The sequence below is a fragment of the Halichoeres trimaculatus genome, unplaced genomic scaffold (genome assembly GCF_033239565.1).
Source record: "Halichoeres trimaculatus isolate MK-OKI-2021-1 unplaced genomic scaffold, fHalTri1.1 fHalTri1_scaffold_17, whole genome shotgun sequence".
Classification (NCBI taxonomy): Eukaryota; Metazoa; Chordata; class Actinopteri; order Labriformes; family Labridae; genus Halichoeres; species Halichoeres trimaculatus.
The window spans coordinates 11,045,587-11,600,176 of NW_027437195.1; the positions used below are offsets into that span (position 1 = coordinate 11,045,587).

Consider the following 554,590-nt stretch of genomic DNA (forward strand, 5'->3'; position numbering starts at 1 on the left):
GGGGGAGAGGGAGGCGGGGAGAGAGGCAGACTCACTGACGCCAGGCTCGGAATTCTCCCATCCATTGAAAGAGAGACCCGATTGTGTCCGGGGCCTTTCCGACAAGCACCTGATCCCTGCCCAGACACACCAGTTAGTTTGTGTGTCTGTGTGTTACGCACAGATTTACGCACTGAAAATCCTACAGAAAACCCCTGTCGTAGAGGGAGTAACGGACTTTATTTGTTCTTTTTACTGTCTTTGAAATATAACAGACTCAAATTAGAGTAGTGTTTTCAAACAGATCCACTTTTTACATTTTTAATTTGATTTAATCCCAAGCGCGTATTCGGTTGAACTGACAGTTTGCTCAGTCAGCAAATAAAACCAACTTTTTTCCACCAGAACTGGGAAATTCAGGGCAATATTTGCTCTTCCAGTGACATATTTAAGAAAGATATTTAAGGTCAAAGTCTTGTTTGGATACTCTGCAGCGCTCACACAATATGTCTCTAAAATAGCAGCGGACTGAAGTCCTGTCTCACGGTTCAATATTGTGCTTTGCTCTAAAAGTGAGGCTGCTGAGTGACTTGTCATCCAGGGTCAGCGGCTGTTGGGAGGACGAGAAGGGGGGTATGGTTGCCACGACTGGAGGAAAGCAGTGTCTTGAACATCTGTTCAACCTCTGCATGAAATGGGAAGGATGGTCCTGGCCGTGCGTATTTACGCACGTATGTTTCCAGAAGTCTACTCAAGATTCTAGAGTAGCTGTGATTACTCATTGCCTTGAAATTTCTTGTTTTGTTTGAGAAAATCTACTTGTTTTATCTGACGTGACACAATTTCCAAATCTGAATACCTCAAACATTACTCCAGAACCTCGTGGCTGGATGACTGAGGCGTTTTAAGTAGTTGCAAAATGCCTCGTGAACACACGAGCTACCATTCTGGCACTCCCAACTAATTGAGTAACCACGTTTTCTCACTACTGTACCAGAACCACATCACTCGTTGGTGCAAAGTCAGGTTAATATTCATCAGAGCTTTGATCTCAGGCCATGCCTTAAAGCGGATCTCTTGCGTTTTTTCATGACGGAATATGTGTTTTTGGAGTTCCAGTGATTTCGTTATGATAAAAACTTGTTGAGTATTTGGAGAGACTTTTCTCTTAATTTCTCTGAGTACAACTGGAGGAGGGAAACCTGGATCCAAGTCAGTTGAGTGACAGACCCGTTCAGCCAATCGGATCTCCGAGCGCCTCTGCCTCTCTCCCTTCTGCAGCCGGACGGGGGAGGGCGGGCCGTCTGCCAGAGAGGGGAGTGCGCGTCGGGGTGAATGGATGACGTCGGGAGGCTGGCGCCAGCATGTCTGGGACTGGCGCGTTAGATCAACACAGCTGGGCCGGGATAGGACACACAGCTGGCTCAGGCCTGCATTCCTCCACAAAACAGGATTGTGAGAAAAGGGGAAAATAAGACCCAAATAGGAGCAGAACGGGACGTGCTTTGATGTAAACTAAGAGGGAGCTACATTTGGAATGGTTAAAATATAATTTTCAGAAGTCTGCTCCACCAGAAGGTTAGGTTTTAGCAGTAAGCGATTTGACAGATTATGAGCAGCTTTCAGTTCTCATTTCAAGTATTTAAAGATATATACACTGACCACAGTGGAACTTTAAAACCACTACACAGAAAATGATCAGTGGCTATCCTAAAATGAAAATCAAAATGACACGTCTTTAGTCCTTAACTGATCAGTCTGTAAAAAAAATAATCTGACCTTTTACCTATATAATGTAAATTTCAGCTTGTCAACACTTTGTATTTACATCCTGACTTTTAGGGACTGTTAAACTCTAAAAAGAAATCAACAAACGCTGTGTTAGTACTCGTATAAAGGCCCTTTTGTTGTATGTTTGTCCAGTTTTAGGACACATTGTGTCAAGGTTTAAATATAGGCCTATTCAGACATACATTCAAAGTCCACGAATCATTTACAGGAAAGTCGCCTTTCAAAGAAAGCCATGATTTAAATGAAAGCTACAAGAACTAGATCAGAGACTTTAATTTTGAAATCCTAGACTGAAGTTGTTATTAAAGTAAACATCGGATACATAGTGAGGGGGGATCTATAAAACAGGCTTCCCCTCTGTGATCTGAGCACTTTAAATGAAAGCACGAGCTTTGCCCCACTCGTGTGTCACGTGCCCACTTCTGTCAACTTGTACCATCTATTTCAAATTAACAGCAGCACCTGAAACCAGGTAACTTACTGACTGACAATCCCCTTTGGGCATCTCAGCCTAATTTCCTCATTCTTTCCAACGCTCCCACAAGGTGGTATCAGCCAATCAGAAAGGGCTCCCTCTCCTCGTTGGCCAATCGGAGCGCTGTGCGAAAAAGGGGGCGTAAGCAGGCGGGTGAGAAGTGCATAAAAACCAAACTGTACGTCGCTGTCAGATCGTTGTAGCCTTTCTGGACAGTAAGAGGAATCTCTAGAGAAGGATAAGCATCACAAAGTTTTTCTTCGAACATCATATCGAGTTCCTGTTTTGTTGTTGTTGACATCATGAAAGCCATCAGTCCCGTCCGTTCGGTGAGGAGCTGCTACAAGGCCGTGTGCTGCATCTCGGAGCAGAGTCTCGCTATCAGCCGGAATAAACACTCGTGTTTGGAGGAGCCGGTCGGTGCCCTGTGCGACATGAACGACTGCTACTCCAAGCTGAAGGAGCTGGTGCCCAGTATCCCGCAGAACAAGTCAGTGAGCCAGGTGGAGATCCTGCAGCACGTCATCGACTACATCTTCGACCTGCAGATCGCACTCGAGGCGGAGGACGCGGCGGCACCGGAGATGGTTCTGTCAATAAAGGTGAGAACTGTTGCCTGTTACTGAAAAAAAAGAAGAAGAAAAAAAAAAACAGGAGAAGCTGTCATCCACTTACAATAGTTGCTTCTTTCACCAGACTTTTGCACTGAGCTTGATATGAAATTTTTTGTGTATTTCTGAAAACGTATTATCGTAGCTTGTAATTTCAGACTTCACGATCATGATAGTGTCTGAAGCTGTGCAGATGTTATCCTACACATTCTGTATGAGGACCTCATTGTGATTACACTGTATGTTACAGGAATGAGTGATTGTAACAGGGTCTCCAACTACTCTATCTCCACAGACTGCAGATCTTTCGCGCAGTTTCTCCAAAGAAGGAGGACGATTGTGCCACTAGGCGATCATAAAGACGACAGATTGTGGTAAGTATTAATCACCAAACAAGGTTTTTCTTTTCTATCTGCTCTCTTCGAAGAAATCACGAGATAACAGAGCGTGGAAACGTCCTGCCTCAGGAGATAGTCTGAAACATACAGCAGCTCCTTGTTATAACTTTTGATTTAAGTAAAAACTTGGAAATGTCTGTAAGAATAGTGTTGGCATTGATGTGAAGGTCTCCCTGTCCCTCCACATTCACCATGGCTGCCAATTAGACAGGCTCAGTGAATGTGTAGCGGATTCATTGCTATCTGCCTGGGGTTAATGAAAGTTCCATGCTAGGCGCCAGTCTGTCTGCTCTCCTCTGCAGGGAGGGAGGGAGGGAGAGAGGGGGGAGAGATCTGACTTCACTTTTCTTCCTTTCTCTCCATGCAGGTGCAGGGAAACACATGTCTCCACTTCACTCCGGGCAAGAGGACAAGAGGGGCAGAAAGGGTGGGATAGGTATTTGGAGGAGAAGGAGAAGAAAAAAGAGGAGGAGGAGGAGGAGGGGGTTTAAAGAAAGAAAGAAAGAAACAAAATACAGAAAACAGTGGACTGTTTCCTAGAAGAGTGGGGATCAACAGTAATGCAAGAGCACGAAAACAGAGACTCATTCTTTGGCCCTTGGACAGATAAATCAATACACCAAAGCAAAGCCAGAAATGGGAACTGAAGTGGACCACCTTGAGAAAATCCTGGTACCCCTTATCAGTAGAAGTAGAAAAATAGGTACATCGTTCTGTTTTGAATTTCTGTGTTGCATTCCAAACCAACTTTTCATGGCTTAAACTCCAAACCCAGCCTGACCCCTGTCTCGACCAAGTCTCACACCATCTCATTTAAGTACATCCCTCCCTGTTAATCTGATTTGTAATGATCCAGAGACTGTTACAGCTTCATGTGGTTGTGTATATCTGCTGTGGGTATGCATGGTGTGAGTACATCTGGATGTTGGTATTTTTTTTCTGAATGGGAGTTTGGGTTTTCTTAGGTATAATCAGAACTCTATAATAGAGTTAATTATAACTGTTTGTAGGGATTGTGTTATTTCTACAGACAATGTGTTGTGAGTTTTATAAACTCTTTATCACAAGGTTTGCTTTGTATGTACTGTATGTTCTTATGTAATGAAATAAACCAAACACGTGAAACAATGACTGGGTTTGAACTGCCTTCGTGTTATTCACAGAGGTGACGCTGACTTGACTTTCTGGCTTTGGATGACAGTGAAATGCTGATACAACAGGATGCATTCGGATGAATCTTGAGGTCGAGTGGTTGGAAATCAAACAGAGGGAGTTTCCTGTGAGGGTTTCTGATTTTCCAAAGAATGATTTACCATCACTTGAAGGCAGCTGAACTTCCTAAGAGATTAAGAGGATGTTATTTAAACATTAACCAACTGATTTGACAGTTGATAGACATCAAGAGAGAAAGTCTTTTTTTTTTTTTACAACTAAACTAAAGAAACACCTTTCATGGACTTAAACAGTCCAGTTAAATCGTAGTGTTACTGTTTTGAGGTCTTACTCGTGGGAAAACACGGACTTAATGAATACAAACACTGCACTGGTACGCCAGTAAATGCAACTGTACTTCACTAGTGTAGAAAGCCAACCAAACTACTCCACCTTGTGGATGAATTTGGAACTTCAGCCATTCAATGTTGGCTCAACAGACTTACTCACGAGAAACGTCACAGACACTGCAAATTTTCAGACTAAATGATGAATTTGGAAGTAAATGAAAGGCAGATATAGATTTTGTATGTACGCACACATGTACAATATGAGCCAAGAAAAATACATTACGTACCATTTTATCCACATGGACTCGAAAATACACATGAACAGAAAGTTCCTCACAGAAGTTTCAGCGTAAAAAGAGTCGAGACAAAATAAAATATAACAGCAAGACTCATCTGGGTGCAGAGTGAAACTCTACTTTAGTGAACAACTCAGATTATGGATCTATTTCTTATAACTGCTGATAATGATGTCACAGCTTCATCTAGTGGCCAAAATCGGTTACTACATCAAAAGGTATACACGTCATTCAACAGGTTTCTTCGAAGTAATTTTTTGAGCTCTAACACTTAGTACATATTTGTAATCATTTATCAAAATTTAGTAGAAATGAAAATCCACAATATTTTAGCTCCCATTCTGTTGAACATATCAACAGCCACAAATTATTTAAAAATAACTGTCTTATAAGTACAATAGATACATTTTACATGTTTATACATATTAAACAAACATGTATTTTTTGTTTTAAGTTAGTATAACAGTTTCACTCTCTGCTTTGCTGTGTTGCCATTGTTTAAGCCATGTTCCTTTTTCTATATTCCCCTTGCATCAAATTCTTATTAGTAAAAGAGAAATTTAGGAAAGCTATCGACAACAAAACTGTACTGACATCTGAAAATGTAACTCCATAATAAATCCTGTACATATAATATTTTGGTTGTAAATCACCATATCGATGGACCTGGTATAACACAGGGTTAAACCAGAAAATTCTTTACATCTTCACGCTGAGCTGTAGGTCCCTTGTTCCACCACAAGAGGGAAGTGTTTGGTGAGGATTCATCAGCTTGTCCTTCCTGGCACTCCAGGAATCTAAGAACTATAAACACAAGATAAGCTTGTTGCTCCGGATGTCAAAATGAGGCCAAGTGCAGCTCTAACACACACCCCTGGTACACAGTCGTGTTAAGTCATGTATAAGTATTTGCCCGACAACAGTGTTAGTTACACACATCTGTGATGTCAGTTTGTGTGGTTTGTTTGTTTTCAACTAAAACTCAGGTGTGAGAAAACATATCAACACTGTACTTTTACATGTTAAGACTTAGTTTCAATTCTATGGAAACAGGACGTGTGTCTCAAACAGTATTACAAAACAGCACTGAAACCAAGACGTAGATGTCTAAAAGTGGTTAGTTATACTTAAGTGTATTAATTTATTTCTATCTAATAAATGATTTATTTATTTGTACTCAGGAAGATTAGTTGGTATCTGCATAGTCAGCTTAATGTAAGACACCAGTATATCAAAGTGCTTTTCATTACTGCTCTTGTTTGTAGCATTTAAACCACGTCCTAAAGAAAGGGAACTCATGAACTGAAAAAAAAGAGCTACTTAAATATTTCACAAGTCTATATCCTTTCTGACCTCCTAGAAATACATTACAAATTCAAAGCAAAATACGAATCTTTAATTTATGTCTGCTGTGTTTAAACTACATCTAACCATTGGTAACATACTGCATTATGTAATTCTGTGTAAAAGGGGAAGAGTTGAAGGGATGGGCTGATTTTGGTTGCACCACAATGAAATCTGCTTTTATTTCTATTTATCACATTTAAATATCATGTGATGTATTTAGAAAATTCCTAAACTACCTGACATCTAATCTGAGGTAATTACCACAAAACTGTGTCAGCACCTCTTACCCTAAGCCTTGCATGCTGTATTTCATTCACTTGCTAATTTCTTATTGTGTCATATTTCAAGTGAATGCTCAGCTTATTTTCAATGGAGAGCAACTTAACCTGAAGTTTACTTCAAACTGAGGCCTGACAAAAGGTTTTCTATAGGTTGTGTGTTTTCTTTGCCTGGGCCAATGAGGGTCAAGTCATATGGCTTGGGCTTGGTTGCTGTGGATGGGGGAGGGGTTGTTTTCTTTCAATATCTCCTCAGAGCCAATAAGGAAGAGTGGTACTGACTGAATCCAATTATCATCTTCAAACTATCCCCACCTAGCAAAAGACCACAATGCACTTTGTTCAAGGGTAAACTCATTTACCAATATGTTACCCCTCTTAGAGCTACACAGTTGACCGTGGATGCTTTTTTCAGTCACAATAATTTCAGGTTTTAATATTTTTGATAGTATTTTTTTCCACATTTCTTTCTTTTTAATCTAATATTCGAGCCAACTTTTTAAATTCTCCTTATCATAGTGCATTTTTTGTGAATGTACTACAAAGCTTACATCAAAAATGTTATCATGCATACAAATTAAATCATATTTATGTTCTTATGTATGTTATATGTGTTAGTTCTTGATTGGTATTCAGACCATGTTGTCTTATTTTCATTTACTTATTGTTGTTATAAAGAAGATACTCTTGTTTTTATAAATGTAAAGAAAAAGAGCACAACAGTTGTGGTTAAATTGGATGCAAGTTATGTGTCTGCTGTTACTTGTCATAAACTGTAACAACCGTGAAATGTATGATAACAAAAGTGTTATATCCCTATAAACAAATGTTTGAAACTCATTTATAATCTAATAGGAGGTGGTCTTTGTCTGCAGCTCCAGCTTTGTAATAAAAGAACATTCTGTCCTGAAATTATGCTACTGCCCCTTTAAGACGACTTGCCCGATGCACATACAACTGTTTTATGCAAATATGACAAGCCGAACGTGCCGTCAGCCAATCAGAGACGAGGTCTAACCGCGGGAGATCCAAATTTCGCGGGACGAAGTTTGGCGGTAAAATAGCTGTTCTTTCCGAGCTCTTGTCCTCTTGAATGGAGAGAGAAGCTCTGAGGTGGACAGACAAGAGGCACAGACCGGGTCGAGTTCCGCATCAGAAGGAGTCACAACAAGCCGTAAATCTGAAGGTGGGACCGACTTTCTCTGGAACCTTGAAGCCTTTTTTTTGGACTGGACTTTAATTAGTGGATGTTTGCGCATGTATATTTATAAAGCAGGCATTTAACTAGTTATGCTTCTTTCCTCCCGGACAAAGGATAACAACAACTAGTGGTCTGCTACATTACCTGACGAAAATAGTACCGGAAAAAATACAGAAGACTTTCAAGTTTTGCATTGAATGGGTCATTTTAATTGAATGAATCTGCGCCTTTATCCTTTATTTTTATTCACATGTTAGAAATTTATCACCACACAAAGCGTGTGCAAGCAGTCATTTTTGTACTTCGGGCCACATTTTTGCAAAGCGTGTGGTGCTTTTAGCAGCTAGCAAAGTTCTCCCTCTGCTTGACCAATCCGGTTAAATTCAGTTTACTCAGGAAAATGATGCGGATGCCTAAAGGCGTCTCTCCGGCAGCGACTCGGCCGGCTGTGGGACTGTCCTGTTCTCAGAACAAAATGAAGGTTTTATCCACCGGAGGCTTGAAGAGTGAGTTCTTCGGCAGCGGGCTCTCCAGCCCGTTAATGAACACGGTACCGGCCGGGTATTTCACACAGATCTGCAACACCACGGCGGCCGAACAAAGAGCCCACAGCCTGTACTCAACCCCCAACGGACCTGAAGCTAAACCCATCAGATCATCCTCCGGGCGGCTACCGGTAAAGCATCGAGCACACACACTACATATACACGCTTTTCGTCTCTCAGATGTGCTGTACCGTGAGTTATGCGGCTGTATGTGGGAGGAATAATCCTTCATTAGCACTGGTATGCATGTTTAGCAGGATTCACAGCGCACTCAAACATGTTTTGACGTGATAAGCCACAGAGGAGCCAGTGTGCCTGCTGCTGGATGTGTGTCTGCCATGTTAACTTGTGTGACATCTTTCCCCCGCAGTGCAGCTGCAGCAGGACAATATCAGCCACTGTGTGTGTGTGATGGTTATGATGATAATAATGAGGAGGGGTGATACTGTTTGAAGGATGTTTGAGGCCCAAAGTCCGGATGAGTGGACCCCCACAGTGACCTGCTGGTCGAGGACACTAATGTAAACACAGCATTCAACTATCCTGTTGCTTTCACACACAGATCTGCTCCAATGAACAGCTTTTTTTGCTATTACGCCCACATGACAGCTGCTCCAGCCGCACCTGTCTTTAAGGCAATACATGACTTTACAGGACCTGTGTAACCTGCTCCTATCACTGTGGGCAGGAGGTGGAGGTCAGAGGTCACAGCCTAACAACTGCTGTGTTTTCCATGGAGTATAATCAAGCCTTTGAACGGGGGAAAACATACTTTTATTTTAATGTAAGACCCAACTGCTTCGATGTAAAAACAGTATGCATACTTGAAAAGCTGTTAGTAATGGACTCAAACCCTGCATCCAGTTTGTGACCCACACCTGCTGCTGCTTGTTACGCGTTGACCTCTTCTTTCTAAACCTTGCAGTCCTTTTAGATTTACTGAATGGCTCTGAGGCTAAATGGGTTAAGGGTTAGAGGGTGAGCAGGCTAGGGTCTCCAGGTCTCAGGTTAACTCCCAGCCCTTGGTGTCTGTATTTACTAATAGGCCCCTCAAGAGGATTAGTTGGGTGTAAGTAAAGTGGGAAATAGGTTACCACCTGTTTTTATGCCAATGTGGACTTTACAGTAACTACAGTCTTTACTCTTTTTAAACATCACATACTCTGATACTAAATTTGGCTGGCTGGCTTAGGCACGTGTTTTTAATCCAGCTCTGTGACTTAATATGTTACAGGAAAGGCTGTAACAGAGGGTCTATCAGGGTTTATTATAGAGCTATGCTATTATCACTGGATAGGGACAAGTCACTGATAAGGAGCCAGCTGTTTTCTTCCTGATAGTGGTGATGTCCACTATGTCTCTCATTCTCCTTCTCTGCCTTAAATGGAGTTTATATTGCTATGATCATATCAGTGTTAGTGTAAAATTAATGTTCCCAAAATTAATATGCACGTTTATCAACAGACCATTGTTCTGACTAGGCTGAATTGAACAAATCACCAATGATTATGTCACTATATCACAAAAAAGCTGGTCACACCTAAGGATGGATACCTTTGAAACAATACAGCACTGATACCCAGTACTTAGCAACTGGTATTGGTTCTCAACAGTACTTTTGTGTGTTTATATGGTAATAAATTTTCAATTCGTTCAATAATAAAATCTCAAAGTTTTTCAATTTAATGTATTATCTCTCAAAATATAAACTTGCAATGCTGTGTTCAAGTCCAGCATGGAAAATCACCTACTCTTCTACTCTCTCACAGTCACAAGAATATGTTTGGGTACCAGAACATGGTAGCATTTGATTTTATGTGAATTAGTACTCAGTACTACAGACAGAATTCAGTTGGTACCTATAAAAGTACCTAATACGGTACACATCCCTAGGCTCCATTTACACGACAATGTTTCATCCAAAAACACCAAAACGCAGTGAAAAACATAGTGTACACAGAAACGCTGTAGTAAGTCTGCCAGGCCTGAGGTTGGTGCTATAAGAGTCTTGTCCAGAAGCCGCTTTTGGTAGGTCTTCATCGAAGTAGAGTTGAGCCGATCATCTGGTGTACTGGTGAATACTAAGTGTTGAAGTGGAGCAACAGATGCACATTTAGTTGAAAAACAGTCAGCAGATTGAGCAGCACAAGCATAACACGGTTGTCTGCAACTATCATAACAATGTTACTGTTGTATGTGCTTTGGCGAAGCTGAGCGTAACGTCAGCGTTTCCACTGAAAATAGCGGCTAACTGTTTACGCGGCAACGGTGTCAGCAGCGTTTCAGAAAAATTCCACTCTTTGTGTTTTAGGTCGACTAAAACAATATTTCAGTGTAAACGAGAGGCTGAGACACAACAATACTTCTGCGTTTCACCCTAAAACCATTGTCGTGTAAACAGCCCCCTAGTCACATCTTGTGTGGTGAGCAGCTGTAGTGCATGCTGGGTTGTAGATCCTAGCCTCTGTAGTACTAAACATGCACAGATGATGGATGACATCTCAGATAAAATTGCATGTAGGCTGTTTCTGGTTAAACTGACAGAATACTACACAAACCAAGTGTGAATGTTTTACTAGCAGACTGGGAAAAATAGTCACCTTGAAACATTCCTTGCTCTCAACACTGCACCTGTTTGCAGGAGAGATTCAATGCAAAGTGCTGATGCACTTTTGAAATTGCAGGTCAGGTTTCAAAAGTCCCAAAGTCCCATCATTATGAAACTTCCCCTGAACATTTCATCGAGTGAAGTAAACTTTCAGTAATGTAGCAGAAAAGCACCTTAAAGTCTCAAAAATTACACTCCGAGGATGTGATGGTTGACACTTCTGTCTTGTTCACACCAGAAAAAGGCCCAATCCTTTTTGAGCCCCCTTTATGAAAATGACAGCCACACTGAGGGCTGTAAGGAGATTTTTCTTTCCTCCTTTCTCTTCTTTCTAAAAAGGCTTCACAGCTGTCACCTTGTAGATTAATTTCAAGAGTTTTTTCTTAAATACTGAGGTAGAGGAAGTCATGGCTGTAAGCCTTTTATGTTAGAGCTTTAATATATCTGGCACTGACCTGAATGTTCAAAGAAAAGATGACTGCACATGCTGTATTCTGACCTTTAGAGTCACGTACCCTGTGCATATTGCCCTCCTCATGTACCCATGATACAGGAACAAGTTATAATTCTCACAGAAGAAGAAAAAGTCTTCTGTTGTACATAAAATGTCTTCTATACAAAGTTTTCCTGCTAAAGCGTCTTGTCTTTTATTTGCTGACACAGCTGCTTCGCTTCATGTTCACTCATGGGTCTCATGTTTACAGGAAGTGCAGCATCTTCATCCACAGCTCACTTCCTTCAACTTAAACAACAACAAAACCACAGTACTTAAGTTTTTCTCTCTCTGTGTTGAAGGATACTCGCCCACCTTTGAAGTCTGAGCTTCTTTAGGTACAAAAAGAACAGCCTCACATAATCTCATACTCTGAAGTTTGCTCATCTGGCACGTGCTTTCAAAAAGTTAATATTTGAAAGACTGTGAGTGATGCTGCAAGGCTCTCAAGTTAGTGATTTAGCTTGCTTCGATAAAGGTGAAGTATACAGGGTTAATTAAATCTTAGATGTGTTTTTCTATCTTTTGGGTCATATTTCCTCTCAGATATCAAGTGATGTAAATGTGTAACAGGATTCAGCCCAGGTGTACGGTGAATCTTTTCCTCCTCACTCAGCTGCAGCACACTTGAATGATCCGTCTGTCTCACATAAACAGAGCAGTATAAGAGGTTTGATGCATCTGGTTAACACACACTACAAACAATGTCCGTCTTATTCCTCGTGCTTGTGTCACATGTGCAGTGTTCCCAGATTTACATGGAATGTGAACAATCTGAAAAAAAAAACTTGAAATATTGTTTCGACCACCTTTGCCTGAAAGAAATCTCTTCGCTGAGTCCCTGTCTGGCTCCTGAGACTCTTCACAGCTTCCCCATTCAGTCTGATGACACTCGGGTGTGACATTGGCCACATTGCCAACTGTATGGACTCCTTCACCTTGTTTTACCCCAGCCCCAGGCCGAAGCTTCCCCTGCTGCTTGGTGTCCTCTGTAGGGGAGTTTTGCATTTCAAAGCAGTCCTCTTTCTCATCAACAACCCAAATGGGCAGCAGGATCCACCCTTCTTCTTTTACCTCTCATCATCAACATTGTTTTTCATCAGGGGTGTGGCACTGAGGGGTTTGTGTACAGAGGAGGAGATATTTGCGGGCAAACTGCAACTTGCCCTTGGCTGGGTTTGGAATCCGAGTCCCATGCAGCCTGACAGAAAGCTTTGTTGTTCTTTTTTTTTGTTCTGCCTGCAGAAGTCCTTCACGTGACTGTGACTGTGACTGTGTGTGTGAAATGCTACTGTGGACATTTCGCCACAGCCGCAGAGACGGCGGGAATGAGCCAAAGAATGTACAGCAAACAGAGGAGGCCACGTGCAGTGCTTGGGTGTAACTGGGCAGGCCGGTGGGGTGAGGTTACAGCGAAGACTGGGAGATAAAGAGCTAAAGGAGGGTTTGACTCTGGCCTTTCTCAGTTCATCTGCAGAAAGTCGCCTGAACAGCACTTTCCTCCAAGTATCCACATTTATATGATAAAAGAAAAATAAGAGCTTTACTTACTATGTTCTTCACAAGATCAGATTTATAGTTTTGGTTAGCTGTCTCTGTAAGCAAAAGAAAGACCTCAGAAATGAAGATGTGTGCTTGTGAAATAAGTATGATTCACCTCAGAGAATCCCACATGCAAAAAGCGAAGTATCAAAGCCCCCATCTTAACCCATACAGCTGCAGGCTGCAACGGTTGGGACTCTTCTAACAACACGTCATCATGCCTGTGGCTGTGACTCTGTTTGTAGACTCATCAGCCTGGAAAATGCAGACAGGGGGTTGCTTGAATTCCACATTTAGGGTCATTAAAGTCAACCTTGCTTTTATGCTTTGCATGCAGTTTTTTTTGGCAGGGTTGAGAAAGAACCATCACATGAAAGAGAGTGACTCTTTTCCCTCTTTACAGGGCAGCTGTTACTCCAACCAAATCCCTCTTTCAACCCCTGGTGCTGGAAGCCACCAAAGCTGCCAGTGTCGGAGATTTGTCCCACACAAGTGGTCTTAGTAAAGTTGTCATTTCATTCACTGCAGCTCCTCGTTGTATTGAACTGAAGATTCAGTCCAGCTGCTCTGCCAGCAGCACAAACCCTCACTGCACTGCTCCAGATGTCACTATGCAACAGGTGGACATGTCATGCAGCACAGTGGGACAATTGCAGCTTTGATTATCTCCATGCTGTCTCACACATTTGGTCACTTCACCACCTTCCTCGTCCCTGTCAGAATCCTAAATCAAAAAGTGGAGCTACATGTGCTCTGCTTGGTGAGGGTGGAGTTAGTAGATGAGCAGTGGTTGGACATAATCAAGATTCACTAATGCTACATGTGTGACTGTGTTGCATTGAGTGTATGTAGCATGTAAAAGATCGCTTGATCACCTTCTGTCCACTAAACTATGTTACAAGCCTGTCGATTGTCAAACAGCAGCACACATTAACAAATTACCTAGACACAAAAATGCAGTGTCAAAAAAAAAATCCATTCTCTATTAATTTTTAGAGGTGGGAGAAATAATCAAAAATTGACATGTCGTGAATTTTTTGTTGGACGGTATCAGAATTAGGACTCTGTTAAAAAAACCTTTTTTTAATTAAAATTCTTAATTTCAGTCTTTGTTAATAAACTGGATTGGAAAAAAGTTACCATTTTTCTGCTACAGAGGGTGAAATGTTTCTCTCTGACTCACTTGATGTGCATTTTATGGGAAAATATAGCTCTTGATATAGCCCGTAGACATTATCATCATTAATTTTTAACTTTTTCATATGTTCTAGTGTAAAAAAAACTTGTAAACATCAAAGAATTGCAATTTAAATCGAATTGGCACCCCAAAAATTGTAATAGAATCAAATCCCAAAAATAGCATATCATCCCAGCCCTACTTGATTAGATTCCAAAACAAATGGGCATCTCGGAAAGATTCATGTCTTTACAACACTCAGTGATAGTGCTCATGGGAAATAGAGTCTTCACCCCAGAATCACTACCAATTCCAAATAGTTTCATTTATGGGGTATTATGGAGCCAAAAGAACAAGACAGGACACATGTAGGGATGAGTACCCAATTAGGTACTTTTATTGGTACCGAGCAAATTCTGTCAAAAGTACCAATTCACGTAAAATCAAAAGGTACCATGTTTAGGTACCTAAATGCATCCTTTTGACTGTGGGGGAGTGGAAGAGTAGGTGATTTTCCATGCTGGACATGAACACATCATTGCAAGGTTATATACTGAGGAATGAATATGTTAAATTGAAAAAAAAACTATAATTTATTATTGAACAAATTGATATTTTTATACCACATAAACACAAGAAAGTACCTGAAATTGGTACCATTGAGTCGCCAGGTACTGGGCATCGATACTGTAGCATTTCAAATGTGAAAGGTACCCATCCCCAGACACATGAGTTACCAGATGCTATCAATGACTTAAAATCCAGCGCTAATAATAATAATAATAAAAATAATAATAAATTTTATTTATAGAGCGCTTTTCAAAAAACTCAGTCGCTTTACATAAAAAGTTAAAAGTGCAGGTAAAAAATATGTGAACAATAGAAAACAGATAAAAGCAAAAGGTTACAGTGCAAGGTAAAAACATAGTGCATTGAAAATAGACTAAGACAGGATTATTGGTTGAAAGCAGTGCGAAAGAGGTGTGTTTTTAATCTGGATTTGAAGGTGGTGAGGTCAATGGAGTGAATGCTGCGTTCCGTTTGTGCTTAGAACTGGGAAGTCGGGAGTGGGAACGACGTCATCTCCGAGTTCAGCGTTCCAGATGCCAAGTCTTAAAAACTTGTCTTAACAGCAGTATTTCTGTATATAACATTGAATAATACTATACATTTGGCTAATTTTTTGCGACAAACACTAGTCAGAAATTCTAAAATTAACAGAATCTAACAGGAGCTTAATTACTGTATTCCCCTCAACTCAAAATTTACTACTGGGAACTCGGGGGTGGTGTGGGTGCTCCGACTTCCAAGTCCAAAATTTCGACCTCACAGGGCGTTCCAGTTGGACGTTCCGACTCAGAACTCAGAAATTCTGACTTCCAACTACAAATGGAACACAGTAAAAGTCACCAGGGTGCTTCGTGTAGGCTCCATGCGTGACAAAGATCAATTTCAGATCAACCGCTAACTTTCTCATTCATAGTTAAAGATTAGCCAGCAGGATGCTTGTTGGTCAGTTAGGGTGTTGCCAGTTTGTGCAACTTGTCATTTCTTAATCTCGACAGAGAGCCTGGGTTGATTTTCACTTTTGTTTTTATTGGCCCATGTAGGTCACTGGTCACATGATTGAGATATCTGTTAGCTATTATCATCCAAGGTCATGTGAGTGCTTTCGTTTGCAGTGGTGGTGTCATACTTTACTGTTACAGAGATCATCTACGTGTGTATGAGCGCGCATTTGTGTGTGTGTGGAGGGGCTGAGTGTTGAGCTTTGGGTGTAAGGGGGAGGTTGGGAGACTCGAGAGGGGGGAGGAAAGGTCATTGAGTGAATCCAGGGATTTCCTCGCGTTTTGCAGGCAGTGGGTCAAGAGCCAATCATCCCCCCCTTCCCTACACACACACTCGCATACGAGATCAGCCCCCTCTCACAGTGCTTGGGAAAGTGTGAGGGGGGTGCTTTGTTCCTGCACTTGAGAGCTGTTGGCACATTTACGACACTATTCAACAACCCCTTATTTAGCACTTCTACTGGCATTGATGTCACGCTTTCCCAACTCGCCCTACACACTTCATTCTCATGACTTAACTTTAACTTTCCATTATGTAAAACCAATGAGATCTGCCAGGAAGGGAAGCCTATTGTTTCTGTTCAATCACACATGTAGAAAAGAGTCCAAACTGGGAAAAAAAAGTGACATTTCCATTCTTATCATGACTGAATGATCAGTGAACCCTGCAACTACAAGAATATCCCACTTTGCTTTTGTTCTTTGTTAATTTAAAGGCACTTACGCACTCTTTCCCATCTCTTAAGGCTAAAAGGAAGCTGGACTTGGAGGACCCTCTTTACATGCCAGAGTTCCGCACACCCAAAGGCAAAGGCAGCATCGCCGCCAGGATACCAAGTCCAAGAAGTGAGTTTAACATGACACTTGTCAAAAGGATCAAATGTGTGATAGAACTAGTAAATGCAAAGCTTTGTTAATTACATTTGAAGTGCTACACTTTAGGTTTTTCTCAATAAAAATGTAATAAGCAATTAAAAAACATCCACTTTCAGAAGGAGGAAATAATCTAAAAAATTAAATTTTAACTAAAAAAACATTGGAATGTAGTAAACAATTGAGTCGTAATAAAAACAATTCAATTATATAAAGAGCTGTAAAGTACTTCTCGGTGCAGAGATAAGCCAGGAAGTCGTCCACTTCTTTACAATGGTTTGAGTCCAAAGAAAGCAGGAAGAGGCGTGTGTAGGCCAAGCATTGTAAAGAGGACATGGAGGGAGGATAGCTTAAAGCCTGGTTTGTTCTTCAGTGTCGACCCTATGCAATAGTGGCAGACACAGTCAGGAGCACAACATACCTCTGAATCAGTGTGTTTGTGGTGCAATACTACTCCACAACACAGTGCAGTTTATACCATCATCAGACCATCTGTTTCAGGTCCTGCTGTGTTTTCTGTTTGCTTTTACACAAGGGTTTTGATCATATTTTGTTATATTAAAGCTAACACATGTTACTGTGTATTAGCAAAAGTACAATTATTACAAGGAAAAATAGAAAAGAGTTGTCAGAGGGAAAGAAGTGTACGGCCGTACTAATTACACAAAACACGTTCCTGCTCAGCAGTTTGTGAGGAACTGCAAGTCAGATTACCCAATTCTGTGTCGGTAAAGGGCTATGTAGACCTTAAAGCTTCAAATATTCATTACTCAACTACTTTTTACTGAGGCATAAGTGTTTGTTTCAGCATTACATTTGAATAAGTGCCAGACAGATGCCAGTGACTATCAAATCATATTTGAGCTAGAAGTGCTGATCCCTTGTCTATTTCATGCAGAAGATTAAAGTAGGCTAAAGAAATGTCAACCTCTTAGGAACAGCACATAGACAGACTGATCATCTGTATCCTGCTAGGGCTTATGTCCACTAGTGGCAATTTTTGGCACTGACATAATCTTTCTTTAAATAATAAGAATAAAATTCAGTTCAGCTGTTTCAGTGCTCTGAGCACAGGAAAAAATACCCAGTGTTTCTTTGGTTGTTAGCTTGCTGCTAATGCTGTAACAAAACTTCAACCATTGCGTCTACACTTCTTTGTGAAATTCTATCAAAGAAAAATAATTCTGAATGGTGCCTACAGTGTTTTTTCAAAAATCTTAATGTCCCTTACACAGGGAAGCAGAAGTGTTTTGGGACTCATAATGTTGTTGTCATAAACACAGATGAGAAGTGCTCTCGTGTTGATATGAATGTGGTTAGTGGACACAGGCCCTAAAGTTGCAATGTTTGCAAACAATATTACACGACAGAAAACAAGTCACATCGAGACTGTAAGAGGAAGTCTTAATGACTAATTTCAAAGGTACGATAATGAATTCTTTGTACGTGTTCAGGTCTGGTAAATGACTCGGAATATCTTTGTATACAGGAACTTTATATTCACGTCCTTAAACATATATTAACTACATCAAAGGTTGATAGTTTAGTTCCTTTTCTGGTAAATATCCACTCAGTTAATTCCGTTCCTCTGGGTTGGGTTTTTCTAACTCCTCCTCTACCTTTCCTCAGCTCCCAAATCTCCAGGTGAGCGGACACGATACGACACCTCCTTAGGACTTCTGACAAAGAAATTTGTGGGTCTGATTGCTGAGTCTCCTGATGGGGTACTTGACTTGAACTGGGCCACTGAGGTCCTGGAAGTCCAGAAGAGACGCATTTACGACATCACCAATGTCCTGGAGGGAGTCCAGCTCATCAGAAAGAAGTCGAAGAACAACATCCAATGGCTGTGAGTGCAAATTCAAAAGACATGACGCAAGCAGAAAGACTTCTGTCGGACCTTTTATAATTATTATTTATTCAAGTGTTGGCTTGGGACACTTTAAAAGAGATGGTGATGAAAACAAAACATTTGTTTGGTAGTAGTTTAGTGGACAGAATTGTCAGCTGAATATAAAATCATCCATGTGGTTTTGGTTATCCATGACTGAGAATTTTAACCCCACAAATGCAACTAGCACAGCTGTTCTAGCTTACATCACAAAAAAAATGTAATGATTCCTCTCCTGACTTGACTCAATCTCCACCTAGTGGCTATAGGGGGAATTGCAACTCTGAGTGGCACACTGTTTTGTACAGTGTTTACAAAATTAAATGACATCTACAGAAAATTGAAGTGCGTTCACATCATCCCTCTTACGTCTGTGTTTCTGCAGCGTTGGAGATGTATTTGAAGGTGGTGCAGGTGGAGGGGAGAAGGCCTGCGCCCTGAGGAGAGAGCTCGGAGTCCTGGAACGAGAGGAGAGATCTCTGGATGAACTGATCCACTCCAGCACCACGCAGCTCAAACAGCTCACAGAATATGAGGATAATCAGAGATATCCTTTTGATCCACAGCTGTTTCCACATCCTCCCTGATTGTTTCATTTGTCTTCTTACACATCTCCACTCAGTGTTTGACACAGTTTTATCCTTGACTCAGTATTCTACATTGGGCTATGTGACCTATCAGGACATCCGCTCCATTGGCACTCTCAGAGACCAGACAGTTATTGCTGTGAAGGCACCTGCTGACACCAAACTGGAGGTTCCAGACACAGCAGGGGTAAACACACATTTTAGTTAATATTCAAGGTGCAAAAGCAAATATTAGATTGTAAACAGTGGTGCATTTCAAACATAGAGACTCATCTTTTTCTACATCTTTTTTTTTTTTTACAGCAAGGCTCATTACAGATCTATTTAAAGAGTAAGAACGGCCCGATAGAAGTCTACCTGTGTCCAGAGGAGGGTCTTGAAGATGCCAGCCCTGTGAAAAGCGCTGTCACCCCCAAAAAAGATTTCCCTCAAACCCACTGTACTCCAGCCCCAATGGGCCCACCAAGCTACTGTGTCAAAGAAGAGCCAGTTGAATGTAAGTACAGCTTTGTCAGGTTATACACAGAGCATTCATCGCTGAGCTTACTGGTTAATGATTCACCTTAATCGGACAATGAGCAGGGTGTAAAGCACTGATTGCATCATAAATCTGCAAGTGGCGGGTAGCTTGCTATAACAGCTCAGCACCACAAACACTTGAGAGTTGTTCTCCTTAATATGATTAAGAAACTTCTGTTATTTAACATAAAACTCAAGTGAGGAATTTTAGCCTAGCTTAGCATGAAGTCTGAAAGCAGCTTGCTAAAAGTCAGCCAACCTAACACTGTCAGAAATTCAGGAAATAAAGTTGCTGGCTAAAATCTAAAGCTAGCATAGCATCATGCCATATTTTTTATACAACAGTAGGTGGGAAACTGTGCTGTAAAGAAACTTGACCCAACGACCCCTGTGGCACAAAAAAATTATATGTTCATGTCGGTGTTCTTCAAAACCAAGTTGAGGCATTATTTAGAGTGAGTGCTGGTTGTTTCTACAAAGTAGCATGTAAGATAAGTCCATCTCATCGTGTCGTAAAAAGGCGCTACCTCCGCTGCAGAGCCACAGCTGGCTACGAGGCACTCGCCGCTTAGTGTATCAGTCCGCGCGCACGGCGTGTCAGATATAAACAAACGCAGGTAGTCTGCCAGGACGAAGAGACACGATGAGAACTAGAGCCTTATTTAGCGGTGTTTTTGTGTGAAAGTAACGTGCTGAAAATTCTCTAAATAAAGCGTCAATGCAGACCGATATCAGATTTTTCCGGTGGGAGTCCGTTAATTTGTGTTTTTGGTCAAGTAAAAAATGGCCCCGTCTGAATGCAGAGGAAACCAGCAGAGGAGCAGGGAGGGGGTCTTTGGTGCGAGCGCCCTGCACAAAATCACTGCTGTAGGGGTAATTTCTGCCCTAAACCTTGTGATAGGACCCAACTTGTTCCATCCCGGAGTATCACTTTAAGGCTTCAAGTTTATGACAATATCACATTATTAGCATCAAGAAGAACTTTCTAGACCTCTTAAATTCATTCAAGGAGTCATGAGTATACAGATTTAAATAAGGTAAAATCCACCAATTAATCAATAGATTTAATCTGTAAAGCACTTTGAATAAAGACTCTATAAGACCAAAGCCCCCCCCATCTTCACCCCACACGCACATACAGTTCAAGAAAACTTTCTGAATAAAAGACACAATAAAAAAAAGAGCTGAGCTGATGAAATGCTATCATTATCTTTTAAAGAAGAGACCTTGAAGGTGTTATAAATGTTAACGATTAAACAGCTATTAGACAGCCAAGACAATGAAATGAAATGTAATCAATACGACGATAAAACCCTAAGACAATCGAGAAAAATCACCTAGCATTAAGATAAAGGTTACATAAATGAATAATAAACTTATAAAAGCAGAAACAGATTAAAATTTCATAATTAAATAGAATTAAGATAGCATGTGGCTTGTTCAGCCTTTTTTATTTATCAGAACAGATTATCATTAAATATTTGATTTATTAGTAATGGCTTTTATTTCTCAACCTCCAGCATATAAGCTAAGATATGCTAATTCCCTTCAACTCAGGCTTTACAATACATATGAGGCACAAGATGTATTTGTTGCCTTGCTCCAAAAATGTCGAACAACTCAAGAAATCGGGCAACATTAACTTGTGCAAATCAGTGTAGTCAACTGTATTGTGAAAATGAAACACAGACAGCTAATGTAAAAGCCAAAAAAAAATCAAACAGAGAAACAAAAATCAAACTCAACCTTTTCCCTGTTCCTGAACACAGCAAACATCTCCACAGCAGCTCCAGCCGCCTCCTCTGCTGCAGCCTCCACTTCCACTCTGCTGGATGTCGAGGGTCTTCTGGGTTTGCCCCCAAGCCTGCTCCAGATCACAGAAGACCAGCTCCCCTGCACCTCTTTCGCCGCAGACCCCAACACCCCCTTCGTCAGCTTCTCTCCACCTCTGGACCACGACGATTATCTCTGGAGCCTGGAGGATGGAGAGGGAGTGTCGGATTTCTTCGACACGTATGATCTGGGTGATCTGTTGAAGAGCTGAGGTACAGATTGATGAGGGGGAGGAAATTTAGGGAGGGGATATTTAATGAAATGCCTTCTCGAGGAAATATTACACTATGAAGCCATCACTCTTTATTAATGCCACACTTGTTTTAATGTCAGTGATTTCAGGAGGAGTTATCTCCTTTGTTATTTTAATAAAGTAAATCAAATTGTACATATGATTGTAAAAAAATGATCAGACTTGGAGGTTTTGTGAGATTTACACCAATGTGTGTATTCTCACATCATTAGAGAACACTGTTTGAAGCTGTTTTTGATTTTCCTCACATATTCAGAATGTGTTAAAATAAAATAACAGGAGTTATTATGCATATCATATCATATCACCAGCAACTAAATCAGATGTGTTCAGGTGTCAGGCAGTGTTTACAGTGTGACAACTCAGGAATTTCTTTTTCTTTTCTTCTTTCCAAAGTCTAAATGCTTGTACCACTCTTTGACCCATAGGGGGCAGCCTTGTATTGTGTCAGCTTTAACTGCCTGGCAGCTTTACAGGATTCAATCACTGGATGAGAGTAAAAGACGAAAGACCAGATGTGTTTTTAAGAGTCCTAACATCTTCAACACTCATTGATTTAAGCTGTGAATAATTTTGGTCCACTTCCTGTAGATTAACAAGCATTGATAGTTTGAACAAACAGTGTTGTTTGAAAATCTGCTTTAAAAGTTTCTCATGCTGTTTCTGTCTGATCAGGTTTGCTCTCTCCTTTGATAAGCTTTATATCGGGCTTTGTTTCTGTTTTGTGCCAGAGTTAACATCTGATAATGGTTACTCTGAACAAATACAATCTCTACATCACAGGAGTGACGTCGCTCTTGTTGGTTTGGCAGCTTTATTACGAGCCAAGGTGCTTCTCTGTTGATTTGTCATTGAGTAGTTTGATAAAGTAAAACTACTGTTGTATTTCTAAGGAAATTAGCCCCAGTGAATGAAATGCAGCCTTTGAGCTGCAGTGAATTGATGTAATCAGAGTTTAGAGTAGAGATAATTCTCCATTGTTTGAATCAAATGAATTCTGTTGCCTACACAGAGCAGCCAAAATAAGAAGTTGGTGTTTTTTTGTCAAATTTGAATTCCTGAAACTTTTTGACCCTAGTGGTGCAACCCTTTTAATTGTCAGTCATTGGCCCAAGTTCAGGGCAGCGCTGACTTTTACCTATAAAATATTTTTTGTTTTGTTTTCTCAAAGGGTTTTAGACATTTGGACGTTTAAATTTGATGCAAATGTTTTGGGTTTTTGTCCTTTTATTTCTTTGCTTTTGGCTTTCCCTCTCTGCTGCAGAGATAAGCTAACTGTCCTGTCCTAACAAAACTTGAAAACGTGTGCCTGTGAGTGTATTTGACAGCTTGGGAAATGGGTGTCGTGGTGTGTTTGGGTGTGAGTTTTTACAACGTAGATGAGAAAATATGTGAATTCTGAATTTGTAGTTTTTCAATGAGCATTATTTTTCTGGTATTTGTACATAGTTTGTTTTTGTATTTATACCTTCTTCTGATTTTTTGAAAGTTCTTGCTGGCTTTTTTCCACAGTCAGCACAAACTGCTTTTGTAAGACATGCAGCACTTAATATTTTGTAATATTGTGTGGTCTGTTTGACATGATATAATAAAAACTTAAGCCATTGTTTACACTTTGAATTCTGTTGTCATTTTATTTTATTTAGTTGTCATGCCTGGAAACTACTAAATCCCAACATTTTTTAAAGATTGGATTCTTCCTGTGACTTTTAAATGAACCAGGGTGGAAACACATCTGGCCTTACATAAATAAAACAAAAACACATACTTTCCAAACCTCTGCAACATTTTCCTTTCTGTGTAGAACAAACGCACCTTAAAAACACTGGAAACACAGTGAAATACTGAAATCTAAGCAAGTGTTTATGGCTCACTTTTAATAAAGAAACTTGTTTTATAAGGGCTAATATGAGCCACATTCACCTGAAAAGACCAGAAATGTCTTATTTTAAGATATTGAAAGACAGAAATGACGTTTGCATTGCTTGTTGACAGAAAAAAAATCTGCCAGTGGGGTAAAATAACATTACAAGTTTCTTTAAATACGATTTTTTTTTTTAATACAAGGACTGCACTAAACTTTCAGAGTAACATCACTAAACAGTTTTGTGGTGAAAATGTTGCCTGTAACTTACTAAAATTATACAGTATCCTTAATTGAATTTACAGTGTGTGGCTGTATAAGTTCAAAAATGCTTTAAAGGAAAAAAAAGTTATAGTATCAACACCAAAATGTTGTGGTAAAAAATAAAGGAAGAAAGAAAGTAAGTCTTTTACTATGTAGCTTTCTGTTGGCTAGCAACGGTCTGTGTTGGCTCCTGAATCGGGCATGATAGGTGAAGGATGCAGTGGCATGCACGGACTTTTTTTTAAGTGCAGGGGCAAAAAGAAAAAATAAAAGTTTTCACCACCCAAAAGGGCACTTTAGTGTGTTTTCCCAACCAGGAGGGCACTTTAAACCACATTTTGGCTCCTACAAGGACTCTTCAGTGCATGTCTGGTTCCCTAGAGGGCATATTTAAAGAAAAAAAAACAAAAGATCTAAGCCACTCAGGCATTTTTATCTTTAATATCTTGAAATGAGATATTTTCTGGTATATGGCTCATATTTAGTCTAATAAGACAAACACTAAAATTTCAGGTTTTGTGCAAAAGAGAAATCAATGAGCTTTTTATTCTGCTACAAGCCAACAAGTCTTCAGCCACAGGCTACCGATCTGACAAGAAGTGGTGTTCCTTGAGGACAGAGTATAGCCCAACGCAGTGAGTGACAATGACACTGAATGAACTATGAACACGTTCAGACAGATAGACACAGGAAAAAAAAACATCCATCATTCTTTGTGAGGTGGTTGCTTTGGAAACAAGCTCACAAAAGGCAAGAGACGCAGAAAGGGTTAAAGGTCAGTGGGTCACAATAGTGAACAGGGTGATGACGTGCATGGGAGTTCATCACACATCTGTAGGAAAAGCACGAAGAGGAGTCGAGCTCTTTGAGAGATACTGTTCAATACATGTTAAAATGCACAGTTAAGAAGATGGTGCCAAATGTATTCAATCTTAATGCAACAAAGTGTGTTCTCAGGGTTATACATTTTACAGCCTCTATGTAAATGAAGACTCTGTTTCTACCACAGGAAACACATGCTTATTATGTCTGTCACTGTGGCCAAATATTTCCCCTCCTTCTTATCAAACTCTCACAAATACAGTGTGAGCAGGGTCAACTCGTGCAGTGTTTTTCTTTAAACTCTTCCGTTTGTCTGCCTCTGCTTCAACACCACTGTCTATTAACTCTGAGTGTCTATTAACAGATTTGGCTCATGTGTTTAACAAGAGGTCTTAAACTGAAATGTCAGACACCACATTCACATGGCCGCGTGGTTTACATGCTATTTAAACCCTGACATCTTCACCTCTGCTACATCACACCTGCAAACCAGAGCTGTATAGATAAAGAAACAGCCTGACGTGAGTTTTATTAGCTGAAACTACCTGTAACTAAAAGCCTCTTTGTGCACAAACATATCATTACTGAAGTGACAGCCTGTTAATGAGCAGCGCCAACCTGTAGCCACAACACTTCAGGTATTGTTTTGAAAACACAGCTGGGAAAGAGAAGCATAAAGCTGTTTTCATCGAGGGTTGGAGCAGTTTGGAAACTTAGGTTGGTGTGTTTAAGGCCACACACACATCCTCATTAAGAGCTACAGGAACCTCGAAGTAACTCCTTGCACAAAGAGGCTGAGTCTGAACAGGTTTTTATGCCTTTGAGGTTTTTACCTGGGTGGTATGAAAACAGCTTATCCTTTTTAATGGGTGCTGAATAGATAAATGGAAGTTATTCATCAAGTAGAAGGTTTAATTCAAAGAAAACTGAACGTAATCTGAATCTTCAGTTCATGTCTCAGTGACACTGTGATGTGAGATTTATGTAATACTTTGTTGGCAAGGATGAATATGAATCACAAACAAGTTTGATCAGTGGATTTAAGTGTGGAAAACTTAGTGTCTTCATAACAGCAGTGACGATGAAGTCTGTCTGAGGGTGGGGCTTATTGCCAGGTACAGCCTGATGCCAAGAGCGAAGTCATGCCAGGAAAGACCTGCATGCCTGACACTTGATTGATTCAGAAATGACACATCACTAAGTGTTACATCTGTGATATTATTCTTTGTGTAGTCTCCAAAAGCCTGATTGCTTTCAGTGGAGGCCCTGCCCTCCTCGAGACACTTTGTACGCCTATTCCAAAGGGAAACAAAAAAACTGCTTTAAACAATAAATCAAAAACCTTTCCCTCTTTTTCTCCCTCCCTCCCCAATCCTCCCATTCTCAGTCATCCATGCCAACCAGAAGAGGGGGTATTTTACGGTAAGCAGGGGCCTCCTGGCTTGACAAGGGTAGTAAATTGATAGCAGGACTCGTGGAGCTGAGTCAACATGCAGAGTGCATGGGGAGATTTTGCAGGAGATTTCTGCTGGGAAGCAGTAAGGAAATCCTGGCAGCTGCAGTTTTTTTGTTACTGGAAGATGCTGCTGCAGCGACCCCTGTGCTGCTGCGTGTGCGTGTGTCACAGAGAAAGACAGACGCTTTACCTCATCCCCATGTCTGCCAAAGTTTAAGTGCTAGCAGTGAATGAGCAGTTCAGAAAAACAAAGCAGGACAGAAGTTATTGATGAAAGAAATTGCAGGTATGTGGCGTTCAGGAAGGAAAAAGGTGGAGACAAGGATTCTGTGAGTCACTGTGCACCACGATACTGAAGCTTCTCTATCTCTTCCTGTCATTCAACCTTTGCTGTCCCTATTGTCTTCTTCAGACTCCCCATTTCTCCATTCCTTCTTCTTCCCTGTTGTGTACTTGTGTTTTTCACTTTATGTTATTGCATCGCCCGCACATACCGGTTTGTTCACTTTGACAATAAGACCCAGGCTGGAAGGCTGGCAGACGCACAAAGGCTCTGCTTCTTTTACTAGGGGTGCTGCAAGGAAACTGAAGGAGGGTATTGTTGGGATACAGAAAGCCTCTGCATTACATCAGCTCTTTTGCACTTCCATGCAAAAAAAGAGTGCATGCAAAATGAGCATGCAGGCTATAATGTGTTGCAGATAAAACAAGAATAAACAGTTTTTGTATGTCTGGAACTCTGTCCATCATTGTGCTATTTCACATGCGTACATCCAGGCATGCAACAGAAACAATGACAGAATGAGGGCCTGCTTAAATGGGTCAGCAGAGCTATTTATGTGGCTCTTTTGTTTGGAGTATGTCGCGTGCCCTCACTTCCTTTCAAAAGTGGGAGTTTTTCTCAAGCATTGCTGGAATAAGGAGAGAGTGTTCAAGCTCTCCTCTCCAGAGACTTGTCTGAATGGTTTATTTCCTTTAGCTAGTGTGGCGAATCATATTTGTTTGGTCTTCTCACTCTGTACTTCTGCCGGATCATGTTTGGTATAAGCGCTCCTTTAAGCTTTTCACTTTGAAGGCTGTGTGCATTCATGTATGCATGTGCAACACAAATCAAAGACCAAACACTGTGTTTGTGTGTTTTCTACAAAGTCTAAGTTTGCTTAGCCAAGCCATTAAAACACAAATACTAGTTTGTCTATGTGTATGAATATACACAGCGTTACTGTGAGCATGCACATTTAAGACACAACATCCATTCTGCTCTGGTTTTTGAGCCAGTAACAGAGCCACAGAGAGCAGATGAAACTCTTTCACCACAACTGGGCTTCTTTTTTTCTGAAATGGCTGCAGTTAAAGGAACCTCCTGTGTCCTACATAGCTGGTGCTAATTTTCCCTTTATAAAGTGTATGTAGGCAAATATGTGGTTTTGAGGTTAAACCAAAGGGAGCCGCTGAATCTGACGAGGCTTTTTGAAATCACCCAACTGCACCTCACAGTGTATTGTATCACAGATTTGCCCCAGGCAAGAATCAGTGATACACCTCTTTTCTTTTACATGACAGGCTTGACAATGCCATCCATGCAAGAGTTATCCCCCATACGCAACTCTGCAGTTTTTTTCCCCATCTCTCTGATGTAGTCTGCTTTTTGTTCACTTCAGAGGGTCAGTGGAAAAGACAGAAAAAATAAAAGTTCGAGGTGAAAAGAAGAATACGATGCTTTGGAGCCTTAGTAGAGAGATTGAAAAGACAAAAAGGCCCAAATGAAGTATCAAAATCAATTAAAATGTAGTGTTAGGGGTGCCACATTTGCCTTACTAGATGAAAACATTTAAGTAAAGCCTACAATGGGAAATCTAACAAAATAGTCCATCAGTTTTAATGAGGAACTTTGAGCCATAATGTTATTCAGGTATGTCTTGTCTCAAAACCATCTCCTCTTCATCCATTGAATTTCTTCTCCTTCAGTTTGGACCATGAATGAGGCATTCTGCATATCCATGGCGACCACACTGCAGACTCTCTGGAGTTTGCATAGAAATGAGAAAATAAGAATGAAAGAGACGAGGGCAGGGACACACACTCACAAAATCACGCACACACACTCCCCTTTCTCTTCCCGCAGTGTGCCAAACAGCACAAACATTCCCACGTGATGATGGAGTTTGCTCCCTCCCTCCCTCCCTGGGCGGACAATAGCGCGCGGCTGGTTCACCTCCACGCGCACACTTTCGCAGAGAGGAGTCTCAACTCGGTCAGGACACAGGTCAAATTATAGATAAGTTTCCGCCTCGGAGGCGCTGTACGGAACCGACACCCTGAGGAATACAGTCTTCCTTCTTCCCTCTCGTGGACATAATAGAGGAGTAAACTGCTTTTTGTTTCTTCAAATGGGAATCTCATGCGCGCGCGAAACTTGTGCTAACTTTTCCCCTCAGTGATTGTCAGCACTGCTCCGCTCGCGCAACATGCCGGAGCGAATCAGCATTTCGGACTTTGTGGTCCTAACCAACGAGGATTTGTCTTCGCCGGGGACTTCAAGCTTCCAGTCCAAAATGAGCGACTGTCGGAGCACAGTTTCCACCGTGGAAGAGGTGAGGGAGGTGGAGGTGTGCAGAGGAGCATGTGTCTTTGTCCGTTGTTTACCTGTTCTCACAGCTTACATGTAGCTGGGGCGCAGAATTCACCTGTACACTAGCTTACTTTTTAGCTTTAAGGGGTTGAACTCCACTTATGAGTCTTTAAAAAGTTTTCTCGCACTTGTTCAACTAAAGACTTGAACAGTTAAAATGAAACAAAAAAGTTGAAGTTGCTTTTTTGTTTTAAACGCAGTTATAATTGCTGTGTTAGCTACCATTGCTAACTAGTTACATGTTACCAATGTGTTTTACTTGCACAAATTAACTTAGTATTTTTTTTAAAGTCACATGAATCTCTTTGGTATTTTTATTTTGGGGTGATTTAGCTCCATTTTCAGACATGTAACTGGAAAACAGCTTGTGCTCTCTGTTATGGGTGGTGCACTTATTGTCTTCAGATGTGGCTGGATGGATGCAGCCCATTTTTGATGATTCACTGAGGGCTACTCTGGCTCAGCACAAAAGTTAGGGTTACATGAGGTAATGCAGCTCAGTGAAAGTTGGGCTCCTCATTTGTCTCATGGGAGTCAGATGGGACATGAAGAGACAGTCTGAGCAGGTTGAATGTATCATTTCCCTGTAAAGGGTGTTTTTTTCTGTGAGAGTAAGCATACACACAGATGTTTGTCCATTCTGACAGGCATGCCTGTTGAAGGCCAGTTTGAGCTGTTTGAACTCGTACTTTGGCTCAAAGCCTGTTTGAGGTCTCTCTCTGTGAACATTTGTGTTTGTTTGAAATCTGTTCTCCCAAAGCTCCTCAGGCAAAGGAGGAAACACAGGGAGGCTGCCATGAACTCTGCCATAAAACAAATAATCCAAGTTTGCACACCAATCCATCCTTCCTTGTTTCTGTCTGAGTGGTGATGTAATGGTGGGGTTCACTCTTATACAAAGTGAAAGATAAAGTCTTAATCATATGGCCAAAAAAAAACCTAATCATTAAAATAATCGATATTCACGTACACAGTCGAGTCGAGTCATTTAACTTTTGCTTTCTAAGGAATTCCTGCTGGAAACAGATGACGGATCAGGTATGGGAAAGCAGAGTTTTCGATGCATAAAGAGCACTTTCAGACAGCCATCTGACCTTATTTATGACCATGACATACTGTAAAGTGAATAGTTGGAATTTCTGCTCTGGGAAGGGACGTACAAGAATCTCACTCATGCGCACACAGACCAACCAACCAACAGGCGTGCACACAGATGTAAATGCAACAATCCCTTTATAGACAGATCTGTGGTTGTTATGTTTAGTCTACTTAGCAGAGACAAGCTTGATTAATGGCTCAGGCAATGTGTGGGCATGTGTGGGGTTTATGGCAAAAAGCAGGGAAACAGAGATACTATTTAACCCCTCTCACACACACTGGGCTGCTTGTTACTGCTGGTTTAAGGCGACGATATAAGGGTGTGTTAAGGACATGCTTCGTTATGAACCATACAAGGCAGCTCTTTCTCATTGTCTTTTTTTTTTTTACATAGCAATGAGTGTCGTCATGCATTGTTGATGTCTAGGTAAGAGTCAAATGTCTGTCACCTTAAAGCAGGTTTTTCACTAGGGGTGCACCAATCACAATTTTCTGGCCAGTCACTGATCACTGATCTTTAAAAAACCTACTGATTTGGGCCGATAAGGATTTTTATTTTTCATAGCTGACAGCATATACCTTCAGTGTTATTTATTGAAAATCATTAAACAATACCTGTGAAACAAAATCTTTAAGTTTTAACTTAAACAACCAATAACAGGGTGTCCGCGGGGTCTTAAAAAGTATTAAAAGTTGATAAATCAATTTTGGGAAAATTAAGGGCCTTAAAAAGTATTAAAAATTCTTAATTGTGGTTTTATGAGGTATTAAGTTTCATAGGTATTCACGCTTTGACCCCAAAAATATCCATGAATATTTATTTTCCTCCTTGCAACTGTCCCCTGATTGGGACGTTAAACATTCAGCCAATGAAGTTCTAAAATTGAATAGAATAGAAAAGAATAGAGTTAATTTATTGATCCCAAACTGGAAAATTGTTGTGTTAACAGCAGAAATCGATGAAGTCAGTTGAAAATTACAAAAATAAAAAAGAATAGAATAAAAAAAAAATACACAAAAAAAATACATAAAGACTCTAGTTACAATAAAATACAACAATAAGGATTGTGAGCGGTATAAACACCAGCTATAAATAATGTAATTTCGAGTTTCATAAAGAGAAATTAGATACAACATTAAAGCAAATCACACAATCTCTGGCATATGTCATAAATTATAAAAGTGATTAAATAATTTCTCATTTTCTTCAGCAAGTTGGCCTTGAATAACTACTGTTTCTTGTAGGAGTGTGGATAAACCTGCCTTTAGTTTCATTTGTTCTTTCAAGCTTTATTCCTCCCTAGCTTACATCATTTCTGTAAAAATGTAAACTACAACTGTTAAAAAGTGGATGCCAACAACAACTGAAAGTTGCGATAAAGTCTTTTTTTTAAATCAACCTCAGGATTTTAGCATATACCCTGGATAAAGTGTCCTGAGTTTTAGGTCTCAGAGCAACAAAAACTGTCTGTCAGACCTTCCCAGAGGTATATAAGATCAGTTTCATGCGTAAGGATGGGCCAATCACCAATCACCCAAAATTAGCGAAATCTGCACCGATCAATCGACCAACCAACTGATCAGTGCATATCTAGTTTTCACAACTCACCAAATGGTAAAAGCTTGTTTTAGGGATGTGTGTTATTCTTCGGTAGTGTTTCTTCCTGTGTGTGTTTCCATGTGCACCCTCCCCGGTTGATTCCACAAAATTTAACAAAAGCAACCCGTTGCCCTGCACCGGCTTGTTTCCACTGTTTATTCTTCTCCTGCCGAACAACTCACCAAGCAGAGAAAAAAAGTGCAGGAGCAGCATGAGCGAGCAACTCCCAGCTTCAGCCTCCACTTAAATCACTTTCCCATTCATTGTCTCCACGGTCCAATAACTAAACACCCACTCTGCCTTTTAATTATGGGACGAACACTTCGGGAGTGGACTCCACCAGGAAGGACTGGGGCGTGTAAACAACACCATCTTACATGACGGAGTCTCTGTCAAGTGGAGATTACTGGCTCATTAAAGCTATTCCTGGTGACAAATAGGTGGAGTTCAGGGTGTCTGGAGCTGTGAAACAAGTGGCCTGTGTGGAGAGAATGAATGGTGTGTGTAGTTTTAAACCTTGTTGGTTTGGAAGAGATTACTTTTCCAAACACAAAGACGCCTGTTTGCGTCTTGGCGTCTTCATAGGAGGAAGTTCTTTTCCAGCTGAGGAAAAAAAAAAACCTGTCTGGTCTGAATGTGAGAAAGTGTTGTTTGAACCTGAAAAGTGACAGTCAGACAGGTGAAACACACGCAGTGACATCATCAGGAGTTGCATACGACGGCGCAAGACAGACGGCTGTCTTACTCGCCAGAGCTGACTCACCTGTTTGCCTTAGTCACACACGCCGTGAGAAAATTTGACACATCTGAGCTGAGAAGCACTTATACCTCCTGTAAACATGACGAGGGAAGAGCACAAGTCAAACAGAATGTGGAGCCAGGCCTGTCTCTGTGAAAGGTCTGCATGAACAGGAGGGCTTAGCTAGATGCCGGTCCTGTCTGAGGTTTCTGTTTGTTATACCATCATCACCAAGAAGGTAAAGCACCAGTAGACCTTTTTTGTCTCTAGCCTTCTATCCGGATAAGAATGAAGTTATGTTTTGAATGTATTTAGAAATAAAATGGTAAAAAGAAACTGGTGGGCCAAATCAGGCACGCCAAAGCTTTCTGTCCAGCTCCAAGAATATGATTAAAAAATACTGGAGTGAGGAGAAAAAAAAACTATTACTTTATTTATTTTTTAAATCAAATGAAACAAACACTCTGAAAGTCGCTTGTGTCATGACCTGCCCTCAAAACTGACAACAAACATGTTTCTCTAATGATCCTCTGACTGTTCAGGATATGACTCCTTCCAGCCTGCATGTTTTGTGTTGTGGTGACGCTTCAGCTTGTATTCTTTAGCAACAGCTACAGTTTTGTTGCAAATGAGGAACACAGGTAGAGCATTTCAAAAAGTTGGCACCATAAATACACACTTATCAGACAGTTCTTCTTTAAAGCTGTGGTTTTCTACATCAACTCTCTGCTCCAGGCTCTCTGAGCGACCCATTATCTGAGCTTTAAAGGATAAGTTCGGTTTATACAGCTTTTACATTGTTTATAGAATGAAGTAGAACAAAATACTCACCCAAAAGGCTTATCTGATCCAAGCAGTGCTTCGGGAGATATTTAGATCCAAAATCGTGCAGCGGATATCCGTATAATGGGATCCATCGGGGCATAGACAGCGCCGCTCCTAAAACTGCATTAATCGTCCAAAAACTTGTGTTTTTCACCAATATTCCATCATGGTCCGCTCCGGGTTAGTCCTCTGCTGCAGTCTGTGTCACTCCAGACAGCGCTGTGTGGCTGTACTGACCTCTGAACTGACAAAGACTTTGTTTACGTTTGCCCCTCCGCGCATGCGCAGTACTCTCTGGAGAGCTGACTCCACTTCCTCCTTTCTTTGAGGGGCAAACGTATGAACCGAACTTATCCTTTAAATATACTCAGAGGCTCTTTCTCCTGCCTGTGTTCTCCACAACCTACAACACTGCATTTGATGGTGGTGGACAGCCTCACAGATATGAAACCTGGCGGCATGCTGCAGCACAGATAATACGAGTCTTTTCACATGGAAAAATACAACAATAACATAAATATGGAATGGAAATTAACATTACAAGTAATACAAAAATGTAGGACAAAAGTATTTTATGACCCCTGGTATATAGAGACCCAGTGTTCATGAAAATCTTGGACACATCCAATTTTTAATAATCTCAACAGCAGCAGATTGAATAATGAAATTTGTCAGAGTTTTAATTCTCCTTGTCTATTTTCCCTTCTCCAAACCTCAGTGAAACACGTCTGACAAACCGCACGTCTCTGTTGTTTCTTTACACATTCTCTTTCACTTTTGACTGTGAAGAAAATCCCAGTTTGTTCAACAGATGACTAATAAAAAAGGATGTGATAAGATACAGATAAACACAGACCACTGACATCAGCGCATGGTGCTTTATTTGCTGATTAGTGTTTGTTATCAGGGCCAGCATCAGTTGATCCTGGTGTTTGACTAACATATATTGGTGCTTCCCAAGGGGCAACATCTGAGGCTACAAACTGTAAACCACATGCACTGAGCCCCCAAAAAACTTTTACAGCATTTAAAACATATTTACAGTTGGGATAAAAAAAATGTCTGAAAAGCTCATTTCTCCATTGACACACGCTGTACGGGGACGAATTCTTTTTCTTAATTAGCAGTTTAAAAGATATTAAGATCACAAGTTTGTCCAAACAGAGGCTTAGCTCAGCTGGCTGACAGGTCTGGCGCCCTGTAGCTGTTAGTGAGGAGCCAGCAGATGGACAGATTTCAAGAAAATGTAAAATGTAGTATCATTCATTGGTGCTCAAATTTTGGGATTTCCGATCCTACCACGAAGGCATCGTCAAGTGCAGCATTTTAATTTGTCTTTTATACACCCTTTTCTTCTTTTTCATTTCAGTCCCTGGAGATGGACCACACAGCCTTACAGAAAATGAAGAAGATGATCAAAACAATACACACCTCGGGCCTCAGTAAGTGTGAACACAAAACATTCAACATGTTATTTAAGACAACAGTACGAACTGACAGCTTGCTTTGCTTGGTTGCTTCATGGTTTCATCTATCACACGTTGGAGCGTTTTTATCTAATTTGGGTTAAAGTTGTAGATGTAATCTCAGAATTGACTTTGCAAAATGTGTTTTCAAAGAACAATCTGAGTGAAGTTGTCGTTTTGATCCCACATGGACCAAGTGCAAACAAGAAACACAAGCCGGGAGTTGGGATTTCTACGCTATACGTCTCTTTACTTTATCAAGGAAGCACTTTAATTTGTGTTTAATGCAGTAACACATCTACTCTACAACTTCTCTGTCTTCTTAGTCTGTCCCTGCAAATTAAGACTGTCAGCGACGCATCTAAGTAAAGGTCAGCCTCTATTACGGCCGGGTGATGAGTGCATAGGGCAGCCACTCCATAATTCATTGTACAAGCCTGTCATCCAGCCCGTGTGGGCAGTGGTGTTTATGAGTGAGGCCCCTTGTTATGGGTGCGTGGGATGACGGGTGATTGTGTTTATATCCATACAGAGAGCATGGTTTTGTGGTGTGTGTGTGTAAAAGCAAAGTATATGAACGGTTTCGGCAATAGCAGGGTGCTGTGCGCGGTGACCCAGCAGATCCTCTGAGCTGCTAAGTGAATGTTTTGTGAGCCTGTTTGAGTCATGCAGGCTCACAGTACGTCATCAGAAAGCAATCAGAAGTGAAAAATGCTCAAGATGTGAGTGTTCACCTCAAAAATGCGCGGGAGAAGTAAAGAAACAGCCCATGTATCCTGAAGTTGTTTTTCTGCCCCGGATAACGAGCTGCGTCCCATTTCCAGGCTTCAGCTCGCTGCTTTTTGTAAAAGTGAGTCAGAGATACAGCTGCCCAGAATTAGGCAACCAGATACGGTCAGGAGTGATGCTGCTGCAGAGGAGAGATCCATTTATACTCTCCGTACACATCCACTCCGTTTCTTTATTTCCTCTCTTTCTAAGTAGAGTCATATGGAGCAAGTTCCAGTAAAGGAAAACACCAGCTCCCCCTTCTCTTCTGCCGGTATGTTGTTGAACCCCTCAATCCACAGCCTGACTCACCACACTCTCTAACGCCCACTCCTCCCCCATGCAGTCTGATGGTCTGTTACTGGGTCACAAAAACACACACATGCACACACACATGGAGAGATGTGTTCCTCTTTTGCTCTCTATTCCCAAAAACCGCCAAGTACCACTTTTCTGCCAAGACGCTGTGGCCTGTGAGTCTGTGTGTGTTCTGCGTGAGGAGTGATGGAGCCAAGTTGCTCTGCTGGTATCTGTTAGCTAAAGGTCAGCTGTAAAATCATCCTGCGAGCTTTGCTGACTCAGCTGTTTGTTATTTGATGTTTGCATGAAAGTTGTTTCTCCTCTTTGATTTGCTCCTCTCAGAATTCACAATTTTGCCGCCTCAAAAATCGGAGTACAACTGTGTCAGTCGGTCTCGTAGCTGCAGACAGTTTATTGTTTCATATTTATCTTGGAGGGGGAACTGGAGCAGAAGAATTAATGAACTGTACTCTTTCTGCCTTTGTCTGTTTTGTCTTCCTCAGGCTCTGCTGCAGATTTTTGCTCCACCCAATTGTTCCTTTACTACTTCTCAAATCCGTAACACCTCATTTTCATCAGTCCCATCGTTTTCAGATTAAGGAATAATGACTTTCCTGTTTGAATCTGAACATTTGGTGTCCTAAACCGAGCCTTTTTAAAAATAGCCCAGGGGTTAAAGCTCATATGAAGTAATGTAAACCGAAGCGGTGCCAGTCTGGAGATTCTTTCAGTTTTTTTTCCACATAAATCCAACAGCCCACTGAGGTTATGACCCTTGAGAAAGTGACCTATAAGCCCTCGAGAAACATGTCTCTCGATAAGTCCCGCTCCAGGAGGGGTGGAAACCAGTGCTAATTTATCCCACATGCTTGTCTTGTTAAAGTACTCTCACTGCAACACAGCAAGTCAACCCGCCTGCCTCAGACTTTCTGCACTTGTAACTCAAGTCTGAGTCACCATTAACTTCCTTCTCTGTGTGTTGTTTTTCAGCCCATGTGGACAACAAGGAGCAGTACATCGAGGTGCTGGAGAACCTGGGGAACAGTCACCTCATGCAGGACAACAACGAAGTCTCCACAGGCTTCCTTAATCTGGCTGTGTTTACTCGAGAGGTCACAGCACTCTTCAAAAACTTGGTGAGAAAGGAGAGAAACAGTGTGTGTGTGTGTGTGTGCCGAGAGAAAAGAGGAAGAGAAAGAGCAGGGTCTGATAAAGTAGCCCTCTGAATAAGAGTTCAAACCACAAAGGCGAAACATTGAGAACGTGGGGAGAGGTATGGAAATAAAAACCAAACTGAAAGAAAAAGTGGCTGATTTGATTTTTAGTGCTGAATCTTATAGAGTTATCTTTAAGTTCAAGGAGGGTGAAAGAAAACAACAAAAAACTAGTGAATGTCAGAAAGGCTGCAGATTTCTCCCTCCACAGTGAGAGCGCACCCACAGACATGCATGACTGAGTGCATGCAGAAAAAGGGGCTCAGCAGCTGCATGCTTGTGCCTAGGCCTGTCACGATAATCAATAAATCAATTAACCGAACGATAAATAAAAACGTCCTCGGTAAGTTTGCCAGCCTCGATAAACTGACACGTGCATGGATGTTTGTTTTCCTCCTCTCTTTCGACCAAAGAGGCTGAATGAGAAGATGGCTCACTACGTCTATCTTTCCTAACATCGGGGTGCATAGGTTCTACAGCGGATTTATAGCGGATTTATAGCAGAGTGAGCATCTGTCAAAAATGCGATCTTTGGGGTGAAGACGGGGCTGCTCGCGCGTACACACGGAGAGAGCTGATGCGAGCCTCCTGAGGGGTAAGGAGGAAACACACGCTAATATAAGTGATGGCACGAAAGATACGGTTCTTAAGCCGCCTGCCACAGTCCCAGTGTGGGAATATTTTGTTTTTTATCAGAGTGAACAAAGTGTGAGCTCATGAACACCAACGAGCTGATATGTCGCATTTGTTTGAAAATAGTGGCGACGAAGAAGAAGAAGGGGAGGTGCAGCGGAGCCTTGTTCTTTGACAATCCGCTTTTACTGAGGCTTTTGGTCTGCAAAGTAAATAGAAATAAAAGCGCCAAATGGTGGGCGCTCAAAGACAGCTACATTGCCAAAGAAATGCAGCCCTTCAATACGGTTGAAAGCCAGAAATGTTAAAAATGTTTGACAGACAGTACGGATTGACTGGGAAAAAGTACATGTTACAAACAATTCAGGAACTGTATAAACTCCCTTTTATTTAGGCTATAGTTTTTATTGTTGTTGTTTTTTTTTGGAGTTTTGTTTTTTTCTTTAGAGACAGAGTCTATGTTTTATTGTTTTTTATTAGTATTAATTATTTTCATTGGCATGTTTTGTTTTTTTTTTCTAAAAGAGTCCATTTCATTTTCACTGTATTTTTTTTCTCTTTCTTGTCTGTTAAAGTTATTATTTTTTTTGTTTAATTTATTTTATTTAAAAGATCCTGACCTTTTAATTACAGTTAAATACTCTTAAGAAATCAAAGTTTCTTGCTTTTGATATGGTGTACTCACTTTATTATCCCATTTATCATAATTACATCAATGAAAAAATGGAAAAAAAAATCAAAATAATATTGACAATAATATCGTTTATCGGCAATAATATTTTGGAAAATTATCGTTTAGCAAAATTTGTTATCGTGACAGGCCTACTTGTTCCTCTAGCCTTCAAATCTAGGGCAGTTTGAACCCCTCACTGATAGTTTCTATGGTGATAATAATTCACCCCAGACCTTCATCTGTGAGTCACCATCTCACACTCTCCCTCCAAGTGTGAGTGTCACAAGGGAAACAGGGCCAAGTATGTACAAATGACTAACAAATCAACCTGAGTGTCCCTTAACGCCACGTGTGTGTTTGCCTTGGTGCAGTGACCTGTTTTACGCCTGTTGACACTCTGCGAGTTGGTATTTCCCCGTGTCAGGACTGCATGTACTATCTATTAGTTACCTCAGTATTCTTAGCCCAAACAAAACAATCGAACCGGCTTCCAGGCCTCTGTGTCAATATCTGAAGGTTAGCTGGAGGAAGTGGTTAGACATTATTTATGTCAGTATCCAGGTGCAGCTCAGTCGTGTCCAGCAGGATTCACGGAAAGCCCGCAGTGACGTTCGTAAAAAGGCTATGTAAATTTTGGCAGTGGCCAGCAGGAGAGCAGTGGACAGGATATGAAGAATAATGTTTGCTGCCATGCTGAAATAAAGATGTGACCTCATGAGGATGTGAGGAAATTGAGAATTAGTATAAAGCCCAACAGTTGAGGTTGTTCTGGGTGGTGTGTCATCATATTTCCATCAACTCGATTTGAACTCCCACTTCACTGTACAGTCATGAAAACAATCACATCATGCTCCCTCCTGAATCAAAAAAACATCTCAATGGTGCATATTACAGACAAGTGTTTTCATTCAATGAGTCAGCAGAACAAAGTGGCTGAATCACCGTGTTTTGAAGTTATTCGGTCTCATTCCCAGAAACACAAGTCCACAGAGACACAGGAGTGTGTGGAAGTCTGTGTGTGTGGGGGTGCATACAGTTATGTGAGTGTTTGCTCACGCCAAAAGAGATAAGGGCCACCTGTAAGATGATGAGGGATGTTTGGGTTTAATTCATTTCTTTTTTTGTTTTGTTTCAGGTGCAAAATCTCAACAACATCATGTCGTTTCCTTTGGAAAATGTGCTGAAATCTGAACTGCGGGACAGCAGACTTGTGAGTTTCATTTCAAATTCATCCAAAAAGTGAGAAGCAGTCTGTTTTACACAAAAAACTTCAACTTGGGTGCCTTATTTTAAAACTGAGACCACGCTGACATAAAAAGAAATCATAAATTTGTCTCACTTCATTCTTTCCCCAGACATGTAACAGATCAGCTGAAATGATTGACCTGTAATCCAGATTATCTACATTTTATCAAAACATTGGGCCTTGCGATACTCGTATACATACTTAAAACACATATGAAAATAAAGTCAAACCAGATCTAATTGATCACACAAAAAGCATTACAATTAAAAAACATATTTATTCTCAGATCAGATTTGTACATGATCAGAAACCCAGATGTTTTTCTTTGCAGATGTTAACTTTTCTGCTCAGAATAATTTTCTCCAAATCAGTTTCAGACGGGATTTCCCTTTAAAAACACAGAATCCTGTCTGTCCGTCTCTGCCTCTGGCTGCAGCTGAGCCCTCTAAGATATTGGCTAAGTTGTGGCTGTTTATGCAGATTAATGAGCATAAGACGGAGCTCTGTTCCAGCACTGAAAAGATCTCTCTGGCTCAGAACTTGGCCTTTAGATTTGCCACGCCTGCAGACATGGTGAGTAATAACTGGCTAATGCCACTGAAAGCTCCTGTCACAGGCCCTGTGTGTCTGAAACAGCTGATCTGACAGATGAACATTGCTTCACTGTTGCTGTGAAGGAAAGCAAAGTGCTACTGAAATCCTGTTCAACCAGTTAGCTTTACATGAGTAATCATGGGGCTGTGCGTTAGCTGTCTGGCTCCACCCAGATCAGCGCACATAGTAATGAAACATACTTTATACTTCATCTGGGTGAATGTGGACAAGTCACATAGACAGTACTGCTGACTGACAGCAGGATCCCTGTGGTGAAGTCAGTCTTTCTTCAAGCTGTGTTGTTTTCCTTTCAGATGTCTGATGGGAATAAAGTAAACAAAAAATATTTTTTTGTAGAAAAATATGGAAGAAAGAGAAGGACCTTCCTGTGAGGCAGGAGCCTTCTGAAATGAGCGAAGAAGAACTGTACTTCTTTGTCAATTTATCTCAAATTCAACATTTTGACAGTTAAGAAAAGAGATCAGACTGAGACTTTGAGGGTGGTTTTAACAATAAAGAGGCTGTGAGGTGTTTGAAAGTCCTGAAAAAGTCTCCCTTCTAGATATTCCACACTTTACAATAAGATAATCAGCGCCAATGTAGGTTATTTCGAAATTATTCTTACTAGCTCTTTAGTAGCTTCTTCGGAGCTTCGCAATCAGGTTGGGCAGGACTGGATTGACTTACAGCACATCCAACTCTCTGTCACAACACCACGCTGGCTTACGAAGTTGAGAAATGAAAAGAGAGATCTGAGTTTTTCTCTGCTTGAAAACAATTTCTGTGATTAAGTTTGTAGTGATGGTGGACACAGGAGCCTTACTGTTAGACAGAAAAAGGACAGAAGGGCAGAAAAAAAGTGAAACAGGAGAGAGATACAGCCCAAGCTAAAGGCTAAGAGGCCTGAGTTGTTTAATAATGTTCATTCCAACCCACAGTCAGCAGTTATTCTGCAGTGGTCTGTTCAAACTTGAGAGTCTATCAATAAAATGAAGAGTGAGGTAACGTTAGCTCTGCTTGGTAGCTAACCAGGATTCACTAACATTACACATTACAGACATGTCTTAGAGCACTGGGCTGCTATCAGCACTACATATCAGCCCACTACCAACAAACAGTAGAAACTTACATTTGCTTGTTGTCACGCTTCAAACCATAGTGCTATGTAACTGTACTGATAAATACCTTACCTCTGCGCGTTCCATCTAGTAAAAAGTTGTCTTGAACAAAGAAAATTGGTTCTAAAACAAACACGCCTGCTTAAAGTCACATTTTTATGACAGTGTGTGAAACCCCAGGGCAGAAGGTGGTGAAGCAGTCCAATTAAAACAGATCCTCCTCATAGCACCTTTAGTAGAGCGGTGCAAACTGCCACTTTAGTGAGGTTAAGATCAATAGCTGAAGAGATACAAGGGTTTTTAAAAGCTATTTAAACATATTTGGGGGAAATTATTTTGCACCAGGATTGGGCATTGCTATTGAAGTAAAATTTGAAGGATGTAGGGTTTCTCATTGTTGATTTTTTTTTTCTTTTGCATAAATCTGGTTTTAAATCCCCTCAAAATGGGTGTTGTCAGTATTTTAGAGTGGTTCCTCAGGAATTTAAGGTGTTCAACTATAACTCAAAACTTGAAAACTTCAAAGAGCATAAAACATACATTTTGTACAGAAAAGGACTTGGTGAGTGTTGTACAGTCTAGAAAAAAACAGTCAAAATGACCACGTTTTACCTGCCGAGCCACCTTAAGAGTTTTAAAGCCATACTGTGTAGTTTATAAAGTTTTATTTCCATATTCGTTTAAAATGTAACCCCCTCTCTTCCTTTTCTCTCAACAGGAGCTCAAGAAACAGATGGAGAAGAGTTGGAAGGAGTATGACATTAAAATGTAATCAACTTTACTCTTGCACTGTTCTTGTTAGTTCTCAGTCATATGGCTTTAGTATATGTCATATGGTTTCTATTCCCACTTCTTACCCTAAAGGCTAATTAAGAAAGAGCATCTGAGGCCTGGTACAGATGTTATTGCCTTGAAAGAGCCCGGCCACACATTTACTGTTCTTGTTCATCTTAACTGAGTCACAGAGGATGGTGTAACTGTAGAGGTTAATGTGATAATAGCTCATTCCCCTCAGCCATCTCTGTTACATCCCTGTGAAATAAAAGTGCGTCAGTGCACTTTGCAGCCATCATTTGATCTCACTCTGAATATGATTTAAAGTCTCTTCTAATCTTGTGAGAGGGGGTAACCTCTACTTTATTATACTTCATCCAATTCCTCTTCCTTGAAAGAGACGTGATGAAATAATGGGGAAAAAATCTGTCATGGTGGAAATGATCAGCTCACAGGAATTGTTGAAAAAGTTAATCATTGCAAAGGGAGAGTGGATTAGCAGATTAAAGGAAAGTGGAGCACATCGTACTCTAAAAATGACCTGAAGTAGTGTCCTTTCGTCTAAATTTTTCTTTTTTTCTTACCCTTCCTTTTTCTGTCAGGGGGAAACTGGAGAAGGAGAGGAAGAGCAGACAGCTGGGACTAATCAGGACGGAGGGATCAGATGGAGGGGAGGAGATGGAGAGGGAGAGACGGACTTTTCAGCTGCAAATGTGCGAGGTGAGGTCCTGACGCAGACACCTTTTACGTACCTGATGTGGGCTGGACTAAGCTCACATGTGTAGTGTGATTTGTGGTTGTATTTCACCTTGTAGTGAATCTGATTTCCAAATTGGTGGATCCTTTCATATGCATTATACAGTGCACACCAAAGTTGTGGAAAGCTCCATTAAAATGCCCTGGAAACAGTTTCGACACAGGTGGTGCAGCCTCAGCACACTGTGTCAGTTCACATGTGTAAAAAAGAAACTCAGAGGGAAAAAAAAGTCTAACCCTGACTGAGACCAGCTGTTGAGACGCAGAGGAGAGGCAGGGAAAATGGAATTTCCACTTGTTGCGAGCCACTCCACCCTCTGTCTCTCTGTTTGACTGTCTTTTTCCCCCCTGCATGCACACAAACACTCAAAAACACACAGAAAGTTGCTCCAAACAGAGACGCTGAGTCTGTTTCTGCTTTAGCTTCACAGATGAAAATCAGATCTGGGTTTTTTTACATTATGCAGTGAAGACAATGTGGTCATTCCTTCCACACAGCTTTCAATATCCCTACACTGTAAATAGTCCTTGAAGCCTTTTGTAGCTTGTTGGAATATGGGTTTAGGCTTGGGCCAGGGTGGAAAATTCACAATAAAGTCTTCATTGTGTGCCTGTCTTTGTCATGTGCTTTAAATCAAGTCCAGTTTGTCACTTTTTAAACACTGGAAATAAGAAAGAACTGCAATATTAAGATGCAAGAGTAAGATTCCCAGAAATGATGTCTTTAAACTTCAGGCTTCATGGTTTTGTCAGTTTATCAGCCCTGCTGTATTTGGAGCTTTTTATAACTGTCTGTTTATCCTCTCAGTATCTTTTGAAGATCCAGGAGCTGAAGGTGCGTCAAGGCCCTGATCTCCTCCAGAGCCTCATCAAATATTTCCAGGCCCAGCTCAGGTCAGTCTCAGCCTCTGTTACCCTTCACTTGTGCTTTGCTGCCATTTTGTTTCAAACGATCAGATTAAGAGGAAAAAAGAGTTCTGACATTTTCCTGGCTCAATAAGCACATGGATTTAATTCTACCTCTGGGTTTCCGTCTGAAAGTTGAGCCTAATAGTTGAGGTTCTTTGGTTTTTATTTTCCACTCTCAAGCTATAATTTCCCCTGTTAAACATTAAGCCATTTTAATCACACTACAGTCTTTATGTGAGAGCCGTGTTGCTTATGCAGCTTCAGCATGTGATGTTTTGGTTGGTAGAATGTTGGGACCTCTATCATGACTCGGCATTTATTCTTTTTCTGATCTCAGTTTCTTCCAGGACGGATTGAAAGCTGCAGAGAACCTTGCTCCCTTTGTGGAGAAGCTTGCAGCTTCTGTTCACACGGTAAAAACAATTATCTCAGTTTGTCTGCCTACGAGCACCATATCTGTCACTGTTTATAGGGGTCATTGTGAGTCATCTTTACTCGTTATGATTCAGAACAGAAGACAGATGAGTGTTTGTCTCAGGGAAGAGGTAAAAATGTTGTGTCTGTGCTAGCTGCTAATGTCTTTAACAACCCAGAAGTGATGCTATCTAAAAATATCAAATTCCCAACCATAACAAAAAATAAAGAGAGAAAATAAGGCATCTTCCTCTTGCAGTCTTTTCTCTGTTTGCCTCTCACAGCAGCTCAAACCTCAGCGTCTCCCCCCCAGCTGAACCCACAGGCAGAGACTGTTATTGGAGTCTTTTTCTCAGAAATCCTCCCCTCAATTTCCAAAAGATGAAACCAAAAGCATCCCTCACTTTAATGCTTTCCCTGTTAACACACCTATCCTCCCAACCACTCCAACCTGTTTCCAGTCAGCATAAAACTTGCTTTCTGCCTTTTCCTGGATAGATCTTTGGAAACCAACAGAGGGCTACACCGAGAACGTTAGAGGTTTTTCTGGTTTTGCATTGACTTAACAGAGCTCTGCTCAGACATGCCAGACCTCAGTTCCCTAGAAGGAAATCCTGACAGTATCGGTGTTATGGTCTCTTGGGAAAAAAGCTGAAATGTTGTTGTTAATCTGACTTTTGTAGCATGAAATACTGAACCATTCGGCACACCCCACTGAACTCTGCATTACATTATTCAGACCATTACACAGAGCTCTGATGTCAATCCACACCCGATTCTAAGAACTAGTAATAAAAAAACAAACTGTATATGAGCAGCTGAATCTTACCGTGCTACTATCTGTTTACATTACTTAGATGCTCTTTTATCTGCTGCAGGTGCGTATGGACCAGGATGAGGAGGTCAAACAGTTGACTCAGTTGAGGGATTCTTTGAGATTACTTCTGCAGGTTGAGGGGAAAGAGGTAAGCTTACAGCCACCAAGGTGTCACATCTGGAAACTTCAGATCTACATCTTGACGTTGATGGACTGTGTGCTCTTTACATCAAGCTGCTTCATATTACTCTGCTTCTGCTGTTGTTTTTCAGTTCCTCTACATTTTCATGATATTCCGCCTCTGAATAAAGTCTCAAACCTCTCTGTTTATCCTAGGAATATATGAACAGGAAGAACTCGGGGAATGGTTACAGCATCCACCAACCCCAGGGCAACAAGAAGTACGGCACAGAGAAATCTGGCTTCCTGCTCAAGAAGAGTGATGGGTGTGTAAACGCATTAGTTACAGTGTCTTAATGCCAGATTACAAGTAAGCACACAGGTGTTGTTATAAAAATTTAAGCACATGAATCTTAAAAAGCCTTTTTATTGTTCATTTTTAGCTTGTTACAAAGGTTTATAAGTTAAAATAATGCCACCAAGAACTGTAAATATCAGAGCTGGAGTAAGTAAGAGGAGTTTTTCCTCCTCCTAACCCCACCTGGTCTTCGTTATTGTGGGGAAAAGATTCCAGCTGGGGCCCCTCCTTTGGAGCTTATTGGCAGAACAGCAAACTGAGCACATCCAAGTTTTGTGTCATGCTCTCATGCTCACACACACACACACACACACACACACACACACACACAAACACACATGGATTACAGTGAGATACAGAGCTAGGATGTGGTTCAGTTGGGTGAATAGGAGAAGGCAGGAGAACAAATTGTCCTCCAACCACTGAAACAAAACACAACATGTTGTCAGTCGTTTTACCTGATTCAATCAAGATAATGAAAACATTACTCCCTGTGATCAGAGGTTAGCCTCTCCGGCTCTGGGCTGTGATCATCACTTCAAGGATATGTGTTAACACTGTTAGCTCTCTACAGAGACCAACCAGTTTGATGATGTCATGGCATCAACATGAGCGTGTCTGTTTTTCTGTCCTCATTTTGTTCCTTGTTTCTTTCTTTGGGCTGTTAAAATGTGCAGGATCAGGAAGGTTTGGCAGAAGAGGAAGTGTGGAGTGAAATTTGGCTGCCTTACAATTTCTCACAGCACGGTGAGGTTGCATGCATTTAACGGTCACCAAGCATTCAGATTCACAACAAAGAGCTTCTGTTAACTCAAACGTGTCCCATAAACAAACATTAACATGTGTCTGTGTCTTCAGATCAATCGACCGCCAGCTAAACTGAACCTCCTGACCTGTCAGGTGCGACCAAACCCAGAAGACCGAAGGACCTTTGACCTGGTCACTCGTAGGTTCACACTTCTTTTGCCCCTCACTGAACGCTCACGTGTGGTGCAGCTGTGTATATGCTTGTCCATGTGGTCTCTACACCCCTCTTCACTCCATCCTTTATTCAGCAAATGAATGTTTTCAGATGCAGTGATCATATCTAACCATTGTCTTTCCATGGCAGATAACCGGACGTACCATTTCCAGGCGGAAGATGAGCAGGAATGTGTGATGTAAGTGTTGATATGTCTGTAGGCAGCAAACGAGCATTTTTCACTGCCCTATCACTAGTACAGTATTTTTCTCTGTATGGAGGCATGTTGTTGCATGTCCTGCAGCTTTACGGGAGCTTTGAGTTCTGTGGAAAAAGCATCTTTGGAAGAATCACTTTGGAGCAGCTAAGACTGCAAACTGATAAAAGAAAAGTGTGTTAAGATGCAAAATAAAACATTAAAAATGAGAACTGAAAAGAAGCCATCAGAAAAAATGGGCTGACAGCAGAAGAAACTGAAGGGTGCAGAAAAAAAGGTCTACTGGAGGACCCCTCTGGCCCAGCTGGTTGAGTGGGATTTCTCTTTCTAGCCTTTTCCCTTTTCAACATCAAGCGAGGGAACTTTGTTTTGTGATGTGAAACTGAAAAGGAGTGCACTGAGCTTTTTTTTTTTTCTGTCCCCTTTCCCTCTCTTGTGTGAGGGCCTCCAGGCAGATTCTTTGATGTGATGAGCTCTGTGAGCTTGGGGACAGAGGGAGATGGAAATAGTTTGAAAAGAAAAGTACCAAAGCTTCAGAGATGAAAGATGTGAGGTTTTAGTCTGGGTGGTAGAAGTCATGAAACTTAGAAAGCAGTGATGACTAATCATTAAACAACAGAGCACATGTGCAAAACACATGGTGGGCTACCATTGATCTACAGAGCAGGAGACTGATGTGATCAATGCTTTGGTTTCATGATGCCTTAAACTGAGAGATTTCCTCTGAGTGAGCTGTTAAAAATGAATCCTTGCTTCTTCGTTCATTGTTTTCTCTTTTTATGTGTCTGTTCTGAAGTTGGGTGTCAGTGCTGCAGAACAGCAAAGAAGAGGCCTTGAACACCGCACTGGGGGGAGATCAACTCCACCTCCAGGACAGCGGGCTTCAGGAACTTTCCAGAGCCATCATCGCTGAGCTCCGACACATGCCTGGAAACGAGGCCTGCGCCGACTGTGGAGCTCCAGGTCAGTCAGTCAGGTTTTTAGTCTTTGAGCATTCACTGATACAAGCTGTGTTTTTAAAGCATCTCTCTAACTGTCTGTTCACTTTTGTTTCAGATCCAACATGGCTGTCAACCAATCTGGGCATCCTGACCTGCATAGAGTGCTCAGGGATCCACAGAGAGTTGGGAGTCCACTACTCCAGGATTCAGTCCCTCACTCTGGATCTACTAAGCACCTCTGAGCTTTTGGTACGAAAATCACACAAAATAAACACACACAAACCCTCATGGGTTTTATATTGTGAGGCTTTCTAATTGAAGATGTTATGTAACCACTTGCAGTTGGCGGTCAGTATTGGCAACACCAGATTCAATGACATCATGGAGGCAGGCCTCCCAAACGACTCCATCAAACCACTACCGCACAGCGACATGTGAGTTACTGATTTTAAAGCCAATCTGATCATTCAGAATGAACAAATGCTGATTTGGATCCCCCACTTTCCAAACAGGAATGCCAGAAAGGAGTACATCGTGGCCAAATATGCTGAGCGCCGGTATGTCCTGCGCAGAGACGATGCAGATCCCGGCCGGCTGTATGACGCCGTGAGGAGTCGCGACATCACTGCTCTTCTACAGCTCTTCGCCGAGGGAGCCGAGCTCAACAAACCGCTCACACTCCCTGATGGACAGGTGAAGATCATATGGAGACACTCCACAGCTGCTTCCCTCCGGAAATGTATCCCTGTTGTGACAAATTTAAACTATAACATTCCCACAGATGTCGTGTGTTAAGTTTGAATGGCAGCTACATCCTGAAGAGGCCACCCACACAGAATGTTTAAAGCTACACACACATTTGATTAATGTTTTCAAAAAGTAAAAGAGCTTCAGAAATGTGGATCAAATACCTAAAATAGAATCAAGTCCCCAACAGTGTGAAAACATGTGGCACATACAGTATGTAGGAGGCGTGGATATTTGCAGTATGTAAAGTATGTGTTAATTATCCTCTTGTGTGCATGCTTCATGTGGGTGGGTAGTCTGCTGGCCTTTAATCCACACCCTCCCTCCTCATCCTCTCATCTCGCTTCCTCCCTCCTCTGCTGTCTCTATAACTCCTCATCTCCTCGTCTTTAATCACCCTCCACTCTCCTGTCGTACACTTCCTGCTCAGCATAAGTAGCATGTGTAGCACCGCTGGCTTCGCCCTGTGTGTGCGTAAATGTGAGTGTTTGTTTGTGTTGGTTGGCCGTCGTTTATTATTTCAGCTTTGAGGTCAGAGCTCAAGCCTCTTGAGAACGAGTGTGACGAGCTCATTGAATTACGCAGGCACTTCTGTGTTTCTCCTGCTGTGACCAGATAGTGTTTAAAGCTCGAGGACAAACAAACAAAGCTGATGTTGCACGATCAACCTTTTACATGAGCGTCACTGCCGTCTGTTCAGACCTGGTTATTAAACACAAAATGCAACCGCTGACAAATATTGAGAGCTTTGTAAATATATTTAATGAGGGCTTTTAACTTTATTTAGTTTGTATCTGTTTGTGTTACTCTAGGGGATCAAAGAGACTGCTCTTCACCAAGCTGTTCGTCTGGAGGAGAAAAGCTCATTGGCACTGGTGGATTTCCTCTGCCAGAACAGGTTAGACACTAACAACAAGTCAGCTGTTGTGTGTAAGAGGAAGATCAAGCTTTGGATGTTGCTTGGAGAGCCAGCAACAACAACCAGTCTGTCTTTTTGTTTCTTTACAGCAACTGTTTGGAGAAGAGAACAGCAGAAGGCAACACAGCTCTTCACTACAGCGTCCTGCATCACAAGCCAGAGTCTCTAAAGTTACTCCTCAAAGCGAAGGCAGCCCTTCAAACAGGTACCCTAAACCCCTTAAAGGGTTTTCTTCTTCTCCTGCTGTAATCAGTGATACTTAAACCATCTCTTCTTTTACAACCTCTGCAGTCAACTCAGCAGGAGAGACCGCCCTTGATATCGCTCGGAGGCTGCAGCACACACAATGTATTGAGCTGGTGAGATCACACACACCGTACACACACAGAGTCAGAAAGAATCAAGTTGCAACATAAAAATGCCTACCAGAAAGCTCAGTCCAGAACTAAATGAGACAACCTCCACAGCTGGAAACACTACCTTAAAATAACTCCCCGTGCAGCACAGCCGGGCTGAGAGCTCACTCCCAGGACGAGGAATCTTATCCTCATCAGGTCCCATTGTGGGACATTTACAAACTGGTTTTGTTTTCTTACCGGCCATCTGCCTCGCTAAATCAGACCTGCTTTGTGTGATATCCTGTTTAATCTCACTCATCTTTGTGTTTCAGGGATGTTTTGTAGAGTTAGCTTTGTTCGTTTGTATCAGTCTTAGAGCAGCCGCTCAGAAAGATACAGTTTAAAAAAAAAGATCACTTCTTCTTCAGCGAATGTATCTGGTTTGACAGAGCCAAGAACAGTTTTTACATGATAGCTGTGTCTGCTCTTCAGTGTGCATTATTGGATGTGTGTATAATGTGTGTTTGTGCTTCTTCTTTGTGTGTTTTAGTTGGAACTGGCCCAAAGTGGCAAGTTCAACTCACAGATCCATGTGGAGTTCATATGGGAGACACAGTCGCAGGAGTTTTATGACAGTGAAGACGACCTGGATGAGAGGGTAAACAAAACACACAAATCCTCACAGCTAATCCCATTACCTACTTTTTGTCAATGTCCAATGAAAAAACTGAGAAGCAGACAGATAAAATGTACATTTTTGGGGAATAAGAACCATGTGCTCCTTTTCCAGGTGAGCCCTTTGCCCAAAAACCGCTCCCCCCTGTCGACGAACGGAAGTGGCGGCTCTTCTTTCTCCCGCTGGAGCGTGGTTAACGGTGCCAACAGTAATTCAGGAAGCAGGCCGTGTCAGACATATGAGAATCTAGACTTCCTTTACAAAAATCCTCCAACCAACAGCGCCCCCTCTGGAGCATCAGCGCCACCACCACTTCCTGCTAAATCAATACAGAGAGGTGACCAAACTTTTTGTCTATCACAAATATAAACCACAAAGTGTGATTAGAAGAGCTGTCCTTTACATTTGTCATAATTTTTACTTTTTTACATCATGTATTTTTAATATTCATATATATAAATATAAATATATATATATATATATATATATATATATATATATATATATATATATATATATATGTTGCACAACAATGCAAAATATTGCCTTTGTTTCAGGTTATAACTTCATCTCTTTTTTCCTCTTGACAGGTCGCTCAGACCCACAGATTTCTGTGACACCACAGGAGGGCAACGGGATCCCACGGCGCTGTTCCAACCCCAGCTCTGCCAGTCCTCAGACACAAGTGAGACACAGCACACATTCACCCAACACAGAAAGCCAAGGCCAAGGAGGCAGACCATCAAGGTCCGGAGGTCTGGTGAAGGGAATGAAAGAGGGCCAAGCAAGTGCCAGTTTTGGCTCCCAAAGCAGCGTCACATCCACATCCTCTCAGAACCACATCGGGCCTGTTAGGTAAGAAACTATCATTTGGGCATCCTGTATACTATTTGACAATATTAAATATTTATCTTTATAATACGTGTAAATTCTTCCCCCTACAGCTCAGAGAAGACCACATCGTATCGTCGGACCAGCAGTGGAGGAGGCAGTCAGGGGAAGTGTGGTGTGTTGTCTCCAAGCTGTGTGGGCAGTCAGGAGGAACTGTACTGCAGCTTAGTGGGGAGCAGTACACAAACTCCTACTCCAGCACCGTCATCCTCACCCACCATCACCTGTGCTCCACGACCCCGCAAGAATGCTATGGTACAATTACACTCGTTTTCCTTTTTTTAACAACCTTTATTTCCACATCACTAACAGGACTTCTCCTCTGCTGAATCAGAAAGTGAGAGTACGATTAAATGAATCACAGAAGAATAAAAACTTGTCTCGTCTCCTGCAGGTCTCTGGCAGCAGGCCGCACCACAAACGTGTCAAGGCTTTAGTGGACTGCAGGGCAGTCAGCTCAGAGCAGCTCGCCTTTTTCAAAGATGAGATCATTGTGGTCACAGCCACTAGTGACCCCCACTGGTGGGTAAGTGCAACTACAACTTTTTGTATTTTACAGAAGTCTCCTCCTGTATTGGGAAGGGATATGAAACTAAAATCAAAACAACAAAAAGCTTTGAAAATTTAACTTTTTAAATATTGAATCTAATTTTTCTCACAGGTTGGTCACATAGAAGGAGACCCGAGCCGGAACGGGACTTTTCCTGTCAACTACGTACACAAACTGACGGACTGAAGCAACATGGGAAAACAGTGTATGGTTATTAAACCATAAGTAAACCAGCGTGAAACTTCTCTTCCCACAGTGGACATTATCTTCAGGAGATTATGTTGTTTTCAGTCTGAATTCAAGCTGAGACTGAAAAGTTTGGAAAAATGAAAACATGCCAACGGGAGAACTTGCAAACCAAAGGATACCTGAGGATGTAAGGGACACTGCGTTAGACATTTATACTCTTAGACATTTACTCAAGAAGACTAGAACTTCAACAGCCTCTTAAATCCTCTGATTAAGGACACTTTGGATGTTCTTTATGTGTTGACAGCATCACGTTTCTTGAATTGTCCACATACTGTTTTTAAAGGTATAAATTGTGATAAGGGATCTCCATTCAAAACACATGATGTTGCTGGGATCAGCTCCTAGAGGCAGAACTTACCTGCAGGGGAAACCCCCTTAAAGGCACTTTACATTCAGTGAGAAGAGAGCATCTGAAGAGCTGGCAGAGATGTAAACATGAGCACAGCCAGCTGCTCTAAAGAGATGTAGATGCTTCAGCTGTGAGAGGACATTTCCTCATCTTTTAAATCATGATGTACTGAGAAAAGGCTTTGAGCTCCAAACCTGCCCAGCGTCTGTTGCAGCCTGCCCTGGGACTCTAAAAAGTGGCTTTGTGCCTGCCAGTCTGTCTCCAACAAAACCCGGCAGACGTCTGGGCAAACCCTTGGAGAGGACTGAAACTTTAGCTCGCCATCGTGAATCTTGGCACATTGCGCAGGATGCGAGAAGAGTGGGGGAATCTAATTTCCTCTGGCTCCAAGCTTCTTGTCTCTGGAGAACCTGGACTAACCGTGCCGTGTTTTAAAAAAAGAGAGACTGCTCTACCAGGAACTGGCACTTTGAAAGAGCTTGTTAGTTACAGCACCCTGCTGCTGTTATATGTACAGTGAACACACACACAACCTGTATAACACACACACACTTGAAGCACACAGAGAGTCGCTCTCAGGACTTGGGAACCTAAAGGGAAAACTTGTGTGTGTGTGTGTGTGTGTGTGTGTTGGGGGGATGTAACTGAACAAATGTAACACATTTCACTGATATTACAATTAGTTGTACATACTTGTCTAAAAATGTCCACAGATGTACAGTTTCTATAACCTCTTTTTTATGTGTTGTGAGCATCATAAAGGCTTGTTTCATAACAGAGTTTAGCCTCATGTTGATGATTTGGCGTCCTCAGATTTGATCACATGATCCTCTGATCAGTTTTACTATCTGTCTCAATGGCTGTCGAGGAGAGGAAAAGGGATTAGAGATATGATCAGTGATCACAGAAACAAACACTGACATGATGAGGAAACAGTAGGGGGGCAGGTTTTCGCTGCCTCTGATCATTCCTGACTTCAAACAACCTGCTGAGGAGTCCGTTTGATCAGATCTGTTTCTCCTGAAGTGGTCTCCTTATGTTGTCGGTCAATAAGCAAACACAGACACAGGAGCGTTATCAGATCACAGTTAAACACAGGAACCAAACAGTAGATGAGTTTGTTTTCGTCAGAGACATGTGAATAAAGTGCTGTGATGTTTTTATTGTGTGCATTAGGTGAAAATTTCTAAATCTGGGATGAATTGACAGGACTAATGATGCTGATTTGACCCTAGATCTTCAGTTAAACCAATTAGAGTGCTCCGAGTTCAATACCAACAAAATCCACTGACTGTTGATCTTCCAGGGTGTCCGCGGGGTCTTAAAAAGTATTAAAAGTTGATTGATCGGTTTTGGGAAAAATTAAGGCCCTTTAAAAGTATTAAAACGTCTTAATCGAAATGTTATGAGGTAATAAATTTTATTGGTATTCAAGCTTTGACTCCAAAAGTATCCATGAATATTTATTTTCCCCCTTGCGACCAAGGTAATAATAGTTTTGTATTTGTCATTATAGTTTAGTTTTAGTTAGTTTTGACATTTTATTTTCCATTACAGTTTAGTTTTAATTCGTTTCAGAGCAGGCATTCTAGTTTTTATTTAGTTTTATTTTAGTTTTAGTTTTTTCATACCTTATTAACCAGGTGCAGGATTCAAAAAGGTCATAGTAAATATTTTGTAATACAGTTTATTTTCAAGTCCAACATAGTGCTCACTGCTCAGTCAGTGCTGATCCCGAAATGTTGGCTGCTGCCTTAAACACATGAAAATAATATAAACTTAGCATAAAAAATATAAACATAAATTGTATAAAATAATGTTGACATTAATTACATAAAAATAATATAAACATAAATTATAAAAAAACAATAACATGAGCTTCAATAAATAAAAACTTGGACTCTGTAACAATGAAACTATTACAGATGCTCTAATTCATTGCTCCACTACGTTTCGTTGCAGCACAGCACACAGCCAGTCAGTGCAGTAAACAAGCTCCGCTATGATGGTGCTGTGCGGCACTGACAACTGACGAAAACTGTCGTATAATTGGTTGGGAAAATGTGTGGGATTAATTTAAATCCTAAAGGCTATTAATATTGTTAAAAACTATAACTAAGGGAATTTTGTCTATCATTTTAGTTAGTTTCAGTTAGTTTTGTGAACACAAGATACAGTTTTAGTTTACTTATCGTTTTTGTTTTCTTTTCTAGTTTTTATTAGTTTGAGTTAACTGCAATGTATTTTAAATTTTAGTTTTCGTTTTTAGTTTTGTTTTAGTTAACTATTAAAACCTTGCTTGCGACTGTTACAAACTAACCTTACACGGCAAACAGGCAGTTTCATATATCCGCCATGGGAATAGTACATCTGGTTGGAAAATGTTTTCAGGGTCTGAACCTTCAAAAATAACCACACCTGGTGATTGGACGATTATTCTGCTCGTCACACTCATCACAGACCAGCGTGAGGATCTAGAAAAAGCTTTAGCATCTCAAAATATTTCCCTCTAGATCATAAGAGTTTCTCAAGCCTCCTGAGAAAATTTCTCAGACTTTTGGTGACCTGGAATCTTGGATTCTTACGATTTAGAAAAAGCTTCCCCCAGCTTCCCCTGATCTCAGTTGTTTTGGAACAAGTTTTTTTGTTAAAATCACCTTTTTACTGGATACTACGCGACGAGATAATGTATTTATCAATACAGTTATGTAGCGCTGTTGTTTGAGATGTGACAACAAGCAAAGTTGTAATTTTGTGAGGTGCAGCTAAATGTAGCACTAGCAGCCCAACATATCTGTAGGCTAATGTGACAACAAACTCAGGAATCCGGCATATACCATGTCTTCATCCAAAATCATATCCTTACTTTTCCTGTAGCCCCCTGACAGCTAGCATAGCTCTACCTGAAGCTAAAAGCTGCAGTTTTTAAGGATTGCCCCTCTTTAAGTCAGCGTTTGTTTTAAACTTCATAAATGTGAGCACCACTCTCTGGATCACATGCTTAGATATTTATATTTATATTTATTCCATCCTTGTTTTCATGCCTGAAGCTACATCTTTCCACCAATCCTTCCAGGCAGTTTCCCTCTGTAGCTTTAAGTTCCTGCAGCCTTATTTTGTCTCCATGTGGACGTTACGCATCCCTGATTCTCGGCCTCAGAGCCAGGGTGATGGAACTCCAACCTGCTGCTTACATAACGGGCCACCTCGCTGAAAGCCAGGAGGATAATGCCAGGGCCTGCTCTGCTGAGTGTCCTGTACACATTTATTCCCCACAATTCACCCTGACACTACCATTATCTCATACATTAACTACTTGATCCATTCTGATTAATGATTACATAAAATATAGTATCACAAATGTATCTCTCTAATCCTCTCATTCAGTCTTTGCTCATTACTCCACACATGATACATAAATGTAAACACCCATAAAGCCAGCACTAAGCTCTAGATTCAGTTACCAGGCAGAAGAAAGTCATTTTTCTGTCAACTTTTTGTGTATCAGTGTGTTTAATCTCTGAAAATGAATGTTTTATCTTCTAATTCTCTTGATACGCAGATGTGCTCATTTACATGCTTAATGCCTTTCATTAAAGTGAGCAACAGCAGAAACATCAGCTTAATGGAACTTCACAAATCCCCTCCTGCTATAATGAGCACTTGGAAATGGGATATATTTCCAGTAATCGTACCCTTTTCATCCCAACTCGACGTTATCTAACATCCATTTAACGGCTTGAGAAGAGGCTGTGATGGACGCGTTTACTCCAGAGTGACTCTTTACGACCGCTTCCAGCCTTCAGAGTTCGTCCTCTGCTGCATCTCATTACGACAAAGTTTTCTGCTGATCTGGCACTTGACGCTGAGCTGCTGTGCTCTGACGCAAAGTGACCCCGTTTACTTCCAAGAGCTGCCACGCAACATCAAGAGGATGTAATATTTAGAGGTCCTACCTGGAACACTTTCATGTTTGCACTTTCAAGCTGAATCCCTGAGAGAGGCAGCAGCTCAAGACATTAAAAAGAAATACCTCCAGCAGTTTTCATCTTTTAGATTATTTATTCTAATAATTCAGCCTATTGTACAAAACCTGATTATGCCTTGAAGGAAATTTGTAACATTTACCAGTCTTGTACATTGTAGCTTCTTACTCAAGTTAAACAAAGGGTCAAGAAACTTAGGTTATAAAGTGAAGCATTGTAGATAGCAGAACATTCATTCTTTAAATGTGCAGCAGAAAGCAAACATCATTTGAGAAGCAGTGCAAGTTTAACAAAAAGGTTTGGGGTCAACTTGCTGTCAGTCCAGCTGGTTTCTGACACATTTAGTAACCCAGTTGTCTCCGTCTCTAATTTCTCAATTAGCAGTTTTATTTAATGTCTGAACCTGACAGCAAACTGACTCCAAGCATTCATTTGTTCTGAGCAGATAACATTTTCCAAGTAAAGTTCAACTTAACATTCATAATCAAGTACAATATACATCTCTCAATCAAGAAAAAAGTCATCACACTGTCAATAATAAGTTATAATCACCTGATTTAAGGAGAACAAATAGTTCTGTGCTTACTCCAACAGAACGGAAGTATCCCACGTCACGTAATCAAACACAAAATATTAAAACATTCAAAGGATAATTCAAAACCAGGAGAGTTTTTGGACCTGAGCTTGGCCAGCATCTGCATCACTAAAGGGATGAAAGAGCTGATAAAAAGTTTTTCTAGTTCTTCAAATATTTATTTTAGCTGTCAGTGAATCCAAAAAAAAATGCCAAGCACAGGTTCAAACAACATGTACGCACTCTATAAACAGTGTTTCGTGGAGGAAACAAAACAGTTACATTCATTCTGCAAGTGGGCCCAGAGATCTTTGGGAAATGTAGTCTTCTTTAATCACTTGTAGAAAAAAAAAAACACAAAAGGTGCAGTCCCACAACAGCGTGGGGGATTTTTTTTTTTTTGTTCTTCATTTCAGAAATTGACGAGGTCTGTGATGGTCACGAGTTGTTCTGTTTACCATCTCCTTCATCGCTGCCAATGCACAAACGCTGCATAAGGCATATGAATGATGCAATATATAGGCCAGCTGTATATGCAGTATTAACTCCAGCTATGTAAATAGGACCATGGATATATGTTTAAGGCCTAGAAGAGCCTTTAAATCTGCTCTAGTGTTCTGCTAGCTTGACTGGCTGAGCTGAATACTGTTTGGTATAGATGTGCACACAGACAGCAAGCAGTACTTCTCTTGGCCATGAGGAATGCTTCTGTAGAGAGGGTGAACATTCAATGATACGGTCTCTGTGGCCATCAGAAATCTGACAGCTGAGGATGTTTGGTAACAGTGAGTCTGAAATTTTTTTGTATTTCAGAGGGATGCTCTATTTTGAAAAAAAGAAGAATGTGTCCAGATTTTTGTTCCCTTAAGGATCAAAAATCTCTCCCACAGGACCAAACCGATGGAGTCAGATAGGAGTCAAAGTGCCCCTTTTGCTCCCAACTTAGACAATCATTTAAGCCCTTATAGCAAGAACAGAAAACAACTGAGGCTAACTTGAATCTGGATTCAATCTGATTTGCATCAACCTACATTCTCTAACTCGTGCATTTAGTCTTTGCATCAAATTGACATGCATCGCATTTCCTCCCACTCAGCCTGCAGGATCCCTGATTCAGACAGCCTGCTGTCAGAGTTACACATCAGTGCTTTTCCTGCCACCCTTCACCTGACCAAGACAAAGATCAGCATCTGAACTGATGCACTGACACGTCAAAGTGTATTAATCTTTGCTAGGTGGAGTCAAAGTTGGAAAATTTAAGTGCATGTGATGATTTTGTGGGAATCTTAGCAAAGACACGCTCAAACCATGTGCCTCTCTTTGTTCCACGGTGAGGTTATTTATGACCAGAGAGCGAACAAAGCAGCGTCAGAGATTCTTCATCTGCAGAAACAAACGTCTTAGCCTTTTTCAGAAAGTAGCACACAGCTTCAAACAGAAGCTATCGTCTCTGTGCGTGCTTTTTCAAAACCAGTACAGTGCCAGGACTGAACGCCCGCCTCTTCTGCCATAACCTTCCAGTGCCAAAAATAGACATCCCTGGTGTATTGGCTGTGCTCTCTACGCACATACACACACATGCAGCTGAAGCGAGGATTGGTTTGGTGGGATGGATAAAAGCAGGAGATACTCAGTCAATGTTAAGCCAGAGAGAGGAAGCATAGGAGAGGGAAGAATTAGGCCAAAAATGGGCCTGATTTCTATATGTGGAAATCAGGGCATTGTCTGCATACTGGATGAAGATACCCCACATGAGGAACAATGACGTTATCACTGATTGATGTCTTTATAAGCACGGAGACCTTTAGAAAGATACATTTCTAAACTATTACCTAACAACCTTCAAAGTCTACATTAATTAAGTGTATTAAAACTCTAAATAGCCCGCCTATTTAACACTTTCAGCAAACAGTGTTGGTCTACCAAAGCTGTCTTTACTTAAGCATGCATGACTTAACCTTAATACGTTCCCTACCATTAGATCAAAAAGCACCTTGCATCACTAATATATTAAATTCTGACTGATTCTTAAAAAAATACAGCTGATAAATCCTAAATCCTTCTAGGTAGAGCTGTGTGCTTGTGTTGGTTACAGTGCTCTGCTGAATACATTCTGTATTTTTCGTGAAAGCGGATTTAGGATGGAGAGATGAGTGGTTGCTAGGTGACAGGATAAAAAGAGGCCACAGGTGGAATCATCCCAGCACCGACTCATCTCCTCCCCGCTGCTTTGCTTTGCTTTGTTTTGTTTACGCTGCTAAAAAACACGCGCAGAGAAGCCAAGGCACAGTTTTCTGCATATGCCGTCTAAATTCAACACTTTGTGCGTTTCCTCCTCTTTTCACACTGCACTCCTGGTTTTATGTAACAGTGCAGCAAATCCCGACCACAGCATCACCTCTGATTCTCCCTCACTGCCCTTCACGTCTCTCTTTGCATCTCTCATCTCTTTTCTTTCTCCTCCGAAGAGAAGTTTGCATTACATAATCCTCGTTAACTGCATAAGTTAAGAGGTGTACAGCGAGGCCGGTCTCGACACTCTCCTCCCACATCACCTGGAAATGACTCATCCAAGCACCATGAACTCTCTATCACCAAACTGTCTCTCCTGTTCCACCCTGTGAGCAGCAAAGTAGCTCTGAAAGCAATGAGGATAAAATGACATCCTGTGCACACTGCACTGGCGCTAGCTTGATCAACTCTCTAGTGTGAGAATTTCCTGGGAAATGCACAGAACAGGAAGCTCTTTACTAGCATTGTGATAATTGTAGGCACTCTAAAGACCAAGAGGACCAGCCTCAGGATACAAGAGCTGAAAGGTGGAAACTTCAGAGCAGCTGTGTTGATAAATGATAGCGTAAGAATGGGAGTCTATCTTACAGCTGATGCAAAAAGCAAATTTCTACAACAAAGAACTTTTTTTGTCCTATTTGAGTTTTACTGGCCAAGGGAGGCACGTGCGGAGTCCCAGCATGGAAGAAAACACAATGGTGGGTCGATGCTTCTTGAACTTGAGGCCTTTCTTCAGCCGCTGTCCGTTCTCCGCCACGTATAGCTCCCCCTGCTGGGCTGCAGTCGTAATCCGCGACACAAGCTCCCCGTGAACTACCACTTCCTCCTCCGAGCGCACAAACACCTCCCTGAGCTCCTCCAGTCGCCGCTCCATCTCTCTGATGACCCGTTGACGCTCCTCCACCTCCAGGAGGCGCCGTCGAGCTGCCTCGAACTCCATGCTAGAGCTGGGGGTGACCAGTTTGGAGGAGGGGGCCGTGGCAGAGGTGGACGGGGGATCAGAACCAGCTAGCAGCGCCCCTGTCACCCTCCTGAAGTCTCCCATGGAAATGGAGCGCCGGGTGGCCGGAGAGGCCAACGCCAGGAGGGTTGAGGCTGAAGTGGAAGGTGGCATGGCTAGAGGAGGAAGAAGAGAAGAGGATGATGGAGAAGGTGAGTCCGGGGGTTGGATTTCAGGATGTGGGTCCTTGTTTTTAACAGCTGCAGCCATATCCTCGGTCGTGTCCTCATCGTGGGTGTCTCTGTTTCTTTGTCGTCGCTTCATCACTGCTGTTAAACTCTTCTTCTCCTGCTTATGTCCTGGGTGTCAGTGATGTTTCCGTCCTGTGTGGGAGCAGAGAGAACGCGGAGACATGCAGTGATCCAGCCTGAAAGCTGCTCCATTCATTAATAAGAGATCTGAGCCAGGCGAGTGCTGTCTCTGCATCTGAGTGGTTGTGCTGGGGAGGAGCCTCCTCGCAGCTCATTGGCTGCACGTCAGCTGATGATGGGGCAGCTTGCCTCGGTGCTGCTGATGCTGGCAGGATGTCGTGTCCTCTGCCTGCCTGCCTGTTTTTTGCTCTGCTGTCGTCATCTGGAGCTCACTCAGGCATGGACAGTGAGACAGAGTGAAGCAGGTTGTGCAGAGGTTACAGCTTTTCGCGTTTTCTCTGAATTCTCTTCCCATTTCTCCCCCTCCAAATCCTCCTCTTTCTCCTTCTCTCCTGCTCGGATGGTTGCCTTAGCAACACCGTCTCCGCATCAGATTGCACAAGCAGAAGGGAGGAGGGTGATGCTCTTACCTCTCCCTCCCCTTTATCACCTTGCTTCTCAGCATTATCAGCCTTTCCCGGTACTCATTTCCCCCACGTTCCCTCCCTCTTTTGTTGACCTATTTGAGTGCTCTCAGCCGTCCTCTGTCAGTCACATGTATTGTCACACCCAAAAAAAGAGACATGCAAATAAACAGCTCAATGCGCATTCAGATTTTCCAAAACAGCTCTCAAACAGTGTGCGCTGAAGGCTGACAGTTGCTAAGAAACTGCTTTTTGGGAGCATTTTTCACTGTCCTTAGAGGACAGGCACTGTGAATTTAATTGATTAGTTAAACTACTGTCATGCTTATCCTCTTTGCTCTTTGTGTCCTTTTCTGTGCCTTTAAATCCATATTTTTATTTAATATAACAGAAACTGCATCAGGTTCTAAATTTAATCTTTTATTTATGCAGTATTGAAGTTTTAAAGAAAAAGAGTGCTGACTGACTGAAAAAGCAATCTCTCCAGTTCCTTGATGTTTGGTGTTTGGTGCTTCGAGGTGTATGATCCTGGATATTAATACCTTAAATATTAATCCATAACCTTACCTGGAGCTCTAAGAAGGAGAAGAAGTACACATGTGTAAAGTTGTGTTGCTACGACTAAACTGAAACTGTGTTCTTTCATTACATGGCAAAAACTGAAATCTCAGCATGCGTTTGTTTTTTTTTCAATATATATATGTACAAATCTGATTATATTAGGCATAATATGAGCAACACTCACCTGACATATCTAGAAAAAATGTTTAATTTTTAGATATTAAAGGCCAAAAATGCATCTGAATTGCTTGTAAAGATTAAAAAAAAATCTATGAACGGGTTTGAAATGGTCGTAAAGTTTCCTGAATTAATAACAACGTCTTCAGACAAGAAACTAAACAGGTCATTCTGTCTTACGTTTATGTGTTTTGATGTCTCAAAATAATACATTTTTTCTGGACTTGTCAGTGGAATCCTGGTCATTTTTGATACTAAAGAAAGATACAAAGACTTGCTCTGATTTCAGTTTTTGTTGTGCATCCTCACATTATACTTCAATTTCCTTTCTTTCTGTGCTTCCTGTAATCTAAACTCCATTGAGAGCTATGTTTTCCCTTTCAGTCTAGACACATATTGATCGCTCCTGCAGCACTGTGGCTGACATGATATGGTAAGTATGATGTAAGACACAGGATGCAAGACACAGGATATGTTCCCTCTCACAAAAAAGGAGAAACACTTTATGATTAAAAAGCTTGTGCTTTTTGCCTATTTCTCCACAATCCTGTCACAGAGACAGGTTTAAAACAGAAGAAGCTTTTAGCAGGTCAAAGTGAGCATGCATGTGCACACATACTTGAGTGTTCACTTCGGCTTTTGCTTTTATCTCAGGATTGGCATTACATTAGCATTAGCACAGACTGTTCCCACCCTGCTTTCAGCTTTACTGGCCTCCTGATCCCTGGAGAGGAACAGGAAGAACAGAGCAAGTGAGAGCAAAGGAGACATAAAGACAGAAGCAAATGAAAACGTGGAAGTTGTACTGCATGTGCTGAAAGACTGAGTGACAGAAAGCCCCAAAGGTGACAGAGTCTGGATCCTTCTGTTCAAGATAAAAAAGAAGATGAAAAAGAAGAGCAGGCCTCTGCAAACACATGAAAACTTAAGAGGACAAGACAGACTTTATTTTGCAGAGATGTCTTTTGATTAAAGGTAATGCTGCACGGCTTAGTGATGCTGAGTTGCATGTGTTGCACAATCCCCCTGAGTTTAATGCAGTTGTGCAATATCAACCCCAAAGCCTGACTCAGCAAAGATTGAAAGGATCAGACAAGATGCTACAGTGGGGTATTTTTTTTCACCGTGATGCCCATTTTTGGAAGATTTAAATTGATTACACAACATCCCGCTGTTAGAAACCACTGGCTCTAAACTAATCCCACATGCTGCCTGCAGAGCTGCACACACAGATTGCCTTCATCACTTGCAAACATCTTGAGCAGCATTTTGTGCCTGCAAACACAAAGACGCCTAACTGAAAAATACAATCTGTTCTCCTGCAGCCAAATCAAACACATGTCGAACTCCTCCAGTCAGAAAGAAAGCAGAGTGAAAACAGCAAGATGCACAAGATGAGTGGTTTTGTGTCCTCGCTAGATATATAAGTGAATAAATATACAAAGATCTCATGTTTATTGCACCATTCAAGCATGCATTTCTCTATTTTTCTCCCTCCTGTTTTTATGGCCAACAAAGTGATAAAAGCCTGTTCTCAATCTCTCTTGCCCCTAGTCACTGTTCCAGATTACTTTAATCCTGGCAGTTTGTGTGTGTTTGGAGTGTGCATGGGGAGCAGAGAGCACATCTGTGTGCCTCTACCTCGTCCCATCTGCTCAAATTTGCTTATTTTGCCTTTCCCTCAGCTGTTAGCCTTTAGCATCACAATTTGTAATTTGTGGCAACTGGAGACCTGAATGTGTGAGAGTTTTAAAAGACCTTGTTTTGAGTTTTAACAACCCTTTAACACATCACACTCTTTTTAATAAACCTCTGTTGTTTAATGGTTTTCAGCCTCAGGCAGTCAAACAGGACTGTATGGGGGCATGTTGCACGGGCATCTATAAAACGGTGTCAGAGTTTGTCAGCGCTTAATCAATCAATCAAACTTTATATATTAAGCGCTTTTCAGACCAAGTCATTATGCTGAAAAACAACATTATGACATAAAAATGGACTTTGTAAGAACGTTTTTTATTTTACAAAAGCTTGGAAAATGAATAAAAAGTCATTTTTTTCAAAGTATAGAATTGTTGGAACTATCATTATAAATTATTTAATTATAATAATTCGATATTAAAGAATCATAAAACATATTTCATAATAACATTGCCTTATTTCACTAATTTAATTTAGTTATTTATCAAAATGGTATTTATTTCAAAATGTTGTTTCCATTTATTTAATAATGAATCTTTTGGGGTTCCATTTAAGACTATTAAGAAATTTAAAAACCAGTAAGAGAACCTTTAAGTCAATACTAAAAAGATACTGGTGGCCAATGCAGAGACTTTAAAATTGGTGTAATGTGAGCTCTCTTTCTGGTCTTTGTCAGCATCCTGGTAGTGGAGTTTTGGAGCAGCTGAAGCTGAGAAATTCTCGTTATCAAAAAAACAGAAAGAAGAGCGTTACAATAATCAATTCCACATGTAATAAAATTGTGAACTAGTGTCTCTGCATTGGTTCGAGAGAGAAACTGACGTACTTTGGCGATGTTCTTCAAGTGATAATTTTTATTTTCTTTTATTCCCTTTTACTTGTTTTTTTTTAAATTTGCTTTTAGTTGTTTTTACAATGTTTTCCTTTTATTTGTCTGTTTTTACTTATCTGTTTTTATCATTTTATTTTGATCTACCTGTACAGCACTTTGTCAACAGCTGTGGTTGTTTTTAAAAGTGCTCTATAAATAAAGTTGGTATGGTATGGTAGGTTATGATAAAATGTCAATTTGACCAGATAGTTAATATGTGGCTCGAAACTAAGATCTGAGTCGAACGTTACACCCAGATTCTTAACCTGCTGACATGGGTTTGGAGCCAGTACTTTAAGTTTAGCGTTCAGTTTCTCTCTCTGAGTTCCAGTGCCAATGACTAAAACCTGTGCTTTGTCCTGGTAGAGTTGTAACAAGTTCTCTGCCATCCATGATTTAATATCTAACATACAGTTAAAGAGGGTATTGATTGGTCCTGAGTCATCAGGAGACACAGCAATGTACATTTGTGTATCATCAGCATAGCTATGAAAGTTGATGCCATGCCTCCTGATGACATTTCCAAGGGGAAGCATATAGAGGTTAAAAAGTGTCGGACCTAAAATTGAACCCTGGGGGACACCTTATGATGAGTATTCACCCATGCTAACATAAAATTCTCTGTAGGTAAGATATGGTTTAAACCAGTTGAAACCTTAGACAGGATGAAAATACATAAATATATAAAAAATGACGCACTCAGTTGATTATTCTTAGCTTGAGCAGCTTTATACACATTACATGTACAGTGCCATGTCATATATCAAATCAAGTGACTGGTTGAAAGGTTCACAAGCATAATTTTCCCACTTGCATGAATTTAAATGAGTGCGTATATGTTGTGTGCAGGAGAGGATGCCCAATGTCCACTTATGTGTGCAGTGAATTATGGGGGAGCATTTACTTACCATGACATTGATCGATTGTCTTGGAGCCATGTGCTGCATGGAGAGCAGAACTCAGACGGAGGGTCATTAGGTTTTTGTGCTTGCTTGTGCAGTTTCTAAAACCACACGGGACGCTTCAAAGAGCACATCATCTGGAGGAAAACGAAAACATCAACAAATAAACCTTTTACGTCAAGAGAAAGTCCAGCTAAAATGTACAGCTTTTGACAAGAGGCCAGATCATTCTGTCAGATCAATTTGTCAGATCAATTTGTCAGATCACATACACACTCACATTTTCAACAAACCCAAGAAATTTTTTGTCTGAGCTACTGAATAAAAGTGAGGAGACAAACCTGCTCCTGTTTCTTCTCTACAGTCACAGGAGATAGACGATGGTGATAATTTTCCACTGTTCTGTAATCAATATCATTCTACTGCTGCAGGCTGAGTCACTCCATCTGTGTGTGCGTGTGTGTGCAAGAGCAGGAAGTCATTCATTAGAAGGTAAACTACTGGTACACTGACGTCAAAGCACAGAGCCCAGGGCCCAGCAGGGAACAGATCAAAGAATGAAAACATGTCAAAGTATAAATAATTGACCTTGGACATGACTGTGCACAGTCAGAACATCTTCAGTAATCATGTCTGCAGAATGCAGACAAGTGAGAGAAACCAGCAACTACTCACGCAGCAGGAGCAGCAGCTACTGTGTGACCGTTATGTAAGTGAGTGCTGCTTCGCATACAGAAGCAGGCAACATCAGGTAGAAGTGTGTGAGGATACTAAAGGTGATGCTGGAAAGCAGAATCTCAAGAAATGTATGCTGCAGGAAAGAGCGCAAGAGAGGAGGAAGAAGAGAAAGAGGAGGAGGAGACGGTGGCAGTTTAAATGCTACAGGCAAGACGAGGCAGATGGAGAGGAGCTGAAGCAGTCATTTACATGCAGGAACTGTGGGCTGACAAAACTGTGCATATATTAATATCAATCAAGTTACAGCCAATATGGCAAACACTGAGCAACAGTTAACCAAAACCAGGACAAGAAATTTTTCATCTAGTAGGATACAAAACTGCAACACAGCACTTAAAATAATTGTAAAGAAGAATCAGTAGGTTCTCAGAGCTAAATAAGAAAGGTAATACACCAGCTGGACAGGAACTTAGAGCTGTACTTGAACATTATAACAAGCTTGCACTTTGTCTCCCTCTTGTGATCAGCTGCAGAAACACAAAAAAAAAATAAAAAAGCACTCAGAGAGCACAGACCTCCACCAAGCATATCACCAACACTTTAGTCCTACTTTAATGTTATACTCCCTTTCAGCAGACTGTCTGCTACAATTTGGTGTTAGTTGCAGGTTTGTGTGATAATTTGTTTCCTGACAGTGTTGAAAATTAAGATGACCCAGTACATCTTTCATATTCCAGATCTCAGTATCCAGAATATTGTCAGGATCTGAATCATACTATTACATCTGTCAGAAATTATGGTGACCTTGTCTTGTATTCTTTTGCAATCTGACCATTTATGGTGGAGTTGTATTCTCATAGGGTGAAAATGGCCCTACCTCACAATGACAAAGAATCCTTAAAAAAAATCCTGGATCCAGACGGTGATCCAGATCACCTCCAAAATTGTATCAGTTCCTCCTTATACCATTTGAACATTTCCTGAAAATTTCATGACGATCAGTTTGTTACTCTTTGAGTTACGTTGTTCACAGACAAACAAACAGACAAACTCTCCCAGAAACATAACCTCTTTGGCAGAGGCAAAAATCAGAAGAGAAGAGTTCAGAGGCAGTCAGGGGTACATGAAAAAGGAGCATTTGGACCCGGAGCCAGATGATCATAGGGTGGGTGAGGACCCAATTGTGACCCAAGAAAAAGGGCCAAAGCCTGAAAAAAGGCCAACAAGGCAGCTGATGTATCCCAAATGTGAATGACTAGGGATGAAACCAAACTTGGGCATGAGTACCCTCAAGTGACCCAAAAGTATTTTTTGTAATCATCATGATTATATTATCATTTTTACATTATTATATGTTTATCAATTCTTCCTTTTTTCCCTTTTCTTTTTTTTTTCTTTCTCTTTCTTTCTTTCCTTTTTTCCTTTCTTTTACCAGACAAATAAATCTTAAAGCTGGTGCCCTCATCATGCATGAAAAGTCACCAAAATTGGCACACGCATCAGCCCTGGCAACATAAGTATGATTCCATGGCCTTCGTGACAATACATGCTCCATAGCACCCCCTATTGACTTAAAACTACACCTCCACCAGCTACTTTCACCTACAGGCATGAAGGTTTTTGTACATAACTACCATACCAAGACCTACAAAAGTCTCTTTTACCGACATGGTGAAATCTGAACAGGAAGTTTGTAAATTTAAGTTCTCCATCCGTATGAAACTTGAAATAATATTGATGTAATGCAACATAATGCCAAAGCTTTCTGGGACATGTTTAGTCTTAATTTCCTCTTCCTCTGATAGAATAAAATCAGCTCTGAGATTACATTTATTCAGTACAGCTTCCAGAAGCACACAGTTTCACGATGAAGTAAAGGACCTCTCCAGTTTCCCCTGGACTCGAAACCATAAACTCTGAGCCCTGGGGAAGCTCCAGTCTGGCAGTGTCATGCTAATGGGTGATCCCTAGAGGCTCATATGTACCATTTTAAACTTTAGTCTGTAACAAGTTTACTTAATGTCAAAGCAACTAAAACAAAATTTATTCTCCTCAGCCTTCTGTTAGCATGCTGGCACGCTAATATTAAGTCCGCAGCAACAAGGCCACAGACTTTTTATACTGATGTAAATCATTAAAGAAGGGACAGGGTTGATTTTAGATTGACACAAGTTGCAACAAATGTGGAAATAAACCGTCTTTGTCGATCACTGTGACGTTTGGGACTGGGAGACTAGAGTGACGTAAATACGTACACCCTGGAAAAGGGTTTGCTAGGTATAATAAATGCCTAGACACAGGTGTTTCATCTTAGTTGTCAAAAGTGCAGCTGAAACTTTAGCTAGATTTAGCTAAATAAAGCTTTCCTGCATATATGATGAAAAATATTAGAGCTCACAGGAGCAAACTTAAAGTTGGGGGATAATCATGAGAAATAACAAGCCAGGAGAACAGCGGGAGAAAGAGTTAAAAAATGGGAGACTCCCTCCATCTTCAGGAGTGTTGGCAGCCTGTCAGCACTCCTGATTGGTAAAAGTAATGAATTTATGTATGACACAGATTCATCTCTCAACATTTTTTAATGGTCTGGTGTGTAAGACAAAACAAAACAAAAGAAAATTAAAAATCGCAAATTATGTAACCTCTAACACTTTTTTTTAAATGGGGGGGGGGGGGGGGGGGGGGTATGGCTGGGTTTCAGTCAAAATATTTACAAAAAAATCTATCTTTGGCTTTAATTCCGGTGTTATCTAGCTATATGTGCATCATCCTGAACCATCAGTATAATATGATTTAATTTTAACACATTCCTAAGTACATGTTGGCAGTACCAGGCTGCAGGCAAGACGCAACTGGGCTAAAGAAAGCATAGTGAAGGACCATTTGTCCCAGGTAGGATCCCCTTAACCTCCCTATAGGATCTGGGCTTAGCCCCCAATGTTATCAGTCCCAAGAAATGCCCCAGTAATATATATATCTATATGTGTGTGTGTGTGTGTGTGTGTGTGTATTTATACACGCACACACACGCACACACACACACACGCACACACACACACACACACACACACACACACACACACACACACACACACACACACACACACACACACACACACACACAAACAGGGTCTCTTTCCAGAGCCTTGCTGAAGCACAAAAAGAAACACAATTTGTCATAGCAACTGAATTTTTAATATTTGTAAGATATAAAAATCTTTATCTTTATCATACAATAACATCTTACCATAAATTTAGTCAAAGGAGGGAGTTTTGCCACCAAACAAGAATTATATCACTTCGATCCCTTTTGAGGTAAGACAGCTGGTTCATTGATTCTTTAGCCACACAGGTCTTCCCTTCGACATGTCGACATGTGTACAGACTGTTTTCACAAACTGTTATCCATGAAGGACATTCTGCCTCACCTTAAGGTCCCTGCACGAGCTGAAAACAGGGCCTATGAAGCCAGTCAATGGAAATTCAGACATGAATAAAAGGGTTAACTGAAGACTGAAGGCATATCTCTAGGGTAGGACAGAATCCTTGGGGGGTTCGAAGGCTGTTTTGGAGTGCTTAAATGCAGAAGTAAAACAGCCATTCTGCTCTTTTGTGTTTTATAGCAGAAGGAGAGACCTGTGGGGCACTGAGTTCACAGATTGTGATGTGCTCAGCATATCTTTTACTACGTTTAATCACCACTTTCTTTGGACAAAAAGAAAAAAAACAGTCAACAACAAAAGCAGCCAACACAGGAAACAGCATTCAATATGCATTATCAAAGAAACACAGTGGAAAAACAAGAAAACAAAGCAAATATAGATTTTTTTAACATGCCACATTGTTCCTTTGGGCAAGTTTTCTTTCACAGAAAGCCACCTATGTTACTAGTTTTTTGTAGTAATGAAAATAAGAGACATTTCAAATGGTTGCCAGCAAGTTGACCAAGCATAGAAGAGGGAGAGAAACAAGGAAGCCACATGACATCATCACGTCACCTGACCATGCACATGACCCTGCAGAGTCCCGCAAGACACCGCACACGCTCGGCAAGTCATGCAACTAACACACACCACACATACACTCTCTCTGTAAAACAAATACAAGCATTGATTGACATTAACAAAACATCAGCATTGACATTTCCCAGAATACACTTATTCTGGCTGTACCAAGCCAAAAGAGGCATTTGTGGCAGAAATGTTTCATATTCATATTAATTATGCTCTTCCGAAAACATTTAACAGCAGTTGAACAGTACTCTGGTTACGTGCTGTCGGCACAGTTTGATTTGGCAGCACAACCGGTAATATAAAGCTCATCAACTTTACAAAAAGAGGACAAAGTACAACAAAACAGGCAGACAGACAGGCGTGCAGCAAGTTGAATGACAACCGATTACAGCAGTGATGAGGAGAGAAAACTGTCGTCGTCACAACCCAAAACATGGCTGCACTGACTCTGAGGCAGGTCATGCACAAACCCACTCACACACACACACACACACACATGATCACACACACAACACTTACACATCTGCCAAAACCTGCATTGTTTTCATTCTGCCCTAAGTGCCCCCATCTATTTTCACAATTTTTTTGCTAGTCCAAAGACTGGCCAAGAGCAGCCCAAACGAGGGGAAGATACAGTAGCAAAAGCAGGACTAGTGATGTCACAAGATGGGGGCAGGACCACAGTCAGTGTTCCTTGGCTGGTAGAGGCGGGTGGACTCGGTGTCCTCAATTCAAGCTGACTGGGTGGTTGGAGCCAGGAGGTGCGGTTTTGGTCAGTCTCCAGTGAGCTGATTGGCTGTTCTTTTTAAGAGTCTCTACAGGGAGGTGGAGGGAAGCTTCTTGACCCGCCTCTGGGCCAGGAAGGAGCTCTCGATGGGCTTGAGTTCTGGGGTAGGCTGGGAGTTTTTCAGGGCAGAGTAGGTGGCTGCCATCGCACCCTGTGGATAATTGACAGTATGGTGAGTTCAACTGGAAGCAAAGCCATGGTTTGTGCTTTTTTCACTACTTTATTCATGCTTTGAGAAAATCCAGAATCATACACCTTTAGTGTATTGTGTCTTATTGTAAGAATTAATGTTAAGAGCTCAGAAGTCTATTTAATTACTGCAAATTAGAAATAAATCACCTCATACAATCAACTGGACTGCAAAATTCACCCAATTAAAAAGAAAATACAAACCTGATCAGGACCTTGTACTAAGCTCTGGATTGTTCCAGAAGCCCTATGAAGTTTTATAATCTCAGGTTGTGTCCGAAATCATTCACTCATTCACTACTCACAATTAGATGTAGGGGGCTATAAAGTACACTCAATAAGCTAAATTAAAAGAACATCTCAGACACTACTCAGTCATTCGCCAGCCAGTAGCCACGTATACATGGACCCAAATATTCCGCTTGCATTTGTTTTATTTGTTCAAATGGAAAGAATTTAACCTTTATATACACCTCATTCTGAAAGAAAAGTGCCAATCCAAATGGACATTTAATCGGTTTCCCCGGGGATGGTATATTCTTTTCCCCCAAACCGATTGAGGTTTCATGTATCCACTCAAGCGGAAAGTTGTCAGGGTGCGTTCTTTCAGCGCATGTTCAGATATGACGTAAGACGCACTAGAGACGTTCCTCAATTTTAAAAATGGCGGCGAGCCGTCAGCACTGGACTGCTGCGGAAAGTTTGTTTTTGATCCAAACTTTGAAAGAAATAAACATAATTTCAAGACAGGATGGGCGAAAAACTTGCAATATGGAGTTATTCCAACAAGTGAAAGAAAAACTTTGATAAATCTCGTGATGTTTACGTTTTTCTGCGCATGCCCCATTGATTATTCTGTTTGATTACAGCGGTACATGTAGACCAGAGATTGGAATATTCCTTTGTATGTATACTATTGTTTTTGGAAAAGTCATTCAGAAAGATTCCACTCGGAAAGACGAAAAACTCCTCATGTAACCGTGGCTAATGACAGTGACTATTATTCTTGAGTCGCTCACGGACGGCTGGGAATTTACAGTTACAATTTTTTTCATACACTGCAAAACGGTATTTATTTCAGTGATAAGCGTATTTTCCGCAAGAGCCAAATATAACAAAACATTCATTACATGTTGTTTTTTATTTAAATAAATAAATCGTTTTTTTTCTGTTTGAATCACAATGCATGATGGTATATATTGCTCATATAGTGAGCATCGCTAATACACTACTTATCAAAATGCATTGTGGGGTACATTGAATGGACTATACAGTGAATGACCATGCTCACTTAGATTTCAGACAGCACTACAAAATGGCGTATTCACTATATAGTGCTTAGGGAGTGATTTCGGACACAGCCTCAGTAATTCAGAGTTGTTTAGGATGACTGTTACCTTAACAAGTTTGGGGTCATGATGTGGGAGCTGGCTGTTGGGTAGTTTGTCTCTCTGGATGATCCAGGGATGTTTGAGGACCTGCTTGGCCGTCAGTCTTTGAAGAGGATCCACATGAAGCATCTTGGACACAAGATCCTAAAGGAGCATAAAGTGAGTGTGACACTAACAGAGAGAGAAAATCTTGGTCTATCTCAGTTAAATGTTTGTTTCTACCTTGGCAGCATCAGACACAGTGTCCCAGTTTCCTCCAGTCAGACCAAAGTGACCGTTCCCTATCCTGTTCAGGATCTCATTAGGCGTGTCCTCTGGACCGTTAGCAAATGGAGTAAAACTGATGGAAGAAATATGAAAAGATAACTGTGAGGAAAAGAGGCGGTTAAACTCAGCATAAAAAAGGATCAAGCGTTTGTATTTACCCAGCCAGCATGGTGTACAGCAGGACTCCCAGACTCCAGATGTCACAGCCTTCATCATAGCCCTGACGCTTCAACACCTGGAAAACACAAAATGGAAACACACTTCACTGTAATGCTCCAATTCAGTTCACTCAGCAGTTTCAAATCTGGGTCAGAGTTATCCTTACAGCTTCTTTAAGACCTTCTGCTTACCTCAGGGGCAACAAAGTTAGCAGTGTAGCACGGGGTCATCAGCAGACCGTTGTTGGCTCGCAGTTGTTTAGCGAAGCCAAAGTCACAGATCCTGATGGACTCTGGATTCCCTGACTCATCAACATAGAGGATGTTACTTGGTTTCAGGTCTCTGTGCACCACCTGGAAGATGAAGGCGGAGAAATTTTGAGATGTATATAAAGATCCACAGACAGGCAGGATTAAGGTTTGTGCTGGGTTGTGAGTATAAACAGTATCCTCACCCCCTGTGAGTGCAGGTACTCCACCGTCTTGGTGATGGTGTGAAGCACAGCGCTAGCCTCTCTCTCTGAGAAGAACTTCTGTTTGAGGATCCGATCCAACAGCTCTCCTCCGCGCATCAGCTCCGTCACCAGGAACACCTGCTTACCGTTGTCGTACACCTGGCGCAGAAAGGCAAACACACACACACATTTGCATCACCATCTGTTCACTTAACAGTAAAATAAAAGCAGAGTTTGGGAATTTACTCACATCCTTCAGGGTGATGATGTTTGGGTGTTGTCCATATCGAAGCAGGATCTCAATCTCCTCAGACGGGTCTGTGCTGGTCTTGTCAATCATCTGCCAGTCACAAAAACAAAAGCTAGATGTGGGGCTCAAATATTTCAAGGCATCTACCTCCTTAAACCCACATTATGTGCGTGAGGTTCCAAATGCATTTGTGGTGTGAAGCTGTTTTACGATATTCAGATCATACCTTGACAGCGTATTCTGTGTTGGTGGCTTTGTGGATACATCGTTTACAGACAGAGAAGGAGCCCATGCCAATGTCCTCCTTCAGTACATAACCATCGCTGAAGAGCAGGTTCTTCCCGTGTAATTGCTGAAGAACGGGAAAGGAAAGCATGAGTAAAGATTTGGGGGAAAAAAAATCAACAACCTAGTTTCTGAGACCAAAACACTTTGATGTAACATATTTTTACGCTAATGTAACCAACTTCATGTTGTTAAAACTTGGGTTAATGTAAATGACCAGACCTTTTTAGGCTTAGAATTGTGTTTCAAATAAAGCAAAAAAGACTGAATCATCTTATTTATCTGACCTGGACCACTGGGTGAGGCGGGGGCTGGACCGGCTCTGCTAAACCTTCCTCATCCAACAGAGTCGATGCAATAAAGCTGAAACCTCTGAACAGCTGGTGAGCTCCAGCACTGGGGGGAACACCAGGGGAGTCTTGGAAATAAAAGAATCACTCCATTAATAAAAAAGGAGAACTATTCCCCCAAAGTAATGTCAGACATGGCAATGATGACACTTTTTTTTTGCTATAATAAAAAGTTATTGCATTTTCCTGATGCTGTAATTACAAATGGGCCTGCTTTAGACAAAACATCCTGCATTGATTTGTTTTTGAGCTGGGAAATGAAAATAAACTGAAACAGACACTGATTGATGTAACAGAACAGAAATGGGTAAAATTAATCTGAATCCAGACCTTTGGGAGTGCGGGAGGTGAACTCAGAGTCAAAGTAAAAGGTGTCGTCAGGACGAGCCACTGCCGGTCTGAACGGCGGCTTTATTTCCCTTCTGAAAAGTTTCTGAAAGGGATGAGAGGAAATCTTAATATGTGGCACAACAGGACAAGATTCTGACAGTAAGAAAATCTCTGAATGATGGACACTTACATTCCAGTCTATGGTGGAGAAGAAACCATGGCGTTTGATCTCCTCTGCACCATCAGCTCCAGATCCTGTCAAAAATATAAAAAGAGAAGGGGTTTGATCTCAGGTTACAGTTAACTTTACTCAAGACACATGCAGCCTTACAGCCTTCACAATGGAACAAACAGAAAACAATATCTAAAAAATAAATTACAAAATGTTCCATTTAAAATATTTAAAAATAATACAAAATAAAATAAAACAAAATTAACAAAAAAAAGAATAAAAGCTAAATAAGGGGAAAATAAATATCAAAAGTAGGTAAAAAATGTGGCAAAAACCATTTGAAAATATTTAAATGGCAATAAAAGTGTTGCACGCTGAATGTCTGTAACTTTGTTGCCGTTGATCTTGGCCAGGACATCCTTATCAAAGATGATTATTAATTCCACTGATGCTTTTCAAGTTTAATAAAATTGATAAATGATAATAATGAAAGAATTATAAGTCAGACCCAGCTGCCAATCACAGCCAGAGCTCCATTTTTATACACCCCCCAGCTTGTTCACTTACATTTTCTGTAGCATGTACAAACAAAACCAAAGTTTATCCAGTCTCACCAAAACAACATTTGGAATATGCAATGGCTAATAAGACAAAGCTAAAGTTTTTACACCTTGCATAAACTCAAGAACTCTTACAGCTGACATCTCTGAATGATGTCTGTGAAATCATGATGTAAAAATGTGCTTTATAAACATCAACAGTTCAAAAACACAGTAAAATTGGTGCAGGAGAGGCAAAAACTGGCGCAGAAAATGTGTTCAAAATGCTGGATAAGAAATATTTATGACTTGAAATGTTTGTGGGTGAAAAAAGTCTTTAAAAATTCATGAAAAGCAATAATTTTAAAATCCAGATCCTGCTTCTGCCATAGAAAAAAAAAATCTGATGAATTTCCCTCATATAGCCCCCTAATGGAGGTAGCAGAGTTTGCTGATGTACACAGCACACAACACTGCAGACAACTGACCACTTATCATCTGAAATAAAGAGACAACTAAGGGACAGGTGAGGTTTTTTGTCATAATCTATAATGATGGAAAAAATATGTTTGACACAACTTAGTGACTGATTTTCACAGAAATCTCTGTCAGAAAGTTAACAAATAGAGCATTCAGATGTTACTTTCACACTTGATTAATGTCAGTAAAAGCTACAGGCCCTTTGTCATTCTGACAAAACCAAATGTGCCCCTCTTTAAAAAAACGTTTTGACACCCCTGATCTAAATCTTATAAATTGGAATTAAAGATTATTCAGCCATTTGTAAAAGTGATGGTCCTGAGTTGTGACTAACCGAGTCTGTTGGAGGGGTTTCTCTTGAACAGGGCCCTGAGCAGGGACTGGGCCTCTGCACTCAGGAACTGAGGCATTCCCAGACGTGCCCTGCAGAAGAAGAGACACAGTTCAAACTATTTAATCAGATCTTAAAGAAAGTCGTTATATCAAACAACAGTATGCGATGAACCATTCTAGGTTGAATTGTTTTAAAATCTAAAGACTCACTTAAGAATCAGGTTCATCGTTTCTTTGCGGTCCTTTCCTTGAAACGGCAGCGACCCGGTCAACATCTCAAACTGGAAGCAGATAAGACAACTGTGATGCTTACCTGTATGCACTAACTAAATTTACATGATTTCAATTTACATGATCAAAATGCATTTTGTGCCCTGCTTACCATTAGTACTCCAAATGACCACCAGTCGGCGCTGTGGGTGTGCCCCTGTCTGTTCACCACTTCTGGTGCCATGTACTCCACGGTACCACAGAAAGAGTACGCTTTCTTCTCATGATCGATGGCCTCTTTACACAAACCAAAATCTGGAGGACACACCACAGGGCAGAACATTACCACCCAGCGGTGACTTTTGTCTGATGTTTATTCATGACACAAGCATCTAACATCACCCATTTACAGCACTAAAGGCTCAAAGCAGTTTCAGGGAAGATATTAATCTTAAAGAAGTAAATAACTTTTTAAATTTGCTGTGAGTTTAATCTGTGTCGGCATTTACAGCCGTTATGCTTCATCAGAGTGAGTGGTAGTATTGCTTTTCTGTAATCTCATAGAGTCACCTTTGAGTCAGGACCCAGGGGGGAATAAAATGTGATGATTACAGAGATTGACAAAAAGATTAAGTGTAATAATTAACTGTGAGGAACATGTGCAGACGTGTATGCAGATATCTGGAGTCAGGGAGATAAGGCTGCTTCCCCACGCTGAGAAATGAAGGTCAACGATGTAGAACAGAGGAAGTGTGTGTGTGTGTGTGTGTGTGTGTGTGTGTGTGTGTGTGTGTGTGTGTGTGTGTGTGTGTGTGTGTGTGTGTGTGTGTGTGTGTGTGTGTGTGTATGGGGCCCAGAGGAGTTAAAGGAGAAAGAAGAAGCAGTGGACTTACCTGTGAGTTTGATATGACCCTCTTCATCCAGGAGAATGCTAAAAAAAAATTACCACACATCAGAGCATGAATGTTTCCGAAGGTATGAACATTTCAATCAAGCAGACCTCACAGAGGTCTGTACACAGCCTTTACTTCCTTTTATCTTTAGCTTTGCCCAGCTGAAGCCTGGCTAATTTCTGCCATTAGAACAATAACATTCAAGATTTCAAAGTTCCTCTGTCGTCTTTTTGATCACTATGCAGCTATGCTCTGTGAGGTGAGTTTGTTTGCCAGGAGCATAGAGAAACTCGCTGGAGTGCATTTTAAAAAAGTAGCACATTCATGTAGCAGTAAAAGCAGCAATGCCCTAATTAAAATGAAAAGAATAGAGACCTCTGGCTGAAATAAAAAGGTGCATGACAAGGCCCAGCAAATGTTTAATGAAGCTTGTCTGCATTCATACTGTTTGTTCTGCTTCAGGGAAAAATAAAAACAGAGCAAAGGGAGGATAAAAGGTGTGAATAAAAAAAGCCCACTGAGTACTTCATAAGTGCAATATACCAGAATAACTCTTGAGTGACGAAAGGTTTATTAAATTTGATGAACTGAATTAACAGAACATCAATCTTGTCGAGGTTGCTGCAGTGTTCTTTAGATTTCTTTGAATAAAAGCCTCTTCAGGGGCGCTGCCATAGGGACGACTGCATATAAGAGCTGGTATAACTTCACAGTTGCATGTTTGGGTTAAAAAAAAATAGAAACTGCTCAAACTTTGAGGAATTTTTGACTTAAAGCTTCTGTGAAGAACTCTAGGTTTGGTGTGATTTTTGGCGCCCCTTGTGGACAAAGCAGCTTCTTTGCTTATTCTAACTGTTCCCTTTTATCAAAAACCAAGTGCATCATTTATTGAGAATCTTTGTTTCAAATCGCTTTGTTTAACACCTACCCTACAGAAGTAATTACAAGAGTAAAAAAAAAAGACTTAGAAATATCATTCACGTTATTAATAAACCTGTTTGCTTTGCTTGGTCAGACAAGTTATTATTCATTTCAGTCTGTTTCGTAACCAACTAAAATCTCCCCACAGGAGCTTTAAAGAAAAGCTGAGTACTGCCGATTTACAGCATACCCACATGCTAGATTAACTGTTTATCAACAATGTGTTTGCTATAAAAGCTTTGTGTGATCAGACTGATTATTTTGCTCTTACTTTTCAGGTTTCAGGTCCCTGTAAATTATGCCCAGACTGTGGAGGTGATCTAGTCCCAGTGCCAGCTCTGCAAGATAAAACTTCACATCCTCCTCTGTGAACATCACCTGACAGAAGCAAGACAGAATGAGAAACGTTGCATAGTTTTTGGTCACATGATAAAAACAAAACACCAACAAAAATGGGTATCCTGAATGACCAGTACCTCTTTGGAGAGTCTTGTGAAGAGATCTCCTCCTCTAAGAAAGTCCAAGATCAGGTACAGCTTCCCTTCGGTCTGGAATGCTGCAAAGGACAACAAATGATCCTGATTCAACTTTAAGACTTTCAGGAATAACACTCATAAAATAAATGGTGGGCTCACTAATCACCTGGCTGGGATTTGCCCCCCATAACATTAAATAACTCTGAAGAGTGGCCCCAGGGACAAACACATAACACCTCAGAAAGAAATCTTTTGTATTGACGCTACAAAACTAAAACCTAAGCAACTGTTTATATATATATTTTTTTTTTTATAGAAAAGATTTGCATGGCAAGTTAAGAAAAATGTCTTATTTCAAAATATCGAAAGACAAAAATGACGCATAAAAATCACTAAAAAAGAATCTTTACAAAAAACTGAGTGAATATGGCTCATAAAAAGCCATCTTCACTACAAATGAGACAAACACTTGCTTAAGATTCAGTTTTTTTGCAGTGTGTAATGTAAATAAAATCATTACTTCTTGTTGACAATGTGGCAAAAACATGATTTTCAGAATACAACATGGAAGACATTTTATATCTCTCACAGGATCAGAAGAGCACTTTACATTGGTTTTGTGGTTAATGGTCAACCAGTCAATAACACAGCAAAAAGATTAGTGACAACAGGAAACGGCGTGGGATGTGAAAACATACAAGAAGCTGAGTTTGAGAGATGTTGACCAAGATGAAGAAAACAGAGACAAAGTAAATACAAACCACAACACAGTGTGGACAGTTGAAGACAGTTGGTTAAAGAGGGAGGAAAATGCAAACAGAAAAGTCACAGAGGAGAGATCTTCCTGAAAGTGCTGCTTTTACTTTATGACCTGAATGCAACAGAAATATTAAAATCTTTGTAAATCAGTACTTAGAGTCAACTTATTTGTGGCTTTAGCTGTTCAGGTTAAGTGTGTAATACTGACATGTGAACTAGAATCCAGATGTTTGGAGAGAGAAGCTTAGGTCAAAGCCTCCTAATATACATATAAATATATATATATATATATATATATATATATATATATATATATATATATATATATATATATATATATATATATATATATATATATATATATATATACAGTACTTAATTTTTTTAAACCACCACCCACTTTGAGGCGTTTACCTCTGCTGCACTAAATGAACAGGATATTTCTGATTGTCAAAATATTTGATCAAAAGGGTATCACTGATGGTAAAACAGAGTGTTACTGTTTTTATCTATGAATGTTTGAATTTATTGTTTTAAAAGAAACAAAAAAAATATTATTCTTTGGCTACCACATTACAGCTATTTACCGTCATTCATGAACAGAGAAAAAAATGTGTTTTAGTAGCCGTTAGTTATTCTCCATTAATTTCTGACTTTTCTGAGAAATCCAGTGAGCTTGCTCAAATTTCAAAATAAAAATCTGACTTCAGTTGGAAATTTCTCACTTCTGTTCAAAACGTTGAAGCAAAAGGAACTCTGAGAAAGAAAATGTTTGAGTTAAAGCCCTTTATGATGCTGGATGGTTTCCTCATTTGGGAAATAAGAGTGAAATTCATCAGGTGTGCTCACCATAGTGCAGTTTGACAACAAACGGGTGGTTGACGTCTGCCAGGATGTCTCTCTCCATCTTGGTTCTCACTCGGTCTCTCACTGTAACCAGCAACAACAATAATGTTAGTTATCAATTGGCTCAAATAAGCATCTCATTCAGAGAAAACTAAGTTATACAGCATAATATGTTCTATCTTTTGCAGACTAATTTCTGCTCTGGCTGAATGGTCAGCACAGTATGTGTGTTAGTACAGCATTGAGCAGCAAGTAAATTCTCAAACAAAGCGAAAGGATAAAACTGTGCACCTGTAGTGCTTAAACAAACCACATCAGATATGAGAAAAGACACCTCTTGAAAAAGGAAAAAGCTGAAGCCGAGGTGGGCTTACACACCCCCACTGTGCAGTTACTGATATACAGGAAAAGCATACACCCTTTACTTTCAGGGGGCATGAGCCCACAGTTTTGTTTCAATGAAGTCATCACAAAAGCCTGAGAGATTTTTTTTTAATGTTCTCAAATGAAAGAAACAGAGATTTTCTGTTTGTTTAACTTGTTGAAGATAACTTTTGTGTTCCAGCATTGGTAAGCTACTCTAACCCTCCATCACACTCAGAGGTGAGTTCAAGGACGGGTTAACAAAGTTTGTAGCTGAACCTGTTCTGACAAGGCGGTTCCTTTCTCATCACAAAGCCAGGATTTAAAACCATCCCACTGTGACACTATTCAAAGGCGTCACAGGGCTAATGTACCTTTGAGCGTCGCCTTCTTGAGCACCTTCATGGCGTAGAGCTGGTTGGCATCAGGGCTGGTCACCTTTCGCACCAGGAACACCTACAACGAGACAAACAAAAGCACATCACCTGCTGTATCAGAAGTCAGAGGAGGGTGAAGTAGAGGAGAGGAGGATATGAAAAAGTTTATTACCTTTCCAAATGATCCCTGTCCCAAAACTTTAAGCAGTTCAAACTGAGAGGCATCAGCCTTCTCTGAGCCCTCCTTGACCACATGAGTGATGTTGATCTCCTTGATTTCTCCATCGTCCTGAAGAGTGGAGAACAGAGGAGAAGAGAGGAGAACAATACAATAAAGCTGTCAGTTACTGTGAGACAAATGGCTGAGACAATGAGATCCTGAATGTAGGTCAGAGCTGTGTGATGGTTAGAAAAGAGATTGTTCAGTGTGTAAAAAGAAGAATTATGTGTTGCCTACTGTAAAAGCACTCTAAATAAACACTTCAGAAAAAGGAAGCACAGCACAAAGTGAGATTTAAGCGTGTAAGAATGAATAACTGCACCCTGAGTGTTTATTGAAGTCTGTAGAACAAAATGACAACAACAAAACAAGGCAGTGACAGAGAAATGTCACTTCAAACAAAGCAGCTCAAACATACTGAAGTGTTTCAGTGTTGTGTGTAAGGACACAAGTCTCGTAACCACAAGGACTGTACAAGGAGATTCGCTGGGTTTTTCTCAGGGGTGGGGCGCCATTACAGCTGAGCACGCCAAAACACGTACACTCTGCTGCTAAACAGGTGTCAACCTCAAGCAGCAACACCCAAGAGAAACGCCACAAAGCATCAACAAGCAAGCATCGAGTGGTACATTTCTCTTTTTAGATGCAGTTTCTTTTTCTTGCTGCTTTGTACTTTTACTTCCCCTGAGGTTCAGGCCCCTGGTCGTACCATCAGACACAAGCATTTGAGCATGCACTTCTTCTACAGAGGCTATGGTCCTTGTCGCTTCAGTTGCTGGTTCGACTCCTGTTTGACTCATTCATAACTACAATGTGTGCTGATAGAGAAATTAACTATTCAGACCAAAAGCATTGATCAAACAGGCTGTAAACATGTTTGTTTTTGCTGTAAATATCACTTTTATCTTACTTTGCATGGAGGTGGTTTCTAGTGCTTCTACAGTCAGTCTTAGGCTATTGCTCTAAGAACTACAGTTTTAGCTCTTCTGCATTAGCTACATACTTTTGGACCAAAGTTTACTGCTTGGTCTTCCCCCACATTAAACAAAAACTTGTTCTTAATGATTGACTTTCCCTAGTTAAATAAAGATTAATCAAATATAAACCAAATGAAGAGACATTTCCCGTCTCCCTACAGCTGTGTTATCAAATGGATAACTGAAATATAAACAAATAAATTAGTCATTGTTCGACAGCCCTAGTTACGACCTATAAACCTGTTATGACCATAGACTGTTAAAAAAGAATGGATGTCATCTTGTTTGGCTTGAAGTGAGGTTGCCACAAAAACTGCTCCCCCTGGTGACTGGCTGCAGTATAGGTCAAAAAATCTGTCTCTCCAGTCATTCCAGATGGGCTGTGATCAAACTTTAAAAAATTAATACACATCATAGAAATGTTTCTCACGTCCAATTGTTGTGATGGTTTGAAGATACTATTTGGTTGCCTTGTATTCAAGTCCTTTTTGATCTGAAAAGTTCAGTTTTTTTATTTTTTTTACCGTCACATTCAATGATGATTGACAGCTGCCGTTCTTGTGTATTTTTTTCATGGATTGTAAAATATGTTGGGAGGTAGAGCTAAGAAGTGATTAGACTCTCAAAAGAAAAATAGTTATTTTTGTCACCCAGCTCAGTCACTCAGATTCTCCCAGAATCCCTCACAGTCTCTACTGCCCGACTCCGGCTGCACAACTGCTACAATGGCTGCGCCTGTGACGGGGGTATTTTGGCTTCAAAACCGTACAAGGATAAATGACAGAGCCATGCTGTCCACTTTATATACAGTCTATGGTTATTACCTATTCTACAGCCAGTCACCAGGGGGAGCTCTAAACTTTTTGCCTCATTCTTAGGGAGTGCTCTTGCTGTCCACATTTTTCTACATCTCAACAGTCCAATTAAGGGTTCTTTATTAGTAGATGGGTGCAGCATTTAAACGTTCAATTTTGAGGCTAATAACTGCTGGATCTGAACTCTGTAACTGCAAAAAGACGACCGAAGATTTTTGATTTGGGGCAGTATGAAAAAGGATGTCTCATAAAGCACAGTAATTTTGATGTTAAATGGATAGTTCAGTTTTTTTGAAGTGGGGTTGTATGAGCTCTATGTGACCACTAAGGACATTAGATACAGTAGAAAGTTGTCTCCTCTCCCTCAGTAAGACACAAACTTTAATCGATGGTGACCAGGAAATAGACACTAACAGGGACAGACGGTACCAAATTCAAAGGCAATTTTCTCTGCCTACAAGAATTAAAATCACAAAGTAATAACACAGTTTAAGAGTATGATACATAAAATATTTTTTAAGTGCATTAAGTCTTGGGAAATATAAACATTTATCGGGACCTAACTAACTCATGTGTCCTTATGCGCAGCGCTAGTGCGCTCCGTCCCCCCTCCTCCTTCCAGCTGTAGGGAATGTAAACAAGCTATGCTTCGAGCGCTGGTTTTAGCCTCGTGTAAGTTTGATCAAGTATCGTAATTCTTTTGTTTGTACTCTAAGGATTGTGAGGCAGCGTAGGAAATTCAAAATGAGTGACTATGACAGCGACGATGAAGTTTCATTCACTTTGGAACCAAAAGGATGAAATTGACTCAGTTTAATACTCATACTCATAACTCATACTTAATGGGTTGCTTTTTTTATCTGTTACTTAGCGAAAGTAGAAAAATAGCAGTATGATAGAATTTATGTTTATGTAAAAACATTATGATAATTGATCAAAAATTATGAAAAATTAAAATTAAAATAATGAGTAACATCTAAAAGTTGGGCCTTCTTCAGAGTTATCTCATTTCTGTCTTTTCTCTACGAAACATTATTTTGAACTCATGGTGTTTAATTTGTCCAGTGTAGAAATGACAGACTGTTAGTCAAATTAACTCTTGGTATCAAACTTCAAGTAGATAATCATCCATCACTCAAAAGAGTGATGACTTAGTCTGAAAGCTTTAACTATCCACAGCCTTCACCACAGGCTACAGCAGCTCTTCACTTCATTTGACAACAGGAAACCAGAATATGGTTAACTTTGCAAGCTTTAGATGCTCCAAGTTTCTTCACAAACACAGATAACATCACCCAGTCTACACACTGCAGAAGCAAGACATGATGATTCTTTTGGCTCGCTCTTTTTAATGACAGCATTATGGTAGTAACAGCTCCCAAACTTTATCAAGATGAAGAGGAATCACTTTACCGTCCAGTGGTTCCTCGGTGCAGACACTATGTCACAGCTGTTTTCTGATGCAGGTGTTGATATGAAGCTGTTAGCAGTCCTGCCAGCCAACTCTTTTTTCTTTTTGGACAGGTGGAAGGACAGAAAGCGGCGCAGGATGAACTTTCTCTTAGCCTTCTCCATCTCAGCACATCTTAAACTTCTGCTTCATCTTTCTAACAGGGTCCATAACAAGGCAAACACTCCCCTACTTGGCATAAATCATCTCCGTGTCCTCACCTCATCTCACCACAAGCACACTTTAAACTAGTTTGTGCACTCATGCTGGGATCAGTTCAGTGGACAGCGAGGAAATGTGGAAAAATCTCTCTTAGCCTCTGCCCTCTGTCTTTGAGTCTCTGAGCAGAATCCCTCTGCTGTAATTTTTATCAACTCTTCATCTTCATTTTCTCCTCCATTATCTCTCCTGTCCTCCCACTCTGTGTTTCTCCTTCTCTCCCTTTGAGTGTGTGTGTGTCCTCAGTGACCGACTGCAGCTGAACTGAACTGGAACCAGAGCAGGCAGGAAGGAAGAGCCTGCACTTATTCTCACAGTCCTGCACCCAACCGGTCCCACACACAAAAACACTTACTCACACACACGCACACACACACATTTGTGGCTAAGCGAGCAAGAGAGAGTGAGAGAGGAGCGACAAAGAAAAAAAGTGACAGTGAAAGAAAAAAATATGAAGAAAAAAAAACAAGGTGAAAACAGTATGTTGAGAAATAGCATGCTGCTTACTGCTTTACTTTAAACACTGTTTTTAATTGGAAGTGACTTAAAATGAGTTTTAAAAGACATCAATTTTGATTTTAAGGGGAAAATATTTAACAAATTACAGATACAGAAACTTAAATAGTTCTTTTTCATTTCCATGAAAAAAAAAGACTTTTGAGTTTTTTTTTGCAAAAATATGACAAAGTTTGAAAAGTCTTTCTAAAGCAGCTGATATTGAGTCAAATCTAATGGAAATTTGAATTCCAACAAACTGACTCATCGAAAGTACGAAAACTGATTACACAGCCAAACACAGGCTCCCAGTGTTTGTAAATGAACCAAATCTAAATGATGCTCAAAGCATGGCTAACATTAGCAGAGCCAGCACCAGCAGCTCAGTCATTCTTGGAGATTAAAGAGGGGGTTATAAGCTTTCCCATGTTCTAATCATATAACGTAACAGTGCAGGGTGTTCATGCTACGTGTGAGCAGACTGTTTAGCTGCTACGTATTCCTGTTGTTCCTGATTCTGTTTCTCTACTGGTCAAAACGTTTTGTGTTAAGTAGGGATATAGGATATATCGGTAATATCGGTATCAGTGGATGTGTAAAAGTGGGCTGATATTTACTCATTAGCTGCCGGCCATTTTCAGAGCATCTTGAACAATCTTTTAAGACCCAAATAATATCCTTTTCCATTAGTATGAAAACACCAAAACTACCTAAGAAGAGTGGACTCTCTTCTTTTATGTCTCTCTTTCTGTAACCAATATTGATATTAGTAAAAATCGGTCATCGACCACAACAGCAATATTAATATCGATATCGGCCAAAATTTTCATATCGGTGCATCCCTAGTTTTAAGAAGTAGAATGAGATCATCACAAGTTCGTAACTTGTACAAGGCTTGTTGAAACAGTGAGGTTATGGTATAGGGGTCTCCAAACTGGTTAATGACCTTTGAAGTAGTAGGACTCAATACTCAATAAGCACAATACCCCATCAGTCGTTCCCATGCCTGTGCAGGTTAAGAATTACTTTGGTGGAGGCCTACAAACAACTTTATCAGTTTTCATGCAAGGGGCAACATCCAGTTAGTAAAAATGAAGCCAATGTGGAAGTGCTAAAAGTTGCTAGTCATTGTGAATCTGCTTGAGACTGTCTGCAGAAAGACCGGAAGTCATGTACACACCCAGCCATAAAAACGGGCTTTAATGGCATTAAAAAACATATTTAAAGCCTGGCTCAAAAAGCGGCTTGGGTCTAAAACGCTGATTTCACTATTGGCACACACTGTACGGTGAGTGAATTTTTTTCTAACTCAGTGGTTTAGAAGTTATTGGGATCATTTGATTGTCCAATCAGAGACACAGCTCAGGTCACGTGACTGACGAGCCAGTGTGATAACGAATGTAGCTGAGTCCGTGGATTGGCTTCATTTGAAGTGTCAGGAACAGATGGATGACGTCACAGAGGCTACGTCCATGTTTTATACAGTCTGTTTTCACAATGGAGGCACTGTTAAACTGGGCAGTGCTATGTGTAGTAGAGCATAAGAATAAATGAAAAAAAAAAAAAAAAAAAAAACATGGCACGTTCCAGAAAACATATCCACACCAATGCTGATGTATTTAACACAATACTGGTTGATAATGGCAGGTGAAGGATACTTAGATGGACTACTTATACAACACATCCTCTGTCTCCTCTAAAGGCAGGATTTATGCCACTTTCCTTTACCCACAAACCAACAGGACAGAGGAGAGAGGAAAAAGAGGGAGGCAGAGGGAGAGACAACTCACTTGCGGATGACAGAGATTTTCCTGTCTCCAGTCAGGCATGTCCCGCTCATGATGGTCTACTCCTGCTCATCCTGTCCCTAAAAACAGCTCCCTTCAAAAGCCCCTCACCCCTTTTTTTTCTCAACTCCATCCCTCACTTCATTGCTCCTTATACAGCTCACTCATCTCCAGCTGAAGAGAGAAAAGGCTATTTCACACCGATGTGAGTGCAGCGCACGACCGGGCCGGCAGCAGACCTACTTCTACGAGCATGTGATCACACTGCAGTGCAGAGCACACTCTGGAAACTTTCCCCTCTGCAACAACTTAGAGTAAAAATATGAGCAGGTCTGAAAAGACTGAGACACAGATGGTTAAATGATAGTAAGCTTGTTTGTTTGGAACAGAAGCTGCAGGTTTCTCAGAGAGGAAGCAGATGGGCAGTAGATGTGGTCAGATCTTACCTTGGCTTTAATATTTGCAAATTCCTTCTCTATCCAGGAGATATGGGACAAGTTCTATGAGGGGAGGATGGTTGAGGGAAGAAGTTACTATGAGGTTCAGATCACACAGTGACTCAAAACAAAGTTTAGAGAAATGTAATCATAACTGTTTCACTCACACACACACACACACACACACACACACACACACACACACACACACACACACACACACACACACACACACACACACACACACACACACACACACAGATGGAGGTAAATAGGGCGACATGGTGATGGTTGCCACACTGGTGACAGGAAACCTCTCGTCTCTTCCCTCAGAGTTCTCACTTCCTCTTTTCTTGAACTGATCTCACGTCCTTCCTGCTCGATGATTTAAGCATGCGTCTGTTACTAGCAGGCCACTGTAGTTCCTAATATAACTGCTACACCAAAAAATCTTCAACTTTACACAACTTATCTAAATTTAAAGCTGCTGAGAATAGCTGAAGTTAAAAGTCTCCAGAAATACATGAGCGTAGATAGCACTTGACTTACTCCATGAGTCCATAGGTCCCATAGATAAAACATACAAGATCTTTTTGAAACTATCTTCTCTTTTTTTAAGAGTTACTCAACACAGAAATCAGGAAAAGAGAGATATTTTAAAATTTAATCAAAGAGCAAAGCTAATCCCTTAAGGTGTAAATCAAGGGACGAGAGGTGGAAGGTAAACCTGACCTGCATTTCCTTGTAACTCACCGCTGAGTAGACAGCAGCTCAGCATCCACACATAGAAAACCCCTTCCTCTCCTCTTACAATATCCTCCTCACAAGAATACACACATAGCTTCCTGAGCTATAAGACAAGCCCCCTAGTCCTCCTCACATCCATCAACATCCCAACGTCCCAAACCACCCACACTGACAGAGCCTCTAATTCTCCTCCAGCTGCCGGTCAATGACATCAACGTGAAAAAAAGAGCCCACTTGCCTCTCTTGTGCGAGTTTTGGTGCGGAAAAGAAGCCTCCACATGTCTGAGTCCAGATATGTCCATGTCACTGGTGTCAGTGAACCTCTGTGACGTTCAGCGTCTTATAAATACTCAGCATTGGTGTCAGAGTTGGCTAACGTTTTCTGTATGCAACACCACAATGACAGAGATACAATCAGCATACGCACAGATCAAAATGGGAAGTGAAGGTCGATAAAAAGTGAGTATGAGCAGCAGACGGACTCACTGGGGACAAACTCAGTCCAGGAAGTGCCTCTTAGGAAGGTGGGGTGTCTTGTGTGTGGGGGTAAAGCAAAGTGCACAGAGTGGACTTTACTAAACTGCTGTCACAAACTTTGATGTGATGTCGCACGAAACAGACTCACTAACATGATGAGGCACTCTCTATGACTGCCCCTGCTGGCAGACAGTGGAGTAACAGAGGAGAGGAGGAAATTGACAGCATGCTGATAAGCTGATGAGAATCTGAGAAGTTCTTGTGAAAGTGACGTTTGTTTAATTCCTCAGAGTCTAATCTGTCTAAACTCTAAAACTACGTGAAAAAACCTTCTATAAGACATTTGTATGCTCAAGTACGACAAATCAAACAGATGCATTAGTTGTAATAAAATGATGCTTACGAGTACAGACACCTGTGACTGTGTGACAGCTGAGAGCACACAGACCTTCCTGACAGGATGTAATGTTCTCTGTCAAACACAAGGGGCCAGTACAGGGCTGCAGCCATGACAGGAGCCGGTGCACAGAAGATGAAAGGGGCTTTATCCAAGTGAGGCATGTTTACATAGTTAGAGCCTGTCTCCTTCAATACACCAGAGTCCTGACATGCTCCAGATGATAATGAGACTCACAGCAGTAGGAGAAATGGAGAAAAAAAATAAGGTAATATAAATAAAATCAGGGTCATGATCTCCTATAGGACTGGGGAATTTATTAAATATCATTACTGGCAGTGACAGAGTAGAGATTGCTTTATGATAGATATTTGCTCTAGGTTGTTTTTCTTTTTTTGTTTCTTTTTTTATAGTTTTGTTAAGCAAAACTAGCAAAATGGTAACACGGCCCGTTTTTGTAGGTCCATGCCTCACTTATTTACTGTGTGCAGTTGATAAAATTATTTTTTTCTCTCTCTCCCTTTTTTCTCTCTTCCTTTCATACACATTTCTCACCTTTTTTCTATGTGGATAGAACTGCTAACTACACTTTGTGTTCCTTCATAAAATTGAATAATATCAGTGACCAATCAGCACTGCACTTTTTGTAAACTCTTTTTGTACCTCAATAAAAAGATTTTGACAACAAAAAAAAAAACAAGGTCATAGGTAGGGATGCACCAATCCAACTTTCCTGGTCCTGATACCGATACCTGGGTTTTGGGTATCGACTGATCCTGATCCTGATCTGATACCAGTGTTAAATAATAAGCTGCATTCTCTACTGTGGAACTAGACTGGTAATGTTTTGAGTAAAAGACAAAAATGAGTACTTATAGAATTACTGAAGTTAATAATTTTTTAAACTATTAGTGTTAAAATGTTAAACAGCAGTTTGGTTAAAAAAAGCTTCAGAATTTACAGAAATGACTAAAATTGTACACCTAATAGACTAAATCATAGTTTATATACCCAATCCAGCTTTGAGGGGCTGGATCGGCGCCGATACCCAATACCAGGATTGGATCGGTGCATCCCTAGTCATAAGAGTGATACTGGACAAAATTAGGAGAAGACAGTGGTTTTAGTCCAGGCAGCAAAGCTAGTTAAATTATTACAATGTTTCTGCATCTGCTCCTTTTTCCCGGAAAACCAAGCAGCAGCACCTGCAAAATTTCAAAACATGACAGCTCAGACTTCCAAGGGGAGGAACGGAGAGAAAGTTCAGGCAGAAAAGAAGAGAGTACATGGAAGGAGACAGGGTGGTCCAAACATTCATCCATCAGCCTTATAACTGTGAAAACAAATATCCTGCTCTAGACTTTGTCTGGGGAAGAGCAAACACACCAACACACACACTCTGTTGCACAATAAAATGAGGATTATGAGGATACATTAATTCAACGTGAGAGATTTTTTAAAGATACTTTAAAAAGAATATCGGAGGCATTTAAACTGTAAAGCAAATTTATTTATTTTATGATTCTATCTACTTTTATTTCATTAATGTTTTTTTTATATGTATATAATGGTTAGTTTTCTTATGTTACCTTTATTATCGTGACATACCCTGTTCTCACAATACATTTATAATGGAAATACATGTTTTGAATGTAAACCCAATTTAAGGATATATATGGAAAGTTGCTGCCAAGTATGTACAATGAATTTGGAATTGTATTATTTATCCATATTATGATATTATGATCCTATGAGTATCAAATGTTTATGTATATTTATATTCTGTCTGGGTGGTGGTGCACAAAAATAAATGGAAGGGAAAAATGTGTCAATTTTGTTTGAAACATTAAGATATGTATCATTGTATAAATGACACCAACTGACACAATAAAGTATAAAAAATGTAAACTGTAAAAAAGCATCCTACTTTAAGCTATTTTTCATGAAAAACTTAGAGAAGTGTCTTTAAAAGATAACACTGAAGTTTTCTTGGTGACTAATCACTAACTTGTAATCATGATAGTACTCATTTAGAGCTGTTTAAAGCAGTCTTTCAGTTTACTTCCTTATTCCCTGTGTTTGAGATAACTGTTCATAAAATCAAGGAAGAATCTGTCTTTTTTAGCATCTCAGCATGAGACTGAAATTTTCCTTTATAAAATCTGTTTCTGGCTCAGATTCTGCCAATTGATTAATCTGCTGATTGTTCAGCTCAGTAAAAGGTTGTCCTTTTTTTTCAGACCAGTATTTGAGTCCGGTTTTGTTTGCCCTCCACCAACACTCCCCAATGGGTTTATCTTTTTATGTCCTCTGTTTATCAGGAAGACGTCTCCACAGGGCTGTTTGTCCTCTGACTCAGTCCCTGAAAACAAATATAAAATCTTTTTATGGACAACTTACTTACGACTTACATAACAGAGTATAACAGATATTCAATACAAGATAGACGAGTTTAGAGACAGAAGCAGCATTAACGTCCAAGCTGAGCTGAGGAATGTGTAAAATCTGAAGTTCATGGAGGCCACAAGTGGTCTCTCCTCTGAGTCCATATTTGTGTGTTTCTGAGTGAGGGTCCAGACATGTCTGCAGACAGGCACCCAAATCTGTCAGTACAGAGACAGGAATGTCTCTTTGTGTGTTTATCAGTCTGAACCTCAGTTCTCTGCTTCTCTTTCTACTACATTCAAGCAGCCAGAGCTGACTCATTCATTCAACAGCTTCATTACCCATTCATTATCTTTTTTCTTTTTTTTTTCCCAGAGACAAACAAGCAGCAACACACCTTCTTTCCATTTGGCCTGACAGTCCCTCCATCTGCCCACCTACATCCTGTCCTTTTCGCCCTGTCCTATTCCTTTTCTCACTTTCTCTTTGCCCTTCAGAAACACCTGTTGTGAGAGCTATGACTGACAGGCTAGAGGAAAAGGTGGAAGGAGATGCATTCGTGCTACAGATGGATGTGCACCCAGTCCAAGGGAGAGCCTCTCATAATGTTGAAAATCTTTTTTTTTTTATATGGACTTAGCCTGGGGCAGGCAGAAAGAGAACCCATGAGAGATTTAAAGAATGTTATAAAAGAAAAGAGGAATGCAGGAAAAAGACAAAAGTTCAGGCTGAGGTTGGCAGAGTGACTTAAAGACTCATCAGGAACAGAAAACCCTCAGCGCTGCACAGTTATGATCTTTGTCTTTGCCGCTGTTATCCCTCAGGTAACTAATGCAAGAGCTCCATCTGAAAAATGATCTTCTTTAAATAGTTGAACAAGGGACAGAGTCTTTGTAGAACAAAGGGTACTCACAGTGAAGCTGAACAAATTCACAAAACCTTTAACATCATTTACACAAGGTGATGCCGTTGGAGTGCAGAGGAAAGAAAATCTGTCACTGTTTACAGTCATATGTGAGCCATATGCTCATCATATATGTTGGAAGTGGATGCAACAGGAAATGTAACAATGTTAACACAGGATTAGTACAGATGCTAGAGGAAATCCTGTGCAGGCATCTGTAGTATTAATAGCAGCAGCAGTAAGATGATCGGCACATCGGCGCTGAGCCAGTTGACATGAGGTCATAATGGTGTTGCGTAATACCCATGGTCAATAAATAAATAAATATAAACATAAATAAATGGGAAAACAGGGTCAGGAATGGCAGGAAGAGGTCAGAGAGAACAACAGAGAGAGGGATGGAGGGATGAGTGGGTGTGAGGGAAGCAAGAGTGGAAGTTGTTAATCTAAACAATGAGGTCATCCGAGCTGAGCTGGCTGACTGCAGGGAAAATGTGTAGCCACCTTACGTCAGCATGCGGAGAACATAAAGCAACACCTGCATGCAAACGCCAAAGAGCACAACCCATAAACACATAAACAATAACACTGTTTATTAATCCTCCGGAAAACCTCTATCATCACGTAACCAGAGTTCAAACCCTTCACACCAGCCGGAGGTCGAAAATAGCAGCTTCAGTCTCAGTCAATACTTCCTGCTTCCTCCCTCTCATGGCCCTGCCTAAAATATCAATCCAACCTCTTGCCAAAAACACACTCTGAGCTCACAAATCAAAACTCTGGTGCACACATCCTTCCTAAACCTTCAGGTCTTTAGACATTACTGATAACCTCCGGTATCAATCAATAACAGTTCTACTGTGGGCCAGCCACTTGAGATACAAAGGTTCATGGCAGATGTTTAATCATACTTGGGCTGTCATGCCTTCACTCTTCTTCAGTGAGAGCTAGCATCCCCATTAAGGTCCAACATCAAAGTAAGTTTGCCGTTTTGCATAAAACTTAGTGTATTCTTTCCATTTCCACCTTTTTTTGTGCTTCAGCCAGTGTAGTCTTGGGACGAATAAGATTCAAGGTTTTATTTTTATTAGAGGTGTCCCAGTCCGATATTAATATCAGATATCAGTCCGATATCAGCAAAAAAACAAATATCAGTATCGTTTCAGAAAACATCTTAAATCTCCGATATAAGCAGTCCATTCCAGACTCCGCTCCTGCTGTTTTTATTTGATTTCTTTAGGTTATTTTCTGGGTCTTCTAATTTATTCTTTATTTTATTCAATTACTAGTATTTTTTATGTTTAATGTTAAAATTTCTGTCACCCATTAGTTAATAATAAATGGGTCAGTTGTTTTTTAATATCACTTAATCAAGCCTTTTCTAACATGACAGACATACTACAAAATAAGTAACAAAAGTATGTATGTTTAATGCTGATATCGTATCTAATTAATATCGGTATCAGCCAATATTCAATGCTGCAGTATCGGTATCGTATCGGAAGTGAAAATGTATGTATGGGACATCCCTTATTTTTATAATCTAGCTAAAGCGAGCGCTAACGCTTTCTCCCTCATTAGGTCTTAATCTTGCGTTTAAAGGAGACAGCAGTATACTACAAGCAAAACCTCATTAGTGTAACACAACAAGTGACCAGTTGTACTTGGTGGCACAAGTTCAGACACAACTCCACGTGAACAGAAACTCAACGTCATGGACTCTGATGAAAATCATCACCACAATGGTGCAACATGTAATCTGTATTCCTTGCTCATACCAAAAATATGACTTTGTTTTTGTTTGTTTGTTTTGTTCTGTTTTGTTTTTCGACATAACTGCTTCATTCTCCTTTTTCTTTATGTATAAGTATTTAAGTTGCTTATTCATGGATTCAAATGTCAAACTGGACTACAAAAACTTGGCTTGGGAAGGAGTCTAGGTCCTGGGATCTTAAAGCCCATGTGAGAGGGTATTTCAAGTTGTGTTGATTTTGGCGCCCCCTCTGGACAAAAAGACATATTGTCCCATACATATGTGAGTTGAGTATCCCCCCCAAAAAAAACAAAAACAAACAAACAAAAAAACATCCTGCTGCATCTAGCAGTTGCTTCAGGCAACAATAACGGCATGATTGAGATAATCAAAAATATTGCTGATGATCTTGTTTTCTTTTACAGCTTATGTAAATACATCAGTATTAGTTCAAGTTTGGAACTAAAAGGAGCTTTAAAAAGTAAATTGAGTACATTATTTCATCTTCACACCACATCTCTTCAGAGAGCCTTATACTTGTAATATTTTGTTTAACTTAACATCAGTGAAGGGTGCAGAGGATTTTATCCAAAAAGTGTATTCATTCAAATTGTATTAACAGTGAATTAATTTTGTTAAGATTTAGGTTAATTAAATTCAACTTGGAGACATTTTCTTTTTCAAATTCTGAATCTTTTCACCCATAAGATGAGTCAGTGTGTTGCTAATGGCATGGAGTGCGAATTTTTGGCTGTCAATGACATTCAGATGTTAGTTTTACATAAAAATCTGAAAAAAAAACTCCTACATTTTCAGGCTTCAGTAAACAAACCTGTGATTTTATCAACTTATTTCCATATGAACAAATAAAAGAAAATGATGTAGATATAGTTGTGAATGGATTGGTGAAATGCTTCTGCTGAACAAGCAGCCCCTGCTATAGAAACAAAGGTCAAAGGTTACGTAGTCCCTGGGGCAGCATTTAAAACTGCTGAGAAGGACAAATAGACTGGGACAGAGGGGGAGAACAGGGATAAAAAGAAAAAGTAGCAGGATTACTCTTTATTGATCAATTTGCTGGAAAAATAAACCATCAGATGTAAATTTAAAGAAGAAAGCACCATATGGTTTTGTTTAATCAAGAGGGAGAAACAAGGGCCAGACAATAATCACCATCAGCATCCATATTAATGAGAACTGAGAGGATGAAAGCAACTGGTCGGAAATTTCTCCTTAATTGTAGTTGAGAGCACGAAACTATGGCAACTGTGTTTTTCTCTCAGTCTCCATCTCCCAGCATCCTCTATGTGAGACAAGAGTTTATACGAGAGGCAAGGCCACACACTAACACAGGAAAACACTTTTTATATGATGCTTCCAGGTAAGCAGCCAGTTGCCAGCCTCCATCTTCACAAATAGAGCTCTTTGGGGCCCTGGCACTGCACTTCAATGTGCAGTTTGGTGCCAGAAATCTCCCTGCAGCATCCGAGCTGCAGGAGCATGGATTTATCTGTGTTCAGGAAGTGATTTTTTTGTGATGGCCTTTAAAGGTTGGAAATGAAGCTCTAATATCAGGGACCTTTCAGAAAGCTCAGACCTATCTATGAGACAGCGCGTTAACTCACGCTACATGATTAATGAGGATGTCACTGTCTTGAGTTGCCCTGTGTAATATACTGTACAAGTGTGTGTATGTGTGTGTGTTTGTGTGTAGTGTTGCTCTGTGTGCATGTGCCAAAGTGATCCATAAATGAAAATCCATACAAGCAGACTTCTGTAGATTTATGGGAAGTGTGTGTTTATGTGCGTCTGGCCCTGTGTGTATTTGCGTTATCATAAACCTTTGTGCTCCTGGCGCTACAATCAAGGCTTAGCGATGGCAAGGACACAGTAACCATGACAACAAGGCCCATAGCAGCCATGAATGGATGGAGGAGGGGAAGAAGTGAGAAGATGGATCAAGCAGGAGTCTGAGGGGCTGCTTGTATGAGTTTTGCTGATTTGCAAGGATCTTGTGACAATCAAAGACATGGTATGTGGACCCGATATGCTCAGAGCAAAAACACATAACACACATATTACAAAACACACACACATACATAGACATAAACTCATACACACGTTATGCTTGATTCATTCACAAAAGTCTACTTTAGTTTCCAAGTGCTGCATTTTTAGGCATAACATCGATAAACAGTGAATCCTTGTGTCAGGTGAACTTTTAAAGAGAAAACAAAGTTGAAAGAAATGGTCAAGCGAAACATGAAAAAAACACACCCAAACTAGCACTGATACTGAGAAAAAAATTGTAGAGGAGTTTATATTTAAACTGTAATGACAAGTACATAATTAAAAAAGGTGATAAAAGCATGAAGCGTCTTTACAGTACGCACTGTGATCCAGCAGAGGACACTCTTAAAAACCATTAGTTATAGCATTTGTCTGACTAACCCCCAATTCACACACATACGTTAGCTGTGCTGGGTCAAAAAGCAGTGTGGTATTTTTAAATGTGGTACCAACAGTTTCAGTATGTTTGTGCCTAGCACAAATGCTTGCACAAGCTAATGCTTATGTCTCAGACTATTTAACACATGGATGTAGTCTCTGCAATGTCACACATCTGTTTCTGAAGCAGAGTGTAAAAGCTTATCGTTGTCAGTATCCATATTGGAAAATCTCAACTCAGCCTAACTTCAGTTGAGGTGCTGTTGGAGAAAGGAAAAACACTGTGGGGAAAAATAGGAAGCATGTTAAAGAACAGGGGAGCGCCCCCTGTTTGTTGGGAAGATTCAGGTAAGTGAAAATAAAGTGAAAAGTAAGTGATACTACATGCTTTCAAATCAGAGTCATCCAACTTCAGAAAAGACTCTACATTTGTTGCTTATTTTTTCAAAAAAACTTCTCTCTCCACTTTGAAAGGCGCTGTGTCCTTTTTAATAGCCAGAGCCATGTGTGTATCACACTAGTTTCACTTCACCTGAAGAGGAAACAAGTGTGTCTAAGTGTGTCAATTGAGCTATGCGATCTCCTGCTGACCAAGAGCTTGGTCCGATTTGTTTAAATTCATTTAAACATGCTGACTGTTTACATCTTCTAAACTGCTGAATTATGAAACAGTTCATTCTCCTTACAGAGTGAGCTGATACAAAAATGAGCTATTTAGACCTAAGACATTTTTTGAAGCAAGCTTTAAACCCTGAGCTAGCCTTAAGCAGACACCTGACAAAATGAAGTTTTTAGCACTTTAGCATCATCTTCATTTCTTGCAGATGAAGGTTGTCACCTGGCATCTGTTACAATTGGATAGTGCTGGATGCTAACACTAGCATACTGGAGCTAGCACAATGCATAATGCAGTAATTAAGTACATTCTTTAGCAGTAGCTCAGGAATGCTTATGTTAGCAAGAGGAATTTCATTGTGTAGATTAGCAGCGTTACGTGCTATATGTGTAAGTCAGTCAGTCATTCACTTTGATTGTTGGGACTGACAAAGTTAAAGCTGTAGACGGTTTCTTATGATATTAAAATGACAGATTAAAGCACACTATGACAACATTTTTACATAATATCTGCCTGAATATTCTTTTTATGATTACTCCGAGTCAAATGGATCCTTCAAGATAACCTGAACACTTTGAATGAAGAAATAAAAGAAAGTAAAAGTGCTCAAAAATAGAGGGCACTGAGGTGAGCCACACAGCTTATGGATGATAATGAAAGGTGTACATAGACACCAAAGATTTAGAGCTTCCTTTTCACACAGAGGCAGGCTGGGTAATTGGGCTGTAAACCATCACCCAGCCTCTGTGAGTGCATGTGTGCTTGGTGTGTGTGTGTGTGTGTGTGTGTGTGTGTGTGTCTGTGCGTGTGTGTAAGCAAGCACCTTGATCTGCCTACAGTACACTGCTGCTGTATTAAAGATGCTATGAGGAAGATCTGTTTTAATTGCACTCCCACGCCACCTTGTGGCCTCGAGTCTCCATACACTGTCGTAAATTACTTTTAGCGAGGCGTGTTTGGTAATTAAATGGAGATCAGATAAAATCAAACTTTTTTTGTTCAAGACATCTTTTTACTGGATACAATCAGTACAGTTACGTAGCGCTACATTTTGAAACGTGACATCAAGCAAATATTGTAGCAGCTGGCTATATGTAGCGACATTGTTAGCCCTGTGCTCTAAGACAAGTCAGTAGTGTCTAACGTTAGTAAATCCTGGTTAGTTGTGTCCCGTCAGTCATCTACCAAACAGAGCTAACGTAACCTCACTCTTCATTTTATTGATAGACTCTCAAGTTTGAACAGACCACTGTAGAATAACTGCTGACTGTGGGTTGGAATGAACATTATCATAAACAACTAGCCCAGTGTTAGCCTTTAGCTATGGCTGTATCACTCTCCTGTTTAGCTCTCTTCTGCTCTTCTGTCCTTTTTCTGTCTGACAGTTAGGCTCCTGTGTCCACCATCACTGCAAAATTAATTACAGAAATAGTTTCAGCAGAGAAAAACTGACTAAAATTCATCAGCTGGCCCGACGTGGTGTTGTCATGGAGATCTAGACGTGCTGTAAATCAATCCGGTCCTGCTTCCCAATCAGGAAACTAAGAGGTAGCATTTCAAAATAACCTTTAACCTGAAATATTGGCACAGGTAATCTCATTTTAAAGTGTGGATTATGATCAGGCATATATCTACAAGGGAGATTTTTTCGCTTAGAAACTCCTCACAGCCCCTTTAACTATGGATTCAGCTGGTGATGAACTCAGATAGCCCCGACTCCACATGCATGACGATGAAACCTCAGATCAAGCCACCTTACAACACAGACACCCCAAACAATGCAAAAAAGTCACTGATACTTCTTCCAAGCATGTGTGTGTGTGTGTTTCCTCATTTTAAGATTGTGTGCAAGGTTTATTGTGTGCGTGTGTGTGTGTGTGTGTGTGTGTGTGTGTGTGTGTTTGTGTGTTTGAGCAAAGTCCGATTGATTCACTGTTCCTCACTCTTGTTAACTGTCTAACTTGCAGTGTAAGTAGGAACACTAAGAGCTGTTTATACATAACGGATGAACCAAACACATTTCATTTTCCGCACACCATTCACACAGTCAAGCGTCACAATGTCAAACATCTTCTTTTCTCTCCCTTTTTTTTTTTTTTGCAAGACTGCACGGCCTTGTTCAGGAAACGAACATTCGCAGTCTGACAAAAGGTTGATTCGAGCCTGTCCTTGCATTTAAGAGAGAAACTTGAAGAAAAAGTGAGAGAAGTTTGCCTCAGAAACTTTGAGTGGACAAAAAGCTGTAAGGGAAAAAAACGGAGCAGGACAACCAAGCCAAGGACGCCTGCTAAACAGATCGTTAAATAGCTGTGTTTTATCTGGACTACACGACAAAATGATTTATAAGACTTTAAGGAGGGAAGCTGAAGATGAAAGATAAAGCAGGGAGAAGAAGATGCAGTGGAGAAAAGTGATGAGTGGCTGTGGGACGGGGAGCATGAAAGAGGGCATCTTCAGGCCTCACTGCTTTTTCTCATTTAGAAAGTGTGCGTATGTGTGTGCGTCATCAGGGTTTCCTCGCTGTCGTCATTTAAAGTACAGCAGGAGCACCAGACTCTGCTTTGACACGATCCAGGGGCCCTCTCCACTTGTTGTTATCGCCCTGATTGTTATCGTCTGATCAAACCGGAGTAAAAGGGACTGACGGGCAGGTCTGCTCCACCCTCGTCGGTCTGATCGAAGAATAATCAAATAAGCCAGGGCTCCCTGCCTTTCAGGGTGACACAGTCAATCATAATGTCAGAGTGATGGACATGTATGGAGAGGCAGAAATAGAGGCTAAAGCAGACTAAGGTAGAAAAGACAGGAGATATGATTGATATATTCAGGTCACGATGCCTCAGAATGTCGAGTGTTTAAGATCAGATCTTAAATGTAAAATCAAATCAACAAGGGGAGCCATGATAAAGCAGCAAGCTGATATGTCAAAAGCAAATTCATAACTGCGACACAATGGAGACTGTATGCCTTTACAAAAGCCTAGCAAAACAAACAATTTTACATCAGATTTTACAGATTCAACATAAATGTTTCAGTTTAGTACAGTCATTTTTTCTGTCTCATATTTCAGGTTTGAGACACAATGCACATTATCTTTATATAGGTATATGTTTTAAGTTCCAGTAAAATAATGCAGTCAGATTCCTTTAACTGGTTGAGTATATTATATGACTGTCTAAAACAGTATGTAGCCAGTTTTCTAAAGTTACAACTATGAAGACCGATCACACTTTGAAAAAAGTCTGTGGTTTGAGGGTTCATCTTCTTCTTCTTCTCTGTTTACTTTGCAGCTCTTTAACTTTTGGTGTCTTATTAGATGTTTGTTTAAGTTTGTGGAATCTTATTTGTTTTCTGAAAACATTGTAGCTTGCAGTGTTTTGGTATTCATCTGTAAAATAACACCAAACAGTGATCCTCTCTACCAAATGGAGCCAGCAGAGCTCTGCTGAGTGACTCGAGTGAGTGGCAACACTCACAGGGGAGCAGGGTTGGAGGGCTCAGGTAGAAAAGAGAACCTGAAATTAAAGTATCCTCCGCTCCTCTTCTGCTTCTCTTTTATTCTGACAGTAACACACGTGTGTGTGCGCTCGTATGCCCTCACATAGACTGCATCCTGGTCGGTTGCCCACATTGTCCACAGTAAAAACTGTCCTTGATTTATTCCCTGCTACTCGCCTGGTCGTGATGGACAGCTGGTCTCAGTCCAAAGGGGTTAGGGCCATTGACTGTATATGAAGTGGACAGCGTGGCTTGGCCTTTAAGTATTGTATGGATTTGAAGAGACTGTGAGGGACTCAGAGAATCTGAGTGGGGCCGGGTGACAAAAAATAGTCTAATCTCTTCTTGACTCTACCTCCCGACATATTTTACAATCCCCGAAAAAAATACACAAGGTCGGCAGCTGTTAATCATCATTAAACGTGACGTAAAGCCTCATTTTTAACCTCTTATAACTAATGAAAATGAAACTTTTCTGAAAAAAAGAGGACCTGAATACAAGGCAGCCACATGTTACCTTTAAATCACCACAACTGTGGCTGTGAGAAACATTTCTACAAGGTGTATTAATTTTTGAAAGTTTGACCACAGCCCATCTGGAATGGCTGGAGTGATGGATTTTTTTGACATATACAGCAGCCAGCCACCAGGGGGAGCAGTTTTTGTGGTGACCTCACTTTCAGTCGAGCAAGAGAACATCCATTTTTTTTACAGTCTATGGTTAGGGCTGAACCAAACTCTGGTTCTTTTTATGGCACCGGCCAAAATGCTTCTGTAGTGCAAGTGTCAAAATATGCCTCGTCTTTTGATGCCAAGTTGCAGTAACCAAAGGGTTAATAACGTGATCAAGATCTGACAATGCCATTGGTGATTGGCTGTCATGTTACATGTGGTTTGGACATGCAGGACAGTGCTGCCAAGTTTGCGACACTGTCCTGCATGAATCCCGCTTATGCTTGTCTCTTTGGGTCACTTTTGCCAGTTCCAAGCCCAGATAAATGAAGAGGGTTTATATTTTTATGTAAGAAAACTGCTCAGAGTGGAAAAATAATGAAGCTAAAAAATTAAATGCAAGATTTGTTCTGAAACGTACAATCTGTTTTTATGTAAGAAATTGATACAATTAAGTTTGTATCAAAAAAGATTATCTGAACTGGTATTGAAGTGAAGGGATCTGTATAGGTATAGGTGTGAAAGACTTTTTACCGATACACAGCCTTATGAGGGGAACACTTGCTTTACATATAAATGATACGATGTCTGGTTGTGAATGAACACTGCTTCCTATAGTCTTAATAATAGACAATCTCAACTTTTTTTAAATTACTAAAAGGGAAAAAGAAAGTCTGGTTTACAGTCATCGATTAATTTAATCAATCAATTGCATCATCAATTCATTTGTCGCTGTACTTTAAGTTCATGATGATTTTGATTTAGAAACTTGGACATTTCTAGATTTCTAATTACAGATTATGCAAAAGATATTTTTAAAGAACTAAAAGAGCTGGAACACATTCCATCTTAATGCAATCCAGTAACTAAATCTGGTATCTAAATTAACTTAGCTTTGATTTATGTCCATTTGTAAGTATCTTAATTCCAGCACATTTAAATACTGGTCTCTCTTCTCTTGTCTCCAAAAGACAGGCTGAACACAAAACTAGCTTAAATTTAATGTAGCTCCTGCTAATCTGCCATTATAACCCCCTAGCAAAACCACAAGCCCCAAAAGGTTTACACCACTGCTCCCAGGCTGCATTACTGAGACAAGATTCGGTGACTTGAGGTATGGATTGATAATAAAAATGAAATGAAAATAAGGATGTGACAGTCATACAGGATACAGCAAACGATATGAAAGAGCAACACAACAACCAACTACAAAAAGAAACAGTTGCAGATTTGGCTGTCAAAATTCAAGTCATCAACTAAAAAAAATCAACAAAAATGTCATTAAAAATAGTTATATTATCTTAAGGGCTTACAAACATGCTCACAGAGGCTTCAGCAAAAGAAAAAATAGCAAGGCTTATCTCTCTAAAACAAGGCAGTACAATCATAATTTCCTTGAAACAAAAAGATTTTTCCAAGGAAACAGTCCAGTAACAAAGGGGACAATCATGCAGCCACTTTATTATCGCTCGGACCAAATCAAAGCCAATCACTCAAGAAGATTTTCTGCAGTTTAATAACTTCTGCTTCAGGGCAGACAGGAAGAGGAGGACTGTAATCAACTTCCAGAGAGGATAATTCTTTAGATGAAAAGTGCTGCTCTTTGGTTGGCTGAAATTTAACAGATTAGCTCGAAACAACATCAAATATTTGTCACAGAGTATTGTTTGAAATATTTATAATGTTTTGTCAATATGTAAAGGTAGCTGCTGATCAAGGAGAAAGAAGCTGTTTTGCACTGGAACCTATTTCACTTGATCCTTGAAGCTTCATTTCATAGTCCCGTTTTGTTCAACCTCTGTTTTCTTACAAAGGTTATCCACTTTGAAAGAGGGGACACTTCAAATCCTGCTGCCTCTGGAAGCCTTGAGCTGCTTTGATTAAAACACAAAAAGCACTATCTCTTTTAAAACCTGGTTTCAAACTTTGAAATTGGCCTCCAGAATACAGCTCACGTTTTCGGCAGACATTATTTTGCTGAAAATAAGCAAAAACCTCTCAGCTTTGTTTGTACAGAGAGACTGCAGAAGTGACAGTGTATGAGCATTTTTTTTTAGAAGTTTCAAGAAATTCAAGCTTCAACAGCTATTTTTCAAATCTTTCAAAGACTAACACCACAGCTTTCAATCCTAGAAGTCAGTGGTAGAACTATGGAGCTAATATTTGAGCTCATTTTATGCTGTTTAAGAGTGATACATCAATTACTATGAAATTATTCATGTTTTCTGCAACAGAATATTGTTTTTACTCACTTCTCCAAAAGGCCCCATGAGTTCTAAGGCAGACTGGCTGTTTTCCAACCACCTACATATGAATGCAGTAGGTACTGCATACTATCTGCTACTTTTGAATGTAACATGTAGAATGACTGATCTTTATGCTCAGTCACAGATGGAAAACTCAGGCACCCTGTTGACACATCCAAGTCAAGCTACACTATAGACTGCAGACTGTTTTGATGCAATGTCAACAAAACATTGTCATCAGTAAATAACACATCAATACTGACAGCCTGAGTAAATTAATTCACCATCCTTGTAGAATAGACCTGACCTTGGTTACACCCAGAAAGAAAGACCTGCTGCTCTTCATTCATGCATTTTATTTATGCGCGGCATGTACTATTTATAGGCTTCATTAATAGACCTATTTAAAGACGCATAGCAGTGTTACTATTTTAAAAGGGTGTGCTGTCACAGTTTGATTTTCCATTGGCCTCTCTTATATAACTCTAAACAGCTTAACCTTTATAGCATTTTAATTCAAGTGTTGCAGCTATGATAAAGGCTGGAAAACAAGGCAGTTAAAAAATAACCAAAGCTCAATCTGGCCATGTTTGTTTGAACTCTGTCTGCAGCTTTTAGCTCAAAGTGGAATACCACTTATATTGTCAATCTCTCTCATACAATGGCACCACAGTTAAAGGAACAACAGCATCATTACTAATTTGTGCTTTTATTGCACTGTGCACTGTGAGACGCCTCATTAAGAGCATTGAAAGTGAGAGCTAGAAATACTTAAGGAGGGGGTATTATCCTTTTTAATGTACATGGATATAAAGTAACAATGCTGGATGTTTATACTAAATGTGTGCAGATTATCTAACAGCTACTTGCTTGAATATTCTAGAAATCCCTGAATCTGTCTGTAAACAGCCCAAAACAGCCTGCTCTCAAAATAACATAAGATCTTCACCAGAGTTACTTTAAATGATAAGGCCTTCGAATAAGAGTCTGGTTCATGACATGTTGGTCATAACTCTGCCCCTGACAGGCCTCTAGACGGCTGGCCAATCAGAGTGAGGGTTTTTTTTTCTGTGTGAAGCCTTAAAGCAGTGGTTTCCAAACTTGTTCTGCAGGGCCCCTCTTTGCTTCGGTAGAGTGGGAATGTTCTGAAAAAAATGATGCATATATCTCCACTATCTAAATCTAACAATGATCAGAGTACTATCTTTGATGAACAACAGGTTTTACGCGAATCAATCTCATTATTAATATCCTGCAGGTGGGCCTAAAAGTGTCCTGGCTAAATGTTTCATTCAAAGATCTTAATCAAACTCCTGAAAAGTGACAGATAGAAAACAGAGTACTGAAGGAAAGGGGTTTAAACAATCACTGATAAGCAGTCTAATTTATATTAAACTCTTTTCGCTGTTGATTGGACCAAAACGTCTGTCAAGGTGCTGGGTCTCAAAGGCACACAAGAACATTTTTATGACATCTAGTTTCTGTTGTTTCATCAGTGAACTGTTAAATCACGCTGCACACACGAGGAGTCAGCTGAGGTACAAAAGTTGCGCAATAGCAGGGGAGAAAAATTCAAATTTTTCTTTTTTAAAATCAAAAGCAAAAGTCGATTTATCTCCCTGGCCTACATTTAGCTGTAGCCTTGCTGCGCCCCCCCTGCAACACCTCTGCACCCCCCAGTTTGGGAACCACTGCCTTAAAGGGCAACTCCGTTTTTTTGACACCTGGACCTTATTTATAGGTGTGTGCATGCTCATATACTCACTCAGACAAACATCGTGCAGCTCGGAGTCCTTCAGAAGTTATTTAGATCCAACGGATTTTAGCCGCACTTAGCGGGGGCCACGGCAAGGGAGCTTTAGCGCGGGACATAATCTCTGCAAAATCGCTCATTTCGGCTATATTTTTACATCCATCGCTATCCATTGTTATCACAAACACGCTTCTCTTCTGTTGCCATAGGCGAACACTGTCCACAAACGCACCACCAGTTCACATTGAGTCGTGGACATGCTCCTGTTTGTTGTTCTTGGCTCTTCGTCTCTCTCCCTCTGCATCCTTCTTTCATGGAGCTCCTTGTCCGTGTACTCAGACTCAAACCGATAAGGACAACCGTCAAACTCGAAGTCGTAGTCTGAATACGGTAGACGAGCTGCTAAAGTGCGGCTAAAATCCGTTGGATCTAAATTACTTCTGAAGGACTCCGAGCTGCACGATGTTTGTCTGAGTGAGTATATGAGCATGCACACACCTATAAATAAGGTCCAGGTGTCAAAAAACCGGAGTTGCCCTTTAAAGAGACAACCGCCAAAATGAAGCGTTTAAGTATTTTTATTATTATGCTGTCTATATTTTAAGCTACTACAGGAGAGGGGGGTTCAAGAGGGTCTGTCAAAAGCCTAAAGAAAGCACAATACCCCCTCTTTAATTAAACCGTATGAGTGGAAAATTATACCTGCACATACATTCACACAAAGGGCGACCAGCACATTATCTTCTCAGTCCCTGATTATAAAGCTTTGCATAATCACAGTGTGTAACAACACACAGTCCGCTCACTGCTGTTCTCAGACCTTGCCAACTCTGCGTGACAGCGAACATAGGTCTTTAGAGACCGTGCTGATCTGCTGGCCTGAAGCAGGCAAAGAACACAGTGTCTGTTTGTTGCCTGCAAGGTTTCTGAATCTTTATCTTAAAACCTGTGTAAAAGCATCACGATCATTTGTTTTCGGAGGTAAAGGTTCTTGCCTCGCTATCTTATCCCCCTTCTGCAGATGAGAAATACAAGCGCTGTGATTGCTCGGTGTTTTAGCTAGCCGCAAGATTCCCTTCTCTAAAGTGCACCTGATCCAAGACTCCTGCGTCCTCAAGTGACACCTTAAAGGGTGTTTTCAGCAACAAGTCTGACTTCAAATGCTCTGTGAAAACACCAACAGGGAGAAAAGAGAGGCTGAGAAAGTCTCTTTTTCTGCAGGTTTTAAATGTGTAATTATTCTGATTTGCAGGGTTATTATTTTGTGTTATTTCCACTAGTATTAGATGTGACATCCATGTAGCCTGTGACAGCCAGCATTCATTTGCAAATCAGGTGAAATCAGGTGCATGGACACCAATTTATTTAACTGTTGTCATAGATACCAACTTCTGCACATGCACAGCTTTACAATGGACGTGGTAAAAAGCAGAAGCAAGGTTTTAAAGTCTGTGAGTATATAGTGCTCTACAAACACAAGCTGTTGTTCGTAACTTCTACAACGTCTCATATTTCAGCTCAGGGTGTATTTACCAAAATAAATCTGGATTACTCTGACAAAAATACATCTTCACAGGGAACATAATTTCATCCCTCTATTTACCTGATGTAGCGCATTTCCAGACTTTCACTTTGATCCAAAATTTAAATATTCAGATTGCACTTGAAGAGGAGGCTTTCATCTCTAGATCTTATTTTACAGAAGCGTAATCCTCTGACATTTTACCAAAACATCTTACACTGTCTGCTTCATCTGTAAATATTTTGATAGCAGAAACTGCAGCTGTCATTGTTCTCAAACACGGTGAGTTAAACGTCTAATTTTCTGCTTTTACAAACTTATTTTGTACTTCCACCCTCGCCCCTGGGTACATCTTTTATAACATCTCTCTGCTTGTTAGTGTGATGGCTTACTAGCATCTAATTACACACCCAGGAAATGAAAGGCAGTGGAGAGGTTTGATGGGTAATAATGTATGTTTCCATGGAAGGAAAAAGAAGACCGAGTAAACACAGTGGGTCGTATGAGGACGGCAAAGAGCAATACGCTTTTTCAACTCGGAATCCTGCACATAATCCATGACACTCTTCATATCAGAGGGTTTTTAACAATCTGAGTCCTGTAAGACCGAGTAATGAGTGAGATGTAAGAAAGGATGAGCACTCCAAAGGAAAAAAAATGATATAACAGGCAGACAGAACTATTAAGCCCTGTTGCATCTAGTGAATGTTTATATGTGACACCTGAGGACACCTGCAGCCACAGAAAGTGCAATCAAGGACAATGCTGCCATACACCTGAATGATAATAGAAGTGGCACAGCAGAGCGAAACTATGCTATAAAGGTACCAACCCAAGATCCACCCTATTTACTATTCTTAGGATGTGTGTGCATGTGACTACATCTTTGCATGTGCGTGTGTGTGTGTGTGCTGAAGCCACATCAGTGTCGGGCACAGCCAATGTCACCTCTGAGCCCATGTCACAGCGCTGACATCAGCAAAGCCCCACATTAAAATGTAAAGTTGACATTTTCGTTTCCTGCACTTCTTCATTCTGCACAATCAAAGTTGAGTTTTTCAGAAAAATGTTTGCATAAAACCCAGAAAATCCTTACAAATGAGATTTTAAAGGCCAAACATAGACATATCTGGACAGCTGCAATATTTTAGAGATTATGTTGGCCACTGGAAGTTAAAACACGGTACACAGCATGTTTGAACTTATGCAAATTTAGCAGGTTCAACTGAGTTCAGGACAGAGCGCCCATAATATATACCCATTCTGTGTGCACTGGCGGGACACTAACACCTTAAGTGCATGTTAGGCTGCATCCTAAAGCCTGCAGTGGTCTAACGAGCTCTATACTCTTGAAAAGTAGCCTCTCTCCCTTGTTCATAGGACTCCCTCTAACCCTGCAGAGGAATGTGAAGTGTTTAGCTCTGTCAGGCTCCGAGGCGTGTCCAAACCTTGTTAATACAGGCCTCTCAGCTCACTGGGGACCGAGGCCAAGCAGATGCCGGGCATAATGCATTACTCCTCCTGGCAAGATTTCACACTCAGCTGCAAGATGGAGATGATCGGGTTTTCGAAGAAATGTTTGAAACATCCCAGCTCAGGCTGTGTTTGGGGATACTGTTCAAACCAGGAAAACAAGACAAAGCACTGCATTACCACAGCCCATTTTAATTATGATCCTGCCTGTTGAGTTTTATTGTATTATTAAACTGTTTACACACTTTTAAGGGTCCACAGAGCATACAACCATTTTTGCATAGTCATTCAGTTGTGCACATTCATAGCCAAAAGCCTTGTGCAGATTCCTGATTACTTATTGCACAACTGAAATGAGTAGAGGTTGAGTCACTCGCACATGGATCTGTGAAGGTGGACGGGAACAAAAGGGGGTAGAACAGAACATATCAGTAGAAGGAAAAAATAGGATAGTCACATTCAGATACGGTAAAGGTCCAGTGTTATGATCATCAGAGAGTTAGCAAATACTTCTTGGCATTCACAGAAACTTGGCAAACAGGAGCAGCAGATGGTTAAGGAGTAGTGCCATATTCAGCTAGTGGCAGGTTATTTATTAAACACAAGAAAACTGAAGAGTATGTGCTCCATGTAACAATCTTAAACTATTTGGCACTCAGTGTAAGCTTCAAAAATATTTATGCAGAGTCTTGGTGTAAATAGAGGGATTGTTGAACAGAGGAAAAGATGTTGTCAACAGATAGCAATTATGCTAGGCTAACGCAGCAAGGACATCCAGTAAACTTAACATTATTTCTTGATCAAGTTTTTATTTTACTGCTTGTTTGCTGACTTTTACTGCATTGTAGTTTTGTTTCTATAGGACTTCTGTTGTAAAGTCCTTTGTTAGCTAATATTTTTAAAAGTGCTATGTAAATAAAGTTACTATTATGTTATTAAAGCTTTCTTATTTTGTGTGAATAACTTATGAACCCAAAACATAGCAACTTAAAATTTAAGGGAAACTAGGTCTCATCATTTAAGTTAAGACATGAATATTAAGTAAACTTGAATGAATTAAAGCCGTGTTCCAACAAGAGGCAAATCACTAGCTAGCATTTTTCATAGCACAAAGCTAAAGCTAGGACACTCTTAACTAATTAAAAATCACATAATAATATTAAGCCATTGTATTATTTGAGCTACTCTGGTTCTCAGCTGAAACCAAAACTGTCCTGACAGTGGAGGTAGCTTTTAATACGAGCCAGCCTGCATGACAGTTTACCCTTTAGCTAGCTAAATGCTGCATGTAGCTGCCAAGGAATACAGGCAACGTGCCACAAACTTTCTGGCATCAAAGTCATAGCATCACTTTGTAAAATGAAAACATTGTTTGAGCAGAAAATTTGAACACTTTGAGAGATAAAAATTCATAAGATCCAAACCTTCTTTTCCTCTTACTCATTCTGATTCAGTTTAACCCCTGAATATGAGCTTCAGCCAGAGCTTGAGGCGAGTAAGCCCAGTTTCTCCTCATGTCTCCTACTATTAGTCAGCAAAACCCAAGAGGGGGCATAGAGGGGAAGTGATAAAAAGGATAGGACGCGTCTCATCAGGAGGTACAAATGCAAACAGCTGGACAGAAACGTGGGCCAAGAGAAAGCAGATTGCTTAGGGAAGGAAAAAAGGACAGAAAAAAAGACTCCAACAACCCAGAAGAAAAGATAAAATATAACTCCTTTTTCTTCCTCTTCCTTGCTCTTCAGCCTTACTGTCCTCTGAGGGAAGTTCAGTAAATTAAACAGATTGAAAGCCCTCATAGGAGCAATACTTGAACTCTGCCTGCAAAAGAGAGTGCTCCCCATTACTGACAGACACAGAGAGGAAAAAAGGCTGAAATAGCAAGCAAACAGTGCTGACTTCTCTGTGAGAAAAAGCTTGGCTGTAGGTCGATGTGCATGTTGGTTTTCTTGTAGAGACTAAGACAAAAAATCTCTTGTAATTATAAAGCTAAAGCTAGCAGTTAATTAGCTTTGCTTTGCAAACAGAAAACTAGCTTGTTTCTACTATTTTCAAAAAAATGTTATCAAAAATCATTATCAAAAAACTAAATGTGAAATCTTATTTCTTTTAATTTTGCAAATCTGAGGTGTGACTTGTTTTGGTTGTAGGGTTTAATAAAGGCAAGCTATCTGTTTCTCCATGTCTGCCCTGTATTTAGCTAGCTAAATGTTTGCTAGCAGTGACTACTTTTACAGCAAGATTAGCATTAGCATCCTTAGTGGATACAACGTAAGAGAAAGCTGCAAATTAAACAGGGTTAACTTAAGGACATGTTAGGTGTGTGGGTTTCTAGATTACTGCTATACCAACATTTTGCTGGTACTAGCTTTGACTTCAGCAAAATTTGCAACAGTATCCTTTGTAGATACAACATGTAAAAGAGGAAAGTATCATGAACAAAGTTAAGAAAGGCTAACTGTGATGGTTTTAAGACTCTAACTTCTGTTTGCTGGCATTGGTTTTTTTGACACGTATTCATCAAAATGTTTGAATCTCAGTTTTTTCATTCAGGAAAGCTACTTTTACTTTTTTTCATGCTACCTCTTATTTCTTTTCAACTCCCCTTTCCCCTCACTCCCACTGGTTTACACAAGTCTGCATTGTACTGCCATCTTCAACAACCTTACAAGTTTCCCAATTAGCAGCACTGGCAGTAACTTAGCAACTACAACCAGCGAGGAGACAGGAAGTTGTACTAGTTTTTACTCTCACATGAAAGTGACGTTGCAGGTGCCACGGCAGTGATAGGCAGGGTCACCTGTTCAACCCAAGTGTGACCTCTGAAGCAAAATCACCAAAATCTACTGACAGAATAATAATCAAGTTTTAGAATGGCCACAACACACAAATACACCGAGCAAAAACAAAGAGCTTCAGGACAGAATCAACAGCAGCGCACAGATTGTAAAAAAAAAAAAAAAAAAAGCGTGTTAAGTCGTTCTGACCATCTTCTGGGTATAAGCTTTACTCTATCCAGGATTTCAAGATTACACAGCTCAGGGGAATATAATGTGTGTGTGTGTGTGTGTTTAGTCAGTGTCTCTGCGTGGAGGGAGGTTGGGGGATGGGGGGGGGGGGGTGTCACATAAACCAAGTGCGAGGTCAGGTTTGTGAACGAAGGCGAGAGCAGTTGCCATGCCTACACCATGCATGTGCACACAGACAGGCTTATGCTTACACAAACACGCACACACACACACACACAAACACACACATCTCGGGGCTACACAGCCTTGACTTTCCCATTTCCTGACTCGCCAGCCCTGCAGCGCTCTATGGTAGCCCCAGAGGTCAAAAAGCTCATCATGTAAGCTGCTATCCCTGCCTACACACTCTCACCACTGGTAAATATTTAATCAGTGCTGGAGTCAGTCACCACCAAGGGCTGTGTTGAGCACCATTCTGATAAACATACACATATGCACAGCGATCCAAGGATACAGACAGATAAGCCAGAAGTACTTAAGTGTTTCTGCATCTCCATACTTCCCTTTTCCTGAGAGATTCAATACACCTGAGAATCAAATTATTCAGCTGCATCCCTCTCTGCGGTTTCTTGCATGCTGAGTCTCTGCAGTCACACCATTTTGAGCTGTGTGATATCATTTTATGCCCACAACCAAAGAAAAATATGCACCAGCGGTGGCCACCGTTTCCTCAGCTCCTGCACCCCTCCGAGGACATTTACTCCTCCCTTCATTCCCTTCTCTCTCATGTTCTTTACAATCCCCTTGCTGCCTTCTTCCCTCCAAAGTGTCCTCTTGTCACTCGCTCAGTGAAGCACAAATAGCAGCTGCTCAGCACCTACAGTTGCAGTAAAAAGCCATCATTCAGACTAGAGACTACAAAAATGTCAACATCACCAATAGAAAAGGCATTACTTCTTCCTTCCCCTCAGGCTGGGAAGGTGGGAGTTCATGTTGAAGTGAGAATCACAGTAGCAGAAAAAAAGACGGCAAAAGGACACACAGGGAGGAAGCACCTCTGCTTAAGCAGTGTGTTGACTACATCCTGCCTTGCTTTTAAAAAGATTTACTGAAAGATGTGATCCAGCAACATTCAAAACAAGACATTTGGAGAAAAAAACCCTTCCTATGTGTTTTTTCATTGAGATTAGAATGAAGAGTTTCACATGGAATCAGATCCAGGCCTCTCATGTTGAATTCTGTCGTATCATTTAAAACACGTCATCTGCAAAAGTGTGCAGCGTTTTTTAGTGTTTTTTAGTGTTACAGTACCTTTGACTTGGAGGCTGACATGCACTTTTCTGAGCACTTTAGGGACATCTCTTTAACTCTGAAAAGCTTTGTTGATCTTTATCTTAATCTAATCAATCATCTTAACAAAATTGAATTTCACCTCTTTATTGAGACATAAATAAAAGCTGTAGTGTCTCTGTGAATAGTTTGGTATGGTTTGGGGAAAATACAACAAAGAATCTTTTCTGAAGCATCATTCACTTCCACGCAGTTCATTCACATTCTCACTCTATTGCACACACTGACATTTAGTAAAGTATGATGTAAATACAGAGGCTGTGGCCTCAAATATGCTCAAGATGTCTCAACATTTAATCTTAATCCTGGCACAGACATGCTAAGCCAAAGTGTCAAAAAGTCACTATGATATCACACCTTGTTACATTTGGAGACAACCACATAACGACTACAGAAACCAGCTGCACTCAACTTCGAGTTAAGGTTACTGCTTTGATTTCCTTTTTTCTCTTATTACAATGCAGATTAGCTTTAATGGTGTCTTGTATCATGATGGATGAATAATGTTTAAGATAAATGGTTCTGAATTAAAACCAGGTATTAAGCGCAGGTTATTAGCTTGGTTAAAAAAGCAAATCACAGTTAAATGAGACAGTAGCAGCTCCATTAGAACAGCAGGTTAATGTGTTCAGGCTGGGTTAATGACATCAGGCTGATTTACAAACCTCCTCCTGAAAGCTTTGCTGGGTAATCTGTAACTCGGGGCGGTTCAGGTTCAGCTGTCTTACTGTCTTGTGGGTTCACCTGTAACGTTATGGCTATTGTTGAACTCAGGAAAACAGGAGGAATTTACCTAAAAAATAACAGCCTTTTTTGATTATTGATGATGGATAAAAATAAATTTCTTCATTACATTTTTCAAAATAAATGATGGAAACCCTTCATTTTCAATGTTCATGCTGTTTCTAAAAGCACATCTTTATCGTAGCTGTTTGCAACAACAACAACAACAACCAGGTCATACAGAGGTTAAAACAGCCCTGATCAATATTCTCATAATGGGTCATGTTCATCTGCGTGAGTGATTTCCATCTTTTGACAGCTCTCACCTCATATGACCTTTTTTATATAAATTCACCCAACTGTAGCACCTCCAGGCAACTGAAGCTGTCATAAGCATTGTTTCAACTTTATGACTGAATCCATCTGCCAGGTTGCTTCAAACTCGTCCTTTTCTACACTTGAGAGCTAGCAGATCATCGTTAGCTTGGCTAACTGCCAGACAGAGAGTTGTTGGGTAATATCATCCCCCCTGTGATGAAACCTCTCCTGTGACTGTGTCTTCTGTCTGAGCATCTCATCAATACATCGCAACATGACCAAATGTGTCACAGCATCTGTGCTGTCACTCCAGACTCCAAGCTTTCTTTCTCAGAGTTTGTACTGCACAGTGATAGTGTGCATCAAACCAATTACTTATAACTCTTTTATAAAACACACCATTTCTATACTTTGACTATAAACTTCTTAATCTATAACTGGGAAAACAAATCTCCACTTGTTCTGACAAACAAAATATCCTAAAGCCATTTGTTGACCTAAACTGCTTCTCTAGTTCTAATTTTTGGAATGTGAGACTTAATTTAATTTCAAGCATTTCATATCAATTTGCAACTAACATTTTTTTTTCATATAAACAAAAAAAAGAGAAAATGCCTCCTGACCCTTCATTTAGAAGCATTTGACAAAGTGGTTATTGTATTCTCAAAACTAATAAACATTTAGTTGATTTTAACAGAAATTAATACTTCCTAGTAGGGCTGAAGAATTAATCGAATTTAAACCGACATCGCAGTGTAATAGAAGCATTTTTCAAATCGCAAGGGCTGCAAGGAAAAAAAAATAATAATAAAGTGCAGTTAAAAAGTGAAATCGACACGTTTCCATATTTCAGTGGTTGAGTCACAGGTTTGGTCTTATTCTCGTTTCCACACTTTATTTAGTGTGAGATTCAAAGACGAGAAGAAAAATATTAATTCTTCTGATTGTTAGTCATACCAAGCCTGTTGTTCTGCAGTGTTTTGATCTATTCTCTGATTTTATTCAATAAAATTAATAAAATTATTATAAATCTACAAGGTCTAACATTAAATCAATCAGTCAATATTCTACTGTGATTGTAATAGTTTAACAAAGATATGTTATTTTTATCAACTAGAAGATAAAGATCCCAATCGCAAAATTGGTAAAAAAAGAATTGCGCTTAGATTATTTTCCATAATTGTTCAGCCCTAAGTTAGCAAAAAATAGTAGGAGCACTCCTCAGCTGCTGAGAACTTGACTTCTGCTTTTTTTTAAGTTGTGTTTAAGTGTCACTTCACCATAAAACACACAACAAAAAGAGCAAAAGAGAGGCTGGAAAGGGAACAGTAGCCTGTCAGGGTGCCTTACCAACTGCGGTCACATTCACTTTCAGGCTAATGGCTCAGTAAAAGCACAGGAGGGACAAAAGCGGCGTCACTGGCCGGATAAATTCCCCAGTGTGTTCACTGATTTTTACACTTTATAAAAGACTCAAACTGAAACAGAGAGAGGTAGAGAAAGAGAGGGTGAAAGAGAAAAAGTGTCAGTAGACAGAGGATGGCTCATTAGTGGTGTGGATGTTTTCTCCTGGGGCAGAGGACCAACTTAACCTCACTGACACCAAACCCACACAAAGACACACACACACACAACCTCACACTGAGGGCGACCACTTTTTTCTGTTTTGAAGCCTTTTCCAGGTTTCAACTCAAGTCATCCAACAAGGGCAGCCTCTTTCTCTCTCTTTTCATCTCGATTATTCCCTTCATCCCCCCACCGCTCCTCCCATTAGGTCGGCTGGAGCCAGGTAACTCCCATGGCTAGAGTAGATAACAGCAGCCATTATCAGATTCCCAGCATTTAAACAGCAGCTTGGCATCGATCGCTGCAGCTATACTGGTCTCAACTGTCCTGCCTGCATGGTGCCAGAGCAGTCTGATGGAGAGATAAACCCCCGTATGCTACAGCTATGATCTAATCCTTCAGTGCCACAAATTTCTCTTAAAGACTTCTGACTCAATCTCTCATATTCATGTCAGAGTCTGTCCTTATATTCTGCTGTCTACCTCTACTGCAGACTCACAGGCAGATAATCCAGCCGCCTGTTTGCAGAACATCCTGATTAACATGATTACATAACTGATCAGATTACTGAAATACTCCCAATCAATTAAAACAACATGTAATGTACATAATTAGCCAGGCCTGAGTGATAATCGAATATAATCGACTTCCAGCCCAGGCATGTTGTGGTGATATGATTAGGGATTTTCCAATCAAATCTGCTGGATTGGTATCAGCTCATTGTCACGTAGATCAGGTTACCGCCATGACGTTACGCGTCTAGTCACTTTTTATTGTCTGAATAATCTCCATCTACAGATTCTACATGTGCAAACCCGTTTCCTTGAGGGTCTGTGTATGGGAAGTGATCTGGTTTTTGCTTTGTAACACATTGTAACACATTTGAAGTCGGGCAGCATCGACCAATCATGCATCAGCAACAACCTGCATCATGAATTTGTTTGATCAATCTTCCTGTAACCGAGGAGAGAAACCATGAGCAGTGTTTACAGCACATCACACAAAGCAGCTTCAGAGAAAGTTCGATAGTGACTGATTCAAGATTGAGGTCTGGATAAAAGTTTGGTGCCATGAAGTTTCTATGATTGTCTGTTTCTTCTCACACATCAAGCTCTAGCTTCATAAAACCTCACAGTGAGACATCATAGAGGCACAGACACTACTAAAACCTGACTTTTGTTGGACAAACTTTCCAAATGTTATCCAAACTTTACCTGTTTTATATCGTACTACTTTAAACTTATTCTTATTTTCCATTTTCATTGTCTCTGACATCTATTTTGTTAAAATCCTGCTGATTGGGGGTGTCGGTTTGGCCACATGGTAAAACCAATTTGTCCCATAAACAGGGATGCTCCAATACCGATCAGTGGTATTGGTTATAGGTGTATTGGTGCATAGGGATGGGTACCGAGTTAGGCACTTTTGTAGGTACCGACCAAATTCTGTCAAAAGTACCGGGTACTGATTCACATAAAATCAAAAGGTACCATGTTTAGGTACCTAAACCCATCCTTGTGACTGTGAGGGAATGGAAGAGAAGGCAATTTTCCATGCTGGACATGAACCTAGCATTGCAAGTTTAATATATAATGAAGAAAAAAAAAAGTTAAATTAAAGAAATTTGAGATCTAATTATTATTTCAGTTTATTAAATTGCTATTCTTTACCACATGAACACAAAAAAGTACCTGAAAATGGTACCATTAAGTACCGCTACCTATTGCCGGGTACCGGACATCGGTAGCGTATCATATTAAATGTGAAAGGTACCCATCCCTATCGGTGCCCCTTAAAGCTGGGTCGGTATCGGTGGGAAGATCCATGGTGCCGAGTCACGCAAATAGCTCTATGCATTTTTTTTTTTTAACCAGCGCCATTTGCTACTTGTTTGAAATGTTGCCTTTGTTGCTTTGTTTTCTTTTTCCTGCATTACCAGTCAACAGGGTATAAAAGTTTACATTTGAAAATATCTTGTGTACATTCTTAAATATTTCAAAGTTAAATAAATATTGACTTTAGTCCATAATCTCGTTTTTTTGCCTTTTACCCAAAACATTACCAGTCCTATCCAACAGTAGGGCATGCAAGTTATTATCCAACACTGATATCAGATCGGTATCAGTATCAGTTAATACTAAAGCCCAGGTATCAATGTGTATCGGAACCAGATGAGTTGGACCAGTGCATTCCTGCCCATAAACAGGCTACAGTCCTTTATCGGGTGACTTGGGACCCTTTGCCTCATATCACTCCTCACTCCTAGTTTTCCACTTTATCCATCTGAATAAAAAAAACAACACTACCCCTAAAAAACTGAAAAAAAACCCTGATAAATGTATGACTTGCATGTTACAAAGACTGCCTAGCAAGGGACAGAACTTGAGATTTTAATAAAAGAGTGCTTTGCTTAAAAAAAAAAAAAAAAAAAAAAGAACCTCATAACAAAGGACCTTTGAAATGTTAGGAAAAAAGAAACATAAATCATTTGGTAAAATTGGGATTTAATATGAGAAGGAAGATAATCTTAAAAAGAGAAATCTAAAATATTTTAATCTAAAATGACTCCCACAAGAACTACATAAAATCGACAAGTTAATAAAAATAATTTTTACTGCCTGTTCTATCTGACTTTAATTTGCAATTCCATGTTTCTTATCAAAATCTTTAATAACTTTTATCAAAGATGTAAGAACGGTCTTATCAATACAGGACAATTGAACTAAAACAGTATTGAATTAAGTTGTTTCTGAATGTTCCTTCTCTTGCCATCTGGAAAGTCTCGGACCAACTCAGCTCCAGTGTACCTTCTCCTTTAACTCAAACCGGTCTTCACATCCTCATCTGAGCTCACAGCTCTGCCTCAGTCACAGCACATTGTTCTGAGCTGAAAGCAAAGACGATGTGCTCTTTAGACTGTGTCTCCCTTGAGAGTGAGGACAGTGTATAAAAAAGAGACTTAGCAGCAGAGAACACTTCCTCACCCTCTGCTACACGATTGGAGCGTAATAGTCTGCAGGAGGAAACAGGATCACGTTTCAGAGCTGGACAATAAAGCGGAGAGGGGAACCAGGCCAGGAGGCAGGAAAAGGCTGACTCAATGCTTCTCAGTGTGTGTGTGTGTACTTGTCTCTTATGTGAACAGAACTCATGAGGACATGCTGCTTGTGTAATAATACTGCCCTATTATATTGACCCAGACACATCAGAACACAGAGAAGCTGGACAGCGGCTTGCTCCGACAGTATTCAACACATTAAATTCTCTCCCGCAGATGCACTTTGAGTGCCACTGATGTAATTTACAGGGATCTGTGTGAGCTTGGCAGCTCTCTGTCTCTCCTTTAGATGATTTAGAAACGGCTCAGAATGAAGATATACACCAAGATTCGTCTTTTGAAGGAATCTGGCCTTCAAAGAAAAGCAGCAACAAAAGCCAAAGAATTTAGGAGTGTTGTCCAAGTTCTCACTTTAATTTATCGGACACTAAGCTGCAAGAATATTGGCACACAATTCTGTGTGAGAGTGTGTGTGTGCGAGTGTGTGTGTGTGTGCGTGCATGTCTTTGCATTTGAGTGTGTTCCAGAGATGCAATGTACCTTGACAGCAGGCGTGACTCCATCCTCAGTGGTGCTCTGCCCATTCTGTGAAAAAAGCAGATAGGAGAAATGGTCAGAAAGTGTAACAGTGCAAATACCGTGTGCGTGTGCAGAGAGAGGGGAGTCACAAAGAAAAGAAAGAGAGGCAGAATATTTGCAAGACTGTGTGGGTGGCAACAGTCCATTGTATCTAGCACTTTGCTCCTCGGCTGGCAAACCTAATAATGTTAGGCTGCGACACGAACGCACATCCTTCATCCATCCCCCCAGCAGGTAAGTCTCACTGACAGGGGTAATTATTGTTATTTGGGAAACAACGGCTCACCTGAGACTACTCACAACCTCTACATTTTGTTTCATAGAAGGTAAGTGGGTGGGTAACTTTACACAGACAGACAAAATATGGATCTTGTTCTGTGGCAAAGAAAAGAAGAAGAAGGTGGTTTTGTGGAATAACTGTGATATCACTGCCCATGAAAAAGCCACAGAGGATACACAAACACGAGAACGCTTAAGCAACAGGCCACTTTTGGTCATAGGGTGTCCACTGACTCATGGTGTTCATACAATGAGAGAGGAAACAGTTTCCTCAGAAACCAGGAAGTTTTACTTTAAGGTTTGTTTTTGTGTGTGCGAGCTACTTTCTTTCTGTGACCCAGTGAAGCTGCTCTAGGCCAGACAAAAAGGAAACAAAAAATGGAATACAAGTTCACTGATCTGCCTCATATCCATAATGGTTACAGAAAGAAACATGTTCTGGTCAGTCACAGACTCTTGTGATGACATTGATCATATAGCATGCTGTATGTAACTGATCTGGCAAATGGCATCACTGCAATTCAAAGTGACAGCACATTGTGAGGCCAAAGGAAATCAGATTCTGTTTGCTATACTAGACACAGACACTACACTGTTAACAGCCTGTTAACAGAAATGTTAGAGATGCTAACTTTCCATTGTTAATTTGCAGGTATTAAAGGAGCTAATTTTATCTCTCAGTATTTCTGAGTTATATAAACTGCTCAAAAAAATTAAGGGAACACTAAAATAGCACATCCTAGATCTGGATGAAATATTCTTATTAAATACTTTGTTCTTTACATAGTTGAATGTGCTGACAACAAAATCACACAAAAACTATCAACGGAAATCACATTTGTTAACCCATGGAGGTCTGGATTTGGAGTCACACTCAAAATTAAAGAGGAAAAACACACTACAGGCTGATCCAACTTTGACGCAATGTCCTTAAAAACAAGTCAAAATGAGGCTCAGTAGTGTGTGGTCTCCACGTGTCTGTATGACCTCCCTACAATGCCTGGGCGTGCTCCTGATGAGGTGGCGGATGTTCTCCTGTGGGATCTCCTCCCAGACCTGGACTAAAGCATCAACTCCTAGACAGTCTGTGGTGCTCAATTGGATTCAGGTCTGGGGAACGGGCGAGCCAGTCCATATCATCAATGCCTTTGTCTTCCAGGAACTGCTGACACACTCCAGCCACATGAACTCTAGCATTGTCTTACATGAGGAGGAACCCAGGGCCAACCGCACCAGCATATGGTCTCACAAGGGGTCTGAGGATCTCATCTTGGTACCTAATGGCAGTCAGGCTACCTCTGGAGAGCACATGGAGGGCTGTGCCCCTCAAAGAAAAGCCACCCCACATCATTACTGACCCACTGTCAAAGCGGTCATGCTGGAGGATGTTGCAGGCAGCAGAACGTTCTCCTTGGTGTCTCCAGACTGTGTCACATCTGTCACATGTGCTCAGTGTGAACCTGCTTTCATCTGTGAAGAGCACAGGGCGCCAGTGGCAAATTGGATTGACTTGGAGTTACACTGTGTTGTTTAAGTGTTCCCTTTATTGTTTTGAGCAGTGTATTTTGCCCCCTTAAAAAATAATACATTTAAAGTATAAAACAAGTTACATATAAAAACTGGTGCAATTTGGGGGGAAAATTACCTACTATACAGGTGGGTAACAAAGTTAAGTATTTTTCAGGGTCTAATCTTATATGTTCACAGAGACACCTCAAAACAAGTTCTGTGCAATGCTAGAAGCGTTGTTAAGGTCTCTGATGTGTCACTCACTTGTCACAGCCTTTGATGTGGTATTAATTAAAACCTTTAGGCTTCAATCTCAAATTAAGGCAACCTGAGCGACTGATTTTCTCAGGCCTGACAAAGCAGCCCTGGAGCCATACTACACTTCAGGCTGATTGACAAGTTCATTCACTCAAACAAGTATCACAGGCTGAGTATATGAGTAATGATGCATAGTGTTCTCTCACACACATGTGACAGTAAATCCATGCTGATAACTGGCTCCTCTTGTCAGAGATCAAAGAGCTCCTGGCTGGAAAGTCAAGGACTCTGGCCAAGTGTCAGAACACCCTTAATATCAACTCCCCCCGATTCTGCTTCACTTTGTTTTTTTTTTCATTACAGCGGGGCGATCCTGAGGCAGCTCGCTTCCTCCATGCCCTCTTCCACTTCCTCAAGACTGCACTAAACAAGACAGGCAGCGACCCAACACAGCGACAAGCAGGCGCCTTACCAATCACAATCACATTGTGCTGTGTATAGAGCTGTGAATGTAAAGGGAGCATGAGTTGGGACAGGGGAGGCTTCTGTATGCTGATAAAACAACACACTGGGGATCCTATACAATGTCCCTGTAATAACTGGCACAGCTCTGTACATTCTCCTCTATACTGAGACCGGATTTTATTAGGCACTGGATGTACTTCCTATTTTCAGACTAAAGTTAACTCTCACAACAGCAAAGAACTATAAACTGGATGTGCTGGCATCTTTAAAGAGCTGCAGTTCATTTCTTTGTACTAATCTTGATCTAAGAAGACTAGGGCCCTGTGAACACGACAACATTTCATCTGAAAACACTAAAACGCAGAGAGATAAATTTGCGTTTACACAGAAATGAGAGGGACTGAAAATGCTGTAGTAAGAATGCCAGGCCTGTAGTTGGCGCTATAGCTGTCTTATCCAGAAGCCGCTTTAGGGAGATCTCCACTCAAGTAGAGTTGAGCTGGTCATCAGGTGTGTTGGTGAATGCTAAGTTCAAAAGTGGAGCAACAGATGCATATTTTGTTGAAAGGCAGTCAGCAGATTTAGCAGATCGAGCAGCACAACACGGTGGCCATGACGATGTAACAACGGTACTGTTATCCCAAAGCAGAGTGTGACGTCATCGTTTCCACTGAAAACGTTGGCGTACTGTTTACACGGTGTCGGCAGCGTTTCAGAAAAAAATCCCACTCTAGGGGGCATTTTCAAAAGTTTGCATTTTAGGTCAGCTGAAAGGCCGTTTCCATGTAAACGTGAGGCTGAAACGCAACAAAACGTTTGCGTTTCACCCTAAAACTGTTGTTCTGTAAACGGCCCCTAAATAACCCTACCCAAATAGCATATGTTTTACTGATCTAATGGTCAGCATTCAACCCCTTGCAAGCTAATACTACACCGGCTAGCAAGTGGTTGAATGCTAGCATTAGCTGTTGTCTGTCAGAGGCTGACAGAAAAATGTTGTAGCTTGAAAAGGTACCAATAGACAATTGGTTCTTTAGAATTGCATTGTTGTCCTGGTGTATGTACCAAACAATAGCTTAAAAAAATTTCAGTAACATCAAACAGAGTTCAAGTGGCTAGCTGCTAATGCTGGCTTTCGTAGCTTAGTGACTAAATATGTGTGATAGGGCCAGTTTGTCACTATCTACTGTTTTTTTATTTGCATTATTAATCAGAGAGTGTTTTAATGATTTTTTTTCAGCTGGCATACATTTATCTGGCATAAAATTTTGCTTAATAACAACATTTTAGCTTCCCCATCCAGAGTGTAGCATTAAAAAATAAGTATTGCTCTGTCAGTAGGTGCATTGAAATGTCCAAGTTGAACATAAATGTGCTTTAGAAGTCAAAGTTAGAAGAAAACAGAAAAGATACTTGTGTTTTATCTTGTTTTGTTTTTCTTATGTTTGTGTGTGTGTGTGTATGTGTGTCAGTTACATTGTCAGAGTTTGTGTGTGTGCTTCTTCAGCAATGCCTCCGCGACGTTGCCTCTCAACACATTTTGCCCTCATTAGCTTTGCATGGCTGATCCAAGTGGCCCAGTTAATGGTGCTTTCCCTCCCCTGGGCTCCCTTCAATGGGCGCGCAGGCATGCACACACACTAAAGCAACCACATGAATATGCTCAAAGATGAATGCATTAATAAAGAAACGTGATGTGAATGAATTTGGAAACACTGTTATGGAGAGTGTGAATCATACACACAGGTTACAAGCATGCTCAGACTTTTATAGCTCCATCTATAAAAAAACATTTTAATTTCTCAAAGGACTTTTTTACGTTTGGAAAAATTGATCGATGTAAGTAGCGTACGTGGTTGTGTTTGTTTGATAAATCTCTATTTAAGAAGCCAGATTGGAGCAGTGCTGCTCTGTATCCAGGCAACTAAGAATACAATAACCACGCTCATGTCTGTGCCTGTAATCCAATCTGACAAAGTTTCTCGTAATCTCACTCTCCAGTGAGTATTGACAGCAGGTCACATTACTAATGTCCCCCCTTCTGGTCAATGCTGGAAAACAGACAAAAGCTATTTCTAGCTTTCTTTTTAATGGATGCTCTGAAACTTCTCTTAAAGCCAGCAGCTCCAAAGTGGAGGAAGAAATTACTTTCTTTTTTTACCTCCTCAGCTCAGCCTCCTGGCTCACAGGTAACACTAAGCCCAGCACACAGCTTTAGATTTGCAGACATATCATTTTTTTTACTCCTAAATCAAAAGGAATGACACTTTCTTAGTCAAGCTACGTGTTGTGTTATCACATGCCCACCCAGCCCTGCTCAGGTGTTCCACAGGTCACACCCAGATTAGCTGCAGCTTAGCCAACGTGCGTGTACAGGAACACACCGAACATCAAGTGCTCTTAGTGTGCAGCACTGACCACGCCTGGCAAGCAAACATGGCATGCATTCCCCGCTGTTAACCCGACTTTCTCCTCTTCATGCTGTGTTGCATAATAAGTGAAGAGACTCCTCTACAGATGTACAAAGTCTTTTTCTCCCAGCAGCACCTAGGCCTGTTAAAGCTGCTCTTAAGAGCCTGGCTGGAGTAGTCAGAGTGGTCCCATGATTTAAAATCTCAATTACTTTTTTAGTTTGTTTTAACTGATTTGAAGAGGAAGACACAAAACTTTCCAGAAGTGAAAGTGGACTTCAGTGGCTTAGAGCTGAAATCTGCTAACTCAGTCAGTACACAAATTGAGTCTGGAATAGGGTACATTGTGTTTTACAGCTTGACAGTTGCAGTTGCCAGATTGCTGTTGATTTTTAAAAACTCACAATAAATTCTTGGCTTTTGGATGAGCACTGGTATTTTGTTCTTTACTAAATACCAAATTAAATTTGTCAATGTGACCAAGTGACATCACCTGCTGTAGAAAAAGTGCTAAAAAACGCTCCAAAGCATGGAGTCCTCAATGGGCCCAATGTAAAAAAAAAAGGCCCATTTTCACAGCAGAATTTAACATGTTTGAAGCCTGACTCAAAAATGGAGCCAAAGGGAGAGACTTTGTCTTTGTTTTATACAGTCTTTGGAATGAAGGGCAAACTGAATTCAGCATTTCATCCTCTTGTATGTTACACTACGGGTGTTCTGTATACCAGCAATTAAGGGTGGACATGTTACGGATTAACATCAAAGATTATTTTCTGTCAAGTAAAATAAAAACAAACCAAAAGAAAGTGTTTAACTTAGTACTGTACAACTTTTAAAACACTACACATTGTTTGAAAGATGCTATGAGGAGGATTTATTTTCATTGCCCCCCCTCGCCACCTTATGGCCCTGAGTCTTTGCACACTGTCGTACATTACTTTTAGTGAGGCATGTGCTTGTTATGGAATTAAATGGAGATCAAGTCAAAACAAATTTTCTTTGTTCAAGAAAACTTGTTATTGGATACGATGTGCTGAGGTAAGGTATTTATCAGTACAGTTACGTAGCGCTACAGTTTGAAACGTGACATCAAGCCCGCTATATGTTAGCGACATCGGCAGCCTAGTGCTCCGGTGTATCTGTAGGCTAACATGACAACAAGTAAACACTTTCAGTTTGTAAGTAGTTTAGTAGCTATTTATATTTAGCCCAGCTGGCTTTCCGGTGCTTTAAGACATGTTTTTGATGCGTAACGTTAGTAAATCCTGGTTAGCTATGTCCTGCCAGTCATCTACCAAGCAGAGCTAACATAACCTCACTCTTCATTTTATTGATAGACTCTCAAGTTTGAACAGACCACTGCAGAATAACTGCTGACTGTGGGTGGGAATGAACATTATCACAAACAGATTAGCCCCTGAGTTATAGAGTGATACATCCTGAGCTAAAGGCTAATTAGCCTTTAGCTCGGGCTTATCACTCTCCCATTTAGATTTCTTCTGCTCTTCTGTCCCTTTTGTGTCAGACAGTTAGGCTCCAGTGTCCACCATCACAACAAAATCAATCATAGAAATTGTTTTTAACAGAGAAAAACACAGATCTCTCTGTTTTATCTCTTCTCACTAATAGACTTCGTCAGCCGGTCCTGGTCGACCCAAGCTGGAAGCTAAGGGGGAGCAATATAAAATAACGTGTAACCAGCAATATTGGTGCTGAAAATCTCATTTTAAAGTGTCGATTATGATCAGGCAAATATCTAGAAGGGAGACTTTTTCAAGATCACTTTCAAACTCTTCACAGCCGCTCTAAGATAAAACTAAAAGATACAACCAGGTTTTAGTAAGAAAAGCAATGGTTGATTTCTTGACTTTAAAAGTTTGTGTTGAGCCTTGAGGCTGATTTTGAGTGTGTGACACACTGCTACAATTTCACCCCACTTTTGGGGATCAGGTTGCAAACACTGAGACACAAAATACAAATAAGAGTAAGAAAAATGAAAGACTGAAAGTGAAAATGAAGCAGCTAAGGATGAATACAGCACACAGTCACAGTATTTCTGAAATGTAACAATTCATTCACGTCAGGACACCGGGACAGACAGATGGGCAGATAGATGGACAAAGCAGCAAAAAATGTCTCTGGGTACTTTTTTTTTTTTTGTCAGCATTGAAGCATAAAATTGTCAAATTAAAGATGCAGTGAGACAAGGTGAAAAATCAGCATAATGAATACATCACTGAAACCTCATTCAGCGTCTCATCCCAGTTTGGACTTGATAATTTATTGCACTTCAGTTTAAGAACAAGTAAGTATCACTTATTGTATTAAATATATATTTTTTGCAAACAAATCTCAAGTCTAAAGTGGTAACAACGTTATTGGCCACTGCAGGTGGTAGTGATTCAACTGGGATGGGATTGACATAATTTACTGAAGTGCCTTTATCAGAGATGACTCACTGACAAGTTAATTCACAACAGACGTGGTTTGGTGATGAATAAAAGGGTTCAAGCAAACAAACGTTTGTGAATAGCTCTTTTTACACGTTTCCAGCAAAAATTTTCGCTGCACAAAAAAGCTGTCGATCTGATTTCAATTCATGACACCTCTGCTTCCAAACACAGGCGCTCGCATAATGAGCAATGTGGAAGCGGACTTGTCACCAGCTGCCGTATCATTGCACATCATCTGTGAGAGCATTGGGTTGTTTTTTAAAGAGGTGGTTTTTGTTTTTGACTGGCTTTCATTTCCCAAAAAACTGCCTGAAGTGTGTGTTCTCTGTCTGTCCCATCTGTGCTTATGACTGCTCCAAAAGATATGCTTCCTGTCTGACTCTCCAAACATGCTAAACTGGCATGGCCTCCAGTCTCACTTGCTCTTTCTCCTCCGTCTGTGCCCTGAGATACCCCTCTTCCTCTGTCTCTCCAAGCGTGCAGCTGGTTGGAGGGTTGCGATGAAGATAAACGATACAGTTTCTGGTGGGGACAAATTGATCACACACACTGGATTTAAGCCGCAGATGCTTCTGTGTGACACCACAAATATTATCTCCTCATATTTTGTATAAAAGCTAATATTTACACACGGATAATGTTTTTTTTGGCCATGATCTCACCACTTTGGTAATCCAAAGGCTGTGTATTTTTACAGTCTGAAACTTAGCGCTCTTCACAGGCTCTGCACCACCATCTGTTCAGCTGTGATACGCTACCCTGCCAACTCATATGCTGCAGGATACTGTAAACAGTGGAGTCTGCAGGAAAAACGAAGACATGATGACACCGTTTCCTAATGACAAAGTGCTTCTTCTGCAGGTTTTTCATTCATCATAAAGCACCATTAAAAAAACACAACTTCTCTACAATGAAAGCAACCTCTGCGTGTTTAACAATGCATGCTTCAGTTCGTGCGCTCATGCTCTATGAATTAATCACAAAGGTAAATGAGTCAAATTAAATAAGCCTCTGGTGTTTCTAGATTCAGCCTCAGGTCTAATGAACTCATTCAGTATTAGAGGCTCAAGGTGATCATTTTTACTCAATTCTTCTTCCTTTTCTCTCCTTTTGCGAATGGTTCTCCTCCGAGCAGGGGCAGAAAAGTGAGCCTTGTTTCCAGTCAGCCTGATCTCTTGTAAGGCTGATTGAGAACCATGTAATATCATGCACCAAGCTATTCATTAGAGCACGCATAAACACAATAACAGTTCACCTGCTTCATTTGTATTTTCATGTTTAATTAAACAAAGAAGCACTTCATAACATGGGATCAGGTTGCTTTCATGCTGCCCATGTGAGCTCATCCTGACCAGATTATGATGGCTGCTTACTCACCAAGCAACCAGTCTGTTTGAGAGGCAACTGAAGAGGTCATGAATTCTTATAGCGCATGAGGAGGAGAGGGGTCTGGACAATGCTGAGGTCTCAAATCTGCCTCATGTTTATTCTATGAGTTTGGGGTAATCTGTTAGAAGAAAAATGCAGGATATGCAAACTTTACGAAGATTAGTCATAAGAAGATGGCATGAGACTGTTGAAGTGTGCCTAAAAGGAAAGAAGACAGGGCGATGACACTTGTTCCAGCGTGTGATTCTAAAGTTAAACTTAAGGTTACACATTATCGACTTTTTAATGTGCCGCTTGTAGCAGCAGCAGGCAGTGGAAACCACTTTAAAGGTGGGAGCAGTGAGGCAGTGATGATGAGTCTGTAAATTTCCTTTAGATCACACACTGCTCTCCTCCCTCTGGCTGTGAGCTTAGAAACTGAGTTACCTAAGAGTTGTAAGAAGAGAAAGAAGTAAAATGATAACTGCATTTGGGGTACAGTGTTAAATATGCACCTCCTCTAAAACTTGGTAAAAAACTGTGTTTGGTTTTACTCTACTCAGAAATGTACAACCAAGATTAAATAGTGAATTATTAATTCAGTCAAGCCACCTTCAGATTTTTTTTCTACTCAACAACAAACCCAAACTCGGATCAGTCTTTTCAACTTTCACTTCCTCTGCAAACTGGTGACTCCTCAACACCTTGAACTGACTCCTCATTCTTCCAACAAACGCTCACCTGGTGCGCCATTTTTAATTTCACCTTATTCTCATGGACTGAAATATAGAGCAGTCAAACAATGCATGCACAGTAATGTCACCTCCCATTACCTCCGTCTCCAGCTGCACTAGTTCCATCGTGGGCCATGGCTCCGCAATCTGTGCAAGAGGCATTTTCGCCGGATCTCAGTTTTTTTCCCCCTCAAGCTGCTCAAATGTGCTCTCCACTGATTTTTATCAGCGCTGCTCCTCCTGTCAAGTGCGGCTCAGCGAAGAGGAAGAAGAAAGAGCTCCAAAGTCCAGGTAGAGTAGATTTAGCCTATCAGCACTTTGCTCCCGGATCAGAGAGGAAGACGCGCATGCAGACGCTGCGAGCTTACAGCACTATTGTAATCCCCTTGCTCTTGACTCTGGCGTTGGTTTGTCACTTGCGCGTTTGTTTGCAGAGATAATCCAGCAGAAATGACCAATAAAACTCTTCTCTGCAGAGGTACACGCGTTGCTTTCTCTGGGTTTAAGGTTTACGAGCTGGAGCGGAGAGGAAAGCAGTGCCACACACTCTGATCCAAGCTCCTCCAACAGCCTGTGTGTTCAAATACTAATGCCACCTGACGGAATTAACCACAGTCCCTTCTGCGTTTGCAGTCGACGCTCTTATCCCCTTCTGACGTCTTCCTCCCCGTGTGTGTAGCTGTGATTTCTCCACGGGCTGGACACGAACACTTCGCTCAGTCCGCCTGCTTTCCCAGCAGAGTCCTCAGTGTGGCTCTGTAGTACGAGCAGCCTCCAAACTCGAGCTGTTATTGGCAGACTCCAGCAGAATTTCATCCATCCCCCTTCCTTTTTTTCTCCACTCGTCCCGCCCAGGTCCGAGTGCGCCCCTGTCTGGCGGAGAGAAGAACTGCAACTACGTAATGTAAGAAGTGGAGGCTGTTATTCATGAACGAGAGGCTGGTTTCTTTGATGCTTTTGCTGCAGCAGGTGCATCAGGGGGAGAGAGGTCCTCTGTGTTCAAAGCAAAAGCTGTCAGTCAAAGAATGACGGGCTGCTAAAGAGCAAATTAAAAATATGTAGCTGCATAGTTTATAAAATAGCAGGACAGTGTGAGAGTGAAACAGTTGTCCTCTATCATCCAAAAACTCAATACATTTGCTCTTAAGCATGGAAATAGATTCAGAGTGCCGCTTTTAGATCTAACACTTCCTCTAAAAGACAACACACATTGTTCCAGAAATTACATAACACAGCTTACACAATAACACAACGTACAGAAGAAAGAAAAGAGACTGAAGTTCATGTCGTGACCACTGCTGGTTGATTCCAGCCGGGCGTAACATTTGATGCAGCACTCTTTCCATTGATAACACCACTTGTAACGGCCCTTGTTTTCTTCAGTGATGTAATACACGCACACCTCTCTCCACCCTCAATGCTTCATTCACTGCAGAGTGGATTTTGCTCTTGGCCAAAGCTTTGGTTACTATTGGCAACTGGAGAGCATCAAATAGTTGCCTTGCTGATGGTTCGGATAAATTTGATTCAGATCCAGGTTGAAAAGGCATGGCATTTCAAAGAGAGAGGAATGACAAATTAATGAAAGGTTAAATGAAGCTTGCACATGTCCATCACTTTTGATGGATGATTTTAAGTGCACTGTGAAAAGGTTGCTGTAAAAAAAAACAGATTTAATCTTGTAAATGAAAGAAGCCCATGCTTATGTAACGGGTTAGCATTCAATCAGGGTTCAACTGTATAGGAAATAAGGTCTGGTGTTTTTTTCCTTTGTGTATTATGGATACTTTTCATATTTAATTGGTACAACCAGAATTAGAATAGCAAAGGCTACAGGTTGCCAGTTTCAAGCTTTCATATTGGTGATAAATGCAACTGTTTACATGCAAAATCCTGTCTGTGCACCCAGAAACACTCAGTTCAAGTGTACCCTGCTTTAGATAAAATGAATGTTCATATTTCATACCTGGAGTCTCTAAAAGTAATATGGGAAGCGGGGAATTTATCAGGCTGCTCTTCTTTGGAATAATCTACCAGTCAGGGTCCAGAAAGCAAACACCCCCTCTACTTTAAATAGCTCACTTAAAAATGTCCTTTTTCCACAATGCTTATGGTCAAAGCTGGCTCCGACCAGCTCTTGGTTTTGAGGGTGGGTGGGTGGCTGCTGTTCCCTTCTCTCCTCTATCAGTCTGTCTAAGTTTAAATATCAATGTCCCATTAAAGGCACATTGAGGACTATCTGGATATCTGGAATGAAGACTCTGTTTCCAATGAGCACCATCACCCACTGTCGTAAGGGCATGACTCTTGCCAAGACTAGCATTTGTTTTGACCATAGACCGAATAGAGTGGACAGTGTGGCTCCGCATTTATCATTGTACGGTTTTGAAGCCAAAATTACCCCGTCACAGGTGCACAGCCATTGGCAGCAATTGCAGCCAGAGTTTGCGCAGTAAAGACTGTGAGGGATTCTGGGAGAATCTGAGTGGAGCCGGGTGACAAAAATAATAATGTACATATATTTTTTGAGAGTCTAAACGCTTCTTGGCTCTGCCTCCAGACATATTTTACAATCGAAACCGAAAAAAATGCACAAGTATGGCAGCTGTCAATCATCGTCAAACGTTACATGAGCCTCGTTTTTAACCTTGTATAACTAATGAAAATTAAACTCTTCAGAAAAAAAGAGGACTTGAATACAAGGCAGTCAAATAATATCTTCAAATCACCACAACAATGAGAGGTGAGAAACATTTCTACGAGGTGTATTAAATTTTTTAAACTTTGACCACAGCCCATCTGGAATGACAAGAGAACCAGATTTTTTGACCTATACCGCAGCCAGCCACCAGGGGGAGCAGTCTGTGTGGCGACCTCACTTCAAGCCAAGCAAGATGACGCCCATATTTTTTTACAATCTGAAGTTTTGACGCAATTGAATCAAGAGCGGATTGTTTTTTTTAACATTACCTTTCTTTGTTCAAGACAGCTTTTTGTCGGATGCAATGTGTTTATTCATAGTCACATGGAGCGGTTGTTTGAAATATAAGAACAAGCAAATTTGGTAGTTTGTATCATAGTGTAGAGAGCCAGACCATCTGTTTTGTGTTGCTCACAGCCTGGTGCTCCAAGACTGGTTCCTTACATGTTCCACTGGACCATGAAAACTGAGAAACAGCATTTAGAAGTAACTGATTTTTGGAGCTGATAATGTTATTTTAAATTGTGGATAATTAAGTAGCAAACCCTCACAGAGTTTTTAAGTCACAGGCTATTAAGATAGATTAGAATGATGTAGGGCGCCTTGTCTTGTCTCGATGTTTGATCTTTGAATTAAAAGTAATGATTTTTGGAAAGCATCTTTAGATAACAGTTGTTATTTGGCTTGATGTGATTAAAGTTTGACTGATTGATGATGCACCACCTCCAAAGGATGCAATTTGTGCACAAAAGACTTGCATTTTTGCAAATTCATCAACTCTTTCTTCCACCTCCCAGCACACCAGGGAGGGAGGAGAAGGAACAAGAGAGGATGCTTGTAAGGTCACCGCACTCCTCATTTATTTCCTGTCAAGTCCAATGCACCAAAGGGTGGTCAGAGGGTGCTCGCACTGTAGGAGGAGGGTCATCCATCATGGGCATATTGTATGTAATATTAAAAGTCACTACCTTCCAGAGCTCACATTAACCCGTCGATTCATCTCAATGATTGATAAGCAGCTGCTGTGGGAACGCTCATGGCACCTCATCATGCTAGATAGGCGTTTTTATTTAGTGCAGCCATGCAGCACATCATTGATCCTTCTCTTCTTTCCTTCACTTTTCTTCTCCTGTCCCCTCACACTTCTTCTCTTCTCCCTTAGGTGCAGACAAATTGCTGTCCTCATCCTGAACATTTCCCCTTTGTTCATGGCCTTTCTTATCCAGTGTGATGAATTTAAGACATCCACTGTGAGCCAAGGGTGAAAGTGAAAGGTGCAGTAAAAGTAATTTATGGGAATGAATCAAAAGAAGAGGATCGAGTGAGGGTGTGAAGTGGTGTCATTAGACGTGAGAAAAGGAGGGGAAATGTCTTTTTTGCAGTCATTCTTTCTGAACAAATCAATACATTGTCAGGAAAGAGTCACGCATGTCCTGAAGGAAGCAGTGTCTTGTAAAAACAGACAACCTTTCAAAAGGACACAGATTTTGAGTGACACATTTGCCACTCAATGTGACGTCCTCTCTGTCTGTGGGGGATCTCTTCCTCCATTCATGCTGCTTCAGTGACATCACAGGTGACAGCGACGATGACTCAGAGGTGTCTCCCGTCCAGCCACTCCAGGGACGCCCACCCCCCCTCCATCATCTCTAGACAAGAAGCATCATGGGTAATATGACTCAGTCCAAGTGCTCTGAGACGAGAGTTCACTCTGGCTCTTCAGTGAATTGATGCAGGAGTGTTTGCAGAGGGACTAAACAAGCTGAGAAAAAAACAGTATATCTGTTCCCTAAACAACACTCACTGTTGTCGAACTTTCCTCTCGGTGGAGAGGAACCAGAGCAACGTTGAGTGCTCACTTGAAGAAACAATGAATCATACATTATGTAGTTTCCTCCTATCAGCAGTAAACAGTGATATTAGAATGCAAATAGATGCACACTCCAGCTGTGAAGTGGCAGCTGCTCCTGAAACAGCACCTTGGAAACTCAGCTGCTTTTTATCCCCTCTACTCCTCTCTGGTGGCGTTTTTCATTTAATGTCTTTGCTTTCACTGTGTTGAGCCTATTCCACAATGCCACAGACATTTAAAGTAAATGTCCACCAATTTTACTTTTCTGAAAAGCTTTAAGAATAAGTGTAACAGGGATCAGTGAGAGTGAGACGTTATTTACGGCCTTACCATTAGGAAGAGCTGTGATTGGTTGAGTGGGCTTACAAACAATGATTGTAACATCGGCCTGTCAGCTGATAACAGCTGAGCATAGGACTTCATTGAGCAAATAAATCAATTGCAACAGATAAATAAGCTACCAAACACAAACTACCTTATTTATTTATTAATTTACTTTTTGCCAAGTCTATACTGTTGTTTAAAAAAGACAGGTTGCACACCTTTTGAGCTATAACTGGTTTTAAATCTCCATTAGCAACACAGTGTTGTTGTTTGTTAATGGAATGTGATCATTTTCTTGATGCTATTATATTTAGGAGAGGAGGACTTATAAATTGTGGTATGAAATCAGAGTATTAAATGAATAAAAAGCCTTTTGAATACTCTATTTGAAGCTGTGTCAAGTCAGGAGTCAAGCAACAACCCCCCAATAAAAACATGAAGCTCATGCAAACGTTTTTTGTGAGTCTGTCTGAGGCTGGCTGCAGAAACACCAGACACTTCAGACACTGTTACACACCAAACTGTTTCATTAAAAAATGAACATGCTTATAGCATGGTTTTAAAAAAAACGGGCTGCACACACTGAACAGGTGCATTTTTTCAAAACGCTTTAGTTTTGAAGATATCAAATTTATGAATTTAACAGTCAGGTGGACAAACTGTAGCTGTCTGCAAAGAGGCTAAAACGTTATTTCTTTAATGCAAACTTAAACATAGCTAGACTGAGTTCAGCATTTCTGATATGCCCCCCGGCAACAACTGTATTCAAAGCACTGTACTAGGAACAAATGGATGATGTCATGGAGATGATGTCTTTATGTTATAAAGTCCATGGCCGAAACCAGAATCAGTACCAATACAATCCCAAGTACTGAAATATAAACAGATGAGAGAGTCTTAAGTCTATTCTCACTTGTGACAGAGAACATGCCCCTTTCAGCCGAAAACAAATGCTGTAGAAGTGTTGGACAATGTTGTACAAAATTTTGTGCTTAAAGCAATACAAATACAATCAATTGATGATGTTACTATTCTGCTTTAAAGGGTGGTGCTGTAACCTTAAAGGCTGTCATTCACAGCCCGAGACTTTCTCAGGATTCTTTGCAAAGTCACCTTCCTAGGCAGATCATGGTTATGAGATGCCAGTTGATGACACTTCTGGTCACATGACAAAAAAAAAAAATAATAATATAATAATCCAGTTTAATGATGGCAGACAGAAAAGACACTCATGTCAACTCTTCAGCCATGATATTAAAAAAAAAAACAAAAAAAACAATAAGCAACAGATTGCTGATCAGACAACTCTTGATTTGCACGTTAGACAGTTTTCTTATTTTAGGATTATACAAAGAGAATATTCATTTACTGCCAGCTTTCACATAAAAAGGGGCCAGGATGCACCTTGAAGACAAACTAACTGGTCTGGTCAGTTTCAACTACCAAAAGGAGCAGTAGCAATTAGAAGCAATTAAGTACTTTTATAGATACTGACCAAATTCAGTCAAAAGTACTGGGTACCAATTCACATAAAAAAGTACCATGTTTAGGTACCTAAATGCATCCTTGTGGCTGTTAGGGAGTGGAAGAGTAGGTGATTTTCCATGCTGGACATGAACACAGCTTATAAGTTTATATATTGAAGAATAAATATGTCACGTAAAAAAAACAATTATTTTTTATTATGTAACAAATTTATATTTTTTAGCACATAAACACAAAAAAATACTGAAAGTTGGTACCGTTAAGTACCGGTACCAATTGTCAGGTACCTGGCATTGGAACTGTATCGTTTCAAATGCGAAAGGTCCCATCCCTATGTGTGAGTGTGTTTTTTCTTATCCAAAGTGAAATGCAATTAAGTTTTCTATCAACTGTTGTGTTTTGTACCACGCTGTTTCTACTGAGCTAGTGTGTACTTTTTCTTTTTTAAACCATTTCTCTCCAGCCTTTAAATTGCCTTCCAGGAAAATATAAAGACAAATTGTATTAGATATCAGTACCAGTACTGATACCAGAACCAATCATCAGCATTTGTGTCAGGACAGATCTTTACAGAAAGCCCCTGGTGGTAATATAGGTGCGTGTTTATGTTGTGAATCCTTACATAAAGCACAATAATCCGATAAAAAAAAGGTTAGATAATAATTATATATGTCATGTTTACTTTCCTCTCCAGCATTGTTAGGATGAGTAAACTTGAATAACATCTAAAAAGAGGATTAGAATAGAGTTGATGTAAAAGGTTTATTTAATCCGGGGATTAATTTGTTGATGCAACAAAAGCACCAGGAATTGACTCTACTTGAAGACAGGAGCATTGTAGCATTAAAACACTTTATTGGATATAGAAACCGCCTATATGCAGATAAAAACAACAGCCTGGCACTAATGGAAATGTTATTTTAAGTTACAACCCCACAGATTTTATTCCTGTGCAATTACATTCTGCTTTATGTTTGATACTCAGGGTGTGTCAGCTTTCTACAAGACTGAACACAGACCTTTGCTGATCGTTCCCGTTCAGCTGAGCTCAATATGAACACATCTGCAGCACAAGGATCACCATCATCAATGCAGCTACAGCACAGAACAAATTAATTAGCTGCTCAATGGTGCAGCTAAGGTAATTATATGATCTCTACTGACTGGATCAGGAGGAGATGGCACTGTAATGGATTAAGTGTGGCTCTGGGTTTGTGCCATGTAAAGAGGAGAAGTAAATACTGTTACTGTAGTTCAAATTTAACTGGAGGGAAGCATCATTTATTTCACGAGTGGCTGACCTGACAGTGTGGTTGTAAAAGAGGAGGGAGGGGTTATTGATTGGGAGTGGAAAAAGAGGAGCTAGAGTTGAATAATACAGCTTTAAATCTTTAACCATCACTGCTGTTTATGTACAATCCTCTCGTGTGTTGCTCTCTATGCTACGTTTTGCAGTAACAGAGTGAGCTGACTCCACACTCTGACACATGAGTGTGTGCACTGTCAAGCTAAAAGCGTGTTGAGACTTGATTTTGTATTTCTGGTATTTGGGAAGGGCAAAAAAGGGCAGGCCAAGCACAAAAAAAGAAACCACCTCTGAGATCAAGTTCAATGCAAAACAAGCTGCAAAAAGATGTAAATGTGTTTATGAATTTCATCTAGACGTGTAAAAAAGCTTTACTGAGACATTTTTGGGTTGTTAAAGTTGGGAAACACAACATTGCTGCTATCACTGGAATATCAAAACTGCAGGATGACAAGGGGAGTGCTGGAGGCTTTTAGTAAGCTCAGGCAAGAACTTTGCAGTCCACTGATTTTCCATAATCAGCTCTGATTCGTCACACTGATACTTAAAATTCATGTTCAGTTATTTTCCTCTCTCTTTTAGCAGAGGACATCTTGACTCAACAGGAGTTCAGCTGTGATTCATGATTCATATTATAACCCTACTGTCAAAATCTGATGCATAACATTCAATTAAAAAAAAACTCTTAAATTTTTTTCAGGAAAACTTTGAGTGTTGAGTTAGTTGAACTGAAAACTCTCAAGTTTCCTGTTTCCAAGGCACAGATATTTTCAGCATAGCAGATTTTCTCCAAGTCCTAAAAATAATGGCACAAAGCATGCGCACAAGGACTCTGCTATTCCCCCTCCTGTCATGCCATATAAATCTGCTACCCCTTCCTATAATACACTCTCTTGGTTCAAAGAGGATAACAGCAGGGGGTGCCAGATATCAGAGGGCAGCTCTTTTATAACCGTGGCCTTTTCATCAGGCACTGCCCTTTACTTCTTAGGAGACATCCAGCAGCCTGATTTGTCGAGCACTGTGACGCTGACAATGACTTCCTAGAGTCGCTCACAGCACAAATCTTATGATTCATTCAAAGATCCCCTCAAGGTGCTAGACTTCATTACATGAAGCATGCTGCACCCAGAGCATTTCACTGTGGCATTTTGATTCACTTACAGGATTAAGATGGACACTGTTGTTACCACTCGTGTTTTCCTTGAAGTGTAAAAATGAGCTTAATAAAGTTAATCAGTATACTTTCTAGGAACTTTGAACCCTGAAGATTGCTTCACTGCAGTTGCATTGCTTTGGAAAATACATAACACTGAGTTAAGCATTGATTCCTTATTGTAACATTTACCACAGTGTTATTACAATAACGCACTGTGCATTCATTGACAAGCATACTTTAGTTTTCAACTGTTTGGTTTTGAGTTTTAAGTGAATTCAGTGATCATGTAAACAGTTTAGAGAGCAAACATGCTCTCTAAACTGTTTATTACTAGAAAAATATCAAGGCTTATTGGGCACACTGTACAAAGGATAAAATAAGAAACAATCCCAGAATTTCCTTCGAGAGCAGCCTTACAAGTGGACTCAGAAAAGAGGATTAAGTTTGCATGTGAGTTGTGGGAGAGCTTGTTATTCCTTTGATTCCCACAACAACTCCTGAACTTGGAGATAAACCACGCTCTGGCATTTCCATCACAGAAAATCATCCATCATTAACAGTGGAATTAGGAAATAATGCTTTTTAAAGGCAGGTTAAGGTTTTGTTATGCTCTAGTGTAAGATGAAGAGCGTCCTTAGAATGTCCACACAGTTAATCATGACCTCTCTGATTATCCTTAACAGGATTACTCGGATTACATGATACTGTACAGGTGTTGCAGCTATTGTGTCACATGCTGCTGAGTAAATACAACAGGCCCTGCGCCTTTGTCGTGACGTAATTGCGCATGGAAGTCAAAGTATGAGGGAAGTTATGAAGCATTAGAGCGACAGCGCTTTTCTCACACATACTGTTCCTCCAGGTGAGGTGAAGGAGGAGGAGGAGGAGGGGAGCTGGAAGGGGGAGGGAGGGGTCTTTGCTCCTGGTCGAGCCTGACAGTTCCGCACTATTGGCTGTCGGGAGGGGGACTCTCTTACCTGCTGTACCTGTGCAAAGGAGTGCCACTCGTCATCGTCCGACTCCAATTCAGGATCAGCTTTTTCTTCCTCCAGCAGCCCAGAGAGGTAAAAGTCGGCGAGGAAGGCTGGGAGCTGAACCAGCGACTGCAGCAGGACTCCGAGCATGGAGCCTATCACGTCGTGGAGCGAGGAGCGAGTCAGCGAGTGGCTCCAAGGTGAGGAACATATCGCGCAGTGTGATGGGGGTTGCTTTCACGCGTTGATCGCCTCTCAGGTACTTTGGCTCGAAGAGTGGCGTCAGAAATAGACGCGCCACACAAATCCTCTTGGAAGTGAAAGGTGGAGGAGGAGGAATGAGGAAGTGCTGAGCTGAGAAGAGACACAACAGACCTTTTCTGATCAAGGTGTTACCTTCAGTAACAGAGGCCATGGCCTCTTGTTTACTATTTCCACAGTTGGACGCGTTGCGTTCACGCGTCTTAGTAATTGATATATTCTCAGGCCCAGAATCCTCACTACACGTTAAAGTGCATGTGTTGTGCGGCTTTCAGGTGAAAAATACTACCTTCAGGATAGGATGTTGGCCTCTTGTGCAAGCCAGGTGTGACTAGAACTTAACAGCTACGTTTTATTTCATTTTAACAAGTCATGAAGTAACACATAAACACTACGGGTTAATCTTCCCAAGTACTGTAAAAGTTAATTAAAACTGACAATTCTATAAATATATATTGTTGGAGTAGTGATCTACAATAAAACACTGACTGGGGTTACTTTTACTTTTGCTTTTGATAGTTTAAGTTCATTTTGTCGTCAATGTTTGATATAAAATCCAGAAATAATGTTTAGAAACGTCTGTTTATATAGTGTGTTTCTAAATTAAAAAGTTTTTTGTGCATGGCTTAAAACATTGGACAACATGGCTGTATCAAACCAGTTTGGGCTTTTATTTTGAAGGAGTTCTGTCTTAAGGGCTCATTTTTTATATTTTACAGATAATTGCAATTCTGGAAGTAAACTACATTTCACATCTCTACTGTTTACAGATCTCAGTGCCTAACATGTGAGCAGATTTTTTCAAGCTTATAGGCTACTTAACTCAGTGTGCCTGCAGCCCTGCTGTTAGTCCATGCTTCCTCTGCATGTCTCGGCCTGCACATGTATGGGACTTTCTGCCTCTCTGCGGTTACCATTCATGCCTGTGCTCCTCATGCTTAAGTTTATGACCCGTCTTTGTGTGTGTCCTTCTGCCAGGTCTGGATGCCCCCCTGCACCAGTACCCCGTGTCTGAGTGGCGTTTGTCAGGAGTGGACCTGCTGCAGCTGACTTCGAAAGACCTGGAGAAGTTTGGAGTGTACAAAATCGGACACCAGGAGCTCATCCTGGAGGCTGTGGAGAAACTGTGCTCTCTGGTGAGACAGGAAGCGGATTCACGTGTGTTTGTGTACAGTATGTGTCCATAGCAGCGCGCCGTGTATCCAAGGCCGTGTGTGTGTGTGTTGTGACGGGGAGATGTACTCTGGGTATTTACCGAGCAGTCTTCTCCTTGTCTGGCTTTATTCCTTATGCATGCTCTGATATCACAGCACAGGGAGATTTTTTTTTCTGCTTTTGCTGTTTTTAGACTGTGTACTTGTGGAACCAGCTGACAGTTTTCTGCATGTCCGGCCAAAGTATACAAGTGCCCTTTTCTCCATACAAGTCCAGGTTTAGGCCTCCTTTTGCAGCATTTAAGGTGGACTTCATTGCTTTACTTTTCTTTGATTTTTGTAATCAAAATCCCAATATTCAAGCATGTTGCAGTTAAATAGCTATTTCATTCTCTAGCTAACATCAAAGACTACTCATGCTTTGGCTGCAACCAAATCAGATTTAGAACAAATATGCTTTGCTTAATAGTCTACATGCAAATTTCTAGGAAGACTCTTTAAAAAAAAAGGAAACATGCCTTCTCCCTCTCCTTAGTATCTCTTACTGTCTCTTTCTTTTAATCAAATTTCCTCCCTGTCCAATTTTGTGAGGGAGTTCCAGGACACTTAAATAGTGGCGTTGGTGTGTGTAGGGGGGTGTTTTTGTGTTTCCAGAAAGGCTTTTGTTTCGTTGGATGGACTAATTGAGTCAGGCAAAGCTCCAGCTCTGGTGGTGTAACAGTCTTTGAACACCCAGAACAAGCTCAGGCTGCTTAAACAGCATGCTGTGGGGTTGATGTAACACTGTTTGAAATGCTCATTACCAGTTTGAATCAAAGTCTCAACAAACAAGAGTGTGAGTAAAGCCCACCTGTAGTTTAAGCTTCCAACAGGTGTGTGAAATGGCGCAATGTAAGAAAAGTTAAGATCCATTTCAAGGACTGACATGTTAATGTTGAGCGTGTGTGTGTGTTTGTGTGTGCATGTAAATCTTGTCTCATGCTTTGTGAAGTGCTGACACAGGGCTCATTCATAAAAAAACGACCATCAGACACTCACATGGAGCAGACTAAACACGTTCAAGTGCACGGTTACATAATTAACAACTACAAAGTCGACAAGGCCATGAATTTTTCATGGCCACTTGTTGTTGGAGGATTGTTCCAGCTGGTCGATGTTTGACAACAAAGCCTGAATGATCCAAGCTTATTGGGCACTGATGAGTGGGTTTGACAATAACTACCTCCTCCTCTTGTCAGGCATATGAGGTAAAAGACGCTCTGTCTGTTATTATGTGAGGAACATTTATTTTAAAACATAATATGATGTGGCAGCTTCGACTGATTTTAATTGTGAGGAAGGGACTGAGAGGTGTTTCTGATATTAAGTCTTACATAAACAGGGTAAAAAAATACATTTCCACCACCTCCTTATGGCTTCACAGCCTCCACCTTCAAACAAGAAACTGCAGCCATCAAAATGATCATTAAAATGTTTCTGGAAAACCAGATCAAACTGCCTCGCCATTATCGAGCGAAAACAAAGTAGTCAATAAGTGATTAACGTTTTATATTAACATGACTTGGTGTAAATCATTTTGTCAATGTGGTGTGTCTCTGGAAGACGTATGACACTATTATAAGCTGAGGGTACATCAGCTGATTTGGTGCGAAGATTTTTCCACCTTGATTTATCAGAAATTCATAATTTCTGTCAACACCAAGACATCAAACTCCACATAATGTGAGAGAAGATTTTTGGTGTAAGCTGAGGCCAGTGGGCCTTGAAGGCACTCCAGATAAGTTGCAGAGTTTATCAACAATAAATAACCATAAAACTGCAATATTTTGTTTTGTTCTCAATTTTATGTGTCAGTTACTAGCATTAGAATAGTTAATAATTAAGTATCTAACTGCTGTAAGCCATCTGTCATAAAACAGTGAATGCCCCACGATTGACTGTGTGTAAATATAGATGACATGCCTCAGTTTCTACACATTGTCAAAAAAAAGTGAAGCCAAAATACCTGACTGCACTACTGCTATCTCAAAGTCTCTGCTAATTGAAGCATAATCTTAACTTTAGAGATTGAATGGAAAAGATTCCTTAAGCCAGCACAGTCAATAATAAAGTTGATTATTGAAGCCAAAACTTACAGTTCTTGAAAATCTAACAACTCTTGTGTCAGTGTACATTACAATTCCTGACTCCTCTCCTGTCAAAGATCTGTCAAACATGACATCACATCCCTTTATGTAAATGTACTTTTGGGCTTTTGTTTCTTTATTGAGAGACAGGACCATGGATAAAGTAAAAAACTGGGACAAAGAGTGAGACAGTACAGAAAGTGGCAGCTTGTCCAAAATGTTCTTTTTATACAGAGCATCGGATTTAGCTGTTTAGCCAAACCGGTGCCTCAACAGCCCTTCCTTTCAGCTAATTGAATTGAAACGTCACTGAAGCTGAACAATTGCTTATAAATCAGCATGGTAAGAACTTGCTGCCATAGCAAAAACTGTAATTGAGAACAGTCAATTACCTCCACCAAGGAAATTGTGTTTTTGGGAGAGTTTGTTTGTCTGTTAACAACATAACTCAAAAAGTAACAAAGGGATCTTGATGAAATTTTCAGGAAATGTTCAAAATGAGATAAGGAAGAAGTGATTAAATTTTGGAGGTGATCTGGATCACCGTCTGGATCTAGGATTTTTTCAAAGGTTTCTTTATCATTGTGAGATAGAGCCGTTTCCACCATATGTATATAACTCCACAATACATGGTCGGATTGCTTTGAAAAACAATACAAGACAAGGTCACCATCATTTCTGACAGATGTAAAAGTACGATCCAGATCATGGAAATATTATCGTACAAATCTGCAACTAACACCAAATTGTATCAGACACTCTCTGAGTGCTTTTCTAGTTTGGAGTGTATTTCAGTTTTCTAGTATGACCCATGTTCCATCTGTTTAAATGGAGGAGTTGGATTTTATGAGCTGTTGTATACTGCAGGTAACTGCCAGGGAGGAGGTCTGTTCACAGAGAGCTTTCTGTGAGCACCAGCTTTAACTCAGGAGCTCTTCTGTTGGATCATGTCCCCTGTATGCCTTTTTTTTCTGGAGCTGTTGTGGAGATGCTCTTACCTGGTTGTTCAACCGTCACTACTTGGTTGTTGTCAAAGTTGCCCACATTTCGGTGCTTTTCTGTTTTCCTGCATCCATCAGATCATCTCTGTTGACAAAAGGTTAAGTTGTGTTGTGACATATCTCACTCACTGACAGGAACTATTACAAAAGGGTCAGTGGTCATAAGACAACTGATGCAGCTGGTAAACCTCTTCAAAACGAAACCTTCATTTTACATCTTCAAAAAGGGACAAAATCAAAGAGGAAACTGCAGACCAGAAAGTGCGCACAACTCTCTCAGTCCGACTATTTTTAAGTGTGCCTCCTCCTACTTCATTTCAGCTGTATTGGTTCATTTTGTGTCTCAAAGTTCAAAGTCGATAGGGGAAATCCACATTAAACACCAGAACCCTGTGTGCTGTGAAGAGCTAGAGCACTCTACATGAAGGAGTAATGCATAAAACATCACAAATTCATTTTGTGTACCAGCTATAAATACCTCAGAAGTGGAATGAACCAGCCACATGTGTGTGTTTGATCTGCAGACATATGGCATAGGTGGAGAGAACCTGCGCGGCCTCACGGAGAAGCTGCGCGCCGTAGCCCACACCCTCCAGATGGGCATCCAGAGCCGTTGGCGCCGCAACAGCTACGATGGACGCAGCACCGTCAGGCTGCCTGCTGGAGTTCTGCAGGTTGTAGTGGAGCTCATCACATCTGCCAAAGGACTCTTCTCTCTGCTCAACAGGTCTGTAAAGAGGGAGTTATCTAACTGTTATATATACAGTACTCCAAACTCTATTTTGTCCTGTGGTTATTTTTTACTCAGAAAGTGTTCTCTGGTGTCTCTCACAAAAATAGCGTCGGCTGTGGCTCATGTTGCTCCAGGTTTTATTTAAAAAAAGGTAACAGTAAAAATTTACAAGTGCAGCCTTTAAAAAAGATGTTTTGGTGTTTGCTTTTAAAGTGTCCCTCATTGCTGTCTCTATCAACTCTTTTAAGCAACTTTCCTAATTACTAGTGTGAAATTAACTCAAAGCTTGTTCAGAATATTAAGGCACAGACACTGAAAAAGTCTGTAAATTGTATATGCATTATTACAACAGTTTTTCGAAATGCTTTGAAAGTCACCATACTTTGCATGCGTTCTAGTGGCACCAGAGAATTTGGTATTTTCTGTTTATGGAAAACTGCTGGAACTTTAGCCTATGCTTTAAACCCTGGTTCGCTGAGTGTCTGCTTGAGGCTGGCTGGGCAAGCACTGGAAACAAACGTACACACCATCTCATAAAAGTCAGCAAAAATAAACATATTTCAACTAAGGCTGAAAAATAAATCAAATTGAAACCGACATTGCATTGTAATAGAATGCAATTATTTGAATCCTAAAGGCTGCGATTAAAAAAAACAAGTTTCATGAACACAGACCTGGAGGGAATGTAGTCACTTGTGCTCGTTCTTCCTTAAAACCAGCAAAAAAAAGCTTTGTTGTGTTGGTCATACTAGAATGGTTTATTGCTTGTGTTAATTGAATAATGCAGAAGATAAGTGTCCCCTCCAAAACATTGCATGCTAAATTACAATTGCAATATTACATTATTTTCCAAAATCATTCAGCCCTCATTCATAAAAAAACAACCATCAGACACTCACATGGAGCAGAGTAAACATGTTGCTGTTAGTGAGGATGTTTAAAGCCCATATTTCCTCCACACAAGCTAGGTTGAGTTAAGCATTTCCAAAATAGCTCTCTATGATAAAAGACTTTGATGGAGACTACTGTCATGTAAAATACAGGTTATGGTCTTGCCAAGGTGTGTGGCGAGTGGCTCCGTAGCTTCCTGTTACGGCCCAAATACACAAAATGTGCCTCCAGTCTGGCTTCGCTCCATCACAACACCAGGTCTAATTGGTTTCTATTCAAATCAATGTCAACATACACTGGATCCATTCTGTTGCGGTCTGGCTGCGTCCCTGCTCTGGCAGGTCCCAGAGTATCAAAGCAGTCCTATCTTTTTATCAGGTGCTGGAGTTGTGATGAGTCAGTTTACTGTAGGGCACATCGAGCAGGCAGGAAGCAGTGCATAGAAAGTACCTAAAAACAGCCAGTGACTTTCACAATAAAACAAACCTTGTAAAAACCATACCATGCTTAGCTTGACTTTAACAACAGAGTTAATAAGCAGGTCAGGAGTAAACAGGTTGGAGAGAAGCTTATTAATAGAGTGGGGACCACAGGAGCTCATCAGTCTTGCGACTTCAGCTTTCTTACAGTTCTGCAACGTGTTAGACTGTGAGCTGATGTATGCAGTCAACGCGCAATGGAGTGGAGCCGGACGCATCCAGTGTATTTTGGTGTGGGAGAGGTGGTCTCATAACGCTCCCTATGTGTTTGAGACCTGGTATGTTTTGTTTTCAGTCACCAGGACTTCATCTCCCACTTCACCCAAGTGTGCACAGACCACTGCCTTCTCCTGAATGTGTCAAAAACAAAAAGAAACTGTTGAGATGGTGGGATCCTTTATATATATTGAGCTCACCTTGGACTGATAACTTAACTTTGAACAACACAACAATGTCATCCACACAAGCTGCCAACAAAGCCTGGCTGCCATCCGTAAACTCACTTTCTGTTGCCCCCACTTCTGCAGCTGCCTTTTAGGAGCATCATCCGGCCTGCTGTGCTGTCCTGGGGCCCTCCTCTTCATTATATATCTACTCCCACTTGGCAATATTTTCCGTAAATTTGGTATCCACTTTCACTGCCTCGCTGATGACACCCAGCTCTACTTATCCAGTAAACCCAATGCCTGTCTTCCACCTTCCTCCCTCACCCACTGCCTCTCAGAAATCAAATTCTGGTTCACCTCCAACTTCCTCAAACTTAACTCAGATAAAACAGAACTCCTCCTGGTCGGTACAAAATCCAATCTATCCAAACTCCACAGTGTCCCCCTCCCCTCAGGTTAAGAGTCTGGATGTCATCCTTGACAGCTCTCTTTGGTGCCCCCCACAAGTCCCTCCATAAACTTCAAATGGTTCAAAACTCCACAGCCCGGATCATCACCAAAACCCCCTCCTTTCATCACATCACCCCTGTCCTCCAGCAGCTCCACTGGCTCCCCATTAAGTTCAGAATTCACTTCAGAATTTAAATAAAATGTATTGGTATTATTATTGCTGTCTTATACTTTATACTACACACACAGTACCTCCAAACCATCTGCCTCCCCACACCCATTGGGTCTGACCTCATCAGAACCATCATACGCAAAGCACGCTCACTGATTCATCATACGGCTTCTATTTGACCCTAGATAAAACTCCCGTGCCTGGAAATGAGAAGCTTTTTCCCATCTACAATCACACTACTCAAAATAATACCGTTAGATGTTTTGTGTGTATTACCTAATATGCTTTTCTTCCTCTCTACTTTTTGTTTTCACAAGTTATTTTCCTTTTTAAGTGTAACCCCTTTCTGTCTTTCCAGGTATCAGTTTTCCCAGCTTAGTGGCTACACCGCCACCAAGAACATCTTCAATTACTGCAGAGAGCTTGGAGAAACTGTCCATAAGGTTGGTGCAAACAAGCTCTTTTATTCAACTCCACCAACACAGATTTACTCGTTTCCTCAACGCCACTCACATGTTCACGAAAACGTGAGGTGTTTTATCTTAAGAGGAACCAAACACAAATTGACCACGTTTCTCTGAACCTCCAAAAAGGAACAACAACCTGCAGCGTGGCCAGCATTTTTTTTTTTTTTTTTTTTAAACATGACCCTAAACTGCAGCAAGAGAAACAGCAGCATGACTCCCTTTTCCTCTGCTTAGCTTGAGTAATGCATTCTTTATCTTTACATTCCTGGCATATTTTGCAGGCAGCTGTACCTTGAAGAAGCTGAGGTTGAAAGTGTTGCTTAAAAGAGAGCTTCTTAGTGTAAACAGCTTCAGAGATGTGGGACGTGTTTGAAAAAAGAAGAAGAGAAAGAAAAGAATATTTATATCTGAACACCTGTGTAAAAAAAGGCACAGGTAGCTGAAAAAGACAGGCCTGGATATGTCAGTGCCCAGGGGAGGAAGGGAGGAAAAGAGGGAGGGAGGCAAAGGGGGAAGGCAGAGAAAGAAGGAGGAGACTGAGGGAGGGATTACTCTCAACTGTTTAATGACTTTTAACTCCTGCAGGAGCGCGTGTTGCAGAGGGAGACACACTTTACTGTGAGAGGACTCTGGTGGCATGAGAGATTAATGGGCTGACACAAGCAGAGAAAAGAAGTGGAGTTGAGGATGAAGCCGCTGATAGAAACAGAATGAGAGATGGTTAGAGGTAAGGAGCTGGAGCTGTGAGTGAAAGAGGAGGCTCAGTAGTTAGAGGAGTTTATATTTAGACCACTAGAGCCGGCTCTGGACGCCTGCCGGGCACGACAGGTACAGCTTTCACCTCACTGATTGGATAGCTCTTCACAAGGTGATAATACTTGTGATGCTTAAGCACTTTGTTTGACTGCTTTTAATGGATAAAACCTACGCAGCACAGAGTTTAGTTTTTGCTTGTTACTTCTGCTGTTTTTATAAGTATAATGTCAGTTTGTTTCATGTCAACTTTCTAAAAGTAGAACCAGAACAAGCCTAAGGGCCTGTTATGTGGCAGAGTGTTGGTGTACAATAACAGTGACATCATTCAAATGGGGAATCAGATTATGAGGAAGGAAATATGGCTTTCAGAAAGTCATTGAGCTCTTTACCCAGATTGGATATTTCTGATGGTGCCAAGTGATTCATGTTGGTAACCCATTGAAAGTTGTTTTTATTCACAGGATAGAAGTTCAGCACTCAGCGAGCCATTAGTGAGCCAGAGCTTTCACTTCTTCTGCCTGTTGGTCATCGTTTGGTTATGTCTAACCATTGTTTTGTTAATTCCTGTTATTGGACTTTGTGTGGACTGTGTGTCTGAGCATGGAAATGTAAACAGGTAGTAATTAATGTCCAAAAAAGAGAAGTCACTTCAGGTCTTGCAATTTATCTATTAGTGTACATTTGTCAAACTAACTTGTGAATAATTCAAAACAGTGCCCAGATGACAGTATTGGCTGACATATACAAAATATATTCCTATTTTAAACAGGCGTAGTCTAATTGTGTATGAATGTAATATAATTTTGATTACTGGAGTATGGCCTGTGTCAGGATGTTGAAGGAACCCTTAACTAAAAAAAAACACTGACTACTTGGGAGAAGACTAAAGCCCTATTTCAACCAAGCAGTCTGGTTTGGATGAGTAGAGTTAAGCTAACAGTAGAAGTATCCCACAAAGTGCTTCAGAACCACTAAATTTTAACATATATTTGCTTAATTTACGTTTTTATTGGTGTTGCAGTTCCTCAGTATTAATTTTGGATGAAGACTTTTAAATATGTGATGAAAAATAAAATTTACTAGCATCTGCTTGCTTTAGTGACAATAACACTCTTTGCTAGCACCAAATTGTGGTGTGTCGTTTTTTAAACACTTGATAGTAGTTTCTTGAGGCAGCCATTACTACTATTGTGAGTATACTAATAAGTATTATTATTTGCTTTGTATACTCTTTTTTTTTTTTACTGAAGAAACAAGCTTTTTTGGTCGGGGGGGGGGTTAAATATTCACTGACTCACATGTTAGCTAACACCCAAAACCAGATTTAGGTCCATGATGTCAGCCTTTCTTGTACTAATGTTAAAGCGCCTGTATGAGTTGTTTTACTGGAAACTGTTGGGATATTTTGGACTTTAAGATTGCCTTTGGGGAATGATGCTGTAACAACTATGAGCCCTGCATATGATGAGGCAGGTGTATTGAGTAATTAAAAGCTTTTGCAGGTGTGTTAAAGGTCAGTTTTGAAAACCTGGGAAGCACCTGAGACATAACGAAAAATCTGACAAGCTTCTGTTTTACTTTCAACATAGCCTTATAAACTAGCAGGCCAGGTGTACAGAATGATATATGTGTCCCTATACGGCAGTGATGACGTCAGAGGGGTGAGGAGTAGGAGTCCCGGCTTCTTAAAGGTTTCTCTCAGCTGAATTAAACCAGTGTCACTCCTGCTCATGATGTTTGACGTGCTGTCAGGAGGCTCTGTTATGACATCTGATTTTGGAGAACTGCTTTCGAAGAGACAAACAGCATTCTTCACATGAACACAGCCGGAACTTTATTTCCCGCTTATCTGTATGTTTGTATTTCTTATGCCCCCCTCCCCCTGAAGGGCCCTCAAGGTCTGCAGTCAGCTGGTGTTGTTGGGATCCCACACTAGAGTTGTCAAGTCTCAGTTTCTCACTCAGTTTCAGTCTGCTTTGAGGCAGTGAGCAAAGTCAGGGAGTCAAGAGACTGAGAGATACAGGGACAGGGAACCTGGATATTAGGACAAAAAAGGTATGTGACTTTGATAATTATCCAAACTAAAACAAGGAGCTAAGTTGAATCTATACACTGACTGTTAATACCGTAGTGATTTAATGTTAAACTAACATTTTGAGAATCAGGAGCCGCCTTAACAGTTTCATAACAGTTTCAAAGGGGATGTTTTAATTATACAAAGGAAGTCTTTGACCAGAAACATGTTAAAAACAAGACTCTGAAAGAGCCATGTTATGCTTCAAAGTAAATAAGTGACAGCTCTCTGTTTTAGCAGATAAAAACATATATAATGTATATAAAATACATGTGCGGAAGGAGCGTAGAGTGAAGTAGTAAGATGAAAAGGTGAGAAGCAGGTGCAAAAGAGGAATAACATCAAGATGTCTCACAGTCTTTTTATAGCAAGCCCGTGACCTGGTTATGGCAAATGGAAGATATCTGCTGGGGAAGCCCGAGTATGTAAACAGAGACAGACCAAACATGTTGGGACACGACTTGAAGGCTTTTATTTTGAAAGGATTTATTATGTTGTATTAGAATGAAGTTACAGAAGAAAACATAAAAAAGAGGAAAACAGCACAAGCTGTTCTATCATGAGTTTTCAGCAGGCGGTGTTTACCGATGCAGGTACATTCATGTGTCCCTGCACTCTCTGTGATACCTTCAGTGTTTTTGTATTTGTGTGACCGTGCATGCATCTGTTTCCTTTCTTTTAAGAACGCTACTCCCACATAATAGCCTCTCATTGTTTCCAAGACGACTGTAAAGAGAACAGCTTTCAGGCACAGAGCGCTGCTGTAAAGTCGGCTTGCCACCTGATCAAGCCACATGCACGAACACACAGACCAAGCTTCACAACACAGGACCTTTCTTCTGCTGAGTGGAGTTTATGGCTAGCTGCAAATTGCTGTGATCATTAAATAAAACGATGAAATGTTGAATTGAGATTGATTTGAGCGCTGGAGCAGATTATTCTGCATTAGATTACTTACTGAGTATTAATAGAGGCTAATCCTTAACTGCATTTACAGCAGTGGAGTGGAGGAAAAGGTCCATGGTAAATGCCTGTCTCTGGTCTGAACTTTAGTTTAGTAGTTTTTCTTAAAGGTCAGTTTGGTGAAAAAATTGCTTACCGGTGATGGGTGTCCAAGAATTGGTAGTTAGGAGTGACATAACGTGGCGCCACTCCAACAATATCACTCCCCTCGCTGAAAGCACAGAGTCAGATTGGTTTGAATGTTACGTAACCTTGGACCCTCATGTTCTGCTTTGATTTAAAAGGGCTAAAAATGCTTGAATCTGGCTGTACCCTATGATATGATGGAAAAAGAGACATGTTGAACCCGAGGGGTATGTTTAAGAATGGAAGCAGTTGTTCTAAAGTGATGAGTTTCTGTAAACGTCCTATTTTACAGAGAAATCAATAGAAGGGCAAGCAAGTGGAGCGTGAACATGCTGGAGGCTGTAGTTGGGGACTGAACACGTCTTGTCCTAGAGTTTCTGTCCTCTTCTCTTATTTCCACTTTCCTGCTCATGTTTCTCTACCTCTGCAAGGAAACGCATCGACCTCTTAAAACCTGTGTCTTTTGCTTTATATCCCCAAATCTCTCCAGTCTGTGAGATAGGGAAACAAGTTGCTTCCAAATAAGCAATTTGTTGTAGTCTTGTCGAATTTCTGGTTTATTTCTGTCCTATCAGGTCACAGACAGTGATATAACTGTTGATATGTGTCCTGCTTTGGTCTCTGTATAACCACTCCACCCTTCAGATGTCAAATCAGTTTCACTACAGAAGTGAACCTATCACTCACCTAACCCACATGTATGCTGTTTCCTGTTCTGGCTGACTTAAAAAGAAGTACGTTCTAGTGTTGTGAGGAATCCCCCTGGATGTGGCTACAAACACAAGAGAAGGCAGAGGTGGGGATTTGGCTGCGTTTTTACCTTGGCTGTAGATTACTATTGGTGAGAAGCTGGGTGAGAAAGGTGTTACTAAGAAAGAAAAGGAGAAGTGACAGTGTGCTGTAGGAGGTGGCAACAAGATTTATATCTCAGGTTTTATTTATCTATTCATAATTATACCAGATACTAGATCATACACCATGAGTCTGGGTAAGTCACTGTTGAATTTCTTTCATTTCTCTGTTTACGTGAGCCCTCAGCATTAGAAACTGTTGAAGGTTACCAAATTCATTGATTGGTTATTGGCAAAGTTGTTGTGTTGGTCTGCCAGTTAGAAAACATCCCAACTGCTGTCATGAATACTTTAACATTTTCTGGAAAAAATAACTTTAATATGCAGATAAACAGTCAATATACTTTTCTATATTTACAGTTTTCTTTGCTTCACTGTGGCCAACTTTGTGCCAAGGGAAATGTTAGCATGATATCTCGCAAAGCTAGCTTTGCTGTAAGCATAGCGTGCTTATATTAGCATTTAGCTCAGGAATCAGTGTGACTTAAGTTAGCATACTGTGACATTATCATGAAGTAAAAACTCCTTACTGGCTTAAAGTAACATAATCTATTATCAGATGGATGAACCTGCTATTTATATTTATTTTAGCTGTTAGCAGCAAGCCAAGAGCAGGAGTTCTCAAACGTTTTTAGGTCAAAGACTCCTTCATTATTATAAGAATCATTGACCTAATGTTAATAGTATGCACTAATGTTCTATGTAGTACTTTGCAACAACAGAATTAGGCTTCATTTATACTTCCCAAGTAATTCATTTTGTTAACTTTGAGGAAATGTTACCTCTGAGGCAGTGGTATGCACAGAGGGGGGCGGGTGGGGGGGTGGAGGGGTCACCCCCTTCCTGGCCCAGTTGTTGGAAAACATGTGTTTAAGTGACCTCTCGGGATCCAAAACATGTGCAAAAGTGCCCTCCTGGTTGGCAAAACACACTTAACTGCCCTTTTGTATGGTTCAAATATGTTAAACTGCCCGCTTGGGTGGTAGAAACGCATCCTTTGTGTGCCTTTTTTAAATTCGTTTTACCCCTGCCTCTCAAAAAGTCTGTGCACGTCGGTGTTTTGATTTTTCTATTGTTGTGCACTATGAAGTGACGGACATGTCACAGTCATATAAGAATAGATCCCACGGCACAAAACTGAATTGGTTGAGAGTATTGGAAAAATAGCTGATTGTATTGGTGCAAGAGATTCCTGTTTGCTGATATGCTTTTAAGTGATACATGTTTAAATTTTTTTTTTACATTTTTTTGTTTTTAAATTAAGTTACACCTCCAGCTCCTCTTTAATTTAAAACCAAGTTGGTTGACATTTTTTCAGATATGTTTTTGATTTACGATTTTTCTGTTTGCTTGTGAATTAAGCTCTGACCAGCTAGCCAGCTAACTTTTCCTTAGCTGTTCAAGCAAACAGCTATTTTGTCATGAGTGGAGAACTTAAGCTGAGTAGAAACCAGTATAAAGATATTTGACTGTTCAGGCTTTAGTTTCAGTCACATTTAGTGTTTTTATGGTGTAAATAAATACGCCTTAGGTCTTGGTCTTTGAAGTGTACACACAAGGAAATGCCCAAGGGGGACACAGCAACACATACACAAACAAACCAGGCTAGCAGACAAACTGATCTGACAGTGGTCATGACAGGAACCTCTCCTTGTCATACCCCTCCCTGCAGACTTGTGTCACAGCCTTTAATTAGCACAGACATCCACTATGTTCCCTGTTGGGCCCTTGCTACATTTCACAGGGATTAGTTTCCTGAAGCGTCCTTTATGTAAGTCAAAAGTGTATCAGGCAATGCAAATTAGCTTAATGTGCAATAATAGTGTGTGGCATAATGAATAACATATGCTTTGTAAACATCTGCCATCTTCTATTTTTTACCATGATCCCTGTATTTCTAATTTCACAGGACAAGTGCTGTCTTGAATAATTTTGACTTTATTTTGCAGAAGCACTGCCCTTATGAAAGCCATTAAAATATTAGTAATTTCAGGCATATTGCCTCTAAAATGATTTCCCCTGCCTCTGGATGTATTTGGACTTTCACTTCCTGCCTCATGCTGTTAAGAGGAAATAGGACAATGCGTTTTGTCTGATTGTCCCATTTCTACAAATCAATATCAGCTTTGCATGTGGCCGCTGTGGCATCATGTTGGTATATTCTGCTTTGTGAAACCCCTGTCATGTTGTTTCACTCTTTAAACAGGAAACTTCTGTCTATGAAAAGGAGAAGGACATCATCTCTGTGGTAAGTCTGTCAATTCTAAGTTTAATTTTTACCAGAAAGAGACAAAAAAATCTTAACATTTTTATTTGCAAAACATGGTTTTATTCACCCTCCAGTGCCGTCAGATGGTGGCGGTTTGTGATGAGATCCTGAACTGCAGCTCTGAGGCCTTTCTGACCCACACTGCTCAGCTGGAGAGTGTCGACCTAGTGCCTCTGTCACCTGGAGATCAGCTGGTAAAGACCTTTGCTTTTTACATCTCTGGCTTTTTTTCACCATGGTTAATATTACAACAATGTAAATTCACCAGTGGCTGCATATTTTACCCTACAGCATGTACAGCATTTGTGCTGTGAAGAATCAAAACGAACCAAAGGTACATTTAGTTCTTAGACTCCGAAAACACATTGCATCTCAAGTTTTCAAAATGGGCCTGAAGCAAAGTTAGTTATATGCATGATTGGTTTAGCCAGCGCTGTTGAAAGTTGAGAAATTAAATATCTTTAAAAGTTTAATGAACAGTTCTCCTTTCTCAGTCTGAAGTTTTTAAAAAACAAAGTTGATTTACCACCAAAGTGTTTATAACATTTGCAAATGATGAAACTATCTTCGTTAACCACAATCTTCCAACACAAAGTCTTAGTTTTGCAATTGTTTATGATCAACAGGACCAGCCTTGTTCAACTGTTATAACGTTTTTATGAAGAAAAGATCTGACATTTTTTTATGTACATGGTCCCCTCTCTCTGTCTCTGTGACGTTTTGTTGTCACCTGTTTGTCTCATCTTTGCAGTACAACAATCTGATCATCATTCAGAAAAATACTTCCACAGTTTCACTATGTCCTTGGTTTCCTGACAACCTGAACACTTACTCTGTGTCTTATTCTCTCATTTTTTCTCGCTGCAGTTTTTAGTGTTCAATCTCTGCCTCCATCAAAACCTGAAGCTTTTCATCTTTATCTGCTTCCACTCAGCACTTCTTTCATCTAACTCAAGGTTCTCTCTTTCTGTCTGTCACCTGTAGTTGGTTATGAACATCTCTCTGTTTCTGTCTCATCCTCATGTCTGAGCCTCCATTTCATCTCTTACAGTAGACATAGTTCTTCCTGTTTGTCTCTTGTCTTCTTTCACTTGTGTCCTTCTCATTTTGTAATCCAAGCAATTTTAGTACATTTGTTCAGTTTCCTCTCCTTTGTGTGCCCAGTCCATTAGAAAAAATCTCTTTCACGTTAGAAGATAATAGGTTTTCTATCTCCCTGTGTGTGTTTCTAGTTCAGCTTCATTACCTCAGATGCTTCAGACATATGTTTGTTTGTCTTTAAGTCCATGGATGCATGTTATCTGTGTGTCTGCATTAATTTAAATGTAGAAGGCTTCTTCTAGCACTTGGTAATTCTCCACAATGTTTCTGCAGTAGAACAGGGTCATTTTTACAAATGTGCTCAACAACAAGCAACAATCCCTGATTATCCTCATCTGACAGAGAGGAATTGATTGGACCACATCACAGATAATGAGGTCGGCCTCAAAATGATTGAAAATAATGGGAACTGAAGACAGAGAGGGAGGGAAGCAAAAAGAGAGGAGGAATTATACTCTGCATGTACTGGCTGTACAAACCAGAAAGCTCACATGTTCATTCATAAAGAAAACAGAAATCTAGAAGTAAAACCTCATCTTTTCCCCCTCTTCCTTTCCTTAAATGTGTTCCTTTCACAAAGTAGAAAGTTGAAATGAGAAGTGGGTTTTTTTTTGAAGAAGAAGAAAAATTCTGAGACATGACTGTGAAACAGTGACTCAGCTTTTATCTTCATCCATCACTGATAAATGTATTCTCGCTGTCACAGAAAATGATGGGTTTTGTGAGGTTCAATGATGGTATAAAAGCTTGTTGTGGACTTGAGAGAGAAAAATAGAAGAGTACTTGCTAAAAGGTCTGGAGTAGATCCACTTTATCTCTACTCTTGTTCTCTGAGTGCTAAAATAGCAGATTGTTGCTAGATACGTAATCATAATCCGTTTGAAAATGTAATAATTTAGGTTGAATTTTCCTCAAACCATAAAGAAACTCAGAATACAGGAAATATTACATCTTGTGTGTTATTGGTGAGTTGTTTTTATTAATTGAATACAATGCTAAAAAGCATTCATGACAGGTTAAAGCTTACAGAAGCTTCGTAGTGGTGATAAGGAGCTAACATTAACCTGTGCAAGATGTGTCATTAAAGGCAAAACTGTAAATTTCTATGGAATTTTAGAAGACCTCAGGAATACTTGGACAATTTTAACAGTTTCTTTAAAAAAAAAACAAGGTCAAAACTTCTGACCAAAGAATTTTTTACAACTGCTTTATATAATATAATATTTTTTTAGTGGAAATGATTTAAATTTTAAATTTTTTCAAAGAAGCACAACTTTTTTTATTTTTATTTTTTTTATTACTTACAGTCTTTTCTATTATTAGATTAATCCAGTTATACCTGTAGCCCAGCTCTAGGGTCAATCATGTCCATTTGTGGACATTTTTATGTGTCTCCCAGCTTCCATCTTAATATGTGCAGAATTTATTGCACAGAAATTGTTTTGAGTGCTTTGCAAATTTTTGTTTTTCCAGTAGCACAAACAAAAATAAAGTAAATCCATGGTGTTTTTATCATGATGCGAAAATTTGCTCCAATTCAAAAAATGTAAAGCAAGCACAAGGTGAAATAAAAAAAAATCCAGTTGTGCAGAAAAGGCAAAAATTGATGCATAAATGATCAGAATACCGGAATAGAAACAGTAAGTGCCAATATTTGATTTATTGGTCAAAACCATCTTAAAACAAAAAGAAAAGTAAATGTGATACAATCTAAATCTAGACACCCTCATTAAGAAATTGGAATATTTTACTATATTGCCATTGGAATAAGGGAGAAGTGTAATGCAAAAAATATAAATGAATTTAACAAATCTCTTGTAATCTACATTTACTGGGAGAAAAGAAAGGAGACCCACCTGATCCTCCCTGAGTTGATTGTTCTCATTTTGAAAAAGCCTATACTGAAATAACAACAAATTCCTGACCAAACAAGAGCTGCACATCTAAATCTTGGATATTAAGACGATCAGAAAGTCACAAAGAGACGGGTCGCACCAGGAACCCAGCAGAAGCCAGATTGTATCATAAAGTATTGAGAGACAACGGTTTTCATTTCATCAGCCTCTAATGATAGCACATCTGGCACCACTTAGTAACTTTTTTTACTGCATTGAAAAATGGAAAGCATTAATATGCAGCTTTAATGTCTGAAGTAAAATTTTAGCAGGGTCATAAAATCAAATTGCAAATTCCTTTGATGCCAGTCTCTACTCTTTAACACTTCCTGTCCCTCCCTCAGCCGTCCAGTAAAGCCCCAAAAGCCCCAGAATCAAGAACATGATTATAATAAATGTATCCAGGTGACTTGCATCGATGTTGCCTCCTGGTTGGTGATTTGTCGCCTCTCCACATCAAAGCCTAAATTAATCAATCAGGGCAGGCTGATAGGTAATTACAGACTGAAACACTGATACATCTGGAGACTGGCATCAATACCTCTGCAGCATCAACAGTGATGACAGGAACACGATAGAGCAATGTTTATGAGTCCATTAGTGTGAATCATTAGGCGTCAGTGACATGCAGAGCTGACTCTGGGCTCTGCAGGTTTATCACCAAGGGATGTTCAAAGCATCTTTTTGTTTCTCTCTATCTCACTCTGTCAGGGGATCGAGATAACGTCCACGGGCTCCAGTAACCACTACGTGACCGGAGCTTTAACTGAGGTCAGACTCTTTCACTTACTCTCCTACTCTCGCTGGTGACTCAGCTCACACACCACACACCACACACACACACACAGTAAACAATCAGTGCCACCTCAGTGCTCTCAACAAACCCCCTTGAAGAGCAGCGTGACTCAGACCTCAGCTCCTCTTGAACCAGAGACCAAAAGGGGAACCTTGACTACAGAGAAGGGTCTCCAGCCTCTCAGGGTTTCATTTCCTGGCCACCTCCATCTTGCTGAGTTTCCTGACATGTCAGACAGGGTAACAGGTAACAAGCTGTGACTGTGTGTCTCACAATTGGCACATATCTCTGTGTGTGAGCGTGAGATTGAGCACACTTTACACCAAACAGCAGTTCTCCCTTTGAAAGCTCAGTGCTGCTATGAAAGTGCTTCACATATTTAGCAGTCTTTAAGGATCTCGTTTTCAGTCTCAGGAAGCAAAAATAAAGTAGAAGAAGAAGAAGTGTCACATTTTATTTGCTGTGTGTTTCATTACTGTATCTTCCCTTTCTGTGTGTGTGACCAGAAAACTCAATTAGTGCCTGTTATGAGGACAAGGGGACTCAGTAAACATGTGTTTGTGTTTGAGCTAATTCTGTTTTGCCTATTAGAAGTAGAACTTCTGGATTTGGGGTTATTTAATATGAAAGAATGAGCTGTTTACTAAGCACAAATCCCATTGGAACTACTTTTTAATGACACTTTATTTTTAGCTGTTGGCTTATCTTTCTTTGCTTCTCTGCTTGGAAACTAAAGCCCGTTTGAGCCCTCGTGCTGCTGATACTGTGTATTATTAATACTGTTTGTACTCCAGGCTGTTGACTACACACTGTGTATGAAGAGCTAACTCATGCCTATATCTGTGTATTCAAGTCCTCACTTCTGAAATATGTATGTACTCCTGCACATCTTCATCGGATTGTTCAGGGTTTTGTTAGATTTGGCTTGAGGAAAAATAAGACCATCCCATAGCAGGAGCCAGGATGTCTGGATATCTGAGAAAGCAAAGCATCATTTGGATCATGAGGTTTATAAACCTAACTGGAAGGCTATGGAGGAATGTTTATCATCCCCAAGAAGAAGGGCTTGTAAACTTAGTGCCAGAGTAAAGCTCTCCTGAGGGACAGAAAGATGGAGATGTTATTTTTCCATGAAATCAACAACAAAAATACCCCCAAATCCCCTGCTGCTGTTACATCACTGCAGCTGACTGCTAATAAGACACACACACACACACACACACACACACACACACACACACACACACACACACACACACACACACACACACACACACACACACACACACACACACACACAAATTCAAGATTTCCTCAGTTACGAGAAATTGTCTTAAGTAATGAAATGTAAGCAAGTGTTAATGTCTTTTTTTCAAGAAATTGTCTTATTAGACTTAGTGTGAAGCAGATTGACCTGAAAGTCAAGTCTTATTTCAGGATACCAAAAAAAAGAATGATACCTCAATCACTCGTAAATCAATGCTTGTGAAATAAGCATATCTCATCACATCAGCAGATTTAATGAGGCTCATGTGAAGTCAGTCTAAGATAATTGGACCTAAAATAAGATATTAACCATAGACTGTAAAAAAAAGGACATCCGCTTGCTCGGCTTGAAGTGAGGTCTCCACAAAAACTGCTCCCCCTAGTGGCCAGCTGCAGTACAGGTTAAAAAATCCGGCTTTCCAGTCATTCCAGATGGGCTGTGGTCAAACTTTTGGCTTCAAAACCGTACAATGATAAATGGCGGAGCCACGCTGTCCACTCTATATACAGTCAATGATATTAACACTTGCTTAGATATCAGTTTCAGCCACACTAATGCAGATGTTCTTTTTTGTTATTTATAAGAACGTATCCAGTGTGGTGAAAGATTTAATCCATGTTGGAAGCTTTTAAACAACATCTAACCTTTGTCGCTAGGTCAAAGGTCATGGATTACCTATTAAAACCCTTTTTTAGTATTTGCTTAATTTTGTAAATTAAGATAATGTGTTATTATTTTTTTTTTAGCGCTTGATGATGTGATAAAAACAAACATAAAAGTGAAGCCCATGTATTACATGCATAAGAAGAAGTTGTTGTCTTGTTTTGCAGCCGTCTGCTGATGCCTTTGTGAAAGTCTTGGCTGGTGATGAAGTGATTCAAGTCAACGACCAGATAGTGGTGAGAGTTACATCATATATACAGTTTGTGTTTACAGTTTGTGATTTTGCCCTGTATGGCTGTTCTGATGCAAACATTGTGAACCATCTTACCCTCTGAGGTAACTGAGTCACAGAAGTGTTGCAGCATCAGAAACAATAGGTGTAGCCCTGGAATAACCCTGTGTCTGTGCTGCTGCGGCCTCAGGTGGGCTGGAGCAGAGCCAACCTGGTGAAGAAGCTGAAGGAGAATCCCAACGGAGTCACTCTGGTCCTGAAGAAGATTCCTGGATCAGTGAGACGCAGAAACACGGTCCAGCTCTCCCCCACACAGGTCAGGGAAAGCCCAGGTCTTATTGCAACATTATTATCATCTTGATACACTTTTCAAAGTGAAATGAGGACTTTTTTTGTTTGTGCCTCTATGTTCAAAACAAAAATTCAAATCTAAGCAAGTGTTTTATGGAAATGAGTCCTGGATTGCTGGATTGCTTTGACAAAATCAAAAGTTGTTAGAGGGGAAGAGAAATGTTTTGTATAGTGTGTTGAAATAATTTATTTTCTTGTATTAATTTTTTTCTTTTAATATCTTATAATAAGACGTCTATCTGAACTGGTCTGGTGAATGTCGCTCACTTTAGGCTTAATAAGACATTTTTTTCCTTAAATAAGACAGAAAAACTTTTTACATTTGAGATTTTTCTGTGTTTACATGAAAACACTTAGTTAAGTATTCTTTGAGGGATGTTTGATATGTAAATAGAAGTCCCTCGTGGATAATGATCACTAACACGATGGATTAGTTCCACTTGACGAAAGCTTCAGTGAGTGATTAGCCGTCTGTAAAGTGCAGAGCAAGGTTTTCTTGAATTTGCTGTAGATGTTTCAGATTTCAACTACAAAAGCACATGAAGGGGGTCAAAGACCTCCTGTGCAGAAAGCTAAAAGATAAATTAAGCTTTTAGTTCCACGTGTTTCTTTACTGTTTATGCTTTTTTATTCTACAAATCTTAAGCAGTTTAGTGTTTTCAGCACTCTCAGTGCAAACATGTCCTCAGTGTCAGCTGTTTTATGTTGCTGTGCTCATAGTTGCTGTCTCTGCTGAAAATAGTCCAGCTTTCATGCTCATTAATGCTGCTTCTCGCTCCCTGACCAGTCAGCACAGAAGACAGACTTATCACAGCGTCTTTTTCAAGAGTGCAGTTTCCAGGTCTTAAGCTGCAACACATTTTCTATCATTTATTTGATGTTAACTTTGTAAAATCCCATTTGATCAAAGTAAATATAAAGATTAAAGGACACTTTAAAAACAGACTTATCAGTGACTACAGAGAAAGATGAAAGTGCAGTGGTCCAGATTTTGAAACCAGTATGGACCAGTAAAGAAAACTGTGGGATTGAATTTGGGGGTGTTAGTGCACACATGTCCTTAGCTTGCAAAAATTAAGTCTTGTACAAATATTTCAACAGGTAGTTTTTTTTTTTCTGGGAAGCTAATCAGACAAGGAAGAACATTCTTCTTGTATTTATTCTAGGGATGTTTGATACCACTTTTTTTTTTTTTGACAAGTACTTCCTCTTGAGTACTCACCAATACCACTAGTACTTTTGATACATATAATTTAAATGGATACTGTCACATCATTTTGCTTAAAGACAGCACAGTCACTCTGACATTAAGTCCAAAATGAAACACAAACAACTTTCTCTGAGTTGATGTTTTTTTCAATAAATGTTTTAAAACTACTATGAAAAGCACACAATAAAACTAACTGTCAATTTTTTTTTTCTTTTAAGTAAACTGAAGTGCAAAATTAAACAGTTTAACTGTTAACTTTCCCTGGTTCATTCATGTTGTCTAACCAGGACCTGACGCACATTTGACGTGATGTTAAGCCGCAGCAAGTAGCAGCATTAACTGACAAGGAGGACTTGCTTGACGTTTTTTGGGGTCAATATCGGCTGCTGGTATCTGCTGCCTTAACAAGTATCAGTACCTTATAAAAAAATGCTGGTATGAGTACCCGCCCATCCCTCATTTAAACTGTAAAATAATCTTAAAAGCTTGAAAACTTAGTTTGAAAATTTTCTCCAGATTTCAAACAGCCACAAGAAAAGTATTCAGTTTTAATTTCAACCACCCACTTTGAGCCTTTGATACTGAGGCCGGGTTGAACTGGATTGTTTTCCTGGTTTATGTAGGAAGTTCTGTGCTTTCCCTCTGCATGAGATCAGTTTCCATAAAGATTTGCTGTCAGTAGTCAGTACGCCAAACGTCCTTTAACACCACACTGAGTTTATATCTGCGTCTGGGACAAGCACACTCACGCACTCGGTGGATTTCACTCCTCCCTTGTGACCCTCACCATGTTAATCTGTGATCTAGCTGCCGCCTCGGGGTAAGGAAGCACACATAAGGAGATGTGAATCAGCTGAGTGTATCAGCTCACTTGATGCCCCGCTTTTAGACAGACTCTGTGTGTGTGTGTTTGTGTGTGTGTGTCACTGTTTGTGTTGCTGTCTCATCTCCTGAGCCACAGAGAGCACAGACGGAGACCTGAGGAGAGGGCTGCCCTAACAATCCACATGACATCCGCTTCCTTACCCCTAAAGAAACACACACACACACACACACACACACACACTTACAGCTTGTTGTGCACACTCACTCCTATGATTGTTTTGTTTTGTTTTTTTCAGAAGGAGGAAGAGGAGACAGAGGAGAGGTCAGAGGAGGAGGAGGAGAATCCGAGGCACTCCATATTTGAGAGGGTAGCAGCTTCTGTCAGGTCACTGTCTTTTAGGTAAGAGCATCACTCAGCTTTGGTGTGAATAATTAGCTTTTCAGTCACGATTCTGTCTCTGTTATGAAATTATCGCTTTGGTTTTAATAAATGTGGAAATCTTTCTCTGCCTTACTGGAACAAATGGAATAGACAAACTCAGAAATCCTTATTTCATTTTATTTTTTTCTTTATATCAAGTTTATTCATGATGATAATTTGGCACTTTTTAGAGAGTAGTTGACTGATTCATTGAAACCATTAGTGAAAACCTTGAGCTTTGCACGTCTTAATTTATCACTGTTGGAGTACAGAAGCTTCTAAAGAGAAACATTAGGGATAATCAAAACGCCATCTGTGATCTAAACAAGGAAATTGATGAGACGGTCCCTCATCGCCAATAAACTCTGTCTTCTATGAAAGGTTGGAGTTTAATTTCCTTGATAACAAATAAAAAGATTATTGGCTGACCTGTGAGGACCTTCAGTGTTCAGAGGAAATAGCTCTGAAGCTCAAAGCAGGCTGGACTAAAATGTGCTTTACCAAACTTCAGAGGATTTACCCTATCGAGCTGAACCTCCTCCGTGACCTCATTAATCTGCCAGGACCCAGTAGGTTTGTGATGAGGTCACACTACAAATGCCACATACTCCCAATCTATCACTCCCACGGTGAACGGCTGACTGGAAATGAGAGAGGAGCACAAAATGAGTCGGTTGAAGGAGTTTGTGAGAGAGATGAAGAAAGACACAAACAAGGTGAAGCAGAAAAAGAGAAAAGAGGAAAAGGGAGGAAGGAGAGTGATGGAGTAGACGGTGAGAGCTGATGGAGGGCAGGCGAGCGGAGACAAATGGAAGGAGTGGGCGGGGATGGTGCATTAAAGGTTGTAAATTATCCTGTCACAAGGAAAAACAAGTCTAAACTTTTGACTTCTGCCACGTGGAGTCATATCTCACTGCTTTTAAAGCCAATACATCCTGTTTCATTGGTTTCACCACATTATACGCAGTCTGAGACACTCTCACTGCAGTCGTGAGAGAAACAATACTGTCACTTTTGCATCAGTTATTTAAATGGTATTAGCAGCTGAATTTCAAATCTATGTTCCTGCAGTCTCCAGAAGCACTTGAATTCACTATGAATGAGGATCTGTTTTTTGTTTTCTGCCCTCTAGGAGAGCTGTTCAAGGGCCAGAGGTAGTTCAGCAGCCTATGGGACAGGAGGAATCTGAGTTATCTAACAAGGAGCAGGAGGGGAGTCTGACCCTAACTTCTTATCAAAGCCAACAGAGGGGGCTGTCTCCACTCTCTGCCTCAGGTAGGACACGGGGAGCAGACTCTGGCCAGGCTCAGTGTTGTCTTTCTTCACTGTGTGTTTAGATCAAACATTAAGACCATTTCTTTGAAATATTAGACATTAGCTTCCATGCTAGGCTTCAGATTTATGCAATGGTATGAAATGCTAATTCAGCTAGAGGTAATGTTTCATTATGGCAGTCTGCAGGGGATTATACAACACTCTTTATTTCATTTGCTACAAAAAGGTACTTCAGATGAATTTACTGAAGCAGATTTTTCCCTGAGTGGATCTTTTTTTTACTCCCTGTATTAAGAGAAAGTTTTTTTTTTTTTTACTGTAGATCTGATTCCCTTTTATCTAATCTTTATTTAATCAATTTTACAGCATTACTAAAACTTCATTTGGAAAGCAGTGGTGTTGGTTTTAGAGGTGATGATGTAGCCTATACGTCACAGGTGGTTATTAAAATTAGAATACCAAAATAATGCAACCCCCACTGCCAGCTGTAGCTAAAGCTAAAAAGTTGACAAAAACAGCAACGACAGATGGTTTTTTGATTTGAAAATAGGTTTTTATAAATTCTGGGAATTTTTAAAGTAAGAAGCTTGGAAGGATTTAACAACATTTTCAGGAATTTTTGAGAATTTTTATCAATTGCATTTACCTGGTCATAGGATCATGGTCACATGTATAAATATTAAACATTTTGGTTTGTTATAGGCAGACATGCATGCAAACATATCTAATGCAGTATTTTTATATCAAACTGATAACAAGAAAAAAAAAACAAACAAACAAAAAAAATCTGAAATTGATGAGACAAAATTTCCCAGGAATTCTTAGAAAAATTAGTTTAAGTTGACGGTGTAAAAACCTTGAAAATTTCCAATATTCCTGACCTAAAATGCTCACAGAGTTTTCTGGAAATGTTCCTGGAATTCATCAAAAATGTTCCCACCCCTTTGCAACCCTATGTGAAAATGATTCATTCTCTTTGATTTCAAGTTTGGTTAGACTTCCATGGTGCCATGGTACTTACTCGCCTCTTTATGGGATTAATTGATAGTGAAGTAAACATCACCTCTGATGGTATAGTTAGATAAAGTTAACAGAACTTATATTTAGAACATTCATGTTGACATTTCTGATTAGAAAACCTCTCCGTCCTCTCAGAGCTTTGCAGTTGTCCCACGCTCACATATAAATGAGGAAAATCTCACAACTTCTAACGCTGTAACGAACATTGCCTTCCTCCATGGTTAGGTATTCTTAAACAGTTAAAAGTGCAGTATGTACACCTGTGTGATATTGTGCCTCCAAAATGTCCTCAGAATATACACTGCAAAAACTGAAATCTTAACAAGTGTTTTTGTCTTATTTTCAGTAGAAAATTCCTTTTTAGACTCAATATGAGCCAAATTCACACGACCAATCCAGAAAAATGTTTTGTTTAAAGTTATTTAAGGACAAAAATGAGGTCTGAATTGCTTGTAACCAGTAAATAAATCTGCCAATGTAACAAGAGAAAAGTTACTTGTGTTAAGACATTGTTCTAGTCTCAAGGAAATTTTGACACAATTTTTTCTTGTTCCATTGGCAGATTTTTTTACTGGTTACAAGCAATTCAAACCTCATTTTTGTACTCTGATAACTTGAAACAAGACATTTTTCTGGATTGATAAGTTGAAAGCGGCTCATATCAAGTATAATAAGACAATTTTTACTTAAAAAAGACAAAAACACTTGATAAGGTTTCAGTTTTTTGCAGTGTCGATAAGGCTTAATGGTAGGCCAAGTGGTCCCAGTGTTAAGGAAGAGAGTTGAGAAATACTCAAACTGTCGGTGCAGACCCAGAGAAGATCTTTCCAGCAGGAAAAGTTTCAGCTCTCAGAATGAAGTTCAATCTTTTTCTGTGGCAGTTTGCAGACACAAATGTGTTTTAGCCTTCGGCTTTTTTCAGCATGACGCTTAAAGCACCAGAGGAAGCAACAGAAACTCAGCAGCGCTTGGTGTGTGCACATCTGACCGTGTCTGTGTCTGTGTGTAAAGCTTCCTCTGTGTTTTATCCCTTTGGCCTCCACAACACCGGGACATACTGCCTAGACTGAAGCACAGCATCCATTATTCTAACATCCTCCATATTGTTTTTTCACAGTCATTTGTAATGCTAACACAGCCTAATGTTTTTGCTAAGTGTCAACAGGCAGACGTCTAATTTACCAGACGTCTTCCTGATTTGATTTGATGTGGCACATGTGATCAGCTGTTCCTGGTCTCACTTTTATTGTATGCATGAATCACGGCTGTTATTGGGTTTTGACCAATCAGAATCAAGTGTCAAACATGGCCTGTGTTGAAATGTTAGAGATTTAATGTCATTTGGTGATACCATTTATGCTGTTTCATGGAGATTATTCATATGATCACTGTTCTTCAGGGAGCGACTTTGAAAGTTCAGTAAGTCCGAGGCTCTCACCAAGACTGAGACGAGACCGGTCACCTTTACCAAGGAGTCCCTCACCTTTGGATTTTCGAAGTCCTTCCCCTCAAGGAGCCAACCGAGAGAGAGCTAGCGTTAGTTCCTGCCCTGAGATGGTGGGACACACGGTGAGAGAAGAAAGACATTTTAAACATTTATTAACCACGTTTCTGTCTTGACTTAACTCTCCTGACTTGAGTTTGTAGCGTAACTCTGCTGGTTTCACATTTCAGGGTAACAAGGACACAAAGAAAAGCTCCACAAAAGGTAAAAAATGTGCTGTAATGTTTCTTAAGCTCAATGTTAGCTTTTAAATCAGGCTATGCTAGATTTGTGACAGGGTCTAGACCCAGGTTTAAAAACCATGTTTCAGAAAAACTTTGCCTTTATGAATACATGAAAGGTAGAGACAGAATCATAATGTGAAAACAGAAAATAAAAATGCTCCAGATGTTACAATAGTTGCTTGTCTGTTTTTTCTTCTTCCTCCTCACATCCTTTTGTTTTCCTCGCAGGCATGACGACGGCCCTGAGTCGACGTCGTGTGTCGTGCCGTGAACTCGGTCGACCTGACTGTGACGGCTGGTTGTGGAAGAAGAGAAAGGAGAGCGGTGTGTTCATCGCGCAGAAGTGGCAGCGCTTCTGGTTCATCCTGACGGGGCCTTCGCTGTACTGGTACAACAGCCAACAGGTGAGAACAATAACATGGATAAAAAACCTTTTTGTGACCGTTGGTGTGTTTCACTGCAGTATTACCAAATATTAATCATATACTTGCTTCCTTTCTCTTTTTGTTTAACTACGGTTACTTTCCTGTTTTTCTTACTATGCAGGATGAGAAGGCAGAGGGTTTTGTCAACATCTCCAGCTATAACATAGAGAGCGCTGGAGAGCACAAGAGGAAATAGTAAGGATGAATAATTCTTTTATTTAAGAAAATGCAAGAAACTTTGAGTTATACTCTTATCAATGAGGATTAAATCATTAAATACTTGGTTTTTATAAACATAGCTTGGAGGTTAAAATCAGAGGCTTCATTGTCCCTCTGCACAATGAATGTTTTCATTTTTTTATGAAACATGCCTATATGACGCAGGAAATGTGCAGAATAAAACCACCATCAGGGGTGTTTTCTAAATATTTTAGGAGAGGGAACATGTTGTGTCTTGTAATTAATGAGTGGAGCCATATCTCTGCCCACATTGAGTGTGTGTCTCTAATTTCTCTCTTAATGTGGCTTATAATCGCCCCACTTTCTCTTTCTCCTTTAGCGTCTTTAAATTGTGCCACGAGAGATATCAAAACTTCTTCTTTGCTGCCGATAACATCAGCGACATGAGCAAGTAAGTTGGATTGATTGCAGAAGAGGCACTTGTTCAGCCTGTCTGTCTGCTTTTATTTCTCCTCTTTATCACAGAACATGAATAGATTAACATTATAACAACACTGTTAAATGATTCAAGGGAGACTCTCAGAGACCAGGGACAGGAGTAGAATCCATCAGTTTTCTCTGCAGTGAGCACATCAAATGGGTTAAATCACACTCTACAGGTGTTGGTCTACACTGCCCCCTGCAGGTGGCTTTTTAGAATCATGTTTTGGAGCCTTTGGATCACATAATGTTAAAAAAAAAATCACTGAAACAGAGTTGCCTTTTGTTGATGTTGACATATTTATTTTATTTTTTATTTTTTAAAACCTCCAGGTGGGTTAAATGTCTGATCACAGGCATACAGGAGCACAAGCACAAAGTCCCAGGCAGTGAAGAAGGTGAGGATATTATCTGGATTACATTAGTGTTTGTATTCCTAATGTAAAATGAAAGTGTGAATTATATAACAGCTGATTTATTTGTGTACAGAATGTTACAGTGAGACTGAATCAGAGAGCGAAGGATCACCTTCACCTCGCAGAAAAAACAAGGTCAGTACATTTAATATGAAGCAGCTCCACACAGACATTTCCTGTAGGGTATGGCAGTTTCTGATTGGTCGGTTTATGTGCCTCAGAAAGCGCAGTCAAACACCCTGCCTCGCCCCAAAGGGAAAACCAACAAGGCGCCATTATCAAGTGCCTCAACAGGGGGCAGCAAAGGAACAGGTACTGTCCCAACTTTTTTCCAGCTGTCTTGTTTTCCTTCACACTTAGAAACCTCAGCCCCTCTGATTAAACTTAAGTCAAACTGATATTTTCTTTGCCTTTTACTTTCACTTTGGATCTTTAAACCCAAACTGTTGATGTCAGTTAAAACCCCTCTTAAATCTCTTTCATGTCTGCTCCTTGTCTGACTCTGCTCCCTGTCATCACTGTGGGGAAAAAAAGGACCGGTGGATGAAATGGGCATGATGCTGAACAACATAAAAGAAGGAGGAGTGTCTCTGATTGGCAGCGAGCAGCCGTTTACGCACGACCACTTCAGGAAATCGTTCATACGGCGCAACAAGAATCCAGTCATCAATGAGAAGGCGCACACGCTGCGGGCCCTGCAGAGTACACTCAAAGTGAGTCATTCAGAGGCACAGGTCACTGTGACACAGGTCTATTCAACTCAAAAGGTCAAAAAAAGTGACAAAGGGACCAGGAATGTGCTCAGGTGTATTTAATTTGAACCAAGAAAACCTGGAGTTGAACTTTTGTCAGGCTGAAAAAAGCAACAGCTTTATTCAGTTTCCTGAGTCTCCACCAATCTACACCAGTTTAAATGTCTTTACAATGATGTTAAAAAAACATTTATGTGTCTGAATCATTATCACTGATTTTTCTCCTCAGGCTAAAGAGGCTGAGCTCCTGCAGCTCAACAAGCTGTTGGACGGGTCTGATCTGACAGCCTCGGCGTATCGTCAGTGGAAGGAGAACAACGAGGAACTCGTCCAAGAGATCGAGAAAGCAGCCACATCAAAGGCCTCCAAAGCAGGGGCAGACAGGACGGTGCAGGACACACCCCCTGAGGAGGTTGCCTCGGAAACTGTCGCCACAGAAACAGCCAACACAGAGACCACAGAGACAGAGGGCGCGTACAGACTGAGCCTCAGCGACGGGGAGCAGTTAGTGGATGCAGAACCGGCTGATGTTCTCCTGGAGATCCCTGCGGGTTCCCCGAGCCCAGACGGAGGCAGTCCAGTGTTAGATCTCTCTCTGGGATCGCTGCAGGAATCAATAAACCGACAGCTGACTGAAATGGCTGAGAGCGGAGAAGCTGTGGAAAACTATTTTTACATTTAAAGCCCTGCTGGAACTGTCAAACTATTGCTAAATGTCTCTTTGGAGACAAATGAAAATTTTACATGCTGTAAAGTGAGAGCGCTGCATCCAGTGGAAAGGATCAGCCAGAATCGCACTTTAATCAGGTTTATCATTTTATCAGATCAGGACCCAAACTTCCAGAAAACTAGATTCATTTAGGGGCGCTGAAATGAACTACTTGCCAAGTGTCATTTTGACTTCAGTTTGTATTTATAAAAATCCAAGACTGTTGAGTAAAACAATCCATTTTTTTAGAGACAAAGAGAGTTTGTAATATAAGTCATGCCTCTTTTAATGTGACATGTAAATACAGTTGTCCAGAAATACTATGAGTATTTGTTTATTGATGCTACCTTAATAAAGGTATACATATAAAAGAGTTTGCATAAATGATGTGCTTTTGAAAACACCAGTCCATCTCCTTAATCTTTGTGAAATGACGGCTCTAGTTCAGTGTTTCTTTTGCTATAATCTGCTCTGAATACAGCACGACGCAAAATGTCTGAATGTGGCAAGGTTCCTGTTTTGATTAAAAATCAAGGTTAGAGCAGCTGAATGGAACATGACCTAGAAACCTTGATAAAAGTAGGTGTTTTATTCTCCATCATGCTGTTTTAAATTTGAATGATTGTGCAATAAGAAAAGATCTGAGGTACGACATTACAGTATTCTCCAAAAGAAAGGAAAAAACATCAGCATTTGCATTTTACATCTTTAAGCTGTAAAGCCAGAAGAGATTGTATTTTGACCTGAAGGAGGAAGAACTAAATCAGAGATTTACAGCTTTTGATGGCCAGGTGCTAGAGGTGGACATGCTCCCTTGGGTATTTGTTCAGCAATCCTCAGATACTTGAATATGGCTGGATATTTGTTTCCTTAGAGGGAGAACTTTGTAACACCATATAGAATTGTATTTCTTTTTTTTTTTTTTTAAATAAAAAAATTGATAACTCTTTACTTTAGAGGTCTGCAAATTTTATCACACTTAGGTAATAATTAGAAAAAGTTTTTTCTTATTTCTTCAAAATTAGCACACAACTTCTTTAAAATAATGTCCAAATATATTGTTGCAAGTCACAATTGGTAGGTTACTGTTGTTGTTTTTTTCAGTTTCTTTGAAATTTACTCCAAATTGCAAGGTAAGAAGGTGACGATTAGCAAATAATTTAAAAAAAAATTAAATTAAAAAAATTAAATCACAAGAAGTATTCCAACATTTCTGCTATTTCCAGAGAAGCAGATGATAAATAACTGCTTAGTTCTTGAACACAGAAGTTAGGTTCATTGTTTCCTCTTATAATCACCTTTGAAATGTTCAGTGAATAATTTCCCAATAAGCAGTTGATAGTTAGCCATTTGTTATTTAATTTCTCGAAGTTCTTTAGTACCCAGTTTGTTGATATGTATAATTGAGATCACATGCAAAATGATAAACCTTTATGATTAGGCCTATAATGTTTGACATGATACAACTGAAGGCTTCAGATGTGATATTCACCAAGAGTAGGGCTGTAAATTGGCCTTACCTGATTGTGATAGACACTGTGAGTACAGGCACACTGCAAAACAGAATCTGGACAGAAGTAAAGTGCTTATTTTCACCGAGTTCTCATAAAATTTCGGGGGTAATTTCAAATGAAAAATAAGAAAAACTTTGTCTAATTATTACCTAAGTGCGATGAAATTTGCAGACCTCTAAAGTAAAGTGTTACCAATAATTTATATGGTATTTTTTGAACAGACACAAAGGATTTGGAGCCAACCAGAGTGCGGGTCACTGAGGTTTAGTGCCTTTATTATTCACAAGTATGTTTTGGATAAATCATGAACCAAATCAGTGAAGGTGTCTCAAAATCCTGCCAGGGCCAGGTGAGCCTTCAGGTATGTTGTTTGCACAGAAAACATCAGTCTTTCTGTTCTAGCTGACTGCTAACTTTACAATAACTGTACTAAACACTGTTAGATGATCAGATTACACACAATCTGATTAGAAAAAAATAAATAAAGAAATCAGGTCTTTTCTTTTCAAAGTTATCATATTACATGAGGTCATTTTTTTTGCAGTTATCTAATTACATCCCATTGGATTTTTTTTTTTTTTTTTTTTTACCAAAAAGTGACTAGATTTCTTTAAATCAGTGTTTTTTCAGTGATGGCATTATGTGTAGTTAGAGCACTTTTAGAGTAATCAAATAACTTGTTACCAGAGTGCTTTTCAAAGTAATCTGATTATGGGTTATGGAAATTGTTGATCAAGTTATCAGAGCCATTGTAATCAGACTACAAGAGTCACTGCTCATTTTCATAAATGGGTTTTAAATGTGTGTGTAACATTTACATTATAACTGGTATTTCTATCATGACATCTAGTTTCAAATAATAAGACTTTTTTTTTTTCAAAGTGATCCATTTTTGAGTAGTTTTTAGCCCTGAAACTACATTATTCGAATTTTTCAAGTCTTTGTTTTTTAATTAGAGAACAGTTAGTAACTAAATTAGATGACAAGTAATTCAACAAGTGATTAAACTGCTTGAATACTTTTCATAGGTGGTCAGTAAATGAATATTTCAAGTTTTTGAGACAGTTGAAACTATAAGATATCAAAACCACACAGTGACATTAGCAGTGTAAGAAAGTGCAGGGGCAATGTTAATCTGCCTTTATTCTCAGAGTATCTATAACAGTTTGAAATATAATACTGAGTTTATATCTAATTTCATTTCATCTATTGTGAAATAATGATCCATACTGAGTGATCAATTGTTAAACTGCTTTATTCAGCAAAAGATACATCACAGTATGAACACAACATTAGAAGTAAACACCAATGATTCATTTGCAAAGAGCAAACAGCGCTCCGTTGTTCATCCTCCTACTCTGACACTTAAGTCTCTTCTCATTGTATGAGTCAGGGAGTCAGTAATATCAAATTCACTACATAAAATCGACTCGCTGAATATGTACAAACGTTTATCAACCAGTAAAGAGGAAATTTCTTCCAGTAGTTGTGACTTCTACAGTTTCTCAAAGGGACTGAATCCAGAAAATATTTAAAGCAGATTGCATATCCTTTCAGAGTAAATAATCTTTATTTGTAGGAAAATGTTTTTTTTTTTTTTAACACTATTTAACATTAAGAAGTTGAGGTACAACTCATGTTCCCAATCATAAACAGTATCTAAGCTCATCCACATAAAGCCACATGATATTCTTAGCTCCAGCTCTTTAGATTTATCACAAATATATAACATTTCACAGTTTGGGTCAGACACAAAAACAAATGTTGCTTGCTAACAGTACATATGCATGGCTACAATATGAAAGGCAGCACAAAAGGACCCTTAAGTCTTTTTCTTACATGTGGCAGCTGAAGGCAGCAGGAACTTGAGCTCTTTTTCAACACTGATAGTTTTAATGAATCTATCTGTCATTCATTACTTTAACATCTCGAGACTCAATCTATGTCCACGCCAGAAGCAGTCACATCCATCATGTTCCATTACAGGCATTAGAGTCCATTAGTCAGGCAGTGGTGACGTCCTACGGCTCACAGTCATTCATGGATTATCTCATGTCACTTGCTGGCACACTGGATTGCTGATAACTCTGAAACGCTCCTTCGTGTTGTCCTAACATAGTCTAACAGCTGACTTCATAGACATCTGTGTCAGGCTTGTTGGTTATCTCTGGACATGAGTGGCAGGCGGGGCAGGCAGGGGGCTCCGGGTAGGACGGGCAGGTTGGACATTTAGGCCGTTTGAAGCTGAGCAGCAGAGCACTTCCTCCAAGCACCTGCAGACATGAGCCCAGCCAGCCGAAATACAGCGAGCCGGCTGCGCGCTGGTTGAGGTGAGGGAACCTGGGATTATTAATCCCTTGACTACCCATCCCCAAAGTACCAAGGTTGTGTGTGTACACCCCGAGAGCAGTCAGACTCAGCACCCCAGCAATCACCACCAAGAGTCCACCTGTTGCTGCAACGCCTCTCAGAGGAAGATCCGTCCAACATCGGACCCCGATGCATGCGAGAACAATCCCAATGCCGCACAGGAACAGAGAGGTCAGGATCAAACCCTGAGCAAGACGAACCCTCGGGTCTCTTTGATAAGGACCCGCCACCGGCCAGCACTGCTTCAGCTCAGAGTGCTCCACCTGCAGGCAGCTCTCCCAGAGTCCATCAGAGCGAAGCAGCAGCACTGACCCTTGACCTTTTACTTCAGACCGGAACACTGACCCCGGCCCAGACATACCCAGACGCGCCTGTCCTTCTCTCCACTGAGGGGTGATGGCGGCAGTGAAGACAAGGACCAAACCCAAAGGGGAAAAGACAATCCCCATGACCATGGAGGCTGGAGTGTGCATCATAGGTGGTGCAACCTCAGTTCTCTCTGAAAACTCCCAAAACTTATATCTTCTTTCCTTTTTTTTTTTTTTTTTTCAGAACTAAATCATATCAGCTGCTCAGTTCCCGTCCTCTGAGCTGCTGCTCCTCCGAGAGACTCTGCCTGTTCTCAGCACATGTGGGACCCTTCAGAACAAGACTGTATCCTGAAAGACAACAACACAAACATGTTGAGTGACAAAAACTCATCACAAATGTCTCCTCTTTGTGTGACATAAGGAATATGTTCAACATAAACTAATCGTTTACTAATCGTCAAGCAGCAGAAAGCAAAGAAAGTCAGTTAACACGCTTCATAAACAGACAGCAAGCCTTCACCTCCATCCTCCAGCCTTCCAGCCGCAGACTCCTCATTCTAGCTCCTTGGATAAAAGAGAAATATTAATTCAGAGAGAGCATAACAGAGCACATCAGATCGAAGTGCTGCAGAGAGACGCCGCAGATAGAGAGGAGCTGGAAAAACAGAGGTGTGAAGCGCAGGAGTGACTCGTGTGCTCCAGCAGCCGGAGAAAGCAGAAGGCAGTGTGGCTTTGCAGCTCCAGTGTTGTGCAGGAAAAGACGGAGTGGTCGATGTCTGTCTCTGTTGCTAGGATACCACAATTTGGCCAGTCTCAGCGTGATGGTGTGTGTGTGTGTGTTTCTGTATGTGTGAGTGTGTGGCTTTATTTATAACAAGACCTAGTTAGGCTGTACGGTTTGGAGTCTGACTGAGTGTTGTGTCTATAAAAGTCAGTGTGCATGTGTGTGTGTGTTTACTGAAGTGCTCTGTACTGTTTGTGTTTGAGGACCGACGGCCGGCTCTGACCTTGGAACATTCACGTATGGTAAGTAATTATGTAAGGCCAGTGTCTGAATACAGAGTGAGTCCACTCCACGGTGTCTCTGCCCCATAGGAGGAAAGAGAGAACGTCCTCTGGGACGGGGACAAGACAACTTAAAGAGCTGAGAGACTGATGGAGCAAACTCAAACACACACACAGCCACACACACATACACACAGTCAGGCTGCCACAATCAATGTGCTCCTTCTCACACAAACACACAGGGCGACTTCCTTAATGAGGAAAAACACAAGCTCGATTTTCTCAGACTGCACACGTCAATGCTTTATTAATTAACTGGTTTATTTTAAATGTACTTTGTTATGATGAAGTGGATGTTTTCTTGTTTCCTCATCCTGCTGTAAGTTTTTTTTTTTAACGTGTCTTCCTATTTGCAGTGAAAAAATCAAAAGGCTGCAGTGTTTTCCTTCATTACGGTCATATCAAAAGTCCCATTTGGTAAATAAAATGTGGTTTTCCTTGCCTGCCCTTAAGATCATCCTTCAGTTTATTGACCCTGAAACTACAAAAGAGAAAAAGCCTCTTTGCTGCTTTTGTGGTCAGCAACTGGAAAAACATGGCTCCTGCAATGTGATTTGTTGTGGTGACGCAACAACAGGAAGGAATTGCAAAGGAATGCACACACAAACAACTCTATACTCAGTTGATTTTGCTTTCTCCTACATGCTTATTGTTTATCTTTGTTGTTTCAAAGCCAAAAAGGCAAAGTCAGACCTGTCGATATGAGACACTGACAAAGTGAGAGATCAACATTTTGTCTGTGCTGTGTACAGTTAACATCGTTTTTACTTATGTGCTGAAACCTGACCTTCAAACCTTACTAAATGTGTGTTTAATATCAACACGGCTTGCAGAAAGAAAAGAAAATAACTTGTACCAAGTTGAAAGACATCTTCGACAACAAGCTTTATCAAGTAATGCCGAGTGCTGCCCAGAGCCGCTTCAGCAAGGACGCGTACGTGCGCGCCAGACAGTGATTTACAAATGCTTGTCACTCCTGTTGGGTTGCCAGGTCTGACGACATCCTACACAGTAATTATGAACAAGCCTTTAGTCAGTATCAACGTGGTAAATCTGGAGATATTAAGAGAAATTACAAATTGGGAGTACAGCAGGAGAACGGGTTAAAAAGCAGGAGACTCCTGCAGAAATCAGGAGTGTTGGCAGGCAAAGAAAGGTTAGAGCCAGACAGCTTACTGCTCTGGTTCTTCTGGTGTGCTCGACGTGTTTATCTTGGTGTTTTTCCACCTCTGCATCCAGACCCCCTTCATTCAGGCAGACAGTCAGCATAGCACTTGATTATCATAGTGTCTTGCATTACATTAATTATGAGGCTGTAAACTGCAAGGCTACAGGTCCTCTTTAGAGGCTTGATTTGTGAAGCTTTTCACACCTTGATGATGCTATGAGGAGGATCTGTTTTAATTGGACTGCTTCACCAACTTCTGGCCCGTAGTCTCACGCACACTTTTAACCAGGCATGTTTTTGTTTTGGAACAAATATTCTTTGTTCATGACAACTTTTACGGGATACAACGAGGGAAAGTACTTATCAGGACAGGTACGTATTGCTGTTGTATAAAGCATGACAACAAGCACATATTGTAAGTTTGTACAGTACGTTAATAGCCGGCTTCATGTAGTGCTACTTTCCAGTGCTCCGACGTGTCCGTAGGCTAATGTGGCAACAAGCAAACTGACAGTTTGTACATTAGTTTAGTAGCTATCTATGGCGCTGACAGCCTGATGCTGTGAAACGTGTCCTTAATGTGTAACGTTAGTAAATCCTGATTAGCTATGTCCTGCCAGTCATTTACCAATCAGAGCTAACGCAACCTCACTCTTCATTTTATTGATAGACTCTCAAGTTTGAACAGACCACTGCAGAATAACTGCTGACTGTGGGCTGGTATGAATATTAGCACAAACAGTTTATAAGTTATATGTGAAAGTATAAAATAGTTGTTTGCTATAGCCTTTTTAGCCTTTAGCTCTGGCTGTATCACTCTCCCATTTAGCTTTCTTCTGCTCTTCTGTCCTTTTTCTGTCTGACAGTTGGGCTTCAAGATCACTTTTAAACTCTTCACAGCTCCTTTAACGCCCCCCCCCCCCCCAAAAAAAAAATAAAAAAAATAATAATAAAATAAAATAAAAAATAGATAAATAAATAAATAAATTTAAAAAAATAAAAATAAAAATAAAAAAAATAAAGAATAAAAAATAAAAACATAAAAAATAAATAAATAAATAAAAATAAAAATAAAATATGGTGTGTTATTAACACACAAAAATAAAAGCAGACAAACTTGCAGACAAAAAGGCACTTACACTGAAAGAAAAAGCTGAATACATACCTCAAATAAGTAGCGTAGCTTTGGCTTTCACTACTAGCACCTTAACACCTTTTAAAACCTTTTGCTAACAGTGCAGCCAACCAGGACTCTTATTTAAAAGAAGTTAGTCAACAGATCTATTGATAAAAAAATTCTGTTGTTGCAGATGGTCTGTTCTGGGTTTGTAAGTCATAAAACATAGTGTTGTTTTTTCATATTTATTAACTGATTTGTAGCAACAACACTGTTTATGCTTAGACCAGGTGAGCTGATGATGGTGAAAGCCAAAATTTGAGCTTCTGTTCGTTTTGATGCTCTAAGGACAGGATGTCTCACCTGTATTTAACCTACAATCCAGGGTGTTTGTTTGACCTTTGATGGCACATTACACTTCTGCAAATGTCACTTCAGGATTCGTGCCATTCAAAGATTCTAACAAAAGGAATCAAACATGAGATGTTTGTTGAAGTGATCTAAGTAAGTGAAAGGTATTGTCATAAACACATTCCTGACATTAACTGTGTCTTAAATCATAAGCCAGCATTATAATTACAGATATCGCTGTATTTCCTGTTCGGCTACTGGAATAGTTGAACTGAAGTGAGATGACGGGAAAGAGAGACAGATCAAACACTTCCCAGGAGATAGCAAGTGACTGAATTTTAATCCTGTGATTCATTATTATTCCCGAGCAGGATCTAAATTTTCTAATTTCTTAATTTTTGTGAGAAATGTTACAAATGCACTGAGGCTACAGCAGGCTGAGCAAAAAGATGCAAAGTCTGGTTCTGCAGCTGCAATGATTTGACAGCACTGACTTCCTCAGACTTGTTTTGATGCAGATATAGCAGGAGAAATGTTTGCCTGCAGAGAGACTCAACACTGAAGAGGCTGGTGATGAAGAGAGTGTGATGAACATACTGCAGGATATTAATAACCCAAACACCTTTCCTCACACATGCATGGATCCAGGACGAATGTAAACACACACTTACACACACATGCAGTCACTTACCATTCATGAGGGGATGTTTGTATCTCACTGCAGATCTCTGGCTGCCTCCCTCCCTCCTCTTCTGAACGATAACATGTTTCTGTCTCTCGGGCAGCAGATGGTGCAACCACCTCTTCATTATTCTCCTTCTCTTCTCCCTTGTTGCCTCAGCCTCTTTGCCACCTGTCTCTGCTGGATAACTCTGTCTGTCTCCATGTCTCTGTTTGTCCTTGTCTCTCTTTTCACAGCCTGCCTTTCTGACTCCTGGTGTATGTGTGTGTCTGTGTGTGTGTGTGTGCTCCCCTCTCTTGGCTGCTGAAGGATGTCTGTGTTACATCTAGGGCATTTTTTCCCCCTCCTGCTTTTCCTCTCCACTGGCACCAGATAAGAAAAGCTGTTAGCTTTTCTCTTCATTACTTGTAAGAAAACGTTTTGTGTGTGTTGAATGAAACACAAGAATGTTTTTTCTTGTTTGTGTTCAGATGCATCCTTGTAAAGAGCACAGTGACAAAGAAAACCTCGTACATGCTGATGATTCATGCTTTTGTTTGGTTTGCAGAGTGCAAACAGCTATTAGTGTTTTCCAATATGAACTCCAGCTCAAACAATGAATGTTTACATGCAAACAGACACGCCAGAAATTAAAGACAGCAACAACCCATTCATATACTTTTTCTTTATTTTCTTACAAAAGAGGCAAGATATGCTAATACAACCAGAATTGCCATGGTATAATAATGAAATATAACAGGGATACATGTTTGTTTTGAAATGATGCGTATAGGGGAAAAAAAAATCCTGCAACCTTTTATACACATACACACGCATGCATACCATGAAAGTCCTCTGGCCAGGGTTTAAGGTGGGGTAGGGTGGGGGTCAGGTCTGTGGTTTCACTCAACAGGCAGGAAATGTCCACAGGTTGGGCTAAATTAAGGCCAATACTAACTCTTGTGTGGTTTGTCGGGTGGAAATGTCTGACTTTTGGTTCTGAATTCAACCCAGCACCAGGGCTGTATTAGTTGTGAAACTAACAGGAACCTACAGAAACACACTTTGTGGCAGTGAAAAGATAAAAACACAGTGAGTAGGTTGTGGATGAGTCTTGTGGAAGAAATGATGAGTACATTGAAAGCAGCAAGAATAGCAACCTCTTTAAAAAAAAATGCTGAAAACACTCAAAACACGGGTCGTGTGTTGAGCTTTGTAAAAAAATTGAAATACATAATACGCAGAAATAATGCGCTGCGACATGGCTAGTTCATTAAACACTGTCATATTAAAATCTATTTACATCATATTTACAACATGTTCATGATAATTGCTCTTACATTAGAATATTAAATTCAATAAAAACCTCATAAGGACTGGGATAAGTGGTATGTACACAATGGAGAAGAGGCTTTAAGGTTGAGCTTGAAACTGGAGAGGTCTCCTCAGTCCAGTTCTTTTACTGGTTTTGGTGGTCACAGCTCACAATGTCTTTGACTGGGCAGTGCTTTTAGAGATGGTTTGAACTGGCAGCTGTGAGTTTTAATCCTTCAGTGGCCCAGGCAGCTTGCTTTCATACTTCAATGAGGGTGACCTGGAACTGACCAGAGGAGACCTCGGACATCTCAATGAGGAAGGCCGACTGGTTGGTGTAGTGTTCAATGATGTTGTCGTCCATGTTGACAAAAATCCTGGAGAAGAGATGAAAAAAAAAAAAAAGAAGAGTTGGTCGGGGTGTTTCACTGTTTCACATAAGTCACCAAGTTCCTCGTTTGAGCAACACGTCATTTCATTTAGAGGAAGCTCCTGAGCATAAAAAACAACAACAGGGCGGTATATCTCATGCATCAGTACAGGTAGTAAATCAGGTCACCTTCCTCCTCCTCCTCTTCCTCCACCTTCCCCATATTTAAGCTAACCTGTAAGTCTTAAAGGATTTAATGACTGAACTCATGCATTCTGCCCGCAGGGACAGGGCTGATTGAAGACAAGAGGCTAGGAGGAGGGAGGAAACTGTGGGGAGAATGTAACCGAACCTGTTAGCTTAGCTGCTCCCCCCCTGAAGTGATTGCTACAAGCACGCAGCAGGAAAATCACCCAAAGGTGTTTCAGTAACTCTCAGGAGGTTTTATTAACATACGTCCTCTGATCTCATCTTTTAATTAAAAGAAAAAGGCTCAAATGTAAGTTTGACAGCTCTAACCTGTGTGAGCTGCTTTAGTTGTGTTACTGGATTTTGGGCTAATCCTGCAAAGTGGGCACGTATGTTTCTAAAGCTTAACAATTTTCTACAAATAATCTACATAAGCTTTTTTTTTTAAATCACTTGTGTATCCTTTTATTTGCTGAGATAGTGAAACACATTGAAGTCTTTCCTTGTAGCATGACGCAGATCCGAGCGCTACACCAATGCAGGTGAAAACAGCTTCTTTTTCTGACCTTTGTCTAAGTTTATCTGATAAAAATGTGACAACAAAAAAACTTAAGAACTTGATTGACAACCTCCAGCTAGAGACAGTAATCTTCCAAAGCTTGGAAATTTATCAAGCTAAGTATCTCTTTTAACAGGCGAAAACATCCTGATGGTCCGATGAGATGCGGTTATGAAAACATTATTAAAGTACAACAACCGGCTCTGACTCATCCACAGGACTCCTGGAATTATTCTCTTTCAGTCACCCGTCTTTCTTTTTAGAGGAGCTACAATTAACACATTCCAGGAGGCCGAGCCAGCCAACTAACCGACCTACCCTGTCTGTCGACCTGAGCTTCCTTCACGACGGATAAGATTAAAATGACAAACTAAGCCTGAATTAATGCGTATCATGTATCTGGAATGATCTCTTTTAATCCCAACATATGCGTAAAAGCCAGCGTCATGATAGTGTTTGCATAAAACAAGAAGACACTCACCCTCTTTTGCATTTTTTGTAGATTTTCCCAATGGCGTCTTTCTGCATACCGTACTTTTCTGAAACCTGAGGGAGGAAGGGAAGACGAGGTGACAGTTAGCTTGATGTGCCGAAAGACAAATGATATGCTTGAGAGATAGCATACCATGAAGGTAACGCTATGCTAGTGTGATGTTGTTGGAGGGAAACAACAAAGAAAAAATGGGGGGAAGATAATTCAGGTATGTTTTTTTTTTTTTTTTTTTTTTTAAAGTACGTCACTTACAGCTTCTCGTAGGCCCGACAGTGTTGGCGTGTTGAGCATGAGGGCGTCAAACACCTCTTCAACGCCTGTTCTCACGTAGAGAAGAACTGTGAAAGAAATGAAAACATTTAGCAAATGGAGGAGAAAGCTAAAGGGCTAGCTGCTAGCATTAGCATTTTTTTTTTTTTATTTACCTCTTTGTTGGTCGTCTCTGCGTGCTAGCTTGCTAGGTGGGGAGCTTGTCTGGTCTCTGTTTTGGTACATTCTCTTCATGGAGTTCCTTTAAAAGAAGAATCAAACATTAGCCTCAAACAGACGGTGTCTTTTTGTGAAAGTTTGAGGTGTCTCTGTCTTCATATCTTTGCTTACCTTTCAGCCTCTTCCATGGGAGCAGCCTAAGGAGACAAAAGAAGAGGGAGACCTGATTAGAGATCTACTGTTTATAGTATTGCTTAATACCCCCTTCCCACCATTGTTTGAGCCCTTTAAAAAAAAGCAATGTTATCATGTCTTTAAGACTCCATTTCCCATAACCCCTGAGAGACAACATGAGCATGGCTGCTGATGCAGAAACACAGATAGAAGCGCCCTGCTCTTTATCGTACTGGTCAATCAAAGATGTTTTCTGACTTTTGTGGATTTTTTATGTCATTTTGTAATCATGGGAGGTTGGGGGGGGGCCTTTCCACTACACTCCTGTCTGCGACTCCAGACTGCACAGCGTGGGAAAACTGGCCTGTCTGAACAGCACCCTCACCTCAGTGTCTCTGCAAGTGTGTGTAAGTGAAAGCCACAGGAAATATGAGGGTGGTGCATACTATAAGCTTCAACAGGTGTGTGTGTGTGTGTGTGTTTTCACCATAACCCCCATCACCTAATATCAGTGTCAGTTGCTGCAGCGGCTTGTACCAGCGCCTGGTTTCGACTCCAATTAGCTCACCTGATCTTTCCCCTCACTTTCACTGACACCCCCCTCCTTTTCCCAGCCCACTTTTCCCACCACATACTTTCCCACAGTTTTTTCCCTGCCTCTCTCGTGCCTGTCCTATCGCCTGCAGGGATTCAAGGGTCGGGACCATGATTCACTCAACGAAGGGATTTACCAGCAATAACAAAGTGTGGTTGAAGGAGGACGTACCATGCGCTGTAAGCTGGAGAGGTGTGTTTCTGGGATGAAGAGGACAGGCTGGGTGACGTGGTCGTCCAAGGTCTTGAAGAAGGTGCTTTCATTGCTGATGGAGCTGCTCACTAGACCTCTGCTGGCTGTAAATAAAGAGTCCTTTATATTAGAAAACACTCTGAAAAAAGCCTGTTTTTGCAAACCTGATGTATAACACAGAAGGAAAAGTTACCGTTTGCATCATTCTTTCCCCTCCTTTTGGATCTCTTCCTCTCCTCATCACGCATCTTCCTCTCTGCACCCTGAGGAAACACACTCATGATTACGAAACAACTCCAGAATTGCCTGATTTGTGTTTTTTTCCGTGAGAAAAATAAATGAAGTGAAATGGCTCAAATGACGTACCTTATCACAGAAAATCTTGACCTGGCAGGCAGCTCTGTGTATGAGCTGGTTTGTCCCTGAGCTAAAGTCGTACGTGTCGATCTGGATGTTGAGAGGAAGGCCTTTCACTCCTTTCTGAGAGGAGAAGTCTGTGCTCAGGGAGTTGATGCCAATGTACACCTGCAGACACAGAAGTCACGAGTTGTAATGTTAATGAGTAAATAAACAGAGGATGAAACTGCGCACAGGTTTATTTTCTCATGTTTTGTCTCCCTCATCGTGCTGTTTTCTATCTTTACATTTTCTGCCACTAACTCTTCTTCCTTCTCTCCACCTGCAGCAGGTTTGGCGGCCCCACCCCGGCGCCTTCAGGCCACAGAGACGCTCGAATTAGCTGTCGTGGATCTCGCCTGCTGTGGTGACAGGAGCCTCGGGGCCAAACACATTTCTGGGATTCCTCCCCTCCCTCCTTCAACCACTCCTTCACTCTCCACCTCCCTTCTCTACCTTTCCTCTCTTTTCCTCTAAACCTTCCACCTGTTCTGCTCCTTTTTCTCTCGCCTCACAGGGCAGAGGTTATATAAAAATATCCCTGCTTTGTTGTTAGATAATGCTGTGCAGTCATGATTGGTGGTGCGTGCTCACCTTGGCCTCCTCATTGGGGTTCCACACAAAGGAGAGAGCGTTGAAAGCCACTTCCTCGATGTTGCTGATGCCGTTGAACACTTCTTTGTAATCCGCTGTGGAAAAAAAGGAGAAAAAATGTTAAAGAAACATGAGCGCAGATTTCAACTTTAACATAACAGTTATAATCATCTGCTTCCAGGTGTGTGGTGACTTTGTTTAACATACCGATGTCAATGACCCTCTGCTTGGCAGTTGGCTGACGTGCATGCCAGTGATTCCAAAAGCGGAGCTGCATTTCTGGACTCTTGTCATTCTCAAACACAGCCATCACCACCGTCTGTTGCGGAGGAGGTAAGGTGACAGAAAAGCACAGAGTTAGGTACATTTGTCAACCTGGACGCCATTCTTTCACCTGCCTGCACCTCTAAGAAAAGACAGAGCCTCTTTTTTTTCTTAAAGCCGCAGTGTTCCATTTATCAACCTAAATCCCTTCTTTCTCCTCACATTGTCATCAGTTATTTGCAGTGAGCGGGTGTGTTTGTGTATGGTCTTATCCTCTGATTCACTTCACTAAGAAAAGGGGTTGTCACCAGTGTTTTTAAAACCACACCACACCTACCCCCCCTTCTTGTTTGCCACTATTTTTTTTCCACCCTCAGACAGCCAGAGCCGAGCTCATCGGCTCTATTGCCTCATTACACCAGCACAGGAACCTTACACAGGGCAGGACACTGTCAGTTTAATGGTAGCAGCTCTGTGTGCAGGGTGTCAGCAGGGAATTAGTCATTAAGGAGCTGGCTCCAAGGGAGGGACAGATTTTTGGGAAGGGTTGGCTTGGTGGCACGCAAGGAATTTAGGTAGTCATGGGTGAAAGAGGCATAAAGGAAAAGGCTCTTTCCTTTCCAATCGTAATTGTTCCCAGCTTTCCTAGTTCTTGCACTCACCTTGACTTTGGTGGCGGTCAGGCAGGCGCTGCTGTCCACTCCCTGCAGAGTGATGGGGTAGAACTGGCCCTTGTTGAGGTAAACCATTGGCAGATCACTGGATTTGTAAGGAGAAGCAGGAGGAGCACCCAAGGAGAACTGGAATTCACTCCTGAATCTTTCTGATGGGGAGCCGGTGTAGGAGCCTGAGTAGACTGGGCTGGACTGATCCTCAGGAAAGGGATCGCTGTAGGGAAGAGTCTGCAGAAACAGAAAACAACCAATATCAGTGGGGATTGTCCAAGCATTGTCCACGATTGTCTTCCGAATTTAGATGCTGTTCTTACCTCAGTGCTGGGGTCCGGGAAAGCCGCGCTCTCCGGCCACTTCTGCAGCAAAGAGTCGAAGATAATGTTGAGCTCCTGCTTGTCGTAAGTGTCCGCAACAACGCTGGTCAGGGTGGCGTAGGAGTCTGAGGTGGTGGGGACGGACAGGGAAGGGTTCTGCTTGGATCCCAAAACCTCTTGAGGATGGCTGTCGGAGAGGATCTTCATGACGTTGGCAGACGCCTCCAGTGACACAAAGTCATTGGTGTTGGGAGTCCTGGCAGGGTGGAGGAGAAGGGAGGAAGGTGGAAAAGACAAACTGATTAATTCATCAGCGTGACTCAGAAACACTACACCCATGAAGGAGAGTGAGGGAACAAACAACCCTAAAGAGACAAACTGTTGGGAACTTCACAGAAGCCTGTGCAAACAAACACCAGTCTAAACTCTCTCAGCACACAAAGCTACTGCAAGGAGATCTTTGGGAGAGTTTGAGTCTGGGTGGGTACTGTTTGTACCCTAATCCAGCTCTCTTTCTTTTCTGTGTTTGAGTTTCTCTTTCTAAGATGTTTGAGGGGACAATACTGCGCCCCAACAATGGCCATTTCTCTCCAGACAAGAAGACGGAGGAACTGAAAGCTCTGGTGGAGGAAAAGAACTCAAATGATGGACTGAAGAGGTGGACAATAAGATTACCCTCTCACCTCCTAAAGCCCTGCCTTTCCCTCCCTGCATTCACACTCTACAACACCTTTGGGTGCTGGGGTGAACACCTGGATTATTGTCTTACCTCTCTGTTGTTCTGCAGATGTTGCCTGCACGGTTGCAGCTGGCATTCTTCTGCTCTTTCTGGCTCTGGAACAGAAACGATAAACGGTGGTCAGAGCGAGACAGGTGACAAACACTTGAGGATAACTTCCTGCAAAGTTCTGCAGTTTCTACCTTGCACTGTTCGTAAAGCATGGTGAGGGCTGCCAGGTCGTCTGCTGGGTGGAGTCTGGGTTTGGAGGGGGTTGACTCGGGGACAGGGCTCTCCAGGTAGGACCAGGAGTCCATGATGTGGTTAGTGTAACGGTTGAAGTTGAAGTTCTCGCTCTGAAAGATGAGTCCCAGAGTCCTAAAGGAAGAAAGAATGGTTAACTAAGGCATTTAAAAAAAAATTATCTTCTTGTTAAAAAGGAGATAAATGTGTTCCAGGCTTGTTTGACACACAGGGTTTGATGGTTTGGGTCTAAGTTGTAATTTAGCGGCAGTGCCTGAGCCTTGGGGCACTGCACATACTTGCCCCTGAGCGTGAAGGGTTTCGATTGCAAAACCACAGAGCTGAGTAACATCCCTTTAGAAGCAGCAGCGTCAAGAAGGGTTTTAAAAGAAACCCAAACAGGCCACCCACTGACACCCTCCCACCAATTCACTAACCCCCCTCACTCACATACACACATCTTGATCCTGTATAAACTCACTTATTTGCAGTGGTCTCAAAAGACATGACAAGATGCCACACAAAGTCAATAGAAACCTGCAATTGGGCTCAGGTGAGCTCTGCTTTTCCCTGTCACCTGTTATGAAGCGGCAAAGCCCGGGATTCTCAGGATTGGATTTGTTTGGAAAGACTCACAGTGACATCGGATTGTCAATATCCTGCTTACCAGGATAAGCCCCCACTGGAGTTGGTTTGAAGTGGCTGATGAACAAATAAGCAGCAGTTTACTGTGGATACACAGCTAATTAAAAGTGCTGACAGGAGGGAGAAAGCACAGGTGTTGAAAACCACAACAGAGAAGAAGAAGACACCAACTAAGTTCTTAGAAGGAGTGATGAGGAAGCACTCTCAGTGGATTTCTTTAAATTTAACGGTACATCGCAGCAGTTTGTATCTGTGCTTGATTCTCACAGAGTTCATACACCTGCTCTGAGATGCACCTGTCTCTCCTTCTCACACCCAGCAGCCTCAGCAAAAATCCCACAACAGCTCCATTAGTCTCTCTCCATTTCCCCCTAAAACCAGCTGAATGCAGATGTTTTTACACAGACACAGGAGGGGGAGGCATGTCTAGGGTTTCACCATTATGTAATTCAATGCATTACATGCTGTCATTGCCCTCCAACACCTCAAGAGGAGATTCTCATTTCCCCGGACTGCTTTTGTGCTCTGTGGCCCCTAGGTTAGTGACAACACAAGCCGAAACAGACCCCGTCAGCTCCAGACCAGAGTGTGTGTTTAAACTATACATATCAGTTTCCCCTGCTAAACACTCTTCTCTGGAAACAGGGAGCTTTCACATGGGGGTCTCATTGCAAATATGAAGAAGGGGGGTTCCCGTCCCACAGACTGGATTCTGACATTAACTTCTTACAGTTTGATACAAACTCCAGCTCAAAACTCTTTGACTTTGTTGGCAAAAAAGTCAAATAATGGCGAAAAATAATCAGATAAACCCCACATTTAAAGCTCAAAGAGGAAGAAAATATCCTCAAAAAACTTACTCAGTCTCTTTGGTCATGTCTCCAGTCCAAGTAAGCCGGGTTAGGTTCCTTTGATTAAAACTCTGAGCTGTCTGAACGTGTGTCTCCCTCTGTGTCAGTGAGTCTATCAGTCTAGCAGAGAGGAGCAGTGACACACAGATGAGTCAAGTGTTGTGATTCCCTCAGACGGGGCCCAGATTTATTTCATGTGAGCCAAGTATTCCCTCTGTGCTCTGATTGGCTGAGAGGGCTGAAACAGGTGCCTGATAGGACAGGTGTAGGATCATTAACTCTTCCCAGGCTGGAGAGAAACTGGTATACATGTGTATGAGTGTGTGCAGCCTGGAGAGCACTTTGCAAGACAATCCAAAGCAGGAGTTTTTAGGACCTCATTAGCATGTGGAATAAAAGAGTGAGATTGGAGATCCTGGAGGTGTGAAAGGCTCGGTAATGATTCTGAGAAAGCAGGGATAGACCTGGTACTGGGCTTTAACATGTTAATAGTTTGTTGGTATCATTTTTCACTCTCCTACTTATTTCCATGACATACAAGGTTTTGGTTTCTTTATTTTCAAGGGATCAAAAAAGTAAAGATGGACACTTTTAGAAACACATGAGGAAATGCTTAAAGCTCCTGTGAGGAGATTTTAGCAAGCTTAAAAAGAGACACAAAGTTACAAGAGAGGGTTTTTTAAGGTCTAAAAAAGCAAACAAGACCATCAGAAACAAGGTTAACAATTTCTATTTAATATTTTATTTATTTAGGTTTATTTATTTATATATTTAGTAATATTTAATACCTTTACTCCATGTGAGGGGGTAGGTGTCAGACCAGGTTAATAAATGTACACAATCCAAAAACAAACAAACAAAAAAAAAAAACCCACTTTGACTTACCCCCTTAAACTGACAGTGGCATTTGATTACATAAATAAAACAAGATGAGATTTTTATTTTTTTTTTTTGTCCAAAATCACTTCATGTGCACTTTTTTTTGTGCACACAAGGGAAACAGGAAGTTCTATTCAGGACTTTTTTTAAGTTCTCTTCTAAAAATCTGTGTTTTCAGTCAAGAGTTATTTTTTCCCAATAAATAATGAAATATTTTTCTCCTAATAAAAGAAAAGAAAAATAATCTTTGATTTGAAAACTTGCAACAAGTTCTTTAAATTGTGTGCATTGATTTTAAAACTTTATACAGATTTTTATAATCACTTACAAATGTGTTACAGAAAAACTTTAATTTCTATAAATGTAAGATGACCATGATGTAGATGTTTAAAAAGGTATTAAATGTACCATAAAGAAGCTAAAGCTCTTGTGAAGAACTTTCTGTTTGAGTTCATTCTGGCTTCCTGTGCAGGTGAAAAAAAGTATCCCTTATTCCTTAGCCTAGATTTTCCTCCCAATGTACGCGTATTTAAAAAAAAATATATTATTATTGTTTTTAAATGTATTCTTCCTTTTTTTTTCAAAATACAGATGTCCTGCATAACAACTACAGAAAGCTACTTTTAGAAGTTTAATTAATCATTTTGACTGGCATCTAACCTCCATCATCTGTTTTAAAGTAGAAAAGACATTAATAATAGTAATAATTAGTCGACTTTCTGATGGTCTCATTTGTTATTGTAGTCATTTAAAAAGGCACTGGTTTAAATTCCCTAAATAGAGGAGCTTCAAGTGTGTTTAAATGTCAGATTTTAAGATGTACTGTCTTCATTTACCTATACCACAAAATATTTATCACAATCCACAGAATATGACCTGCATTTCAACTCTCCACAAGCAAAAGTTTCAGAGGTGTAGTCAAAATCTTACATCATTTTTGAATCAACAACTCTTCTTAATTTAGGCATTTAAAATATGCAGTAGTAATTTCACTGTTAAAATTAGATCAGGTAGCGTACTCAAAATTTCTATAAACAACGGGTTAGGGTTACAAGTCACACAGTACAGTACTTTTCAATATTTATTAAAATTGAACAATTGTTGAAAAGGTAAAAATATCTACTGACTGAATAAGTGATGGATTATACCCAAACACACATTTTTGTAAAGTCACACATCTGCTTTCAAGCCAAACTCACAACTCACTGTATGAAGAATCTGAAAGCAGCAAGGCTTGTAGAGTTTTTATGTCAGTCAGGGATATCATCTTCCACACACACACACACACACACTCACACATACACACACAAAGATAGCAATAGAAAGTACATTGTGTATGTGTTTGTGAAGTTATAATGAGCCCTTCAACTGTTCATATGTATTTGTGTGTGTGTGTGTGTGTGTGTGTGTGTGTGTGTGTGTGTGTGTGTGTGTGTGTGTGTGTGTGTGTGTGTGTGTGTGTGTGTGTGTGTGTGTGTGTGGCTAAGACCTTAGGGGATCTGGCGTGGTGGCACACAAGGGTGCGTGCTGTGCAGCCTGCCCACACACTCACACACGCCCTCACTGTGTCCTACACACAGACACACACAGACACACACGTACACACACACTCACTCACTCATAAACACACAGGCCCAGGGCCAAGTTGGCATAGACTCAGAGGAGAAAGAGAAAGAAGAAAGGTTTTCTTGGTACGACACACCTTCATGAAAGTGCGTCCTTAAGATCCAAAGTCATTAATCAAGCGAAGCTTCATTCCTGTCTCCCTCTAATGTATTTGAATACAACCTGTTTTACATTTGATAATGAACTTTTTTTTTATTTCAAGCTTTTTCAAAATTTAGATTTCAGGTTTGGAGGAATATGGGAAAAGAAACAATTAAAAAAAGGACGTTGGTCGATCATTTGCTGTCACGTCTTATTGGCTCGTTGAAGGTGTGAAGAGCTTCTCTCGCTGATCTGTTTCTCTTTCACCCTGTTTCTTAGCTTTTCCCAGTAAGTCCCTTATTAACACTGAGAATTAGCACATCAATGTAAAACTTTCTGTCTCTCCCTCTGCACTTTCACCAGAGGAAAAATCCCTGAAGTCCCTGATGCAAACATCAGATAGTCAAACCAACATATACATACACTGTGACTTCAACCAATGGGGATTTCATCATATCTTTTGTGATAAGGTCAACTAAAATGTGCAAAAGTATGAGGGTACTCAGATACTTCTTGATGCAACATGTTAGCAGCAAGTCCTGAAATTCTAAAGTTAAATCAAATGATAGCCAATTGGATTTAGAAATGAAGAGGATAATCAAATAGCAGAGATATTACTGGACAAGAAAGTGTGGGACTGTATGACGTAACTTGTCAAAACGTTTCTCAATTTTTAGTTTCACTTGAGCAATCGTAAATATTTTTGAGGATGTATTTTTTTCCTTCTCATTACAGCAGCTGTATCTGTATGGCTTGAGGATAAAGACAAAAACTGGATTAGTCTTTTTGTGCCCGTGTGTCCGCCTCATTGACTGCATGTCCATGAGACCACCAGGATCCCGTGTTTCCCCCATTGTGAGACATAAAGCCAAAATACTGCCTTGATGACAGCTGAATGCTGGATTTGTCGAGCTGAAGTGCATTCAAAGGCCATCCAAACAGTTGAACAGTTGTATACCAAAGCAAAACGCAGTTAACAGCAGAACTAAATCTTGTGTTGGTTCAAAGGTTCCTCCTCTAGTATGATGATTTGTCTATGAATACTGCAGGAGTCGTCATTTGTCAACAGAGCTGTCAATCTATCGTTTGAGAAACATCAAAGAAGTACAACTAAACTTCTCAGAGGAATTTACAAGGGAACATAAATCAGACCAGTAAGAACAAAATACAGATACCATGTTTGCGGGGAACAAGTTACTTTTCTTTAGATGAGAAGGTCTATTCTGCAGTCGGTCTCCAGGGGGAGCTCTAAATGTTTTGGCTTCACAGTTCACGTGCAGTTGTTGGATCTAGTTAAGTGTGCTAAGGTTTACAAAAAAGGTTAATGATAAGTAATAATGTGGTGATGGATACAAATTACTCTATTTGTAAAGGTTATATTAAAAGAAAAGAATTACACACCAGTTACCGGGCAGAAAATCATCAGGTGGGCACATGAAACTGCCTCAAGCCACAAAAGTATTTTTGATTTAAACAATTAACTTTTTACTTTATGACACTTTTAAGATTTAACATTTTAAGCCCAAACTCTTTTTTGTACCATTTTATGATTTATGGCGATTGTGATTAGGCTTAGGGCTCTTAGTTTCTTGATATTTGTAGGTGTTGTGATCTATGCCATTGTATGTTTTGGTAAATTTCTTTTCCAAGACTTTTTTTCTTCTTCTTCTTCTTCTTCTTCTTCTTCTTCTTCTTCTTCTTCTTCTTCTTCTTCAATAACAACAACAGAAAGTTTCATTTTATTCTGCTGTAGCTAAACACAGTTTTAAATTGTCCTTTCTTACTTTATTTGTTACAATTTTTTGCAAACACACTGCAAAACTTTGCTTGAAATGAAATGAAAAGTTCTCAGTTGTAAATGAATGTGTTATATTCATATGGATTGACATTAAACTGAAGGTACCATATCTTCTGCACATGATAATCAAACAGAAACCACAAGACACTGACACCTGTACATGCGGTGACACCCAGTTTAGAGAAAGCATCGCCACGTCCACTGAATAAGGCTCATTTATCTTAATATTACGAGCCAGCCCTGCAAAGTGTCTTTAGGTGTTTATGCAATTTTTCAGATCCATTACAGAGGAAGTCTTTTCCCCGACATGTCTTGAGAAAAATCCCATCCATCTTATCTTTATCTTTCATGTCCCGGTTGCGTAAAAGTGCCAGTGATCCCACAGCGCCCTGTGTTGAAACAGAAGGTGGAAGGATGTCACAAGATGTTCAAACGGCTGCCTGTCGTGCCTTGAAACTGACCCATGGAGTGTGAAACCAGGACCCCGATGTCCCACTGCTTTGGTCTGTGGTGTGTGTGAGTGTATGTGTGTAGCTGTGCGTGTGAGTGTGCAACCATGCATGGAGGCCTACAAACAGACATCAGCGGCAGCTCCATGCACCACTGCTGCTAAAAAGGAGCTCCATCATCACCCCTCTCCTCCCACTGTCCTCCTCTTTCTCATTTCCCTGTGTCCCTCGTACTCCTCCTTTCACCTACTTTTTCTGCTCTTGCTCTCCCTGTGATGACTGAATGTGTGAATGTCACCACAGCCATGCTCTGTCTCACCCAACCCCACATGAAGATCATGTATTCCAACTGAAAAAATCAGCCAATAAGTCACGTAAGGTTGAGCAACTAATTAAAACAGATCTCTTCTCTTCAACTCCTACACAGCTTACATATCTACCCCATCTCTTTCTCTTTGGCTATCTGTCTATCTCTTCTACTGCTCGGTTTGTCATGGAGGAATGTGTGCAGAGGGTTGACAGAGATATAAGGAGCCTGCGGGGCGTGCTGCACTCTATCTGCTCCTCAGCCCCGGGAAACACCAAGTGGTGCACCTGTTCCTGTAAAGCTCACACGTTTAGAGCACTTTACCTTTACATAAACCACCTTCCCACTAACTCTGTTTCCTCCTGGACTACTTTAAATTCTGTGAAATTCATAGGAAATGTATTACTTATTTACATAAACACAAATGTGGATGCTAACACAATGGGAGAAACTTCCTGTTATCAAGAAGTCATCACTATAAGCTTCAATTTGATGACAAAGAGTTATTCAATGGTAAGTTTAAATCTTTTAGGGCATGTTTTCTTTTCTTTTCTTTTTTTGGAAAAGCATATTTAAAAAGAGGGTAGATTTGATTATGTATTCAATGTATTTTCTATGAATTAAACAAAATGTGACCCACAAACAGGCTGCGCAAAGTTTATCATACTGTCAGTAACTCAGGCTGACATATCTGCAGCACATTGATTGATTTTTGTACTATCTTTGTTGGAGAAAAATATGAATCTGAACTACATGTCAGAGATATATTTATAACCAACATTCACTTGTTTTTAATTAAGCACCTATTAGGAGCTTTTTGCTATCTGCATAAAGTCCAATTATTTCCATAAATTAATATATGATGTCCAAAACTGCTATCAGGTATAAGATGAATTAACAGACTTAAAAACAAAATAGAGAGATAGAATTTCATTTAAAATCAACAATCAACAATTGCTTTTACATGAAGGGAACAGAAAAGAGTTTGAAGATTCCTCTTTGTCCAGAGGGGACGCCACAATCAACATGACTGAACTTCTTTTAAAGTACTTTATCTTATTTTTGTAAGATAAGAAAAATGTTACATTTTAGTGGCGCAACATAATTCCATTTTCTGTTTACTCATGTATTGATATTAATCTTAGTATTAACGAATGTTTTAGTGAACCAACAGTGTAAACATGCCAGGGTTAGCAAAAAGGCTAATCCTTATTGTAGCCTTCAGGAGATTATCACAGAGTTCATAGTGATAGGATGGTAGATAGAATAGCATATATATATATGTATATATATATATATAAAATAAAAATGAATAAATAAACAACACAGTACTACTCAATATCCTAACACATTTTTAGCATGATATAATTTTTGCCCAAGTCACATTTCAAAGTTTTCAAAAAAAGAAGAGAGAAAAAACATTTTTATGTATATTTAATTTTTGTATTCACTATTTTCATTGTAGTGTTTATTTTATATATATGTCTTTCTGTTAACTTTATCTTTTATTTAAATTTCTTTGACTCTGGCAATCATGTTATGAGCTCACAAAGTAATGATTTGAATCTTTATAATTATCGACTTAGGTAGTTGGGTTTTTGAGCTAAAAATACACAAAAACATGATGAGTACTATGTATTTCCCATTTAAATGGATTTAGATTCCACTTCTTCTATCTGTGTTTTTCATTCAGAGAAGGGATGGATGTCGTGTAAAAGAGCACCTGTGTGTTCTGAATTGCTAAAGCTCCAGTGAGAAACTTTCAGTTTATGTAGGTTTTAGTGCCTCCAGTGGACAAAGCATTACCTCTTATCTCTTTTCTAATTCAACATTTAAAAATAAAGAAAAATAAATAAATAAAAAATAGGGCTGTTTAAGATTTATTAACAAAATAAAATAATAAATAAAAAAGGCCATTATTTCAGTCTGATTCAATCCTGATATAAACTCCTCACAGGTGCTTTAAGTAAAGGTACATTTTGGTAGATGCTTTTGTCATCACTATAACGTGCTTAAAGTGTTTGGGTGTAGATGCATCTGTGAGTCTGAGGCACAGCGTCAATCCAGAAAGCAGCTCAAAGAAGAACAGACTTAAATTGTGTTTAAGTGTTGCTCTGTTTTTTAAAACACCCAGATATGCTCTGAGCTCCATGTGCAGCTGGAGCACAGCACTGATGTGTGTGTTTGCAGGGACTGTTGACCTCTGCCAGGTGATTTGACCTCCTCAGTGCTGTGACACTGAGGAGAATAGGGAGCACTCTTAAGCAGAATCCTCCTGTCACTTTGTTTGACCTAGACTAGAAAGGCTCCAGGAGTCTGGAAAGATCCTCAAACCCCCCTCCTCATCGCCCCCTTCTCTCTTTTAATATTGCGCCCACCAGGCAGCAGCAGCAGCCACTCCCAGAAACTCCACATTGCCTTGAGAAAAGGATCGGGGCTGAGGAGGGGGATGACAGGAGGTGGGTTTTGGGTCAAGGATTGCAGTAAGCAAGTGTAAAAACTGAGGGGTGAGGAGGTGTCACAGAGACTATGAAAAAGCTGCAGATTTATGGTAATATTGGAGAGGACAAGAGAGAAAGTGGGGAGCTGTCAGGAGAGCTTCAAAGAGCTGCTTCAAAGTTACAGCAACCCTTTTTTTCTCGATGGCTACTGAAGGTTAGGACACTTAACACCTGAGGCAAGAGGAAGCTGCGGAGGAGTATGTGGTCGTTGTATTGCTCAATATAATGCATATCTGTGCTGTGCTGCAGGGCAGGAGTGTTGACATGCAACAGCACAAGGGGATTTTACAGGAATTAAAACTAGAGCATCTGCATGTGCTGCAAAATGGAACAACGAATTTATGTCTCAAGGATTGCAATTAATATCTTTTGAAGGTAGAAATAAAAAGTTCTTTGGGTGTATTGAGCTGTGTTTTTTAAATTTTATAGCTCAAAACAAGGTTCTGCAAATTGTCTCTATGATGTGAAAAAATGCTTTACCCTGAGTGCTTTGCATGTCCCAAACACTGGAAATGTGGCTTCAAGTTGTGTCCTTCAACAGTTTTTTTTTTTTTTTTTTTGTAAGAGATGTATCTGACATTCAAGATATAATCACTTTAAATTGTGTTAAATTTACCACAACTTTTAGTTCTTACTTGAACAAGGTGTCTGAAAAATAACTCTTGATGGGAAGATTTATGCTTTTAAAGATCAGTTACGACACTTACAGAAATGTCTGCCCACTCAGCTTTTGAGCTTTTCTCAGAAAAATCTCTGCAATGCAAAGATTTAATCTCCTGAGAAATCACTTGAATTCTCACCATGGACGCTGAAGTTTATGTGAGAGATTCAAGTTTAAAGCTAAGTCAACAAAAGATCTGATGTCAATTATTTTAAAGACTCTGAAGCATTAAACCCTGAGGTTGTTTTGAAATCTTTATTATCTCTGTCAGTTCACGTGTGTTTACTTTACAATAAGTTTGGCATGTTGGCTCATTCAAAGCACGCAGAGGACGGTTGGTTTAACACTGAGGAAAGTCTCTGTCATGTTTGTGAAGACTCATTCCTCTTTTATTTCTTGCTTGCATTCTGCTTTTGTAGGGGATCGGTATGAACACAGCCGAAAGAGTCGGTAAGATAACAACAACTGTGGAATGACATACCTGCCATAGGCACACACACAAACACAAACACACACGCACACACACACATGCACAGATAATTACACAATTAAGCGTGCATGCAAACTTTGTCTTACATTTAAACATGAAGTCTAGGATCTCATGCACATTAACTGACACACATACAAACAAATGCAGGTAGATGCAGACAGGTGATTATCTTATCTGTCCCAGGAACCAGATCTCTGCAACATCTCTACGTTTTCTCGGCTCAGACGAATCAGTGAAGTAATGCCTGTCAGAGAGAGACACATCCGCCAGAGACAAAGACGATTCAAGAAACTTTATCTCAGATGTCACAGCTAGCAACTGAAACTAGCAACACATGATATATGAAAACCAGTAACGGGGAAAAGGAAATCTTAGAGCTGTGTGAGCGTGTTTACATTTGTAGTGAAGGTTGCAACAGGTTGACATGTGAGATCCAAAATTTTAATCCCAGAGGTAAGACGTCACAATAGACTAAATCAAACTGAGATGGTGGAAATTAACTATTTTCAGGGGGCTGTTAGATCTACACACACACACACACACACACACACACACACACACACACACACACACACACACACACACACACACACACACACACAAAGCCACTTGGGGTCCCACCCAAATAGAAAGCAGGTACTGAGCTCATCTCCATATCAGGTTTCGTCCTGGATCCCTCAGGCTAAAGTTAGATACAGGCCACAGGTAGCTTTTGCAGGACGCACTTATCTACAGCTGCTAATTACTGCAGAGAAATGTGCATAATTGACCTCTGACCTGAGAAGACGGAACATTCCCGGAGCTTTTAACCGAAGCTGTAGGCCCATATACCTGTAAATCAAAGCTCAGTCAAAATCTGTCTCCTGGTCGTTGAATTTTTAGTGGCTATTGATCTTTAAGTCAACATTTTGAAAAAGAGCGTTTTCTTAATGCAGTTTTAAAAATGATACCTTGAGCATTTGATATGATTTGATGTAATATTTATTACTGTGTTTGGATTACATTTTACAGCGCAGGTGTCAAATGAAAGTTTTCCTGCTGGGACAATTACATATATCATGATGTGTGATATTTCCTTTGGTATTGTACTGATGCCATCAAATTATGTTCTTCTTGAATCATATCATGTGGTAGTTATGTCAGATGGGAATATATTGTGATTTAACACATCTGATTTTATCATCCTCTGCTATAAATTGTCATACTGTATCATACTGTATATCATGTTATCTTGTCATATGGTACCTTACCATATGTATGTGTCTTAATGTACCATAATGCATCCTAATGTATTAGGAAACTATTCTTAAGTATGCGTCATATCATGTATCTTATCTTGGTGATCATGTTCTACTGGTTGCATTATAAACAAGGTGCAACATCCGATTAGTAAAAATGGAGCCCATGCCGAAGTGCTAAAAGTCACTGTTCGTCAAGAACTCGTTTAAGGCTGGCTGCAGAAAGACCGGAAGTCACATACACACTCAGCCATAAAAACAGACTTTATAGCATTAAAAACATATTCACAGCCTGGTTCAAAAAACGCCTTGGGTCTAAAACTATGAATATCGGCACACACTGTACAGTGAGTGGATTTTTTTCTATCTATTAGAGGTTATTAGAATTGTTTGATTGTCCAATCAGAGGCACAGCTCAGGTCACTTGACCGCCGTGTCCTCTGTAGCTGCTTGAAGAAAATCTCACAGCTGGCGTCATAGTGAATGTGGCTGCTGTGGATTGCCATCATTTCACGGTTTCAGGAACAGATGGTGACGTCGCGGAGGCTACGTCCATGTTTTATCCAGTCTTTGATTATAACGTTTCCTGCTGTGTTGTATCATATTTCATAGTATTGTTACAAAGTGTAATGTACCATTATTTCATGTTATGTAAAAAACTGTAAAATGCCAGATTTGACATCGTTAGTATATTTTATCATATTGATCATGTTATATTGTCCTTTTACTGTATCCTCTCATAGTGTTATGTAACATATATATCTCAAAGTGCTAAAACAAAATAAAGTTGGATTGGATTGGATATTATAACATGACATACATTGGAGCATACACTGTTATGTGTATTATGACATATCTAAACATATCACTTTGTGATACCATGTAAACATAACACAACAACTTGTCTTGTCTATATTGTAATGTATATTGTAATGTGTATCATGATATATATCGTAAAATGTATCGTGATGTGTCTTAATGCATCATATCATAGCGTAACGTAGCTTTACGTAATCGTAATGTTTCCAAACTTAATGTAACAAAACATAAAATATGTCAAGATTGTGTTGTAGGATGCAACTTAACATCACATTTACTATCGTATCGTATATTTATGTATTATGTATTATCGTAGCGTAAGAAATAGTGCTGTATCAAGACCTTTCCAAGTGAAAAGTCTTTTCCTGAACTAGTTTAACTCTGGAGAAATAGTCTCTCACTTTCAGATACATCATGGGATGTGCTATGGAGAAAGATTACAATGACAGTTTACTCTTTTTAATTATCTTAGACACATGACACAAACATGGTAACTCTTAAATCTGCCAGAGAAGCAATCCTTTTAAGTTTCCCTGCTAGTTAAAGTGACAGCACCAGAGCAGAGGAAGTTTGTTCAGTTAGAGTCAGTGTATAGTTAGACATCACATACAGGCTTGACTCCCACTATAACCTGTATCCTCGGGCCTCTGTCGCCCTGGAGGAAAACACGACCTGATGTTTTGGTGAAAATTTCCTGCAGGTAGTAATACTACACGCAGGCAGTGTAAGTTCACAGCAGATACAGTGCAGCTCATGTTCTCCACAAAGAGACGCGTCATTGCCGCCTTGCTTTACAACAATAAGAGCTCTTTATCTGGGACTGACTGACACTCTGTTGCAATTAGAAGACAAAATGTTCAGCAACCTTTCTATTGTTTGTGTGAGTCAAATGGAGGTGCATGACATTTTCTTAGGGTGTGTGCTCAGTAGTTGTGTGTTACATGTGTGTGTGCACAGGCACAGTTATTCATTTGTGGGTCAAAGTTACATGGAAACTGAGGAAGATGAAGGAAGCAGTGAGAAAAAAAGGCTCTTCAATGGAGTACAGTTTTGAAATGAAGCTGGAAAATCTTTTCTAAACATCTTTCACTTTCCCTTACAAGAAACATCTCTCCCTCTCTATTCCACCCTCCTTCTTCTCCTTCTCCTCATCCTCCCATCATCCCTCTCACTCCCACTTCCCCTATGGATGAGTGGTAATATTCCCGTGGGATAGTGGAGGAGGAGACTTTTCCAGGGTCTGTTGCTTCATCATCCAAAAGAAAGCAGGGAACATGCCCGGACCACCTCGACTCAGACAGAAACTGTTTTGTTTTTTTTTTCTTTTGCAGGGTTGCCCTCCATGTGTGCACATGTTACCTCTCTTCTGTAAACTTTATCACTTTCAGTCTTAGTGCATCCTGCTCTGACTTCCTTATCCTGCATGCTTTAATTTCTTTCATCTCTTTACTTTTTGAAATTATGCTGCTTTTTTTCAAGTTTTAATCCAAAAATAAAGATGTAAATATAAACTTTTAGTCTCCATTTTTTTGTAAGAATTGAAATATTTTTCAATACAAGACGCACTTTAAGAATAATGACTTCACTGTTTGCCAGCAAACTCCTCTACCCTGATCAGAAGCAGGAAAAAAATTTCCACATTCACCTTCGATACCTCCTCATAATCTATTTCTTTCTCTCTCCCTCCCTTTTCCTTTCTTCGACTCGCGCCCAGTTTCAGTCTACATGTCTCAGCTCGTCGGAGATCTAGAGGAACCACGCACTCCTTTTCTCCTCAGCCCTCAGGAACAGTCACAGCCTTCCCTGCTCAAGGGCAGCAGCAGGGTGCGTCCCAATGAACGGTGAGGTACATCGAAGATTGACGTATTGATGACCTTATGGGTTTGGTCCACAAATCTGTATCCATAGAGATACATTAATCAGCTTTTCTACTAAATGCTTCTAATTGTCCATTTGATTTTTTCCCATGGGACACCAGAAAAAATGTCTTTCCCTGGTCAAACATCCACGTTCTGTTTTTTTTTCTTCAATTTTTTTGCCTCTTTTTTTTTCTCATTGATTATATAACTTAATATAATATTAATATAACAATCATTATTTCTAACTTAGTTAAAAAAAGCAGGATGAGACGGAAGGTCACATCATTAAGATAAAATAACTTTCATCTGCTTGTGCAGAGTTGTGCTGAATTTAGTCTAACTTAACCCAAAGGTTTGTAGTGTGAAATGTTCACAGTAGAATTAAACTTAAAAAATAAGTGCAAAGTTATATTGACTACTCATACATAGGATCATGATTCTGTCGCTTTACATTTTAATTTGATATGTGTCAAATTGCAGCACAAAACCTGCTGCAAATCAGATTCTTAAAGTTTCCTGGAAAGTGTCACGTAGCCAAAGAAGAGGAAGACAGTTAGTGTGGGCCAAGCTTCAAACTGTTTAAGAACAACGATCGGGATGAGCAAATACTGCAGGAAAAAACACGCACTGTTAAAGCAGATGAAAACTGATGGAAAATTATCCTTTTTTTCAAGATTAAAGACTTTGATTTTGTCACACTCTCATACAGATGTGCATAAAATGTAAAAACAGTGCAATTGCCATGCAATAAACACTCAAAATACTAATTCACATATTTAGAATTGAAAAGGAAAAGGAACATTTGAAAGTAAAAAATACATATTTATGTATACTGTGTAAAGTATCAGTGTTTTTAGTGTCCAGGGTGTCAGCGTGCAGATTGACATGTTCACATGATTTTACTTGAGCATTGTGCAGCGTTTTCTGAATGCTTTAAATGCAGCCAACAAATTAAATAATAATAATAATAATAATAATAATAATAATAATAATAATAATAATAATAATAATAATAATAATAACTATAAATTATTATAATTGATATAATGTTAAACAATGCAGCATTTTCTGAATGCTTTAATTGCAGCCAACAAAAATAAATAATTATTTTTATTATTTATTTATTTATTTATTTATTATTTATTTTTAATTAAAAAATAATAATAAAAAAATTATAAATCATTATAATTGATATAAAGTTAAACAGAAACAGATGTAAAAACATAATAATTGCTTAAAAAATCTAAGGCTGCTTGAGAGACATTTCATTAATAACCTTTTTTATTTAGGACTGAAGAGTCATCATTTCTTGTTTGTTTGTTGGGGAGATATTTTTCCTTTACTGATAGATTGTTTGATGTCTTTATTTAGAATATTTAAGTAAAAACTTAAAAACATGTAAAAAAAAAATACAAATACCGGTAAGTGACAAAACGAGATTATAACTTTAATCTGCAATTTCGCAGGCCTCCCAGCTAACACGAGGGAAAAGGAGTAGGAAAAAGTATAAACTTGTCTAGTCCTACTGCCATAAACTTTACTAAACTTCCTAACTGAAATCAGGACACTGTCTTAAATTTACTGATAACTTTGAACCAGGTAGAGTAGATATAATTAGCTAGAAAGAGACAGGAAGTTTAGAGAGTACATACTGAAATGACAGCAGCACATATACGGCACAGGGAACCATAGAGTCGCTGTAATTAGGACTATCACCCCTGTAGGTTGGGCACACACCTTTATCTCTGGCCTAAACCAGCTCTCCTACACAGTAACAGTTGATGATGATCTTTATAAAACATTTATCTTAAGATCCCCAAACTGATGAGCATCAGAGAGACACCTTTAAGTGTTCTTGCAAACTTCATTTTTTGTCTGGGTTAAAAAAAGGACTCAGATGCATCCTGTCTAAGGAAGTCAAAGTGATTCTTTAGAGCTGGAATAAACAGCTTTATTCTGACATTGTTTTGATAAAGCATAGGTCAAATGTAGGGTGACTCGAGTTCATTTACAGACGGTCTTTTTCAAAGAAATGCACCTGCTATTATAGACTTAAGTCTCCTCTGAAAAGGAATCCACCTGTTGCAAGGCGTGGAGAGGAAGGGAGGGAAGGAGGGAGAGACAGGCAGGGAGGAAGAAAGGAAAGGAGGCAGAGAGAGACAGTCGTGCCTTCCAGACAAATGCATGGTGTCACCTGGTATAAGAAAAACACAAATCAAGGCAGAGGTGTGAATGGAAGACTGGAGAAGATGTGAAGAGGAGGAGGGGATGAAGGGGGGGCATGGAAGGAAGAGGGAGTTGTCATCTCCCACAACAAGTTTAACCTGAATCCAAAGCTAACAAGATGCCGTGATTGCAGGGCACTGGCTGAAAATATGAAGGAACTAAGACAACAGACAGAGAGAGGGAGAAAAAGAAAATTAAACACAGGCTTTTGTTCCTTCTCTCTCCTCAGGTTTCAGACAGACGACATCTTTCACTATCCTTGACACACACACACACACACACATGCATGCACACACACAAACAGAGAAACAAAAGAGGTTTTAAAGCCTCGATAAGATGTAGAAGACAGGATGAAAATCTGCACAGCGGCACACATGGAAAACATTTCTTTATAATCTTTGAGGTGTGCAGCAGAAAACTGGTATCATTGAAAACACATGCATGCTGCACTCACAGTAAATCACTGCAACACTGCAGGATGGGTAATATGTCAGCCTGGAGGAAGTGGAGGTCAACAGTTGAGACAAAGTGTTATCTTACTTCTCTCATGACTGTGGGTAAAGGAGGGAAAGGATTCAAGTGCGAGCTGTGTTGAATGTGGGCTCTCACAACATCGACTTGATGTCTCTTTGTCAAAGTTTGACAGCAAGGGTTTGGGTCTAGCTCAAAAAATCACCATGCACATTTAATAATTTCTCACACTGGACGAAAAAAGAAGTAATGCTATCTATTTAACATATTTGTTGAACGTCTTTGAGCATTGGGGAAGATTTTCCATTCTGGTCAGGTGTCAGTTAAGATGTTGCTCAATCTGAGCTCTTTAAATACTTCAAAGCCATCAGGAGGAATTCATCGTGACTCAGGTGAGTGACTGTTTGAAGTCATTCATCTAAAACTGAAGCCCTGAGTCATCCTGCTTTATCATAGTTTCTTATTAAAAGAGAAACATTTGAGGAAGACGTGATAGGAAGGAATGCTGATGTTCCACTTGTTACACATGACATGAAGGAGAATTTTAGATGTGAGGTGGTTTGGGGCTTACAATGACGTGACCATGGAGGGAATACAAGTTCATAAAAATTTCCACAAAGCCAAATCTTCAATATGGACCATGATACAAAAGGCATTTCCAAAAGACGACCACATACACATTGTATCAACCAGTTTGAGGAAAGGAGTTCAGCACTTAAATACAGGTCATAAATCCACCTCTTCATTTTGTTGTTGTCGCTAAGACATTGGTCCCGTCGGTATAACATGAAGGATGTTCATAATATCACTCTCAAAGCCAACTGCTAAGAATGCCTAAGAAAAATGCTGAGATTGGGGATGGGTCTCAAAAACTGGTTCCTGTTAAGAATCGTTTGGAAATCGTTTCAGTCTGTTGACATCATTAGCTTTGATGCTTAATATTCCCTTGTCAATTCTTTAGATTATGCCGGAGGGTTCGGACTCTATGTCATGGCAATGCCATAAGCCAACCACACTGATCAGCCAGCAGCAGAATTTACAAGATATCAAAGTGATCCAAAGCTTAGCTTCACCATACCTTAGAGGACACTAAAAATGCAAAGCGCAGTTTGTGCAACACTAATTTCTTGCAAAGGTGTTAACACAATCAAGATGTTAAAAAAAATGTCAACGCACTGCAATGAACACCGAGAATGCCATGTCATATTTATTTACTTGTAAATTCAATAAAGTCTTGTTAGCACGGAAAACCTGTAATGCTGACCTGAAAATTCACAGGAGAAACTGACAAAAGAAGTAAGAAAGTGATAATCAATAATGGCACTGGTATTAATACAATTATTAAATACCCATCCCAAAGACTTTAATGTAAACATTAAATGCAGCAAATAATAATAAAATGAAATTGCAGAGATTAACTCATTTGAATCCGTAGTTGCTTGCTGGGTAGTCAGAAAGACAATGTATGTATAGTGAGCAGGTGGTGATGTAACACCGAATCATAACAGGGTGAGCAAGACCCTGACACAAAGAGTCAGTGGCAAAATAAACTGTTTGGCATTGGCAAAGAAGATTTGGTTTTTTTTTTTCATGCGTGCAACCATAGACTGTAAAAAAAAATGGACATCCAAAGTGAGGTTTCCACAAAAACTGCTCCCCCTGGTGGCTAGTTGCAGTATAGGTTAAAAAAATCTGGTTTTCCAGTCATTCCAGATGAGCTGTGGTCAAACTTTAAAAAATTAATACCTTGTAGAAATGTTCCTCACGTCTGATTGTGGTGGTGATTTAAAGGTATCATTTGGCTGTCTTGTATTCAAGTCCTCTTTTTTCAGAAAAGTTTCGTTTTCATAAGTTATTAGAGGTTAAAAACAATGTTTTATGTAAAGTTTAACCATGATTGACAGCTGCAGTTCTCGTGTATTTTTTTGGGGGATTGTAAAATATGTCGGAAGGTAGAGTCAAGAAGTGATTGGATTCCTCGAAAGAAAAAATAATTATTATTATTTTTGTCACCCAGCTCCACTCAGATTCTCCCAGAATCCCCCATCGTCTCTACTGCGCAGACTCTGGCTGCAAACTGCTACAATGGCTGCGCCTGAGACGGCGGTATTATGGCTTCAAAACTGAACAATGATTAATGGCGGAGCCATGCTGTCCACTTTATATACAGTCTATGGGTGCAACCCACAAACTCGGCTCTGGTGCTCATCCCACAAATGTATGTTCCTTACAAATGTGGCTCCGTTAAAAAGATTTAAAAAAACAAACAGATTTTACAATTGTACAAGAATCATTGCTTAGAAGCATTGTTACAACAAAGCTAAAACCATCAAACACAAATTCCAGGGGAAAAAGCAAACATAGCATAGCATAAAATGTATTGAATGAGACATTGCATAGAGCAAATTCCAGGTAGAAATCAAAATACCACTTACTGTTATCACATACTGGAATAGGTCAGTGTCGTATAATGAGTGGCAGCGTCATACCCTATGACCACAGCAGAGGACGATCTATTTTTGTAGCATAATTATTCCTCTCCTGACAGTCTCCAATGAAGCAAGAGCAGAAATGTAGTTTTCATTCTTCACAACCTTCTGTCGTTGTTCACGCAGAAGAAATCTCTAATTACAGAGATTAGCACACTGTGGCTTCCCTCTCAAATAATGGCCAGGTATGACAAAGCCCAGCATGCACAGGGCCTCTGCGAGGTGTGGGATGTACATTTCATGTTGTTTCATTTTCATTTCAAAGAACTGAGGTGTCTAGTGCATGCTTCCTGTCTTGTTGTGTAAATTCAAAAGGGTTTTGGGGTAATTCAGTCGGCTAAAGGAGGATGATCTGTGTGATTTTTGAACAAAGCTGCAAATGGATTATTTCCGGGTAAAAGGCTGAAGGCTAGTATAAAAGAGGGATAAGCTGAACAAATCTTTTAAACTGCTGGACTGAATTCAACTCAACTCTGAATCTAAATAAAAAAAATTAAAAAAAAGATTTGAAATTAGCAACAAAAGAAGCAAAAAAAAAAGAAAGAAAGAAAGAAAAATTGTATGACATTTGAAAAAAGCTGTATTTAATCTTTCTTGGACACTTAACATCATGACTGTGTGATATCCGTTTTATCATAGCAACTTGCAACAGCCAGGCTTTTGTCACTCAGGTGTCCTCATCCTGTTTGGCAGATGATTAAAAGCACGTTTAATATCATCGAAACCAAAAATCTGGAGAGATGCCCGAAAATCACAAAGGAAAGTAGATTTGTAAGCACAATCAGTGACGCCCACAGTCACAGGTTGTGTTTAATTGTCCTCAAATATTCACTCATAATGTTGTCATTGTCGCGTCTGAGTCATTTCATGTCCCAGACAGGCCTGGACACGCAGAGGATTTAGGAAAAGCCTGCTCTTCCACCACCGCTTCGTAACGTGTTCACATTCCTTCACAGGATGGAGTATCACCTCATGTGGAAGTCACTTCCTGTTGCACGATGCCTTATAGTCATGAATACGTCCCCTTTATTCCCCGTCCCTATCTAACGTACGCACATTCTTCAGTCATTACAAACTGATGCTGGTCTGTTTGGTTTTTTAAAACAGGCCCAGCGGTTATTAAATACACACCACCACGCTTGTCGCTAACGTTCGCGCATTCCTCCAGAGAAGGTGGATGGCGCCCACGCATCACCTCAAACAGAAACCACTGATTTTTTGTTGATACTCTACACAAAATAATCATAAAATCTTTTCTTTTTGTGGGTGGAAAAAAAAAGTTGAACAGCGTAAAAAATGTAAATTACAGGACACATTAGGTAACAAAGCTGCTTGTCTTTACTAAATTAAAGGATACAGAAGAATTTTTTTAAAAAGCAGGTGACCCAACCAGACGTAAGACATGCAAAAGTTCAGCAAAAGGAAAGATGTGGAGGGGAAGAACTCTGTAACCTGAAGAGAAAAAAAGAAACAAGAAACCTGCAACTTAGATTGCTCTTTGACCTCAGCTGTGCAACTTTTGAAGCAGGAAGATCCATTAAATTTGATACTTGAAGCCAAACAATGAGATCACAAGAACTTCACAAATGTAATTCTGATCACAGACTTTAACTTTTGAGATTTAAAAAAAACTAGTTTCAGCAGGTTTACCTACCTAGGTTGCCATCACTTGGTGCTTGCTTTGACAGGGAATGGATCTGTGTCCGTGAACTACCTGAGAAACTATAGCTAATCCCTGAGTCAACAATACTAGTAATTTCCAGAGGAGAGTCAACCGCAAGCTCTTTCCGTTATGAATTTTCATCATCATCAATTTTTATTAAATCCATTGTGCCTGCAAAACTCCTCCACTCTGCAAAACTTTGGGGCTAATAATTCCTCATATAATCCAAAGTAGCTGAACTTTTGCAGTGGCTGTCGGAGAAACCATTTGGCCACGTGAAATCTAACAGGCCATTTTACACGAGTGAGTTTGTATTTCAGACTGTATAATAAATAGATGTAGTCTCCCTGATGTCACCTGTCTGTTTCTGAAACAGACTTTGAAGCAAAATGTTTTTTTTTTTTTTTTTACCAGGCTGTAGATCAGTTTATTTCTGCTGGGGAAACTGTTTTTTGTTTTGTTTTGTTTTGTTTTTTACCAGCTCCCATACCATACCAACTTTATATATAAAAAGAACTACAGCTGTAAACACAGGGCTGTACAGGTAGATAAAAATAAAATGATAAAAACAGATAAGAAAAACAGACACATAAAAGAAAACATACTAATTGGATTGTCTGGTTCAAAACAAAAAAACAAAACAAAACAAAGAAAAGAAAGAAAAGAGAAAAACAACAACAAAACCGAAACTCTATGTTTAGTTTTAACATGTTTTAGTTTTGTTCTACTTAATCAAGGCTTGTCCCAGTAATGTCACAATTGCATATTCTTAATGGCCACTAAGTGATCAACAAGGGGAAAAAAGAAAACAAAAAAAACAACAACACCTCTCTCCATGGCTACAGGTAGGCTGTCAGGATTTCATCCATCGAGTTGGAGACTAGGACTAATCATCTGTACCCTCACAGGATGACACAGATGTGTGGAAATCATAGACTTTAATAAATGGACATAGACTCTGCAACATCTCCCATCTGTTCCTGATACAGAGTACTGATGTTAATTGCCACCATACTGGAAATTCTGACTCAAGAGGCAGGCTTTCAGTCTCCTTACTAACAGCTACAGGGCACCAGACCCGGCAGTCATGTGAGCTGCACTTCTGATTGGGCAAAATCATGGTCTTAATATCTTCTTTACAGCTAAGTGATATATAAATAAAAAAAGTTCACCCCTGTACTATGTCTGTACACATTTTTTGAGCCAGGCTGTTATTTTTGTTGTTGTTGTTGTTGTTGTTGTTGTTGTTATTGTTGTTGTCTTTTTTAACGCCATAAAAGACTGTTCTTTTGGCTCGGTGTGTGTGTGGTTTCTGGTCTTTCTGCAGCCAGCCTTAAGCAAACAATCATCAAATTACATCTTTTAGCACATCCCAATGACTTAATTTTGTAAACCAGATCATGCCCCTTGGTGGAAGTGAAATTACGATAAATTAAGGTCTATTTCTTTTACTCCTACTTTTCATATTTAAGTATTGTTCCTCTTTACGTTACCCCCTACACTGAAAACTTCATTTTACACTGAATTTCAATATCATGTTAATTTGATGCAATTTTCTACTCTTGTATAACAGTGATGAAGCACCCTGGCAAAAATAACAAACAAATAAATAATACAATATTAATTTGATTACACACACACACACACACACACACACACACACACACACACACACACACACACACACACACACACACACACACACATAGAGGTGGAAATTATGGGCTTTTATATAGAAGTAGACTGAGCCCTTTATCCCGGATGAGTTTTAATTGTTACACATTTGTCGTTAAACTAATTCATCCATACGTCATCTGTTTATCTACTCCTTTGTCTTCAGGAACTTCAAAGCTGTCTCCCCCCCTCACACGAATACACACAGACAGGTCTGTTCACTATTCAAGGTGATTCTTGACGGTAAAACACATCACTACCTCCAGCTCGAGCATGACCTCGAGACATTGACTGACCTTCTACAACTACTCATTAAATGATCATACTTAACTGCTACAACTATTCCAACCAATTTAAAAATTAACTGTAATTAGTCTGTGGGCATGTTCAGTGCTCCAGATAGATTCTCTGAGAAGTATTTACATATTTGTGGCATAAAAAGCTGTGGATTCAGGGCATTTAATAGATTGTAATAAAGAAGAGAAATCAGTGTTAGTGTGGCTCATAAAGAGGCATTAGTGTTCATTTCTGTCTGACTGTAACCAGATAAAAACATCTCACAGGAGTTTTGAATGGGACTTTTTGATGTCTATGTGAATTAACTTTTTATTAAAAACATGAAAAAGGTTTTAGATGATTCTTTAATCTAACTGAAATATTAAACAATGGATCCTGCAGTGCATTACATCACATAGTTCTAAGTTGATGCTGTTGTGTGGTCAGAGTTTTCTGCATACCTTGATTGTCTGGGCCCAACCAGGGGACTGATAAGATGGGATGGTTGAGGTATAGATTTGCACACATGCACCACTTAAAAACAAAATACAAGTCTGTCTGTGCTATATTCTTACATATCATTCAAGTAGGCCTTTAACAGTGCTGTGCATGATTGTTGGACTTCTTTCCCCTTTGCATAATTCTCTAAGGGCTCAAAAGAACTTTTTGTATGAGGTCTTAAACAAAGGCACCGAAGGAAGACAATTTTGCAAACCAGACCGAGATCTGTATGGGTCTGAGGCTTCACTCAAACTCAGCTCCTAATGAATAGTTTAAGGTCTCTTAATTTGAGTTTTTGTTTCAAAAGAATTTAATTTTTCCTTTAAAACATTTTTCAAAATACAGAGTCACTCATTTTGATTTTTTTTTCATTTCATCACAATTACACTTATGTTTGTATTGAATACAAAAAAATACAACAAACATTTTTTAATGAAATGCAGGTCATAAATTTACAGCCTTATACAACTCGTCAATGTCATTATTTCTTTGTTTGCTATAATTGCACTCTTGGCACATTGATAGTGAAGGTAATTGAAAGGTGTATCCTTGGAATAACACGGCTGGTGCTTTATGTGAGCTAATGCAGTGGAAAAAGAGATTCACCTGCATTCCTCCACACACCTGTTAACACCCAGAGGAAAGAAAGCACCTGTTCGCCGCTCTATTTATCTTCCCCCCTCAATCCTAAGACTGCATGCTGCAATCAGCGTCTGAGTGATAAATAACTGCGGGCTGTAACACCATGTCTCATTCCAACAAGTTATGTAGGACATTTAGCTGTAACAGGCGGGGTCGGTGATAAAAGCTTTGTAGTTTAGAAAGAGATGATGTTTTGTGATGTTTTCTGTGTCTCTAACAAGTGACAGCTGCTGGTCTATAAAGCTCTTTCTCTGCTGCTGCTTGGTTAATAACCATCCAGACTGCTAACACCTACCAGGACATGTCTGATTTATTTCCCCTGAGTTAAAACTCAGCAACAAGACAGGCACTGATACTGATTTAACTCTTCATCCTTTGTGCAAAGCTTGAGAAATCCCTGTTGCTTTTTAATGAAATTTGTTTATGAACCATATGATAGATAGAAACCAGGTATGTTTTATTATTTAGCGTGTCAAATCATCTCAATGCAGGCCTCTCCTAAATGAAATGACAGTAAAGAATTTGAATACTTGGGTGAGCACCTTAAAGCCAATGGTATTTTCCCAGTGGCAGTGTTTCAATCCCTCTGCTGGGAAACGGGAGTGTTGTTCTGGAGCTGGGGTCAAAAATAAAAGATTTTGGTCTCACTTTTGATCCAGACATCAAGCTTACATCTCATGCAAACAGTAGGTTTTTTTCTTCCTAATGTTACCTATGCTGATTTAAGGGCACTTGTCCCATAAAAGTCATCTCTGTTTTACAGCTGTTTAATGTCACAGCTGTGTTGTCCTCTGCACTATTTCTTGCCAGCATTGCATGTGAAGGCAATGACTAATCCTGTCACTCAAATGATTTCTATCTGCAACAGGGACATATAAACAAAACAAACAATAAAAACTCTGTAACACCCTTTACTGACCTGCCTTTGTTTTACAGCTCCAGTTATAGAAACACTGCTGCTGACGTAGGCTGTGTCTGTCCTGTACTGCTACAATGACACACACAGAAGAGAAAACATATCAGAGTAATTAGTCGGGATTATAATATGATTCCAAGGCAAAACACACTTTATCAAAGTCTTGCGTGTCATTCAAATATCATTTTGGAGACTGTAATAGCCAGCATGTCTCCTCACTTATGAGTGTGTACTTGTGTGTTTGTGCAATGAAAAATAATTAGGCTTGGAAATCTACTGGGAGTCTGGGTAATAACACCATAACAATGCTCGGAGAGCTGAGAATTAACTTGCGTTTGAAGACTAATCAAAAAGATTAATCTGTTCTCCGCTGCGGTGCTCCTTACCTGGCTCATCAAAGCTCAATAGCACAGCTCACCGTCGTGTGGTGATACTACAACTCACAGTCTAAAGCCCAATTTAAATTGTGTCTGATGAGAAATCAGTTTCAGGTCGATTAATTTAAATCAAAGTAATTATTCTTATCAAAATAAAACAACTCAATACACGCGCTATCCATCCTTTTCGCCATTTTTATGACCACTTATATCTACATCATCCACTCCACCGTTCATAGTCACGTGACCCGTGCGTAAACCATCGTACGTCAAGGCGTAGCCCGTAGCAGGTGGACTCCAGCCCGGAAGTGAGATGCGCTTCGATGGTGTCCTTTCATCTTGGAGTCAGATAAACACAAAGAAATGAGAATTAAATGAGATATAACGGCGAGAGATTAAAATACCACGTAGCCGAATGCCCGGTTACTGTGTATAATTAATAAAGTGGCTGTTGAGGAGAGCAGAATGGATTTTAGCAGAGCCGCCGGAGGCTCATACACGGTGAGACACTTCATAAACAGTTGTTTGGTTTTCAGGTATTCCTTTAACAAGTTCACCTTTCTTTTTTATCGTACAATCTGTATTTTAATATGTATATATTCTGCATGTTTTTTACGTCTTAAATGTTACACTGAATAAAACTTTAATGAGCTATAATGATAGAGTACAGACGGGTCGAAGCTGGCAAAAGAAGTGCTACAAAACACAAAGTCACATTTGTTTCCCTGCATTACCGTAAATACTAGAGTATATAATTTTTAAATTTAACTTACTTTATTTATTTTTTGTTCTTTTTTTTCTTCAGGATAATCTTATCGGGACTCTTCTTGCTATTTTTGGGAACGTCCTGGTCAGCATATCCGTAACGATTCAGGTACAAACCACAGCACCTTTACATGTTCTTATTTTTGTACTTGATGTGTCACATTATCATTCCAAATTGTGCTTTTAAAACTGCTGATTTGTCTTAACATTTTCCCCTAAAATTGAGAAGAGGCCTGGCTTCAGTTATTTATTTTAGCCAACAGTTTTAACTAGTACAAATAAAGTTTTGACCATACTCATTGAATCTGTAATAGTTTCTTTTCACCCTGTCCTGTTTAGCAACAATAGACCTCCTGAAAGATGATCGTACTTTCTGTGTTTGGTTCAGGCCTTCTTGTTTTGTTTGCCTTTTGTCATCTACTTGTGCTGTGGTAGACTTTGTGTTTACTTTTGTCATTGTGACTTTCCCTAACAGAAATACAGCCATGTGACGTTAGCAGGAACCAAGGACCCACGTGCCTTCTACCGCACTAAAACCTGGTGGTGTGGTTTTGTATTGACCTGTCTTGGAGAGGGAGCAAACTTTGTCTCCTTTGCCTTTGCTCCCCTTGCTCTTGTAGCACCCCTTAATGCTGTGTCTGTCATAAGTGAGTGTTTCTTTAATGTTACTTTAGGTTTTCGAAGAACTTTTTAAAAATAAACTCTTGATTACTAATACCAGGCTAATGAAAAACAAAATCACTAAAAATGATCAGTTTGTGAGTGTCAGATTTACACAAATGTGATTAAACTTTTATTAATATTTCTATTTTGCTCATTTTCAGCAAGCTCGATCTTGGGCCTTATTTTTCTACGGGAGAAATGTAAACCGAAGGACTTTGCAAGTAAGTTTGGTTGTTAGGCTGTGGTTTACGTAGCACACTCACAAAGAAATAGCACAGGGCTTACGTCATTGTATTCAAACTACTAATCCACCTCATTCTACTTTGCAAACGAAATGGCCTCCAATGCTGCAGCATAATGACACTGTAATTTTGCTTAACCCAGTGAAAGAAGATGTAGTCAGTGTAACTAACATTGAAAACATAGTTTTACTTAAAGTGCTTGATGTCATGTTGAATGTCCTAACACATTTCTTACCTCCTTTTATTCCATGTTATTTCAGAGCGTTATGGACTGTCCTTCCTGGGAGTCATCCTCACCACAGGAGGAACATACCTCTTTGTTGCGTTTGGACCAAACTCTCATGAGAAACTTCAAGCTGAAAACATTGTGAAGCATATTGTAGGATGGCCTGTTCTCTTATACCTGGTGAGTTAATTTTATTTGAAAAAGAATTTATGAGCACATGACTTGATTCGCTCCCTGCACTCGGTAAATAAAAGGAAAAGTTTCTCTGTTTGGTGGATGTTGGTGGATGTTGCTATAAGTGCGGCCACTGTTCCTCTTTTGCAACCTTTACCGACATCGCCTGATGTGTCTCCTCACCTTGCATAATTGCAGATTGTAATTGACACAGCAGGCATTTCAGTTAGTGACTGTACAACATAAACAAAAATCACAAAGAAGTCATATCGAGTAAAATACCAATTATCAGCCTTTGTGAACCAGTCCTTGGAATCTTGGAAACATTTCGGTGCTGCTGAGGTTTTAAGTAGGAGACAAAAGGAGGCGGTTCAGTCCCACCCTGAATTGCTGTGGCGTTAGTCACAAACACTGCATCGTCTTTAAAGCTGACAGGTAACAGTCACTTAAAGAATAGCTAAATGGACGTAGCATGCCAAACAGGGGATTATTACTCCAGCAAAGTGGAACAGAGGTAAAAATTGAGGCCAGAGTGCATGCCAACTGAGAGACACTTGGTGTGGTCCAACACTTAAAGATGCAGCCTTAGAAATACGCTTTAACTGCTGGCATGCTGTGTTATATTGTGCATTTTTGTTTGGTCTAGTCTTTCTATGTGGTTCTTGCTTTTTATTTTTCTTCACAGTCTATATATCTGATCCTTGAGCTGCAGTATGACTCAGCATGGATACTTTGCAATGGCTGTGGAGTTAGCTAAGTTGTAATTAAGCTTGGTACTGACAGCAGTGTTTACTTGTGTTTTATTGTGTTTATTTGATATTAAGATCTATAAGGTGTTAATTGATGGTTTCACCCTCATTGACAGCTCCTGGAGATCATCACGTTCAGCCTGCTTTTATACTTCTACAAACAGCACCGTGCTAACTACCTCGTTGTTATTCTGTTGCTTGTTGCTCTGCTGGGTGAGTTTTCAGCATTAAAGCTCAGTTTCATGAGATGTTTTAAGTCAAATGAGAATACATCGCCCCGCAAATGGTACCAGAGATGTATTTGTTTTGTGTTAAAGTGAGCATATGTCGTTGGTTCACAGGCTCTGTCACAGTCATTACAGTGAAGGCAGTGTCAGGCATGCTGGTTCTCACTATTGAAGGTAACATGCAGCTGGATTACCCCATCTTCTCTGTCATGTTTGTGTGCATGGTGGCTTCAGTGGTCTTCCAGGCCAGGTGAGTGATGCAGAAAATTGCTGAAAACAAACAAACAAAAAGTTTGGTTCACATTTTGTTTTGCTCTTACATTTTTCATTGTTTGTTTGGTATTTTTCAGATTTCTCGCCCAGGCATGTAGACTCTTTGACTCCTGCCTGATTGCCAGCGTCAACTACATCCTCTCCACTGTACTTGCGGTCGTAGCTGGTGAGTCATGGGATTCTTTGCTGCTGATTTTAATTGTGCTTGGATTGACAGGCCAATTCAAAACCCTGCCTGGCACAATAAATGAATAGATGTTTCTCTTCGTTTATTGTGCCAGGCAGGCCTGTGGAGTCTCATTAATAGATCAGTTTAATCATTCTGCACACTGCTTTGGTTGCAACATAGATGCTGTTAAAGACTTCTTCTTTGCCTGTTTTCAGGAGCTGTGTTTTACTTGGAGTTTCAGAATGAAGATGTCCTTCATGTCTGCATGTATTTGTTGGGGTGAGTTCAGAGACATTATCAGCCTTTTTCACCAGAAACATACAGGTGTAAATCCTGGTAATTAAGTGTTTTAATGTTTAGAACTGCCTTAATCTGTACGCAGTCATTAAAGAAAACATTTGTTTAGGACTTTGCAGCGCAAACATTGCCCTCATTTTTTGTATGTGAAGCTATCATTTACGTTTTTTTACAGAACTGCATTCTGCTTCCTTGGAGTCTTTCTCATCACCAAAAACAGGAAAAAGAACAAAACATTTGAGCCATATGTCACCATGGATATGGCAAATGGTCTGTTTAAACTTTACATTCATAATTAAAATTATGTCCTAACATAGTTAAGCATTTTAGCTCTTGGTAGGGTACATATTTCACTTCACTTCTTTTCTTTCCTTCCTCAGGTGTCCCTGTTATTCATGACAAAGGCCTGGTTGTTCAGCCAGAATTCAATGGACCATTCTCATATGGAGCTCTAGTCAACAATGATGGAGTGGCTCCTGCTGCTCTGCCGGTCAATCTGGAGCAACAATCGGTCAGGTCCCGTTCCCCTGATGCATCCAATGGCCAGCCTGACCTAAAGACAGATTAAAATTTCATTTTCACACTTTTTGCTCACTTGAACTTAAAACAATATTCAAGGACTCAAAAGGGCCAAGAAGATTTTTTGGCCTCCTTTTTGTACATGTACATGGACCAACCTCCAGCCCAGCGGCACACTTTCACTCTGCTTTACACTCCTCTCCTGTTACTGTCTCTAATAACTTAAACAGAACAGGACCCTGATAAGCATTCCTTTTTGAGAAGATGTCAGCTGTAACCATTCCAAAAATGTACAGAGGGGGTGAATACACATGGACTCATGGAAATGGCTTCAGACACATAAGAGTGGATGGAGACAGTGTTGTGTCTCAAAGCAAACTGCCTTTGCTCTGACATGTTATCTCTCACTTCCATGGGTTTAAAGCAATATTGTTTCCATGAACTTATCATGGGAACACACTCTGATCTGTTCTTCCATTCAGGTTGCTGTTTTTAAACCAGGTTAAATCTGTAAAAATGTAATATAATGTAGCTGCAGACTGTCTCAGAAGATTTGCCAACTGACTCTTCAAGTATTACGTCTTTAATGAGCAGGTGTCACTCCACAATAACCTGCCTGTTCTTGGATTTTCACTGTGTCACTGCTCTTCCTGAAGTGACCAAACAACAGGGGGATCTATTCTAATTTATTGTAACTTATTTGAATATTTACTGTAGTGTGCCTTGAATAAAGCTGTACACTGTATACATAGGGTGAAATAGTGCAAAACTGGAAAAGGTGAGCAAAGAGTCTCTCAAGTTGTTGTTTTTGGACAAGATGTTTAAATACTGACCCGCCTTTACATAATGCCTTAATGCTTTGTTTTGAAAATCTTTGACTATACAGTAATCAAACTAAACTGGCATGTTAATGTGGCACAATGTTGTCTAGTATGATTTCACAGGCTGATGGATCATGCAGCAGTGATCAAAGTGTCCAAAATACATGGTTGAATACTCACGTAGTAACAAATGAATACCTCCATAATATGGATACATTCCATCTGGTAATGGACTTGTACTTGTATAGCATTTTTGTAGTCTTTCTCACCATTCAAAGCACTTTTAAACCACTGGTCACATTCACCTATTCACTCATCATTCAAACTCTGATAGCAGGGACTGCTAGAAACCATCAGTAATAGCTAATATTTTCCAAACATATTCAACAGCAGGAGCAATTTTGGGGTTCGGTGTCTTGCTCAAGGACACTTTGGTATGTGATTGCAGGAGCTGAAATCCCAGACCTTGAGGTTGGATGATAACTGAGACACATCTGCTGTATCTTTACATAACAACTGTATTTCCACAGTGTCAATAAAGCAGAAAGCTTTTCCACAGTATTTATAGTGAAGGTTGTTTGTTTGTATGGTGTGCATGCAACATCCGTGTCATAATCTATCGGAGATCATACCAACTAATTTTAGCTACCTTAAAATAAAACTAGGAACATTTAAACTTGATTTACTTTAATTGTTTAAGTCAGATTTGGAAATAATGGGCAAACTTGTGTCGCACAAAGATTTGTATTAGGTTAAGTGTATTAATCATACTGTGAGTACACTAGTGATGAGTAGACTAAAGGAGATAAAATAAGCAGAATACAGATACGAAAACTTTTTTTTTTTTTTTTTGCTCCAATTAAGATGTGTTAATATTTCTCCAATCCTGATCTTTGTTTTTCTAACACTCAAGTGAAAACATCAAGTCTAATGCAATGCCTTTTTGTATGTAACAAGCCAAACGCCTGATTTTGTGGAGTACTGTTTGTGTGCAGTTTTAGAAATTTAGTATTTTTTCCACTTTATGTTGCTTAATACTTTTATTTTTGTTTTTGTATTATTGCGTAGCTGATATGCATCAGTCACGGGTGCCATTTTACAGTAAAACTTAGTGTTTTCACTACTTTCAACACGGCTGTACTTTACTGATAACATATTGTTTTTTTAATCTAAGGTTTGGTTGTTGTATTTAAACATGCATTTAACCAAACATAAATGTACAGGTGCCTCTGTCTGTGTCCACACTGGTAAACAACCCATTTGCAGTCATTGTGGAGCCATGCTGTCTGTCTCAGTTAATGTTGTAATTAATTTTCATTTTTTTAAATTAGTTGGTATATTAATTCAAATCATGATTTAATTCTCTTTGGATTATATTCCTTATATTTTGAGTGCTTATTTACCTTGTATCTTTTTTATTTTGTTGTACTGGCTCTGAAAATTACTGCAGCAACACCAACATTGCTCAGTTTGGGACCAATAAAGTAATTCTATTTTATTCTATTCTACTCAAAATTCCAAATTAACCCTGAAGCCCGAAAATGCAAAAGTCTACTTCTCAGTGCATCATCATGAGAAATCCAAATGGAGTGCAACATTTCGGAAATTAGAGTGTCTTCTTTTCTTTGTGCAACAAGTGGACCCAGACAGCTGCATTATATGTAACCAGGAAACACACAGAGCCTCTTTGGTTGGCTTATCATGAAGCGTTTGGCAGCTGTTTAGATCACAGCCTGTCTGAATTTTCTCTGCCTCGTCCGTGTGTTATTAAAACGCAGTTTCACATCTGCTCAGCCCTCTGTGTCACTTCACTGTTGGGTCGCCACCACACTTGAGGCAGAGCATCCTCCCCCAGCTGCAACCTGATTGGTTGCTTTGAGCCTTCGCTGGCATCTCATTGGTCTCACCTGCGGGTCCTGACGCTGGAGTAGGCTGCATCAAACAGAGTCCAATAATCCCGTAAAAACAAACAGCGAGTACCAGAGACATCTGACAGCGGTCAGAAACATCAAAGCGTTTTTGAATCTGTGAAATTAATTTAAGTATCTGCAGAATTTCCAGCATTTAGACCTCTTGTAATGGGTTGTTCCGGTCACTTTCACTAACAGAAGTCCGGTGAGTGAAACAAAAGTAATTTCGCATCCGATACGATTAAAAAGGGAAATAAACCTGTAACATTACCAATGTATGTGCTAACATTACTTTGAGTTTTATACTCTCGTATTAACTCTTCTTTATTTTGTCGCTAACAAATTGTGTCTGGTTTTCAAAACAGTGTGTTTTTAACGAGAGAAACTGTCACTTTCATGCTAACAGCCCCTGCCAAAATCCTGCACTGGCCTTTTACGTAATATCCAGGGGTATCCTTGGTGTGCACGCGATGCATAATTTAATGTCACGAGCCTTTACGGCCATTTCTGCTGGGAGGATGATGATGATGTTACTGTTGGCTCCGCGGGTTCTTTTTGTACGTTATCCAAAAGGGAAGCAATAATATACAAAGTGATTTCATGTTTAGCTTTTATATTATCAGTTTATTCCTCATACATATTTGATTTAATCTGTATTTTTGGATGACATTGCAAACAAAATGTGCATGATAAGCGTCATTCAGTTCAATACGCCACTAGATGTCACCCTGTCCTAGGCTTGATGTTGGAAGTACAACAGAAGGGGTAGTTTTGGCCTCAACGTCAACACCCATTTTACAATCAGTGTTTCTTCTATAGAGCTTTCTTTACCACGTTGTATTATTGCTATTAAGAAAACTGATTATTTAAATTATTTTCAAAACTCTTTTTTAAGTTACAGCCTCTTCTATTTTTGAAGGAATCAGTAATAAGAATATATGCTAGTCTTGTTGGAGGTTGGAATGTGAAACCACACAGATGCTAAAACATGAAACCGTATAATTTTTTCTTGTGTCTCCTTTAAAGTTTTGTGTTATTCTCATTTCTCTCAATCATCAAGTCTATGTGACACTGAAATCTACACAGACCAGTATCTCACTATCACATCAGCCCCCCTTGCTTTTCCACAAACATCTGATCAGGAAATCAGTCTTATCTCCTACTTTTCCCACTCCTTAGTCCTCAAGCCTCTGTGGTCCCCACCTGCCAGTCTGCTACCTCCCCAACGCCTCCAACATGCTGCGAGAGAGCTCCAAGGCATGGAGCAATGGCTCTGAGGCCTATAGCAGTGACCCTGAAGAGGACGAGGAGGAGGAAGAGGAAATGGTGTTTGGGGAGACCGACCAGGAAAGCATGGCGGAGGAGATGATGGATTTGAGCGACCTACCAACCGCACTCTTTGCCTGCAGCGTGCATGAAGCTGTGTTTGAGGAGGATGTTCACAGGGTGAGCACACTCTCTTTTTAAGTTGATATTTGTGTGTGTGTGTGTGTGTGTGTGTGTGTGTGTGTGTGTGTGTGTGTGTGTGCGTGTGTGTGTGTGTGTGTGTGTGTGTGTGTGTGTGCGTGTGTGTGTGTGTGTGTGTGGTGCGTCTGTCTGTTAATGCTGGAGTCATTCTGATGAAAGAGTCAGGACATCCAGATTTCAAAGCTGTTGCTGCATTTCATGGTGCTCAACATCTTTTGCTCACAAATGTTTGTTACAGGTTTTGGCTGCACTTTGATTGGTCAACTGCAAACACACACACAGAATTAAACACCTGAGCCCCTAGCTGTAGTTTGAAGTAGGATTTGGAAACATATTTACCCATCTGATGGGCTTCTCAAAGGCAGTACTCACAGTGCTGTTAACCTATTTGCAACCCTGCATTTGCAGACCAACGTTTTCAGATGACATTTTATTTAAATCAATATCTCAGCAGGTAACAAACAGCATTTTTTTGTATATTGTGGAGAAACAAAAGTCTATGAAACAAATGTGACCTATGTCTGTCTCAAGAGAACTGTACAAAAGGGGAAGTGGGGGGGGGTGCAAAATAAATGTGTGGAAAAAGAAAAAAAAAACACACCACTGTTATACCTTCAGTCTCTAGTTTTGTTCTTTACTGTCATTTGCCAAAGTTTTCTCAAAGTTAGCGAAAAACTGCATCTGTGCTTACATTATTGCATGCTAGCTATAGGTTAAATGATGCTACTTCACCTTCTGCCAGGCAACTCAAAGTTAAAGTGATGGTATGAAGAGCAGGCCTTGTTAGTGAGCATGATTTCTATGAAGTTCATGACTTGCTTACATCATCAGCTCATGTAGTGTGCTAGTCATACCCTCTTATGAGGTCACACACACACATACACACACACTCCGTACAGATTGTGAACATGAAAATGACACACTCTGTTTATATTCTGTGAAAGCCTCTGTGAGAAGTGCAGACTTGATGTGATGGCCTCTCGGAGCAGGAACACTCAGGATCACTGGATCCTGTTTTCTGGAGGAAGATATAAAGTGAATACTTTTAATTTTCTGCCCCTATAATCCAATTATGCTGCCCCACCATCCCTCCATCCCTCCAGCTGGCATGCTTCACAACACTCTCTCTTTTCTCTCTGATTTTTAGTCCTCTGTCGAGTCTGTCCATCTATCTGTGTCTCTATGTAATCTGTTCCTTCACCTTCTCCTCTATCTCATCACTTGTTTATTTTCTTTTTCCTCCTTTAATTCTTCAATAGTCACATCATGAGCGTTCTTTATTTATCCGCTCTATGTATATATGCAAAGCAGAGAGGCTAAATCTGGCGCATACACAAAATCCCTTTAAATGAATCACTCCTGCTTTGTGTGCTCGCTGTTTGTACATTTGTTGCTCCTAGCAGTAGAATCTGCCCCCCTCCTCCTCTCCCTCTCTTTTTTTTGCCTCCTCACTTCATTACAATTCACACTCTGGCTTTTAAGTGGAAATGCCACCCACGCACCCCTCAGTCAGAGCATGTCAATAGATTGTTTTCCATATGGCTCAATTAAACGAGTTCCACTAAAAATAGAACTTCTGACATTTGTTTAAACTTTTAAGAACGAGGACAGGAAGGGATGAGGTATGGCAGAAGAAATAGGTTGCTTGTGATGTTTTCGGGGAAAGAACAGAGACTTAATGAGGTTGTTTTTAGATTCTAGCTGTGCTGAATCTGATCACATAAAACATGGACATGCTCACACTCAGAAAGCCTATCACTTATTCTAATGCTTAAGAAGAAAATCATAATTCAGGATTTTCCTGACTGCCAAAGCTAGGGGAAGAAATTCACTAAGCATGCACTGGAACTGCTAATTGCACCAAGGATCGTGAATTTTTCGCACCCCGTTTGCTCCATCTTGATAATGAAGCCCAAAAATGCCCATAAAGCTATACAACTCAGTGCAGTTTGATCCAAGAATCTTCTCCCTCTGCTGGACAGAGCTGCACTGTGCGCTCTCGTTCTGACGTTGCTTAAAGTGATACTCTGGGATGGAACAAGTTGGGTCCTATCACAAGGTTTAGGGCAGAAATTACCCCTACAGCAGTGTTTTTTTGCAGCAGAAGCCCAGAACACCCCCTCCCTGCTCCTCTGCCGGTTTCCTCTGCACTCAGACGGGGCCAATTTTTACTTGACCAAAAACACAAATAAATGGACTCCCACCAAAAAAATCTGATACCGGTCTGCATTCACGCTTTATTTAGAGAATTTTTAGCATGTTAATTTCACACAAAAACACAGCTAAATAAGGCTCTAGTTCTCATCGTGTCTCTTCGTCCTGGCAGACTACCTGCGTGTGTTTATATCTGGCACGCCGTGCGCGGACTGATACACTAAGCAGCAAGCGTCTCGCAGCCAGCTGTGGATCTGCAGCGGAGGTAGTGCCGTTTTACGACACAATGAGAACTAGAGCCTTATTTAGCGGTGTTTTTGTGTGAAAGTAACGCGCTGAAAATTCTCTAAATAAAGCGTGAATGCAGACTGATATCAGATTTTTTTGGTGGGAGTCCGTTTATTTGTGTTTTTGGTCAAGTAAAATATGGCCCCCTCTGAGTGCAGAGGAAACCAGCAGAGGAGCAGGGAGGGGGTGTTTGGTGAGTGCGCCCTGGGCTTCTGCTGCACAAAAACACTGCTGTAGGGGTAATTTCTGCCCTAAACCTTGTGATAGGACCCAACTTGTTCCATCCTGGAGTATCAATTTAATTCTATCCACATGTAATTACAAAGGTTTGTTGAGATGAGTTAGTGCTCTTTAATCTCTGGATTAAATGTGTAAGCAGCACAAGAATATCAGGTTGTTCTGTGGTCAGTGGTCAGTGGTCAGAAACAGTATAACACCTTGGAGTCAGGTCTATCAAGTTCTGACAGAATCACGGCTGTCACAGAGAACCTGGTGTTTTGGAGTAAAGAGTGACCATGCTAACTGATGACCTTCAGCTGAACATGTCAGTGACTGTCATGATTACAGAGACTGTTGAAACATAAAGAGTCCTGTTAAACATGATCTACTTTATTGGTTGTTATCATGTGAGAATAAACCCAACAATCATGTGTTTTATGACAATAGGTGCATTTGGCTGACAGTCAGTTAACGAGGTCTCGCTTTACACTGCAACACCAGTAACACCTGTAGCTGCTGTCTGGACGTTGTAATCTGGCTCATTTCTTATGACTCAGGTCTCATATGTAGCTGTCTTATGCACTTGTTTCTTTTCTGTTTCTGTTTTTTTGACACAAGTTTGGGATATTACAGTCTGTAAATTTCCACACATAATGTAGTCAAAAAATGATCAAATTCAGTGCCAAACTTTTCTCTTTTGTGTTTGCTGGGTTTCTCCCATAAAAATGTTCATTCACTTAATATCGGTCCACTTCCTGATGTCTTCCATTCACTTACTGGTTTCACATAAAGCTAGGAGTCATTAAACATTGGTTTAAGTCAAAGTTGGGCTTTTTAGTGCTGAACCTCTTTGTGTAGCTTGACAAACCATTGTACTCCACAGTGATTTTGTTGCACCTATAACTGCTTTCAAAACATAAAAGGGTCAGTAGATAGGGTCAAATAATAGCACAAAGGCTCATTTAAAAGTAAACTAACAACCCAGCAGCACAGCGATACTACCTGCTCTGCAGCACAGTTTATGGAGCATTTAACCCTTTGTGTGTGGTTTGTAAATGAGACGTGTCTTTTTGTCTCATTGGCACAGGTTTAGTGAGCACAAAAATCAAACAGTCCTTCAGAGAATCAGACCCTCAATAAAGAAACAGGGACATGGCAACCTACATTTGGTGTCTTCAGGCTCTTGCTCCCTCCCAGCAGCGATATTACCTTCTGTTTGTGTTCTTAAAGGCCTGCATGCAGGAGGAGGACAGCCTATTTCTGTTCTCTCACAATGCTCTTATAGAAGAGGGGTCGGGGCACATGTGAACCCTTGCATTATAAGAAGCTCTTAGCAAGATGTAAAAGCATTTTTCTTTTCTCTGCATTAGTGAAAAGGAAAAAAAAAACTGGTGGCTCACTTTTTATCCTCGAGTCTGCAGAGTATTTTTTTTATGAACAGCAAACAGTAAACACTTATAAAAGGAGAAGCACAACAATACAATAGATCCATATGTAAATATAAAAGAAAACCAATTAAACCAAAGCTAAAATCAGATAAAATTACAAGATAAAAATAGGTCTTCTGCTGTGAAATAAAACGAAGACAAAATGGAGTTACTTGTAATTGTTACATCTGATTATTGCTTAAATTGAAGAAATACATGTGATACAAAGAAAAGCTTTTTTATCTCTTTGTAAGAAAGACTGATTGGCTAATATAAGCAGTGTTATTTCATGCACTAAGGTTAGACCTGTTAGCCATTATTAATGAGCCATTGTCAGTGTTATTCACCATTTAAGATGTTTTCAACACAGGAGCAAACATTCAGTGTTACCTTGACTTACAAGTGTCCCAACTAATGAGTTATTGGAGATATGAGTCGTCTCTCGGACAATTTTTTTGCTTTGAGTTGAGATAAAACTCTAGTTATGAGCCAGCCACATACCCCACCTCTGGCACAGCTAATGCCACAGTGAACTCTGCAAACATCCGCCCAGCATCCTGTGTCCCTCTCATTCACTATAAGCAGTTAGCTTGCAGTGGAAGCATCAATGTTGTGCTTACATTTGTGCTCTCAGTTACTTTGCAAAACTTTCAGGCAACGACGCCATGTAATGTCACTTGCCCAACTCATTTTAAAGACGTTCTAAAAGCGAGGATGGAACGGACTTCATTGCACAGGTTTTTATCCAAAGGCCTGCAGATAAAAGTAAGGAAAACGTGTAACTGCTTTTCTTCCCATGTAAAAACCAATAAACCTGCTTGGTAATCCATATTTTTCAAATCACGTGTTAAACACACAAACACAAGCTTCACATAGCTGCTGTTTGCAGACACACAGTTGGAACTGTGAGTCATCCTTTTGCTGTCTTCATACCACTGACTGTTGAGGTGAATACAGCCCCAGCATGTGTGGATCCTCATTGTGAGGTGATTCATATTCTGTAACAGAGACGGAAAACAAGTGCGTGAAAGGAGTGAGGGAGGTAGAGGCAGAGGTGTGAGCGGCCAGAGTGAGGAGGCAAAGTGCTTGTCAAGAGTAAGGTCAGGGAGGCCATTATATGTCGTCTCTGATAGCGCCCGGTGTAGATCAGGCCTAATCAGCGCAGAGCAAAGCTTTCATCGCTGCTCCGGCTGCTGTCAGAGCGAGCTCTCCCCAATCCATAACCTGTGCAACCGAGCAGGCACCAGCTGCTAGCTTTATACAAGACAGAGCCGAAGCTGTTCAACTTACAGGCCTTAAGAAATTAAACTGAGCTGTTTAAGGCTGACAACAAATGAGTTGTGTTGGCTAAAATCTGCATTTCAACAATAGCGTGACTTTAACAATGTTTCACTTTGCTTTGGTTGATTTTTGTTGGTTTCTACTGTTCTGGTTTGTTCTCTTGAAAGCCACAGGTTTTGAGAAAATAAACTTGGCACAAAAAGTAAGGCACTTGTGTTTGTCGGTTGCTTATTCTTTGTTATAGCAATGCTTAAGAAATTTTCAATAAAACTTACACAATTCTGTAGGAGAAACCTGCTCTGTTGGGATGAGGATGGGATTGCCACCAGTTGGAGACTCTCATCTCATCTGTCTGTGTTACTTGTTTCCCCAGGTGTGCTGATTCTTTAAGCAGACACCGACTGACCACTGTAGACCACAGGGCCAGTATTCAGAAAAGATTTGGTAAAGTTTTCATGGGCGCATCCCAAAAACTCAACTCTGCTGCTCAGCCCACAAATGCATGGTGTACCATTTAAACAGGATTTTCAACAATATTAGACTTATTGCCAAGATGCATTGTTACAAGAAAGAGATAATCTATCAAACAGTCTTACTTTTTGTGCTAAGTTTATCAAAAATAACCACATTTTGTCTGTTGACCACAAATTGGCAAGCAGTCGAAGTGGTAAATACCAATACATCAAAGCAACACTAAACATTTCAATTTTGATTTTCCAAAGAAACAAAGACAGTTTATTTGGGATGCATTTTTGCTTATTCTTCGAATTGGAACAGAAATTCATTTTCATGTGCATGAACTGTATTAGGAAACACATCAACATCTCAGCAGACCTGGAAACACTCCAGATTCAGGCGTGAGTCTCCTGCTTTTTAACCTATTCTCCCTCTGTACTCCCAGTTTGTAATTCCTCCCAAATGTCTCTCAGTATATCACACCGATCCAATAAAAGGCTTGTTCATACTGTGTGGGATGAGTGTGGTCAGACCTGGCAACCCAACTTGGCAGCAAATGACAAGCATGTGCAAATCATTACCTGGCACACATGTATGTGTCCTCGCTGAAGCGGCTCTTAGCATCACTCTATCAAGGTTGCTTTTAAATATGTCAAATCAGGCCCAAAAAAAAGATATGCCTCCAAATTTAACTCAACCTGGTGCGAGTCATTTCCTTTTCTTGCTGCGAGAAATATTACATTAAGTATATAATATAGTAGTAATATTAAGGGAGAGTTATACACTCACCAGCCACTGTATTAGGTACACCTTGCTGGTACCGGGTAGGACCCCCCTTTGCCTTCAGAACTGCCTTAACCCTTCATGGCATAGGGGCCGTTTACACGTTTTAGGGTGAAACGTTGCGTTTCAGCCTTGCGTTTACACGGAAACAGCGTTTCAACCGACCTAAACGCAAACCTTTGAAATCGGCCTCCAGAGTGAGATTTTTCTGAAACACTGCCGACACCGTTGCCGTGTAAACAGTAAGCCGGCGTTTTCAGGGGAAAGACTGACATCACACTCCGCGTGAGTACAAACAACAGGACAACAGTACCGTTGATCCGATCATCCCCAACTACCGTGTTGTGCTTGTGCTGCTCAATCTGCTGACTTTCTTTCGACAAAATGTGCATCTGTTGCGCCACTCCTGTATTCTCCAATACACCAGATGATCAGCTCAACTCTACTTCGTTGGTGATCTCCCAAAAGCGGCTTGTGGACAAGACGGTTATAGCACCACCTCCAGGCCTGGCATGCTTACTACAGCGTTTTCAGTCCATCAGTGTTTCCGTGTAAACGCTGATTTTTTTTCCACTGCGTTTTAGCGTTTTCAGATGAAATGCTGTTGTGTAAACGGAGCCATGGATTCAACAAGGTACTGGAAACATTCCTCAGAGAGTTTGGTCCATATTGACATGATAGCATCACACAGTTGCTGCAGATTTATCGTCTGAACATCCATGATGAGAATCTCCCGTTCCACCACATCACAAAGGTGCTCTATTGGATTGAGATCTGGGGACTGTGGAGGACATTTGAGTACAGGGAACTCATTGTCATGTTGAAGAAACCAGTCTGAGATGATTCCAGCTTTATGACATGGAGCGCTATCCTGCTGGAAGTAGCCATCAGAAGATGGGTACACTGTGTTCATAAAGGGATGGACATGGTCAGCAACAATACTCAGGTAGGCTGTGGACTTTAAACCATGCTCAGTTGGTACTAAGGGGCCTAAAGTGAGCCAAGAAAATATCCCACACACCATCACACCACCAGCAGCAGCCTGAATTGTTGATACAAGGCAGGATGGATCCATGCTTTTATGTTGTTGATGCCAAATTCTGACCCTACCATCTGAATGTGGAGCAGAAATCCAGACTCATCAGACCAGGCAACGTTTTTCCATCTTCTATTGTCCAGTTTTGGTGTTGCTGTGTGAATTGTAGCCTCAGTTTCCTGTTCTTAGCTGACAGGAGGGTCACCCGGTGTGGTCTTCTGCTGCTGTAGATCATCTGCCTCAAGGTTGGACGTGTTGTGTGTTCAGAGATGCTCTTCTGCAGACCTCGGTTGTAACCAGTGGTTATTTGAGTTACTGTTGCCTTTCTATCAGCTCCAACCAGTCTGTCTATTCTCCTCTGACCTCTGGCATCAACAAGACATTTTGGCCCACAGAACTGCTGCTCTCTGGATATTTTCTCTTTTTGGGACCATTCTCTGTAAACCCTAGAGATGGTTGTTGGTTAAAATCCCAGAGGATCACCAGTTTCTGAAATAGTCAGACCAGCCGTCTGGCACCAACAACCATGCCACGACCAATGTCCCTTAAATCATCTTTCTTCCTCATTCTGAAGCTCGGTTTGAACTGCAGCAGATCGTCTTGACCATGTCTACATGCCTAAATGCATTAAGTTGCTGCCATGTGATTGGCTAATTAGAAATTTGCAATAGCGAGCAGTTGGACAGGTGTGCCTAAAAAAGTGGCTGGTGAGTGTACATTCATTTGTTTTCTTGAATTAAATTCAATGTTGACCCTTGAAATAAAAAATACTGTTTACTTTATTTATGTGTAGTTTGTGCTTTATTTGGATGGGTTCACTGGGCATGGATTGATTTTTTTGATACCCCCAGAAAATCTCCCTCTTTGTCAAAGTCTAATGTTGGCAGGTCTGCCTCAGGCTGAGGTTTAGTATAAAATATCTCACTCTAACACACTTATCGCTGAACCCTCCAGATAACTTGTCAAACTTCTTTATGGCAAATGCCGTGCAAACATTGTACAAGCCATCCTTATCAGTTACACTTCAGCATTGCATCAGTGATAACTGTAAGTATGTGAAAAGTTGAACTACTTTGGCTGATGCAGTTGTTTCACTCTGCTCTGATGTGTTTGATAGTGTGACTCATAAACTGGTCGATGAAGTAAGACAAGCCTGGCACAGAGTCGAGCAATGAAACACATCAGGGACTAAAGACGGTGTGATGGAGGATGGGAAAGTCGAATGTAAAGTGAGTGTCTGTGTTATACGTGCACACTACGCACGATGGACATGCTGCGTTCATGCATGTGCGTGTTAGTGATATGTTTGCATCTGTCAGACTACAGTCTATTTTTGGGCGTCGGTCCCAGGGGGCTGAACGTGAGGGAGCGGGTGCTTGGCAGGCTGAAGGTCAGACATGATGCAGTGCAGAATGAGTGAGTGCCGCCGGCTCCTGGCTGCTCCTGCTGCGGCCTGGATATTATTCTAGTACACTGACCCGGGTTGTCTCAGCGACCTGGTGCGCTATTTCTGCTGTTATTTGTCAAACTGAAGAAAGCAAAAAGCAATTTAAGAGCAGCAGACTCAGTGGAAAGAACTGTTTGGTTAAATTGAGCTGTTTTGGCACTTAGGGTGGCTAAGTATGTTGTGCGCTCGACAAGATGACAGTGTTTTCTACTGCAGTGACAGTTTTCCATTTTCCTCTGTGAAACGACATTAGTCCTTGCATTTTGATGAGAGTGTTGGGTTGAAGGCAGTCTCAAGGTTTTCAGTAAATCAGAGGCTTTAGTCAGGCTGCAGAAATAACCTGCAAGCTAATGCTGTGACATGGCTGGGAAAATATCCGTATTATCTTTTCTCTCTGAATCATCCATGTAGATCACTGTCTGCACAGGTTGAACATATCTACAGTGACTCTGTGGAGGGGCTGTAAGCTTATCACTGGATAGATAAGGTACGTTAGGTCAGTGCATGCAAAATTCCCTGCGCACCCATTGTGAAGCTAAGCATAGGATATAATTTACCTTATTAGGTTTCCTCTGAGAGCATGTACAGATTTGTACATGCTCCACTTGATTGACATCTCACCTTCTGCTATTACACTGCTAAGGATGGAGCAAATTACACCCCAATAATTAGGTGTGCCAGTCAGACCAGGTTCTGCTTCAATTCATTTTAGTATGCAAAACAGCTTGGCAACATGCCTCTTCTGCCATCTTAAAGTGACAGCTCTTTGCAGCACTTAAACCAAATGCTACACAGAAATACTGTAAACATGAAAAAAGGTCCAAGTATGCACAGTGGCAGCTAAAATAATTACAACACTTTGCATATTTAAGAAGTTTCAGTTTTTCTAAAGAAAAGGCTGCTAAAATACCCTTAAAACATATGAAATATCTAAGTCATCATTATGCTTTAAACCATAGAATAGAGGCTTTGGCTTGAGTTGCAGAGTCAATGGGATAACTTTGAGTTCTCAGGAAATATACTGACACAATGCTGTAACTGCCCCATAAGGTGGTCAAACCAAATATCAAAGTTAAAAGAAGGTAAAAAAAAACAAAAAAAAACAAATAAGCAAACAAACAAACAAAAAAAACAGTAAGATTTGCTTTATCTGACATCTGTTGTGCTCAGAGCAGCCATCTGCACGTTTCATGATCAAACTTTGGCAGCAAAAACAACAAGCTCTGTCAGGTGTTTTATCAATTGTGGTCTCCTCTGTAACTGTTGCCCAGATACAGCCAGTGCTACATTTTCATAATCTTCCCTTCCTTTAATGGATGACATTACTGGCACTGGACTCTTCAGTGCATCTTGCGTTTTTCCCGGTGAAGCTAGTGCTTGACATCACTCCCTTATGCATACTCGTATACTCGTAACTCCAATTCAAAAAGAGACAATCCATCCTTGTCAATTTTGAACTTAGAAATGTACCTCTCATTGTCAATTAAGCAATATTTCTCAGAAGTTTTTTTCTGTTTGTCAACAGGAAGTGCTTTAAGACTCAAAGCTGTCTTAAAAAAAGAAATCCTGTTCTCATCAGTATGCATAGTTCAACTAAGAAAAAAAAATCATCCATGCTGATTCTGAAACTCAGGTAGCCTGTTAAAGCTCCTGTGATGAGTTTTTAATAGGTTATGAAAAAGACTGAAATTGATTCTGACTCTTTTATATCATCGACAAAAGCAAATGACATCATCTGCAACAAGATGAGTAATTTCTCTGAAGTATATTTGGACACATGTTTCAACTGCCACTGAGTAGCTGTCTGAAAGCACCCTGCAAAAACTGAAATATGAACAAGTGTCCTTTATTGTGGTAAAAATGATCTCATAAAGAATTATGTGAGCCACATTCATCCGACAGGCCCAAAATGTCTCATTTTGAGATGTTGAAAGACAAAAAATGCCACCTGGATTGCTTGTTAGAGTAAATACGACGTCTGTGTGATGAGAGAAATTTGCTGTCATGTTACTTTAATGGGTATTTAATATAAATAATAATAATAATAATATATATATATATATATATATATATATATATATTTACCTCTCTGGCATATTTAGGACCCATTTTAACTGCAACATTTCACCCAAAACGCAAAAACACAGAGAAAAAAATCTGCGTTTTCACTAGGGCTGCAGCTAATGATTATTTTGGTAATTGATTACGCTGACTATTATATTTACAATTAATCCATGAATCAGAAAAAAAAAGGGTAAGAATAGTAAAATTCACGAAACCAAACATGCGTTGTTATTTTAGTTGATGACTATTGTTTGCTTAAAGATATATACAAAGAAACAACATATTTGAACAAAGTTTAAGCTGACCAGATGCTACATTTATAAAGTCTAAAAAGTGATATGAATGTATTGTCACTTAAAGAATCAAGAGTATGGGCAAAATAATTGAAAATATATATTGTTATGTCATAAGATTAAGAAATAAGTGGGCCAAAAAGGCAAATAAATAAAAATGTGTCCTCAATCTTTTCACCTGCGGGTCAAACAGTTACACCCCCTCTGCCCAAACACTATCAGTAGCAGCTAACGCTAATGCTTACTTGGCTTAATGAACTCCTCATGATTTTTCAAACGGGGTGACGATTATTGCAAAGAATAAAGACATACCATGCATTTCACAAAATATGAAAGCAGTGTTTGGGATTTTGTGGCTCCTCCCCTCACTGTTGAGCTTCTCGGTCCATCATCGATGAGCCCAACATTTTCGCGTTTTAAGTGCTGGATTATTGCAGTTGTACTGCCATGCTTTTACTCAGCATGGAATATTACCAGACTCTGAAACTTTTCAGGATGAGCGGCTTCTCCAGCTCTGCCATTATTCACGTGTTTACTTGTTTCCCTCACCTGCCGGCTCGACTTCTCCTCCACCACGCTGATCTGTTTACATGTGACACAAACACCCCTCAACCCAGGTAATGTGCACTCCAGTCATATAGGTGGCGGTAATGCACTTTTAGGTTGTTGCCTACAGCTAAATAATCCAACAAAAAGGAAGAAGACAAACAAACTAAAGAGAAACTAATACAGTAATGATGCAGCACAGAACATCACTTATGGAAAAACATTGTTGACGCTTTTACGAATCCATTTTTATTGATGATATCACTTTGTTGTTGCAGCCCTAGTTTACACAGAAATGCTGACGGACTGAAAACGCTGTAGTTAGCATGCCAGGTGCTATGACTGTCTCGTCAAGAAGCCACTTTTGGTAGATCTCAACCAAAGTAGAGTTGAGCAGATCATCTGGTGTATTGGCGAATACTAAGAGCAGAAGTGGAGCAACAGATGCATATTTTGTATGAGGACAGTCAGCAGATTCAGCAGATTGAGCAGCACAACACGGTCGTTCGTGACGATTGTAACAACGGCGCTTTTGTATCTTCTGTGTGCAAAGTACAGCATGCTGTTTACACAAGAACTGTGAAAAATCCACCCTGGAGGCCATTTTCAAAAATTTGCATTTAGATCTAAAAGGGAAACAGCTAAAAAGGCTTTTTCTGTGTAAACCAGAGGCTGAAATGCAACAATAATTTTGCGTTTCATCCTAAAACCTTTGTCCCATAAACAGCCCTTTATTTTACTTTGACCACAGGGGAGTGCCAAAATCAGTACAACCTGAATGTTCCTCACTGAAGCTTTAAGTAATTATCATTTAAAGTGTGGTTTTAAGCAACAAATAGAGGAAAAAATGCAGTATGGTTTAAATGATGATGTGCTGAGACAAATCCTGGTAGAAAATACTTTGATTGCATCTCCTTTTTAAGTATTTTTTTAGTGAAATACTTTAAATATAATCCTTGCTCTCACAAATTTTGTTGAAGCTTTTTAAGAGTTATTTTACTTTTAAGTCCCTTTTTTATTGACTTCTATTAATTGTTATTTCTGCCACTAAAAGAAACAACCTTAGTTTGATTTTGCTTATATTTTCTTGCCTGAGTCTTTGCCACACGGGGGCTTATTTCTGGGTTTTCTGTGCTCTGGAGACACACTTAAATGATGACTTTGTCGTTTTGAAAAATCCTGTCACACTGCTAATTAAATCCAGTTACATAAGTCTGTTGTGTCATATCATCCTTTCTAAACCTCAAACATCTATTTAAAGACAAACACACATTTGTCCTCACCGTGATCAAATCAGTCCCTTTCCTCCTTACAGTGGAAGCTTGAGGGTAATATATTTCTGTTCTTTGATTTCTCTACCTATGATTCATTTGTGTTTGCTTGCTTTTTAAATAGATGTCTCATTTGGTCCCGCCCTCACCCACCAAACAGATGCTGATTATGAAACTGTGAGATTTGGGATTTGTTTTTTCCTCCTCCTGGTCGTGCTGCTCTGGTTCTATTTAAATCAAGATGATTTTACGGTTCAATCAGTCCAAAAAAAGACGTGTGTCTCAGGCGTTTTTAAGAATAGCCAGTCAGAATGCAGCAACAGAAAATGATCTCTTATTTAGCTGTTGCCAAATTTAGATCCAACACACAGACCAAAAATGTCCTGCAGATGATTGCTGTTAGTCATGAATGTGTTGAAATGATGCCCCAGAGAACAGGAAGTTGAGCTAATCAGACTGAGAGCTTCTTTTAGAGCCGTCCATTTGTTTCCGTATCCTTATTTTTCCTTTAAACACTCCATTTTTTCTTCACAAGGAGTTCATTCAGTATTTTTCTGGACTCCAGCTCTTTTTTTTCTCCTTCAAACTCTCCGTTTACCCTATGAACTCGACTGTTGATTCCTCAGTGCAGCGAGTCTGCAGCCTGCTCCCCTGTGCGGCTGCTTCTTGGACTTATTTATGAGTAGAAAGGTGTGGAGGCTGGCATACAAATCAATTTCTGCCTGTTGTCATTTAGAGAAAAAGGACTATTGACATCCACTTGTTGATTCTTTGCAAGCGCCTGTTTTCTCTATTGTTACTCTGCCTGAAAAAGGAAATACAAATGTGTGTGCTTCTCTCCCTGATTCAATTTGCTTCAGTTTATTTCTTACTCATTCCTTTTTTCTTCACATTTTTCATTTTGTTCATTTCCCCCATGAGTGCTTTTCTTTCTCTTTTGTTAAAGTATCACTCTGTGTCTCAGGATCTTCATCCTGTGTGGTTTTGATATACCCATGTTCATGAGGTCGGAGGGCTTCTTGTCTTGAACACTTTGTACCTTCATTCCAGAGACTGAAATCTCATCTCAACATTTCACAACTAGAAGATCCCTTGACTTTAAATCAGATCTGTTTGATGTGGAAAAATCAAGTTCCTATTATCCTCTGGTGAAGCACACTGAGAGATTGTTCTCCCCCCTTTGTTTGCCTGCCTCAGAAAACAGCACCCACTCCTCAGAGTGCTCAGCGACTGCCTCAGGTCCTTCTCTACTTATTTCTTTTCCCTCCTCTCCTTTTGTTGTGTCTGTATTCACACAGCCACCATGTCTGTGTGCAGGTCAGGGAAGCAGCCTAACCCATCCAAAGGTTTGACCTGATTTTTTGATAGCAAAGCAATCAGTGGAACATCGGCACGTGTCGCTCTGTGCTGCTGTCCTCTGTCCCTGATAGGCAGCCGCTCAGCTCTGCAGCTCCTAAGCTGCTGGCCAGGGTTAAAACACTCAACAGCTGCTGGTGGCCCACCAGATGTAGGCTGTGAACCAAAAATGTACTTAACTCTCAGTTCCTGTGTTTGTGATGCTGTTTGTCAAAGCACTGTGCACATACAGAGGTTTATTTCAGTTGTTCACAGCAGAAATCATCATTTTTTCAGCACTATTTCCATGGAAACGTTAAGTAAAACAGACTTCAAACTAATTCTGGTCTATACTGCTTGGTCTTTGTGGTTAGTGATGGAATATCAAGGTTTGTGTACGCCTTTTGCTGTGTTGATTCGGGCTGGGACAATGAGGTTTAGTTATATAAAATTAAGCAACTGTAAAAAAAGGAATCTTCCTGTATAGAGTTTGCATGTAGTCCCCATGTAGAGATGCACCGATCTGACTTTTTATGTCCTGATTCTAATACTGATATTTGGACTTTGGTGTTGGCTAAAAGTGACACTGATCCAACACCAGCATCAGTTTAACATTGTCTATTCTTTAATATGAGGAACTAACATTTATTCATTTTCCATATCGCTTATCCTGTTCAGGGTTGTGAGTGGCTGGAGCCTGTCCCAGCTGTCTTAAAGTGATACTCCGGGATGGAACAAGTTGGGTCCTACCACAAGGTTTAGGGCAGAAATTACCCCTACAGCAGTGTTTCTGTGCAGCAAGCCCAGGGTGCACGCTCCGAACACCCCCTCCCTGCTCCTCTGCCGGTTTCCTCTGCACTCAGACGGGGCCATATTTTACTTGACCAAAAACACAAATAAACGGATTCCCACCGAAAAAATCTGATATTGGTCTGCATTCACGCTTTATTTAGAGAATTTTCAGCGCGTTGCTTTCACACAAAAACACAGCTAAGTAAGGCTCTAGTTCTCATCGTGTCATGAAACAGCGCTACCTCCGCTGCAGAGCCACAGCAGGCTACGGGACGCTCGCTGCTTATTGTATCAGTCCGCGCACAGCGTGCCAGAAATAAACAAACGCAGGTAGTCTGCCAGGACGAAGAGACACGATGAGAACTAGAGCCTTACTTAGCTGTGTTTTTGTGTGAAAGTAACGCGCTGAAAATTCTCTAAATAAAGCGTGAATGCAGACCGATATCAGATTTTTTTGGTGGGAGTCCATTTATTTGTGTCTTTGGTCAAGTAAAAATTGGCCCCGTCTGAGTGCAGAGGAAACCGGCAGAGGAGCAGGGAGGGGGTGTTTGGTGCGTGCGCTCAGGGCTTCTGCTGCACAAAAACACTGCTGTAGGGGTAATTTCTGCCCTAAACCTTGTGATAGGAGAGGCGGGGTACACCCTGGACTGGTCGCCAGCCAATCACAGGGCTCACACACACAGAGACAAACAACCTTTCATGCACACACTCAGGACAATTTAGAGTGACCAGTTAACCTGATGAGCAGGTTCGTTGGACAGTGGGAGGAAGCTGGTGTACCCAGTGAGAACCCATACATGCACAGGGGGAACATGCTGGCCTGCCGGGCCAACTGGGAATCGAACTGGTGACCTTCTTGCTAACTGTTGTGCCACTGTGCAGCCCAACGTGAGGGACAGACAGAGAATTATGTTGTGGCAACTTCAGGCTTTACTGACTTTAAAAAACAACCAATATGCTCCAGTAGACTTCTTGTTTGAGAGGTGAGCTCATCCCCAATAAAACAGAAACTGTTTAACAGTAAATCTCAGCAGCTGATAAGTGAGGAATTCAACTTGTACACGTCTCCATCAGAATTGTTGGTGAAACAAATGAGAAATATCTCCAATCTGCTGAGCCACTGTACAAAACTTCCTTCATGATATTTTACCTCTACCTGGCAAAAAAGCCCAAGCCTAACAGGGCTGATGATGTCATACAAGCACATGCTTGTTACAGAAGAGAACTAAGTTGAATAGAGCTGCTTGATGGATTGGGCCTTTGTTTCCAATATCCAGTCTAACTTATTGAGCCTGCATCAAGCCAGCACCAAGATCAGATCAGTACGTCCCTGTCCCCATGAATGCTAATATTCCCTGTATTTGTGCTTCTTACAACAGTCCAAAGATAAGCTTGTTAAGCTAACTGTTCACTCTGAATTGCCCGTAGGTGTGAGTGTGAACAGTTGTCTGTGTCCATGTGTTAGATCTATGATTGACCGGCACCCTCTCAAGGTGTAACCCAGCATGTTGCTCAGTGACAGCTGGGATTAGCTACAGACCCCCAGTGACCTCAATCAGGAGAACGGCATAAATGATGGGTTGAAGGATGGATGGATATATGAAACAACTTTTCGAATCAGTGTCGTAGTATAGGACAGAAAGTCCTGAAATAGAAGCACTGTACATCTATGTTTTCCTGCTTTCTTTATGTACACTGTTTTGTGCCACCGAAACTCAAAGATTCTAATAAAACCCAAACTGTGTGGTATTAGCACTTTTTGTATTTACATAGAACAGGACCCAGTTGCAGATATTGGCACAAGAGCAAAAACAATGTCTTTGGTTTCCTTTTTCTCGTAACAGCTCAGCAGTATTAGTGCAGTATTTTCTTGGATGAGCCCTCGGCATTTTAATTTTCAGGTACATCAATATTCAAAAACTACAAAGCTACTTCATAACCACTTTAAGGGGATGAGTTTGAAAAAAGACTGAAAAAAGATAACTAACTCAAACTGCGTTGTGAGTTTAAAAAACTAAAATCAACTAAAATTAGAAAGAAAAAGTTAGTTGTCATGTTTGTTAATCTAGCCCATATATAATTTCAGCATTTTGGGCGGAAATGAAATGTTTTTGTTTTCTGTATCTCACTTATGTGCACTAGAGAGCATGTGTCCTCGCTAAGTTCGCTGGCAGAGCGTTGATGGCAGCAAAAGTTAGGAGGAAGTGTCTGAGGCCTATTTGGAATTACTTTGGATATGACTGTGTCTCTGATTGGAGCTGATTGGATGAGGTATGTCGAGCATTTCTCAAGGGCAAAAAGTCCCACTCATCTCAAATTCCATTTGAAAATCTCACACAGGGTTACTAACCTGGCTTAACCTGTCATGGCACAGAGAGAGCCCAGCCCCCATCAGCTGAAACAGATGCTAATCCCTGACCAGGCAGCACGGTGGAGCACGAGACAACTGTAGGTCAGGGGACCCTGATGCAAAGCTTTCTTGTTTTTATGAGGACGGTTGTTCATCTGTTTTCTGTACATTTCTAAAGTTACAAGATTGAGATATTGCTAAACAATACATTTCCTGACATTTCTTAATCTCACCTCTGACAGCTATCCCTTATAACAAAAAAAGAGACTAAAACTTTGACTCATTGGCTGCCAGCTGTTTTCAGAGCATTTTGACCAATCTTTCAAGACCCACAGAATATCAGGTTCCAAGACTATGAAAACACCAACACCACACAAAAAAGTGATCTCTCTTCTTTCATTGGGGAAAAGAGTAAGTTGTTTCTCCTTTTTTCTGTTCTAACTGGCAGTAGAACATAGGCTGGTTTCACTGAAAACACTTGTTTTTGACCAAAAAATGTAGAAAGAGAAGTAGGGATGCACGATACTGGATTTTTGCCGATATCCGATATGCCGATATATCGAAACCCCTTTAGGCCGATACCGATACCGATACCGATACCGATAATCACAAGTTGGTTTGTTGGTGATTTTCACTGTAAAGAAAGCTAAGTCTATCCTGTACTGGAATTTATATGTTACTCTTATTGTGACAGTCTTATTTGTTTAAGAAACACACATAAAACAAGACAAAAAACATTTGATTTTACCATAAATAAGAAATGTATTATTTTTTCAAACTCAAGACACTCCGTATTGAAATACAGAAAAATAATTTCTTCAGATCACATGAACTTTAAATGTACAATGCATTTTTAAACATAACCAAGTTGCATTTGATCATTTTAGAGCTACTGTAACAACCTGGTGACAGACACAGAGCTCTGCAGTGCAAATAAATGAAGTGCTACATTTTATTAAATGAGCTTATTTTTCAGATAGAAAATAATAATAATCCTAACTGAATAGCACCTTATCGGCTGTGCCTATCGGCAGAAATTTTCATATCTGCCGATAAACGTGTTTTTAAGCTTTTATCAGCCGATACCGATATTTTGCCGATAATATCATGCATCCCTAAAAAGAAGTCATATTTCCATAACTACCATGACTCACTGTTTACTGTAAGCTGCCTGAGCTGCAACGTTTTGCCTCTCTCTTGTCATCTCACATTTTGGTGATCTCTCATCCGACGATAGCACCGCTGCCACCTTTAGGGGTCAGTTTGTCAATACACTGGTTTACAGGCCTGATATTGACAGACAAGCCCCACCAGACCATCCCCTGATCACTGATAAACACAATTGACATCTATAGATCTCAATGGCAGTCAATGGATGTAATTGAATAGACGTACATATCCATCTATGTCAGCTACTGAGTTAAAAACAAACTAAAACTAAATTGAAGTTAAAAACAAAAAGTCAAAACTAAATAAAAATTAATATTAAAGACAATTTTAAAACTATTATCACTGTGCTCAACAGAAACAGCCAGTAAAAGGTCTAATAATGTGAGAACACGGGGTATCGTGTCTTATCCCTAAGTGGTTTTGGTAGTATCCAAGCTCAGCACACATGACAATGTTTAATTTTCCACTTGTACGTGTAAATTTCCCATGATAGCAGTCTCCTTCTTGTTAATTAGGAGAAAAGAACAACTGTCAGAGCTGCCTCTGGGAGCTGTCTGTCACTAGTAATTAAAGCCTGATTGCCAGGAGTCATGTAAAACTTATCCATCAACATTTTCCACGTCCATATCTCCACACAGTAACAAAACCTCCCTCACACTGCATCTTGCAGATCAGACAGATCTTCTGGAGAGGCTTGATGGAGGCTAACTGAGTCGTGTCATTTACAGTTCATGGCTGTTTGTCCTCAGCTAGTCATGCTGTCCTATGCACTCAACAGGACCTCTTTCTTTCTCTTACTATTTTTTCCCTTGCACCACTCAGTGTCTCTGCTCTCTCTGTCTTTCTCACCTACACTCTGTAGATGTCTCTCCGCCCTGTAGACACTCTTTCATCCTCCCATCCCTCTGTCTCCCGCGGCTCCCTGCGCCTGTACTTGGCTGCGTGCTTTATAAATAGCTTGGCCTAGATTACAGCAGCTGCATTGGCGCTGGCACCAGGGCTTGGTTTGGCTGGGCCAGATGAGGTAGCCTGGTGTAACCAGGGGTTGGCAGGGAAGAGATGGAACGTGCGCACGCGTGTGTGCGTGTGTGTAGGAGTATGTGTGGGATAAAATGAGGATAGCGCAGCTGCAACCTATCTGCATGCCTGCAGTAGCTGAGCTCTGATTTTTTGACACACTATTTCTCCCTTTCTGCCGTCACATCACACAAACACTCGTACAGACAAAGCTTTTACCTGAGTGTGTTTGTGTGAGAGCTGTTGTCATATTTTCATCATTTCTAATTTTAGATTGATTCTCTTACAGGAAGGGTTTAGTTCATGGATGATGAAGCACAAGTATGCTGATTGCACATTTTTTTTACATATTGTCTTCATGAAGGGCTTCATTAACATGCATGTGCGTGATATGAGCATGAGTATCTCGGCCCAGTGTGATGATCCACTGCCCTGATTTCCTCCCTCCTGCTTCTCTGCAGAGCACCACTCCAGAATACAAATCCTGCTCGTCAGTGAGTCTGAAACACAGCGTCTCACCCTTTGAGCAATTCTTCTGCCTCTCTGCCCCCACCCACCCTCCTCTTCTCATTGCTTATAAAGTGCATCATGCATGTTAGAGACTCTGCAGTTCCTCTATTCCTACTGCGTGCACGTCTGTGAGTACAGGCTGCTTCAACATTTTGTTTATTTACTTTTTATATCCAGCCTTCTTGCATTTTATTTGCACTTTGGCGTATTCGCTGGTCATAAGCACAATTTAAGATTCTCACCACATGGATGAAAGAGCTGGATTATCCTTGAAGGAATGGTTCGACCTTTGTAGAACACATGTGCTTGCTGTTTTTGTAAAGTGTTAGATGAGAAGATCAAAGTAAGCGCGAGAGAAGCTGGGAGCCTCTGAATGAGTGTACACTGCAGTATAGACTGCAGATCTTAGTTGATTCTAGAAATAAGATAAAAGCCATCCAAAAGTATCCTCTAAAAATAGATATTATTGTTACATTAAAACACTGACAATACTGCTGCTAACAGATACTGAGAAGTTATAATCTCCTGCATTTTGGTAAAATTGGGTGGGCAGAGAGGGGAAAGGAGTGCATTGGAGCATTTTAACTCCCCGTTCAGAGTCGTAGTCGGGGCGTACTCGCTGAGAGAATTGTGAATGAGGAGAAGAGAATTTAGAATGAGGAGGAGGAGGAGAGCTGCAGAATGAGGATGGAGAGGAAGAAAAGTGCTTTATCATCCACAGTGGTACAGACAACTGGCTAAAGGATCAAAAGAGTGCAACACAGAGCTGTGATAACCAAAATTATTCCCAGGATCTCATAAACATCGAGAAAAAGTACGACAGAGATGCAGCTCGCTTTGAAAAAAATTTCAGACGTAGTCACAAAACTCGGTTATGTAACATCAAGACACCCCTCCCATCAGCTGCACCACCATCGTGTTCATTTGAATCAGAGTGAAAGTGAATGGCTTTTTACAGTGTTAGTCACATAGGAGGAGAGCTGTTACTTTAAAAACACCTTTGGTAATCAGTGGGAAGTTGATCTCCATAGAAATCACCTGATAATTTTAGACAGAAAAACTAAACTTGAGGTACTTGTAGTGGAAATGCTCAGTTCAATGTGAGTGATAACAGCTAAGTCAGCTAATTTTAGGAGGATTACAAAGTAGACCATTGATATGGTCACAGCTTAAACTGAGTGAAACAGACATTTCTGTTAATCTACCTTAGTGTTGGATGTAAAATGCTACATTCATTAAGATTCAGTCATTAACAGTCTGCTTATTTTATAACACACCTTGCTTTACAGCAAGAAAATTCCACCAGTTATTGAATGGAAATGTAATTCTGCAGTTTAAAGAGAGGGTATTAGGCATTACCATATTTGAAACAAGTGGGAGGTTAGCAAAATGTGAAAACCATAGAAGAAGAACGTTATGAGTATGCGCAGTCAAACACAGTGACTTGTTGTTAGGCGCTTGACGTCATCGGGTCAACACCAGCTCCATTTAACACTGCTACACGGATCCACTCAAACGAATATTTTTTTATTTCTTCACTTTTTTATCCGTTTTTAAAAATCTCCGTTTATGTGGATGAAATCACCGTGTTCGTGTGGTTGAGAGGCCCAATCGGACAGAAAAATGTGCGTTTAGGAATATATCCGTATACGTGTGGTTCAGGCCTAAAACTTTTAGATCTTCATATGTTACAGAAATCCATGAGTCTGTCTGTACACTGCTCAAAATGGTACATTTTAAAAATAGCACAATATCTTTGCAAGATCATCACCAGACTTGGTGAGAGGATCAGGTCACTGCATAAGGATGTCCTCACAGGTTAATGACATACTAGAGGGGCAGGCCAAGGACCAATGATTAACCAATTGCTGTGCCCCAACAGGACTCTAGAGGGCTGGCCAATCAGAAGAGGGTGGTTTATGAAGTGGGGACCCTTAAAGAGACAGCAGCTAAAAGAGGCATTACAGAGGGTGAAATTAGGGATGGGTACCTTACACATTTGAAACGATATGGTACCGGTACCCGGTACCTGGCAATCGGTACCGGTACCCAACGATACAAATTTTTGGTACTTTTTTGTGTCTATGTGGTAAAAAATATCAATTTGTTTGAAAATAAAGTTTTTTTTTCAATTATACATATTTATTCTTCAATATATAACTCTGCAATGCTGTGTTCATGTCCAGCATGGGAAATTGCCTACTCTTTCTCTCCCTCACAGTCAAAAGGATGCGTTCAGGTACCTAAACATGGTACCTTTTGGTTTTACGTGAACCGTTACTTTTGACAGAATTTTGTCGGTACCTATAAAAGTACCTAATTTGGTACCCATCCCTAGGTGAAATGAGGATTTTATAAAAAACACCACAGTGACAAAAATGGGATTTTTTTTAGCTGTAATTCATACAAAGCTACTATGGGGATACCAAGAGGTCAGAATATCCCTCCTTTTAAGTTAATGTTACCTTCCAACAAGGCCATTTAACCATGTAGCCATCATTTTTCACATTTGGTGAACTATTTTTAACTTTCATCAAGCATGTTTTTGGCTACTTCAGTTATTGATACCTTATAACATTCAGCCACCATCTCTTAACTAACTGTGATGCTACTTTGGTACTTGCTAACTCACTTTTACCATAGACTGTGAAAAAAATTGGGGGTCACCTTGCTCGGCTCGAAGTGAGGTCTCCACAAAAACTGCTCCCCCTGGTGGCTGGCTGCAGTACAGGTAAAAAAATGGTTTTCCAGCCATTCCAGATGGGCTGTGGTCAAACTTTGAAAATGTAATACACCTCCACGAAATGTTTCTCACATCCGATTGTTGTGGTGATTTGAAGATATAATTTGGCTGCCTTGTATTCAGGTCCTCTTTGTTCTGAAAAGTATTGTTTTCATTAGTTATACGAGGTTAAAAACAAGGTTTTACGTCACGTTTAACAATGATTGACAGCTGCCGTTCTTGTGTATTTTTTTCGGGGACTATAAAATATGTCGGGAGGTAGAGTCAAGAAGTGATTAGACTCGCAAAGGAAAAAAATATATATTTTGGTCACCCGGCTCCACTCTGATTCTCCCAGAATCCCTCAGTCTCTACTGCGCAGACTTTGGCTGCAATTGCTGCCAATGGCTGCACCTGTGTCAAGAGAACTTTGGCTTCAAAACCGTACAATAGTAAATGGTGGGGCCACACTGTCCACCCCATATACAGTCTGCCGCTTTTACCAACTCAAAACCGTGCACTTAGTCCTAGTTTTTTTGTTGTTGAAGTGAGTTAATCTCCCTCTAAACATCTCTTGTTGATAAAACCATGATAAATTGAGTTAATCGACAGTCTCTCAACCCATCCTGTCAAATTTTGTTGACGAGAGCGCTGCATATAGGCTTCGTCAGACTAGACTGGAGCAGTTTGACTAAATGCAGGGTGCTTCAAGGACCAGACTCAACAGACGTCCTGCTCAGCTGATGTTTCCATGAGCATGATAGAGAACCTCTATATCTTCTGTTTACCCAAGGCTTTGTACATAGGGCCAGGTGAAAAGAGAATTTTCCAACAGGGCATAAATAAATGATCACAACCTTTGGCAAGACTGAGACTACATTAGATTTCAGAAAAGCTGAGCAGATTTAAGAGAAAAGGTGACACAGACGTGCAGCTTTATCCACCCTGAGCTTGTGATTAATTAGCAGCGGGGGAGATTCAGAAATAATATCTAGACCTGTCAAGTTACATCTTCTATACCGCCTGCTCTCAGCGCCATGGTTTGAAAAGATAAAACAGATTTCTCCTCAGTAGATGAAGCAGCTGACAGTGCTGTTGAGGCTCAAACCATCATGCTACAGTGTCTAATGTGTGGCGTTTCTTGGCGTTCAAAGCGGACTGTTCCAGACTTGGATGACTGACTGATACGGTCTGGTGGAAGAATGTAAGTCATTCTCACATATCTCACTCATGTTCTCCATCTGCTCTGCATGGACAATAGCTGACACACAGAGACATAAATAACCCCTCATCGTCTCGAGCCTCAGTATTAATGGCTTATAGGGGACTTAGCTGTCTCAGCTAGCTGGGCAATGATTATTATGAAACAGCGGCAGGGGGAGATGATCTGAGTGATGGAAAGAAGACATGGTTCATTAGGAAATTATGCAATAGCTTAATGTCTGTGTGAATTTTTTTAATAATGGGTGTGCAGCTGAAGTGGAAACTTGTATCATCATAATTAAGAGGCAAAGGAGCTGTGGCAGCAAGAGTGCAGACGCCTTCATCAGCTGCGTTGTTGTGAGTGATAAAAAGCACGATACACTTAATCTTCAATCAACAAGGCAGCACTAAAAGTACAGTACAGCTCACTGAGAAGGTATTTCTACGTTTTCAGACCAGAGTCTTTCCACTATCAACAAGAAACCTGCTCTGAAGACGACAGTGCCAAAAGTAGAGGCTTTTTCAAAATTTCTGAGAGACAACGGTTTTGGCCATGACCACATCAGAGTGATACACGTCTGTCATTCTGAAGTTTGTGAAGCTGTAACCCATGTATGCAGCACTAACTGGGAGCATGCAGCTGACAGCCACGGTTATGCAATTATGTCTCGGCAGGAGAAAAAAAAGTTCAGAGCTGTGGATGCCTTCACTCAGCATTTTAGTTTTGGTGAAGAGTGCTGTAGATGTCCATCATCAAGGCAGGATTGAAGAGGATGATTTATTCAGTTTATTAAAAGTACTATAGTAGTATAATACTTTTTTAGCACTTGGTTGGAGATTGCTACATGATTGTATTGTGTGGTATAATATCATCATATCAACCTGTATCATATTGTACCACGTCGTTCTGTGTTTTACCATATTTGAATTTAAATATTTATTTGATAGAGATGATGCAGTTTAGCATTGTTTCATAACAGAACGTGAATCTGATGTGCTGCACAGAGAGTTTGTAGCAGTTACTTTCCATCACTTGTCCCTTGCTGGGCCTTTGAGTAACCAGATCATCAAATTTACATTTTTTAGCAATAAAATGGCAAAAGAGTTCACAGAAAAAAAAGCATATCAACATAAAAAAAACAAAACATTTTATAAACCAGTTCAAACAGGAAGTTAAAAACATGGCAGACTAAGAATGGTTACAGCTCTGATTTGCTTTCAGCCAGCACTTGACCTTAGTAAAGGATTTTAAATCTGTGTTTAGTTTGATTCCAATTGGTAACAAATCCCAGAGTTTGCTGCCTTTAACAAAGAAGACTGACTGTCCAAATGTTGACCTATGCTTCTGGATTGTACGGTTTCCATTCACTGCGCCTCTTGTTATTGTATAGTGTTGTATAGTATCTTACTATGTTGTATCGTATTATGCAATATCGTGTCATATTGTATTGTATCATATCATTACTTGATCATATCGTTACTTTCTATGTCATACCATATTATTTTGTATCTCATTGCCTTATATAATAATGTATCACAATGTTTTGTGTTATATCATACATGTATTGAATAGGGATGGGTACCCGTCACATTTGAAACAATACGGCACCAATGCCCCGTACCTGGCGATTGGTGCCGGTACTCAACAGTACTAATTTTCAGTACTTTTATGTTTTTATGTGGTAAAAAATATAAATTTGTTTAAAATAAGTATACATATTTTTCAATTTAACGTATTTATTTTTCAATGTATAACCTTGCAATGCTGTGTTCATGTCCAGTATGGAAAATCGCCTACTTTTCCACTCCCTCACAGTCACAAGGATGCAAAACTGCATCAAACTGTTTTTTATCATAGCATTACAAATAGATTCAAGTTTGTATTAATTAAAATGATTTTTCTTTTTCCTCATTTTGAAAATTATTGCTTAAAAATGTAATAAATAGATGACGAAAAGTGATCACACAAAGAGTATGAGTGAAACAAACTTGTTTTGATGTGATCCCATTAGATAAAATCCAAATTTAGTTTTGAGGTGTTGATTTCACTGAATAACTTTTAAACAGCCCCATTTTTTTTATTGTTTATCATCTTTGCCATAAACCACTTAACACTTTCTAAAATTGATCTCAGTAGGAAAAAAAAAAGCGACACTGTCAGGCTTTAACATATGGCGTAAGATACTGCTCAGGTCAATGTCCAGCCACTGCAATGATGTTTTCGGTGTTCTTTATGCAAATCTGAGCCTCAACCAAAGGTAAACAGCAAGCCGACTGTAGGAATGCAGGGGGTGAGTCAGAGACACTGGTGCTGAAATCTCTGGATGTACTGGTTGACTCACAAACTGAATTTAACATCAAGGCTGTGACATGTGACAGCTCGCTAAAACACAAAGAGAAATACTCGAAAAAGCGGAATAAACCGGAGCGTAAACTCTGCAGTGGCCGCTGCACGGATCGTCAGGCACTGTAGTGGCGTAAAAGACGACGAACGTGAGGATGGTAATGACGTCAATGTGTAGCCACAGCAGGAGGGGGGAGGAGAGAGGAGGAGGAGGGGGGAGTGAGGGAGAGTTTGCTCGGCTGCTGCAGCATCACTCTGAACAGCGCGTCGGTGCAGTGAGGAGTCCAGCAGCAACTCTCTGTCTACTGATACAACAACCCCAAAATTCCGCTGGACTTCACCCTAAGTTCTCCGAAAAGGAGGCGACAGAGTCCGTTTCTGCCTACAGCCAAGGAGGAGAAAGACTTTTACTCCATTTCGCCTTATCCCAACCACGAAGGGGAATGCCATCGATAAATATGAAACTGGAGATGGTGACCATCATCGCCTGCGAAGTAGACACTGAGGTGTTCACGTCAGACAAACTGCAGGTACGCATTTCACCGAAACGCTCGTGGCGTCTTCTCTTTATTGAAAATGAAAGCTCCATTTATTGCCTCATGCCCTTGTGGTGGGCTTGTGGAGCAGTTTGCCTGGGACTGTCTGCATGCTGCTTGCCCTGTGCATGCATGTCTTGGTGACGTTGAATGCAGCCCTCTCCCCCTCGCTCGCGCAGACAAGGATTTTTATCAATGAAAGCCTCAGCTCGCCAAGACGCACGTTCTGCGCCGCGCGCACGGCGCTCTGATTGACGCTGAATGAATTGCAGAAATGGGAAGACCAGGGCAGCAGAGGGACACGCGAAGTAGAAATGCACTGCACCAATTGTTGTAGCATTGCATAAGTTTGCCGGTGTGAGGTTTTGTGAGACGATGCGCATCTAAATGGGAGGGTGTGATGGATTGAATTGTCCATGCAAAGCACATGCAAAAAGTGAGTCAGTTTTAGACGCAGTGGCAGACAGACCCTATTCTTCTCTGTCCCTCCATCTCTCTCTCTCTTTCTCTACTCTCTCCTCATCCCAGCAGCATTGCAGGTGCACTGGGGTAGATGGGAAACAGTTCTAGAAGGGGGTGGTTATATAAGCACCAAATTAATGCTAAAATAGTGCAGTTAAAAAAAAAGTGTAACTACAAAAGGGGGTTTTAATTGAAGAGCCACAAATAATGAGGACTGCAGTGAACAATATGTGAGTTTTCTCTCCTGACTTTCCTCAAAGGACATTTACGTAACTATACTCAGTAAACTCAGTAAAGATTCTACAGTCATGTTTAATTGACTTGCCTTTAGGGCAGATGCAGGTGTGCCATATGCAGCCTGTCAGTCAGAGAGCAGGGAAGCACTTGCTCTTAAATATCCCCCAAGTGAGCCATGGGACTTCACCCCTGGATCTAAAAAATGCAAGACTTGAGTCTTGAGGGGCCACACACAGAATAAACAGCTGGAAAATCTCGAGTCAGGGTGTTTTCCTTCGCCTGCTGACAGGTCCATAAGGAGGAAGACAATATGTAGGGAGAAAGGAGGCAGGTTAAAGCCAAGCTTGCGTTCAGTTCGGACGTCTGATACAAGTTGGATTTCATGAATAATATCATCATCGGCCCTAGTCGCTTTTATTGTTCAGATTTACACGTATACACATTGGTAACCACAGACGTCAGGGTAGGATTTCTGATTTGAATTCAAACACTTTTTTATCCATAGCTTCTCTTGCTCTTTACTGCTAATGTGCTCTCACGGTGAATGATGGATTCAGCTATTTTTTTACCTGCAAAACTCAGTCCTTTGGCACCTAGTCACAACAATCCAGCACCTCGATCAGCCATATTTCATCCTTTTATTTTGAAACTCCAAGTCTTTCACCTACGTACTTTAGCATTTTAAGCAGTCTGAGGGAAAACTCTTGATCATGCAAACACTACTCCTGTTTTCCCCCTTTACACCACAGGGCATGGATAATGTATCACTTTTCTCAATGAAACCTGGTTAGCTCTCCAAAATGAGCCCTCACAGACTAGACACAGCCCCAGGCAGGACAGTCTTTACTTTCAAGCAGCTCTTATCAACCCACCTCCCTCAAAGAAAGAGGGTTTGCACACAATAAAAAAAAGAGCAGACAGAGGGCTGACTTTTGAATGACACAAAGAACACCGCTAATCCTGGTTTCTGGCACAGTGAGCGCGCCAGGGGAGGGGGCAGCTTAACAGCAGGGCACGTGGTGGGGGGTCGGCCTCTGATTGAGCTCACGTCCCTGCTGGCCCCACTTGTGTTTTTGTTTTCAATCATCAAGATCTGAGCTTGTTTAAGCCCTCAGTTTTATTCACATCTCTGCCTTTGAAGGCGAGGGGCAATAATCAGAATGCTGTTTTGTTTTAAAGCACTTTGGGTGAACTTCTGTGTGCGTGTGCGCGCGTGTGTTCGCTATTTATAGACACTCTAAAAGATTATGCAGTGGTGCTTGAATAAGCAACATGAAGAAAATCAGTGAATGGTGTTTTTTTTAAACAAGATGAGATGCTGCGCGGCAGGCTGTTGTGATTTTTGGTGCGTTTTGTTTTGACACGGCTAGAATGGCATGCCCACGCCTTGGCTCAGTGCCTGCTGGTTACATCATTAAAGAGCCAAACACCGACGCTGTGGACACGGCAGGTTGTTGTTTGTGATAATGGCAGGGCTGTTGGTACAGTGGGCCGTCAAACCAAAGCGCTTTGTGGAGGAAACAGAAGCGCCATTGTAGTGAAGAGCAAGGTTTAGTAAGGCCAGTCTCTGAGCGCGTGTGCACTTATCACAATGCACTATCATTACCTGGAGAAACGTCCCAGCATCAGCACATGACGGCACAGGACACACGCTGAAGGTCAAAGCACGTCGCCAGGCAGTGAATGTGTTACACCGTGACGCAAGCCTCCTCACTTACCCAGCATGCTTGATTTGCTGCTGACATTTACATCTAATTTATTTATTTACCCATTTCCAGTTTGATTGGTGCCAATTTATTTGGTCTTTAAGACATGAATAAATAATTAACCAGCCTGTCAACCTGCTCTGCTTCTCAATAAGTGCCTCTTGGCTTCAGTCTGTCACTGAATTAAATGTTTCTAAATGAGAAAGCTTTGGGAGGAATTAGATTTGGATTTAATGACACATTCACATTTCATTATAGAGGAATTTGTAATAAAAACACTGGAGATAGCACAGTGAGCCTCAAAGGGCAGCTATTTTCCACTTAAGATCATTCTCCCACACTCCGTAGTAACACTGACACACTCACACACTCCAAACAGTGAGTCAGCGGACTCACAGACCTACACACAAACACCTCTGTCAGCAAACACACACCACTCCCCACTCAGGACGCCTGGAGAAGATTCCGTCACCTCTGCGTCCCGCCTGGCTGTCTGTTTGTCCGTCTGTCACCCGCGTCTTTTGTCTGTCTCAGGTTTTCTCGCCTCAGAAACTCAGCTTGTTTTGAGGAACGAAGAGAGATTTGATGACTAATCTGCTATTTGCAGTTCAGCATTGCTGCAGTGATTTTGCTGACGTCTGTGATGTTTTCATTTTTTTCCCACCGTCTCTGTCTTTGAAATACTCCCTTATATAACAGGTTGTCATTTGCTTTAGTTTGGAACGGTTATTTTGAGTGTCTAAGCAACAAAGCAACACATCAACATGTTATTTCATTGGATTTCTGGAACCAAAGCGGGCCACTTCACTATCTTATCTTTGGAAAATAACCTCTGCTGCCTTGAAGAATAAGACAGAAGATGTGTTTTTTTTTAATCTGCAGACTATTTCCTCAATTTGATTTATGGTTTTACAGAATTAACTCTAACGCTTTTTCTTTCTTCTTTTGTCAGATCAACAGACTTAAACTCTGAAACAGCCATTTAACTACCACAAAATATTTTTTATTTTGCCTTCAAGTAGGGGGACTGTGAGAAAAGTGCTGATTGACAGGCTGGGCAGCCCTCTCATGTTAAGATCAGCCTTTACAAATGTTCTGTTTTTTTCATCCCGTGTGTAAGTGTTACCTGCTTTAATTGACTTTCTGCCATTATCAATCATTGGTCATTTAGTCAGTGACCCATTTTCTTGACTGTTTCATTATTTAGAGTCAGGGCACAAACAAGCCTTCCACTCATCAAACATAAATCAGGTTTGAATGCTCATATGATCCTGGCGTAGCGTTTAAAACTGCCATCATGTTGCACTCAGACCAGTCTTTGAGGTAAAGGCAGGAGGCACAGGAGCAGAGGCAGGACACGCAGGATGGATGTAGACGCTGACCGGATCAGGTTCTGTGCTGGTAGGAAACCAGATCTCCATCATGGCAAGGTTGAGCGATCCTGGGCCCGAGCAGTGGGCTCAGGTGAGCCTGCTCCCCCCATCTGTGGCACGAGGCAGGTGGAGATGGGCAGCTCACATTGGCCTGAAACCCTAGAGAAGCGCCAGGGCTCAGGTGTCGGCTAAAGGTTAGTGCTGCGTCCGTTAGGGTGACGTAGAACAAAGGACGCTCTCCTGGGCGGGGTGTCTGGTTACCATGTGGCCAAGACGACGCAGCTCTGGAGCGATAAGATTAGAAGCAAAGAAGAAGAAAGGCAATGGAATGCAGAGGCCGAGAAGGGAAAACAATGTCAACAATGGCTGGCCTTTGTTACTGATATTACTCCAACATAATTTCCCGTCAGAATTTCCAACAAGTTTCCAGTCCAACACAAACAGCTTTAAAGGACAAGGCAGTTTAGGAGCCTAAAAATAGCATCGCCAAACCGGTGACCTTAAATGAATACAGAAGGGCTCCAGCTCATTTTGTCTGCAGCGTACTGCCAGCTGAAGAATAACCATCATAATGTTGCATCATAGAAATTCAAGTACATGCAGTGGATTCTAACTCACTAACTAATGACTCAACATTTATCAAGTCAATAAAAAACACAAGCATCTGAACATATGAGGTGTTCTTTAACATTAATGATGGTCAGATTGTACAGTATGTGCACTCAGGGGTCAAAGTCCTGCATAGGGATGGGTACCTGACACATTTGAAACAATACGGTACCGATGCCCGGTACCTAGCAATCAGTACTGGTACTCAACGGTACCAATTTTCGGTACTTTTTTGTAGTTATGTGGTAAAAATATTAATTTGTTTAACAATAAAATATATATATTTTTTATAATTTAACATATTTATTCTTCAATATATAACCTTGAAATGCTGTGTTCATGTCCAGCATGGAAAAACGCCTACTCTTCCACTCCCTCACAGTCACAAGGATGCATTTAGGTACCCAAACATAGTACCTTTTGACTCTACACGAATCGATACCAGGTACTTTTGACATAATTCGGTTGGTACCTTAAAAAGTACCTAATTCCATACCCATCCCTAGTCCTGCATTCAACCTTTGATTTTAACAGCTTAAACTTAAATGAACTAAAGCTGTGAAATAGGCGTTATTTTGTGAAAATATAAATTAATAAAAAATGAGATAACTTAAAGTTCAAGCTATTCAAGACTGAAGGAAACTTTATTTGATGTACTTACGACTAGGAATGAGTCCTGATTTTTGAACATCCATCTATTTGAATTAGAGTATAATAAAAATAATAAAAATTGAATTGTTGATCCGACTTTAATCTTATTTTTCAAATTAAATATAAAAAAAACAGTCAAAGGAAGAACTCATTACAGTTCAAGCTGTTAAAGACCGTTAGAAAATTTGTTTAATGTACTCACTTCTAGTGATGAGTCATGATTACCCCTGCCAAGGAGGTTACGTTTTGGGGAGTTTGTCGGTTTATCTGTGCAACAACATAACTAAAAAAAAAATACAACAGAACAGATCTTAAAGAAATTTTTAGGAAATGTTCAAAATGGGATAAGGAAGAAGTGATTAAATTTTGGAGGTGATCTGGATCACCATCTGGATCCAGGATTTTTTTTTTTAAGGAATCTTTATCATTGTGAGATAGGGCTGTTTTCACTATATGTGTATATAAATCCAGGATAAATGGTCGGATTGTTTTGCAAAACAATGCAAGACAAGGTCACCATAATTTCTGACAGATGTAAAAGTACGATCCAGATTCTGACAATATTCTGGATACTAAGATCTGGAATATGAAATATGTTCTGGGTCATCATTATTTTCAACCCTGTCAGATAAAAAATTATGGTACAGACCTGCAACTAACACCAAATTGTAGCAGACAGTCTGCTGAAAGGAAGTATAACATTAAAGTAGGACTAAAGTGTTGGTGACAAAGGCAAAACTTGGATACATAGTAAATATCCTTTCGTATGTCATCTTTGATTAGCCTACAACAACTTTGCGCAGTCAGTTAATGGATCTTTCTCTCTCTACTTACTTTACTACACTGAAAAACTACATTACATGCATCACTTTGCGTTTGCTTTTTCTACTGTAACTCTTGATCATCTTTCAAGCTCAGTACTCTGTCATGACCAAATAATGAACAGACATCCAAGAGATGAATAAAAGAAGGAGGTAAAACCCAGGTATACAGTGATGCGCTGAGCAAAAGTGCTTCTCTGCAGACATGCTGCGGTTGCTCAAAGAGCCGTACTGTCTCTTAGGCACCTTATGTAATGTTGTGTAACTCTTTGGATTACCGTCGTCGCCTCCAAAGTGTTCATATCTGTGTGGGAGACGGTGTAGACACGCTTTTCTTGCTTGGAGTATGTGATGTAATGAAAATGTGTTTACGTGTGTGTTCAAGCAAGGCCTATGAGCTGCTGAATAGCAAATGATACCTACTGCCTCAATAAAACCCTAATGAGCAGATTGGTGGTAATAGGATTAATGTGTCCCCTCATGCTGTAAACTGATTTCACTCTCTCCACTGTGGACATGCTGTCCCTGAGGAGGTGCAGCACTGTACCACCAGCTTGTGTCAATACCTTTCCCTGCTCAAGCTATTGATCCCAGAGTAATAACACTTGACCCATTCACATACCTCCCTGGTGTGTATACGTCCCACAAAGCTATCACTCAAAGATTGTTTTGGTCGTTTTATACTGCTGAGGATTTGCTGCTTTGCTGTTATGAGGAGCTGCTTTTATTGAAGCCATGTTTGCCACAGTCTTTTTATATGAGCAGGGAAGAAGCTCACTGTTGTTTAGCATTTTCTTGTATGACATGATCAGATACTCTATATAAAATCAAACATCCATAAACACACAAACATAGTTTCATCACTCAATGAAAGGGTGGAATAATCTTGTCTTGTTAATAACTCCAGAGATCTTCTGCCACAGAACGTCAGGCAGCTCAAATACATAAGCAGATATTTTTGTGGTAGTGTTAAAAATAGTAGTCAGTTCTTTGAAACGTGGCTATTTTCAGATATAAATGGCCTCACAGGTCAACATTTGTTGTGTCTCCTGTCCACACAGTGAGTGCTGAGCCACAGCTTGGCAGAGTCCCAAAAAGTTTTGAAGAAAAGAGTTGCTCTTTAAGAGCAAATGCTAAACTGTGGGAATAGTTTTGGACTTACATATCAGTAAAAGATGGAACACCGTCAAATAACTATAGTCACAAGGAAAGCAGAGCAGCAAATATAGCTGGCAACCCATTACCAGCACATTACAAACAATAGTGCAGTAGAAGTGACAGATGATCAAGGAAGAAGCTAACCACTTAGCTCAGTCCTGAAGTCTATTAGCAACATTATCTTAGCATGTATTTAAACTGAACCCAGGCAGAATAAAGTTAATGTTCACACCAAGTTATATGCATGAATCAGTCACTAACCCTTTTGTGTTAAGATCTGTCTCACATAATTAGTTTCATGCTAGCTAGCATTTCCAATGTTTTTGTTTATAGGAGTGCTAGTTTGTTTAGCTTAGCTGCTCACAGTGTTTCTGCTTTTTTCCCTTTAGACCTTTTTTTTCTAACTTGAGGTTAAAAGAGTTCAACCAATACTTACTCAACTTTTTATCGACTTTGTATTATCATTTTGAGCAGAAATCGCTAAATACACAAAAGTTAAAGCATGTAGCGCCAAATTAGCCTCAGATTACCAGATGTCCTACAACAGTTAAGCTAGCAGTAAACCATTTGCAGAAAAATTCTACTTAGAAAACGAAGCAAATCAGCAGTAAAAAGGGAACTGTAGACAATGCTTGAATGCAGTTTCTCAAATTATGGTTTGTGGCCCACTAGTGGTCCACCATCTCCCCCTAGTGGTCCGCCACCACCTTGAGTAAATTGTGTGTTTTTACGGAACATTTAAGAAAAAAAGAGACAGGTTTGCTAGGGCTCAGAAAAGTTTCCTTGAACCCCACCCTCACCCTCGAACCACCACTCCCAGAGAAAACAGTCAAGCTAACGTTACTGCATTAAGACGGGGACAGTGAAAAGAAAATGAAAGGACAAAGAGGAAATCTCCAACACTGGCCAGGAAGAGGAGATGCAACGGCAAGTTGATTTAGCGGCAGTGAACATCGTGGACACGGTGGAAGCTAGGCATTGTAACTTGTACAATGTGAATTTACAATACATCAGTTTGCTATCTTTGCTGTTGTTTTGAGGCTATTTGGCTTAGTAATCTGAAAGGTATTTTTTTGTTTGTTTTTTGTTTTTGGTTTGTTTGTTTTTTTGGTTGTGTTTGTTTTGGGGGGTAAGGAGTAAGTGTTCCTATTTGAGAAACCCAGCTCTAAAGGTTCCTGCAGGTGAATGTAGATGTGAAGTCCCACATTAAACACTCAGGCAGAGATTGATCGATGTGTGTGTGTGTGTGTGTGTGTGTGTGTGTGTGTGTGTGTGTGTGTGTGTGTGTGTGTGTGTGTGTGTGTGTGTGTGTGTGGGTCCATGGTGTAAAAAATGGCTGAAAGGTTCAGCATTTGTTCCAGTCTTGACAGCACTCGTAGTAAAGTCTAACTGCTGAAAGCTCTACTGTGCCTTAAACATAATACTTCTCCCAGCTGCCACTGCTCTCAGATTGATTGCAGTGGAAAGTTGGCTTAGTTTGATGGAAAAAATATGATATGTTGATAAGCAAAAAAATGTGCTGGAGCAGACGTGCACACAGGTATGAGATTCATCATCCAGCGCCGTGTGTTATCTCTACAATCTGGGCCTCCTGTTCGACCTCATTTGGCCGGATCCAGTTCAAGCCTTTAGGGTGGAATGGTAATTAAAACTGATGGTCCTCACATTTAAGAAATGAATTTTCTTAATTATTCCAACATGGTCTATATTTAGTGCTAACACTGACACTGACTCACCCCGAGGCTCCGTGGCCTAGTTTGTTGGTTTTCACCCAAATCCCATTCAAACACCAGGGTTTGGATTGGCTAAAGCTGCACACGTGTGGAACTGAAAGATGAGTAATTCTCAGAATAAAAGAGAAAAACACTGAATGACCCTTCTTTATGTTCAACTAAGGCTGGTTTAATCTTCTCATTTTGATCTGCAGTAACAAAGACTGTAATTCAGTGAAGAATAAGACTATTCACAGGACTACAAACATGGATTGTGTGAATGCCAGTGTGATTGAAATTCTGTACTGGCTTATACGTGAAACCAGTTTTAAATAGAGCATTGTGAGTGAGTGAATATAAGGAGCCTGTGGAAATGTCATGTGCCTGTTGTTACAGTAATTAGCATCACACCTGATAGAAATGAAACATGATGTTTATAAGTGTGAATAACACACTGCACAGAATGAACAAGATGTGAAGATATTTTTCTACCAGGGAAAAACTTGACAAAGGGATCGTCATCATGCTACACAGGAACTTCATGTCCTCTAAAGCCTTTGTTGCTTCATTGACAGGAAGGGTGGTCTCAAAAAAGTCACATTTTTAAGAGTTGATGCCAAAGACTTACATCTTTTGTCAAAAACCCTGTCAGTTTTCAGATAACTGTGTGATAACTGCTTCTTGCATAATTTGCTCTTCTGTTCAACCCCAAGGATCAAAACTGGAGGGTATTGTCGTTCCATGGCCACGTTAAGTCCATTTTTGATCAGCACCCAGCTGATCAAAGGAAAGACGAGACGTGTCTGAGCGTTTCAGCCGATGTGACTTGTTCACTCTCACCACTGACAGAGAACAAACAGATGAATATGTGGGCCTTACGTAACTCCCTGCACTGCTCAATGAGTTGACAACAATGAAAGTCATCAGCACTTTGAAGTATTGGAACATCACAGCTCGAGCTGAGAATACTTTCAGAATCTGGAGTTTGTGTGGATGTTTTGGTGCGGATACGTCTGAGCTGACGCATATTCAACCATTACTGTGTTCACCTAACCGAACCTCTTAATGGGAGTGCTCCGTGCACAGCAAAGAAACGTAATCCTACCTTTGCATAAGAGGAAAACAGGGGTCACACGAATTCTGCCTCTTGATTGGTTCATTACCTGGAAGAGAAGTGAAGTCAATACTCTACAGGTACTTTATCATTCTATCTGCAAGCCTAATCTTCTAAAGAAACCATGGGGACGTCGCCTGGTAACCTTTCATCTCACACCTTAGGCTGACTGATCTGTTTTCAGATGATTGTCTGTCAGGACCCCTAGCTAGCTCTGCGCTCGGTGCCACACTGTGAGTCATGCCTGAAGACACGTCCTGTTGCCGTGCGATGACAGCCTTTCCATTACCATGAGGAACATAACTGCCTCATTAGCCGAGAGGCAATCTGCTGAAGGATGGCTCTGCAGCCGCCAACAGTTCCAGTTCACTAACAAGCTTTCGAACTTTTCATACCTGATCCTCGGCTTTTTTTCTCTGCTTGGCCTGGAGTTTGCTGGATTCCTGTGATCTCATTCTTTTCAGGAAAAGTGGGTCACATGAAGGCACACTTTTGATACTGGAGAGACGATTCTTTTCTTTTCAGGAACCAGTTCAACATAGTTGATTGAGCCGTTGATTGGTAATCCGTCACCTCAGTGGCTTTATCGTCTACCTAAGCCATCTACAGTGCAAAAACTGAACTCTTATCAAGTGCGTATGTTTTAATTTGAGCTACATCCACCAGACAACTTAAGTAGAATGTCTTTTTTCAAGATATTAAAAAACAGAAAAGATGCCTAGACCACTTGTATAGAGTTGTCAAATTACCAATGAGGCAAGAATTTTCTTAAAGGATAAGTTCGTTTTTTACAGCTTTTACATTTTTTATAGAATGAAGTAGAACAAAATACTCACCCAGAAGGCTTTCCTGATCCAAGCAGTGCTTCGGGAGATATTTACATCCAAAATCGTGCAGCGGACGTCGGTATAATGGATCCATCAGGGCATAGACAGTGCTGCTCCTAAAACTGCATTAATCGTCCAAAAACTGGTGTTTTTCACCAATATTCCATCATGGTCCGCTCCGGGTTAGTGAATTATTTTTACAGGCATGAAACTAATTAAGAATCTTTTGTCTTATCCATTGGTGGATTCTTTTTACTTTCTGCAAGCAATTCAGGAGTCATTTATTGTTAGAGATGCACTGATCTGGTTCTGATATCAGGTATCAGTCCAATACAGTCTCAAATAGCTGGACTCGATGTCGATCACACTGGACTAATTCATAAGGCAGATCCATACAGCTCGTCTGTTTAACTTTAGTTAGAAAAAACGGAAGTTCAGAACATCATACTCTGTCTCATCCTCATATCAAGGAATTAGGATTGTAAAATTAAAACCAGTACTGGATCAGTATCTGTATCAGCTGATACAGAAACCAAGGTATCAGTATCAGGACTTCAAAAGTTGGAACAGTGCATCTTCAATGTTTGTCTTTTGATATTTTGGAATGAGACATTTGTCTAGACTTGTCAGGTGAATCTGGGTCATATTAAGTTTGATAAGACATTTTTTCTCAAATTGCATCATGGAAGGTTGGTTTAAAAGCAAGCTCAAGTGCTACTGTTAAGGTTTTTTTTGCATTCTCTTGTTGAACATTGAAGCAACTCATGTACATTTCACCATCCTTTCCTTTACTATTTGTAGCATCTTGTTTCAAAGGCTATTACGTACTTTGAATTTTGGACACTTTAATTATATCTTCATCAGATAACGTGTCTGCCTTTTGAGCTAAATGGAGCCATAATGTTCAACAACATCTCTGTTAAAGTTCGTATTAATTTCTGAAGATCTAAAACACTTTGTGTGCCCCTGATTCACCAATAAAACTTTTCCTCTTCGTCATCTTTTCAGATGTTACCCCAGAGCTACTAATGTTTACCAGAGCAAATTAAGTCAATGAGAAGGCACTGTCTTCACACAGATTGCTAATCAAGGAAGCACAAATGGTTGTCACTCACAAATTTCAGATACAAGTTCCAAAAGAGTCGCACATACTCATGCATGACTCGTAAAAGCGGCAGCAGTTTCAGATTTGTGACACCGTCATAGGAAAAAATGTGATGTTGCGAATTGCTCGCACCAGTCCGCTCCTCACGTGCATCAGCAGAGCAGAGATGATGCAAGGACATGAGAGGAAGGAAATTTTAGCCTGTTGAGGTACAGACTGTGTTATGTAAAGGTGACATGGAGAAACATGCGGTCAGCAATAACTGACAGCACTCGCTGTTTGAATCCAGCCGAGCTGTCGGCTATTTGAGAGCGATGACTTCACGCCCAGGCCTCTCGACTGTCTCTGCCACGAACACATCAGATTTCTCTGAGCAGATAAACAAAGCCTGTGGGGGAAAACAGGGACAGTGTTGATCAGTATAAGTTGTGTTTTTCCTCCTCAAATTTCTGCCCCCTCCTTCCTGATTCCTTAAGCTGCTGTCTGTGAGGGACGTGGTCGAGCTCGTACATTGTCTTCAGAGTAGACGAGGTTATTTGGCTGGTGAGGATGAAAAAGGAGAACATGATGTTCTCTTATCCTCCCTCATCTGTTGTCCTACAGCTCTCACTCCCTGCACATACAGTAATAACAGGTGCTGGATCAAGCAGTTAGTGTGTGTATGTGTGTGTGTGAGTGTGAGTGTGAGTGTTTTGTGCTGCTAAAACCAGTTTATCTTTGCTGACAAGCTTTGTCCTTCAGCTGTGCCTGGATACCTGTCACATTATTTTGCAGTTATGCTTTGTGTGTGTGTGTGTGTGTGTGTGTGTGTGTGTGTGTGTGTGTGTGTGTGTGTGTGTGTGTGTGTGTGTGTGTGCGTGTGTGCGTGTGTGTGTGCGTGTGTGTGTGTGTGTGTGTGTGTGTGTGGATACCTATAGAGATAACTAATTATGGAGACTTCTGAGCACATTGTGCACGTCACACACATGTGCACTCACTTGTGTGGCCTCTCTAACGTGTGTGTGTGTTCAAAGACAACAAATAGAGTGGGTCACTGCAGTGAACAATGGCAGAGGAGCAGGCCTGTGTAACCCAACACTCCTCTCCTCTTCCTCAATCCCCCTCCTCTTCCTCCTCTTATTCCCTTAGGATGTCCGCTCATAGAGATTTCATGAATTAGTGATGAAGCACACTCACTTGTTACACACCAGTCACCCGTGGGTGTTTCGGCATCAGTGTGTGGGGTTAGAAACAAACACTACATGCTATTACGGAACATGATCTGTGGAGCTTTCCCACGTCTCTGCTTATGCCAAAACATCAATTTAGTTTAGGCAAGTGCCCACTCTTTGTGTGTGTGTGTGTGTGTGTGTGTGTGTGTGTGTGTGTGTGTGTGTGTGTGTGTGTGTGTGTGTGTGTGTGTGTGTGTGTATGTGTGTGTGTGTATGTGTGTGTGTGTGTTTGTGTGGACAGCCTTATCAGTTATCACACATGGAGTTTGTTGACATGTGAGTCATAGCGGCTGGCTAACACTCATGGAAAATTCACCATTTAAAAACAAGCTTAAGTGGGCAGAAAGGCCAAACAGAGGTTTTGTTTTCGTTCTCCAGCTGATTATGTGAAAACAAACAACAGAGCAAAGGTTGCTGTTCATTCTCCACGTTGAAGTAGGAGTTTCACTGTAACTTAGTTGGTCTTACTTAAGATTTCTTGATACCTACTAACAGAATTTTGGTAAAGATCTCAGACAGTCTCCTTGACGTCAACCATTTCTGTCCGGTACAGAGTTTTGAAATTTATTTTTGACGAAGGCCATAACACTAATCTCAATCGAGCTTTTTTTAATGTTTGAAAAGGTGAAGGGGTCAGTCCTCAACCTCAGTTGATTCACCTATGCCCTTATATGGGCAAAACTTGTATGTTTAATAGCTCTGTAAATAATAATCACTAAAAATCCCCTCCCCTTCATACAGCCAATAGAGGAATTAGCTATTAAACCAAAGTGGTTTATTTTTCCGTAAAAATCCTCTTGTCTGGCTTGTGTGTACTTTCCAGTGTTTCTACTGACAGCCTCTTGTGGACTGTCAAAGAACTGCAGTTTTTAACATTTATGCAAAAGCTTCATGTCTTTTAGCCAGGGTTTTTTTCAAATAGTTCAAAAAACCTTGTCTATATAAAAATCTAATGCAAGGACCCAGGCACATGACTCAAAAGCTGCAACAAAAAAAGTCGCTATGAGTAAAAAAAAAAAAAAAAAAAAGACAAAGTATTCTCAGGAAAGTTCTTGCAAAGCAAAAAAGTAACAAAACAAAATCTCAGCCAAAAAAAAAAAACTTGGTTGATGGAGTGACAACAAAAAATCTCAGCCAAAAAAAAAACTTGGTTGATGGAGTGACAACAAAAAATCTCAGCACAAACTAGCTTTTGAAGATACCAACCAATAGAACTCTTAATAAATAGCTTGGCTTCAAAACTCAGACCTCGGCACACACAGGCACAGGACAAAAGGAGACACTGACCAACAGGGTGCAGGGGGAAACAGTGAGGGTGGGGACCACAATCACAAAGGTGGGACACACATCAGGGCAGGAAATCAAGTTTTTTTTAAAACAAATAGAGTGCATTACTACTAAATAAATCTGGGACAGCAAACACAAGACAAGACTGAACTAACAAGTGTAAAATTAACAGAAATTACGGGACATGAGAATCCAGGTGATTAACTCCCTAAATCTAGATCCTGGTAGCATTTTTTAGCTTGTTCTTTTCAAACCCAGATGGCAGCCATCTTTTCCTGAAAAGTTCTCTGATGAAAGTGGTTTCATGCTGATTCCATGTACGAGTGACAAAGAGGAAAAGCTAGACAAAAGCCAGTCATAGTGAAAAGACAAAAGAGAGAAAAACAAACCTAGAAAACCAGCTACTGCTGCTCACTATCACTTTGCCACAAAAAGCCACAGTCTGCAAAGAAGTCATTTGTTACTGTTGTAATGCAGCTTGACAAAAGAAATTAGTGGCTTTGGACGTTTCAGAGAACAATTTAAGGATTATCATTATAAAAGATATTTTTTCACAGAGTTTACGTTTAATTGTTAAGGAAAACACAGTCGGGAAATTTCTTGAAAATGCACACGAAGAGTTCAGATATTCACACATTCCAGACTTTTCTTCTTTCTCAGACTACACCTTCTATGGTAAACCAAATCTGAGAGCCTGACTGAAAACGCTACCTCAGAGCCTGGAGGTGAACTCAGCAGTCAGCCAGCTACCTCGAGGCATTTAGAAAGAGACGACCAGATGCACCTTTAAATGAGAGAAGACAGAGATAAAACAAAGAGAGGAAAGGTGGGAGGCGTATGCGTACAATGTGGAGTCTTCTTGTTCTTAAAATGCAGATTGTTTTGTCACAGTTTACACCACACTGCAGCACAACTGAGGTTCACAGCTTGTTCAATCATTAACAGCTCTGCATGTGTCAGACGGCGTGATGATGTGAATTTTAAGAAGAAATGGAGAAAGTTGTTACATAACAGTTGATCAAAGATGCTGGTAATCAGACAAGGACTAAGGCTCCTTAACCACCACAGTAAGTCATAAAAATTGTAGATTGAATTGCTGTAGATCCCTGGTATATATATATATATATATATATATATATATATATATATATATATATATATATATATATATATATATATATATATATATATATAGGTAGATAGATATAGGTGTAGGTGATAGAATAGGTGATTAGGGCTGCAATGATTAGTCGACATAATCGACTACGTCGACGAAAAAAAATCATCGACGCAAATTTTAATAGTCGACGCGTCGTATTTTTATTGTCGTTGTCACATGGTGAAATCAAATACCAGGGGGTAATACTCATTAGTAACTTCAGTTCACACCATGAGGTGCTGTGTTATTGGATACCTTTATGGGAAAAGATCACTAAGTTCATACGTGAGGAATATTGATGAGGAAAAATCTCCACTTCCAGAGAGCGCTGTGCGCTCTGACGGAGGCTCTGACGGAGCCTGTCAGCTCCCGGAGTTTAGCGTCTGATAACGTGATCTAGAGAGTCTCCTTCACTCTCTGTTACCGACAGTTTTTCAGGATCTAAGCGACAAACTAGTGTAAAAAATTCCCCTAACTTTTGAAAAGAGAGGAAATTTATCACTATCAAGCTCACACTGCAGCGGTAACACTCAGCGGGGAGGAGGAGGGGCGGAGTGTGCATGAGCGAAGTGGAAGTAGCGCATGTAGAGAAACGAAACTTAACGCGTTGTCATGGAGAGCTGGGAGAGAGTCAGACGGGATCATACAGAGAGCAAAGCCCCAATAAACAAATAAACATTAGAAAACAAGGCCAAAGTCACTAATAAGCGGTGTGTCCAACACTGCGTACAACAACTTAATTTCCCTGTTACCTGCTTCATTCAGTTTGAGATTTAGCCTATTTATTTTTTGTATAGCCTAGTACTTATATTTTTTCACGTCATCATGAATGAAATAAAGACAAACAAACAAACAAACGTGACACAGGGCTGACCAATCAGAGGAGAGAACCTAACTATGGGTAAATGCAGTAAAAATGCAAAACAGGTTGAATTATAAAGGTCTGCACCTTTTAAAGGCCAAATTAGGTTGAAACTCAAAATAATCGTGATTAATCGACTAATCGAAAAAATAATTGATAGATTAGTCGACACTAAAAATAATCGTTAGTTGCAGCCCTATAGGTGATATGCAGGAGACTATTCTCTATGTGCTTTAATTATGTGTCAGTTAGTAAAATGTATTTTAATGTCCATAAGTTATGAAAAAAGTGATAATGTTCACCATTAAATTTTTTAGGAGTGTGTAATTTTACAATAAACAGTTAAGCTTTTGAATAATTGTTTCAAAAGGAGGTATTTTGCTTTATTAAGGTTTATTCTGTCCCTTTTGTATCACCAGCGTTTGTTCCAGCGTCTTTTCTTAAAGAAAAACATACTTCTTCCACAAGTGTTTTTGAAATCCTTTATTTTAGCCTCCATCTGAAACGCTTTGCTTAGAGGTCTCTAGAGGTCCATGTCCCACAAGCCCCCTCCCCTCTGATTGGTCAGTCTCCTTGACGCCTGTCAGGGCCTTGGTGTTTGAGGCCCACCCTTCTAGCGTGTCTTAAAATCAGTCAAGGTTATGGTTATGTGACAATGCCATCATTTCAGCAAGTTTAATGAAGATCTCATGAAGATCTTGTGTAATTTTTGGAACAAACAGTTTCGATCACTTTAGTAAATAAGTAAGTAACCTTTATTTGTATAGCACTTTTCACAGACAAGCGTCACAAGTACCGACTGATCCAGGGATTTTTGCAACATATGAACATGTAACAATGTGAAAATCTGCACACATTGAAGTATGAACATCCAGCGTTATCCCTTTGTATCTCTGATTAAATATTGAAAATAATAACACCGCCTCTTTAAAGGGGCTTTCATTTTATTCCTGTAATGGTTTTTCTGCTTATAAAATAAGCCAAAATCCCATTAAATTGAAAACACCACATTTCTTTAAAAAGAAAGAAAGACAGTGACTAAGATATTCCTCAGACTACCACCAGAAATTGTTCACAGTTCTTTTTATGTCTCAGACTTTAAGACAAATGAAAGCCAAACTAACTTGATACCGAGCATTCAGCTAGGTGTTGAAAAGTTGAAGGATGTCCAGATAGAAATTACATCATGATTTTATATGATTGGGACAGCCTACATTTTGAAGATGTGGCTTTTTTGATGTGTTATTTAATCATATTAAGTATGATCATTTCTATTTTTTTTGATACTGTAATTATAAAACCCACCGAGGACTATCGGGACAATCAGAAACTGTTGTAAATACGTGTTTCAGAGTGCTGAGTTTGCAGATAACCTCACTAAGCTGTCACTAATGTGTCTCCTTCAGGTAACAAACACTCTTTCCATCCTGGTCAGACATGCTGTGTTAGCAAAACAAGGGAAGAGCTGATTCTCACCAACTGAGTTAGGGGAAAAAACATCCTCAGATGATTTCAGTTATTGGACTTGTGAGTAAAATTAATGGGAAAAAAAACCCTGGAGTGAAATCATTTGCTAAGTTTTCCTTTCAGCTGTGAAGGAAGAACATGAAGCTGAATCTGAATCAGCCTTGACAGGGACTTCACTGGAGTCAGAGTGGAAGATTCAGACCATCCATCCATCTTGTTTCTTGGAAAGCTGACGTGCTTTCACTGTCACTCTTCCGTCTGTTCTGCGAGGTGGTCAGTTAACAGACAGAGAATATGTTATAGCTGTGGATTACTCAGAAACCAGCTCTCCCAGAGGCCTTTTCCTTTCACCCTCCTACTGAGCTGCTTGATTGAGTTCACATCCGAGGAGGCAAATTTGGCACCTGTGTTGAGGCTTGGGTGATAAAAACATGGTTCATCCGGGAATAACTCATATGAGTATAAGTAAAGACAACGTGTGCTGCTGGAAGAAGAGGGGGGAGAGGACGGAGGGGATATAATCAGAGAAAGGAGGAAATTGTAAGAACAAAAAAATGGATGATGACACAGACAGCATCAAAGAAGATTGCGAGAAAATGACAGGAAGTTGTAAATCAAATTTCCCTGTCAAGTCAATAGCTAATGAAAAGGCTGCAAAAATAGTCTGAGGCACATTTTGTGCTCTGAGGGAATATTTCACAGAAACATGAGGAAGGAATTGTTGGTTATGGTTATTTGAGACAAACACACAAATACAAAAGGAGCTGCTTTGATTTTCTGGAAAAATAAGATAATAAGTATTTTTCAGAATTTTTTTTTTTTAGTTTTCTTTCAAAATTGTTGGTTGAAGCTCAGATCATAAACCAGGTCTACTCATTTTTTCGATCCTTGTCCCGGTGTCTGAGAGTAGCAGCATACATGACGAGACATCATCCTTCAAAATAAAAGATGCTCCAAATCTCACCGTTTCTTCCCCTTGTCTGTTTTATCTCTAACAGGAGAGATTTGAGGCCTTGTTTAGGATCTACGATGAACAGACGACTTTCCAGATGTTCAAAAGCTTCCGGAGAGTCCGGATCAACTTCAGCACCCCAGAGGCCGCAGCCCGGGCTCGCATCGAGCTGCACGAGTCCGAGTTTAACGGCAAGAAGCTGAAACTCTACTTCGCCCAGGTGAGTGACAGCGGAGGGGTCATGAGAAGGGCAGGCGGGAAATGGACCATCTGAGCAAGGTGTCTGCATACAAATCAATGCAAAACAGGAGCGTAAACAAGGAGAGCCAGGTGGCTGTCTCTGAAGTCACGTCCCCTTTTTCTTTTATTCAGTTTCTTTAGGCTGTCCTCTCTGTGCTGATCTGCACCTGAATGCTTCCTGAAGCCACCAAAACCTCCCGTCATATCCCATCAGTCACGATACAACTCACAACTGTATGAAATCTGTCTCAGCTGTGTGTGTGTGTGCACATGTGTGTGATCTCTGAAGGAAAGGGAGAAAAAAACAAATTGGACAAACAAATCTGTAACGTGTCTGTACTGTTTAGACGTAGATGTATACTTGGAATGTAAAGATGAAAAATCTTAATTCAGCTGAGTGAGGACCCCTCATCTCAGTGCTTACACTCTGCTAACAAGACTCCAGCAGATGGCCCTGAATCACCAGTCAGCATTACCACCTTCAACAGACTCAGCTGTGTTTATGCAAGCTCCAAGTATTGACAGATACTGATACAATCCAACCTACCACATGGTACCTTGTGGCCACTACAACCCCACAGTGGGAGTGTATGGGTGACGAGGGCCAGCACATCTTCTGGGTTATTAACTGAGCACATCCCACTGATCATACGCACATGCAGAAAAAAACAGAAGAGGTGTCAGGGACGGGATAAGGAGGGCCGGGCCAGGATGAGGAGCAGGTTTGAGCTCACTCGCTACTCCCTCTCTGTGAATAGTGAAGACGGGAGAGGGAGTTAAAGATATATGAGTTTGGTTCGTCTCTGTGTTATGGCCAGTGTTGATTTAGGCAACAGGTTTAGATTTAGTCTCAGCGCTCTGATGAAAATACCTGTTAGTTTTAGTTAAGTGTTAGCCTGGACTCTAGAACCCAAAACAATTTAGTCTAGTTTAAGTCAATATTTCATCTTAACATTTCTTCAATCTTTACAGGCTGTATGTATTCATTGTCTCATTAACAAAGACAAACTAGAAAAGCAGTCAGAGAGCGCAGACCTCCACCAAGCATATTGTGATTTTCACACTACACTTTCGTCCTACTTTATTGTTAATTTGTTACCTGACAGTGTTGAAATTTATGATGACCCAGTGCATATTTCTTATTCCAGATCTTAGTATCCAGAAAATTGCCAGGATCTGGATCATACTTTTACATCTGTCAGAAATGATGGTGACCTTGTCTTGTATTGTTTTGCAAATCAATCCGACCGTTTATGGTGGAGTTATATACACATATGGTGAAAACGGCCCTATCTCACAATGATAAAGAATCCTTAAAAAAAGTCCTCGATCCAGACAGTGATCCAGATCACCTCCAAAATTTAATAACTTCTTCCCTATCCCATTTTGAACATTACCTGAAAATTTCATCAAGATCCGTTCGTTACTCTTTGAATTATGTTATTCACAGACAAACAGACAAACTATCCCAAAAACATAACCTCCTTGGGGGAGGTAAATATACGTTTGCCAGTCTTTACCAACTGGCAATTTTTTTGGGGGGGGTCGTCACTTGCCATGGAAATATTCATCATGATTTTCATCAACAAAATTAACACTGGCATTCTTTCTCTTCATTCAGACCCACTGACTTGTTCTAACAAGAGATGCACCGATCTAACTTTTTAAACCCTGAGACCAATACTGATACAGGGTTTCATAATCAGCCAGTACTGATACTGATACTGACTCGGTCTCATATATATCAGTAATTTACTGTTCTCTACTCCTTAATATGAAGATGAGACTGAGATTTATGTCTTGGCAACTTCCGGCTAGCATGACATACAATTTAACTGTAAACCTCAGCACTGGATTAAAGAAGCACTAAACTTGTGAAGTATGAAATATCTCCAAACTGCTTACTGCTTTAGTTAACTCTATCCACACACACAGTTCCTCCAGTAATCCATTTGATGTTCATTTGGTTGAAAGTACCTAAAAAACAAAATAAATCTGGTTACCTCAACTCTTATTTTTAAAGAGAATTGAACTGAGTTAATCCTTATTTCATTTCACTGCGCAGCACGTGGACTTGCATGAAGAGAGCCATGCCTCTGATGTATGTCACCTTCATGTTTCCACAAGAAAAGCAGCTCAAAAAGCTATTTTGACCTCAAACTCACTTGGCCTGCTTCTTGAGGAACAATGAGTCAGCTTCTTAGTGTTGCTACAAGTACATCATGAGCCATGAACCCTGCCAAAGATAGTATATGTTGATTAACATCAGTATCAAGATGTTTATGTACCCGAGTCAGCGGGAATAATAATTTACACAGTCATTCCCCGGCAGGTGACCAAACAGAATTATTTAATAGTGCATGGTGCAACAGGTTAGTTTAAAAACACTAACGTGTTGATTTATGAGGATGTTAAAGTTCAGACAGAAAACCAGGGTAGGTTTCTCAAGATGGTTAAAGAAACCTATAAGACCTGTTGTTTTTTTTTATCTCTCACAGATCCAGAATGGCGACGAGGACATCGACAAGTCGTACCTGGCCCCCCCTCAGCCCACCAAACAGTTCCTGATCTCACCACCTGCCTCGCCACCTGTGGGCTGGAGCCAGAGTGAAGACGCCACACCCGTCATCAACTACGACCTGCTGTGTGCAGTAGCCAAGCTGGGACCTGGTCAGTACTCAGGAGTTATTTTTTTAACGACTTAAAAATCCACATAAATAAACACAGACTGTGGGAAAAGTGTGTCATGATAATAAATCAGTGAAATGTGAGTCACCTCTGCGGCGTCACTCACCGTCAAGCAGGAAATAATTTCATGCTCTCAGCAGGGTGGCTGAAATTAGAGGTGTGTGTCGAGGAAGCAGTTTGAGAAAAGAAATGAGCTGAACATTGTTGAATAGTCACAGCTTTTCATGTGAGCTTTTCCCGCTGGCTTATTATTCACGTGTGGGAAACAGTATTATGTCCAAAGCACCTGATCACTGAAATAAACGTCATTATGAGCTGACAGGTACTTTGAGAACTACTTTCCTGAGCGTGACGTTTAGCAGAGATGTGTTGCCTTTGTGTTACTTTGCGTGTGGAGCAACATCAATATGGCGTTGAATGACGTCATCAGTCAGTGTCATCTCATAGAAGAACATGTACCAGTGCTTGTGTTTTGCATTACATGGGTCAACAGAGGAGACGACTCTTTCCTAGAATCTCTGAGTCCAAGTCCTGAACAGCATTCAGGATTTAATAACCAGAGATTATGCTAACAGTAGCAACCATTGGTGTCATGTTCGGCTAACAGACTCATCTTTAATATCTAAAACTTATATTACCTTTATGACCTCGGCTCACCTCTGAAATGAACATTAAAGATGAGCTGCTGCTTACATTAGTGACCTAGGGGTGAAGTTACCTATCAGGTGGTATTAAAAATAAAATTGTAGGCTGAGATCCCAAACATGCAGAAAGAAATAACTGATTTATCCCTTTTTCAACCTTACTGGATTTTTATTATACTCAGCAACACCCACAACCAGAAGGTGAACTGACAGTTGTGGGTCTAAAACAAATGTCGACCTCAAGGCCCGGGTCAAATGTGGCCCGCCATGCTATTTTATGTGGCCCACAATAGATAAGTCAAAAGGGTGCATTGACCATAAACTACATTTCCCATAATACCTACCTACTCAGGTTACCCACAGAGTGGCAGCATCCAGCCACTAGATTACAGTGTTTTCACATCAGTGCCATATACCGATAGTGGAATTGAAAAATAAAATAATGATCCCAAAATGTCCAGGAAGAGAAAAGTTGATGCAGATGAAGCCTGTTTCAAGAAAGATGGGAAGGCCAATATAATGTTTGTGCTTCAAGGAGAAAAAACCTGTATGTCTTTTGTTTTATGAGGCTGTGGCAGTTGTCAAAGAATACAATCTACATCAGCATTTTGACACCAAACACGGAGCTAAGTACGCCAAAGTGAGTCTTCAGGAAAAACAGCAAATAGTGCAAGATTTAGAATTCAAACCAATCGCAGCAAGATGTTTTCAAGAAAGCCATAACCAATCACAACTCAGCAGTGAAAGCTAGCATCCCTTACAAAAGAAAAATATATGTACCAATATATTTTTTTAAATGTATTGTAATATATTATTGATATATTATGATATACATGGAATAATATATTGAGGGCATATATGCAATATATTATACATTCATGAAATAATTGCAATATATTGCAAAATATACAAATGATTGCCGCTTTCCATATATTGCAATATATAGGAAAATATAAATACTAAATCTCATATATGGAAATATATTACCTATTATATAACATGATATTTTCCAATATGCTGCAATATATTTTTATTCGTAAGGGTTGATTGTGGCTGAAGAAATTGCCCGTGCTGCAAACTCTTTTTCAGAGGGTGCATTTTCGAAGTAGTAGTTGCATTTACTTTACATTACATTTAGTTACATTTAGCTACATTTTTTACTGTCTTACGGTTACGACTGGCTCTTTGAGGGCAACCATTATGCTGATGTGGCCCTCAGTGAGCATGAGTTTGATGCCCCTGGTCTAAAAGATAAATGTGAATGAAGAAGAAGACAACAGCTCAAAGGCTAATCACAAATCAGTTTTACCTTTGTAATGGGACTCACTGAGGTCTTATACTGGCGTATTTTGCCTTATTTATGGAGGCACTCTCTCTGCTCACATAACATTTGTATTCTTAAGCAATTTCTTCTGTTTCATGAAAGCCATCCCATAGTACAGAAACACCCTCATCACACTGTATGAGCTGAAATCTAATTAATTTTTTACTTTTTACTTTTAGTACAAACTGTTTCAGACTAAATATGAGCTACATTCCCCTGACAAGACCAGTTAAACATTTTATTTGAAGATTTAGATACAAAAATGGCACTTGAATTCCCCATTAAGAGTGACGAAATCCGTTAGTAGGTAAGATAAACGTACAAGATATTCTTAAATCAAGGGACTTGACAAGCATTTTTGTTCACCCATTGGCACGTTTTCAAGCAAATCAGTTTTTTAAAAAAGACTTTTTTCTTGAACTGTCAGGTGAATGTGGCTCATACTACTTCTAGTAAGACTTTTTTTTTTTTTTTTTTTTTTACAAAAACATGAGACATGAATTTTTTCTTACATTTCCTGTTTTATCAGTGCAGGTTAATTAGTCACTTCACAAAATGAGAGGGGAGAGGTAAAGACAATAATAGTAATAAAGGATGGATGTCCTGAATTTCCCCTCGGGGATAAATAAAGTATTTTCTATTCTATTCTATTCTATTCTATTCTATTCTATTCTATTCTATTCTATTCTATGTGAGAAACTGCAGTAGTCATATGAACACAAAGAGGTAATTCTACCTCCTTTTTATTTATGTTTATGCAAATAATCATCAAATCACACAGTGAGCTGTGGCTATCAGTTTTTTTTTACAGGGGGTCATCAGCTGTTTGTTTTGGCGTCACTCTTTTACCTTAATGTAGTGTCACAATAGATCGACCCCAGGCAAAATGAAGGACACTGCTTTTTAAAGTTGTCATCAGATAGACACAGAGCATTCAACCTTGTTTCAGCGCAATTAAAGCCTCTTTCTCCTTCACCTTTCATTTTAACTGAAACTGACAGATTGCAGGAATTCAGGAACCACAGACATTAGATTTTAATCTCTGACCTCAGTCACTGGAAATGCTCTGTTGCAGATTCCAATGAAGAAAATAATACATTGAGGTTAAGTCAACAGGATTTCATCGTTTGATTATGATACAAATCCGTTTCACTGCATCACTAACAGATCTCTCTGCAGCTCCCGTGTTTTTGTATCTCTAACACGTGTAGGCAGCAGAGCTCGACACAGTTAGATTCAGACGCTTTCAAGATGTTTCCTAACAATCTTGTCCCCCTGCAGCTTCTCTGCTCAGAGATCATTTTGGCTCTGTCTGCCTTGTGGAAAAGATGTTAGATTGCACACAATAAACACACACCTTGTCCTGTCTGAGGCGTGTGTATGTGTGTTTCTTTACGTGGGAGGACATTAAACTGAATCATCTGTTTTTGTCGCTAAGATCCTTGAAGATTTCCACACACTCACAACCATGCATGCCGCACTTACAATTTTCCAGCTCACAGGATCACTTTTGATGTATTACCATAGCAACACGGGGCATCAGGAAGTGGCTTTGTCCTTGGTCTCACATCCTGGAATCAGATTAGGGTCGTGCTGAAGCACGGCGCGCTGACTCCCTCTGTCAACCCTCCGCGGTAACAGCAGGACTCCCATTCACTGTCCGTCTTCCTGTTTGGCACCTTAGAGGGAAAAAAGCTACGAGACCAATTTCCTCCTGTCTGCCAGCTGTCTGATCTCATCTCCATGGCAACTGTGATACAATCGAGCAAGTGTGTGTTTTCAATCTGAGTCCGCTGAGTTTGGCATCTGCACAAATACCGGGGCTATTCTGAGGGACGCTGTTTTGTTTTCACTTGAAGGCTTGTCTCGGTGCCTGCCTGATCGCACACAAAGACCCACAGACGGGAGGTGGTTTTAAAAAGCAACAAACATGAAGGAAAAGAAAAGTCTCACTGTACTGAGAAAAATCCTGCAATAAGATACAGGCAGTTATCAAAAAGTCAAAGCCCATCAAGCTGAAATCTATCGCAGATTTATTTACCAACCTCTGCCCTCCTCCTCATGTCCCTCCTCTCCTCTCCTCTGTCTGTCTTCCAGGAGAAAAGTACGAGCTCCATGCAGGCACAGAGTCCACCCCCAGCGTGGTCGTCCACGTGTGCGAGAGTGAGACGGAGGAGGACGAAGCAGCGCGGCCAAAGCAGCAGATTGTCCAGACCAGACGTCCCGACGGCCCCCCGAAAGTCTTCAACTAGAGAGGCCTCCCCGCGACACCGGCGCGGCCCCCCTGTGACCGCCCCTTAAGAAACCAACTTGCGACACACCTGCCCTCTCTATCTCTCGTCTCTGCACTCACAGAGAGCGCCGACGCCCCTCATTTCAGTTCAACTACAAGCAAAAACAAAAACCAACAAACATTGCTCGAGAGACGGTGTTTGTGGGGAGCGTGGCGATGGGATGAGGCGGCTTGAAAGGGGATGGATGAGAATCACACACACACTCATCACATTCTTGTGGACAGCATGGGGAGCGGCGGGCATGCTTTGCCTCTGACCCCACCAACCCCCCTTTACTGCAAGAGGGGCTGGGAGTAAACCTGTCCCAACGCAGGCACCTGTCACTTTCACACACACTCAGCTCTCATTGCTAGTCAGTATCTCTAGTTCTAGTTAGCTTGTTAGCTTGTACCTCTCCTGTCGTCTCCTTCTTTGTACAGTAATCTTCAGTTGAGGTGTCACCAAACCTCTTCACAAGACATTTTTCTTCTTCTGTTTTTCCTCTCAGACTATAAACACAATTATTTGTGTTATTTTTTTTCATTTATTTGCATATCTGCTGGTTTGTCGCTTCAGCTTGCATTGAGATCGAGTGTGTGATGTTCCCGCTCTTGTCTGCATGTATATACTGTATAACAAAAACTACGTACAGAAACACGAATACTAACAAGATATATCAAGAAAAAGGAACTTATTTAACATCACACACAGCACGAAGCGCCATATGTGACTAACAAAGTTGTGGTGGTTTGATTCTTGTTTTTTTTGTTGTTTTTTTGGCTTGATTTTTGCTTTTTGTCTTTTTATTTGGAGAGGTGTTGTTTTTTCGCTGAACTACTTCGATGTGTATTCTTACTATGTATTTGATACCCCAATACTTTTTTGCATGCTTAGTTATCGCTGTAGATGAGGAGCTGAGGTGTTTTTTTATTGATGTTTGTGAAGACAAGGAAACAATGTGACACTTTTGATGACAGTGCAAATCTCTGCACAGAGTTCAGTGGGAAAATGATTTTGTTCGTCTTTGTAAATCAGCGCTTGGTGAATCAGAGACAGTTCACCCCCCTCTCCTTCTTTTTCTTTAAGGGGTTTGGAGAGCAGATTGTAGATTTGTTGTATTTCACATCCTTGATGTCTTATGTTTGATGAACTCACCTTTTTGTGTGTCAGGATCTTCTCCTGTAACCATCCACCAATTGTGTTATTTTGCACCAAGTATCCCCCTGTATCCTCCCAGCATTCGCAGAGCTCTTGGCCGTCTCCTGCTGCGCACCAGAAAACAAACTGTGCTGCTTCTTGCTGTAAATATCCGAGCAGTAGATTTGTGAAATAGTCCATGTAGATTTTGTAGTGTACCTGAAAGCATTTTGCTGAGAAGGGAAAATTTGATAGCTTCATGAGATACCAACCAAAGTATTCACTCATACATCACTGATTCATTTATGATTTACTCTTTAATTATCTATTAGCAGAAAGTGCTAACTGTTGCACTTTAAACTACTAAACTTCTAACTCTATTTCTAATCTCAAAATCAGTTTAAACTCAAGCAAATCTCCTAAAACTCATAATATTTCTTCTTTTCTCCAGCCTACATCATATCCGTGTTTAGCTCCTCCTTTGATTAAATACTTCAGCACTTCAAAAGCACCATAGGTAAACTTTCCTCACAGGGCTTTTTGGCGTCTGCAGTGAGTCTAAACCGTATCTGTCATTAGGCAGCATGAAATCTAACCTGACTATTTTTTGCTGTATAACAAAATTAGCGAGCAAAAGAGAAGTCTGTCTGCATGTGAGCACTTTATCGTCAGTGTTTAGTTTGTTCCTTCTTCTACAACAGACGAAGCACATAGCATTTCTTTTCTCTCTGTCTCTCTTCTCTGTCTTTTTCTTTAATCTCAAGCTGATCACCTGGTTAGCCTTTTCACCAGCATTCTGCAGTGAGAGAAACACTCCACTTCCTTTTTGCTTGGGTGAATTTCAGAGAATTTCAGGCCTTCGTGGATAAATGTGAGTGTGCTGCTGTGGGGATGTAAACAGAAAGTACATTCATTTTATCGTCTGAGAGAGTAGTTCTTTAAAAAAGCGTGGTGTACAGTTTTATTGGCACTACAGTGAAGCTGTGGCGGTTATCTAAGCAGACCGGAGCAGATTGGAGGAACTACCGAGGCGGGTGATAAAAAAAGAGGAAGCAGCGAGAGGAAGACACTCGTGAAGATTTTTTTACTCTCTGTGGTCATGGTGTTTCAAACTGGGTGCATTATGGTCACAGTTTAAATGAAAATGTATATTTATGTACATATGCCAAGTGTTTTTTTGTTGCTGAGGCCAGTCCCAGTGTGCAGTTTGTTACGGCTTCTCTTGGCAATGTTGTAATGGAAAAAAGAAATGGAAAAAAAAAATCTGTTTAATAATGTCCTTACAGTTGCTCAATCAAAAACAAACTGTCATTGTGTTGTGTTCAACATGGACTTGGTTTGAATGTTTCTTTTTTTTCTGGGGAACGTCTACTAAAAAGGTCAATAATGCCGTTTGTCACTGTTGTACGGTTTCTGTTGAAATATGAATATTGTGTCTTGTATTGTAGGAAATCCAGAAAACAAAGTAGCAAAACAAGCAATAATTTACAGTTCTATGATACCAGTATGTGTATTTTCATGTTCTGTACTTATTTCTCAGAGATGGTCTCTGTCTCTTACAGTATCCGCTTCTATTTGTGTAGTATAATAGCAATTTGTTTCACATAGAGAAATACATAAAGACCTATTCTTAAAAGCCATGTTCAGTGTTGTTTATTTTAGGAGCTACACATTGAGGACGCAAACACAGATATTACAAAAAAAAGATCTGTTTTTTTATTTCTCTGACATTAAAGGTACAATGCAAGGCATCTGTTGTTCAGTTACGAATTAATGGAAAGGTGCAAAGTTATTTCAAAACACATACAGCTAAAGCCATCTATGAAATATTTCATCATGATTCAATCAAAAAAAAAAAAGAACAAATCAACAGCTACCCTTTAGAGAAGCCAAAATATTTGGAGCTCCATTCATTGACTGCCTGCAGTACAGGTCAAAGACCTCAAACTCCACCATGTAACTGAATAAAACATGGGTCAACACCATAGACCATAAAAAAATATGGACGTCATCTTGCTCAGCTCTAAGTGAGGTCATTACAAAAACGGCTCCCCCTGGTGGCTGGCTGCAGTATAGTTCACAAAAATCTCTGTCCCCAGTCATTCCAGACGAGCTGTGGTCAAACTTTAAAAAATGAATACTCCTCATAGAAATTTTTCTTACATCAATTGTAATATTGATTTCAAGATACTTTTTGGCTGCCTCGTGTTTAAGTTCTTTTTTATGAAAATTTTCAATTTCATTATGTAACAGAGGTTGAAACAGGGTTTTACTTCATGTTTTATAATGATTGACAGCTCACAGCTGCTGCTGTTTCCAGGAATAGTTCATCAGGAAGGAGAGCCAAGAAGAGGTTAGACTCTCGAAAGAAAATGTACAAGATGTTCTTCTTACTTCAAGAACGTGATGAGCAAATTTTTTTACCCATTGGCACATTTTCAAGCTCGGCTCCACTCAGATCCCCTCAAAGTCCCTCAGAGTCTCTACTGCACAGACTCTAGCTGCACAATGGCTGCACCTGTGACGAGGGTATTTTGGCATCAAAACCGTACAATGGTAAAAGGCGGAGCTGCACTGTCCTATCTATATACAGTCTATGGTGAAGGCCAAAAGATATCAAAATAATCATCCTCAAACATTTTACATCTTATTTGGTTCAAATGTCATAAAACCCAAAATTCAATAACTGTTCGATAATGTAAAAAAATGCAGAACCTGAAATGTAACAAATGGTTATATTTTGGGTCAGTTGTTACATTTTGGGGGTTTTATTACTTTTCGTTCTTAATTACCTCCACCAAGGAGGATATGTTTTTGGGAGAGTTCATTTTTTTGTGTGTCTGTGAACAACATAACTCAAAAGGTAACAAACAGATCTTGATTAAATTTTCAGGAAATGTTCAAAATGGGATAAGGAAGAAGTGATTAAATTTTGTAGGTAATCCAGATCACCGTCTGGATCCAGGATTTTTCTAAAGGATTCTTTATCATTGTGAGATAGGGCCGTTTTCACCATATACGCACATAACTCCACGATAAATGGTTGGATTTCTTTGCAAAACGATACAAGACAAGGTCACCATCATTTCTGACAGATTTAAAAGTATGATCCAGATCCTGGCAATATTATGGATGCTAAGATCTGGAATATGAAATATGTACTGGGTCATCATCATTCACAACACTGTCAGATAACAAATTATGGTACAAACCTGCAACTAACACCAAATTGTTGCAGACAGTCTGCTGAAAGGGAGTATAACATTGAAGTAGGACTAAAGTGTTGGTGACGATCACAATATGCTTGGTGGAGGTCTGCACTCTCAGAGCGCTTTTCCAGTTACATTTCGGGTCTTTGTTACAAATCGGGCTCTAATAGACCCTAAAAATGATAAAAGGGTAAAAGGCTGTGACATGACGTGTTTAAATCTTGATCTACCATGCTAGCATAGGGCATTGGTGCTGCCACTTGCACTTTGCACGTCATATCCCCCTCAAGGCCCTTACCGCCGTTAATCTGGTGTCAGGTCAGAGCCTTGCTTCTACAGTAAGGACACTGACAGCAAGGTTGAGTTAATGATTCTTTCAGTGAGCAACGCTGGATATAAAATTTACAACACACGCGCTGAGGTGACTGTGTGGCAATACAGCCATGACCTGTACAGTCAGGCTTATTGTTTTTTCCACTGCTGTAGTTTCCTTGTGTTAGTCATGAAGAAAAGACAAATGACTTCTCATGAAGTCCATGTCAGGGAATTTCTCTTGTTCTTCCTTCTCTCTGACAAACTGCTCATTATAACAAGGTGAAACAGAGAAAAAAAACAAAGACCCTGCCCTTTTTCCTCCTTTTTTTAAAGGATGTGTTGCAACTGCAGGTGAGTGCACAAAAAACTTTAAGATATTGACCTTCAAAAGAAATGTATAGATCTGTGCACCCTGACCTGAGCAGCACGTTTTAAATCAAAAGGTAAGGGGTCACCTGGTCATAAATGTTACCTGTGTCACTGCTGACGCACTCTAGTCCATTGATCCAAACAAACAGCTGTCAGCAGTTTATAGGTAGTCTTTTATAGATGGCCAGGACATAGCAGCATCTGTGAGATGAAGTGCACTGTGTACTTCCTTGTGTCCTTCTCTCCATGACTCAAAAGGGCCTCTCTTCACGGTGCGCAGTGAGAAATTCCACATCACAATGACTCTCACTGTTCAACGTGAAGATGTGTGTGCACCTGAGAGGAAGAGATCAGGTTCACACTGCCTTCGAGAGTGCTAATGGGGGCGGTTTAAAACTGAAGTTCCTTTGAGAGGTACCTTCCAAAGTTTCACAGCACATCTGTCTCAGTCTCTCAAGCAGGAATGTCGAGTGATGTATGAGTCATAAGTGGACACAAATACGAGCGCACACTGTAATCAACACATGACTGGGTTCATTCTGTCTGAGCTCAAACATTTACCTCAGCTTTTACACCCTCTCATGCCATAAAGTGATCAGTAATGGTGAAAGTAAACACTTTTATCTTTTGAAGGAAGAGGGGGATTAAGGAGTGGCAGCCACTGTTAAGACCTCACCAGTACAGACAAATTATCTTCTTTAGCCTTCCCTCGTAATGAAATGTGGTATTGTCTGAGAGAATGAGATTTTTTTATTGTAGAATTAAATTTGTCAAAATTTCTCAGAGAAATTCCTTTTTCAGTTTCATATGCACCTTTGGGACACATAAACACTTTAAAACTTTTAACAGTCACCAGCCAAAAAGGTGCCTTTATGAAAATGTTACATGTATCCCATTGTACACACTTCCATATGCAACAGTTCAAAGCAACTAGCTGTCTGATGACGAACATTTCCTCTGATTGGATGCTTGAGAGTCATGTTTTCAAATAATTGGCTTGTCAGACTTCTCTGTGTGCTCGAAAATAAAGGGACAATTTTATGGCCAAATATGTAAAGATGCTAAGAGAATGAGGAGGATCTGATTTAATTAGACCGCCCCTGCCACCATCTAGCCCGGAGTCTCACGTACACTGTGGTACAAATGTAACTTTTCACCAGCCGTGTTTGTTTTGAGACTCATTCCCTTTGTTCGAGTCAACTTTTTACCGGATACAACGCAACGAGGTAAGGTATTTATCTGTACTGTCACGTAGCGCTGTTGTTTGAAGCATTGTAAGTTTGTACCATACGTTAGTAGCGCTAGCAGCCGGTGCTACGGCGTAGCCGTTTGCTAACGTGACAACAAGCTAGCTGTCGGTTCGTCCATTAGCTAAGTAGCCGTCCATATGTAGCTCCACTGACAGCCTGATGACGTGAGGCGTGTCTGTAATGTGTAACATTAGTAAAGTAAAGTAGCTACGTCCTGCCAGTCATCTACCAAGTAGAGCTAAAGTAACCTCAGTCTTCATTTCATTGATAGACTCTTAAGCTGTAATTGTTTGTATATGTATTTAATCAATCAATAAGCAATAATAAAAGTCCTGAGAGTCATTCAAGTTTTGCACCAGATTTTTTTTTTGTGTACATTCGTAGCTCAGTTTAATTTGATGCAGGATTGTGACACTGTATGTTTGATATTTCAACTTTGTAACAATTAATGAAATTGTATATTTATTATAAGTATGTAAATGTTTCACTGCAAAAAATAATGATGATTTAGCACCCGTCAAACTTTAGGGCTGTGCCAAGGATGCTGGCACAGCTACATATAGACTGATAACACACCTGCAGGACAATGAAAAAAATGCTACACACAGGTTGTTTACAACATCTGAACCAGACTGAAACCAACACAATACCATGATGCCATTTTGAAAGTCACATTCTTCTCTCTGAAATTTGATCTCCAGCTTTCATGCTTATGTAATTGTCCAACACCACTTCCCAATATGGCGTCACCAGCCCTGCGCACGTCTCATGCAGGCCATTGGATAAAGCAGAACAATGAGTGTCTGAAGTTAAGTTACACTTTCTCACAAAGGCTCCGTACTGAGTTGCTCTCTGGTCATGGGCACCACCTCACCTCCAGAGGTAACATGAGGCGATAACTTGTTTGCTTTCCTGCTTCAGCGAGGGTGAGACTGATAGTGGAGCACTTTACTGGCACGTTATTGCCCACAAAAACATTTTTCTTTTCAGTGGATGACTTTCACACAGATGGTGCCAAGAGTGTGAATGGAGCTTTTTGTCCAACAGGAAGAAAGAACAGAAAAGCCTGATACATGCTGTATCTTTCTTCACACACACCCAGCACATTCTGAACAGCTCTTATATTAACACTCATAGTTAATTTTCAACTAGATACATAAAACTGTCCAAGCTGAGATCAAGAGATTAGTGCTCGTACTGACAGCTCATCATTTTTCTGCCAACTCATTCAAATGCTGCACAAACAGGCTGTCTAGGTATTTCAAGATCTGTTGATTGTTATCCATTCCTTCTTTTCAGAATGTGGCAACTTCTCACTTAAAACATGCTCAAGATAAGAAGTTTCATGTCATACAGATAGAAGTTACATAGCAGCTGATAAAGCAGCAGAGTGGAAGGAGATTGTTCTAACATTGTGTTTACATCTTTATCCCATTAAACAGAAGTAGTGATAGAGTTTGGAGGAGTTGCAAACTGATATAGGCTATTCAACATTTCCTCTATTTTTCAGATAAATCAACCTCTGCTGTTAATCGACTTTCCTCATGCTAAGGGTTTGGAAAGATCCGATTTTTCAACTTGCCCTTATGTGAATGAGAGTTGAACGTCTCAAAAGTTGGTGCCATTTGCATGAAAACCCTGTCAACTGTCAGTTTTGGGTCCCTTTAAATAACAGTTAATATTAGCAACTCAGAACTTGCACATGCTAACATTACTTTAGCAATCATTTTGTGACCTAATAAGTTAATAATAACCTAGTTTACTTGAGTTTTTTTATGTTAACATGAAGTCTCACTTTTCTGTTTGTCTTGTGATAACCAATCAAATAGCATTGACTGACTTTCTTGCTAATAGTAATCTTATCTAGATCTTTCAGTACATAACAGGTGCTGGCTGACTTTTGCAGCCAAGGGTCTCATGGAGTTCCAGTTTTGATGTCACCTTCCTTCATCAAATACCAAAAAAAAAAAAATAATAATATTCACAAGTATTTTGACATAAATCATCAGTAGAAGAATTTTCTTTGATGTGTATTTTGATCTTAAAGTTAAACCCTGTCTCTTCTGTTGACATTGAGGATGATGGCCTGCACTGTTGCCTTTCAGCAGAAGATTTAAATTTTTTGGCTTCACTTTTGGATAGTTACCCCATCCATCATTTTACACAGTATATGAATATCAGAAAATATGACCTGATTGACCTCCAGATTTTCAGATGCTCTGTCTCTATGGAAGAGGTGGATTGATGATGACTCTAATGAACCAACATGTTTGATGAACAAACTGGAACTATTTTAATTTTTTAATTAAACGCTCACTCAAAACACTACCATCCTTTGTTTTCCATGCCTGACATCCTGTAAGCTGCAGCTCAATGAGTTTCCAGAGGATGTTGTCATAGTGAGAGCCGATTGGAGCAGACAGTTCTGGAGAGGCGCCTCACTTTTTGATCACTGGCTACGGCACGCCTAAGGGCCAGGCAGGAGGACCTGAAAAACCAGCTGCCTGACATTATTACACTCTGCGAGGAGCAAGTGAGCAAGCGTGGAACCTACTCCTCCTCCTCCTCCTCACTCTCCTCCTCCCCTTTTCATAAACACGGTGGTTCCCACACAAAACCCCACACAGAGGTATCTGCTTGTTTTTAGTCCTGTGTTTGATCCTGTGCTGCCTGTTTGGACACTGGGCACTGTCACTTCAGAAACACCCAGGACGTGAAACTTTCACTTGGTGCGGCTCAAAGACTTTTCTACTCACCTGTGTCTCCCTCCTGAGAGCTGCGGTGCCTGTCAGCCCTCCACCTGTGGACTATGCCCCCCTCAGTCAGCTGAGGGAGGGGGCTCGGCGCTGCTCAGGCTCCCATCTGGAGAAAGCTTGGGCTGGAATCAAAGAGGAGACGGTAAGGTGAGTCTGTGAGCAAATCTCTGCTTTTCACTCTTTCTTCCTCATCTTTTTCCCCCTTTTGACTGGCTGCTACTTTTTAGTCAGTGCTTTTCTTTGTCTGGTGTGTTTATGTGTGTGTGTACAGTTTGTGAGAGCAGGGGTTCACCCAGACAATATGGCGGGACTCAGGTGAGTCCCAGGTGAAAGGGAATAGCTCACATTCCTCGTAGCTCTGAGATTGTCAGATTTTGTCTGTGACTGTTTGACCGGACAGTCAACACAGATTTACATCTGAGCTGAGAAGATTCAGTTTCATTTCCCAACACTGCCTGATCTATATCGATTTTTGTTCAGTAAATGTTTGTCGGAACAGCCCCACTTATCATATCATCAGTCATCACTGATCTGTAGGAAAATATGACCGCTGTTTGTACGGTATCACTGATCTGATTCAGAGCTCCCCCATGTTTGCTTTCATATCATTTAAGCTGTGATGTGTTTCTCTGTTTGAAATCCTCTAAACCACAATTATTTAAGCATAAAAGCAAAATGGCCTCTCCTCACTCATTTTGTTTCATTGGGCTTAAGTCATTTGTTTTTTAGGTTAATGACTTTCATTTCACAATAGGTGTAACTAAGACAATCTTTAGTTTTGTTATAGGCTGAGGCTAAACCCCAGGAATGATAACTAGTAAGCTTTTAATTACAAGTCCACAGGTGTTCTTCCTGATTCAAAGTCACAAAAGAAACTTCAAAATGAACATCAAAACCCAGAAGTATATTAAGATTAATCAAGGTGCAAAAATGCTTCCTTGCACATACCTCTTTAAGACAAGCATTTATTTCAAATCTCCGCGCAAATAGCGGGGCATGTCCAGACTTTTCTGCCCGGGCCACTAACTTCAGCAAGGTAAATGTGCACTCCAGAGTTTAAAACTAGAAATTACAGCTTACTGGTAATTTAACAACTGCCATTGAAAATCATTCAGGGAGGGATCAACAAACAGCCTGCTGTGGCAAAATGTTAACCTCCAGTCTAAAACATAAACAAATGGAGAAGAGCTGCAGTTCCTTTAATGCCCACTTGAGGCTGGAAGCAAAAGTTCCTGTAGCCACACACACACCCATTGTAAAATTCCCTAAAATAAACATGTTTACAGCCTAACCCTGTTATGCAATAATAAATGTGTAATAAATGTGTAATAAATGTTTTTGGTCCAAATAGTTTATATACATAGATTATATAATAAATGAATATTGAGTCCTTGATGTTACCAATTTGTTTCTGTCACAGGCGGATTGGTAATACCAATTTTAACCTAGCTTTATTATAGTTTGGATGGAGGCAAAGACACTGGTCTTCAGTCTTTTTGTAGGCAGCTACAGGTGCCCTCCTGTTGAGTCAGTCAAGCCTTTAAAAAGGCATAACCTTTGAATTAATAACTTCAGATATACTGTGTTTAAAAAAAAAGATTCACCCCATGTACAGTGTGGTTTTCAGACCCAATCTGTTTTTGAACCTGACTGTAAATATGATTAATTAGTGTGAAATTGTTACTTTTGGCTTGGTGTGTGGTTTCTGGTGTTTCTCCTTTCAGTCTCAAGTGCAATCTTGAAAAACTGAAGTTAGGTTAGGTTTCATCCTTCCACATGCACTGTATAAGGGTGAATTTGCATATACTAATTAAATTAAAGGGGAATGGCTGCTGATTAGTGAGAAACATAGGCCCATCTCAATCCTGTGTCTGTGAGGAAGACTGAGTGTTAGATTGCTGTTAATAGACTTCAAATCTATAAACTGAGACTGGGACTACATCCACGTTTTGTAATGGACCAAACAGTTGACTTAGACTAGAATCCTGCCTATGGTAATGAGAACAGCCAGTTGTAGTTGAGGGATTTTTTTTTAGGGGTTGGGATGGCCACGTATGTTCAGGACCAGTGCCTCTTTGGTCACCCATCTGGTCTTCCCCTGTGCAAACAAAGAGCTTGTTGCTACTTGTTACATTGAATTAGAGAAATACACAGTCATCAACCAGTTTGAGCAAAATTTTAAATGAAACAAATGTTACATTGTAACATGGACTCTTCATTCACTCGTAAACAGACGTGGGAAGTTTGTAACCAGTACAAACAGAGAAGGGCGAATCAAGAGGAAACTTAGCTCTAGTGGAAGACTCCATTCTGACTATCATGACAGCATTGTTAGTCACACAATCATGTACTTTAAGACTTAATCTCGATATTAGTTTTTATTACTTATGGAAAAACAGATGTCTAATGGAAAATCCAAACCAAGACAAAAAAGCAAAAGTCTTAAGATTAATCCTGTTTCAGAGCTGATAATCCCTGTACACATTGTCAGTCTTTTATATCAAAACTGTCTTTGTTCAGAAATAGATTTCAGTGGTTGGTTTACGCAGATTACTCTGACCAACTGAGTCTTTGGTATAGTTAGTTCATGACCAGAAAATCTGTTATACTACGTCACAGATTGAATTAGAAGGTATTAAAGGCTCTTTGGTTGGGATTGGGACCACTTTGTTTTGATGAGAAGAATGAAAACAGCTTATTATTCACTTCAGTGTTTGAAGCTTGACAGACATTCATCACTTGGTCCCAAACTCGTGTTCCCAGATGGAATGACTCAATCTGGACTTTTTTGAAGCAAGAATGATGATTATTTGTGTCATCTACCAAAGCACGAGCACTTTTGTTGCAGTTCTAAAAATATACATTAGCCAAGCTCTTTGTGACTGCAATAACAACACAACCTGCCGAGTGATGAAGGAGCCGTATTCTTGTGTCCCAGCCATAGTGTTGAAATTTAAAAACAAGTTTTCAATTCTATGTAAGAACATTTGGATATATGTTGTCTTAAAATCTAGCATTTCTAATGGAACAGAAATTGTAATGATTTGTGGTTCAAGGTTTTCTGAATGGTGTATTTCTGAGCCAGTATAGCCTGTTCTTTAGCTACGTAAAAATCTATAAACTACCGGTAGTACATCTTCATGAGCTGAAGCACTGTGATCACTGTCTATGAAAGCCCTTCTTTCTCAGACCACAGGATAAACTCTGCACGCTGCATCACAAACCAGTCAGAGCTGCTTTAAATCTCCCTGTGATTGATAGTGAAATCCTTCTTCAGCGTGACATCAGAAAAAACAAATCATACATTTACGCCTGACGTGATGGACATGACCTCAGCTGTGACTCTATACATTGACTCCACCTGTGTCATGTTAACCTGCTTCACATCGACAGCTTAAGTTTTTGATGTGATTGTCATTTGATAAAGGGCAGATTTTGAACGCATGTACGATCCTGTGCTCAGCAGTAGCTGTTGTGATTACGAACAACACGACAAGTAGCACATGAAGAGTGTGTGTCAGGCCAGCCGTTAGCTCTGTATGAATTTTTCCTCTTTGAAAAAGGAGGAATCTACATTGTTCCTCTTCTGGGATGCGAGACCAATAAATGATTTGTTTACTGAGGGAGGTAGAGAGGATATTGAGTCTGCAGTGTGAGCGAGTGGCTACAGATTGTGGAACAACAAACAGACTGTTATTGAAGCGAGGAGACTGGTTGATGAGGAAGCAGATACTGACGTCAGAACAAAGTGCTCCCATTAGATGTGGTTAGAAATTCCTGTACCCTGAAATACCCTGAAATATTAAAAAGACATTTTGAGCTGGCAAAATGTTGACCTGCTGTGAATTTTATTTTATGGCAGAGACAAGTCAGTGGTCAGCACTTTAGCGTCACATGTTAAAGATCCTGAAGTCAAATGAATGTTTTTGTGAAGGATATATAGCTTAACATTTTCCCTCTCTTTTGGTTATTTTCAGCAGTTTCCTCTAACAAGCAAATGGGCTTTTCATCCAGATTCCTTTTTTTTTGTCATAAAAAAGTTATATGGTTATTACTACTAGCATTTAAATCAGCTATGTGTGTCAGTGCATTCATTTAGGGCAGCAGTAACTCAGTCCCAAGGGACTGGGAGTTGTTACTGGAAGGTCACTGGTTGAAGTCCCTGCATGGACCAAGATGTGGAATTGGGCCGATAGCTGGAGAAGTGCCTTTAAGCATATATAAATACCATATCTTCCACTTGCTCAATGTTGTATGTCAAAAGCATCTGCTTAGCGAAACTGTTAATACTTTCACTAGCTTGTACTTTTTTATTTTTGGTATAGCTACCAGTTGTTGTAAAGAATGAGAAACAGTATTAAATGTTTTCAGTAGACAGACTTATTCTCTTTCAGCTGATAGAACTACTTTCAAACCCAAGTAAATATGAAGAGGCAAATCACAGCTCTATATTGCTGAGTCATCTAGCTAGCTAGCTAACTAGCAATTTAGTTAGTTAGCCAAGTTCAACATTACCAAAAGCTTGTGGAAACAGTCAATAGATAACTCATCTTTAAACAATTTTAGACAACAGTTTTCATGTAAGCCATGAAAATAAAGTTTATCAAGGTATTTTTACAGTCCCTTTTTTTTTTTTTACCTACTAGCTGTATATTGGGGTACAGGCTGGTGCTACAGTTGTCTTTAAAACTCCCTGTCCAAAACACATTTACATAAGACGAAGTCTGGCTAGTTATTACCTCTTTTTTTTATAACTTTAAATAAGCTACTTGTTCTTAGCAAATGCTTAGTGAAGAAATAGTTAGCACATGGTTCCTGATGTGACTCCATATTGGACAATCTCTCATTGTGGGCTTACTTTGAAAAATAACTCTAGTGTGGATTTAGTTACGGACTTGTGAAGCAAGTTATTTCCCCTTTCTCAAGATTTAAAGCCAAGCTAAACTAAACTAAGCTAAGCTAGGAGTACTGGTCTTGGTTTCCTGTATAGACACAGTTGTGGTATCAATCTACACAAAACTTCTCATTCTTCTAAAATTGAAAAAAGGAGATTTTCCGAAACTTGTAGTTATTCACTAAAGGAAATTTAGGGGCTTGGACCTACTTTTTACACGGTAACTTCCCCTCGCTGCTCTTTCTGTGATGTTGTTTTCAAACAGTAATGTGTGGTTATGTAACAGCTGATTGGTTTTTGTTTATACAGTATGTTGCACTTCTGGCAGTGTTCACTGCTCAGATGTTTGTGTTCTTCAGGAAGTCGACTGATTTCATGAACTGATGGTAGGACTGTTAGCAATATGAAGGGTGTGAGAGTGCCAGAGTTTACGTCTCTCCTGATTCTCGCGTGAGCTGAACCAAAGGTGGACTCAAGCTTAGGCCATATTTAGCCTGATGTATTTGACACACCTCATTTTGTAAGAGTTACAACATTACAGACACGCACAACTATCTGGCATGTGCCAGAGCTGACGTAGGCATCTCTGGCCAAACCACGCTGTGATAGCCAACAACTTTAGATAGTTTCTCTGAAAATGTGTCTCTTAATAAATACTGTTAACTTCTACTAGCGTCAGGGATTCACAGATGACATACTTCTTGATTACCAAGGATGGCTCTGAAACTTAAGTCCCCTTCTGAGACAATAGAGAATATCTCTTTCTTGCTAAAATTACACCACCACCTCTTCTTGATTCAGGATCTCGTTGCCCTGCCAAAGACAGTTTGAAGATCCCAGCGATGATATTCTGGCTACGAAGCTGAGTATAAAACCTGATCTACTAAGTCCACGTCTTAAATGCAAGTCTTCAAGGAAACTATGTGTAAACCACTTAAACCCTTACCCTAACCAACTCTAACCCTAACTTATGTTAAGTTAGATTGTTTTTTTTTCTTCATTTTCATCAACAAGCCTGAGGTGAAAAAAAAACTGAATTCTGTGTTTTGGTTTTATGAACAGTCTCTTGTGGATATAAACTCACTGATATCATCTGCACCTGTATCTGACACCATGTAACCAAAGCAAATGACCATTTAACCACTTATCAGGAGCTGTCACCTCTGCAAATAGCATGACATATGTCATTGTTAATCTCCCCGCTTTAATAGTAAGTCAACACACAGAGAACCAGTTGTGTAATGTTTGCTGTTGAGCAGGAAGCTCGATATAACATGTACAGTAAACCACAGTATCCAGTTATAGCATAAAATTTCTGTCATCAGTCAGCTTTTTATCACTGATCCAGTATTTTAAAATACGAGGACTATTTCATATTTCTGATTATGATGATGATGATGATGATGATGATGATGATGATGATGATGATGATGAAATGTGTAGCGATGAATAAAGCCATAGCTTTATCCATGCTCATGTTTCAGAGCAACAAAATTACATTTCATTTTCATCCCGTTCGTTGTTATCTTGACCCCGTTACAAAAACATATTGTGCAGTTTATCTCTGAATGTCGATGACAGGCAGGTTGCATTGGTGATGACTGTGAGATATGGGGATGCACATACTTTCACACTGCTTCCAGGTATTGTCAGCTAGGCAGTGAAATGTAAACATTTAAGCTCTATTTATTACTTGGCTATGCACATAGACCTCTGTATTTGTCTCTACATCACACCTGTGTACATGTTTTAACATGAATACACACAAAAAGGAGTCGTCAGTCTGCAAGCTAGAGGAAAAAAATCTCTAATCTACAGTTTGGGCTTTTTATGCCTTTATTAGGAGATAGGACAGTAAATAGAAACATTAATATCATATATGGAATAAGAGGCAGTGGGTCAGACTTTTGAAATAAGTTGAAATAAAAACAATTTTTCTTGCCAGTGGTCAAATGAGATTCTACACAGTTCATATCTGAATGCTTGAGGTTGCTTGAGTTAGCATTTGTTAGCTATGATTAGCACATTTTAACACTTTTCTTTTTTTTTTTTCCCACGGACAGTTCGGCCCTGTGTTCCTATAGTTCATAAATCGAAAAAGAGTTTTAGCTAAAGCAGATCTTATAGATGCATTAGACTTGTTTTTATTTCCTTAAGAACAAAAAAAACAGATTTTGGAACAAAATATTTGAAATGTGGGAACAAAGGTCTAAAGCAGGGGTCTCAAACTCATGCCATGGAGGGCCAAGAGGCTGCAGGTTTTCTTTCCAACCAGAAACTCCACCAGCTGATTTCACTAATTACCTCACCTTCAAGCAGAAGGCAGGGACTAATCAGTGAATTCAGCTGGTGGAGTTTCTGGTTGGAAAGAAAACCTGCAGCCTCTTGGCCCTCCATGGCATGAGTTTGAGACCCCTGGTCTAAAGGAACACAGACGCCCCTATGCAGGGACTTTAGGCTCCTAGCTAGTAGGCACTCAGTAGCAGTACTGTTCTGTTTATATTTTATTTATCTATTTATTTTTAAATCTTTTTGTTTATGTTTGGATTCCACCAATAGGATAAAGCAAAAGTTAACTTGAGCTTGAAAGATGTCTGCTCATCTAAATATTCTGATAAGAGCTAAGCTAGCTAGCAGCTTTGAGTGTCCTGAGGAAGCCAAAGTACACTAACTTTACAGTCATAAGAATATTAAGTTTTCATGTAAAAAAAGTTAAAAAATAAATAAATAAATAAATAAAAGGCTTCATAAAATGTACAGTTATTCCTTGAAAATTATTTTCTCCTGTCAAAAAAATTAAGTGTGTTTCAAATGCAAGGAAATGTGTCCAATGTGGGAGTTAGCCGTTAGCCATCTATCACCCACTTTTTCATTTATTTCAGACCCTCTCTGACAAAAACTGACACGTAGCAGTAAAGTTAGTTGTACTTTTTGCTGTCTTCTTTTTTTTCAACAAGTTAAAAGTAGCAGGATTGTATTTTTATGTTCTATGTGTTTGTCGGCACTGTGGTTTCAGGAGTTTGATGTTTTCTGACTGTCAGAAGCCAAACATCTGTTAGCACCTCTCATTACCTGAATCATCAGCCCTCACATCTCTTGCAGACGATGATGCCATAAAAGTAAAAAGCTTTGCATACTTTTTGTGAATTTGACTGTGATCAATCGAGCAGCAGAGACATTGCCTAAGGGATGGGTGTGTGTGTGTGTGTGTGTGTGTGTGTGTGTATACACGTGTGTCTGTGCTTCTCTTCCTTGTACCAGGCTTTTCTGCTTTTTATAGCTGATGCAAATTTTGTCCGCTTGAAGCACCTGTTCTGTGCTGCCGCTGTGCTTCACTCCCAGCGGACACATTACAACGTCACTCCAATTCCTGTCTTAATTGTGGCGGTGATTTATTTTTACATCTTTCTTTATACAGCTCCTAGAATTAAAGACATTTTTCAAGGATAACATGGTTCACATGATGTCAAACCTTTATGGAAGATCAATGATATCCTAACACTGGATGACGTTGGGAGAATTTGTTGAAACTAGTTAACGATGACAAGCACAAGAAGACGAGATTCATCTAAAAAAGGTGTTCTTGTATAAAATGTTATATTTTGGGAACAAAGCAGGTGATAGAATTAACATGAGAATGATTTTGGATCATGGAGCTGTGTAATTAATGACCAAATCTGTGAGTCAGGCTGGAGTGACTCAGTGACTCTCATTATCTTCTTTGTCTTATGTAAAAAGCAGATGACGGCCTTACATGATGACGTGAGTCAGTGCAGAACAGATCGTGAAAAAAGATGTACAGGTTGACATTTTTAAAACAAAGGCTTTGTGCTGTAAATCACCATGTTGGTGTGCTGGAGCTGTAATTATTTTATCTCAAGTTTGCATGCAGCATGCAAAGGTATGTGATCTTTGACTCAAGGTAAGTATCTCTTACAGGGACAGCCCTCAGTCCTAGCGGTGCGTGGATCGTTTCCTGAACAGTATCAGGGAACCCTACTCTGTGACAATCTGTGCTTCACACGTGACAAAAGGAAGATTAGATCAAGATCATGGTGTACTTTAATCAAAACATCATAAAGCTATCCTGAAGCAGCATTGCATCAGAGAACAGGCCTTCCTGTTGTTACTGTACAGTTGGTTTCCTACAGTGGATTTGGTGCTTTACTCATAATGAACATGCAGCAGAAAGGTGGTTGTGGAACTGACTTACAATGAAGCACTTCTTCTCATGATATTAGAGCAAAAAATGTGTTTCATGTGTTAGTGGATAATGTCTGGATGATACTAGAGCTTATAAATACCCCAATCTCTGTTATTAGTTTATTTTTGTTTTGATGTATTGTATGTATTGTTTTATTTTAAAGAGGATTTAAATGAGCTATACTACTCAGACAAGGGATGCTGGTCAGCTTGACTCTTTCATTGTAAAACTGGCAGCTTCGAATTCAGCTTCTTTGAAAGAAGCAAGTTTTTTTGATACCAAAAAAGATCTTTTGACTTTTCTTGGTCGTGATGCATTCATTTTTCTTCCGTCTGCAGTACATTTATTAGCTTCTCAGGTCAACTTGACTTTTGCTCAGTACACGGCTCCACATGATACTGGTAGGTTAGGTTTTGAATTTTGATTAATTTCCAAGCTGAACATGGTGGACAGATTAATGACAACTAATACAATGTATCCTTTTTTAACTGTTATTTCTTCTACCTTTTTATGACTTTATCTATAGAGCATAGTCCATAGGTGGGAGCAGTAAACAGACATGCAGAAAAAGAGAGGCAAGTTGGACTGGAAGCCAGGCCGACTGTATGAGCACTAGCCCAGGGGTGGTCAACCAGTCACAGACCAAGAGCCACAAAAATTACCGTGGTACTACAAACACATCAAAAACACACTTCCTCTTGCACATAAAGAAAAGGACATTAGATGAAAATCAATACACTTCCAAATTTTGAATTGACATTTATTGCATTTGTAAACGCATTACTGCATTTGTAAACGTGCTTCAATTTGTACCTAGAGCCGTGTCTAAGACAAATTTCTGTTTCTACTGCAGAAGAGACAAAGTTTCATCTATTTATCTATCTAGATAGCTATGAACACATGTGCAAGGTGAGAAAAGAAACTGAAACTCAAGTACTTAACTCAATCTCATCACCCAAGTATTAATCAATACTGATCACAACATCAATGTATCAATAATTTAGATTGATTGGTACACCACAACTCATAACAATAAAAGATAATAATAAAAGATCAAAGAGCCCCGCAGGTTGGCCACCCCTGCACTCGCCTCATACAACCTAACTGCAAGGTCATACCAGCACTCCTCCTCACAGTGTATTCTGATCATGCAAACATGATACCATGCCCACCATGGATTGTGTCAATATGCAATCAAGAAAACAGAGAGCGTGATGGAAATGTGGCGTTATATGCCTCACCAAAATACCTTAAATTTATAAATCTGACTCCATGCCCTTCTCACCTCTTTCCATGCAGTTCATTGATGAGGAAAGAACATTGGGAGGCGTCCTGGTTCTCAATTGAACACAAATTGTATTAACAATTCATCAAGAATATGCATTTACACACTAGACACTTCCTGTCTACATGTTGCAGAGACAGTTCATGGGACTGACCCTGTTTCTTTCTCTCAGCACCAATATATAGTCACTAACAGAGTTTCTCTAAGCAATGTAGATAGAGGCGTCTTCTCATTGGCTCCTTGGGTGTTGTCTTCCCTCTTATTGGCTGCTGGCCGTCCTCTGTCTCTGTCTGCAACTGGCATTCATCAAGTGGGTGATCAGCCCCCTTCCTTCACTTATCTGTAGAGAAACTTTTACACACATCTTTCTATGTTCTCTCTTCATTTATCTTTATTGTGTTAACTGAAAAACATTTCTAACATCTACAACACTACATTACTAACTTGAATTATAAGAGTTACACACACACAATTAATTCTTTTTATTATTAGGCATAAACATTAACTTCTCTTGTGGTCACCCCCTACTCTGGGAGCTCCATAAAAGGAGCCCCCAGACCCCCTCAAGTGCCTTGAAATGCATACTAACACAATGAACACATCCGTACAACCAAGTTAGTCAAAGCACATCTGTATAATATTGCTAGTAAAAGCATGTCTACATAAGCTTTATATTCTTACAAGAGCCAAAATCGTACTTTGAAAATCACCCTTTCTGATCCCGGGAAGAAGATCACATGCTGTGTCAACAAATAATACAATATAAGTTTAGTTTCTAAAAGCAAAGTTACCAGAGTATGCACTTACACTGATTTCAACGCATTGGTTGTACTTTCGTTTCCTAACATTAGATGAATCATGTAGTAGAGATGACCCTGTCTGCAGTGGACGATAGCCTGGCTTTTGTGACAGCTCTTTAAGTTTCTCAACAAAGAGCCTGAAGGGTCATTATCCTCTGTGAGTTATACACTTAAAAAGTATTTACTCTTTCAGTTAAGCGTAAAAATTGACAACAGGTTTTGTTGCATGTTTGTTTGTCAGAAATAGAGTCATGCACCAGTGAATGCTGATTTTCTTCAAATAAGAAGTTTTAAGCACTGTGAAAACCTTTTTCTTTCATCAGGCAGTTTTAAACCAAGTGTTTGTGTAAAGCTTTAGCAGACATGGCAGTGATGTATGGACCTGCTGTGTGATCTGAGAGCCAGCTGACAAAGAGTAAACACAAAGTTGTTCAGTCATTCAGGAGCAGTTTTTGAGCACTCAGTGGTTAGTGGTGTAGGCGTGCTTTGACTTTCTTTTTAAAGAAGTGTAGCTGCAGTATTAGTTGTGATTAAAATAGATTTTAGTAATGGTTTCAGTTTGGCAGGAACATTAGTGTTGATGTAGTAAAGTTGGCTGTTATTAGTACATAAAGATCCTCATTCCTGTGGTTTCTGCTGACGCTGCTCTCGCTGTTCCAGCGCTGCGTAAAAGATCCTGCAAAATATTTTCATGCTCATGTGCTTGATCTGATGTTAATATTTTTTGTACCTCAAAGAAAGCAGTGTTTTGAGACCATGTGGGGCTTACTCATGATGTGTTTCTGTCTGGATAGGTTGATGCTGAAGATGCAAGCCTCAACCGTCTCACCTGTGAGCAACACTACCCCTTTGAACACAACGACCGTCACTAAGTCCAGAGAACAAATCCTCATTCAGAGTAAGGGTTCTTCTGTCCTTCTCTTCTATCACACAGAAATAACACACCAGTGTGAGTCATGTGCTGTTACCATCACTTGTCAGAACATCACTCAAGGTTAAAACATGTCTTTGGTCAGCCGAGCCTCACTAAGAAGAACCATTGCGTCATTAATGTAATCAGGATGGTTTGTACAGGAGTGGCACTCATGCATTTAATAGAAACTATTTGACATGTTCTGTTTGCTTGTGAGTGATGCTGTTGCTAAGTAACCACACACTGCTCCTGACTGGAGGGTACACAAAATAAGTTTAACAGCATGGATCTGTGGGAATGTATAAACGAAACATGCAAATGCAGGAACACAGACGCTGAACTGAAAAGCAGCATTTGACTGACTTCAACCCTCATTTCTTGTCTCTCTCAGGTTCTGGGGCGATGATCGCAGTCATTGTCATCGGCATCATAATCATTCTTGCCATTCTACTGATCATCCTGAAGACGTACAACAGGTAAGACGGCATTCCTGCACTGACAGGACAATTCCTGCAGAGTGACTGTTAAAAGCCGTCGAACAAACAATCAAGCTATTCTTATCCAGTCCAGGAAGGGAGAGACAACAGCTGCTGCAGCTTTCAAAGCCTTTATCAGGCCCAGACTGTGATTGTTGTCAATAAAAACAACTATGCTATGCAAAGATTTTCTTGGTGTGCACCATCTATTAAGCTTGTGACCCTTTAATGCAACATAATGTCTCCAGTGCTCCAGGTCAGTTGCAGTGTGTTAACGGGTCAGACATGTGACCTGCTTCTCTCAGAATGTGTGGATAATCAGAATTATTTTTAAAGCAAAGGTGATAAAATTAAGATTATTCATAACTGACGGTTGAATATGACCACAAGGCCCAAAAAGGGTCCTACTGTTAATCTCTGTTTCATATTTTTATTGTTGTGTTTACAAGAAGAGAAAAAGAACCTCCACATTCTGAGACACGTTGATGTCATCAATTAACATGCTTGTATACATCATTTAGTTTAGATTTATACATTTTAAGAACAAACAACAACCACAGCACATCCAAAGAAAAAAGAAAGAAAAGAGAGAGAGAGAGAGAGAGGAAAAAAAAAATTGGAATAAAAAATGGATAAATAATAATAATAATAATATTAATAATAATAATTATATATATATATATATATATATATATATATATATATATATATATATATATATATATATATATATATATATATATAAATATATATATATATATATATATATATATATATAAATATTTATATATATATATATATACGTATTTATATTTAATTTTAAAAATAATAAAAAGAAGATGATGCTTATAAATATATGAACAAATTCAAATACTACTACTACTACTACTACTACTAATAATAATAATAATAATAATAATGATAATAATATTAATAATAATAATAATAATAATAATCAATTAATCAATTTATCAAGTGAAGAAATAAAAACAATAGGAAGGAGGGGTTACATTGTCTGAAAAGATCCAGAAATAATTGCCATTTCTTGTAGAATTTGTTCAAGTTTCTCATTTTCAGATATCTAATTCTCTCTACTTTTAAGAAGGACATAACCGCGTTCACCCACTGTGTGCTTGAAAGAGCTGTTGTGGATTGTCCTAATGTTGATCTAAAGTGTCAAACAATATGATGTCTTCAACACAGAGTAACTGTAAATTTACTTAGTGACACATGAATGTTTCACATGAATCATTTTCATATTGGAAAATGACTTCATACAAATCAAAAATATATGTATCAAGAAAATGTTTGAACTAAATTGTTGTCCAATTTGTCAGACTTTTAGATTTTAAATTTCCATCAGTGTGTTCACACAGGTTTGTCTCTTTGACTCTATTTTGGGACCACTCACTTCAAAATCGTATGCAGTTATAGTAAAAGATCCAAATATAGAATTAAAGGAGACAGCCAGTGGAAATATGCACAAGTATATCTAATAAATAAACAGTCAGTGTATATTCTGAAGTAATGTTTTTTTTGTTGCCAGGCGGACACATGCCTCCAGAGTCCTGGGAGTAAGCAGTGGCTCCAAACCTCGTCAGAAGATGTCCCAATCCACGGTGCAGAGCAGCATGCCGCTTACCCCCATAGGGGTCAACTCTGTGTCGGGGAGCATCCCCAGCTCAAACCCTGCCCCACAGAACGGCTTCCAGCTGCCCCGAGCAGAGTTGAGCAGCCTGGAGGAAATCCAAATAGAGCAGAACAGCACCAACAGTGGCTCCACTGCAGTCACCATACATGACACGCCATCATTAGAAAACACATAACAGAGAAACTGAGGTTTGGTCTCACAGGAGGAACTGAATGATCTGTTGTTTTTATACTGAGTGCTGACTGAATCCCGAGGAAACTCAAGCGCCAGTGTTGTCACCTTCAATCTTCACCAACTGAGCCACTGCTGGTGACGACACAGATGACAAGTTGTCCTTTTTGTTAAACAGAAATAAACATCATGAACAAACTGGTGCCATACACAGACTCAGTGGATTACATGAAGGATGATGAATTACAGAAAACGAAGACTTTGTTGTGATATTGCTTCAGTCAGTGTTCATGTTTTTAGATGCTTTTAGTTTTTTACAGTTTGAACTTTTTTCCCCCTGTTTGTCTTTTTTGCAAATGTTCCATCATTATTAAAAAATCAAGAAATAAAAGACTGTAACAGCTTGACGGATGTTTTCCTAAGTGAGCACATTTCTAGAGGACTACACAGGTTCAGAAGTAAATGTAGATTTAGTTTAACTTCAGACAAAGACAGTATGAAAGATATGCTTTTGAGAATTATTCCTGAATGTTGTTTCCCCTGAAGTGTAATTTGTCTATACCTTTTAAACTAAGATTCAAGCAGAGTAGTTTCTGTCTTACTAAATGTCAGTTTTCTTGTATGATGAAGACATCACAGAGATATTTTGTAAAACATCTTGGCGTCAGCCCAACACCCTGATGTGAGTCCTTGTAAAGTCTGACACCAAAGGCTTTTGCACTTTATTTTTGATGATCCTTGTATTTGAAATGTCAGTGGTTCTTTTGCTGAAATGAAATTAAATCCAAATGTTTCTATTTGTGGCTGACTTTTTGTTCTCATGATGTATCATTTGTAGAGTACGTGTTACATTAAATTGGGAAGAGGTTTTAAGTTGTTAAAGAAAATGGAGAAGAAAAACGAGGGGAAAGAAAAGAAAAAGTAAAAGAAGAGAATATTGTTACATAACCTATCAAATATGGCTGTTGTAAATTGCTGAATAAGTTTTTGCACCCTCTGCTGGCGCATCTTGGTGCTACAACATATTAGAATCTCCAAAGCGCGTTCAAGACGAGGAGAAATGTTATTGAATGTTATCAATTTACAACTGAGAAAATCGCCATAAACACGTCTGTCTGCTTATGATTTCGTGTCAGTTTAATTTTATTATGGAGAAAACCACAATTTCTTTTTCAAAATTGACAGTTAATATGCCTTACAAGTAGGATGTACTTCGTGCTGCTGAGTGGTACAAGTGTCTTGAACGCGACTCCACATTGACAGTTAACATCAGGATGGTGACCATAGGTAAGAGTCAAACAAGATGATTTATCTATTTAAATGAACATTTATGCCTATATTGATATCACTGTTTGAATTTTGATAGACATTTGTACTTTTTGAGAGTTCGTTGTGTCCCAAGCGCGAATGACGCAGGTCTAATTCAAACATAGCTTGTATTTAGTGCTAATGCTAAGGAAGGGAGGTGTACTGAACACGACAACAGGTGTTACAGTATTTATAATTCAAGCACAAACCACTGCGGAGTTTTAATCGGATGTAGGCTTGCTTAATGATATAAAACTGCATATTTGGAAGGACACGAAGTGACAGAGTGGTTGTTTGTGATTCTGGTGTGCTACAGTGGAGCTGCTGAGTCTCCTGCTGGTGTCAGCTCTGTGGGGCTGCACTAACCCTTTCCTGAAGAGAGGCACAGAGGGGATAGAAAATGTGACGAAGACCAACAGAGTCTCACAGCTTCTGGCTGAGGCCAAGTTTCTCTTGCTGAACATCAGGGTAAGCTCTTTCATTATTTAAGTTGGTTTGCCTTTGCTGACTTTACTTTCTTTGACTCATTCTCCCGTCACTCCACAGTACCTGGTCCCCTTTCTCCTAAACCAGAGTGGCTCCTTGGTCTACTATTATACTCTCTCAACCACAGGTAGGACCCTTAAAAAAACAGGCAGATGTCTTATAATGTTAATGATTCAATTTACACTGCCAGCACACACACCTACAGGTAATGTCACTTTCAGTAACCTCATTCATCACACCTGAATATGTATGTAAAAAACAAAAATGTAAAACTGTGTGACCTGCTTGTCAAACAGAAGCTGCACACATGCACTTGAGTTACTTATGCTGAAGGCACAATAATGCTCTAAGCTAACGTTCTGATATATTTCACTATTTTCAATACTGGAGAAAAAGCTAAACACTATTTAAAAATGATTGCGTATGTGCAAGAATACACAACACCTGAACCTCACTCTAAAGCATTTTTGAGGAAATTCAACCATACAAACCTTTTAATTTAACCCCCTTTTTTTGAGGGGGAAAGGCTTAAATGGAGAAATTTTGTGACTTTTTTTTCTAATACGAAGCAAACAAGATTTTCCTGCTGCATCAACTACTTGTGAATGATTCGCACTTTTTTAAAAGCACAGATGCTGTGTCTCCAGTTGTGTACTTCTGTACCTTCACTCTCAATTTTCAGTGCACAAGTGCACTCACACTAACATGGAGAAACGTGTCGCACTTTGATTACTGAGCTGGTGAACTTGAAACAGTCAAAAAGTTTGGGTAGGAAGTGTTAACTGAGACACACTAAACATTTTCACACAGAAGAGCCCCTGTGAACGGCTGTGGAGTTTGACTGTCAGTTCCAGTAAGTTCAGAGTGGCAGTGTTTGATTTAAGACAACACTGCCCTGTAAAAATTGGTGGGGTGCACAAGTAAGCACAGAGTGTATGCTGCATGTGAGTGTACGAACGGAAGTATCTGATTTGAGACACAGGGTGTGTCTCAAATCGATAAACTGCAGTCTCCTCTCTCTCCTCCCTCCTCCGTGGCACCAGAAGTATTTTCTGAGCTGCCATATGGAAGGATGTCCCAAAGCAATTACTGTTACTGATGCTGCAGTGGCTCAGACTTCTCTACATGAAACTTCACAAACACAGCGGTGTTTAATGAGAGAAAAAAAGAGGAGCTGAGGACAGGCACAGGGGATCGCTCAGGAACAGATTATAAAGCTGGGATTATAAAAGGGTTTGATGTGAGTTTGAAGCACAAAATACTGAACACAACCATCATGAAATTGATATAACACAAGATCAGTACCCAGTTTATATAACTGTTTAGATCAGAGCCACCATCAAATTAAACATCTCATATTGTAAAATAAAATATGAAGAATTCAATTATTCACATGTGATTGGCTATTTCTCCCATTCCTATAGATTTTATGTGAGTATTATTTACGTTAGAGAGAAAAGTCTCAGAATAAGACATTTTTTACATTTCCTTTATAGTTCCTAAAGTTTTATTCATGAGCATGAGGTTAGTTAAGAGTAAAAAATAACGTGACTTCTATTTTCACTGAGATATGACATGTAATATCCTCCTAAGACACAATGAACCAGGTTATATTAATGAGTTTCAGAGTTCATGAACAGATGCGCTCTATGGAAAGGCTTAATAATTAAATAATCTGATAATGAGACATTTTATTGGTAAAAAGATCTGTGTACTTTTAAACAGCACACAGAAAAAACAGAGTGTAGGTTTTCTTTGTGAGCTGTGAGAACAATTGCAATCTTTATGACTCACATTTATTTTCACTTTTATTTACTTAAAAAAAAATTCAAATGGCTTTACCAGGAAAAATCTTAAACCACATTCTCTTTTGGATATCATCATACCAATTTAAACCCAGCTCTTATTTCGAAAATAGTAAATCCTTTTTAAACTGTAAGACATTGAAACAATGTAAAAAAAAAAAAAAGAAAGAAAGAAAGAAAAGCCAAACAAGCCAGTCAATATAAAGTTATATCTGTTTAAATAAGCTGGATTCAAATTCACTCTTAAAATGTAAAGCAAGTGCAATAAATTCCACACATTTTAAACATCTCCAAGATTTGTTTCATTTAAATAAATACACCTTTTGTAAAGCACAATACTGATTTCCAACCTATTTTCTCATGTTCCTTCATCCAGAGTTATCCTTCGCTGTTCCCGTGGCAAACTCTCTCACCTTCATCTTCACCCTGCTCACTGGAAAGTTACTGGGAGAAGAGTTTGGAGGCAAACGTAAGTGACTCATTCACTCTTACACCTGCTTTGTTTTCAAACCACAGCATTTCGAACATGCCGAATCCAACAGAACTACTTTAGAATGCTGGGATGGCAGGAGTTTATGATCTCATTTTAGGCTCCTGGAGTGAGACAATCAAACAAACAATAAGAAAAGACTGCTGATGTGTTGGTGGTGTTCTGTCTTGCTTTTTTTAACTTTCATATCCTCCCTCACATCTCTCACTCTCTGCAGAGGCTGTTGTGGGAATGTTCCTCACCATGGCAGGCATCACTCTGTGTGTTATAAGCTCCATTGATGACACCAGGAAGCAGGAAATGACCCGGACTGTTAGCTAACAGAGACCAGGATTAAAATTCTTCCTCTTACTTTAAGTCAGTCCAGGCAGAACAGATGTCAGAGCAGAGCTGGCACTGAACGAGAGAGCTCACTTTAGATTCAGACAGCGACTCCTCGGAGCTCTGGTTCTGGTGGGAGAACAGTGCCTGAATGCTCAGTCTAGGCTTCGAAAGACTCGTCCAGAATCTCTTTCAGCGTGTTGAAGAAGGAAAAGTGGGTGCATGCAGGGTTCACCCCAAGGCCAGACAAGATTTATGGCGCATGAATAGAAGTCACTGGTTGTTACCTTTTACTTCTGAGCACTCTGTTGGCTCGCCGTGTGACTGGAATCCACATTAAGACAAGGTGACCACAAACAAACGGTCTGAAAACAGGGACAATTAGATGTGACCCTTTGCAGTATTTAACTGTGGCTGTGTTTGTTGTGTTTGTGGAAGAGTCGGACGAAGGAGGAGACGGATGGTTATTTGATTCAAACATTAAGCTGTTTACTTTTTCTTCCTCTTCTTCCCTGCTGCCTTGTAAACATGATGTATCTCTTATGAAGACACAATGTTGATATTTCTTTTCCTTTCCTTTTTTAGGAAGAGTGACACTGTTCAGATTGAAGAGAATTGAAAAATAACACAAGGTGTATATACTGATACATTTTTATTACCACACAAAAGACTGCACCGACACATTTGTCTGTCTTGGATCGATAAAGCCTGTTGGCAAAAATATCCTATTGTTCTGTTCTAAGCCGATCTGAATTTAGGCTTAAAACGTCCTAAAAAATGTTTTTTTATGTACATATTTTACACAATACATGGATGATCCCTGTTAAACAGACTGTACTTATGAAAAAGAGTCAATTTCCTCTGCTGTGTTTGTTTCTTTGTTCACATTTCTTCGTTCTGCTCTTGGCTCAGTTTTCTTAAATAAACTATGGTTAATTTGACAGACATTCATTTTGCCACGTGGATCGGCACCGAAGTAGCAGGGTAATCCTGAGGACATCCCATCCTCTATGAATCCTTCACGCTCAGCAGTCTTCCAGGTTTTGTTACGCTGTAGCTGATGGGTCGTCTTTTGGACTCTCCTGTGAGGGAAAACAATTAAAACAGTGTAAAAGAAATAAATAAACCATGGTTTCATTAGGACTGGATAAAGTGAAACTAAGAATAACATTCAGACACTACTTTAAGACAAACATAGAGGCCTGCCTTTTCTTCCCTGATTTGTCCCTGAGAGGTAGGTGATGGAGGACTCTGGTGTGAGGAGATCTGCTTCAGCTCAGGTTCCTTTAAAGACAGAAACTATTGATTCCTGACTCTGCGTTTTAGTTGGATACTGCTGAATGTAACTTTTTCAGGTTTCTTTGAGCACTGGGCAGGCTGCAGTGTGTGTAGGTGTGTGTGTACTGTACCAGTATTTCTGCAGCAGACTCTTCAGTCCTGAGAGAATTTTCTGTCTTTTTCACACCATCTAGCTCAGATGACAGCACCTTTTAGGGAACAAAAATATCACACTCTGGACTTTTGTATGAGGACAAGTGTGTTGTGATTATATAAATGCAACCACCCACTTGGATACACTGTACCTGCTTTCCATTGTGCTTGTGTGGGTGTTCCCCTCCATTGTGCTGCTCAGTTTTCGTGATGTGGGTTTGACTCTTAAAAAAAACAGTCACTTTTAAAATGCTGAGCAAATGAGGGTATGTATTTTACTTAAATTTCATATCTAGTTTGTCATGGATCCGTCTTTTAGATGTAACAATTTTTCCAAATCCACCTTGTACACGAAGAACTCACGTTAAGCCTACCTGCTCAATGTTTTGCAAAGGATCCTCTTGGTTGTTCACCTCCTCATCCTCCACTATTTCTGCAACTCTCTTCACAACAAAAGTTTGATGCTGTGTCAGCCTTCCTTCAAGCATGTATTATCAAGCAACCATTGGTGAGGCTTACCTGGTCAACAGGAAGCTCCACTGCTGTGTTCTCATCCTCATGCACCTCCTCAGCTCCTCGTACCTCCTCTCTCTTCTTCCTTGCCGCTCTTTTGAACAAACTGGGTCGAACTGAATAACGTAAAATCAAAAAGCTGCTTCTGCTTCAGTGTTTAGAATAAAAACAACAGGCAGATTAAAGAGGGCGCTGAAGCCAAACACGAGGCACTGACCAGATCCATCTCCGAGTGGTGGTTTTGGTGGTCCTCTGTTATGGCGGATCTTGACAGGCCGGGCGAAGAACACAGATGTCTCATCTGCTGCCTCTCTCCGGCTCCTCTGCTGTTGCGTGGCGACTGGAGCTGCTGCTTCATCTCCAGTCGACTTCACCCTCCGACCATCCGACTGAAATTCATGGAATATGAATGAGTAAATAGGATTATAGTTTATTACATACTGACCAGAGTCCCACGTGCAGAGGATGTATAAAGATGTAAATTAAACACATTAACAGTCCTGATTTAGCTCCTGTAGTGTGAATAGGATATTGTGTTTTCACCTCAGGGGATTCAAGGAGAGCTGAGTCACTGCACTGGTCTTCTGGACCACTTCCTGTTTTCCTGTTCTGTGGCACACAAATGAGACACATGTATCACACTATATAATACAATGGAACATGGTACAATACAGGAAGAATATATGATTTCATATGATACTATAAGACATGACATATTAGGTAAGATACAGTATAACAAAATGTAATTCAACAAATTCCAAAACGATCGCATACATGCTACAATGCAGAGTGATACAACACAATATGATAGAATACTGTTTGATTCAACACCTTTGGATACCAAAGTAATCATTAAAATGTAATACACTATGGTATGTTGTGAAGCAACACGCCACCATTCATAAGATAAGTAAATTACTGCACGATGATGTAGAGTACCATACCATTCAAGACAAAATGGTGAAAACATTTTATGATATAATACATACAATTGGAAATTATGGGATACGATTGATATGATTCTGCTTGATTCCAAACTATTCATTATAATGAGATTCACTATGATATGATTCGATATAACAAAATCTTTGAAAATGCTATTCAGTAAAAAACAGAAAATATGCCACAATCTGATTTGAAAAGTCTCACTATGATGCAATGCAATGCAATTAATACTATATAATGTAATTTGATGGGATATTATGCAATGCAGTTTATGCAAAGCAATGAAACACAGTGCAATACATTACCATTTAGCACAAAATGATGTCATATGACGTGATGTAGATAATACACTATGATGTGGTTTATACAGTGTGAGATGATATGATCTAATGCAGTACTGAAATATGTACTTCAATATGAAATTAAACTAATGCCTTTGAATATGATGCAATATGACATGACAGGACATGCCAAGATATGAATACATTATGATACAGTATATTATGATATGGTACTACACATCATTACAGGATACCATATCATGCAAGATGATTTGGTGTGATAGGATAAAGCTTGATTCACCAGCATACAGTAAGGTTTAATATGGCATAAAACATTTTAGTATTACTCCGTAAAATGTACCACACAGAGAAAATAAACAGTGAAATCCTTATCAAATATGAGGCTAAATTACATGATATGAATGATTAGGTATACCTCATTTCTCCGTAACAGCCTCCTTTTCCCTTGGTAATATCTACCAAAAGGAGAAAAAACATGCATAAAATTAGTTATTGAAACATAGACTCTTTATCAATTTCTTTTTTATATTCAAGAGCAGAAAAGACACCACAGTGGTGCAAAAGTAAAACTCTTCACACACACTCACAAAAGAGGACCTTGCAAACAATACCTCTCTGTAGCTTTTGAAACGAACAGCTCCACATATGGAAGTTTCTTGAACCTTTCAGTTCCCACGGCAACATAGCAGTGGCCAGTCTCAAGCTCCACAGCTGAGGCCACAGTCAGTCCTTCAAGGGTGCACAACCTGCCAGAACAGAGGAGAAAAAAGGCTATTTACCAGGTCTCTCTGTCTGTTTGTATTCCTCACAGGGTCTGTGTGTGTGGCTGTGTGGCTGACCTGCGAACGGCTCCTGTTCTTAGGCTGACCTTCTCTGTGATCAGACTCAGGATCTGCTCTAGGTCCTGCCGCATACTCCGAGGAATGATGAATCGGAAGGGTGGACATAGGAGATCTCCATTACGGAAAACGCTGGTCAGAATAAATAGACATAAATCAAGCACTGTTATACCTGCCCTATGAAAAAAAGGAATACTAAAGTTAAGCCAAAACTTTAAGGTTTGGAAAGAAATGCAGCCCTCAGAGGCAGAATTCTTCATTTTTCTCAACATGGAAAATTACTTACTTGGTTTATGCAGGGATATTTTTACAATCACATACAACTTGGCTTTACTAATACCTCTTTGATGCCGTAAGACTGTGTGTTACATTCAAACACATCTCATTTTCACATGTTGCCTGCTTACATTTGCTGAGACTGACAGGAATGTCTCTGATTATGTAGGTGTGATGTTTCAACATGAAAAAAACTAAAGTGTTCTTCCTCTGGGGGGCATGAATATGTGTACCAAGTTTGGGGGGAATCCAACTAATAACACTGACACTTCACTAGTAATTCTGAACTGCATTGGGGTACCAAAGGATGGTGAGAAATGAGAAAGTATTCCAATTAATTAGGGTTCCTCCTCCGGGGACCACAACTTTCTTCTATTTTTTTTTTTTTTTTTCGTTTTGCTCATTGAAAAAATATGTGATGGAGACATATTATTTAAGTTTATGACAGAGAATTTTAATTGGATCTGGTGGTACTGATGTGGATCTAGGTGCATGAATCCTTTGGAAAACATGAACATCTGAATAAAATTTAAATTTCATTTATTGGCTACCAGTTGAGTAACTTGAGTTGTGTTAACCCCTTGATGCCTGTTGTCAAAAATTTGTGACATATCCTGGCAGGTCTTAATGCAGCTAGAATGACCTTTGTATCTTGTTATTACCTATTGATTCATATTCTGCAGATACCAAAGATTAGGGATGGGAATCAAAAACCGGTTCCTGTTGAGAATCAACAAGAAATGTTTCAATCCATCGATATTGTTAGCCATTGTGCTTAACGATTCCCTTATCAATTCTTTACATTGTGCCAGAGCCGCTGGGCCTTACATCAACTAGTCTGCTGCAGCTATCCTAGCTTAGCAGTTTGATAACGTTTCCCAAGAAAACTCTGATTCAGGATTTTCAGCTTGAAGTTTTACTGAAGAACTGACTTCATAAAGAAATGTACATTACTCTCTCTCAGGAGATTCATATTCAGTACATTCAAAGTGGTATAAATCACCTTATTTACCAAAATAACAAAATAGCGCAAGCTCGATGCTAACGTATATGGGCAACTGCATTGATATGCTAGCAGTTAGCATACATCAGCATAACTTCAGCTTCAGAATAAAATTTTAACTTTCATCACAGAAACATATCACATCAACTCTTTGTAAAAAAAAAAAAATACTGAGAATTTCAAATGTCAGGAGCTAACAGGAAATTGAAAGGCTCATTGCTGACTTCATTACTCCGGAAAGCTTCCAAACAACTTAAACCATTGCTATAACCACTCTGAGACACTAGATGGCCTACTTGAGTTATAAATATATTAGAATCGATAAGGGCATTGGTATTGACAAAATCTTATCAAATCCCATCCCTACCAAAGATTGAATCAGATCCACTGTGTCACAATATATTGGTCAGAGGATGAACTTCTTGTGTACTATACTCAAATTTACCACTTAACTGAACATCTGTAAGAATGCACAACACATAAAAACGATCTTTTTTTTTTTTTATAATTGTTAATTAATTCAGGCAGTAAGGGGTTAAAAAAAAAGACTTGTAAAATTTGAAACCATCCTGTAGGAAATATTCTGCCTGACTTACTGTAAGATGCAAGGCACAGGTATGAACTTCCTCCATTTGGCTGAGACATTTGGCCTCTGCATAACTTTCCCCTGTTGAGACATTCAGACAGTTACAAGAATAGCACAGCCAAACATTATAATGACATTATCAGAGCATTATTGACAATTTCCTCCTCTGATTGATGTCATCCATGTCCTTCACATAAATTATACTTCACATCTATAACTGAAAATCAGATACGTCCAACCAGTAATTACCGATTAACTATTCTGCTCATGTTAGCTCAAGTGCAGCAGCCATGGAAACTGACGTCAGTCCAAGACCTCTCAGGTGGCACACTGACACGCAGCATGCCTGATCTCAAAGCTGACTCCAGTGACACCTCATATCAATAAAATCTGGAGCTAATATCTGAGCCTACTTCTAATAGAAACGAATGAATGATTCAGCAGATATTTAAAGTCCAATATTGTTTTTCATTGCAGTGAAGTGTCAGATGCTGAATGGGTTTATGGGGTCTCTTAAGATTGAATATGCCTGCCCAGACATGCACAAAGCCCTGATAATGCTGCATGGTGGCAGGACCTTTTGTTTCAACCCCAGGATCAAACGGAGGCACATACGGGCACACTTCCTGCGTTGCTCCACAGCAACCACAACACTGGCATGTCAGACTTAAAAACCAAAGACTACACTTTCCAAATGGCAGACACCCAAGGCACATACAATTACTCTCCTGTTTTATGTTTTTCAGAGAGCTGACACTAAAGGTTTAGGACTCTGAAAACCAAGCAGCCCTTTCCTGCCAGCCGGCCAGAATATAAAGTGAGCACTTGTCAGCATCAGTGGCTCTCAGTGTGCGTGTGTAGTACTGTGTGTTAACAGTGGCACATGCTGCAGCTGTGATGGACAGTTCTGATATTAACACATTGTTTATGGTATTTAACATCACAAGCAGTGGCACCAACATGGGGGTAAGCACAAAAGTAAATACACATCCACAAAGTGATGCTGACTGAAGTGATGCTAATAATACAACACGTCACTAACTATGTTCTAATAAGAAACAATGGGCTTCTCCCTGTGAGAGTAAGTTATTTTCATATTTGACTTGGCATTGGTTCAAACTGATCTACTTAATGTGAAAGCAGCCTGCATGGTGGTACATTCCTACAGGTTTAACTGAGATTAATGAATGATGGACTGTGCTGTTTGTGTGAAAAACAAGCTGTTGACTTTTCAAAATAAAAGCCTACCTGGATATCTTCACGAGGCACTGGCTGCTTTTTCACTCCTGTGTTTAGATAACTAAAAATGAAAACAACAAATACATTTATAAAAAACTAAAAACAAAAAAAATAATGGAATTGTGCATTAAACTAATCTCCATGGTTTTACACTTACTCCAATTTCTTGAACCTCTCAAAGCCAGCAGCAACATACTGGGCTCCTGTCTGCAAGTCCTGCAGATCGGTGACCCTGTGACCCTGTCTTGGCGTGTACAGATTCCGGATGGCGAGCGGGGCGCCAATGCACTGGGTCACTTCGTTCAGAAAGGCCTCCATAGTGGCCACCTGTCGCTGGTTCACTACGAACCTGCGCCCATTGTAGAAGGGGTCTCCGTTCCTGTACACCACCACGCTCTTCACTGGAGGCAGGACGGTTGTAGCTGCTGTGCTGGTGGCCATCTATGAGCCAGCTGTTACTTAGTCCAAACACACACACACACACACACACACACATTTTCAGAACCTGTTAAGTGTTCTAAAGCCAACACAAACAAAAAAAACCCTCTTTTTTACTCCCTAATTCAGCAATTTTCAATATACATTCGTATAATACATAATCTGGGTCACACTTAACATAACATGATCTTTGATTAACATACACACACACATACACACACATGGTGGGGGACACTCACAGGTCTGCTGGAAGGCCAAGTGAAGAAAAATTTGCAGGTGAAAATTAGTCCCTTCTGTTGTTGTGGAGCGTCTGGACTCCCACACAGCACGTTCTGCTCTCTCTGTATCACCCTCAAACACACACACACATACACACACGTAGAGACACCACTTCACCGACGGTGCTAAGTATTTCCTGGTTGCTATGGCAGCATGACAGCAATGACTGGCTTTGTGGGCCAAACCATTGGCAGCAACCACAACAAAAGAGACGACCAGAGGAGAGAATGGGAGAGTCGCTGTTGTAAGATGAATCAATAAGATTGTCTGTTCCACCCCACAAAACAAAGGGTTAAACTACAACCCTGTTATTAGTGGTACAAACCAAAAAACAGCGGGTACTATTCATAAACACGGCCATTGTAAGACATTTTAAAGAAGCCTTGGCCTTCTGACACATCTTCATACAAAGAGACAAAAGATGCACATAATACGAGACAGAAATGTGTATAACAAAAGATATAGCTTCATCATTTCACAACAAAGAAATACAGACAACAATGAATGTAGAAAGAAGACTTTTTTAGAAAAATATAATTTATTCATTTATTCAACACATGATAATTATCTCTGAAAAGGATTTCTTTCCTGTGTATAAGTTGAAAACAATAGCATAGACAGACAGATGACACTTGAGTGAGCTCAGGTCGTCAGTTCAGATTACTTCTGCTGTCACGACACGCTCAGCCTGTTCTTCAACGACAGGTACTGTAAAGAATAGCAAAACCAAGAGAGAAACAATCAGTAAAAGTGTTTGATTCAATCATAGGAAGTATAATTCTTGTATAGTGTCTCTGTGTCAATTGAGATTTTTTTTTACAAAAACAAATCCCACTTTTTCCGAGTTCACTTGGGGTTTACATTAAGTGGTCTCTGTGCACATAACTCTGCTGGTTGGCATCTTTACACCCTCGGGGGCTGCAGGGTACTTTTCAGAAGCAGTGCAGCAGGATTCACGAGGACATTCATTTTGTTAAAAATAAACTCAGGGTTTTGGTTGGTACACAGCCTGAGTGTGAAGTGTGCGGGCAGCTCAACATGCACTTACTCGTCAGATTAAAAAACATGGCCACAGCACCAACTTCAGAAACCACATTAAAAAGTTAAACAAGCGTTCACATCTTATTTCTAGTAAAAATGAAAAAAAAAAAACTATTGGTTTTAATACAAGCCATATTTGCATGACAAGTCTAGAAAAATTCTCAATTTCAAGAAATAAAAAAATTAGTTTGTTTAGTTTTTTTGTATTAAGACATTAATCCCACTTGAAAAGAAAATCTTTCCTATTGGCAGACTTTTTTGTATTTTTCTGTTAACAAGCAATTCAGGTTTCACTCTTGTCTTGTGATCTCTTGAATAAGACTTTTTCCTGGACTTTTCACATAAATGTGGCTCATAATAAGTCAGTAGTTTCCAATCTTTATTGGGCTGTGACCCCATTTTTACATCACAAGTTTCTGGCGACCCCAGACACCTAAAACAAACATGTTTTTTGCTAAAAAATTGTTTTTGTCCATGTAATAGTTTTCTATATATATGTGTGTGTGTGTGTATATATATATATATATATATATATATATATATATATATATATATATATATATATATATATATATATATATATATATATATATAAAAAAATTCATGATTCATGAAATGTGTGGTGTTTTGATTTAAATGAAATATATATTCAATCATTAAAAAATATATTAGTGTTTTTTAATCAATTTTTTTTTTTATCAATTGCTGGAAATTCCAGACGACCCCATTTGAATTCCAGGCGACCTCACGTGGGGTCGCAACCCCAAGGTTGAAAAAGACTGTATTAAGTCTAATAAACAATTGTCACTAAAATAATAAGAGAAACACATGCTTGGATTTCAGTTTTTGTGGCACACAAAGTTGACCTATTGTTACCCAAATAATATATTCAGGAAAGAGGACCCATGTGTTGACAGGAAAAGCTGATCCATGCATTTATTGTCAGGCCGACTTAGTTACTGATGCAGTGTTCTTTCAAGTCCCTACTGAAAAATCATGTTTATTCTGGAAGCTGTGGCTATAGTCTTCAACAAGACAGAGAAAGTGGAGCTCCTTACACTGTGCTTCCAAACTGAGGCTAGATTTAAAACACTAACGCTGGTCTTTGAAGAGCTGTATGGTTTAGGGCCAAAATACATTTCATATTCTCATTATGTACAACTCTACCAGACCACTCAGATCTCTGGGACAGGTCTGCTTTTTGTCCCCAGAGTCAGAAGCAAACATTAAAAAGTAGCACTGAATTGTTATGCTCCAAATGTCTGGAACAGGCTCTGTGAAAATATAAGGTCTGCTGAAAATCATTCTGGCTACAGCTGCCTTTGGCAAATTATTTTAAAACCTGCACTGTAGCGTTTATGCTTGTGCTTTAAAATGGTCTAATTTCATTTGGAGTTTTTGGTATTTGCAGTTTTAATTTTATAACCAGACTTTTAAACCTTCTTGTCATCTTTCTATTTTTTTTCTTCTGCTTTTCTGACTTTTGTCAGGGTTTTTAATGTCTTCTAAGAAGAACTCTGAAATGTCCTTGTTGCTTAAGTCTGCCATAAAAATCTTAATAACACTCAATAAAAAGATACAATGCTAATATACTGCATTCATCATAACAGGATGAATATTTAAACTCTGTATATACTGATATTTTTTTCGACTGACTGTATTTGAGGTTACAAAATAAATTCAGTCTTCCAGTAGGAGACAGGTGTCTCTGATTAAATGTAGGGAAACACTCCCTTCTTTTCTATTACCTTCTTCCTGCTCTCAATGGCTTGTTGGAGCCACAGCAGCTCCATGGTCAGGGTGTTTCTATGGAGACGCAGGTCCTCAGGGGTACGAGGCACCTCCTGCACAGAGCGATACTGTTGGGTACCTAAAAAGATGGGTGGAAAATATGATAAGACTTGTTTTCGACATGTATTAAAGTCTGATGTGTGCATGAATACAAATGCTCTTCTATGCCCCTGAGGAGTGGAGGCTAGTAAATGATAAGTCAAATATATGTTGCAATCTGACTTCAATTTTAAATGCTTTTTTGCAGATGATTTTTTTTTTGTTTTAGAAACATAGCACATAGATTTTACAGGTTTTACTTTATTCAGCAAAAGGAATGAGTCTTAATTTTCAAAAATTCAATCATTCATTTACCTAAAACAAACTGAATAGTTCACTTGACAAATATCTCATGATAAAAAATTGTTTTTCCAATCGTTATCACTAGCCTTTGGTCGTAATGTGACATAACAACCAGCTAGGGTCTGTAGGGCATTTGAAGCTGTTTGTTTTTTGCCAAAATAAGTAGCATTAACCTTACATGAATACATTCTAAATTACAGGAGGAGCATCAGTGCCAGTTGCTGGTATGATATGTGCACTATTGTGAGATTAGGAAGTGGTGAAAACAGTTTTTAAAAAATGTATATCTAATTACAGAAAATGATGACTTACAATAAAATAGGACTATCTGAAAGGTTATACTTTTCTGTACATATTACATAATATGTACAGAAAAGTATAACCTTTCAGGTAGTCCCATTACACCGCTTTAGGAATTTCTCTCACTCAATTAAAAAACATAACGTAAGAGAATGAGCTGGGAGCATTACCACTATGTCCCACAGTCCTCACCTTTGCAAGGGTCATCACAGTTCATGTCCAGCTCCACACTGCTCCATGCATTGGTGGAGTCTCCAGTGCTCTCCGTCACCTCTCCATCTGGAACCTCCTTTCTTGTACTACTGCTGAGGAAACGCTCCTTAATAGCAGAACGCTGTTCTTCACCTGGTGATCCATCTCTCTCAGCTTCTATTCTCTCAGGGAGATGCTGATGAGCTTCCTCCTCTGGTGATAATGAAGACTGTCTCTGTGGACTGATACTGACACTCAGTCCAGGATTAGGAGGCCTACAGGGCTGTGTTAATGGACCATCCTGCAGGTGCGAAAAAGAAAGCAAGAAAAAAAGTACAGAGATGGTGATAACAAAAACTTCCTTAACGGCAGTAGTAACTTACCGTATCTGTGAAGTGGGGAGTGGGAGTAGTCTTTGTTTGCCTCCACTCCAAATGGGTCAAATTTCCATCAATCTCTCTCACGATGTTTTCAAAGTCTTCGCGTGCACTACGAACCTCACGTCTCACCAAAAACCCGCGAGCACACGCCTGGCAAAGAAACGAGCGTCATGGTTACTGTTGTAGAGAGTACTTTTCTGCTCTACTGTCTGCCTTTTTCTTTTCTACGTCAACTTCTAACAGCTATCATGGCTGGCTGGCTGGTTAGCTGTCTTCCGGAATTAGAAAACGTAACAAAACCGCTCGAGAAGCAACAGCACGACTGATGGGATGTGACCGTGAAATTAGAAGAACTTCTTGTCTTGAAATGATCAGTCAATGAACTTACCTGAAAGCAGGTGAGTTTTTCCTCCCATTCGCTTCTGTCCATTGCTATGGTAACATGACAGCAGAGAGCGGGAGATGAACGCAAACTTTTTTTCACTTCCGGTAACACAATGACAAATTAAAAGCCTCTTCGTAGAGTTTTGATTAAAAAAGTTAACGCTTTCAAATTTAACTATGTTATTGTTTTTCAGTGAAAAATCTTTAATTTTCCTAAATTCAAACCTGGCTTGAAATGACAGGCAAAACGCTGAATAAAAGCAGTTATTTGTGTGTGGAATTATCTTTTGAAAAGACAGGAGCGGACGTGACGTAATGATTGTATACCGGTTGTCAGTTCGTAATGTTGCTGCTCGTCACATGGCACTTTTCCTCCAACTTTTTCACCACAGCTGATAACAATGAGTAGTGGTTCGAATCAAAGGACTCTGTTCCAGACTTGGGGGGCACAAGCTCCTCAAAACAGCAGTGTTCCTCCGAAAAAAGACAACAAGAAAGCCGCTGGACGGCGCAAAACATCCTCAAACAACACCTCTCAGGTAGCTAAACCACATCCTCCACGGAATCCTCTATGGACTCAATTTGGACAGGAGTGCAAGTCCACATCAGAGGACTGCAGTCCTGCGTTTGGAGATGAAGATGACGATGATTTGATGTTGGTTGCTGTTTATGAAGCTGAAAAAAGCCTTCAGCTTGATGATGCAGACTCTTTTAAGCATGACAACCCCATAGAAACAGAGAGCACCGCACTCTCTCCCATCCCTTCAGGTGGACAAACTTATCCAGACTTCCCTGGCTTTGACGGCTCTTCAGCTAAAGTATGGATTTACCCCACCAACTATCCCATCAGAGAGTACCAGCTGAAGATATCAGAGGCTGCCCTTTTTCAGAATTCCCTAGTTTGCCTCCCCACTGGTCTGGGAAAGACTTTTATAGCCTCTGTGGTTATGTACAACTTCTACCGCTGGTATCCATCAGGGAAGATTGTGTTCATGGCTCCAACCAAACCTCTGGTGGCACAACAGATTGAAGCCTGTTATAAAGTGATGGGGATCCCACAGGCACACATGGCTGAGCTGACAGGTAACAGTAACGAATAATGACACAAAAACTCAACTTTATCCATCTAGCCTTCGTTAATAATGTTTTACCCCTTACCTCACAGGCAGCACAGCAGCAAAGCAGAGGCAGGAGGTGTGGAGAACCAAGCGGGTCTTCTTCCTCACCCCTCAGGTCATGGTGAATGATCTGTCCAGGGAGACCTGTCCAGCTCAGCAGATCAAATGTGTGGTGATTGATGAAGCCCACAAAGCACTTGGCAACCATGCCTACTGTCAGGTACAGACAAGGTCATGCTGTTGAGTTATATAACATTCTTGGATATCTTAAGAAGTTATGTTGTACTTGCAAAATTCAGTTTTTTAAATTGATCGTCAAGATGCGACACAGTTTAATTTAAAAAAAAAACAAACTAAAGCCTGGATGATACCAACGCAAGTTTACACCGTCAAACAGAGGCATTTCATGGACACACAATTCAGAAAACAGCTCCTTTGGTCCTTTGGGTTCTCTGTAAACCACTGTTATGACCGGGGCTAGTAATAGGGCTAGCTCAGGCATGGGCAAACTACGGCCCGGGGGCCACATGCGGCTCGTTAAACGTTTTAATCCGGCCCGCCGAACTTGAAAAAATTAAATGAATACACCTCGTTAATGTTTCATTTTCCCTGCAATTCGGATGTTTTCCCACTAGATGGCGCACTGTAGAGACATTGGCTTTGTTGAGGTGAACCGTAGGCCTATTACTCCACGTTTGCACTTTACCCTCTGACCCATCAGCCCTTCTGTAAAGATGAACGGACCTAAGAAAAGGAAAGTGGACAAAACAAAACTCATTGAAACACATGGAAGTGCGCAAATGTGCGCGGATAAGATGGAGTGGATCGTCAGCGATCTGTTACTTATTAAAAAAAAAAAGCTCAGGAACATGTCTGTATAAACCTTCAATGTGAGTTATTTGTCTAATTTTTATATAGAGACGTTCACATTTAATATCAAAATATCACACAAACAATTTTGACTAAATCTTTTATTATTTTTTGTTTTTTCATTTTTAAAACCAGGACAGAAAAAACGTGTTTTTCTGTTTTTCTGTAATTCCGTTTTTCACTTTTGGTTTTAAAACAGAAAAAACAAAACAAACAAGTCAATTTTTTGTTTTTTTTGTTTTTTTTTTAAATTTTGTTTTGAAACAGAATAACGAAAGAACGAACCATACACGGATTAAAAATCCCATTATAATTCCATTCTCTCATATTCTAATTTTAATTTCAAAACAAAATCAAAACAGTGAAAAATAGACCGTTATTTGTTTTCTGATTTTTGATTTGAAAACAAAAAATTGAATAACAAGTCGTTATCCGTTTTCCGATTTTGGATTCTGGATATGGAATGAACGAATGATACCCTGATAGTTACCAAAGCACTCCATCCATCTGCTTCTGGTCCGGCCCCTTTGTCAAATGTTAGAACCCATTGTGGCCCACGAATCAAAAAGTTTGCCCACCCCTGGGCTAGCTTAACAAATGATCTAATCTGGCCTCTTGTCTATTATTATAGGCTTTTTTACAAATCAGTATGGAGAGAATTTTGGCAAGTTTAGCAACTATGTGTGATAGACTTTCTTTATTTGCAAGATAATCACATTTGGTTAAACTGTTTTGCCATAATTCAATGATTCTGTCATATTCTTACACAGTAACAAGAGCTAAACTGACATTGTATTACTTATGGCTTAACATTGAGCTATACTATACCAACAGTGTCCTTCACCTTTCATTCTCCTTGTTACTTAGGTCATCAGACAGCTCAGCAGCCAGACTCTGCAGTTTCGTGTTCTGGCTCTGAGTGCAACTCCTGGAGGAGACACAAAGGTAAGAACACAACACTTTATGTTTTTTAATGTCCTCTTTCTTTCAGATCACGTGTCACATTATAGAACCCCTCTTAATTTTACTTCAAAACTTAATTCAACCTTCTGTCCCACTCCTGCAGTCAGTGCAGTCAGTGATATCGAACCTGCTCATTTCCCATATTGAGCTGCGTTCAGAGGAGAGTCCTGACATCCGGGCCCATTCTCATCAGCGCAGTGTGGAGAAGATAGTGGTTCCCCTGGGAGAAGCTCTTTCTACTCAGCAGGCGCGCTACCTTGAGGTAGGAAGAAGACATTTTGTGATATATTTAGCTTTACTCCTTCAAGGCTTTTGTTTTATTACTCCCTACAAATTCATACCTGAAATAACAGTCAACATTTAAGACAGGGGGCTGCAAAATGCCTTCCAAAAATCCAAACCATATACAATCACATATTTCATCCATTATAGTAAAAGCAAGCAAAAAAAGGTTAAGATGTTATAAAATAGAAAATGTCTGATCTGTTTTCCCACAAGACAAAGGTAGTCACAATTTTATGCTAGAAAAAAATCTTTTTTTTGTTTTTGTTCTTTCAGTTTTTGAATTGGCCTGTTAGTTTATTCCTCTGGCAGAGGGTTATTGGTCTCTGACATCACGGTTTTTGGAGACTTAAAAGTTTGGGAACCCTTTATTACTTAAAGCTGATATTTCTTGTTGGAGATAGTTGTGAATCCTTTGCAAACAAAAATTCAGACAGATTCAAACTCCTTATTTTGATATCAATCATTGATGACTCAATGTTATTACACACTTTGGCAGTGCATGATGCGTGCAGCTTTAAGGTGCTTTGCTGCCACCTTGTGGTCTTAAACAAAACAAAACAAAACAAAACAAAAAACAAAACAAAACAAAACAAAACAAAACAAAACAAAACAAAACAAAACAAAACAGAAAAAAAAATCAAGGAGCTGATCCTTCCCTAAGCACCATGTCTTCTCTGTTACTGTTAAGTTTGTACTCGGTCATGTTGTGTAAACATGGATTGATATGTCTTAAAAGCAGCACCCTGTCTCCCTTGGTGGTCTAGTTTCCAGGGTTTTGGATTAACAGACCCTACAAGCGCTCTCTCCCTGCAGCTACACTCCATCTTTATCAACTGGCTGGAGAGCTGGAATGTGATATGTGCATTTCAGAATGAATGCGATGTCTGCATCAGCTTGAATTGCGCAGCAAACTGTGTTGAAACTACAAGGCCCTTTTCTCTGTTTTCATATGACAGTTTTTCTCATTTGTTGTGTAACTTTTCGTATTCCCCTCATGTTGCCCCTTTGGCCAGCTGGCGTCTGCAGCCTACTTGCTGAACTCCTTTCCCCACTGCCCTTCCTTAATTTGACCACAACACAGGCATAACGCTGTATTCAGGTGTAAAATGAGCATTACTGCCGTCATTCAGGCAGAAAATAATGACTGTTGAGCAAATCATAAAAATGAACCAGTCATGCATGTTTTCTTGGGGGTCAGTTGAGTGCTTTTCATTCAGGTTTAGTCGCTGCTTTTTATCACAGGCGTTTCAGAGTATTCATCCATAAAACTACTAAAGTAGCCTGTTGTTTTCTCAGGCCTCTGCTTTGTGATTGTCACTAAAACCTCCATCCATGCTGATTCCCAGTAAGTCAGTGAACATGTAGGCCACTGTTTCCATGCCTGGTAGGGATATTAGTCATAAAATACACTGTGTGCTCTTTTGTATTAGCAACTGATGGGTAAAATAAACTTTTTTTTGTGATATTCTGTGTTAAACCAAAGCTTCTTTAAATGAAAAGAGTCAGAAAAATAAGTTTAGATACTGAAAACCACCCACTCCTGTTCCTTAAGTTCTTTACTTTAACCCCGGTCAGCTTGTTGAATCGAACACTTTGCAAAGTGATTTGGTTGTAAAATCAGCTGCTCTCTGCTACACGATAATGTGCATGTGCCCTTCCTGTGAGAACACCTCAGATTACCACGCTCCAGTAACTGAGCACCAGGTCTCGTTGTGAAGTTAGTGATACTGTATATCACAGAACATACAGGGGTGTGCCCTCTTTTGTTTGCTACATTTGATCCTGTAATAAAGGAAGAATACCCTATAACGATACTCTGTAGAAAACCTGATATGATGATCTTGAGCTAATTTAATACTGGAGTATTCTCAAATACAAACTAGTGACATCGTTTCTGCACTGTGTGAATATTACAGATTTTAAATTACAATTAATTCCACTTACTTTTATGGAATAATGCAGAAATAAATTTAAATACATTTAAAAGAAAGACCTCAAGCACAATCTGTCTGTACTTAAAGAGGGAGTATTCCACCATTCTTTATTTTCAACATTGATATAAAAATATCAACAACAGATTTTTCAAATCTCTACATACTTAAGAGTTATAGAAATCCTAGATTCTGAATGTAAACTGCACAAAATGGTCCATTCTAAAAGTTGCATGAAATCTTCTTCTTCTCAAGATCTTCATGAGATTTGCTGAGATGACAAGGTCATTGCATGAGGATCTCCTACCTGTAGAGATGGTCCTCAAATGCAGGGTTATACCCATTGACAGATCTCCCAATGGCTGACCAATCAGAGGGAAGTGGGTTTGTGGAGCAGAAGCCTTTAAGAGCTGAAATAAGGATTTCCTAATACACCAATTTGAGAAAAATGTTTTTTTTTTTTGCTGTAAATCAGCAGCCTATTTTTTAAGTTTAGTTATATAAAAATGTATAAAAATAAAGTGAGAAAATAGACTGAAGCTGATGTTCCCCTTTTATTTGGTTTTAAAACAATCCCACCCTGTGACATGCCTCCCTGGTTGTTTACACACTACAGTTGTAACAGGCTATAATGTGGACTCCTCAGTTTCAGAAGCTACTTTCCATGCTAATCAACCTTTAATTAATGATAAAGTTAAATAATTACCTTTTACTAAAAACTATCTGCAAAAAGGACAAAGATCTGTGTGGGAATGATGAAAAGCCAATCACTCTGATTGTTGTCCAGCCTTTTCAGTGAGATGTATCCTTATCTGGCTTTATAATGGGAGAACCTGGTTTCTGGCAGTTTTAATGATTAATTATCTAAATCTAGAGGCCAGTTTTTTCAGCTTTGTAATAAAATGTAAAAATAAATAAAATGTGAGAACTATCCCCAAAGGCCTTACAGAATTCTGAAGCCATGTAGACCCCAGGCTGTTGAGTCAGTAGACTTTAAATTAAATGTTAGCAACACTGTTAGTTCACTCACAGTGCTCAGTAATGGTGTTGCATTGCAACTGCTGAAGGCCTTTTATTATTTTTTTAAACTATGGGTGAGTCACACAGCAGACCATCACTTCCTGTTCTTTCAGCTCGTATACAGTAAAGCTCAATGCTTCTCTTTCTCTCTAGTACGTCTCCCCAGCATTCTCCCTGGTTTAAAGAGAATACAATCAAAATTATCATTCTTACAAATCTCTGCAAAGTTATGATTTTGCAGCTCAGAAAGGAGTGAAATCAACCTTTTTGGTATAATAGCAGAATTCAGTATGTCTGTAACTGCTTTGTCAGGTTGTTTGTTGTTTGCTTTCTCTTTCAATAAAACTGATTTATATTGATATCCAAAAAATCTTCCTTTGCCAAACAAAAACAATTGTTCAAACGGCATTGCATGTCCCTAAATGTTCAGGGTTTATCTGGTCTCACCCACAGAATTCACAACACAAATTATCCATAGCAACAGAGGCAGCGAAAAATAAAGCTTTGCTGTGGTGTTGTGAGTTAAACAATTTATTCATTCATCCTTCTTTCTTCCAAAGTTATTTGTCTGTGATATCTAGCTTCCAGAGGCCTTAATGTAATTTAATACATCTTGTTGTCAGTTATGGTTGTCTTAAAGATTCTGTTTTAAATGCTGAAAGTTTAATCAGGTTTTCTCTAAAGAATTTTTCAAAGTCTAGTTTTTCTGCTTAAACCTCCCAAAGTATTTCCACAGAGATTTCACTTTGCACAGGGGAGTGTTTATCATCACTGAAAAACTGCCTTTCTAGTTCTTAAAGAAATTAAATGAAATGGATTTGATGAAGTAGAGTTAAATGTTTACCCCCCTTCCCCTTCGTGGAAAGGATCCTACTATCATTTGAGAGCTTATGTCTTGAGGCTCCAGTTCTCGTGTTATCAGCCACTAGTTATGACCCCTCATGGCGTGCCATTCCTTTCTCTGCTCACAATATTTCCTGTTTATTTGAAGCTAAAACACATAATTAAAAAAAGTCACCATGAACCCAGCACAGATCAAACTGGGTCAAACAAGAGCCTCAACTCAGGGCTCTGGTATTGTTGCACAAAAGGAGAACGTTTCAGAGCAACGCTTTCAGTAAGAGGAGCCTCACTGTTAAGCCATCACCAAACATTGAATGGTCTTTTTTTTTTTTTTTTTTAAAGAAAGCATCCATTCAATGTTTCTTCTGTGCCTGGATCAATGAGCAGGTCAAGAAATGGAACCATCTCTTAGATTAAATTAACACAAAATATCCTTTTTCGTTTTCGTTGAATGGTTAAAACACATAAATCATATGTTTTAATAATTTTACTTAGAAGGCAAAATATGCCACAGAGGTAAATTCACTGACATGTAACACAACAAAAAAACTTCACCATAAGCAGATCCGGGGTGACTGAAATTTTATTTTAAAATATAGTAAAGATAAACATACATACGTCTTTCACTCTGATTTATTAGACTCTCAATAGATTGGTGATAAACATTAAAAACTGTTTGAACTAGAGCAGAATTTCAGTTTCTTCTATTTAAAAAAAAATAAACGAGTATGATTACAGTCGAGATATTCTCTGTGCTGTCTTCTCTCGGATGCATTGCCTGTACTCAGTGGCGGTGGCATGAATTTGAACAATTGAACCCATACCCACTAACATCGACAGAGTAGCAAGTAGAAAGAGCATGAAAAAGAGGTACAAAGGTAACTGTTCCTGTGTGTGATCGGGCTGGAATCATGAGGAATGCATTGACTTGAATCACTTCCTTAAGACAAAAAGATGCGTGTGTGTTCTTGTACTCCATGATTGTCTTTCAGCAGTAAAATCAGTGAGTTTGTCAGTGGTGTGGCGTCTCCTTTACCGTGCGGCTCTTGCTGTACATTTAAGGTTCAAACACGCTGCATTTACAGGTTTGTTTTCTGGATTGGCATTTTAAGGATGTGACCCAGGCTACGTGATGTGGGTGCTTTTTATTTGCTTACCTTGATGGCAATGTAAAATCCTGAGCACAACCCATGTTGCTACGAGCAGTCTGTGGACTGAAATGAACTGCAATTGGTAGCAGGGTGTGAAAAGCGTATGTCAGTTTGGATGTTAATCTTGTTAACCTCGCTGAGAGTTTGGTGAAGCCTGGACACAGCTCCAAATAAGAGTGTGGACATATTACTGTGAGAGCTAACTAATCAAATTGAGGCAACAAACCTGATTTGCCTGCAGTCTGGATAAAGCTGTAGTGTCGTCTGTTGTGTTGAGCTTATTGATGGTTAAAGCCTCATGATCTCGTCTGGTTGTTGTTGCTTGATGAGGTTGTGTTGAACGCTGCAGATCCCCTCCCCCAGCTCACCGACTGAGCCGCATAAGAGCAGGTCAGATAAGAGGTCCAGTAACTGCAATAACTGGCTTGTTGATTGTGTGTAACTGGCAAATATTACACCGATTGCTAAGACAAATAATAACGCAGTGCCACATAGATTACACAGTCATAGAGTGAATGATGTAGTCCAGAGAGAAAAGAAATGGTGGATAAACACTGACATGACATCACCTCAGAAAGCTAACGTGTGCATGACCTTCACCTCACATGACGGAACATTATAGCTGTGCAACACATAGAAAGGGAGCACATAGATAAGGCTGGAACCTGCTTCCATTGCGATAATACAGGCTGCTGCACGTTTCTGACACCAACCAAAGGTCACTATGTTCACAGAGCGCCGAGAGTTCGATGAATTTCCACTTCTGACAAGAGGGCAATGCAGGGGGGGTGGATTCTTTAGGTCATCTCGTTGTAAGAGCAGGAGATGAGTGCTATGCTTCTCCTCAGCATCTGTGTCTGTGAGAGTTTGGCAGTTCAGTTCCTATGGATGACACGAGGACTGATCAAGCATGAATGAAAATTCGATGCAAGTAAAGCTAAGGGCAGATTTCTTTTTTTATTCCAACCCCGTCTGATTTGGAGTGTGCTGGGCTGGTGGTCGTTTCAGGTAGAGGTGGTGGCTAAAGAGGATGTTGCACCTGAGGCTGTAGCTGAGCTGCGGCAGTGTTAAGGGAGTCTTTATGAGGTTTGAGGGTCACAGGATAGGATGCTGCTCGATCCTCTCGTCCATCAGGGTCTTTCGAGGAACCAGATCTCGTTCTGGCGGTTGCTGTGAGCTGGGTTGGTGTAGCCGGCCACGATGAACGAGTTGTTGACACACATACCGGGAGAGTCCAGCAGCTCAGCCATGGCATTGATCTGGTCGATGATGGTCACTTCGTTAGTGGGACCAGTAAAGGGCCTAGAGGAAGAAGGAGGGAGTGTTGTGTCAGTGTGAGGCGCCACATTTCCACATCAAAGTAAAGCAGGTAACCGTTAATCAAAGCATTAATGATAAATGAACAAAAGATGGTTCTTTTTCTTGTTGTTTTCTAATCATTCTGCACTGACCTTGTGTATACAGTCGTGGCAGGCCAGATCTCTATGACGATCTCATTGTCAGCAGGCTGTGGAGGCTGGGCCTGATGATACTCAGGAAGGAAATAGGCCACAGTGACTTCCTGGGCCATTACAGAATGGGTTTCATCTGTGCGCACCACTGTGATGATAGGGAGCGTCATCCCCAGGTAGTCACCTGGAAGTGGACAAGAAATGGTCATTACTAAATTATGTGTGAGACAGAGTTAAAACAACCATCAGCTATGAATTTTATTTAAAAAAAAGTGTAAATACAGCATTCTCCTCATTTTGTTGCTTACCTAGAGAGTTCTGCTGGCAGATGTATTTCATTATCCTCATAAAGCCGTAGCAGATGCTCTGTTCGTAAGTTTCCTCACGCATCGTTATACAAGCCCAGTGGCCCTTGTCGTACTGACGTTTCTCATACAGCAGCTCCCCACACTGAAAAAGCACAAATGACGAAAGACGAGACAACACTGAGTTACAAATTTAGTCACTCATGATACTGTGTTAAATCAAATTAAGCCTTCTTATGAAACTGTTTTCTGTAACATTTGGTTTTATAACTGCAGAATGGCAGTGAGGATGCCAACAAATGTTCTGACTACTGACTGGAAAGCTGAATGCTGTCTGAAAATGTGTAAAAAAATTCAGCCCACACAGCCTCTGCTGCTCAAGATCATTCAAGCTCGAGTGTTTTGGTCTTGTGAGTGCAGTCGGGGAGTGGCGTGTTTGATTGGGATGTTGTGTTTCTGTTTTTTTCCCAGGATTTTTATCATCCTTAGGAAAAAAAAAGCTGAGCGTGTATGTCCTCAGACTACTAGGAAATCTCCTGGGTTGAAATCTCCTGACCTTTGCTTGGAGCTGTTTATTCTAATTTGTATGGTAGACCTACATCAGTGGTTCAAGAGACATTTTGATTGTCCTGAAACGTGCTGTCTCCCTGCTGATAAATCACAGAAGTGAGTGAGCCTTCATGTTAGAGATGATCCCTCTGAGTCTAAATCTGGTTGAATATAACCTGCACTCTTACACCAGCTTTGATTGCTACAATTTATTAGGTCATGAAGAACAAGTCTCCCCATAAACAATCAGAATCTTCTGTCAAATATTTAGACATTTCACAATGCAGCTTACATTATTCCACCGTCTTAAATGCACTATCTGGAAAAGCTAGTGTTTTTGAAGATAGAGACTGTTTCCTATGACCACTAGTGTAGGAGCCATGAATGAATTAATTCACTGTTTTTTTCAGGTTATATTACTTGTGGTGCCTGTTTGAGAGTGAGGATGAGCTGGGCTGTCATTTTTTTTTACCTTGATCTTTAGATCACAGTCACCTTGTTATTTATCATCTGTACACATTAGATCATCTTGATAAGTAGTTCATATTTGGGAGTCATTTTATGACTTAGCGCAACAGTGACCTGTTAGCACCCTAAAGTAGCTACGTGTGGTAGTAGATGTAGATGTTGTAGTAGATGTCCTACAGTTAGCACCCAATGTGCTAACCGTAGCTAACCTAGTGTGTTTGTTTTGAAGCAAATGAATGGAGATCAGATCTGATTTTTAAAGCCACTTTTTTGTTCAGGACAACTATTTGCAAAGCGACGAGGTAATGGATTTATTTTGAGTTATGTAGTGTAGTGTACAAAGCTATATTCAGTGTTTTAGCTATACTCACAGCCCGGTACTATGTGTTATGTGCAACATCAGCAAATCTTGGTCTTGTCCTTCAGTGCTAACAACTTCAGCCTCAACAAGCAGAGCTAACATAACCTCACTCTTCATTTTATTGATAGACTCTTAAGTTTGAACAGACCACTGCAGAATAACTGCTGACTGTGGGTTGGAATGGACATTACCACAAACAGCTTAGCTCGTGTTTTAGCTTTTAGCTTGTACTCTATCACTCTCGCATTCAGATTTCTTCTGGTCTTCTGTCTATTTTTCTTTTTGCCTGCTCAGCTCTGGTGTCCACTATTACTACAAAATGAATCCAAGAAGTTGTTTCCAGCAGTTAAAAAAACACATATCTCTCTTCTAACTGCTAAACTTTGTCAGCTGGAGTGATGCTGTCATAGGGACCTCTGCGTGCCGTAAATCAATCAGGTTCTGAATAACCTGGACATGGCAACTGAGAAATAGCGTTTAGAAATCATCAAATAATCTAATTTAAAATTGGGATTAGGATCAGGCATTTATCTTAAAGTGAAACTTTTTCAAGATCACTTAAAGTTCTCTCAAAGATGTAAAAAACATGCTTAGATGGAATATTTCGAACGACAGAAATGTACAGAAAAATTAAACCACTGGTTAGAATATAACCGTTTGTAGATATAGAGACCAGGAAAGAGGCATTAAATTTTAGTGCTTGTAACTGTACATTTGCCAAGAGTACAAAGAACAATCAGTGTAACTCAATCTCCCGTTAAATGTTTCTCAGCTTGATATAAATAAGTCAACATATCACTCCAATAATTACCATATATTTAGCAGATCCCTCTCCCCAGGTAAGGCCATATTCTGTGTTTGTTTATCATCACCTCTGCAATTCAGGTCTGGTACTAGAGAAGTGTTACGGTTTTGTATGACTGGGATTTTATATGATGTTATCTGTTCTATGAATGCGCGGTGTCTTTTATTCCCTACTGTTACTGTTTCAGTTAATGTTATTGAGGACAACAACAACAACAAAAAAAAAAGGGTAATAATGAAAAACTGATGACAACACTGCCATCTAGTGGTCAAATAGAAAAGAACTATAAAACATTTCTTTGAATAAACCAATAAAGGGTTACAACGATATATAATATGAAAACAATAAAGTTTCCATAGTTCAAAATCTGCTGACATGCTGTTCTCCGTCAAGTCGTGAACTCTCCTCTAAGAATAGGGTGCCATGTCCTTTGTTTAACCGGAGTCTCCGCCATGTTCTATGAACTAATTAACTCAAGTTAAACCAATTAGCCCTCTTTATTTATATGGTCCCCTAAGGAGTTTAAACGGCTTACTGTATTGGGTGACATGACAATGTGGCAGAAAATAAATAGCAGCTGACCATACTCACAAAGAAGGTGTGTATGATCACTGGGGCTGAGTAAAAACAAACAAAAGAAAATATATCAAAGCATTGCAGTTTTTACAGTTCAGTATAAACGGAGATTATTCTGGAATTGATTGAGGGGCACTTAAACCCACAAACTTCATACAAATACAGCTACACAGATCATGTAGCCAAGCTCCCAGCAGAAGATCACAGAGTCTGATATGGCTGAGCATGAGGGCTTAGGGAAGATGCAGTTTATTAGTTTGTTAGTTTGGAGAAGCAGTAAATTGTCTGAATTTGATGTGCTATCAAAAAGAAACATGACCTACTTTTGTACAATTGAAGGCCAAAGGGATTCTCATTATTGCAAAATGTTATATGTCAAGTACTAGACTTGGATAAAGAAGGTTAGGTAAAGGGGCTCTTGTAATATTATGGAATGACGTTACATATCCTTGTTTAATTGTGCTGTTTTCTGAAGTTTGAGTTTGAACACAGTGCTGTTTATGTTAGCTCCATGCATTCAGTACTCTATTGGCCTTTTGTATTGGCTGCCACTCGTCTCAGAAAAGGTTTTCACGTACAACTACATTTACAATTCAAATGTATTGTGCACACACAATGATGCAGGTCACAACATATTTTTGTGTTTTACAAAAAAAAAACAGGCCACAAAACTTGAAGCACACAGACAAAGAAATACCTTCTCTTTGCGTCCGAGGAGATTGAATGGGACGTGTTGTCTTTGACTGCGTCCTTGGTTGTTGCTGGTTAGTTGTTGAATGGGCTCTGCCATATCTGTCAATGGACAAACAGTATGAGGTCAGTACAAACGCTGGTTGGTATGAAAAAAAAAGTGCAAACAAATCAACTGGCACTAATACATTCTTCAGTAACAAATGCCATATTGTTTTCTTGACAAGCTGTTTTGAGCCTGCATTAAGGCGATTAGAGTTTACTGGACCACAAGCTACGAGCAACGTCATTCTCTCAACACGGCACAAACAAAAGGCAGGTACCCAGTTTAAATTGAATTCACATCATATCTTCATTTACGGTGTCTAGTCTGTAACAAACATTTTGAATTCCAGTAATCTGCTGGCAGGCTGCTTTGCTAGTTTGTGTGGGGAAAAGGCAACCAGATGGGCAGAGTGCTGTGCCAGGATGTCGCAGGGTAATGTTTATTGGAGCTGATGGAGGGAACACTGACTAAAGCTGCCCAAGGCCAGATATAGACTGGAATTAACAGAGAGAAACTACAGCAGTGGCCAATGCTTTTGGAATAACAGAAGATATTTACTTCCAACTTAGGGATGGACTCTAACATCATTTCGGCCATTGAAAATGCTTTTTTAAAGTTATTTTTTTCTGGCTTTTTATGCCTATAATTACAGAGGATAGGGCAGTGGATAGAGTAGGAAACAGGGCGAAAGTGGAGAATGACTTGTGGGAAACATGCCATGGGCTGGACACATACCCGTGCCACCTGCTTCATGGGGCGCAACCTATGTGGGCCCCAGACATGGACAATGCTCTTTATCTACATATGAGGCCGTATATTCAGCTTTATGACTCCTATGTTTCAAATTTTGACTGCATTTACTAAATAAGGAACTAAACATGGACTGACAGAGCGACACATCAGCATCTTTTTAGCCCCTTAGTTTGCAAATTTAGCAAATGTCCCTCAGGTTGGAGTCAAGTTGTCACTGAGTGTGATACAGTTATGTTTTGTCAATCGATTGACTGCTTGGTCACTGGGACCTGTGGTGTTTACGGGATCAATCATTTAACAACAAACTAAGCTGATGGCTGGTGTGTGACAGAGATGCTATCACAGCTGATCTCATAGAATCAAGGTTACGGTGTAATTAATTAACTGATTCATGTTTGTTTCACAGGAGATAAGGAGGAATACACACAGCTGCTTAAACAGAGTTATCATAATAAACATACAGACACACCCTGGCAAACTCATCAGTTTCTATGGCAGCACCTCTGAGGTGCTTGGTGTTGACGCAGACGGGTAAACACACACAGACACACGCACATCTTTGTACCTGAGTGGCCTAATCAATACAAGCTGTTGCCATGCCCCACTTTCAGTCTGGCATCAGTTCCACTAACCTCCAGTTTCGAAGTTCACTAAGTTTGATCACTGATTTCTCATTTTCTTGCTATTAAAATCTGTTCTCATTAAGTTCAATAAATTTTCTACGAGGTTAACACCATAACTTCAAGAAAACTGTTTTAAACTCTACAGTCACAGAACTTTCCTAAAAGGTTTGCAAAAATACTGTAAACAGTGTGGAGGAGGCTGTTAGCTTCAACCGAACCAGACAGAGTGTGAAATAGTGAGTGTACAACCTATTTGTGGATTCCCTTCTGTTTAAAATTGCACCATACAAAACGAGAAAACATGTACTCCACTGCTGTCTAAAATGGCATTTTTCATATCCGTCAGACTCCCTCCAAATTTAAACCAAATGTTTTAATACGTCAAGACAAAGACCTGATGAGTTTTCATAAAAGACTAATTATTTTATTACATTGAAATTAAAGCCACTTTGCTTCAAGCATGTAATAGGGTGTGTGTGTTTTTTAGAGAGCATTAAAAAATTTCCAACCCCTTCCTGAAAGACCTGAGGTGATAGCTGACTCACAGTATTAATATTCAAAATATGAAAATGTTAGCATCAGCTTCATGACGTGGATAGATTTGCAAAAGATCATATTAAAGTATGACTCTTATTTAGCTGTTAGCTTCTTTTGTGTGCTAAGGCTCTATCAGTTGGTATCTAAGAAGGGAAGTGAAGATTGAGTCTCTTGTGCATTTTGGTGTTCACTGTATACCACACACCACCAATGTTGTTTACAAGCTACAAGACCTTCACACGTTCTGATCATTTTATGCTAACCGCTCCTCTGACCTCATGTAAATGAGTCATAAAAGACATGGAAGTCAAAGCTTTTTTGGATCACAAATAGGTCGCACACAAATCATAAAATGAAACACTCCAGATGAGTCTTAAGTGTCCTAGATTTGTATTCACAGCCTCACTGTTTGCTGACACTTGTTGCCATAGATACCATAGAAGTAATACTGACATTATTTTAATGGCGTTAGCCTCATAGCATAATTGCAGAAGTCAAAGAAATGTAAAGAAAATAAATAAGTTAACAATGATAAAACAAAATATCATATACAGAAAATGTTTTTTTCTTCTTTTCTGAAAACTGAGGCAATAATGCTATGAGGCCAACCATGTGTCATTTTTACCACGAAGGGCTCATAAGATATAATTTATCACCAAAGGTGTTTTTAAGCTGTTCATGTAGCTTTTGCTTATGCTAACCAATTACACAGGTCCAACTGCTAGCAAAGTAGAACTCCAACCTCACCCCTGTCCTTCCCGCTCCGTCACAATTAGAGCAAAGCAGTTTATCATGGCCTTGGCAAGCTTACTTAGCCTTGGTACTGTAGTCCAGGATTTAGCCACTACCTCTGTACCAGCACAGGCAAGGTAGCTAATCCCCCGCTGAGTCAGTCTAAAAGCTCAAGCAAGCAACTTTGAACTAAGTCCTCAATTAGTGCTGCAGTCTGACGACAGAGGAAGAAGGATGTACTAGTGTGAGTTACTGGATTCAAAGTTGGCAACCTGTTAGAGGACAAACTGCTAAATCAGGTGTCCCAAACTTTGGGTTGGTACCCGAACGAAGGAACTGAAGAAACCAAGTCGTGACACCAGACTATGATTTTTTTCTAGATTCCTCCAATTATTTTCTCAAAAAATGCTGCAACTTTTTAACTATCTTTGAGGAAACTCAAACATGTAAAAAAATGTTGGTTTGAATTGAATGTGCCTTAATTTTTTGAGGACACACATGCCAGAAGAATAGGGAAAAGATTTCAGCACGCACAACTGAAGCTACTTAATAAGGCGCCCTTTGTTGTTTAATGACAAACAACATCAAGTTTAACAACTCAACAGTGTTTTGGTGCAGCATCTTATTGCTGTGAAGAAGCAACTGAAGTTGAACCATTTCCTGTGGATCTATTTTCCTGGTTTTGTATCCAAGTGTTATGAGAAACAGTAACATGAGGGGTCTTGAGTTCCATACACTGTTGTCATTTCAAGCCCTTTCAGAAAATAATCAACAAAACTGATCATTGGCTGAAGCAAAATATATTTAATTCAAACTACCACTAAAGCTTGATGAAATGTTAACAGAATGCAAGTTTAAACTTCTGATAATAGTGTACATACATCTGCACACATGCTATTACTAAATCATAACTGATGAGCAGCAGTTTTGTTGTGGCACACTGTATTCCTTCGAGTATCCCTCACATTTTCCAGCAACACCAAGACTGTGGTTATTGAACACAGCTGTTGGTCTTAAGTTTGCAGTTACCTTTTTTGTGATTTTCTCTGCCTGTTTGATCCTTCAGCACAAGCATCAAGTCATTCCAGTTTAGTAGTCATTGCATCTTTTTCCCCCCACAACAAAGCTTATGTTATACTAGACAAATTGCAAAAAAAATTGCCTTATTTCATTTCCCACTGAATATGTTTTCTATGACTCACATCAAATACTAGTCATTTTATACTGTTGGAGTATCATGCTCCTACTGTGATTCTACTACAGTGTTACTGTTGTGTCCAGATTACAGCAGTTTTCCATGATACACACCGGGCCTAGATGTTTACTATCCCTGTTAAATACTTAAGAAATAACTTTTCCTAACACCTCTCCATACTTGTAATCCCCTACTTTCTGGGAAACCGTCTTAATTGTAGCTGGAGAATTTGCTTGTTGACTTCACTTAAAAATGTTCACGCAATTGACAGTTGCGGTATCTAAAGAACTGAACTTACTGTGCCTTTTTTTTTCTGGTAGATTTACAGCACTATATATAGAGACAGGTATTAGCTGTCTGCAGTGTGTAGAAAACAGATTGTTGGTGAAGTAATGCTCTTAACTTAGTCATTTGTTCTTTTTTATTTCTCATATTGTTGGGATCAACCCAAATCCTAGGAGGTCACGTAGCCTGTTGATGTTAGTGTTACATAATGGTTGGGGCCTTAAAAATAATATGGCTCTTGATGACAGTTGCTTCATGTAAACTTAAAGATTTAGTGGCAATAATAGCATCAACTTTTTGAGCAACTATAGAGTATGAAAGTTCAAAAACAGGGTTTGGATGGGAGAGATATATTTTCCTATCTGGAACCACTTTAGCCGTTTGCCTCGCTGGAAACTAGGTCAATGTACACTGTGGTGTCCAACGAGGAAGTTGAAGCGACGTTATTTTTTTTTCGAACAGGTCTTTAAGTCTGTGCTTTTATGTAAACTTAACTTTAAAGTCGATATGTGCGGAAATAAAAATGCAGCGTCAAGACGGAGGGGCTGAAAACTGTAGTTATTGGAGCTATTGTTAGCTGCCTGAGCAAAGTGCGTTGTTTTCTTTTTCCACGGGGTGTTTGTTATTATGAGCCTTTTCTTATTACCTTGAGCAACTTCTACTTGGTGTCCCCTCGCCACGTCCTGCCAGTAATGCAGCAGTCGGTCATCATCATCGTCCTCCATGGTTTCTCCTTCTTCTTCGAGGCTGCCATTGCCCGAGTCTGACAGCTGGTCCTCCGAGAAAGACTCCAAGTCCTCCAGCGTGATCATCCCGTGTCGGTCGGGCCCGCTCCGGTCACTGCCTCCGCCATTCATTTGACAGCCACCTCGATCCATTTCTTAGCCTTCGATCGCTACCTACCGATGGAAAACACCTCTACAGACTGCCGTGTAATAAAGGGAGCAAAGATTACCTCCGTATCCTCTCTTGTTTTACGCTTCGTTTAATCTTCTTCGGTTAGTTGCTCGTCCAGATTAGGACAGACGTTACTTTCTGGTCAACAAACCGCGCATTACGGAGCTTTCCTCGACACTTTCAGCCATAACCATACTTGCTATGTTAAATCGCGTTTTAATGAGCCATATTTCCTCGACGAATGTACTTTTAATTCGACAAAAACCGAGAAGGCAGTCGCCTGCTTCGCCCGCGCGGAGCCGACTGACACCTCCCTCTTTGTAGCCGGAGGTGAATGCGATGTTTACAGGAGACGAGGGCGGACCACGTGACGCTGCGGACACCCACAGCCCCCTCCTCTTTCTGCTGTCCGGGACCATTAAGACCTCCAGTAGAGTGCACACATTTTCATCTCGCATAAAAATCAGAGGGGACCCGTATTTCACAAGTGATGAACTGTTGAATTCGACATAGGTGCTGGGCATCCGGACTGCAGTTTTGTTGTAACGTCCTCACCCCACTTCCACGATTAAAACATGGGTGTTTGTTTGTCAAAGCCTGTTGAGCATCAAATGATTCCTAGGAAATAAGAAAAAAAAACACATGACTTTTTATCCAGAGCGCAAAGAAATAATTTGGGTTTGGATGATTTGTTGCTTCCTGAAAAATTAAAAATTTACAAGACTTAAAATTCAGATCACTTTCAATTATAACAGCTTTTTAATGGATACGTTTGATAAAACGGATTAATGGTAAGCTTATTTGTTTTTTAATTATACATTGTATTCCATGTATTCAGGCAACTTTATCAAATATTTGTGTCATAAGTTGACTTTATGGTTTTAATAACTGTTGCTCAAATGAGCCTTCTTCACTTTATGCTTTGATATTTTTAGTTTTATATTTATTTCTTCCAGTGGTCAGACTGTATGACCGCCAGTAACACTTTCATTACTGTTTACACTGAAGCCTCCATCTACTGAATGTGCCATAGCTTTTTTTTTTTTTTTTTTTTCCTTTTTTTTTTAAATCATAATTTTTCCTTTTTAACTTTCAGTTAAAATTTTAAGTTTAAGAACTTGGGCAATATTAAAATATGCAAGACATTGTAACTGTGTTATTCTATGTATAGGTTTAACCTCTGTTACACTATCATTGTGGGCATATTTTTTACTTTTATTTTGATTCTATATATTTTTTGTAGTTGAAATGTTCTGTACATATTTTTTGGGATTTCACTTATTATAATATCATATCTTCGTATAGTCATACTGTTAATTTGTGAGAACTGTATATTGTCTTTAGCTACTGTAATTCAGTAAATATTCCTGTTGTCAGTCAATTTAAAGGGTTATTTTAAATCATATAGTCTTGTATTCTATTGAGTTATCATTTTTTGATGAAAATTTGATTCTTTGCGTATTTATGTTGTTTGTAATAAGCAACCAGAGGAAAAATCCAAACCCTGCAAATAACATTGTAAACCTGCAGCATATTTAAAAGTGCATTTATTTTTACAGCTTTTAACAAAGAAACTGATTAGTTCATATGTATCACTCGGCCTGTAACAGTGACAACTGTCTGCATGTTAAAATGTTTTTAGATTTGTTTTTGTAGCCAACCCCTCAAGGAATGCTAAATGCTTGATAACAAACAGCCAGTGATAGAGGGCAGCAGGGAGTGAGATGAGGCTGTGAGTTACTTTAGGACTGTGCTGCATCTATCATTGGACAAGTATCCAAGTGACAGTCCTGATGGCCATAGTGATAGCACCAGGGGAACAGACACTGTGGCATTCTGCAGTCAAATGGACATGAGCACAGGAAGGCCAAGAAAAAAAGAGGGATACAGAACCTTCAAAATTTCTGTGCATTTCCTCCTTGCTGCTTGATTTTGACCGACTTTCTTTTTTTGCAGTTAATGTAAATTAAAAGGAAGACATTTTATGGTTAACAGACTTGAACTTATGTACTAGGGGACAGACTAAGCAGGATTTCCTCTGATCTGTGTCACTGCAACAGCCAGCCACCATGTTGCACCCTTCCACACGCACGTAGAGAGGACATTATATAATCCCCTGTAGTGTGTGGGGGAGTCTCCATGTAAATACACACATGCTGTGATACAAGCACCTTACAATGCGCTGCACTGATCTAATGGCCCTCCTGTCTGCCTGTGCTCTTCAGCAGTTATCCCTCTATCAAATCATAACACGGTTTGTGTTAATGTTTATGAATCCTCAGACATACTCGTCTTGATGGCTGTGAAACTCAATCAACGCCCATGCAGCAGCAATGAACCTTCATCTTCCATCACATCATTAGCTATGCTGGAATTCCCACACTATAATTCATCACAGCAAAGTATGTTTTGCTCCACTTACATGACCCCATCCCCACGCACACACAACTCATAACTATCAGTGGAAACAAGCTTCAACAGGCACGCACACACATCAATAACTAAGAGTTCTCCATTGTTGACATGCAGCAGTGAGAGTTTAGCTTCTGTTATAAATAGCGACCTATAAACTGGCTTTTTCACCGTTTCCCACTGTCGAGCAGTCATATGCCCCTCAACCAATCATTTAATGGACCCTACTGAGCATGCTCAGTGGGGCTGCTGCTGGTGATGTTGTCATTTGGCACATCCACCCCTCTCCTCTTTTCTTACTTAACTATCCATCAGTTTTTAGGTATTACCTTTGTCTTATTTTGACCCCCCCCCCAAAATAAATAAATAAATAAATAAATACATAAATACATAATTCTTCATACATCCAGCATCCTTCTTTCCTATTTCCTTTGCAATGAAAAGTCATTGACTTTTAGTTCAGCAGTACTACTGCATACTTCATTAATAGCTTTTTCTACATCTGACCTGTTTTAAACCTAATATGGTATTATCTGACTACTTTTTTTATTTCAAAAGAAAAATTGCATCACACTATTTCTCTTGCATTAACAGTAACTGCAAAATATGTTGAGGGAACATGACTAAAAGTAGAAAAAAACAACAGTTTTTAGTTATCGGCCTGTCTTGGCCAAGGGATATGTTATAAATGATGGCCAGTCATGACCGGAAAATGAAATTTATAGATAGATTTAGCTTTCAATAGCAGTTATCTGAAAAAAAAGTCCACTGCTATACAAATGCATCCATATCCACCAACCAACCGCCTCATGTGGATGCTCGAAGAACTGCAGTTTTTAGCACTTCTTTATGGGCTTAATATTTTTACACCAAACGTTACCACTTGCTAGTAACACTAATATTGAAACCCAAGAAGTATAATCATTCAGAAACAGGAAGCAGCAGCTCAGCTTGCAGCCTCTTTGGAACTGATACGTCTTTGTCAAGTGATGACGACCTCCCTCTCTGATTTAGCCCTGACTTCCTTTGCTGGAACCACACAGTTTCTTCTTTACTAAAAAAAATGGTGGCTGCAGATTTCCTAGCTGAATTCAGAAGCAAAAGGATTTTTGGCATGATAAACTAGCAACTATTTTAACAATAAAATGATCAAGAATGTCAGTTTCTATGAAAAAATGCCAAATGTTGAATACTCAAAGGTTACTCAGTTGTTTCACTTGTGCCAAGTTGTAGTTGTTAAATTTGGGGTGATGTGAAAAAATCACTTGAGAAAAATTTGATTTGTTCCTCAGTATTGAATATAATTTTTGGCTGTTGGCAAACAAAAAGCAAAAAAGCAAAAATCAAGTAGTGAAACGGTCTGAAACCGGTGAATATTTTTCTTGTGCTTTTTTTTTTTCTTTCCCCTGAATCAATTCACTCCACAGTCCAACCAGACAAAAACAGCAACCTTGCTAATCTGGTTCAGTGTAATCTCATAATCTGGTCCTGACCACTGTGTACACATTCCACCATTGAGCTCCACCTGTCAATTGGCTTGAGAGAGAGTGGGAGAGAGATTTTGTCTTGTCTCCAGCTGGTGGTCTTTTGTCTCAGCGCTGTCTGCCTGTCTTTGTCACGCACAGCCACAGAGGCATTTATATAAGGTTTAGGGAGGCTTAATAGACCCAAAGGGAAAGATTTTCTCTAAAATCTTTTAAAATAGCCAGAACTTTGGGACACACACTAATGAGACTGCGGTTATTAAGGCACACAGACAAAAAGTCAAAAGGTCAGGTAGCTTCTTTCTTCCTTGTGAGCAGTAAGCTTCAATTGATTTCTCTTTATACATGCTTGTACTGCGAGCACACCACACTCACTCACACCAATAGGTCTAATTTTATCCAGCCATCTACCACCTCAATAAAAAAGTTCCTGATTGGTTTATGGTGTATACCACCAGTTTCCAGTTTTCAATCAACATAATTGTATTAGAGTCAAAAGGGATTAAAGCATGTCATGCTTAGAGGAGCAGTAACTTGTGATTGTGGAGTCACTGTCTTGGCAGCTCAAGTCATGACCCCTCTTCCTAAAATAGTTCAACCCCTGGCTCCAAAAAAGAAAGTAGTGGCCAAGAGGAAACTACATGCTGGCTATGATCACTTCTTTCTAACAGTCTATGAATTTAAACCTTTGGATCCTCTGAAATAAAACTACAATAGGTTTTGGATTAAAGCATTGGTGTTAATTTGCTTAAAGAAATCGAGTTTATGCTACTGGATGGAAAGCCAACGAGTCATTCTATGGAAACCAGAAATGTCTGTATGTCTGTATGAAACTACATTTTCAACTAAATACTCCTGATACATTTCTTTCTCACCCTCTGTTATCCATCTGTTTAAAAAAAAAGTGTTTTCGCGGTAAAAACTCTTCCACCTAAGTGTTGCAAGTATCAAAGTCTGCATTTTTATTATTCTTTAATCGTTGAACATCTTTCTTGACTGAATTTTTGATTTAAAGAATTAAACTTATGAAACTAGTTTCACTCAAGTGTGATTCTCTCAATGGAATTGTTAGGTCATAGTATGTGTTTTGAGCACACGTAATAACAGCATCTGCCCCTGATGGTCAATGATAACGCTGAAGTAGGCCCTTAGCTGTGCCACCTTTGGCTTCCTCGTCATTTTCTGATCCTCTTATGTCACCTCCAGTGGCCCTCAGGTTACCTGATCCATCTTTGCCCCTTATATAGCACCATATTTCACCAACATCTTACCTCACACTCCCATCAGCAGTCCATCAATTTCCAAGTGTGTTACGTCCTCAGTTTTTTTCATGTTGTTAAACAATATAATTAACAGAGTTGTACAACGCATACAAACCTGTAAAACTCATGCTTTACATGAATAAGTCTTTTACTTAACTTACATGAGTGCTCACATTGAAGGGACTGTGAAGAAGCCAACTGAGAAGTGCAAATGAACACTCCTGAAATTCATTATATTTTCTATTAATTTAATTATTATTCATTTCTAAATCATAAAGTTAAAGGTGAAGTATTTGCAATAAGTTATTGGAAATTAAATGTAAAAACACATCTTCTTTTTCATCCAGTATTCTAACAAACAAAAACATTGCTGTACCTTTAAACATTTAATCGAACTTCACAGTATTACATGTTGTTTTTTTGTTTTTTTTTTTAGAAAAAAATTGTGACCAGGCTGTAGTTTGGTTTTTAGAATCCAATAATTAGTCTTTATCACTTGTTGAGTCTCTGTTTTCCACTTGAAAACTCATCATATGCTGTGAAGCACAATCCACTCTAGATGGGCTGGCGTCCTTCCACTCTTTTGAAGACTGATCAGTGTCAGTTGATACTGCTGTTGATGGTTTCTGAAAGGTCAGGGGAATTAAGGGTTGTGATTGCACCCTTTGCTTTTGTCATGTTAAGCCGTGTAAAGCATGCTCGTGTTTTCACTTGAGACTAAACAGGTGGGTGCAGAATTGGGTTAGTTTACAATCAAGACACAAGCAGTGAAAGAAGGTCATGTGTTCTATAATATTTAGACAGGACTGTGAAATTACCTAGCTGCTTTGTTTGAGCACATTGAATGACATTTCAGCTCCCATACAGCAGTGACCTGTTTTGATTTATTGGCTTCTCATGATTTATTTTTGAATTATCACCCTATTCCTGTAGTGACTGTCAAGGTGTATTAAAATATAAAATTAGTCAGACATTTGTCCAAATTCACCAAAATCTAAGTTTTCACTTTTTTAATCTTACCACATCTACAGTGGGGACCAAAGTAGTACGACACCTTGACAGATCTGAGAATACTGACCTTCTTTTTGTCTCCAAAACAGAATCTCATTTCATTCATAAAACATGCAGATAGTTGCTTTGTTTTTATCTACTTTTAACTTTAATAACTGGTTCATCCACCTTTTACGGCAGTTACAGCATCATGTCTCTGGTATAGTGTCAGTATTTCCTCAGAACTTTAACAATAATGTTTTCCCATGCCTTCAGCTACCCAAGCCAAAGGCTTTCCTCTAAATGTACAACAGATCAATTCTGTTTATTTTACAACTCACCTCTAATTTGCTAAGTGGAGTTTAAATCTGGCCAGTCCATAATTATTAATGTTACAACAGATTCCTTCTGTTGCAGGTAAGTCTGACATTAATTGGAATTAGGGATGGGTACCTATCACATTTGAAACGATATGGTACCAATGTATGGTACCTGGCAATCGGTATTGGTACTCAAAGGTACCAATTTCTGGTACTTTTTTGTGTTTGTGTGGTAAAAAATAATAATTTCTGTAGTAATTAAGTATATATATTTTTTTCAATTTAACATATTTATTCTTTAATATATAACCTTGTAAAGCTGTGTTCATGTCCAGCATGAAAAATTTCCTACTCTTCCACTCCCTCACAGTCACAAGGATGCATATAGCTACCTAAACATGGTACCGTTTGATTTTACGTGAATCGAAAAGGTGTCTTGTTTCAAGTTATTTATAGATAAAAATGAGGTCTGAATTGTTTGTAATGAGTAAAAAAAATTGCCAGTGGGGTAGGATGAATGTACTTGTATTAAGACATTGTTGTAGTCTCAACAAGCACATTTCTTTAACCCCACTGGCAGATTTTTTTTTCTTTTTTAGGCAATCCAGACCTCATTTTTGTCTTTCTGTACTGGTCAAGTGAATGTGGCTTCTATTAAGTCCAAAAAGACATTTTTCGCTGTAATGCGACAAAAACACTTTGTAAGATTTATTTTTTTTGCAGTGTATATTCACATTATAAAAGTGTGACAGTAACATTATGTGATATGTGTAAAGGCTGTTGTAATTCAGCCCCCTGAGCACATCAAATTAAAATCAAGCCCTGTTTCCGCTTCACAAAACAAGCACTATTCACAGATGATTAAAGCTACTAAATTGCCAGTAATCTGTCACAGAATCACTTTTTTCTGACCAACTGATTGCAACAGACAGTCCACTTCTTTCAGAGCAGCCTTTTTTTCTGCTCATGTTTTTAGAGCAGCACTTCCACACAGCTGAAATTGAAGTTGTAATGACCCAGCCAGCCATTATCTGCGGTCGTGAAGCTGAATAGATATTGTTAAAGTTCTCCTTCCATTATAAGGAAATAAGGACAGGGGAAAGACAGCAGCCAGAATCCAAACAGGTTTCTATGTTAGTACATGTCTTTTGTTGAAGTTCAAGTCCTATTCACTGTGTGAATGCTGTTAACCAATTAAAGTAACATCAAGGTATCACAAAAGGTTCACACAATGCACATGTTTGTACCTGTGTGTGCGTGTGTGAGTGTGTTATGTGAGCAAGCTGGTGAGTATAATGCATTATTCCATCACACAGGAAATGGACTATTATCAACGTCCTGTCTTTGTCTGTCTGTTACATCTTTTGTCAGGTTCTTGAGAAATTCATGTCTCGTCTGGTGAGGAACCGAGTGATGGCACAAAAAGACCTGCGGACTCTCAGCAAATACCAGCTCATCCTCGCCAGGGACCAGTTCCGCAAGAACCCCCTACCACACATTAAGGCACGGACCCTTTCACATTAGTTCACAATTATTCCAAACTGAGGTATTCTGTATGCTGCAACATTAAATGAAAATGATACAGACCTAGTGATCATCGATGCGACATGGACTGGACCAATCTTTAGATTATCAGAGAAACTAAAATATGAATTAATGCAGAAGCAGTTTGTATTGTCAGTGAATAGTTTTATTCATTTATTTTTTAATTTTAAAAAAGGCTTAACACTACCTTTAACTTTCACAACATAGGTAAACAGGCTGGTTCCACACAGGTATCATAGACTGCTTGTTGCTAGCACTTTGCTTGCCATGTTTGGCACCTTAGACTTCTGGTAAATTGTTATTTACATTTGAATCACTGACCTATTTGTGGGACTGTATTAAAAGAAGTCAGCTGGAAACATATTTGGGGTTTACTTCTTAAGTCTATATTAGCCAGTTATAGCAAAATAGCCACAATGAGCTGTAGCCAGCAAACTTTAAAGTTTCTGTGGAAAGGAAAGGCTGCTCTTATTTCTCTCTCTTTAGAGGTAGGGTCTGCAGGAAGTTTCTTTACATGTTGGTGAACGCAACATTTAGACTGGGCTCCTCCTCCTTGGATCAGTGCCAGCAGCAGCACACACCCACAGCCTCCGACCGAAAGCTTCGTAAACACACTCAGTAGCTTAGCTACCACCTGTAACATCGCGTTTTACATGGGAGAGACACAAGAGCCGTGCACCTGACCTTCGTTTCGAGCTGCTCTTCAAGTGCCCGAAAGCAAGTAAAAGTCGAGCCAAGTTTCGCCCTCGTTTGGTTAAATGCTGTATCTGTTTTGGGATAGCTTATTCCACTCGCTATCATCAAAATGCAAAGTCACTTGTACACAGGGCACGCTGTAGTTGGCTGAGGTCACCATACTTACCCTTTGCCCAGAAATGTCCCAAAACAACCAAAACATGAACATACAGGCTGAGGGGGGGGTTGAAGCAGAAGCAGACACAGACACTGACACACATGTATAAAGACCTGTAGGAGACGGTTGAACAAGATTTTAACTGTAAAAGTTGACATTTTATGGTTTGAGGAAAGCTCTGCAGACTCTACCTTTAAAATTAGGACGAAATATAATGATGCTTTGGATGATCAGTCAGCTAATGTTAAAGTCGTTTGGCTTTGTGTTTCACAGACAAATAATTCATCATCTTTTTAAGACATCATGTTAATAATAAACATTGAAAAGCTTGTCAATACAACCACCAATACTTTTTGGTTTACTTTGAAAATGTGAAATAATTTACAGTTTAAGTCAATCCCAATTATTGTTATTTAACTGACATAATGTGAAGAAAGTATTTATTGATTATTTTACTCCATAAAGGTTTTACTTCTACTTTTTTGCTTGTTTTAAAGATTTACTTTAAGTTTGAGGAAATGACTGTCACTAATCTTTGATTATCAGGTTGGTACTTATTTTTCTCTCTAAGAAATTTCTTGTAGTTAAAGGGAAGTTGATCTTTTATTCAGGTGTAGAAGAGAAAGGCACAGCACTCCAGTGAATCTTCATCAAGCCAAACATTTCATATAAATACAAACTAAAACAACCAACAATCATGCAGTTGTGTCTTAAGGAAATGCAAAAAGCAGCATAAAATGTGTTTCAAACTGATGTTATTAAAAGTGATAGCTGAGACATTTATCTATTTAAAAGTCTTCTGTTTGTATTAAATTCTAACTCAGACTCTCTGCCCCCTCTGCTCTGTTCAGGGACCACAGCAGGGAATGCTGGAGGGCGACTTTGCCCTCTGCATCAGTCTGTATCATGGCTATGAGCTGCTGATGCAGATGGGGCTCCGGTCGCTCTTTTTTTACATCCAGGGAATCATGGACGGGTCCAGAGGTCAGTCACTTCCCCTCCAGGCTTTTTCTGTCTTTATCTGCTTTTATCTACGGATAAAAGTTTCACCTTACATCTGCATTTTAGCTTGTTAGCCATTCACATCCTTGACTTAAATCAATGCTGTGTGATTTTAACTTGGATTTTATGTAAATGTCAGTTAATGCTCTTGTGAAATATGCGTTTGATATGACCACTGTTGTTTTTGACGGTTCAGAGATGTCCAGAGCAAGAAATGAGCTGCAGAGGACTCAAACATTCATGGAACTTTATCAAGAGCTGGAAGCGATGTTTCTGAAACCATCTGCCGGTAGCTGAATGCTTACTTTCACCTTATCTGGATATCACATCTCTTTAACTTACAATCAAATCCTTTTTAATTCCTCAAAATGGATTAAAGACGACTAACATCCTGTGGTGTGTGACTCCAGGTCCAGAAGAGCCTTTCATACACAGTCACCCCAAACTGGAGAGATTGGAGGGGGTGGTGTTGCAGCACTTCAGTCTGTGGGCTGAGCGCTCGGCTGATGATAAAGGTGATTTACTTATTATAGCAGAACTCAGCTGTGACTCATACGTGTAATATTTATACTGAGTTGAAGCTAAAATCTACATCATGTTCATACAACAGCAGAAATATAAACAAACACTTAACTGTCAATGGCTTCCTTACAATAATGGCCAAATAAAAAAAAATTCTCACTGATAATTCTGAAGATTTTGGAGCAAATTCAGAAAATACTTGTTCTTCCTGAGGTTATATTTACTCTTGGCATGCTAAATTAAAGGATTAAAGTACAAAGCATTCCACTTTCCAAGTCAAAAAGTCATGCTGTCTGTTTAAGAACCGTAATAAACTGGTATTCATGGTTATTTTAAGACTCCTTCGTCTCATTCACGTCCAGGTTCGGCTCCTCTGGAAGTAAGCACGCGTGTGATGATCTTTTCATCATTTCGTGAGAGCGTACAAGAGATTGCAGACATGTTGAACCGCCACGCTCCGCTGATACGGGTCATGACTTTTATGGGTCAAGCTTCAGCGGGGAAAGGAGTCAAAGGTTTCACCCAGAAGGAGCAACTGGAGGTACAGACTTGGGACTTCCTGCTCTTTCTCTGACTGTTTTTCTACTGCAGATCACCAGGACAGACGTTATGAATAATATTTTTCAGAAACATCTTTGTACCCAACTTACTAAAAATCTGCAGACATGCAGATTAAAAACAAAACAAAAAACTTCAAATGAGGAGATTTCCACAGCAGTTTATGACCAATCTTTGGTGGGTATGACAGGAGCTGACAGCAGTTACAAGAAAGATATTTTATCCTGCCTTTTTCAAGAAAAAAAGAAAATAAGGCTTGCTTCTATGTACAAAAAACATAATTCTTGAGTGGAAAAGTCTTCTACACAGAAGTACTCTTGAAAAAAGCATCTTGTAGCTGCTTCCTCACCATCCATATGACTCTACAGGCGTCTGTGCCATAACTCCACAATAAAAAATGCATGGTTTGTCTCGAGATGTGAAGTACATCATGTCCTGTTCATACACCCACCACTAAAAATAGAGCATATGACATGTAAGTTACATAATGGTTGTTTCAGTTTGACCACCTACACAGCAGCCTAGATTTACAAGATGTCTGTGTTTACAGAACACATGAAATGCATTGTATGGACACATGAGCAGACACGTGGAGTCTGTGAGGTAAACATCATGTTTTCCTGTATTAAAAGCTTTGTTCCTGCTGTGTTATAGGTGGTGAGCAGGTTTCGCACAGGAGGCTTCAACACTCTGGTGTCGACCTGTGTTGGAGAGGAGGGATTAGATATCGGAGAGGTGGATCTCATTGTTTGCTTTGATGCACAGAAAAATCCTATCCGCCTGGTGCAGCGGATGGGACGAACAGGGCGTAAGCGCCAGGGTCGGATTGTTGTCATCTTAGCTGAGGGACGAGAGGAGAGGGTGAGTGGAGGAGAAAATCTGAAAACAAAACAAAACAATCAGACAAAAATCTCTGGATCTTTTGACTCATGTCAATCAAACCATGATATTTACAACCTCTGTGTTCCTCAGACATACAATCAAAGCCAGAGCAACAAGCGCAGTGTGTACAAGTCGATTACCAGCAACACAAACGGCTTCCACATGTACCCAAACAGCCCTCGCATGCTTCCTGACGGGGTGCACCCCTCCTTACATAAGATGCACATCACCTGTGGACAGTTCGACCATCAGGGGAGCAGCAGGCGCTCTGCTGGAGGTCGACGGTCCCACGCTGAGGGACGGACCTCACTCATACACCCTCAAAACATGAGTGAGTTATGAAGCAAGAGATGATTCAAGTTTTCAGAGGAGGAAAAGACCAGAAAACACATTCAGAGAGTAAACATGACATCTTTCTTTGTGTATTTTTTTTGTTGTAGTGCATCAAGGCAGTGCAACATCAGATGGGTTTCTCAGTAGTGCTGAGTATTCCCTCTGGGCGTCTACGATGAAGCTGCCGGAAGATGAAACTCACCCAACCTTGAAGCAGTCACACTTCATGTCTCTACCCAGTGATCCACCACCTCAGGTCTCTGCCTCTTTTTTGGTTTAATGTCACTCAGTCTGTCTGTCTTTTCTTGCTCAGATCAGCAGTGTCTGTAGATATAAAGCTGTTGTGAACCTATTTTAAGACTGGAATACTTATACTATGTAATCTGTGCATGAATTTTAAAATACACTGCAAAAACAGAAATATAAGCAAGCTTTTACATCACATTTAGTAAAAAAAAGTCTTGTTGAACTTAACATGAGCCACGTGCACCTGACAGGCCCAAAAAATGTCTTATTTTTAAGATATTAAATTAAAAAATTAGGCCTGATTGGCTTATAAAGAGTAAAATCACATGCTAGTAGGGTAAGAAAAATGCGCTTTTCAAGTTTCTTGAAATAAAAGTTATTGTCTAAATACAAGAAACTAAACAAGCAAATTTTTCTTTACAAAATTATTAGTAACTGTAAAGTAAGTCCCTGCACTGATGGCACCCAGCTATACTTTCCATCGCAGACCACCATCAACAACAATTTTAATCAACTCTTTCCTCTCTGACATCAACAGCTGGTTACACAAAACATAAAGCCAACGGGAAACCTAGGTGTCATTTTTAAGGTGTCAGCTTTGTTTTGATGCTCAAGTTAAAACCAGGTGATTCATGGTACAAAGAAAAAACAACAGATCACATAACCTCACTCCTGGTCTTTTTTCATTGGGTTCCCGTCTACTGCCATATTGAGATCAAAATTGTGTTAACTAATTAACTACTTTTATAGCTCTACATGATCTGGGCCTGTATGCACATCCAGTCATTACACACACAAAACCATTAGTCACAACTTAACATTGTAGAATGGACCATTTGGCCATAGTGTTAGCATGCAGGACTCCCCAAAAACTGGCCAATTAACTAATCCCATCAAAGCAAAGCCAGTTCAGAACTTTATAAGTCTGTGTAACTTCCTCCTTTGAAACCATTTTTACCTCCACCAAGGAGGTTATGTTTTTGGGAGACTTTGTTTGTGGAACAACTTAACTCAAAAAGTAACAAATAGATCTTAATGAAACTTTCAGGAAACGTTCAAAATGGGATAAGGAAGAAGTGACTACATTTTGGAGGTGATCTGTCTGGATCCAGGATTTTTTTTAAAGGATTCTTTATCATTGTGAGATGGAGCTGTTTTCAACACGTGTATTTAACTCCATGATAAATGGTTGGATTGATTTGCAAAACAATACAAAACAAGGTCACAATAACTTCTAACAGATGTAAAAGTATGATCCAGAATCTGGCAAAATTCTGAATACTAAGATCCAGAATATGAAATATGTACTGGGTCATCATAATTTTCAACTCTGTCAGGCAACAAATTATCGTACAAAGGGAGTATAACATTAAAGTAGGACTAAAGTGTCGTGCAACAATCATAGTATGCTTGGTGGAGGTCTGCACTCTCTGAGTGTTTTTTTAGTTAGAAAAGTGCTGTAAAAATGAAGGTTATTATTAATATTTCAATATCTTAAAATATTTTTTCTCTGGACTTGTCAGGTGGGTGTGACTCATTCAGTCTAAAAAGAACTGTTACAATAAAATAAGACACTTTCCTGGATTTATTTATTTTTTACAGTGTATATCATGCTCGAGCCTTCCCTTAATTCACAACTGTTCTTTTCTTACTTGCTTGAATGTATCATTAGTAAAACTGTTCATTTCATGTCCCACAGGAGAATATTACTAAAAGTAGCCCACCATCCAGAGAGCTGTCCCTGTGGGAGTGGAGACACTGGCAGCACAAAGTTTTTCCCACCCATGCTGTGGACCACTCTCTCCGCTGTCACCACTTTATCAAAGTGATGGAGCTCATAGACGTCATGAGAGAGGAAAACGAGGTGAGAGCAGAGGCAAAGATGGGTGATAATATGACAAACATGTGCTAAATTTACCCTACTGTTGGCAATGGTATGAGGCTGTTTTACTAAACTTAGGTTCAAACTACGTCAACAGCTCATTCACTTAATCAGATGATGATGTGACCACTGAGCCAAAGTAGGAAACCAATCAAACTGTTTGATTACAAAAAGCAAAGAGTCTTACAAAATGACCAGAGGCATCTTTCATAATTTTGGCTTCGTTTTTTTCGTAAAAGAAAGAGAGCAGTGTGTTTATGCAAGGGAAGAGCAAACTTTGTAAACTCACCAGGCTGGAGGGAGTCAGCTGACGTGCTTGTGAGCATATGACTGTGATTTGTGTTGTATTACAAAATCCATCCTTACAGCCTGGAAGGCAAATAAGCAGTTATAGATGACAGGCAGTGATTTGGAATTTTGTTTTCTCTTCTCATTGATACCCATCAAGCTTTTCAGCTGCCTCTGAGATTATCTTCTTCTTCCTAAAGTAGATTTAACAACAAAGGTCTAATAAATGAAATGTGATGCTTTCTGTCACAGGGTAATGTAGATGGGTGATGGTGGCTGAGCCCTGATCGTTGTTACCCAGCAGCTGCTTGGTTTGTGGTCTCTTCTGCTACTTGATTGCTGTCTAGCTATCCTTGAAGTCAATAGAGAACACTTATATCAGCAAGGTCACCAGATCAACTGACACTAGCCACACAGCATAGCAACACACACTGGTTGTCATGCTGCAGGAAAATATGTTTCACAAACAGCGCTGCACTGTGGTTCAGTGAGCAACATCTCAACGCTGATTATATGCACCACTTCCTCCCTTCACACACCGTATCCCCTCCAAATGTCTCTCATAAGATTGTTCCAGGCCTTCTTGTCTCACCATCTGCTTTGTCCCAAGATTCAGCCATCGATAAGAGCCCTGATTTTATTCAAATCCTTAAAATTGGGTCAGAGATTATGGCAAACGAATGATTGGCTGAACCAACCATTTGGCTCACATTACCTTTTGTTTCTTCAGCTTGGGTCCAGACCGTTGTTTGTAAGGAGAGAGTAAACCCACCTGTGACAACAAAGTGGATTATGTTCTGAGAGGGCAACTCACTAAAGCTCCATGGATGAATTTAGGTCACGAAACAAAACTAAAAACAAAAGAGCTTTGAATTAATCGAACAAAAATATGGAAAAAAACAGCGTATTGCTTCACTTTTGAAGAGCTGCTTCTTGAAAACTGTGTTTGGTATTTTATCTATTTACTTTAATTTTATCATTTGTCAAGGCGCTCCTTCTTAAATCAGTAACTTTTCTTTTCAGGGTATTTGAATTTAACATTAAGCGGATGCATCTGTGATCTAGTCTCATCTAATATACAGTAAAATAACACATTAAATCAAAGATTCAAATAGTTATTAATCCAAATAATTAAACCAGTGTTAGGGTGCTGCTGCTATGAGCATTTCCACTTCTGCCTGGGTCGTCGATCATTTTGGTTAAATTATTTTTGTTAATTGATTCCTTTTACAGGAGGTCCTTGACTTACATGGTTCTTGACTTACGCTGTTTAGACTTTACGGTGCAAATATATGACCTAAGAAAATAGTGAAGGTTTCGAAGCTCCTACGATACGTTCTTGACGTGGAGTGGGTATAAATGCACAGCTACGCAGTGCTACACTGTCATCAGCATTGTCCACTTTGTCTCGAGTTGCATCATAGTGTAGATTGTTTTAATTGAAATGTCTATTTTAATTGTCTGTACTGTTTTCCCATGAATCTGAAGTATAATGGATGTATTTGGATATTTATTTAGAGATTTAGGGGGTATTTAGGGTAAAAATCCAACTTATGCAGAATTTCACGTTATGATGCTTCATAGGAACGAAATTCGTTGATAACCCGAGGACCACCTGTATATACATGTGGTCTGCTGTGGTTAAAGAGCCTCACAGGGACAATAGAGTGGGTTTGATGGTGTCAGTTCGTCTTGACTTGTCTTGATCCACCTCTTCTCTTCTCATGATATTCTATCCACCATATTGTACTTCTTCCTACCTTGTTGTATTGTACCACACTTAGTTTTGTTGTATTAAACCCTGTCATACTGTACTTTATTATATAAATCTGCATAGTTCTAAACTGCACCGTTTCTCACTGTACTGTTTTGTACAGAATCTAATCATTCCCTCCTAAAATGAGTTTTGTAATTATTATACATTTCATCCAGTATTATAAAAGATAAAAATGGGAGTTTAATTCCATATAAAAACATGCACACACAAAATTTGATTTGTTTTTGTTATAAGACCCCTGTGGTGCAGGATGAGGACTGTATCAGTGGTGGATTAATTTAGGAAACAGCAACAAGTGCATATAGGCAGTCTCATTTTTTGTAAATAAATTAAGTATTTTAGGCCTTTTATTCGTTCATTCTTGTCCGTTTTTGGATTGGCCTATTGGCGTATTCCAGGGGGTGCACTACTCTCCAGCATTGCTATCTCAGGGGTCGCAGGGTGAAACTTTTGGGAAGTCCTGCCCTTTTTTACCATACTGTATTATATTTATCACACCATGGTGAACCCAAACTGTCCCGTCTCATATTGTGTAGAATTGCATCATACTGTACGGTGTTGTGTAGAGGTAGTGAATCCACTATTATCACTTAGTGTACTGTAAATCTTGATTTTTGCCATTTCATGATTTCATCACTTTAAAAAAAAAAAAAACAGGGCATCAGGCTGGATGTGAAAAAGGCGAAGCTCGTGCCAGGGTGTATCACAACTTTTCCTGGTTTTTGAAATCCTAATTGCTGCTGCTAATTGATGCTAATTCTGCTAACTAGATTTAAAAAATCAGTACAATTTATTTAGCTCAGTAAAAAAAGAGGAAGAAAATGTAAGCACACTGTTGTGAACCCTGAAGACGTGTGGTGATGATTTAGACCTGGGATGTATTGCATGCATTACTCATGTCACCTCACCTGTCTTGTGATTGAGTCAGAGCATTGGTTTTATCGCACTTCTTCTACCAAGCTACCAGTCAACATTTTCATAGAAGAACAGTTTTTGCAATAGTAGAAACCTTTTTTCTTGCAGAAATAATTAATTGAATTCCTTTAAGCTCAAATACAGAGATTACAAACAAACAAGCAGCCTCTTCCAGTGCTCCTGTATATCCTGCACTTATCCCCTCTCTCAGGGAGGAATGACGTTGGCTGTGGCTTACTTCTTTGCTCTGAATTTGCCACAAGACCTTCTGACCCTTTGCTCCAGAAACAGTAAGAGAGAGGGCAAAACAACATAAAGCCATAAAAAAAGAGGGAAAAAATCCAAACTTTATTTTTCTAATAAATCCAACCATCCGTGTACAGACTCCCCCCACCCCTCCACCCCTTCGAGCCTTGCACTCTTCAAGCCATTAATCTCATTGAGTCAATCTTTTGTCTGTGTGAGTTCAAACCACGCCGTGTTTTCCTTTGTGCTTGCCTTGTTCTCTTCGTGATGAGGAGACAGAGCGAGCAGGCAGGCAGACAGAGGCCTCCCCTCCTGTGATTATGTAACACTTCTCCGAACTGTTACATAAAACCAGGAAGCTGGAAGTAGGTCATGCCTGCACGACCTACATGTATGGTGTAGTGGGCTGAGACAGACAGCAGCAGATTAAAGAACAGATGCAGATGATAATAATAGAAAACTGAAATAGTTAAACAATCTGGAATATTTCTTTTACTCTAAAGCTTGATCATATTTAGAATAATGATCAAGCAGAATTGGAGAAAAGCTTTGGCCTTTTTTAGTGTAAGTCTGAGACACTCTATGGTAAAAATATCCAAAGTTTTACTGTGATATTTTTATTTTGGAAAGAAATATAAACCGCAGCTCATGTCACCCTCAAGAATACGAGTTGATGTTGGTGTCAGTTTGCTCTTCCCTTGTTGTTGAACATGTTCAGGCTTGTCATTGTTGTCAGTCTACCCTCACAGCCTGACATCAAAAGTATCCTCTTATCTAAGGTGTGTTCAGATTATCTCTACCCTGCTTCATCATATCAAGGTCAAATAATTTAAAACGCCAGTTCATTTTGTTTGTAGCCATTTGTGTTGTGTTGCAACATTTGAGCAATCATTATAAATTTGCTGTATTTGAAGAAGAGCTGTATTTGAATTAGGGCAGCTGGTGCTGTCAGTCGATTAACATCAGCCTGTTAGCAGACAAAGAAACTCGAGGAATTTTTCTCCAGAGCTGTTGCATGTTTGGAAGCAAAGTCACACGGCCTGATTGATGAGGATAAAGACTTCTTTGTATGTGTTTGTGAGGCTCAAACTTGTAGGATTATAGTTGTGAAATGAGATAATGAAGAGAGAGGAGTTTCCACTTTGCTGCTCCCTTCATCATTTGGTCTGGACCAGCGGGAACCCTCTGACCCTCCAGCCTTCTTTCTCCCTCTCAGTCAACGTCATCAAGTTTATTTCAGTGCGCAGCATCTCTAGATCTGTAGCCTTAATCTGATCATTAATTAAATGTGTGAGAGAGGTTGAGGTTAATTCTGCTGGGATCAAGAATGATTCATTATTTTTCACAAGGGAAAGTCAAAAAAATGCAGTAAAAGTCACTAAAATCCAGTTATTATAACTGATCACTGAGGGAGGAGCAGGATAAAGCATTCAGCCCTCAGCGAGCAGTGCAGCTAAATCCTCGAATACCTTAAGCCCTTGTTCCAATGTCATCAGGTTTGTGATTTTTTTAAAGACATTCTGCAGCCACACTCTTTGTGCAAAGTGGACAGCTAGGAGCAAAGCTGTGTCTGGAGGATACAGGACTTTTGTGGATTTGTATAAGATGGATTATCCCTAAAAAAAATAACAGTGCTTTACTTTGCATTGAGAAATATCACAAACCCAAATCTGAGCAAACTGTAGTGCAGTTACATCAGAGAGCATTTCAGGTCAGTCAGAACTGACCCCTTGGAGACCTGTAGTCCACTTTTGCTGCTTTCACAACAAAATAAAAAAGTAGCCCTGAATTTTAGGAACACGAACCAACAGTTAGAATCAAAAACTAAGACCTCTTATAAGATCACGCTCTACCTTGTACGTATCTGAGGACAAAATTCTGCAGAAACTTTGATCTGATCAACGGAAAAGCTCCTTTAGTGTGAAAGCAGCTTTACAGCCTGTTTCAGCAGATTAATTACCAAATATTTTTCTCGTTAATTAAGACCAATTTTCCTGATTTGAAAGGTGCACTTGTCAGACCGGTGAAAAAGCACAGCTGTGAGTCACAGCATTGAAAAAGGCTGTGTTGCCTTTCAGGTTTGCAGTGAGTCATAAGATAATTACATTAGAGCTTCAATGTTAATATTGGTCATCTCTACAAATAATATCAAAGATTTATTTTATTCTTTTTTTAAGCCTGCTCAAGAATAGATCCTTGTTATTAAAGTTTCAGCAGATATTTTATTAAATTTCTTGGTGATGATTCCAGTGTAATGGTCAGAAAATTCAGCTCTGCCTTTACAGTATTGAAATTTTATAAATTTGTTTGAAATATGCAAGTCACCACTAATAAATCATATTAAAAGAAATACATAAAAATGAAACATTGGGTGATGATAGAAAAGTTACTATTTATGAAATAACTAAACAGTAAGCTAGACAGGGCCTCAGCGTGGTGTAGCAGTTGGGTTGCTAACCTCTTAAAGTTAACCCTTGAGCAGCTGGCCTGGATCCGGGTCCAACCTGAAGCCTCTTTCTTCCCACTCTCGCCCTCTTTCATGCACTGTCTACTGTATTGTCCTCTAGATTTTTATGAAAAAAGCCAGAGAAAAACACTAAGCAGGACAAATTGTGTTTGGCTACTAACATTGTGGCCAATAGGGCAAACATTCAATTTTACTTATTTTTTGTTTGAATATTTCTTGTTGTTTTATAATTGCATTTATCAATTTATGTAGATATACCAAAAAAAAAAAAAAAAACACTCACAGGCAACAACAAAATTAGTGGATTGTATTCCTGGCAAAAAAATACCTTCGAAATTTAATGTAATGGATTTTGAAGTTGTATTCCAACACTGAATTAAAAAAAGTCAAAAATTTATATGACTGAAGAATCAATATATTCCCAAGTATTTGAATGTTCCAAAAACACACACAAACAAAAATTGATAAGAAAAAAAAAAATTATATATATATATATATGTGTGTGTGTGTGTGTGTGTGTGTGTGTGTGTGTGTGTGTGTGTGTGTGTGTGTGTGTGTGTGTGTGTGTGTGTGTGTGTGTGTGTGTGTGTGTGTGTGTATAATTTAAATACGGGGCATGATGAATTCAATTTTGATCTGCTCATATTTTCTTTGTCACAATTTTTAATTAAACAAAAATCAGATTAATAATTTAGCTGATAAGAGTTTATGTAATTAAAAATACAATTATAATAATTGAAAAATAGATAGGGATTTTGTTTGTTTTTTATTAAATATTTGCTTTTTAATTTAATTTAGAAATTGTAAACAAATTATTAAAAGAGATATTCTTCCCTCTAAAATTATTGAAAATGTTATTCCATATAAAGAAACATAGGATATTTTTATTGTTTAGTGCTTTTATCTTGCCTTGTAATATGCTTTATTTTCATTTGTTCCCAAACCCTCAGTCTCATCTCAAACAGCCTAAAATTTGAGTATATCTGTATTTTATTCTGCGTGGTTTTTCAAAATCTATCACACTGTGAACAACAGTCACTCTTCTTTTTGTCTGCTTTCAATCATGGTAAGAGCTCTGCATGTTGAGTCATAAATACTTCAGCTGTAACTCACACTGACTTTGTTTTCCCCAAGAGAAATAAAGCAGCTTAAGAAGCTAAGTTCACTTCTGATTTTGTTATCACAAAAGTCAACATTATCTAAATTAGACGATCAGCTTATTAGTGAACACGGGAATACTTGTTCTTTTCTCAGATCAAACAGATATCTTTTAGTATAAGCCGTGCCTGTTGAAAGTATGCAGTCATATTTTATAAGGGCTGAGTGTTGAAGTGTTAATTACGGTGACGTCAATGGGCTGCTCGGTGTTTGTCTGTTGCTATAAAAGGTGAGTTATTGTCCAAGGTGTGAGAAGATGATGTTAATGATCAGGTTCTTTTATAGACAAACTTATCAATCCTGTATAGTATGTATTTTGTAGGGCCTGGAAATTTGTCTCGTTTTAAAAGCTTCTCTCACATAAATGTGCTGGTAAACTTACCTTTCAGATCCACAACAGCACACCAATTAAATATGACAGGCAGGTGAACAATTAAACAGCTCACGACACATTCCTCTTCATGCTGGAACTAGGTCTCTAAGAAAAAACTGGATGATCAAGGACAGAAGCAGTTTAGGTTCAGAAACACATTCAGCTGCATGATTCATCAAAAGCTTCAATAAAAAAAGATCATGTAAGGACACATAACAGCCTGAACCGTCTCAGCAACTCTTGAATGAGTGTTGTTGTGTTTTTTCAGAAGGTCTTGGTCCCCAGAGGATGAATCCTACTGAGATGTTTGAGCTTGTTTTTACTCAGTAAGCTGTTTTAGGATGAACTGGAGTTACTTTGTTGTGCCCTGAATTCCTCATCAGTGTGATCATTGGCGTGCTAAGCCCCAGGTCTTATTTAAAATTAAAGAACAATAGTGATATTTTGGCTAGCGAGGGAGACTCACTGAGATACATTATTAAGAAAAAAAGCTCTGTGTAGAGTGGATATTTCCAAAATGTATCAACCTTTTTACTCAGGAACCAAGTCAGTGGGAATTAATAAGTCATACACGTCAGTTTAACACAGGTCTGGCCAGCTGAGTTGAAAATATAGAAGTGAAGTTTTATAAGGAGAGCAAGAAAAGCTGACCTCAGCGTCAGAAATCACATTTGACCAAAATTTAGTCACGTTAAGGTGTCACAGTGATTTAAATCAAAACTTTGAGATATATCCTGGAGTAGTGGGTCATCAATGAAAAGAAAAGTAGGTATAATCCTCTTTGTGTTGCTCCAGTGAAAAGACTTGAGATGTGCATAATCATCACAGGATGAAATTAGGGCAGGACTGCGCTGCTAGTCATAAGAAACACGAGTTGTTTAAAGCACGTCAAGGGAAAGCAAACAGATTTACAGCTCTTCTTTAGTACGGAGGGTCATGGACTTTTTGTGACTTGGTGGTGTAAAGACAAGGATGCAAAATCCAAATGCAGGAAGTTTGATGAAGCACTTTTATGTGTGAGTCATGCCCCTTTTTCCTGATCATAAATCCATTCTTTGTGAACACTTGTACCATCTTTTACGGCTCTTTGGGCAATTTGTTTCCTGGTGAAACCATTTCCGCTCTGCCAAATACAAACTTTATTCAATACAGTGACAAAATCATTTGCCTCCTCTTCCCAATACACACACACTTACCACACACCTTTCTTCACTCAAGCTGCACATCAGGCGTTTCCCCTCTTCTCTTCTGCTCACTGAGCATCGTCCTCCTGCTGGACGCAGCTTTGATGGCGCCCTGTTGGTCCAAGCAGGATACCACTCAAGGAGAATCACTTCCAGGTCACATGATTGGCAAAGTTGACAGGTGCTAGGTGATTACTCCAAGTGTGTGTGTGATGTTTGAGAAGAAAAAAAGAATAAATGGGAAATGTTACATCAGCTGATGTTTTCAGAGCACTTCCTGATTGTATTACGGTGTGAGCATGAGCAGACGAGTGGTCTGATTGGTGTGTTACATGTATCGCCTGATTACTGCTCCCTAACCCTGGTCCTTCTGCAAGGAGACTTTACACAACTCTCTTGTGTTTGTTTTCAGGGGGAATGTCGTTACGAACAGGAGCTCCTTCCTTACCTCCAAAAAGACGACGATGGTGGCGTTGTAAAGAAGAAACAGAAGACACAGAAGAGCTCAAAGATTGGCGCCAAGACTTCCGCCAAGAGACGCAAGCCATCGCACTCGACACTTTCTGACCCTGAGCGGGTTGATGAGGAAGAAGAGAGGGGAGAAGTACGAAGAAAAGGCTTAATTTCTGAGTTTGTTGTGAGGAAAGATTCTGCAGGGGCACCTTTTGATGACATCACAAGTGAACCAGGAAGTGAGCCTAATTCCCCTCACTTCCCCGCTTTTTCCTTAAACAAAAACCAGACAGAAGCAGACAAAGACGACTGCTCCATTATTGAAGATGTAATCCAATCAGAAATCACAGCTGAGGAGCCTGTCAGCATAGACAAACTTTCCCAGATGATTACAAACACTGATGAAGATGTTGAGCTTCAGGCCATGTTCTACCTCCCAAAATGGACTTCATCACCTCGTTTTTCAGCTGCAAAACTCACGCAAGCAAGAGAAGCAAGTCTGAAGATCATCCTCGCTAACGTAGCCGAGCTGCTGTCGCGCTCTCCGCCATCTTTTGAAGATGATTTTGAATCTGACATACCAGCACTGTCATTATCACCTCCTCCCTCCCCTCAGTGGCCTCAGCAGCCATTCAAGGTCAGCTTTACCCTGGGTGCTGACAATGACGATGACGACGTGATGGTGAGTGATGCTGACGAAGCCCCCCTGAGGGTGGACAAAGAAGAGCATCCAGTGAGCAAAAGGTTTTGTGGTTGGCCTCTTGAGAAGCAGGAGCAGAGCAGGATGGCAGCAGAAAGTCCAAGTTGGGATGAGGTTTTTGGGGAGGAAGAAGTGAATATCAATCATGATGAAAAAGAGGAAAAAATGGAGGTGGAGGATGACAAAATGAGTAACTTCAAGATGGAGTTTGATAAAGACGCTGAAGATGACAAGGGAGAGAGTTGTCAGGATGGCGGTGGTGTTATGGACGAAGTGGACCCTCAGATGGATGAGAGCATGGACCTGTTTGGGGATGATGAAGCCTTCCTGCAGATGACCATCCCAGACATCTCCACTCCTGGTGTGACGCCCGGGAAATCCCTCAATGCCACAGACATCATGAAGACATCGAAAGCTGTACATGATCACATGCCAGCAAACTCATGTAGCACAACACACCCGGTGCACACAGCTGACTTGGCACGCACAACACCCATAACTCATACTCCACATGCCAAGCTGATAGCAGACACTCACAGCTCTTCAGAGGCAAAACAAAAGCCTGAGTCATCTGACACATCTCATGACTACTTTCCTGTCAACTTTGACCTTGGCTACTCTTTTGAGGACTCTGATGAAGAGGTAGAAGAGGATGTTCCTGTCCGAAGTACATCCCCACTGCCCAAAAAGAAGGCCTTGTCTAGCTCTTCCACTCCTTGTAGCTCTCATAGACAGATAATACCACCACAGTCTAGTGGATCCAAGTTATCTGCACTACACATGCTGTCAGAGCAGGGAAAAAGGAAGACATCTTCTCCTCTGGCGCTGCCTTTAATGTCAAAAGGTGGTGAACTCCCATCTCCCATCACATCCCCTGGAGTGAGGCGAACTCTTTCACAGAGTTACACCAAGTCTCACGGCCAGTCTCTTCTCTCCAGACTAAAGCAGAGAGGACTGGAGGGTCCCACTGAAGCAGAGAAAGTCACACAGCCTATCTATGTGTCTGACTCTCCTCCAGCTCCAGGTTTGTTGAACTTTTGAAAAACCAAAACCTACAGTTTCTTTTCATGTTTTAATAATTGAATCCAATTGATTTCCTGTCTTTCTTCCCTTCTTTTTAGCAAAGTGCAGTAGTGACAGTGAGGATGATGTCACAGTTCAAAAGAGAAGACATCATAACAAAGTCAACCCACTGTCTTCACCTGAAGTGGTGAGAAAGGCCTGTTCATACTGGGGCTATAGTGTTACTAATGAAGATGCTAAACGCTAAACGCAGTGCTGTGCAAGGTGTATTCGATGACTCATCATGCCTTTTTGTGACGTTGCGTGCTGATTATGACTCAGCTGTATGAGAAACTTTTTTTACAAACAGGACTAAATATATTAGTAGAAAATAAGACTTTATTTAAAATGTAATTTGGTTTTAATGTTTGACCCAAATCATAGTTTTGGAGCACTGTTGACTATTTTTATCATATCTATTGCTATATAACAAGATATGTATATATATGTGTGTATATATATATATATATATATATATATATATATATATATATATATATATATATATATATATATATATATATATATATATATATATATATATATATATATATGCCATACAGATTATAGATATATATAAAAACAAAATCAGTTTGAAACCCTTCATGCCTGTTCAAAAAGATGAAAAGATGAAGCATCAGGAGGGAAATCTCTGAAAAAACAAAAGTCAGAGTTAAAGCCCAGGTGGTCCAATGCATGTTTATAATTCAAAAAAAGAATATATATAAGATTGAAAAAAAATGTTCAGATAGTGCTGGAATCAAGCCATTTCTGGTCACATACAAATAATGGAGACATTTGAATCAGATATCTGATTGGTATTACTCAGGCTGTCAGTCATTCTTAAGGTATGAAACATGGTTGTTATGGCAACCAGCTTGCAAGTGAAGAGCGTTTTTGTTTGTGAAATGAATCAAACATTAATCAGAAAGCAGACATTAATAAAGTGGACACTTTGTGTGTTTAAAATCTGATTTACTTTTTTTCTCCCTCTTAGTCAAAGATCTGCAGTGATGTGGACTCTCCGCTTGTTGTGAACAGGAAACGCACAGCTGCTCTCAATACAGTAAGACGATCTTCATTCACCACATGGGGCTCAATTTTTTCAACATTTATTTGAACACTTTGTATGCACTGCATGTGTTGATGCTCTTGCTGCATTAATGGTTTAATCCCACACAGCTTCATTAAGCAGCACCAGCGTGAAGGACTGCTCTAAATTATTCTCTTTATTGGTCTCCAGTCTGATGACACAGAGAGCGGAGCTGTTTCTGATGACGATTTCAAGAATGAGTACACACACAGATCTGTAGCAGCTGTGAGACGGAAAGACCATCCGGGTAAAGCCAAGGTGTGTGTGAGTGTGTCTACAGATGGCCTGTGATCTGAATCTGTGTTATATAAGATGTTTATCACAATTTCATACCAATGTGATAAATGTCTCACAGATCTATGCAGATACAGACGAAATTAAAAAGAGATTGCACCACTAGTTGCTTAAAAAAAATAAAATAAGACACATTTTGGAATGATCTCCCTCCAACAGCAGAAAAATGTCAAGTCTATAAATATCTGTCAGCCGCATAAACACCTTCAGCATCTGTCAAACTTGACATTTTCCATCATTCCTGTTTTTAGCTCGCTGTGAGAAGAAAAGGGCGTCAGTTTCTGGACGAAGAAGCAGAGCTGTCAGATGAGGAGGAGGGCGTAGACGTGTCATCTGATGAAGAAGATGGACACGAGCTGAACCAGTCTCTTGAAGGCTTTGTTGTCGACAACTCACACTTTTCTCAGGGGCTTAATGGTACACGGTTTTCTCAGTTAGAATTGAAGCAGGATAAAATATGTGTTGTTTTTAAAGATGGTGTCTGTTCTCTGTGTCAGACTCTGAGATGTGTGGTGTTTACATGAAGTCAGTGAGAAGCCCTGCAGTCCATGGCAAGTTCAAAATGTCATACAGAAATCATCACAATATGGACATATTTTCACAGGTATAATTCAGCTTTTCTTAAAAGTATGTGGCTGAAAGTACTATTTTTATTATAGTATTTAATTATTGACCTCAGTCTGTGTTTCTTTGGCCAAAGGTTCCTGAAATGGATGAAACATATGCAGAAGATAGCTTTGTGGTGGGAAGTGAGGTAGAGGAGGTTGAGAGTAGTGACTACGGAGAGGAAGATGTTGAACTTATGCCAGAAGACTCGTACGTGGATGGGCGGAGGCAGTACGCCACCAGACGTCGAGTTTTCATCCACAAAGCCCGAGCAGGAGCCAAAACCACTGCTGAATCTGCCCAGCAGCGAGGAGCCGCGGTCAAACCCAAGCGCTCTCGCGTCATACGTGTTCAGGATTCCAGTGAAGATGAAGCAGAGGGAACTGTGGGAAAAGAAACTGGCATTACAGGAGGGAATCCTGCTGCCCCCTTGTGGCCAAAGACAGTACAGGCAGAGCTGAGCAAACCTCAGGAGCAGCAAAAGCCTCCATCTTCCTTGTCTATAGCATCTAAGGTGTCAAAGCTGAGCAAAGCACAAAGAAGCTCCATCAGCAAGGAGGAGCAAAATGAGAGGTAAAGAAGAATTAAATGTCGGCACAAAAACATGCAAAATACTACTTATCACATACAAAGACAAACAACAACAGCAACAGGTTCAAAGCTGGATAACAAGCTCTGGTCATTGTTTAAAATTTCTTATTTATATTTGTGTAGAAATATCTTGCATGTACACCTAGAAAAGCACTCAGAGAGCACAGACTTTCACCAAGCATATCGTGATTGTCACCAACACTTTAATCCTACTTTAATGTTATACTCTCTTTCAGCAGACTGTCTGCTACAATTTGGTGTTAGTTGCAGGTTTGGATGATAATTTGTTTCCTGACAGTGTTGAAAATTATGATGACCCAGTACATGTTTCATATTCCAGATCTTAGCACCCAGAATATTGGCAGGATCTTGATCATACTTTTACATCTGTCAGAAATTATGGTGACCTTGTCTTGTATTGTTTTACAAAGCAATCTGACCATTTATGGTGGAGTTATATACACATATGGTGAAAACAGCCCTATCTCACAATGATAAAGAATCCTTTAAAAAAAAGTCCTGGATCCAGACAGTGATCTGGATCACCTCCAAAATTTAATCAGTTTTTTCTTATCCCATTCTTAAAATGTCATCAAGATCTGTTAATTAGTTTTTGAGTTATGTTGTTCACAAACAAACAAAATAACAAATAAACAAACTCTCCCAAAAACACAACCTCCTAGGTGGAGGTAACTATCAGCCAAACCAGGGACAGGAGCTGAAATAAGTAAGGCAACAAACCTGTTGTTCAACATGTCATTTCACCATTACATTCAGAAAGAATAAATCTAAATTCAAGTTAAAACCATTGATGCTATGATCCCACAATCTGGATCAAAGAGCTACTTCAGGGGTAGTTTACAGCAAATACAAAAAAACATAATTAAAATGGTTAAATAGAAATTGTCTGACTTCACACATTTGATTCATCACACGTTTCAAAAAGGTGTTGATGTATGCATGTAGAAGTTACTCAGGCTCTGTTTTCCAAACTGCCTACAAGCCGCTACATACTATAGTAGCACTATATAGTAGTAGGGACTGTATACTGCCTAAAACTGAGTGCCACATGCAATAAACAGAAGAAAAACAACAGTAGCGCTGTGCATTGTGGGAAAAAGCATGCAAGGTAGACTGGCTTGTTAGAAGTTCCCAAATCATAAGGACAAATTGGTATTTCTGGTGTACTGCAAGTTTCGCTCTTTTTCACACACTGCGTTTTTCAAAAATCAGTGGTAGAGGTAGGTTAGTCCAAAGAATCTTTGGGGGAGGATGAAAGGTTAACTCAGACATCCATGATTTCCACGTCTTTAATTTTCTATATTTTTTAAAGTATATTCTATATTCTTTTTTACAGAGTGTATAGCTTGTAATTCTGTATTATTTGAGTAGTTGGTAGTCCCATGTTATTTCTTTGTTGATTGTTAGCACCAATACACCAAGTCCTGTGCAAATGTACTTAGCAACAAAACCTGATTCAGATCTTATGCTAGCTTTCAGTAAAAGGGAATAGGAAATAATAGAGATGTCTTCTTTCATGCAATCTCCATCTTTATGCAACAAGACAGTGAGAAGAAAAAACAAAAATGGTCTCTGACTGGACTACAGCTTTGCCCCCACAAAGATCAGCTGTTCACTTCCTACTTCCCCTTTATCTTAACATTATATGTAAAAAAGGGAATATTCGACTAAGTCTCCAGTGTTGATCAGAGGTGTGTTGTTTAAAGATGAGATGCTTCCCGGAATATTGACAAACTGTAAATTGGACATTGTTTTCTTTCTTTTTCCTGCAGGTGCCGCCAGAGGTTAGAAAACCAGCATCTGCTCTCTGATGAGCTGGACTTTGCAGTGCCAGATTCACTGCTATCCTCCAAGAAACAACCAGAGGTACACACACACACGCACGCACACACACACACACACACACACACACACACACACACACACACACACACACACACACACACACACACACACACACACGCACACACACACACTAACACACACACACACATACACACACACACACACGCACACACACACACGCACACACACACACTAACACACACACACACACACACACACACACACACACACACACACACACACACACACACACACACACACACTCTCTCTCTCTCTAACTCTATTGAGATCATGGTTTTCCTGTGTATAGGCCCACCCAGCCGGCTCTTCCATGCCTCAGACTTCCACTGCCCAGGAAGCATCAGTCAGTGAGTCTCCTGCTCCATCAGGGCCTGTCAGCATCCTGGCTGACAGCCGCTGCATCAGCAATGGGGTGGAGCTGATGGCGTGCCTCCGTCAGCGCCACTCAGCTACAGTCCACGTCTGCTCGCTTGACGGCAGCTACTTCATCGTCAGCACCCGCATGGCTGTTGAGAGGCACAGCCAATCAGATTTAGGCTCGACGCAGAACAGGAAGCGATTGGCAGAGAAAGTGAACGGTTTGCAGGGATTGTTTGAGCGGATTTGTCTGATCGTGGAGAAGGATCGAACCAAACCAGGTCTGTTCCAGATGATTTGATCATAAGTTAAGAAAAAATAGAATAATGCTCATAAATATAATAGTTTGTATCATTCAATATTGAATATTTCAATAGGAACAAAATAATGTCCCCTTACGTTCTGAAACAACTCTTAGTATTTCTGTCTGATATTTTCTTGTCTCAGGTGAGGCATCCCGACCCTTCCAGCGAACCCGATATTATGACAGCACTTTGACAGCACTGGTAAAGACAGGAGTGCGTCTGCTTTGGAGCAGTGGCCCAGAAGAGAGCGCCGGCCTGCTGGCAGATCTGGCATTGCTGGAGCAGCGGAAAGGTCGGGGCATCGCTGTACCATTGGAGGTCAAAGGTCAGCACAAGCAGCAGGCCCTTCACCTGTACTCCAGCCTGCCCTCAGTCAACTACGCCCACGCCCTCTGCATGAGCCACAACTTTGGTTCCATCGCACAACTCATCAACAGGTACAAGTATTTCTGTGCAGACAGGAACACACTGCTTTTTGACCCTTTTTTTACATGTCGTGTCCCTTTCTTTTCATCCTCCTGCAGCTCCGTCGAAGCAATACAGAAGGGCGGCTGTATGAGTCGATCCAGAGCTGAAGAGGTCTACCGCTTCCTGCGCTACTCCTGTGACTCCTTCCTCTTGAGCACATTAAAAACAGGGAAAAACAGCTAGCAGGGTCAGAGGTAAACATAAAGGACTTCTACTGATACAGCAATACATTCCTACCTCTTCTTTCTTTAACGCCACTACCTGACGGAGGGTTGACCTTCTTTCACAATAAAGGAACACAATTAATCTCCATTTACATCGTGCCATACCACAGATTGCTCAAAATGAGCCGACTAAGGGTTAATTTTTTTTTTTTATAAGTGTTTGAGTGAGAGGTGTTTCCCTTTCTATGCCTGCTTTGGCATAAATCGTGTCAGTATCTGAAGTATTGAATCGATATTTGATTTCAATTTCAAAACATATTGTTTGCATAATAATGAGTAGGTGTTTACAAAACTACTCTTAAAGAGAGGTATGTAAAAAAATGTAATAAAGTATTTTTATTCTAATACAGTATTTTGGAACAATTTGCTTTAAACCCTGTTATAGCCCAATTTGTAACGGCCCAAAATGTAATAGAACAATGTAATAAAACCTGAAATGTAATAACTGGTTGGTAATGTAACAAAAGTGCTAAGCAAAATGTAAGATGTAATAGAAAACAAAATGTAACAAGTTGTTACATTTGATACAAGCAGGGCTTGTTAGGGCCCCATTTTCACAACGACTTGAAATTTAATTAATTTATTAAAACCTGAACTATAATAACTGGTCTATAATGCACAGAAAACTGCTGAGCACAAAATGTAATAAATCCATGTTATATTACATGTTTTTTTTTTCTTTTTTTTAAAATTACATTTTGGGTCATTGTTACAAATTGGGCTCTGACAAGCCCCAAACATAAGTTAACGCCTGTAGTTCTGGATTACCACTAGATGGCATTATTTCATACCTACAACTTAAGTGGAAAAAGTAATCCTTTTTGTCTTTATTTTTCCTCTGTTAAAATACCTGATACAATGGTTGGTTGTGGAACTGAAATACAGAGTTAACAGCAGTAAACATGAGACAAAGTGGCTTTTATTTTATCATTGAGTGCATGCCGTCTTGGGGGACGATATTGTACACAAACAAGTGCAGAAAACAGAGGCACCATCAGACAGTAAAAAAAAAAGCCCTTTTCTAGATGTTTCCTCCACCAATACAGCCAGGCAAATGTACATGACGAGGCAGAGCAGTAGAAGATAGAAATTTAATTACAGTGGATCTATTAATATTCAAAACAAACAATAAAAATAATGCACAAAACAGAAAAATTCACAGATCTACATTGTTACATCTTTGGCCAAAGCAGTTTTAGATCTGCACCATCCACCCTGCAGAGGCGAAACAGCAGCATTAGTTCATGGCTGCAGACACAGACATGACGATGATGAAAGTAACAGCATCGCTGAATACACGGCACTTTAATTTACACATGACACGTGATGATCACATTTTAAACCTGCAAGGTTAAATAAATTAACTTTTTAGAGTAGAATAAGTTATGTTTCCACAAACATGAAAAACATTAGTCTGAAGTGGTAGCACACCTCAAAATTTAAAGCCAAATTTAACTCCTACATTACCATTTCATAACACTTCGGAGGTTAACAAGGTAACAAGTTATTTCATCATATTTGAGCCGACATGTAAGTTTGTTTTATGATTCTGGGTCTAAAAATCACACTTTGCCACAGCATGAGTTTACACTACGACTGAATCTTATACAAGCAGTAAATATAAACTGTTTTAAGTTAATGTATAATTTGTTGGTGCAATTGCTTAAATATCATACCATAAGGTGCTCTCTCTTGACACTGACCAATGTCCAATAAAAGAAAAAAATAGCCATGTTTGAGTTCAAACATTTGTTTCACTGTAAAAGAAAAGTAATTTGTTGATACTAAGTAATTTCACAATAGTTAAAAATTTAGACAGCATCTGCATCTTTGTAACATTTGTTTCTGCACAGTCATGACCTAAAAGGTTTTTTTTAAAAAATATAACTGGGTGTGTATACACACGTGTCGATGTACAGGCTTTGCCATAAACTCCTGAAATGCAGCTTTTAAAACCACAATTATTTTACTGTGGTTACTTTGCCAAAAGCCATCCATGTAAACGACACTTTTTAAAATACTCTCAGAAATTAATTCTTGAACTCGAATGTTTGATATTTGCGGCTGATTCAGAACATGAATTCAAAACATTCTTCTTTAAAACTCAAAAATAACATTATAGAAAAAGTGTTTTCTTGACTCACAATGTTAATCACATGTAACCATCACTGTACATTACAATGCAGTAACCTCGTAACCTTCAAGTTCACTTAATTAATTAATTAAAACTCAAAAACCAAAGTACATAAAAGCAGACTTTTAAAAATAGACCATATATACAAGTGCAGCTTTTATCTTAAAATATATATTATTTAAATACCACAAGTGGTCATTTTGCTGAAGCTCGGTGAGCAGATGCTTACCTGGGATCAGTTCACCTTTCTGATAAGAAACACCAGTTAACAGATCACAGACCTGCATGAAGCTGCAAACCTTCATGAGCTCAGCTGATGACTGTAGTAATACTCACTGCTGCACAAACTGCTGCGTCTGTGTCTGCAGAGACTGCAGCTGGACGGACTGTGGCTCAGTGTCCTGGATGCTACATTCTTCCCCATTGCGCATGTACATCAAAAACAGAGTCACAGTAGCAAATGTGGTTGCATTCACCGGAAACGCTCGAAGCAAAGTGGAGGTGAGTCCACGCGAGAATACCCTCCACCCCTCCTTCTTCAAACTCTGTCTCACGCAGTCCATGATGCCGTTGTACTGGTTGACCCCACCGACCCCATCTGCCTGTAAGCGTGACTTAATCACATCCACAGGGTAGGTGGAGATCCAGGAAGCAATTCCTGACATTCCACCAGCAAACAGCAGTTTGGGGATCATATAGGGGTCTTCTAGCTCACAGCCTAGAGAGCGTGTCAACACATCGTAAGTGAGAAAATATACACCAAAACCAGGTGTCTCACGCACCAGGGTGGTCACCATGCCACGATTAATGCCTCGGATACCCTCCTTTCTGTAGATCCTCACCAGACAGTCCAGGGAATTCTTGTACATTTTCCTCTTCGACTTCTTCTCTCCGGTTCCCTGCAGCTGCATGCGCGTCTTGGCGAGCTCCATGGGGCAGCAGATAACACACTGAATCGCTCCAGCAGAGGCTCCAGCCAGGAACTGGTTCAGAGGTGTGTCACTGCCCAGTTTGCGCATGGCGTTACCCTGGACTCCAAAAACTATGGCATTGATGAAAGTCAGGCCCATCATTGGAGAGCCGATGCCTTTGTATAGACCAAGCGCCTGCAGACACAGAGAGAGAGAGAAACTGCTGAGATAACAGAGGAAACACTGCTGTACTTAAGATCTGTGCTGAGGCTCTGCAGGTAAGCCAGGACACATTTTTCCATTGTGTACAATCTAACACCTAGCACAAAAAGTAAAAGGCCTCCAGCGAAGACAAAACCCAGACATGGGAGAAGAGGCTGTCTAAACCTTAAGTATAAAGAGGAAGTTATGAGACGCTTTTCTCTGGATTGATTTAATGTGATGCTTTAACAATGACCTCACTGGAGCTTTAACGTTTCATTTGGAATCTTTAGCACAGACACATCAGCTCACTATTTTTTTCAACTTAAACTACTTGAATCAAACTCAATATATGCAAATACAAAAAACTGTAATGAATATGCTCATATTCAAATTTTCAGAGTGTTTTCCTCAGTAGCCTGACATGAAGTGCGTCAGAGAAAACTTCATTTTAGAAGTCGAAAAGCCTTGAGGCTGTAACAAGGGCTGAGCTGGAATGCAGAGAAGTCACTTTACTGAAAGTATTTAAACATGCATAATCGCTCCTCTAACATGCTGTTTCCTTTAGACAAATGAAAAAAGCCAATACTGATTTAATGGTTGAAGCCTCATAAATCTGTAAACTTTTAACTGAAGTTGTCAAAACAATTTTAATATTTTACTGGCAAAGAAATTTAATCCATATATCCTCATTTGAAACATGAGTACCCCTTCTGAGACCAAGCACAGCTCACATGGCATGATGTCCAAAGCTTTATTTAGCCTGTGCAGAAACAGGGTCCTCCTCCACCCTGTATAACAGACTTACACACACACACTTAACACCCCATGTTAGGGATGTGCTGGCTGGTGCCTGCACTTCAAGATATGGCTGTAACTGGACACTTCAATAATCAGAGTACCGGCCATGCCCCTCACTGGCATAGAAAGCAGCCGCACAATGTGTTACGATGTGTTACATAACATTCCCGGGGACTTGATTGGATATTTTAAAGTAAAACTTTGAAAGAAATTTCAGAAAAAACAATAGCTTACCGACTCTTGGCGTATGATTGATTGGAAGCAGTGAAACGTCCCGCGGTACAAAGGTTTGTCCACATTCTGAACTTGAAGCCTCACCTGTAAATAACAGAACTTGTCTTAGAGTTGAGTGGCGGAGTTATGAGGCTCAACAAAATTACAAACCACTTAAAAAAATACAGGTTTCAATGAAAACAAGCAGGCAACAGTGCTTTGAAAAGGTGCTTCTCAGGGTAAAATAAGGATGCTACAGGATGCAAGATAAGGGAGAAAATAAACAGAATGAACAAAAGTCTTCTGTGCTTTACTTCTAAAACAAAACAAAACATTAGGTGAGAGGGGAGGGGAAAAAAGACCTTGACCATACTTACTAAGTCACATTTCCATGGAGAGGTTGTTTATTTCTCTCTCTCATCTACAACACAGTGACACTGCTGCTGTTAAAGACAGCTCTCCCCGAGAGCAGGTCAGGGAAAAATGACATTGAAAGCAAGGTACAAAAGAACTACAACCAAACCATTTACTATCTCTGTGTTTATGTTAGAGTAGGCCATAATTTCAAACAACCCAGTGCTATATTTAATCTTCCAAGCCTTCCAAACAAGCAAAGTGAAGGGTTTAGAAGCGCATGCGTAAGGAATGCAGTCTTAAGAGTAGGAAGTTACACATGAACATTATTTTACAAATTGCTGACACAAACTCTTACCTTTTAAACCACACAAGACATTAAAGCAGCAACTTATTTATTAAGTTGTTTTTACTTTAACATGCTGGATAAAGGGGTTAGTCACTTTAGTGTGTCTAAAACTTGTGAAAGAGTTATTCAGCATGGCACATAAGTTACTGAAACAAATACCATGAAAGAAATATCCGTCAATATGTGACAACTGCATTAAGTTTGAATACATGCAAGTCTAGTTTTTCTGTAAACGAATCATAGATGGTATCATCAGCAGTAGATTTTCTTCTGTCACAATAATATCACAAAAGTATTACAATGACCCATTACTTTAGCTTGCATAAGTTCAATGAACAGGAGGGAACACACACCCACCTTCACAGTGTCAAAAGGATGACCGACCAAAACACCAGCAGCGCCTGAGAAATAAAAAGACACAAAAAACTGATGTGAGACAGCATGAATTTGTAAGTGGTCTGTAAAAAAACTACAGCCATGCAAATCCCAAATTATACAGTATGAGTGTGCTCCAGCTGTTTTATTGATCCAGCACGTTTGTTTGGGGAGGAGTGCGGCTCATGATCAAGCTGCTCACCTCACTGGGGAAAGCAAACAGCCTGTCCCCCCTGAGACTGATCAGCTGGTCACTGCACTGTACGAGTGACGAAAGCTTAACAGTGGCCTGTCCTTGACTTGGGCCAATGAGCAACAAATCTTTTTTAACCACAGGAATGTCTTTTATAGTAGCAACTTGTTAGTAAAATTACAACAAGTTGTTTCTTTCTCTTCCTTTAAGTGTACTATATGACAGTATTACTACTTTAATGTGAGGTAAAATTGGGATGCACAACAAAGCTTTACAAGAACTCCTGTAGTCGGCACTTATTAACCCAGTATTGTTAACAAAATGCTCTGTAGCACTTTCAGGAATTGTTATAGAGAGGTATTAACGTGACACATGTTCTGTGTCTATAAAAAATAAAAAATTTTGAAGTCTCTAAACTGCAGCAAAGACCCTGTGCTGTAAAGTGACAGACAGCATTTTGGGAGGACCTGGCCTTGGGCAAAGACAAAACAGCTGCCAAGATTCCCAAAGGTTTGAGGTGAGGCAGTACAACCCCCATTCAAACAGGGATACATGGTTGCGTTTCCTTTTAATCTTTTGAGTCACTCCCTAACAAGGAATGATGCGGGTTGCTACTATCTGGTAAGAAAATAATCACGTAGAAAAAACATGATGCTACGTCCTGCTCTGATACAATAAAACTTTAACTTTCCACTCAACGCTAGCTGAAAAATTTGCATCTGTTACATAAGTTGAAGACAAATGACAGGACTAAAACACCACTCCTTGGCTTTGTGTGAGGCACAGGTATGGAATGTAGCATCAATATCTTAACGATACATCCGGTATTTCCAAATGAATCACATTACGTAGAGCAAAAACATACAAAAACGTATTTTTTAGTCCATACTCCTCTAAACTGATTTGAAAATGCTGTTTCTCAGACGTGGCAGCAAAATAAAAGCCCATAATATGTAGCTCGAGCTGCCACTGCGTTGCTTGACGACGGGGAAAAACTCTGTAGCCAAGCACGCGCTAATGCTAATCGTTAGCTTCCACTTGTTAACCCTGCTAACGTGGCTGAGTAACATAAACGTTAACTACTTACCTCCTACACAGCCCGCAGCGAAGTCCAATGCCATCCCCTCAAAAGTGTAACGTTTGCAACTGTCAAGCTTACACGGTGGCGGACGAATATGGTTTACAAGCTTTTAGTGTGTTAAAATTATAATCCAGTAATCTTTCCGAATTTGGATACTTTGGCTTGGTATTAAGCCAGACAGATAAAGTTTTTTTCCTCAGAAGTTACTGATGCTGAGCAGCCGTAAGATAACGCTCTCCTCAGGCCAATGCCAACCAATACCTCTGGCTTTTTTTTTCCTTGGAAGCTGTGACAGATAAAATGTGCTGATGTGTCCCCACTCTCACAACTAGAAGTGCTCTTTCTGCCAAACCTCTGCTATTTCTGTATCACTGGAGGAGGCGGGGGTTCAGTGAAGGAGAGAAGAGGAAGCGTGTTTGCTCTCTTAAAAAGCAGCCCAATAGGATCACCTGGCAGGAGACAACTCCCCTAGTGGCTGCTGTCCGCCCCTCGCACTCATTGGCTGCTGCTGGGTGGGGCAGCAGAGGACGCTTTCAAATTTACCTTGCTTCTCGTCAAAATCAACTTCTTACAGAGTAACTATTTGCAAGACAGTACGCAATAGTGTGCCAGTAAAGGGCACAATTATGATTCACCAGCTGGGGTGGTATGATCAACGGCTGTGTTTAATTAACCCTAGTCCACTTCAAGAGCACTTCTCAGAGCTACAACTTGGTTTAAAGATATTGTGCAGGGATACAGGGGGATAGCCAACCTCGAAATGTAATGCCATAAAAACTTTATATTCATATCTCTATAGTCATAGTTCCTAATGCACTGTTTTATTATCACATGTGTTCACAACTGACATATAGTGAAGGTACACGTACACCTATGAGGAACAGGTCTGAGTTTCAAATTACTACCAGAAAGTATCAAGAACTAACTAGTAAAGTTTCTAATAACCTCATTTTTTTTTTTTACATGTAAAGTGTAATATTTCAAGTCCTTTCTAATTCATAAAATCAGGAGTTGATACATTGTTGGGACCCCTTTTATATGAATCACAGTTGAATCAGCATTATGATGGCATGATGGTCAGTCTGTGTCATGCCCATGTTGCCTTGATATCAGCCTCTAACTTGTCCTTTTTTCTTTTTTTTTTTACCCAGGGGTTTCTATACCCCTTGTATTCTCATCACGGACATGCTTAGTCCTGCAGAATAAGGAGGAAATTGACATTAAAGCAAAAGTAGTTTGCAGATCAGAAGCAAAAACCTTCTAGTAGACGCTGTGTTGACTTTAGATTTGATAAAATACACTGGACCAACACCTGCAGATGATATGGCCCCTCAAATCATCAGAGACTGCACAAGCTTAAAGCACCTTTGATTCTGTGCCTCTCCACTCTCCTTCCAAACACAAGATCCTTGATTTTGAAATGCAAAAATTGTTTTAATCTGAAGAAAAAAAAATAAAAATTTTGGACCACCATGCTACAGGCCAGTTCTTTTTTTCCTTGGCCCAGGTCAGACACTTGTGTCCAGAGGGGCTTCATCTGCTGCACCCCTAATACCAAGACACAAATGCTTGTAGTGGCTCTTATACTTACATTAACCTTAGTCCACTCCTTACAAAACCCTTCCAGGCTCTTGAATAACCTTTTTGACAATCCTCTCAGGGCTGCAGTTATTGCTTGTGCACCTTTCCCCACCACACTTTTCCCTTTTTGGTCCACTTGCTGTAAATATGTGTCAATACAGCATCTTGCAAACGGCTAGCCTTCTCAGCAACAACCTTCTGTGGCTTGCCTTCCCTATGGACGGTGTCAGATGATCATCCTCTTGACAACTGACTAGTCAGCACTATTCCCCATGACTGGAGTTGTGAGTACTGAACTTGGTTGAGAGATAAATATAATTTATTCAGATTGAATAGTTAACGATTTAAACTCAGTTTATTATGTAATGATTTAAGAAACATTACATTTGTTGAGCTAAAGGTCATAATTATCAAAATAGAAACAAATTCTTGAAAGAATTTAGTTTGCATGTTATAACTTTGGAATACATCAGATTTTCACTTTAACTGGCAGAAAATATTGGCATTTCTCTCAATATTCTAATTAATTGAGATGCATCTGTACAAAGTTCATTCATTGCCTACATTTAGTTTAGTTAGGCCATTCCTGATGTTCTATTGCAAGTATAGTTCTGTCTGTGATTCATACCATGTAATGATTTCCTTGAGTTAATTATAACAAAATCTCAACATCTTTAACTTTTGATCATCATATGGCGAATCTCAGCATACAAGATGACTCCGGATTACACTGTGTGTTAGTACTCGAGGTCCAAGTTTGTCTTTGTTTTAAGTCATGGCCACTAGTTAGATGAATTTTTTTCAGAGAAAAACTTACTTCAATTCTTCTCCCTTTGTTTATTAATGAATCAACTTTAATTGGCTCAGACTGAGATGATCAACATCTCTAACTTTGTCCAGAAAAAAACAAAAACAATCTTACTCTGAATTTTGAATAATGAATATGTATTTTTTGTGAATGGTTACCAAGCAGATTTTAAAACCAATGACATTTGTACTTAGCTTTGATATGCATTCATCCAGAGTTCATGTAGCAGCAGAGTGACTAAGACATACATTTCAGAAAGATACATGTGGACATTTGGTGCAGCCTGATGCTAACAAATAGCATTACAATTAGCATGAAGGCGTGGACAATGCCATGCTAAGTTTAACACTGAGAAGTACATTATGACTCCATACATTTGTGTTTATATTTGTCTTCATTACTGATGCAACCTGTGTTAGAAAATGACCCTTGTGTGAATTGTGAATTAAACATTTTATATGAAAAATGCTGGATCATTTTTTTTCTTGTATTGACATTAGTGACTTAATTAACCATAACATCTAAACCGCTTTGTTTGACTACAAGTTAAAATTTAAAGGCCTGGGTGTCATGAACTGCTGAACTGTCTCATCTGAGATTTGTTTGCGTCGCTCTTGGTGTTTGGCAATCATTGGCTGCAGGGTCTCAATCAAAAGTTTCTTCAGTTCGCCTGTAAGAAGGGATCCACTTGAGTAGTCCTAGAGAGAGGACACAAAATCATAGGATGTGAATGGAACAGTCACAACGAGGGGGGAGAGGCTGAGATCAAAAGCAGACATAGAGCAGGAGTAGGGTTTGTGGAAAAGTAAAAGAGCAAGAGGGTGAGGAAGAAATTTGTGGTGAGCAACTCTTTTAAAATATTTACACCCTTACCTGTTTGATCTTCTCCAGCTGTTCATCATCCTCCAGGAAGAAGGTCAAGTACATGAAGGAAACATCCACATCTGGGTTTCCACCATACTTCCTATGCTCTTCCACTGTGTCTTTTCCTCCGGAAAACGCATGTTTGTTGACCTACGAGTAAGATTAAATACGTTAGAGCAGCCAGCAAGCATTCAGGGAAGAATACAATTATAAATATAATCTACTGATATCAGAACCTTGTTTTTAATTTGCTTAGGTGTGTCAGTGAGGAAAATTGAGGAGTTGGCATCACTGGCACTCATTTTTGTTTGTGCCCCCTGCAGTGCAGGGAAGAAGGTGGAGTGAAGCAGGGCTGGTTTCGGGTATCCGATCCTTGGAGCAACATCCCGGGTCATCCTAAAGTAAGGGTCCTAGATGAGCAAGAAAGGCACAAAGATTCATTGCCCTTTAAATTCTTATGCCTGGTGTATTTGCAGCTTTTTAAATCCATCACATTAATGCTGCACTGACCTGGTCTATGGCACAAGGGATGAGACACTGGATGTCCGTTCTGCTCCCAAAGATCTTTGGGAAAGAGCTGCTGAAGGATGGGGCTGCCTGGATGGCTGGGAAGCTGATCTTTCCTGAAGAGGAAAAGAAAAAAAACATAAAAGAGAAACCACCAAAAAAACTATTTGGCAACATTCAGGAATTACTGCAAGAGAAAAACAACACAGATCTTCTTTAAGTAAGATACCGTATGTCCCTTTCTTTCTGACACAGTGCAATTAAAAGATTACTCAAAGAACTTCTTTGAGCGTGGAAGTTTCTCCTGTTATCTTACCAATGCAGTCGCTGTCTGTGAAGCCAAAGATGCCTTTGACTTGGTTAAATGTCACATGCTTCTGGACTTTCACCACATTCCTGTAGAATTCTGGGCATGCACTGAAAAAAAGAGGATAATAGTCCATTATACCTTAAAAATCTTTGCTGAAATTTTATCAAATTTAAGCTGAAATGAAACCTGAAAAATAAACAAGCTCAAGTTATGAAAAATTGGATTTAATAGCTGTATTTTACCCCATGTAGTCAAGGTCAGAAAAAATGAAGGTTTTGTTGACATCAAAGCCACAGGCAATGATGTCTTTGGCATTTTCCACAGCATAGCGGTGGCATTGTTCCAGTGTAAGATCTTTCCACAGATACTTCTCATCATCAGTCAGCTGGATCACCAGGGGGATGTCAAATACATCCTGCAACCATCTGCAACAGAAACAAGTTGTAACTATAAGGTCAAATGAGGTAAAGAAGAAGTTTCTGTTACACGTGTAATGGATCTGACACATTTTAAATTCAGGCCTTGTGAGAACAACACTGAAATCTCACAACTGCTCTTTGATATGTCAACAAGGAAATAGAGCTCACTTGGTAAAGATGAAAGGGATAAGATGACCAACGTGCATGGCCTCTGAAGATGGACCCCTGCCGGTGTAGAGGTAGAAGGACTTTTGCTTCTCATATGCATCCAGTACCTGATGCATGTCTCTGTCAGAAAATACAGTAAGGTAAAAGTGAGTGACATTCTCATTACCTTCTGTTTTCTTTCAAAGACATTAGTAAGACGATGACAGGGTCTGGAATTCTTTTAAGGCGAAAAGGATTCATTTACAATTCTGAATTGATGCAAGTCAAAAAGTATTCATTAACAGAGATTAGCTTTATAACGTGCTTTCAGTTCTTTAGATGCTGACCTGTGTGAAAAGAAGATTCCTCTCCTCAGAAAGTGATGCGGCCTCTGTCCTGAGACTTTTTCTATTCTGTCCACCAGCTCCTGGTCAATTTTATTGCTGCCAAATCTCACTGAGAAGGCACACATGAAAAAAGTTATTCAGCTGCTGTTACTGAACACTATGTTTTCCACAGGAGCTCAGTTATCAATGTGAAGGCCATGCCTAAGGCCAATTTGAAACACACCTATGAGTTTGTCGTAATCTACTCCCTTTGCGTTGGTGGTGGAAACGTTCCATGGATCGACTGTGTCTTCATCATCAGCACCATCTGCTGCAGGCCCATTGTCAGGGATGGCAGAGTTTTCTGGTGGACAGCCTGCTTTATAATCCTGACCCGTCACCTTTTTGTAGTCTACTTTCAACTTCAGTAAAAGCTGGACAGCAGCATCAACTTCAGCCTGGGGGAACAAACAGTTCTGTCAGATATCACACACAAATAAAAGCCAGACAAACCGCAATAGAACTAGAAGGCTCAGTGAAAGCCATGCGCTACATTTCACAGGGTAAATCTAGCAGAGCTGCACAACTAGGTATAGATAATGTTAATTTAATTGTGTATTTGTGTGATTTCTGCATCCTAACATAAGTGATGGCATTAATTTCATGTTTTATACCTGTGCCATTCAAAATTTTTACAACCAGCTTCCCTTGAAACACAGTGTTTATCCAACCATGGCTCAGTTCACTGTGTGACTTGACACAGTACACACTTTGTTGAATCCCAAGTGTGTCATCCCCTGCATCCAAGATGTCAGCCTGTCAATCCTGCACACCAACCAAACCTCAAAAACTCCTACATGTAGGCCTCAGCCTACCCCTGTCTTTATAAAATGCAGCAGGCTGACAAAGAAAACTAACCATGTGTGAAAATGATGATTCATTGTTTGTTTTTATCAATATCAAATACCTGAATGAACTTTGTTTATTTATTCTGGATAGATTGATGCATTACTGATTCAAGCTAAGTAATATTAGTTCTATTATTATTATTATTATTATTATTATTATTATTATTATTATTATTATTATTTTCCTTTTATTTTGTTAAGATTAAAACAGCAGTATCCATCCATATCAATCAAAAAGCTGTCCAATGTGAGAAGACTGAGTACATTCTGCAAATAACACATGTGAAATAGCAACTGCTACCCCTGAATAGAGATTTTTCACACTTGAATGGTGCATGTTATCACAATGCTCACTTTTCATGTAAACACTACTCTGATTACAGTCTGCATTGCATCAACTTGACACGTCCTTACCTTCTCAGCTTTCATTGTTTTTAAGGACCTGACTTTGGATCCTTGTGCTGTCAGTTCCTCGTAGAGCTCCATTGGACTCTTGGCTCCATCACAGTCTCCCTGACAATCTGTCATCGTCTCTACTCTGAACACATAAAAGCAATAAAAAGTAAAATGTGATTACTGAGTAGAAATATGGCATGGGAAGATATCTTGTATTCTGAACAACATCTAGCAAGACGTGAGACAGAGTTACTGACGCGTTATCTACTAAGTGTGACTGTATCTACTCCCAGTTGAGGTGAATCCCATATGTGAACAAACACAGCTGACGTTAACTTGACAAGGCTACTATGCTAATCGTCTAATACTTCCTCTGTTATCACCTTTCACTGCTGTGTTTCAGAATTAAACACATCAACCGTTCAAGAAGAAAAAGCCAATTTACTATGTGAGTAAATGCAAAGTGTGGTCTACATACCGTGCAGTATCCCCCTCACAAGTGTCAGCTCACTCATTCAACTTGCATCAGCCTGTGTGGTACTGTGTTCGGGTCATATTATTCCCCGGAAAACAGGCTCTACAAGAGGTTCCGCTGTGAAATTTACCAAACACAAGTGTCCCTTTATAAATATACATTCAACTTTGTACAAAATGCAGAAGTTTGTCTTTATTTGACTGTATTCATTAACAAGTAAACCAAGAGTGACACACAATAAAATAATTATAATTTTGTGTATACCGGGGAAATCTGGCAGTCGCTTCCTACTAACCTTTTTCAAAATAAAAGCTTCCTGTCGGCGAAACTGTTTAAAGTATGTAGAGAACATGGCAAAAACTCTTATTTTGAAGGCCCCTGTTTTCTTCAATGATGTGCGGGATTGTATATAGGATGTTAGTCTGTTTCCATGCTAGCATTTAGATAATGATTGTTCAAGTATATTACAGGTACCGTAAATGAAAGTGAGTTCACCGAACAACCTAAACTTTCTTCACATTTTTTTTTATAGACGTCGTGGCATTGAACAGATAACCAATGCTTGCTAACTTCAATTGCTATGTTGATGGTGGTTAGGTTTTCATTGGGGAACAACAAGCAGATAGTATCAATGTACATTATAGTGCTTTACCTTTAGAAGCAAACAGAGCGGAACACACTATACATCAAACTGATACTAGACCTCTCTGTCTGAAGGTATTTGCTTAATGCTAGCTAACGGGGAAGCTTGCTACACTATCATTTTACTGGGTTTAAGCGTAGACGCACGTAATTGACGTAGAGCATGATTAAAACGTATATTAATGTCTGCAGGGTTTCGACGAAAAGCGAACTGCGTCATGTTTTTGGCGTTTTTTTTATTATCAGGTGCATGGTGCTCGGAAGTGGTGTCTTGGTATTCTTATCTCTCAGTGACATTACATTGCGAAAGACATAAAGTTGTGGCTTAGCATACAGGTCAGTGCAGTTCAACTTATATGGTTGTTTTTATTTCACACGTGCTCAAAGTTGCCATTTATTATTATATTGTTGGACGCAAAAGTCTGAGCAACCACTAGATGTCCTCATTGTATCTCTCACAAGTTTGGTGCGCTGCCATTTCACCTGCTGTCCCTCTTTTTCAGAGTTTTATCATGTGAGGATGTCTTCGTTAGTGGCTTATGAAGATTCGGAAACGGAAGACGAGTCTCTTGATCAGAAGAAAGAGGAAGCAACACGTTTTTGTACACAAAATGAGGATGTCAGAAAGCACAATTTCTCTGAGGTGGCACCTCATCCCCAAAGCTTCACATCTGAGCCGCCTAGTGCTCTGTTGGAATGTGGAGATTTCTCAAACAGTAAAAACGATTTTATTCACCAACAGAGCTCTTTCAATGGGGAAAGAATATATTGCTGTGAAAAGAAAGCACAAGAGAAACATTTCAAAGTTCAGGCCGCTCCTCTGAGTCCTCCAGCAGCTCAAGGGAAGATCTCATCATCCCAGCCTGTTCCTCAAATGCCACAGAACTTTGGCGATGGTCTCCAGCCAGCAAAAAGACATCAAACACTCCCCACTGGTGTCAGACCATACATCCCCAAGAGACAGAGGCTTGCCACTTCAGTAGAGACAGCTCACCCTGAGTCCCCAGCAGATCAGGTTCAAGGGAATCAGACCAGAGAAAGCCAAATTCTGCTAGAAGTGTCGGCGAGAGTAAAGCCTTATCTTTCTCTCAAACCCGGAGCAGCAGGGATACCAAGAAGGCTTCTGATGAGCCTGGGAGGCCACCAGGGCCAAGTCAACACAGTTCAGTGGTGTCCAGTGCCTCACATCAGTCATTTGCTGCTGTCTGCCTCAATGGACAAGACATTTAAGGTAACAATACATTAACAGAGCTTTCACTGTCCTCAGAAATGAATACAAACTTAGAGTAACACTGTGATTTCTTAATTTATTTAATCTACCTGGCAGTTTATGCTGAAAACTTGTCTTTTGTTACAAATCAGATGTTTATTTCTGTTTGATAGATTTGACTTCCAGTTTCTACTTGATGGCTTTATTAACGTACTGATCTGGAAAAGGATAATCTGTTTATCAACATAGTTTGCAGGCAGATGTTGAGTGCATCAGGGAGGTCCACGAGGATAATCGCCTACCTGACATCCAGTGTAATTTGAACAGTGTTACAGGCAGTGAGATAATATCTGCCCTGCTGCCTCAGTTTATAAACGTACCACAAACCCCTTTCTGGAGAATCATATCTGTCACTGTCAGTTGAATGTATGTCAGAACCCATGGGATGCTGTCTCTCTTTCTTTCTCTCACTTTCTGCCTGTATTCTTGATATCCCCTTAGCCCCCCTGCTTTTCTTTATTTCACACCAGGAAAACAATCCCTCATTCCCCAACAGTAAAGGTCAAGTCATGCAAGTGTCTGCCAGCGACTAAACATTTCCATCCCCGTGTGGTTCCATGCACCCAAGCCAATATCCTAGGAGGGCTGAATAATTAATAATTTAAATATGCATGAGGTTGTCTGCATAGCTGCACAATTCCAGCAGAATGGCTGTGGCCTCTTTTGGCACCTGGAAAGAGTGTTTTGGAGCAGATGGTGGAGAAGAAAGGAGGAGACTTAGTTTCTTTGTTTGCAGTTTTTGCTTTTGCCTTTTCTCAGACTGTGAAACCAGAAGATAGAGAAGCAAATGAAATACGTTAGCTTATCGGTGCATCTGTTATGTGAAGCTGTAGACTTGCATCAGAGATGTGAGTTCCTGCAAGTTCTGGCAGAACTTTAGCTGCAATAACCAGAATTGTAGGATGATGAGGTTCTAATGTTGACTTTGAAAAAGGAGGGAGAGGAGTTCCTAAACTTTGTTGACACCTGCTAATTTTAAAAAAAATGGGGGAAAAAAAAGGTGAGCCATGAGGTTGTCATGGGAAAAATAGATCTCTTTACCTGTCACTGTGTTAAATTACACCATGTCAGAGAAAAGGTTTTCCTCCTCCTCTCGGTCACAAGCTGTAATTTTACTAAAGACAGTGATTTATTCCAAGCAATACACATTTCTGCTCCTGTAACAACCACAGATGTTTTTTTAAGCCATGGTGACAGCAATTTTTTCTGAAAAGTGTTCATTAAGATTAGGGTTGGGCGAGTCAGGGTATCGGTCTGGAAAAAAGTGGTATCGAACACCCCTAATTAAGATATGACACCATGCAATATGTAACAGACAGCAGGTAACAATGGCAACAGAACCTCAGTTTCACACAGTTCTAACAGCAAATTCCCATCAATAAACTGACTTTGGTTTGCCCATGAACGATGAAAAAAACAGATGGACTAAGAATGTCAGATCTTGACTCTTTTTTTTTTAAGTGAGTAAAGATTGCAATCCCACAGCATCTCATTTCTTGTTTTGACCTTATTTGCTTTGTGGAAGCCAATACAAGCAAATACATATGTCACTGTTTTTTTACATGCACATAAATTGTATTTTTTTGTCTGAGATAGGCCTGTGTATAAAAGTGCAATGCAGGGAGTCCTGTTCTGATGAAATCCCTAATTTATCATCCAAGGTTGCAATCATTCAGACAACGTATTTCATTGTTGAGCATGTCACCCTCTTAGTTGGCACCAGAATTACTCTTCTATTCAAAGAGATCAAGTTTTTATGACCGTAAGCCTGAAATGTAATTCATTTAGTGAGTGTCTCAGATATAGTGCAGTCACCACCACTAGACAGAGCTGTAGCTTTCCTAGCTGTAGCTTCTTTTCGTGGTTGCTGAGCAGAGCTTTCCAAACTTTTCAGCACATGACCCTTGAAATAGCAGTGCAGGAGGCCATCAATCTTCTATCATGGGAATACACTGACAGGGCAATCAAATAAAAGACAGATAAGCTCAAGATGCCTAATTTAGCTTTCAGACCATCAATGTGTACTTATTGCTGTCCCTTAAATTAATCTGCAGCCACGGATACGGTCACTCTCCTGGTGTAGTCACATCAGGTAGCTTGTGGCAACACAAAAGTAAGGGTAACTGAGAAAAAAAATTAAATAAAAATCAACTCATGTTTTTGTTTATTTTTGTGCAATTATGGATGAAATATGCAAGTGTAAATAGTTTTTGATTTTGTAAGGCATTTCACAACCCCCTCTTTGAGAAATGCCATAAAGAATCTGGAAGATGGCCCTGGGCAGTGTTTTGCAATTTGACAGCATTTTGGTTTGCTAATGTTATATTATTACAGACCCACCACAAGTAGAGCATCTTGCAGCATTTACCAAGTTTAGCAAGTTACAATGGTAAGGAAAAACTTCCTTTCACTGGCCGAAACCTTGAGCAGAACTTGGTCCATACCTGACAGACATCTGCTTTGACCATGTCAGGGTTAGAGAGAGGGACAGAGAGATATGCAGACAAATGAGGCAGAAGTATGTGCACTAGAGGCAGGAACTTCCAGTTAGTGAAAGTGGATCAAGAGATCAAGTTGTGAGCATAAAACCACCTGATTGGAGCAGCAATAAATGACCAGCTCAATTACACGGTTGTTACCCTGGAGGTAGGACCAAAGGCTGGGGGGGCTAGCTCTGCTACTGTTAGACACACACTGAACAGGAACAGTTTTTACCCGCAGACTCTGCGATCCTGTTTTTAGTAGAGATGCAACGCTGCATCACATTGCAGTTAAAAATCAATACAAACCTGATGATTCAAATCAGCTGAGATAAAAAAAAAATCATGATGCCTAATTTAAACATTGTGGGCTGTTTGTCCTTTAAAAGAAAACATGTGAATCCTAAACTAGGAACACATGCAAACCTGAGATTATTTGAGATTTTTTTAATTTTTATTTGTATTATTTATTTAGTTATTTGATGTTAGATTTGTTTAAAAAGCCTTTTTTCTTTTTTAAATAAAATATAATTTCACCTGCACTTTAATAAACAGACATACCTGGTTTTGCACAGTTTACCCTACCTCAGAGAAGTAAAATAGAATTCACTTTAATTTGCTAAAAATAAGAGAATTTTTTTTTGGTGATTTTATACATTTAAACATATATATGTATGTCTATGTGTGTGTGTGTGTGTGTGTGTGTGTGTGTGTGTGTGTGTGTGTGTGTGTTTTAAATTTTGCATTCAAAGAATTGTGAGAAAATTGCATCATTAACCCAGATTCAGAAATTGTATCAAATCATAAGTTGAGTGTGTTGTTACATCCTTAGTGGTTAGCCGTGTTAAATCGTGATCAGTGTTGAGTGTTTTCAAACGAGACGAGTCAGTGATTCAGAATCTAAATTTCAGTTCCAGCAACCAGGAATTGACTCTGGGAAATCCCAACTTGTACTATAGCACCTTGTCATACCTGATGACTTTTTGGTCCACACTGTGCTGCCACATCAATTATTTCCTCGGCACTCTAACACTTTAACCACAGCTTTTCTCTTCTGCTCTCTGTGTGAAGACAGACAGGCGACACACTCCATCAAGTCCAAACACTCCTCTAGTGTTTCTTCCCCAACACCCTTCAGGCTTTCCGCCTCCTCTTCCTCCATCCTGTCTGGCAGTTCCTCAGAGGCACTTGTCCTCAAACTATTATTATTCCGGCCTGTTTGCTGCCGCCATCACCATGGCTACAGCAGGTGTAGGGCAGCAGTTTTAAGTTGATAACATGAATACCAATTTAGTTTTAATTACTGAGAGTCATTTAGGAAGCAGATTACCTCCAATGAGTCATTGGCAAGGATTCGCTCTGCGTGTCTGTTAAGTGGCCGGTGAAATTAAAGGAGATACAAATAAACAAGTGCTCATTTTTTCCACTCATGCTCAGTTCTCACATTGTACCGGATTATTGTGTGTGAGCTGAATGGTGCTGTTATGGTGAACGTCATTAACGCTGCCATTCATTGGAGACCAGGCTGCTTTGTCGGGCTTGTTATGCAAAAAAGTCTTCAGGTGGATATTTAAAGCGCCTGTAGACGACCGTCAGAGGTTATTTTACAGACGTCAGAGGGCAGTGTCTCCCTTAAAGGTGAAGCAGCACAATAAACAGAATATTACAGTCACTCCTTGTGTCTTCATCTCTTCTCAAGCCTGCAGTTTTCTCTCAATTTCTATTTGTTAAACCACTTCCAGCTGGATTGATGTGCCGCTCTCCCCCCTCGCTCTGCTCTTCCACAGTGTCTGTCTTCTCCTTTTGGGAGCTGCTGTGGTACAGAACTTCACAATGTGTCTCCTGCACTGCTTGGAGGAGTCATATTTAATAATGAAACACAGACAGAAGCATAGAGGGAGCTGCAGCGCCCCACAGATCTTCAAAGTTTCTCTGTGGCCAAAGCAAAAAGAAGGGCCTTCATCATTCGTGAAATGCGCCTCACCTTGCCAGACCACCCACTGGGCATCAAGCTGGGCTTCAGGGAGACTCTGAATTTTTCCCGTCTCTGGATGAAAATAAAACTCCTTCTTAAAGGAAATCTCGATGAAAAGCATGAAAGCATGTCATGTTTTAACCAGTCCGATTGCCAAGCCAATCTTTTTGAAGCACATTGCATAAAAACTCATAATAAGCCAAAACCAGCAGCAAAACAAACCCACAAACATCTCATTCAAAAATCCTATCTCCTCTCTAAAGCATCAAGGTGTTAATGTTGTCATGGCAGTCATCAGAAAACAGAAGGCAGCTGTTTGCTTTTCCTCTCCTGCTCTGTGCACAATCAGAGAAACCTCTGACGAAACAAAGCCATTAGAGCCATTAGAGCCAGGGGGATTGATTTATAGGCACACTCAAAGGTAATTAGGTTGATTAATTAATTATAAAGCTTGTTTTTGCGTTTAAATCCAGCGAAAAAGCCTGATTTGTGTACACATTATGCCAATTTCTCCCACGGCAGTTTGCTGAGTGAATCCAGTTTGTTTCACCACAGTCTGATTTACATAACCAAGGCTGGGAGTACATCTTTCTCAGCTTTGGAAGCTTACTTCCAGAAGTGTTGGAGCTTGTGACTTTCTTGCTGCAGCTGTAGGTGTATTTCTGACTCTGGCTGTTAGCAGTGTGCCTATGTCTGGCAGGTGTGGGACGCAGCAGAGAGCGGGCGATGCCTGAAGGTGTACAGCTGCCATTCGGGAGCCGTGCGAGATGCCTGTTGGACCCCCTGCGGGCGACACCTCCTCACTGGCTCATTTGACAACACGGCTGTGATCACAGACGTGGAAACAGGTGAGCAGCAACACCGCTCTCTTTGGGGTCTGATGAACACAGTGCCACATGAAAAGGGCTACAACCTCTGTGTTTTACATCTGTCAAACTGGATTGGTGAATTTAAAACCCGTTCAGCCACTGTCATACAGTTTCCTTAAATCCTACTGTATACTTTTTCCAGGCACACAAAACTTCTAGGCATTGTCACATCCTTTAAATTATTATTATTTTTTCCAGCTCAATGTTCCAGTGTAGTAATTTATGTAATGACTCTTAAAGTTTTTCTGTGCCCCAAACCCCGCTGTATTAACAGCAAAGCTCTCCCTAAAGTCATGTCCCATTTTAGGACACTTCTAAATTTCTAACACATCACAGATGATCAAATATCCTATCCTAAAGACACAACCAAGTTTAGGCAAAAAAAAAAGCCTTAGTTTCCCCAAATTAAATGAAACAACTTGTATGTTGTCAAAGGCTTTATTATTTTAAAATCCATAGGGGTCTGAGCCAGGGGCGGCATGGGTGGGCCCAAGGGTCCCAGGCCCACCCACTTCCTGATGGGCCCCCCTCGAACTTTTCTTCAAAAAAAAAAAAAAAAACTTTTTGATTAATCAAGTAATTAATTATTTTTTTGATCAGTTTAAAGAAGGAATATTAGGCTGTACAATTTTGTCACCTCGTGCTTGGTTTGTTATTGTTAAATGCCCCATCTCTCTAAAATGCCAAGTTTTGCAACTTTTAGCCTGTTGGCAAAGAAGATATGAAAAATTTAGCCTAATTTTATACTGCTATGACTAGAGAATATTTTTGGGAAATACTGTAGATTTTTGTTCTTTACTTAACTGTGGTTAATGTTTTACAGCCTATAATACATGGAAAGTTGAAGCAGGGCAGCCCGCCTGTGCGTAAGAGCACTACTCTTTATTTGATACCATTGAGAGCCATTGCTGTCTGATGCACTAAAATGTTATAAAATTTGATCAAATATCAAAGGATCAAAGAAACCAAATCTGCTTTAAAACATAACAGTACTATCTCTATGTCTATATTTATATCTATATCATCATAGTTATTTACAAACCTTTGTAATTAAAGGCCCACACAAAATTGGTTTGGCCTACCTAAAATTAAAATCCTGGCTCCGTCCCTGGTCTGAGCCATTTTGGGATTTGCACTTTATCTATGTCATACTCACACTTCGATACAAGGTGACCAACACAAACTCTTTTGTCACGATTCAACCTTCTAGCAAGATTAGCCTTTTAAATGTAGAGCTCATTACTCAGTATTCCACCTTGCAGTGACATTTCATCACTCCCTTGCATTGTTTTCAGAAAAGATGTGAAAACCTGCAATGACAGTAAACAGGAGACTTAGGTGGAGGTAAATCCTCTGGATTAAGTTCCATGAAGGCTTTGTCCACCTCCAGCAAAATTTACCTTTGAACCAAATCCACCAGATCATTGTGTTTGTTTCCCATTTTGTTTGACCATTCAAAGTATTTTTGAAGGTGACTCCTACGACAGATCAATAACTTGGTTTGCTTCAGAAATGCAGTTTCTTTTTGACCACCTTTAACAAACCTGCTCAAGAGATGAAAACAAGGCAAAAAGTCTTCATTGGGCTTGTTGATAAAGAGTTACTCAAAAAATAATAAACTCAGCTGAAATTTGTGTTAATAAGAATCTGCAGGGGAGCTAAGATTTATTCTTCAATATAATCCATTAACTAGTAACCAAAATTATCTTTAATACCTTATACCTGTGTTTTTTTATGAGAAGTTTCAGTGTTCATGTGTGCTGGAAAATGCCTCCAAAACCCCCTCAGAAAGAGAAAACAAACAATAGACATTGTTTTGAAGCCCCTGTGGCAACAACATCTCCAGGGTCAACACATTGCTGTGATGACTTGCTGCAGTTTGCACTTCCCCTCTCAGCATGTCTGTCAATACTGCCAATAAAGCCTACGGATAATAGCTTGGCCAGCCCATTAAACACACAGGCAGCTCCAGGAAGGGGATCAATAATGGATACATCACCACAGGAGCAGCCACCATGACCTTAGTCCAGAACGTCACAAACCACAGCCATAAACAAACAAATGTTTATTTTGTTCTTATGCTTCGGCAGCCGCCGATGGTTTGCTCAGAGCTGTAGGACGTCCCTGTGGACTTAAAAAGCAATGTCTCACATCAAAAGAGCCTTACACTCACCACACCTGAAACTGTCTGATCCTTTGGTGCATTTCTTTTATTTTTATTTATTTTACTATCTCTTTTATTATTATTTATTGAAGTGAATAAACCACACACTTGTTTCTGAGAATGGGAATCCTTCAGTTGGGAGGCAAGCCGCTGCACAATGACAGATTTAATTTAGCTGCATATTAACATGGGATTTGGGAATTCTGCCAAGTTTCTGCACTGTTCTGGTGCAATTTACCGTTTTTACAGCCAACTCTCAGCTCTGATAAAATGTCGTCACGTTGAGTGAACCAGCGCTGAGAAGTCCCTCCAGGAAGTTGAATTCATAAAATTTAGCCAATCCCTGTGGAAGCAAATTACTTTAACTTGAGAAAAAAATGCAGCTTTCTCTGTATTATCAATACATCGCTACTTTAAAATCCCAGCGGCAGCTCAGGGTCATACAAGGAAGTAAACAGGCCTTCTAGCAAGCCCACATGGCTTTGGATCATGGACAAGTTAGCAGCAGCTTGGCTGTAGACAGGTGATGGAGCTCCTGTCAGGACGTTAAGGTATGTCCCCGTAAGTTGTTAATTCAGAAAAACAGAACCGATTTTTTTTCCATATAGAAAATATCTCTCATTACTCTGAGATAATAATCTTTAAATTTGAGACAGATTTTTTTTGTTTTAGTTAAGAAAATATTTTCTTGTGATTCTGAGAAATGATCTCATTTATTAAAGTTGCCTTGTGTATTTGCAGTACCAAGCTCACCTTTTTGAGATTCTGAATTACTGATCCCTTCGGCCTGTAAATTTGACAAGCATCTGAAGTTATTGAATACTTTATCTTCAGTAACTTTGGAGGATTGAAAACTAAACACTAAGGCCATGTCCACATGTAGATGGGTATTTTACGGAAACCACATATATTTTTATACGTTTACTCCTGTCGTCCACTCCAAACCTCAGCTTTATGGCACTAAAAACAATGTTTTCTGAAAACACCAGCCAAAGTGAAGATTTTGAAAAACTGGTGTCATGGTTTCATGTGGATGCTGGCAAACAGAGTTTTCCGTTCTCAAACGTCACAGCTGAATGGCAGGGGCCCATTCTGATTGGCTGGCACAGGTTTTACATCTGGAAAACACTGCCACATATGGGTTTGGCATGCCTCAAGCTGTACTTATCATCGGATTGGCCTGCTGTGTGTGGAAAAAGTCAGTGGCTCAGTGGCTCAGTCCATAGGGACTTGGTTTGGTGATTGGAGGGTCGATGGTTCAAGCCCAGGTGCGGACTAAGATTGAGATTTGGACTGATAGCTGGGGAGGTGTTGACTTTCAATCCTGAGCACTATTGGATGCTCTTGAGCAAGGCACAAAAATCCTCAGATGCGCAATGACAGTGCATGCATCACTGTGACCTTTCTAATCATTGCTTGTTTCTGTGCAAAAAAGTGCTGTTTGTGCATGCGTGTGTCTAAATAGCATGATTCAGGGTGTAACAAACTGAATTTCCACCAAGGGGATTAATAAGGTAAATCTTCTTCTTCTTCTACGTGTGGACATGGCCTTAGTAAGTTTTTGCTATAAAGCAGAAAGCTGCATGGTTCTGAAAGGCCTTCACCAGCCCCAGTTCTTATGAGGACTCTGTTCACTGTAAACACAATTTTGGGTCTGATACTTGACGCTTTTTGATTTTATATCAATCTTTCCATTTCAAAAGTTGTTACATGTCAAATAAGCCACTCGGTGGGGCCTTTTGCTAAGACAATTAACCAATTCCCACATTTCCCCCAATCAGAAGCTCAACTTTAGCTACAATGTTAACAAAGCATTTTTTTGTTTGTTTGTTTTGTTTTTCAGAGTCAACAGACAGAGGTGGTTCCTTTTCAAGGGTTCATTTGATATGATCAGTTTTTTCCTGGTATCACTTTTGCTGTTGAAAAGGAATCCCCTTTGCTATGGATTTTTGACCGATTAGAGTCAAGTATTTCACACAGCTTGAAAGCAAGTATTAAAGAACATATATTACATTATGTACATAATTTTTTTGGGTCACATTAAAATTGACTTTCGAATGTGTATTTAATGGAAACTCACATTAATTTTGTTTATTTTTTATTGTCTTATTGCGATACCTTGATAGGGAAATTGACCGAAAACCATGGGAGCAAACAGCTTTCTCAGCAGAGTCGATTTCTATCTTTTTTAGCAGCTGGTTATAAATGTTTGATGCACACATAAACACCCCCAAACATCACAACTGTCATTGCAACTTTTATTAAGAAAAACTGCTGCAAAACCATGCAGTATTTTAGGCTTCAAATACCGTAAGAAAATCCTGTGCTATCCCCGAGGGGCTGACTGAGGCTCACGCGTTATCCACCCCGTGATTTAAAAACAGTCCAGCATCATAAATCCTATAAAAAAATAAATCACATCTTTCCACTGGATTTACGTTACAAACATACAGCCTCTTGTTTTTGTAGTTGTGGCAGCAAAATTTGAAAAGCTTTGAACATTTAAGTGCTCAATGTTCAGGTTAGATCCAGTAAGAATAACGGGAAAGTATCCAGTCAGGATGAATTAGGTTTTTATGCTCCTGATGTAAATGCAGAGCCTCTTGACTCCAACAACAAGTGAAGCATCTGTTCTGCTGAACTCTCTTTAAAGATTTGTGCCGGCCCTTTAAGGATCAGTGACAGCAAGTGCCACACCTGCCCCTGCTTCCCTCCACAGCATAACCTGAGCAAATGCTGCACCAATTGGTCTGTTTAAAGAGAAATGGAATAATAGAGGAGCCTATGCATTCAAATTGCAGAATACGCAGGGCCCATTTTCTTTGCTGTTGTTCCTGTGTCGAATTTAATTTGTACAATCTTACATCCCAGCAAGCCACAGGCAGGCTGTCACGGCTGAATAGCAATGGCAATGGAAGAAGAGTATACAAAGGAGGAGAGCAGGTTAAGAGGCAAAACGCAGAAAGAGAAAGGGACAATGCAAAGGAAATAAATAAAAAAGAGGTAGAAAATGTGAGAAAGAGAAAGAGAGAGCTGGAGTCTGGGAGTGGAATAAATGAATTTCATCTGGAGGGCATTAGTGTGAAGTGGCAGCTGCTGTACAGAGCTTTCTTGGTGTCCTTGGAAAGGCTGATTGGCAGAGGAGAATATGCCCAAATACCCGCAGGCTGCCACAGGTTGGTGTGTGTGTGTGTGTGTGTGTGTGTGTGTGTGTGTGTGTGTGTGTGTGTGTGTGTGTGTCTGCGTGCGTGCACAGAACTTGATTTGCTGTCCAGATTCTTAAGGCCCTGGCAGGAAGGAGATTGCTCCACAAAGCGCAGTAATGTACACAGACAATAGCACCGGCCTTCCACCTTGATTTGCCTTTAGAGGATAACACTTAATAAATGAAGGTAGTGGCTTTGGCAAAGTTCAGTTGCATGTCAGAGTTTCACTTTATTTCAGAATAGCATTTCTTAAGTATGAACCCCATGTGCCTGTGTCTATCCTTTAGTTGCTCCCCTCATCCTTCAGAGGTTAAAGGCAGCTGGAGTCAATCCCAGCTGACTTTCTGCACCAGTCAATCACATGTTAGACTACCGTCCATGCTCACAGTCACACCTGCTGCTAGTTGGAGTCTGCAGCAGTTGTGGAAGGGCAAAATAATAAGACCCAGTAGGGGTATGATGCTAATGCATAGCTTAGCTAATTGTGCAATCTATTTAGAAACCTCTGGTTGTTTTATAAAACACAATACATACAAGGAGCATATTTTTTATCATTTTTATTCATATGTCTTAATAAGTTTAAATTCATATCTTTCTATCTTTCTATCTTTCTATCTTTCTATCTATCTATCTATCATCTATCTTAGTGGTCCCTAACCCCTGAGCTGCGGACCGGTGCTGGTCCATGGGTCAGTTGGTACCGGGCCGCATATGACATAATCTCAACTGACATTATTTCAGTTTGATTTATTATCTGATTTTGAACAATGTTTTATCTTGAAAAGTGACCAGATTATTTCCGTTACACCTGTTTATGACTCGCTCTTGACACCTAACCCCCTAGCTAGCAAAATGGACAAAAAACAAACATCTCTGGAAAGTTTCTTTGGGCAGGGTAAAAGAGCCAGTGAGAAAACAAAGAAGAGTCGGTCTGTGAAAATATTGTCTTAAATTAAACTGGTCCGTGGAGCAAAAAGGTTGGAGACCACTAAACTAGCTATCTTGCTAGCTAGCTAGTTATCTATCTAGCTATCTAGCAAGCTAGCTCTATATATTTAGATAGATAGATAGATAGATAGATAGATAGATAGATAGATAGATAGATAGATAGATAGATAGATATACCTACAGACACATATATATAATAGAATTAAAAACAACAAATTAAAAAAAAGGTAAAGTATTAAATAGCTACATTATTTAAAGTGAAAAATATTAAAAAGCTAACAATTAGAGTTAGAGATAGATAGAACTACTTTAAGTACCAATATGCTTCAATAATTAAAAAAGAAGGTTACAAAGGATGCTTTAATAAAACAAAAAAAAAGAACGTTTTACTTATAAACCAAATGAAAGTTGTTAAAAAGCCTCCATAGATGCCTGACTACATAATAAGTCTTTTTTTTAATCTTTAAAATGCAGCAACTAAACAGGATATATAATGCAAACAATAGATGGCATGAATCCTTCTGGATATTTGCCTCTGAAGACTGCACCTTTCACTTTTTGTGGAAAGACATAGATCTGCTGTAATCTAAATTGAAAAGCTGTTAAAAAATTATATGTTATGAAACTTTTTTAAAATAATATCAGCTAAATTTATTTCCAATTTTTCACTAATCTTTTGAAAAGTTATTAAAAATATTTTTTCCCCCTGTCTTCTTTTATAAACTGATTGAGGTACCAGCATAATGTGGCAGAATGAACACAGAACACAGGTGGCTGTGCCACCAGAGAGCATATCTACAGTTTGACCTACTTTGACAGCTTCAGTTTACAGTGGCAACCTGCTTACACAGGCTTGATGTGTATCCTGACGGAAATCATCAGATTCTCTTTTTTTAATACAGCCTCAGTCAATCAGTCAATCACTGGTGACTCCCACACCTATAACTTAAAAAGTGAGCATGTGATTGTGGTCAGCAAAGGAAGTCCTCCATCCATCTATTTTCTTAACTGCTTTTCCCTTTCGAGATTGCTGGAGCCTGGAGCCAGCTGTCATATGCAGCAAGGCGAGGTACACCCTCACAGGGCTCGCACATAGAGACCACACATTCACACACATGCATACACATGTAGAGCCAATTTAGAGTCGCCAATCATCCTGACAAGCATGTTCTTGTGGGAGGAAGCCAGAGTACCTGTAGAGAACCCACACCTTCTTCCAGGGAGAACATGCACACAGAAAGGCACCTGCTCAGCCTGGGAATTGAAAAGGAGCCCTCTTGTTTTGAGGCAACAGCGCTAACCACTGCACCACTGTGCAGCCTACAAGAAATCAACGACCCATTAATAAATTATACATGCAGCTGTGATGTTTTGAGTCATCCAACAGAGGGCAGGATGTGTATCTCAGAGTGCTTGAGGTGTTTTTAAGCTGTTTAATACTTGAGGTATTTTTAACATGAGGGTCCCGTAAGCTTTTTGCCCCGGTGTCTGCAGTACGAAGTGGAGTTTCCAACACTTGTGTGTCATCAGCAGCTCTTGATGGAAAAACAGGAGTGATAACCGTAGCCGGTTTATGCAGACTTTGTACTCTTTCTGTCTGCTGAGCTTTTAATGAGTCGGTGCTAATTGAACACTTGAAAAGATTCAGCCTTTGATTTTTCTGGTTAAGTGCAGTCAGTGCACAAACAACTCCTAAAGATAGCTACATTTCCAAATCTGTGGGAGGTAAGCTCGTGTTTGTGAATGCATGCCTTGCAAAGAGCTGCCTGATTAAATGAATAATACAAGGTCACCTTACTCTGTTTTAAAAGCCTTTATCTTACAATTTCTGCCAACAGTAGGAGTTATAATAGAAGTGCTTTAATTGTCATGACTTTTGGAGTTTCTTGTATTATAATCAAGCTAGATGTTTCAGATGTTGAGGCTTCCACTTCCCATTTTGTTATCTTTGTTGCAGATCTGTGTTATGTTTGATAATTATCTAGCCTCAATCTTTATACAGCACCCACTTAAACTTTAAAGAGGGAGTATTATGCTTTTCCACATTTTCAACATGGCTAGGAAGTAACAATGCTTGACCTCCACAATAAACACATGCAAATTTTCAAACCACAAAATTTTCATTTGTTGTAGAAATCCCTGAATCTGTCTGTAAGCTACTTAAAAAAGCCTTTTCTAAAAGAATAGCATGACATCTTCCTGTGATGTGCTGAAATCATGAGGTCATCACACAGCTGGTTTGTGACACGATAAAGGGATGGACCTCAAACATCAAGGTCTGCTCACAGCTCTGCCCTCAACAGGCCTCCAGAGGGCTGGCCAATCAGAAGGAGGGGGGCCTGTTGAGCAAGAGACAGCAGCTAAAATGAAATATTGCAGACAAAGGCTGAAATAATGTTTTTCTACAACATCAGTGTGACAAAAATAGTGTTTTTATGAGCCGTTAATCATGTAAAGCTACTGCACGAGTGCCATAGTAACATTGTAAAGCCTAAAAATAAGTGCAATATCCCCTCTTTAAGTTCTTTATGAAGTTAGGATTCAGCTTTTCATTGAAGTTCCCAGACGGTCTTTATCAGGTCTAAGCACTTTTTTTCTGTCTTTGAAACATAAAAAGTTACAATATGGCTCATTATGCATGTTTTCTAAGTAATTTTTTGGGGGGTTGCAGCTTGGGAAAAAACAAGTTTTGTGTTACTTATGTTGCAATGACAGCACCCTGCTTTGGCAGATCCGGTAATGAGGCAGGATGTCTATTTCATCACAGCTCCACTTTGCTCCACTTTGCTCCATGGGGTCCATCCTCTCCCACCCAGTCATCCATAACATCCTCTCTGAGCTGTCGTCTTCCTCTTCATGTCAGCTCCACCACGTGTTCGCAGTTATTCCAGGACTATAAAGTAAACTACGGCATGGGAGGGACGGATCACTGCGGTCTCCCCTTATCTCCCCTCTCAAGCAGGCTAATTAATCTTTCTTAATTAAAACATGACGAGGTCCTATTTATTACGAGGAGAATGTTGATGTCTCGTCGTCTTGCCAAACATGAGTTTTAAATCTCAGAGACAGATCTGTCTCCGTATCACTTTGGGTAAGCCAATAAAGCAGGAAGGGTGAGCCTGACAAAACTGCCTGTTAAAACTTTGGATTAATGCAGCTCTGGAGCGTGCAAGTCCACCATTATGTGTGAGGAGGTCTGTTTCTGCTGCAGTTTATTATCTGTGACCCGTTTCGCTTTCAAAGGAGGCTGCTCAGGAATACTCTGGAACAGATGTGTAATGAGGTGCAGTTTTGTTTTGGGTCTAACACTTTCTTTTGTGACGGGGTCTTTGTTGTTTGTTGGATGAATTAATGAGGAGCCGGTGAACCCGGAGGTGCTCTGCTTTGCATAGCCTTCGACAGAGCTGCTGGCTCATAGTCTGGCTTTGTTCCTCATGGAGCCGCCTTCATCATTATCCCAGGAAACTCATTTTTGGTAGCATCCCCATCAGGCTTAATTATATTGGAGCCCCTCAGTGTTTTTGTTTTGTTTTTAAGTATGACATTTTTTAATTGATTTAGATAAAGCTGCCTTGAGCCAAAACAATGTTTTTATATTCTGTTTTTTCCTCCCTCCTTTCATCACAATGCTTCTTTAAGTATATATCACCTCTTTGTCTTAAGTGAAATTTAAATCAGGCTGATGTATTTGATGAACTGTATAGCATGTCCATGAAACATCCCAGATTTAGACAAGCTGCAAACTGCCACACAGCTGGTCCCTTCTGTCATTAAAATAAGTGAAAATAAATCGAACATTTCAGTTCAGCTGCTGAGCCGTTCTGGGTCGTCAAATGATAAAATCACATAGCTCAAATTTTCAGAAACTGTTGGTGGTCTTGTGTGGGAAAACTTTTGTAGCAGTGTAAAGATCAAAGAGTGATGGATGTAGCCTGCAAACAACATCCCGAACAGAGAAGATCACAGAAAGCTTCTCATCTTTTTATTTCAACATTATGAATTTAAGACAGCACTCTGAGCCAGGAACACTATTTTTGGCAGTGAGTTGGAGCTGGATTTACTGTATCTGTTATCAGTGAGCCCATTTAAACAAATCCCACAAACTACAGGATTCTAATGTGGTCTGCATACAGCTGCTTCATTTATGAATGACAGTCTCAGCTGGATTTGTAATGATGATAATGATGATGCTCTTTCACATTGTCTATATCACACTCTTTGGCCTGTTTGGGGTGTTTCGTGACCCGTTCCAGTCTCCTCTTGCAATCGCAATCAAAATTCATGAAGACTTGAGACTCTCATTGATTTGTTTTTAGGATAAAACTACTTCCTATAATTTACTTAAAAATTCAAAACACTGAAAAAAGTCCCTACAAGTTATGAAGTCATCTCAGAGCACCAGGCTGTGAGTAACGCTAAATGTGGTCTGGTCATCCTCTTCACTTAACTATGGTACAGACTGAGTATAAAGTTAGTTCGTTGTCATATTTCAAACAATTACGCTGCATAACTACAAATACACACATAACCTTATCGCTTTGTATCCTGCAAAAATTTGTTTTCAGCAAAGAAAAGTAGTGTTAAAAAGATCTCCTCTCCATTCATTTGCTTCCAAAACAAATGCAAATCTTGGCAAGAGACACTTTTACACGACAGTGGGTGATGATGCACATGGGAAACGGAGTCTTGATCATGGAAAAATGCTACCAATTCCAGCCACAGGTGTCACTCATAGACTGTAAAAAAAAAATGGACGTCTGCTTGCTCGACTCGAAGTGAGGTTGCCACAAAAACTGCTCCCCTGGTGGCTGGCTGCAGTATAGGTAAAAAAAAATCTGGGTTCCCAGTCATTCCAGATTGGTCGTGGTCAAACTTTAAAAAATTAATATACGTCTGATTGTTGTGGTGATTTGATGATAGTATCTGGCTGCCTTGTATTGAAGTTCTCTTTTTTTTCTGAAAAGTGTTGTTTTCATTAGTTACAAGAGGTTAAAAACGAGGCTTTAAGTCATGTTTAATGATGATTGACAGGTGCTGTTATTGTGTATTTTTGGGGGGGAGATAGTAAAATATGTCAGGAGGGAGAGCCAAGAAGAGATTAGACTCTCAGAAGAAAAAATAATTATTATTTTTGTCACCCGGCTCCACTCAGAGTCTACCAGAATCCCTCACAGTCTTAACTGCACAGACTCTGGCTGCACAACTGCTACATTGGCTGCGCCTGCGACGGGGGTAGTTTTGCTTCAAAACCGTACAATGATAAATGGCCGAACCACGCTGTCCACTCTATATACAGTCTATGGTGTCACTTTAATTAACGCCAAACAAGTACTCCCTACGGTGCCTTTATAAGTCAGCAAGCTCTTGCTGCAATCAGCCAAAGTCTATATGCATATCTTTTTTAATGCCAACATTACCATCACAAAGCATTGTTGGCTTTGTTTTCTTTAGTTTGGATAACTTGAACCTGTTTGTCCAGCCTTATGATCTTCAATGGCCTCCTCTAGTTGTTTTAATTTTTACTTTCTCTTTTTCATCCATAATAGTCAAAGATCTCCAAACTTTTAATTGTTAGACACCAAACCACCATAATCACCATCAATGAGCTTTTTTAAACTCACTCTACTTCACCGTTATCTTTTCTTCCTTTAATGTGTTAACACCAACAGCAGTGAAATGACTTGAAAATTAAACCTATATTATGCAGCACAACCTGCAACAGCTTGCTTTACTTCACGACTTTAATTTTGTTTTCTAGCTCTCAAGTCTTATTTTGTGTGTTAGAAAAAATCAAACCCTCCAGTCATGCAGAACATTAAAGAGGCATTTAAGCACAAACTTATTAACACCAGTTGTATTAGTTCACTTATTGTTTTTTTTTTTTTGTCTGTGCAGCAGTGGCCTTAGTATTTTTGTTTCCCGGTCAGAGATTAAATATCAATCCAGTGATTGCTTGGCAAGCCCCGGTATCTCAGGGAAGCGACAGGATCCAGAGAGGAGAAGAGTTACCAGCCAGGGGTCAGAGTTGAGCTGCAATTGAGTTCCTGGGAGCTGAGTGTGCAACAAATTCAGATAAAAACACTGCACCCATCTGCAGGAGCAGCCTGGGAGCAACAGTGTGTTCCCAGTTAATAAAATCAAAGTCTACACTGAGGTTTAAAATGGTCAAATGTGTTTCTTAATAAAATTAGCTTTGGAAATAAATTACTTGACTTATTCTCTTATAGTTAAAGAGAGGGTATTGTGCGTTCCCTTTGTTCCAGACATGGAGATAGAGAAACAATGCTCAGTGTCTTTACTTAGTAGATGCAAATTTTAAAACTACCACACATTTGTATATTGTAGAAATCCCTTAATCAGCCTGTAAACTACTCAAAACAGCTCATCCTGAAAATTGAACGAGCTCTTCATGAGAGTTGCTGAAATTATGAGGTAATTGCATAGAAATATCTTAACTAGTTCACAACACATTGGAGGAACAGGCCTCAAACACAAAGGTCTGCCTACAGCTCTGACCCTTACAGGCCTTCCAAGGGCTGGCCAATCAGAATGAAGGGGGTTGTGTAGCAGGGAGCCTAACCAGACAGCAGCAAGCCAAACAAAGTATTTTAGACAACGGCTAAAATAAGAGTTTTCAAAAACAATAATGTGAAAATAGTCGGGATTTTTCTAAGCTGCTAATCATGTAAAGCCACAGGAGTACCAGAGGTACTGTTTAAACCTGGGTAAACAAGCACAATACCCCCTCTTTAAAGGCAATTAAGAATAACTAAGTTACTCTGCCTATAGCTTGATTGACATGTTTTTGTATTTCTCTAATAGCTGGAATAGAAAGCCTTTCTGATGTTGGACTCAAACCAGTGTGTACCTGATACCAGAGCTTCAAACAGAGAATTTAAATTAACATCCATCGATGTGTAGATTGACTCCTTCTTTAAATAAGGAATCATTATGTCCAAAAAAATATTAGAAAGCAGAGAAAAGGGGTGATTAAAATTCAAGTAAAAATCTTCAAAAGTCTTAAGATATCTAACTTATCATGACAAACCTAAAGAACAATCATCTTTGATTTGATGATTATGCGAAGAACTTGACTGTCAAAAGTAGCTGCAGTTTAACTTCACACCTACTGGTTGTGGTCATAAATGGACTGTTGTTGGATGTTATTTTTGCAATGTCGTAATTCGTAATTATCAGGACTGAAAATAATAAAATCAGGAAATTCAAGATGTTTGAAATTTCTTTTCTGGTACAGCTACAGCACCTAACATAATGTGTTAAACATCTTTCCATCTGCTCTCATTTTAAAGCACAAAATGCAGAAAGCCAGAGGGAGGCATTTATCTTGTTCTCTCTCCCTTTTTTCCTTTCTGTCTGCAGGACAGCAGGTGGTAAAACTCGACAACCAGTTCAAGGTGATGTGTGTGGCTCTGCACCCCAGCAACCCTGAGGTGTTCCTGTGTGGAGGCTACAGTTCGGTGGTCAAAGCCTGGGACTCCCGCAGCTGCAAGGTCAAACTTATTAACCTCTCAAGAGTAGATTTATCGCTTTTATTTATGTGGTTCACCGACTGCAGTTTGACCTTCTTATAAATATAAGGCAGGTAGGCGTGGAGCACATGCTCATCATCCAAGCTCCCTCTTCCTACGCAAAGACACTGACAGTTTGACACCTTTACAAACAAGACAGTCTTGACTTTACATGCACGAGACCAATGTTATATTTCATCAAAAGGCTTATATCAGTGCATTTATAGAGTTAAGATTGCAGGCTCTGCCACTGACTAATTGGCTTCATTAACCCAGTATTCCTTTAAAGCTTGAAGTACTGTTTAATATGAAAGATTCTCAGAATCTAAGCGCCCACTGTAACTTTTCTCGGACAGCTACCGAAATGCTTTTTCCTGCAGGGTGTCACATCTAATACTGCAGAGATTTCTTCCTCCTGTAGGTGTCAATACCAGTTTCAGTGTGAGCATAGACCAAATCTCAGCAGAGGTTGTTAATGCTTCAGTTTCTGGCTGCCTGTCAGTCCTTGCCCTGGGCTGTGTTTCCTGCTACAAGGTGAAATTACCTCATAAGACAAAAAAAAAGAGGCATGACCAATAGTCACAACGTTAACCAGTTTGTCTGAAGTGTTTCCAAACACACTCAGTAGGGTGAACTGAGTGTGAAAGAATTTCTCATAATTTCCAATGTTTGGTTTTGGTCCCACAGCAGAAAGTAGGCAGCTCAAGTAGCTGCTGGGTAAAAGGTTAAACATACTCAAGAATGAAGCTGCTGGCTTTTATAATAGCTCTAAATTTTCACTGAATCCTACTAATTTACAACTATTTTAAGGCATCATTGCTTTTTGCTACTTTCTGAGAGGTTAAAGTTTTATTAACCTGTTGTCCCCATCTGTTTGTTATTACCTCCCTCAAAGAGGTTGTGTTTTTAGGAGAGTTTGTCTGTTTGTCCGTGAACAACATAACTCAAAAAGTAACAAACAGATCTTGATGAAATATTCAGGAGATGTTCAAAATAGGATAAGGAAGAAGCGATTAAATTTTGGAGGTGATCTGGATCACCATCTGGATCCAGGCTTTTCTTAAAGGATTCCTTATCATAGTGAGATAGGGTCGTTTTCACCATATGTGTATATAACTCCACCATAAATGGTCGGATTGCTTTGCAAAACAAAACAAGACAAGGTCACCATCATTTCTGACAGATGTTAAAGTACGATCCAGATCCTAGCAATATTCTGGATACTAAGATCCAGAATATGAAATACGTAATGGGTCATCATAACTTTCAACACTGTCAGGAAACAAATTATCACACAAACCTGCAACTAACACCAAGTTGTAGCAGACAGTCTGCTGAAAGAGGGTATAACATTAAAGTAGGACTAAAGTGTTGGTGACAATCACAATATGCTTGGTGGAGGTCTGCACTCTCTGAGTTGTTTTTCTGGTTCATGTTGTATCCTTAACCAGCCACAAAACTACCAACCTCTTGTTGCATTTCATGAAATTGGCACATAATCTAGATGACTCCATTTGAATTAATTATTTCCCAAATTTATCTTTTTAAATATGTGAGGTTTATTTTATTGTCTTTGTTGTGACATCACTATCATTTTAAATGGTCAGAGAAAGTAAGAGTAGACAATTTGCTAATATCCAGGACCTTCACTTCATATGATCAAATAATAATAAATGTTGAGAAACTTTATTTAACACTGACAAACCAAATATACTTTCACTCAGATAAAAAATTAAAAAAAAAATCAAGTTTATTTCCCCAGGTGTAGCCCTCAGTTTGTTGTCTGGAATCTTCTTCCTTCTCTTTTATATGACCCCTCTGGTACCCCTTAGTAGCTTTAAATCTCTAATTGACCATCATACCTTCAGATATGTTCTCTATATTTGGAACGGCTTGGTGTAGATGTGTGTGTCTGTATGTTTCCAGGTGGTGAAAGTATACAAAGCAGGGATCCAGCAGACCTTGGACATCCTGTTTCTGAGAGGTGGTGTTGACTTCATAACAAGCTCAGACTGTGTGAGCAGAGACTCTGCAGACCGTACCCTCATCGCCTGGGACTTTGAGACCACAGCCAAAGTCTCAAACCAGATCTATCACGTAAGGACACACCTGTGAAGAAGAGCTTTTAATGAGCACATGCTGTTCACACATCTTTCAAAAAGGCTTAAAAGCAGTTTTAATTTAAAAGGCTGATTGAATTTGCTACTTCAAATGGTTGATATGTTACTGGCACATTTTGACAGTAACAAAGTGTTTGAAAAGGTGAGGATGCTGCATGGTGCCAGCTGTTTTAAACACCTGTTTTTAATTCACCTTAGTGCTGTTTCCATTGACTCAGCTGCCAACCCTAAATCAGTTTTTCTGCTCTTAAAGTGAGCCTTTATTGTAAGGTAGAAGTGTTTAATCTAATGAGTAAATTCTCCACACCTTTAGATGAACAGAAAAAAACGAAAGAGAATAAAAACACTTGTTTTGTGGAGACTTTTAGGAATAATAACTGGTTAATAATGGACATAAAATGTCAATCTTTGAATGAGTTTTCTGCTTTGGCCACCAGGAGCGGTACACATGCCCCAGCCTTGCTCTCCACCCACTGGATGAATCCTTTGTTGCACAGACCAACGGGAACTACATGGCCGTGTTCTCCTCGCAGCAGCCCTATAGGATGAACAAGAGGCGGCAGTACGAAGGACACAAGGTCAGAAATGACTGTGGCCTCCGGGGGGGTCGAGGGTTTGGGGTCAGGGGGTCGCACAGGCCTCATCAATACATAATGCAAACAAACAACTTCAGCCACTCTCACACACACACACATCTGTGCAACAGCAGACAAATGAAGCTACACACAGAGGAAACAAACTCTGTGTGCCACACAACAAACAGTGGATGTGCATTGTAGATTTATAGCCTGCAGTGTTTCCTCTTCAGGCAGCATCCTCCCTCTAAACAAACATACAAAGTACAATACAATATTTCCATTGATGGAGGCAAAGAGAGAACAATATGGCTCTCAAATATTGCAGGACTCATGTTGGCCTCATGGTCTGATTTGCCTGTCAAGCAAAAATCCCAGAATGGACAGAAAACTGAAAGCTTTCTTGCATTCCAGGCTCTGTTTGTTTCCTTTGCCTGTGGCCCTGAGGTGCAAAACTCACCAACATTTCCAATCAGTCAGTCAACAAACAGGACAAAACGTTCCAGCAGACACAAGGACGTTTCATTACTGAACCTTTTAATGTTTTCTTCAGTGCTTGGCAGCAAAAACACTTTGAATAGAGCTCAGATGTAGGAAAACAGTCGTTGTGTCAGAGAAACTGTTGCTATGATTAGTAATGCCAACAGTTGTTCCCATTCTCTTTACCAGTCTGAAACAGTCTATTTTAGACAAGTGTCAAGTGTAAAAAGTGAAGTACCCTTTGTGAGTTTAGATTGCGCATAAACAGTACACACTTCACAAGCAGTGTGTGAGCAGTAAGTGGAGTTTGAAAAAGGCTCAATGTGCACAATTCTGAAACCTCATCACATTAGGTCTCAGACTTTGTAGGTTCAAGAGGGTGTATTGTGCTTTTGGTCAGGTTTTATACCGTCCCTCTGGTACCCCTGTAGAAGCTGTACATGATTTACAGCTCAAAAAAAAACCCTATTCTTCGCAATTGTGGGTTTTCTTATTTCAGCCTCTGTCTGAGACGCTTCGTTTTAGCTGCTGAATCTTTAGGGCTCCACAAAGCCCCTTTTCTCTGATTAGCCTGCCATCTGAGGGCCTGCTGGGGCTGAGCTAACTGACCTTGGTGTTTGAGGCCATCACTCAAAACACCATGGTGAAGCAAAATACTCTCTCTTTACACCTCAAATACACCAGATATGTCCAAAGTACGACTCTGCTCAGTTGTGTGTTGACTGCATTTGTCCACTCACACTGGCTGTGTGTTCAGTCCGACAAGCTGCATGACTGACAGACAGCTGGAGTCACAGACTGAGAAGTTCCTGCGCTACCCACTCCATTAATAAGTCTTTTTTTATTCATGTTGGGCTGTAAAACCTCAAACCTGTTGACTCCTGGTCTGACTCGGCTCATTATATCTGTTTGTTGTTGTTGTAGTCAAGCCAAATACAAACTGATTCTGGCACGGTTTGTTTTATTTTGAAAGTCATTGGATGTTTTTAGGTAGTTTCCAGTCATGGCCTCCTGTCCTGCTCGATTTTCCCTACCCTACATACGCTACGTATCAGGCATCCTGTATTGTTAGCCTGTTAGTATAATTGTCTAAGTCACGTATCAGTGTTTTCAGTAAAGAAGAAAAACACATTTTTTATGTATATCTTTAAGGGATGGGTACCGAATTAGTTACTTTTAAAGGTACCGACCGAATTCTGTCAAAAGTACCGGGTACTGATTCATGTAAAATCAAAAGGTACCATGTTTAGGTACCTGAAAGCATCCTTGTGGCTGTGAGGGAGTGGAAGAAAAGGTGATTTTCCATGCTGGACATAAACACAGCATTCCAAGGTTATATGTTGAAGAATAAATATGTTCAAATGAATACCTGTACCGATTGCCAGGTACTGGGCATTGGTACCAGTTTGTTTCAAATATGAAAGGTAACCATCCCTAATATCTTTTTATTACCATTCATAATATTGTCTTTATATCTTTATTATGTATTAGTATCATCGTTAACGCACTGATTTTATTTAGATTTCTCTGACTCTGGAAACCATGCTATGAGGCTGACCAAATGATAGTTTAAATGTCTATAATATATGACTTAGGAATTATGCTATAACGATAACAATAATGTTCAGCCCTAATTACAAATCATTCATTCATTCATTCACTTTCTGAACCGCTTATCCTGTTCAGGGTCGCGGGTGGCTGGAGCCTATTCCAGCTGTCATTGGGTGAGAGGCGGGTACCCCCTGGACTGGTCCCCAGCCAATCACAGGGATAATTACAAATCATGCGCGTTATAATTATTAAATTCCGACAAAACATAGCAAAACAATTCAATAGTAATTTAAAATATTCTGTCTACGTCAACTAGAAAATGTTAAAGTTACATTTTCCTGTAAACAGTGGGAAAAAAACAACGTGTCTTCTTTTTGGTTGTCCTAAGTATAAATTCATACACCGAGCCACTGTCCACCAAAGTCTCAGTTCAGATTAATGTAACACACTTGTCCATGCTCGTATTCTCACTCTCAGTTTGACTCCTGAAAGGTGCTCGGTGAAACTACAGCCTTGTCACAACCAATCCTCTGACACAGTCGGAGGTTAAGTGATTTTGCTCAGGGGTATCCAGTCAGTAATAATGAGGCAGAGGCTGCACCACTCTTTCACTTCCTCCTCACACTTTCATGCTGCTCCTCTCATGATTAACTCAGCAAATGCACCATTTTTATAACACTTTTAAAGCCCGAGTCTGCAATCAGATGCATCATTATCCAGCTATTATGCTGATGTTTGGTGCACATGTTAATATGGCACTTCATGAAAAGTTAATGCATCATAACTAACACCTAAGCCCTTGTTGCAGGTGGAGGGGTACGCAGTGCAGTGTGAGTTTTCTCTGGATGGGACTATCCTGGCCTCAGGGAGCTCCTCTGGCTCTGCTCACTTCTACGACTACCAGAATGCCCGGACTCTGCACACTCTTCACGCCCACAGCCAGCCCTGCCTGTGTGTGTCCCAGCATCCCGTTCTGCCAGCTACTGCAGCCACCTGCGACTGGGCTGGAGAGATCAAGGTCTGGCACTGAAGACTAAACAAGTAAATATAGACGAGACGAAGCTTGTCAGCCAAGAAAAGACAACACTGTGTTCAACTGGAAAATCGAGCACACATCCAACTTCAAACTTTATCTGCCATAATCTGTCGGCACAATGCGGAAACTTGGCAAAAAACACTGAAAGTCATCTAATCTACTATCAGCAGACGCCTTTAGAAGTGTTGTTTTTAAATCCTTGCAATTTGTGGTGCTTTCACATGATTTCAAAAACCACCCACGTTTTCTCTACCATGGGTGTGAACTTCAACTGGCACGAGAACAACGGTATCTAACCAGTGTAAATTTAACTGGATGCCCATTTTAAATGGGTCTCATATCTGTGAATCAGAGAGTTACATAGAATGAAATGGAAAGAGCTCACTTTTTCAAATCAAAAATGTGAAATTTTGAAAATTTTGTATTGATAATAAAACAGAGACTCACCCTATGACTATCTCTATGTGTCGAAAGTGATGTAACTCATCCATTTTTCTAATCAACAGTGTTTCATTTCACATTCTGCATACAGTTCACTCTCCTCTATGCTTTTTTTCTCCTCCCTGGCTCTGATATGACATTTCCTTTCATGCTGACAGCTTAGAGCATCACAGAGAAACAACAAGAGAGAGGCAGACATCTGTCAAAACATTTCCAGGTTCTTCCAAGAACCTGCCAGTCACCAGTGGAGGTGGAGCACAAACAGATGCCTGTTACTTTATTCAGTATTTAAGTTAAACAGTCTTAAAATACACATGGCTTTCTGACACTGAGGGATAGCTATTGCTATTGCTTTTTAGCATTTTGATTTAAATTTAAAGAGGGGGTATGGGGGGGTCTAGCTTTACATGATTTACAGCTCAAAAGAAATAAGATGTTTTCCCCACATGGGTGTTTTGGATCCCCTTATTTCAGCCTCTGTCTGCTGTCTCTTTAACGGCCTTCCCCTCTACACAAACACCCTTCCCTCTCATTGGTCAGACCTCTAGAAGCCTGATGGGGGCAGTGTTAAGCTGCGTTTCCACCAAGCAGTCCCGGTCGGTTCAGTACGGTTTGGGATGGTTTGGTACAGTTAACCCTGTTTGCGTTTCCACAGCAAACTGCCCTCTTGTGGTAGGTGGCGTGTAAGCCAGATGCAGGAAGCCGTGGCTGTTAAACAATAGCGTGACACCGTAGCAGCGAGACACAGTTTGCCCCGCTAATAAATCCAACAAAGAAGAAAAACGCGACACAGTAAACAAAGAGCATAGATGGAAGACATGCAGCATTTCGTCCTCTCTGTGATTGGCATGTAGCTCTTTGATACAAAGTGAAATCAAGCTCTGTTTCAGAGAAGTCTGTGTGCCGCCAGGAGAAATGCAGCCGCTGTCGGGGTGAGTGACTATTCTTTTGACCAATCATCAGTCTGAAGTGTGTAGCTCCACCTTCTGAGAGCGGATCGGTTCAGTCTGGCACCCATACGAAAGGGTCCCAAAAAAGTCGCCCGGCTTGTCTCGGTTTTTAGGGATCCGTCCCGGGATAAGTCAGTGGAAACGCTACAAAATGCATGCCTAACAACCGAACTGGTCTGCTTGGTGGAAACGCAGCTTTAGACCTTGCAGAACTTGGTGTTTGAGGCCCGCCCATGCCCCAATGAGTTATAAACCAGTTCAGAGATCCTAATGTGTTGACATAATTTCGGCAAGTTTTGTGATACTTGGATGGATTTGTACAAAATATTTATACCTATTTGAGATTTTTGCATGTTTCCACTGAGAACACACCAAATCTGTCTCTGCTATCTTTTAGACTCTGTGCTCTCTCATCTGTCAACTCACACTGTTCAGTCCAGCAGGTAGTAGGATTTCCAGACAGCTGAAATTATGAGACTGAAAAGTCTTCACTTCCTACACGAACATTGAGACTCTCCTCATTAATGTAGGGCTTTTTGACCCCAAACCTGTTGACTTTATGCCTGGCCCAACTCATATTGTCAGTTTGATCAGTTCAGTCAAGCTAAAAACGATCTGGGACCAAATTCAGGAATCACAGATAAAATCATGCATCCTAAAAAAAGACTTGTACTCAAAGCTGTGGCTCACTGTAACACCCTAACTTTCTTGAATCGAGCAACGTTAAAAAACTTTCACTGAAGTCGGGGATGCATTTCCCAACACCCATCTTTATTAAGTAAATAAACATACAACAGAAATGTAACCATGCATCAAAAAGACATACATTTTGACATTTCCACATCTGGCCTGTTGTTCCTGGTACAGAGCTGGAGGTAGGACAGGACAGAAACACTTCAGCCTTTTCATTCAGGGTCTACACATTCAATAAATATAACACCAACTCAAACTCCATTTGAAAAAGTTATAGAGTAATACCATTTGTGTGTAGTATCTTCATCTCTTTTTATACATTATGTCCTCAACAAAAGTACAATTTACAGCCTTAATCCATGTGCATTGGTCAAGTTTATTCCCCCAATTTTTTTAACTCTTTAGATACTTATGTGTTTGTACAAATAAGAAGGTGAGTGGAGACTTTTCGGGGCTTTAACGTGCTGAAGTTTCCCCCCTGTACAAACACAACCAGGTAAAAAAAAAAGAAACAAAAAAACAGAGGATCTATTTGTTTAAATCTCCGAAACAGCCTTGAGTCATGCCACAGATCTGTAGGAATAGGAGAGGTAGAAGCATTGCCTTCCAGAAAAATCTATTCAGGTCAACTCGAGGGAATGGCAAAGGTCCCATTGTTTAGCTTATCCCTGTCACCATTCCTCTTTGATCTGTTGTCCCATCAACAAAAGAAAGTCTTAGTTAGCTGAATGATGTGCAGATGTTGGAAAATCTCTATTAGAAACAAAAGCTGGGGTTTTGTTTTCGTAAGCAACAGGACAGCATGTCTTCACAACTTTCTCTGTCAGTAAATAAACACAGGCTTTGTCTATGTTCACAGTGTTTTCTCTAATTGATCATGCTGGTATGAAAACAACACACTGACTGTACATGTTTGTATATAACCAGCTGTTTCTTTAGATTCCTCACTTTTCTAAGAACTTTTTGTGAATACACTGCAGAACTGCCAAGCCCGCCTGGAGAATATTCCCACTCATCCCTCTAGAAAACTGGAAGACCCAGCACTTTTTGTTTTCTGATTTGTGCAACTAGCGCCAAAAGAGTTTGTAACTGGGTAGAGATTTGGCTGTGCTTGCCAGATTTCCAGACAGGGATTAGGCTTCAGCGTCTTTGACTAAAACAAATTTCAGTTCAGACCTTCAATGGAAAATATCCCCAGTGTAATCCTTATGCAATAAGCTGTGTGTGTATTTGTGTGTGTCATGTCTGACAGGAAGAACATTTTCTGTAATGGTAGTGTATATGTATAGTAACAATAGAGAAGATATACATACAGTATGTACACAGTTATTAAGGCAATTTCACAAGTTTCCTGGTAGGAGGGTAAATACTGTGCAGTACAGACTGAGACTGAATCACCTCTTTTTGATTTAAAAATAATAAAGATAACACTTTGTGGTTCTTTTTGAATATTTTTAAAATTAAACAGTGTAAGTTAATTTGTTTTAAAGCTATATATTTATTAATTTAAAGGTCCAATATTCTAACAGACATTCATTTCAGGTTTGAAATTTAACATCAGGAAGGAATTCCACATGCTAACTTTAGCATCTTGCTATAACCAATATAAATGTGTAGAGTATGCTTCCTTAAGTATTTTTTATTCACCCGATGAATTAAAGCACTTTAAGTAAGTGCTGTTTACAGATAATGTCCCCCTGTGAAAAAACTCTGCTGCAAATGTGTTTTTACATCTTATTCATATGCATCAAACAGCATGCGTGTTGCTAAGAGGAAATAGAGGATAAATAAATATTTGCAACAGTTTGCAGTCTGCAGGGTCCACTATACATAATGGATAAACTCTCCCAAACGTGTAATTAAGTCGCCCCACTGCACACGCTCTGTTCCATTATCTATAGTGAATATATGAGCGCAGGAGTTAATGGTCTTTTGCTGGTTTACTAACTGTACTTGAAACCAAAAAAAGAGCAAACAGCACAGTGCGGTTATGTAGCCGGGGTTGTGTCAAACCTGGTGGCTTTGAATAATCATATCCTCAAAACAAAAACATACTGAGTAGGTGTTCAGGTAGCTACACCTTTGCATGACATACGTTATATAAAAAAGTGATGCAGACTGCATGAAACGTGCCTTGGCAAAGAGATACATAAAACAACAACATTGTAATACCCCATCACACCAAGTATGTGTTTTCTGCAGGAAACTTTTGAGACATACAGTACAGTACAGTACAGTAAGTTAGGAATCATCATCATCATCATGCATAAACTAAAAAGCTTGCTCCTGACACTCAGTTCAGCAGAGTACCGTATAGCTGCGCCTTGGTCAAACTGTCCTTCCTCGTCAGTCCCGTGCTGCCAAATTTTTGGTATCTTGGAGAGGTCTTCTTTGGGAGCGCGGGGCCGACACTGACTGCAGAGCTGGAGCTCGGGCGAGGCCGGACGCTTGGCCTGGGGGCGGGGTAGTGTTGAAGACTGGAGGCTTCAAGAGAGCTTTGGCGTAAGGACTCAGGTGAACTGTCCGCGCTCAGGTTCATGTAGTCCTTCTTGGCACTGCTCCCCGCCGTTGCTCCCGCATTGCTCTCCTTCTCTTTTGAGCTCCCTGAGAGGAACAGACTGCATTCTGAGTCCTGACTGTCATCTTTAGCTCGGTACAGCATGGACGTTTTCTCCTGCTTGCGAAGCTCCATCGGTTTTGAACTGCGGTTGGGTGAAGGGGAACCCAAATCAAAACACTGGTCTAACACGCGACTGTGGAAGACGTCGTCTCCTTCTTGGAAGCTGCTGTAGAGGTTTCCTTTGACCTTGCTGGAGGAGCCCATTGCAAAGTGGCGCTCAGAGAGACTGAAAGGAGAGGCTGGGCCTGTGATGTCACGGTAAGAGAAAGTGTTGACGTCTTCTACGCTGAGCTGTCTCCAGCGGCTGCTTAGGTCATCCTCAGAGACCTGGATGTCACCTTGGCTGTCCAGAGTTCCACCTCGAGCTTGGCCTAGTCCAGTTGTGGATCCCATGCTATGGGAGGAAGCCAGGCGTGGCGTGCTGGAATGGTACGGTTCACTGAAGCAGGAAGCTGTCCTTGTATATGCTGGTGAGGTGCCTTTCTGAGGGCTCCTGGAGGTCGACATGTGCTGGATGCTAAGGGACTTGGGAAAGCTTGGGCTGTCTTTATCATAGGAGGATGTGCTTTTGCGCCCATAGTCCCCACTTCCACCATCCCGCCACTCCATGTAGAGACCCTGGTGGGAGGAGGACAATGTGCTACTGGCAGTGGGCCCACAACCACCACTGACTCCCCCCTTTTCATCCGATGCCAGACTAAAGCTAGAGTAGGTACTGGAGGCCGGTAGGCTACCAGTGCCAAACTCATCGTGATGGTGGAAGGAGGACGGAGGCTCGTGGTGGGAGAAGCTTCCAGAGTGGTAGGCCTCCTCTTCTGGGTTACTGTCTGTGGAGTTCTGGGCATGGAGCTGGAGCAGGCTGGTGCCGTGGAGGTCGACGCTCTGCCTGCGCTCTGTGTCTTGCCACCTTTCAGGGCAGTAGAGGGCTGTATCGCTGCAGTACAGGTCGGATGTCTTGTATGCAATGCGGCGGTTCAAGTGATCAGTGCTGCCGACACCTGTGAGGAAGTCTCCATCCTGGGGTTGTGGGCTGGGAGAGCGTGTTACAGGGCAACTGTTTCCTGGTTCGGGCTTTTCCAGGACCTTGGCAATTATGGCTGTTGGCACGGCATCAGAGTAATTAGAGTGGGAAACTGGTATTGTGGCTCCGCTACTCCGATTATGTTTTTCCATGTGGGTACTGATACGTTCCTGAAATTCCAGCGGAAGCTAGGAAGAGAAACATAAAAGAGAGATGTAAGATAAATGAAGTAAAGATTCTTCTGTTTTAGCTGCAATTGTTACAGTTGGCATAAAAAAGGAGAGGTTTGAATGATCAAATATTCCTTGAATACATATTGAAAGAACTCCTCAATCATTACTTCAACTTTCTGAGTCTGTACTGAGGATATTTTTAGAGCCAGTCCTTCAGGACTTAATCTACAGCTGTGGTTTAGAAAGTAATTCATTCTCACAAAGTTCACACGGTCCAGACCAGTTGGTGTATCTCCAGGGAACTGCACTGCTTGGCCTGCCTAATGAACTTGTCAAAGAACTGCTAAATACTCCTTTTATTTATTTATCTATCCGCCCCCTTTCTTTCTCAACACAATCCCATTCTTAGCTCCCACTTTTTTTCCTTTAATTTACTAAACCATGGCTGATAAAATCCTGTAAAAGATGTTTCACACATAAATAGTCCTGTCTCTGTGTCGTGTCTGTCTCTGTATTCGTCATACACACATGCAGACACACTTCTGATCTGTTCGATTGCCTGGCTCATGTTTAAGGAAATCTGTTCCTGTCAATTACAGACCGGCTCTTTGTGCCAATTAAAGCTGGTCAGGGTCAGCGGGAACTGTTCCTGCCACACTGATTTCTCTCTTTTCTCCTCCTTTTCTTCATCCTTTCATCTCCCTCCTCTTGCTCCTCTGCCTTCTCAACCAATGAGTCTTCATTCCCTCTCCCTCTGTCTCTTTTTTTTCACTGTCTCTTTATTCTGTCTACCATCAAACACATATCAGCTCCAGAGGGAACGGCTTAGATTCAAATTAAACCGGTGCTCCAGGTCTCCAGCTGGGAATAGGAAAAAAAAGATAAAATACTGACTTGGCTTTGTTAAGAAATAGAAGCTCGCCTCGGCATAAAATAACCTGCATCTTTTAAGTCAGGGCTATTTTTAGCAGCAGCTGCCTCTCCCGCAGGGAATAGAGATGGAAAGTAGGTGAGGCTGTAAGAGAGGGGATAATATACAGTGTGTGCTTCAAGTGAGCTAGCTCAGCATCGGCTGCTATCTGAGGCAGATCTTAATTAAGAGTCACACAGTTTAACAGTCGAGTCCACGTGAAGGCATGTGTGTCCACAGGTCCTGCTCCGATTAATGAAGACCTCGTCTAATGGAGTGTAATTGAACTGCCTCACATTATTTAATCATTCTAGTAATTTTCAACAAAACCTATTTCCTCAAAGTTTTCCACTTACAGCCTTTTTTAAAATAAAAATTTACTCAGTGTAGCTTCGTAAAGCAGAAACCTGTCCTTCTGCAAATAAATAAATTCATTCAGTGGAAATGAAAAACAACCGTTCTGAATTTCCTGTGCCAAGGTTTTACCACCATTAACGCTGCAACCTTTGTCTCTTCCTTTCACTTGTCCCACAGCAGTGGCAGATGTGCATTTTTTCACATTTACACAAAACGGGTCTTTAAATGAACACAGAAGAAAACAGAGGGATTATTGTTTAAAGGAACTGTTGGTAACACTTTACTTCAGAGGTCTGCAAATTTCATCCCACTTAGGTAATAATCAGACAAAGTATTTTCTTATTTCTTTGAAATTAGCACAAAACTTCTTTAAATTATGTCAAAATTTATTTTCACAAGTCATATTTGGTAGGTTTCTGTTTTTTTCTAGTTTCTTTGAAATTTACTCAGAATTTCAAGGTAAGACGGTGACAATTTGCAAATAATTTACTTGAAATTAAATCACAACCCACCACAAAATGTTTTTAGAAGTATCCCAATGTTTCTACTGTTTCCAGAGAAGCAGGTGATAAATAGCTGCTTAGTTCTTGGAAACAGAAGTTAGGTTCATTGTTTCCTCTGATAATTACCTTTGAAATGTTAATGAATAATTCAAATCACCAATAAGCAGTTGATAGTTAGCTGTTTGTTATTTAATTTCACCAAGTTCTTTTGTACCCAGTTTGTTGATATGCATAATTCAGATCACATGTAAAATGATAAACCTCTATGATTAGGCCTATAATGTTTTAAATGATACAACTGAAGGCTTCAGATGTGATATTCACCAAGAGTGGGGCTGGAAACTGTCTTTACCTGATTGTGATAGACACTGTGAGTACAGGCGCACTGCAAAACAGAATCTGGACAGAAGTTATGAGCTAATTTTCACCAAATTCTCATGAAATTTCAGGGCAATTTCAAAGAAATAAGAAAAAAACTTTGTCTAATTGTTACCTAAGTGGGATGAAATTTGTGGACCTCCAAAATAAAGTGTTACCGAAATGTACATCATTCTCATGCATATATATCATATAGCATTGACTAGAGGTAACAATTCCTATAAAGTGCTCTATGATGTTTAGTTACAGATGGTAAGATAGTGCTGCTTTGAGTCAGCTGGCCGTTTTCATGAACATTTCCTTCATGTGAAGTATTAGATGATGTCCTTAGCCTTCACTGTTATCCCATAATTGTTACATCAGTCACTAACTCGCCCTCTTGGGGGAATTTTCATCCTGTGTGCATCAGGTGTCGTTGGGGCCAGGCTTCCTTCATTCAGCCATGCATTATGCACAGCCAGGGCGCAGACAGATGGCACTTCAGACAGCAGACCTTCATCAGTCTGACTGAAAAGGCCATGAGCACTGTGACTCGGTCTTATTCTGAAAACCACTCATCAAGCTTTTATAAAACACAGACACAACATAGGAGAGCTGCAACACAAAATGCTGAACGCTGAAAATGAATGACGAAACGTGTGGTCTGATTTATGGCAGGATCTTTTTCATTTCATTTTGCAACAGATCAGTTTAAAACTGTATGATGCAGATGTCTTAAATTGAGAATCTTGAAGCTTCTTAAAGACTTTTCGAATACTTACGAGAGAAATAGAGAGACCTTGATATAACCTGGGATTAAAACACCAGCTGACCGGTTGATCACACTGACCGGCCAGTTCATTAGGAACACCTGTTTAACTGCTAGTTAACATGAATATCTAATTAGCCAATCACATGGCAGCAACTTAGAGCATTTGTGCAAGTAGACATGGTCAAGACGACACCTTTGGGATGTGGAGGAATAGGGGTCAGTCAAATCTGCAGTAAATGTCTGATGATATCACGTCAATATGAACCAAAATCTGTGAGGAATGTTTTCAGTATTTTGTTGAATAAATGTCTTCAAAAATTAAGGTAGTTCTGAAGGCAAAAATGGGTCCAACCCAGCATGGCCAGATAAAAAAAAAAACATATATTAATTGTGTACACTAAGAAATCGAGTAGGCTCATTCAGGTTCTTTATTCATATATTTCCATATACCACACATAATCACATTTCATAAATGTAGCCTGAGCATAATGAAACCAACCCTCAGTGTGAATTTAAAGTATTAGTGTGGAACAAGATAAAATTAAAATGTTTTTCTGTCCAGTCTCATATGAATTGAACTTCATGTGTCAAAACATCTTCACGATTTAAAACTTTTCTTATTTGATTTGTTCCTCATTTAGAAACCTGAATCACCAAACCTTTCTGCTGCAACGCAGCTCTAAACAGAGACATCGATGCAGCTGTAGCAGCCATGCTGGGGAGCTCACCTCAGACATCTTGTGTGCTCTGTAGTGAGACTTGGAGCACTGCAGCAGCTGGGCTGCCAGGTTGCAGTCTTTCCTGTACAGGTCCTGAAAAAGGCAGAAAGAATATCCTCAGGTTCTCAGTTCATGCTGCACAATCCTGCAGATTGATGGTTCCAGTCAGCTCCTGACTGATGGAGAGTATTTCCATCACCCCTGGGAAAAATCTGTCACTCTATGTGGTGTAATTATTTTCTAATTACTGGAGCCTTTCAGGGGGAAAATAATTACACAGTTTAACATTAAATATGTTGTTTTAGTGTAATACTACACCAACAACACATTCAAAGTGTGTTTATTTATCACAGTAAGGTATTTACACAAGACTGTAGACTTTTTTAATAATGAGAAGCTCATAGCAGAGCACAGAATACTTAATAAAGATAAAAGATTAGTCTGTTGGAGGATTGGGAGTACATACTCGGATAAGGCTTCTCATTGATATAGTGACCTGTCAAATCTAAGAAATAAATTCATCAATAAGGCTGCTGGAGCCTAATAACTTAGTACATAGTTCTCACCTTGACAGTTTCATTTAAATAAGTGGACATCAACTTTTTCATTCCTAATGTAACTTAGATCAGCCCAGCAGAGTCCAATATGCAAATTTTAGCGAGGGTTTCAGACACAGTGCTTTGGCTTATCTGCTCCCTCCAGCACAGGGACACTGGTGCATCATTATAAATACCTTTCTGTGAGCTTTCTTACTATAATGGATGTTTTTAATTTTCACTTAAATTTCACAGCAGACGAGGGTGGCCGCCTGCCACGGCAGATGGACATTTTAATTCTTTCCTGTGTTTCTGAATGCATCTGTGTGAGTGGGCGAGTGTGTGTGTGTGTGTGTGTGTGTGTGTGTGTGTGTGTGTGTGTGTGTGTGTGTGTGTGTGTGTGTGTGTGTGTGTGTGTGTGTGTGTGGTAAGCTGGTTTATCAGGGTTTTTTCCCCCCTCTCCTCTTTGAAATCCATCCTCTTATAAAGGTCAGCTCTTACTGCACTGTAGCAGCCTCCCTGAGCCTCTATCACACCACAGCCCTGACAACACCTCTCCTCACGCCAAAGCCTTCTCTTTGACACTTTAAAGTTGGCGCTGACTGCTTTCTGAATCACTCTGTGTCTACTTGTCATTATGTCTCCCGAGGGCATTTGGGCTCCCTGTAGTTTTTTAGACATTTTAAATAGACCTCTGAGACCTTGGAGTTGTCTTAGATTATATGAGCTGTGTGGTGATGTTCTCCTGGGACTATTAGCCATCAGCCAGCTCAGAGTATATCTATCTATCTATCTATCTATCTATCTATCTATCTATCTATCTATCTATCTATCTATCTATCTATCTATCTATCTATCTATCTATCTATATATATATATATATATATATATATATATATATATATATATATATATATATATATATATATATATATATATATATATATATATATATATATATATATTCTCTTTTTTTTGTACAAAACTTATAGGGTAGTGTTATCCATCTTTTCTCTGTGATGATGGATGGTTTCATCTGACCATGTTTAAACGTGGTATCAGTCCAATCTACTAATAAACATGTTAGCAGTTTGAGAAAAGAGACAAACAAAATGTAAAGTAAAAAAAATAATAATAATAATAAAAAAATAATAATAAAAACCTTATGCTGTCTCTTTTAGACTCCCTGCTCTGAAAACCCTCCTCCCCCGATGAGGCAGCCCAGGGTGTGTTAGTGGATCCTTAAGTGCTGACCTCAACATTTCAGCAAATACTGTGAAGATTTCGTGCTATTTTTTCTTAGAGTTAACCATTTTGAGCAGTTGACAGACAGATTCAAAGATTTCTTCTACCAAAGAAAATGTAGCAGCCTAAAACTCTACATGTTTGGTACAGATACACAGGATTGTTCCTTTCTATCCATGTTGAAAATATGAGGAAGGATAACACCCCTACTTTAAGTAAATATGGGTCTTAATTTGGTCTATCTGTGATTTCCGTCATTTATTATCTTTGAAAAGGTTTAGTGATTCCTTGTGCTTGTTTTTCATTTGCTTTGCCCCCCAGGCCTCAGTCCTCTGTCACAATTAATCTCCTATAGTAACGCAGTCATATGCAGCCAATGGTGGATCAAATGGTTTTATCACATCAGAGTAAAGCAAATGTATTCAATATAAATGTACTGTTTTACACGTCAAGGCTTGGCAGGTTATTTACTCATTCCACTGTTACAAGCAGTAAATTTGAGGCTTGCCCTCAGGAGGAAATGCCTGCCTCTCTGCCAGCTCTAATGTGACAAATTCTCTTCCCACTCAGCATGAACCTTGACTCCAATCAGCCTGGCCAGATCTGGGAGAATTCTCAAAATACTCCACAGCTCAGAAGTGGTGAAAACTAACACTGACCCTGGAGGAAAGATCTTACCTAACCTTATCACCCTGTCGAAATACAAGTCAAATCACTTCATAGTCGAAGAGGCACCACACTGCATGGGTGCAGAGAGCCCCAGCTCTAGATTCAAGGAGCCACATGAGTATGCCCACTGTTTAAGTTAAGTCCTTTATCTGCTGTGGCATCTTGAAGCACAAATATCCACTATGTCTAAGAAATATGCATCGGATATAAAACTTAAGCATGAATTTATTCTTAAAGCAGGCTACCAAGACTGGAAAATGTGTTTCTGCCAGAAAATATATCGAGGTTTTTGAAGTATTGTCAATTCTGTCTCCTAAGCCAACTGCTGTTTTAGTGCTAACAAGCCTGGATGGCTGACCAGGCAAGGAAAGCAGGCGCCCAAGGGCCCCTGATCTCTGTGGTCCTGAATGCCCCAGGCTACTACTGCTTAATTTGTGGGCCTGCAGGCAAATTACAAACTGCCTGTCTGGAGTCTCATGATAAAAAAGCATATGTGCACAATGCTGCCTGAGGAGTCAGTGGTAAGTGAAATTACCAAACATAGTCCTGTTTACTTACGTTGTCCTCTCTGAGCTTATTAATAGTGATCTTTGCCTCCATGAGGTGGTTGTTGAGGACGATGATTTCCCGGCTGAGGGCTCTCTTTTCCTCTTCATGGTGGTGGGACTGCAGTGAAGGAGAAAGAATCGAGATGAAAACAGGATGGTAAAGGTGGTAGAGGGAAAGAGGAAGTGGATCATAAGAAGAAGGGCAGGAAGTGAAGGGTAAGAGGGAAGGGTTGAGATAAGAAAAGTACAGGGTAGTGAAAGTTTGGAGAAGCAACAGAAGAAAAACAAGATGATAGAAGAGGTGGAAGAAAAATGAGGAAGAGAGCTGTAAGTCAGTATCAGTGTGAAGACAGTGCCAACAGCAAGTCTTAATTAAAATAAGATTACACTTGCCAGTGCTCATATCATATCAATTACTGTGAGTGAAAGAGAGAGCAGAAAGAAGGAGGGAAGAGAAAACTAAAACCAGCGAGAGCAGGAGATGAACAAATGAAACACCTGCTCTATTTTCAGTGATTACTGTCAAAGAAATGCAAAATGACTGTGCTGCACTGACTGTTACACCCTCCCAAAGTGGACTCTGATGCTGCTGGTCTAAAGGCCCGTCACTGCTCACTTATGCTTACTGCTCTCCGGGTTTATGGTACCCAGAGGATTAAACCAGATGGTTTTGGAAGACAAATCCTCTCACCCTGCATTATTAGGCTACAACAGACACATAAAGCAAATGAGACAGTTTGATGAAGTGCTTCCTCTGAGGATGAACCATTTCAGTACATTTCAGCTGGGCTTCCCTCTGAGTTCATAATGAGAAACTTCACAATCCAACCCTGTTGAGGATGTCCATGCTCGCAGAGGATGAACCCCTTTTGATTTCATCGACTCCATCAAATTTGGCTGTGATCTCACAGTAACTAATTGCTTTTTTTTTAAGGTCCCATATTATGCAAGAATCACTTTATTAAGTCTTTTAGTGAAATTTGTGGGTCTTTGGCTTTCCTCCCAGCCCACAAAATGTGATATTTAATGACCAAGCCTGCACTTAGTAGTGCTTGTGAATGTAAAATCCTGACCTAAAACGAGCTGTTTGGAATTTCCTGGATTTGCCAGCGAGTCCTTTTTTTGACCAATCAGGAGCAAGTCTGACCTGATTGGTCCACCGAAACAGATACCCCTGAACCGCCCACTCCCCTCCCACTTCTCTCCCCGCTGCTGGAGAGAAATCTCTCCAGCAGCAGGGAGGGGAGTGCTGAAATTGAAGAGCCATCACTGCTTTGTTTTTGGCTGTAAACAGCGACATAGTTCCATGTTCAAGCTTCACATCTCGGAAGAAGACAAGACTAAGTGGCTAGAGTTCATTTATCAAGGAAATGTGCCGGCTACACTCAGTAAAGCTGTGCATGTGTGTGCTTGTCACTTCACGGCCGACTGCTTTTCCAACTTCGGACAGTACAACAGAGGGCTAGAGAATAGACTGGTCCTGAATCCAGGCACATTACCAACCATCCACCAACAAACCTGTGAGTATTTTAAATGCTGTGTGCTGTGGAGCAGATGTAAGAGCTTTTCCTCAGTGTCCCCCGTGCCTCTGTGTTAGCTTCAGGATGCTAACTTTAGCTGTGGTTAGCCTGTTGTTTTAGCCTGAAATGTTACGTTAAACGAGCTTTGCTGTTTTCTAAACACTGTGCACTCGAAGCTCGTAGCGCCGCTCTCATTGACGAGGAAGAGCGGGGCGGTATCAGCGGTGACTAATTTACATATGAAGGTCACGCCCACTAAATCAGAGCGTTCTGAACAGAGGGGCTATGAGAGCCTGGAAACAATGCTGCTGTGCTTGATTTATTGGCTTTTTGGACCAAAACATGGTACTACCATTTCATGAAGACATCAATGATCCATATTGAACTGCAGAAAAGGAGCAGAATACGGGACCTTTAACTTATGAAAGGTGTGTAAGCTTGACTATTTTAGCTAGGACCAGAAGTATGTGATTGTGAAAAAAAGGCCAGTATGATTCATTACAATGATCTTAATGAGTTACAAACCCCTTGAGTTAGCAGGCAGTTATTGGATTGTTACATAATAAAAAGAATATTTCAGCACAATTATTGAACTATCCATTGAATTCTCTCTCAACACTTCCAACGTCAAGTCAAACTTCCAGAAAAAGCTTCATTCTGCTACACTGGGTAGGAACTTTGTGCTACTAAAACAACAATAACCACTCATTGGTCAGTATCCTCAAACCTGCACCCAGCAGGGGTTTTTCAGCTATCGTTAGCATAACGCACATCATCAGGTTAGCTCCCCAGCCACTGAGCTAGCTCGGGAGTTGCACAGCACAGATATACAGGAGGTAAACAAAGGAGGTCGGAGGATTTCCCATTATTTTAAAAAAACTTGATGAACATGACCTTCAGTTCACATATCCACCTCCAGGGGACAGTAGTTATTTCTGTAAACCAAGGGTTTTTATTTTTTTCTTTTCTGTCCAACACACACACACGCACACGAGTATGTGTAATTATAAGTCCTGCCACACTGCACCAGCTGACAAATGACACAGCTTTCAGCTCTGACTTGTCCTTCCAACCCTCCTCTTTTAATCTCTCAATGGCAGCGATTGTTTTGAAATACGGGGGTGCAGAACCAATCTAATAGGTGGCAATTAATGCCAGTTTAAGAAACAGGCCAGCATTGATATTTCAATTCATTTCTGTTGGAGTCTCATTAATCTGCTGTCAAGACATGCAGCTCCCTGGCACTATTTCTCCTGCTCATTATTCAGAATTTTGATTCATACTTTGTGATGCTGGCTATGAGGACAACTGCATTCGAGCCTATTAAACCTCAGATGTGTGATTCTACCCTGTTCTACCCTGTGACAATTTTTGGTCCCTTTCTTCAAACAAGTGACACAATCCCTTGAAAGTCATTTGGTTAACTTTGCTCCTGTACATCCTGCACAAAAAGGTTTTAAACAGATATGCACATTTAAAAGTATAAACCAACAGTCTGTTTACAAAGTAGTATATTATAGTATAGTATAGTATAGTATATTTGAAAAAGAACCACATATTAGAAAAATATGTCTGTCAAACTTTTAGGGAAATCAGCTATTTTACACCAGTCTATTGGGGAATAAGGAGGTGTTGGTTGATATTCATTGATATTGTCTTATACACCATGCTGATATTGTCTTTTACACCATGCTCTGATAACAGATCGGGAGGTCCCTTTCTCCTTCAGAGAGTTGGATATGGCGTCCATGATTTCCAAAAAGAATGTCAAATTTTAGTGTGTAGAACAAATGAACAGCTTTCCCTGTCTCCTCAGTCTGTCTCAAACAGACCCCAAAGAAGTCCCATTTCTGCATCATATTTGTTTCCTCTTTGCTTGGCACAGTTTTAACCTGCATTTGTGGATGCAGCAAACAACTGTGTTCACAGGTGATGGTTTTAGGGTTTGATTTTTTTGGACCATGCTTTGATTTCCACAGCAGGTTCATGTCCATTTTGATGCAGTGTCACCAGAGGGTATAAAATTGACAGATATCTGTTTTTTTTTTTCTTTCTATTTTTATAAGCTTTGAACGTTTGTAGAGAGATTCTTTCGGATTCTCTCAACCTTTAAATGATTTTGGATACTGTTGATTATAAAATCCTCACACTCTTCACTATTAAATGCTAAGAATAATTTCTCTGAATTTGTTGGACTTGTGTTCATGAAGTCACTCATCTAGTGGAGAACCTCTAACCATCTTCAGTCTGATGGCTAAAATCTATCTCCAGGCTGGCTCGGCTCCATCATACAATGAGTCAACAGGTTTGAGGTGAAGCTTATCAGTGCAGTGGGAAGTGTGGGAACCCCTCTGTATGGTGACTCCAGCTGTCTGGTGTCCTTTCTGACATTATAGACACAGCCACTCTGGGAAGCCTTTAAAAAAAAAAAAACGTATGTGTTACTAACAGGTCATTTCTTCATGTAATTTGTGGTAGACTTTCTTCTCATGTCTCAGGTTAAAATTAGACTTTCTACTTTATTAAATTTACCACTTTTTTTTTTTGTTTTATTATTATTATTTTTTAATCTAACACTTGATGCAGTATTTTTTCCACTATTTTTGATGAGAATAGAAGTAATGATATAGTGAGAGTGATCAATAAAACCAGCATAATTGTCATTTTGACCATTTTGACCTTTTGATTTGGTCATAATTTTTCAAAATGAAAAAAAAAAAAAAACTTGAGGATCACTGATTTATTTGAAAGTGCCTATATTTTATTGTGCAACTGATTTCATATTGATTATACGTAAGGATTTATCTTTGCTGTGAGTGGTTACGTTGACCTCATGGTTTTTTGTAGTTAGGGTTATCAGAATGTATCTTTCAGTCACCTAGCAACCAACCGTGGGAACTGTCTGAGTTAGGAGCATTCTATCTTGAGTCTGTTTTGCACAGTAGCTTGACTTTCATCAGTGTAAATTTGGGAAGAAAGTTTTAGTAAGATGTTTGCAACACATGGGGTGAGAAAGATGACGGTCGCTTCTTTTTTGAACATTGGCATTAATGACCACGAATGGCGATCCTAGCAGTAACAAAATCTCGGTGCTCTTGGTGGTACTGATACATGCTTGTTTCTTGCACAACATTTTGAAGAGAAGAAGGAAGTGTCATTTTTAATACAACATCACAGCGAGGAGAAACATCACAGCTGTGCCACTAATTTTTTTCTGTCTCCTCCAGCTCACAGCTTGTCACCGAGATACTCTTATCAGTTTGTGCCACACATAGAAGAGCAGAAAAATTAATATGCAAATTTAGCCTATCATATCTTAAGGAGATTGACCCAGAAGAAGAGAAGTGATATAGTTTCTCATTACAGAGACTCACTGCCTTCCATTTTTTGTCTTTGACCACTATTATTCAATTTTCAACCAGTTACTCAGCAAATAGACGACCCACATGTCTGGACATGCTCTTAAACCTCACTCAGCTGATGAAAGGTTGAATCTCTCCCCTCCCATAATGCTGAAACATGATGAAATAAAACTGTAACAACAGAAACTAAACAAAGCCTTTAGAGCTTCTTTCAATTATTGATCAGAAGGATTTGTTGAATTGAGTGTGCAGTGTGTAAAAAGGAAAAAAAAAAAAAAAAAAAAAATGTCGGTTTGTCTAAGACTGCCCCAGATTTATTTTACGTATTCTGCTGGAGATTGTGCCTCTCTGCTGGACAACAAATGAAGCAGGAATCCCATGAGATGCAATTACCGAAGACTGCGGTTCACGGAGGAGAGCAGAAAACTCCACTTCAGTTAAATACAGTCCTATTTTATATGGAGGGTTGAAAAAGAGAAACAAATGAGATTTTCTAACCTCATTAGAGAGGATTTTTGATGCAGATACTAAAGATAGCCACCCCTCGAACAAAGCAGAATCCAGAGCTTTAGTCAGAGCTTTCAGAAACCAGGGATAAGTCGGTCACCTCTGTGAACATAAACTGGTGGGAAAACATCTCTGGTAGACCAAAAGAGATTCCTGTTCTAATCTGGTTTGATGCTCACAATCTTGACTGTTAATGTAGCCCAGTTTGTGTCTGATTAATGCGAGAGATCTGATCAAACCACACAGCAAAACCTATTCCAACAGTTTTACGGGTTCATTTATGTTCATCATAACATCCAGCTTTCCTCTCACCACAGCCTGCAAGACTGTCCCCCTCAAGTTTTTTTTTGTTTGTTTTGTTTTGTCTTGTTCTGTTTGTGCCTCAGCTTCACTGAAGCAAAAACAGTGAATTTATAAGGTGCACAGCTGGGAAATCAAACCCAGTAGACAAAGATAAGCTGTCCACGTCCAACAGCCAAAAGATGAGGCTGTTAGTCCTTTAAAAGAAGTCCTCTGAAAAAAAATAAAAAAAACACCAAATATGTGTTACTCTGTCACAAGGAACATTTTTTACTTTCCCAGTCTGGCCTTCAGTCTGAGACCTTTGATACATTCAAAGTCTTTGATGACCTGTTTAGATATTTCTGTAGAGATTTTCTTGAGAAATATTTCTCACCGTATTGGGGGCAGTGTATACACATCAAAGGGGAGGACCTCAAAAACTAAAGTCTTCCCATAACTTTGCCCCAACAGGCCTCTACACTGCTGGCCAATCAGAGTGTAGGGGGTTTGTGGAGCGGGGAGTCTTAAAGCGACAGCAGCTTAACAAGCATTCGGACAGAAGCTGAAGTACAGGTTTTCTAAAGCACCAGCATGAGGTCTATATTTGAGCTGTGGGTCATGTTAAGCTACTTCAGGTGTACCAGAGTATCAGTTTGAAGCCTTATAGAATTACAATACCCTCTCTGTAAACATGTGGACAATGGGAGCTGGAATCGACTCGCCAGCTACCTGGTTAAAGGACAACAGACTCTCACTGAGCCACAGCCGCCCCACCAGGAACTGGTACACAATGTGGTCCTCAGGTGCTTCCAAGCCTACAACAGAGTAGAGTTTACTGAGTGTAACCAGTTATATGGTTAACACAGGTTTTGGTCTTTGGTCTCATAACCTATCATAGAGTAATGTTGGTACAGAATGTGACATCTTTTAGTGGGCGGGACTCAGCTGGACAACAAAAAGTTCTCTAGAGACAGAAGTAGATTTAGTTACCTCCACCAAGGAGGTTATGTTTTTGGAAGATTTTGACTATTTGTCTGTGAACAACATAACTCAAAGCGGTACGAATAGATCTTGATGAAATTTTCAGTAAATGTTCAAAATGGGATAAGGAAGAAGTGATTACATTTGGATGTGATCCAGATCACCATCTGGATCCAGGACTTTCTTAAAGGATTCTTTATCATTGTGAGATAGGGCTGTTTTCACCATATGTGTGTATAACTCCACCATAAATGGTCAGATTGCTTTGCAAAACAATACAAGACAAGGTCAGATGTAAAATTTGGTTCAGATCCTGACAATATTCTGGATACTAAGAACCAGAATATGAAATATGTACTGGGTCATCATAATTTTCAACACTGTCAGGTAACAAATTATCGTACAAACCTGCAGCTAACACCAAATTGTAGCAGACAGTCTGCTGAGAGGGAGTATAACATTAAAGTAGGACTAAAGTGTTGGTGACAATCACAATATGCTTGGCAGAGGTCTGCGCTCTCTGAGTGCTTTTCTAGTTTTGACTTGTTTTGAGCAACGATGAAGGATAACACAAGTCTCTATGACATCACTTTCTGGATACAGTACTGATACCGTGGCGTCATGGTGACTTGGGCCCTAAGAGGGCCAATAAAGAAGCTTTTGCTAAATCATTCAAAATACAGACTTCAACCACACAAGAACACCTACTGTTCTGTTACTGGCACATACGTTGAATGAAAGGTTGAGTAACAGGACCAAAACTTACTCAAAATATTTTGATCTCATCTTTTTTGTTTTGAGCTGATCTTATATTTCTGATGTTTCAAACTTGCACTGCCAACACATGAGAATCAGTGGCTGACTTGGATAGCTTTGATGACTTTCAATCATAAGGTGACAACAAATAATCAAAGTGGCCCAACAGTGTGACACTGGACTCATCCTCCCCACCAACAGGCCTGTTAACCTGCTCCACAAAGATTCAAGAGTAAATACTAACATACATCACACACCTGCTGGTGCTGCGCTCTCATGTGTGATAATCATACGTGAGTTATACTCCGCAGCAGTTGTGTTAATAACACTTATTAGAGCTCTGCAGGTCTTGTTGCAGCTCACTGAACGGTGCAGGTAACACATGCAGAGAGGTAGACAGCAGCACATTCATACACAGGCTCAACAGGATCCACTCACACGTCCCTCGATCCCCATTATCACATTGCTCAACAGAGGAGAGAGCTGTGGATTTCTCCTCGCTGTTCTCATGGAGGTCGATGACCATAACCAACGACCTTCACATGTGTGATATATTTTCATTATTCATTTTTATTTATGGCACAAGCATCTACTTCTGGCATCTATATTTAGATTTAGATGAGACCTGCACAATTAAATGCTGGTCAGCCATTGCCATGCATGATAAACTGAGCAACTTAAAAGCATTGATCCTGAATCAGATACTATCGATCATCTTAATGTTTTCTATACAGACGCTTGGTCGAGTAAGAAACGATCACAGACCCCAGAGATTAGACAGAGCTCCATGAACAAACACATAAATAATTCTGATGGACTCTGACAAGGAATTGATAAATTCTCCCAGTTTGGGAGATGATTTGTTCCCAGCTGAAACTAAATTAGTTTTATTATTGATTCTTCTATCGTTCAATTGAATCTCACCAAAGTGCTAACAAATGCCTGTTAAAGACTGTTTTTATCTCCTAAAACATTTAACCATGTCATGGTAACACAGGGAATGAATGAGTGAATGTGACCAACTCAATTATTTAAGATAATTCAATCATTTCTGACAATTTAAGTTCACAAATCAAAGATTTCAATCACTCCTACATTTGGTGGTTGTGCCAATAAAAGAGCTTATAAACAGCTAAACCTCCTCTGGGCACAGATTAGTGGAGGTGTGTAAATAGTGAGTGATAACAACTGTGTAAAACACAGCTGCAATTATAACACTAAATATGTCCAGTGGGAGAAATGATGTTTGGCCTAGCTAGCTGAACAAAACTTCATCATTATCAGCTTGTTCGTAGAAGCTATTTATGCACACTGAAAGCAAGTACTACAAACAGAAACATAAGATAACGCTCACATGAATCTTCAAAGTGTTGGAATTAATTTGAACTAAATGTACTTGACCTAAATTTTTAAGATTCAAGATTCAAGATTCAAGAAGCTTTATTGACACACAAGCACGTTTACACATGGGTAGCACAACATTTCATCCCCAAAGTCCTGTTTGTAACCCCTTAGAAGAATGATAAAAAAACAGAATCAAAAGAAGAGATCTTATGTGCAAGAAAAAATACAAACATTTGACCAAGCATAAAATTGTAACCACTTGTTATAATGTGTTCTGTTCTTGTCAATCACTGGATGCTTCAGTTTCCTGCTTTACAAAGGGAAGTAATGAAGAGTATTACTGTGTTTAGTAGTGACACCTCCTGATAAAGTGGACATTATCCCTGTTAGGGGCCAATCAATGAGAGACCCTTGATTTCCTGCCAGTTCCAGGGCGGCTGTTAGTCAGCCGAACCTGCCAAAGACTCTTCTGAGGCTTAACTTTCAGCACCACGGACAGCTCCTTCACTGCTGCAGACTCCTGGCTCAACAATGGTTCGGACAATCGCAAAATAGTGTAATGTATATGTATGCACCGCAGATAATAAGCTGTACCTTTTCACATAGCTCATTGTGGCCATTTTTGCAGTTTTACAAGTGGTGAGGTTTAATGATATACTGCAGAGTTCTGCTTCCAAGTTCAGATTTTAGCAACTTTACACTCTTATAAAATCCATTCTGAGTTTCTTTGCAAATGTTTAGTTTGAAAATAAATGAAGTGGCATCACGTAACCAAGGCAAAAGTTTGAAACAAAAAAGTGATTTTTAGTAGATGAAGAACTGCCCCTTCAACACGAAATCGTAAGAGCCTGACCGCTTATGTTACACTGAGGTAACAAAGAAACTGTCTTTATTAGTTTAAGTGGCTGTGAGGAGTTTGAAAGTGATCTCTAAAAAAGTCTCTGTTCTAGATATATGCCTGATCGTAATCCACACTTAAAAATGAGATTATCAGCGCCAATATTGCTGGTTACAGATTATTTTACATTGCAACTTCTTAGCTTCCCTTTCGGGTCGTCCAGGACCGGATTGATTTATGGCATGTCTAGGTCTCTATGACAACACCACGCTAGCTGATGAAGTTTAGTAGAGAGAAAAGATAAAACACAGAGATCTGTGTTCTTCTCTGATAAAAACGATTTCTATGACTAATTTTGTAGTGATGGTGGACACAGGAGCCTAACTGCCAGACAGTAAAAGGACAGAAGAGCAGAAGAAAGATAAACAGGAGAGAGATACAGCCCGAGCTAAATGCTAATTAGCCTTTAGCTCGGGCTGTATCACTGTATAACACAGAGGCTTAACTGTTTGTGATAATGTTCATTCGTTCAAACTTGAGAGTCTATCAATGAAATAAAGAGTGAGGTTACGTTAGCTCTGCTTGCTAGATGACTGGCAGGACATAGCTAACCAGGATTTACTAACGTTACACATTACAGACATGTCTTAGAGCGCTGAGCTGTCAGCCGCACTAAATATAAACAGCTACAAAACTACTTACAAACTGACAGTGTTTAATAGTTGTCAGGTTAGCCTACAGGAGCACTGGGCTGCTGATGTCGCTAACATATAGCCGGCTGCTACAACGTTTGCTTGATGTCACGTTTTAAACCATGGCACAACGTAACTGAACTGATAAGACCCTTACCTCAGCACGCTGTATCCAGTAAAAAGTTGTCTTGAAGAAAAAAAATATTGTTACAAAACAAAACAAAACACACACCTCACTAAAAGTAATTTACGTCAGTGTGCAAAGACTCCGGACCACAAGATGGCAAGGGAGATGCAGTGAAAACAGATCCTCCTCATAACATCTTAAAAAAAGAAGGGACTCTTACCTGTATCAGATATCTTTGTCAGGCTGTAGTTTGTAACTTTAAACTACAAAGAGTTGAATATAGATTATTATAACCTGAATCTAATGAATCCTTTTTTTTCATTAAATTTCACACACACACACACACACACACACACACACACACACACACACACACACACACACACACACACACACACACACACACACACAAAATATTGACTGCCAAACAGTTGTATGCAAATCTGTAGACACCAGCACTGTCTCATAAGAGGCTGGCAGATTTAATTGAACTCTTACTAAACAGTTTCCCAGGCAGCAGGCAATAACCATTTCACTGCTGACTCCTGTTGAGTTATATTGAAGCAATGTTATTATTTTCATTAGGAAAAGACTAATTATGTATTATCGCATCTATAAAAACAGCTTTATCTGTGGCTGTATTCATCAACAGATCAGACAGATCCCCTCTGATGTACCTGGAGAACATTTACATCAATGTCACCACAAAGTGAAGCTGTCACTCTTTCTGTGTATTAATCTCTTGATTTGCTCTTTATGAAATTGTTTTATTCTTCACAGTTTTCTTTTGACCTTGCCTCTTCAGGTCTCTCAGAACTTTTTAATTATGTGTCTCATTTGATTGGAGCTGCCTTTATCGCTGCCTGCCTGTCTGGACTGTCTTCTACAAAGGAACATACCCACCCCACCCCCTTGAAATGCCATTGCATGACAAGACATCAAAAGGAATGGCAATCCCAATGAGGCCTGCCTCTCTCTAAAAAAAAAAAAAAAATCCCATACTGTCTCCTGCCATGAAGACCGATTTGTTACACCAAGGCTCTCTCCCTTTGAAAAGCCAACAGTTTTCAGAAGCACTTTCACATGACGAGGATACGTTGATACAACGTGTGCTGAGGAATGATCCATGATAGAAGACACTCAAAGGCTCTCTGCCTCTTCACAATATGCCAAAGTAAGAAAGATTACATTGACCCGTCACAAATAATGGGCAGCAAATACCACGAGACAGATGCTGTTGTAAATGGCCGTCATCTGAGTATACAGTTCTGGATGTCGTGTCTGAGGTGATTTATTTCAATTTTCACGCCTCACTGGTCCAACGCCTCGCATGAGTTAACAGAAGACTCATCCAGCAAATCTTCACTTTCTACAGCAGACCCAAATTTATATCTATTACAGCAACGCTGAGCTCTTTTAAAGGGTCAGTTCACACAAATTACTACTTAGTCATGTATACGTTGCGATGTGTTTAAGCAACCTCATCTTTATTTACAAAGCCTATCCACAAATACATAATTAGCAGACGAGGGAGGAGATTTTGAAGTTAAAAGAGGTCTGGTTTCTATTTGTAGAAACAGCAGTATTATCCAGTTTCTGCTAGCTCTTGTACTCAGGAAAAATGGACCATTAAAGTTAAATATCTAACAACATTTTTCAGTAATTTAATGCAGCACAATTATGCTTTTTCATAAAACTTTCAGGGATGCAGCTTGTTGTTGAATCCTCAAGTAATGAGAGAAGAAAGCTTAATGGTTAGTTCCATTTTTACAAGTTATATTTATTCTTGTGTATGAAGTGTAAATGGATATGGCGTAGGGGTGTGGAAACAATAATTGGATTATTATTTTTTTTTTTAAATGTGAGGGATTTTTTAAAAAAGAAATTCTGATTGGTAGAAAAACCCATGATACTGGTGAAAAACTCATCAGCAGAAGCCCACTAAGGCTGAACTTATCCTACTAATCAAATCAGATCAGTATTCAGAGAGCAGCCACCACACTAAAACCTGCCTTTTCACAATGTGGCAAAATGCTATTTAACTTTAACATTTGTTAAGAGAGCACAAAACTGGAGCTGATCAGTAACCAGCAAAGAAACAGAAAGAAAGTCAAAGGAAACAAGAGAACAACACGGAGGATGTCCTGTCCCAACCCTGACAGCAAAAATGTACAAGTCAGTACAAGTCATTTAGTTCCCTCATTGCCCCACAATAGCGTTCTCAAAATCCTCATTTTAGGCCATTCTGAAGATCTCGTTGAAACGCCCCGTTTTGAGAATGACCTCCAGTACCCTCGCAATGTCACAGCCCTTTGTGCTCTGATTGGTCGGTTCTATCAGAGGGGCGGAGGGGGTAGAGCCAGGGGGCGGTTTTTGCAGCATGGCAGTATTTACAAAATCGCCACATTGAATGGAGCAGACCGAGCGAGTTTGCTGTTTGACAAAACTTCACCGTAAGGCATTGATAGCACTGATAAAATGGCAGAGTGTAGGATACGTCCTTTTGTATTGGACCCTGAGTCAGACCCGGACGGTTCTGCAGCTCAGGAGGAAGAAAATCCACCTCGACACAGATCATCTCAGGGCGCTTCAGTATGGTGAGTCAAACCGGTACTGTAACATGTATAGTTTATACGTGGAAATATTGGCAGACTTCACCAATAAACTATTTCTATAACAGGCCTCCATCCTGCTCCTTCACTTTTCTCTGTCTTTTTTTTCCATCATGCTGAAAGTGTAGTCTAAAGATCGCCTCTACCGTCAGTTCGTCACTATGTTATTACCGCAGCATTATTGTGGTCCAGGTTCACAGTGCATGTCAGAACAAGCATGCAAATATCACAGTCTCACAAGTATTACGACGTCTGCTGAAACTACAGTGTTTTAACTGCTAATTCACCATGTAAAGCCGAGCTGCTCAGCAGAGCAGAGTCCCTGCATCCAGCATCTGAGGGGGGGGATACTCGGCTCCTGGTGGGTGTGTCCCTCGGTGGCGGTTGTGTGACTAACTGACTTCACAGAGGAGGAGCTGCTTTATCAGATTACTCCAATAAAAAGAAAGGATCCTCGTGTCGTCACGACGTTTGAAATCTCACGGCCAAATGGCAATGACCTATTTTCAGAGGCATCAAATCTCGCTCTAGGATATCAGAAAAAATACAATATCTCATCTTTTGAAAATTCAGAGGGTGAAAGGTCTTGTTTTCAAATTTATTATATTATATGTAAGTATTAAATCAGGGATCAGCATGATATGTCCCCTTTAAGATTGGCAATCAGCCAGAAAATTGTGATTGGTGCACCCCTTGTTCTAAGCCTCCATTGATCATGCACTGATTGGGAGATCCTCATGTGATGACCTCATCATCCAAAAAGTTTCACAAAGATCTTCTTCCATTTACAGAACAGAATTTTTTTCAATAGTTTATACACAATTCAGGGATTTCTACAACATATAATTATATAATTATCTGTACCCCCTCTTTCATGTTAATTATTAAAGTATACTGATGAAAAATAATACACTGTTACCATGAAAATATTACCTTTTACAAGGTTTTTTTAATAAGTTAAATCAATTTTTTTTAAGTTGCTAAATTATTGTTTTATGCCAACATGTGTGAGTCTTACGTTGACAGTCTGGTATCAGCAGAATAATGTCAAATGATCAGGTGGTGGGAACAGACTTAAATGTTCTTCAAACTACTCTGGATTTGCCTCCTTTAGAATAACCTGCTCACTGTACTTTGACACAAACTTTGTAGTGACAAAACTAGTTTCTTGTTAATTATTTTTACTTTTATACGATAAACAAATTGTGGTGGCCAGTTTTCTGAGTCTGAAGGTTTCCAGTTGAGAAATACTATAAACCTTGTTATTCATCACAAAACATTTACAGCACGTCTCCCTTCAGCTGGTTCTCCTTGATCCCACTTGTCCCTGGCTCTTCGTTCATACTTCACTCACTGTACAGATATATATCAATCCATAACCAATAACCTCTCAGTCCTCCTCCATTAGTGTGTGTGCTGGGTAGAAAAAGTCTTATGGGTCAGACATCTGATGAGATTACGATCCACTTTAATCAAGATACCCTAAGCCATAAGGACAGAGCTGGATTCATCTTCTGCTCCGATTCTCGCTGATAAATCCTAAAAGCAGAAGCCGAGAGGGTGAATTCTATGAACCTGATTTGATTGGACAGTTGCTGCTGAGTTGACCAGAACAGCAGTTAGCAGTAATAGTTTTCTAACAGAGTTGCTTGGCAGGTAAGAGCAATTGCTTTGGACATTGATTGCGCTCCCTGTCTTTGATCATGTAATTGCTTTGAGAGAGATGAAAGCGCCTCTGCTGCTAAACAGGTACGCTTGAATCGATGATGGTAGATTTCTCATTTCTTAGACCAAAGTGAGATGGAGCATGGGTAATAAATGTCATCATCACCCGAACATTATCTGGATTTATAAAACTAAAGTTTAAAATTATACTATTCATCATAATTGCCGTGTTTGCTGATCCGAATCCTGTGTAGTTATCTTTATTTTGTTTCTCTTCTTGTCTTCCTGCTTTAAACTTCAGTCTGGCACTTTCCCAGATATTTTTCCATTTCAAAGAGGCAGAGAGCCCTCAGCATGGTTTTAAACACTTAATACAGTCATTGATCTGTGTTTGAGTGTGTGGGTGAAGACTGCATTAAATTACATTACACACATTTAGCAGGTGCATTAGTCTACAAACACTTTATCATCAGCTGAGCAGACAAAGTGGAAAAGTAGTTTTGGGTTTGCAGGTAAATGCTGCTGCCTTCTCTGTTAACAAAATGAGGATGTTTCGTGAAGACAAATAAGATACATCATCATGAGCATTTTGATAAACAGCAATGTTTCAAGTTTGAGAAGTTTAGCTCTCATTTGTAAGAAAAATAAAGGTATAAGATTTACATGGAGGATTTCTGCAAGAAACACAACGGTATGACCAGCTTATTCCCCAATGATGGTGCCAAAGTAGGGGTGCACCCATCACAACTTTCTGGCTGATCACCGATCTTTAAAAAGCGTGACCTGCTGATACTGATTTTGGCCGATACCGATTTTTATTTTTTATAATTGACAGCATATAACTTCAATGTTCTAATCTTATTTTATTAAAAATCATTGAACAATACCTGTGAAACAATAAAACCTTTATGTTTTAACTTAAACAACCAATATAGTGTCCTGAGTTTTTAGGTCTCAGAGCAAAAAGCAACAATGGCTGGCTGTCAGACCTTCCCAGAGGTAGACAAGATCAGTTTCATATGTAAGGACTGGTCGCCCAAAATTAGGGAAATCGTCACCGGTCGATCAGCCGACCCATCAATCGACCGATCTGTGCTTGTCTATGCTGAAGCTAATGGCTAAAGTTGCTTTTGAACAGCACAAACTTTCCCCAGGAGCTAGGGGCTATGTGCTTTCCAGTACAGGAACTAGGGTTTTGAATTGAGTTCTTTGGTCTACCTCTTGAAACAGCTCTGTCATGGGGGCACTACTTTCAAGAAGTCCAGGAACTCTGGGGGGTAGGGCAAACTCAATGTTACTGATTGATGGAGCATGTGCAGATGGAGTTTAATAACTCCTAAACAATAGTTTTCTTTGAGCCTGATAAATGTGTCTTTGTAATTGTCACAGGTTAAAGAATGACCCTGTAAACTGGAGATCTTCATCTAAATGTGTCAGTGGTTATCAAGTTTACAACAGCTGTTAAAGGATAGAGGAACACCGTCTGGAATATGCACCCAAGTTATTTTCCTTCTACTTTTTTTTATCTGTTGATTATTTCATCATAATCTAAAGCTGTTTGGGTTGGATGCATCCCGCTGAAACTCCTCAACCAACAGGTTCACTCTTTAAGCCAAACAATGACCAATCTCTGTCACAGCCTTACATTCAATGGCTTTTAAAGGCCTTTTGAAATGGCTTAGCTACTAGCGCTAGTAACTTTATAGTGTTGATTCAACCAACCCATGTTTTAGGACCATAAGTTCTCCAAGAACTTTTCATCGAAAAGTTCCTCAAGCTGATCAGTCAGTGTAAACGTGTCAGCTTCTGGGGCCAGTTGTTCAAAGGTAATCTGATCAGATTTTGGTTATCAGGTTGGATTAAATTCTGAAAATTAGTTGTTCAAAAGAGAAAGAAGGACTTCAAAATATGATAAAATCACATAATCAAATCCTAGTTTTCATATGGATCAAACCTTCAGTTTGTGTTGTTCAGAACTTTTCAGTAGGATTTGGATCACTTTGATCCCAAAATATATGATTATTGATTACACTGAACTACAATGACCCCATGTTGGCTCTTCTACCTGTTCTTTACAGAGCTGATAGCCCACAATATGGTATTTTGTCCCATTTAGAGTGCTGGTAATCTGGATTTTGTAATCTCAAAAACTGTGTATCCTGATCAGGGTGATCCAATCCAATGTTGCTTTGAAAAACCAATATAAAACTGAGACAGATTATCTGATCCTGGATAGCAAGAAATGGGATTTTCAGATCCTGATAATTTTGATCCAGATTAAATTCTTTGAAAAATTGGCCCCTGGATGTTACTGAAATGGTTTTGGGTTCTGTCAGACTTTTGAATTAGACATCATGTCACTAATTTGATAGAAAAATTGGCGTTTGATGAAAAAAAAAGCAAACACGTGTTGTGGTCAAACATTGTGGAGGTCTCAAAAAAGACACAAGAAAAAATAGAAATTCCTTTTTAAAGTTCTAAATATCACTTCTCTAACATTAAACTGGACACAATTAAAACTGAGTTGTATGATTTTTTTCCACCAGCCTCTTCTCCAATTTGTCCCTCTGACTCTTTTTTAATACTGAATTCTAACAAGTTGCTTTTGTTGTATTTTACTGAAGACACCACAATTTGTGCACTTTGCAAAGTGCAGAGTTGAGGTCATAGCTGCTGCCAAGAAATCATTTTTTCCTTCTCTGTCTTGTTCAACAACTGGTGGGAAGACAAACTCTTAGGAAATGTTGCACAGTAACTACAGGACTTCTCCTTCTCGAATAATTGTCTGAGTTCAAGCTGTGGGTCACACGCTGTTGAGCTCCCAGTGTGCATAGCTTAGTTCACTGTAATCTTTATACATCTTTCATGAGTCTTCGAGGGAACTCAGACACCATTAGGATTCTGACTTTATTCATTATAACACAAACAAAACACAGCAGATGGGAAGTGTGAAAGCTAAAAGTCGTGAAACTACTGAAAGTTTCACAGGCTAGCTGTGGTCTGAAGACTGAAAGCAGAGATCTGTTAAGAAGGGGTCAGGGAACCAGCCAGACAAGTCCGGGTGCTCTACCTCCCAAATCCCCTCTTTTCATGATGAGGAGAAGAGGAAGGAGGCGATGAATCAGGCATCTGACATCTCCTTTAGTGTCTTTCACAGACTGTTTAGTATGCACCAGTAATGAGATGGTGAATTGTGCTATAAACCTTCTTCTTCCACTAAATCACTCTCTGCACACACCAGGTATCACAACGAGGGTCACTATAGAAGTGGATTACATTAGAATAGAAGACAGATTTATAAATTGATTTAACTAACTTATTGACTTTTGCGACAACTGGTTGTTGTTGCTAGGCGCCGCCCTGTTGGCTATGGCTGCTTTTTGCAGCAGCTCTCTCTTCTTTGTCCGTTTCTTGTAATTTTTTTGTCTCTTTTTCGTCATCTTTGTATTTGGAGTGGATCATTACTTTGTATGATTCATTGTTGCTCATGGACACCAAACTTTTTGGGACTTCAGTGATATTTTTACTACTTTTTCTCCTGTGTTTGTCTGGAGATCCTTCATGTAACCATGGCTGCATTGTTTACATGTGAAATCAGGTGTTAGCAGTCTGTAGCATGTCAATGCTAACTGGTGTAAGGCCTGATGTCTTCCCACAACGTGAGGAGAAGGAGGTGAGGATGACGTACTGGTTATCAGGTGTGAGCTAAGAAGTGACGACATCGACCTGTCCTTCCATCCATCTTTATTGGGAACGTAAGATCTATCTCCAATTAGATGGATGAGCTAGCCGTGCTAGCCCAGTAACAAAGGGAATACCAGAGGGCAGAGTAGCATCATGCTATTCACAGACATGGCTAATAGAGCTAACATCAGGCACCAACGCCACATTGGAAGAACTTCACCTGCTGTGAGCAGACAGGATCCAGGAGACAGAGACTGAACAGACTGCTGAAGAAGCTCAGTCCTGGACCCTGTGGAGGTGGAGGCTGGCTGAACTGGACAATGATGGACAAGCTGTCATCATCTGTTTTCTTATGGACCTTTTTGCACTTTCTACACACTTTCTTACTTTTGTTTTCTTGATTGCTGCTGTGTATTCAATTTTGTTGTACTTGTTACAATGACAATAAAGTTCTATTCTATTCTATTCTATTCTATTCTATTCTATTCTATTCTATTCTATTCTATTCTATTCTTGTAGTGAGGTTCTCCAGATACAGAAGCTGAAATATTCTCTGAGATAAACAAAGTATTAACAAATATCTTTGATTAAATTCTTTCTCACAAGAAACCAGACAATTATTACAAACTTTCCCATATCAAGAACATTTGAAGCTCATGAAAACACCCAGAATAAAATAGATGCAGCCAGATCAGAGGAGTGAGATAAGCTAGATATAATGTGGATATTGTACTACCCCCTAAATACCATACAGGCCACCTTAAATTTATTTGTTATTTTGGCCTAAAAAATGATAAAAATTCTCATCTTCTCTTCCTTCAGAAACCATTTGATTTTTTTTTTTTTTTGGTCGTCTTAAGGAGTTATGGTAATTTAAAAAGCACTTGGAAAATGGGAGTATCATCTGCATGCTCATGGGTTTTAAAGCGTTAATCCAACAAGCTCCACTGCTGCCAAACAAAGTTCCTTTCAAGTATTTTCAAACTGACTGGAAACAAACAGCAAACAAGGTCATGTAAGGTAAAGATTTCTCAATTTAAAAACCAAGCAAACATGATGATACTTCTCTTTTTGTTTGGGATCATCAGCTTACCTCTATTCTTATTGATATTCACTTGAAAAACCCATGTCAGGACTCTCACCGTTCTGTGCATCTTGTCCTCCAAATCCTGGTTGATCCTCTGAAGAGCCGCATAGCTGCTCTGGATCCTGAAACAGCAGGAAACAGACCACAGCCCGTTAAAAACTGCAAATCAGACCACATGATGACCAAAGAATATTTTACTTTTCATACAGCCCAACAAGCAGCAATAATCTCCCCATAAATTTAGACAGGGCAATAAATAAAGGATGAGATCAGGGCACTGCTGGGGGAGTCTCGAGGGGATGTGCAGGATATTCAAAGTTCTGACTTGGATTTGAAGATCACTCAGGATAAAACTCTGCTGAGTGAAACAGTGTTTATGGTATGTTTAGCACCACTGCAGGAGATACTCAGAAAAATATTATATGATCATAAAAAACTTAAAATCCTTGAATATTTTATGGTGAGAAATCAGTAAACAACACAAACCCTACAGCTAAAAAGCAGCATGTTGAGCTTTTAGTGTATCTGTCTTTTTCATTTTACTTCTTTATAACCTTGTCCTCCTTTTTTCTCCTTTCATTCCTCACATCTTTATTGATCTTTGGTAAACTTCCAGTGCATTAGTGAGAGTAATGGAACAGGGGCCTGACTCTGTTTGTTAACTTGTTCCTGGTGTTTCATCATGTCACCTCTCAGCTCAGTATCACACTCTCACATTAACTCTCAGGCCTCACACAGTGTTGATAAACCAACATTTATGGCTCCATTAAGCAGACAGACATGGCGAGCGCTGGCAGAGGAGACAAAGCAAACACAAATCATAAACCCTGAAAGGGGCTGAGGAGGGTCGGACAGCACTAAAGGAGAGATGTGTCCTGATTGGTGAAGAATAAAAAAAAACTGGCTCTATGGGGAGCAGGAGATGAGACCTGACTGAAAAATTGGAAGGCAGCTTTTTCTCCCTTTTTTTTCACCAAACATTCAGACTGTTCAAACTAAAAACAGAAAGTTAGCACTGGGTCCTGCCAGTCATGACTATAGCAAAACTGATTTAAAAAAATACATATCAAATTTGTACATTCCCTCTAAGGACCAGACAGGTGGCTGTACCGTCTGCTACCCAAGTTTTCAAGTTTCCTGCCGGAGATAACTTTTCACAAAGAGTCAGAAGTTGAAAAATTAAAAAACGAAACATGCAGAAAAATTAAAACCAGAATATCAGAGGACCACAGGAATTACTCATTTGGCAGTTAAACTACTCCAACACTGCAACAAGCTGAAATCCAAGCAAGTGTTTCTGTCTTGTTTCTAACAAAATTAGTTTAATGTTACCTCAGTGAAATGACCAGAAAAAAAAACTTATTTCAAGGCATCAAAATACAAAAATAATGTCTGGTCTGATTATAAAGGGGAACAAATCTACAGCTGGGGTAACAAAAACGTGTCTAAAACTTGCCTGTCAAGTCTCATGAAATTAAAATTATTTCCCAATTCAAGGAAGCAAACATATAAAATATTCCTGCTGTTGTAGAAATCCCTGAATGGGTCAACTTCTAGAAACTTTTCAAAAACTATTTGTTTTAGATACACCACAAGGTCCTCACAAGATCTTTACAACACTTGAATAATGATGTTATCATACAAGGATCTCCTAACTGATTTATGACACAATAAAGATGTGGGCCTCAAACACCAAGGTATGCCTGTAGCTATACCCCCAACAGTCCTCGAGCCACATATTGGGAAGGGGGCTTGTGGAGCAGGGAGCCTTAAAGAGACAGCAGCTTAGACAATCCCCCAAAAGATTCATAATCAAATCAATAAAAACAACATTTTTAAATAAATACCACTTTGATAAATAACAGAAAAATATGCAATATGGCCATTAAATTGTAAAATGTGGCACTATTATTATGACAAATTATTTTATTATTATTTAATATCAAAGGATTATAATTAAATATTTCATAATAATTATTTTAAAAATCTCAAACTTTTTAAAATATTGACTTTTTATTTATTTTACAAGCTTTCATAAGATTAAAAAAAAACAAAAACAAAACAACAACAACAACAACAAAAACAGTTCAATCTTTATTTCATGACGTCTTTTCCAAAATGGCCTTTTTATTACATAACAGCGTTTTTCAGCATAATGACTTGGTCTGTCAATCAAAGCTCATAAGGCAGCGGCAGTTAAGTGATTGGCTGATCCTTCACACAGACATTGCAGCAGCACTTTCAGGTATCGATTCAAATGTAGAGACTTATTAGTAATGCTGAGAAGACTGAAAAAGCTGAAAACAGGAGTGCATGACACGTTTGAGACAGAATGGCTGCAGGAGAGAAGTCCGTCTCAGAGTTGCCCCTCAAGCAGCTGAGAGTGGAGGTCTGCAGCTAGACCCCTCTTAAACTAATCGATCTCAAAGGATCAAGCAGATGAAGCACTCTCTAGCTTTGATTAACGGACCTAGTCTTTCTGACAAAAAAATGGCACTATGAAATAAAAATCAACTTAATTTATTTTTTTAATAAAAGTTTGAAAAATGAGTAAAAAGTGATTATTTCAAAAAATATGAAATTGTTAAAATAATCGTTATAACATTTTTAATTATAACAATTTGATATTTAAGAATAATTAAACATATTGCAAAATAACATTGCCATATTTCACAATTTAATGGGCAAATTACATATTTTTTTTCTTTTATTTATCAAAATGGTATTTATTTTGAAATGCTTGTTTTATTTATTAAAAATGAATCTTTTGGGGTTAAATAAAAATGAGAGTTTTACAAAGTGTAAAAAGTGTGGGAACAAGTAAAATACCCCATCTTTAAAAAGAAAATGTGAACCCTCTCCAGCGCACAACATACGATAATTTTTAAAACAAACAAATACACTTAAACTTCTCTATGAATACATGTCAGCCTGTTGTTATAGTACGAAAAAAGAAAAGCAGGTAGTTGTTTTATCTTCTTTCAAGTAACTTTTGTAGCCCATGAGATTCACGGTCATGGTGGGCTTCTTTGTCTATCCCTCAGTTGTTAGCGTATAATTTCCTTGATGTCCCTGCACAACTCTGGTGGGTTTCTTCCTCAGGGGAAATTTGACAACTCATGCATACATAAAAAGGTAAGCTGCCCCTGGAGTCATGCACATGTGCAAATACACACCTACGAAGTTTCTCTGTAAACTTCTCCAGCTCCTCCTGCGCCCGCCGCAGCTCCGTCTCCAGGTACTGTCGGGTGGAATCAAACTCCGTCTCAACCATCTCTAGTTTGTGGGTGGTGTAGGACAGGCGCTTGCGGAGGTCGTCCTTGTGGTCGTGGAAGGAGCTGAGTGTGCAGCAGAGAGAGAAGAAACAGTCACAACGGATGATCTGCTAAAAGTTTTTCAGAGAAACTAAAGTGGGGGAGAGGGAGGACACAGGAGAAGATAGAGAGACGGTAATGAAGCAAAGTAAACTGAGGATGTGTTTGTGAGAGAGGAAGAGATGAAGTGGAGCTGAGGTGTAATTCATTTGGAGGTGTAGAGGTCCAGGCAATGGGAAGGCACTGAGGCCGATAGGGAGGAGGAGATGGATGGAGGAGGAATACTAATCGTTTCCAATTCATGTCCAGGGAGCAAAGCTGGGAAAAGGAGCTCCCACTGGTGTAATGGTGAATTCCATTACACTGCCCTCATAGAATCTCTCAGAGAACAAGAAAGGATTTTTTGCCTCCAGACAAAAGCCATGTGTGATTCATGGAAGAAGAGAAAATACAGAGTGGACCACAGCTTCATATGCGAGGATTGAGGAGGCTTGAAAAATTGGGTGAAAGACTCTGAAGGAGTCAAGAAGAAGCATGAGAGAGAGAAGGTGAGGAGCCCCAAAAACAGCTTCTGTACAACACAACCAGGCTGACAACTTGGTTTCAGGTTTGGTTGTAGTGGATGAAAACACACCAAGATCGCGAGAGGGGGAATAGATGTGGTGATGAAATGCTGAAGATGGAAGCGGGGATGGTGTGCACTCCGGGGGATTTATCATTTTGCCAGACTGATGGATTCTTGGCTCACGAAGAGGTTTGACGGCTCAGCGCTGCCAACCAGCAGGCGTGCTGCGAGCACCTCCAAGTTCACCTCGGCCCAGAGCTTCAGTGAGGAAGCTGGCAGGGAAGGAGGAGAAGATGGTGTCCATACAGAAACTGACAGGCTGAGCTGTGTCAAAACATGGGTGGGGCACTGGACCTCCTCTCATACTGAAGTATTCTGGGGGAGATGTCGGCTTATTCAACCTACATCTAGCTGTATATTGGCATCAAATTCAAAACTGGCAGATAGGTGTTTTTCTCCCTTCCAATATTGAAATTGCTGATTTTAATCAGCTAAAATGTTTACTTTTTTAAATATGTGCTATTTTCAACTGCAGGTTTCACTTTCAAAGTGTTTTTTTTTTTTTTACATGCTTGCATCTTTTTGAACTGGATTGTTCACAAATGTCAGAGTACAGATCTTATGAACACACATATACTGAGGCTGATACAGATACGTAGACACAAGAAGACACATGTATACCAGGACGACCAGCTAGCTGAAACTGTTTTGACTCTTACTGTGCCTATGAACCGATTGTGGGGTTTAAGATTGATCCCTCACCTGCTCACGTTAGCCAACCAGATTTCTCCGCCAACTGACGGGAGGACTAAATCGGGGTCAAATCAGCCCAAGAATCCTGTAGTGTTAGCCAGGCTTTAGTTAAGCTCTAAGACAAGGGAGCAGTGGAGAAGGTAGAGCTGTGTTGTACTTGTAAATGTAAACTTAGATCCAGCAGAAACCATTGATGCTGATACAGATGTACCAAAAACTGCATTTCCTTGAGTATTTGCTCAAGACTGGCTTCAGAAGTATCAGAAACTGCGTACACCCCCATTCAAAAAAGGTGATTTTTACTGCAAAAATAAACAAAATTTTTAACATGTCTACAACCTTGTTAAAAAAAAAAACTGTTTTGGTCTGAATGGCTCATTCCTTCAACAGCACAAACTGTACAGGGTTGATTTATCTTTTTCCTCAGTAGTTGAAAAAATTATTTTGCATAACCAGTAACTGTAGCCGTGGGTGGCAAAATGAGAGAAAAGAAGAGGAAGGAGGCCCATCCTTGACAGGGGCCCAGAAAGACCCCTGAAAAATTATAATACTGAAAACAGTATGACACTATGTTGTTAGTTTATAATAATAATAAAAATTTCTGACAATGAACTGGTAACATTATGTTTATTTGTTTTTGGAAACATTTCTCAACGCCCTACCCCCACCTTAACGTAAAATGGTTCAGCCCTCCTGGTATGAGCACCGCGGTGTGCACAGCAGCTCATCTGATTGGTTGGTTGTTTTGTCATCAGTAAGTCAAAATTATAAATTGCACTGTTTTATTTTAACAGCATAGAAAATTTTTAGCCTACCTTGCGGCTGGCTATCCAGGGGCCCAGCAACATTTCTTTTCATGGGCCCGAAAATCCCTGGCGGCGCCCCTGACTGTAGCTGTTAGAGGCTCAAGCCGGCCTCAGATCTACCTCTCTTCCTACTCAAGCTTGACAGAAGTTAGGTTGAGTAAAGCATTTACAATACACATCGACCCATGGCTTTAAAACTCTATCTTAGAAACATATGGGTGATGTCACAGACATCAAATCAATATATTACGCTCCTGGTGGTGCAAGCAAATTTGTGTCTATGGCAGGAATCCTGCTGAGTGTCTACCACGTTCATACTACCCATATCTGGCACCCTGGGCTATAATCAGAAACTGAAATATTCCGGGCACATAAATAAACTGTTTTCAGTCTTTGAATCTCGCTCTTGCTGAGGCACATTTCCCAAAACGTTGAATGATTCCTCATCGAATGTTTGCTGGACAAAAAGATGAGTCACTGAAGAGCTTGATATCATTTTTGCTGAAGCTTGCTGGTTCAGCCCACTCTTGCCTGGCGCTACAACAAAACAAAATCTTTACAACCTCTACGCTGACTAACAGCTGCAAGTAATGTTGTAAAACCACATGGCAGAGAGCCAGAGAGCTTTTGTAAATACATGTGAAAATGGCTCAGGGCTCTTATCACTGTGTAATGCCAGTTTAATTAACTCTGAGCTCACAGCCATTGATTAGTTTTTGAGGGTAACACATTTTCCCCCAGTAACCAAATGATTTTTGGTGGTGAAATGTGGCGTAGTTTAAACTTTGATGTAGATATCAGCTGGTATGTGACAACAGATGTGAAGATGAATGATGGGAAAGAACAGATGCCACATTGTGTTTTTAATGGCTTTTTAATGCTCATGACCTATGAAAAAGAATCCATTTCCATTAGTGAAATGAATGAAATGGATTCCATAATCATGAGGCTGATGTTACAAGTTTAAAAACACTCGGCAGCATGACTCATCTTACCTTCTTTTCTGATGTTTGCAACCATTTCTCTGTGTTTTCAGGGCAGTTTTGCCAATATATATCTTTTTCATATTTTACCCTCTGCCCCGGCTTTCATGTGTGTGTAGTTTTCGCCTCTGCTGCTGCTTCTTTTGCTGCTGGTCGGCTGAATGCTGAAGCCAAGTTTGAACTCTAACCACAAACCAACAGTCAAAGCTCTAAGTCTTGCCTGGGGAGGCAGATAGGAGTTGGCTATCTGTGATGACCCTGGCAAGAGAGCAGAGAAAAACAGCTTTGAAGTCCCACAGATTTAGCAGCACATTTAGTTCTGTAGGCTCCAGAGAGAAACACAGATTTTGCGTGCATTCATAAAATGAGCCGGTTTGGTACAGCAAAGTCGAGCTGGGGAGGCAATTAGATGAGATCAGTATAAAAACTTGTATACAATGCTTTGAACTGTGAAACTCCGGTTCAACTTTGCTCTTGCAATTAAAAATCAATACACAAAAAAACCTCTCATTTTCTCTTTTATCCAAAATCCCATTCAAATTTCTGTAAAGGGAACGGCACTAACACTGTTGACGAAAGCTGCAACACAGCACGTACAAAGATAAACAGCTCCAGCGCTTCCTTCTTCGCCAATACCTTCTGTGTCTTGCAGGTAAAAATTGAATGCAGCCACCACACAGTACACAACCGTATAGAATAGTGAGTTATTGACCAGCTGACCCCAGAGGTTATTCCTCAATAAATCAGTGTTATGATGAATGCCTGTTTGTTTCTATTTCCATCTTATGTCACTGCTCTGTAGAGCTGAGGGCTTGAACCTGGGGCTCCAGCACCGTAAAAACGTAATAACCTGCCACCACAGCAGAAATAAAATATCATCATAAATACTTTGTCAAAAAACATAAATGTCCTGTCTGCAAATTAAAAGAATTACAAAACGGCCAAATTCTGTCAGTGCTTCATATTCCACCACCTTAAACCTTTGGATGCAGTTAAACTCTGTATTTTAAGTTTTTTGAATGTGGTTCCTTGTTAGTCTTCCAGACACTAAACATTTGAGTAAATTGAACAAAAATAATGTGAATTTCTGTTCCTGAAATGAATACATGCAAGTATATTCATCCAACTAGCAGCCTTGTCACATTAGCAAACCTTTAAAGCCAAGCTAATACATTTCCTTAGCTCACTGCCTTACAGCTCGGTGTAAAAGGCTCATAAACAACAAGCACATCAGTTCAACAGCATTTAGTCTCTTTGTAGAGGCTAACTGAGGATGCTATTTGGAAGTAGCATAAAGACTACCACTACATGGTTGCTTTTATAAAACTGGTCTAGTCATAGATGCTAATTCGACCTCTTATCTGGGTTAGTGCAGTAGGTTGGAAAGGCTATATTTTTAGTTTTTGTAGAAAAACTGACATCCCCTATTTTTTTTTTTTGTTAAATATATGAACAAATTTATCACATTCCAAACCGTTTGGTATGACAACTACCTAAAAGTGTCAGTAGATAGCGCTGTTGCGCCGTTGTGGCTGCAGGGGAGACCGTGTAGCTTGTTCTGCTCATGCGCAGCTCAGATTAAATGAGCTACGGCAGAGCAAGACGCTAACCGTGTCCTCGTCTCTCCTTAATCCACCACAGGTACATTTAAGACTGGGTTTTCCAGTACAAATTGTGTTTGATTACTATTGTTAAGTTGTAACATGAGGTTTTGTGACGTTTTGGCACGTGTAGTGATAAGTAAGCGTTGTTGTGTTAGCTTTGTGTGTGAGTAGACCGCACAAGACAAGCTAGTTCTTTTCAAGTAACTTTTGCTGGAAGCGTGTTCGCGCCAAGATGCCACACAGCATCTTATGTGTATGTGTATGTGTATGTGTATGTGTATGTATATGCGTATGTATATGCGTATATGTGTGTGTGTGTGTGTGTGTGTGTGTGTATTTGTATGTGTATGTGTATGTCTGTGTTGTAGTAGATGAGGATGCTGATATGTAATTTAGAAAGTGTGATATGGAAAGATAGTTTTGGCTGAGTTGCATGTAGGTTTTAGTTTGCACTCTTGTACCTTTTGATTGCATTCTTTTTTGTTTAAAGAAAGTTTTATATTGTTTAGCGTCTATTTTGTTTTGAATATGTGTTTATTCGTGTTGCTTATGTTTTATTTGGATGTTTTTGAGTCTTTTATAGTTTATATGAAATATGAGAATGTTCTATGAAGTTATTCAGATTAAATGAGCTATGGCAGAGTAAGACGCTAACCGTGTCCTCGTCACTCCTTAACCCACAGTGTTTTAACAAATATTTTGGGTAACACAGTGCACCCTTGCCTGTGCTAACCCTTTGCTATCGGCCCAGATTCCCCTAGACCTAGCGGAGGTAACATTAGCACATAAGCCCTGATTAGCACTCACAATAAACTATTTTTTCAGCTGAAGACAAATGTGCTCAGCTCCAATTTGGATCATAAAGGTGAAAAAAAAAACTTGGGGAAAAGAAATCTAACACTAAGAAAAAAAAAAGGTCTAAATTTGTCAAACATTTCACTTAGCTTGATGCTGCAAGATGAGAACCATGCTTCTCATTTTTTCTTCTTACAGCCCAAGATCTGCATATTTAAAATGTTTGAGATCACTTTAATTTGTATTTTGAAATTACTCCACTCGACGGGAAACAAAGAGAGAAAGAAACAAAGTTATGGCGCAATTTGTGAAAACGGTTAGCTTTAGCTCCCATTGGCTAGCTACCTCTAATACAATCTTATGTTGGTGTCAGCTTCAAAACTGTCCATATTTTGGGGAAAACTTAGATCCTAGAATGATCATTCTGGAAATGTTTCTTGTTGTAAACTGCAGAGTGTATCATCAAGAATATAAATGGAAGCTTGACAGGCAGGGAAACAGCAGCTAGGACGGCTGGGGAAAGCAAATGGTACTGCTATAAATATATACTATAAACTTGAGTGCAAACATTTCAATAAGTCCATATATATTTATTTTAAAACCACGTCTGTTCTTAAGAGCAGAGTAAGCATAAATGCATAAATTGAGACTAGGCTTGCCGGCAGCATAACTTTTATCAGTCCCTGCAGAGTGGCAGGGAAGTCCAACCACAAACCAGAATGAATCTCTCCCTGCCTGCCGCCATTTCTAATGTCACCTCCACTTATTATTTTTTAATCTCCTTTCCACACCAGCTCAGGAAACAATGGCAGTTTCTGGAAACACCGTCACTATAGCTGTTTTCTTATCGGCTAGTCACAGAGGGAGAAGGAGAGACACGGTAGACAGAAATAGTTGCTGAATTGGTAAGAAAGTGTGGATGAATAGAGCCCATCCTCACGTACACAAACATAAACACACTTCTCCCTGCAGTAAATACGAAGCACTGTACCCTCACTGTATCACAACACCTCCCACAGGGGGATAAACAGCAGATCTTGGCGCCTCAGGTGTTGTTTGGCAAGGTAAACAGCATACAGGGGAAGAAACACGTCTAAGTCCTCAGAGGATCTCTTGATGGGTTTACTGCTGTTTTTGCTCTGCCAGAGAAACTCAAAAACAGCAAAAGATATGTAAATCAAGCTCACTTTCCTGAATTCAGTGTTCCCTCATAGGTATTACGATGAGGATACAGTGAAGACGGAAACACGAGTAAATCCTGTTTACCTGAAAAACTTTCCCCATGTGCTACAACTTGTCATAATGATCAGATGATTCACACAACAGGGAGAACAACAAATGGCTTTTGTAATGCTGCAGACAAAAACCTTCTCCATTTTCCACCTCCCACTCTGCCGGCATACTTTTTCCTTTCCGAGAGAGTGGCAGCAGGTTTCTCCAGTTTAAAGTACAGTAAAAAAAAGAAAAAGTCCTTAATTCAGATGCTGCTAAAGGTCACAGTGAGCCAGCATCCATCCTGCATCCACAATGGGGAGCCCTTATGGTGCCCACAGGTTGATTTACTAGTAATGAGCCACAGGAGGTGAGCGAGGTCTGCTACTGTCTGCCAGTTAGACTATTCACAGTGACCGAATGAGGACATTAAACTTTAATGGCTACAGTGCCATCCCTCTCCTCGTCTGTAGCTCACAGAGGCATAACCACACTGTAAACTGTAAACATTACACCTTAATGTGCCAGCTCAAGGGATACCTCCACAGGTGCTAGTTTTGTTGTTTAGGGCATATTTTTTATTAGTTGTGTTTAAATTGTGCGAGCTAAGGGAAATTACTGAGTTGTGAAACATCTCTGCAAAGACAAAGGTGAGGAAAACAAACTAGAGGCTCATGAAGGAAGGTTGTCAATGAGCAAAAAGTTAGCGTTTAAAAATAAATACATTTTAACAAGTCTTCTTCAGTTAAAGGATACACTTTTTGTGAGATGATCTACTCTACTTTTTGGCTCCAAACAAAAAAGCTACAATAAATCAGAAGCTATCGTAACCTAACTTACCTCATTTCAACTTTGTTTAGCCAAGCATAAAGACAAAGAGCACAGCCAGTATGGCGCTGTCCAATTGGAAAACCAACACTTGGAACAGCCAGAGCCTAAATATCAGCACTTCATGTAACATCATGAACAGGACTGTTCGAGTTGGGGAAATGTTCACTGATCAGGTAATCACGTGGTTCAGGTGGTTCAGGGGGTTAAGGTGGTTAGAATGGTCGGTAAGTGACTCAGCTCTCGTAGTGGATTGCAGGACAAGCTATTGTTCTACTCGAGGCCATCAGAGATGGTAAAAGCTCAGTAGCTCAGACTCAAAATCAGCCTGAAACTAAACTCAAAGTTTTGCCAGTGTCGTCAGGCAAAATTGACATGTACTGCACTGCGTTCAGGTTTCTGTTGAGGCTTTGTCACTTGTGTTATAATGTTTAGACCAATCAGAATCAAGTTTTTAGAGTATGACGAGCAACTACCAATTTGACAAACTTTGTGTTGCTGTGAAAAGATTCTAAAAGAATGTGCTCTCACTACAAGTTACAGAAGCTTTAGGTCAGAATCTGACACCATAGCACTCATAAAATCACAATTTCTGACCCATCAAAAAATAGCCACAAAAATCATATATTTTGGAACTGAGATATCGATTAACCTTTTTTAACAAAATTCACAAAAAATGTTGCTATAACATTTTGTTTAAGATATATTTTTTTGTATCACATGAAGCACTGGGCAGTTTTAGCAACTTTTTTAGTAAAGTTTCTCATAAATATAGATTCTTTTAATGCTTTTTTTAAAAAATGAAAACAATTGAGATGTTATTCTTACAGCAACTTCTTGAAAGTGAGCGATGATTGTCCTGAAAAAAAAAAAAAAAAAGTGTGTAGATGAGTTCGGGAAAGCAGCCATTTTTAAAAAGGGCAAAATACAACTTCAGTTGCCTGTAGTTTTATGATAAATTCTCAAGGGGGTTGAATACATTTCTTTACATTTTTGACAGGTTTTTAAGAAAACTATTTATCATGCCAATGAGGAAGAATTCTATTAAACTCGTATATCAAATTTGATATGTTAAAGGGGACATATCATGCTGATCCGTGATTTAATACTTACATATAATATAATATAATAAATTTGAAAAAAAGACCTTTCACCCCCTGAATTTTCAAAAAATTAGATATTGTATTTTTTCTGATATCCTAGAACAAGATTTGATGCCTCTGAAAATAGGTCATTGACATTTGGCCGCGAGATTTCAAACGTTGTGATGACACGAGGATCCTTTCTTTTTATTGGAGTCCTGAGATGATCTGTGTCGAGGTGGATTTTCTTCCTCCTGAGCTGCAGAACCGTCCAGGTCTGACTCGGGGTCCAATACAAAAGGACATATCCTACACTCTGCCATTTTATTAGTGCTATCAATGCCTCACGGTGAAGTTTTGTCAAACAGCAAACTCGCTCGGTCTGCTCCATGCAGTATGGCGATTTTGTAAATACTGCCATGCTGCAAAAACCGCCCCCTGGCTCTACCCCCTCCGCCCCTCTGATAGAACTGACCAATCAGAGCACAAAAGGCTGTGACGTTGCGAGGTTACTGGAGGTCATTCTCGAAACGGAGCGTTTCAACGAGATCTTCAGAATGGCCTAAAATGAGGATATTGAGAACGCTATTGTGGGGCAATGAAGGAACTAAATGACTTGTACTGAGGGCAGAAATGCTTTACAGGCATCCTAGTCTGGCATAGTGAAGAGGAGAAACAAGCATGATATGTCCCCTTTAAGCAATACAGGTTTAAGCTAGCCCCGGAGATTCCCTGTGGGCCACGGCCCCATGGTGGGCTGTAAAGGTATTGCAAGTGGGCCACAAAATAATTTCCCAAAAGTCATTTTTTAAATTTTTTATTTGTTTTTGGTGAGGGGTGTAATTGTACAGAAATAATACTTTAAAAACTGTAATACTTAAGGTGTTTCAGTATTTTAAAGATGCTGTGTTAGCGACTGTGGAGCTTCCAACATGTTTCTCCTGTATTTATTTCAGTCCTTTATTTTCTATCTTTATTATAACTAGAAGGCATTACATGGCCTCCATATCTATGGGGTTGGAGGTGGGCAGCTAACCTTTCATCTGGTATGAAGTACTGTCCAGGGAAACTCAAAGTCTTGTACCTTTGTGCTCCAGGAATGAAGCTGTATAATTGTAGGGAATCTGCAAACTGTTATTGCTACAGTATTTCTGGACTGATCAACAAATGCATAGTCTATTGGTTGTGAAAATCTAAGAAAGCACTGTGTCATATTTTAAACCACCAAATATGAGAGCCTGTGTTCCCATTTCTTGATAATGATACTAGCACTTGGCAGCTCATGGGTTTTCAAATGCCCAGTTGCTTTATTTGTCAATGGGAGGTCAAGAAGCAGTGAAGCAAAATCAGTTTATCAGATTATCTTATTTTATACAATTTACACCAGGAACACAGTAGAACAACAATTACAGGCTTTGAGCTTCCTAACTTGGAGAAAACAGTAAAAAATTGCTGCATGTTGTAAACAACCCCGCGTTTTTGTGGTATTTCAGAAGTCAGAGAGAAACTCCAGATTATAAATTAGGTGCAACCAAAAGCTTTTCCAATTTCGACACTTTGTTTACCCCAACACCAGACTTTATTTCAATGCTTTAGTTTGTCATTTTTTCTCTTTGCTTCAATAAGCTCATTCTGAATCAACAGTCAACCATTTTCTGCTCACATCATTAGTAACTGAACTGAAAATGAGCATGCTACACTGTTCATTTTTTTGTGATAGGTAATACTTTGACTGTTCCTCTGTTTCCTGCCAATTTACTGCAGCAAACCCAGAGGACTGTGTTGGTAAAAGACTGATGAAATAATGATCAAACTACAGCATAAAACCAGACCTGAGTCGTTATAATTCCTCAGAACAAACCATAACTATTGGTACAACTCCACACCCCGAAAGCCAAATTAGACCTAACATGAGCATAACTGGTGATAATTAGGAATATTATCTAACATTTTTTAAAGTGTGTAACTCGGTGTGGTCTACCACTGTGGTTGAAGCTTCATGAGAGACATGAGTTGTGAATTTCTTCTGATGCAAGACTCCAGAAATACGACAGTCTCTTGTGCACACTCCAGTACCAGCGGCCAAAAAACTGCTCTGTGGATTAAGTCACCAGAGCAAACATGATGACTAGTCAACACAGTTCTCTGCCTGAAGACATGAACTGCAACCGAGGAGCCGTCCCAGTACTGTTTATGTCTGCTTTAATTTCTATCTCTACTTCAAAAGAAATCGACTTTGAATGGGTAAAAGGGGAGAACTTGTTGGCCTCAGAACTAATAAAAACTGCAAGTCAAACTTCTTGTAAATAAATGCCTGGAGGGCTGATTTCAAACTCTAAAAGAGCCACAGAAGAAGTTGAAAATATAAAGATACAAACAGTAACAGACGTAGTATCTGTGTTGACCATGTTGGGGGTGATGTCAAACCCTATTCAGCAGCAGGGAACAAACATGTTTGAATTCAGTGACAGATTCTTTGACCATAATTCTCCTTTGGACACAGAAAGCTCTTGAGGATAAATTATCTGATAATAAACAGTTTCCTCCTCCTCCTCCTCCTGCTGTGCTATGACTCACCAAGCTCCCCTCCGGCTCCTTCATGTATCCTTGGCCCTTTGAACACCACGTCTGTCATAGAAATAAAGTCTTATTTGTGAGAAAGTGTGTGCCGAACAAGCACCAGAGGGAGGAATGAGCGTTCAATCAGTCCTGGACAAATTTTTGGCACATTTCAAACTGTTTCTGATCAGATCACATCAGGCAGGGGGGCACAGCGGGGGGGATCCTTCAGCAGATCAGCTGGGGCATGTGTGTTTGTTGTACAGCTTAAAGCTGATGTGTGCTTTTGTGAGTTTGTTCTCAGAGAGGAGGTGAATTTTGTTGGGAAGGTTTTAACTGTTCGTTATTTGACAATTCAGAGATGAAACAGATCAATAGATTCACCTGAGCCTTTAAAATGTTTCTCAGCTGAATCAGGAGTGAGGTTTGTCATCACTTGCATCGAAAATACTCAGGGAGTTAACAGTGTGAGTGCAAGGAATGATTGCAACAGAAGAAAAGTACCGTAATGCTCACAGGTTGTCCTTTAAGGTAGGAGCTAATATGCTAATAAAAAACATAAAATTTTCTCCGCTGACAGTCTTCATGATCACCAATTAGCGAGTCAGTGCCATCCCGCAGCTGAGTGTCTGTGAGCAAAGTGACATAAAGCCACTTTGGCTCAGCAGAAAAGCTTTACCTAGCTTTAGAGTGATCTAAATGATGGCGGGGCTTTCCAGACACACACTGCACTTCAAACAGGACTTAAATTACAGCCCCATCTGTAAGTAACTGCTGCCAAACCACACCGACTACAGTGACGCCCTGGCAGCTCATAGCTCTTCATAGCCCAATAAAAACCTGCTTTATTATGCTGCATGCTCCAATATATCTGTGCGCCGACTGAATCATCATCAGCCACAGCAGAGCCGCGGTAAGGCTGTGGAAGAGTCGGAGCAGTCCATCACGACAATGACTGCGCAACAAGTTTATTTATTTATTTTATTGTCAGCTTTGTTAGAGAAGCAAACAGTTATACATCAACTTAGGGTCCACTTGGGGAAGCCAATTTAGCAGTCAGGGGAAGTACCACACCGCCTGTGAACACATTAGACAGTGTCTCCTGTGGCTGACAAGCTTTTTAAACGCATTGGAACATCACTTTGGTGCCATTTTTGAAATTAAGCAATGGACCAACGATTTTTAAAGAGCAGGGGTTTAAAATGAAAAGGGCTCTACACAGTGGGACCAGAGTGTCATCGATTTTTCAGCAAGTATAGAAATCTGTAGGCAGTGTTGGGTTACTCCTGTGACCATTTGGAACATGGATATGTCCCACTTTATCTGCTAATGTCTGGAGTTTACTTTTTTTCCAGCTGGAGTCTGTTTGCCTTATAAAAGTGTCTCAGACTTTGCTGTTATGCTTCCAGCACAGAACAATTTAGTTTTTTGCACTTGAATGAATGTGGTTACTCTCTGTCATCTGACTGTGAAGTTTTTCTATTTCTGTTGCACATTTTATCATGAAAACAAAATAAAACATTTTTGTTGATCTGTTAAGGCTCCTTTAAATAAGAGTACTACTGTTTTTTTGTCCTACTTTTTTTTTTTTTAAACTCGTGTGTTTATAGAGTTTTTTATAAGAAGCCAACACATTTTTGACAAGCAGGTGAGCCTTTTTGACAAAAACTCTGACTGATTTTATTATCTAACAAATGTAGCCACAGGTGCATTATGGGAGAGCCATGATTCAGGGTGTTTATCAAAACTACAGATGAGCAGCCAGATTGTCTAACAGACCTCTCATGAGTCACACATTTTCATAGACTAAAAACATTACACCCCTCAGAATTTATTACATGAAATTTTCTCCATGAAATGAAGGGTATGTGTGCAAAATGATTAAATTTAGAAATGGCTGTATGTTTAAGGAGGTGTCAAGTTTTTTGTTTTATCTTTTCAGCATTATAAAGCTTTAAATTCTTCATTTTGTGTGTGTGTGTGTGTGTGTGTGTGTGTGTGTGTGTGTGTGTGTGTGTGTGTGTGTGTGTGTGTGTGTGTGTGTGTCCTTTATAGCTGTCCGGCATGAAATCTGGGATGGTGATAGGATTGAATTGTGTTTTCTAAAAACTTGTTTAGTCTTAAACAAATATGTGCCCATTTTCTGGTTGATGTTTCTGAGACTTGGTATCAAGTTTCAAATCCTTCACATTCACGCAGGTGTCAGCGCAAACATTAAAGAGGGGGTATTGTTTTTTATTATTATTATTCTTAATAATAATCTTACACTTTCCCTCTGGTGCCCCAAAGTAGCTTTATTTATATATCAAAAACACCCCCTCATTTCTTAGACCGATGCTTAGAAAACTTATTTTAGCCTTTGTCTGACACTTTTTATTTTAGCTGCTGTCTCTTTAAGGCTCCCTGCTTCATAAACCCACAGCCTATAACTTAAAGATGTCATGAACCTGTCATTTTGTGACCACCTCATCTTTTTAGCAAGTCTCGTAATCAAATATTATCAAGATCTCATACTATTTTTGGAATAGTCCTTTTTGAACAGTTTAAAGACAGATGCAGGGATTTCTACAACATATCAACAAGTGGCAGTTTTACATTTTGCACAGATTTAGTATGAACATTCAGAATTGTGACTTTTTATCCATCTTTATACCCATCTTTAAAACATGACAAAGCATAACACCCCTCTTTAATCTTAAACAATCTGAGGCTTGTTGTGTTTTGTTTCTGTCGTAAAGAAGATGGATATAGGAAAAAACATACACTGCACGCTCCGTGTGTGTCCAAAACAGCAGTGACAGCCTTGTCCAGTTGGCTCTGGACTCAAGTTGAAGGCCGATTTGGAACTGAAGTCACTCCAGATAGTGAGACTTTTTAGTCAGCACGAGACTTCCCTTCAGATATAACTTCATCTTTTTCTGTGCTGCTCAAAAATGCTGTCAGAGGAGCTCATGAATTAATGTGAAAGTGTGAAATAAACTGAACTGGAGAGACTCTAAGCCCCACAGAAAGAGCTTTAAATCACAGCTCCTCTTCTATTCAAGAAGCTTTTAAAGAATTCATCTCCTGAAGAATGAGAAGAAGAAAGCAAGAATGTGATTACACTTATGGGAGGATTACGGACAATACTGGAACCTTTGAACCACCTAAACCTGGAAGTTTTACAGTTATTCTTTATCAGTGAACGTGTAGCAGCATGATTTAAAATGAATGTCTCGACACTGCGCACACTTCTCTCTGGTTACAGATGGAAACAATGCATTCATGTTTGCTGAGAATACTCAGAACTTCAAAGTGGTTTTTGGAGAGGAAAAAAAGATATTTGTTTGAAAACCTTCAGGGGAACAACTTGAAAAATAGACTCAAGATAGATCAGGTGAAATAAAGTTCAAAGATATTTCCCTCCTCATGAAGAGGAACACTGAGCAGGCTGCTAAAGTTGAACTCTTTATTTAGCTGAGAGCAAACTATGAACACTGACTTCTCTTTCTCATCGCTGTGAGGTGGTGAGGTGACCCTGACCCTCTCTGTCCTCCACCTCTCTGTTTTTTTCCTGACATGATTGAAAACATTACAGCTGCAGCTGCCCAGAGCTGCAGGCCTCCTGTTCACCGTGCTCTTCACCTCTTCATAACCTTTTTATGCAGGCAGGGCCGAGATGGGGAGATGGAGGGCTAGGTATGGATTTATGTGTTAGCGCCACAGGCTGAGGTAAGGTTTCTTCATTGTTAAAATTCTGTGAAAGAGAACGAGCTCAGCACTCACTCAGGTTGCCACGACAACACAGTCGTGACATACCTGAGGTCTCAGCTGAGCAGAGAGTGAGGGGAGATCACCGCACAGACTGCTGAGAGACGACGCTGTGCAGACGGAGATGTGGGTTAATTTACATTAACAGCTGCTTTTCATTATTCAATATTCATACTTAAATTTGCCTTTGTTGTTATGTCACTTTGTTTTGATCTTTATTTTGCACATGTGGTTCACTCTGCCTCTACTTTGTATGTGAAACTCATTACTGTCAATCAAACACTACTAACAATGTGCTTTACTTGCTCCCAAAGTTACAGTCATCAAGAGTCAAACAGCAGTCTAAATGTGCAAGTATTTATGAATAACAATCAACAGGAAACTCAACTTTGAAGCAAACTGTGATGCTATAAGTGAAAAGGACATAGACAACTATTTTATTTTGCTTTAGTTGAATTTATTCATCTTTTCTCTTGGTTTTATGATCTAAGAATCTGTTTCTAAAAGACATCAACTGTCCTAATCAACTTGTAACGTGATGTAGTGGACACAGATGAACTAAGATCCCTGTCTTAGAAAAAGATTCAGAGGTGTGATCAATGATCACCGCAGAGCTCAGCGTCAACATTCTAATGGTGTGTTCCACTTAGACCTGAACCATATGGATATTTTTTTGATCGGATATCTTTGTCCTCGTTTAAAAAAAATCTCTGTCCACACCACAGAAATATCTCTGTCCATACGAAGAGGCCAAACTGAAAACTATCCCCTCTGAAGCCTGCAATGCCATGCCTGGCCAATAAGTGGCAGGTTAGCAAAATGTGGAAACCTTAGAAGAAGAACATTATGAGCATGCACAATCAAACACAGTGACTTGTCGCTAGGCGCTTGACATCATCGCGTCAACACCAGCTCCGTTTAACACCTCTACACGGATCCACTCAACCGGATATTTTTTTATTTCTTCACTTTTTTATCTGTTTTTAAAAATCTCTGTTTATGTGGGTGAAATCGCTGTGTTTGTGTGGTTGAAAAGCCCAATCGGACAGAAAAATGTGCGTTTAGGAATATATCCATATACGTGTGGTTCAGGCCTTACATGGGAAGAAGGAATGACATCATCTCCAAGTTCAAAGCGTCCCCGTTGCCCAGGCGGAAAAAAATTGCTATAACAGCACTATTTATAAATATATATAAACATCAAACAATACTATGTATACAGCTGGTTTAGTGTGACCAACACTGGTCAGAAATGCTAACACAGAATATTACAGGGGATTAATGACTGTTGACACCCGGGGCGGCCATCTTTGGTTATCTTTCTGGTAGGAAATCACAACATCGGGGGGCATCCCAGTTAAAATTTTTCCCCACTTGGAACTCTTAAATCTCGACTTGGAAATACAAATGGAACGCACCATACTGATGAAGTTTAACATATAACCCCTCCCCTAGCCTCTATATCAAGATTGGTAGCTGCTGTTATGGGGAGAGAGGTTCCCCCTGTTAAAAATGCTTTCAGCATGTTGGTAGTACCCTTAGCATCTTGTTTTTTTTTTTTTAATTATATTGCTTATTCTTAGGATTCATTAAAAATTAAAAACAAAATTCAGTGTAATAACTGCTGTCATCACAGAAATGATGTTAACAATGGGATTATTAAGAACTTAAAACATGAAGGGGAAATGTATCCTCTTAGCATACATAACATGATCTGAACACAAGAAAACTTGACCAAACTTTGATTGACAATTGTAAATGTTTACAGGAATGTTTGTTTATTAATAAAGGCTGCACATACTCTGGAATCATACAAATTATTATTTATGTACCATTTGAGGTTGATTTTTATTGTTCACTGTTAAGGAAACAAGTCAGTTAATTTTGATCAGTAAAGCAAATTTCACATTATAGAATCATAAAGTGCTTCAGAGGAAAATATTAAAATAAAATCATAAAACATCAAAAGGAAATCAAACAACAGTAAAAGAAGCAAAAAAATAGAATAAGGACTGTTTAAAAAAAGCTTTTTAAAAGTGACGACAGAGACAGCTGAACAAACATTTTAAGGACGATCTTTCTTCAACTTTGGAACCACTATATCAAAAGCACAGTCACTTTTTGTCTTTAGACAGGCTCGAGGGACAACCAGCAAGCCCTGGCCAGAAGACCTGAGTAACCTACTGATGAGGTAGAGGTGGAACAGGTCGGTGATGAATTCAGGAGCCTGACCACGCAGAGCTCTTTACACAAAAAAACAAGAAGCCCAAAAACTGAATTCTTGAGTAAACTAGAGGCCAGTGTAGAGAAGAAGAAATCAAAGGGAAGTGAGTAGTCCGACTGGACTTGGTCAGGAGCCTTGCAGCAGCATTCTGTACTAACTGAAGACTATGAAGGGAGGACTTAGGCTGGATGGGTTCAGACAGGATGAAACAAAAGCCTGAATAATTATTTCCAGCTCAGGATGTGACACAACAGACCTTAGTTTAGCAATGTTACATGGTGATTGGAGCTCATGGACTGACTGAATATAACGCCAAGATTTCTGAGTTTAGACTGGACAGAAGGAGAGAAGGAACCAGTACTCTAAGTCAAATCCAGGAGTGAGCAGTGAGGGGTTCTTTCATTTGGGTAACAATATACAATATATACAATACCAGCCCATAAAAGCAAGAAACACCGAACCAGCCTTGTCCCATCAGTTAGAGCTAAACATCTCTGCAGATGGTGCAGCGGAGTTGACATTCTGCACAATCAACGACTATTGAAGGATCTTATTATCTTGTTTTCCTTTATCTTGTTGTACTTTTTAACATTTCCTTGCTGTCATAATGGTTTAGCTGATTGATGATATAATCACATATTTATTTGAAATGTGCCATGTTTTACTAAAGCATCATCCACTGGTGGTCTTAGAGCATAAGGGATATGCAGAAGAGCTGGAAAGTGTTGTTCTTTGGGAGTATGATTGAGGCTGGCTGCAGAAACACCAAAAACTTCATACACACCAAGTTAAAACAAATTAACATGTTTACAGTCTGATTTCAGCAGTGTCATCCACTACTCATGTAGAAGTATTAATAGCAAAAGTGTAAAAGTACAGTTTTCAAAACTACTTATTATTACGGCTTATGCTCAGGCCTCAGGCAGTTTTATGTTTTTATCTCTCATTCAACCACAATCCAGTTCACTCCATCTCAATGGCGCAATTTATCGGGATAGGTTTTAAGTTTTTGTGTGTTTGTGTTGTTCTTTTAATTTTTTAAATGACTGGCTGGAGTGAAGACAAGCCGAAACGAAACAGGAGTAACAAGGCTATTTTTGAAATATAGGAAGTAAAATATACAGATTTTTGTCTGAAAATGTAAAGAGTAGAAGTAAAAAGTCAGCGAAAAAAAACCCCACTTCAGTCAAGTATAGATACCCAAAATTTCTACTTAAGTAAGGTAACAAAGCATTTTGACGTCAACTTATAAATTTTGTCCATTTAAGGACATGGCTGACTCAACAGATGAGAAGATGTGAAGTTGCTGTCTGCAAGAAGCTGAAGGTCCGCTTCCTTACCTCATCCTAACTCAGACAAAGCTTTTCCAATAAGCCTGAATATAACAGGCTTATTGGAAAAGCACTGGAAAACAAAACCAAACCTTTTAAATCCAAAATGACTAGTGCAGCTAAGCCCTACCCAATCTAACAAAGTCATACCTAGCTTAATTCAACATATCTTAACCTAAATTTGCCTAACTGTCCAGTAAAAACAAACAAAAATTGTCCAGTTTTAAGTACTGAGAAGTGGTAAGCAAATATCAATATTCTTTACAGCCTTAAAGCCTTAAAGCCTTAAAAGGCGACGCATATAATTGGCACTAAATTGGGAAAAATGTGGAGGCGTCATATTCAATCTCGGCAGCTATTGCCCTCCAAACAATGTCTTTGTAATCGTTGTCTTTGTAGTTTTTATGTCTTTGTCATTGAGAATCAGGTGCTGGGACACAAACACAATCAATGTTGAATGTTTTGGTATGTGACTTGTCATCAATGAGTGTTTTGATTGGTTGGATGTGTACTCGCCACACGCAACATTGGAAAAATCAACCTCAGTCTGAAAAAAAAAAGAAGCCACAATTTTGCTCAGTGAAAGAACGTTGGTGGTGTGAAAGCTTGCATTGAAAAACAGTAGGTTCCAAAAAAATAAATAGCATTCAAGATATTTGCGAGAAAAATACGAGTCCGGTGTGAAAAACGGCTTTATGGCTTCTTTGGATCATTAAAAACTATCTCATGGTCAGTTTTCAGGATAAGGATTTTACAGCATCATTATAGTAGCAGATTCTGCCATATGTTATTTACAAGACCCAATGAGCAAAGTGCAAGAAAGTCAGACTCACATCAGAGAAAGAAAATATCCATTCTGTTTGTTGTCTTTGTATCATTTGAAAGTATCTTCTCACAACTTCAGTCAATTAGTAAATGTTTAAAGTTGTCTTGTGTCAGGATGCTCCGCCAACAGGATGCTGAACTCTGAGCAAAGAAGAGAAAAACTTGGCCTTTAGGAGAAGTAAACATAAATAAGGAGGTCAGGCATTACAGTCTGCACTGTGGGAGCTCAGTTATGGAGAATGAAGCTGTATGCAGAGCTTGATGCTCTCTGTTTGGTTAAATAATCCTCATCTCTAACGAGCTAATAAAATAACTGTGGAAGTATTTATGCCCCGTTATAAAATTTCCTCTCCAGAAGACAAAAGGTTTGAAAACAAGCTCATTCATGCTGTCATTGTGATTTCCAGCCCAATCATTGATTGAATTAAATAATTGTCACCTCTTTCTTTAATTTCCTACTTTCAAACTTGTTTTGAGACTCAACCAATTTTTGACTGAAATATCGAGCAAATATTTTCTAATTCCAAAAGACAGCTGCCTGCATGATGAGGAAACAACAAGCTTGCTTTAAAAGCAGTGAGAGTCAACCCACAAAGTGAATAGTGTCAAAAACAACAAGCTGAGAAGAAGTCAGATAATTGGTGTTGACATAAATATATTGATTACAGTAGCCTTGAGGAGATGCAGCTTTTGCCCAAACACTTTGTTGACATTGCTTTTATCCACGGCTGTGTCCTTCTTTCAGTCACTGCAAAATACCCAATTTTTCATAAATGTCACATCCTTCTCTGAGCGCGAGTCAAATCCTCTGAAAAACTTAAAAACCACATCCAAACATCATACATAATTGATTAAACTTCAGATCACAGCTCCTGAATCTGCGTTCAGAGACGACAGTTTTACAGGACTCTGTCCCTCCACAGCGTGTGCTTCACGGCCTCTCCGCTCACAGCAACGCAGAGCACAAAGAGCTACAAAGGGCCATGACGAGCACATTACGCCTTTGAAGAAGGAATCCTGTTCCTCTCACCTCCGAGCCTTTTCTCTTTATCATCGCAGCGCAGATTGGACATCTGGAAATGCACCGAGCATGAAACTGCAGGGAGGGATGGGGAGATTGTGTGCATACAGGATGAACATACAGCGGTGCTGCACGGCCCTCCAGGGTGCACTGAGGTATTTATTGAGGTGTAATGGGTGCAAGAGGTTTGTTCAACATGTAGCTGGTAAGTGTGCTTGTTCAGTACATGCTTAAACCACCAGTCTCCAGAAAGTGTGTGTGTTATTGCAGCTTGTCACACAACAGAGGCTGTATCAACAAATTACAGCTGAAATGACGGCTGCAGTGACTGAACCATGACCCTGAACAAGAGATCAGGATTGAAGCTAATGCATCTATAAACTTCTAAAGAGAGAAAAAAAAACACCAGAGCTTAAAAAGAGCGTGGTGAACCAGTGAGATTAAGTTAAAACGTATGTGTTGAAGTGCATATCTGCCTTATTTTATACGTGACATTAAAATGCCACACATCCTACTCTTCTCACATACATTACATGGACTTGGACGCTGTACGCTGGCTCTAAAGGCTTATGCTGCTCAGCTGTGCCTGTCCAGTTGGCTTTGACTGAGTCTTATAAATGCTGTGTGGCAGACAGGCGTATCTCCAATAGTCCAGGGAGCGAGCAGGGTGGTGAGGTGGGAAGTCAGAGACAGGGAGTCTTAAGACTTGGACATGTGATTCACAGCAGGCTAAATCCAAGAATACAGATACATGTGCACACTCAAAGACAGCGCCAACCTCTCGAGTATGCTCCGAGGCAGATCCCTCATCTCCAGATGCTCACAGTCCACCCTCACAAATGGCTCCTGCATAAATCTGTGATCTCATCGTCTCAGAGATAATTAGACAGAAGAATGAGAGAGTAGAGGGGGTAAACTGCTGCAGGCTAACCTGAAGGGAGCATTCGTGTAGCATCTGCCTTTGGATGCTACGTGCCCGGCTTAGAGAAAGAACAAACAAAGCCTCTTTAGGCATATTCCTCAAAGTCAGAGAGAAGCCCAGTGGGGGGAGTGATGTCTCCTAGGGGCCCAGCCAGGAGGCAAAGTGGATCTCCGGTAGATAAAGCTGATGAATGAAAGCTGAAACATTTGTAGAGACCTAATTAAGAGTCGCAGCAAGTCCAGAGAAGCCAATACAACTTCTATCCTCTGTGCTATCGAGCTGGCTCTTTGTACTTTTCAAATCACTTTCCTGCCCTTGGTTTATTATAAAATAAACTCATAAAGCAGCTGAACTTCATGCACTCTTTATGGAATACACACCAACAAACCTTTGCTATCTTGGGACTCACAGCACTCATCGTGTTGGGACGGTATAAACTTTTCGTTTTGAAGCTGAACTTCAAGAGATGTAATTTTTCCAGCTGTCACTGAGCAGGAACCTCTTCTAAGAGCATGATGTGTGCATCCATTTTGCCTTCAGTGCAGTTTGACAGTGACAGTTTAATAACACCTACTGAAGCTCAGTATTAACTTCATCTGACTGGCAACTGAGCAGTCCACATCAACCACTTCTTAGCTGTGCAATTAAAAAAAAATCCAAAATGAAAGAACAAAAATATCTATAAAACGAGAAACTCTAAAGTTTGAACAAGATGGAACATTTCAGACCAACAACAAAGATCCTGTTATCCATGTTTCAATGTAAATCTTTGAAAACAGACTTTGATGAAAAATAAATTCTCTCTGTGCACTCTTCTCCTCTGTTGTTGTCACGTTGTACATTTTGGATGTGGAAACCGTGTCTACACATCCTTACAGCAGCACACAATGTTCTCAGTTTAGCTGTCATTGCTGTAATTCAGCTTAGAAGTAAAGAACAAACCAGCCTTTAATGATATCCGTTTGCTTACTGTCACCGATAGCAACAATTTGAGAAAAGTGTCAGAGGAGCAGCACACAATGTGTTTCTTTACATTTTTTGCGTTTACTGGAGTGTTTTTGCTGTTGAAATCATAAAAAAGTTTGGGTGACGACTGAAAACTGGCCAAGTTAAGCTTGGAAGGATTCCAAATTGACCTGTCAGGATTGATTTTTTGACATGACAGGTTAAATCAATGAGATGTTTGTACATTGAAATTGCCTGTCATGCCTTACTGCGTTACTGCCCTTTTCCAAGTGCTGATTTGTTCACAGGAAGCACATCACTGAAAAAGATGCTGAAAGGGTTAACTCTCATTGTTTCCCCTTTTTGGGATTAATGAAGCTCCTTGCTTTGTATAGTTAGCCTGAAACTGACTTCAAAGTTTCCCTGAGGACAACACCTCATCCGAGGAGCTGTTTGCTTTAATTATGTAACAGGAAGTGGGTATCATCTCTAAAAATCAATATTTCCTCACTTGCTGCAGGTAAAGGCTGGAGGTGAAAGCAATTAACTCCTCAGTGTTAGGATCATAATGTGCTGACATGCAGATTACAAAAGCACCTGAAGGCTGCATGATGAACTCTCTAAAATACAGCCTAATTATGCGTTTCCTCTTTCTCCTCTCCACTATGAGACTTCATGGGTTTACCTTCCTCACTGTCTTCAACTTCATCCATACAAGGCGAGTAAGTTTTAATGAGAACAACTTTCTCTCTCATGATGTGCTTGTTTGGCCATAATTGTCTCTCTGTGGTATCATCCTGCCCAGTGAATGAATATGAGAGTTAATTGAGGGCTGTGAAAACATTTGGCGCCTCATTATTCTCACGCCAGTGAAATCTAAATGACAGCTGAATTGACAGAGTGGAAAGAAAAAAAAAAAACACCCTCAGGTTTACTCCAACTAAAGCAAATGGACTTTAACAGATCCACTCATTGCTGCAGAGATTACAGTAACAAAAAGCATCAGTTTACAAGAGCATGCTGCACAGCGTGTGTTCACGTTCGCCAAACATGCTGCACTGTTGAATGCACCGAACTCCTCAGTGACAGCCCTCAGACTATGCAACACATGGAGAGAGCAGTACAGAAGATACTCACAACAATCATTATTTTCAAAAGAATAGCCAGGCAACTACACACATCTTTATCTGTGAGCAGCAAATACAAAACATGCACTTCTCCTCTGTTTTTCCTTACCGTTTATGTGCTTTTCGCTTCATGTTCAGCAGATAAGATCACAACATTCATGTGCCTGTGCTTCCCCTCAGAGCGTCATGCATTGAGAAAAAGCCTCCTCTAATTCTGACTGGAGACAGGCTGGTAGGCAGAGTGAGGGAGAGGAGGAGAGAGAGGGTGCTGAATGGAGCAGGAGGAGGTGTGTGGGAAGAGGAGGGGTTACGGGAGGGATGGTGAAAAGGAGGAAAAGGAGGAGAGACAGGGAAAGGTGTGGTGTTGGTGGTGTCGCTGCTTGGTGGGGAGGTGGCAGAAGTGACTAACCTTGTGCTATGCTGCGCCTCTCCATCAGGTTCCTGGCAGGAAGGAGAAAAACAAGAGGAAAGATTGATAAAATGTATTTATCAAACACATCTCTGCACACTGCCACGCGCTGTGGGAGCCTCTCATGTGTTAACGAGCTCTCAGAATGTCAGTCTGCAAACAAATACATCCATTAGTTTTCACTCTCTGGCACACATAAATATGTCAGTATTGAGAGTATTTAGTGAATGAAGGAGGAAGAGGGAAAGAGAGCAAGAAATGACGGATTAACAGTTTTAAAGAGAAACGCTGTGTGCTGCAGAAATGTAAAGGAAATGCCCGAGGCTGAAAGGCTCGTACTGTAGCTGTTGAATGGAGAGGAAAGAACGGCACAATGAATAAATGATAGACAACAAAAAGTTCTGGAGAGAGGAATAAAGACATAGATTAACCAGAAAATCAGCCTTATTATAGTGTAAGGGAAAAAAAAAATTTACTTCACTTTTTGCCAAGAGCTAGAAGGAGATTGACAACAGTGATGTGCTAAACATGTAGCTGTTCCTTTAGCCTAGCAAAAACATCCACAGGCTAGCAAAAATGTGGACAAGCGCCAGTAAAAATAATCAAAAACATAACTTTTCATTCATTTCATTTTTCTCCTTTTCTTGGTGCAGCTAGATTGTGCCCTTCATTTCTGCCAAGCTGAGTAAAATGCCTTTTGGTGTTAACCTCAGTATGGGCTGTTTGCACTGGCGTCAATGGGTTGGGTAGCTACCTGGATGTGCAGCTATATTGGAGATACAGAACGGACAGAGATAGAAGCACAAAAAAATATTGTTTCAAGATGTCTTATCCATAAACAAATGTTGGAAAACACACAGAGCATAATAGGTTATCGAGAAGGACTCAGCCAGCTAGAAAAACAGAGATAATGAGAGGAACTACCGCTGATAGGCCGGAGGAACCCATGCAAGTCAGCATTAACTTTATGAAAACATGACAAACCTGCGGTTCTGCCCTCCATATCCCATCATCACATTGTTAACTACCTCACTTTGACTCCTAGCCCACAATTAACCCTTCCTCCCCATTCACTTGAATTGTAGTGGTGTGATACCAATCAGAAATTTGACTTTGACACTGCTATGGTGCTCATATGAAAAGCATTTGTCTACACTGGCCTTAAAGGATAAGTTCGGTTTATACAGCTTTTACATTGTTTATAGAATGAAGTAGAACAAAATACTCACCCAGAAGGTTTTCCTGATCCAAGCAGTGCTTCGGGAGATATTTAGATCCAAAATCGAGCAGCGGACGTCCGTGTAATGGGATCCATCGGGGCATAGACAGCGCCGCTCCTAAAACTGCATTAATCGTCCAAAAACTCGTGGTTTTCACCAATATTCCATCATGGTCCGCTCCAGGTTAGTCCTCTGCTGCAGTCTGTGTCACTCCAGACAGCGCTGTGTGGCTGTAATGACATCTGAATTTGTTTACGTTTGCCCTTCAAAGAAAGGAGGAAGTGGAGTCAGCTCTCCAGAGAGTACTGCCCATGCGTGGAGGGGCAAATGTTAACAAAGTCTTTGTCACTTCAGAGGTCAGTACAGCCACACAGCGCTGTCTGGAGTGACACAGACTGCAGCAGAGGACTAACCCGGAGCAGACCATGATGGAATATTGGTGAAAAACATGAGTTTTTGGACGATTAATGAAGTTTTAGGAGCGGCGCTGTCTATGCCCCGATGGATCCCATTATACGGACGTCCGCTGCACGATTTTGGATCTAAATATCTCCCGAAGCACTGCTTGGATCAGGAAAGCCAACTGGGTGAGTATTTTGTTTTACTTCATTCTATAAACAATGTAAAAGCTGTATAAACCGAACTTTTCCTTTAAGATTAGAGGGACGGTTTTTAAAAACTTCAGAACAATCAATAGTAGCAGCACATTTCCTAGCCCAATCTGTTTTTTTAACTGCATTAGCATGTTTTTGCAACACTTCTCTTCTTGGCCACATTACAAGTGATTTCATTCAAACAAGCATGACATTAGTGAACACCAAAGAGGCAGGAGCCGTTGGTGTTTTAAAACAAAATATGAAAAGACTTTGATGTTATAAATGCACAAGACAGGGAGGTTGCTGAAACGCTGAGCATCAGTTGCATCTATAACCCCTGTTTACAGGGGTCCAAAAATCCTATTTACAATCAGATTGAAAGTCAATCAGACTTAAAATGTCTCATATAAACACCTCAGCCAATCTGATTCACCTGGATCTGATTGTATTTCGAGTCGGATCGTAAAAGGTAGACTACGCTGATTGATGATCCGCCCCAAGCTCCATGTAAACGGCTGGGTGGAGTGGATTGGGTTGATAGAGAGGATTGTTGGGTCTGTGCATGTGCTCCCTAGTATGTAAGAGGCACGTAAGTGAAGTACACAGAGCAACACGTGGCCAAATGAAAACAAACATGGCAAACAAACAGACACAATAAGCGTCCCCAACAAAACACGACGTGGATCCATCCTTCCAGAGGTAAACAGGAAGCAGGAAGCAGGAAGTGCACCTCTTCTTCTCTACACATATAAAAAAAAAACCCAATACAATCAGATCCAGCTAGGGCCATGTACACCTGGATCGAACGTGGATCTCTTTACTTAGACCCCATGCATACAGATCAAATCAGATTCACTTAAAAAAACTACCCATGTCCCAGGCACTCATGCTTATGTCAGCATGAGTGCCTGGGACAAGAAAAGCTGTGAACCGAGTCCAACACTGTCAAGATTATTGCCTTGGAAATCCTGGTGGTGCTTGGCTAGCCACAATCTCCTCCATTCTTCAGACAATTGTTTGCACTCCTCACCCTGATTTGAGATAATATTTTGGCAGTCAAAGGTATTTGAGGTGTTTCTCTCATTCTGACTGATAAGTGCAGCCAAAAGCTGAGCAGCTATTCTCCATTTTCATGAAGAGAGCTGCATCACTTTTTAGTCTGTACGTTGAATATATGATGCTAACATCAGCAGGTTGCTGCTAACCTAGCCTAGCCATAAAAGGCTGGTACAAGAAATTGATTGGCTCAGCTTAAGTCATAAACTGACTAGGTTACAAGGGTTAGTGCTTAAGATGGTGTGTTTCGCATACCCAGCATGCTAATCTAACCGCTTTTTGATCTAAGCTTTGGATGTATAAAGATTGTTTTTCCAACAGGCATCCAGTTGGGATGAAAGGAGGAACAAACTAAAAGAAAGAAACTTCTCACATATCAGATATAACCTTTTCTTAATCAAATGTATATCAAGTGCGTAAAATCTCATCAAAGATAGACTGCAGTTCACTAAAAAGGCTTATGCTTCGTGACGTCTTGGTATTAAAAAAAAAACAGATGAAGAACAGACCCTTGTTTGCATATGTTTGTTTGGGGCATATGAATAATGCATGACAGGGATTTCACAGGAGCATTTACAATTTACATTTTCACTTGGACTTAATTCTGTGGTGCAGAACCAATTTCTCTGCATCCCCGGACCAGAAGTGAAATAGCAGAGCATATGTGTGCAGCCAAGGTCCAAAATAAAGGCTAAGTAATTGGACCATTCCAGCCTTTAGCTGATAAACCCTCTCTAACTAACGTTCATCATTGTAGTTTTTTTCTAGAGTTCATAAGTCAGATGTTGATGCAGTGTTGTTGGTGCAGCAGTAGGTTTGTGTGTATAAGATTTTATGCGTGCTGAGTTGGCTGCAGTAACATTCAGTCTCAGGGTTTAAAGAAGGAGATTCAGTGAGGTATAACAAATGTAACAGGTAAAGAGCTGCCACATATGTGATAGTGCTGTGTGTTTATCAGCAGGTGTGTGCAGTGCTTCTTGGCATTGTGTAGGTGTTACAAACGCTGCGAATGATACAGCAGGATGACTCATACAGCTACTGAATGAGACAACACTCAGTAATCTCCTCTGTCCATCCCTCTATCCCAGCATCGCTCTGTGTGGGGAGGGCAAGCCTAGAGAGAGAGGGGGGAGGAGTGGATTGGCATTCCTGGAAGGCGTCGCTGAATGATAATCTGAGGCTGCAGCTACTGATGCACTCCCATTCAGTAAAAATGGTCAAATGTGAATTTTGTTGTGAAGGAGTGGAGGAAATCCGTGAAAATTAGATGATCAGACAGGATGACCAAAACAACCATTAGGGTGGTTACATTGGCTTACATCATAGATTAATATACCTTTAAAACAAAATTTCACCCTGTTTAAAAGTCATAACAGTAATGTGACTTAAATTATTCAGATATATTTTAATTTTGTTACTAAATGGTCCTGGGATAAAAACTAAATACCTACAAGCATGAGACTGACGGAACATAATGTTCATAAACTGTATTGAACAGAACTGGTTTTTATCAGCTAAGAATAATTTGTTAGCCTGTTTAATGATTCAATCAACCATTCCCATTCTTTTTTTCTTTGTCTCACCATACAACACTCCTTTTAAGGTTCTTAAACCTGGTAATAAAACTGCATATGATCTAGGACCTATAACAACAACAACAACAACAACAACAAAAAGGAGCTGAAACTAGAAAAGCACTCAGAGAGCGCAGACCTCCACCAAGCATATTGTGATTGTCACCAACACTTAAGTCCTACTTTAATGTTATACTCCCTTTCAGCAGACTGTCTGCTACAATTTGGTGTTAGTTGCAGGTTTATATGATAATTTGTTACCTGACAGTGTTGAAAATTATGACGACCCAGTACATATTTCATATTCTGGATCTGAGTATCCAGAATATTTCCAGGATCTGGATCGTACTTTAACATCTGTCAGAAATTATGGTGACCTTGTCTTGTATTGTTTTACAAAGCAATCCAACTATTTATGGTGGAGTTATATACACATATGGTGAAAACAGCCCTATCTCACAATGATAAAGAATCTTTAAAAAAAAATCCTGGATCCAGACGATGATCTAGATCACCTCAAAAATGTAATCACTTCTTCCTTATCCCATTTTGAACACTTCCTAAAAATGTCATCAAGATTCCTTTTTTTACTTTTTGAGACAGGCAGACAAACTTTCCCAAAAACACAACCTCCTTGGGGGATGTAACCAGTATTGGGGAAGTTACTTTTAAAAAGTTGTGTTTGCTTGTTACACGTTACTTCTTGAAGTTGTCCCTTACTTTACTTAGTTATCCTCTATGTAAAGAAACTTTTTACGATACTCGTTACTTTTATGGTGCTATACTTTGGGCAGAACCCCATCTCATTTCCTAAATGTGTGTAGGCCTACATAAAGTTGTACTATGGCGCACATAACAGGTTATTCTTTTGTGCTCTTTATTTTGAAAAATGCCACTGAGCACTTGACAAGACAAAGAATAATGCCACGATGACTGACTGCTCTCTGCATGCTACTGCGAGTGCCAGCCTCAGTGTGGAATTAGGGTCTGTGACTATTGCGCATTCGTGCAGCTGAGGCAGTGTTGCTGTCAAACGGGTTCTGCCCAAACTGAAAAAGGAATTACATTTCGTTATCATATTTCAGTAGTGACACGTTACACTACTTTTTACCCAAAAAGTAGTTGCGTTACTTTGTAACTCGTTACACCCAACACTGGACGTAACAAACATCTACCAATTGTCAAGTGGCTGCATATTTATTTGCTATAGAAATTCCTGAATCAGTAAACTGCTGAAAAAAGAGTCTGTTTTATAAAATTGCACAAGATATTCAAATGACTTGTTGATTAAATGAGGTCAACACATAAGGATCTCCTAACTAGTCCATGATATGACCGAGGGTTCGACCTCAATCAGTGAGGTCTGCCAATAGCTCCATCCCTGACAAGCCTCCAGACAACCGGCAAATCAGAGGAATGGGGTTTGTGGATCAGGGAGCTTTAAAGAGACAGCAGTCAAAACTAAACTTTTGAGGCAGAGGATTTTCAAAACACCAGTTTCAATTTAAAAAATGAGATTTTTGTCTCTCCTGCTCTGTCCCTTTCAGAAAGTGTGTCTGGTCAAAGAAATTTTATGTATATTATGTCATGTGTAAACTAATGGAATATATTTACTATTTAACCTGGTTTGGAAACACATTGAGTCTTCTTAGTTATCTAATGATGTGCTTTTACAGAGCCAGCAACACAACAAGAAGCTTCCATTCAGAGTGTTTCTCTCTTGGTGAAATTTCTTTGTCCCATCAGTGATCAGCCACTCCGCAGCCGAACAGTGCCAAGGTGCCTGTCAACCAGCGAATTAACTCTAACCCAAAAGCTACATCCCCAACACCTCCCTGCTTCCTCTCTGCTGGAATGGTCAAGGTCCCCTCATTTAGCCACAGAGTATTTGTACAATAGTGCCGGGTGGTGTGAGAGGCCACAGTACTGAGTGGCGTTATGAGCCTGAGGCTCAATAGCACAAAAAAGAAGGAGGAAAGTGTTTAAATTATTAATGTTTTAGCTACCTTCACACAGGCAGCCAAGCAGGAAAGGAAAATTTGTTTGAAAGCCATGCAGCAAATAAGGGTGGCTGTATTTTTTATGTTGCATAGGGACCAATAGTTTCTCCTCTGCCTGTTGGATGTTTTGAGGGCAGAAAGATGCTAATGCATTTAAATGAGGAGTAATATAGACCTTTACAGAAGCACTCTTTTGAGAGCATCCAGCCTGTGAAAAGGCGCTTCTTTGTAGAAATGATTCACTCACGCTGCAGGTTATGTTTTGGTTTAGGGTGTATGTTTGATATGAACCAGCACCAGAGAGGATATGCTTCTTACATGCGCTATATCCCTGATTAGTTTAAACATTCACTTCAAGTTAATGAATAATCATGTTTGCAGATTTTGTTTTGTATGGCAAGAGGGTGATTAAGCAAAACACCAAATCTGAATGATTCAGGTCTAATACGACTCAGAGGAGTAATATTCAGATAACAAGGAGCAATGTGATGCAATACAGCATATCAAAGCCCTGAATGAGCAGTGAGTGGAATCATCAGAGGCTTGTGTAATCTCATTCATTTGGGTACTCATTTCCAGTAATCTATGTCAGCTCTTGCTGCATGATGAGGAAACAGGGCAAACAGCTGCACAGAGAGTGTATGTACTTCCCTGATATAATTTCATAAAATGATCACAGCAATTATCCTTACAATACCCAATATCAAATTAACTGAGGATGATGTAATAACTGCATATTATGTAATAAAATCCATATTTCTGTAACTGTAACCCTCTTCTGTGTGTCTGCCTGAGGTTTTAACTTATTCAAAATAAAATGAGAATTAAAAATGTTGGCTCAACTTCTTTCCACAATAGAAGCAAACTCATCTGTTCAGGATTATTCTTGTTTTCACTCAACCATGTTCAAATTTCTACACAATACATTTCACTGTCAAATCTTTCAAGCAATGGCAGCTATTTATTGCTTCTTCTCCAGACACATTCATGTTATAATGAAACAGTGTGCTCTCTACTTCCCACTAGACTACCCCTCTTAGGACTGACGATAAACTCATGGTAAATGCATCTCTGCTCCTTCTCTCAGGTGCAAAGAAGCAGCTGGCTACTAAATGTATAACAATAGAAACATAACAGATGGTAGCTTACACCCTCCCGCTGCCAAAAGAGGTGTTGAGAAGAAAACATATGAGGCGCAAACAGCCCAGGAAGTCCAATGCCAACACTGTCAAATATTACTACAGCATTTTGGATTAAAGTCAAAATCACAAAAATCTGCCAAGTGCATCATATAGATAAAGTGTTACAAGTGCTACAATTAGACAAAACTGTATAATTCTATACTTGTTTATTTCAAGTACTCTGAAGCAGTGTTACTCAAAAAAATTGCAATCTACTACTTGAGGTTCAAGTTTCTGTAGAGGAGCCATCTGTTTCTTCTTGTTCTCCACCAGCAAGAGCCATATGAAATAAACACAAGTAACGAAAGAAGACGTAAACTGGCTTGAATATTTTTAAGGAACTCCAAATCAGAATTGTTGTCTTACTTTATGGTTTGTTCGTTTGGTACAAGCACCAGTTAACCGGATAAGAAATTAAACTCCGATGGTGGCACCCATCACTTCAGACAGTGGTATCTCGAGTTTTATGGATGGTCAACTAAAACTATCAGCGTTGCTTTCAATGCAGAGGTTAAGTTTGAATGTGAATGTCTGTGGCTGTAACAGTACTCACAATGATATTGATGGGTCTTGGTAGTGAGGTAGACCTGTAGGACATTCTGGGAAACCCTTCTGGCCAGCTGAAGACTGGGCAAGGGTCACTTTGTCCACTGGAAGTTGATGAAGGAAGAGACGGCTCGAATCTGTTTGTAAGAACTTGCTTCTCCTTTCCCCTCCCTCTCTCCATATTTCTGTCTTTCTCCCAACAAGGCCTCTGACGTCCTTTATCCTTTACCTTTTCTTTCTCAGTCCCTCTGTCCCTTTCCCATGGGCTCACCTTTCTCTTTTCCCTGTCCTTACCTTTCTCCACCCCAAAGACTCCATTTCTCTCCCATGGAATCCTGTTCTCCCTTTCCTTCCCTCTCTCTGTGCTTTTCTCTGGTCCCTTCTCAATCCTCTCTTTCCCCAGGGTGCCATTAGCCACCAGCTCATCAAGCTGCCTAACTCTGTCAATGTCTGTCTCTAGATAAAGTCTCCCAGTGGAGGGCTGCGCCTGAATCTTTGTGCACTGCTCCAGGTTCTGCTCCGGGTGAGGGTGACTTTCCCCTTTTATTTTCCGTAACACATCCTCGGGCTCCAGGATCTTACAGCTGGGTAATGTCTGGTTCCACTCTTGGATGGAGCTGACGGTGTTTGTTGAGTTGTACTCCTTGATGGGGTGCAGGTTGAAGACAGCCGGGTTGTGCCACATGTTTTTTGTTGCGTTTGACAGCAAAAGTTGAGGATTTGTTCGTGTAGAAAGTAGTGTTGTTGTCAGAGATGGATGAGATGAGGTAGAAGGTGTCGATGGTGGCGGCGGTGGAGGAGACTGATAGCGATGTCGAAGGGTGGATTGCTGTTGTGAAGGACCACCATTGGATTTCAACACCCTACCTGTCACCTCATTCAGAAACTGTGAGAACTTTCGTTTGTCTTCTGTCTTCTCGTCTCGCTGATGGGGTAAGGTTGTAGAAGCATTCTTGCTCAGACTGGAGGAGGAAACATTTGGAGTTGTTTCTTTTCTCAGTAGTGTTGGAGTTTTGGGAGCACAACTTCCTTTGCTTTCGTTTTTAGCAGCAGGACGAGAGAAGATGAGATTTTGGTAAATGATCTCAGGTTTAATGTTAGAAGAGGTAGGTGCCTTGTCAGTGGTGCCAGTCTTTCCACTTGAGTCATGTGATTCCTCTTTGCTGTCTTGTTTGATAGGAGTCCGTAACAGGCAAGTTGCCCCAGAGCTCCAGCTGTTCGTATCCCAGCTGCCGTCATCATCACTTGAACTAGCATTGCCGCTCAGCAGGCCGGGACTGATGCTCCTCTCGCTAGGGCTGGGGCTCGTGCTGTCCAGGATGCCCAGTGACCGCCTCCTCAATTTAGAGATTGATCCTCTCAGGTTGGATAAAGAGCCCTGTAAGCAGGGCAAAGATCTTTCAACACGTGGCAATGATCCTTTGAGACTGGAGAGAGATCCCTGAAGGCTTGACAGGGAACCTTTGGGGCTTGGGCTGGCAGAGTTTTGTAGACTTGAAAGAGAGCCTTGGAGTAGAGGAGAGGACTGGCGGCGTATTGGTGGGTCCTCTTCCTGGTCGCTGTATGGTCCAGAGAAGACAGGGCAGGACGCGGTGGAAGAGCAGGAGCCACGATCTTCCCGAGTTGATGTTCTGGATCTCGGTTGGCGCCGCAGGGTGGCCATTTCATTTGCCTTCTTTTCCTTGCTTTGCAGTGTCTCTGGTGATTCTCTCTGTACAGACTCAAGCCTGAGACCATCGTTTGAAATGGACACACACAAGTGAACCATGTCAGGCTCAGGAGGACTGATCCCCGATGGTTTTCTGTCCTCTTGCTTTGCCCAGTTTCATTTGTCTGCTCTGGATGTCCAGACCACCAAGCTGCAGTAGTGTGACATACTTTCACCTCTCCAGCTCAGCACACAATGGGATCATAAAGAGGTTAGATGCTGACAGTCACTCGAATGACAACCAACCTACTTTCATTGCCATTCATAGGCTGTCACCATTCTATTTAAACAGCATAATAGATCAACAGCTACATCATCAATGCTTTGTCTTTGGGCATCATCAGTGGGCTTAATGAATCTGTGTATTGACGAGAATGGTGTTGGAAAGCAGCTGGGTATCCAGGTCAGAGGTATTGACCACAACTGCCACGTGAAATCAGTTTTGTGTGCAGCAGGCAACAAAGTGGCAAAAGATCAATCAGTCACAAGTAGTAATTTTTAGTGGATTCATGTTGCAGGGATGAGATTAGAAGTCTGCATGTATCAACTTTAACTCCCCCTCAAGACACTCTTCATATCATTAATTTGTCACTCCTACAATCTTTTCATCAGAGGACAGAACATTTCTTCGGAGGTGCTGTGGTGCGAAGGCAGCATCTGGTGCCTCTGCTCAGATGAAAAGGAGACTCCCCAGCAGATGTCAACTCATCCAGATAGCTGGCCTTTACAGATGCAGCTCCTCTTGGAGGCATCAGCACTTCAACTGAAAGGTTAATACATGTCGGCAGTACTCCCCTGCAGGTACTACATTTCTTTTCTATAGAAATATTTCTCTCTGCAGCCTTGCACAACTTTAAATTTCAACAACTCATTTATAAAAACATAAAATCAGTGTTCATCCTTAACCCATATAAAAGCAGCCTAAAATCATTATTTAATTTTAACCTAAGAGCTTAATTTAAAATTAACTAATGGGATCATTGAGGTGCAGTTCAGACTGAGAAGACAGAGACAAAACAAAACACGACAGAAGACACAGATAGGAAGGGAATGTTTAGATTAAGAAGAGATTTTATCAATGAGAAATCAATAGAACTCCAGCCTTGTTTAACCAAACAGAGGCTATGGGAAACTACTACATTGTTATATTTTAAATCATCAGAACAAAAGAATTTGATATTTAATGTTTACTACTTGTTAGAATGACAGGTTGTTCTCTAACAGCCCTGGGAGACTGTGAGGAGTTTGAAAGGGATCTTGAAAAAGTCTCCCTTCCAGATATCTGCCTGACCGTAATCCACAGGACCAGGACCAGACTGATTTACGGTCTAGGTCTCTACAACAACAACACACAGGCCGACTAAGTTTAGTAGAGAGAGGAGATAAAACACAAAGATTTTTGTTTTTCTCTGCTCAAAACAACTTATGTGATTAATTTTGTAGTGATGGAGGACACAGGAGCCTAACACTAGCTAAAGGCTAATTGGCCTTTAGCTTGGGCTGTATCACTCTATAACACAGGGGCTAAGCTGTTAGTGATAATGTTCATTCCAACCCACAGTCAGCAGTTATTCTGCAGTGGTCTGTTCAAACTTGAGAGTCTATCAATAAAATGAAGAGTGAGGTTACGTTAGCTCTGGCAGGACATAATTAACCAGGATTTACTATCGTTACACATTATGTACGTGTCTTAGAGCATCGGGCTTTCAGCTGCGCTAATTATAAACGGCTAATAAACTACTTACAAACTGATAGTGTTAACTTGTTTTCGCGTTAGCCTACAGATATGTCAGAGCACTAGGCTGCTGATAGCGCTACATAAAGCCAGCTGCTATGTCTGCTTGATGTTACGTTTCAAACCGTAGCGCTATGTAACTGTACTGATAAATACCTTACCTAGGCGCATTGTAGCCTGTAAAAAGTTGTCTTGAACAAAGAAATTTGTTTCGATCTGATCTCCATTTAGTTCCGAAACAAACACACGCCTCACTAAAAGTAACTTGCGACAGTGTGTGGAGACTCCAGGCGAAAAGGTGGCGAGTGGGAGTGCAATTAAAACAGATCCTCCTCATTGCATCTTTAAAGCACCAAAAAAAAAAAAAAAAACTTTCCACACTTTTACTTTAGCCTTATTTTAGCATCTGTCTGAAACACTTTGTTGTAGCTGCTGTATCTTTTAGACTCCCTGCTCCAAAAACCCCCTTTCCTCTGACTGGCCAGCCCTTTGGAGGCCTATGGGCAGACCTTGGTGTTCGGGGCCCATCCCTCCAATGTGTCATGAACCAATTATGAGAATGTCATGAGATGTCCTCATATTAAAAAAGGACTGCTTGTGCAGTGTTGAGATAGATTTAGGTATTTCTCCACCACATCAATGTGTAGCGGCTGTAAATTGTGCACACAGTTACTCTGTGCATCCAGCATTGTTACTTTGCTGAACACATGTCAGCACTCTCATTGTTGCTCTCAAATCACTAAACCCAGTGTCTGATTTTCATCAAACATTGTGTTAACTATTGTTGCCATAGCTTCCTCAGTCGGTTTGATTAGCTATTGTTTTGTTCCACATGCAGCCCACTGAGTGCTTAGCTGTCTTTAGGATTCCCCTGTACAACAGGATAACTATAAATAAATTAATTCAAAAATATTGAAGATGTTTCAGTGTTACAGTTCTGAATCACAATCATCTTTCATCAGATTAGAGAGAGTAAAGTCACGTCTAACACCACAGAAAAATCTTTATAATCATCAAAAATTGATGCTTTACTGACTCTAGTCAGAACAAGAAGATCTGGCCCAGAATCAGACACATAACTTGTAGCATGAACCTCTCTTCGCAATTACCACAAGCTTTGACTGTAATGATACATCATAAAGTCAGTTTATCGCTGTGAAAACAGGGAGATCATAAGACTGTTGGTATATTTCTTCTTTGTTCCGCTCACCATGGCTCGAATTAACGAGTCCCTGAGAAAAATTCCCCCCAAACTGTGCAGGACTGATTGCTACACACAGGAGGGTACTCAACCAAAGCAGGGAGAAGACTGACTCACAGCAAGCAAACAGTGTGATGCTGCTTTGCATGGCAGATGGCAAAACCATTGAAAAACACCACTACCAACAGCTGTACCCTCTTTAATAAAGTGGGAAAAAGGGAGCATTTGAAGGAGGAGGCACATTGAGGGATGATGAAGAGACTGGGCTGTGGCAAAATCGAATGAAACTTGGATTGATTGAGGAAAAATAAGATTTCAAGCACAGAGTTGCAGTTCATTTTAACAAGACCACAAGCTAACATTGTAACATAAAGTTTACATTTTCATTATGTGGCTTATAAAGCAGAGATGTAAGTCTAAAGGTGTCACTGAGAACAGCTACCAGCATGCTTTTTCAGCCTTTTCCATAGATTTAATAGGTTAGATTACAATGCTGATCTTTCCATTAGGGGTCTATAAATAGGCGTAAGGTTTCACCTTTGCTCTAACAGTGCAATTAGTTGCTCTGTGGTTATGCAAGACTGGAGCACTGCTTAGGATGCTATTGATGTCCTGCTTCCAATGCTCACACGTGCTCACATTGTGCTCGCACAAAGTCAGAAAGGCCACAGATGGAGGGTGTCCGTGTGATATGTTTCACAGAAATCTCTGAGCAGACAAACAGAAACCTTGAAGAGTTTGAAGCAGCTTAAAGTCAGAATAAGCCGTCTGTCTTCACCTGCAGGGCATCTATGTGATGTATCAGTTGCTAAATAGATAAATGTCCACATCTGTTACTGTGACTTTGATGCTGCTTAACACCACCTCTTAGGGGCTTTACTTGTAATCAAATTTAGGACTCAACTGGTCACAGCTTTAATTACAATTTGCTTAAAAGCCAAGAGGGTAGTTGTTTATCACAGATATGCAGAGCAGCTCCTCAGTGATCCATCTTGTCTGCTTTAAACCTCACGCTTTACAGAAGCTGTGACTCCTAAGGCAGGTTAGAGCTGGGGCTGAAAGTTTGCCTTAAAGTTAATCACCAAAAGAGTTATGAGTGCAAAAAAATTTAAAATTATCTTAAAACTTCACTTTATTTTCCTCAGATGTTTGCCGATAAAATTGACAATCAGTAACTCTGTTTTTCAGATACACTGCCTGGCCCAAAAAAAAGACGCCATCAAAAAAAAGGTCACACACTCTAATATTTCGTTGGAATACCTTCAGTTTTGATTTTGGCACGCATTATGTACGAATCCAGTGTTACATAAATTTTTCACTAAGATCTGTCGTTGATAATGGTAGAGTCTGACCGCTGTCAGTCAGCAATCAGTGAGGCTAAGTGAGGCTTCAGTTTGTCAGGGAGCATAAAGATTTGACTCTGGAGCAATGGAAGAAGGTCATGTGGTCTGATGAGTCCAGATTGACCCTGTTCCAGAGTGATGGGCCATCAGGGTAAGAAGAGAGGCAAATGAAGTGATCACCCATCATGCCTAGTGGTTCAGGGAGCAAGAGAGACATCATTTTCACACATGGATTGGCCTCCATACAGTCCAGACCTTAACCCCATTGAGAATCTTTGGGATGTGCTGGAGAAGGCTTTGCTCAGTGGTCAGACTCTTCCATCATCAATAAAAGATCTTGGTGAAAAATTAATCCCTAAATTCCACTGCATGCAGCGCCGTGCCCTTGAAACGTACTGTGGAGCACTTATCTTCCATTGTGATCTATCAGGCAAATTCCACTGCACGCGCTGCTGAAGTGCCCAGGCACGAGAAAAACACTTCAGGTCTATTTTCTGTGCAGCTGCTTCCAAACCTTGTAAATTCACTGTCGACAAGAAAGCACTAGACAGGAAGTCACCCGGAAGAGTCCAAATAAAACACAATGCACGAACTCTCGAATGTAAACTTTCCCCAATATGTTATTAATACGTCACATCTGAAGGCACATGCATCATATAAACAGTTGGTCGGAGGGTCCCAGACGCAACACGACGCCATGGATGAAGAGAAGCTGATCTTGGAAGTGGAGAAGTTCAACATTCTGTATGATCCCAAACATCTTCTTTACAAGGATACAGGCAGAAAGGACAAGGTGTGGACTGACATAGGGATGGGTACCGAATTAGGTAATTTTATAGGTACCGACCGAATCCTGTCAAAAGTACTGGGTATCGATTCACATAAAACCAAAAGGTACCATGTTTAGGTACCTAAATGCATCTTTGTGACTGTGAGGGAGTGAAAGAGTAGAAGATTTTCCATGCTAGAAATAAACGCAGCATTGCAAGGTTATATGTTGAAAAATAAATATGTCAAATTGAAACTTTTTTGTATTTTATTATTAAACAAATTGATATTTTTTACCACATAAACACATAAAAGTACAGAAACTTGGTGCCGTTGAGTACCGGTTCTGATTGCTAGGTACAGGGCATCAGTACCGTATCGTTTCAAATGTCAAAGGTACCCATCCCTAGACTGACATATCAAAAGTTATGGGAGTGGATGGTGATCATGTGATATCGCTATTCACACGAAAGCCTGTGACTCTCCAAGGACCAGCCCTCCAGCCCTCCCCCTTCTGGATTGGGCGGCGCACCGCGCTGCTTCCAGTGGGGTATGACAATCGGAGCGAGACAACAACACTCCGCTGCACTGTGCGGCTCGTGCAGTGGAATTTAGGGATAATGCATCACTAGATGGAAAACAATCTTGTAACATTGCAGAAGCTTATCAAAAAAATGCCACAGAGGGTGCGTGCCACAATCAAAGCTAAAGGCAGTCCAAGAGAATATAAGAGTGTGTGACCCTTTTTTTTGGTGCCCCCCCTGGCCAGGCAGTGTATTTGATCCCAAACCTGGCCTCCCATTGTTAACAGTGCAAAGAGCCAACTGGCAAATATTATCTTGTCTAAAAAGACCAAACAAAGGTGGTCCTGCTCTATCCAATACCATCCCAAAACTTGAAACACATCATTAGTTTACAGTATGAGGAAATGTGAGCGTTTAGAACTCCATAAAAAGCCAAAGAGGGCTGTCAGCATTGCTTTAGACAGTACTGGAGTGGGATAAAAACTAGTTTTCAGGCTGTCTGCATCCTAGGAAAGCATGAAATGCGAATGTATAAATATTTTTTGACAACTCCTCACTCAAATAAAACAGGAAATTTGATAGCTAAAAAGTTTCAGCGTTTCTGTGTCCTCAGGTTGAACATCCATGAAGAAAAGCTTTGTAGACGCTCAAACTGAAATCAAATTCAACAGGATGATAATAATTTAATCAGATACAGAAAGGCAAGCATCCCTCAGCTCTTTGAATAATACACTCTGGTTGTGCTAATAAGATCTCTGCCGACTCATCATATCCTTTGAGCGCGTTCCGATTCACAAAAGCCTGCACTGCTGAAACAAAAAGATCAGATGCCTCATTTCTTCCCTTCAAGCGGCCGCCTGATGAACTCTTCAGAGATTTGCTCTGACATCTTGCTAACACTTGAGATTCATAAATTGGAAAACACTGCATGGAAATTGGTATTTGCTGAGCATTTTAGCCTTGGTGATCACAAACCCTAAATCAAAACTATGAAAGCAGAGGCACAGTGCCTTCAGGGTGACTAACAGTCAATTCTGCATGAAAACACCGTGTGCATACATTAGGTCAGGGAGTGTTACTCAGTTTTTCTTTTTATCCAGACAAATTGATGTTTTTTAAGCTCTTTCCTTGTTTCTGTGTGCATGGATGTTCATTTGGTTATCTGCACTTGGACCCTGCCCTCACTGTTTGCAGACACATATAAATTTGTGCACATTAATGCTTTAAAGCGTATCTGCTCAACTCTGCAGGAGGTCATTTCCAATCTGAATAAAACCAGAATACTCACTCATTCAGCTGTAATGTGATTTTGGCCTCTTCCATTTACTCCACGTGCTGCTGCGTTTTTTCTCATTATTAATCGGCACTTCAATAAATGGCAGACCCTCACTTTCCCGCTTGTCAACATTGATGTTGTCATGGAAACAGTGATAGTGATCTGAATCCATCTTTTTTTTTTTTTTTTTTTTTTTTTCTTGTCTGTCCAGCTACGTGCCTGTAAGATCTGTATGGCTTTCCTCTAAATGCCAAGGCAATAAAACCCACACCTATAGGAAATGTCAGCAGCACCCTCCGACCGGGGAGATGGAGCCTGACAGCCGTGACACGCAATATTTTTCATTTCCACGTGAAGGGGAAGCCCTGTGGTGAGGCATCTTTTCATTTAAGGGATAGAGTGACAGTTAGTCAGAGTAAATTGTAACAAATAGCTCCGCAGGACGCTAAAAGCTTCGGGGATGCAGCCGCAGTGACATAATTGAAACGTATCATCCACACACGTGTACGTGCACATGGTTGATGACACACTCACACTGGGGCACATGTAGAGGGCTGACTTCATTCATTCATCAGGAAGTACTAGTCTTTTGTTGTGTATGCAACAGCGCCCTCCAGTGGTCACTTGTGATACGACAACATCTTTAGATCATTTATTTCCCCCAGCTTTCACCTGTGGGCTGAGCTTTAATTCAGCCAGATAGGCGTGATTTGACGATGCTCACCCCTCAGTTTGACAGATAATAAAAGAGCGATCATGTTGATAGGGAATTAAACACATTACAAAATGTTAAAATAAAAAGCTGCCCTGTTTCAAAAATAGTCTTCTGGAGGTCAGAAGAAAGCATTGAGGCGTTTTCTATGTAGTTATATGTTGGGCTGTTGTTCCTTTTGTTAAAACAGGAAAAAACACGCCTGGTGTTATCTTAATAAGCATGTCTGAAACAGGTCTCAGTCCACCAGTGGTTCCAAAACTTCTTCTGCAGGGCCCCCTTATGGTAGATAAAAATATTGTATAAACTCAAGCCTCATCTGTCCCTCACTTTATGCTGTAATATATAAACATATAAACATATAAACAAATGTGCTTGTCAAGATTACAATAATGTCTTAATACAAGTACATTTTTCTCTTTCCCCACTGGCAGATTATTTTTTACTCATTACAGTCAATTCAGACCTAATTTTTTTAGCTGTACATATCTTTAAATAAGACACTTCTCTGGACTGGTCATGTGAATGTGGCTCATATTAGGTCTAAAAAGACTTTTTTTTTTTTTTTTTCTTAACTGAAAATAAGATAAAAACAGTAAAATTTCAGTTTTGTGCAGTGTTGGTTCAAAGTCAGACTATTACCCTGGCAGTCCTTTCACAAAATCTGTCACGTTATCCTGGTATTGCACCCTGCTGTAACTTCATAACTCTGGGTTTCCCCTAAAGGTTACATCCTCAAGTCTGGATATCACTTACGTTGGAAGATTACCCCCCAGGTGTTTTATCAGGAAAATACTGTAAAAAACATGTGAACCTTTATATAGCCTAAAAAAACAAATGAGAACGTCAGTGGAGAGAATAATAAATTCAAAGTTATTTCAGTGCCCTCTATCCCTGCGCCTACTTAGCCAAACACTGCACAACTGTTAACCAGAGTTAGGGCCCCATTCTCCTCCTCAACTGATCATTAAGTAATAATAATAATAGAACAGCCCCTGATTTGGGGCTTGTCATAACTGATTATTTGTCCAGAGAAAAAAATCTTTTTTACTGCTCCTGGACCTGGAATCTTTAATGTTAAACATGTCGGTGATTACAGTTCCTGGTCGGCTGCCTCAGACAGATTAACCAATGAGAGGAGACGACTGGGAAGTGGCATTAGCTGGATGTCATGACTCTGGCAGTGCACGTAAACAAATCTGTACCAAGACGGGAGCATGTTGCAAAAGGGGACTAACTTGTGATGTTGCTGTGTGACAGAATACACGCTAGGACGGCCGTAACAGACAAACTTTTACACTGTATACTTTCTTGTCCTGCTGACTCTGAATTTCCCTTTGAGAATTAATAAAGTGCATTCTATTCTATTCTATTCTATTCTATTCTATTCTATTCTATTCTATTCTATTCTATTCTATTCTAGCTTCCTCTTGCGGTGGCCCAGGGTGTCAGATGATTCGCTACAGCTACACCACAGATAAAAGAGCAAAAAACATGAATGCAAAAGGGACAACACAACGGAAGTGTGGCCACAATAGACATTAAAAGAGATTAATTATCCAAACGAACACAGAAAAGAAGTAAAAGTAAGTGAATGATTAACTTCATATATGATCAATAAAGCTTTGTAGAGATGTCACCTTGTGATTTCCTTCATGGTACATTTCTTTATTTACGTTAGCATTAGAGCTATATTCATCATAGCTTAAGTTAAAAAAGAAAACAAACATTAACTTACTTTCACGACTTTTCTGTATCTGTTAGGATAACTGTCCTCTTAACTTCTGTTGTGTTGCAGCTTTTGCGTCTGTGTTGTGGTTTTTGCATTTGTGTTGTTGCTTTTGCAAATCGACTGACACTTATTGGTCACTGTACCCTCAGTTGTTAAATGTGTGGTCTGGAGGTGTTGGCGGTCTAAAGATTATTATGTTAAAGATAAGTCTGAAATGTCCTAATGTGTGTTTAAACCAGGCATAAAATCCTTAATCTAAACACTATCTACTGTGTGACTGGCCTTACTCAAGCTGAATTAGCTGAATTGTTGCAAAGCTAGACACAAATAAAAACTCCTTTCAGTACCTTTAATTTCTTTTGAATACTGAGCAATCTTTGTCTAATGTATGATCCTCCTTTTACAAACTCAGATTTAAGCTAGTTTTTGATTTTGCATCTTGTCTGTCAAACTGTAAACCAATTTCCCTGAACGTGTTAGTTTGGTATTTCTGCGTTCGTGTCTCTGTGGTGTCTGGTGTAACCTGCCTGGCTGTGCATGGGCGACTGAACACATGCTCCGAGATGACTTATTCTTTAAATTATGACTAATCCAGTGGCACAGTCTCAGGCTGTTCACTCGTAGGTGTGTGAATGTGTACATGATAATTTCAGTGTGAAGGTTTTTTAGGTGTAAGTGTTAATTGTGCAGAATCCACTGAAAGCTTTCACACCTTATCTTTACAAAGCTTTTTTTTCCCTGTCAACATTGTTTGTATTAATTTTAGGTTAGCAGAGCCATCTGTTTCTTTCTTCTACTTTCAAAGGGGAAATCTGTCTTTCTGGCAATATGCTGCTAAAGGAAAAGCGTCACCGAGGTTTAGCACCAGGAATGCAGCCTGTAGAAAATGGAGACATAAGTGTGAAAAATGAAGAGAAGAAAGAGCTGTGATCTGAGCTGGGTGCAGTCTGATACAGCTGTTAATGCGCCATCTCTATGTCTGAACAGGATTCATGAATATCAATAATGAAATCACACTCAGCATAGTCACCAGAGAGGGATATGGCTGCCAGAGATGGAAATGATAACGCTGTGATGGGAATGTAAAGAAGACAGATTGTTTGTCTCATCAGACGGAGCGCATCTTGGCGGTTTGAGATTAAAGTTGTATCCATTAGTCTGCTCAAACCGTCGAGTGTGAGAGGACTCATTTGTCAGGAAAATGTCTGACATTTACACCTGCTGGATTAGAAGATAACTCGCAGGTTAACAAAAAGCATTTGAGGATTTCTTTAAGGAATTGTAATGAGAAATTATTTTAAGAATACAGTTTTAAACGTTCAATATTAAGTCACTAATGCATGAAATACTGAATATTAACTCAGATATTCACTGTTTTAGTGATGTGTTGGTGTGTTCAAACAAGATCCTCTGGCACAAGAAGTGAAAGCCACACCAGGGAGAGGAGACAAAGGGATGTTTTATCATTAATTAACTCTTTCATCACAATAACCGGCTCTCAGGGACACGCTTTTATCATCATTATCTGCTCAAGAGACTGAGCAGACAAACACCAGGGAGGCTTGTGTGAAAGTGCATTTCTCTGCTGTATTTCTGTTGTTATTATGTTCTCCTTGTCAGCACTCTACAAAGCACACATTTCAAACACCTTGCAGACATTTTATTGATCTGATTCTTTTTTTTTAAATCCTCAGTTCTCCGAGTAATTTTGGTGGTTTTACCAAATATGTCACAAGCTTGAAAAATCTCTTATAAATCTAAAAGTGCTGCATGCTAACTGCGTTCTACATTTGACAGGTTAAAAACAATCTGGGCCGACAAGTTACAGAATTATATTTTCACATCTTGCTTTTAAGATTTGAAAATAGGGTTTTAACTTGACAAATGAAATGTTGAGGCTGAATTTTTTGTTATTTACCAATAAATGCTTATTAGTTAATTTCTTAAGGTGGTTTTTGTGAAGATAAGAAATAACAACTTTGCAGCAAAAAGAGTTTTTTCAAGAGTAAGGCTTCATTATTATTAGGCTGTGTTCCACACTTCATTCTGATTGGTAAAATACTGGCACTTTTCCTCTCTGCTTGTTGATGTAATGACAAAATTAGCATCCAAAGTCAGTTAACAGTGTATGTATAAAGACTGTCTCCAGCTGGTGGAGAGCATGTGAGATCTGCCTGAGGAGCTGCTGAGCCCCAGCTATCTCTGATGAAAGGTGAAGTTTATTCTGTAATCCAGGCGACAGAGCTGGTCGAGAACATCTTCAAATTGGCAGTGTCCACAAAGCAGCTGAAATCAGTAGCAGTGGCAGTAATTATAATTACACAGTTGTGACATTTGCCTGGTTACAGCGTGACAGTCAGCTGTGAAGCTCAGAGTAGAAAGAGAGCTGGCTGTGGGAAAAAAGTGAATATTTCTGCGGAAGCTGAGTTCATGTATGGACATTTCAGATTAATGTCATGTCTGTGGCTCAGCTGTAGAGTAGTCGTCTCACAATTAGAAGGTCGGGGTTCGATTCCAGCTCCTGCAGTCACATGCCTAAGCGTCCTTGAGCAAGACACTGAACTAGGGTGACCATATTTTGATTTCCAAAAAAGAGGACAACGGCACTGGCCTCGAGGCACAATATATATATATATATATATATATATATATATATATATATATATATATATATATATATATATATATATATACACACACATATATATATATATATATATATATATATATATATATAGTTTAAAAAATTGATATTTTTTACTACATAACTACAAAAAAGTACCGAAAATCTGTATCGTTGAGTACCGGTACAGATTGCCAGGTACCGGGCATTGGTACCATATCGTTTCAAATGTGAAAGGTACCCATCCCTAATAACACCATGGACAATGGCTTCAGTCTTGGTGCGAGCACTACTAAACTTTTTAGCAACGTCAGAGTCAGGAAATGTCTTTTTTAGCAAGGCACTGGTGCAATCCGTGGACCTGTAGCTGTTGAGGTGTTTTACAATATGAAATGCCATTACACCCTCCACTGCATTTACAGCAACCTCTGTTTGCCCAGGTCTAACAAAGAACTCAGTCAACTTTGCAGAAGAACTCTCACCTCACACAGCTTTTTAATGTTTTTCGGTGTCCATGTGAGCTTTGAGATCTCCAGCACCTTTATTGGACACTGAGACATATGTGCCAGCTTTGCACACGGTACATTCCGCCTCCCACTTGTCCCGATCGGGACGGTATGTCGGAAATTTTTTTTTGCAGTTCATCTGTGAAGCTGCACTTATGCTTAGGCGTCTTCCGTGCAATACAGCTCCGCTGTCTAAACAGCCCCCTGTCTTCTCCGCTCTCCGTCTATGTCTCTCTCTCTCACCTTCTCTCTGACCCTCTCACTCTCTATGTGTGTGTGCACGCACAGAGCAGACCTGCCCACAAGGCAGCCTCTCGGTAAGTGATGCGCATCATAGTATTGTTTGCAAGCGCCTGTCAATTTACGGACGCGCGTAATGGTCCTTTGAAAATCAGTGAACACCGGACATTTTCGTGAATTTATTAAACCCGCCCGGACACCCCGGACAGGACGTAAAAAGTGGACATGTCCGGGCAAAAGAGGACGCTTGGTCACCCTACACTGAACCCCAAATTGCTCCCACTGTTGGTCAGTGGTGTGTGGATGGGTGTGGATGTGTTAGATAAAAAACTGATGGTTTCCATTGGAAATCCACCATCAGTAGCCACGTATACATGGACCCAAATATTCCGCTTGCATTCGGTTTATTTGCTCAAATGGAAAGAATTTAACCTTTGTATACACCTCATTCCAAAAGAAAAGTGCCAATCTGAATGGACATTCAATCGGTTTCACAGGGGTGAAATATTCCTTTCCCCAAACCAATTGAGGTATCATGTATCCAGTCAGACAGAAAGTTGTCATGGTGTGTTCTTTCAGTGCAAGCTCAGATATGACGTAAGACGCAACTAGAGACGTTCCTCAATTTTAGAAATGGCGGCGAGTAGTCAGCACTGGAGGAAAGTTTGTTTTTGAGCCAAACTTTGAAGAACTGAACATAATTTCAAGACTGGACGGACACTCGCAATATGGAGTATTGCAATACCGTGATCGAAAAAACTGTTGTCCCCCGTCTTTGATAAATGACGTGATATTTACGTTTTTCTGCACATGCCCCATTGAGTATTCTGTTTGATTATAGCAGCGCATGTAGACCAGAGATTGGAATATTCCTTTCCATGTTTACTGTTGTTTTCGGAAAAGTCATTCAGAAAGATTCCATTCGGAAAGACGAAAAACTCCTCATGTAAACGTGGCTACTGTTTGAATGTGGTGTGTATGGGTGAATGAGAGACTAGCACTGTAAAGTGCTTTGAGTGGTCTAAGAGACTGGAAAATCCCTATATAAGGACTGGTCCATTTACCATTAATGTGAGTTTTGAAAATAATGCATTTCAACTTGTTAGAAAATTTGAAAGTGCAATTCACTTTAAATGCTGTTACGATGGAAGTGTTATCAACCAAGCAGGATTTCTTTATCGCAAGGGGGTGGTAATGCAGATTACAATTTTCTGGCCAATCGCTGATCTTTAAAAAGCCTGACCTGCCGATACTGATTTTATTTTTTATTTTGTAAAACTGACAGCATTTACCTTCAATTTTCCAATCTTATTTTAGTGAAAATCATTGAACAATACCCGTGAAACAATAAACTCTTTATGTTTTAACTTAAACAACCAATAAAGTGTCCTGAGTCTTAGCTCTCAGGGCAAAAAGCAACAATAGCTGACTGTCAGCCTTTCCTGGAGGTATATAAGATCAGTTTTATAAGTAGGATAGGCCAATCACCAATCTCTAATCACCAAGCACAGATAACCAATCGCCCAAAATCAAGGAAATCGGTACCAATCAATCAGTGCATGTTTACGTTAGAGTCTTGTTCACAGAAGCCAACCCACAGGGACTTTATCTGTGGGGTTCCTCGGAGCCCAAAACTGTTTCTTCTTTATCTAAATGACTTTTGCATGAAATGGTAAAATCTATTCTTTTTGCAGACAAGACTCATTTTTTTTCTGAGGAGGTTTAACAAACTATCATTAAATTTAAGCAAAACAGGTTCTTCTGTTTGGGAATTTTAAAGTAACACTTATGGAGCAATGGGCATTAAGTAGAGGATAATATTGTAGTTCAAAGAGCAAAAGAAAACAAATTACTTGGTTCAATAATAGACCATGACATCTCCTGGAAACCAAACAGAAAATAAATGTTCTTTACCAAAGGGGAAGGTTTTGGTTAAAAGGTAGTCTTAACTTTTTGAAGAAATTGTACAATATCAAGATTTCCAACCCTGAGAGAAGAGGAGAGAAGAGCTTGGCTCGGTTTGTTAAATGAACTAATTTATCCAAATTTTCCTAAGATAAAAACTTTGTGACTTTGGTTTTTGTATGTTTAGTATGGAAAGAAGTTTGGGGAGTGGGATAAAATAACTCTAGACTGTACCTTTGTAACTGCTTGTGCTGAATTCATTAAGTCAGAATCAGAGTAAGTTTGCTTCCTGTCATATTTCTTTCTTTTTTTTTTTTTCTTTTTTTTTTTTTTGCTTATGTAGTTATGCATTTTGATTTTTTAACATATATAAATCTAAAAAAAAATGCTACCAGACTCTAATATGCACACGCTCCTGTTGATTAAACATTAACCCTTATACAGACATTAATGTAAAATAAGGCCAAATGATAAACTGGACACATGTTTTAGGGACTGATTAATTGTCATCAAATCTTTTTAACAGAGAAAAATATCACTCTTCTCAGTCTGAATTGATCTCTTAGTTGAGCTTCCTCTGTAATTCACAATGGCCTCCAGTAAAGCACAAGTGATAAAAAACAAAATAATAATAACACTGAGAGTTCATCCTACTGCATCTTCAGCTCTTTAATTTAAGTGTTTTTTCCCCTGAATGATTATTTTGCATGACTTTTATTCACACTGGGTTGTTTTTGTGTAGTGCATCATACTGATTACTCACGCAGATGTTTCAGAAAACAAACCAAGTGATGAAACAGAGATGGCATTTTAAAAAGTCAATAAGACGTCTGAGGATAGAAAGGCCTCTGAGTTTCATCTGATATTTCTGTTCATTGATTTAAAATTATGATGTCATTTGTCACCCTGGCAGAGTGTAACGGTGTCACGAATAAACAAATGCCTATGATAACTGTGTCGTTATAAAAAGAGGGAAGAACTGGATTGTTTTTAGATAGAGCTGGAGACATAACTTTAATGACTTTCTAACTGCTTATTGGCTCCTTTAATTGCGCTGGGCTTCCTAGCAGCTGTTTCCATGTTGCTATGGCCAAGAGGAGGCACATTGGTATTCTTACTTCATATTTTCTCTAAAAATAAATGAAGTGAGGGAACTTTAATCCCCTCAGTGCTTCTGTGAGCTGATGTGCGTCAGTTCTCTTTTGACTTCATTCAGCTGGGATCTTTAGCTTCGCAGTTTATTCAGTCTGCAGTGATCATAACAATCATTCAAACCCAGGCCCCCTCCAAGATATACGTTTCATATAGACAGGAAGTGATTACTCCAGCTAGCTCCTGAGTTATAAAAGAAAACAGATGGACACGGAGAGCTTTCAGGGAGTGAGTGAAGGCTGCCGACAGAGAGAGAGACGGAGGGATCTGGTGGCTTTATGGTCCTATTGATGTATGTTTGCTCAAATAAAATTGGGATATCAATGCAACCCTCAGTTACCATGGCTACAGCAGAGCCTGTCTGTGCATATATAGAATAAGGATGGGTGTGCAGCCACAGAGGGACCAATTATCTGTTTCTGACTTCAGAGTTAAGCCTGGATTCTCTGTGCATACGTGGATACATCCAAAAGGGGAGTCCATGCTTTGTAATTGTGCAGATTGTGGGAAGATTCCTGGAATAAAAAAACAATAGGAAGAAAATAGAGAAGAGGGGAGTTAGTGTGTCTATTTAGAGCTTTGTGTCTGATGAGGTCTGAGGACCAGAGGAGCAATTATCTCTTCAGTTATTCTTAATGATTGCTATTAACATGCAATCGCTAAGCATAACTGCAGCTACTACATGGCTGGCAATAAAAGAAATGTGCAAAAAAAAAAAAAAAAGAGGAAGAAGAAGATTTCATATGATTACCAGACCACACACTAAAGGGCAATGGTTCCATAGATATGAAACCTAACAGTGATCGAACACTTCAGAACATAAACAAAACAGGAATACGGACATTGTCAGCTGCTGTCCTGGTGTGTGTTCTGTCATACAGCAAGAAAAGAAAGCCACAAGCTGCTTTTCTTTTTCAGTTTTTAACTTGGCTCAGGGGGACAGTTTTGTTTATATTTACTGCGATGCAAGTGAGCAGAAACATTCAGCTGATGACACTTCCCAGTCTGCTCCCCTCAGTTATTACTGGTTTTCTGTTAGAGGCAGTCAGCACAGGGTCGGTAGCCTTTAAAATGGTTTTACTGACTCCACACACTTGGAGAAATATTCTGTTTCATTCAGACCCAGATCAGGTCTTACCTCCCCAATAACCAGGGCCAGAAATCAGGCCCAAGATCTGACTTAGACCCTATTTTTTCAAGATTGTACAAAGCAAAAAGTCTTGATAATTGATAAATTTGAAGTTGAAAATAAAGAAGAAGCATTAAAAGTGTTAAAAAAACAACACAAGCTCCAACTGACCACTGAAAGTGAAAAGATCCCTGAGGTCAGTGAAGTCCTCAGAAGAGGAGATTCTTGTGTTGCTTTGAGCTGCACACTCATGGATAAGTAAAGTTCAGTCTCTCTGCTCCTGTGTTTAACCCTTATTAAGTTTTGGGCTCTTCATTAGCTGACACAGCAGTAACAATACTCTTCAAGGGGTCTGTGTGCTTTAAAGTTTTGGGAGGTGAAACATTTAATGTTATAAAGGGGCCAAAGTTTGCTGGGGTAACTCCAAAACTATCTCTGCTAGGATAATTGGTAGAATCAAATAACGAACTCTGTCACACACAAAATGTGTCAAAGATGAAGAAAAATTCTTTTGAACAAATTTCACATAAATGCTTCATGATTTTCTTACACAATGTGTAAAAACCCAGAGTATCACATTTATCACCCAGTGTAACACATGGAGGGAAAAATATGATGCAGAGCTTCATGAAAGAGGCTTCCATGTAATTATCTCTGTGGGCATTTCATGGAAATTACACGTCGTATTGTGCCAGCTATACGCACATCAGCTGGTGGGGACATGTGACTAATTTAGAGGAGTCTGTTCTGTGTCTCTGGGTGGTGTTGTCTTTAAAGCAGTAAGCCTCCAGAGAACATGGGAGAACATAATATTTTATAATTACATTAAGCTAAACCAAAGTAACCAATACTATTACCTTTGGCTTATCAGTTATTACTACAAGTGCTTTTTAACTGCAGCAGGAACTTTCCACAGGAACTAGAGACTTTCAGAGGAACTGTGAGCTTTTTTGACCACAGGGTCTCAGTGAAGTTCTGCGGAAATTAATCTACACTTTGAAATGTCACTTCCCTGTGGGTAGAGCTTTCCGAGGGTTCAGGGACTTTGCTGGTGCAATGAAAACTACAAGGATAAGTCTAAACATATCACCTCCTCTGCTGCTACATAAATAAATATGCTAGTTAAGCCAAACTATATTTCATAACTTATTTTGCTTTATGTGCCAATTTTCTGTGTATTACTTTGAATCTTTATACATTTTCATTTAAATTATGTCACACTAATCATTTGTTTGATTTCAGAACTGCATGATCAACAGAAAAAATAAAATGAAAAAAATTTCAATAAAACTAACTAGAAAAAGGTATAGCTTAGACAGTCACATAAAATGAAATAGATATAATCAAATTATACAAGTCGATGAAACACACTGAAACTAGCAAAGCACTCAGAGAGCACAGACCTCCTCCAAGCATATTGTGATTGTCACCAACACTTTAGTCCTACTTTAATGTTATACTCCCTTTCAGCAGACTGTCTGCTATAATTTGGTGTTAGTTGCAGGTTTGCATGATAATTTGTTCCCTGACAGTGTTGAAAATGATGATGATCCAGTACATATTTCATATTCCAGATCTTAGTATTCAGAATATTTCCAGGATCTGGATCGTACTTTTACATCAGTCAGAAATTATGGTGACCTTGTCTTGTATCGTTTTGCAAAGCAATCCGACCATTTATTATGGAGTTATGTACACATATGGTGAAAACAGCCCTATCTCACAATGATAAAGAATCCTTAAAAAAAGTCCTGGATCCAGACAGTGATCCAGATCACCTCCAAAATTTAATCAATTGTTCCTTATCACATTTTGAACATTTCCTGGAAATTTCATCAAGATCTGTTTGTTACTTTTTGAGTTATGTTGTTCACAGACAAACAAACAAACCCTCCCAAAAACATAACCTCCTTGGTGGAGGTGATAAAGATCTTGAACTTAAAATGTTCCATATTTGAGCCGCCATTAATGAAATAAAAAATCCGTTTTACATTTTGAAGTTCAGTTAATTAAGGTGAATGAGTAGCTCCAGCTGTTTTTGAGATTTAAGTTATGTCTCCTTACTTCTTTTAGTACGATGTACTGTTAGATTTCACAGTGTACCTATACACACAGAAGTATCTCATTGAGATGTTAAACAGCCTTCATCCAGACCTGTAGGGTGGAGGTTTCCAATATCCAGACTAGATTGTAGAATCAAGGATGACCTGAATAACAATCATGTTGACTTCCTTGCTGCAGATCATTAATCTCCCTCCACACAGAGATGAAATCAAAGAGAGAAATCCTGAACGTTTCCTTTGAGGCAGCTTTAGGCACAGCAGCACTGCATGCATCCAGACACTGATGGATCAGAAAATGAAGAAGATGGGCCCCTGGGCTGTTAGGTCCTCTGCAGAGGCAATTGTTCCTGTGCCAAGAGCCTGAGGTGTCTGCCTGATGTCAGAAGACTCATAAGCCAACTTTATTACGGTCAGCGAGTCCTGGCTGCCAGCTGATAGAGAGGATCATGATTCTGCCTGGGTGGAGAAATGTCTGAAAGGGTTGCAGCGACCAGCCATCAGGGTTTGGAGAGGAAGAGAAAGACAAAGAGGATGTTTGTTGTGTTAAACCATAAAAGATGACTAGATTGTGTTTTTACCCATAAATTTACACATTTATCAATTAAACAAGACAGACATTCGATTGTCAAACAAGTTTTCGCAAAGTTCCATCTGTCTTATAGTGAAGATATACCAAACACAATTATTCTGTTTCCCCTAGAGAGAGTCAGCAGATCAATCATAAGAGTCAAATAGTTCAGAAACAAGCCATCCATTCCTGTCTTCTTGTTTCCTTCTCACAGATTTAAAAAGATGCAGCTCATGAAGTTATAAAATGGTGTGTAAAAAGAGTCTTTTCTGTAAAGCAGACGGATGTCCAGTCTTTTAATTGGATTGAGAAACCTCACTCTCCAAGGATTTCAGTCCAGATTTTCTTCGCTCCATCACAAATCTCTGAACCTGAGCCACACAAGAGGCTGGACTTTGAACAACCAGCTCCAGGAGGTGGTCAATAAAGTATTGAGAGATTTGATTAACATCACTTCCTTTCCGTTACCTCCGTCTTTAGGGGATGAGCGATCACATAAATACATCAGTATCAATTAATTGTGGAGAGCAGCGTATGTATATTGTCTCAGGTTATTCTGAATAACTGTCAGCCATCACCGTCTCATCTCATCATCGTCAGATCTATTTGCACCCACTGACTTTGCCCCCAGGCTTTCTTCTCGCTCCCCAGGTACGCAGTCAAGACTGTGAATACAGGAGTCAGAAGTTATAACTCAGTGACACACACACTGATAATTTCTCAGTCCTCCAGGTGAAATCCAGTGCTTGGTGCAGAATTAGCTGCTGCTGATGGTATGAATCATTCTGCGATCATTCCTCCATGACCAAGACGACGACACACTAATCAGATATCTCTTGAGGCCCATTGCTAATTAGTAATCTTATTGCTTTATATCCTCCTTCTCTTTTCAACACCCCCATTATCTCACAGTCAGCCGCTGGCTCATTGCACCAACACAGAGTCTCACACAGAAGAAGGGAGCACATTAAACGTGTGATATTGTGTCTGATCGAATCGACAGCTGACGTTAAGTTTTAAAAGCGAGAATCCAGAGAGTTCATTTGGGAGTCGGCTTGTGGGGTGGTGTTTCAGTCCTGGGGGAGCAATTTTTTTTGTGTGTGGGTGAGTTTTAATGAGCACCCACAAAGAAACATTACAGGACGTGTCATCACAATGTAACAATGACCCAAAGGGAGGACTGGGCTTCATGGAAAGTTTGGAGTCTTACTTTGAAAAGCGTTCAGGATCTTTTCACTCTGAGCAGCCTGTCATTCTGTTTTTGTGAGACTTTGTCTTAGATTAAGGATTTGGATAAATGTCTGCAAAGTTAAATATTGGCTGGCTTCTTGAAACCCTAAATTTTAAAATTTGTTGGTGTTTTTTCTATGAAGCTCAGTCTGATCCAATTCAAACAGGTTGGTGGAGTCTAAGTGGAGTTGGGATTTTCCAAATACTAGCGCATCAAAGCTAAAATATCTACATCTGAGGCCCATTCATCAGTTAGCATATAAGATAAGTAGTACTTGCTATCGCTTTCTAGGGAGTGAATTTTTCTTGCAGAGGAGCTAACTTTTTTTTTTTGTAATACAAATGCACAAACTACAAGATGGTTTGGAACAAAACAGATTTTAAGCTAGCTAGACCACATTTCCACTGGGGAGACAAGCGGCTAACCAACGCTTAAAACATACATTTTCGACAGTCAGCCATCTTTTTCTGAAACAAAATTTCTGATTAGAAGCACTAGCACCTAGACCTCAATCATTGAATAAGATGACCCAAAGCCCACTTGATACCCTTGTTATGCTACTATGCTTGTGCTATGCTGTACAACGGGCAGTGTTGCCAATTTGGCGACATTTCCACTAAATTCAACACATTTCAGACCCCTGCAGAAAAGCTTTTTAAAAAAAGCAACTACAGACAAATCTAGCAGCCTTTTTTTCTGGATTTTTATGACTCTTCTGAACGAGCAGTGGGTGCCGCCATACCCTACCCTGTAACAAACCACTCACAGGCTGACAAGTCCTCCTCACATACTCAGGGAACATCCCCTCCCAGCTGCAGCCAGAGCAGGCGAGTGCATGATGTAAAAACACAAGAAGAGAAACTTCTCAGAGCATCTGTCAGTATAATAGATCCCGCATATTGTATTTTTCCTCTGTTTGAATGAAACATCACCACAGCATCAAGGCTGTGACTGAATTAGCTTTGCTAATGTGAGCAAACAGCTAGCAGCACTGACTTTACAGTTAAAGCAACAACATCACTTCTCCTACTTCACTGCCCTCACCTAAAATATCATATCTGAATCTCTATTTTAGGTCAGCACTAACCTCTGAGGAGAAAAATCAATGCAGGAGTAAAGATTAACTGCCGATCCTCCAGAGTATCCTTGAGGATGGCAGCAGAAGTCAAGGAAACCCCAGGAGAGCCCAGAACAATACTGCTCATTTACACAACAGAAACAGACATGTCCAAAGCCTGGTGTTGGGTTGGGACCACTCTCATCAAAATAAATTAATTATATGCATGCAGTAAGTCAAATTTGATGGAGAAGCTTTGGTCTTGGGGCTCCATGCCTTTCCCCCATGCTTATGTGGAATGCCAAAGCAGCATGAAGGGGAGTAGATATGGCAGTGGTGAAATCAGACGGAGCATAGACGGAGGTTCTGGAGTGGAGGTGGGCTGTAGAGCAGGGGAAGCAGGAGGAGGAGGTAGGTTTAAGCAGTTTAGACGGAAAGCCTATTTTGCTGATTGCCAACATGGATGTAAGCTAGACTGTCAGGTGAAAGGGGCTGGTGTTAAGAGCAGCTGATTTTCTGTATGTTGGACTTGACATAGTGGACTGTCTGAGCTGATGCTCTGCTCAGTTTTTTGTGTATTTACATAACTTCAATAAAAATAAAAAAAAAATAAAAAAAAAACATAATCAGGTTGAATAGAGTGAAAAGTTTCCAACAATCTGGGCAGAATCAGAGGTGCGACTGATTTGACAGACTGGTGTGTGTGTGTTTCAGCTGTTTGCCTGCCATTTCTCCAAACTAGAGTTAGTTTTTCTAATGATGTGAACTCCCATCATCATTCAGGAACCAATGGGTGACAGCACTGAGACTACGCCCAGTCTATGATACTGGTTTCCCTTTTGAACCTGGCTACAGCAGAATAAAACTAAAGGTAACCTTCATTTTTTGACACTTCTGCCTTTGCCTCATTTTTCAGCTCAGGAGGTTGCTGCTTGCTTGTGATAAAGCTTTTTCTCCCCTCAAGCTTAGCTGTGACACCTCTTCATTCACACCAGAGACATCCTGCACAATTATCTCTTCAACTGTATAAGCATGGAGTTGATAAGGTATTTTTGACACATAAATCTGTCTGTTTCGAAGCAACAAAGGGAAACGGTTTCGACTGTACAGAGATTATAATTAGGATTCATGTCACTCAAACTCTTCCTTTCTTTCAAGTCACAAGAATACAACACGGCAAAGGAAATGACAACCTCAGTGGAGATCACTCACAGTGTCTGCTGAGCTCGGGGTCTTTCATCTTTGATTGTGGCTCACACAAAGACAATCACATCGCATTAATTATATAACGTGAAATCTAATTATGAACTAAATGCAGAGTTTAAGCTGAAGGCGGTGTGGTGCATCAGCTGACTACCTCGTATTCTTTTTTGTTTCCTGTTTTCATGCTGGGATATGTTCAGTCGCACTGTCAAAGATGTTTAAATGATTAAAAACTAGCATTTCACCACAATGCTGTTTCTTAACTTCATTCTTAGAGGCGAATAAAAAAAAAATCTTTTCCCTACCCTCGTCCAATAACAAGGTCTGATCAAACAACAACAGAGTCTGTGATTCTTCTGCACCGCTGATTCATGCGCTTCCTGAGGAGACATTCAAAGGCCACTCAGTGTGACACTCTGCCAAACATGCACCGCTCACTGTGCAGAAAACATGATTACAAAGTCAGAAATAAAAACCAACGAGCTAATCCTGCACCACATGGATGTATATGCATGAGCTCTTTGTGTGTTTCTTTATAAACAATGAAGTAATTCTGCTGTAATGAGGGGAAATCAGCAGAACATATGGGTTTTGCAGGATAAAAGGCTTGTCTTGTAAGAGGAGTGATCCACCGTGTGGAAAAAGAGGACTTCTGCACGGCCAGAAAAACAGCTGACATGGACATAAAACACAGCATGAGTCGTTACGAGTATAACTCTTCTTTTAGTGCTGTCTTTAGGGGAAGTAAATCCAAAAGAATTGACAAGCACAAAATATATTCACATTAAAATGAATGATGATAGAAAGGACACTGTAAGGATGAAATCATTACTTTAACATTGTGTCACTGCAGTGGTCAAAAAGTAACATCAGACTTTGTTTTTGTTCTGTTCTTACAGAAACCTATTCAAGTAAAATTTCATTTGGATAAAAAAATGGCAAACGTGTTTTCTGTAGATGCTCTTTATCTCTGAAAAAATCTCAAGTCTGGGAGACTTATCTTCCTCATACAACAGAGGAGTCAAAAATCTTTTCTAAGAGCCAAACAGTCTTATTTATGTCCACTTTTGATTTCTATAGCTCTTTGTTCCCATGGGTTCAACGTGATATTCTTTAAATTTGCCATATTTGGTTTGAATGCATTTCATGTTATTTATGCATTTGTTTGGTTTTAAAACCTTTTTTTTTTAATTCTGAGGAAATTTTGCTCTGATTGTATTGACCAGGACTCTCTTGTAGAAGAATTTTGTTTTAAAACTTTAGACTGTATTATACATAGACATAATCTCTATGATGTCACCCATTTGTTTCTAATATGGAGTTTTCAAGCCTATTGTCAGCAGAGGCCACATTGAAAAATGTTTGACTTAGCCTTTCAAGGTTCAAGGTTTTCCCTATCATCCTCTGGGGGCAGTTTATTTTGAAGTCTGTAGTGACAGACAAACAAAACAGTAGAGTTCAAATGACACTGCAACAATAAACCATTTAAAGCAGTAACAACATAAAAACAATAGTGTTAAGTGGCATCAATAAGCAGGCCTGTTTCTACCAGGATAAAAGAGTTTCCTTTCCTGTTCATCCTGCTTTTTGGCGGTGCAAGCTGGTGAAACTCACCGAAGAGAGGATGTCACCGATCAGCCACGATGGACCGGGCTTTGCTTTATATTCGCTTGATGCTCATCCACTTCACTCTGTCCAAAGGTAGAATCTAGGCTGGCGATTTCTGCAGAAAAAAGATTAAACTATTAAGTCATATATGGAAGATATTGAAAATAACTATTGTGTTGTAAAACTGCTCTCATATTTCACTGACATTATCAGAAAATCTTACACATTTCTCGCAACAATTCAAGATGATTGCATTATGAAGTAATTATACTTTGATTATTCTTTGATTGGGTTTACAGCTGGACTCATGAGACAAGAGAAGTCTCCGTATATTAATAAATGGTTCTTCAGTTCCTTCAGTTTAAAGGAAGTACTTTTGGATGGGTGTCTGTAACAAACCACTTTCATTACAAACCTACTGTTTTTTAGTGTAAAAGAATCATGTTTAGTTTTCAATCTGTGGGTACTTAGTTAGTGTGTTATAAATTAACAAACAGGTTCGTAAAAATCAAGCTTGATACGTTCGTCTTTGTTTTCAGATGATCCGCCTCCGTGTTCTTGAATTGGACATGTAGCCCTCCAGGAGGTCACGCTCTTATATTCCCACACAGAGTGTTACAGCAAGCTGTTTCTGAGGTGTTACTGAGAAGTGGCAGAACACACTCCTTGATGTGACAGAGAGTTGGTTCCAGTTAGCATCAGCTCTATGGGTTGAATATTTCTTTAGTTAGTTAGTGAGAGCTGATGTAAATATATCAGTTGATGTTTCCATAAAGCTGTCACTTTGTCATAAAACACAATAAGCAGCTGTTTGGAAAACAGAGTCTGTGCTGAAGTCATTTAACTTAAAAGCTCAAAGTGGTTTAATCCTCTCATGCTCGACTCTTTTCCTTTGTTTTATGTCATTGTTATCACTTCTGAATTGCGGTTCATTTGGTTCAGATGTTCCTTTTGGACATTTATGGAAAAGCATCTTTTATTTTTACCTGTTAGTTGGTAAAACTGTCATGGTAATATAACCTGAAATATTTCTCTTGCTGTGAAGGCCAAACAGAGTCAAAACCTGTTTGAACTGCACTAATACTGGAGTGTATTGCTCTTCAGTTAACAGTTTAAATGTGCCGGCTTGTTTATCCTCTTTAAACGCAGTATGGAGTGTAGAGCCTGTAGTTGTCTGGATCCGCTCCTTTAGATTCATCTACCAGTCAGAGTCCAGGAGGCAGAAACCCTCTTGACTTTTAAGAGCTGGAATGAAACTTTTTTTTTTTTTTTTTTTTTTTGGATAAAGCTTTAAGTCAGGGTGGCTTCCGGCCAACACCACCTCTTAGTTACGCAGCTATAGACTCAAACTGCCAATGGCTGAGTTTCTAGCTCACTGAGTCCCCACTTTCTTACATCCCTGTATGCATCCATATCCCACAACTGCATGTCACCAACTTCAAGTCTCCATGTTGCTCTACTAACCACAGATCTTCCTCTTTCTAGGTTGTTGTTTCAGCTTCAGCACCTCCCTGACTCTAACGGCTACAACTATTGTTATCAGACCTACTCATTATTATCATAACTGTTAACTTTAATTATAGAGCTGATCCACAGCAAATACTATTATTAACCTTTAGCACTTCCTTTGGTATCATCACTGAAGCCACATGCCAACATTATAATACAAGTGATTCTTAGTATGTTAATGTTATAGTTATTACCGTGACTATATATCTGTTTATCTGTTTATCCATCTCTTGTTTTGATTTTCTCTCTGTCTCAGTTTTCAAACCACAGCACAGTTGCAATATTACTACACGAGTCTGTCCCTAGTTAAGGTGTCCTCTAGTGAAGTCCAGTGTTTTTTTGCACGCAGTGGTTTGAGGCTGGGTCACTGTAATTAATTGGATGAAGAGTGTTACGGTGCCTCTTCCTCCATTCAGACTATCACGCTGTAGATGGTTGATTGGAGAGTTCAACAGCTGCCCAGCCAATCAAAGGATCCAATCAGAGGAGCCAATCAGAGGAGCAAATCAGACGGTCATCTTCAGAAGCTGGTGAAATCCTCAATATGAGCCAAACTTAATTTAAAGTGAACTGTCCACTAGCATGCCCGAAAAAAGGTTTGTAACTGTAGAATAGTCTGATTTGAATTGTTGCTGTCTTTTTGATGTGACTCGTATTAGTTCAAATTTCTTGAGTAAATCCTGAGCCTTAGTGGGCATTGTGGGAGTTGAGAAGCACACATAGAGAAAAGAAACTGGTCACAGATACGAGGAGCTATAGGATCAATATTCAAACCTCCTATTATACAAACACTTATCAAATTTATATGTAAATAATTCTCTCTGGAAACATACCAAATCATTTTAGATAAATGCAATTCATGGTCTAATGTGGCTTCTCTATGTTTTTTTCCTCTTCACAATGAATTTTTTGACTGATACGACTTTAAAAATTATAATTATACAGAGTGACTTTATTCCAGAAAGTATGTTATTTACTCCATTCTTACTTTATTAGTGAAATTTACTGTAAATATTTAAGCAGACAGTGTTTCTTGCTAGTTTTTTTCAGTTTAGTTTTTATGTTTTCATTAATCTTCTACCTTCACTACTTTCATTAAATGCAATAATAGGGTAAGGGTCAGAGTCCTCCTTTCATTACTTTGTCTTGATAGACCGCACATTTTCATTTAAAAGGAGAACAACCTTACACACAACTGTTTTAAAAACTGAACACTTGATAATGACCTGTGGTGTTGAACATGTTTGTAGTCTTGATTTGAGTGTGCTCAGGGGTCATTTACATTAAAAAGGTTGCAAATCTAGTTCAGGTAAACTTTAGCATGGAATCATTAGCTAAAACTAAATTAGCTAAAACATTATTATTACAAAACACAGCTACGCTGGGAAAAACTCCAAGATAAAATTAAATTATAGAAAATCTCAGCAATGCTAAATAATAATTAAGTGAGCCAAATAATTACTAAGAGTTTCAGTATCAAACCAGCAAATGCTGACTCAATGCAAGGCTGAACAGGCACAGAAGCTTCTCAAGACAAAGTAGACAAAATGATCAGGCACAAGGTATGCAGGCATTTATAAAAAACAGAGAAGGACTGGGATCACAATTACAAGGAAATCATCAGGCAGGAAGTGAACGACAGGAGATTTGACTACAAAAAAAGGACTGGACGTAACAAGCATGAAGGACAAGAATGAAAGGAACGATGCAAACTTCATGTTGACGAGCGACATGTGTCTCCTCAGTAACTCAAGTGTAGTTTCACGATCTCATAATCAATGAATAATCTAGAGATACAGAAGAGGGAAAAGTTTAATGAGTACTTTTCCAGCACAGTTAAATGTTCAGTCCATGTTTTACTATCTCGCCTTGTATCATCACTGAGATTGACCTAACCTTCATGCTGGCGATGGGGGTGTTTGCTGTTTTCATCTCAGCCTTGACCATAATCAGCATTCTGCGTTCTGCCCTCTTCATCTGCGTCTCTTCTTTTTCCTCAAACAAAGAAAACCCACCTCCTCATGCAGCACTGCTGCTCCATCTTACCTCCTTTTCAGCCTTTCTCCTTTCAACCAGGTCTGTTTACAGACTGCTTTCTCTTCCTCCCTTTTCATCAGAGGTGCAAAGAACTTTTAGTGGGAGGATGAGAAGAGGAGAAAAGAAGAAATGAGAAAAAGTAGATCAAGGTCAAACTCATACTCTGACACTCTGCGTCAAATCCTCTCACTTTGGCTCCTTCACGTAAAAGTGGTTCACTCTCTTGGTTTACAGTTTATATAAGGGTTAAGTTTCATATTACTGTGGAGCACAGCACTCATTTAAACCTGCATATACGTGTATACATTACAGCCCAGCTGTAACTTTTTCATCACCATATCTCTCTCATGGAAGGTAAAAAATGAACTCATCTGTCACAGTTTGCATGTTTTTTTTATAAATGATACTCAATGCTCAGTGCCTGACACAATGCTTGTCCTGTTGCATCATGGAAGATGGGAAACTGCTGAGGAAATTAGGTCCATCACGTTGGTTACAGTTGGAGGAGCAGTGGCACTCTAATTATCTGGTTCCAGTTTGTGAGAGGGGGAGGAAACTGATGGAAAATTTCATGACGACATGTCAGAGAACAGCAGCGGTGTAAAACTGTCTGAAATGGACTCCACGTTCTTTGGTGAGATGGTATTTTTGGTTTGGTAGAGAGGGCTCATGAAACAAGAAATGGAGGCTGTAAAAGTAAAAACACTGCAGGAGAAAGCGCCATTTTAAAGAATGTTTTATACACAGTGGTTTGATGTTAGAGGCTGAGTTTATCTCCCTGTGTGCCACCGCCTTTTCAGCTGTGATAGTGAATTATTCATCACAAAGCACTGTAGTGAGTGAAGGAAAGCAAAGAGGCAATATCAACACCACCTTAACCTTGAGGTGCAGCCACAGGTTTGTGTTGAAAGGTAAGATTCAATTAGATGAGTGCAGGAACTGCTCATCCTCTGCTGGATTCCTCCTCCACAGCTGCTCAGCTGAGCCTACGTGAGAGCGGTTTACAGAGGAAACAGATGATCAATAATAAAGCTGAAGGGCACTCGAGGAGCACGTGGACTTCCACTGAAGCAAGAAACGCAGTCTCATTTGATGTTAAGAGCCGACAACATGTCAGGAGGTCAGGAGATATTCCTAAATCTAGAAGCATGCTTGAATAATCGTGCACCAATCAGCATCATTTTACTTAATTTAAGATCAAAAGAATAATAAGTCAAAGTACATTAATTTGTGGTGGAACTGATGTTCTGCAGTCACTGGAGGGAGCATGTGTTTGAGAGGAGGGTTGTTCATGTTAAGTTGCTCTACAGTTTCCTGTTAAGACCAGTGAAGCAGAAAGTTTCTGTTTTGACTCCTCTGAAGTTAACATGGCCAGTCAGATATGTGTGAAATTGGTTTGTTGGCAAATTGGACTGCTTAATGGCTCATACCTGTGAAGTTTAAAAAACTTACAAGCTGTGGGATTTGTTTATTCTCTCTTCTCTGTGAGAGAGTTTTTTTTTCTTTTTCTTTTAATGCTCTGTCAAGCTCACTGTAGGATTTCTATTTCACCACATGGCATAACATAATATTTTAAATCAGTATACATGTTCCTGTTTATCACCAGTCTACCATCTAAAACTCACTCACTCACTGGTGATCAGCTGTCTTCAAGAGAGTGAGACGGACAAGCAGACAGTGATAATAACAAAAACCTTATGTGACTGTTCTCAGGTCAATACCAACTATATTTTAGCAAGTATATAGCATGAAAGTGTAACACAGATATTAAACACTGTAATGGATGTAAATGATGATATGCCTTTGGCCAACTCTGGTATAATTACAAAGATGCTGTGCTAAAATGTTTGTTATCACGCACCGTTTCTCTAACAAATAAAATAAACAAAAGAATAAATAACATAACAAAATAAATAAATAAATAAATGCAGGGTCATTAAAGGTCCCATATTCTGCTCCTTTTCTGCAGTTTAATATGGATCATTGATGTCTTCATGAAATGGTAGTAACATGTTTTGGTCCAAAAAGCCAATAAATCAAGCACAGCAGCATTGTTTCCAGGCTCTCATAGCCCCTCTGTTCAGAACGCTCCGATTTAGTGGGCGTGGGCTTCATATGTAAATGAGCCACTGCTAATACCACCCCACTCTTCCACGTCACTAAGAGCGGCACCACGAGCTCCAAGTGCACAATGTTTAGAAAACAGCAAAGCTCATTTACCGTAACATTACAGGCTAAAACAACAGGCTAACTGCAGCTAAAGTTAGCATCCTGAAGCTAACACAGAGACAGGGGGGACACTGAGGAAAAGCTCTTACATCTGCTCCACAGCACACAGCATTTAAAATACTCACATTTCCAGGGTCCGAGGTTTGTTGGTGGATGGTTGGTAATGCACCTGGACCAGTCTATTCACTAGCCCTCTGTTGTACTGTCCAAAGTTGGAAAAGCAGTTGGCCGTGAAGTGACTAGCACACACATGCACAGTTTTACTGAGTGTAGCTGACACATTTCCTTGATAAATGAACTCTAGCCACTTAGTCTTGTCTTCTTCTGAGATGGGAAGCTTGTGCATGAAACTATGTGGCTGTTTACAGCCAAAAATAAAGCAGTGATGACTCGCTCTCCAGTAGCAGGTAGAGGAGTGGGCGGGGAGGGGTTCTGGGGTATCTGCCCTGGTGGACCAATCAGGTCAGACTTACTCCTGATTGGTCAAAAAAGGGAATCGCTGACGTCGGCAAATCCCTAAAATCCAAACAGTTTGTTTTAAGTCAGGATTTTACATTCATAAGCTCTACTAAATACAGGTTTTGTCATTAAATATCACATTTTGTGGGCTGGGAGGAAAGACAAAGACCCACAAATTTCACTGAAAGACTTGAAGTGATTTTTGCACAATGTGGGACCTTTAAAATCAACTGGAAATTAACATCAATTTAAAAAAAATAGAAAAAAGTTAAGTTAAAAAACTGCAACAACTTGTATCTTTACAGCTCCTACCAGAGGTTTTCACTTTGACCCAAATAGTTCATCAATTTGCTGAAAGAATATTGTCTATACTTCTTCTGCAGCGAAAAAGAATCCACACTCTTCGTGCATCTCAGGAGACACAGAAGAGTTAAAGACGTTGAAGAGCTTCACTTGAGAAATCCTGAAAATGAATTATAGCTCACCTTAAGACAACGGCAGAGTTTTCATAGCTTCCTCATGAAGTTTCCTGGCATTCTCTCAGTATTTCAAACACACGCTACCCCTGGTCTATTCAAACAGGAGAAGCTTATTGATCGCTTTCCCATAAATCTCGCCTGGACTTCCAGCTCTCTGTTTACAAATTAAATGTGCCATACAGTTTAAGACTTTCAGTTGTTATTGATCAGCTTTGCAGGCTGTGTTATCTGGATGCCATTACCACCCATCACATACCTGGATTGTGCAATTTGTTTCAGAGCAGAGCATTTGTCCCCTGCTTCTCCAACCCCTACAGGCAGCTTTATGGACGCCGTTATGTCAGCAAAGAGGACGCTGCTCACATGTGTTCGGCTCATCAGGATGAGTTAGGGGGTCAGACTGATCAGATGAAAGGGAGCGTGGATACGGCTTTCCCAAAGGAGACATAAAAAGCAATATATTAGTGTAGCTTTAAATGGAGATGTGACTGCCCCAGGGCGGCATATCACAGAGATGTCTGGATAAAATGTCATGAAGAAAAAAACAAGGATCAACACTTCTAATGATGATTCTGGCCTTAAAGTATCACTGAATACATTGTGTTACTATTGTGTTAGCCCAGGTCTTTCGTCTTTGTCTGCTCCCCTCCTACTCGTCTACACCTTTTACTTTTATTTATAAGCACTAGAGGGAAAAATGCAGGCTTGCAAGCTGTAGGCTAGGAATGCGGGAGACATAAAACACCAACAACACAATTAATCTTCATTATATGCAAACATATGGACACAAAGATGGCAGCAGAGCAGCTCCAAGGCAGGCCCCACATTAATAAATTAAACCCACACTGACAGTGATGTTGGCTGCATGCAAAGAGGAAAGAGAAAACCTCACTGCAGAAAAGTTTTAATATATTTGACAGAAAATTAACTGACCTCCAGTTATCTGTTCCATGAATTCCAAAATATAGCTCCAGAGCTTGTTTCCAGCAGAGGGTACTTTTTGATCTGTGCCCGAGGGAAACTAATATACAGCAGAAAGATTCAGTCACTGAGTGTTGTGAGTTACTTACCTTTTCTGTCACTTCTGTTATTTGTTTATTTCTGAGCCCGACTATCAGCTCTCGCAGGAGCCTCTGCAATTTTTTACACTCTGCCTTTAGGGCTCCAGAAAGGTCTGCCAGTGTCCCAGAGGATCATTAAACAGACAAACAGGTTAACACTGGTGCACCTCTGCGAGGACACGCTCATGTAGACCACACAAAAATAGATTCCAGCCAGTAGTCACTGAGAAGACCTGACAAACCTCAGATACATGGCTTTAGGAGGAGAGAGGTCAAAGTCGAGTCAGTGTGACATTTTTTTTTTTAATTAAGAGGCATTATGCAAACACTCTTCACAGGGCTTTAACTAAGAAGCAGCAAAGGATCAAATTACTGTTAACTGAAGATCAATCTGATTCGACTAGCATTCAGGCCAACACCGCAGCTTTCCTTCGCCTGCTCTGCTGCTTTCACTCTGATAATCCTCTGGGTCACTTCTTGGTGTCACACTTCCCTTCTCTTTCAGGGTGAAAAGGTGATTTGTTTCATCCTCCATGATGCAAAACCCCTCACGCATCCTCCTCCTGTTCCCATGGAAACAAGACAGATTTAACTAGCATCAGGTGAAGGTGGCATCAAGTGAAGTCATCCTGGATATTTCTCCGCCTCTCTCCTCCTCCTGCTTCACTCATTTAATCTTTGACTCTCCTCCTCTTTTCCTAAACTATCATCCTTGTCCATCTGCTTCCCCCACAACCTCGCTGCTTTTCCTCACAATAAGAGGCTACAGTTGCTATGGAGATAACGACGGCAGCATCTCCATTAATAAAATTTAGTGAACATGTCTACACACGCTGCCATCTAAGCAGATGGCAAATTCCACAAATTTCATCATTTGCTTCATGCCTCCTGCAGATCACTGTGGATGTTTATGGTGTTTATGTTTCAGGTAGCGTCTGTTCCTGCAGCCACAAGGACAGGGCAATGAGAAACACTGGGATGTGACTGGTTGGTTTTAACAGTAGTTATGCTGGGTGCTGGAGAGACGCATCATGAAACCGCCAAGGTTAAAGCTCCATTAACAAACAGAGAGCGTAATTTTTAATGCAGCAAATTCATACAGTTGTCGTTCTCCTCGGATGAAATACTCAAATACTGCTGTAATCCTGTTCTGCTGAGTTCAATCTGGAAATCAAAGTAAACTCAGGATTTCAGAGAAAACATGTCACAGCTTGAGTGAGTGAAACCTGTTGGAAAAAATATGGATAAAATCTACAAGGAACAATGAGCCTTATTCAAAGTTAGAGCAACATACAGTTAGCTATGCCAGCTACTGTCAGCTTCTGACAGCATTTAGTGTCAGTCAAGGAGGGGAAGCTCATTTTTTTCTGACTTACATCATAAATTTATTTATTTATTTAAATTCTACCCTTCGTTCCTTTTCAAGAAAATGATCTGTGACCCTGTCGTACCAACCAGGTGTTTTTTTCCAGGGATTTTACCAGTGTTCTCTCAGTACTCGTCGTTTTTAAGAAAGGTAAACTCGCTGCGGATTGATAAAGCCTCTAAATCTATGGAGCCATTAAGGGACAATAATATCACGCACAAAATGATGTCTCACAAGCAGTGTACATTATTTCACAGGCACAATATTTCACTACCGCACGCTGATTTGAATCCCGCGAGCCAGAGGGTTGTTTCTGCGCTCTCGGTGCACACACTACCAGCTTCCACTTGCTCGTGGAGTGCTCAAATACTGCGCATGTGAAATCATGTACACTGCTGGTGAGATGTTATTTTGTGTGTGAGATTAATGTCCCTATTTTGGCTCTATACGGATCCATACAGAACAACTGAGAAGATGCTCCAGTGGAGGGTTATACTTCAAGATCGCTGACTGCCTCACTTCACTGTCAATCAAATAGGGATCCAGCCTCATAGACCCTCAGAGATGCTTAGCATCCGATGGGCCAGACAGAGCCCAGCATTTATACAATGACCGTCCAGTTTCCACAGTGGAACAACCCACTCTACGCTTCCCCACTGAAGTCAGAAGACGCTCGGCGTCCGACTGTGTTAAAGCGCTAAGACGCTGCGGGGATGAATGAGAAGGAGGTCGAGCCAGTTACCTGTGATAGGTAGCTGATTCTGAACAAAAGATGAAGAAATTCTAGCGCATATTTTGTCAATGAGATGTACACACAGCAGTACATATCACCACTTTTTTTTAGGAACATTTTAGGGGAAGCTGAGCTTCCCTTGCAGTCTTAAGCGCCCTTCACACCGCGGCGCGGTAACCGCCCCGAAAACCGCTCCTCTGCCTGCAGAGGCCTCTGGAATGCAGAGCATTTTTCAAAGCGGCTTCTGCCGCCGCGGCATGAGCATGGGGTAACAGGCGGCAGTGACGTAGAGGTGATTCGGCGAACGTTACAGCAGAGCCCGCCCAAAAGTCCTTCACAACATTCCCTCCTCAAAAACAAGTACCCCATAGTTGTACCTCCGTTTACTCTATAATGTGTATATGAAAGATTTTATTATTATTGTAGAGCTCTGGATATTCAGATACCGGCAGTATTAGCCTCTTCATTGCTCGTTCTGCCCCGCGAAGCCTGCTATTTCCGGGTTTTCTTTTTCCTTCGATGTGATTGACTGTTCCCAGGCGGCTGCCGCTAGAAAGTTCAACACGCTGGACTCCGGGCGGCAGGGGAAAATCTGTGCGCGTGGGCGGCAACCGCTTCTGGGTCCTACCGTCGCAGCCAAAACCGCTTGCCGCCTGCTGCCCGACCCTCATTAAAATGACTGGAGGCGGCGCATTGCTGCGCGGCGGTGTGAAGCCCCCTTTAGAGCAATCGCCACTGGCAAGAAAGTAGCTAAAAGCTCATGTAACTGGTTGGTTTTGTGGTAATGTGGTTAAAAAGTGAAGCTTCCTCAGCTAACATTATGCTGGCTTGGTAAGAGCTAATGGAGCTAACAGGTTAATGTGATGTTTGCTGACAACTGGCTGAATGCTAGCATTAGCTGTTGTCCAACAGTAGCTAATGGGTAATAAATGGCTTGTTGTTTTGTGCCTGACGTCTCTTTAGATTTTAGATTTCAATTCTTAATTATGTGCTAGACGAAGCTGAAGAAGCTGTGAAATAATTCACATTCTGCCATGGAAGTTGGACACATTGACTGTATATAGAGTGGACAGCATGGCTTTGCAATTTACTTTTGAAGCCAAAATACCCCCGCAACAGACGCCATTGGCAGCCAGTAGAAACTATGAGGGACTCAGAAAGAATCTGAGTGAAGCTGGGGGACAAAAATATTTTTTTTCTTTGGCTTTGCCTCCCTACATATTTTACAATCCCTGAAAAAATACACTAGAACGACAGCTGTCAATCATTGTTAAACGTCACGTAAAGCCTTGTTTTTTAACCTCTAATAACTAATGACAATAAAACTTCTCGAATAAAAGAGTACTTTGAATACAAGGATTCAAGCTGAGTAAGATGATATCCATTTTTTACAGTCTATGGTTTGACATAATTCCTCTTTTATTAAGTTACACATGACATTTTGAGGTGTACTGCAAAGTAATGGTTAGTATTTCATTTAGAATAGACAGAGATTGTGACAGTGAGGTGAAGTGGACCTAGAAGAGGACTTTGTTCCAAGAAGGGCTGACAAAAAAGGCCTCAAGAAAGATTACGCTACTCTTTCCTCCACAGAATAAACTTCAAGTTTGATGTCACTTCACTGCAAAGCCTGCTGTGATAAATTCACAATAAGTCCTAAAGGAGGAATAGAGGAGGGATGGAGGAGAGAGGAAGCAAGAGTAAATTCAGGAGGAATGAAGAGAGAGGTGACTGTAGAGGTTATGTGTGTGTATTATTGATTGATAAAAGAAAGAAGCTGACATTATATGATATCAATTCTCAGTTTGCTTTTTTTGGTTTATTCATTTTTATCAGCTCTGCAAATTGAGGCAAGTATAAAAAACAAAGCCAGTGTTGGAGCAGCTAACAATGGTGCCTTTTTAAATTTCTTTCACCTTTAAGATTAATTGGTAGCAGGTTTTGCACAAGCATGAAAGCCCAACCTGAAGGTGTGTTTTGTTTTGCCAGCACTCCAGAGGCCAAAGCTACAGAGCAGTTAGCCGCCAGCACAGCACAGAGCCAGGGAAATGCACGGTGTACTGCCAGTCTGAGGGATACTGCTCGTTTCTTCTCCTCCTTCCATTTAACTTTGTTAAAGAGAGAAATGTGCTCCTGCACTTTCCCTCATTCATGTCGAAGCTTTTCTGGCTAAATAGCCGAGCTATTTTTCCCCTCTACTCAGCATGCTGACAATAAAGAGGATGATGTATTATCCATCAGTACCTGGACTCCAGTGTGTTTATGTGTGCGTTCTGTCACTGCTGTTTGGCTCTAAAAGCAGTGTTACGAGCTGAGGTGTTTTGTGCACATGAGTAATGAAGAATTCGAACCACCTAAAGGCCTCATTGGAGTAAATACACCATGTCCTGAATCCTGTAAGTAATCCCAAACGTGTGGGTTGATGTCACTGGACTCAAACCCTCCAGACAGAGAAAACTGAGGAGCCAACCCTGTGAGGAAAATGACAGTGAGATTTTATCTTTCACCTTTCACCCAGCAAGGCAATTAAATAACCTGCTGATGCCTCAAGAAGGCAGGATTCTCCTTGGTGACTAATTACTTTGTGGATTTTGAAGTCAAGAAGGAGAAAAATCAAATTAACAGACGTATCGCACACATACCTTCTCCCCTGCCTGTTCCCTGGAGAGACAGGGAGACTAAAGGAGGAAACAAGGACTCTGCCATGTAATCGCAACGCTTACTGAAAATTTCATGACAATGAGAATTAGTGTCAAAAGACCAAGTTAACAGAAAAATACCTCCGTCTATCATCTGAAGAGCAGTCAGCTGAGCCGTGTGGTGCCAATTTTCTCACTGTCTGATTCATACTTCTGTGCAATAGCGTCAGTTCTTAAGAACATTTATTTCCTGCTCTTCCAAAATAGATCACATTAGTATTACTCAACACTCTGAAGTGCACATTTTTACACATTTAACTTGTAGTAATATGTTGTCACCCTTGCTAATCTGCACCAGAATTATTCATAAGTTTGTCAAATTTCTAATATTCAAGTCAATGTCGGAAAACAAAAGTAGTAATTTCTAGATGCTGTTTCTCAATATTAGTCATTGAATACCTGCAACGTTTAACAAACACATGTTAAAGCACTGAGCTGTGAGCAACATTGAACAGAAAGTCTGCTCAGTTTCTAAACACTCAACTACAGAAGCCTATGGGTTGAATTTGCAAAGTTTGCTAGTTGTCACGTTTCAAACAATAGTGCTATTTTACTGCAAATAAATAAATTAACTTGTTACTTTTCAACTTGAAAAAAGCCATTCTGAACAAAAGACAGCAGTGTTGAAAAGATTTACTTTGTTCCTTTGCTTCTAAAACAAGTCTTGGTAAGTTGTGGCCAACCAGTAAGAGACCAAGAGACAAGAGACAAAATTCTATTTATCTATCTATCTATCTATCTATCTATCTATCTATCTATCTATCTATCTATCTATCTATCTATCTATCTATCTATCTATCTATCTATCTATCTATCTAGTTAGATAGATGGGTAGCTATTGGCACATGAAGAGAAAAGAAACTGAAACTTAAGTATCAATCTCAACATCCAAGCATTGACCAATACTGATCCCAACATTGGCATCAATTGACAATATTTTAGATTGATAGGCACACCAATATTCATAACAATACATATACAATATACAAATATTTTTTTATGAATGGACTGAAGAGCCACACACCGAAAGGCAAAGAGCCACATGCGGCTCACGGGCTTCAGGTTGGCCACCCCTGCATTAAAGCCTGGCTGATACCAAAATTAATGCTTAATGCTTTTACTACCGTAAAGTAGAAGGATAGAGCGAAAAAATATGGATGTAGTCTCAGCGACATTACCCGTCTGTTCCTGAAACAGTGAAGTAAAGCCAATCTGCAGACACAGACACATTGGATTTTATGCGAGCTTTAAGCTTCCTGTCTAACAGCTACAGGGCGCCCGTCTGCCACATGAGCTGAGCTGCATCTCTGATTGGACAAACAGACGATCCTAATATCTTCTAAACCTCAGAATTAGAAGAAAATCACTCCCTGAACAGCGTGTGGCAATAGCAAAAGTAATGTTTCAGACCCAGGCTGTTTTTTAACCAGGCTGTAAATATGCTTTAACGCCATAAAAGTCTTTTTTTTTTTGTTTTTTTTTTTTGTTTTTGGCTGCTGGGTGTGTACATGACTTCTGGTCTTTCTGCAGCCAGCCTCAAGCAGATCCTTGTTTAACAGCAACTTTTAGTACTTCCACATAGGCTTCATTTTTTAAACTGGATGTTCCCCCTTGAGTATAAGCATTACCAACAAATTTAAGATTCTTTTTAGCCGTATAAATGATTCATTCCTAAATTAAACTAATCACTAATAAATCAACATGTTGTTTATATTTGAAGGAGGTAGTTGGTCCGTGTATGGTAGGTAAGCTGGCGCCCTCTTGAATTCTTATTTTGTAGCCACCTGTTCAGTAAACATGATCCCTTACATGTAACTGCTCTTTCACCCTTCATTAGCACAGGTGTCCTGGTCCGTGCAGTGAATTCAATATATTTTGAGTATTGACAGGTTTGCTGATGTGCACCATGTCTGTGAGTGAGCTCTATTGAGCTGCACCTGGCCTGAGCTGCTGTCTAATCATGCATCCTATTGAACAGGGAGGAGATGAGCTGCTGCACCACGTGTTCGCACACAGCTAATTGTGTTTAGACTTTGGTACTCAAGATTCATTTCCTGCAAACCAACATCAGACATTAAGCATCAGAGGGCTTAAATGAAATGATCTTTATCACATCCTGCTGTATGGCTGCTACACGTCGACTGAATGGGGATTCACTTAATGAGATTTTGAATTGGGTTGATATGCTTTTCGCATTTTTCCTCAACATGCTGAGAATTCAGACCAAATTAAATCAGATCTCCAGTGAACTTCAGAGGAAATAATCTGCACAGGTAATAGGCGGATTTAAATGTGTCTCTTAGCCGTGCAATGTTTCCTCACCTGTGGGGAGAGGAGGCTGATCAGAGTGAGAATAACCTCCAGGGAGATTGAAAGTAAGACTTCTGTATTTTCCAGATCAGAGAGAAACTGCAAATCCCAGCGGATGCATAAGGAATGAGGTCTAAGTGAAGGTAGACCCAAAAATTACCTGTCACATAAGAGCACACAGCCACAAATGCTGTAAACCATGAGTCTTAGTAATGTGGATTAAATTGTAAAATACGTATCACAAGTTCCAGGAGCCTTACTTGGCTTACCCTGATTGACTGGTTTGTCATACTCAGGCAGCTCCATTAGCTCAAACATTACAGCTAAATAAAATTGGTGCAGCCTGAGATATTTTTGGGTCTCTAGGTGTCAGGAGTTTAGAAAAAAGCTCTTATCGTTTCAGATTATTTACCGTTAGCATGGTGACCTTAGTACTGACCTTAATAAGAGTAGAGTCAGAGTTGGAAGCTTGGCTGCCACCACAAAGAAACTGTTCCAACATCTTCGATCCACCAATCAATGGGCTAATAAAGGGTCTTCAAGAAAAACATCAAAGCTATACCAAGTCTTTATATCTATGCGGTAAATTTAATCTTAGTCTGTATATATATATATCAGAAACCAACAAGAAACACACATAGCAACATGTAAAGAACCTTAAATCCATAATATCCCATTAGTACCTGAAGCCCCCTGGCCATTACAGATCAAACATCAGATACCAGATGAGATCAAGTCTGTGAGAAAATAAATCAATATATAAGTCCTTCACTGTAATACAGCAGAAACGAACCTGCGACATTTCATTAAAAGGACGAACTGATGTGGATCTAGAAGGTGGCGGCGGCGAGGAATCACATCATCCGTAATGTTACGCCTGACTACGAGCTGCATCTCTGGAGGTTTCAAAGTAAACACGACAGCAAATTGAAACAGGGGGGTGCGACACTGAAGACCTTGGAGAAGATTTTATCGACGCAGAGGATCATCCTGTGTTTCTCAGTCACTCACATCGTGGTGTCCTTGTTCCTGTGTTTCTTGGTCAAATGAAGATTAAGAGAACATATTGGGTTTTCTATAATCCAAAAAAACTGCTTGAATTGGAATTGTTCTGCTTATTTGAACTAATAAAGCTATCCCTGACTTTTCAAGTCTTGCTCACCTTACCCACCTTGCCCATTCAATATAATGAGAAAAAGGATTTGTGTCATCAGCACCCTGCAAAGACTAATGATGTAATGATGCAAAGAGTTGGAGGGGGAATATTTTCAAAGTGTCATACTGATTTAAATAGACCTAAAATTTAAAAATCAATATTTGGAGTCAGTAATGGAATAGTTGTGTTACTCAAGTCTAGACGAAAAAGTATTACTGTATTGATATTTTGTTCTGCGCTTTATGACAGAAATGGTTACCTGATGATTACCTAGGGATGGGAATTGATAAGATTTTGTTATACTAAATACTGATGCCCTCATCGATTCTGCTAATCGATCTGATTCTTTATCGATTCCCTCATCAATTCCTGTTGTGAATTTTCTTGGTACAAAAAGTAGCTTTACAGGTTTTCTGTGTCAACAACATTTAATTAAGTTTATACTGTAAGTGAATAAAATGTAATTGGTCTCTGAGTCTGGCTATTTCTGGGCATAATTATACAGAAACAGGTAAAAATTGCACACAATGTGACGTTGATGTACTGTGTTATAATATACTAATTATTCAAGTAGGCCATCTAGTGTCTCAAAGAGGTTATAGCAATGGTTTAAGTTGTTTGGAAGCTTTCCGTAGTTTTGAAGTCTGCCATGAGCCTTTCAATCGCCTCTTAGCTTTTGACATTTGAAATTCTCAGTATTTTTTACAAGGAGTTGATGTGATATGTTTCTGTGATAAAAGTTGAAATGCTTTTCTGAAGCTGAAGTTATAATGATGTATGCTAACTGCTAGGACTTCAATGCAGTTTCCCATACTGGTTAGCATCAAGCTTGCGCTATTTCGTTATTTTGGTAAATAAGGTAATTTAAGCCATTTTGAATGTACTGAATATGAATCTCCTGAGAGAGAGAGTGATTTACATTTCTCTATGAAGTCAGCTCTTCAGTAAAGCTTCAAGCTGAGAATCCTGAATTAGAGTTTTCTTGGGAAACGTTATCTAACTGCTGAGCTAAGATGGCTGCAGCGGCTCCAGCACAATGTAAAGAATTGATAAGGGAATCGTTATCACAAAGGCTAACGATATTGATGGATTGAAACATTTCTTATTGATTCTCAACAGGCACCGGTTTTCGATTCCCATCCCTATGGTTACCTGGTTTTGTTGTGGAGACATTGCATAAAAATATTCATAAATATCCATAAAACTGTTGAAATACAACACAAAGCTGGTGATATTAAACCAAATGATTGATTTCTATGAATTTTAATGAAAGTTTCTTATAGCTCCAGAGGATGTGCAACTGCATTTAAGCATTTCTCTCTTCCAGGAGGAGTGTTCCATAAATGTGTTTCTTTTCCTCTTGGTTGGTGTGGCCCCCCTCTGAATTTATTGTTTTGTATTTATTGAAACTATTGTGGAGGCAGCTTAATGGATGCAGCTCTCTGGTGGAAAGCAAAGCACAAAGACAAATCCTTACTATATTGTATCATAAAGCATCCTACCTGCATTGTCACGGCTCTCTGCACAACCTACAAATGACACAGGCTGCATCTTCCTAACAAAGGGATAAACCGTGAAGATTTGTAACACTATGTCATTTCACTGCATGTTCACCATTCCCTCAGATCTTTACTGCAGATCTCATAATGTGTGGGTGAGGTGAAACTCATTATTAGGCCCCTGGGTTATAAGTCATACAGTTTGTGGGAAGGAAAATACATTTCGCTGCCCTCGGGAAGGATGAGGGGGACTACGGACAGCAATTAGTGGACTAAGAATAGAAGAGGGCATTATTATGTATGGCATGTGCGCACTGTGTAAGGAGACCTGCTCAGTGTTAGACGAGAGGACATGCCAGTGTGGTTTCCTCTAGGTAACTCTTCTAGGAATGCTTGGTGCTGCTTGTTTTGAAACTGGATTCTAGTTTGGAGAGAGATTCATGGTAGGTAATGTAGCTGACAGAACTTTCCTTTGTTGCTATACTTCAAATAAATGGTTACCCAAGCTCAAAAAGCTAACGCTTAATCATTTTTAACCATTTGTTTTGCATTAAAAATAATAAATTAATACAAAAACTGAATTAATGTAACACTTGAATTTGAATTTCTAATTATTTCCAACCATTAGCGCTGTACAGGCCAACCCATGGAAGGGACTTGCTGAGCTTTTACCCAGGAGCTCCATCTCTTATTGACAGAAGGTAGATTACAGATTGTTGCATGAATAATTCAAAGCAGAAAGACCCTGTTTTGTGGGTGTTAACGGTCTGCAGGGACTTTTCTCATCCCTAAGGACTTTTTCTCTTCTGAAAGCTTCAGTGAAGGTGTAAATATAACACAAACACTTACTGTACAGTGACACCCCAGCTACATCACTCCTCTCCTATCTCGGGGGTCACGCTGGTGAGCACTCGTTCCCTCTCAGAGTGGGAGGAGCTTGCTGCACCGGGACGCCGCGCGCTGCAGCAGTCCCATCATTATCTCCAGTACACCTGTGGTGGCACTTTGAGCAGCGCGAGAGGATTAAAAACGAGTGAGAGCACATCCGTGAAATATGAACGAGACCACTTGGAATTGCAGCGACGGCGCAACATAGGTAAGAAAACACGAAATGATGAGAAATTCTTCTGACCTGAAGTGTGTTCAGAAGGTGGACTGATTTAGCTTTTTCTCCTGTCTCTTCTGCTTCTGCTTGTGCGTAATGGAAACCTCTGAGAGCAGACGCGTGGTGTTCAGGTGCGTCAGTTCAAGAACAAAAGGCAACAGTCTCTTGGATTTGCAGCAGGAGTGTATTTCACTACAGTAATCTCATGTGTAAATGATGAATCCTGCGGTGTTGTTATTTTGATTTTATGCCAAGGTAAACTTTGGAATGATGTGTAAAAACGTCGCTTTCAAACAGAGAGACAACTCGTCCTGCGACTTAACCTGCTTTCTGTAATTCATTCATTCATTTATTTTATTTTATTTTATTTTTCAGGAAAAAAGGGGCTCTTGCTTGAAATTACGATGCGTCTCACAGCGGTCATCTTAATTGTGGTCGTGATAGGAATCGCCAAAGGTAACAGTAGATTCTTTAATATCTCTGCTACAAAGATAAACTATCACACTTTTACATAAACAGATCAGTTCCTGACAAAAAAAGTATTTTTCCCCAGTCTGAGTTCCCCTGCGTGTCAAAGAAAGTGTAACGGATGAATATTTTATTGCTTTGAATGTTTTATGTGGTTTTTGGGAGGTTTCTGATGCAAACTCGCTGCTGTCCCCTTTCTCTCTTTCTGTCTGTCTCAAAGGTTGGGATTGCAACGCACGGTGCAACACAGAAAATGGGTTCTGTGAGAAGCCAGGGAAGTGCAGGTACTAAAAACGACCTCAGATTCCTCTGTAGATCAACCCTGTGGGGGTTTTGCAACCTCATTTCCATAAAGCACCGGAGCTGTAAACGCACCCTCCTTGGAGAAATACAATTGCAGTGCAGCCAACTGAATCAATCTGTTGTGATTTGTTTGGCGTCCTTGGATTGTGTGTCGTCAACAGTCAAATCAAGGCTGTGTTTGAACAGTAAAGAGCATTGTTTTCTGAACAGATAGCTCAGGAGGTTTTGGTGCCCAGTCGGAGTGGATTTTCTGGCTGAGGCTACTCTCTCCTCCAAAGCCAAAGTGACTGTATCCATTCCATCTCTTCCTAATGAAACAGGACTCTCATTGTGAAAGGAAACAGCCTGCCTCACATATATAAAAGCAGGGCTGCAGAGCTCTGTAGGTGGTATATTAATAGTTCATGTCTGTCCCCTTTTCTTTCCCCCTTTAGGTGCAAACCAGGCTGGCAAGGCGAGAACTGTGACCAGTGTGTGCCCTTCCCTGGATGCCTGCATGGAAAATGCGAGCGGGCATGGCAGTGCGTCTGTGAAGAGGGCTGGGTGGGCAGCCTGTGTGACCAAGGTGAGTCTCATTAAGCCTCCTCCAGACGCCTGCGTCTCCCGCTCCTGCTCCTCATTGCAGAGGTCAGGGTGAGTCACTGAGCCTCAGGGACATGAAGACTGAAACCACGTCTGGAGAAAAGTTTGCTGTATTTAAATGGATGGGCAAAGTTGGAGAGGGAGAGATCTGACGGGGGTGGAACATTGTAATTATCTACAGAAACTTTTGCACTCGTCTTGGCAATATCTGGCACTTTCCTGCAAAAATTACATAGTTCTTTTTATAACTCAAGTAAGTCTTTTTCAGGAGCATCACTTTATTTAATCTAACTTTTTTCTAATTATGTCTATGCTAACTCTTTGGCACAATAACGTCAAAACAAATATCTTTAACTTTGCAAATAAAAAATCTCAATTTTAAATCTGCGGGTGAAGAAAACTGGGTCAAGAAAGATACAAAAATGGCATAACAGGAACTGCTATTTTCATGAGCATAGCAAGCTTTAAAAATCCCGGAAAGCTCCAAATGTCTCATCATTTGACACAAAATGTAAAGCCATCTAAAGGTCACATTTCCATTTAAAAAGACCCTTGCTTAATTTAAGCTCTTATGTAAAATTCCTGTCCTTTTCTTGTATCTGCAATGTACATTATCGCACAATTGACTCGCTGCCCCTCAAGCCAAGCTGGAAATAAAGCAGGAAGATTAAAGGGAGTAAGATTTCTCTGGCTCCAGCCTCTTTATCAGTGCACACAGCACATCTCTTATTCTGTTGGAGCACACAAGCAGCTTGTAACATGACTGGTGGTGTTCTCGGCTCCGTTCTGGGTGACAAGATTCTGCAGAGCGAGTGTGAATCACAGAAACAAAAGGAGGGGAAAAACAAGCAGAGAGACCAAGAAACGAGGGCATACAAGATCTAAAACAGCTTGTTTTGCTTCCAGATACTCGTCTGTGCTCATCTCGGCCCTGCGCTGGAAATGCCACCTGCATAGAGACAGGAGAGGGGGGGTACCTGTGCATCTGTCCACAAGGCTTCATGGGAGAGAGCTGCCAACTGAGGCGAGGACTCTGCCACACAAACAGGTAGACGCACCTTTTTTTTCCCTTCCTGTTTTCAGTAGAGTAATACTCCAATGCTTTACAGACTTATAATGTTTTTCTTTGGGGGTAATGATCAATACGTGGTTCAATGTCCGTCACCTCCCACTGTGTCACAGAGACGAACGATCGATCACACACACCGTGGCTGTGTTCAGACACAGACTCTAATGGATGGTGTTGGCCGAGAAAATATTGGATTTTATTTACTTTAACAGTGTGAAAGTTGCCAGTTTGGTTGTTGTGACTTGCTATAGGAGAAGAGAGTGTGTGTAAGACAAGCAGAGGAGCCCATCATCACAAGCACAAACATGAGCATGGCAAAATGTGAAAGCTGGAGATACTTTGACTCAACCTGAGGTAGATTTTATTATTTTTCTTTTTTTTTTAAAACAGACTTGTCTGGCTAACTTTCAACAAAAAGTTAAAGCAGAGTGTTGCGGAAAAAAAGCAACATAACACTACACCTACAAGGGGGTACACTGCAAAGACCGAAATCTAAGTTGGTTTTATTTTTGGTTAAAATAGTCTCATTAGACTTGAGAATGAGCCAAATTCAGCTGAAAAGTCCAGAAAAATGTCTTGTTTCAAGATCAAGAGTTTGTCTGTATGGAGTCTGCAGGATTTTCCCAAAAACAAACAAAAAAATGAACTTTTACAGAACCAATCCTGCTTGGTTGTCTCCTAGGGGACTCTTAACATGCGTGTCAGTGTCTATGTCTGCCTCAAACCCTTTTATCTGCCTGTTTGTTGATGTTTTGGTTGTATCCCGATGTTTCTGGGCAGAAAATAAGTATAGTTAAAGAAAGCCAATCACAGCTCTCAGTGCGCAAGTGAATTTGCATGTTGATTAGCGAGTGATAGAAGCTATCCCAAGTGGCTACGATAGTGGACGTAGGAAAAAACACAACCAAAGTGAAACAAAACACCAAACAGTTGAAGTTTTCTCTTCTTTTTCGCTTTTGGAAACTTAGGGAGCAGCATGGGACAAAGAGCAACGTTGGTTGGCTTTCTGCTAACCAGGTATGTGTCAAATAACCCAGTTATTAGCTTGTGCTAACATGCCAAGTCAGGTTAACAGCTCTTGAGTCTCTCCCACGTAGAAACGTAATGCTACAGGTGGTTGCTGAGCTATTGAATGTGTTCACATAGTCACGATCGGAGGCTGGGGAGGGGAGCCCAGTTTGAATTTGTGTTTACTAACAAGTAGTGAAAATTCCTGCAGACTCTACCTTTAAAGATATTTTTAAGAAACTTGACAAGTCCATAGTTTTTAAACCCTATTTTTTGCTCAGAAATGGTTTTTGTCTCAACATCTCAAAATAAGACAGTTGTCCGGACTTGCCAGTGAATGTGGTTCATAAGTCAGATAAGAACCTTTTTTTTTTCTTTTTTTTTTTTTTACTAAAAATATAACGCTCGCTTTGATATCCCATTTTGCAGTGTTAATCTGGTCTCAGCACCTGGTTAAATGCTCAGCCTAAAACTGTAGCCCTACTGTCACTTTAGTGAAATAAAAAAAGGTCAAATTAGTAACTTTCTGCATTTTAAAGCAAGCTTTTTTTGCTGTCAGCTTTCATAATAAACAGTGCGAACAACAAAAGCAGTGTCTCTCTATGCTAACACCACCAAAACTCAATTTTGCTTTCATGTCACACATGACTCCCCTGCTGTACGACAAAGAAATTTCAGAGTCGAAATCCCCGGCTCCCTCCTGCCATAAACCCACCAGCAGCAGCCGTGTTTATTGTGCAGGTCTCTTGTTGACAAGCGGACACCTGTGTGCAGCAGAAGCTAGCAGTGCGTACCATCAGCATCTCAATTCGGGGGCTGAATCCCCTTGAAGTCATCTTTCAAAGTTGATACATCATTAGTGCTTGACAAGGCTGTCACATTGAACATCCTCTGTGCTGTATGTGACCAGAAATTCAGCCTACGTCTGCCTGTGTTGGAGGACACACTAATGATGTTTACTTTGCATGTGCCAGCACAGCACCCACAATCCAGTGCACCCTACGTCATTGCTGAATGATAATGCCACACACGTCAAGAGGAGATAAAAGTGCCAGATAGATCACAATAATTGAACCAATTACTGTAAGAAGGTATGCAGCAGGTTTCTACTACTGTTAGCAGAAACAGATACACAGGGTTTAAAGATAACAGCACGGTTTATATTTAACTGTGAACATAAATTTTACAATCATTTGCTGATGACACGAACCATTTTTAAGCCACTGAAGGGCAAATTTCTGGAGATGTCTGACTGCGCTGCTTGATGAGGGACACCTGAATTCCTCATTAGCTGCTTCAGTGAGGCATTCAGGTCTTGTGAAGGACCCTGGAGGATTCATGTCCATCAGAATGTCTTGCATGAATAGACACATCATTAAAGTATCTCTGAATGCTGGGTTACAAGGCAGCTGCAATCATTTTTTCCTTAAGGTACAGTGTTTGACCATTCCAAACCACAAAAACCTGAGAGTGGATCACTCCGTCAGGGCACGTTCTTCAGCTCCGAAGTGTTTCCATCAGATTTACAGACAGGCCTGATCTACCATCTATGAGACGTGCATCAAACACTCTCAGGGGACTCAGGCTGCTGACACAGCCCCCACACTGTGGACCCCTGCATGTTCGCCCCCTGTCAGACTGCCTTGTTACTGACTCAACGACACACCCAGAATTCAATAACCTACAGCTCAGTGTCTGTGAACTGATAACTCTTCCGCTTCTTTTAAAATTATAATCATCTCAGTCTTATTGTAATTTTCAGAACAGGATGAGCGGAGCCCTTCCTGCCTGCTCGGGAAATTCATCTCTATTAAAAAGCCTGCATGGGTTATATTAATCAGCTCCTCCACAAGACACCAGAGGTGTCCGAAAAGTGTGCCGGGGCGATTATTCTTTTGACTCCCTCAGACGAAATGTTCAGGACTTGTGTAATTACACCAGACACTATCAGCGTTATTGATTGTTGTTCCCCTCACTTCCAACATTGCTCCTTGTTTGTGCATCATGGCTGCATTGATCAGATTTGCTGCAGATGTCAGATTGGGAACATTACTGCAGAGGAAAAGCTCTCAGTCCTTTAATCTTTTTGTCCCCTTTAACACATTTTACTCTGCTGAAAATGAAATGTGCATTGTTTTATTGGGGCTAAGCAAAGTTCTCACCAATGAGCTGGATCTATTTCTTGATTGGTTGTGAAAGTTAATTAGCAATGTAATTAGACTTTTTTTTTTATGGTGGCTGGTAGGTGTTAGGGATGAACCAATCCAGCTTTTCTGGTCCTGATACAGATACCTGGGCTTTGGGTATTGACAGATACTGATCCTGATCTGACACCAGTGTTACATAATAACCTGCATGCTCTACTGTGGGATAAGACTGGTAATGTTTTGAGTAAAAGACAAAAATGAGTACATATGGAATTAAATATTCATTTAAACTATAACTGTTTAAATGTTTCACAGCAGTTTGGTTAAAAATCAGAATTTACAGAAATGACTATTTGATTATAAAACTTTATACCTTGTAGACTAAATCATAGTTCAGCCTTAGTGTCAAGTTTGGCTTTGAGGGGCTGGATCAGCACTGATACCTGATACTAGTACAGCAACAACTGAAGTCAAAAGACGATCACTTTTGCAGTTTTCTAACGGAGAAAAATTGTGAAAGTAATTAAGATATTGTTTTCTTTTTCAACTCCAGCTCTGATGAATGTAGCTTCACTGGAATCTCTCCTCGTGATATCCTTTGTGGTTCTTCTGCGTCATCTTATAGTCCGTTTTAAGAAGTAGTCATGCCCTAATGGTAGCATTGTAGTTTAGTTATTGTGGGTGTAGGTAATTAAGAAGAAAATTTCTGACCTACTTTAACAACATAACACCATGTGTTATGGCTTTTACAAATTGCCTGACACCTACCGGCCACCATTTATTTTTTTTCAGCCATGATGAAAGTAAATTTCTACGATGCCGTATTAAGGCTACTTAAAGAAAAAAAAAAACCTGAAAAATGAAACTCGAAATGTTCAAGATCGAAACTAGAAATTTTTGAGTTTGTAAAGTCACAAGTTTACGACTTATTGAACTCAAAAAACTTACTAGTAGTTAAAGTCGCAATTATACGACTTTATAGACCAGTGAATTCTGATTTCTCAAAGGTTTATATGTGGCTTTGAATGTGTAGGTTGTGTTGTACTTCACTAAAAAATGGACCGTTTTCTCAGCAATAAGGAGACACTACTGGTTTTAGCCTAGAGTCATTGCATTCTTATAAGCAATCGGACTCTGAAAAGAGGTTGTCGGGCCATGGGGCTGTTCAGAAGAAAGCAGCACAATGAACTTGAGGAGGTGTTAGCATTCATCCAAAAAGACATTCAACGCAGCGGGCAGATGCAGGGATATAGGCCTAGATGGTTACATCTCTGAGCTATACAGATGGGGTGTGTGGTTCAACACGACACGACACGAAAGAGCGAGTCGTTGAACTTTCCTCCTCAGGAGCGTTTAATAGAAGGAATTTTTAAAAAAAAGTAAACAGGCGATCTCGCACTTCTGCAGCGGAGACCAGAGCAATCGATGACTGAGAGATCTTAGAAGACACCTGAAAACATCTGATATCTCCCATATCTGTCACAAAACAACCTTCACTTTTACAATTATTATTATTATTATTATTATTATTATATTTTTTTCAGCTTAGCTTTTTTCAGCTTATCACATCTGTTTCTCTCAAGCATGGCATCCCCAGTGCATCAACTAACATCCAAGACTTGTGACTTCATAAACCAGTAAATTTACGACTTTACAGGGTCGTAAATTTGTGACTTCATTAACTCGCAAGTTAACTAGTTTATTGAGTTGTATTTTTTCCACTTAATGAACTAGCAAATTTTTGAGTTTCTTTAGAAACTCTAAAATTTTGAGTTTTGTTCTTGAAAATTTATTTAATTTCTTTAGTGGCCCTAATACGCCGTCGTAAATTTCAGTCCTGGCATCTTCTTTTTATAATAAGTACGACACTATGACTCACATGAGAAACAGTTTGTTTGTTTTTGGAGTGAACCATTAAAGACTGCAGGCTCAGCTCTGAATCATTTAAACAATGTTGTATGAAAACCCAATTCAAAACCTTTTTCATTCCAGAGAAGAAATAAGATTGCAGGTATTTAGCTGAGAAAGAATAGCTTGAAATAAAACATCAATTGTTCGAAGCACCTCTGCTTTAACACCCTCTGAGTCTGCCGTGGCTCTAAGTATCCTGGAACAATTTCAGTGACTGCATCCGTCTAGCAAATTGGTCTAGACTAGAGCTTTGTGTCATTACTTAACAAGAAAGAAAAAAAGGAAAGAGACAGAAAGACGTTGCTTGAGTAATTTGGAGGGGTGCAGCTTTTACAGTGAGGTAATTATGCTGTTTGAAGTTTGTTTTTGCTGAGTTATGGAGAATTATTGTACCAGAGGGTGGCATTTAACCAAGATAGAATAAAGTTGCACTATCACCAATTACGTGCTTTGAATACCATGACAACCCTCGGGGACTTGTGTCTAAACTCAAACTTCAAAGATACTGTATGAAGTTAATCTTTTGTTGTAAAACTAGGCCCTTTTTGCTGTCCACTAAAAAAAACACAAAACCCAAATGACTTAGACTCCCACAGCTTCAGCCACAGATGGCAGGCTCATATAGTGTGACAGAAACAAGAAAAACTTATTCAATCAATAATGTGGAGTAGGTTGCATCAAATGCAAGGCAGATTATAACCTAAATATCCTGGGGCTATCAAATTATTAACATTGCTTTTGCAATGTTTTCAATTAAATAAGTATACTTAATGGTATAACCATTAAAATCTGTTTTTTTTTCATATTTTACACAACATCCTGAGATCCCAATTTTTGGAATGGGGGTTGGTGGAAACATTTAGTACTCAATGACATCCAGTGATCTCTTATTAATGAGGCAGGATTCATTCTTTTCAGGGGTTTTGGTTCAGCTCTGTAGTCAAAAAGAGCCGTATGTGTTCTCCAATAGCACAGCTTTATTGTTCCTCCTTTTCATGGTGACATCAAAAGCCTCAAGATGCTTAAGTACAATGTGCTAAATGTGGGGGAAAAGGGCATTTGATCAAAAAATGCATCAATTAAACTCAATGAAGTCCAGAAATGCACAATAACAGCTTTATAAACTGGGCCCAGAACAGTGCCCTGAGGGACTAATTCAATTATAGAGCTAATGGACATCATTCAACATCTAGCAGTAAATCTTGCTAGAAGACGATTAATGCCTGGCTCACTGACAGCTGCTTTCTAACCACAGGGTTAAATATACTGTAGTTCAGCAGTGAAGCAGCTCTCCTCACACTGTGCTTCTCTGTCCTCCAGCCATCCTTGTCAGAACGGAGGCACATGCACGGATGCTGATGGCTCAGCAGGTTTCTCTTCCTGTTTATGTCCCTACGGATTTTCCGGAGACTTCTGTGAGATCAGCATTGACAGCTGCCAGCCGAACCCCTGCCTCAACGGTGGAAACTGTACAAACCACGGGCTGGCCTTTACATGCGACTGTCCACACGGCTTTGCCGGTTTCACTTGTAATGACAGCAGCAGCCTCTCAGCGTGTGCAGGCAGGCCCTGCGCCAACAAAGGCGTGTGTGTCGGTCAACCAGATGGAACCTTCCGGTGTGTTTGCCAGAAATGGTTTACAGGTCCCACATGTGCTGTGCAGCACAAGCCGAAAGCGAGGCCTAAACCGGTCAGCACCAGGCCCGTGGACCACAGAGTGTTCGCTTTGACTCCACAGCACTACTCCCTTCCTGCTCACACCTTCCACAAGCTCCTCCGACCTCCAGAGAGAGACCTCCTTAAGATCACCCTGAAGGAGACCGTGCACTCCCCAGGCCTCCTCGTCACCCACGGTCAGCTCATCTGCTTCGGCATGCTGGCCGTGCTCACCTGCTTGGTTATACTTGGAACTACAGGTATTGTTTTCTTTGGCCGCTGTGAGACGTGGTTGGCTAATAACAAGTACAGCCAGCTTGTTCGGCAGCAGAGGGAACACCTGCTCAGAGAAGCCGGAGCTGTGAGCCAGGACGAGCCGGAGCACTCTGTAAATATCATCCTGCCGGAGAAGATTAGACTCACCAGCTTTGGGAGACACTACACCTCGATATGATAAACGGCCTCCCTCTCTGGAAGGAGTGTGATGTGTTTGTCTGAAAACAGAGCAGCAGAATACTTTGACTGTTGTACAGTTGTGTTAATAAAGTGTGACATACTGGACTAAACTGGGGTAAATTTGAATGTAGTCTGCTGGACGATATAACACTGGATTGTAAACAGACAGTGAGAAACTGCCAAATATGTATGAATGATAACAGATGTTTCTCAGAGTAGCATTTTGTTGGCTGGTTAAATGATGTCATTGTGTTGTATTCCTAACCGGCCATTTTGAATTTACTCTTCTTTCATTCCTCATTCATGTTGATTTTCAAAAGTCGTTGAGCTAAAAGAGGAGAGAACTACATTTCGTCCAGTACCTTACCAGTTGGTCGTATTTTTTACTCTTAATGTTAAATTTGATCTGTTCAGCCTACAGCATGGCGAGAATGCAGATCTGATGCTTTTCTGTCTGCTGTGTGGGGAGCTTCAATCAGATTATGAACCACTGCTTTAATAACTAATGTTTTCAAGCTTTTAAATATTTAAACATTTTTCATCACATTTACATGTTAAGACATGACTTTTTACCAACTGATAATGAAATTAAATGAATATCCTGGAAGATCTCCATACAGCATATTGTAATTTAGCAGTTTTGTAATTAAAGGAAACCTATTTATTGTGAGTTAGTTTATTCCAGTGTGTGCAGTTAAAACATTCATAAAGTTGTTTCCTTATAGCTAAACCTTCAAATGCTGCAGGTTAAACCTGAAAAAGGTATGAGTGTACAGTTTGTACCTGGACAGGCTTTCATTTCTTAATACCACCTAATCCTCTCCTGCAGATGTGTTAGTATTATGTTGTCAGTGTTAGAGCTATATAACCTAGATGTACTCTCTGTTTACGGGCTGTTTCCAAGTCCCTGAAGAAATGCCACTTTTAGTCTTCATGCACTGGTGCCAGTACTTTTCGTACTTCAACATATCGATCAATTCCAAACTCATTCACAGCTTCTGTTGGATTTTTCCAGCACGGCAGCTCCTGTTGGTGTCAGGTCAGGCTCGGATAATCAATACCGTGACTTCTGTTAGATGTTACTGATTTCTCTATTCATGCATAAGATTGGGATGAAGGAGTAAGGGATTTGAGTCAAGATAAATGAATCCATGAACAATGCATTTATAGAAAATGAGAAAATGTCCCCACAGGCTGGTTAAATTATGAAGTTGAGCGTAAATTTGAGTATTCAGATTAATGACATAACTGTGGGAGCAGTAATGTGAATAAATGTGGGGATGTCTCGTCACCTTCAGCCAGGATGGAGACTTTTCATTGGGAGGTTTGGTGTTTTTACAGTTCTCTGTTGAGGTGGTTAATTTGTTTATGTGGCATTTCTTCAGGAGACAGTGACCGTGCAGTATTTACTATTCGTTCCAGTCTATGATTATTTGTTGTTGTACTTTGGCCAGATGATGTTTGGTTGTCTATTGCTTTTAATAAAGTATTCTACATTCCAAACTTTAATCTTGTTTTTCCCTTTTAAGAACTTAAACCACATTTTCCAAGTTGAGATGTGATCAGATGCCTCACAGGGCAGAAACGTCAGATGTTCTTCAGCATGACGCTCCACCTCCTGGTATCAGATCAGATAAACATCTGCCGTCCTGCCCTGATGACTCTCAGATTTGTCAGTGATTATCAACTTCAGGAAAGCAGCACCTCTGATGGTAGATCTCATGAATCCCTTTAGGTGAGATGCTGTTAGAGAGCAGTCTCTGTCTCCCCCCGGTGGTGCAAGTTATCTACATCACCACTGGGCTTCAAAAAGCCAGGTCTGTGTGAAAACAAAATAGCTTGTTTTTTCCCAAAAAGACAACATAACAGAAGAGGATTAAGGCCCCTAAAAACGGCCTTTATTTATTTTATTTTTATTTGTTCATTTATTTTAATTTTTTTCTGAGAAAAAAAAGTCAGAATTCGACCTTTTTTTTTTTTTTTAAATAGTGAAAAAATTTCAGGAACCATAGTCAATTTATGTCTGATGGCAAACTTTTATATGGTTTCAATAATAATAGATGAGATGACTTTTATAAATTCATCTGAGTTTTTTTTTTTTTTTTAAAGACTTGAAAATTCAAAAATGACAGTAAGTCGATTCATGTTTTAGGAATATATTAAGACTTTTAAAGTCAAAGTAATATTATAAACATGTACATCACATCTGGGTACAGTGCAAAAAATAAAACAAGTCTTTCCCTAAAGCAAATGAAAGCACAAGGAAACTTTCGTAAAGAGCTAACACATAGACTTAGGACAGTGCTTTGGTTGTAGCTTGTTTGAACTGGTAAAAAAATAATAATAATGTAGCAGAGCTGTGGTGTTGGTTAGCCAGGTGTCTGTGTCAGTTCCTCAACTCTGTTGCTTTTTAAAGAAAGGGGCAGAGCTGACCAGTAACTCTTAAGGATAATACATTTACTAAGTACAAGTTCCTCAGACCTCCCCATAAAAAAGAGTTTACCATTTGCCCGCAATGGGTCATTTTTGGTGGTATGACTGTGTTAACGGTCCTCCCGCCCCTCCACATGCCCATGTGAAATGCCAAAACCCGAGGTGGGCAGAGCACACCTCTCCTCTCATGTGCTTTCATATAGATCAAAGCAGGGAGAGCAGCAGCAAAGACACCTCTAGAACAGAACAGAGCGAGCATCAGTGTCAGTACATATGAAACTGGTGAAATCAGAACAAAAGACGGAGCTGAGGTGCTGATGGGCTGCAAAGCAGTTTGTATGGAGAGCAGTGAGAGTGGGCGGACAGAATAAAACGGTTTAAATAGAAAACCCATTTTGCAGTTTGATAATTGCAAGTGTCTTAATTTCCTAAGATATGTCTGAAGAGCACCACAAGGAAAAACGTCTGTACTTCGGTGAAGTAAGGTTGTGAAATCCGGACATTTAGCCGTTTTCTTCCATTTATGAACACAAATGTTGAAGGTGTGTTTTAAAGCATTGATACATTTTCAAACTTGTTTTGTTTTGTCTGCATAAGTTATAAAAAAAAACAGTGAGACAACAAAAGTTCTGATAGGAGGGGAATATCATTTTTTTTTAAAAAAGCAGCAGTATAACAGTAGCATCAGCTGTTTTAAATCTACAGAAATGTTTCATGCAGAAATATCTAAAAATCCTGCAGTGTCATAGTGTGACCACAAGGTGTCATGCATCTAAAAGGAGACGGAAGAATGCTGGCTATATTTAGGAACAGAGCCTGAAGTGTTGCACTTAACTGCACTAAAAACTCTGCAGTGTCCAGGATTAAGGAAGCTAAGACAGGAGCCAAAATACAACCATTTTCAGAGTTTCTGTCTTTAGTATCTCTGCATATAAATATACGATACTAGATTCACAACAGGAGGATAAGACATGTGAAACTGGTACACTGCTTAACCCGACTGCTTCTTCTGCGTAAAATTGTTTCTGGATTAAAAAAGGAGTCTCATGTGATAGAACAGTTTCCATTTTGTTGTTGTATCACTTCTGTTTTTCTGTTCTTCATCCAACCATTCCTCACAGCAGACTGAACTTTATGAGAAAATCTCCCAGAGGCTCCTGCTGTGTTCCTGCGTGTCCCTGACCCACAAAAACTCGCCTGACAAAAATCTCTGACAGTCCAGTGCAGCTGAGTGTCTGCAGTTATACAAGTTTAAAGTAGCTCAAACGTTAAACTGAATGTTAATCGGCAGGGAGCACGTATGGATTACAATCTTTTCTTAACACTGTATCTTGGCTCTGGAGGCCTCTTAGCGCAGCTAATTCAGTCAATGCTGTAACCAAGGCTCCAATTAAGCTCCTGAATAAACATCCACATAACATCACGTACAGTGGAGGCTCATGGGGTTATTTATAATGGTATAGAGGAGACTGATTACATTAACACTTCTGTCTTAACTGAAACCTTTTGTGTGTGATAGTGAGGCCCCAGCCTGTGACCCCGAGGATGAGGGGCTCCCCACACTGGCACTAAAAACACTACACTGTTCAGTTTTCTCCAGGTCATAAACCAAAAGGAACGGCAAAAGTTAACACACACACACACACACACACACACACACACACACACACACACACACACACACACACACACACACACACACACACACACACACATACACAGCCTGAGACCCTTAACCCTTTGTTCCTGTCTGCCTCACTCAGACCAGACTCAGCATCCGTGGAAAATCACACATGGAAAGAATCCAGCTCCGGAGAGTTCCAGGAGAGGTTTCTTTTCTTTCTCTGAGGGGTCAGACTTCACGTTGTATTTCATCCAGGAAGGCAGGCAGGTACCCCTGTGTCAGCTGTCGGCTCCAAATACTGTACATACTGCAGGTTTGTGTGTTCAATGTGTTCCAGATGAGGAGTAAGGTGAGGTGAACCCCTGCAGGCAGGCCAGCAGCAGATTTCCTCACATCGGACTTTTCTTCTTCTTCCCAAATCTGTAGCTTGTGAGCTGTTTGAACAAACTTTTGTTGTCTTACAAAAATACATAAATAACCTAAGATATTTTAAACCACCGTCATTTCTCTCTGTTTCTAAGGTTTTCATGCATTACAGAACGATAAACACGGCAAGTGTAACGTATCATCAATTCTCCTTGCTTTTATCAATCTAATGTTAGTTTCAGAGCAGCTGAAGTCCAATAAGGTGACTTTCTTTTTTTATCTTGTGTGCACAAATCCATTATCTTGTTGCATTGACCAGCCACTGGATTTGTTTTGGTGACATCAGAGGTGAGTTCCCTCTGCTGGTGAAGTTGAAGGGTGCACCCCATGGTGAGTCAATATGCACTGACTTCTTTTAGTTCATTTTAAAGTCAGTCCAGCTTCCAGAGTAAAAATTATTAGAGTGTATGTGACTTAACGTGTCATTCTTTACTAGCTGGATTATATCTCTAACATTAAAGAAGGGGCTTGTGTTTTTTTTTTTTTTTTTAAGGCTTTAAAATACTGCTCTGGTTTGCTGTAGTAATTTTTTTAAATGATTTTGCTTTTTTTTAATTGATTAAAAATAATAATGATAATAAAATACTAAACAAAAACTGTTTTCCTCACTCTGGTGTTTCAGAAACTCTTATTCAGCCTCTACCTGAAAAAGCGTGTTTCAGTCTCTGTCTCTTTAAGGGTATCCTCTACACAACCCCCCATCTTTTATCACTTGTTACAACAGAAATGGCTGTAAGAAACCACATGTGCTCCAGAAGGACTTATTTGTGCAATATAGTTTTCTAGATTAAGCAAGATAATCACTCATGCAAAGATTATCAAAGTTATTACTTGAATGGGACTTCAGAGGACACAGATTGTTAATTTCTGCCACTGAAAAGTAAAAAATTGGAGATATACTGGAAGGAAAGTTAAAACAGATACAAATCTTCAGTTTGTAAAGCTAGAACAAGCACGACAGAGTTCTTTGTTTGAAAATAGACTTTCCTCACAATTTTGAGCTTCTTTCAGATTTTTAAGGACTTCCAAAGCTGAGGTCAATCAGAAGCATCTGACTGGTTCCTGCAACCTAAAAAGTCTAAAAGAAGCTAAGCTACAGCTTTGTGTTTTCCTGTTGTACAGCTTCGGTTTCAATATTGTATCAGCAACTTCTTAGGAATTAGTGCTTTCATTTTGTGCAGAAGCTGAGATTTCCAACTCTAAAACCGAGCAAATACAGACAGCTGAAATAAGAGCTGTGAACTTCTTGGATTTGATTGTTTTTCTGCCATGTCTCAGGTCAGAAGAGGAACATGTCTTTGTTTTTCAGACCTATAACAAATGATGTCTTCATTTCAGCCAGCTTTACTCCAACCTTTACTTTCAAAACATCCATGACATTTACAGCTGTCGAGAAACCCCTGGAAACTTTCTGGGTCTTCACCAACAATGGGCATCCTTGTGTTGAGTTCTGAAACCCTGTTGTGATGCATCCACAGTGATTTATGTCCCAGTTGTAGTTTTTTTCCCCTCTTTGCTGGAGGTAACAGCTTTATATTTGCTGGGCTGACCATGAATAATGGTGCTGTGGAAGCTGGGGACACGGGGAGCCGGAGCAGTTGACAAGCTGTTGCTCCACATACAGGTTGTGTCAGCGCTGTTATCTGGTTTCCTGAGTCATCTGTGACTGAGGCTGAGTCCCTGCTGAGTCTCTGCAGCATCGTGACTTCTATCTCAAGCCTCTGACGGGATTTTCTCTCAGTTTTAGATGCTCAATCCCTAGAGGTGGGCTTCTTTAGGAGTAAACATTTCTTTGAAATGGTGATCTTTACTGTATTAAGTGTATGTTTACACTGAGAGAGCAATAAATCAACCATTAACTCCTGCAAAAAGTCACATATATTTCACTTATAGGAAAACTCTTCCCACAGTTTAACGCCCTCACTCCTGATGTTGTGTCTCTGCTCGGGGATCGGTGTGCTAAGCCCTGAAAACATTTGTGCGTTTAGACCCTTATAGGTGGATATATCACTCAGTATAATAGGATCAAGTGTGATTATCCTCATTTAATTGTGAGAGGTCAAAGGCTTAGGAATGGGCTGTAGAGAACAAAGCGCAGCTTTTTCACTGCAGTGTTAACCTACGACCTAAAATCACCATCTGTGAAGGGAGAAAAGGTGCCGTAGAGAGATCAGGCACAGATTGATTCATCCTAATAAATGTGTCAGTGAAATGAAGGGAATTCTTGACTGTGGGAAAAAGACTCCTGGTTTAGGAGGGAAAATCTGCAGATTTTTTAAAAAGAAAACTCCTGTTTTTTCTTTCTTTCCAAATAAATTGTAAGCAGCCCTACATTTTCATGCAACCTCTACTTTTGGAAGGATTTTTCAATGTTACGTTATTTCCAAGATTTCATCTTTTTTGCTTCTCCACACCAATTTCAGGGTCCACCCTCCAACAGCAGGAATCCAAGAGGCCTGTTGTGCTCCATTGTGCAGGAAATTGAACATTTATCCTTTTGTCTTTCTTCTAAAAAGGAGAAAATGACTGTGAAATTGCTGCTCAGCATGCTGTTATTGCTTAAAATAAATGACACACACCACCTTGCATGCAAACATCAATGATGCAAACCACACAATGTTTTTTTTTTCTTTTTTCTTTTTATTTTTTATTAAAACAGGCCTACAATAAGTAGATCAAAGTATTATGAAAAAATATATCCATAAAACGGAAAAATTATTTACAAAACGTGCGCCGTGCAGGACGCAGAGCAGCGGCTCCACGGTGCTCTCTGGTATTAAAAACATCAGTGTCGGTTCCGTGGATTCATCCCGTTTAAAAACCGAACTTCACAGCAATACCCGGGAGCACCGTGATGCGCATCTCCACATCCTGACTGATTCCCACGGGCGCGATCACACGAGGAACAGACAGAGAGAAAACAAAACAAAACAAAACTTTTGACGCACAAAATACTTTTGTTCAACGACAATAAAAGGTCCACACGAACTAACCTCTGCGGATGGACCCTGACAGGATGTTTGATGTCCAGTAAGACAGGAAGGAGTCTAACATCCAAACAAATTACAAAATAAATACACTTCAACATTAAAGACGGAGGAAATCTAATAAAAGGTTATAATACTGGAAAAATGCAGCATTTGTTTTCTTCATAGCAGCTCTAAGAAGAGAATCCGTCTAGACATTAATGACTCGGTTATTGGGTTGTTCCACATTTTTTCTGTACTGATCCAGCCAGTCTCTGAGCTCTGTGATCCGATACCCCTCAGGTCCTCTGCCCCCCTGGTACACTATCTTCCCCTCCTGCAAGATGTAAAGTCTGTCGAAATAAGCTCCGTACGCGGCGTTGGAGGAGTTCTCCATGCTGTCCACCACCACCAGACAGCCAGGCACCTCCAGGTGCATCAGCTGCGCAGCGTGCAGCCGGTCCTCCAGACACCGGTGTTTGGGGATCTGATAGGGCGCGTCTGTGCTCATCCAGCCGTCGGAGGGGTGTGCTTCCTCGATGTACACCACCACAGAGTCCGCGATGTCCGCGTTCTGCTGCACGACTCCCTGGAAAGCCTTGAGCCGCGCCATGAACGGCGGTCAGGTGCAGCTGCCAAAGTTGAGGATGAGCGGTCTCTTGTCCTTTGCGTAGTCGAGGATGTGGCTGCGCTTGTGATCCTCCAGCTGAACAACTTCAGTGTTAGGCGCACCGTGCCCGAGATGCGCAGCCTTCAGGAAGTCCAGTTTGTGGCCGTGCCACACCGCCTTGAGGGACTCCAGGCTGAAGAGGCGATTGGAGTCTGATATGCAGATTGGGGGATCGATGGCATCGCCCTCCTGCTCCTTCATCCTGAAGAAAACCCTCTTTCTGATGCATAAAAAGTCCAGCAGCCAAAACATGACAGCTGCCATGAGAAACCGGGGCAGCAGGGCCAGACACACTAATGCATTCTTAATAGCTTTCATAGTATTCATCATCATCACCTGTGACAGGCGGAGTGGTCTGAGCGCGGTGCCACACTCTTGTGAGTTGAAGTTGGGTTACTTGCAACTTCCCCTCTTTTTATAGCACCGGCAGATTTGAATGAATCACACCCCGCCTCCAAACTGGGGCCGAGGCCTCACATGGTGGGGATTACCTTCTGTCAACTCCACAGCTTTGAGTTACAGCCAAAAGCCAAGGGTGCAGGACAGGGTGCGGCACAGAGACGCGTTATTTGGAGACGCTCGGTCATATTCTGGCATTTTTCTTGGGCTCTCATGAAATGATCAGAAGTGCCTGCATGAAGGTCCAGATTTGGTGCAGCTGCAGACTTGTGTGCAGCAGTTGTGATAACAGAGGTTTTGCAGCAGATGCCAATTACCTTCACCCCACTTACAGGACTCTGCTCTGCTACCAAACTGTCCTCAGCTGATCTCCCCAACACATGTGAACGCTGGACTGTCTGTCCTCATGCAATGTCACAGAAGTTCATACTTAAGCTCACGTGAGAGGCATCCAGTTTCACTTAGGTTACACATTTATTTACAGCTGAAAAAAGTTGTCTGCAAAACTTTTAAGGAAACAAAATAAAAAAGAGAGAAAAATACTGACTGCTGATCTCAGGAGGGAGCATATCTGAAAATAAAAGTTTGGAATCAGAGGACTAGAAGAAGTGAAGTTTTCATGAAATGTCCATTTTTAGTAAAGATAGAAAAATCAGGTCATTTGGGAAAATGAAAATCAGATTTGGGGAGTGAAAAATGTGGATTTTGCCAAGTATTTTGTTTCCTTTTCTCCATCCGTTTTTGATTCTTATTTCGAAATAAAGTTATAAACAGAGAAGGATTATTTGTTTTGGTCCCTTTACCGCTCCTCAGGTGCACTCCTCCATGGAGTAAAGGAAAAATCCCCCCTCCTCCTCCCCCCCTCCCTCTTCATCTGTGTCAGACAGTGAGGGGACACTGCAGCACTTGAGCTAACACCCCAGGTCATAAATCAGGATCCAGAAGAACTTTGTGTTACTCTGTGGGGTCCAAAATAATATTTTCTTCTGCCGTGGTCAGAAATCACTTGTTTTTTCTCTGGATAGAGGTCTAAGATCAGTTTAAAATGTGTTTTGGCTCATGTCTGGCTCATGAGAGCTCGTAAAACTTTGAAGAATGCTGAAAAAAATCTCTGTTGGTTTCTTGTAAGGTGTTTGACGATCCACCTCATCAAAACACTTTCCTTTTAACAAACACAAGCTTTTGCACAGTCTGCATTTTTTACGTAGCAAGTTTAGATATATAGACCTTTGAAAAGCTACTTAATGCTGTGGAATCTCTCCAACATCTCTGGAGTGGGCCTGTGAACTATCACATCACACTGATCAGCTGTTGTCTCCAAAACATGTACCGCTGTGTTATGGCACAACATGGTGGCTGTGAACGTACAAACTAAGTCCATTTACAGCACATGAGGTAAAATATACGAATTTGGATTGTTGAGTCTTAGTCGTTGTGGGATCACTGTTGAACCTCCTTTTAAAATGAGTCTTGGTTGATTCCACCTACTCAAACTTTTCTAAAACAGTTTTAGCTGTAGACTCAAAAAGTACTGCACTCTGGTCTAATGTGAAGCAAGATGCAGATGTGTTTGGCCACAGAGATCATGTTTCCTCCTTCACTGATTAATTTGTAAGATCAACTGTGGAGGAAGGAGGAAGATGACTGTCCTTTAACAGCAGCAGCAGTGGTGGAGTTGATGGTCAAATGTACTTTTTGGTTTGATTTGATGCAAAATGCTGATGAGCTTGGCCAAAGGAGGTTTTACCCACCCCTTTCTAGTGAACTATACTACTTCCTTCTGATCTTTTGCTTTAGCAAAATGTAGCCAGTCCCTGGAGACTAATGATAATCTTTTCTTTTTGGAATGTGTAAACAAATGCTGAGTAGTATCAGGTTTTTTTTTTTTTTTTTTTTATCCTAGTTTCTGGTCACGATTGATAATAAGGATTCAAACACAGTAATGGTGGAAAAGTATTATATTAAAACTTCTTTAGGTCTCTTAAAACAGCAAGAGGAATATGTTACGCAGAATTAGCTGGACTGAAGTGTTCCCAGAGTGTTGTGATTCAGGAGTTAAAAGTCAGACAGAAAAGTGACTGAGAAATAACCAAAAGAAATGAGGTTCAGAGCAGTTGACCTATGGCTTAGTCCCGCCCTTGAATGCAATGAGCCAATCATATTGCATTTGATTGAACTGTACTAACTGTACTATTGAACTAAGATCAGTTTTTATTCTGTTTTTTTCAGGTTTTTCTAAGATTTTAAGTTTAAAAATGGTCAAACTGTGTTCATGGAATGCACGAAACTCCAACACGATGTGTCCTGACAGTAATTTTCACCCTTTCTTAGCCACATCCCAATTGAGAAAAGTGTCCTCTTTGGATAAAGTTGTGCAGCAGACCACAAAATCAACTCAACATGAGCAATATTAACAAAGATGCTTACTTCAGTTATGTTACTTTATACTAACAGATCTTTAGTAAAGGCTAGCGCATCACAAACTCTGCTTTAGCAGAAAATTTAACTCTGCTAATACAGGGCTATAGGATAAGATTCAATTTGAAAAACTAGGTTAGTAGCAGTTAATTAATTGAAGGTTTATGAAACTTCTTACCCTGCAGTACATGAACAATGCTGATAATCTCGCTGTCTGAGATAGGGATGGCAATAAGATGCTGTTTATCATGTTTGCACAAGGACCTGCATGTTTTGGCTTGTAACTAAAGCTTGTTATCAACCTTTTCTACAATAAATTTGATTAATATATCCATGCAATGCGTGGTTTAGACATTTTTGGTACGATAGGTGTCAGCTGATTTGCAAAAGCAACAACACGAATGCAAAAGCCACAATACAACAGAAAAGTTGTGAAAGTAATTTATTGATTGTTTTCTTTTACAACTTAAGCTATGATAAATATAGCTCCAATGCTAACATACATAAAGCAGTACAAGTTATTTGAAGGATATCACAAGGTGACACCCCTATGAAGCTATTTTTATCATAGATGAAGTTAATTATTTACATACTTTTACAACTTTTCTGTGTCTATTTGGATAATTGGCCTCTTTTAACTTCCATTGTGACCTTACGTCCATTGTATTGTTGCTTTCACATTTGTATAGTAGCTTTTGCAACTCGTCTAACACCCACCGGCCACTGTATTTTGGTGACTTTTAGATGATATGGGATATTTCTGTCTCCAAAAATTATCACTGGCCTACTTCAAAATGTGGCCTCCTGTGACACCTGCCATAGCACCTGTCACTGTCTCTTCATTGTTTGTCTGAGTGTGTGGAGGGGGGCGTGGCTTAACCATAGGTCAATTCAGAGTAACTAATCAGCCAAACAAGCATTTCTTAGGATAGTGAGAGTGAACTGAAGTACCTGCATGGAGCAAACACTTACAGGGAGGACATGCAAACTCACCACACAGACAGGCGTTTGCCAGGACAGGGTTTTAGACCAGGAACCTTTCTACTACTATAAGCTAACCCTGACAATATGCACACTGCTTTAGAGCACATATCGAGAGATAAAGGGCACATTAGGTCATCACAGGGACAGTTTGAGCGACCAGCAGTGATGATGTTCATGGATTGAGGTCTACTGAAAGGATGCCAAAAACTACAGGGCAGAAACACTTCACGTCTCAGTCAGAAGAATTACAACATGCATTATGTTGCAGCAGCAACATCCAGTAACTGTTATAGACAAAACAAACAGCTTTGTAAGCTAAAAAAAGCACTGTAATCTACAGTTTCTGGAGGCAAGTATAATTGTTTGAAAAGCAGAGAGGTGCACAGGTTTTCATTTCACACTGATCCACTCACGTCAACATGATGCTTCCTGACACACTGTTGTGTTCAAGAATACTGGTTGTCCATGGCTACTCCTCAAGAAAAGGCACAATGTGTGTCACTGTTCACTGATACAACAAAATCAGATATGCAGACTCAGTAAAACTACAGAACTAAGTACAGAAGAGATCTGCCGTCATGTCTGTCATTTCACAAGTAATTATTATAATAACAACAACAATAACAAACAAAAACATGGCAAAGAATCAGAAAATCAAACATCAGGCTAAGGGAGGTCAGTGAGCTACTGTACAGACAACAAGAAGATTAAAGATTAAAGAAAGGGGCGCATGGCACAAGAAACCAATGGAGACAGGGACAGTGCTGGATAACCAAGAACATCTGAGGAAAGCACTGAGAGTGTAAAACAAGCCTTTCACTGTTCTCTTACAAAATTAGTTCTCCTATTAAATTAGATTAAAAATATTCAATATCTACCCCTCGTTTTGTAACAGTTTCCATGTACTCATCCGTTCATTTGCTTTTGTAATACATTTTTAGAATTGTAAAGGGATTTTATGAACACCATGTGCTTTAATCAGCAATCCGCCCCTTTTTTTTCAAGCCACACAGGAAAAAGTATTTCTCCTAATAGCTGAAGTGAGAGAAAAACATTACAAAAGATTTTTTTTTTCCAGTGAGAATTAAACTGACAGGAACACTCTGCCCAGAGTACCAATCATATGCTTAAGGTAGCCTTAACAAATGGATGACTCATGATGATTTAATGCATGAACTAATGAGGGGTGAATCATTTCTTTCTCAGTGACGAAATGGTGACTCAGTGTATGATTAAACAGAAACAAATTTCTTTTAAAGACTTTTTTTCTCAGTGTTCAATATCTTTGATAAAAAAAGTATGAGAAACATTTTTATTGTCCCAGAAATAAGAGCAAAAGACCACCTGTTGGTCCCTCTGACTGACCAGATTGACAGCCTAAAGACTCCACTGTAAATCATAGTCTTTGATTGTGTCACCAGTATGGAAGCCTAGAGGGCACAAAGTGCCTTGAAAATGGCAGCCTCCATTGTAAAAATGTGGAAATGCAGCAGAGGCTTGTTAATTCTCAAGATGACAGATACCTACATCACTTTACAGTTTCTGGGACCTTTGGCTTAAAGCATCAGTCAGTGAGCAACATATTCTACATCAACGAAGCTTTACAATAAAACTAACCATGCATGAATTCAAATAGGAAGTGTTTACTTCAGCTCACAGTCTATGACATTTTTGCTGAAAGGTGTGTAAACTTTGTCATTGTTTGGTCCCTCACCTGCGACAACAGAGTGTTTAATAGAATTAAACCACAGGACAGCAACCGTCTAACCTGACACGCCGGACGGATAGTTTCATATTTCCGCCACAGAATTATTTCACAAGTCCATCTGGGTAGTAGCTCTTCCGATTTGTTTTCAGAGGCGGGACTTTAAAGAAAATCCACAGCTGGTGATTGGACGACCGTTCTGATTAACACACTCACCACGGACCAATCCACATCAAGCCACGGTATGACATAGCTTATGTGAGCCGATGCTTCTGAGAAACAATAGATGAACAACTACTGAATCACGAGAAACAGCTGTGAAAAAGGCGTTAGACCACAGCTTCTGTTTTTATAAATTTAACTTAAGAATCAAAGGAACGCTGACAAGTACGAAAGTCTGCTGATGTCACGTCTGCTCCTACAGCTCCCGCCTCTCTTCCCTGATTGGGCCGGTCAGAGTTTAGCCAAGTGAAATCATTGGTCAATGGAGCCTGGCAAGATGGACCTGCAGGAGTTCAGAAACTGAATCAGGCAGGTGCATCTGCTCTGCAAGGTTAGCAACCATCAGGCATTTTTAAAAAAGGGTTTTTAACCACTTGATCAGCAGCAGGGACTGTTAAGAAGAAAGAATCCTTTTTTTGCTCCAGGGGGCGCTTCCATAAGTGTATAGCATCATGTGGAAATTGTGGATTGCTGGTGGATTGCTGGTTGGGTATTAGCCAATCTATGTAACTCATAATGCTGTGACAAACCATATGTTGCATCAACAAAAGCCTTCGTCAACAAATCAGCTTGAGTATATTGATTGTTTTCAGAGACAATGTCTGTTTCAAAACCAAGCGGCAACCTCCAGTCAAAGACTATGAGACAGTGCTGAAGTGCTAAGATCTGCTGTTTCTTGAGTGTCCGCTTGAGGCTGGCTCCTGAAGTACCGGAAATCACAGACACACCAAGCCAAAAAAAAGTAGTTTTCAAAGCAGAAATTAACCTTTTTACAGCCTGGTTCAAAAAACGTCTCCTGTCTGAGTCGTTCTACTAACAGCACAAACTGTACGGGGGGAGAATTTTTTTCTAACTCAACAGTTCAGAGGATACTAAGATTGCGAGCTCGCTCAATCAGAGGCACAGCTCAGGTCACGTGACCAATGGGCACTCTATAGCTGTAAGCAAAGCCCTTGCCACTTCAAATATCGCCGCAATTCCAGATTTGCTTCTTTTTCGGTTTCAGAAACAGACGGGTGACGTCGGGGAGACTAGGTCCATGTATTACACAGTCTATGTTCAAAATGCAAATAATTTTCTTTTCTGTAATGAAGCGAATGTGGTGGGAAAATCTGGAATATAACCACCTATCATCATTGGTGTGATATGGCTTCTTCCTTACGTCTCATGAAGGTTTCAATCAATTGTTTTCTCTCTGTCACCATTTTTTACTGCATTGTTTGACCAAACCCTCTGAAATCATGCCAACACTTGCAATATGTCATCTTTTATTCCTATACACACACGTGTGCACATCATTTAGAAGATTTCTTATCTCATTTTTTTAAGGAGATGGGAAAAACTGGAGAAATCTTGAGGAAAAGTTTTGGGAAAATGTTCCAGTCAACTGTCGGACAAAAATAATCCAGAGATCTACAACGTTCACCCAGAGAGCTGAAGGACAACAGTCACAATACTGGTGATCATCCTCACACAGGAATAGAAACAATTGCACAAGGTGCTCATATGACACAGGCACTAACAGCTAGAGGTAAGAACTCCAGTGGGGGCTAAAAGTGTCCTCTCACAGCAGCAGTCATCTGGAAGAGGAAATGATTTCCACTGTATTTGTCCGCAGACGCATGAGAGTTTCAACAACTGATGGTGTAAACAAAACCAGAGAGCACTTGGATGGATACAACAGGAAGTATTTGGAGTGGCTACCTCAAACTGAGACGCTACAGAAACAGACACACGTAATTAGAGGTAGACCTATATATCGGCCGGCCGATATATCGAGCCGATATTTGGACATTTGTCTCTATCGGCCATCGGCCGTATTTTCTTTTAAAAAGCAGATTTTTGAACCGTTGTATAAAATGACGCAATTTTTGATCAGACACAAAAAAAGATGAGCACCTCAAACTTGTGGAACCACTTGAATACATTACATACTTTTGTTCAAATTATATTAATAAGTTTAAATTTCTTTTTTGACATTTTAAGAAGAGTGTGAATGTTTACTACTGCTTGTTACATTGTGTGTTTACTCAGACAAAATATTTCATTGTTTTGAAAGCTGAATAAATGTTCAGAGGACTGGACACGACTTGTTGCAATAGATTTCTTTTAGATGCTCAGAAATTGCTGCGTTTCACAAAAATGTGATAAATATATATTTATTTAACAATTGGCCTGAATATCAAATTGGAAAAATCGGCTATGCATATCGGCATCGGCTGCCCAAATTTGGAAAGCATCGGCATCGGCCCCCCAAAAAACCTACAATGCAGGACATTACATTCATGAAAACACTACAAATAAACTTCTTAGAATCATAATTTGTCCTAATCCAAAACCAAGTTGGATAACACAGCATTCCAAGCCCCACAGTCTTTTTTTTTTGCAGTTGTTTCCATTTATGCGTCTTCTTCTTAGAAATCATTTGGTAATAATCTTGGTTCCAGTTATTTTTATCTCTGTTAGAATCCTTTGTCTGGCTGGGTGATGCCTCAGGTTTTCAGACTTTTATCTCTCATGCTCCGCTGATGCTTTTTGCTCCAGAAATCATTCCAGTGACAGCTTTAACATGCTGCTTCTTCTTCAATATATTGGATTTTCAAAGACTTAGAAAATGTGTGACATTTTCAGGGGATTCTGTTCACCAGCCTCCTCTCAGCAATGTTTCTTCACCTAGGAAAACAACACTGTGCTGCTCTCGCAGGAAACTCACCATCTGGACCAAAACTTTTTGTCATGTACTATGATATGTTTCATAAATACTCACTGTAAGTTCATCTTTCTGATTGTTTTTTGTTTGTATGGCAACAATTCTTAAGACTCAGGCGTTTTATTGCACAGGCTTAAGGCGTTTTTCTACAGGGTGAATTTTCTCTAGGGTCTAAAAACTTTTCCAGGAACTCTGTGTTTCAATAGCAGGAAACAGGGTCTACATTTAGTTCCTGGTTAGTTAACCCTTAACCTGAGAGGTTCCTGCTCGGGGGTAATACCTCATTTACACAAATTTAGGATGACCCCAATTATCAGACAACCTTTTTGAGACCAATCTTCTGAAAAAATAATAACCAAAATTTACTTTGTTTAAATATATATTTTTTTTAATTCTGAGAAAATCAATGAAGTAATAGTTGGAGACTGCTTTCATTTTTGACTATTACTGAACTTTATTAACATTAGTGGGTCTACCTGACCCAGACCTGTCGATGTTTTTGGAAAGTGTCTTGAAGATAGTATTTATTATGATTTGGTGCTGTATAAATAAAGAATGACTGATTGAACATAAGTGCAATCATTATTTCACATGTAAATCTGATGGCAGCTCTAGTAATGGGCATGACTTCAGTGGGTTTCTCAATAAACTCACACGCCTTCCCGTCAGTCTCTTGGAAACGTCCGCTTTGAGGACCACGACAAGCTTTTCACATTTTTTGTCTGCCTGACAGTTGTTTAGTGTCTCTGCTGGGTTGAACATCTTTACCTTACCACTGACATCATAACTCCGCCTGAGCTGTCTGTTAACTTGCCCAACTTTGGTCCACTTTGCTTTGGACAATTTGGCACCTCTCCATTTTTCATCTCCTGTCACTGAGTCTCTGTTGTGATTGACAGATCACCACAGCCAGTTGCAGTGGTGTAACAACTATCAGCATGTGTCAGTGATTAAACCCAGATTATAAGACCCCCACCCCCACCTCCCACTTTTCACATTATTTTCAATGAAAAAAAAACAAAAGAGAAAAGAAACTCATCTTATTTCCAGGTCAATATGGTACTTTCAAAAGGTCCAGGAACCATTTAGTTCTCTTGAGGGAGTTCTTGTCACTAAAAGTTCCTGGTCAACAAGCACCTTTAGAGTATGTACATGTGAAATTTATTCATATTTGCATACATCAGCAATTACATGTTATATGCTAGTTTTTAATTACTATAAGGTATTTGTTTATGGAACTCTTACAGCTCAGTTCTTTTAGCAAAACTGGAATTTGATGTAAAACAGACCACTTCTTCCTTTAAAAGTGTAAAAAATGTGTTTGACAACAATTCATTTAGCAAAAGCTAGTTATCTGTCATCTTTCTGATTGTTGAAAAACACAATCTGCGATGACATCATGATCTTCAGCATGGTCTGTTTGTGCTGTCAGTTCTCATTGTTGACTGCTCAATGCACTTTAACTGCCCCTCAGGGATAAATAAAGTTTTTCAATTCAATTCATTTCATTTCATTTTGATACCCTTCCTTTTACAGGAGGATATATGTAAGTTTAAGGGTTAACATTTATATTTATGCTTTACTAGTTGAATATATCACAGTATGTTTATTCTTGGGTTACTTTTTGTCTGTTTGATTTGCTTCTTTCAGGTAGAAAACAGTATGAATTTTCATGCAGGACTAAGTTGATTCTGAACCAAAAACTGGATAAAGCAAAAACACATTGTTATTATTATGAGCCAGGGATTTAAAACAATTTACAGGCGACACTGGGAGCAAATTTATCCTCATCATCAACATGTCCACACAGAGATTTATGCTAATAAGTCAGACGGGGGTTTTGTGTGCTACCTTGTTTCCGCAGAGACTCAACATCTGGCCACACATATTGGCTGTTTCTGGCAAACAGCCATTCACAAGAGCAGTGGTGTGAATTTTCAACAAAAGCATTCCAGGTCTAGTGAGCACATGGTAAACTGGTTAGGTCCTAATCTCCTGTTACAGTAAATCCATGTCATATCTGACTGCAGGGTGGCCATAAACCAGACGCAGAGGGGAGATGTCCTTTGTCTGCAGCTCACAGTTGTCGGGATGACTCAGCCGGCAGACAACTGGGAGCCGTGCTGTAAATTGATATGTCTGCCAAACTTTAGTCTGAAGTTATAGGGATAAAGTTTAAACTTAAAAGTGCAATCTAAAATGCTGAGCCCACCTGATACACTTTCAAAAGTCTCACCAATATAATTGAAATCTTGACCATAACCTTGCGTTATTTGGCTTTCTTAAAATCGTGTCTTGTGTCTTTTTCTTTGTTTCACGTTGTTTTTTTTGTTTTTTTTTCTGCAAGGACTGCTTTTCAAGGGGAGTTTTCTTTAATATTATTCATTAAAGAGTTAAATTAAGACTCAGGATACAGGCTTCAAAAGTTAAATAGAAAAGAAATACTGGATGATACTCTGGTAAATTGAGAAATGAAGTGACAAGTGGCATCAGAATCAGAAACATGCAAGCAAGTATAAATTTTGGTTTCCCTCAGAGAAGTGGTTCCAATAGATTACTAGGGACATAAAACTATTTCTCCATAATTCATAGAGATAAAGCAATAAATTAAAGGCCATTAAATAAATCTACTACAACAAATAATCAGGTATTGCTGTGCTGCAGTTTTATGAACCATCAGAATTAAATGGAATTAATAATATTGAAGTTTTTGCATGTTTGAATTTTCTTTGTTTTTGTAAAACTCCTACTGGCTGCTGATTCTAAGCCACTAAGTATAGCTCAACAACTAATTTAGGCCCAACGGGGTGTCAGGCTTACACAACACTTGCAAAAATCCTGCAGAGATGAAATGTTCAGCTCCAGGAGAAGAAATGAGAGTGGGATGTCACTCAAAAGTATACATGCTTGAATTCTTGTTGTGCTTCTTATGTGATTGTTTATGCAGATTTTTTTTTAAATACCAACACGTGTACTGCCAAACGTCTGATGCTCTGTGATTCTAACATCCCAATTAGCCATCATTACTTCTCCCATTTAAGTTATTAACTAATAACAACTGGCATTAGTTTAGTGCTACCAGATATTATAATATGAGTAAGAGTAAGTTAAGTTTTCTATTAGTTTTATTTTATTTTTTGTCTAATTTTATAATTTTGTGACTGCCTGTCTATCAGTGAGTGTAACAAGTTTCTAATAAACCATAGCATCTGAGTCAGTTGTTCCCAAAGTGGGGTTAGCCAAACATTGCATGGGGGCAAAATGCCTTCCAAATTCAAAAACAATTTATAAATGCATAGTTCAATAAAAGAAATAAAGTCCGGTTCCCAGCTTAATTGAATATATTAAGCACTTTTTTTCTTCTTTTTGATGTCAGGATTTGGACTGTTTTGTTCATATATTTCCCATTGCAGCAGGTCTCTGGCACAGTTATTTTGAGAGTCGTGGGCTGAAAAGTTTGGGAGGCCCTGGTCCAGGTAACAAGATTGCTAGAAAATAAAAAAAGTAGCAACAGCATCAAAAATTCATGCTTTGCATTATTTTTGATGTTTCAATCTGACAATGGTCCAAGTAGTTGTTCATTTATTTATTTTTTGTATACCTTTATTTAACCAGATAAAAAAATAAAGATACAAAAAAATGGACTATAAAGCACATAATGTTCAACTTGTCATGTGTTTTCAGGGTTAGCATAGAGCAAACCTGCAATAAAAATAATGTTTGACTTAGGAAAAGAAAACTGGGTCTCTTTCTAATGTGTCTGCTGAGTTCCAGTTTTCAGGTCTTGCTGCATGCGATGACAGGCTGCGTCTTTATGAGGCAGCTTGTTTCGAGGCAGAGAGATGACCGTTGCTGCTGTAATGACTTCAGCAGCTGACTCATCATTGCTCATTTCTCTCTGTTTTTGTCGACACTTTAAGAACTCTGTCATCTTTTGGTTCATTAGCATTGAGGTAGTTTTCTCCTCCAACTCCCCCCCTCTTTTAAAATGCGGTACAAAGACTTCAAACATTTCATTTTAACTTTACCACAGCAAAAAAAAATCGGAGGGGTTTTTATAGGAAAGAAAAAGACAGGCTTGCCTGATGTTCCCATATTCTATTCGTGGAATTGTTGTTGTGGCTAAAATCCAGAGATGTATTCTAACCTGCTCACTTTTACCTCCAATAAACTTTGCTGGATTCTTGGCAGGGATTCCTAGTTCATCTGAGGACAATGCAGATCTGGGAAAACAGCCCTTTTTTTCAGCTGCTTACTTATTGAGGTGGCAGAGCTCCAGAAACCACAACTGATGGAATATCACAAAGACCAACCCCCAAAACAGATTTATGATAAGTTTCAATGCTGGCTTCTTCTCTTTTAAGTCACTGATATCTCTCCTAGTTCTCAATAGAGGATAAAATCTTCCTCCTTCCCATTATACGCTTCACCTTCCATGACCTCTCCGAAAATCAAAGGGCGCTAGTGTTCACACTTTTAACTTGAATGAACTGCTGCTGTCTGCCCTGTGGGCTCTTCGTAGCGCAGCAACTGGCGAGCCAATGAGGTGTAGACTAACGTGTTCTAAGAATCCGTTTCATCTCTCTGGTCACATCACTCACCTGTGGATTTCAAGAAGTATCTTAGTTCAGTGGGAAAAGTTTTTTTGAAGCACGATAGGGCTTTTTTTTTTTTTTAATCAGTAACCCTAATATAAAATGACAGACTGCAGTGAGTAAGGGTAAGAAACACCTTAACTGATTGTTATTGTAACACCGTGCCTCCGGTGACTTAGTTGGTATTGTTGTGTCTGTGTAATTTAGCTTTCGAGACCATAACAGTGATATAAATGTTAAAGCTGTTGAAGTCAGATGACTAATGTGTTAGAGAAACTTTTAGGTGTACAAGAAAAAAAAATCTGAGCTAAGATGAATAAACAAACCTAATGTCTTTTTTCCAGCTATGACGAGACTGAAAAAAAAAGGAAAAGACTTCCTGCTTGTGTTTTAGGACTTCTTTACTTTCATCTTTATTTTCTGCCCTGAAATCAGACTGTACTTTCCTACGTTTCTGTCCTTCAAGTACAGAGAGGTATGAACAGGTCCTAAGTTGTCTTCTCCTTTGATTGTCTACATCTTGTTTAAATATTTCAACGACCTGTGATACTGGAATGGCCTAGTGCACCTGGGCCAAACTCAAGGCCCGCTTCGCCATTTTATGTGGCCCACGAGACCTTTATAGGTCTGATTGTTGTACAATAGAATGGTCTAAAGGGTTCAGTGACCATAAACTACATTTCCCATAATACATACTGACTATGTTACCTGCCAAGTGACGGCATGCAACTGTAATCACAACAGGATGTGTTCAAGAAAGGCACAATGAAAAAGAACAACTGAAAACAACTGAAAGCTAGCTTTATGGTGTCTGAAGAAAGTGCCTGTGCCACAAAGTCTTTTTCAGAGGGTGCTTTTTGAAGCAGTAGTTGCATTTATTTTACATTACATTTAGTTACATTTAGCTATAATTTACACTGTCTTACAGTTACATCTGGCCCTTTAAAGTGATACTCCGGGATGGAACAAGTTGGGTCCTATCACAAGGTTTAGGGCAGAAATTACTCCTACAGCAGTGTTTTTGTGCAGCAGAAGCCCAGAGCGCTTGCACCAAACACCCCCTCCCTGCTCCTCTGCTGATTTCCTCTGCACTCAGACGGGGCCATATTTTACTTGACCAAAAACACAAATAAACGGACTCCCACCAAAAAAATCTGATACCGGTCTGCATTCACGCTTTATTTAAAAATTTTTCAGCGCGTTACTTTCACACAAAAACACCGCTAAATAAGGCTCTAGTTCTCATCGTGTCGTAAAACAGTGCTACCTCCGCTGCAGAGCCACAGCTGGCTATGAGGCGCTCGCTGCTTAGTGTATCAGTCCACGCGCCTCGTAGCCAGATGTAAACAAACGCAGGTAGTCTGCCAGGACAAATAATGCAATAACAACGTAAAGATGAGTGATTATGAGAGCAAGGACAACCTGCCGTTCACTTTGAATAAAGCGTGAATGCAGACCCATATCAGATTTTTTTGTGGGAGTCCGTTTATTTGTGTTTTTGGTCAAGTAAAAAATGGCCCTGTCTGAGAGCAGAGGAAACAGGCAGAGGAGCAGGGAGGGGGTGTTTGGTGCGAGCGCCCTGGGCTTCTGCTGCACAAAAACACTGCTGTAGGGGTAATTTCTGCTCTAAACCTCGTGATAGGACCCAACTTGTTCCATCCTGGAGTATCACTTTAAGGGCAACCATTATGCTTGACTTGACCCCTTTGAGTCCTCTAGCAGGCGGTCTGGGCTAAAATCCAATCAAGATCTTGAAATGACATTTAAAAAAAAAGAAGTTATTTTTCTCAAATATTAAAATGAGTCAAAAGATTGCTGAAGCCTAAAGCTTGGGAGCAAAAAAAAGTCTAAGGGGCAAAAAGAGGGAGTAATGCTGCCAGCAGATGCAAATCAAGAATAAAAAAAAATAAAGGCACTTTGGAATTTAATTTTTTTTTGAACAGATGTGTGCATCTATGATTATTCTAAATCAAATTGAATAATATTGAAAACAGAAAAAAAAATAAGTTTAAGAACTTGAGTTCCTAAAAGTCTGAGGATAAGTCAAGAGTGTTAGGTGAGTCCATATTACAAAATTAGAACTACTGACATTTCTAAGTTTTCTCATTCAAGAAATGTTCCTGTCTAAAAATAATACACAGGAAAAAAGTCACGAGGAAACATTAACAAGCAAAGAACCACTGATAAGTGTAACATTTCTCTGTAGAGTTTAAAAAATGAGCCGCTTGTGACAATGTCCATTATAAAATAAAGGCCTGTAGGTGGAGCAGGTTGGACAGTAAAACAGATCTGAAGCTACATTTACTTTGGTAACTGAGTGAAATATTTTTCCTCTTCCTGTTTTTTTTACTCATCTCTTTACATTTGTAGTTGTTTTCATCTTAAAACTTCTCATATATTCAAATTCTTAATGAAATGCCACCTGGCCATATTTTAAGACTAATATTCACAGAACCCGCTGAAGCCAGTGAGTAAAGACATGTCATGTCTTGTTTCTCTCTTGATAAAAAAAATCTGACAAGTTTGGAGGAAAATACCTGGGAAATATATTTCTGGAACTGTTCTTTGATTTATACTTGACAACATCTCATGTTTAAAAAAAGGAATGCTTTATGGATCGACTTCACAAATACTTCCAAAACAATAAGAGAGAGAAAAAAAAAAGTACTGCTCAGAGATAGTTTCTCTTTCGAGGATTCCTGGCAAACCTTCACAGAACACGTCTCCAGTCGCCTCTGCCCTCATTTGCACTCCCTGAGTAATGGTGATGGTGAGCATGTCTGCGGATGTCCTCATGTGGCTTCTTTCACTGCTGCCTGTTTGAGCTTATTAGTGAGGGGCCGTCTGTACACTCATTGATGCCAGTGCTCGGGACAGATGGTGGCAAGACAGGGTGAGTAAGAAAACCTCTAGCACACACACAAACACACACAACACACACACAACACACACACAACCTCTGTGTCTCTGTCTCTTGACCTTTGGCTGAGAACAATTGTCTTAACTGATCTTTTAGTGACATTTCCTTCACTTTGTGGAGAGAGATTGATGATTGCTGTGTTAAATAAATGCTCAGCAGATGTTATGCAGCCTGAGGTTTTTTGGATTAACTTGAGAGTTTATGCTGCAGAGTAGAGGGTTTATATGTAACTTTGGTAATGGACCACTGCTGCAAATCTATCTTAAATATGTTACTCTTTATTTGCTGTGTAACACAACTTTTCCTACATGCAATCGACCTTTCATTTCAAGGAGATGTCATGAAAAACTATCGTTTTAGAGTTTTTGCTAATCTAATGGTGTTTCCAGACTATTGTCTAATCCAATAAGTGCAGAATAAATCAACCAATCCAGTCTGTCAAATTACAAGATGAATATCTGTGACAACTTGTGACATCACAAGTTGAGTAATTATAACTGGCCCATACTTTGCCACTCTCCAGTAATCTGCACCCTCACCTTCCGAGCCACACCTTTGTGAGCTGTTTCATTAGGTTTCATGGGTGTGGAGATATCTGTTTGCATGAAGCTGGATGCTATTTATGACATGTTTTGTTTGACTTTGTTACCTGTAGTAATCTAAATGCAAAACCCATCACTTTCTCTTAACTTATAAGATGAATTAACACATGATCTGAACTTTGACAAATAAGCTATAGTAATAACGCGCTCTGATTCCTGTCCCGATTCTTGCACGTTTGGGTTTGAAGAGACACAAACCAAAACCAACTGTGTGGAGAAAGGCTGTCTGAAGCTGATTTAAAAGTTCCTCTTGTGCTTTTGTTTTGACTGAAACGTGAGGAGTTTTCTGTTACAATGGGAGGACGGTGAAGAATGACTGACAAAAAGGCAGGATATGTCACCTTCAATCACCTGTAATGTCTACGTGCCTGAAGAAAAGAAGACATCAAGTTTATGTGAGGTGCAGGAGTTTACCAAAAAAACAAATCCCCAGGAGGAGAATCAAAGTGCTGCTGTCCTCATAAGGTCATTGTGCACTCAACAGTGTTTAATAGGATGTGTTTTCTGCCCTGAGTTGTCTCTGCGGGACACCACTAAAGCAGTGGGACAAACATCAACTGGCAGCATTTGTGATGCTGGACAGGAAGGTGAAGCGAAACACTGATGGTGAGTGAGGGCAGAGAAGTTTAACAAACAGACAACATTAACTAAGACGCTTTTTCAGAATCAGTGTTATTGCCTAATGGGTTTTACTCCTTAAAGGAGTTTTAAATTAGTTTTTAGATCATCACAATCACTGTAAAAACATTTGGATGTAAGATCAAATCAATCCGAGAAGAGTGGTGATCAACTGGTTGATTGCATGTTTTAAGAAAGGCACGACTGTGTTTGAAAGGGTAGAATTGAGCAAAAGATCAGCAGGGATTAAACTGTATCAGTGTTAAACATATCTCCTTGTTTTCGAGGAGAGCTGCTGTCAGGAAGAAAATGTTTGTGTGGCTTGAGGTTTTAATCTTGATCAGACTCAGCCTCTTTCCTTAGGGGAAAAAACAAACTCTTTTCTTCTTGCCTGGAAGCACAGGCCCTGGGATGACAGCAGACTGTCTTTTAATCAGAGCCAATGATACACCGTTGTCCGCGTTGGTATGTGTATAATGCAGCAGCACACCAGATGGGGATGTCCAAGTTGAGGATGGTCTCAACAAAGTGTAGAAGAACACCTTCATTGACTTTGGCAGATTAAACCGCTTCACCTGCCACAGAAAGAACATCCTCTGTTGTGTGTTCTTTGTGAGGGGGCTTATAGATAACGCACAGACTTGATGGCCCACTTAGGTCTAGTGCGCAAAAGTGTAGGGACAATAAAGAGTGTGGCAGTAAACCAAGCATTATGCGTTTTCAATCACTTCAACACATATACATACTACGATCTTTACGGCACTGTTTTAGCAGCATGAGCACTGCTTCACTTTGAATGAACAATGGACAAACCATCACATTTTCATTTTCTCTGGAGGTAAAATAATGTTTTTCCCAAAAGGATTGAAGCCTTGGGTTAGCTAAACCTGTAGACCGTTCTTCAATGATCTGAAAAATGGTGTCCGCCAAGGTGGTATACTTTCACCTCTCTTATTTAATGTATACATAAGTGATCTTTCCGGACAACTGAGAGCTTGTAAGACTGGATGCATGATGGGTGACAGGCTCATCAACCATCAGATGTATGCTGATGACTTGGTCATCCTTTCACCTTACAGTGCTGGACCTGCAGCAACTCCTGAGAATCCGTCCTAGCTACAGTGTGCAGTGTGACATTAAATACAACTGTAAGAAGAGTGTGATAATGATAGTGAGAAAAAAAGATGATCAGAAGCAGCAGTTTCCATCCTTCCTTATCTCTGATCAAGTCCTCAGTGTGGTAGAAAAAGTCAAATACCTGGGGCACATTATCAGAAGTGATATGTGTGATGATGATGATGATGTTCAGCGCCAGTGCTGTAATTGTATGCACAAGCTAATATGTTAGCATGTAAATTTCAGATGTGTGCGGAAAATGTTAAAATTGAGCTAAAGCTCCACTGTACACTGCTCATTTATGGTGCAAGTACAGTAAAGCTAAAATGAAAAAGCTAAAGGTAGCCTCTAATGATGCTTTCAGAATATTTCTTAAATAACCTCAATGGTCAAGTGAAAGTCACATGTTTGTTTCAAATTCATGGGTTGATTGGTTGATTCAGACAATGAAATAATATCTCTTACTCAGCTCACAATGAGCGACACTACTCTCATCCTACTACTGGAAACATTGGTACAAATGTCTCTTTGTGTTTTAATTACTGTCAACATATCAGCTGTTTTTTTTCCCTTTTTTATTTCTTTTATTAATTATCTGTTGTATTCATTTGGACCTAAGGGTCTGGAATAAAGTATAACTAATGACTTACAGTTGGGATGGGTTGTTAATGAGGAACAAATACCTAGACACAGGTTAGGCTACCTCTGTCATATGTTCCGGCTTTAAATGTTTTTACTGACTGTTCACCCCCTTATACTGGTTAAGTCTTCTTTGACTTAAAAGTATCTTAACCTAAATGTGCTGTTGTAAATTGAATTCAGTATTTAAATATTTTGTAATTTCTTTGTTTTTCTAGTTGGTGAGGCACTTGTTATTATCAAACAGAGAGTCACTTTGGGTGATGGGGGCAGATGGGGCTTGGCTCTTCCTTGAATTGGGATCTACCTACGCTGTCCTAAAGTTGTTTTTGTCTGCACCCAGTCACCAGATGGTGAATCCCTCACAAGTAGCTGGACTCATCCCTGGGAGAGATGAGGCCACTGAGGCTAGTGCTGTCACTAAACTTGAGGAGTCTGATAGACTGATGATTGAAGCTGCAGATGTTTCTATTCTGGGAGAAAATAAAAAAGTAAGAGAAGCAGCCTTGAGGGGTTCCGGTGCAGATTGTCTGAGATTCCAGGACATATTACCCCAGCTTCACATGCCACTTCTTGTCAAACTGGAAGTTCATGATCCACCTGTAGGTGGAGTCAAGCACATTCATCTGAAAGAGCGGAGGATGATGGTGTTACATGCAGAGCTTAAGTCCACAAACAGGATCCTGGCTTAGGTTCCTAAAAAGTCCAGGTGCTGCAGGATGAGGTGTTGTGTTGACTGCGTTGGTTGAGGTCAACACGATGAGTCAGTGATTGCGTTGATTTACAGGTCAAGGTGCTTACATGACATCATCACCTCAGAGGTCAGGTCAACATGCCTGTAGTCACTGGGTCCTGTGCACTGTGTTGTTTGAGTGACACTTCTGGCTGCTTGAGATTTTTACTGGCTGAGGCCACTCTCCAGGAAAGACAGATTGAGTTTTTTCCAGGATTTCCAGTCTTTTGAGAATAGAACATCAGTAGCTCCATCCACTCCAACACAGTGTCTAATTTAAGGGCAAAGTGATTAACATTGGGAGCAAGTTAAGGTAGGATGTACATTTCCTTGTACATGCAGATGTAAAGTCAATCTTTTGAAGATGACATTCAAAACTCGAAGACAGAAAAATAATCAAAATTTAGCAAACTTGTGGAGCGCCACTTAAAGTTCAGTTTGCTGTTGGTTAGCACAGCTTCATCTTCCCTTAAAGGCTGATTAGCCATGAGCTTTACAGGGTGAATCTTGGCAGCACAAATCTGCGTGTTGGCTGGCCACAGGACTGTCACTGGGGTTGGTTGAATTTGGTGCCACTTCTTATCAAGGCAATGGCACAACATCCTCTACTGCTGTTCATCATGATAGTCTTCTGTTGGCAGAACCGTCACAGGGCAGACAATAGGGTTTAAAAAAGGAGTTGAAGGGATTTTTCCTTGATGTCAGTCATGTGTTACCTTGTTATACAGTAAAACAAAATGGTTCGGCAGTTATGGTCCATTTAAATGAAGGTTAGCAGGAGCTAATGTTAACAAGAAACAGGCCTTGCCATAAAACAAATGCATATGGGCTTGGGGATTAAAAACGTGAGCTCTGTTGCACATAATTGACCAAGTTATGTGTTGCCAAAACTTGGGACCAAGTTCAGATTTTCAGTTCATCAAAATAGCAGTGTTTAACAACACCACATGGTGAGATGAGTGACGGATGGCCCAGCTGTTTTTGTTTGATTGTAGGTGAAAGTTTAAGAACGCTCCATGTGGACCGAGGCGTATTATTAAAAAACATCATGATCGCTTGTTTTTAACGCATAGCATAATTTTCTTAAATTTCTTGAAAATAAGCATCTGCAGTTTCAGTATCTCTTTTTCAAAAGGATTTTTTCTACCCCTCCTGCCCATCTGTCTTTTCCCCTATCCCACACACCTCCTCCTTCCCCCATAACCCTCCTCTTCTCTTCATTATTGCTTTGGCTTTGTAAGACCCCCTGGTGAATCCTGGCATCACACTCCCATTTCAAAGGAATGAAAATGCAGCACTGGTCTGTGCCATCAGTTTGCTCTGTTCTCCCTTTCATCTGCCTGGACATATTAAGACAAGAAATGTGAGGCTCTGCGGCAGCTCCCACATGAATCAGTCTAAGCCCCCCAGTGGGAACGTGTGCTGGTCATTTCAGGACCCATTTCAGACGAGGACAGCGAGAGAGATTAAGTTAGAGCGAGTCCCAGAGGCAAGAGGTAGTGACAGAGAGACAACTTAGAGAGAGACTGAAGGGGAGAGAGGTCATGTGGCCTATTTTTTGAGGACACAACATTTGCTGCTTTGGAGCCCTTGTTTTCAAAGGACGCTGAGTGCCTTAATTAAGCTGCTTTGATCCACTAACACCGCGCATAGAGGAGGGATGGGAGGAATCCAGCAGAAAACACAGCTATAGAAACACTAAAAAGTGCCTTTAAAGCTTTTTCTCTGTGTTCATATAAGCTGTAGGGATGTAACTGATCACAAATACCAGCCAATCAGCAACTGATGTGGGGTGCACTTAACTGTTGTTTCAGAGAAGATGTTTATCTTGTTGGCAGACAAAGCCACCTCCTGGACTTTTTACATATGGTGCATTGTTGGTGTATTTGTTTTCTATACTGGGATGTGTTAACAAGTTAAAGTAACTTTTAGACAAAAAAACACCACACCATGCGGCTCTGCCTTGTTTATTGTGTTTTTTGTTTTTGTTCCAGGAAACAAAACAGATCTTCCCAGATTAAACCTCAGTACATTGACAAAGTTGAGTGTACTGAACCATGGTATAACAGCAAAAGTTTCAATTCAGTTTGATAAGAATTCAGAAAGCTCCCCTCCACTTGATGTTTCTAGGAAGACACCCTGTTGTGTACAAAATCCTTTAACGTCAGGTATATATCTGTGTGTCGTCTGCATAGCAATCAAAAGAGACCTTGTGGTAGTTCATAAATAAAAAACAAAACTGGACCTTAAACTGAACCCTGTGGTACACCACTGGTAATCTAAGAGGTTGAGGAGGTATGATGACTATGATGGCCACAAATGTTTGATCTTTGAGACGAGACAGAAACCACAACATTTGTGAAAAACAGTGTTGATTATGACTTGTAAGATTTTGCTGAAACACAGGTGTACATTTAGATACATGGCTGAAAATAAAATGATTTACCTATCAGTTGCTGGCTAGAGAAACTTTTTATGATAGTTATCCACTGTCAATAGGGGATTAAAAAAACAAAAATCATTTAGCTAATTAAAAACACACCCTATTTGATTCAATACAACAGAAATACAATATAAAGCTGACCAGCTCCCTTCAAAGTGAAGATCAGGAATCATTCATACTGAAATTCACCCAAATACAAAAATTAGAACATTATGGTTCAAGACCCTGAGGAACAGTTTAGCACATTTTTGTAAATGCCAATAAGAGAGCGGGCGAGGTGTTTTGGACCTGACTATGCAGCCATAAAAAGGGAGTTAAGAAGATCCAGGTTTAGCCAAAGCTTTGAAAGCAGAGATAACTGGGAAAGAGTCTACAAAAGATGCTTGTCTGGGCAAGAGGAAAGGAAGCAAGGAAGCCAACAGTGCTCACAAGAACCAGAGAAAATTAGCTTGGGGCCCTCAAGAAGAAAGTATCCCTCAACACATTTAATTAGGGCAATGCTTACCAGGGTGTGAAATTAAGTTTTTTCCCCACCTGCCACTGTGGCTAGTGACTAAACGTTTCTAACGGCCACTCAATTCTGAAGTCCTTTTCAGAAACCAATCACTGTATTATTCTTTTCATTACACTGCGTGTCTTTGTCTTAGGTCAATCAAAATCTGAAGGTCATCCAAGCTCATGTGAGGTAAAGTTAGTGTAGGCAGTTTTGGATGTAAAACTCTTGTTCAGAAAATGGATTTGAAAAACATGCTGTCCCTTTAAAATCATCTCCATAAAAGTGAGAGTAATTTTAGAGAAACAGTGGCATATCTGCATGGACAACAGATGTCATCTTTTTGGAGTCCATACACTCTAAAACTTTTTTTGTTTTCAAAGTTAAAACTATGGTTTACGATCTGAAACCCAGTTTGGCTGATGAGACACATTTAAAAAATGCAGCCTCACTCACCCCTCCCCTCCGTGTTCCAAGATCCCGCCCCCCAGCTCGTATCGCCCTTCTTCGCCTCCCAACAACACGCCCCCTCCGACAGAGCAAGAAGCTGGCTAGCAGAAAATGTAACAAACAAGACGGTCACCCTCCTTGTAACACACAGTGGTAGCTTTTTCAATTGGACCGGCGCGATCAAAACCATGAATTAGCCAGCGAAGCAGCTGATCAGAGCAGAGCCAACTGTGGGCGAGGCTTTACCTTTCTCGGCATGTCTTCACCAGCTCAGTACACAATGCTAAAGATGTGTGGCTAACTTATGCTAAAATCTATTGAGCCGACCCGTTCCGACCAGCAGGGTTCAGTCATTAGCCAGAATAGGCTCAGACTAACCAGAGTTATTCAGCTGACATCTCCCACTGTAGTAAACAAAGTAATTACCTGTTCAACAAAAACTCATCTGTCTCAGTGTCAGTCTTCAGTACCAAATCCCTCTGCAGCTTTTTCCACCAGTCGTACATTTCTCCAATATTCAGTCTCTGTTGGCACCTGTATCGCTCATAATTCTTCCTTGCTTCAGCCTTTTCCTTGAAACCT

General features: G+C 40.0%; 22 protein-coding genes across 36 annotated transcripts; 11 read left to right on the top strand and 11 right to left on the bottom strand.

The window, feature by feature from the left end:
- The first annotated feature begins 2,008 nt into the window (after nucleotides 1-2,008).
- Nucleotides 2,009-4,378, top strand: id3 (inhibitor of DNA binding 3). The gene is made up of 3 exons (XM_074691272.1): nucleotides 2,009-2,847; nucleotides 3,152-3,230; nucleotides 3,622-4,378. Exons 1-2 carry the CDS (start codon nucleotides 2,548-2,550, stop codon nucleotides 3,203-3,205), a joined length of 354 nt encoding a protein of 117 aa, XP_074547373.1. The 5' UTR covers nucleotides 2,009-2,547; the 3' UTR covers nucleotides 3,206-3,230; nucleotides 3,622-4,378.
- Nucleotides 4,379-7,768: 3,390 nt separating this feature from the next.
- Nucleotides 7,769-23,153, top strand: e2f2 (E2F transcription factor 2). Its single transcript, XM_074692168.1, has 7 exons — nucleotides 7,769-8,554; nucleotides 16,558-16,657; nucleotides 18,314-18,533; nucleotides 18,961-19,122; nucleotides 19,235-19,349; nucleotides 19,466-19,658; nucleotides 21,451-23,153. Exons 1-7 carry the CDS (start codon nucleotides 8,279-8,281, stop codon nucleotides 21,723-21,725), a joined length of 1,341 nt encoding a protein of 446 aa, XP_074548269.1. The 5' UTR covers nucleotides 7,769-8,278; the 3' UTR covers nucleotides 21,726-23,153.
- Nucleotides 23,154-28,348: 5,195 nt separating this feature from the next.
- On the top strand, nucleotides 28,349-53,147 carry asap3 (ArfGAP with SH3 domain, ankyrin repeat and PH domain 3). Its single transcript, XM_074692116.1, has 26 exons — nucleotides 28,349-28,767; nucleotides 34,437-34,509; nucleotides 36,592-36,737; nucleotides 39,257-39,331; nucleotides 41,798-41,847; nucleotides 42,456-42,573; nucleotides 43,418-43,503; nucleotides 43,856-43,931; nucleotides 44,811-44,897; nucleotides 45,086-45,195; nucleotides 45,905-45,974; nucleotides 46,086-46,173; nucleotides 46,339-46,387; nucleotides 47,202-47,368; nucleotides 47,462-47,595; nucleotides 47,689-47,780; nucleotides 47,859-48,039; nucleotides 48,906-48,991; nucleotides 49,102-49,217; nucleotides 49,304-49,371; nucleotides 49,901-50,008; nucleotides 50,141-50,363; nucleotides 50,617-50,881; nucleotides 50,971-51,172; nucleotides 51,312-51,443; nucleotides 51,579-53,147. The coding sequence occupies exons 1-26, from the start codon at nucleotides 28,642-28,644 to the stop codon at nucleotides 51,651-51,653; spliced, it is 3,003 nt and encodes a 1,000-aa protein (XP_074548217.1). The 5' UTR covers nucleotides 28,349-28,641; the 3' UTR covers nucleotides 51,654-53,147.
- Nucleotides 53,148-59,073: 5,926 nt separating this feature from the next.
- On the bottom strand, nucleotides 59,074-60,636 carry LOC141806970 (uncharacterized). Its single transcript, XM_074692714.1, has one exon. The coding sequence runs from the start codon at nucleotides 60,182-60,184 to the stop codon at nucleotides 59,555-59,557; it is 630 nt and encodes a 209-aa protein (XP_074548815.1). The 5' UTR covers nucleotides 60,185-60,636; the 3' UTR covers nucleotides 59,074-59,554.
- Nucleotides 60,637-68,770: 8,134 nt separating this feature from the next.
- Nucleotides 68,771-128,557, bottom strand: rps6ka1 (ribosomal protein S6 kinase a, polypeptide 1). 2 transcript variants are annotated; one of them, XM_074691415.1, is made up of 22 exons: nucleotides 87,812-87,868; nucleotides 86,836-86,889; nucleotides 80,599-80,715; nucleotides 80,424-80,505; nucleotides 79,690-79,770; nucleotides 78,082-78,161; nucleotides 77,877-77,983; nucleotides 76,685-76,722; nucleotides 75,964-76,106; nucleotides 75,792-75,862; nucleotides 75,583-75,671; nucleotides 74,248-74,312; nucleotides 74,058-74,160; nucleotides 73,665-73,795; nucleotides 73,319-73,444; nucleotides 73,093-73,182; nucleotides 72,843-73,001; nucleotides 72,580-72,741; nucleotides 72,388-72,464; nucleotides 72,185-72,302; nucleotides 71,969-72,106; nucleotides 68,771-70,533 (listed from the first exon to the last, which is right to left on the bottom strand). In XM_074691415.1, exons 1-22 carry the CDS (start codon nucleotides 87,851-87,853, stop codon nucleotides 70,411-70,413), a joined length of 2,196 nt encoding a protein of 731 aa, XP_074547516.1. In that variant the 5' UTR covers nucleotides 87,854-87,868; the 3' UTR covers nucleotides 68,771-70,410. The 2 variants fall into 2 exon arrangements, with proteins under 2 accessions (XP_074547516.1, XP_074547515.1); XM_074691414.1 differs by lacking the exons at nucleotides 86,836-86,889; nucleotides 87,812-87,868 and adding exons at nucleotides 118,242-118,286; nucleotides 127,857-128,557 and having other exon boundaries at nucleotides 68,772-70,533.
- Nucleotides 128,558-137,505: 8,948 nt separating this feature from the next.
- cnksr1 (connector enhancer of kinase suppressor of Ras 1) lies at nucleotides 137,506-168,885 on the top strand. The gene is made up of 21 exons (XM_074691413.1): nucleotides 137,506-137,758; nucleotides 138,798-138,955; nucleotides 142,625-142,827; nucleotides 145,570-145,654; nucleotides 152,655-152,696; nucleotides 152,792-152,911; nucleotides 156,425-156,484; nucleotides 158,607-158,675; nucleotides 158,862-158,987; nucleotides 161,354-161,457; nucleotides 162,611-162,753; nucleotides 165,173-165,342; nucleotides 165,448-165,481; nucleotides 165,730-165,905; nucleotides 166,048-166,121; nucleotides 166,486-166,557; nucleotides 166,920-166,984; nucleotides 167,076-167,137; nucleotides 167,224-167,314; nucleotides 167,537-167,715; nucleotides 167,984-168,885. The coding sequence occupies exons 1-21, from the start codon at nucleotides 137,707-137,709 to the stop codon at nucleotides 168,434-168,436; spliced, it is 2,538 nt and encodes an 845-aa protein (XP_074547514.1). The 5' UTR covers nucleotides 137,506-137,706; the 3' UTR covers nucleotides 168,437-168,885.
- Nucleotides 168,886-171,216: 2,331 nt separating this feature from the next.
- Nucleotides 171,217-177,378, bottom strand: cldn23l (claudin 23-like). Of its 2 annotated transcripts, none has more exons than XM_074691314.1 (2): nucleotides 177,051-177,378; nucleotides 171,217-173,006 (listed from the first exon to the last, which is right to left on the bottom strand). In XM_074691314.1, the coding sequence occupies exon 2, from the start codon at nucleotides 172,821-172,823 to the stop codon at nucleotides 172,098-172,100; it is 726 nt and encodes a 241-aa protein (XP_074547415.1). In that variant the 5' UTR covers nucleotides 172,824-173,006; nucleotides 177,051-177,378; the 3' UTR covers nucleotides 171,217-172,097. The 2 variants fall into 2 exon arrangements, with proteins under 2 accessions (XP_074547415.1, XP_074547416.1); XM_074691315.1 differs by lacking the exon at nucleotides 177,051-177,378 and adding an exon at nucleotides 173,179-174,324.
- A 405-nt stretch (nucleotides 177,379-177,783) lies between these two features.
- On the bottom strand, nucleotides 177,784-210,138 carry grhl3 (grainyhead-like transcription factor 3). Of its 2 annotated transcripts, XM_074692273.1 has the most exons (16): nucleotides 209,987-210,138; nucleotides 209,604-209,672; nucleotides 184,499-184,673; nucleotides 184,347-184,411; nucleotides 183,578-183,833; nucleotides 183,252-183,491; nucleotides 182,533-182,644; nucleotides 182,326-182,420; nucleotides 181,702-181,860; nucleotides 181,529-181,598; nucleotides 181,315-181,439; nucleotides 180,546-180,571; nucleotides 180,371-180,456; nucleotides 180,198-180,283; nucleotides 179,934-179,998; nucleotides 177,784-178,711 (listed from the first exon to the last, which is right to left on the bottom strand). In XM_074692273.1, the coding sequence occupies exons 3-16, from the start codon at nucleotides 184,610-184,612 to the stop codon at nucleotides 178,594-178,596; spliced, it is 1,617 nt and encodes a 538-aa protein (XP_074548374.1). In that variant the 5' UTR covers nucleotides 184,613-184,673; nucleotides 209,604-209,672; nucleotides 209,987-210,138; the 3' UTR covers nucleotides 177,784-178,593. The 2 variants fall into 2 exon arrangements, with proteins under 2 accessions (XP_074548374.1, XP_074548373.1); XM_074692272.1 differs by lacking the exons at nucleotides 209,604-209,672; nucleotides 209,987-210,138 and adding an exon at nucleotides 186,044-186,934.
- A 97-nt stretch (nucleotides 210,139-210,235) lies between these two features.
- On the top strand, nucleotides 210,236-215,655 carry nipal3 (NIPA like domain containing 3). The gene is made up of 11 exons (XM_074691232.1): nucleotides 210,236-210,478; nucleotides 210,783-210,851; nucleotides 211,218-211,389; nucleotides 211,567-211,626; nucleotides 211,908-212,053; nucleotides 212,913-213,009; nucleotides 213,138-213,273; nucleotides 213,374-213,462; nucleotides 213,681-213,744; nucleotides 213,938-214,032; nucleotides 214,143-215,655. The coding sequence occupies exons 1-11, from the start codon at nucleotides 210,443-210,445 to the stop codon at nucleotides 214,328-214,330; spliced, it is 1,152 nt and encodes a 383-aa protein (XP_074547333.1). The 5' UTR covers nucleotides 210,236-210,442; the 3' UTR covers nucleotides 214,331-215,655.
- A 1,385-nt stretch (nucleotides 215,656-217,040) lies between these two features.
- rcan3 (regulator of calcineurin 3) lies at nucleotides 217,041-274,381 on the top strand. 2 transcript variants are annotated; one of them, XM_074692826.1, is made up of 5 exons: nucleotides 217,041-217,217; nucleotides 218,192-218,458; nucleotides 264,483-264,656; nucleotides 267,175-267,346; nucleotides 271,430-274,381. In XM_074692826.1, exons 2-5 carry the CDS (start codon nucleotides 218,249-218,251, stop codon nucleotides 271,582-271,584), a joined length of 711 nt encoding a protein of 236 aa, XP_074548927.1. In that variant the 5' UTR covers nucleotides 217,041-217,217; nucleotides 218,192-218,248; the 3' UTR covers nucleotides 271,585-274,381. The 2 variants fall into 2 exon arrangements, with proteins under 2 accessions (XP_074548927.1, XP_074548925.1); XM_074692824.1 differs by lacking the exons at nucleotides 217,041-217,217; nucleotides 218,192-218,458 and adding an exon at nucleotides 245,334-245,717.
- Nucleotides 274,382-277,631: 3,250 nt separating this feature from the next.
- On the top strand, nucleotides 277,632-295,733 carry ncmap (non-compact myelin associated protein). Of its 5 annotated transcripts, none has more exons than XM_074692469.1 (5): nucleotides 277,632-277,861; nucleotides 280,249-280,418; nucleotides 292,619-292,722; nucleotides 293,129-293,213; nucleotides 294,760-295,733. In XM_074692469.1, the coding sequence occupies exons 3-5, from the start codon at nucleotides 292,623-292,625 to the stop codon at nucleotides 295,037-295,039; spliced, it is 465 nt and encodes a 154-aa protein (XP_074548570.1). In that variant the 5' UTR covers nucleotides 277,632-277,861; nucleotides 280,249-280,418; nucleotides 292,619-292,622; the 3' UTR covers nucleotides 295,040-295,733. The 5 variants fall into 5 exon arrangements, with proteins under 5 accessions (XP_074548570.1, XP_074548573.1, XP_074548571.1 ...); XM_074692472.1 differs by having other exon boundaries at nucleotides 280,255-280,418; XM_074692470.1 differs by lacking the exon at nucleotides 280,249-280,418.
- A 402-nt stretch (nucleotides 295,734-296,135) lies between these two features.
- Nucleotides 296,136-299,480, top strand: tmem234 (transmembrane protein 234). Its single transcript, XM_074692070.1, has 5 exons — nucleotides 296,136-296,322; nucleotides 296,660-296,811; nucleotides 296,890-296,956; nucleotides 299,011-299,103; nucleotides 299,342-299,480. Exons 1-5 carry the CDS (start codon nucleotides 296,310-296,312, stop codon nucleotides 299,443-299,445), a joined length of 429 nt encoding a protein of 142 aa, XP_074548171.1. The 5' UTR covers nucleotides 296,136-296,309; the 3' UTR covers nucleotides 299,446-299,480.
- Nucleotides 299,481-300,389: 909 nt separating this feature from the next.
- Nucleotides 300,390-307,784, bottom strand: dcdc2b (doublecortin domain containing 2B). 2 transcript variants are annotated; one of them, XM_074692066.1, is made up of 15 exons: nucleotides 307,257-307,784; nucleotides 306,737-307,037; nucleotides 306,589-306,640; nucleotides 305,351-305,421; nucleotides 303,476-303,607; nucleotides 303,248-303,382; nucleotides 303,052-303,091; nucleotides 301,933-301,998; nucleotides 301,607-301,778; nucleotides 301,396-301,505; nucleotides 301,251-301,319; nucleotides 301,029-301,100; nucleotides 300,855-300,932; nucleotides 300,652-300,729; nucleotides 300,390-300,527 (listed from the first exon to the last, which is right to left on the bottom strand). In XM_074692066.1, exons 2-15 carry the CDS (start codon nucleotides 307,018-307,020, stop codon nucleotides 300,492-300,494), a joined length of 1,395 nt encoding a protein of 464 aa, XP_074548167.1. In that variant the 5' UTR covers nucleotides 307,021-307,037; nucleotides 307,257-307,784; the 3' UTR covers nucleotides 300,390-300,491. The 2 variants fall into 2 exon arrangements, with proteins under 2 accessions (XP_074548167.1, XP_074548168.1); XM_074692067.1 differs by having other exon boundaries at nucleotides 306,737-307,031; nucleotides 307,257-307,783.
- A 63-nt stretch (nucleotides 307,785-307,847) lies between these two features.
- Nucleotides 307,848-311,815, bottom strand: iqcc (IQ motif containing C). The gene is made up of 5 exons (XM_074692069.1): nucleotides 311,731-311,815; nucleotides 311,346-311,492; nucleotides 310,963-311,263; nucleotides 310,086-310,207; nucleotides 307,848-308,004 (listed from the first exon to the last, which is right to left on the bottom strand). The coding sequence occupies exons 1-5, from the start codon at nucleotides 311,770-311,772 to the stop codon at nucleotides 307,969-307,971; spliced, it is 648 nt and encodes a 215-aa protein (XP_074548170.1). The 5' UTR covers nucleotides 311,773-311,815; the 3' UTR covers nucleotides 307,848-307,968.
- Nucleotides 311,816-312,058: 243 nt separating this feature from the next.
- Nucleotides 312,059-361,571, top strand: fancm (FA complementation group M). Its single transcript, XM_074691755.1, has 24 exons — nucleotides 312,059-312,809; nucleotides 312,892-313,064; nucleotides 314,582-314,659; nucleotides 314,781-314,939; nucleotides 338,020-338,151; nucleotides 339,898-340,030; nucleotides 340,245-340,337; nucleotides 340,459-340,563; nucleotides 340,933-341,111; nucleotides 341,783-341,989; nucleotides 342,101-342,341; nucleotides 342,451-342,599; nucleotides 344,289-344,453; nucleotides 353,292-355,056; nucleotides 355,154-355,242; nucleotides 356,092-356,160; nucleotides 356,338-356,445; nucleotides 356,733-356,898; nucleotides 356,979-357,085; nucleotides 357,182-357,660; nucleotides 359,472-359,565; nucleotides 359,855-360,203; nucleotides 360,370-360,664; nucleotides 360,752-361,571. Exons 1-24 carry the CDS (start codon nucleotides 312,128-312,130, stop codon nucleotides 360,876-360,878), a joined length of 6,144 nt encoding a protein of 2,047 aa, XP_074547856.1. The 5' UTR covers nucleotides 312,059-312,127; the 3' UTR covers nucleotides 360,879-361,571.
- Nucleotides 319,322-330,527, bottom strand: soul3 (heme-binding protein soul3). The gene is made up of 5 exons (XM_074692637.1): nucleotides 329,930-330,527; nucleotides 325,120-325,214; nucleotides 321,667-321,808; nucleotides 321,359-321,542; nucleotides 319,322-321,209 (listed from the first exon to the last, which is right to left on the bottom strand). Exons 1-5 carry the CDS (start codon nucleotides 330,159-330,161, stop codon nucleotides 321,038-321,040), a joined length of 825 nt encoding a protein of 274 aa, XP_074548738.1. The 5' UTR covers nucleotides 330,162-330,527; the 3' UTR covers nucleotides 319,322-321,037.
- A 266-nt stretch (nucleotides 361,572-361,837) lies between the features above and the next one.
- Nucleotides 361,838-367,968, bottom strand: slc25a29l (solute carrier family 25 member 29-like). The gene is made up of 4 exons (XM_074691757.1): nucleotides 367,538-367,968; nucleotides 366,240-366,283; nucleotides 365,201-365,284; nucleotides 361,838-364,159 (listed from the first exon to the last, which is right to left on the bottom strand). Exons 1-4 carry the CDS (start codon nucleotides 367,569-367,571, stop codon nucleotides 363,386-363,388), a joined length of 936 nt encoding a protein of 311 aa, XP_074547858.1. The 5' UTR covers nucleotides 367,572-367,968; the 3' UTR covers nucleotides 361,838-363,385.
- A 2,068-nt stretch (nucleotides 367,969-370,036) lies between these two features.
- Nucleotides 370,037-375,052, bottom strand: wars1 (tryptophanyl-tRNA synthetase 1). Its single transcript, XM_074691429.1, has 12 exons — nucleotides 374,925-375,052; nucleotides 374,276-374,389; nucleotides 373,816-373,939; nucleotides 372,738-372,951; nucleotides 372,515-372,623; nucleotides 372,189-372,308; nucleotides 371,844-372,026; nucleotides 371,608-371,708; nucleotides 371,295-371,407; nucleotides 371,021-371,194; nucleotides 370,794-370,934; nucleotides 370,037-370,618 (listed from the first exon to the last, which is right to left on the bottom strand). The coding sequence occupies exons 3-12, from the start codon at nucleotides 373,927-373,929 to the stop codon at nucleotides 370,460-370,462; spliced, it is 1,428 nt and encodes a 475-aa protein (XP_074547530.1). The 5' UTR covers nucleotides 373,930-373,939; nucleotides 374,276-374,389; nucleotides 374,925-375,052; the 3' UTR covers nucleotides 370,037-370,459.
- On the top strand, nucleotides 374,632-402,393 carry wdr25 (WD repeat domain 25). Of its 3 annotated transcripts, XM_074691427.1 has the most exons (8): nucleotides 374,632-374,757; nucleotides 375,161-375,250; nucleotides 375,418-376,145; nucleotides 381,340-381,487; nucleotides 395,207-395,337; nucleotides 397,282-397,452; nucleotides 397,913-398,053; nucleotides 400,890-402,393. In XM_074691427.1, the coding sequence occupies exons 3-8, from the start codon at nucleotides 375,435-375,437 to the stop codon at nucleotides 401,109-401,111; spliced, it is 1,524 nt and encodes a 507-aa protein (XP_074547528.1). In that variant the 5' UTR covers nucleotides 374,632-374,757; nucleotides 375,161-375,250; nucleotides 375,418-375,434; the 3' UTR covers nucleotides 401,112-402,393. The 3 variants fall into 3 exon arrangements, with proteins under 3 accessions (XP_074547528.1, XP_074547527.1, XP_074547529.1); XM_074691426.1 differs by lacking the exon at nucleotides 375,161-375,250 and having other exon boundaries at nucleotides 374,642-374,757; nucleotides 400,890-402,390; XM_074691428.1 differs by lacking the exon at nucleotides 375,161-375,250 and having other exon boundaries at nucleotides 374,666-374,742.
- Nucleotides 402,394-403,262: 869 nt separating this feature from the next.
- begain (brain-enriched guanylate kinase-associated) lies at nucleotides 403,263-459,981 on the bottom strand. 3 transcript variants are annotated; one of them, XM_074691423.1, is made up of 7 exons: nucleotides 459,844-459,981; nucleotides 439,522-439,767; nucleotides 436,265-436,426; nucleotides 433,144-433,210; nucleotides 413,642-413,749; nucleotides 410,643-410,726; nucleotides 403,263-407,030 (listed from the first exon to the last, which is right to left on the bottom strand). In XM_074691423.1, the coding sequence occupies exons 2-7, from the start codon at nucleotides 439,590-439,592 to the stop codon at nucleotides 405,495-405,497; spliced, it is 2,028 nt and encodes a 675-aa protein (XP_074547524.1). In that variant the 5' UTR covers nucleotides 439,593-439,767; nucleotides 459,844-459,981; the 3' UTR covers nucleotides 403,263-405,494. The 3 variants fall into 3 exon arrangements, with proteins under 3 accessions (XP_074547524.1, XP_074547525.1, XP_074547526.1); XM_074691424.1 differs by lacking the exon at nucleotides 439,522-439,767 and having other exon boundaries at nucleotides 459,844-459,966; XM_074691425.1 differs by lacking the exons at nucleotides 433,144-433,210; nucleotides 436,265-436,426; nucleotides 439,522-439,767; nucleotides 459,844-459,981 and adding an exon at nucleotides 424,071-424,193.
- A 53,109-nt stretch (nucleotides 459,982-513,090) lies between these two features.
- On the top strand, nucleotides 513,091-524,351 carry dlk1 (delta like non-canonical Notch ligand 1). Of its 2 annotated transcripts, XM_074692785.1 has the most exons (7): nucleotides 513,091-513,233; nucleotides 513,359-513,373; nucleotides 513,618-513,698; nucleotides 513,931-513,994; nucleotides 514,448-514,578; nucleotides 515,502-515,643; nucleotides 522,051-524,351. In XM_074692785.1, exons 3-7 carry the CDS (start codon nucleotides 513,647-513,649, stop codon nucleotides 522,838-522,840), a joined length of 1,179 nt encoding a protein of 392 aa, XP_074548886.1. In that variant the 5' UTR covers nucleotides 513,091-513,233; nucleotides 513,359-513,373; nucleotides 513,618-513,646; the 3' UTR covers nucleotides 522,841-524,351. The 2 variants fall into 2 exon arrangements, with proteins under 2 accessions (XP_074548886.1, XP_074548887.1); XM_074692786.1 differs by lacking the exons at nucleotides 513,091-513,233; nucleotides 513,359-513,373 and adding an exon at nucleotides 513,391-513,497.
- A 5,708-nt stretch (nucleotides 524,352-530,059) lies between these two features.
- Nucleotides 530,060-531,345, bottom strand: dio3a (iodothyronine deiodinase 3a). The gene has a single exon (XM_074692295.1). The coding sequence runs from the start codon at nucleotides 531,292-531,294 to the stop codon at nucleotides 530,503-530,505; it is 792 nt and encodes a 263-aa protein (XP_074548396.1). The 5' UTR covers nucleotides 531,295-531,345; the 3' UTR covers nucleotides 530,060-530,502.
- Nucleotides 531,346-554,590: the final 23,245 nt, after the last annotated feature.

Coding starts and splice junctions, on each gene's coding strand:
- id3 (XM_074691272.1), top strand. CDS start 2,548: ATGAAAGCCATCAGTCCCGTCCGTTCGGTGAGGAGCTGCTACAAGGCC. Junction 2,848..3,151: donor AGATGGTTCTGTCAATAAAG/GTGAGAACTGTT, acceptor CTATCTCCACAG/ACTGCAGATCTTTCGCGCAG.
- e2f2 (XM_074692168.1), top strand. CDS start 8,279: ATGATGCGGATGCCTAAAGGCGTCTCTCCGGCAGCGACTCGGCCGGCT. Junction 19,350..19,465: donor AGGTTCCAGACACAGCAGGG/GTAAACACACAT, acceptor TTTTTTTTACAG/CAAGGCTCATTACAGATCTA. Junction 19,659..21,450: donor CAAAGAAGAGCCAGTTGAAT/GTAAGTACAGCT, acceptor TCCTGAACACAG/CAAACATCTCCACAGCAGCT.
- asap3 (XM_074692116.1), top strand. CDS start 28,642: ATGCCGGAGCGAATCAGCATTTCGGACTTTGTGGTCCTAACCAACGAG. Junction 39,332..41,797: donor AACTGCGGGACAGCAGACTT/GTGAGTTTCATT, acceptor TTCTCTCAACAG/GAGCTCAAGAAACAGATGGA. Junction 41,848..42,455: donor AAGGAGTATGACATTAAAAT/GTAATCAACTTT, acceptor TTTTTCTGTCAG/GGGGAAACTGGAGAAGGAGA.
- LOC141806970 (XM_074692714.1), bottom strand. CDS start 60,184: ATGAAGCGACGACAAAGAAACAGAGACACCCACGATGAGGACACGACC.
- rps6ka1 (XM_074691414.1), bottom strand. CDS start 127,919: ATGCCTCTTGCACAGATTGCGGAGCCATGGCCCACGATGGAACTAGTG. Junction 80,716..118,241: donor GAGTCACGCCTGCTGTCAAG/GTACATTGCATC, acceptor TCCACTCTTCAG/GACGATGGAGAAATCAAGGA. Junction 70,534..71,968: donor ATGACCCCAAACTTGTTAAG/GTAACAGTCATC, acceptor AATTATCCACAG/GGTGCGATGGCAGCCACCTA.
- cnksr1 (XM_074691413.1), top strand. CDS start 137,707: ATGGAGCCTATCACGTCGTGGAGCGAGGAGCGAGTCAGCGAGTGGCTC. Junction 145,655..152,654: donor TTGGAGAAACTGTCCATAAG/GTTGGTGCAAAC, acceptor CTCTTTAAACAG/GAAACTTCTGTCTATGAAAA. Junction 165,482..165,729: donor AAAGAAAAGCTCCACAAAAG/GTAAAAAATGTG, acceptor TTTTCCTCGCAG/GCATGACGACGGCCCTGAGT.
- cldn23l (XM_074691314.1), bottom strand. CDS start 172,823: ATGATGCACACTCCAGCCTCCATGGTCATGGGGATTGTCTTTTCCCCT.
- grhl3 (XM_074692272.1), bottom strand. Junction 182,645..183,251: donor TGACCGCCACCAAAGTCAAG/GTGAGTGCAAGA, acceptor CCTCCGCAACAG/ACGGTGGTGATGGCTGTGTT. Junction 181,599..181,701: donor TCAAGATTTTCTGTGATAAG/GTACGTCATTTG, acceptor GTGTTTCCTCAG/GGTGCAGAGAGGAAGATGCG.
- nipal3 (XM_074691232.1), top strand. CDS start 210,443: ATGGATTTTAGCAGAGCCGCCGGAGGCTCATACACG. Junction 213,010..213,137: donor GTTGCTTGTTGCTCTGCTGG/GTGAGTTTTCAG, acceptor GTTGGTTCACAG/GCTCTGTCACAGTCATTACA. Junction 213,274..213,373: donor TCAGTGGTCTTCCAGGCCAG/GTGAGTGATGCA, acceptor GGTATTTTTCAG/ATTTCTCGCCCAGGCATGTA.
- rcan3 (XM_074692824.1), top strand. CDS start 245,343: ATGGTAATGACGTCAATGTGTAGCCACAGCAGGAGGGGGGAGGAGAGA. Junction 264,657..267,174: donor TGAAACTCTACTTCGCCCAG/GTGAGTGACAGC, acceptor TATCTCTCACAG/ATCCAGAATGGCGACGAGGA. Junction 267,347..271,429: donor AGTAGCCAAGCTGGGACCTG/GTCAGTACTCAG, acceptor TCTGTCTTCCAG/GAGAAAAGTACGAGCTCCAT.
- ncmap (XM_074692469.1), top strand. CDS start 292,623: ATGCTGAAGATGCAAGCCTCAACCGTCTCACCTGTGAGCAACACTACC. Junction 292,723..293,128: donor AGAACAAATCCTCATTCAGA/GTAAGGGTTCTT, acceptor TGTCTCTCTCAG/GTTCTGGGGCGATGATCGCA. Junction 293,214..294,759: donor ATCCTGAAGACGTACAACAG/GTAAGACGGCAT, acceptor TTTTGTTGCCAG/GCGGACACATGCCTCCAGAG.
- tmem234 (XM_074692070.1), top strand. Junction 296,812..296,889: donor TTCTCTTGCTGAACATCAGG/GTAAGCTCTTTC, acceptor GTCACTCCACAG/TACCTGGTCCCCTTTCTCCT. Junction 299,104..299,341: donor AGAAGAGTTTGGAGGCAAAC/GTAAGTGACTCA, acceptor CACTCTCTGCAG/AGGCTGTTGTGGGAATGTTC.
- dcdc2b (XM_074692066.1), bottom strand. CDS start 307,020: ATGGCCACCAGCACAGCAGCTACAACCGTCCTGCCTCCAGTGAAGAGC. Junction 301,999..303,051: donor GGCTGTTACGGAGAAATGAG/GTATACCTAATC, acceptor TGTGTGCCACAG/AACAGGAAAACAGGAAGTGG. Junction 301,101..301,250: donor CTTTGCAAAACATTGAGCAG/GTAGGCTTAACG, acceptor GTTTTTTTTAAG/AGTCAAACCCACATCACGAA.
- iqcc (XM_074692069.1), bottom strand. CDS start 311,772: ATGGACAGAAGCGAATGGGAGGAAAAACTCACCTGCTTTCAG. Junction 311,493..311,730: donor AAAAACTCACCTGCTTTCAG/GTAAGTTCATTG, acceptor TTTCTTTGCCAG/GCGTGTGCTCGCGGGTTTTT. Junction 308,005..310,085: donor CCATTGAGAGCAGGAAGAAG/GTAATAGAAAAG, acceptor TATTCTTTACAG/TACCTGTCGTTGAAGAACAG.
- fancm (XM_074691755.1), top strand. CDS start 312,128: ATGAGTAGTGGTTCGAATCAAAGGACTCTGTTCCAGACTTGGGGGGCA. Junction 314,660..314,780: donor CTCCTGGAGGAGACACAAAG/GTAAGAACACAA, acceptor CCACTCCTGCAG/TCAGTGCAGTCAGTGATATC. Junction 342,600..344,288: donor CCAGTGATCCACCACCTCAG/GTCTCTGCCTCT, acceptor CATGTCCCACAG/GAGAATATTACTAAAAGTAG.
- soul3 (XM_074692637.1), bottom strand. CDS start 330,161: ATGGATCGAGGTGGCTGTCAAATGAATGGCGGAGGCAGTGACCGGAGC. Junction 325,215..329,929: donor CCAAGTAGAAGTTGCTCAAG/GTAATAAGAAAA, acceptor GTCCATTGACAG/ATATGGCAGAGCCCATTCAA. Junction 321,809..325,119: donor TCCTCGGACGCAAAGAGAAG/GTATTTCTTTGT, acceptor GTGCTTTTTCAG/TGTGGGGAGCTGCTGTATGA.
- slc25a29l (XM_074691757.1), bottom strand. CDS start 367,571: ATGGCATTGGACTTCGCTGCGGGCTGTGTAGGAG. Junction 366,284..367,537: donor CGCTGCGGGCTGTGTAGGAG/GTAAGTAGTTAA, acceptor TTTATTTCTCAG/GCGCTGCTGGTGTTTTGGTC. Junction 365,285..366,239: donor ATCCTTTTGACACTGTGAAG/GTGGGTGTGTGT, acceptor TGTTATTTACAG/GTGAGGCTTCAAGTTCAGAA.
- wars1 (XM_074691429.1), bottom strand. CDS start 373,929: ATGACAGATTGTCAGGGAGACTGTGATGGAGCCAAGAGTCCAATGGAG. Junction 370,935..371,020: donor CTAAGCAAATTAAAAACAAG/GTTCTGATATCA, acceptor TCTTACTCGTAG/GTCAACAAACATGCGTTTTC. Junction 370,619..370,793: donor AGCTGGAGAAGATCAAACAG/GTAAGGGTGTAA, acceptor TCCTCTCTCTAG/GACTACTCAAGTGGATCCCT.
- wdr25 (XM_074691427.1), top strand. CDS start 375,435: ATGTCTTCGTTAGTGGCTTATGAAGATTCGGAAACGGAAGACGAGTCT. Junction 395,338..397,281: donor GGGACTCCCGCAGCTGCAAG/GTCAAACTTATT, acceptor GTATGTTTCCAG/GTGGTGAAAGTATACAAAGC. Junction 397,453..397,912: donor TCTCAAACCAGATCTATCAC/GTAAGGACACAC, acceptor TTTGGCCACCAG/GAGCGGTACACATGCCCCAG.
- begain (XM_074691423.1), bottom strand. CDS start 439,592: ATGAAAAAGATATATATTGGCAAAACTGCCCTGAAAACACAGAGAAAT. Junction 436,427..439,521: donor TGCAAACATCAGAAAAGAAG/GTAAGATGAGTC, acceptor CTGCACACTCAG/CTCCTTCCACGACCACAAGG. Junction 410,727..413,641: donor ATAAGCTCAGAGAGGACAAC/GTAAGTAAACAG, acceptor TGCCTTTTTCAG/GACCTGTACAGGAAAGACTG.
- dlk1 (XM_074692785.1), top strand. CDS start 513,647: ATGCGTCTCACAGCGGTCATCTTAATTGTGGTCGTGATAGGAATCGCC. Junction 513,995..514,447: donor GAGAAGCCAGGGAAGTGCAG/GTACTAAAAACG, acceptor TTCCCCCTTTAG/GTGCAAACCAGGCTGGCAAG. Junction 514,579..515,501: donor GGGCAGCCTGTGTGACCAAG/GTGAGTCTCATT, acceptor TTTTGCTTCCAG/ATACTCGTCTGTGCTCATCT.